Raw genomic sequence first — 570,335 nt, 5'->3', positions numbered from 1 at the left:
TAAAGAAATTGACCTGGCTAGAGTGGACCGTATTGTTTTTTTTGTTTCACTTGACCGAAGAAGAGTTGCATTTCAGTTACGACGAGCCACACGATGTGGTTTGGCTGTTTATGCGAGGAAATGAATGGTCGAGCGAAGCGTGGAATAAATTATCGCCGCAAAAATATATAACGTGCGGCTGGAACGCATGCAGGCCGAGCGATGGGGGGGGGGGGGGGGGGGGATTCGATAAATGTGTGCGTAGCGACGTTTTAAGCTACACTACGTAGATTTCGCTTATCAACGTAGCCTCTTCTCTCTCCAGTACTGCACCGCAACATGACTAATGCTTCACAGATAGTGCGAAATATTGCGTTTCACATTGCAACCGTGGTGGCAAAACAGTGACCAATCTTCCGTTCCGTGACCAAATATCGAAGCACCGAGTGCCTTATTTTTTGCGGCAGAGTCGATGGAAAAGAAGCGCGGAACGTTCTCACTAATACACATGTGCGTGCGTGTTCCACCGACCACCTATGGATAGAGTGTGTAGAGCACCGCACAATAAACGTCAGCAGCATGGATGGCATGGCCCACTGCAAACCGTTTTCGGGTTTGCCGGGTGACTCTAGTGCTCGCCACTGAGAAAGTACTGTTCTGGTCGGTAATCGAAACACGATAATGGCATGCGAAGTGTGTGATGCGCGCACATGGCAACGGAGAGCAATCGACCGATTGGCCGGCCCGCAGCAATTGCACACAAGAACAGAAAAATGCATGCGTCTGGCGCATAGATGTTCTATCTGCTGCTACTGCTGCTGCAAGAGCGGCTGGCCGAAGGGGGTGGCGTGTTTATATTGTGGTTCCGTTCACTCGTCCGGCGTTTAGGGCCGGCAATCGGCGTGCCGGAGCAGCGAGGCAAATGTAAGCAACGCGCGCGTACGATGATGATGCCGATGATTGCGAAGATCGTACGAGATTGACAAGAGGTGGTCCGATGTTTGCTACACGCGAAGATGTATTGCTTGTGGCGTCGGTGTTGGTAGTGGTGAAATCGGTGCGCTTTTATCATTGTATTTCGACCGGTTTGATTCGCTGGCAAACTGTGGAAAACATAGCGTCAAAACATGAAACGCTCGCGAAAGACTATGCGATTGCAAACGATGCGTCGATCAGCGTGCTGCAGTGTGTGCAGTTGCAAAAAATTAGGCTTCCCAATCGGTACCAAAGCCTTGACCTTGGCCGTTAATATTTGGTCGGCATGAAAAATCATAACAAGCATTCGAATGTCAAGGTTATATCGATCATGGCGAGCGTTGCCAAATCAGCAAACCATTTCGCCAGCGTATTTAGCGGCATGGAAAGATTGTAGATTTGCCTCTACAATACGAACATGGTTTCACGGATTGCCGATGCTGGACGCTATCTTTAAGAGAAATTGTACAAAGCCAAAGAAACACTCACCCCAAGAGGACAATGAGTAATTTTCCGAAGCCATCTAAATCATCCAAGTGTGATGAATTAGATGTCCTGCTGCTGTTCAAAGTCTTCATTGAGGGCTATTAGTTTCATCTCTTCATCCGTCTTCACCATGCTCTCTCTCTCTCTCTCTCTCTCTACTTCATCTTTTGTGCTTCCCGAAACACGTCCTTGACGGTTTAGTCCTGGAACATTATGTAACTCTCGTTGTGAAATGACGTCAGAGTGTGATGCCTTTGCTCGTAGATGAAACACGGATGAACGTGAAAAGAATTTACTACTGTGACGAAAGTATCGCATAGGTACATGTGTAAATTTCTTACCATTTACTTACCTACAATAATCGGCAACAAATTGCGTGTTTCCCGGCTGTTGTTGCAAATGCATCTTCAGCCTCTACAACAGCGTCATCGGTTCGCCGTCTTGTAAGAGCAAGCGCGCTATTAAATAACTTTCCTATCGACGACGTACGTCGAAGGATGATGATTGATCTAGAGGTCACAGGAAGGAGTAAATCGTGCACGAAAGCGATGATAGGACGTAGTGTGATTTACTGTGGTGTATTGGTTGCCGTAGCAACGACTAGCTGGAAAGTAAACAATTTGCAACGTATGTTTTTGTATGTTGTAAGCTTTCTTTTTTTTTAAGTTTTCTGTGCCGGATAATTCGTGCTATAAACGAAGCAAGTCAACCACATTCCACGAATGCATAGTGTTGGTAAGGTTGGTAATTATCATTTGGAACCAGATTGTAAGCAGCCCGATTGATTTGCAATCCGCCTGTCTGTCTACCCGTTTAGAACGGGTTTTTAGAACAACCAGGAAGCGGCACCAGCACACCATGGTCTCGTTCGTCTGTTTGCCACACCATCGACAATCGGGCAAGTGAAAGTGGTGCTGAAAAGTGGAACAACTTTGCTGAACCAGCCAATAACCCGGAAATGCTTCAGGTTTGCGTTCGAAGAGCACTTATACTTGCGCTAGAATGGATGTCTTTTCTGTTTTTTAGAACATTCATTGTTCTAACCTTCAGCTGGCGTAGTTCGAGGTGGCGCTGGAAAAGGTATTCCCTATCCTGTCACTAGGTCAAATGCAGCATGCATGCGCCCTGGGAACCATTCACCATCCGCCCTTGACAGTGTCCCGAGATCGTGTGCATGTTTTCGCTCGCTCAGGTCACCGCTGCTGCTTCCCGTCTGCTGCACGGGTGCCCCCTATCGGTGACCGGTCGGCCGATCGGACGAAAGGCGGATGCAAAAGCACATGACCGGCCACAGCAGCCAACAGCACACAGTCACCGGCCGTGTTGGCGCAAGGAGGTGAAAACGTGGGGCGAACCATCAGCTGGGGAGATAAGAAATGGTTCGGGAACGTAACGTTGCGAACGCGAAAAAGTCAATGCCGGTAAGGGCGCACACACAGACACACAAACACTATTGCCACTCGCCACTTGCCACTCGACGAATGACGCTGGAAGCAAGTGGTTGGTATTGGTTTCTGGCAGGAGAAAAGTAAGCAAATAAGTAACAAACACAAAAAACGCCCTCCCCGATCATCATCATCGCTCGACCCGCCCGGTGCCCTGGCCGCTCGCGTCGTCCGTCTGCACCCCAAAATCACGCTGATTCGCGGTGGAAACCGTCCCGTCCGACCACTGCCAGTTGCTCATGGCACAGGCAAGCAGCACGTCGAGGTTTAGTTGCGTTTGTGTCGTCGTTCCGATCGGATCGTTGCTCAGTTTCAGCACCTAAGCAGGCGTGCGTGTGTGTCGTTGTCGTCGTCCGCTGCCCCGGTGACCGGTTTCGCTTCCATACCTACCCCCCTCCCGTTGGCCCGTTGCTACTCGCGGTTAGGTGTGTACCGTAACCGTTTGCTTTCGCGCGCGCTCAAGTGTCTTTGCCGAGAGTGGTTCGCGCTGAACCAGCCCTCAAACTAGCCAGGTGTTTGTGTGTTTGTGTGTGTGTGTGTATGTGTGCAGGCGCGCGCGCGCACGTGTGTACGGAGATTCCAACTCCTCCAACACGCGTACGGTGTTTCGGCTGTCCGGAAGAGAAAGTTGTTGCCCATTTTCTCCCCGAATTTTCAACCTAGCGTTGGCCGTGCGCTTGCTTGCAGTGCATTAATGCGTGTTTCTTCCAGTCGAGGAAACCAACGGGCAATAATTTACGACCCAATATTGCGTTCCAGGTTACCCGGGCATTTTGGAGTGCCGGATTGGCTGGTTGAAGTGGATTTTTATGTAATGAACCGAACGCGAGCCCGTTATACGGGCTTGGCGACGCCAATATGATCCGTTACCGAACCGAGCCCTTGTAGCTGCTCGCCTTATCGCACTTATCAGTTGAATTGTTTATCCTTTTGCTAATTTATGTGGACAGCTCGATGCAATAATTGTGCAGCAGCACCCTCGCCCGGCATCGTTTTTGCTATCAGCGGTTGGCAGTTAATTTGATCGCTCCTAGAGTGCCAATTGCCACTCTATCTAAGCGCAGCCCCAGCCATTGATGACTCGGAACACCCTACGGGATTTAGATGCTTGGTGGCGAGATTGGCTTCCTTTGGAGCAACAATATACAAATCCTGGCTTATAAATATTGTTTATTCGTTTGTTTTCTTCAAATTTCTACTTTAGTTTACTTTTGCGAAGCAGTTCAAAAGTCCCCTTTTCCCGTAAACTCTTTACAAATAGCATTTGTTAGTTGAATTATCTCTCTCTCTCTCTCTCTTTCTTTGCTATCTTTTACTGGTGTGCCAGCCCGCAACACCTTTGTCCGTCGATGAAATGGTAGAAATTTTCGTAATCTTTATCTACCACAAAGGTGTGCGACGACCGACCCACCCGTCAGGTGGACACACATTGTTGCTAACCGCCCAATGCTTCTTCTGCTTTCGGTCACTCAACCTCGCACCGATATCGCGCCAGTCGACGAAACAAACCTTCCCTCATTACCAAACAGTTTCGGGCGCTTAGACAAGGTGTTTCCTACGGTTGTGTCATTAGCGGGGCGAAAGCGAAAGCCTGAACGGCGCCAGCGTGTATTGTCTCGCTGGTTGGTGGACGGTTTGTTGTGACCGGTCCTTCTGGCGCAACTCAGGTGGCGGCCGTGATAGAGACACGACACGGACTCTTTGGGTGTAACGCTGTGTGCGGATGCAGAGGATGCACAGATCGTAAGGCTGATGTAACGCCGTCGGTTGTGTTTAAACCCAACCTTGAAGATCGCTATGCACGCAACAACAAGCGTGCACGTGGCAGCAGTGGAATTTAAACATTCCAACATACTGTCCTTAGGCCGTTTACAAATCAATTGCAATGTGGATAAATTACCTTTGCCGTGTGACGGAATAACGGAAAGATTCACTTAAACACCAACCTATGGTTGAAGCAACAAATCTTAACGGTTTTCTTTCTCTCTCTTCTCTTCCCGTCTTATCTGCTTGTGGTTAATGTTCGACAGATTTAAAGATCAGCTCACAAACGCGAAAACAGGCACGAGCAGTACAATAGCAAGATGTCCGCCAAAGCAATACGCGAAGCCACCGGCAAAGACATTATCAACCGTCATCTACAGGGCGATCATGGGGCGGCCAAGTGTCGCTTTGCAACCGTGACCGAAACCACACAATGGCAGCAACTGGTGCTGGACAACCCGTGGCTGGAGACCTCGGTAAGTGGCAGACAATGTGAAGCGTGTGTGTGTGTGTGTGTGTGTGTGTGTAATAAATGTATCCAGTACAGCATCGATTTTTGCGCTATTTATATGTGCCCAAGATGAATAAACATTAGCCAGGCGTTCCGTACGTTGCTAAACGCGTATCGAGCAGAAAAGTGAACGATCGAAGGGCACGGTTGGTGTGATGCTGCACTTTGATCACCATCGACCGATCAACAGAAGATGTCTGATGTCCGTTAATGAGCCACGAATCTTCGAGAACCTGGCTTGCGTTCCACATAACGAATTTCGTCATCAATTCGATTTGCTACCTCTTCTTATAAGTTTTTATGAATGAAAACATATCGAGAAGGAAAAAAACAAACGTCCCAAGGCGGATATCTATTGGTTTTTTGTTTGTGTGTGTGTGTGTCTGTGTGTGGCCACACAATTACGTAAAATAGCTTTTCCTTCGTCACGGCGAGTGGATCCGCTTTTTTTTTGCTTTGCTTTGCTTTGCTCCATTCCGACGATAGTGACGTAAAAACTATTCGGACACAACATCATCAAAGTGTTTGCCTAGACGCGCTGGAACACGTCAATACGTAAATGTGAAGCTTTCGACGGTTGTGAACTTGTAGCTCGAGAAGCGTCTCATCTCTCGGGACGACACTCGATCGTCGTGTAATGCTGATGTTGGATGTATGAGCGAGGAGAGGGGGGTTTACTTGTGACGGTCATCTTGGTGGCGTTCAAAGTTCACAGCCAGCCATAGATGTTGCAATGAGTGGAAGAGTTTGTTAGGAAAGTGTCCACTTCCACTTTTGGACTTTATCGTTTGATTGGTATGCAAATTTATTCCCTTTCTGCAGCCTCTTGTGGTGAAACCGGATCAGCTGATTAAGAGACGCGGTAAGCTCGGATTGATTGCCGTTAACAAAAAGCTACCCCAGGTAAAGGAATGGGTCAACGAACGGATGGGCAAAGATCAGAAGGTTGGCAACGCTACCGGCAAGCTGCGCAATTTTATCATCGAACCGTTTGTTCCGCACAAAGATGTAAGAACCCGTTCTCCAGCCCGGGAAACCCTGGCTTTCGATCTGCTGTCGTCGATCAGGCACCATCGTTCATGGCGCACATTAATCGTTACAGAATGAGGAAGCGTACGTCTGCATCTACTCGCACCGGACGGCCGACACGATACTGTTCTACCACCAGGGCGGAGTTGACATTGGCGATGTGGACTCGAAAGCGCTGAAGCTGGATGTACCTGTCGGCAAGGACGTCACTGTGGCGGAAATCGAAAAGGTGTTGCTGACTGAAATCGCTGCTGCCAAGAAGCAGTAAGTGTGATGTTGCCGTACGGTGGTCACTCGAGGCAGGGTTCTCTAAGCGCATGTTGGTTTCATTTTGGTACCTTTACAGACGAGTGGCCAGCTTTGTGTACAATCTGTACCGATTGTACGTGGACCTCTACTTTACGTACTTGGAAATCAATCCACTGGTAATCACAGCCGATTCCATCTACATTCTCGACCTGGCTGCCAAGGTGGATGCTACGGCGGACTTTATCTGTCGGCCAAAGTGGGGCGAAATCGATTACCCGCCACCGTTCGGACGGGACGCATTCCCGGAGGAAGCGTACATTGCCGATTTGGACGCCAAGAGTGGTGCTTCGCTAAAGTTGACGATTCTGAACCGGAACGGTCGCATCTGGACGATGGTTGCCGGTGGTGGTGCTAGTGTGATCTATTCCGACACGATCTGCGATCTGGGCGGCGCTAGTGAGCTGGCCAACTATGGCGAGTACAGTGGTGCCCCGTCGGAGCAGCAAACGTACGAATACGCTAAAACCATTCTAAGCCTGATGACCAGCAGCCCGAAACATCCGGACGGCAAGGTGTTGATCACGGGCGGAGGCATTGCTAACTTTACCAACGTGGCAGCCACGTTCAGCGGTATTATTACGGCGCTGCGTGACTACCAGCAGAAACTGATCGAGCACAACGTGTCGATCTTTGTGCGCCGTGCCGGCCCAAACTATCAGGAAGGTTTGCGCAAGATGCGCGAGATCGGTAGCAGCTTGGGTAAGTGAAGTCGGCGAATGGGGTGGGGGTATTGAAAGCATTTTATTTGCATTTACTTCATTTTATTCATTTAAGGCATTCCGCTGTACGTGTTCGGTCCGGAAACGCACATGACGGCCATCTGCGGTATGGCGCTGGGAAAGAAACCGATTGCAAAGAGCAACAATGTACACTTTGCCACTGCAAACTTTCTGCTTCCGGGCGGCCAGCAGGTAGCTGAATCGTCCAAGAAATCGTCCACCGGCAGTCAGGAGAATGGTAAGCAAATGCGAACATAAGGAAACACTCGCAGGAAAAAAAAGCAACCATCCCGTTCAGTCAGTCAGTTCCTGTCCCAGTTCCCAGCTAGCTCAAACCATCTGCCATTCATGTGTGTTGATGTGCGCGCCCCATCGTGAAGCTTGCTTTGTGTATTAATTTTGCATACTTCCTTAGTCGTTTTCATTACTCGCGATGCATCATCATCTAGCGAGCAGCTCGCTCGCGATACCACTGCACTAGCTAGTTCAAAAGATTCGGTAGTGCCCGTTGATCGAAACTTGCCATCCGGCTCGCGAAGCAGAGCGGGAGGATTTACTAGGCTATTGTTTAAAATATTGCTCCGCACACCGTACAGCACGTCTAACGATGACTCAGACCGTAGCGGCGAACCCGGCCAAGGTGAGAGCGTTTGCTGCCGGTATCGGGATAAAGCATTCGATTTTGTACAAAAAGTGTGTGCTTATGCTTGCTACGACGCTCCTTCCTTTACTCTGGTGGGAATGGTATACTTTTTTTCCCCTATCGAAAGCTTTTCAATGGCGCTTTTGGCTCACGCCCTCCCCTGTACAGCAAATCTTTTCTTGGCCGGGTCCACGATCTACGGAGTTACCGTTTTATTTCAAGTTATTAGCATCAGCTCATTCAACGGCATTTGCATCTACTTCTCTCCGTGTTTCGAACAACAATTCGATAGCCCTGTAGTGAAGCTTTGGTTAATGTTTTTATTTGCGCATCCTAAACCTAAAGTCCCAAAGTGTATTGAAACTTCTTCATAATCCCATACTGTTTTCCTATTTTTTTCTTTTCATTTTCTTTCTGCACGTCATCATGTATTGTGTGTGTGTGTGTCTGTTTATGTTTCATGGTTTATGTTCGCATCCCCTTGCTTGGTTTCAACCACGATCAACCACGTCCACCCATTCATAATCCTCACCTCTTTCCCTACGATCACGATGGCGACCCTTGGTCGTTGTATCACCACCACCACCAACAACAACTACTCCATGAACCACACATTACACTGAATGCGCATGTAGCAGCTAGCAGTGGCGTTAGTAAGAAATTGACCTCACCCGCTACTTCCCCGGTAGGCGAAACTGGTGCGGTCCGAATGTCTCAGGCAGAGATCGGCTCGGACGCGTACCGGCAAATGTTTACCAACCGCACCAAGGCGCTCGTTTGGGGTATGCAAACCCGCGCTGTCCAGTCGATGCTGGATTTCGACTTTATCTGCAGGTAAGTGGTAAAGCGCCACAACTGGTAACAACAACAGTGTTAACCTTTGCAATGCCTCACCTGCTGCAGCCGCGATGAACCGTCGGTGGTGGCGATGGTGTACCCGTTCACCGGATACCACAAGCAAAAGTTCTACTGGGGCCACAAGGAGGTGCTGATCCCGGTGTACTCCAAGATGTCGGAAGCCATCAACAAGCACAAGGAGGCGGACGTGTTGGTAAACTTCGCGTCCCTCCGCTCCGCGTACGACAGCTCGATCGAGGTGCTGGACTACCCGCAGATCCGCACGATCGCCATCATTGCCGAGGGCATTCCGGAGAACTTGACGCGGAAGCTGAACATGGCCGCGCGCGAACGCAACGTGTCGATCATCGGTCCGGCGACGGTCGGTGGTGTGAAGCCGGGCTGCTTCAAGATCGGCAACACGGGCGGCATGCTCGACAACATTATACATTCCAAGCTGTACCGGGCGGGCAGCGTGGCGTACGTGTCCCGCTCGGGCGGTATGTCCAACGAGCTGAACAACATTCTTTCGCTGACGACGGATGGCGTGTACGAGGGTGTGGCGATCGGTGGCGACCGCTACCCGGGCACCACGTTCATGGATCACATCATGCGCTACCAGGCGGATCCGGCCGCCAAGATGATCGTGCTGCTGGGTGAGGTGGGTGGCGTGGAGGAGTACGAGGTGTGCGAAGCGCTGAAGGATGGTCGCATCACCAAGCCGCTGATCGCCTGGTGCATCGGAACCTGTGCCGGAATGTTCACCTCCGAGGTGCAGTTCGGGCATGCGGGATCTTGTGCGAACACGGATCGCGAAACGGCGTCGGCCAAGAACAAGTCGCTAGCGGCAGCGGGTGCCCATGTGCCGGCGTCGTTCGATGCGTTCGGTGATCTCATCGGCTCGGTGTACGAGAACATGGTGAAGGAAGGGCTCATTGTACCAGCGGAGGAAGTTCCGCCGCCGACCGTACCGATGGATTACTCGTGGGCCCGCGAGCTTGGCCTGATCCGCAAGCCGGCCTCCTTCATGACGTCGATCTGTGACGAGAGAGGGCAGGAGCTGCTGTACGCCGGCATGCCGATCAGCGATGTGCTGCAGAAGAACGTGGGCATCGGCGGGGTGGTGTCGCTGCTGTGGTTCCAGCGCTGTCTGCCACCGTACGTGTGCAAGTTCTTCGAGATGTGTCTGATGGTTACGGCCGACCACGGACCGGCGGTGTCCGGCGCACACAACACGATCGTTTGTGCGCGTGCCGGCAAAGATTTGGTCTCGTCGGTGGTGAGCGGACTGCTGACGATCGGTGATCGGTTCGGCGGTGCACTCGACGGCGCGGCCAAACAGTTCTCCGAGGCGTACGATTCCAACCTGCATCCGATGGAGTTTGTAAATTCGATGCGCAAGAAGGTAAGGCTGCAATCCGGTTTTGCCATAAACTTTATCTAATCACCGCTGGGTCTCGCTCTGCTTAGGGTCAACTGATCATGGGCATCGGTCATCGAGTGAAGTCGATCAACAATCCGGACGTGCGGGTGAAGATCATCAAGGAGTTTGTCATGCAGAACTTCCCGGCCTACCCGCTGCTCGAGTACGCGCTGGAGGTGGAAAAGATTACCACCAGCAAGAAGCCGAATCTGATCCTGAACGTCGATGGAGTGATTGCCACGTCGTTCGTCGATTTGCTGAGAAACTGTGGCTCATTCACAAGGTACGTGGTGTGTGGTGTGTGTGTGTGTGTGTGCGGGAGCGTTTGCATTAATTTCGCACCTTTTCGTTTGCAGCGAGGAAGCGCAGGAGTACATCAACATCGGTGCGATCAACTCGCTGTTTGTGTTGGGCCGTAGCATCGGTTTCATCGGCCATTACATGGACCAGAAGCGCTTGAAGCAGGGTCTGTACCGCCATCCGTGGGACGACATCTCGTACGTGCTGCCCGAGCAGTACAACTAAAGACCAACCCCGCCCTACAGTAGTCGGGGTCTTGGTCCGTCGGACGTCCGGAACAAGCGGGAACGAGACAAAGCACTTTCATAAGCACAAGAGGACGACAGCGTAAAGTGAAAAAGGTTGACGTAAGCTGTTGAGATATTGTAGGAGATGCGCATCCAAACGCAGAACAGATGGTGAAAAGTCGATTCCACGATCGCGCTGAGAAAGCTCAACCGCTTGTGTGGAGCGAACCCCGTACGCGAATGATGCAGCACAATGCTGTACCCTTTCCATTCCCCCCCCCCCCCCCCTTCCCACACACACAAACACACGCTCTATTGGTAAATAGTTTTACAAGAATCTCTTTTTCGTTTTTGCATAGTGTAGGACGTTTCGGAGCAATTCTTTTCCCTAGGTTTTGTTCATGTTGTGTGTTCCGTGTGTCTGTCTCCGTTCGCTTGTGCAACACAATCAATTTTACATTCTCAACCAACGCGGTGCATTTATGCAATGGGAAAGTTGCGCGGTGCAAACAACCAGTTTTTGTTCATTTTCTTTTCATTTAAAACGAACGACCATTAGCTTCTTTAGAATTGTTCCTAGTTAGGCGCGCGCTTCACCCTCCAAGATACAGCTGGTGAGCGCTTAAAAACGCGACCGAAGCAGGCGACACAATTAAGATCGTTCGATGCAAACAGACGCGTCTAGCTGGGGTTTCTTTTTATCGGGCCGTAGGACCAAGGTGTTTAACAACTGACAAAACAAACATACAAGCAAGCAAGCAAGCAAGCAGCGGTGGAAGCAAAACGAGACTTACTTTTAATTTATTTCATCGCCCATTAGCTTTCACAATGCCTTTTCTTATCGCTGCCCCCCCCCCCCCCCCCATCTCTGGTGAATCCGATTCTTGATTGTAACAACGGTAACACATCATCTGCCGAAGCAGCAGAGCAGCACACGTACGGTAGTAGAAACAATGACGCCTATATTCCATGAATATCATAGCAAAAGGTGGCACACTTGGCAGGGGGAGAACATGATGGAACCGAACCGAACCGGCGATGGGGCGGGAGCTGTGTCAGACACCATTTCTATTTAAATTTGTTATTATTTCTTGCTCGTGTAAAAGTCTTCATTGCGGTTTCTGTTGCTAATTATAAGTTAACACACGTGGATATGTTTCTTCTGTTTTATTTGAATGGAAAAAAAAGATACAACAAAACATAGTGACAAAGTACGCGAGCATGTGTGTTTAGTTTTATTTCTCAGAATTCATTGTTTGTTTGTTTTCATTTCATTTTCAATTGTTTGTCAAGGAAGAAGCACTGAAGCGGTGCGAGCTTCGAGGATGGGTAGACGGGTAAAGGGAACGTGTTGTCTAGGCGTTGATTCTATCGCCGCCGTCCACTGTAGCGGAGCTATCAACACTGCGCACTGAATATATACTACATACACATACACGGAGGTGTGTGCCACCGGATTGGCTGGATGGGCACTTCACACGTTAAACGGCACACCTAGAACTTGAAGCTCATTGTTGTTGGTGTTGGTGGTGGCGATGGATAGAAACGCATTATTATCATGTCTATCTAACAACTGCACGGGGCACCACTGGTAGCATGCACAGACGCAAGTATACAAAACTATATAAAAAAGCACGGTAAATGCTTTTTTGATTGGGTATTTTGATGGCGATGATCTTCGCAACGGAATTGGGGCATGGCTCGAACCCGGACGCGCATGACGACTCACACATCCATCCCGACACAAGTCGTTACTGTTATTATTGCGGCGGTGTATGGGCAAAAGGCGCTCATTGCGCCCCGGTTATGCTTGCAACAGGCAAACGAAGCTTAGGCGAGAGAGATGCAAAACCGATTTCTCGTATGCGATCGCATCACTGTTTAAAAAAAGCGAACGAGCAACACAAAATACTAAATTAAACAGCACCGCACTGCACACTGTTGTTCCTTTACGCACGCCAAGGCTGCACGCACGCCGGAAGGGAAGCTTGGAAGACAATATATTCCCGGTTGCCCGACGGCGGATGGTAGTAATAAAAGGCTAACAAAAGTATCACTTGTTGTATCTGTGTTCTTTTTATCAATTTCGCGTGTGATGTAAGAAGCACTAACCTATCCGACCTAGCCGTGTGGCAGAACGGTGGATCTAACAGTACCGACCGTAGGACCTTATATCGGTCTAGATGTTCAACTTCTCAATTCTTTACTGTTCCCTTCGCTTGTAAGATCTATCGAGCATGGGTTCGAGCAGTCTCAATAATCTCTGATCTCCTACGACTCGAAACCTGATGACTCTTAATGATCGAGAGCAGAGCTGTTTCACCAGATTTGTTGCCACGCTACTTGCTTAGGAGTTCAGTTGTCAGCTGCTTGATCTCACGAGGATCGCCGCTCACATTCGTATCACAGCCCTCTCTGTTGCTTCCGTCTTGTTCGATCATGGAGATGCTCCTTCGTTGCTACGGAAATGTATCGATTATGCAGATCGGGACCGTAAAATCCGCCAGTGGCTGCTCCGCTTGAATGCACTCTATGTTCCCAACCTGCATCTTCCTTGGCACTACAACCTCGTAGGGTCTCGACCATCCTGTTCAAGCTTCAAGCTGGATAGTAAGTCCTGCGTACAAGGAAGCGGTCTGTAACGTCCGGCTCGGCAATAAGACCGCCGTCGATCTTCAGTACCAAACATCTACGGGCCACTTCTTCTTCTTTCTCGGCCTGCTCCTATGGAGCACGTCTGGTCGACAAGGCCTGGTATTCAAATCGTTTCCAGGAGACTCGCTCGCTAGCTGCACTCCTCCACCCCGGGGCTGCATCCAATCTCCCTCAGGTCTGACTCCACTTGGTCCAGCCGACAAGCTCGCTGCGCTCCTCTACGCCTCGTGCCGAACGGGTCGCTGACAAGCACCTTCCTGGTAGGGTATGAGTCGAGCATCCTCATTACGTGCCCTAACCAGCGTATCCTTCCGGCTTTGGCGAACGTCAGGATGTCTGCATCGTCAAACAGCTCAGCTAGCTCGTGGTTCATCCTCCTTCTCCACACGCACCGCTCGCACACACCGACAAAGATAGTAGCACTCGCCGCTCGAAAATTGGTGTCCTCCGCCAACATAGTCCAGGACTCGTGCCCGTAAAGGACTACCGGCCGTATGTGTGTGCGATGTATGGCGCATTTTGTTATGTTAAACTACAGACAGGAGAGTCCGTCCCCTTGCCTCAGTCCCCGATGAGATTCGAACGATTGCAACATCATGTTCAACACTCTCACCCTGCACTGCACACCGTCCATAGTAGTCCTCAACAGCCGTACAAGTTTCGCAGGGAAACCGTACTGTCGCATGATGTTCCATAACTCGGTCCGATCTATGGTATTGTAGGCTGTCTTGAAGTCGATGAACAGGTGGTGCGTGAGGATCTGGTGCTCCCGGCCCTTCTGGAGTGTTGCATCCTGATTAGAGCGTAGCCTAACCGTGCGCTCTATGCCGTCTGGGAACTGACAGCATCCGATGTGTAGCGGATATGGCTGTCTCGCTCTAGCAACGATCGGGGATGCGCTTCAGGAGCGTAGAAGTTCGTGAGTAAGGATCGTGCGGATCCTGGGGGGACTCTCTGCTCATCACGGTTCCGGGACAGACGTGGCTCGCGCGCGGCCTCGTATTTTACGTTTGTTTTAATGTTCGTTTTAATTGTGTTTTAAGTGAAATAAAAGAAATAAGTACCAGTGCACAAACACAAAAGTGGCGACGAGAATTAGTGGAAACGATCGACGTCAAGCAGAGAAACGCCGCAGAATGTCCAGCCCAGAAGAGACGCCTATCACCGAGGAGCAGCGTCGTCTCTCGCAAAATGGAATCCTTAATGCCGGGTTCATCAACCTCCAGCCAGCGCAGCACGTGTCATCGGATCCAACGCCGCTGCAACAAACGCTGCAACTTTTGCAACAGCAACTGGTTCAACAGCAGCAGCAAATGGCACAGCAACAGCAGTTATTATCACAGCTCGTGCAACAGCAACAACAGCAACTGCAGCCACACATCCCGGACCAGCAACCTGTGTCAAAGCCGAGCAACCCGGAGCTGATATTGGAAGCCCTAGCGGGGAATATTAGTGAGTTCCGGTACGATCCAGAGGCGGGAATAACTTTTGCATCATGGTACACACGGTATGTAGACCTGTTCAGAGAAGATGCTTCCCGCTTGGATGACGCCGCCAAGGTTCGACTCCTAGGACGCAAACTTGGGACCGCCGAACACGCCCGTTTTAGCAACTTCATATTGCCGCGTGCACCCAGAGATTTCACCTTTAACGAAATGGTGGACAAGTTAAGCGTTCTTTTCGGCAAAATGGAGTCGGTGTTAAGCAAGCGCTTCAAGTGTTTTAATATAACGAAAATGCGCACCGAGGACCTGCTAGCATTTACCTGTCGAGTGAACAAAGCGTGCGTCGATGCGGAATTTTCTTCAATGACGGAGGAAGATTTTAAATGCCTCATCCTTGTGTGTGGGTTGAAGGACGAAAGCGTACAGGACATAAGGATGAAATTGTTAGCCGCCATCGAAGACAGGAAGAACGCCACCTTGGAGCAGCTAGCAGCGGATTGCCAGCGATTAATGCGCGTGAAAGCGGATAGTGCAATGATCGCTACGGATGCCAGTGAGAGAGTGCACGCGGTGCAAGCTAAAGGCAGCCGTCACTTTTACCGGAACAACACCGACCGTCACCCCAAATCAGGCCCGCGAAGCGAAACTTCTAAACCCCGTACCCCGTGTTGGCTTTGTGGTGCCCTTCATTGGACCCGCGAATGCACTTACAGAGCCAACAAGTGCCGTGATTGTGGACGTACGGGTCATCGAGAAGGGTTTTGCAGCTCTGCCCACCGACGCAAAGCACGGCCGCGGTTCGATCATCGTCGTGCCGTATCATCTCGAGTAGTACGAGTCAACGTGTGCAGCGTGCAGCAGAACCGCAAGTACGTCAACTTACTGATCGGAGAAAAACCAGCTCGACTACAACTCGACACCGGATCGGACATTTCGGTCATCAGCTATCGTCTATGGAAGCAACTGGGTAAGCCTCACCTTAACCCTCCGAAGGTAAGAGCAAAAGCAGCTTCTGGAGATGTATTCGGCCTTGAAGGTGAGTTCGAAGCCAACGTGGAAATAAACAACATGATCAAGCGAGCAACAATCCGTGTGTCAAAAGCCGATCTGTCGTTGCTCGGGGCTGACCTTATTCATCTTTTCGGTTTGGCTACGATCCCAATGGATAATTTTTGTAATCACATCAGAACAGCGGAACCACGATCATGGGAGGAAAAATTTCCGACAGTTTTTCACGGAACAGGCCTGTGCACCAAAGCGCAAATTCATCTACAGCTGCGACAGGATAGCCAACCAGTATTTCGTCCGAAACGTCCGGTCGCATACGCGATGGAAGATGCCGTAAACAAGGAGCTAGATCGGCTTGAAAATCTGGGGATCATCACACCTTGTGACTTTTCGGATTGGGCTGCACCAGTCGTTGTGGTTCGGAAAGCAAACGGTAAACTACGATTATGCGGAGACTATTCGACTGGATTGAATGCAGCGCTACACCCTCATGAGTATCCGCTTCCGTTACCACAGGACATTTTTTTCAAAGCTAGCCCGATGCATTATCTTTACACAAATTGATCTATCCGACGCATTTTTGCAGGTGGAAATAGAAGAGAAGAGCCGACCCCTGCTTACCATCAACACGCACCGAGGCCTGTATCATTATAACAGGCTCCCTCCAGGCATCAAAGTGGCGCCTGGTGCTTTCCAACAAATAATGGACAAAATGCTTGCCGGTGTAAATGGAGTGTCCGCATATATGGATGATGTAATCGTCGGAGGAAGAACGCAGGAAGAGCACGATTCCGCCCTTGAAGAAACCCTGAAGCGCATAATGGATTACGGGTTTACCATTCGAAAAGAAAAGTGCGCATTCAACAAGCCGGAAATCCGTTACCTTGGGCACATCATCGACAGCCGAGGCCTGCGACCCGACCCAGCCAAGATCGACGCCATAAAACAGCTACCTCCTCCGAAAGACGTCACAGGTGTTCGGTCATTCATCGGTGCGATAAATTTTTATGCCAAATTTATCCCAAACATGCGCAACTTACGCTATCCTTTGGATAGGTTGCTACTAGACGGAAGCTCGTTTCAGTGGACATCAGACTGCCAGAAGGTGTTCGACCAATTCAAAGCGCTTTTATCATCGGAACTCTTGCTAACTCACTACGACCCGAAGCGTGACATAGTTGTTTCCGCCGATGCATCTTCGGTTGGATTAGGGGCAACTCTATCTCACAAGTACCCAGACGGATCCTTAAAAGTGGTACAGCATGCATCCAGAGCGCTCAGCAAAGCGGAAGCTGGTTATAGCCAAATCGATCGAGAGGGACTGGCTATAATTTTCGCTGTAACCAAATTTCATCGCATGATATTCGGTCGTCATTTCACGCTTCAGACCGACCACCGACCACTAGTACGCATATTTGGCAGCAAAAAAGGGATTCCAACGTACACGGCAAACAGGCTCCAAAGGTTTGCACTTACGCTTCAGCTGTACGACATGGACATCGAGTACATTCCAACAGGCTCATTTGGAAACGCTGATGTATTATCCCGGCTAATTCAACACCACACGAAACCTGAAACCGAATACGTGATCGCAAGCGTGGAATTAGAGGAGGACTTAAGGTCAGTTGCCGTTAACGCGCTCAGTTCATTTCCCCTATGTTTCAGGGACGTGCAGGTAGCTACACAGGCTGACCCTTTGCTCCGGAAAGTGCACAAGTACGTGCAAGACGGATGGCCACATGACGATTCTTTCGGAGCAGAATTGGCACGGTACCACAATCGGAAGGAATCCCTCTCAACCGTTGAGGGTTGTGTACTTTTTGGGGAGAGAGTGGTCATCCCGGAGAAGCTGCGTTCCCGTTGTTTAGTTCAGTTGCACAAAGGACATCCGGGGATGCAGAGAATGAAAGCCATCGCGCGAAGTTTTCTGTATTGGCCGATGATCGACGACGATATTATGAGCTACGTGGCCTCGTGCGGATCTTGTTCGGCTGCCGCAAAAGCACCCCCTCGAGCGACACCAGCGGCATGGCCAACACCAACGGGCACCTGGCGTAGAGTACACGTGGACTACGCTGGGCCATGGGAAGGTTTTTACTTTTTAGTCGTTGTTGACGCCTTCTCCAAGTGGCCTGAGATCTACAAAACATCGAGCACAACAACATCCGCCACTATTTCCATGCTACGGAACATTTTCGCTCGCTTCGGTATGCCGGAAACGCTGGTTAGTGACAACGGGCCCCAATTTACAAGCAGCCTGTTTGAGGAGTTTTGCAACAGCAACGGGATCGACCACGTCACTACGGCGCCATTCCACCCACAATCGAATGGTCAGGCGGAGCGTTTTGTCGATACGCTCAAACGAGCGCTGCGGAAGATCCAGAGCGACGAGACATCCCTGGACGAAGCGCTGGAACTTTTCCTCATGGCATACAGATCGACACCAAACGCGCAGTTGAGCCAACAGAAAACTCCTGCTGAGGAAATGTTCGGCCGCCCCATCAGAACAGCACTGGAGCTGTTGCGGCCCCCATCGTCACACTCATTATCTGCTCCCTCCTCTATTTCAGTGCGGAGATTTCAACCAGGCGAGCTCGTTTCTACAAAATCGTTCCACCGAAACTCTTGGAAGTGGATACCTGGAAAGATCGTGCGAAGCTGTGGAAGAGTTATGTATGATGTCATTGCGGACAGCGGACGTTTACTTCGGCGCCACATAAACCAAATAAGGCGACGTGTCGCTGGCAGTGCAACCCAGAAGCATCAGATTCCGCTCGACGTGCTGCTAGCGGAATGGCCTTCGTTTTCCCGACATGAACCGACCCAGCCGGCATCGGAGACAAGCAGGTGCGAATCGTCCGCGCCACCACCGTCATCGTTCGCATTAACATCACTAGCACCGAGCGCCCCGACGGATGTCCCTGTGACGACATCCCAATCGTTTCATCCTCCCGAGCTTTCCAACCGTTACAAAGGTAGGACCTCTCAGCGGCTGTTAGATTTGCCACGCAGGTCTTCTCGAGTTAGAAGACTTCCGCGTCGGCTTGGAGCCTATCAGCTCAATTAGCCGGGGGAGATGTTGCATCCTGATTAGAGCGTAGCCTAACCGTGCGCTCTATGCCGTCTGGGAACTGACAGCATCCGATGTGTAGCGGATATGGCTGTCTCGCTCTAGCAACGATCGGGGATGCGCTTCAGGAGCGTAGAAGTTCGTGAGTAAGGATCGTGCGGATCCTGGGGGGACTCTCTGCTCATCACGGTTCCGGGACAGACGTGGCTCGCGCGCGGCCTCGTATTTTACGTTTGTTTTAATGTTCGTTTTAATTGTGTTTTAAGTGAAATAAAAGAAATAAGTACCAGTGCACAAACACAAAATGGAGGATCTGCCGTAGAGTGAAGGTTTGGTCGGTCGTGGATTTCTCTCCAACAAATCCAGCTTGGTAGCTTCTGGCGAAATCTGTAGCAAGGGGCGCAGAAGTCTGCAGAAGACTATGCTGACTGGATCTTGTAGTCAGCATTCAGGACTATGCTGGCTAGGAAGTTAGCACAGTCCAGTCTGTCGCCCCTGTTGTACACTGGGTGAATGACACCCAGCTTCCACTGGTCCGGTAGTTCTTCCTGGTCCCGTAACCTGACAATCAGCCGATGCATGACCGCGGCAAACCTCCACCGCCCCATCTAGAAACGGTTCTGCCACCAGCCCATCGCTGCCAGCCGAATTGTGACTTCATCCAAGGATGGCGGGGGCACTTCGTCATTGTCATGCTGGCTGTTGTAGTGCTCTCTTCTGCTTTCTGGGCCTGGTCCATTCTCTCCTGCATCTGCTTCGTTCAGGTGTCCGTTAAAGTAGCACTTCCACCTGTTGATCACTTCTCGCTCGTCCGACAGGACTTGGCGAACATGGGAGTAAATCCGCTTCGTGCCGCATCCATGAGCTTGCGAGATTCCCCCGACTGAGATAACTGCTCCATCAGCTGCACATCCGACTCCTCTAAGCTGCGCTTCTTGTTCTGAAAGAGCCGGGTCTGCTGCCTTCTCAGTCGTTTACAGTTCTCCACGTTCTGCCGAGTCTCGCGTCGGAGCATTTTGGAACGCACTATGTTTTTCTCGGATAGTACTTGCCTGTACTCATCATCAAAATAAGTGGTCATTAAGGGAAGTCGCCTCGGTAGTGGTGTCCTCCGGCAAAGCTTCCCCAAGCGCGATCGCGAAGTCCCTCGCCACATCAGCTTGCCTCAGCCGATCCGTATTGAGCTTTGGGGTAGGCTGATAGCGCTGCGAATTGGCTACGCAGAGTTTTTGGCGTAGCTTTACCATAACCAGGAAATGGTCTGAGTCGACGTTTGCTCCTCTGTAGATCCGAATGTCGATAATATCCGAGAAGTGCCTTCCATCGTTGAGAATATGGTCAATCTGGGAATATGTCTGCTGTGGCGATCTCCAGGTACAGCTGAACCGATGTGCATGCTGGAAGAAGGTGCTGGGAATGGTCATGTTTTGGGCAGCGGTCGTACTCCCCCACCAACTGCGTACTGCCAACTCCTTCCCGTAGAAGATCTCCTTCCCGTCATCGGGGCTTCCAAGGTGCGGACTGTGCACATTAATGATGCTGAAGTTGAAGAACCTGCAACGGATCCTCAACCTGAACGTGCGCTCGTTGATCGGCTGCCGTCCTCCGTTCACTCGCTTTCGCATCTCATTCGTGATCAGGAACGCCGTACCAAACTCATGCTTTTCACCACCGCTCTGGCAGATCATGCAACCACTGGGATAGGGGCGCTCCGTAATTCCTTTCCAGCGCACCTCTTGAAGTGCTACTATTCCGATGCCGCGAGCCCTCACCTCTTCCGTGAGAATGCGGGTGCTTCCAGGTACTGTGAGGGTTCTGCAGTTCCAGGTCCCGAGTTTACAATCGTGGTTTTTGTTTCGTAGCATGGGTCTATACCGTTGAGTCCGATTAGAAATTTCATGGTTTACTTCAATCGTTGCGTTTATATTGAGGGTGGCTTGCAAGGCACCTCCCCAAACCCCCGGAGAGCCTACGCTTCTTAGCTGTTAAAAGTCTCGTAGGAAGCCAGGACAGGAGGGACGGCCAACCGCCCTTAACATGGAGAACAGACGCTAGCTATTCCCCTCCACTCATTTTAGCCATATCATCCACCTCCCCAAAGGGTTGGGTTTCCCCCTGTACCCAAGCTCAGATATTTAGAGAGACATGTTACCGTTCTGTACACCGGGGACGTATTGAGTCGAAGTGGAGTATGGAGAGCCTATGTTAACCTTCAAGAGGCGTCGGATCCATATCTTACTAGTGCAGTATTGCTACCACACTAGCTTACAGAATGGGCCACTACGCGCATTGAATTCCTCCGCGTGGCCATATGTCCGGTCTAGATTACGATCCTTTTGTTAACTCCTAGTTCCTTCATCTCTGCTCGAAGTATATAGTAACACAGCCCGCTGCTCGATCGCGGTTGAGTGCCCGAGACAAGCGAACAGTAGTCGCCCGAATTCCACTTGAGTGTGGAAGAATGAACGAGTTTATACCTTGCGCTTAAGGCAAGGCATCCTCTACCTTCTTCTGCTCTGTATTGCAGTCTAGGTAGACCAGTAACTAAGATGGCTAATTCAGTGTGGATTAGCTTTAAATCGATCGATCACTTTAAAGCACAGAACAGCTTCCTTTAACATTTTTAGTTTAAATAATCTTTTGTTCTCTCCAGGTGTCGTGAGCGAAAGACGCCTTTTTCCAATCTCCGTTTACGTTTTTGCGTTTGTGACACTGATCGTCGATTTTGGGTTTAGGCATAAAGCCAACCGGGTATACAAATAATTAATCTAGCGGCATAATTTTTATTAGCTAGTCAAGGATTCTTTCGCGAAAATTTGTGCATCAAGGGCTCTTTCGACGTCATTCGACACAGTGTTGAAATTAGTCAGGTGTCCTCGCTTGCTATCCAGCAGTACCACCGAGAGAGTCACGGACTCGTGATTGTCGTTCGACGATCATCTGTGTCTATGGCCGAGGACACTGCAATGGGGGGATGGCTTGTGCTGGTCGTTGATGGGTTCCGACTCCGACCGGAAGACATTTTAGGAGACCGAAACAACACGTGTCTTAGACAGCCAAACGATGTAGACTTCGAGTTAAGTTTTATGCTGTTTGAACTGACTCTTGAGCTTAACGGTGGAATCAATGCATCAACGGTGGATACGTCGTTTTATCTTAACAATACTGAATGGCTGAACCCACTGTTGGCTTCTATTTGTGTTGAACGGTAGAATAATCGGCTATCGGAGAAAAGTTTAGCCTTTAAAGAATTACTATTATCAAGCATTTACTTTATGTGGCAACAATTTTTGCGCTTCAAGAACTGGTCAAACTTGTAGGAAACTGATGGAATTCCAGAGGTATTCTTGCAACATTCACACGAAAAAAAAACTGTATCAAATACGATTCAATGGTCTAATCCAGTGAAGCTCATAATCATCATTAAAATCATTATTAATCAACAATGATCATTTTATGTCCAACACCCGAGCGATAGGGTTCCCGATTGTTCTGAGAATCAATTTCCACCTTGCCATCATCATCTTCGGAGCATCAGGACAACAAAAAAAAAGCGCTGTATAGCCCTGTGAATCATGGCCGTTTTTCTTACGACCTCATAAAATCCTCGGACACATCTCTTAATTACCGATGTCAATTGCTGTTTATGTCCACTCACATCGCACCATCAAACCGATTGGTTCCGGTCAATTTACTTTGTGGCTTTTATTTATATATTTTTCACCAGCTGCACTGAAAGAAAAGGGGCGATTCTCGGGCAAAATTCTTTAAAACAATTTCTAAAAAAACGTATGCACTCCTCTGCCCTTAAGCAATCCCTTAAGCCACCGTTTGTTTTCCCGTTTTCCAGTGAAGAAAAAGCACCACCTCTCCACGTGATATGGCTGCATGTGCAGGAAAGCATTGTACTGGGGACAAACAAAGAATTGCATTACTATTTCCTTAAATTACATCCTATTCTTGTAGAGCGAGTGTTGAGGAGATGGTGCGTTATTTGAGACTGCACCATGCAGCGCCACATGTGCGCTGATTTTTTCCCTCATGAATGCTTTCCATACTGATTTGAGTTCGATTCACGACGGCAAAACTCGGTCCGATTCCGAGACGACATATAAGAAACTGTACTTTAGCAATGCGCTGAGAGCACTTTCATGTTCTTCGCAGCAACAGGTGGGCAAGCAGCATTCGGGCGCAAATGGGCGGGCTGTACGGGGATGGTGTGATTCGAACGGAATATTTTTCTCTCTGTTCTCTCCTCCGCAGGGCATCGAAACATTAAACATGCATTTCCCGGCAACATCGAAAAGCCGTTACTTGACCAATGACCCTTTGGCAGGCCTTTGGTACGGACAATTTGGGCGAGCCTTTCCCAAATCGTTTCGGCATAGGCTTTGGGACACCGTTTGACATTGACTTACTTTCGGCCGTTGTTACGATTGGCATTGGCACACATCAGCATGCATGCAGGCCGGCAGGCTGTGAACGCTGGAGCTGCAGTTGTATTCTGTTGCTGTTGGTACATGAAAGAAAGCTTATTTAGCTTAGCAACAAAGTGAAACCCCTTGTTTGCACGTGCCAATCATTAGAACTGCGCCGGACAAAAGAGAGAACCCGCGATAAGGTACCATCAATTTCTGCGTAATAATTAACATCCGAAGCATCAGCCGAGATTTGCTGAACCTGCTTCATCCTGCTTTATACATAATTTAAACAATCGTCAGCTTCTTTGCATCTTCCCGACTGGTGAGCCCTTTGATCCCGACAAAGAATGGCCACAAGCATTTTCCTTCCTAGACAAAAGGTGGACCAGGTAGTGGACAAATTTGGCCAAGACAAGGTGGTCATCTTATTATTTCAGAGGAATGGCGGACAAAGGCGCTGCCAAGATTTAGGCGGCGTGTTTGGCTTTTACACAGACCAACTAGCGGTTTACTCGTCTGTGGGCGTTCAGAGCGAGCTTGCGGCCTTTGGTAGAACATTATTTTAAACATTGCTTATCAAACCTCTCTACTTGCACTGTAATGCACTTAACACTACGGAAAATTAAACGAAAATGCAACGGGTAATTTTGGATGGCAAATTTTCCAACAGTCAACTCCCACTTGTTGCTCCGCCGAAAGCACGGCCGTACGCACACACACACACACACACTTGGCCACGCTCAGCATCATGCTGCATTAGTGTCTTCCCATCGTCAGCCGTGCCAGTGTGTGCGTGTGGCGTTTGAAATGGTGGTCGGTAACGGTTAAGGATGATGGGCGGCCGGTGGGCCGTCGTGCCTGCTATGAGTGGCTGTCGACGGTTCGGCTCAGTCTATAAAAGCACTTGAAAGCTCCGTGTAGCAGGTTAGATTACTTCACACGACGGACGAGCACGGAACGGATTCCTGTCCTGCCTTCAGGATTCTACTGATCGGTTCAATACAGTACAGCTCTAGTGGTGGTGGTAATACAGTTCAAAAAAACGTTAAAAAAGCTAGGTGCAGTGGTTTAGCTCCCTTCAGACCGACGGCTCCACACAAGCGGTGGGTCACAAATTTTCCGATCGCCACTAGCAGATAGGCTTCGCAAGGGACGCGGGTTCATTGTAAAGTATGATGGATTCGAACGTGAATAATTAATCCTTCCCGGGTGGACCGTGTCGGGCAGCAAGTTACCGTGAGGCGTGTGAGTGGCTTTCAGTGTTTGGCGTGACTGTGACACAATTTACTGCACTACTCGACGTAACCGTTTTGAGCACGACCGTTGCACGTGCCGCTGAAGCCTCCAGCCTGGGCCGGGAAGGTGTTGTTCTGAAAGTTTGGCAACGCAATGCGAAGAATGCTCGCACAGATCACGATCTGCCTGGTGCTGATCGAAACGCCGAACGTTTGGTGTAAACTGTCCAGCTACAAAGCAATCGTACCGCCGGCCAAGATGAAGTCGGACGAGATAGCCAAATTTGCACAAGTGAATTACGACGATTATCCGGTAAGAAACAACCAGGGTTCATGTTCAACGTTCGATGCGATTTCCGTGAAGCGTGCTCAAGTGTGTGGTACTCTCGGTATAGATTATCGATTTGTTTTTTAATATCAATTTTATAACAATCTCGTATTTACATTTCTTTTTCCGCCCCTAGTGAAAAATGCAAGCGATAAGAGCACAAGATTTATGATAAATCTCAAGCACAATCCGCGCTACGCCTCTTGTAGCCCCCCAGTGGCATGTGATAGGTGCGTGGCGTTAGCTTGCGCTGGAACGACTCCATTATTGTAAGGGGTAGTTCAGTTGGTAGTTGGCTTCTTACAACATTTTATAGTTGTTTTACCTATAAACAAAATCAACCCCATAATTGCCTTACAAACGTTGCAAAACTAATGTCCAACAATTAACCAAATGCTGGTTAATGATCTGTAACGTTGGGTGCTATATGTTCTTATTTGCTTTTAAGCAATTCTTCCGACGATCCCTCACATGTGCCGAACTTTTTAGAGCTGAAAAGCTTTTTTTTCGTCGATGAACTTCATTCTCCTGTGCGAAACAGACAGCTTTCGGGCGAAGAACTATCACGGTGATAGGTACGGAAACGGAGCGGCGGGGTAATTAGATTTCTAAACATATCCGCAGCACGATGTGGCTCGAAATTTGGCACCTGGCCGGCGAGCAACTGATGTTGGTGATATGCAAGCGTATTGGAAATTTGAAGTATATTTTTAGTATGTAAAATAATGAAGCTGATTGCCTTCAAGATGGTGGGAAGAACCAGGGAGTAGAAGTGATATTTTCAACGTTATCAGTTCATCAGTACAGTTCATACATTTGTTTATTAAAATTAAGCTAAAATGTTTTATTTGCGAGTAAGTGGCACAAAATACTATTAAACAGGGGCGGGGTGTTCACGACCATGCGAAGTACCAAGCAGCTGAAGAAGTATTTTAGACGTTTTGAGCTTCTACTGGCAAATTAAACTTGCTTAAGTTCTTCGTCATAATACAAATATTTTTTCTTAAAGTAAAAAAAAAAAGGTTTATGTATGCCATAATGTGAAATAAAACGTTCATCAGAAGTCTTCTAAATTGTACAATCGGGACCTCGATCGTAAAGGAATGTCTGAATTTTGCTTGACTTTTTCGATTATTATCGTGCTGAGATAAACGCAGGACTATGATAGCCTTTTCGGCTTCGGTATGCTCAAATGATGGATGGCCGAGGCGATAACGGCGTCGGTCTTCACACGGCAAGTCCGGGGCTCAAATCCCATCCAAACCGCCCCACTGTACGCAGGGCTGATTACTTTGCTACGGGTAAAATCAAGTCACAGAAAACCAGAAATAGTAGAAGATGCTCAAACACTATTCCTGAATTTAAATGAGTGAACGAATAGAATATTAACCGACCTTCGGTTTTGTACAAAAGTTTGGTGTTCGCATGTAGAACTAGGACCCACGAAGGATCGGTCCAAATGAGAGTTGGCGCCGGCTCGGTCATATTATAATCCGGTGTCACCGTGACTGAGAGTCCCTGAGTCCTAGGCAACTAAAGCTATGCGTCTCAAACACACTTGTAACATCGTTTACCTCCGAGGCACCCGTGACTGGTATACACTGATTGTAAGATTCGTTCTATCTGGCAATAGTGAAATGCGTTTTTTTATCACATACGCGACCATAAATAATTACGTTCGAATGTAAATCGTAGTAAAATTGCACACGTTTGCTGCATCGATTTAAACTACAAGTCTGAGCTGTACGCTCTAACCATTACCCCCCGCCAGCTATTACGTTACACAATATTCCAATCAAACTGTGGCTTAAACTATCGTTTTCCAGATGGTAGTGCCGAAGCGGGCGGCCATGCTACTGGACCGGCTGATGGTGGCCCTGCACCATGCGCTCGAGAAGGGCGACGGTGAGGATGGCAGTGGGCGACCAATCAACAAGGTGTACCGGGATGGACGTTACACCGGCAAGCCCACGGTTTCGCTGGCACCGGTGAAAATACCTCAACCGCCGCCGCCGCCGAGCAAAACGGAGCAACTGATGAAAAGCTATTATGCCGGTAAATTGAGCATTCTTGGCCCGCGGTTCGATCGCCGACCCGGGTCAAGTTAACGCGTTTTTCAATCATGTCCCTTAATCCGCGCTGGACGGAAGTTGACTGACGATCTGTACGCTCCACTTTTCTCCACCCCATAGAAGCGGATGCGGATGCGGAGGCTGAGGACCGGGTGGCTAACTCCATCCCGGACGAGATCGATGACATCGAGGCGCGGAAGGAGCTGCTGGACGAAATGGTAAACTAGAGTACTGATACTGAACTGTGCGTGTGTGAGTGTTTTTTGTTTTTGTAGAATGTGGGCAAAACGGATAGAAATGTCCACGGATTGCTGTTTCGCAGCAGTGCTAGCTGTGCTTAACGCACTGCAACACTGGTGACATTGAAAGTTCTGCTCTTGTTCTTTCCCTCCACTCGATTTTCCACCCAGATGGACATCCAAACGCGGGGCACCGAGGACAAAACCAAGAAGGGCAGATACTGGAAATGCTACTTCAATGCAGTCAGCTGTTTTTAAACGGTCCAGCAAGAGAGTGGCTCACACAGGCAGGGATGAGATGGTGCGTGAGTCCGAGCCTAGTCCGCTGCCAATTAAATGCAAACCATCGAAGGCAGTTTACCCCCATTAGAGGAAGTCAATCGCGGCAATCGACGATCACGACAACGCGGCAAGCAATGAACATTTAAAATTTAACAATTCTAACAACAAACTCGATCTGTAAGATGTGGGCAAAAAGGGGGTGGTCGGTGGCCTGAGTTGAACGGTGGTGGATTATGCCGAAACCGTTTGTTGGTTCGCTATCCATCCGCATTCCTAGTTGGACATACAAGTGACACCCTCAATCGATGGGGACATTGTTGGACGGATATGCAAATGTATTATTATTAAAGCACTGGTATTGGTCATATTACAAACAAATCAATAAATTAAAATTAATTAACTAAGTACAATGATTTGGTGTTTTCCATTACCTTACTTACCATTCTACCAGCAGCGACCAGGCAAGTACTTCAACCACAGCAAGGTAAGTGCCCGTGAGAGATACTTAACAAATAAGCCACCCTCACTCCAGCAAACTCCTTGGTGTGTGTACTATGGACAGACTTGGCTACAAAATAGCAGGAACCGGTTGTCCCATGAAGCCTTTCAGAAGCATACTGCGCTTAATCAGCCGAGGAGGAATCTCGTCGTGAAAAATAGTTAAAACGGGTTAATCTGTATGCATACATATCGAACCTATATGCAGAACGTCTACATGTTCTTTGAAGGACAATGAAGGTGCAACTAAAATGATCCGATTAAACTGGACCAGAGCACCAGGCTTCTGTGGTCTTATCATGAGGCACCGGAGGCCGTGATGCATCAAAACCTTATAGCCGCTGAGCCCTAGGCCCGTGTAAATCGATCTGTCGATGCGCCGGACAGCTTCAAGTCTGTTTATCCATTCGTTTGTACATGGACATTAAGCGTTCTAACTAGGGTAGGATGCAAAGCGTTTAAATAATGGAAGCATGCACCCTATGCGATACTGTCTTAATGAGTTTGGGGTCCTCTGAATGCTCGAGGCTCTGAGGCCCGCTCAGGGGTGGAACAGGGTATAGTAGATGCATAGTTTAGCAGTACTAAGCGAGCTTTCAAGAGGCCACGTTCATATCGACAGGAGCGTATCTTCCTTTAATTGGTTACAGTGTCCTGGAAGCCTTGATCGTTTAAATGCCTTTGGTCCAGCCGGATGATTCAACGTGTAAGAGGACTCCATATTCTGAGCATTTGCTTAGCTCGCTTACACTATTATCTACCCCTGACTGAAGCGTCAATTAGTAAATAAGTTTTACGAGGTTTGTGAGGACAGTAGTGAATTGATTGAAGGGGTGATGGCTTTGATCCAACGGGTATAAAGGCTCGGGCACATGGATTAGCTGATGATCGGATGAGCTGATGAGAGGATTTGTGCAGCTGAGTAAGGCCTCGGGTAAGTAAGCAAATCTGCAATCTTTTTCAGCAGATGGTTTTGCCAAAGTTCTCCGTCCTCAGTGCTCATTTATAAGGTTAGAAAAGCACTACGAATTAAAAGTATCAAAATTTGTTCAACCTAATACTAATAATTAGCCGCAATCTTGTACGCTTTTTTGATGATAGCAGCGAGACCTTCTGATCATTACTTCATCTTTACAGATAGCCTTAGCGCTATTGAAGCACTAAGATCCCCGAAGGCTGTTAAGAGTCAGGATTACCTTACCATCAAAATCGTAGAATTGCTTGGCTCAATGTTCGACAAGGCGATCAGGATTTCGCTAATTTGGGTACCTTCTCATTGTGGAATTCCTGGCAACGAGAAGGCAGACTCACTGGCCAAAACAAGCGTCCAACAAGGCGCATTTTACGACCGTCCAATCTCGGCTCGAGAGTTTCTTCGTCTACCACAGCAACTCTTCCTGTCTCGCTGGCAGAGCATGTGGGAGGCAGATGATCTCGGGCGATTCCTTTTCTCGATCTCTCCGCAAGTGTCCCTGCGGCCTTGGTTCGGTGGGCTCTCTGTAGACCGGGCATTCATACGCATGATGTCTCGACTTATGTCGAATCATTTCGCGTTGAATGCACATCTACAGCGTATAACTCTGGCTCAGACGAAGGTGTGTGGCTGCGGTGACGTATTTCACGATGTGGATCACCTTCTGTGGTCTTGGGTTTGAAACCGCAAGACCCTCCTTGTTGGGCGCAGTCGAGAGCATCGGCAGACGACCGGGTACAGAAATAAGAGAAATTTTGGCGACTGGGGACCTCGCTTACATGAGGCTCATCTTCCGATTCGCCAGAGACAACGGTCTTATCCTTTGATTCCGCATCCCCATTATCTTTTCAATCCTAAGACATTCCCCTACATTCCTTTTTTGTTATTCGTTGTGTTGTCTTTGTCTTTAGTGTTTTTTTTTGTAGTGCCACGGGCGATCCGTTGACGAAGCAAGAGCATCCGGGGTCAATGCCGACACTGTGGTAAAAAGGGAGTTAGACTTTTTTGAGTAACAGTGTTCCTCTTCTCTGTCTAGCCTTGATGGGGCGGGCCCGGCCTGGCTGTGGTTTGGAGGTGGTCGGCGAGTGCAGCCTCGTGATTAGCAGAGACCCTTCTGTTACGGGATGAATCTCGCCGATAGTTTCTGGATTCGGTGCTGGCTTGATCGAGCTTGGTCTATCACTGCTGGGCAGTTTGAGGAGTGCTTTACGGTGGTAAAGGTTTGTACTGTCCAGAGTCCTGTTCTCTTTTTGATTTTTTTGTCAGACCAAACTCGGAAGGATGTTGTATGTTTCATACACACCACCACCACCATCACACCCACAGACAGCAATAGAAATGGACCAAATTATCGGACATCCAATAGCACTTCAATACTACCACCACAATATACCTGGACTATCACGCCGCAATAGCCACACATCCACAGCCGAGTATGCCCGGGATAAGGCAAATGACAGGGAGGAAATTCCTTGTCAACTGTTGTATTTTGTTATATTTGTGAAATTGTAATTTTTCAACATACGTGTTGATTATACGGCGACTAGCCGTCACTCATTAAATAAATAAATAAATAAATAATACTTATAATTCTTCTCTGTTTTCTAAAGCCTTTAAAGGTCATGAGTTAATATTTCTGGATTGCCTGACCATTGCTTGGTGTCTACAAAATACTCTAACCTTTTGTGTATTTTTTTGCGTAGATAAATATCGTGTAATTCTATGAACTAGAACCAGACATAAAATACTTTTTAACAGCAACATTGTCAAACAGACACTAGCATGCACTCTCCCTGTTCAACACTTGAGTGTTCTGCTCAATAGTGGTCTGTGTTTGTAGGCCCCAAACAAAATAATTGCACGACTCACTCACGATGAAAACTCTGGATTGCTCCCTGGTTCTATTTGTCCTTGAGAATGCTATTTTAGTCTGAAGCGCATGCGCAGTAACATGGTCAGCTTGTTTAGAAGCTATCCAAAGAAAGCTCACTCGATATGCAACAATGTTACTCGCTTGTAGCGAGGGAGACACTCGTTAGTTATTTGAAGCTAGGCGTCTCTTGTTAGGTTAGGTTACGATCAACCCCTACCATTGGCAGTTTGTCATAAAGTATGTCAGTCGATGTCTTTGATGTCATAGATGCGTTTAATATACTAAGTTCTCATAAAATTTTTGGACATCAACGAGAATCCTCAGACCACACCACGTTACTACATACTTTGAGTTATTGTACTAATGTTGGACAAAGCGATCCTATGAATATTTTATGTGCATCGCGTTTTAAGGTGTCTTCACGCATCTGTGTGCATATAGAAACTAGAACTAATATTTTTAGATATAAAGATTTTATAGAATTATATAGAAACTAAGATAAAAAAACTCATGTAGCTGAATGTCAGATGACTAACCTTTAATAAATCAAATTAAAACCAAGAGAAACTTGCTAACCACTGACTTAAAATGACCATCTGCCAAGAATATTGAAATAAAAGCTTTGCAGTCTGCGGTGCTTATCCGAAACTTTGCACTGCTTTGGCAATCAGTCCGGATCACGATATCTGGAAAACTCTTCCTTCAAAGCTTCAGCAAGCTGTCGACCTAGTCGACATAACTGCTCTCACCTTAACCTTGCTTACAATCAGTGAAGCTTTTTTTTACCACGGCTCTATAAAGCTTCTGCAGAAAGCTTTCTCGCTTACATTTCGTATCCCTGATACGAAAAACATGTTTTCCCCACCAATCTGCCACCAGCTGTTTCGCTTTAAAACAACCGATTCCTAGAACACAATCAAATTCCAACGCCGCATGCGACACCGTTTCGATTTATAGAAACGTGAGCTGTCTGTAGCTGCAGCCCCGGGCCTACTGGCGGGCCCGGTTACCGTTGACGAAACAAACCGATTTGAATACAACAATATTGAACCGACCGGCAGTCAAGGCAGTCATCTCAATTACTAACTGATTTTTGACCAGTGCTTGGGGCAACACGCACCCAACCAGGGGCTTCGATTTCTCCTTTAAAATTTACACTAACGAGCCCCGGTTCTGCTCAACTCCTGCGTGCCAGGGCCCACGCACTGTCGGTTGTTTTTCGTTGTTGCTTCGGCAATGATAATCCATTTCATAAAATTCAATTACAAGATTATAAAAATTGTCCACCTCACAGTACAATCGGTTCGAACGGCAAGGTAGCCCTTTATAGTCTGTGCCTTATCATTGCTGGGCATGAGTTGCCGAGTAGGACCGGCACATGGACATCCCGGGACAAACACGGGTGGCAAAGCACGGGGGATGGTGTCTTATATGATGAGCATCTCTCTGTGTCCGGTTCGATTCGATCAACGAGACTGGGGGCTAGCTAGCAACAGACCGACGGATAGATAGAGTTTCACCCAGTTGTTGCTACCGTCTTGCGTCAGATTTCGTTTGATGTGCGGTGCGTCCAAGTACGTTCAGCTTCGCTGGAAGCTCATGTCCAATTGGGAATCCGGTCCGTTGTGTAATGGCCGTTGATTAGCAATTTGTTTTACGTAAGAAAAGATGCTCAACCTTGAACCGATGCCGGATAGAATCGCTTTCCGCTGCAGCCAAATTCTCGATGCAGAAGCAACCGATGTGTGTGTGTGTGTGAAAACAATCTTCACGCTAATAGCTCCACACAACACAGCCCGATGCAAACATCAAATTTACCCGCTCAGCCATAAATATTGGCCGAAAGCTGCCACGAGCCTGTGTGGCCACGAGCCTGTGTGTTGTGCGCGTTGCAACACTATCCCGGTACACGTCTCCGGAAATCCGCCAACAGCACCACACGCCACACGACCGCCACCCACCCAGCGTAGGGAGCGGGTTTCCGTCGAGCGTTTTTTTTTTGTTTTTCTGTAGCTGTAAAGTAAGCTAATGTCCGCCGAGACTGGCAAGAGCGAAAGGCGCCCGAGTTGATAAGCACCTGGACGTGGTGTGAAAGCGTTTGATGAATGATAAACCCAACGCTTGCGCTCCGTGGTGGGTCGTCGGGGGGCATAAATTATCGTTGCGTATTAATTAACTGGTGTCTCATATAGCGCAGAGGTACCCCGGGCGCTGGGAAAATCGCACACTTAGCTCAGTCAGCTAAGTTCCGTCATAGTTTATCGGGGTTTGCCAAAAATTGACGCAAGATTAGATAGTTGATTAATCTTCCCGAAGGTTGCGTGGGGGAATAGAGGAGCAAAAAGAACGAGAACGGGGGAAGGCAACCATTCGTGGAATCGACTTCCTTGCCCGCGTCATTACGCTTTTCTCGTTTTACTTGCAACACTAAACCGATTTCCCTGAACGCAAAAAAACGCACCGTAAAAAGACTCGTCGGCCATTTTTAGATGTACCGAGTATTGTTACGATTTAAAGCGAACTCAAAACAAGCATCTGGGTGAGAAGGGGGTATGAGAAATGCAGGAACTGTGTTTGCTACTCATTATCCAATAAAATCCATCCATCCCCACCAAACAACCCATCGACTAGCGCGAATGGCGTCAGCGTTAGCACTGAATCTGGTTGTAAATAAAATCGCACGCCGGAAGGGATTGAGACGCTCCGCATTTGGGTGGCCGGCAAACAAATGCTGCTCGACAAACAATGGCACTACGGTGTACTATTTTTGACCCGGCGTTGAAATGTCAACCGAGGATTTTGATCGCCGATCGCAGAATGGAGACGCCTGGTGTCTGGTGCCTGCCGGTGCAATTGCAAAAGCAGTCCTTAAGCCAGGCGCCACTACTGCACCCGACTGCATGCAGGATCGAATAATCCTAGCGGGTCCCGTATAGTAAGGCGGCCTACATTAATCTCACTATCTTCGATGCTTCGATGCCACTGCGGAAAAGCGGAAAGTCATGCCATGTTCTTGCTTCATTGGCTACCCATGCCCGCTGCTCTGTGTTTGGCCTCAATCATCAGAACCAAGATCTGATGCGGACGCTGGTTGAAAAATTCAAAGTCACGTTTCTGTGCATTCCCGATTGGTTGTCATGTTCCGATGCTGATAAATAATGGTGCCGGAGTGTTGAGCTTCAGGCCAATGTTAGCTTCCTGTCATCCGGCCCTGCTGAACAATCCACTCACTCCAGCACGGGCGGGCGGGCTAACCTGCTTTCGGATTTGCTTTGTTGTGGAGCTAATGATCCGAATAAAAAAATCTTTGTGTGTTGGCAAAGATGGGACAATTTTTAACACCATCACCCGATCGGGTTAGGCTGGAAGGAACTGGTGCCGAACTCTTCAGCATCATCCTCACCGCGGCATAGTGTCGATGGCGAAGGCGGCTTTTTAAAGGACAGTAATTTAGGACAGTAAAGGACACCAACAGGAGGGGGGTTTTCTTTGATCCTACAGCTCACGCATATCTATATGCTAATTCGTTGATTCGGTTGCGGTGTGTTTTTGTAATCGTTCGCCCCCGTTAGCCCTTCGGATGTGCGATGCTGCTGCGATAAATAACGCCACCATTGATTCCGGTTACGGGGTTTCCAGTTGATTGTTGTGGGTTTCGGGGGGAAGAAAGGATTTCCATATAATATATTCACATCGGTATCCTCGACTCTCGAGGATGGCTCACGAATTCGTCACCAGCGCGTCAACCTTCAGCAAAAAACCGACGTTATAAATCATTTCTTAATCGGTTCGCAGTATCACAATCTCCCTCAGAATTTGCTGTTAATGAGCGAAACGCAAACGTAAAACCACCAAACCAAAGCGCCATAGATATAAATATTTTATTCAATCAACCAAAAGTACCATTCGCGTGCGAGGTGAGGAACTGTGGCACAAAATTAGACGCAAAACAAGCTCATTGCTTTTAAGCTCATGTTTTTGTTTTGTAAGCGATGAAAAATGGAAACTTCTACAAGTGAATGTCGCCCATTTTCCGGGGCGATGGCAGTATGGTGCAAAAAAGGCGATTTTCATCCCTTGCGCAGGAGAGACCCACACAGCACAGGCACAGGGTTGAGCAATATTGTTGCATTTCACTTGTTGGTAGGTGGTGGTCCGGTTGGTAGGAAAAACCGGCAGCCAAAACGACTCATCATCACGGACCCCCTGACAGTCATCCGCCCACTTCCCCCCGGTCGCTCCACGCTTGCCAATCGCCTTCAAGGCAGTTGGCAGCAAAAGAAAGGCGGCTGCAAAGGAGCTTTTTCGCGCGCGTCACCGAGAAGCATACGATCGTCGTAGCGTCGACCCGGTGGCAGAATAGAGAGAGCAAACGATATGGGACAAGGGGGGGGGGGGCAAAGAAAGCAGAAGAAAATGGAAAGAGATAGACAGGAGGACGCGAACCGTTGCGGGTCTGCGTGTGTGAACGAGACAGAGGCATACAAATCGAGGCAAAACTGTCATCCACCGAGCCATGCGTGCGACGGTTCTGCGCGTTCCGGCACTTGGGGGAATTCTCGCCTGTATAAATATTGTAACGGTCGCTGCCGGATCGCTCATACCGCAGCAGACTCAGTATTGGAACGCAACCCAGGTTGACGCTAAACCGGCCGACTAACGTGTTGTATCTGGTAGTGCAAAGGGCCCTCCGAGTGATCTCTGAGTGAGTGTGCGAGTATCGAAGTGCAGATTGTTCGTGGTTCCATTTCCGGCCTGCTGCCAGAGTGGTTCTTGTGTGCTACGACCGTCACCGAAACGAACGGACCCTTTTGTCTCATGTGAGTAGTAGTTTTGTACGTGTTTGCACAATTAAGTTCAGCAGTTGAGTTGAGGGGGTAGGCTGACCACCCGACCGCATACCAATAATGTTTGCTCCCAACTGCTTCCCACCACGGATAAAGTGGATGGTGGCCTAAAGTTTGAGTTTCGATACCGCTCTTTCGAGTGTGTTTGCCAAAAGCGGCAGGATACTACAACGGAAGGACGACCATCTTGGGGAGGGGGGGCACCGCAAAGTCACACACAACTGCATCAATGCGTGACCGCAACATCAAACAAAGAAACGATATTAGTGCCCAGCATTCGTGCGTTAGGTCAAGTGCACTAGTCAACGGGGTTTTATGTTTCTTTGCTGCCGTTGCTGTTGATTGATTTATTGAATGTGGTAATCGGTAAATCCATTACGAGCCGTTTTATGCCTCATTTGGTCACACTTTACGACCTTGCGATGCGAGCAAAAGCGTGTCATGAAGTGACTAATTAAAAGGGGGAAACATAGTGCTACCTTCTCGCTGCAAATAGGGGCTCGGTGCGATGCAGTAAGGAGTAACGCTTACTGTTGTGCAGGGAAAGTTTAGGTGTTCGTAATTTGGAGAATGTGCGGCAATGGCGCTCGGTAACGTTTGAATTGAAACGTGGAACTTGTTGCGTTCAATTGAGAGATGGCAGAAACGTACCAAAAAAAAACCCTAATATATGTCTTCATTTATTTACTTTATGCGTTACTCGCTTTTCAAAATCATTGGCACCATTATTCAACTTCGAAGCGTTACAAAGTAGGGAAGTTACTCTTGTTACTTATTTGGTTTTTTAAATTATGTCTTATACTATTTGTGGTTATACATAAAGTATTGTTCTCTTTTACTTTATTATGACCGCTCAATGCCTTTTTTCCTGTACATAAAATGAAAAGATAAAAAGAGAACTTCATTTTTTGCACCTTATTATATTAAACATTAAATTGAAATCCATCAATAGTGACGTTTAATAATAGTGAAACTCAAAAACGGTGTCTCTTCATCGACACATAATTTGTTTAACAGTAAGAAGACCTGGCCGTTCTTCTTGAATTTAAATAAATCATATACGTAACGAGTAGGTTTCAGTTTTTATGATTAATAAATTATTAGTTAAAACAAGTCGTCCATTACGTTTTGCTTTAAGTCTCTTAAAAATCACATGTCACATTTTCGACACAAGCTATTTCTAACACTTATTTAACACATGTTTACGAGACGTGTGTATTTGACGGATTCCTAATATTTAATAATACATTAACATGGAATATTAACTAAAATAAAAGAGAAATATTTTTGTTTTACATAACATATAAGGTTTGAATGTATAATTAAATACAATTAAAAATTAATCTAAATTTTAAGTAGATAAATAGTAAAAAAAAGTCCCACATCTAGTTTAATAAAAGTGGGAATAATCGGAAGTAAAACATTTTTTTAATGAAAAATTATCCATCAATTAATACCCGATTTTCCTTTTTAAAAATTATAATGCATTTTAAGTGTTAGAAGTTTTTCATTAAAATGATACATGAACCTCCCCACAGTCCGTCTAAAACAAAATCCCGCTTTTAATACGTTGCTTCACTGATAACACCACGGTCCTGCGTTGCGCCAACCTGTACGATATGCAAATGTAACAACAGCGACCTCATGCAACAACGGAAGGGAAAACTGAGCACATTAAAATATCATGTGTCAAGGAAAGTAAAATATTAACCTGGAACGTGTTGTCCTGCCTCGTTCTTTGCCACCCTCGGCTGGTACGGCCACCCAGCCCCAGCCCTTAACACGGGGTGACTCGGGTGTGCTTGCCGGATTTTCGTCTTCCGGTGATCGTGTAGTGTAGTGTTCCCTAACAACAAGAGAATGTTTTAAAACAACACTATTGTTTTGACACGCTTTGACACGACGTGAATGTTTCCCCGAACTCTCCCCCACGGGAGTTTGCCAATCTCGGGTAAAAAAGGTCATTTTAATTGCCTTCCAAATACTGGCCGTTATCAATGTCCGATTGTTAGGTGCGTGTTTTGTCAGGCTCGTTAATATTGTGTGGCATGATTTGCGTGCATCATCATATCCCACGGTGTTGCCGGCCATTCCATAGAATCGATTCATTTTTTTTGCCTCTGACAAAAAGTTCACCCACCGAGGGGTATACCTTCGTCAATCACGTTGACAGCTATCAACAGGTTGCAATCGTACAGCGAGAGAGAGAGAGAGACAGAGAGAGAGAAATGGCGAAAAAAATGGCATCGGTTCAGCCCAGTTGTCCTTTGCCAAATTCCACTAAAAGTGTCACAATGACGTCAGGACGAGGGGCCATCATAACGGTGAGGAAATGGATAAGAACAATGTCGAATGGATGTATATTGGAGGACATGGTTTTTGTTAATAGAACCCGACCCGGTTGATTTAAATGCCAGTTAAACAACGAACTATTCCAAGCGATCCATCCGCTCCCATTTGTCATTTATAAGCAAATGCTAACTTTCTTCATTAACCTGTAATTGCTCTTACGGACGCCCGCGGACTCCGCCAACCGGCAGTAAAGGATTTCCGTCCCTATTTTGAGACGGAATCCCTCATCAACTCGGGTTGATTAAACGATACATGATCTACGGCGGACGTACGGCTACCGACTACCAACGTTTGGGAATAATTAGCCCACACGTCGTTTGGAGAATGGAGATAATTACAGCGTTCAAATTGCCACAAAAATGGCTCTCAACTACCCCGCCCTTTTGTGGCGTACCTTGAAGCTTGCGCTTTGACATGATCCAAAAACCCGCTCAAGATGGAGCGAAAAACGGCAAAGTTTATCCTTAATTTTACGCTCTGCCGAATTGGAAAAGCCATTGCCATAGCCTCATTTCCATGTACCACGTTCACACACACACGCACGCACGCAGCACAGTAATTGGGACGCTCGAAGAAAACCCTGACCAAGTACAACGATTTTTTCATTGAAACTCGATGGAGGCGCATGGTGTTTCAAGCGATCCATGATTAATGAGCGGGCGGATTCACTATCGGAAATGGGAAGAAGTGGTTTGTTTTTTGCTCCACATTTTGTAAAATCGTAGAAAAGGAAAAGGAGCTACAAAATTAGCATCCACTTTGCATTTCATAGTCCGGAAGCGTTCGGGAAAGCGAGGAAACAAAAAAAATGGATGACTTAACAGCACCACGCACCAATTGTACCCCAGTGTCATCTAAGTCGATGATGTACAACTGGCACAATCGAACTGTCAGCGGCAGCATTTAAGTAACGGTAGTGGGTATCCTGTAATCGACAGCAACAGCAACCAGCCAGTTGAAGCAAAAAAAAAAAAACGACGACAAACCAGCACAATCCAACGAAGCGAGTGTTGCTCGGCTGCGTCCGTTAGTAAGGTGCCTTGTGGCAATTTTTTGAAAAGATAATATTGTCTGTTCTTGGGTGTTTCATTAGGATGTGGATGAAGAGTAGCTCTCTCGCTCTCTCTCTCTGTCTTTCTGCCTGCCATGTGGCGGTACATGGTTGACAGATAACAAGTGGGTTGCGTACGTGGGTTGCGAGTTAATTAGACGACAGCGGTAGCTCTTTAGGGCCATGCTCATCAGCTGACCACCGGCCAGCGGTGGGAATGTTTGTGTAGCACGGGCAGTGTTTTTGTTAGCTTCACACCAGGTACTGCTGCTCGGTAGAATGGAAGTTGTCATTTGCATGTACATGGCGAAGTGGCTTAATCCCAACCCCATTTGGCGAGGGTTTGAAAGTTTGCGGACAAGCGATGCTGAGCCGTAGGAAGGTTTGGGAGGCTCAGGATGAGGTTTTTATGAGTGAGAATTATAATAGCAGGGTTCAATAACTTATCTTTAGATGCTTTTCAAATAGAAAGACTAGAGTGACAACGATATTCCTGATATTATATTGATTGGACTTTTTAAACAAACTTTGGTTGAAACTACTTCAACTTGAAGCATACGGAACGGCAAGCGCATTCCGGCTATCCTTCCGGTGTAAATAGGATGTCCTTACATTGTACACTATTTGCCAACCGACCACTGCGCTTTACGATGCTGGCGTTACGCTGCGCATAATCCTGCCAATTCAGTGCGGCTTATGGCTGATAAATATTAATCTTTATGAAACTACATCATCAATCGACCCGAGCCGCTGGCGGAATTTCAATTTGCTGCATAATCTAAACCGGACTCCCGGATGCCACCTGGATCCGTCAGCACCCCCTCAGTTTGGGGCTCCATCCGGACAGGCCCAAGCCACACCGCAGAATTAATTGTATTTTATTTTCATAACGCACGCAGCCGTCGTCGCCACCAAAGAACCACAAGCAGCTTCCCGATGTACCTTTGAACTTAACCGAGATTTCTTGTACCATCGTCTTGCAGCAGCGCGTCGGAAAACTCCTTCCCCGTAGCAGAACGTCCCCGGCCTGCAAAAAGTGCACCGAATCCTGCCCTGAAAGCAACTCAGCGCGCCATCCAACTACCTTACCGACCAACCAACGACGACGACAACACCGATGGCTGCTCCTGCAACACCTTCGCGACAGATCCTCTTCGTGCTGGCGCTATTGTTTGTCGTGAAGCTGGGCTCCGGTCGACCGCAAAATGCAATCGATAATCAGGTAGGTGCTTGCGGTTACTGCTGTACAGGTACTTATCAGGCGCTGGGAGCCCGCCCAGGAATGATGTTGTTGTGTCTCGGGCTCAGTTTATTATTCTTCAATTTGTGCCACTTTGTAGTGGAGCAGCGGGTTGACCTGTTGACCACGGTCCGCAACGAGGCACTCGGGGAGCGGGATAGCGAAGGAAGAAGCTATCTATTATTTTTGCCACGATGTGCCTTTTAAAGCATTTGTGCGAAATAGTTTACATTCTATTTTCTGCTTTTCACCCGCCGACGGCAGCCAGAAGACGTTACGGCAACAGCTGCTAAATGCATTTCACAACGAATAGTTAAGTGGTGGAGTAGAAAGAAGGAAGCGAAAAGGTTCCAAAGAGCCACCATAAGCTCGTGGTTTGCCGTTGCCGACTATCGCACTTCATTGCTCGCTCGGTCGGTCGGTCGGTCGGGACGGAGCTTCTACTCGATAGCGCGTACGATCGTAACGGTACGCTTGTCAGCATAAATTCTGAGCACATAAACAAGCAATCAGTATGGAAAGGAGGCGGAAATTGACGACAAGTGGTTGCGCACGGAAGCCGGCCCTTTTGGCAAACGATGCTGCCTTCTCGACAAACGATGGCTCACTTTCAAGCCGGCGCTTCCGCTACACTCGGGGTTTTAGCCCGAGATGCCCGAGATGCTCCGTTCCATACGTAATCGGACGTTTCGATGAGATGTGATTTATCGTGTTAGCTGGTAGGCTGCTCCATGTGCCAGAACTTGTCGTGATCCTACCACCGAACTGAACAGCGAGACCGAACACTGCCGGAACCCTCAGACCTGATTCTTAGCGTTCGGCAAAAGGTCGCATGTTGATTCGCCTTCCGAAGGGCGCCACAAAACAAGTCAACAGGTGTTTTTCGCCTCTTATCGTACGGACGTAGGGACGCCTTATGTTGAACGTTGACGTTGAGGTGTTTAACGCGTCACGTACACTAATTTGCGTTCGTAAATGTAAGGCGTCGGATTTAAGGGCGACACGAATGATTGGAGTCTATTGACGCGCATAATTTTAAATGAGTGACACGGGATTGTTTTGAAACGATGTTTGGAAATTTAATTTAAGAGGGCTTTACATTTTCATGAGATTTGAAAAGCTTTTTTGGTGAATGTTTTTTTTCGACTGCATCGTAACTTAGAAAAAGTTTTATTATTGTGAAATTAAAGTTATTATTTAAAGTCTAAAGACCCGGATAACACTAGACCCGAGGAACCCGAAGTCTAAAGAACGAAGGTGAAAGCAATTGCAAACTTTTCGAGTCTATTTTTGTAGATCGATTTGCTTTCATCCTTCAAAAAGCCGCTATTCTGGTGATTTTTTATTTTCGGGGGCCTGAAATTTGTATCGGTTTCCTATTATCGCAGTCCGGTGGTCAAGAGTCCCTGTCACTAGTAGTGTTGAATCAATCCATATTGTTGCAATAACAAAAAAAGTAGCTTTTAGTAATTAGAATAGTTTTTCGTCGAAACTAATGATTTAATATTAAATTTTTAAACGTAGCTTTTGAAGGTTTTGGAGGCTAGCTTTAGTGGTAGTGATGGGAAAATTATATTATTGAGGAACGAACCAGTTTCATTCCAGAGAAGAATGGAATGAACCTAGTTGATGCGTGGAATCTACATCAAGGGGAATCGAAAAAAAATCTTAGAAAATCTTCAACATCTAAATTACACCAAATAGCATATAGTTTGTTATTAGGCGCAAGTTCTCGCAAAAAAAAAAATACTTATAGGTTTTGTAGAAAACCCTTCAAAAAATCGTTAACACTTGAAGCTTTTGCTTCAATATCATGCTGCTTCAATATAGGAGAACTATAAGCGAGTGGCTATGTTCTAACCTTTGTATTTGCACATCAAAGAATAGGAGCAAAAGACCTACTGTGGGATTGTATTTGAGCCTAGGGTTGATCGTTCCAGTGAAGGAACGGAATGAACCTAGTCCGTTCGGAACGATATTTCCATCGCACTCTAGCGTTATCCTATCTGCGTTGAGAAAAAGCTTAACTGTTCACCTGTTATATTAGCTAATTTTATTTTAAAATAAGTTACCATTTATTTCATTTATCTTTTAAGTGTTAAAACTACAGCCTAAACTGCAAATCATAGTAAAGTTTAGATTCAATTTTTTTTCTTAATTAGAAATATTTACAAGAGCTCTACTTTTTCGGATTTCTTCTGATTTTACCGCCAGTGTTCCTCTTACCATTAATTCGAATTTTGCTTGTTAACGAAACTATCAAATTTTTCAATCCTATTTCACATTCCCTAAGCGTGAAACTATCGGACATAACTCTTTACAAAATGTTTTTATGTCTTCTGCTGTGATCGGTGGTGGATCTTACCGGGTAGCACCCACCTAGGTCCCCGTCAGCTTCTCATATAAAGTGTTTCGTATTATGGGCTTCGTATAAGGTGTCTTGTATTAGGGACTGAAGCCCTGGTCTTTCGAAGTTGAAACCATCATCAGCATGTACATCGGGTGAGGCCCTCCCCGGGAGCTTCATCTCCCTCTGGATTTGAACCCACGAAATGTGAATCCTTTTTTGTCGCTCCATTGCTCTCTCAATCCTCGGTAGGACGGAATGCTCCGAACGAAAGGCATAACATGAAATATTTACCATCCAGCCCATTGTCTTACACAAAGCGGAATTATGTCGTTGCAGGACCTGCCCGAGATAAATCCGAACGAGCTGCGAAAACTCTACACAAACTACAACTCGTACGTATCGAATCAGCTGGACAACTATGGGCTGGATCCGTTACAGCTGCAACTGCTGGCTCAATACGCCCAGAGCAAGTAAGTTCACTGCCCACTCCCGCCAACGATTAACGAATCAATTCATCACCCATTCTTTCCCTCTCCCATGATCCAGCGCTATCAGCGGCGGTGGTGGCGGCTGGGATCAGCTGTACCGGGCGCCGGAAATGAAACGCCAAATTCGGTACCGTCAGTGCTACTTCAATCCCATCTCCTGCTTCAAGAAGTAAGCACCCCCGCCACCCATTCTCAGTCACCGCGTCTACCATGTCACTCTAGCGAACCATGTCCCCCGAGGGAAGCCGGACGGCGGTGGAGAGAGTGTGCGAGTTCTAGCCGCGTTTCCAGCTCCAGTTCCTGTTTCAAAACCTCCCTGTTCCCGGTAGTTGTGTAAGCTCCTGTTCGGCCTTTGCCAGCGCATCTCTATCCGTGTCGTGAGCCGCTAGACGCAAATTGAAACGATGGGAGGGAGGGGGATGGAAGATGGGTGTGGGCTCCCATCCCCCACGAGGAGGAGAAGGAGGAAAACGGAGAGGAAAGATGAGAGGGAAAGAACGGTATGTTTCGTAAATGTTTGTTGATTTGCGAAATGGAACGAAACAATAATATACAACAACAAAAAAACACACACAACCACACACATTGGACCTCATGTGTCGAGGTCGTCTCATCTCCGGTATCGGTTGCTGCTAATCTATTTGGTGTGACAGGGATGTTTGTAAATGTTTAAACAGTCATATTTTATCCACGAAACTCTAAACTCGGGACGGGAACCGCCAGCAAGCTGAGTTGAAAAACAACAAAAAAAAAACAACAAAAAAACGAAAGACTTTAAGACAAACAAGGAAAAAAACATTGTGGCGATTATCAGTACATATAACACACGCACACAGACAAACTAGCAAAAGCCCTATTGTCGTGTCTCTTTGAGGTGAAATTCACAATAAATGTAAACTACATGTAAACTAATTGGGACGGGGGATGATGATTGGACGAAGGATATCAACAACAAAAAAACAGACCATTAAATACAAACTCCACGCATTTGCAGCACTAATGCATTTCTGTACGTGCACTGTAGCTCCTTTTTCCGATTTTCTTTTCGTCTTTCCTTCCTTTCAACTTTGTCCCCCTTCACATTCACTACGAATCATTAACCACCACAGCCTACTTTTTCTATCAACTGCTGGATTCACAACTGTCACTTGTGAAGTTGTACTAAAAGTGCGTTCGGATTGCCTACCTTTAGGCGAAGATGCGTATTCGAGGCTGAAGGGCTGTATTTTCCCGATGGAATAATCTTAACGACTGTGAGGTAATTATTCCGGACGGGCGATATCCGGCTACGAGGCTTGAATTAAGATGCTTTTTAAACTTGACTGTTCGTGTGTACTAACACGATTGGACAGCACGGTTGAAGCGCTGTAAAACGTTCTCGAACAGCTCTGTCGCTTTAACAGGATCTCTACATCAGGACCAGAACGCAAGTGCACAGGAAACCAGATCCCTTCCGACCACAGCTAACACAGACACACGCTCATATACCTGTAACGATTCCACAAAACACTTGAAGCATCTAGATGCACACAATGTATTTATACGTACACATATTTATCGCAAATCTCAATAAACTAGAGCTGCTGTAAAAAGACGTGTGCAGTATGTTTGGTACAGAAGACCCTTAGGCTGTGTTGTGTTGTTTGGACTTAAAAAAACAGAAGAAGGAAAGAAACATACACACATCCTCCGTTCTCGAAATTAGGCTCATTAATTTAAGTTTAATGTAATTAGTACAACTCTTCTACACCGCCGATGGATCTCCAAACGGGTGGCTCACAAGCACACGGTGACGCATTGTGGGAAGACTGTGTTAAATTTAATTTCTCGCCAACATTAGATGATGTTTTGATGCTCTACAACCTACGACGGATTGCTGCACGGCAATGTTTGATCAGGCCCTTAAGTCAAGTGCCAGGTTCCAGGACTGGGAAAAAGGAAGTACAGATTAAGCTTGCATAATTCATCCCGTGCTGTTGGCTTTCGTCACGTTACTCTTCTTTCATCAAAACATCACACGGCCGTAAGGATGATATGGGTGTGAAACTGTCCCGCAACTGTCGCCTCCTGCCATCGATGTATCAACCATGGCAATGGTAAAAGTATGTCTCGGTATTGCCGTGAGGCCTGCCGCTCCCATCCATCTGTGCAGATTCTTTACCGTTTTCTGGGTGCTGATGCTGCTGCTGCTGCTCCGTTGCCGAAGACGACAAAGTTATGGTACGTGGAAAATCGTTCGACACGATACGGACGAGCGAGCGAGCGGCTTTGGATTATGCAGGGACTTAGACGTCAAAGGACGGCCCGACATGCCGTTGTCCATCCTACGGCCCGGGTTGCCCGTCAGCAATAGAACGACCCGAACCCCGGTACACGTGTTGATTGGTTTAGTCTTTTTTCGCTTTTTTTCCTCCCCCTCTCTCACACACACTCGACAATGATAACAAAGCGATAGCGACTGCTGATGCGTCGGATGCTGCTGCTGCTGCTTCTTGTAACTCGAGCGTTTTGCAGCACCGTCTACGAAAGTGTCAATATTTGCATTGGCCTTCGTTACTTTAAAAATACGAGCGAAAGAAAAAAAGTACCCAGCATTTCATTCAATGGACAATTGTGTGTGTGTGTGTGTGCCTGAAAGATTGAGTAGGCGCAAACCTCTCCCTATCCTAATTCCGCCATGGGGCCCCAATCTGGTAGACGGTACGCCTTGAAGAGAACAACCCGGTTTGGTTGTGGAAGGAATGAAGTTATTTTTTAGTACTAAGATTTTAGTTTGTCAGGTTTTCTTTTTCAAGTTTTTAAGCGAAATAATTAAAAAAAATACGTGACACGCTCACGTCCCTTATGCTTGCAATGTGGCCTGGGGCGAAATCCGCTCATACAATTTAAAACGAGGATACCAAATAGTACTTCTTTTCTTTAAACGGGACAGTAACAATTAAGTAAAGTGATCATAAACTTGGGAACTCGATCCTGTAGTTTACTGGGAAAGGCACAGGACTTCAACACGACCAGACCCTTAACAAATCGCGTCTAGACCTGTTAAGAGTGCTGTGTAGAACTTGCCTTTCAGCTATCAGTAAATAATAAATCAAGAAAGTCAGAAATCGGGTTTAAGGCCTCACAAGGCGTAAAATACAGAGTAAACTACACTTTGAATGATATTTCCACACTAATGCTGGAGCTTGAGATGAGTCTGTCCCATAACTATCCATCGCAAGACACTTTTGGCAGCTAAATCATGAGGCACTGCAAAAAAATATTATAGTTTTGTTAATAAGTTTTACTTCAGATATGTTTCTTCTTCCTATCATCTATGAACCGGAAGCTATCAAAAGTTTGAATTTCATTTCCAAGCTTTCATCTTAAGCAGTTTATTTTACCAGGCTTCACAACTTGGAGTGGTCCAGTGGCTACAATGCGGAAGCAAGAAAGCATTGCAACCGCTCCGCAGCACTCCTTCAATACTGGTCACGGGCTAGAGCAGTTGTCTGCCAGTCCAATGGGCCTACTCTCAACGCTCGGATCCATTCTCAGGGCATGAGCAGTCATACCACAATGGTAAAATCAGCTTTCAGCTAATCATTGACCTTTGACGTAAGCCAGGTTAAAACTGTCCCTGTGAATCTTCCTCTCCAATGCAAGTAGTTCGCCCATTTTGGGCAGAGGCCGTGTATCAGAGGTGTTGGTGAGTTCTGGGCAACCATACTAAAAATATCTAAAAACCAACTACATTGTCTAATAGTAAAAGCTTTGTTAGCAACTTTGAAATGGATGAGTGGTGTTATTGTACTGTCGAAACTGGGAAGCTATCCGTCAGTGAATACAGCGCCAGTTTTGTCCATCGCGGCAAGTTGAGAGGAAATGGCTGTAGTATTAGCAGTAGACAGGTACGAACAGGAAGCGGACTTTTTACCCCGTTTGCTTGGTTGGTAAGGTTAACCCCGTTGGTTAGTTTAAGAAAACGATAAAATTTATGAATAATTAACTATTTTTTTAATAAACTTATATCTATTGCAGCTAAACAGAATTTAAATACTTTTTTTCAACCATCAAGAGATAATGCATTAGTTAATTTCGTTGAACAGTGAATGGAAAAGAAAAAAAGGAATTTATATTAATACTTTATTTATTGTGTTATATTTAAGATTTTTTTAAAATTTCATTGTAAAAAATACCACTTGGAAATTGATTTGTATAACTAATGAATAGAACAACATAAAGGTCCGTGTGAGATGGTGATTTCTCCCATCTTTGTGCAACGATCATTTCAAAACTCGAATCGTCTTACCGCCACCAAACGTCTTCAGTCTGACGTCTGAAGCAGTGGACAGACAGCACCGCATCGTCTATATGCCGCTGTGAAAAAAGACGGACGTTTCTGAAGGGTTCCGTTTGAATTTAAATGGAACGTTGGAAGCATAGTGTCAATGAAAGCGATATGGATTTTATCTGTTCGTGATTCTTTTATATTTCTTATAAGGCACACCGGCCATTGCATTCAAGGCTCTAATCTTACAAGGGGTCTTAGCCTACCGTTAGTTCCTTCCATTCCTATAGTATACACGCAGTAGGATAGACAGCCCAGCGTACGAAGCGAAGGTTCGGATCAGTTGAGAGATTCCAGGCATAATACAACAACGGTACGAACCTTCTACCATCTACGGCTAGAGCAGCAAACACAAGAGGTCAAACGGTACGATTTGTTATTAATTTATTTCGTTGTAATGTCTTTACTTCTTACATACATTGCGACTGCCTAACGCACAACGTCGCCCGTCGCCGTACTTTCCGCTTCGATTTGTGTGTGTGTGTTTTGTATAAGTTCAACGTTTCCGTGTGTGTCTGTTTGTTTTAAATACTGATATTGCTATCTTTAACAGTTTAAATAATGCACTAACCAATACGCCCTGTTCGGTTTCCTGGAGACACTGGATACAGGATGTGAAATCATATCCTTCGGGCGAGTGAAATCAATTGCAAGTGAAATCATTTCTGCTGTGTGTACACACAGCTACGATGCGGTGATAGAATTGTTTCTATTTGATAGGTGGAAAAGTTTACAGAAAAAGCTGTTCGATACCAAGCTTGAATAGTGCACGAACAAATTTCCAACCGAGAACGTTTGGAGAACACGAGTGCCGTCTTACTTGCTGGCCCAGGCTGCCAAAGATACATTTGACTAATGCAACAAAAAGCTTTACCTCTACAGTTCATACACTAACTGAATAAATAACGAAAAATTAACAACATCGAGTCGCCGCACTTGCTGTCTTTGCTTACGATTATTCTTAATCTAAGACAGTTTTGTTTTACTCGCGTGAAAACGCATTTATAGTTAAATTGCACCAAGGCCACACGATAGGCCACACTGAAGATTGATCTTCTCCTATGTTATTCTCTTTCTTGCCGTGGTGGAGTGTTTTCTGTCGATGATCTTTTGCGGGTGGGGATCGGTTAGTGTAGCGAAATGGAAAATTCAATTTTCACTGTGCTGTTCTTGTTTCTTTGGTCGTAGAATACACCGATCACTGTTTTGGATGGCGCTCTAAAAGAAATGCATGGATGTGTGTGTGTGGAAGGGATTTTTTTACTTCAAAAACCTCACTCAGGAAACACTCAAACTCGGTTCAGTAAATAGAAAGGGGTTCAACCTAACTCGCCCCTATGTATTGTTGCCTCTAACCAGAGGCCACACAACAACAGCAGCAACCGACCAGCCACCTGTGTTGGTGGCGAGTTTCTCCTGCAATGTTAAAAGTAAATCCAACTTAATCGTTAGTATTGTACATGTCCCGGCTTGTCGAATGGAAGATTGCGGCCTGCATGCTGCCAAGAGTCTTTCTGCCTGGCTGCCTGGCCTGGCCCGCCTATGTAAGTAAGTACGTCGAAAACTGGATGGAACATGGAACGGGGTGCCCGATCCAACCCGATCGGCCACGATCACGAACGGGGCTGGCGAACAACGCAGGATGGTTAACCAATCGAGCCTTCGTTGCTCGGTGGCCGATTGGTGGGAGTTGTGTCGCCCTTGCTGCTACTGCTGCCGCTGCTGTTGGTGCGGGCCGGAGGCGTCGAGGCTGGCACGCTGCACAGTGCGCACGGGCAGGGACCACCCAACTTTTTGGCCAGCATCGAGCGCAGCTTCAGTGCCGGGCCCAGCTTCATGCCGAGCGAGTTCGTCAGGTGTTCCTCGGTTAGCAGCGGCAATCCGGCACCGTCGATGCTCTGATCACGAAAGCTCTGCAAAACGGGGAAGTGAACGAGGAAAGCGATATTAGAACCACTGCACTGTCGACAGATTGTTGAAAAGAATGAACGGGGTCACGCTCGGCCGGGTCCGCGTGATTGTATCGGAAAAGTCGTGGCATATCAACGACACCGCACGACAGAACCGTAACAGATCGATAGGGGTTTCTGGGTTCGATAAAGGGATCAGTAATGAGTTTTTTTTTTTGGGTTGATATTTTGGTGAACCTGACATGGACATGGAGATTTACTTCCTATTGTAGCAGCTCCGAGAGTTGAGAAAGGAAGGACAGAAGTCAGCTAAGCCAACTGGCACATTCGCTCAGTTCTATCGCCGGAGGGTGGCCGTTGCGAACAGGCTCTAAGAAAGAATCAACAACCACCCTGCTCCTAATGATAGCGTTGCTGGCGTTGCTCAAACTGTGCCTCCCACCACTGGTGGCCCAAAGCATGCATGTGGCTAACACAAAGCAACAAATGGCTCAAGTAAAGCAGGCCAAACTGGAATGCACCGCGGATTCGAGCGCATATGCTTGCTGTGCTTCCTTTGAGCTCGGAAAGGTTGGCACAAGTCAGACAGGACAGGATACGAAATCTGTGCCAGTTAGAAGGGCCGCAAAGATGGACACAAAGAAGGGCGAGCGATTATGCATATCAAAAACCCAACATCCGATCGAGAATGATCCGGAGATGGCAGAGCACTGGTGCTGTACGAGAGCCAAATCCCTTTGCAGAAGGCAAACCGAATTGGAACGAACCGTTGGCACGCGCCTTCGGGCTGCCGACGTCACGATCCTACCATTACACTTTTGTAATAACAGTGCACATCGAGAAGCTGGTGCTGCTGCTGCTGCAATCTTCTGCCATTCTTCGGGAAGACGACGGGTGGCATGCATCTGCGAGCGGCTAATGTCATGGATGGCAGGATGAAGTGTGCTTCTAATGCATTTTTGATGGGATTTTGACCATTGAAAAATGTGGTCCGTTTCTGGTAGCTTACATCAGGAACAAATATGTTGGTTAAAGAGCGTTACAACAAATAAAATCAATAGCCAGAAAGCTGTATTATTGTGCTTTTTTAAGGCTGATTAGCCGATCTTGCCCTCAAAACAGGAAGCAAATTTGGCGCATAAAAATCCCCCCTTGGGAGATACAATACTCAGCACACACACTGGTCAATTGCCCCAGTCTAGTTAGTTGGGCCGGAATGGGTTGCCTCGTTTATGGACCGATCCAGGCGATCCAGTGTTCCGGTGCAATGCACATGCACCCCGTGTGCTGCCACTATTTAACGCTTCGAACGCCCCGAGCATTTAACGACTGGGCATCTACAAAACGTCGGCGATGGGTGGGTGGGTTTCGGAGGCATTAAGCATAAAATGCTGAAACTACCAACGGGCAGCATGATTATTATGTTACCAATGTGCTTGCGGAATGCCGGCGCCCAACAATAACTTGTTGGTCGGCCTCCTTCTTTGGCTATTTCCACCATCCAGGATCAGCCGATTGGGGTTGCCGAGTTTTGCTTATTTACGAGCATAACGATCACTTCTTAAGAGCAACGTGGCTAGTTGGGCAAAGAAGTGTAAGAGGGCAATTTTAAATTAGTGTTTACAGGAGCTCACTGATCACTAATGATGGGGATAGTAGACAAACACTTAGAGACGCTGTGTTTTGGTACTTTCTAAGGTTATTTACTATTAGTACGGTGTAGGATACTGCCCACAAGATTTTCTCCCTAATATCGACAAGATCGACTTGCCCCACTGGTAGAAGGGATGCAGTTGGAAACTGTCAGTGAGGGTTCTGAGGTGGAAAATTAACCCCTGACTAGATCTCTGCCATGATCTTTGACTAATCTTCATTGATTTCCTACCATCTCTTCACTGGTTGTTAAGCCGCACAGCCAGCATAAAACTATACTACGCAATGAGCACTATTGGAATCCTGGCCAAGCTTATCGTGTAATCTGGAAGCGCGTGTATTCTGCAGGTAGAGAGTGTCATCGGAGGCGTTCTTCGACAAGTCAATCCAAATCGTGGCATCCGCTGAACTCGTCCAGATGAGAGGAACATGCTCATAAGGATTTGTTGGCTCTATATACCCGGATGGACAATTGAGAAGCTCTACAAGCTGTACAGTGATTTCACCATCGCGAAGTGAATAAGTCTCGCACGGCTCCGGTAGGCTGGCCATATCATGAGAAAGATACCGGACGTACCAGATTTGCCTGCCCAGTAATATTACATTCAAAAGCTTCAAACACCTACTAAACACTCAACACGAGAGGTATTGGTCTACCTATTCTCACTTCCTGGACTTGACTTACGCCCAGTAAGATCATCAATTCTGCGTACGTGGAAACGGTAGGAGTTTAGCAAATTCATCCTCTTGTATTATTAGACCGATTCGATCATACATCAGTCCGGTGACCGAGGCGATAGCGGACCTGTGTTAAAATCCTTTCCTGATCGCCACCCTCAATGAGGGACTGACTATCCAGCCAAGGGTAAATCAAGTCACAGAAATGATGAAGAAGAAGAAGTAGAAGTTGCAAAATGAAACAAAAACACAAAATCTCTTACCAACATTTTAAAACCATCCAAAAACGATCCTCTGATCTAGGAACGATAATCATCCATAGAGACATTATTAGTTTGGAGATTAAGTGCCGCGGCGATCAAGGGGAATCAACGAACGAAATTTTGAGGGCGGAAGGGCAAACATCGATAACGTGTAATAACACATGGGGTGTCAACAACACAACACACAAATGTACGATGTAAATTGGATGTAAGATGTTAATTCGAGCGCAGATATACAATGTTGCTGTCCTCCGATCTGTGCCATGTGCCGATCCTCAAGGTCCTTACAGAACGCGTTATTCAGATTAGATGACTTACAAATTCCAACGCGTACGAATCAAGGCGGAAACAAGTCAACTATGACAAATGAACCGTTTGGCACGACGCACCCGCCTCCTACCATCGCCCACGAACCCCTCCTCCTCCCCCCTCTCTTCCACCATCACGGCAGGTGGCTTGCAATTGATTATACCTAGGTCCAGCCGACCGGCCAGTTTCAGTTTCAGCGCCTTGCTGCTCCTCAAAAAACCGATGGCCGGTAATTAGCGCATTCGCATTTAGACACTCGCAGGTTTCGCCTGAGTTTACGGTTGGCAACGGTCGGCGAAGCACTTGTGCGCTCGGCTGAAAACAAGCCCGGCGGCGGGTGCAACGGCAGGAATCAATCTTAGCACCCGATGCCCAACAACAGCAGCGCCAGCTCGGGAGGAATCGTTTCGGGTAGGGATCGAAATGTTAACTATTCCCAGCTACACCTTCCGTGCCCGTCCAGTCTAGCGTTTCGATTTACTGCACACGGGAAGCACAGTGGTGGTGGCTAGGGCTCGCTTTGCAGGGCTCGCTTTATCTATATGCACATTAAGAAAATCCACTCACAGGGAGCAGAGAGCGAAAAAGAGTGCGCGCGTGTGCAGGCAGACACTCGGGCCTTCCGAGTGCGAGTGCGCGCGCGCGCGCGCCCGCCGACAGCAGCAATTATGGGGGAATAGCATGCGCGTGCACTCGTGTACTGCATCGGTGCACCAGATGCAGCAGCGCGAACGGCAACGCTCGCTCATTGTGAATGAGTGATTGCTGCAGCCGAGTACCGTTTTGCGTTTGCTGCCGCGGGGCAACCGGCGCTGCTAGGACGAACCGTTCCCGTCGTGCTCCGGAAAGACGCCCCCTAAAAAATGGCCTTCGCCAGGGAGCTCAATCAACCGCTCGGAAAAACAGATCCACCGATAGGACCGGGGCCGGATAGGGAGTTGCGTAAAACATTCACATTCAAAGTCGGCCAGGCTGGCGGGGGGGTTGGGAGCCAGCCAGGGTAGCCCTACGAAAACCGACAATTTGTGCAATTGAATGCTTACGATTTACTCAATGAACCACCAAGCGGTTACCAGCGCGGCTAGCGCACTTTCGTTCATAAATCTTATCGCAGGCCGAGCGCCCGTGATGAGGGCTACTGGCATCAGGATAGGTGGGCGCCTGCCCGCAAATTGCTATTCTGTGTTGGTGTGCCAACATATAAACAACGGTTTTCCTCCCGGCAACACTCTCGGGGGTGGTTCAAATGGATCGCAGGAATACAGGAGAAAAAGCACTGTAGGATGCAGATCCTGAAGAGATTTACGGCAGCTCTAACTTCAATCAAGTTCACTCCCGCTGGCTAACCATCAGCGGGTACGCGTCAATTATCTTAATAATCATATTCAATTCTGCCCTGTTTGTCTTGATGAGAGGAACAATCGTTTATGCTGAAATCGGTTTTAAGTCTGGGCCAAACCCCTAAAGGATGCAAGGGAATGGCCAGGAATTGTGCAAACTACGAATGCGACGGGAACATTTCTCAACTCCAACCTCTATTACAACGCTCGAAACGATCAAATCCTTGCAATTCTGTTTGGTAAGTTTGTATGCATATGCTCCGTCACTCTATTGACTATTCGCCCGCTCGGTGGCCTTTGGTTCACATACTAATTAATCATTCAGCCTTCCCGAGACTTTCTATCCCGTTTAATCGAACATCACACGACGGTCATGCTTAAAAGGCAGATTAGTGGAGACGGATGGATGGTAAACGGGGCTGGCTTCTTGTGCCATTGAGAACTTCAACCCGCGGCATGTGGTAGCACACAGGGCAATCAGCTTTTGATTGAGATCCCTTCTTTCTTATAGCGATCGATCTACCCTCTCCGATACCGACCCCGGTCGAGGCACTTCCTCAGCTGGCAGTTAATCACCCCGCGCCTTTTCCCTACCCACTGACGGTTAGCTACAAGCTTTGCTTCAAATTCACTTTATTCTCTTTGTAAGTAGCAACAACGTTTTCGCTATAAAAAAACTATAAATCAATGCTGCCGATGCGAGGCACTATATTCTGCATCGGAATCGGTACCTTTCTCTTCTTGTGCGTATGGGACTCGATGGGAAGCAGCGATCAATCACGATAATATTCTTCATCCGATCGTTTCCAATCAGAGAGCTTTTAGCAAAAAGAAACATTGGAGAGTGAATAAGCCACAAACTTCACTTGCTTTTATTAGAGAATGTGGCGCTATTACGACGCTAATAGCCAACTGGACGTGACAATGTCATCACCGGTAACCGGTACATCAAACTGGTGCGAAGGCATCAAATTCATCACGCAAAACATTGTAAATGTGCTGAAATTTTGTTCAATTAATTGATCCCGTATCGAGCAACATTGTAGGAAAGTGTAACACGATACACACAGCGACCGGAACCTGACGGCACAATTCGCTCGACACAATGTTTCAGCGTGTTCGACAGCGCTTCAGCAGCAACAGCAGAGCAACACGCTTGATTCGCTTTACCACCAACGAAACGCTCCATTAACCGTTTGCCATTGCCTCGGCGGAGGTGAGAGTTGGGCAGGAAAATTGTTATGATTAAAGCCCTGTGCCATATACACATAAAAGATGATGCCCCATCGCAGAAGTGGGGCCGGATGGATGCAACCCGGTTGCCTCCCGGTCGTGTGAGATGGTTATGGTGTGTGGCGCAGATTAGCTGCTCTAAGGTGACCAAGGTGAAAACGAAAATCGATCCCTTCTTGGTGCTTGATAAGAAAGCACGACGCAAGACGCTTCCATAATGGCTGCCGGATTTAGCAGAATGGCAGCCATCATCAATGTTTGCCGCGATCGAGGCGACGGCAGCACGGCAGTTGCACCAGTTGCAGTAGGACAGACACACACACAAAAAAAAACCGGCGTGTGCAATCTCAGCCCCGTCCTCAGGATCACCGGAGGACTGTAAGGGTTTGCCTTTCGAGCGGGTGCAAAGTGTAATATATTTGCTTGCTCCAATCAAGGCCCTCAATGAACCCGGGCTAGCGGTGGCCTTCCCGGTCCCGGTCATCAGCAGCACCACACACATGCACACAAACACACACACACACACACACACACACACACACACACGTGGTGTGTTCTCCTCCGCAACATACGGACACTTTGTTTGCGAACTAACTTTGCACCGATGGCGAGCCGAATGGCGACGGGACAATGAAGGAAGACACGAGAACAAAGCTGCTCCTGGTGCAAACTGCGCAGAGCAGTAGAAGATTGCACGCTCGGGGGCACATTTTAATTCTGGTCGGGTACACCGTACTGCCGTCCCCCTGATGATCTTGCCACCCCCCCCCCCCCCCCTTGGCCTGGCCGAGTGTGTTTCTAGAGGTCGTAAAAGGTTAGAATCGAACGTCTAAATTGACCGTGATCGAGATGTTGGGAAGTTTCGTACGGACGATGCATGCATGCATTTCCCGATGTGTTTGAGCAGTTTTGGCGGTTGAATGGATTTGAACGAATTTTAATTATTTTATATATTGTAAAAACAATGTTAATAAAGTTGTAAATAAAAAAATAAAATAATGAGAAAGAGTGATCGTGACCTTAGAAGGAGCCCACTCTACATTTGAGTTGTAGGAGTTTGAAGCATCAATCAGTTGCTTTTGAAGCAACAAACATGCTCTCAACATAAGAAACAACGTTAAGGAAAATATAACATTTTTCTTAACATAAACCAAGTACAGCTTTATCTCGATGTCCTCCTGATGCGCAACCTCTTGACATGCACAATAGACCCCCATTAACAAAATTACACCTTAATTCAATCAACTTTACTTCACTCGATGAAGTGTTTCATTCTCCCTGCTCTAGGATAAAGCTTTATGGAGAGATTAAAGGGTCACATACAACTGCACACACACACACACACACATACTCGATCGCTGCTTATAACACGCACGGAGGCTAAGTAAAAACCTCCCTCTTAAATACTTTTGCCACCACGACGGCCGAACCACAGCGCGAAAGGTGTAAAACCAGCACGATATCGATACGGCAGCACCGTTTCCCCGGTGGCTCAGCCGGACACCGACCGTCGGTGCTGCTCAGGAAGCATAATGCTGCAGTAATTCATCGGAAATTACAATCACCGGAGCGCATCCCACTGCACCGCGATGCATTCTAAACCCACGATCGCCTACAGTAAGTCGCAGCAGCGAGCGAGTTGCAGAAAAAAAAGAAAAGAAAAGGCCAGAAGAGAGCAACAGTGCGAAAGAGCTGGCAAGCAAGTTGCGTGCGCAAACGGCCGTGTTCGCAAAAGCAGCGAAAAGCGACGATTGCATCGGCCCCCGGGACCGACGATAGAGGCGCACTGGGCGAAATAATTGATCCCCGCGGCTACTTGAATAAAATATTTGCTACACATTTGCCGTTCTCTGCCCATCGTCGTCGTCGGCCCCGGCTCGGGATCCGCTCTGGTGTAGCATCATCAGCAGGCCTACAGGCCCCAGCTAACCTACCCGGGTCCTGACCTCGAACACCCCGGTTTCGAAGAGGGTTCGGTTCGGTTTCGGGATTCCTGGAATAGCTTCCTCGCCAACTTCCCGCCTGATCGCAGTACGCAGTACGAGGCACTGGCTGTGCGAACAAAAGGCTGCGCAGAAACCCTAAAAGCCCCAACAGCGGATAGCCGCTCTTGATTAGATCCTTTTTTGCTTTTTGCCCCGGTGCGTCGTCGTCATCGCGCTGGTCTGACGGACCAACCCCGGATTCACGATCGGGCAAAAGACGACCGATTGCCACTTGCAAACGTGGGGGCAACATGTTGGCGAGACCTTTGGCCCGGGGCATAACATGTTGTCTTCGTCGTCGTCGTTGGCGTCGCCGTCGCACTCGTCAAGCCGCACACGGCAGTCGAGTCAGGACCCGAGCGAGAATCGATAGAATTTTTAATGAACGTACCACGAAAAGCGAAGCCCGTGATTCTCGAAGATTGACGATCGACCTTGCACCGACGGATCCTGGAATCCGACGAAAATCATACTGGCGAATCCATAAAAACAACCCCCCAACCCCCAAAAAAACAAAGCACGACTTTAGAGCTTCAGCGAATTGTACCGCTTTGCTGCCCGTGGCTAAATATCCTTTTTGGCACAATCAACGGAAAAGGGCTGGCGTCGGTCGTAAAACGATAGAAAACGAGCCGAGCAGTCGTCGTGGTTAGGTTTTACTGTTGGCGTGGCAGAACATAAAAATCGTAACCCTTCGTTTGCCAAAAGTCCGCCGTCCAGTCTATGTGTGTGTGTGTGTGCCTGGATGCAGCCAAAAAACAATCAAAAAGCTCACGCTCAATCAAACATAAGCCCGCGAATAGAATGCTCGCAATTTTATGCTAATAATATGTTTCCATCGCCGCTCATTGTGGTGGCCCCCGAGGACATTCGTAGCATCCCTTCCAATTTCGAATGGGAAGATGCGTTCAGCGGCAAACCGGGAACGGGATTGTCCGGATCCGAACTTTGGCCGCCACAAATGAAAAAAACCCTCTGCGAACTGGAGCACCTTTTACTTTCGAGGCAGCCGCGCAGCTTTTCCCGCGCTGCCCTTTTTTCTTCTGCTCATTATCCACGACCAATAAAATGGGAAAGTTAATCACAACCGACTCGGCACAGGACTTTATCGATGCGTAATGGAGCAACGATTTGTGTTCGAAGCTCTAACGTTCGCCGGTTCTTGGCGTTGCGCGATGTGCACCGCGTGCGACCCGCATCTTCATTGGGTCGCGATTTCGTTCAACGCAATCGGATTTCCAGTTCCAACTTCTTAAGCTCTTAATTAGTTGCAGCAGTGCTGCATTCTCCATTCTCAGGGCAGCCCGCTCGGCAGAGGTGCAATTCAATGCCTTTCCCGTGCAATGCAGCGCTGGCGACCGGGAAAGACATCGCAGAAGGAACGAAAGGATACAAATAAGCGGTTATGAAGCTTAGCCCCGCAATGATTGCGTTCGCGATTGTGGCCAGCAAGCCGATGGGGTCCTTTCATTTTTTATTTGCTTGTGAACTCCCTTTACCCTTCATTCCTGCTTCATTCCGGACCGGTGCCGAAAAGCAAACGGCTCCACGAGCAGGGCCACGTGAATAAAGCTTTGCTTGTGTTGTGTATCTTGGCTGGTTGGTTGCCTTTTGTGCAGCGTTCGCACTTTTCGTTGCCTTTCGCCGGTTAATTAAGGTGAGAGTAAAACACTTGTTAACCTGTCGAAACGCATTTCGATAATTAACTTCTCGTTCGCAGATGATGGAAAAGAATTAACAGTTAGTTCGACATTCTGCCCCGGGAAAGTCGTGTGATTCTGTGTGATCGTCGCTGAACAAACACCGAAAACCCCGGGGCGTTTGATAGGGCAAGCGCTTAAAATTCCACACGCTTGCTCGAAGATTATGTCAGCTCGCTTGTCAATGCCTCCATCAAGAAAGGTTAAGCAAAGCCCTTGTTGCGGTACGAAACATAGGATCATAATTCCAAGTCTTCCTCAAACTCAAGAAGTTACACCCGTTAGACATTTTTGGCATTATACAAATCAAACGACCGCGATCGCTGCTCGCGATGCAATCGTTTGAATAGCTCAATCTTGCCTACCGCTGCTCGGTAGCGCATTTTCCTCGAAAGGTCAAGCCAACAAGCGCCAACAAGCTCGGTGCTTCGGTTACAATTACCTTCACATCGATCGATGCATCAAGAGGCGCGATACCGTGAAAGAATGAAAACATCCCCCAACATCCGCTTCTAATAGGCATGGAAAATACCACAATATCGCATCAATTCGATCGCACCCGATGAAAGAGAAGCGAATCTCGCGCCGAAGCGGAACGTCAGGGCACTCAGAGCATCCTTGCACCGGGCAAAAAGAAGCCCTGGTCGACCTGGCACCGGGTGAACTGACCGTGCGCAGTAGCCCTGAAGAAAAATGAGCAGCGTGCTTAACCGAAGACTAGTTTCCTCCGCACTGGCAATTCCTCTAGGCAGAATTGGTGTTCGCGTGCAAACGAGAACTGCATCTTCCGTCGAACTCGGCACTCGGATGCATCTTGGGCCCTTTTTTTGTTGTATGTCCCCTTTATCCATCGACGCATATCGGTGGAAATCTAGCAAGAAACGATGATGGCAAGAAGTGCACCGGTCGCACTCTGGCACGTCAAAAGCCGCTCCAGAAGCCCAAAAGGTAGCCCAGAGCTTGGCAAACAGCTATAGACCTGTAATGAATCTGTTATGTGCCGTGGCAGGGCAGAAACAGCCTTCTATTGGCTTTCTTTTGTTGATAGCTGCAACAGGAAGTTCAATGCAAGCTTCAAGCAAAAAGAACGATTAAAGTACAATGATAGAGATTTGAATTTAGCAGATAAAAACAAACAATTACAGAAGACCAAACAGCGTACATTCCAAAGCTATCGGAAAAGGGGGTTCTTTTCCTTCCATGAGATGCTGACTAAACAGAAGGGCTGATTAAGGTTCCCCTACCGACAAAATCTCAAGCAAACCTTGTCTAATCACATATCGAGTGGATCAAGTGAATATTATGATTTCGAATTGGAGGAGTCAAACGTTTGTCAAACTTTTGTTCTCGTGAAGGCGAGACAACCTATCCGTCAAATTGATGACTCCGCATTCGAAAAATGCATATAAAATGTTAAGAACAGCAATTGCAGCTCCCATCATCGATTCGATCGAATTCAATTGATCGATGAGGAATATTTCCCTATACGACCGCACAGGTTCCTAAATATCAGCCGACGAGAGGAAAATGATTATTGAAAAAAGTTAGCCGCTGCCTATGATTGTTTAACATGTTCTACTTAGTTATTTGTGTTTGTGATTGTGATTTAATGGGCCTTGTGATACAGACACCGATCTTCACACGGTAGGACCGGAAATCCGATTCGGACTGTCCCCTTTTAGTAACTGACAATTCAATTACTCAGTATCTTTACGTCTAATAATTCAGAAATGGCAGGCATGACTTAATAAGAGGTCGTAAGGCCAAGGAGAAGAACGTATGCTTAAAGCATCAAGGCTAAAGCAAATGATTGCAGAGCATACAACAGCAGTAATTTATCCCCAGCTATTAGACCCTCCTAGAAAGCTCTCGAAAATCTTTATCTCTTAGATTAAAAAATGATTTAAGAGTAAACCGACCGACCGAAATTCTGTCCCGGAACGACTGCACCTGAATCATACCACCTCGTATACACCAGAGGTCTTCAATAGCAATCTTTACCGTGAAATATGAACACGACAGTTACTGTTTGCAAACACCTTCATCCAGCAAATAACCTGCACACCCTGAAACATGACACAAATTTCCTCTATTGCAACGGTTCGCGTCAGAGGCCGATGGCAACCACCTGACGCAGTGGAAATAACATTCCCAGAGACGTGAACGGTTTTCCCACCAGCATTCCGGCGATTTCTCCAAAATCACAGAACAGATGTTCTTCAGGAACCGTACTGTTTTCGGCGTCGTTCTCTTTTTCCCACTCATGCCCTCGCGCGCGCATGTGTGTGTGTTTCAGCTACATTTTCCGTGAGCTGCTGCTGCTGCTGCTGCTTTGTTTTTATATTGCCCTCCACCGTACCGCAATTGCCCAAAATTTAGCCCCTCCTCATAACCCTCTCCCTGATTCCTCCCCATCCTACACACACACACACGGTAATCGTAGCAAGATCAGAAGTCTCTTGATGGATCATCGATGATGCTGGCCACTTAAACGGCTACGCCAAAAGGCTCAGCCACAGCTTGGCCCGGCTGTGCTTGTGAACGAAAAAACCCACCCAACGCTCCAGCTGGCACCCTCCCCAAAGGGTGTCGGAAAGGGAATTCATCTCGTTTCATTTCGTACTTCCTAGTGGCTGTACCGTTCCGTACTCCCCAACAGCACACTACACCCACCACGATTGTCCGGGGCAATTAGATTTTTAAAACAAATCACAACCATTCGGTACTGACGACCTTTTTGACGGGGCGAACATTACGCGAGTGTGACGACTGATCACATGAAAAGACCCCCAGACGATGGGACCTCGCTTTCCGCAGCGTTCCCGGGCGCTCGCCGTAGCCGCGTTGCGTAACGAATCCAATTAATGAGAACTAATCCCAGTTCCCGGTGGCCCCGCTTGTTCTGGTAGACCACCGCGAATCGAAACCTTCCGATTCCGAGTGGGAAGCCGTAGATGGTGAATTAATAACAGGAAATGTGTTGTCTATTTATGTGCTGCCCTGCGAGTGGTGCAAAAGATTGCTTCGGCCAGCGCACGATGGTTATCGGAAATTGGAGCTACAACCTAACCTCGGAACGCGCTAGATGCAGGATTCACCCTCGGACCCGAACCCGAATCCCAGATGGTCTATGACCGGAAGGGTGCGCGAGCACTTGCTCTGGGAGCTCAGATTTTCTAAGCGACTTGCTACAACAATGTCAACAGATCGGTTGATTGGGATCGATGGAATTTCCGATCCGAGCGAGAACGATCGCCCAAGAACCCATACGCACCTGTGCGCTTGGCTTCTAGGTCAGAGGCTACAGGGAAACCTGTTCTCGCCCCAGCTCGGGTGTGTAGAATTTATTTCGAGAGCTGCTGAATTATTCAACGGCTTCAGAGTTATTTTGGACGCGAAGACGACACATAACCGGTCAACCCAACTCCTCCGCACACGTCCCGCTCCTGCCTGCCTTCACGCTCGCTTCGCAGTTCTTGATTTGGCAAGTTCAAAACAACGACTACGCCTTTCATGCATAATGGATGAGATGTTGCGTTACGCGCCGAAAGAAGACACACACACACACACAGACAGAAAACCTATCTAACCCACCTCAAAGATCATAGGTTAATATTAGGGAGCAACAAATAGTTGTAATCCTGGCGAGCTCCCATGGAACGTTCTAATTGTGACGCTTAGGCGCTTAGCAACTTTGCTTTATCAAGAGTTCGTTAGGCGACCCGAAAACCGGCCAATGTTCTCAAGGGAAACTGGAAGATTAGCGAGCGTGCTTCAAGTTTAGTTATTTATGTTCGTGTCTCATCGTATCCACCTGAGCAGCGTGCTTAAGTCAGCTGAATAAATTGAAAAATCATAGTTTGCCTTAACCGAGCTAATTAGATTATATTACCAGGTTCAGCGCCGCCGAGAGCAAATGCTGAGCTTTCATTAAACGGTTTCATGTTCAAGGCTTTACCCTATTCTCAACTGCTCGTATACTGTTGAACCTATCGATACCAACACGAAAATGACCATGGCTCAACCATGTGGGGATTACGGAAAATATTATAGTAACGACGTCCTCATCCGCATCCTCCGCCACCAAACACCATCCGTTGGTCTGCGTTTCGCTAATTTCAACTAACTGTTGATCCCAATCAAGGTTCACGACTATTTTTGCCACCGATGTCGCCCGCTCAATATTCAAACTCCGAATGCGAATTCGGCCATCCAGCTGAGCGTGGAAAGCATCGCCCGGGCCAGAAAAACAAGCCGACGAACAAAAAATCAGACATCGTTCGCATATCAACCAATCGAGCACACCGGGACCGACCCCAACCCAAACGGGTTATCAATAAATAGCGAAAAAGGTTAGCATTTGCATAAAACTGTTTCTAAAATCCCGAGAAACAAAACAAAAATAACACGGTCAGCGTGCACGAAGATCCCCCGGTCACCAACAGCCTCACACGCCCGTGGCAGAGGAAAGGCCAACGGCGACCGGCCAACCGGTGTTTTTATCTTTTGTGAATGAGTCCCTCGAAGCTGACGGCGTGTGGCTGAGTGTGTGGAAACAATGTGCGACAGAACCGGGCGATCTTTTCGGCCAAAATCCAGTTCGAGATGGATTTCGATGGTTTTGGATTGGAGGCCAGGCTAAAGATAGGTACGCCACCACCGTCCGGTACTGTTCGGTCGCCGCACCATCTAGCCGGTGCTCAGTGAGTATTCGTGCCTAATTTGTCGCCCCGTCTCGGCAGCAGGTTGTTGCCACGAGCGCTAATGTTCGCCCCCTCCAACCCGTAAGCGACCACGGGAACGACGTCCAGTTTTGATTCGCATCACTTTTCGCGTCACACGGCTGAACTCTATCTTTGGCATCTCGCGGACCAGCCTCGATATGGCCGCATAGAACAGGAATGCAACGAGACTAGTTCGGGCCTACATTGACGAGGTCTAGCTGCCAGTGCAGGGTGCAGTGTCAACGGTAAAACGGGATCATGCTCCATGTATGGCGATGGCTTCCCCGCACGAAGCGCACGATGAAGATCATGATGTTGATGTTGATGCTGCTGATGATGATCATCTCAGCACACGGCGACCAAACGAAAAAAAAAAACGGGGAGAAACAAAACCGTCTCCGATACACTAACACACACACAGACACACAGACACACCCGTCTAACTAGAAGAAGCGAAGCAAAGGTAAGGCAAACCGCGACAGAATGCCACGGTGTGTGGTGCAAAGTCGTTGAAAACCGGGCAAGGCTCTGAAAACGAGATCAAAGTTCTCGTTCCACCCAGGTTCACCCCGGGGCCCCGGCGAACGCTCGGGTTGCACCAGTATCTATCCTTGAACTGCCGCTGCATCTACTTCCCGTCCACCCGCGTTTCCCCGGCCGCCGCCACCGTGCGTCGAGTGATCTAGCGGAGCTTTCAAAAGCGACGAACCCGGACGGAACTTGTTCTTCTTAAGCTTGTGCTTCTCCTTTTCCCTGCTGCCCTAGCCGCAGCAGCGCGACGCCGTAAGATGTTGGAGCAGGTTCAGCTCGACCCAGCTGCTGCTGCTGCTGTTGTTGCTGCCAGGGGTCTCCCGATCAACGACGTGGCCATAGTTCGAGACGGGATCAATGACATCTATCGTGACATCGAGATCTGGTGGATCTTGTTCTTGCCCTTTTCCGTCCCCGTGCGCCATTAGGTGTCTTTTCATTTTTTTTTCTCCTCCCCTGTATGCTCAGCGAAAGAAATGAGATTTTTTTCATTCCGTCCACCTTTCGTCCGGACCCAGACACGCAAGCCCACCACAGCAGCAGCGGCAGCAGCAGCACCTTTAACTAAGCCGTTCAAAAACACATCGATCTAATTCTCCGCCCCGAATCGAATCATACGACGGTCGCCGCGGAATGTATCGCTTTCCGCTGTTTAACCTTTTAGCCCGAGATCCGCCTGACTTAAACCGGCAGCCGTGGGGTAACGAAACGAACGACACATTTGTCTAAATTCCCGCGAGAAAGTGTAGGGTCACCGGGGCTGTAATGGTGGTTACAGATAAGACGTTGTAAAAAGTGGAATATCACTTTTCATGAAATAATGAGTTCATTTTTCACTAGTTCCGTAGCCGTAGATTGGTGGCACTAAGCGATAATTTCATTAAGCTGAACTCACTTTGATCCTTAAGATGACGAAATGGATGAAAATCTGTCAATGTGGAGTAATATCTGACAAATTTGAATAACTGTGAGATCTGATAAATAATTACAATCAAGCCTGTAGATAGATTAACACCATGCCGTGGGCACTATGTATTAAACCGCGGCTCAAAATTTTACTCTGTTTCACCATCTGAACTCAATAAACATTTTCAGACTTTAGTGTAGCTCCCTCACGCTACGCTGCTAGTAACAGTGAGTGTAGGCAAAACCCTTCTCTACCTAGCGCTTACCAGTCAGTTTCTGGGAACTCATGTCAAACCGGCGCAAAGGGATTTGTGTTCACGCTCACGCGATAATTACGATTGACAGTTTGAGCTAGAGCCCGGGCATATACGTGCCAATTTCCCAGTTCGCGCCCCGTCCGCCATTGCGCCCTGGCGTCAGCGGACGTTCGTGATCTACACCGAGCGAATTGTCCCTCCGTGCTTCCTTCCGGTGCTCTCTGCCATGACACTGGACGCGATTCGTGCGATTCGCCCCCTATCCAGGTGCCAGTTGTAAATCATGTGCAGGCGCTAATCTGCGCCGATTAATCTTCGCGCACCGGCGCGGTGCTAGCACAACGCCGAAAGGCCAGCGAGCGCGCGCGAACAGAGCCCTGCTGACAGGATCCAATTTTCCGAGTTCCAAAGTGTCATTTGTTTACTACGACGCCGTGGCCTTGCCATGTCGACGTCGCCGTAGTCGTCGTCGTCGTCGTGCACATGCGGAGGAGGACAGCTTGCACGGTAACGAAACAGAACTGGATCGAGTGCGCTGCAGCATACACTCGAAATATGCTGCCTGTGTTAGCTACCGGCAAAACTCGGCGGACAACCTGTTGGAAAGGTGGCAACATTCTGGCCCTGCTGGCTAGGACGGGCGCGATACGGCAGGCGTCGCGTACGGCTCCGCTCAGCTGATAGGTATCCGTCCCTACTGCAGGCCACCAGTGGAATGCGTTGCAGCGGTGTTCCGATCTAGATGATATCATAATTTTTACCTTACCGGACACCACACGGTTGGAAGCAGTTTGAGCCCCGATTTGAGGAGCTGCTGCTGCAACCCGGTAGGAAATGGAAGCGGAAAAACGTGCTGAAAAACGTGTACCGCTGTACGGATAACCTGTACAGGGTGTGTGGCGGGAGTGGGAGGTTATGGGGTGGACCGGGTATGGTCAAAGTAACGGCTTCCACTTCCCACGAGCAGGATGTTCGCGGTCAGATGTAGACACGTTATTGCACCGGGGCACTGTGAGCACTGCAGAAGCCGATACGGGTCGTTGGCGTCCGAGCTATTGTTGGTTGGTAAAATCCCCTAACATTGCTGCAGTTCTATCTGTTGTAAGGTCTTCTAATCATTACAAAAATTCCAACAGTTTTGTTGTGAGTTCGAACATAATAGATTGAAACACATTTAAATATGAAATTATGGTCATAAAATTCTCCCATGCCTGTCTTTTCTTACAAAACCTATCTCCCAATACAAAATAAACTAATTCTTGTTCTTCCTCATCCCGTTGGATGTAATGAGCCCAATAAACCAACTAATGCGTCCCATTAGTCGGTTAATTGAAATCCTCATAAACGGTGTGTTACCGAGAGTGAACACGGCGGAGTCGCAAACAAGGCCGTTGATCGATTCGATGCAGCAACTATTGTGGCTGTAGAATGTGCGCAAGGTTTCATGCTGGGGTGTAGCATGGGTCCTAAGCAGTACCGTTTGTACCCACCACCGAGACACTTGCACCAGAGCGTGTGTGTGTGCGTGTGTGTCACTAATAAGCGTCATAAAATTAAATATTCAAATTTCCAACCCCTGGCTAAACGAATAATTAACACCGTCAAACCAGTCCCGATGTATGATTGCGTACATGTTGTTTTTTTTTTGCCACGGACGATAAGAAACTAAATCAAACACACGATCTGTGTCATTAGGGTGAATTATCACTTCATAATTTTACCCCGAGTGCCGCCACTCATTAATTATTTAAATTTTACCGCAATCGCGTTGTGCTAACAGTGCGTTGATGGAAACACTGGGACATGTACTACAATTGATACGCGATGAGAAGCATACGTTTCAACCTGTGTTTGACTTTGATACTACCAATCGGGAACTAACCGATTAAACTGTGTATCTAATTTAACGCCCTAGTAACACCTGCAGCTTACCAATAATAGCTTCTGCTCTACTCAATCTTCCCGGGCACTAATGAACTCCACTCACTCTCCGAAGGGCGGTGGTGCAATGTGCATCGAGTTTAGCAAAACTTAGCTACAGCTCACACCGTACCGTACAGGACCAATAAACACAAACGCGTTCGATTTCAGCGGCATGTAATTGGTTAAGCACCTAGCACCCCGTTTCGCTCATAGCAGCCCACTAGGCTCATAACTCATATGGAAATCTACCGGACCCAACCGGGCACCCAACCAGCAAGCATTGAAATACAATTTAAATTGAGAGATTAACCGAACAAGAGCGGGAGCAAAGTGGAAAAGTATATTTGTTTTCCTGCGTTCGCCACGTCGCTTTGCTTCCGTGCGTTTGCTGCTGGCTGCAGCGACCCCCGGTTACAGTATTGGTTTCATGCGCCCGAGCGAATGTTAATCTTACAAATCGATAATAAATGCGGTACGAATGAGAGTATAATGGTAATAATACTGTTACGATCGTAAAAAATACGGGAGGGAAACGCTTCGATAGGGAAGGCAATGGCGATGGGATGCGAGACACGAATAACATTCAACGGCTCCGGTCGAATCAACCGACACTAAGCAGATGAAGTTATAAAGTGATGTTAGTGGTTGTTTCTTCGACTTACACGAGTTCGGGCAGGCAGAGAGTGGAGTGGTGAAAATACCAGGGTATTAAGGGTTACGATCTCTTGGGCAATCAATAGTTTAGGAATTGAGGGCTTTTCCCAGTTTAACAAGCTTTCAAAGATGCTTAACCAAACTCTAATAATTTACGTTTCTAGGTGTCCACATCTACATTAAATCGTAAAATAATAACGATTCTTATCAAGTTTGTTTTTCTTCACAAGCACAACAGCACCAGGAAACTGCCGTGATCGCATTGCACCAAGCATCGATTCGCACGAAACTGTTTTGCACTCGTTTCCGAAGGTTGATGCTTATTGCTGAGCCAGTTCCACACCACTTTCCCAATTGAAAACACGAGAAGAATCATTGCAAAATCTGCGATGCTTCGGATGAGCATCTCGGATTTCGTATGGGAACGAATTAGAACGCGCCAAGCAAGCCAAACACTAAACAAAATGCAAGACAACAAATCGTTTCACAGCTCTCCCGTTCGGACGGATCGATCGGAGGGATTGGCCTACATCACGAACAATTTCTCAAGATTGCGCATTTGTGTCACGATAAATTTCATGTGGCATTAGAGACCGTGCTTTCCTCATCGTCGTCGGCGGCGGCGGCAAGTGCTGCCTATTATACGGCGAGATTCGGCGGTTTAATGTGTACGGCTCCCGTAAGGCAATAAAAGACTTCAATCGTAGCACAAGCCGGAAAACCTTCGTACCTGCCTAGTGCTAGGAGGGTTTGTTTTCCGCATGTGTGTGTCTGTTTCTGCCTGCTCGTTCCTGCTACCATCGAACTGAAGCACCGACTCAAGATGCTCAAGAACATGGATCGTACGTTTGGTGTAGCTGTAGGTAAAAGGTGTCAAGAAACGTCTTAAGCAGCTTTAAATGAGACCCATAAAAATGCCAAATAAACCTGTCGGCGCAAGTCATTCCGAGACAGGTGCGCATCTCGGGATGGGTCTCGATGCAGCAGCCAAGAATGCACTGGCGTGCTGCACACGGGCACCCGCGGTCGCGCCTTATACGGGACACGAGGAACACGAGAGACGATCGTCAAGCCCCTAGGACCGGGCTTCAATCGTGAGCTAATTGACTAACTAGTTTTATTGCTTCATCGCGAGCTCCTGGTTTGTTGGTATTGGTGAACTCCTCCTCGACAGGGGGCGACGCGATCCCCGTTAGGTTCGCGCGCGATCGAGGTTCGATGACACTTTTAGCTTACCTGTACATACTCGGCGCAGATATCGATACTGGCAACAAAGTCGCACACGTTGTCCACCGTCCAGGCACTGATTTCTTCGACGCGTGCGTGGCACTTCCGGATCGGCTTGAGATCGAGTGAGTCCGCGGACGGTTGGCTGTTGGTGGAGCTCGGCGCTGGAGATGTTTCCTGATGTCGGCTGGGGGTCGGCGAAAGCTTTATCCTCTTGCTGCCGGACGGCGCGGTCGATGCGCTGAGATCCAGCGGGAAGGTGGAAACGAGGGCCGTTGGTTCGGGCGCACGGGAAGGTGACTTCAGGGGACCACTGGCGGCGGCCGCAAGCGTCGGGGACTGGGAGGGAAAATTGGCCAAGTGGTGATGGTTCGGCAGTAACCGGGGCAGATAGCCCGTGCCAAAGGGCGAAGGGAAATGGTGACTGCCAAGGGTGGTAGCCGGTGGTGGGGAGGAACCACGCGACAACGAGGATAGTTTCTTCAGCCCACCGCCCGTATCTGCCTTGAGAATGTTGTGTACTTCAGAGTCTTTTGCAGCTCGTGCCTAAGAACGGGAACGGGATGAGTTAGATAAAAAAAAAAGGAATCAGCACACTTTACCGGCGCTCGATCGGATCGGCTCTACAATCAGCTGGAGCATCGAATCGAGTCTCGCCCACAACTCGAATAAACCACCAACAACTTACCAGCGTAACCAGCGCCTGGGTGCTGCTCATATCGATCAGTGGTGGGAAGACGGCCGATTGGAATGGAAGACCCGAAAACAACGACGTCATAATACTTGGATTAGGTACCTTGAGAGGGTGCAGAAATCAACGGGCAACGATTAGACACGGACAGCAGCCGGCGGCGAAAATACATTCCAACAACCAAAATGGCTACTTACTTGAGTGGAGGTAAGAGGGCTGCCTTTCTTGCTGTTCAACGATCGCTCGATATACGACTTGGGCTGAGTGAGGCGCATTTTTGGTTCAAGAAAAGAATTTTTGATATTCGATACACTGTGAATGGAGGTGGGAAGAATCAAGGCGAAGAAAATTTAGTCACACAACAAAACAGATATCTTAAAGAACCCTTTTGAGCGCTCTTAAGATGCAATCGATTGCCTCGACTTCTTTTTTAAGAAACGTGTACAAACCAAGCCAATTGAGGATCAAGTAAGCGAAACCAAAAAGTCTAGAATCTCCACGAAGCTTTTCTGGCTTTCGCTCCTTATAAAGTGGTAAAACTTACTCATTAGTGTTGTTATTGTTGTTGTACTTGGCGGCCAGGCTGCGCATGAAATCGGAATAATTTCGCGTCTGAAATTCGGTCCGTTCGACGGAATTCCCCGCACCGGACGACGAGTTCGGGGACGGAAGCAACCCACCGGTAGAAATACTGCTCGGGAACCCGGCATCGCTCGCGTGCATCGTCTGTGGTGGCGTCCCGGAGAAGGACGATGGTGTCACACTTCGCGACCTTTGGCGTGGCACATGGAAAGAAACCAGAGAGAAAGGAAACCGCACAATGGTCGAATGAGCAAAAGAAGAATGAATTGTTTGACTAATTACATCTGTAAGCTGCGTACAGTCAGCCGCGATCGCCATCTACGAACATCACCCATCGTCAGACGTGGAAAAAAACGAGCAAAAATCGGAAACGGTAAACACACGGATCGGTAGGCTTAAGGCATACTGGACGAGCGAGACAAAGCATGCAAAGCGGACAGACACAACATGATGGAAATTAATTTTGCCCCCCCTTGGGGTAATAAACGGAGCCCTCGCCGTATGCAGCTGCACCTTAGGCGAGCGCCATTTCTTCTGTCAACTCACTCACCAAACTCACCAAAAAAAAAATGGCTTTCATCAGCAACGATCGGTAAAAGCCATCGTTCTTGGGGCATCGTTCTCGGCCTGCCGTTTCCCTCAATACCATATTTGTCAAGAAGCTCTCGTCCCCAGTCGAAAACCCCCCAGCAAACAGCTTAATGAAATTAACGATCAGCCACTCAAGTTCAATAACCGAGACTGATGAGCGAATGTGACACCGTGCGATACGATTCAACGAGAAGCACCGCCATCGTGCTGCGGCACCGAAGAAGCTCTGATAGACTTTTAATTACGTGTCAACCTGCGTTCTGGTCCGTTACGGTTCGTGTGACAACGTAAGCCCCATCCCCGGAGCGGTTCAGAAACTTTCGTCCCGCAGCAAAAATGGTGCTAAATTTCACACCTCACCTACTCTAAATTATAGTACGGGAGATAGTACGGTTGGGAGTGTTTCGTGGCCGGGCGTAATATTAAAAGTTCATTTCTTTGGAACTCTAACTGTTCGATTGAAAGTTGTAGATTGAAATCTTTTTCGTGGTTTGTCCATTTTCGTGATCAAAGATTAGGTTTTGTTTTCTTTTTTTCTTGACAGGTTTGCACACTGACTAATCTGTCCTAATGCACTTATCCACTTCAACTACTATGTAACTACGACAGAAAAAAACGAGCTCTGCGCAATAGAAGGATATAGGACCAGCATCTCTAAGAGCCACACACTCATAAAAGGTCACCGCCATAAAACGAATGATCGAATCATAAAGCCCCCCTCAACGTCTTCAGCGTCCCAGTGGCGGCGAGATGTTTCGCGCTATAAAACGTGATTATATGGCTGCTGTTGATGTTTATGACAAATTTACTAACCCTCCCGGCGGCCTAATGCCTATTAACATGGCGACCGTCCGACCAGCCTTACACGATGAACCTTATTTCGTACCACAAACAAGAGACAAACCACCTTTTTGGCCACTTAGAACGCAAGAAACAGATCGAGGTCTAACGGTTCAAAATGGATCAATCATCGTGACTATTTCGTAAATTACGCCGTCGCCGTCCCTATTTGATGTCACGATCGCCTGCCAGTTTCCAACGCGGATGTTGTGTTCCTCACACCCCGGATCCCCGGATGCTTAATTCACGCCTCAATGGGCACGAAGAGACTAATTATTTTTATTTTTCCCTTTCTTTTTCAGTCGAACGCCTGCCCGGCGGTATAGGGCCTTTCTCTGCGTAGTGCTCAGGCTGGTCATGCAAACTGACCGTGAATAACAATTACACCTGTCCACTGTTTTTCGGCCATTATCATGCGGCTTATGATTCGAATTAGGTTAGCATGCCTTATCTTGCGATACGATTTTTCATCGAAAGAACACGTTTATGTGGTTTGGATCTGTCAGCTAACAAGACAATTAAGGGTTTATCGAGTATTAATTGGAATACACATGCAATTAGGCATATATAATCTAATACCACTTTTCTGAACACTTTTACCTATATTAAGGTCCATGCGTACACTATAAAATACTATGTTGAACATGCAGTCCTTCAATCAAGAATTTTGTCTTATCTTCTCTAAGGTTCCAGATAGCATGTTCAATGCATGATGAACTCCTGCTCAAAAAGCTGCATGCATCACCACTGGCCAGTTCAAATCAGTGCACAGTGTTAAAAGCTTGAAGTTTTCTTGATGAACTTCCCTCTCGCCATCTGCCACTACCAAACATCGCACACCGAGCGAGTTTACAGCAATCTGCTGAGGGAAAGGTAAAAGTAATCAAACATGACCATCGCTCGCGCGGACTTGCCTGCCGCCCGTCAGTAGCTACCGGGACGCCGTCACCGTGGTGGAGCGTTCTGTGCGCTCTCCATTCCACCGGAAAGGTCGTTTCACGCATGTCCGTGTCAAACTTGTAAATCAAATTAGTCATAAATTTAACAGTCGCCAACCACCGGACCGTACCCGACCCGACCCAGTCTTCCAGTCTGCGGTCAGGGATCCGGGAGGCGGACACGATCACCGGACCACACGTTTTGCTGACAAATGATGTTACTGTCGTCGCAAGATCGGGCCGGCACACGCTGCCCGGGAGCTGAACGGAAAGCGGACGGTAGCGAACGGTGCGACGGTAGCGTAACTCAGTTAACAGAAAGCTCCATTGAGTTGCTTCCGAACGACATAAGCTCCGGTTGCGGGAGCAGCATAAGCGCGAATGCGGACGAAGTGCAGGTAAAAGAGCACACTTCGTATGGATCCCAACGACCTACTACTAGACCAGGAAAGTTGATTCCGGACGTGGACAGGCCGTGCACAAGACATGGCGCATTTATAGCCGGTTGGCATGAGGAGAGAATAAATCTGTAGCAAGACATGCGCCGGCTTATGCCACCTTCCTTTCGCACCTCGTACGAATGGGCTACTTCGTACCGGTCGTTGCTCGTTAGTATATGCGACGGTTGTTGCGTTGAAAAGCCAAACATATTGCCCGCAAAAAAAGGAGGAACATTGGTGATTTTATCGTCCAGTATCATCTTCATCTTTGTAAGCCTCGCACGGGTCATTCTAGAATCGGGTTTTTACACAAACGTCAAAATGTCTCTTGGTTAACTAAGCAAGCGAAAACTAACTCCCAAACTAACTAACTTTAGGCCGTCCTTCTTACGTAGACCCGTCCCCCGTACGTAAGACTACAGGTACGAGTAAAATCAAGCCACAGGAAGCCAGCAATGACAGGTCGAGTCCTCCCGAGGTTGTAGTGCCAAGGATGAAGAAGAACTCAGAAACTATCTGACAACCCAACAGTCAACGTTCGTAAATGCGTATGTATTATTAACCAGTGAAGTTACTTACCTCGAAGCCATCGATTGAGCATCATTGTTCGGGGGACTGAACCGCTCGCTCTTGATGCTGCTGCTGTTGCTACTGTTCGTGATCCCCATAGCGCCACTGCTGATGTTGTTGTTGTTAGTATTGCTATTGTTGTTGTTGTTGTTGCTGTTACCACTGTTGCCATTTTTGTTGGTACTGATTTGGTTACTACTGCTGTTGCTGCCGCCGTGCAGCGACAGTGCGCCATTTTCTTCACTGTTATTGCCTACGTTGCTACCATTATTGCTACCGTTGCTACTACTAATAATGCTTGCCGCTATTGCACTGAGATGGGCACTGGAGCTAACGCCGTTGAGACTGCCGACGGAGCCACCACCACCACCGCCGCCGCCGGTACCGTTCTTAATCAGGTTCAGCTGAGACTCGCCGGACTCACCGGACGCACCATTGCGATACTTCTCGTAGAACGCGATGGCAGATGTAGAGCTTCCGACCGCACTGGCCCCACCGCTGCTTCCGGTGGGCGAGTTCAGATACTTCTTACGATCGTAAATTCGTTCGCTAAGCATCTTGTCCAATGTTTGCAGCTTCGTTTGGTGCTGCTGCTGCTGATGATGATACTCCTGCAGGAGCTTAGTATTGATAACACTGAAACGATTGTTTTTCACGCTTTTCTTCTTCTTCGCCTTTATCACCCTATCGATCTCCTCGTCACTGGCCGCTTCGTGCTGTGCGTCGTCGGAGCTGCGGTCGTGATGGGTATTGCTCAGCAGCAGTGCTCCATTGCTGCCTTCAAGCGAACGTCCATTGTACAGCACCTCGGCAACCCGACGGTTTGCCGAAAGCCCTAAAAGTCCACCGGGAGCGCTACCGCTCGGTACTGCCGCCACCGAGCCTGCTTCGAGGGCAGCCGCAATAGCGCTACTTGCCAGCCCGGTCACTGGCGATTGGTTAAACAGCGACGTACGTGTGATTGATTTGCGCTTCACCCGTCGTCTTTCCAGCCGAGCGAGGGGCGATGAGCGCGAGTGGGGCGATGACGCCGGTGACGATGACACTGACGCTGATGAAGCTGATGACGACCGAGATTGATTTGATGACGCTTGGTGGTGCTCCGGTTGCTTTCGCGCGTTCTGCGTTCGTTGATGGTCTTCTTGCTGCCCCAGTAGCGCTATCGGGGAAGGCGAAACAGCCGTTGCTGCTGCTGCTGCTGCCGCCGCCACCAGTCGTTGTGGTAAATCTTCATTAACTGTTGTTTCTCCTGCAATGCGATCCCAGCGACCGAGCAGATGGTGACACGTGATGCCAGGAGCAGGTCGCCGGCGGGGTAGGACGTGCAGGGAGAGAAAGAAACAGAGAAAATACCAAATTAGATCGATTTATGTTTGCAGCAAGCTTTGCTGCACTTTTCGCCGCAGCACGTTGCAGATGTATCCCGGTGACTGGTGACGATCAAACGCCACCACCATCATCTACGATTGTCGATAGCTTTGTGTAGCGCTGATGGTCCCATAATCACCGACGGCGATCATTTTCCCCCAAACGTCCATTCCATTCCTGTTCGCTTCCCTCTCGGATCAGACACCACAGCCACAGTTTGGAAAGAGATTTTTCTCAGCATTCACCGACCGAGACGATTAAACAATTTGGTCAGCAAAACAAACGATCGTTAAAGGCGGAAACAAAACGGCGAGCACCATAGAGTTGCGGCATAGAAAATGGACCGTTTTGCATGGATCACTTTGAAATAGATTGAGAAAATAAGGCGACAAAATAAGTATGCATGATTGGAGGAGAGTACTCGCGTCGGAAAGAAGCTGCGGGATTGTGCCATCCCATCTGTCGACACGAAAACCCCGTTCGAACGTGTGATCTTTGATTGAACGAAATGCAGTTAAACCACAGAACACGCAAAACGCAACGGTACACACAGCGCTTTTCTGCCGATCGATTATTGAAATTTATGAGGCTTCTGTTCCGTCCCACTTTTGAATGGAGCGAGCTTTGTACACGTGAGAAAACGTTTCCATGCAAGCAAGACTGAATGATGAAGATTATTAAACAAAGGTCGTAAAATAGAGGTCTCGTTTTTAAGTATCCAAACTTGTTGTCTGTTTCACAAATACACAAAATTCTCAAGCAGGAATATATTGCGATTAACCAGGATTAAATTCAAGATTAAAGGAAAATTCAAGAGGAAGAAATTCATTTAGACATCTTTTGGCCGTCTAAAACCTAACTTAAATCTCAAATCTATCCACAATACATTTTGATAAAATCATCATCATCATCAACATTGACCATCAGCTAACATTGTCACATCATCTTGGAGCAAAAGCGACCCTCTAAACATTGTGGGTACTTACATCCTAGAAACGATTGATGCATTCAAGGTACATCGCAACGAAGATCGCAAGATAAAGATGATTTTTCTTTTCAAACCATTTTTCCCGCCAACGATTCTGCCACGCAGTTAAGCAGCACTACGACATGCATTAATCCCTGCCGCCTATTCGAATCATGTAATCCGCTGAACTCTCGTCCCCAAGAATAATCATTTGGACTACAATGTGTCCCACCGTCAGCTCTACGTTCTCCCGAAACTATCAGGAGCTAGCCGAGGCAGCAAAAACATGAGTTGACACGCAAGCCCAGGGTCAACGGTGAGTGAGCGCACCGGATATTGGAATACGAAGCAACGGAGCAGTGCTACCGCATTCCCTAGATCGGACAGGTCCGGACAGCGACGGAGACTTTCCGATTCGCAGCTATGAACGACACCCCCGAGCCGACGGCAGCTTCGTTTGCATATTATTATGCATCCGACACGTTGGCAACCCCCGTAGGATGCGGAACTGGCTCGCAGTGGTATGTTTACGGGCGTACAACTTTATTTCGTTAGCTGCGCCAAGCACCGAAAACCCTTCCCGCCCTACAGTGCTCCGCAAAGCTGAGCACTCCACCGAGCACCGAGCATAGAGGGAAAACGGCTCCGCGACCTAAAGTTCAGCGCAATGCAGATTAAATTTCTCGATAATGCTAATTTTGTTTAATACAATCTTCGTTTACAGTGCGGGGCACTGCGTCGGGACAGCCAGTGCTCGAACGGTGCACTGTAGAGGTGAATTGTGGTTTGTTTGTTGCGAGCCCTTTCGATACTATCTGGTGTGGGAGAGAGCTCTGTTTCTACAGCAAACCGAATACGTGAGCGAATACTTCACCAACGTTCAGGGTACGTTGTGGCGGGGTGCAAGAGGCACCGAGAAGATGGTGTCGCTTACACTGCCCGCACTGCCTGTGCAGCGGGCTAGTGGTGTCTGCAAGTGCAACATTTGCATCTTCGCGTATTCCTCCACCCGCACAGTGCATATGTAGTGCAGCGAAAGCTCACGACGCACTATGGGCGTGCATTGTCGATCCGGCCCGTCATAAAGCATTCATTAGTTGTTGCTATTTAGTGCCTGCCGCCATGACACCGTTCACAATTGCAATTAGGGAATGTTGTCTCGAAATTTCAAACGTTTTAAGTGTCATTCAAACCTCCGAAGCATGCTCCAGTGATCAGGTCCGTGCCTGTTTTGCATCGACGACTACAAAACCCCTACAAGACCTGTTATAACAGCTGGAGGAAGTACGGCCATCAGCGAACCGGCCCACAATGGGGCAATAGCGGTTGCCGGCTTAATCAAATCGAGATCAACGTAAATCCGTAAATTGTCATTAAATGGCTTGGTACTGTCATCGTGTTACGTGTTACTATGGTCCGTACCGTTGATTTTACGGTGCTAGACGTGCCCCAATCGGGCCCCAATTTACCGCCGCCAAGATAGTCATCGTAGGTTTTTGGGTAGAAAGTTTTCTCTAATAACGCTCCGCTCCGCTCCGTCTATGCACGATTGACTTTTCCGAAAGGAAAAAGGCATCGGTTTGCTTACGTTCCAGCGTCCGTTCGATGTTTGCCGAACCCGGACACTACCGGGCCGACGATCCAATTATTCGCCTCTGGCTCATTTCAGCGACGGCTCGATCCGGTCTAAATTACAACGATCTAGACCGTGGCCATCAAGAACGGGGTTTACACAGTTCCCTTCAGCGCTGGCAGCCGGAAGTATGCCTCACGCTGACGCACGCGCCTCCCCACACCGCATCCTCGGATCTCCCCCTGGGATGCTAGGATGCCCATTGGTACAAAATTTCACGTGCAATTCAGGCAGACACCCTAACACCTGTACTACTACTACACAACACCCAATCGTTCACCAAACATCGTCCCAAACTATTCACGAGCGCTGGCTGGTGGCTGGCTGCGGATCTCACTAGATCACTTCATTATGGCCGTGCTCGAACGGTGGCTGCGATGTGTGGCAAATGGATTGGATCTTTATCGAAAAATTAAAAGGTGTGAGAAAGTAATTTCCTGATCGCCGATCGACTACACCACGCAGGAACGCTGGGTTGAGGAGATCAACAAAAACGAAGAAAGGAAAAAAAACAACCGTAAATCACAATTTTTCGCTACCTCGCCCCGCCACCGCCTTCTTCCATGCCCGCCACCGCCAGGGTTCGCAATGCACCCTTGTACAGTGCGGACACTCAACCCGCGGCCAACGGATCGGACGGAAGCATAGCTCAATTTCATTTGATAATCATAAGCATAATGGAGCTCCGTTTCAGTTTTTCTCGCCGTTTTCTTCGCCCTCGCCAGCCTGCCTTGGCTGTCTTGCGCTGGTTGGTGCTTATGGTCACTCTCCAATTTCCCGAATGGGCCCACATGAAACCAACCTCTTCCAACCTGTTCCGGTAGAGCTCCGGTACTACATTGTTTACATTGCGCGTTCGTTCCGGAGATCTGCGGTTCAACAGCGCTGTTCAACCGCGGACAATCGGCCAGCAGCAGCAGGCAAGCAGTTGCAAGTCATTCCCATAAACACGTCGGGCATCAACCATTATTACTGGTACGTCATTGTGATCACTCCATAAAGTGGCTCTCGGGACAGAGCGAAGGGGCTTGGGCTCCGGGTATCATCGATTACCGCCAAGTGGGACGAACCGACAGGAGCCCAAATATTTCATCTACTTTAAACCGCATGAAATTTGAAGGCACGATCGCATGCTTCGAAGGGTTCGGCTGAACGATGCTTCTGGTTCTGCTGCCCCTGCCAGCACCGGGGAAATATGCTCGGAATGTGTTGGAAACATGCTCGACGCTCGGCCACTACAGTAATTGAAAAGTAATCGAACCTACTTTTCGGGGCCCGGAGTTTCCAATTTGAAGAGCGGTTACTTGATAGCCTCTATCCATTGCATCTAATCGATTACAGCTAACATTCCAGACATTTTTCTTCGCTCTCAACTGTGATCTACCGTACGCTTTGGAGATATGAATTCACGTGAGAGAGGTGAAAAATATTGAACGACTCCTGGGCGAGTAATGGACTTGCTGCTTGTGCTTGTAATGCTTCTGCTGGCAAATATGTACTACGAATCGTACGACTTTTCTGGACCCATTTTGGACACGAATTTGCATTTCAAGACTTTACCCGTGGCCGTCACATTCAGCTGTCGATACAACAATGGTAGGTAATTGAACTATAAATCAAAAGCCACACCAAGGTTATCTACAACCTGCTGCAGGGACGGCAAATAAATCAATTACACGCACACGTCACCACAAACGACTTTCCGTTGGTGATATGTGAGCCATAGGAGATTCTAAAGCATGAGCTTCTGAACTCTTGCGGGTGAGCTCGGCCGTAACGTGTGTCTCATTTTAACACACGAATGTCTCGGCAAAGGGTACGGGCCGATCAACATCATCCCAAGAAACGATTGGAAAGCTCGCAACCCCAAACAGAACAAAGACAATTTTATCATTCCGTGCACGTTGCAGGTCGTTAGCTGGTTCGAAATTGACATGAGCCATGACCGGTGCCATATCGCTGTGTGAGAAAATGTGAGTCATTGGAGCAAATGCTTAACGTGTGGGTGTGTGTGTGTGTGTGTCTCAGCGAATATTTTTGCCACGAACCATAATGCAATATGGACAGCCGGGGATGTGATTGGATTTGTTTAACGCGGTTTCGCGATACCGCCATGTTGTTTGAAGAGACATTTAAAAATAAAATCGATCCGGGGCCAAATTCTATAAATAAACCATTTCTGTTCGGGCCTATTCTGATGCCCCTGTTCTCTGGCCACGACGAAAGCTTTTTCATATTTCCTGTGCTTATTACATGACCATCAACGATATCTTGTTTGCACTCCAGTCAGCGCATTGACGATCCCGTCTCGTCCACGGTCAACCAATCGCCGAATTCACACGGACACATCCAAGTGAAGGTCTTTCGGTCTTTTTATCCCTCTGCTTCGACGACAGCACCCACACACGGATCACCCGACGCGATGTAGTCTGCTACCCATCAACCCCGTACTGCATCATGCGTAGCGCATCCCCAACGTCTACCTGCTGTCATTTGGCATACGCAACGCATCCTCTGCCGTATCGCGCACTGCGCATAGCGTCACGTACGCGCCTGAATGACCGATCAATTTTGGAATAAATTACCACCAACGGAACCCACCACCTTCGATTCAATTCCCCCATCGAAACGACGAAATTGATTCCTCCTCCACCGACGCGTCCAGCCGGCGACAGCGGGAGTAGGGCGAGAGGGCGAGTACCACTTGCCCCATCGGCTGGTTTACCACACTGGCTTGTGACATGTAAAAAGAAACCAAAGTGAGACGCATTTGCGCCACGATCGATTGCCCGATCGTTTTATCAAAAAAACACTCCACACCTTGCACGGGAAACGGCAGGGAACGGACCTCCGGGATGACACGACCGATGACTTTATAAATCTGCGGGAGACCGTGCTCAGGCCCTGGCGCGAGCGTGAACTGCGCAGCACCTTTCGAGCTTTCGCAGGTGACAACAAAGGGGAGAGCTTATCCTGCCAAATGTTCCACCCGTTCCACCCGGGCGCAACCGAATACCGTCGGAGGCAATATAAATGTACGAAAAGTTGTGTCCGAGCAGACGCAGCAATATGGTGATTTGCCTGGCAGGGTTTTTGATTAATTGGTGACGTTTCGATAGTGGTTGACCGTTGGATCATTTACCTCTGTTGCCTGACGCATTTCAACAGATAGGATGGCAAATAATTCTACTGAGAGAATAAAATAAAATAAAACAAATGTTGAATTTGCATAGCAGCATAAATATTTCATTTTTAAACCTAATTTCCACACACATTGCTACGGCACACCAAGGACTCTGTATAATTATTGGATGGAATAAAAAGTATGCCCAACCACATCCCAAAGCGTACAACTGCGGTGATGTTGTGGTGCCGCTTGCTCAGAGTAATGCAGTTTTTGTACAGCGATAGTTACCATTATTACCTGCGCAATGCTCAGTAACTGTACACATAGTTGAGGTGATCGTGTGATGGAAGCAAACAATTTGCCATCATCGGCTTCACGGGGTAAAGCCCGTGGCCCTACAGTGGCTAGCGACAATGCGACACCACAAAGGCAATTTTCCCGCGACAAACGACCTTCCCATTTCTCCTTCACCGGAACCAATCAATGCCCCAAAGGCGATTTATCCGCCGAGCGGACCCCTTCGAACAAAACGTTCGTTCATCGTCGTCCATCAATCGCCGTCGTCGCGGTTGAAACGTAAGAAAAATGCCACCATGCACTTTTCTCACTGCAACCGCTCGAAGCCCTTTTACTCTAACGGTTCCGTAAATACCAATAGATGATGCATCGAATACCTCCTCCATCACTCCCTCCCACCCAACCAGAGTCTCCTACTTCAGTCCATTCGTTTCCATTCTTCCGGTATCGATCACCACCTCGCGCTACCGTCTTTCTAGCGCTGCAAGGCCGGTCATGTTTGGTTGGATCGGCAGTGTGCATGTGCAGCGAGACTGAGCTGGTGTTTGTAAGCTCATCGCTTGCCAACCTCTCGCTCACCCACGGGCACATACTCGCGCACAAACACACACACACACCCTATACAGCATCACATCGGCGTCCTGACGAGAGCGGGACACCGAAAGGTCAATAATTCCACCTTTCCCTACCGTATTTATCGTTAATTGCATTTCGCTGAATCAGCAATTAATCAAAATTATTTCAATTCAATTCCACGAGCCTACTGCTCTGCTGCCACCGATCGCCGCCAACATTGCTGCACAGTATGGTATGGTACACTCTCCCTGCGCCTTTCATCGTACGACGCCGCGACGCCCAGCAAAGAGCGACCCGCGCCGTCTGCTGCGCGCAATTCTGTCCAGCCCCGACTTCGTCAATCGTTGATCTTAGGCCCCGAGCAACATTATGGCCCTTGCCGTGCCTCCCCTCCTGCGCTTCTGCCCACCCCCTTCTATCGATAGCTGTGTCTTGCAAATCTGCACACTGCAGCAAAATCGACCTCTTCCATCCGGACGCTCAGGACGCAGCAGCACCGTAGTGCAGCGCTGCTCGTTATGGCGGGGATGCTGGATTGAAACACGATCATCTGGACAACACTGGTCCGGGAGTGTGAGCGCGCGCACGCGGCACATTAAATAATAAATTACACCCTCCAGCATTCGAATCGTTACTCCTGCCGCACTCTCGGCCATCTCCTGCCTCCTGAACGGGAAGGCCCCGGCCCGACGAACGCGACACGGAGAGAACCATTGGAAAATCTGTTCCAACCCCGGTGGAAAAGCTATTGCGCCTACTCTCTGCGCTCGTCGAGTAAAGCCAGGTTGCGATCGTAAGAAAATGATACAGTTTGCCTCCAGGGATCTGTACCAAAACGGTTAGCTGTTGCTTCTGCACTACAGCCACGGCCGTTCTTGCGCATGGGGCCACCGGGCGCAGATGTAGGCGGGCTTCCGTGATATGGACAATGCTGGTGCTGCTGCTGCTGCTGCTGTTGTTCGACCAAGGTGATCAATGCTTCCTTCTTGTGTACGCCGGAACAAGCGCACCAACACCAATCCTCCCGAGTCTTGTTTTGCCGGCCGTACAGTCCTTGGTGACTTGCAACTCGCTAACCATTTGGGCTAGCGTTCCCCATTTCTACAACGGAGCACTTATTCTAATCAAATGCTTTGGAGTTAAGGAATCTTATGAACATACTCATTTATAGCTCTAAAAACATCTTGGTGAAAAATTCAATGTTTACTGAAATGATCTTCTTAAGGTGAGCTCGTGCATGCAATATTTATTGAAGCTGATCCTGTCTTATAAAGCCAAAAAAAAACTGTACAAACAGAAAAATCACCCACCGCAACAACAGTTTCAGTGATAGTCTTACGGCTAGAAAAACAAGGAAGATACCATGGACAAGCTGCTCAATCTCTTTCCACCAGGATAAACGATTACGTTTGCATCATAAATATGAATCATCAGATTCATGTATCAATAGATCATAAACAGTTACGATCAGCGCAATATTGCGATTCAGCTGACGATCGCCGTCAGCTCCGCTCCAACCTTTCCCGGTGGCAAATCGATGAGTGTGCAGGTTTTCTTTCGCCCGCTAAGGAAAAGCACAAAAAAGGCAGAGGCAGAGAAAACTGCGCGAGAATCGGAAGAGGGCACAAGAAATGCACGGTTCGTTTTGCCTCGCTTCGGCTTCTACCGCAACGCATGCATCGGTTCGTGCTCGGCGAACGATAAAAGGTAAGCGCATAATAACATATTTATCATTATCATGATCATCATGATCATCCGAACGATGATCCACCTTGCAGGGAAGGGCGCGTTTGGGCTCGGTAGTTCGACGCGTAGTAGCGCGGCACCCGCTCTAGAGTCAACACCAGCCTTACGGAACGGTTTAGATACATTAAACGGTCAAAATATAGGACTGATCGTTTAACGATCAGTTCAGACGGCGTTGTTGGTGTGAACTTCAGCGAAAGTACTGCAGGTTGTATTTTATTCGTCGTTTTGTGCTGTCCTTTTTACATACAACCTTTCAATTGTAACGTTCCCGCCTCGCTTGTGAGTCGATTCGAATTCTTGCAATCCGCTAAAGCATTCTTCAAACAGCTACTACCCATGGAAAGAACTTTCCTCAACGTTTAAACGTTTCATGGTTATTCACACAAATGTTTGAGGGCAATTATGAAATTTCCCTAAACACCTTGTTTTCAAGAAGCGAAGATGGAGGGAGATAGAGTAGGAAACGAAAAAGCTCCCAAAGATATGCATTTTCCCTTGTATGGAGGAGGTGCGCAATCCGTAATCATGCTTTCAACACTTTACATTTAATGAGGTTTTTGCTTGCTTATTTGCTCATTATCTTCCGAGAGGTCAGAATATCTCTTTTCTCCGGAAGCTTCCAACGGTACGCTTCATGGCGGTACAACCGACCGGGTTCGAAATTTACAAGGCTAAACACCTGTTAGACTCGTATCACCTGTTCCTTCTATTGATTTCCCCTTCTCGATGATGCCCGGCAACACTCTGGTACGCGTAACTGTTTACTACGAGCTGCGTACTGTACAATTAATTTCACCCAAAACTGCCCTTATTGTAATTGTACCTGCTACAAATGGAGTGTTTCAGTGAGGAAGGTTGTTATTTTCCGCAGAATGCAAAACAACCTGCCCAGATCCATTTTAGAGTTTAAAATTGTTTTTCGTTTATTATGAATACTTGCTACAAACAATGCTATAGGTTTTCTCACAAAATATTGTAATAGTATTCATGAGAAGTAAATGTCTCTTTTTATAAATGTAATCAAACAAACCTAGTCAACATTTTTTTTACATTTTTACATTTTTAGTCCCGAAAGATCGGTTCCTAGTATTCATGGTTGTTTGAGTGTCGAACCAAATATTTGCTATAGTTCGATACACAAAAAAGTCCGCAAGCATGGTTGCATCGCAAACCGAATAAAAAATAAGTGAATTTAGCAACGAATGCTGGAAAGAAAAAAATCATCACATTTTTTTCCCTAGCCCTGGGCTGATAGAAGAAAGTTTGTCAAAATTGTGTTTCCATTTGACAACCGCAATGCGAACTTTCGATAAGAGTAAAAGCTTACGTCAATTTACAAGCTCTCTGCGCTGTCTAACGGATAGCCAATCTGATGACCATAATGTAGATTTCTCAATTTAGAGAGATTTTTTCAAACATTCGAGATTCATAATAAAGCCTCAAATTATTATAATTTTTTTTATAGTCGAAGATGTAGGACATATGGCCACTAGTTGGGTGTGAAACTCATTTTTGTAACCTACTTGCGCCACTCTTCATGTATCTTCCTTATACGGTTTGTTCCGTACCCACGCCAGTCTCAACAATCCAATTACACTTGTTCTACAATACTCAATGAAAAACAAACATAAGTTCCAGCTGAACGGCAAGTCCAATTTCCCTTCCACAAACATCCGCACAGCTGAGCTTCGGCTGATCTCAGAACAACAAAAATTAATATTTCGGCGTACAAAAGCCGTTTCCGCACATTGATCCGCGGGCAGCATGCTCTGTTCAATCCCAAAGCTCATAAGCCCATCATCGTGTTACCTTCTCATTGTAACACAGTGGAAATTTCCTGATTTCCGAAACCATAGCGTACCACGGTGAAGCCCTCGGCCACCATGTGTACTATCACACAGCTTCGAACGTGTCTATCTCCGGGTGTAAAATGCTGCTAGCCCGCCTGATACAGTTCACATTGAAATCGGAACAACCATTATCGACCCAAACAGGCTGCCAGGCCAGTGCAGATGACGGCAAATGTTTTAATCAATTTTTCAATTAATTTCCCTTCCGTGCCCAAGCACAACGCCGGCTGGTTGGCTAGCTGACCGGTTGGTCGGGTCGGTACAGAAAGCCGACTGCTGCCAAAACCCCGGGAAGCCAACAGAAAACCCTTTACCCGAGTGTGAGCACCAACGCCACTCAATATCCGTAATAGCTGCCAATGGGAAATAAGCTGCGTCCGCCCTTCCCAACCGCTGGGAGCCCGCGATTCAAGAGCGCAATTTTGGCCAATTGAAAGCATCCAAAAGCATCGACGCGCTCAACAGCGAAAAACAAATCTTTCAAATTGAACTTTCACGCTAGGTGTTTGCATTCAAGCCCCATGCCACCGGCGTCGTTTCGGGGTGGAGCTAGGGAGCCCAAAACATAATGGTCCAACCGGGCGAGGACTATAGTAACTGTTTGCAAACTGTGCTCCAACCGCACGCACGTAGGTTAATTCTTTGGCTCAATTTACTGACTAGTTGTAATTCTTCTCCATAGAAAAACTGGGAGAGTTTACCTGTTGGGACTTCGTGACATTCAACATCAAGTTAAAATGGCAATCAACTGCTAGCTTGCGAGTTGCTAATCAACAACGTACGACTGTATCAAGAGATCGTATTGAAGAATGTTGAAGAATTGAAGCGATCAAGCGATCTCATAGAAGAATCGGTCGTTGGTTGATCATAAGGCACAGACGTGAAAGGATGAGAACTATCGATCGAGATCACCTATTACTAATTGAAGCATCTTACCGGAAATATCGACTGGACCTCGTAAAATCAACTCTCCTATTATGTAGTCAATAAAAATCAGGTCCACTTTTAACGCCATCCCGACGCGACTACGTTCTCATGATCGATGATCGTCAAATAGCTTTTCGCGTTATTTTTTGCACTTCACTTAGTTGTTGGAATACATAAAAATAAACATTACCAGATTAGCGTTTGTTTTCATTTTCCGTGGTACAATCAAATCGATTCCTCTTTTTCCCGCTGCTGTTAGCTTTTCAGCATGATCTCGCCCGTAGTTATTTATGCCCATACTATTCACCGCACTACGTACGTTTGTTTTGTTTGTTTCTTTTTCGGCAAACAAATGAACCACCACCAAGCAGAACAGTAAAAAAATGAAAGTAAATCAACCAAAACTCACCAAACCAAAGGCTTGTACAGTTATATCGAACCGCATCGGAATACCTAATTTCCTAATACGAGCGAAACAATTTAATTATAAAATTAAGTTTCATGTTTCCTCTCCGTGTCTATTTTCTTTCTACCTTCCTTCGAGCGGCTCGCTTCTTCTTGCATTGTTTCGGCGGTTGTTTTCTTGTTTGTTTGTTGCTGCTGCTGTTGTTCGTCTCTCATTTCTGTTTTATCCCTACTGAGGCGGCTTTTTGGTACGCCTTATGATGCCGACCCGGCAGTATTAATCGGGATGCGAACCGTTTCTCAAAGGAAAAACCCCCTTGACGAAAGGTTACTGCCGCACCATATCGAACATGCTTTTTTTGTTGTTGTTGGATGCGGCAAGCTGGATGGCACAGTGCACTGACCGATAGAGTTTTGCGATTTACAGTATTTGGTATATATTCCTTCTTTGCAATGAGTTCAAATACTGCCTATGCTCTTACCTACAAGTAAATAAAATCGAGAGGTAGCATTGCAAAACAAAGACCTAACACATCAAACCTGATGCCTGCTATAGTATACCACATTTCGTATACGAGACCTCCAATATGAGACCCTCTATAAGGAGCCTCTTATACGTTTCTTATCAGTCGCCTAATGCGCCCACCGCACGATCCCTCATTGGCGCAAGGATTTTTATCGATTTTGGTAGACGCTTTTGACTCTTCCGCCACCTTCATCAATACTCTTCCTCTCCTCTCTTCCTCTCTTCTTCTTGTTCCTTTTCTATCGAGGTATATCCCGCTACGATACCGGAATCCGGCTTCCTTGTCCTTCCTGTGTTACTACGCGGCTGTGCGTACACATGCTCTAGTTTAGTGAACCGGCAACTTAGGACCCCTTCCCCTCAATTGCCACGGAATTGTACTCTCAAGTTGACAAATGTCAATATTTTCCGAAAAATTCTACCTCATAAATTCATACACCTTGCGCTGATACCAAAAACAAAAGAGGTAGTTGATAAAAGTTTCCACCCAGACCCCAAGAAGTTATCATTAGGAAATTATATTTAAAAACTATTTTAAATGTATAGCGCAATTTTTTTATAATTAGAAAAATAATAAATAAACGAATGGCTGTTTGAGGACTTCAGACCAACTGGTTCATCGGGCTAAAAGTCGACTCCGACGGCTAAAAGTCGATTCGTTTAAATATCAAATTAAAAACTTAACCTATGATTAAGTCATTCCAGTAAAATTGATAATGTGTGTAAAAACAAATATGATTTTAAACGACAATCCCCACAAAATCCGCTCAATGATATTTCATAAACCTATAAACAGAGAAATAAGAAAGAGTTCCCTAAATGGCATTACGAAACATACCGATTCGATGCGTAAAAACCGACTCGCCAGATTCGTCGATCACGGGTCATCATTTCGCAAACAAAATGTAAGGCGTCATCGTTTCTGCTGCCCTACTACCACGCCGAAGGTATCAAGTTTGTGTTTCCTTTCTCTTCGGCGTGTTGGGCGCGAAACGTGTCATTTCCTTTCCAACCAGGTCCACACCAGGGCAGCGAGTGTATCCTGCCGTTCGGCCATCACCACAAAAATCCTGTCCCCGGTGTGTTGGCGACCGGTGCAACCTTCTCCGAAGTTGGCGCATAGTGGAGCGATTCCCCCGAGCAGGACATTCGAAAGGTGCTTCTGCATTGGTGGTCGCTCCCGGTCGAATATTGCCCAAAAAGCAAACTGCATGATTTGGCGTATTTGACCAGTGAAAAGTAGTTTTGCGGTTCAAGGGAACAATATATCCCGTCACCGTCCGTCGGAGGTTCTCCTTTCTTCTGCCCTTTGCTTGATGCGTTCTATATTCCACCATAAACTGCCTAGTTCCAGAGTTCCTTTCTCTTCACGGCGGATCCACCTGCACAGATCGCACCGATCGGCACCGATGGAGCAGAAACCCAGTGATGGGAGTCTCGTTCGTTCTTCAAGCCAGCAAGTAACAACAAGGATAGTTCGAAGCGAAGGGCCTACCCAAGATCATGCTAATGCTGCAATCACACCCAATATCGAGCTTCTTGACGCACACCGAATGAAGCAATAAAATGGACACTCGTTTTGTGGTAAAGTCAGTTTTGTTACGAACTGCCACAGAACAAACTTGGGACCGTGGTCGAGGCCCACAGCAGCACTTTGAAGCTTCCGTTCGCCAGGGGTTTTCCATTTCAGTGGGTGAGCAAGCAAGCAACCGGGCAATCCTTTCTTCTTTTGCCTCGATCATCTTTTTTGTCGATCATCGAGTGTATGTGTGAAGTGTAGTCGTTTTTTTTTTTTTTTTGTTGGTCGGTATCGTTCTTGTTTTTCACACAGTTTTACGTGCCTTTTACCAAAGTCTGCCAGCGACCGGCGAGGCGATTCGTGGGGCGCCCGGTTACTTTCGTGGAATCACCGTTTTGTTGTTCGCGGTTGCAGTTGCACTTTTCAACTGCATCGCTCCACCTCCGTAATGGGGAAGGGTTGCGCAGGGATGGGCATGCACCTTTCACCGTCTAGCTGGTTTTGTAATCTGCGAGTATGCACGTTACTACATTTTTTTTTAATGTGGCCGAAGCCTTCAAATTACTTTTGTTTTTGCCAGTCTTATTCCACCTCGATCCGGCGAAAGGTCTCCGAGATTCACCGAATGAGAGGGGTTTCTTTCGCTTTTCTCTGATTTTGGCCTCCGCCTCGCGCTTGCATTATTATTGATGAAACTGTAGCAACTGCAGCGAGTCCCATTCGCTCCCGCACGACATTCTTAACCTCCCCCCCCCCCCCTTCTTTTGCGATTTTACTGCGAAAGCGACCCGTACGGCGCAGTACATGATCGCACTCCAGTTTTAATGCTCCATCATTAATTTAAGGATAGCGCTGGCTGGTCAATGGTCGCGGCGAATATCGGTAGGAAGCGGGATAACGAGGAGAGAGAACTTTTATAACAATTTATGATGAAACTCCAGGCTTGCGTCGATCACTTTTGGCAGCATTCCGAACATCATCATCATCATCATCATCATCATCATCCCCATCATCATCAACATCATCTGCAATCTCCATGGTCCTTTAATTGAGATGTATGAACAGCAACGTTGTCATTGCTATCTGACAGTTTGACATTGCTAGTTTTACGGCCATTTAATCATATTTTGTTCTTCGAGTTCACAAATTATGAAGCAATCATGCGATCGGTTCACAAGTCTTCTTTCGATACGCACCTCGCACACGTTCATTCTTATTCCCCGCGTTTGTGGCTGATGTTTGTTTTTCCTACCCGCAAGCAATTTTTACATGGTTTTGCACGTGAAAAACAAACAATTCATACATAATTTACAGTTTCTCAGTTGTTTTAGCCCTTCCCTTTTGACACACACACTCACACTCACTCACTCTTACCTCAGGGTTTGGAGTTTTGTCATAAAACTTATCACTATCGATCACCTGCGGGGGTACTGTATCACACACCACATCGAGCAATTAATCAGCCAATTTGCAAACCATATCCGAATTATCATTTAATATCCTCCAACCAATAAGGATACTGCGCCACTTCTGGCCGGGGTTTTGGACGCATGCTGAACCCTTGTCGAGAAGGGGCCATGTCGCCGTAAGCCGAACAACATTCACTTTTGCCCTTCGTCCAATTGACGTAACCCTCGGTGCTGTCTGGAGAAGAAAAGTAAAAGGAATCTCACGATTCCTGTTGGATGACAACCACCAAAAAAACAAAACAAAAAGGCGCGCACACACACTCTGCAGGACAGCGATATAATGTCGTAGTACAACGGTACAAAGGACCAACGCGACCGGGGCCTGCTCAAATGTGTGAATGCCACGCCGTTTGCTGATCGTTTTGCTCCTGCCGGATGCTTCCCCACGTGCGCATGCAAGCAGGACAGCTATATAAAACAAAAACCTTTTACCTGTCTTGTCGGCCTGGTTTGGTTAATGACGCATTCTGATTGCCCCGTTTTCGGAGTTCAGCTCCAATTTAATCCAGATCACATTCCACCAAATGTAGGGAAACGACAGTTTAGTCCACAAGTGTACGGAGCGTGCGATCTCTTTTCGATCTTGCAGTGTGCGTGAGTGTGTGCCTGCGAGACTGTTGAGCGATTGATCCACGGTCCAGAATCATAAAAGCTGCTTCATATTCATACCCAAGGTGATCCTTGTAGTTGGTGATCCCAGGGGGCCCAGGCTCGTAAAACAGTCATCCCTCGACCTGCTGGGCGTGCGATGGCGGGCAAAACTTGAACCAGTCAACGCGAGTCTGGACATCGGCATTAAACGGAACCGGTCCCAGAACACAGAGTTTGGATTAATCGCCGAATTTTGCCTATGGGCATTATTCAGATGACCTTTCGGTGTGTTTTGTCTCGCAGCTTTCAGATCAAATGCTGTTTCAACTATCCACGAACACTGGCTATTCTAATTCTAAATTTTAATAGTGTCCCTGGCAGCAACCCTTCGACGTAAGATTCGCCGCTATAATTGGATGGGATTCCCAGAGCGACGGGATTTACAATCAACTGCTGCTCGCCTTTGTGGACGGCCTTTTTGTTATACAAAATCGCCCTTTTGTCGAAATCGTGCATGTAATAAAACGAACGTTTGATCGCCCCAAACACCTTGCTCATATGCATCTTATGATGAGGGATTTTGTCTTATCTGGTTGTTTTTTTTTTTATTCGTTACCATTCACCAAGCGCCTATCACGTACGCTAGCACCTTTCGCCCAACCAGTCCACCAACGGGATAAGGAAGTCACCCCAAATGAAAACATTAAAATCGTAAAAAAAAGAATTCGATCTCAAATTAGGCTCCGGGGAGGGACCAGAATCGGGCCCCGATATGTGTCCACGTTCTGGGCACCGGCAGAGCTGACGATCGATCGAGCTGTGATTTTATTACCACACGGTACGTTCGAACTTGTTTGTCGCCTTTCCGTCGGGTGATTGGATCAATGGTATGGGACCAGAGTCCAATCACCCAAAACCAGTGTCAAGTCTGTTTCATTTCAATTTTCCCAATGCCCTCTCCACCGGTTCATCGTTGTCCAGGCGTGCTGATCTTCTCCTAAACGGTTGCAGGTTTCTGTTCGGCCCCTCCGCTTGGGGAGAGATCTTGCCACAAAGCGAACAACAACATGATCATCAGACAACCGATTCAGATAAAGGCTATTCTGAGCTCTTTTTTTATGATCGCTTATTATTTCTGACGAGCTTTGTTGATCTCGTTTCAATTGGCTGGGATCTCTGATAAAAACGGTTGTTCGCGCCATTTTCTTGCTCAAAGTCCTTTGCCCGATCGCTCCCATTCACGCTAGCCCACTAGCGTGCGCACTTTGGGAAGAAAGTTCGACCGCGAGCTGCTTTTTTATGACACGGTTGAAAATGCTCAGCAACGGACCGGAATGCCACCCCGAGCTAATCACGCACGGCACGGATATCATCGCAGCCAAACAGGTGAAACATCGCACCGCTCTGTCCCTTCCGAATGGCTTATTGCCAATATGCTGGGACCCGATGATCTGTGGGACAGATTTTTCCAAAACAAACGGGATCGGGCCGAATATAGCGCCACGAAAGCCGGTCCAATCAATGCTGAGAAAAGATATTTTTATTGTGCACCACATACGTGTGCCGAAAAGCAAGCAAAGGCTGGAAGGAACAATGGGAGGTATGCTAAGGCAAACGATAAAGCTACAAAACGGAAAAAGCGCCAAGAGCTCGTGTCGTGTTTTCGAGAACAAAATACAGTTAGCCAGCAGCACCATCAGTGGCACTATTACAAAGAGCCTTTGATTTTACCCATTTATGATCATTTTCGTCATTCCCATAGATCGCTGTCGGTACTGATATGCTACGCATTTATCAACAGCATTATGAAGAAAGCAGTCCTACTATGCAACCGATCACAGAAGTGCTAGTCGATCAATAATATCTTCATTATCACCTTTACCAATTTGTCATTGTTATCTACATAATTAAGATGTGTTTTTGCCTAACGGTTCTGTGACCTTTTCTGGACCTTAGCTAGTAAGGGAAACATCATATCGAGCTTTGAAAATATCCTCCCAAAAATGCCATCTAACTTCAATTAATTGTACATCAAACGAAAGCAGACCAAACGCCTCTCCTTTTGATCTTGGAAGCAACCTCATAATTGTCATAGCCGCACGCAGAGCTTAGATCAACTGAACCAACATTCGAATCGGTCCGTATTCAGCAAATGGCCAAAGTTCAAGCTAACCTCATCACTGAGCACACCCCGGCAAACGGTCGGTACTATCTCCGTCCTCCCATTAACAAACCGCGCGCACCCTAGGCGCTGCCCCTTCTCCGGTAGCTTGATTTGGTACGAAAATTTTAGGATTCCTCAAGCAACGAACCGCAACCGCCGGGTAATTCGCAAACTCCCGGACCTCGGGTGCGGAGAGCAAGTAATTGTAATTGCTTTTGCAAATCGTGACCCAGGCTCAGGCGACCATCTAAAAGGCAATGAAGCGCAAGACACTCATGGACACATCAAGAGGTTAACTCGCGGGAGCATCGTTTGTTAAACGGCGGTACCTTTCCTTCAAAACCAACAGCCGAGCGCTCCAAATGTCAATAAATGTGACCTGACCGAGTCGCACACCCCATGGCCGCAATAAAAGCGACCATCGGGCCTGCATGACTGACGATTGCAGAAAACAAAATGGAACAAAAAAGGGCAAAGCTACAGAACAGCAAATATATGAATTGAGGAGGCAAAGGTATGCTAGATTCACATCCGACGCATCTTTCATACACCGTGCGGCCACTATTTGGCTGGCACACTTTACACAAAAATAGACAAGCTGCCGGATCGGAAAGCAACTCTGCCTGGGAAAATATGGGAATGTTTATTTAAATGTTGGGCTTTGACAAAACCTATGCGGTCGATTCATTATTGCACTGATGTGTTTTTGTTTTCCTCCCAGACGAGCGTTACCATATTAAGAGATTATGCGAAACAAATTCCCCTCATTCACTCAAACGAGTTTGGTGTTTGCATATGTCGTATGCTAATCTTCACGCTGCCGTGGGGCATGTGACCTTATCGGAAAATTCACAGCATTTTGATCGATCCCGTTGGGAATGAGGCATCGATGCTCGATCGATGTTTATCGAGCTTGTCTAACTTATTTTCCCACCTGCAAAGCGTTACATTAAACAATCGCAGAGAATATCTCGCATCGCGGCTAGAGAGACTGCCACAAGAATACACCATGAACAGGCAGAACAGCATGAATAATGTTGGATGCGCCAAATAGACGCCAAACGAACCAATTTTTTCGGCTGATCTTTGACCCACACTAATCGTTAGCTTATGTCACGCTAGCTTCCAGGAATGCGGCCCGAACCTTAATGTCGTACAAAAGTCCGTCCAAGTACGTCCCGCATTCTGTTCACCATGAACGTCAGCACATGACTGACACACACGCCACGACCAGCTAAGCTGCGGCACAAAACAGTTTGAAGTCGTACGATCGGTTCGAGATTGGAAGAAAACCCTCACTTGGGCAGCTTGTTTGCATAGGAAGCAAAACACTGCGGTTTTCCCCCAAACAACGCATTCAGTTCACCGTGAAATCCTCTCACGCTTCACCGGACTAGACGGAAAATGGGGAAAAGTCCAAGTTACTGGTAAGGTAATTAAATTCAGCCTCGTGAGTAGCGACACACACACAAAAAAAACCATGGTGACGTCGCAGTTACTCAGCGGTTGCCAAATTTTTATCTGTTTTCAATTTTTATTCCTCTAGCTGTTGGTCGTAAGCGTTGAGCGATCGGAGGAAAGCCTATTTTCGGGAAAAAACCCCATGACGCCGCACCAAAGTGGTTCGCCCGACAGGAATCCTTACAAAGCTCGCCCATTTCGTGCCACGTGCGAGGAAAACCGTGTTTAAAACACCAAAACGAACCGCGTTAAAAACCGTTTGACATTCGGAGGCTAATTGTAAGGGGATCGAATTACTTTAAACGCTCGAAATAGTTCCAATCTGGTATTAACTTCAAAACCGCAGGTCAAAGGTGGCTGTGTCGTCTTCGGTAAGCCCGGGAGACGGCAGCGTCAGTACGTGTTGATATGGACACCCCAGAAATGACATGCCGACCAAGCTTATCGCGCACTCACCTGAGTAACACCATGCAGGCCATACGACGGATGTTTCCGAAGTGTCCACTTCCCTCATGATCTCACTCACGATGACAATCGCGATCGTTCATTGCTGCTGCCTGCCTGCCTGCCTGCCTGATAGCGGTATAGCCCTTGGGACCGCTCGCCAAATAAAAACACTCCCAGCGAGAGCCCTTCGGTGGGAATCACTAGCACGCGGGGTAGGTGCACCGGGGCAACACACGCACTGAGCGAGACGGTCAATGGCAAAACTAGCCCGGAGAGATAACAGCCAACACGCGACACTTTGCCGGTCGTTCTGCCTCTGAACCCGCGCACAACACAATCACTCACACACACAAATGCACACACGTTCTACGCGCACGATTTCACAATTGGACGCTTTAAAGTTAGATATCGCACTGGCACACCAATACACCGCGATCGCACACCGTCAGCGTAGCGCTAAAAACTACACACCTCGGCACGATTAGATCCAGCCGCTGGAGACGAACCTCGCGCCACGCGGTCGGCAAGTGTCCGTCAGGCGACCTGATACGTGACACTTTTGACAAACTTCAAACCGGGCAATTAGTATCGCCCGGACGCCTACTGCTCGCCCTGGTACTTGTCGGTGGCTCCCCAAAGGGCAACGGCGGGCGTGAGGAGCTGTTTTGGGTGGCCACACTTTACACCGTTTACATAAAGACAGGCTCGAAATCGAATCACAAAACCGCAGATTAAGCTCGGCGATACTTTGTTTGGCTTGGCCACTTTCTCGCCGCACTCCAGTACGTTCTACCTTCGGTTCCCAGGGATTACTCCCAACAATCGAACCCTCGATCGAATCAATCGAAGCGGGGCGCAATCGCTTTCCCAATCGTACAAGACATCAATTTCGCCCGGCCGGAGGTGGTGGTACACAGTCTTAAAACACACTCGAACGTCTGATGAAGAGATGATGCTACGGCTCTTTCGTCCGCTGCACACACTCACACTGTCGCCCTATCTCTGTCTGTCACAAACACTCTCGTTAGTATGCACTGCGGTTATGACCTGTGGGGAGATATTGTACTACACCCCTTTAGCACGCCTTTGTATTCGTTTTGCTCATGGCGCGGTTCAAACCACCGACGCACACGGTACGCTGTTTATTACCACTACCGCTGTCGCGACTTATCGCCGCTACTTCACGCCTTTTTGTCAAAGACGAATGTGTTTCCCGGTGTGCGACGTCGATGGCGGTGATTCACGGCCTCAAGCAACGAAGGTTCTGAAACGATAAGCAAAAACGAAGACATCGTGTGAAGGACTTTTAGAAACAGAGCGGCATTTGGACGTTCAGCAAAGGGTAGGGTTTGGTCCGGGATGTGCCCATGGTACCGGATGTTGAGGTCACTTGAGGTTGTGGTGTGAGGTTGTGAGGTTGGTTGAGGTAATGCAGGACTCCCCAAAATATCTGGCCACCTTTAAGCGAATATTCACACCTTTCAGAGGTCTACTAGGCTTCGAAGCAAACTGAACCAAACTCATCACTGTCCGCGAAGCGTACACCACTAACCGGACCAATCCTTGCACCCTGGACAGCTGCTGTGATAAGATTGAGCGGATGGAACGGAGAATGACACCCATCAGTTATCTCGAACGATGGGGTTGGTTCAGTCTCCCAGGCTTGGCCCTGAAAACGTCCCGCCGGCCTGGAACGCCTGGGTGAGTTGGAGGCCTGAGGTCACTACGTGCCCATCGTGCACCTGTACACGCTGCAGTAATCATTGCTGCGTGATAAGTCTGCTGACTACTATTATCTGGAACCCGGGCGTACCATGATGGACTGGAGCGGAGTGCGTTATCGGATCGCTGGTTTGATACCCGTAGAAAGGTTCGTTTTTGTTTATCGATGACCCAGTTTCCAGCTGTAACCGGAGCCACAGAACGTCATAGTTGAGATGTGCCTGGCGTGGGCAGAGCTCGTGATACTGTAACGTTCTCGGTAGTTATATAAGCTGTGTTTACAAACAATTGGCCAACCACAAAAGGTGTGAAACTTTGTCGTTTTATGAGCTGAAACACTATAATATTTCTGGCCAGCATTACCCAAAGAAAGCACATTGCCCAGTCGGTTCTGCTCTGTAAGCCGCGCAACCGTTTAGCAAAATCGAGCTTTTGGTCCCGCGGTTTGGTCAAAGGTCGAGCGATCAAGCGTACACTTCGATTGGCCCGTTGCTGTGCCTCGAGCAGAGGATGTTGGAACTTTATGTACATATTGGTTTGGTACTGCTTGCTACTGGCCCGCCGGGGTGAGAGCATGACCCTCACTAAAATAACAGGAGCGTACGAGGAAGATAGCAAACAGTTTCTAACGCGCCCAGCACTATTCCGCCTCCCTATCGCATGCTCTCCTCCTCTCGTGTGCGTCTGTCTGTGTGTGTGTGTGTGTGTGTGTGTGTGTGTGTGTGTGTGTGTGTGTGTGTGTGTGTGTGTGTGTGTGTGTGTGTGTGTGTGTGTGTGTGTGTGTGTGTGTGTGTGTGTGTGTGTGTGTGTGTGTGTGTGTCACAAAGTCCATTATTGCATCGCCCCCGAAGCCTTGCCTAGGTCTAGTGGGGAGATCTTGACACCGCAACGATGGCCCAGCGTCAGCGGAGCGAGCTCGCGTGATGCTTGTCTCTATGACACCCTGTGTGTGCATCGCACACAAACAGGCAACCCGAAAGGGCAACCCGTGGCAAAGTGCATCAAATGGCAGGAGATAATGCAAACGTTCTTCTCTTTCGCGGTGGGCCGACTCGCGGCGGCAGATCCGCCCATGGTTCGCGAAATAGCTATTACTGCATACTAAAACTTTCTAGCGGCGGAGCAAACAAAAGTGTGTGTAGTTCAAGTAGTAGTGGGTTCTGTCGCACAGCCAAAACTCGGACATCTTTGTCGCACGATTTGATTAATCGTCCGTGCACGATCGGGGACCACCGCGACGCGGGCCCAGTTTGTGCTAATATGTATTAATGGCTTCAGAAGAAAAGAAGAAAAAAAAAACGTCAGCGTCGCCGGATTGTTCCTATATCGTGCTGACGACGATATACCTTTAAAGTCGTAAGAATGTCATAACCTTTCCGGTCGTTCGCTGCTTGCTCATTCTTGATGGTTGAGATTAACGCTCTCGGCTGGTGGACGACGTGTGGAGAGGGAGAGAATTCGACATTCGAGCTGACTGTTCCAAACGCACCGACGGCACAAACCCCTCTGGCCCTCTGACCCCCGTCCCTAGATCCAGACACTCACACACACACACAAACGGGGTGCGTTCTGTAGGAAATCGCGCGGAACGCAACAACGGGCCGATAGGTTTGGAAGACGACGATCGCGCTCAATTCGTTCCGTCGTTCTGTCGGCAGAGGCGCGACTCGGATCCCCGGACAGGAGGAGGTGGATGCGGTCGCTGTGTCCACACTTTGACCGCGTAGGTCGTGAGAGTCATCTTCGCGGTGGTAGTTGTCGTCGTCGACAACAACCGTGGTCCACCTCATCGTCACCTTAATCGTCACCGGCAGCGGCTCGCAGCACCCCAGATACATACACTTAAAGTCCGCCGTCCCAATACTCGAACCAATGCGCACACACCGACACAGCTCAGCGGCGACGGCGGCGGCGACGACCACGACCACGACGATGTCGTGGTATGCGCGACCACAGAGAGTGAAGGAAGCGAAACCGACGCACTCGATTCGCTGTGTTCTGCGCAGTTCTGACCGAGGCGGGCTCACTCACCCGGACGGTCACCAAAGTCACCTGGGTTCACTTGTCTGTTGACTCATGAACTTTTCCTTCCCCCGTACCGCTGTTCCGCTGTCTGCCGCTACGTCGTCTTCCGTCCACCCTCCTTCCGTCCTCGATCATGCACAACTGCGTCCGACACTTGGCCATAGGAGCTGTCGTTTCTTCCCGGCTTTTGCTTCTTTATGACACCTTGCTTCATAATGATTTGTTTCTTTCACCTCCCTCCGAGTGTTTCGGCCATCGCCAGAATATTGCTTTTTGGCTTCGTATAAGAGATCCTTATGCCTCTGGCGCCTTGCTCCCTTGCCGTACCGCCCTACCACGTGTTCTTCCCGTGCCCAACGATTTGTCTTTTTACATTCTATCCCCCGGCAACCATACACACCATACATACCAGCAGCATTGCCCTGTACTTACATGTTGTATTGTCTCGTCATGCTTTTTTGTGTTATTGCACACCACACTAACCCCTGCCGGTCACATCCGGTCGCACTTATATCAATGCAACACACGCCACACGACCAATCCCCGACGGCCTGGAACTGGAACCGTTCGGAGAGTGGTGTGAACATTTGCCAGGCGCTCGAAAATGATTACACTTTTTGGTCGTACTTTCCCTGGCCTTCGACGGCCCAGATTGACCTTGGCAAATTATCTGGTTGAAAAGCAGGCGCGCACACGTGTGACGTGTTTACACGCCTCGAAACATTCAGTACGGTTATCTTTGCACCTATGGAGTCTTTAACACGCTCTGTGCTGCAATTTTCTCCACCGTATGACCTGCTGCTCTGAATGTTTTCAGATCACCTCGTGCTCTTGCCAAAAATCATACCAAGCATTCTTTGAAGTGTGAGGATCAGGCAATCGCCTCCAAAAACCTGAAACAGCAAGGAAGTACCGTAAAGGTAGACCTCCAATTCGAAAAACCATGTTCAAGAAAATCGTTAGTGCTACTGGACAAATAGCTGTATTGGTGGGCAGCGTGTACACTCAGTGTACAGTAACAGAAAATCCCCACTTTACCCGCTGCATTAACCCCGGATATTTCTAACACGTCACTCAACTTCCATTCCAAATTGCATTCCAAGTGTAACCAATACCCGCCGCCGAGTACTTGTGGCACGGGTGCTCCAGAATGCTCCGCATCAACAAAATAGCCGCCGGTTTAGCGATCAATCAATTCTGATCCCCGATACGCGAGTTCCCCAGCCCGTGCCCAAGCCCGGGCGATTAAGGTTCAAAAACCAGGGCACACGGAACAGATTTGCACAGGTTTCGGTCCTTCCCTTTCCGTGCGAGCTCCATTCCACGGTCGAGCCATATGATCGGTCTCAGCAGCCGGTTGTAGCCTAACATTTAAGCCTCTCTATTAATGATTTGACATTTCAAGTAGTTCAAGTCAAGAATGTCAAACTGGCCCCCACCGTACTCGGCAGCGCCGAAGGCCCGGGGAGGCGGTTAAGGTGATCGCTGAAACGAAATCGTGTAGGATCGGTTTCGCTTTAGAACTTAGAACCTCCCACCTCCCAACCGGGCAACAACTATTCCTGGCGCGACGCATTTATGACAGCCGCAGCGGCCGATGGAAACGAAAAAAACGGGGCAGAGAAGAATGCGCCTCAAAAACACACACGCAACGCTAGAAGGTGTCAGCAGGGCGCGTCTGGCAGTGGAGCGAGTACGCGACACACGTCGACGAGAACGGTTGCGAGAAGTAAATAAACAACAAATACAGAAACGTTCGTCCACCGCGACAGAACGCGGATCGTGGTGATCGTGAATTGACAATTGGACGTGGAAGATCATCTCCGGAAGAGAGCCAGCTGCGGGTGCGGGAGGGGGGGGGGGAGGCATATGGGCGGCACGGGTCGACGCGTGCTTCGGACGGAATAATAATTGTCATTAGAAATATTTCAAGCTCATAAATAAAAACCGGAGCGTACGATTGATGCTGCCCAACCGCTGGGTTCTACCGACGAGCACAACCCTCGAGCTCAACGGTGCGGCTAATCGTGCTCAACCGGCGAGGGCAGACGGGTTCGCTTCGAAGCACAAAAGGTCACGTTACGGTGAGCTCTGCCTCCCTTCCTCACACACACACACACGTACAAAAGCGCACATACACGCACACACCGTTGGACTGTGAATATTTCACAACCCCTTCTCGGTTGACGGAACCTCCCGCGCAATACGAAACGTCATGTAGAAGACCGGGTGGGTCGACCAGATGGGAGTACGGCAGTATGGCGGTCCGTCGATGTTATTTGTCATGTGGTCGTGATCGCGGACCAAGATTCTAATGCCAGCGGTGCCACACAACCTATTCTCACCTCGTAAAAGATCGGAACGCTTGCCAGCGATGTCGTTTGTCGACAGCTTTGTTTCAGAACTTCTGGACACCCCACTCGTTGAGGCACTGCGGGCAGTGAGCGGCTTCACACGTGTTCCTGTACGAACACACCCTTACTGCACCTTATCAGCGCGTCTTGACACCTTTAAAGTATAGCACAATCAACGTAGAAGGACAACCGTCCAGTTTCATTCGCACCTTTGCTGTTCTTCCGGTCGGTCGAGGGGGTTGTGAGTCGCAAGCGGGCACTTGCCACTAATTATGCACCAGCAACAGGTTCTTCACCAGCACTTTACACGTTTCACTGGGGAGCCGTAGATAAGACGCTCCCTTTAAAATACACTCCATCACAATCCACTCGGAATGGGCCAAGTTTTACGTCGCACACGTGCACAATGTTGAGCGGATTCTATCAAACAATAATCCCGGATAGCACACTGGTCCCACAAAACCGCCCAGCTGGAGTACAGAACAGTCTAAGCGTAGAACGCACCAGCCCGGCGCACTACAGATGTCTCGCGACCGACTCGCGACGAACACACGTCGAAATAAACCGGGTTGACCGGGCGTTTCGAGAAATACACAAACAGACCGCGGTCCTTCCGTCTTTCGCTAGCCGCACGCAATTGATTCACTTGCTGCGATGGAAACGCTTCCAAAGCGCGCGGTTGCTTTGTTTTCCTCGGCTCCATGCCTGTTTTTCTCTTTTGCGCGCGGTTCACGTTCTCAGCTCTCCCGTCTTTCTCAGCGTTATCTTTCGCTCCGTTTCTTTTCGTTTCGCTCGCGCTTGCTCGCTCACTCCGCTTACGCTTGTGAGCAGGCTGCGATCGATTTGCTCTTCCGCGTGGATGTGGTTCATCTCCACTCTTTCGCATCTGAGCGCGTTTGGGACGGGACGCGCGAAGGTGGGAGATACTAGAAAAAAAGGTGGCCAAGTGTCTCACGTGGCGCACCGGATTTAATCCGCTCTCTTGATTTGTTTACAAGCCTGCTCATGGGGGGACGGACTATCGGTATGGCGATCCGTCCATTCGCATACACTCCATCTTTCACGAGCGGTGTTCATTCATTCTTGCCTACGACGGGCTTCGGTTCGGGAAATTTGCATTTTAAACAGTATTTTGTTTGCATTAACCCCTTGCAGGAATTTCACAATATTGAGCGGCAAATCTGTCACACAGCCTAGTTTTCGGTTTCCTGTGCTATTCTCTTGCGCATTGATTGGTCAGCAGCCATTGGCTTGTGAGGATCGCCCATCGTATTTGATTACGCCATGATCGAAGGGATTCTAATAACAACAGGAGTAATTCGATTTTTCTCAACGAACTTCAAACGTTAAGGTTAATGTTTTGTGGGAAAGATTAAATAGTTAGCCAAATTGATCCCCGCAGTGATAGCTCTAACCTTTGGTAAGTCTGCACCATACTCCAAACAAACGGGGCAAGAGGAGAATGGGATGGTCGAGCAATGTTTTGGCAACGCGATCACGTTTTCATTCTTACCAACCAACCTCACCACGCTAGGGGAAGAACTGGCCTTTCTTTGGCACGGCGCTGGCTTGGATGCGTTAGAAGCGAGAGAGAGAGAGAGCCTATGGCCAATTGAAGAAATCGTTGGAGCGTTCATCTCTCGCGAGCATACTGCGGAGAGCCGACTCATTGGACGGGGTACGACATTTAGCACTGCACGAGCATAACATCGACGAGGGGGGGTGGAGGGGAGGGGTTGGCTGGGCGCTGTAGCCGGTGCCCCAGCGATGCCAAATGCCATGTGCAAACATTTACCGGCGGTGAACTTTTCGGGCCAAATGTTACCGTCTCGCGGACCGCACTCGTTTCTCTTACCTTATCCCCTCCCTGGCGATGATGATACTGCTTGATCATCAATACCGTCAAACCCACACACACACACAGCCACAGACTAAGTCAGTCAGTCACGAAGAGGCTAGGACAGTGCCCAACAGTGTGATGATGCGTTGGGGCAAGTTCGCGAGCAAATCACTTTTCGATAGCTTAGCTGTTGGTGTTAATTATGTTAATTATTTCTACATTCTGGCCGCAGACAAACAGCTCACAGATATAGGGTGATGTTTCATTTCGAATACGTACCTTTAAAGGATGATAATTGCTGCCGGAGGTGCATGAATGCTGTAGGTGTGGGGGGCTGGATTCCGTTTAAGAGTTTGATTCAGTTGGATTTTTTGTATTTAGAACTAATTGTATTTAGAACTAAGTTTCAACATCGTGGCGTACTGAAATCAATAAATAAGGTAAACATTCATCTTTTTATTGACTTTAGCAAAATTACACATAACTTTAACCTTAATAATTTGATACAAAACTCAGAAGCTGTATAAGGCATCAGTACACAAATGAGCCAGCGAAAGAACTTCACTGCTTCTTTATAAAGCGCCTGAAGAAAATAAAAATGAATCGAACTTTATTGCAATATTGCTCACTAATGCTGCCACAAGGAATAAGATTTACAGTAATAGTTAATTCTCAATTTCTCTATGATCTTACTTGGCTTACATCAACTAATTCTTGAAGCCTTATTTTAATTAAAAGAAAACAAACTTACAACCAGAACCAGTACAATTTTACATATTGATAACAAAACAAACATTTTCTACCAATTCCTTAACCAACAGAACGGTCAAAACAGAAAAAAACACAATTTTATCGTTAAGAGACCATTTTCTATAACCAATCGCGTAACTATAAAAGAAACTTACGTTGGATTATACAATTGCAGCCTTCATAAAAATATTCCGTTAAAAACGTTTGAGGAAAAAGATAAGTAAAAAATTGAATTTGAATTTGAATTTGAATTTGAATGAATTTGAAAAATTGAATTTTTACCATAAAGCAGAATTTTACGGCCTCTAATTCCATAAAGCTGGTAAAACAAAAGGCGATTCCAAAATGAAATAAATGAATGTAACTTATCTTTCGGTTTGACATGCAAGTACGAACTTTATATTAAAAAGGATTCGAAAAGTTTGGCGTAGATTCAAAATGTTAAGCATTTGGGATTGTCAAATCTAAACATGCCAGCGCCGAAGGAAATCTTAATGTAAAATTGCATAACGGAACTCATCTGCTAGTGAATGAACATTTACTGCTTAAATGCTTCTATTTCAGCTGGAACTGAACTGATTGAGGGGCATTTAGATGTTTTATTTTTGTATGGAATGGAAAGCGATTATGGTCCAATTTGGAAAACTGTGGTGATCCTACTTAATTTGTGATAATTGTGCAGGTAGCAATGCGAGAAAATGAAAAATTTACGTGAATGGTACTGTTACGATACCAGCCAATCCACCACCTAACACGTCAACCAACTAGACACTCCAAGTGGCGATCATCAGACCAGACTGTGTCGCCAGCGAAAAGGGAGGGTGAACCGGGCCCGCCGACAAGACGGGGTCACTCGTACACAGTTCAAACTGCGCGGTCGTATCAGGTCGGCCGGTCCGGTCGGCGGGTCGGCATCGAGTAGAGTTTTTATGAGTAACCTATTTTAAATATAGATTCTATTCGAAGGAGCAGTTTGAGCAACAAAAAAACGAGAGAAAAAAACACATGAGCAAAAAAAGGTAACGAAATTGTTCGTTCTGCGGCGATTTGCCGCGCGACGCGCAACGCAACACGCGGCGCACTGTGAACTCGCGAACCGTTTCGCAACCTCGCCCTTCCTGAGTTGGCACCCCTTAACTGAAGCAAGCAGCAACACCCTCTGGCGGCCACCGATCAGGTCTCAACCGTACTTCCTAGTAGGACCGTCGGAAAGGGAAACGATCCGAGAAGCAGGCATGAGCGGAATGTTGTTGCCCTGCTACGGAGGTGTTTGTGTAGGTCGAAAGGTTGAAGATCGTTCGGGTCTCCGGTACGGGAGAACGCGAGAGCTCTACAAACTGTGCGCGGCTAGAGCTAACATGCCATGCCTTGCGGTTATATGACAACGACGACGACGCCGGCGAAGCTGATGATGATGATGATGATCATGATGCCGAGGATGCTGGGTGTCAAAGGGTGTCGGCTGGTGGCGAAAGGGGAACGAAAGCACCGATCCTTAAACTTGTAGATTTTTTGCTTCACGCTCAAATTGTGAACCAAAACGATCAGCTCGAAAGAATGAAACGCTGTTGGAGACGCTTGATGATCTCCGGTTTTCGGGCAATCGCCGAAGGGCTCTCCCGACAGCAAAGATGGGACTGACGGCGTTTGAGTTTGATGAATAAAGATCATTTTTGTGGTGAGACCTGGTGCGATTACTAACATCAGTTATGCTACTTTTTAAGCTGAACTTAAAACGCGTTTGAAGTGATCTCCATAAGGAGTTGACTAATAAAAACTCATCTCTCTCGTACTCGCTCAGCCAATCCTGCTTCCCTCGGGCAGCAGCTTGGTTCTGAGCCACGGAGTCGGTTGCTCAGCTATCAGCTACCTGCCCGCTGCTCACCTCATGTTCTGCCAATAAATATAGAAATGCCAACCAGAATCCACTTTCATCTGAGCCAGAACTCGCGCAGTAGTCGTGTGCCCGTACCCAAGCCGTACTCGCGATTCCCAATCCCAGTTCGCCGTCGTCGTTGAGCGACATTAGTTTAAAGGTGATCATTTGCGACGAATGCACGGTCAATGAGCAGCGACAGAAAGCGACAGGGCGCGCGAAAAGAGGCATCGGCTCCGATACCCCCCCCCCCCCCCCCCCTCAACGATCAACCGCCCTCAACCATCAACACAAACGCAGCCAGTGTTTCGAGTTGGCGAGCGATTGCGGAATGGACAATCTAATTAAAAGGTCAATTTTTTCCGCTTAAAAGTTCGATTTCCGGGTCTCGTTGTCTTTGGGCAGCAGTAGCAGGCAAAACCCCCCACCGCATCACAAACCAAACCACCACCCACCTTGGCACAACAGCGGGTACTGCCCGGGACGGGGTGGCACGAAAAAGAACGTAAATCAAGCAGGCAGCAGATCGAAGTCGAGAGCCCGAAATGAGAGCAGTGCGCGTACGAAATGGGTTGGCGCAACAACAACAACAACAACAAAAACACACACACACCAAACATACGCGACAGACAGACAGCAGCGGCGAGCGCGATCATGCGGACAAGAAGCGAACGGCGAGTGTTTTAGTGACGGAACTAGGGTCGCCCCTTGGCCCCCTAGGCACTGTGACCGAGGTGGGATGCAGGGTTGGGAAGAAAATAAAAGTACGTCAAAAACAGAAGCGATCGGCAGCACGGTAGTAGTCGTGGGGTGGAAGTCAATATAATATCTACAAGTCACGGTCATACCCGGGGTATCGTACTCTTCTCATCTTAGGTGACTATGAAGGTGAAGGTATTCGCGACCGGTCGGTCTCCTTTGCCTTGTTCTGGGCAGGCTGTTGTTGCTGCTGCTGTTGCTGATGGTAGCCACCCCCTGCAGAACGCTTGCAATGTCCGGAGCAAGATCGAAAGCTTGATTCAGTTCAATATGTATCAGTCAGCGGTGTACACACTGCGGCTGCACGGTCGATACACGTTTGAAGTAAGCTTATGAACCACCAATTACAGGCGCCAAATGTCAGCAAGATCAACTTCTTGGATTGGAGCGAGCAAAAAGCGGGAAACAATACGACTGTTGCGTAGTCAAATTCGTATCGAAAACGGACACCTGCTTTGTGCTGCACAAAGCTGCTGCACTTGTGGTGCATCAGTTATCAGAACCGATTTCAAATATGCACTGCTCCGTGTAAGAAGTTCGCTGATATTTAGATCTAATTACATAGTAAATTAGCCAATAAAAGAAGGTAATCACAGAGGTATTGGTTCCGATCTTACTAATTTATATTTTTAAAAAGACTCATGGAAGTCTAAAAGGGTCGCGCATGTTGGCTGGGTTATCCATGTTAATCCATTAATTATCACGACATCCAAACCAAATAAAAAGCTCTCCACAACGAGACACTTTTTTAATGCCTTTCTATAATATATCTTTTGTTACAAATTGTAGTTTTAAATATCTTTTTTTTTTACTCAATCAATTATCATGCGCTCCATTTGTTTGAATTTTACTCTACAACCGTTGTCGACCCTGACCCGATCGATACATGTGCTTTGTTTACGTGGTTTGCTCAATTATCTCCTGCCCTTTTAATTTATTGCAAGTATTGTTCGATCACCGCTAATAATTAATTGAAAATTTTATACATCTCGTTTTGTTTCGGCTAAAGCGCGAAGATCAATCATGTGTGCCTTTTAAATTTTACTTGTCTTTCAATAAGATACGGGTTTTAAATAAGGGTTACTAACAATAAGGGATTATACAAACTAAAGGGACATATCTTTCATCCGGATGGATCGGGTATCGAATCCAAGCTGGAGTGCACTCCCGCAACTAGAACGATAGCTTGCCATGCCATCGGCCAGCTTCATTATTCAATCTAAAAACATAGCATGCTACATCTGAATCTGAATTTATATATTTTATTATGATATATGTTTCAAAATTGGACAAGTCAGCATTATCTGATTTGCCTCATTTATAAGAGGTTGTACAAGCACCCCGCATTCCATGACCATCCTAAGGTCTCAGCACCTGAGAGGTTTTACTCTGCCATTTTTTACTTCCTGGACTTGATCCATGCGGCTGTCCGATGACCGAGGCAATAATGGCGCCGGTCTTCTCACGGCAGGACCGGGGTTCAAATCTCGTCTAGACCGCCGCCTCCCCGTACGCAGGGCTGACTACGGGTTAAACCAACTCACAGAAAGCCAGACATGGCAGGCCGAGACCTTTCAAAGTTGTAATTCCAAAGCAGAAGAATTCTTCATCTAGAAGAAGATCGGTCCATTTGGAAAACACTACCAGGTAGGCCACCGGACGCTCCAACTCAATATCGGTTGACCCTCTACAGTATATTTCAATGGTTCTCAAGTTGAATTTGTTATTATGTGAAGTTGAATTTTGTGGAAAGATTTGTGCTGGTCTATGGACGAATTGAAAACCCAGTACATTGTATCTGCATGTGATGGGTCATACGAATCTTTTCTTGGATCGACCAGGAGTTGAGTTCGTTCCTTAAGGAATCTAGTTCGATCCGTTTGTTGGGGTCGCCCCGTGGGTGCAGCAAAGCATATGCGGCTCGGGTCAACTCATTCATTAAGTTCAGCGAGTTCAGCCTAACCCATGGGTATAAGCATTCCGGGTCAATCCATCGAACTCATTGTACCAAAAAATCGACCCGAGATCGTTGCATCCTCGTTCATGCTTTGATGCACCCAGGGCTTCACCGGAAGTCGTCGTCGACAAAGAAATACGACCACAACCGCTTCGTCCCTCTTAGGGATAGCTGGAACCCGCTAGGTTCTAGGTTAACCCGCTTATCACACGTCCACATCAAGCGAACTGAGTGGATCGATCATCAGCTTTGCAATTTTCTTTTCGGAACATCATTCTTTAAAATGAGTTGGTTCTATCAATTTTATAGCTTTAAAGAAATTTATAGAAAATATGGTTATAACGCATTAAAATCAGACTGCCCTGATGTATATAGCAATAAGACCATGATGCATTTGGATAGTGCAATAATTTTAAGAAGCACTCAGATCGAGCAAATCGATCGTACTCGCGACCTTTTTTTAACCATCAAGCTGGAGTTACTGCTTGGTAGTTTACTTCAAATACCATACAAAGTTTAAACGGCTAAGCGAATACTACTGAGCAGTTCTTCTTCTTCTTCTTCTTCCTTGGCACTACAACCTCGAGAGGTCTCCTTGGTCTGCCACTTCTGGGTTTCTGGAACTTAATTTTACTCGTAGTAAAGTAGTCATCCCTACGCACGGGAAGCCGGTTTGAATGGGATTTGAACCCCGGCCCTGCCGTGTGAAGATCGGACCGCCCCTTTAACGCCAATTGTCACTCCAAATACATGATATTATTATTCTGAACTCAAACCGAGAACGTATCATGATTGCTTCATTACACAAAACTACAGAACTCCACAGCTGATCGCAGGTCATCACCTCATCGTCGTTTAATGTAAAACAACAACCAATGTTTCGTGCTGGAATAAGACATACGCGCATAAGGCATGGTAAGGTTTGCGGTCAAGTACCGCAAATTGTAAAACAAAGCTCAAGACAGACGATGTCAAGACATCAAGCAACAGTGAAGCAGAAAAGGATTAATAGCAACCGAGAGGAGGAATGAGAGAGTGAGAGAGAGAGAGAGGGTGAAAACCGCACGAAGGGAACTGCACGGTACAATCGACGATGGAGGGCAAGACGTGGCCGCGCACGCAAGATGATGACGAGCTTAAGCGAGATTGTTACCTACAGAATGCAATTATGTGGTCAACCAGCAGCCAGTGGCTACAAAGCGCATAAACGTCGACGGTACCAGTGGCCGGTGTGGTCGATGGCGACGCACGGCAGCATATCGTCATGGGTCAGTTTGCTCCTGTTCAAATCCATCGCTCCAGGAAGCCCTCTAGGAATGTGGAAAAAAAAGTATTTCACCTGAACCGCGCGCCATCACCTTCTTCCGCTGCGCTCCGGGCTCGAACGGGAACCGTTCCAGCACCCTGCGTAGACAGCCCCTCTGTTAGACCTTTGCCATCGCAGCTCGATGGCTAATGGATCTCTCGGTTTCTCTCTCTCTCTCTCTCTCTCTCTCTCTCTCTCTCTCTCTCTCTCTAAGCCCTCCATCCGTGGCCTATGGGAACATGAGCTGCGGCCCGGCCGACTATGGCGCGCGCATCAATGCGTATTTCCGGTGCTGTAAGTGAAGTGGTCATCGTCGGCTCCCATTGACCAGGTCCCACGATGTCAACGGTTCAAGATCACGTGGCGACGGTGCGCGGATGCCCACTCCCAGGAGCGCTGGCAGGAGTAATCGGCAGCGCAGGTAATCACATTCATTCGCCCTACGATTTATCTTCGGCGTCTTTGCTGCTTTAATAAGCACCGTCTGCAGGGATCTGGTAGTGCTGCCGGGCGAACGGTGTATGCTTCAGCGAACGAAGAAGAGGACGGCCACCCGTTTCTAAACCCCACCACCATAGGTGCATACAATCGTTGCTGCGATGTCTATGCGGTACATCTCGGGCGCTCATTGCACTGCAAACGCAACCAGAGCATAGACTCGGCAGCTGCCCCGGCATGGCTAATTGCAGCTGTGCAAGGAGGAATATTTTAAGCACGACCCAATAATTAGACACCACGTTGACCCGCATTGGTGTCACAGGATTTCGTCAAGCGACGCATTTCAGATTCGTTCTTTTGTCAAAGCTTGATTCAAGATCGGTTATCAGAATATTTTTGTATATAGCTACAAATATCACTATTGATTCAATTTCATGTTGTTAGCTTCAGCATCATGATCTGGTTTGCTAAACTTAATGATACCTTGAATGGGATTTGAAGTTAAGACTCCTTTCTTCTTTTACCTTAATGATCGAAGTGTCTCCTTCTACTATTTCTCTATTTCTTCTACTTTAGCACTACAACCTCCAGGTGTCCCGACCTGCCATTTCTAGCCTCCCAGCAGGTCCTGTCGGTCCGGACTGGATACGATACTCGGTCCTGCCATGTAAACCTTGACCTGAGCCTCGGCTATCGAAGCGCCCCAACGACCTAACTAACATGAATTACGGCATGGCCTAAATAAATCCACAATCTCCCCTATCCACAAAATAATAAGCAAAGCTCTATAGTTAAACCTGAAAATATAAGTGCATTGTCCATCCTGATATTGCAGAAGACCAGGACCGAAAGCTATTGTAGTGCCTAAAATGTAAGTAAGTAACTAAGGGCATACTAATCTTGGTGGTTCGGTGGTGCCGATTACCAACTCGATGAAACCTGGTTCACATCCCGAAGTAAGAGTGTAATTTAAGTCAAACGAATCGAACGGTAGGTCTTCGCTGGACCCTCAGAGGTTGTGCCTAAGAGGCATACGAGACAAAAAAAATAGTTAAGGACTACTTATTCGCTCATCAGACGCTACAACCGCTGCAATGATTTTGCTTGCTGCACCAATCCTACCCAATAACATTATCCCGGCCGTTTTTCCTGTCTGCCAAACAATTATTCCGGCCGTTCTCCATCTCAATTTGCTCCTACTACGCTTCTTTTGTCCATGTGGATTTTCAAGGCTTGGTCGCCCGGTCCTATTGAACCTGACAATACCAACTCGCTGTACCATACTGTCTTTGCTTCGTCGGTCGAGACAGGTATTTTAGTGCAGAAGTTTCGTGATTTATTATTACTATCGCTCAACGACTTCAAGTTTTGGACGCCTTCAAAGTGCGATCATCTACCTGTAAATCGCTCCGGTGTTGGCGTATTGGTTTGAAGGGTTACCAATGATGTCACTAAAATTATGATTTTCGCCTCGTTAATCTCCAACCCAAGACTGTATGCTGATTGTTCGATTCTTTGGTAAGCTTCTACTACTTAGAAGACACTCAAATCAATGCTGTCTATGTCATCACCGTATGTCAGGATCTGGATTGACTTACAGAAGATGGGTTTGACAATCGTGCTGGCTGGTGTGGCTTTGTCATGAGAATGGCACTAGTCAAAACAGCGAAAGAGTTTCATAGTAACTTCTATCACACAATAAATTAACAAATGGTATCATACAAATCTTATATTTAAAAGGACAGTAAAATAAAGTGTAGCAACTCGTATGCCGCTCGCGTTAGACTAATAACCATCATCGATAGCATAACTGTCCTTCTTAATGATCAGTTCAAACGCTTAAATTTTCTGAGTAATAAACCCTTCGGGAACTGTGAAAAAAATTCTTAAAAAAGCCCCAAAAGTCAGCACAGATTCAGTAAGCTCATTTTCAGCAGTTATAATACAGCCAAGCGATCGATTTTGAGTTCTAGTCATCCCTCTTATCACAGATTAATTTGTGAAATACTTAAAGCAATTGTTAAACGAATGAAGAGTAATCCCATTGGGAATAAGGACAAGGGGCCCATTAATTCAGGAAAACATTTTGCAAGAACGAGTTGATTGGACATGACACAGCTGTACAACTGTGTATAATTAAACAAACCTTCCCCGAAAAGTAAATGGTTCATTGAAGTTAGTTGTATATCGTTACAGGTAGATAGAATTTGTAAGCGCTTTTTTGTTTTTGCTGCGCCCTGGAATCATCAGCCAGAGCTCATCTACCGCTGCCACGCGAGATCGTTCACCTTTTCCTTTTTGCGATGCAAAGCTTCTCATTAAGCATTTTTGCTCATTGCCCAGTGAACGTGCTTCCGCTCGTGCTCCGTTCGTGTCTTACGTGCATCCGGAGTTCTTAACAGTCTACTGCCAGCCCTAGCTGCCAGCAAATCAAGCACCGGGTTCGCGTAAACCACATGCGCTTCATAATTCTTATCTTCTATTAATTAAGCTCCGTTGCATACGACTGCACCACCGGCCACGATAGGCGAACCAGACCGGCGGCCCCCAAAGACGTTCCTGCCGCTGAAGATCTCATTTTTTCCCTCCACTCCACAAACACAAACATGCCCCACATGGCCACGAGCCACGGCATCTAGTCGGGAAACCGAATGCATCATGATCACCTTCCGCCACCGCAACCACTACTGCACAGCACACAGGTGCATTTATAACATTCATATTCACCTTCGGCTTCATCCAGTCCCTCCCCATTTCACCCCAGCCCACCTGTGCCACCACCACCCACTCTCGCTGCGGACCCAATCCCAATACGGGGCCTACAACAAGTGAACGGATTCAAAGGAGCGTATCGAAACGATCGCTATGTGGAAGGGCCGTCCGCAAGGGCCTCTGTGGTTCTTCGCCTGCAAATCCCAGCTCCAGTGCCGGTGCCGATCCCTCCCCCCAAACCCCAAAAAAAAGCCGCCTTGAGGTAGGCTCAAGGGTGGAGAAATTTGCACCACGCCACCGATGAGCTCATATAGTCAGCGAAGCATCGCCCAGCCCAGCCCAGCCCATCCTAGCTCCCAGTCCCCCCCCATCCACCGCCGAATGGGACCACGGACCGAGCCTACTGATCTTTTCGCAGGTCAACTGCATCCGTTTCGCTTATTATTTTTATAACATGAAAATTACGCTCCCCTTTCCCTTCAATTAATTAGCCTACGGGTGCTGCGTCTGCCAGTGGCGCATCATGCTCACACAGCTCGCCACCGGCTCCAACCATTCCAAGCCGTTCGATTTCGATTACGGGGGCTCCCTCTGCCTTCTGCTGCTTCCCTTTGCAAAGGGCTGGCCACGCTGGATCGAGAGCAGCGGGAGCAGCGGGAGCAGCGTTTCCTATGTTAATTTTGAGACCCACTGCACCGTGGCCACCGCAGCTTGCGGAATGCTGGGAGGCTGCACCAGGCAAGCGAATGTTTGTTGGCAGCGACGTGTTGCAATTGCAATTTCGTTCGCCACCGCAAACGCCACCGCCCTGCCGATGCGCTCGGGAAAGGAAGTAACACCCCCTTCTTGGGCGGCCGAGATGATGGGTTAGGTCTCTAGTTCCGCTCAAGAAATCAATGAGGGCTACCGTTTGACGTAGCGCAGGTGCCGATGAACTGCCGATCCCTTCCTTCTGCGCCGGCCTTTGCGGTACGCCTGGTAACGGATTGTGTTAGGGCGCACCGTACCGCACCATACTGGCGAATCCGTTGGCCGTGACGTGATGTTGCAGGAACGATTCATTATACTATCAGCTCAGCAATAAAACGAGCAATAGATATGTGGTGTGTTTGTCGTGATATTAACACGGTGCTTTATGCAACCAGCGCACGATGTGACACAATTTTATGTGCTGTTTAAGCTTCTAATGTTGGCCCTACACACACACTTCCGGAACTTCCGGATTCCCGTCGGGTTTTCGAGCGAGTTAAGGATGCTTCATATTATCCTTACAAAGAGACTCCTTCCGCTGGAGCTATTTTACGTGATACATCACAGGATCTTATGCGGGTTGCGTGACCTTCTTTTGGGCATTTTCAAATGTTTCCTAAAATTCACCAATATTATGAGAGCAGATCTTATCCTAGCCGATCCTCACCGTATTAATCGTCTTCTTCGATTATTATGAAAATATGAGTTCTTCTTGTTGAATCAAGAATCTACTACAGCAACTGCCAATCATTTAGATATTTGTCCCGTTAAATGTTCTTCAAACTCCCGTTCACCGTACCCGGCAACCCACCCTTTGTTATTGTTTCCTCAACGCCATCGAATTAAATCCATCCATGTCATCCGTGACCTGGGTGTGATAATCAACCAAATCCAAAAAATCTTGCATAGCCCATTTCGAAGGCATTGTCTCGAGATCATTTAAAGTTTTAGCGCCTATCCGTAGACTCACATTCGACATAAACGATCCAATATACCACAAAACGCTTTTTTGCTGTTTAGTCCTTAATCCTCTCGAATTTGCATCCATTGTCTAGAGCCCTGCCTTTCTAGTCTGGTTCACAAAGCTTGAGCAATTTGCTGAGGATTGTGTCCCGGCGTTTCCTGGATCTCTGTCGAGACTCACTACCACCTCCTTTCAATGTCCGGCGTCAAATGCTTAGCCTTTCTTTTGCCTTTCTGCAATACTTCAGCAGCCTGTATCACCTCTTTGACTTTCATTGCTCCCAGACATTTTTTTCGCACCCTCTCGCTGAAAGCTATTCAAGCCGACTGAACCCCGAGGTCCACAGGATTGGATTGAAGCTTAACGCGACGACGACAAATTTCCTGCCTGCGAGAAGCTCTGGCCATGATAGCCTACCTCGGGCTCCAACCATTCCTGCGATTCAGTGGACTCCAACGACACATGAAATGCACACTAATATGTTCAGTGATCCCCAACGGGCACAAGTCCTGGACTATGGGATGACCATGAGGCAGGGGATGCCAATGTGCTCGCAACAATGACTATCATTGGGAGTGTATACAAATAAGGCGTGTGAAGTAGCACGAGCTAGCTGAGTCGTTTGGCGGAGCTGATATCCTGACGGTGGCTAAAGTCGGAAGGATGGGTGGGACACGAGATAAGGATGTCGGAATCATGCCCCCACCAGGTAGATGTCCACCAGTGTTCCACACGGCACGAGGTGTAAAGTTGCACAGAGAGCTTGTTGGTTAGATCAGATTGAATCGAATCTGCAGAGGATCGTATGCAGCCGTGATTGAAGGATTGCAACTGTGGACAGATTTTTTTTGGGAAGTCGTCTGTTAGAAAATGCTGAGTTATCTAAGAAGAAGAAAAGTGGAATTTTAATTTAATTTGTGTAGATTGATTAATGTAATCTGTGTTTTATATCGATCAAAATCAAATTTCTTCTTCTTGCCTTAACAGGCTACTGGATCACGCTGGCCATGTAACGGATTACTAGATTGGTCAGGCCAAATAGTCAGTTCATGCTACGGAGCGACTGTCCGAGTGAGATTAGATACCCGGTTCTGCCGGGTGAAGGTGGGCGTCGCCATCGTCTTGGCCACCGTACTGAACCACCAAAAAATATTAAATTATTGGTTAACTAAACAAAAAGGTTAAACCACCTCATGCAGGTGAAATGTAGTCGAGGAAGCTAGAAATGGCAAGTTGAGAATTCTCCAGGCCGTAGGGCCAAATTAAGGGAGGGAGGAAACGTACAACTTTGGCCCGGATCCGACAGGTCTAACGATAGGCAGAGTAGACGTAACCTACTTCCTGTCGGCAGCCTGATACAGCGTACTATGGCCTCGGCATTCTATGACCTCTAACATCTATTCAGTGTAGGGAAGTGCATTTCAAAGTAGTACGTTTAAGAGCTGATCTGCACCTCATTTGATGAAGTGAAGAAAACATGTAACTTAGTATGGTAAAAAAGCAGGCCAATGGCATACGGTGCCGCTAAACAGAATAAAAAACTAAATTTCTAAATATAAGTTTAGGTTCTTGGGAAAACGGGCATATCATATAAATAACGGGGATATCAAATATTACCCAAATAGCCAAAAATAATTAAATCGTACTATCGTGCTGCTTAAGGGCTGCTTAAAGAAAACCCGTACCACCGACGATCTTCGAGGCAAGTTAAAAGCCCGTGGAACTTGATGGAACTATGAAGCTTTTCTACTTGCACTTGGAACTCGATGGAACTATGAGACTTATTTATAAACCATGCATAGTGTTCATCCGAACTATGCGGCTTATTAAGAAGCAAGCGGTACTTCATGGAACTTTATGCCCGTTTAAGAGTGAAAGATGTCCTTTAAATTGTTTGTTTACAGGATTATGTCAATAATGTCCTATTGTCTATTGCTATCTGCCATGCATCTTCAGAAAAAAAACGTGTACAAAAATCGGGAAATTGTTTCATAAAACATGCTTAAATTATGCGCGAAATATTTGAGAACGAAGACGACTGCGAGATAATCGATATATCCGAAAATTCTAGTTTGGAAGATGATCTGCAGATTGAAATCCCGAAACAGATGCCTTGCATGAAAATAAATAGCTTATATGTGCTCCTTTAACAGCTTGACATACGAAAGCTGATTAACGCCCGATTAAAAGTTCGATTTAAAGTTCTATTTAAGTAATCTATAAAATCATCCCAGAATTCTCTTCTTCTCTTCTGTTTCTCTCTCTCTCTCTTCTACTTAAGTTTTCTCCTGTTTTTGATAAGCTTAAACAAGGCCAATAATACAATAAAATTGTGTTTTTAATATCTCAACATTTTTGTGACCTGCTCATATTTTTTATTCTTTTTTTTTCAAAGTCTCGATATTTTCTTTGCAAACACAAAGTTCCAATAAAAAGTTAAGCTGATGCTGATACTAATTTTGAAATAGTTATACCTGCTATTACTGTCGAAAACAGTTGGAACGAAGATGGATATGGAGATGATCGAGTTGTTTTGTATATTCCGTATTTTCCGGGGTGCTTCAGTGGTTGAAAGTTTAATTCCGTCCTGACTATTTCTCTCTGCAGCTACGGGTTTTAACAATCAAGTCAAGGAAGTCAGACAGACAACCTATCGAGGTTTTAAGAGAGTTTGAGCCATAGAGATATATTTTCATCAATGTTTCTTATACATTTATCGACATTCTTTTTTTTGAGAACTGTAGACTTTTGCCATTTTCATAGCAAGCCACACGAACCAAAATAAATCGTTCTTCAAAAAATCCATCAACATGCTTCTAATTTATGACCTAATCATGCTATCGAATGGATAAAACATGCACTTGTCCTAGTGGATACTCCAACATCAACCAAAATGAATGATATGACGATCAAACAGTTGTGAAAAATCTGCTATCCGAACGTTTAACGGAATTTTTAAACCTTCCGTCGAGCAGTTTTGCTTGAATGTAAAACACGCTTGTCGTTTTTCTTGACGCTTGATCGGAACTATAGTCATGCATAGAAATTATTTGGACAGACAGTTATTTCATTTTAATTTTTTTCTGTTCCATTACACTACTTCTTATTTGCTAGTTTATTCTAATTGAAAACGAACCGCTCACTATTACATTACCGCTAATACTTGGCGCCCATTGCTTACACTCTGTATTGTTTCATTCGGCAACGATGGCCGGAGCTATTACAGTGTGCCGGACGCAGCTTGTCAAACGACTCCCAAACTTTCGCGCCAAAAATCAAAGGCAAATCATTTCCAATCGAATCGTGTTCGCTGCCGCACCGACGCCACAATCTCAAAGCACAATGCCCGAACAAAAGTGTGTGCTGAAGTTTGCTAAACTTTCCGAGCATGCGTTTGCTCCGACGAAAGGTTCCGCCAAAGCTGCCGGATATGATCTGAGAAGGTAATTTAGAAGGCATAGTTCCATGATCACACCATCTCATTCCATCTAACCGGTGTGACTTTGGATGTACTTCAGCGCGTACGACTATACCGTCCCCGGCCGTGGCAAACAACTGGTGATGACCGACATCCAGGTGCAGGTGCCCGAAGGATGCTACGGACGGGTAGCTCCACGTTCCGGGTTGGCCGTGAAAAATTTCATCGACGTTGGAGCCGGCGTCGTCGATGAGGACTACCGCGGCAATGTAGGCGTCGTGCTGTTCAATCACGCTGAGGCCGATTTCGAGGTGAAGAAAGGCGATCGTATCGCACAGTTTATTTGCGAGAAGATTGCCTATCCTGACCTGCAAGAGCTTCCGTCGCTAACGGACACGGAGCGCGGTGCGGGAGGTTTCGGATCGACCGGCACCAACTAAGCGGGCCCGTAACACGATCGTGCGCGTCACATTTTTGCCATTTTGTCACATTTCCATTTGTTGTATAAGTTTAAATAAAAAAATGTTGTAATAAAACAAAACCAAAATCCACTACTTACGCGTGTGTTGCAGCAGTTAGCTCCTAGTGTGTAGTTTCTCGCTGGTTGTATTCAAATCTTGATGAAAGCTTTATTCAGCGTTGTATTTTGTAAAACATATCTGGAGTCAGCGTCGAACCCCCGAATGCAGGCGTTTGCCGCATTGGGGACGTAAAAGCTTAATACTAAAAGTTTTATTGCCGTTGCAACTAATGGACATATTGTTAAAGGCACAAATCGCAGCATTTACGCAAGGACGCGATGAAACATTGCACAGACCAGGTATGTGCGCAGACTACTCCTGTCCGGCTAGTAAGTACAATCACGCACACACACACACACACACACACACACAAAACCGAGAAAAAGAAAACGAATTATAGCTTCCGAAGCATTCTTTAAGAACATCCTTAACGCTAAACTATCATAACGATAAAATTGGAAACTATATAAAATACGTAATAAGATGGTGCCGCAAAAGAAGAATTGGTTTCCCCTCCCAACAAACGGTCGTTATGCAGGGGGGGACCTACTCGTTGATTGTATGGATGGATATATGATTTGTCGTAATGCTGGTTAATGTTCCACATAAAAATCGTACAAAGGTAACACAAAATACTCGCTCTCTCGCTCTCACTCGTTCTCTCTCTCTCTCTCTCTCTTATCACATTCAGTTACATACTCGCGTTCCCATCAACCCGCGCCAAGTCAAATGTGGAATGCACTTTCACGAAATGCGTGTGGATTGGTTGGCTGCTTTTTTGTCAATACTGGTGACAAATGCCTGGATTGATCTCGCTTTGCTATTAATGGCACTTCTGCTTGTTCTGAGTTTGTTTGTCGTTTTACCTATTACAGTCTACTAGTATCGTTGTGGTAACGTGTTGTTAGGGGCGGCTGGTTCCGTCGACTCTACTAGCGGGCTGGCGTATGCCGGAGGAACCTTGAAGACGATGAATGTGCCGGCGTGCGAAAACTCCGGCAAATCCTGTCCAACGGCGGCCTCGATGCTAAGCGAGCGTGACTTATTGCCCAGACGCAGCGGGAACGTGGATGCCACATTCACTGGCAGCTCTTGTTGGGCGATACTACGGAGTGGAGTGAGGGATGGTAAGGGATTTCCGCATTAATAAGCTGTACAGTACAGTATGCATAAAAAGCATTTCACTTACGCAAAGTATCGCCTAACGACATGTGCCACCAGCTCTCCGATGCGATCCTCCTTCAGCGGCTGATGCTCGCCTTGCAACGACACGATCAGGTCGTTGTTATGGTGCGAATGAAACACTGCGAGCTGATCGCGCCCCGGACTGACACTGATCGATGTGATCTAGCGACAAAAGACAGCAATTTTTTAATAACATTCAGCAAGCTCGGCTTTGTTTGCAGCAAAAAATCTTACCTCCCGAATCGGAACCGTTCGCTTCATGTTGCGGAATTTGTTCTTCGCACCGTCCAGCTTGTAAATGGCGCTGTCCGTCACGATGATCGCACGGTCGGCCGATTTGTTGCACTTGTTAAACTTTTTCACAAACGCCGAAAACACGATCGTCTCGAAGTGGTCCGCATTCTTGATGTTCCGCACGCTCGCATTGTACGACGAGTAGTTGCTGTTTTCGGCCACGATCGACAAATAGTTGCCCAACCAACGGCGATCGTGTCCCCAGAACTTGCGCCGCTTGCGGAACGCACTGGCCGCGATTATCTGCAGCCTCAGCTGGGGCCACTCTTCCCGCGGATACTTGCGCAGGATCATCGCGGCACGCCAGCGGCCGTACAGCATCCGCAGGTGCCGTTCCGCTTGCCGACCGACAAGCGGCGGCTGGGGCCACTGTATGCCCTTGCCGTAGTCGCGCAGCGTGCGTGCATTACGAAACCGGACGGCCAAGTCCTGCACGTAGCTCTTCAGCTTGTACTTTCGATAATGCCGCATGATGACGAGGGCCGCCTTCATCTTCTTGTACCTCTGGCGTGCGATCCAGCCGCGCACCTGCTTCTGCAGCAGCGTCACGATGTGCGGTATCATGTCGTTCCGTTGCTGCTCGAGCGCAAACAGCGTTTGCGGCGAACGGATAAAGATCTTCGTCCTGCCGAACCGCACATCGTGGCTAAAGTTTTTCTCGTTCATCAGCACCTTCACCCCGTCCCGATCGTTGCCGCCGCGGAAGTTTGGCCAGGTGTACTGGGAAATCATTTTGTAGCGGAGCAAAAACTTGTCGTACCGTTGGCGATGCACAAACCCGGCTCGCCGTACCCGCACGTTCTCCAGCAGTCCCAGATAGCGGACCTGATGCTCGACCCGAACATCGTCGAACACGGTCGGGCTCTTGATGTCGTTCGGTTTAACGCATCGCACGTACAGCGGTTCCTTGCGCAGCAGGGTCGCCACCAGCTCGGCCATCGACTTCTGGAACAGTGTTCCGGCGGTCAGCGGGCGCTTCGTCGTTTTCGCAATGTCCTGCGCTCCTTCGGGCCACATCGAGCTGATCAGCTTGTCGTGCGAACCGTACAGCAGGCGCTTAAAGTCCTGGAACAGGGTGTCCCGGTTCTTTTCGATGAACCCACTGATGGAGTAGATGACGTCGCCGGCGTAGTGCGTTATGCGGAAGTCTTCCTTGTGGCGCAACTCCTTGTCCATCGGTTTCAGCTGACGGCTGCTGTAGTGGGGATGGTGGGACAGCTTTTTGTCCATATCACCCAACAACATTTCGTCCGTTATTTTACCCACATTCAGGCAGGCTTCGTTCATGATCGCGATGACACCCTTGTCGGCTTGCTCTACCAAGGCACAAATAATCTGAAACGGAAGAACCAAAAGGGATGCCTATTATAGACAAACCAACTGGGACTGCGCTTGCGAATCGGGCTTGCGACATACCTGATTATTGAAATACTCAATATTGGTCCATTCAATGCCTTCGCGGTTGTACTCCTCCTGCTCCTGCTTCAGCACCAGCTCGATGAACAGCTGCTGCAGCTTCTCGTTGCAGTAATTGATGCAAAACTGTTCGAAGCTGTTACGGTCGAAGATTTCGAACCCGTAAATGTCCAGCACACCAATCACCCGGTTGTAGCGCTTCTGCGTATTGCTGCCCGGGACGACGATGGCCTTGTTGATGCGCTGGATGATCCAGGTAAACATACGATCGTATATCGCTTTCGCTAACGCATCCCGGCCATACTCCGCCTGCTTCGTGTCGTGGCTCTTCGTCATAATTTCTCCCCGCGCCGCAATCACGCGCTCCGTCAGGGCGGTACGCATTTCGTCCGCAGTCACCTGCAGCAGTTGAGCAACGTTTGCCAGCGTTTGGCCGTTCGTAATTGTGATTTTCTCGTCCTGCACTGCAATCGGAACGGACAAATGTATTGATTCGGTGTGTGGTTGTGTGTGTGTGCGAGCTTGGTTTAATACACTTACTTTGAAATTCAATATTTCCCAAATGCAGAATGGCCGCAACCGTGCGCCACACCATGGAAATTTCGTCCGCACTAAACCCGAGCGCTTGCAGGCCACCGGTCGTCGCGCGATAGTCCCCCTTTTCCGACAGAATCTCCGTACTTCCTTGATTTGTGTAGTGATACGCCACCGGATCTCTTCCCAGATTAAACTGTTGAAGCTCATTGTTGGAGGCACCTCGCAAAAGCTGCGTGGACGCGTGTGGAAAACAATTAGTATAGCATTTCAATCAATAACGACTGAGACGATAATATTTCGCAGCTTAGCTTCCCAACTATTCATGGATCGATTTGCAATCATCCAATCGCTGAGAGTAATAGCTGCCCGCCAAAAACGAAACCTCCGCTCCTTGGCTTCACTTACCTGATAGAAGCAATGAAAGTTCCGTTCACCGCTCTGCTGCTGAATGACGCGGGACTTTTCCAGCAAATAGTTGGTAATTATGCCACCGACCGGATCTCCTTTGTAGTCGAACTCGATGTCCATGTATTTGCCGAAGCGGCTGCTGTTGTCGTTGCGATTCGTTTTCGCATTGCCAAAGCACTCCAAAATGGCATTGCTTTTGATGAGCACGTTCTTTACGCTGTAAATGATCGGAAGATGGTGAACGTTGCTAACGCAGGGGTGGCAATAATTTAGCCTCAAATACCGATGAGGTTTTGGCTTAAAATGTGCCGCGTTTGGGGGAAATTTTGAAGAGGATAAAATTCTGAGAAGCCACGTCGCCAACTGCTCAGTAGAACAACGTTCCATAACAAATTCTTCGAACAAATGTAATTACATTTTACCGTGTTGGAGGAGGACTTGCTCGACGGGAAGACCTCTTATCTTAAATAGAGCAATTTCATCTATGAACTACTTTAACTTTGCATCAGAACGCAACCTGACCGAACGCTATGAATCAATTGATTTTGTTGTGGCACGGCGAATAATTTCCTGAACTCTTCAAAATACAACTTACTGTTTCGGCCGACTCCTTCAACTGTGCAAAATTGAAAGTCAGGTAAGGTTCTTCAACCGTGAGTTTTCAGCTCAACTTTTCAGCTCAATTGAAATGCTCCATGCTGGTTAGCTTACGATTACGCCGCGTTGCCAAAAAGTTTCTACTCTCGTATTTCGATACGCTTCAGCATGGTCCCATGATAAAACAACTTTCAGCCACCGTTCCATATCGAAAAACAATGTTCAATTAGAATTCTTCCACGCCAATTAGCGATACACGGAAGACCAGCAACCAGACCAGAGGATGGACTTTAAAGTTCGATCGTACCGCACCTAAATGGCGGACAATAAGTCAGGCCGCACTTTGTATGTGTCTCTCACACCATTCCCTCCTCAATGTAAGTAAATTTGGCCAAGTGTTTCTCACGTGTTTAAGCTCTCAAAGTGTACCCAGAACTGCTTTTCTAAAATAAAGAAGATGACTTTAACCTCCCTCGACTGCACGTGTTAGTATGGTTTGCCTCACCACAAGGAAGCGTCCGCAACTTAACCCACCTAACCTTATTATAGAATCGAAATTAAATTAATAATTTCAAACTGAAGGAAACCCATTTGCAAGACGCTCCATCCACCGACCAAGATTATGCGGGTTAATGAAAAGAGCTTTTAAAAGTCCAATCCAGTCGATCCGCCGATAAGATGGTTCCAAGGCTGGACACCACTGCTGTTTATCACTGATCCAGCCAAGGAATCACGCGAAAGACCACACTTTAAAAGCTCATAATTAATTTAAATCGCCAGCAGATGGGGAAAAAAGTTTCTATTGCTCTAATTTTGCCCAGCATCCACCAATTTGACCCTTCTCAACGTAAATGGGCGTAAAAAGTTGAGTACTCTAACCAACTCTACCAACAGTGGGAGCAGTTTAGCAACTTCAAGCTTCTATTTATTCTCGATTGGCGTAAAACCGGCAGTGCTAGGCACTGTGCCAGCAAGAATGCTGGCATTCCTCCAGCTCCAGCTTACCGTTCAATCTCGCCCTGCTTGCCCTGGTTCGTGACGGCCGCTATGTACTTCATAATTATTTTGGAGGCCTCGGTTTTGCCGGCACCCGATTCGCCCGAAATCATGATGCAGGTATCGTTGTTGCGTTGCTTCAACACCCGATAGGCGGCATCGGCGATGGCAAAGATGTGGGGCGCATTTTCAAACAGCTCCCGCCCCTTGTACCGGTTGACGTACTCCGGACCGTAGATGTTCATCTCGCGGTACGGATTCACCGAGATGCAAACCTCACCGATGTATGTGTAGATTTTGCCGGCCTGAAACCTGTGGAAGAAAAAAGGAAGGAAAATATTATTACCAACGAGCGAGCACAACCTTTGATGCTGGACGGTAGCGAAGTGAAGAATGTGAAACGGAAGAAAGAGCTTCCCAATCTTTAACCAATCACCCATTTAAGGAAGCTGTCAGTGTGGCACCCCGTAAATTGTACCCCGCCCAATTGACCGTGTCGTCGGTCAGCCGATCGATCGACAGCGGCATGCGAATCATTACAACGCGTCGCGTGACGTCATTGGCAGCCGGTAGGAGAGGCCACCGCTAGACGCAGTTTTAAAATTTCATCGAGCATCGCTCATCACCAATGCATAAATTTGACCTTTCTCTTTTCTCCCGGGCCCGCCCCCCATTTTCCATCGCACTTTCATTAAATTGTTATCAATTATGGCCTTATGCAAGCAGAAAGCTGATACTACGCTACTCCGACTCCGGAAGGTCGGAAGCACCGCTCCGGGCTCGCGCACCCGAGAGCCGTGGAAAACGGAACCAGTTGATGCTAATTAAAATTTACAAACGCCAGTCTCTGTGCGGTATTGTAACGTACGTTTGCGTTTGTTTTTGCGGCGCAATGTAATGTGCGCTTGGCTGGCACGTTGCGTAACCTTGCCGATGAAAGCTTCCCATCGGCTGCTTGACCCATCATCCATGGTCAGTTAATCGCTGGTCGGACCTTCACACAAGCAAATCGCAAATGTAGAAAACATTTTTGATTTTGTGGAACAGTGAGTTTTGTTTCCCGTTTGGTCATCTGTAGCATTCCGATCGATCTTTCATCGATTTATGAGGTTCTAATTCAGCCTATTTGTCTCACAAAGCATACATTTAGGTTCAAATTCTGAAGTTTTAAAATATATTTTTGTTTTGTTGTAAAATTGTTCCCCTGTATTAACCCTCTTTATCGTCAAACGATTCTAGCTGTCCTTCCTGCACTTAAACACAGGAAGCTTGTCCTTGATTTTGAGAAAGGTACTCTATCTGATTTATCAACATAGCTAGCAATATTTGAGATCACATTCCATTTCTTCATTTCAATTTGTTATAGTCATTCCTCAACAACAGCCAACCGTGTATGTTCAGCAATCTGGTGGTCAACATCGATCGTTTCATGGTCCCAGTGGTCACATAAGCCAATGAGGCTTTCATTCTTCCCAAAGCTGACAAACTCCGGAAGCCGCATTCTTGACAAATGTTGCTACTAAACTTACTAGATACCACGTAGTTGGATAGTCAGTCACTACGGGGGAACGGTCCGGATGAGACTGTCGCATGTACCACAGTTTCGAATTTAATAATGCCAATTTCAAACAAATAAAAAAATGGTTAAGAATATACAAATTAAGCTTAAAAATTATGGTTTATCCTTTAGCAGATGTAAGGAGTTGAATCGGTAGCCGAGAGGCACCAAATTAGATCTTTCACAAGGCAAAAGCCAGTATCGAATCTCATCTACACCATTCTCCCTTAGCGTCCTTGCTGACCTAAATTCAAAGCATGTGGTATTTTTGTCATTTCGTCCCCAACTGCCTTACTTTTCCTGCAGCTGCATTGGAAATTCCTTCCCACATTAACATGATCGTCTGCATGATTTTGATTGCATTAATCTATCCATGCATGAAATACTGTTTGCGTAAACTTGTTCGACGAATGCATTTAATCTAAATGGGTTTGTTTATAAAACGATGGAAAATATTCGCATTGGTTCCGTCATCTCATTTGTCATTTGAAACGGGTTTAGTTGATGGATGCAAGTGCAAAAATCTGAATGCAATATGCACAATTCAAATGTTGCTTTTGATGACAAACAGCGAAGAAAATTTTACCTTCTTCCTATGTGTATTTGTTTATTTAAGTTAAAACAGACGGACTGATTAACCCTCTCGGCATGGCTGCGGAACGTACATGTAAATTTATCAAGTATTTCTTTTTTTTAAAGCACAACAGAAAGGTTTCGTCTCAGAACGTTTACTCGCAACAGTGTCTCACACACCCGCAGACATTCCCGATTCAAACGTCTCACCGACCGAGTTGAGGAGACGACACATACAGATGAATGGGTTACGCGAACCAAACGGGGTTCTTGTTTAGCCATTTCTGGCCTCTCGGATTTGATTGACCTCAAAGTTGGATGGATAGCCAGCTCTGTAGACGGGAAGCAAGTCAGCAAAAGATATTTCTTACCCGTCCACATTCGTACTGGCAACTGTCGCCCGGTGCCACTATTCCACCACCAGCTCCTGTCACCCGGCAAAGCGATTTTAAAGTGATGATGTTACTTTCAATAGACACTCATCTTTATTCATTTCCTATCTATCGATGATGACTGACCAAAGAGCACCTAATCCATTCTAATAGAAGCTCATCTTATCTTTATTCATTACTACCGCTTTAAACGTTTCTGCTGCTCCACGCGCCTCACATTAGTGACTTATATTCCGCATGCTCAATCCTCAAACCTCAAGATCCAGTCAAAAACATTATTTATTTGTTTTGCTCAATTTTAAACCATTGCTACACGAATCGAATGTAATGACATAAAAAAAAAACCGTTTTACAACACCCCTTTACCACCTTTACACCCAGTAAAAAATAAAGTTCTGTTCCGATGTACATCCGATGTACATGGCTATTGCTTCGGCACGCTTTATGTTGCCCACATCGTAAAGCAACACAGATAAACTGTCACGTTATCAGTTTAAGTTTAAGCTTTACAACAGCGTAGCCGTTTCATAACATTTTATGGAACAATAAACGCTCCATCAATCGAACCCAGACCCGTACAACAGGGTGTAAGATAAAACAGTGTGGGATTCATTTGAACTAACAGCTTAACCTGCAATGGAGTGTATGTCATTTCTTCGTTTTGATTTTTTTATCACAAATAATTTACTTAATTTGTGATACAAATTATTATTGGTTACGAACAAAGACACTCTTAACAGTTTGCCTTTAGATTTGACATTACAAAGATAGATGTGAAATTTACTGATTAATTTCAATTAAAAAACTTGACTTGAATCAATCCATCCCACAGGTCAGATCGTACATAAGGAATCAACAAACAGCCATCGCTTACATCGCTTCATCTTGCAGCAGTCCGGCATTATTGGCACTAATAAACATTTCAGTATGGGTTTTACAAGCCATCCCCATTGTTCATGTATGTGTCCGCACGATTACCAGCCAGTGGAAGGCACGGAACGCGCTTTAAAGCTCAATGTAACATATTTTTGGTGAAAGACCCACTCGACAACAATTCACCAACACGCTGGCAAAAAAATATATAAACCCGCCTTCCCCCCCGCAACAACATATGGTCAACGCGGTACCAGACAACCGAACCGATTGGGGGTCAGTCCGTCCATCCCCCATACGTGATGAAAGCTAAGGCGTTCGGGGTCTGCCTTACCAACACAATGATGGCACAAAATCTGTTGGATCTTAAGAAGGCCACAATCGTCGAGGGATGTGGACAGAACGGAACGCACCGCAGCAGCTTTACAGCACGCTCGGCGTGGTGTGTGTCGCGAAGCGTCATCCATATCCACACGAGTCTGCCGCTGACTGACATCATCGTACCCACCATCGTTCAGCCTGGCAGGCCTTGGCCGACCGGTGCCCTTGTGCCATTGAAGCGTTGCGCTGAACGTGATGCGCGCACGAAAAGTTGAACAGAAAATGCTGTGACCACAATCGGCGGTTCATTCCAATCAATCATCCACCGTATCATAATGACGATTGTAAGGAAAAGCTGTCCTCATACCTACATATATCCCCAAGCGAATCCTACCCCATCCCCCACGCTGTGACCACACCACAATTGCCTAATCGTACGTGTAATCTGCAGAAATGTAGGTGATAAGGAATCGTCTTGTACACGCACCGGTCGGATGTCTTTCGATGCAGCCATCTACCCGAGGGAACATATTTTGATAATGGTGAACGAATTGCAAGTGAATTGTTTGCCTTCTTTTTCGACTTTTTACATCACCACTCTGGGTATAAAGTTAGAATGTTTGTCCTGCTGTTCGGTTAAGAAGATCAGGATTCAATTGATTATGGAGACTTGTACTACAATATTGCCACCAGACCGGTGACTTCACGGAAAGCCAAGATCAAGGAGCCTTCTGATCACGGCTTTCGTTTGCGATCGGTTCAATCCGTGTCTGGGATACAAAACGATTGGATAGGGTCCACCGATTGAGATTTTACCAAAAACATTCTTTGGTCGCCTGCAAAGGAGCATTGGGAAATCTCCCCGATCGACGAAGCATGTCAATTCGTTTGCTTTAGTAAACCTCAACTTCAAGATGACAAAAATCTGTTTGCTATTAGATTGTTTTAGTCTTTCTCCAGAAATGTGGAAATATTGGAAAATTTGTGATCACTAATAGTCAGGATTCGCCCCGCTATGTTTTAATCCATTGCTGCCCAGCGTCTGAAATTTCATACACAACATTTATAATTTGAGAGTGTGATTTAGAGTCACACAAGACACGCAAAGTTGAGGGTAAATGATTCCGTAGAAATGAGCATAGAAATACTATTTAACCACGCGTAAAGAATTTTAACTTTCCCAAAGATGTGATAAAACGTTGCTAGACCTGCACAACCCATTATTTGCTAAAGACGTCTAAGTGACATAAATCCATCAAGGGTCAATTACACGCAGATGAGGGCTGAACAATGGAACTGATTGGGAGTAAAATGCGACGATTAAATAATTTTATTAAAACAAATCCAGGAAGAAACAGCCAAAGGTGTGCCTTTCATAATAAACCCTTTGTAGTGCTTTTCCCGTTCCAGTGCTCATCGAAACTGAAACTGGATTAATTCTTTGTTTCCTTTAGCACTTTCTGAACTTGAACTTGAATTACCATGTAGTTGGATAGTTAATCCTGCATAAGGGCGGTGTGGAAGGGATTTGAATCCCGGTCCTGTCGTGTGAAGCCCAGCGCCACTCGGTCACCTCGGCGACCAGATCACCCCTGTAGTATGAAAACAGCTTCTGTTTGGATACTTGGATCATGTCTTCTATTGCAGTCGACAGATTTAAGCCTTAGCTACTTCAAATAATCAACATCGCCAATCAATTTTTATTTGTGCATAAAATACATTGAAGATTTGAGCGAATTGCTGGGACATCGAACAATCGATAATTGTTTAACGCATTGCTTCAATTGAACATTTGTGTGATCTTATAACGATGATCCCTCCCAAACCCTCGCATAGACTCGAGATCTTCAGATCAGAACAAAACCCTAATTATTAGTCCGATATGTTATTCCCCATAAACACTACCTGAGAATGCAGTGTGTGTGTGTGTGTTTTGATGTATTTTTCTCCCGTTTTACCAACACGACAATCGCCGTTAGGTTGGAGTTGTCTTAAGACATTAAGAGACCGATTGAATAAACAAAGAAGAGTGTTTGCTCGCCATGTGTCTGCCCCGCTGGCGTACCTTCTGGCGCAAACGGGCAACATGATAAAGTGTAATCGGTGTGCTGAAAAGATACTGGGCACCGTACCGATTGAAAGGGTAAACATCCTGCAATAACTTCAAGTACCGCACGTTTTCTTGCCTTCGCGCACCCACCGCCCCATCCCGCCCCCGATCCTGGCCGGTGGAGGTGTTGCGTGTTATATTTTTTATTGTTTTGTCAGACAACATTCAACGTGCTCTTCAAAATGCAATGGTCGGGAGAGTTACTGTGCGCCATCCATTGCTGCTGTCTGCAGATGATAGATCCGGCGTGTTTACTTATGTTCTCTTCAACCGTGGGCTATACCCGGGGTTTCTAGCGAAGTTCTGGTCTGGGTCGAACGAACAACAACATCAACAAACGCGCAAGTGTCTGACGCTGAACGCCCGAAACATCTGATTGCGTTCTGTCGAATTTTTCCATCCATGATTCACACCTTGTCGAAATTCCAAACAGCTGTTAAACGGAAGGAACGTGGCCTCTTTCTTGAACCGCTTTTTCCCGCCCGCGCCCGTCCCGTTCCTTCGATTGTTCGCGGCCCATGTTTGCTCTCAACTGCAACCGCAGTGCGAATTCGAAGGCCAAAAAAGATAACTTCAAGTATTTTTCACTACACACTTATCAGCCAATCCAACGAGAGTGGTGTAAGCATCGAAAGCTTATCGGATGTACTTGTGTGTGAGGCTTGGTGTCGGGTGGCCCAAGTGAGTTTTTTTCCAAGAACTGAGCAAAATAATTTTAATCTTTCCCGCGGGTCTAGGACGCAGTATAGGGCGGCAGGCGACTCGCTTCAGCTCGATCGGCCTTTAAATGTGCGCGATGATGATGACGTGATCCGGTTGCACTAGTCGATGACTAATGTGAGTGTGTTTTTTTAACAGCGATGCGGGCCGAGACCTCTGCACGCCGTATGCAAATATGGGACTGGTTTGTTAGTCATGGCCTGACTAAAGGATGACACAACCAATAAGCACATTCATTCATCATCGCTGCAGTTCTAGTGTTTGGTTGTAGCATGTTGTTATCAGGTGGTTATTAGAAATTAAAACAGTTTAGTTTCAATATAAAATTGAAATGATGCCAAGATTGTAATTGAAAGTGTGGCCAACAGCATCATTTCTTCTACCATTTTCTCTACTCATTAGGGAGTTTTAAAAATAGCCAAACGGAGGGGACACTTTTCAAACGAAATAAACATTTGGACCTTTTTTGGAAATAGCTTCGTGTTAGTGTGGTAAGGTGCAGATCTTCTGGCGGCCATGAATCATGGCCAGAAAAAGAACTCCTTAATACCTGGATTGTTTACGCTGGTTTTCTAAACACTCTTATTATGCTCTTGGTTACAGTAAGTTTAATTATAACTTATTTAGTTTTAAATATGTTTGGGACACAAACAGAGCACGCACACACACACACACACACACACACACACACACACACACACACACACACACACACACACACACACACACACACACACACACACACACACACACACACACACACGGTCACCGTGGTGGAGACGTGTATTTTATTTTTACGACACTCACCTTCGCCTGAGGTTATCCATGAATTTTTCTTCCGTTACCGAGTCCAGCAGTACGAAATCTTGTACGCCGACCTCCTGCCCCTGATGGTGCGCCATCCTGTATGCTCGTGCAGTTCACCGGACAATATCGAAACCCTTTTTTCGGGGTTTGTTCACTATAGCTGATCGCACTCCGTCAACCGCTTCTTCTTTTGGGGTGGAACCGAAATGAAAACAAAAACTAGGCGGCCCGGTTAACCCGTCCACTCGCTTGCACAATCGTCACTTTCTAATGCCACTCTTCCTATGAGGACAAACCAAACAATGCCGCAAAACACCTGCAACACAGAATAGCACCGTTTGAATGGTGACGGTGGTGGTGGTTCTTCTCACTTGCAGCAACATACACAGAACAAAAGCCGCTAAACAACACAGCGCAACATGCAGTGAAATTTCGCGTCCGGATGAATTAATTACCGTATCCGTGACTCCGTGTGCAGTAACGCAAATGACGCGAATTCCGATGCCTACCAGGGCCGACGCGGCGGGGACAGTATCAGAAGGCGCGGCGTTAATGTCCAACTCATCACTGGCACAGCGAACGCACGGCAGACGACAAAACGCAACAAAATAGCGTACGCATAACTAGATTAACCGCGTCACTTCTGAGTAACGTAAAAAAAAAAGATTAACTGATAAGTGAGTAATTCCCTACCTTCGCTCTGCTACAACAAAACCTCTAGAGCGTCTATTGCGCACGGCGGGAGGAACGCAAACGATCGACAAATAGAATAAATGGCAACTTCAGCATCAGTCTAGGAATCTTTTTTCACGACAAAACGCACTTCGTGTATGTATTATGAAACGCTTATTTGAGCTGTTAACACATTTTGGAACCACAACAAGAAGAAAACTCTTTTTTCACGACTTAATAGCACCTGCATGCTTTCGATCGTTACGGCGAAACAGTATCTCGTTCTGTTTGCAATATGCCTGTGCGTCATGACATTTGAATGGCTCCAAGCTGTCACTTTTGCTCCGAAAACGTCAAAAGCGGCTTGATTCCCAAATAACAAAATTTTAAAAATGCGAAGCAAAACAATAAAATCGATTCAAATCAAACTTGGACAAACATACACGCACGTTTCTGCGTTGCCAAACTATATGAAACAGTGCTGAATGGGTGAGCCAAGCTATAAAATTATTATTCATTTTGAAATTGTAACAGCACCTCGCTTGGAGTTTCGTTGATTGGAAACGAGCCAACTGGAAATGTTTCAGCAAAAGAAAAAAAATGAAATATTTCAAAACCAACAATCGTGGAAATAGAAAATGAAAGGGATAGGAAGAAATTGAAGAGAAGAGGAATTCGGATTTTTTTTTGAGAACACAATACATCCATGAACAAAACCACAGAATCTTTCCGCACGTGGAAGCACTCAACATGATTGCAAGGCTTAACGGAATAGGGAAATATATCATTCATGTGTATTTCAGTTTAATTTTATCAAATGCACACCTAATCATAGCAACACGATGGGTCTCAAAAATTCAAATCTTTACGGGACTATACACGTCATTTCCTCGTTTTCCAAAGCCTGGAGCCTCGTCTTCCAAAGGGTCTCTTTGTTCCTTTCAAAGTCACAGACAATGCAATGAGCCATATTACGCACAGCATAATCCATCTTCTGCTTGCGCGGACGACTACCAAGATTGTGTGATTTAACGAAGCCTACTTACTTACTTATCAGGCGCTACAAACGCTTTGCGGTCTTGGCCTGCTACAACAAAACGATGGTGAGACCATCGTACAGCTCGTAGAGCTCGTCATTGTAGCGGCTCCTCCATTGTCCTTCCACACATACGGGGCCAAGAATCCTTCTGAACATCTTCCTCTCGAACGCGGCTAAGAGGGCTTCGTCCGTTTTGGACAGAGTCCATTTTCAGAGGCGTATGTGAGTACTGGGACTATAAATGTTCTGTACAGTCCCAGTTTCGTCCGTCGCGACAGGTATTTTGAGTGGAGAAGTTTCCTCAGGCTGTAGTATGACCGGTTGGCAGCCAGCACCCTTGCGCGTAACTCAACATCAATGTTGTTGTCGGTGCTGACTTTTGACCCCAGATAGGTGAAGTTTTGGACGACTTCGAAGGTGTGGTTACCTATCTGTACATCACCCCTGCGTAAATCAGAGTTTGTTAGCACAGAAGCTGGTGGTGTCACCATCATTTTGGTTTTCGCCTCGTTAATCTCCAACCCGAGGTTTTGTGCAGGACGCTCGATCCTTTGATAAGCTTCTGCTACATAGGAGAGCCTCAAACCAATGATGTCTATGTCATCAGCGTATGCCAGGATCTGGATTGACTTATAGAATATAGTCCCCGAAGTTTCCACCTCCGACTCGCGGATGGCTCTCTCTAGCGCCAGGTTGAAAAGGAGACAGGCAAGCCCATCTCCCTGGCGCAAGCCCTTGGTGGTAGCAAAGGGCCCTGAGAGTTTTCTATCCACCTTCACCTGGCAGGTGATGTTGGCCATTGTCATTCTTACAAGCCTGGTAAGCTTGACCGGGATTCCAAAAGAGCTCATTGCGTCGTACAGTTTTACCCTGGCTTTGCTCTCATATGCGGCTTTAAAATCAATGAAGAAATGGTAGGAGTGGAGCTGCTGTTCCGCCATCTTCTCCAAGATTTGCTGCATCGTGAAGATCTGGTCAGTGGTTGATTTTCCGTTTCGGAATCCTCTCTGTTAGTTTCCGACTATCTCTTCAACGAATGGGACAAGTCGATCTTGTAAGATAAGGGAGAAAATCTTGTAGGCAGTATTCAAAACCTTAATATCCCTGTAGTTGTAGTGCACACTAGCCTACCTCCCTTCTTGTACATGGGATAGATGATGCCAAGATTCCGATCACAAGGCATGGATTCGCTATCCCATACCTCAGTAATAATTCGACGAATTTCTTGTTCGAGTGGTGTACCACCGTTTTTGATCAGTTCAGCTACTATTCCGTCGGTGCCCGGTGCCTTGTTGTTCTTGAGTCGACGGATGGTCATTCGCGTTTCATCAATACTAGGTGGCAGTAGCAAGATATCGTCTGCTAGTGGAGCCTCTAGCTGTTCGTTGAACTGATCATTTAGCAATTCATCAAAGTACTGACCCCATTGCGAGAGGACTTTGGGCTGGTAACTGACCAGATCCCCATACTACATTCTTCGTCGAACCAGCCAGATCTGGTGTTGCCCTGACGTGGTGAGAGTGTGGAATTGGCACAGTTTATTATTTTTGTTTTTAGAGCGTTCCAACGTTCGCTCGTAGTTTCAAATTGGTTTTCTGATAGTAGAGCCTCTCCTAAAGCGGATTTGAATGCATGTTGGACGTTAATGTCCTTTAGGGAGTCCGTGTTGAGCCGAGCCTGCGTGTTAACTCCGTCCCCATTAACGCGGGGACGGGCGATTCTGTAACGAATCATTAAGCCAACCAAATAGTGATCGGAATCGATGTTGGCCACTCGATACGTTCTGACGTACAACAAGCTCGACTGCCATCGGCGGCTAACCAACACGTGGTCTATCTGATTGGAAGTGGCTCCATCCGGAGACACCCACGTAGCTTTGTGAATGTCCCGGCGCGCAAACTTGGTACTTCCCACAACCAGATTGTTTGCAGCTGCAAACTGGACCAATCTACTACCATTGTCGTTACTGTGCTCATGTAGACTGTGACTTCCAATGTACTGGCGGTACATTGGCTCCCTACCGACTTTTGCATTGAAGCCCCCCAGGATGATTTTAACATCATGCCTGGGACACTGGTCAATGATTTTTGTGAGGCGATGGTAGAACAGGTCCTTCGCCCCTTCATCCTTGTAGGAGCGTGAACGTTGATGAGGCTGATGTTGAAGAATCTGCCTCGCATGCGCAGAGTGTAAGCCCACATTGATACCCTTGAAGCCGCTTATTTCGGATTTCAGCCGCGGACCGACGGCGAAACCCGTTCCGAGCATAAGGTGGCGGTCGTGGCAGCTGAAGTAAATGTCGTAGCGGTTACTGCCACGCCTGTTATGCACACTATTCCCTAACCAACGGATCTCTTGTAGAGCTACGAGGTCCATGTTCAGTATGGCTAGGGCGTCATCTAGTTGCTTCAAGGCTCCGGCTCTGTAGAGAGTGCGTACGTTCCATGAGCCCATGAGAATATTATTGTTTGGACGGTGCGGGGGTCTATTATCGTGAGGTCCGGGTATCGTATAATTGTTTCTGCTTTCCGTAGTCGATAGGTCACTTGAGGCAGGGTGACTGGCCCTGCGCTTAAGCCCCCAAATACCTCTGGAGGGCCTCGTGGCAGTTCGGTTTAACGTTTACCAGACCAGTTGCCTGGTCTGCCGACCCCCCTCATGTTTGGCATTGCTCCACCATCCGCCCAAGGGGTTGGGACAGGCCCGTGTATCCAAGCTTGGATATGTGGTGGGGAAAGTTACCACTCTGTAAGACGAGGACGTGACGGAATAGGAGTTGGGTCGGAGAGCCTGTGTAATCGCGAAAGGAGTCTCGGTTATTACCCCATTAACAGAGCAAATTTAACGAGCTAGACTTTTTCTTTTGCGATAATACGTATGAACCACCGAAGTCCTTAATGCCAAAAGTACTCGTGAATTTTGAACGAGATTTAATCTGATTTGTAAGCCAAATTTTGAATGGTTTAACATTCAATGCTGAATGGAATAAAACGGAAAGCATTCCAAAGTCGAAAATAATGTCGCCGAAATGTGTTTGTTTCATTCCTTTTCAACATTCTAAGGAAACCATTTTTAAAACTATTAATCGCTTCATAGTGTGAAAAAACATCACCAGAAAAAGAATTTTTAATGAAAAAAGTACGTTCGACAGCACCATAGAATACTTTCCACCGAAAGCTCCTGCAGCTCGAAGAATCCTTCTGTACAGTGGTGCTTAACGCCAACGTTTTAATTTCTCTCGCTCCCCTTTCTTCAACCAGACGGCGTTGACTTTCACGATTTCGTTTCATGAGAAAAACGAGTGTTTTTCCTTAAAAGTTTGTAATACGGTTCCATGCTCACCGGTACGACTGCTGGAAATTTCAACTCCTTCTGCAACCAATCGCGCTGCCGGCGTAACATCGGTTTCATGCAGCGCCTCACATGGAACGGAACCGGTGCGTGTATGAGCTCCTCGTGTATTTCCATGGCAGCAGCACAGTTACACGATATACACTGTACGTGCCTGGGCTGGATTTCCGTCCCTGCTACGCCTCCGGCAGCAATGTTCAGGCGGTTGAAAGCCGTTTTTAAAGAACATATTTCTCTTCGGAATTCGTCAATTATGGAGCGTATGTTTGTCTCCGGCAGGGTTCCCGTACCGTCCGGCCGACGAATGGATTCCGGCGCGCACGGTGACGTACAAGATTCCGGCTGCAAATCCTGGCCACTGCTGTTATCGTTAAAAACGGTAGCCGGTGGAACGCATCTCTCTTCCTGCAGGCGGGTGAACAACTTGTCTACACAAGACGACATCAGCTTTTCGATGTTGTCAAGTCGTACGAAAAACATTTGCTCCCGTTCCACCAAACCATGCACGGTGGCCACAAGCTCATCAAATTCGGGAACCACACTTCGGGTTTCCTCCGTTGCCGTTCCGTTCCGATCGGAGTCGCTTGTCGGTGCTGGAAGCGTTGATTTTTCATCTTCGCCGCGGCCCCTTGCACCTTCATGGTGCGGTTCCACAGGAACAACAGCGATTGGCAATGTTGGTTTGTTGTTTTTGAAGGTCTTGGAAGACACATCCGACTGATCTGAGGCTGGCTGCTGGATCGAATTACCATCCGAAGCCTGTGGCGGTGCTACTTCGCACTCCGTCGGTGGTGAGTCGTTAGCATAGTTCAAACGGCCATCCCGATCCACACCAACGTTCGATTCGTCCGCAGCGGTGTCAGGAGATGGATCGTTTTGTGAAGAAGATATTTTGTGCGCGTGGGATGTCTCAGTCTTTGATGAGTTCTCGGACCCGTCGGCTTCCATCGCAACCCCACAACTGCACTTACATCGTTCGGATGGCAATTTTACTTCAAGCTCAGCAACACGTTCGTTGATTTCATTAACCTTTAAGAAAAGTATCCTGTTAGAGCTGTGGTGGTTGGCAACACCTAGGTGCTTGAGGACTTTCTACCTTTTGCCCAATCTCTTCAATTTCCATCAATATTCTTTCCAGTGACAATGCAGCCGGTTGTTCCAAAGCGTTCAGCGAATGCGATCGACACACCGCACTATTCAAATCTTCTTCATCACTAACCACCGAGTGTAATGAATTACATATACCAGCTTCTTGCGATAGTTCCGGGACAACATCGCGGGACGATTCCGTTTCCCCGCCGACCGATTGATTCGAGCGATCCTCTTTAGAGGATTCGTCGCACGGTTTGCGTGTCGCCACCAAGAGACATAAAACATCACGAAGACGATTTAAATTCACTGTACCGTAAATGTGCGGATGTGCACATGTTATTGCTTGATTTATAAGCTCTTTTAATTCGCTTTCGTCAGCCATTTCCGCAACGAACGAACGGGAACAGGGGAACACACTTTCCAGGAATTTGTATGATCTTACCAGCACAGCTGTCTATGATTGATTTTCACAGCTATTTTAGACTCTTTTTCCACTTTTCCTGCAAACACCCTCAAACACGTCGGTATTTAAACGGTAAAACGTGTGTGCACGAACTAACTTCACCCAATAAAGGATTACGCGATTTGTGCTCGTGCTCTTCTTCTTTTTTCGGGTTTGTCGTTTTTCTCCACAAAATTCGGGGAAAATGTTTAAATTAGAAGAAGTTTAAAGACCTTTAAAGGCCATGCCTGTCATTTCTGGCTTGCTAGACTTATTGCTACCACGTAGCTGGATATTCAGTCCGGCATTACGCAGGCATTACGGAGGATCAGTCCGGATGGGATTTGAACCCCGGTCCTGTGTTGCTGTGAGGACCAGCGCCGCCGTCGCCTCTACTACCAGGCTGCCCCATTATTATACAATTTACTATCTCCAAGCTCCGACAGGTTGGACCATCCAGCCAACGAGCCCACTGTACTCCTCTACGGCTTGTGCCGAACGGATCACTGACGAGCACCTTCCTTGTTGGTGGCATGTTTGCATTCTAGCTCCGGATTCCTGACATCCTGGCAGCTGACCATCTATTTTGGTACGTAATCCGCATGGTAGTACACACCATCCTGCATCACTGTAAACTAGTGTAAACAAAAAATGGACAGAATTCTGGGATTCGGCTCGTAGTCGGATTGATCGGGACACGCTTCAATCTGGATTGTTCTCAAGATAATGAACAACAATCATTTACGTTTTTAATAGCTTAACTGTCAATAAACACATCGCTAGAAGTGTGCGGAACTTAAGTCAAAATATATCTTTTTTTTAATTAAAAATTTGAATAAAACTCTCCCGGTCCTGCCGTGTGCAGACCGGCGCCGCTATCGCCTTTACCACCAGAACGCAGGGCTGTGACCTTGCTACGGGTTAAATCAAGTCACAGAAAGCCAGAAATGGCAGGCCGAGACCTTTCGAGGTTGTAGTGCCACCGAACAAGAAGAAGAGAATACGAATAATATATTTACTCCTTTGGTGGCGTTTTTTTTCTGCTAAAATGCTGCCCCTATTGGCCGCACTTGCCCCAACTACCACTATCATGGATGGACATAATCGAATGGATTTTTAATGCTTCGATCTATCAATCGCCATTTCGATCTACTAACACACACTACGAAAGTCACATTTAAAAAAAATGAAATCAAATCAAAAATAAATCGTCAAACATGATTAGAGACTTTTCTCACCTATTAAATTGCCGTTTTACTACGCTGCACGCTGTTTATGGGGTGTTGTTGCAGCTGAATGAGCATGGCAATGAATGGCATGACTCTGCTGTGGCTATAAACAAACTATGGTCCACTTAGACTCACGAATGGAACGCTTCTACCAAACCCATCTGGTGGCAGTTTACAAAAAAGATTATGTTTACATTGCGAGTAGAGAAACGCAGTCTAGACGAACTGTACAAATGTCCATGCTTTTATCATTAGCCAGTAGTCAGTGTTCAAGGTAGAATTTTAATAATTCGTTTAAGGATGTTTTAAGAAAATACAATGCTCAACATGTAACTGTCCGCGTACTAGCGAGTAAGCTCCAGAATCCTTGTGGACGACGTTTCGTGGCAATTTACGAAAAGATAAACAGAGAGCCATTTTGTGCGTGGCGAGAGATACATTCCCGAGAGAAAGTAAGAGAAGGAGAGAGAGAGCGAGAGCTAGGATGTGAGCAAACGCTCTGGAGCTAAACTAGTAAGGCAAGCCGCTGATGGCCCAACCGAAGAACGGAAATCGTTTCAGTTTCCATTGGATGATATGACAGGACTGACGCGTTTTTATCTGTTTCCATAAAAAGTACCGTAAAATTATCAAGTTCGCGTGAAATTATCCCTGTGATTGTTTACAGCATTGGTGATAGATATTCGCATAAAAAAAAAAATTTTTTTTAAGAGAATGTTTTATTGTATAGGTATAAAACAAGAAGAAAAAGTGCGATCTAAAAATATTTGAAAATTCTACCTTCATAGTGGATAGTGGGAATGTGGGCCTCTGCCAAGTTAAAGCAAAAGAAGTGCAAACATGCCAAATGAAAAAAAAAAAAGGAAAAATGTATAGAAGTGTTGTTGTGCGATAATTATCGATCCAAAAAAAAAACAAAAACCCCAAAGTCAATAGAGTTAATGTTGCTACTACTTCTGTCCTACCGAAACATGATAAATAGCAGAGATGATTTGTGATAGTTAACAACGGTTCCTAGTGAAGGTGAAGTGTGTCTGTGTGTGTGGTTTCATGCGGGTCAGAACAAAAAAGTCAAGTGTCCTCCTGCGGAGGAAAGTGAGCCAAAGAAGTGTGTTCTTAAAGTTTCGAGGGAAATAGAGTGAAAAGGATATTAGTGCTTTAAGTAACTAAATACATCGCCCAAAACGCTCGAGGAGTATACGTCACATAAATATGAATAGCCGTATGGAGATAGTTTAAAGGAATATCTGTAACCCTTCTAAATGCCACCAGTAAATCTAGCCCTTAAAGTGGTAATTATGTATTATACTGTATCAGCGTGATGTTTCCACCAAGCCGTTGCTAATTGTTCCCGAGTAATTTAATCCATCACTCTCAATAATAGCTTTCAAACCATTTCAGCACTTGTGTGTGTGAGTCAAGTTCACGAGAGAAGGGCCTTATAAAAGCGGTCACCAAAAGAGTTTTTAATAGAAAGACATTTTTAAGAGTTAAAGTTTAACACCGCATAGGTTGCTATGTAAAAACGATGAATACATGATCGCGCATCTCCATTTCACCGTACTTACTGTGCACTCTTGTTCCGGGAAATCATTTTTTAATCCCTTTCTAGCCCTCCAAAGGTTTAGTAATATAACTTTTCTGCAACTCTCGTAAGCGGATTTTGAATTAAAACTTCCCGTTTGTGGCATGATAGCAATTTAATCATGACGCTTCCCGCGCCAGGAAAATTGTCACTTTTGTGAAAATTAATGCGTTCCAGAAAATTTATATAAAATTTGTTATTAAAATATTACAAAGCAATTGTCAGCTTTAGTTAGTTTTTTTACAATATAAAATTTCTAGCATATCATTAAGATGGTCATTATGTGCGAGAAAAACAGGCCTTGTACCGGGAAAACGTAAAGCGACGCCAATCAAATTAACAAGGAGAATACAATATATGCGGTCCACCGAACCCGTCTGCCCGCAAGCAGACGAAGCCCAAGGGTCTAGGGTGACGCAGGGCGCGTGCAAGGTGCTTTCAGGAAACGGAGGAATACAATTAATGTGTTGCACTTGGCACCTTCTTAGCAGCGACCTAGTTTCCGCTCCCGCTTGTTGAAATTAATACGTTAATCATAATGCAATGATACGATTTGCATTGGCATGGTCCTGTCAGCATCAGGCGCTCTTCCCGGTGACTTGGCTTAGATTTATGCTAGATGACACTGGGCAACAAAGCACTTCCGACTGCACATTAACCTTTGCAAGCAAGAATACTCCTTATGCAAATATGCTGCGATGCGATCGTTGCCCACAGCCATATGTTTCAGATTTTACGGCACTACGCTATTTGCCGACCGTTCTGCGTACGGGGCCAATCGTTTACCGATCGCCAATAGAAATGATCGATTGAGCAAAACCAAAACATAAACAATCATTTCATTACTAATGGCCAAAGGATATTTATCTGTGTAGCAATATTTGTCTGAAACTGATCGTGCTTCTCCATACTCCATACGGCCAGCCGACAGTTCCTACTCGGATTCCTAGGTCCCAAATAGGGGAAGGCCGAGGTTCAGAATTTCGGCCGTTGCGTACAGTTCGCTGTCTCCTCTTGTTATGAGCGTAAATATTTACACCGAACTACCTCAGCACACGCGATCTCGGGCACGATCTGAAGATGTCTGGCCTTTCTGCTCCGATACTATTGATAAATAACCCAGCGCTGAATAATATAATAAAATCGTGTCTGGCATTGTGGGAAATGTAGTCTGTTAAGCATACAGCAAAAAAAAAAACAACAGTCATCCTGCATTCCGAACGGGAAACGCGTTGAAAAAAGACATAAAAATACCAAAAATGAATCAACCCTCCGGGACTTGGTGCAAAATATCGCTTCTTCCTTCTTTCAATTTGGGATTTGCGCGTATTAATACGGGTCTTTTTTTTTTCTTTTAACGAGCCAAATACTTTGATGTGCTTGCAGAACGACGTGCCACATATCACTGCTCGTACACACTGTCGGTACACACAGTTGCTTTTTTAATCCACGGAAAAGCTATTACCTACAGGACGATCTCGTCCTTGTGAGCAGCGTTTTAAGTCTAAAATATTTTTTTTTAACTTCTCGATCTACATATATAAAATGGGCAGCAAAAAACACTCAGCTTTAAGCTTCAAGCGAGCAATTGCCATTAGAAAAACAGTATCAATTTAAAGTTCCTTTCGGGGCACTTTGGCGCAGGAATAAAGAGAAACAAAACTTCGGCAATAGCAACATAAATCGATCGATTCGCCCAGGCGTGGATGCTGAATCATTAAGACGCTTCGGACGACGGGCGGATAAACACGAGGTAACAGAGAATGGAATATAACTCCGAGGCAAATAATTCGATCATGAAAATTCACTTTCTTTCTACTCCTTCCTTCGTGGGAAACTCACCTACCCCCCCCCCCCCACCCCCCCCCCCCCCCCTCCAAGAAACACACACACACAGATTGCAGGCTGTTTGTTATGCTTTAGGTGTGCACTTCAATTTAAACGATTTCCTTCGAATCGACGTCCAGCATGGTCGCCCGGCCCCGGATTCTAATTGTTTTTGGCACTCTTTTAATAATCGTGCCCACGGCCCCAATCCAGCACCCATGAAAGCGTAGGCAACTGTCGCATTCCCGTCGGTAACCACTTGCCAAGGTGAAGTTTTTCGGTGGTGGTGCTTGAGCCGGATCGACGGATGGCTGCTCATTCTTGACCACTTGGATAGCACAATTCCATTTTCTACCCATTATTTGATTTGACAAATCGAGTACAAACATGTTTAAGCAATGCAAACTCGGCATCACCACCAAGGGGAGCGACGACCACGGCCCTGCCTAGTGTGTCCAAGATTCACTCGCCCAAACCGATCGGCGCGCGATGCGCTCGGAAGAGGTCAAGGAAATGTGGTTGCGAGTGCGAGAAGGCTTGATGAAAATCGCACCTTACCCATCGTTCGCATGTTTATTTACACATTCCGTTCCGTTCCGTACTCGCGCGATGGAATCGGGCGGACACGACGGCCTAGCAGCACCCGTAAACAAATGCGGCCCCGAGAGCGGAGATGGCCCGACAAAGATCCTGCGGAGAACCGGCCGATAGATAAGCTGGCACGGTGAGAGCATCCTATGCTCGGGTGCGTCGGAGCATCGTCGATGAGCAGTGGGATCGTACCAACGCACCAGTTGCATGCGACACTTGCTGCTCAACGGAAGGTCCCGTTGGCCGCCATCAGACCTGTGGCTCTCGTGGCGTTTCTCGTGACTGAGTGCTTGCCGGCTCCGTAGTGCCCACCGTATCTTATCTTAGTGTTTGGTGTGACGGGAGTGTCACAGTGCTGTGTCGTGTGTCGCAACCGTTTCTGGTCACGCTCGAAATGATAAATTGATTCAGTGTTTGCGCTAGTGTCACCCCTACCTTGCCAGCAACCAGTGCTAAACGCGTGACGTGTGTAATGAGATATTAAAGCGTACACTAATGAGCAGTGTAAGCTCCGCAGTAAATTGATCGGCGATTTGTTAGTGAACCAGTTAAGTCCAAGTGTGAGTACTTTAATCACAAGTACTATCCTCGCTTACCGTCAACGTTCACGGCGTAGAGATCAAACGCGTAAACGCTTCCCCGAGCATGCACCTGTGCTCGGTTGGTTGGGTGTCCCAATAGTTCCTTGTACCTTCCGCCGATCATTAACGACTTTTGGGGCGAAGTGTGTTAGCACTCCTGGGACGCCGTGTGTGTGTGTGTGTGTGTGTGTGTGTGTTGTAAAATTGGTGTGCATGCTTGACTTTAATCGATTACACAAGGGAAAAGTAGGGGCAAACCCAACACCGAGCTGGCAGTTCCTCCTTGCCGTGGAATTGGGTTCACTTTCTTGAGAGTGGTGACGCGCTGTTCACCTCGACCAGCGGTGTGAGCAGCACTGAAGTTGTTTACTGATAATGCTCGCAATCGGGAATTGGCGTCGTGAAGCGTTGATAAGATTGTGGTGATATCTTGCGTCAATTTGTTGGACGCCCAAAGGAACCCCGTCCCGACCCTGTTTTCGCGCGTGTACGTTATGTTTCTTGGCACGCGGTTACCAGTTGGGCGGAACGGAACAATAAGAAGAAGAAGGAATAAAAACTGCGCCACTGGCGCATATCTGAACAAAACTTTAAGTGCGTAAATAGGCTTAACATGTTACGGTGGAACTTAACCTTGCAAGGATCTACTGTTTTGTGATAAATAGTTCGCCAAAAACCCCCCTAACGCACATTGATACTTTGATCTTGAGCAGAAACTATTTCTCCCCAGCTTCCCACTGTCCCGGACACGTGCTAACCGCAACCGGGGAAGTTTAAGATGAGATGAAATTTAATGCGCGTAAGCAGAAGCAGATAAACCCCCAGCCAGTCGTCCCAATCTCACTGTACGGATAAATCCAATTTAAAAACCCTCTTTCTAAGGCTCGCATGGAAACCAGGAGAGCTCATTCGCTCGTTACGTCATAAAATGGGACGAATTCTTACGTTTTTTGCTTGTTGCCCAGGTAAATTTTTGCATCCACACATAAATGTTTGCCAGTTAAAAATGGGATGCAATAGGTACGTGCAATTGTTCGTAGTTGCCCATGGCAGCAATTTTAAGCTGACGGGAAACTTGCAATTAATATCTCCGCGCTTGCATTGTCTGCCGGAGACGTGAGATATAAAGCGGTTGTTGTGAAATTTTGGGCAAACCGTGCGGGTGTCCCAAATTTGTGCGTCATTCTTTATCTACGTGCCAAACGAATGGTGCTAGTGCGTAGAATGTCATGCCTTGTTGGTGAATTACCGTCGAGCTTAAGTTGAGCTGTGTTGAACCTGTGCTGTGGTGTAGCCTTATAGGCATTCATGTCCAAATTACCATGCTCGAGTATTTGACAAAAGCTCTCTAAATCGAGAAATCTGTATGATGGTTCGCGGTCTTGGCCTGCTGCCGTTCAAGCCTCAATACCACTCACGGTCTAGCGCTGTCGTCTGCCAATCCGTTATTCCGACCGCTCTGGCGGACGCATCAAAGACATCATTCCATCTCAATTTGGGACTGTCACACCTCCGCTGTCCATGTGGACGGGCCAAAAGGACTTTACGGGCTGGGTCGTTCGGTGTCATTCTCATGACATGATCAGCCCATCGGAGCCTCGCGAGTCTAATTCACTGCACGATGGTGAGATCCCCGTACAGTTAGTAGATTGTAATGGTTCCTCCATTTCCACCTTCCAGATCTCACTGGCGCAGAACCTTGGTCTTGAGAGTTTACTATCCACCTTCACCTGGCCATTGTCATTCAAGAACAGATTTTATCGTATAGTTGCTCTGGTTATGCTGTCATATGCGGCTTTAAAATCAATGAAGAGATGGTAGGAGTGGAGCTGCTGATCCACCATTTTCTCGAAGATTTGCCGCATCGTGAAGATCTTGTCAGTGGTTGATTTGTCGTTTTTTTAATCGTCTCTGATAGTTTCCGACTATCTCCTAAACGAATGAGATAAGCCAATGTTGAAGGATTCGGGATAATATCTTGTACGCTATATTAAACACCGTAATACCCCTGTAGTTGCTGCACTCTAGCCTAACTCCCTTCTTGTATATGGGGTAGATGATGCCAAGATTCCAATCGCAAGGCATCCATTAACTATCCTATACCTCAGTAATAATTTGACGAATTTCCTGTTCGAGTGGTGCACCACCGTTTTTGATCAGCTCGGCAACTATTCCGCCTGTGCCTGGTGCCTTGTAGTTCTTGCGCCGACGGATAGCCCAACGTGTCCCAGCAATGCTAGGTGGCATTGCAATGATATTATATGCTAGGGGAAAAATTGTCAGCAATTTTCTTTGCACTAACCTTTTTTTTTAATTTATGTATATGTTCTGTTTAAAATGAAAATGTATAAAATTCTCTATCCTTACACAAACGAACTTTCTCCTTCATTAGTTTATTTAAGTTGCTGTAGGAAAATGGATAGGCAGACAACGTAACGTTTTCCGATCAGTTAACCTTTCGAATCGCTTTTAGGAGGGAAATTTGTCCAGTATTTGCTGCTAAATTCATAGTTTTTCATTCGGCACCAATTATCAGGATGCTGCTAATAATTCTTCTTACTCGAAACGGTACTATCCTCTGTTGCGGCGAACGAATATGCCCAGGCTGGCGGATTTGGATTCTTTGTGCTTGGGATTTTACCACACATTTGTGCTCGACATTCTATCAACCATGGAGATCAGGGAGAAGAATAAGATGACGGGGATAAAATATTTCTTGCTTTTTGAAGAAGTTTACCTTCTCTAACTCGAAGCCATAATAACGAGGCACTCCGATATTGGATTTGACTAAGATTGTTTGAGAGTTTGTCTGCTAGAGACCTGTAATCAGCCCTAAAACCACGCTTTAGTACAATTTTGGCGTGATTTGTTAATGTTGTATGATAAATTGTATATACGTTTATCAACATTTTACAGCGAAATTAGTTTACATGTAGCAGCAGTTGGCAAAACAGTTGAGAGTCGTCCTACTATGAGTTTATACCAGAGCAAAGAATTTTTGCATAGTGAGACGCATCCTCTGACCACCTGCTATAGCGGCTAGGAATTTTGAAACATTCCTTTCGATCTAGAAAAAGGTAAATACCTGCAATACGATACGGATTGCTGCAACACAACTGTGTTGTGTAACTAAAGAATGTGGCAGAAACTGATAGGAAAAAACTGAGAATTCCTGGGCAATGTGAACATTGGTTTTCAAAACTTACCGTCCGGATGACTGAGATTAGTCCGTCCAGGGTAAGATTACTCAGAATGAAGCAATGGCGTCCTTGATAGAAAACACTCCCAACTTCCTTCATCAGTGATCAAAAGATTTGTACTTTGCAAATCTCTATCCGATCACCTCACCCTGTTATTCTGAACCCAAGAAGGAAAATATTTGAATATTTGAATAATTGAATATTTATTTTATGACTACCATGGCTATGCTACCGGGAATCTACGTACAACTTGAGCAACGAATTCAATGTAGCAAAATATCTAAAATAGCTTCGCCGGCATCCGTAGTTTTGCTTTTTAGCTTATGATATGCATTATTAGATAGTTTCATTTACGTAGGAGAAATTTACCGTCCAACTGGACAACAGTATGGGGCTAATTATTCGAACAGGTCCATCATTTAAGCAGCTAATTGTAGCAATTTATTATAGCAAACAGCATTCTCATATTGCTGATGCAATTAAATTAATGATACAACATAATATGAAGACTAATGAGCAAAACTGCCAACACACATAAAGCGATATTTTAATTGGAATTCCCAAAATTCCCCCAGCGGGATAAACGTCAAACTGGACCCGGCATTCCGTGTTGCAGGACTAACCATCAATTTGCATATGCTTCTATCAGATATCAGAGTTTTCACTAGTAGAACTTCACTTCACAGATATTTGCCTTTTCAAAGTGTAATGTAACACTCCAATTTAGTCCGCAAGATGTCATAATTTGAAGATATTCCTAATTTCAATCGTGAATAAAAATTTGCCCGAATTATTTATGATAAGTTTGATACAGTCCTGAACAGAACTATACCAACAACGTTTTTTTAGAATTAAAGAAGAAATAGTTTGCTAAAATGTATGTAAATGGTTATTAACGATATAGGTTATTAAAACTTCCTTATGTCATAATAATTTAGAATAAATGCATGCGACAGCAAAAATACCAAAAATATTTTTAAAAAAATCATATCTTTTCCGAACAATCTATATGGCAGGAGGATAAAACCGATTATTAAAATACTTCAAAAATTAATTTACGTTAAAAAAGGATTTTCTTAAGCTGCTGGTATATTTTGCCAAAATATTGAAGCCATCATAATAGCGGATATAAATATTGCCCGTATGTATTCGTATAGTTATATTTCATGGAGAAATTTTGCATGTGTGTGTTTGTTATTCTCTACAACTTTTCCTTCTTCTTCTGCTTTAGACACTATAACCTCGGAAGGTCTCGACTTGCCATTTCTGGCTTTCAGTGACTTGATTTTACCATAAATAGTTAGCTCTTCGTACGGGGAGGCGGTCCGGATGGGATTTGAACGCGAACAACTTACCAGAACATAAATTTTAGCTAACTCTCCTAATTATTTTTATATTTTAAATAAAACCGGGGACCCGTGTCGGTCTGTTAAGGGCTGTATATTCATTCTATCGCACTGCATTATTGACTCTGTGGTTCGTGTAGAATATTCCACTACGAAAAAGCTCGTCCTTAGTTATCACATTAAAATACATAATTTGTATTGTGTTAGACCGACCGCATAACAATGCGAACGTAATTAAACCCAGTGCGATACAATATTCCTTAAATCTACTAATTGCATCACAGCAGATCAGTGCACAAATAGCTGCGTGGGACCATTTGGGGCAACAACAAATAGGATCGTTTATGGGATTGTGCCGAGCGACAATGATTGGAAATACATTTGATGCAATGATGCAGTCATTGCCTCACAGTGTATCCGCTTACTTGTTAGAAGACTACTTGGAAAATCAGTGAGCCCGAAAGGTATTTCGAGCCCCGTTTGAACAAAAAAAAAGACATTAATTGAATACATTATTTAATTATGCCACATTACTCATTCACACCACACGATAAATTACACCTCGATTAACAAAGGTGCTGGCCGCTTCTCAAAACCAGCTCCACTAGAGCCTGTGCTCTGTGGATGAAAACCTATCGTTTCCTCATATATTGCAGAGTGTAAACGGCGGAAAAATAATTATTACTGTTCCCAAGAAATGAGTAAGGCGTGAGTACGTGGAATCTAGGACAGCATAGCCCGATGCAAAGCACGTACGCGAACGTACCATCTTCACACAGGGAACAAATTGAAAGCAAATGTTCCGATCGATTAACGTAACACACTTTTCTTTAAATGAATGTAATTTTTTCTGCAATTGCACCGTTTTTGTTTTGGCGAATGGTGTGCAACGCGGTCGCATGTGTGTACGTAATATAATTTTTACGAACGTGCGTTACGTTGCCGGGCCCATCACGGCGAGGATCAACTTTACAGCCCAGTAAATACGGGGTTTCCTTCGCTTCGGGAAGATACGCCACGGCGAGGATATTTATACTCTACACTCCGAACTCGACTGTGACTCGTTTTCATTAAGCTTAATTAAATATTTGCCGCCACAGAATGGGACACATTTCTTTGTGTATCGATTGCAAAAGGAAATGTCAGGCCGTGGCGCTTACAACGCCAAGCCAATCAAATTAGAGTTCGAGAACATTTCTTCCACACAACCGCATGTGTGTGCTGCTGCTGCTGCTGTCTGTCTGTTTGTCTGTGTGCCAATTGTTATACTTGTTAGCAAACACACACGCACACACCCGACGTGCAAGCGACATATGTGTTTGGTTTTTGAATTGCACATCCTCGGTGTACCAGCGTTTAAAACCTCCAGCAGATACGCGGATGCGACCTGGGCGATAAGTTAATTTGCAACATTGGTTAGTCCGGCCCGGTTAGGATCGATCTAGGCAGCGAAAGGCAATTGAGATTGGTTTCCCATCCCCCCGTTTTGCCTTATCGCACTGCTTTCGATTGTTTCTATTAAGCATAATTAAATTTATGAATGGTAAACTTGGTTCTAGGCACATAGTTAATTGCTAAACGTACGCTTTGTACCGTTGAACCATGGCATATCAATCCGTCCCTGAATTAGGCACCTTACTGTCCTGTACGTATGCAAATGTTTTTTTTTTTAGTTTTGAGTACCTTTGCACATAAAATTAGCTCCACTCGCAATGTTAACCCCATTAACCCTTCACCATCATTACGCATTTCCATTGATGTGCTCGTGCAGCTTCGTATAACTATATCATTCATAAATCATAGCGCGCGAGTCTTTATGCAAGTGTGCGATGTGTGCCGAGACAACTGGTCCTGAAGCGAGTGTGCGTGTGTGCGCGTGATGCAGTAGTTTGCCAGCTGTCGACTGCCACCATTGCACGGATGACAGACCACTTAAAGTATATATGTGGTAGCAGTTTCAACGCTACCGGTAGCCTTATCACTTTAAAATGACATTTTAATGGAGGCTTTTAGCAAAAGCTTCAATCTACTCCTGATGCTCTACACGGTGCTGCACGTGGGCAAGGTAATGATGGGTGGCGCAGTTTTCTGTAGGCTTCTAACAAAAAAAACAAACTCTATTTTACTGTGGTTTCAGGTTTCCGCCTCACCAGAACTTTACGGTAAGCACCAGCACCCGTTTTACCATTGTAAAATCAAGTTACGTTAGCGTCCTGTTTGGTTTCTTTTGATACACACCGCTACATGGCACACTCCCGCAGGACTAACAGTTACGCCGGTGCGCAGCGGCCAGCAGGTAAAGCTGCACGTTTGGTGGAACTCCACGCTGCCGATCGGTACCGGGTACGTCGTTACCGCAACGCATGTCGATTCCGAAAAATGCACCCTCAAGGATAGTCCCTTTGAAAATAATAAGCACATTAAATGTGCTCCCGTCTCATCGAGCACGGTAAGCATTTGCTGTTACGGAACAGTTTCCGTAGGGGCAAAAGTAACATAATAATCAAACATACGTTTGTTGACACATTCCGCAGGAAAATTCCACCGAAGTTGTAATACCGGCCGACGACAGCGGGTACGTTAAGCATGCCTGCCCGATCCAGCTGCACTGTACCTACTCGTTAGTGGTCGAGACGATGAGTTTGTCCGACCGAATAACGCACCTCGTACAGGTGCCGGACTGTGTGGATGGTTTATGTTCCTGCCACTACGCCGACCACTTGCCGGTGCCCGTTAACACATTCGCCACTATCAACAAAACTAGTGGCCAGCTGATCGTTAGCTGGGCGCTTAGTGCGTTCGACGAAGCGGAGCTGCCGGAGAACGTTACGCTTAAAGCGATCTACGTCGGGTACGGCTACGTTCTATTTGGATTGCCTCTCTCTCTCTCTCTCTCTCTCTAATTTGGACTGTTTTGCATCAACACAACGCATACAACTTTTTACAATTGCAGTGTGCGGCGCGGAACGAATAACGATCTCGGCTGGGGCGGACAACATTCCAGCATGAAAGAGCTAACCCTTCCCATGGACGCCAGTGGGCACAGCTTCGATATCGAAGAGTTTGCCGGAAGCAAGTTTATCTTCGTCGTTCAGCTGAAAGTAATAGATAGCAGAGGTTGCGACCGAGCCGCTGCCCCACTGCGTGGTAATATGTTCGCCGGCACAATATTGTTTGCCACGCGCGCATGTAACTTATACAGTTGTTTTTTAAACATTTCCTTCCTTTTCCGGTCGCGTGTGTGTGTGCGTGTGCGAACTCGTAGTGTCACTGCCCGATTCGGAACAGCCGGTACGTAAGTTTTGGCAACTTATCGTCTCGTATTTGCGCTACATTGATCTTATAATAATCTCGACGTATCCGTTTTCCTAATGTTTCAGCTGCCCAATGCTGCAACGGTGGGATTTAAAGGTAAGATTACCGTTTGAAGGAGAAAATGCGTTACGAAGAATTTAAAAAGTTGCGCTTCTAATTCCATGAATTGTGCGCTTTTGCTGGAAAATTTCGCTACGTTCGAACGCGCTGTACCTTTTTTTTGTGTGTTGCAGTGTGTTTATTGCGAACTTGGCTTGAATGCGATGGAGACGCCTGGTACCTGGTACCAGATGCTTCACGGAAATGCCATTCGCTTCGTGGTAAGGTGCAGAGCGTGAACGAAAGCGAACGAAAACTTGAAATGTATACGAATTTGATGCACCAGTAAATTATGTAGCATATAAATTAGAATATTCTTACCGCGTATCCCTGCAATTGTTGACGCTTCTTCATGGGTTTTTGACACCATGTCATGTATTTTTGTTCATGTCTGAAATTTTTCCGTTTTTCCGTCCGTATAATTTTCGGTTCAGTCTCAGGATTTTTTAACAGTTTCCCCACATGCTTTTGATTTCGTCTCGAAGCGAGGCCTGTACCGAGAAATTTAAATTCATAGCAAAATAGTATTACCATTGCATGTAAGGAAAATCGAATAATTTGATAAGAACAGAATTTCACGTCCGTAAATTATTTTTACATATTTTAAAACACAAGTTAATATAACATTCATTGGGCAAAAAAAAACCTGCTTGAAAAATGGTTATCAACCAATATTTAGGAACAATTGGCATTTTTCGGTCCAAAAAAGTCTAAAATTTATTTTAAAACAATTATAGTTTCATCTTTATTTGGAAAACATTTAAAAAGCTTTAAGAAGAAAATAAAATTAACAAGTTTACAGTTTAACGGAGGTTTTTGATGTTATAATACTGTTTGAGATACTTGCTTTTTTGCCATAAAGAATTTTAGACTATTTTTTGAACCAAAGTTTAAGCTAAATAGCTGCCAAATATATGTTTTAAGTGAAGTTACAAGTAGAATTATTCTGACCAATAAAATAATATGAATAGTTTGTTTAAAAATATAAAAAACTTATAAAATGATGAGTAATTGTATTCTTGTGTACTTACATCATTTGTGTCAATTCCCTCAAGTTTTTCATTAATCATTTAAACAGTTGTTGAAAATTACGGCAAACGGTAATTATAATTATTAATTATTACACATAAGTTGGTTCCAGCGATGCTCTCCTTGCCTGTTCACGCCAGTTTAACTACTTTGCTGACCTTCTTCACTTCTTCATGTCCTATTTAGTTCTACTTTTAGTCTTAAGACAGCCGGAATAACAAAAAATGATTGTAATAAACAATAATCGCGGAACAAAGCCATAAATATACGGAAAAGCGAAATACAAAACTACGGGACAGAGACTAAAATATATGGGAAAATGTCAGAAAACATTGCGATACCCTTTTGCACACCATGATTTATTCCTTGAGTGCCTCAGATTCAATCGCTCAGAGGACTCTATAAAATTTTATACCAGACATTTGCCTAAAGTTGTATAACTAAAAACTGCGGAATCTCAGGTTATCCTGTGTAATTAATCTATTATCAAAAGTTTGTGTGAAGTCGTTAATAAGGACTAGTCTACGAAAGGCTGTTAGAGAAGTTAACTTTTTCAATTGATCAGATGAACACTAAAAAATTACTTCCCAAGTAGAAAATGTTTGTTCTGGAAAAGAGATTCACAACTTAGCCTCTCATGAGTTCCTTATAAATGTTGTAACAGAGGTAGAAGAATTCAGTTGAAATATGTGAGTTTAAAAAGTCAACCCACCACCATGCGTACTAATTGAAACATTTTTGTCTTGCGCTTCTACTGCATTCTTACTTCTTTGTTTCTACCACATCCAACAGCTACCACCACCTGCACGAATGATACCAGCTGCGATTGCGATCGCTTGATTAGCTTCCCCGATTTCCTGCTAGCTGCACGGCTCGAAGGGTCCGAAATAGTGGTAACATGGCGCCCATTAAAACCCGTTACCTGGCACCGGACATCGTTATCGGACATGGTTGGACTGTCACTAGCGTAAGCAAGCGTCACACAAGCGCCACCGTGTTCTGCGCTTGTGTGTTCTGAGTTGTTCTTTCGTCACCTCATTTGTTGCTCATTTTAAGGATCCGCGCCGAGCGAAGCGGCGAGCTGCTGTGCTCCGTCACCGTGGATCCCACCACCAGCACTACCCACACATTCGCTGTAGATCAATTCGCACCGAATCATGGCACCAGCTTTCTGCTAGCAGCTTCCTTCATTGACGCCACCAATCATTGCGAGCGAACAATGCCCACGTACAAGTGTAAGTAGTTTTGCGCCCAATTCATGTTCTTGGCGTATAATTAATGCTTTCCGTTTACAGTTCAAACCCATCCGCCCGCGAGGTCTATCTTGGTAAGTGTAGCGTAGTGGCAGCTTCCCTATCGATCGTGCACAATCGGACATTTTTGATAAAAAGCTCGTATTGTTTTTTGTTGGTTTTTGCTAAAGCTGCCAACACTTTTCGTCCTGCTTGCAGTAGTCATTACGGTAGTCGTTGCTAGTTGTTTATTTATTTACTACAAACGGCGGACAAAGTTTCGATGGAAGGCTAATAATTGGCGAGGCGTTTATGTGGGCTCCAGGTAAATGCGGGCTGGCACTAAATAGTTAATGATGTTAGTCTTCTTGTAAACGATTCTCTTACATTTTTTTTCTACAGTGGTGATCATCATCCGCAGGGGACAATGGAAGAAAATAGATTGTACATAGATATGGAAATTTTGGTAAGTGGTTTAACATTTTTAAATTATGATTTATTATATCTTACTTGTATCAGTGATCATTTTAGATGCAAATCTAAGAGATCTGGCCAACAAGACTAGTTTATCAATATCAATTATGATTACAAAACTAAAACAGGCGAACCATTTCTGCAAAGCTTTTGTTCTTATTATATCATTTGCAAGACGTGATAAATGCTAGTCAGGCTCAAGCTCCATCTGTCTTGTTCGAGGGTCTCAACAGTATGCTGCTCGCTGGAATGAACAGAGCCTGAAAACAAAAGTTTTATAAATCATACTGCAAACTGGGTATCGAGAAAATTTGAAAGATCATTTTAAAGAACGCTCGATAGCTCTAGAAAGCATCAAGTTTGAGTGAAAAAAAGGGATTCCTAGTTAACAGAACTAAGCGCATCTACCCAAATTGTCCCAACGAAATTTGCAAGCTCACCCATAAATCATAAAGGTTCCATGGACTGTTTTTGTTAGATATAAGTGTAGTTATTAAGACATTCAGACCCGTCCTTCATTTACTAAAGTCCGTCTGAACGAGGATTGGTACATTCTCCATTTCAAGTGTTTGAGCTTATCAGTCCATAAGAATGAACTTGACATGCACTTGTATACGTCGTTATTCAGTGTCCTTGATGATTTTAACAGTGGAGAAAAATGTTGAAGAAAGAATCGCTCTAAAATTTTGCGATTTTAACGGAATTCCTTAAAAGCTTATGGCAAGAATGTTTCGTCACAAACGTTAGCCTAAGGGTAGTATAAACCATTCGTTGAAGGATCGGTGGTTCATCGAAGATTCATCTCGCTTATGCGCCTCCATAAACATCTTCAAACAATAAAAACGTTCAAAAAGCCAAGAAGATGGTAAACGGTCTTCCCAGGCCAGGACTGAGGTTTGAATCCCATCCGGAGCGTTCCGCCGTATTAAGGACGGACTATTCAATTACGTGGATTTAATAGGTCTAACAAACCATTAGATGCCCTACGAAGAAGAAGTAGAAAACCTTGAAAGAAATTGCTTATGCCTTAAGCGTATCTCACGAAACGATTCGCACGATTTCGGAAGGTCTATTGGGCATACATTTTCTGGCTACTCGATTCGTTCCTAAAGAATTGGTTTAAAAAAAATCCCATCGACAGGAGGTGTCGAGGGCCATGCTTGAGCAAGTGTATTCTGACCCAATAAGTGTCCAACGCCTTAGCTTAGCCCCCTCCCTATGAGTTACTTCATTTCCCACTCTCCCTCAACCTCAATCGCTACACCACAAACAGCCACTTCGAGTTTGATTGAGGTTATTAAGGAGAAATGGCTGCAGAAACTAAAGGCGGTCTCTTCAACCGCATGCAACAAAGGTTTCAATGAACATCTATTTTAAGATTTACCAAGCATTTCGGCCAGACCGTCCTTTAGGAATAAAAAAAAAAAAACATCTTTTTTAAGATTTATTGATTCATGCTCGGTACTTTTGCGACAACAAGTATGATTGCTGTTTAAAGTGCACTCAATCAAAAGGCTTGTATAATTCGTCAGAACCGTCTGGAACCCTAGGAACCGTCGGGAATCGTAGTCATCCGGTATTATTTAGAAATAAATATACTGAAATGATAAATTCATTTTGCAATCATTAACGCTACATGTTGCAGTGTTTTACGACCTTCTTTTCCATTCGTTTGCTTCTAAAAGCGACTCCGGTTCTTTCAGTTCCAACGGTTCTGACAATTCCAGCGGTTTCAACAAATCCAACGGTTCCGGACGATTCTGAACAGCTTCGGGCGGTTCCAGTGCTTCCGATGGTGCTAACGGTTCCGACGATTCCGATTTTTTCCTGGAATCATTCCGAACCAATCCCGCATTTTGGGGGAATATAGCCCATCTCTAGTGCACAAGTGCGTAACTGTAATCCTTCTCCGTAAAGCTGCATCATTAAATTGTCTTACTGATGCTCCTTGCTGACTTTCTTCTGTTGAAAATGTTAATTTCTTCCAAAGAAATTACCCGTCAATCAAACCAATTGTTACCCATACGGTATGAATGAAACGATCGGTCGCATATAACTGAAGGAAGGACGACTCTTATGAATGGAAAAAATCGCTCGACTCATTTTTTTTACGAGAGAGTTTCTCTCTAACAATACAATATCCATCCTCACAATAAAAAAAAAAACAAACAAATATCCCCTGGCCATTGTTCGGGGTACTATAAATAAAATATAAATCAGCCACCCGATACAGTTCCGAAAAACGAGCCCATTGTTTTTGCTACCGCTTTGTTACACTTGCCATTTGCTGTTGAATATTGAATAACAAGCTCGAATTTCTATTTATTTGTAATAATGCCGTTACACGAACTCAGTTATAACCGTTGCAGCTGAAATTCTATCCTCACTCCATTATACACTGTTCTTGTAATTGCATTAAATCACTCCACTAAATCTTTCCCTTTCTCTCTCTCTCTCTCTCTCACACACACACACACACACATTTTAAAAATAACCATCTTCACAGAACGCCCGTGCACGTGGCGACGCGGATTATTTGGAGGTACCACACGCCTGCCTGCGGATAGGGCGTGAAATTGGCAAGGGCGCGTTCGGGCGCGTATTCATGGCTAGCGCCGTAAAGTTACCGGGCCTAAATGGACCTAAAATTGTTGCCATCAAGCAGTTAAAAAGTGAGTACGGTACAACTAACAGCGGCACCGTAGCGGCCTTTCTTTACCAATGCCTTGTTTTCCCCCCCAAAAAAAAAAAACACAGAATGTTCGTCGAGCGATGAGTTTGATGAGTTTTTGGACGAAATTGCAATGATGAAAAAGGTGGGCAAGCATCCCAATATCGTGGCGCTGCTCGGTTGCTGCACCATCAAAGAACCGCTTACGATGATAATGGAGTACGTTGGCTGTGGCGATCTGGTACGGTATCTGGTTCCCGTATTCCGTATTGTTCTTCCACTGTGCAACATTGCTAACACACACGTTATCGGTATCGTACCATTGCACTCGGCAGCTGGAGTATCTACGGAAAATTCGTGCCAAACATTTGGCCAAAGTGCATCAGCTGGAGGTGAGCGCACAGCTGGAGAATGCCAACTCGGCCCAGACGGCAGCAGCACCAGCAAACAGCACCATATTCGGCCCGATGGTGAAATACCTGGACCTGTTACACACGTCGTAAGTAGAGTGGCAGCAGGGGCTTTGGCGCAACAGCATCTTAGCATAACTCGATACTAACCGGCACACTCCCCCTCCCCCCACCCTCCTCTTCCCCGTCGTCTCTTTGCAGCAGCTCCACCTCGGACGCATCCTACATAACGCAGACGGAAACCGCCACCCGGCCATCGGTTACGGAAAGTAAGATTTCAATGGCACACTTTATGCCCGACAACATTGTACCTCATTTGTGGCTTCTAATTAACGTCCATGGAAGCGAACAATCCGGGGGCGTCTGGGAGTCCGGGAGTCCGTAAAACCATAAATTCTGCGGAAAATAATAACCGCTTCTTAGTACTGGGTGAATCTGTTGCTCCCCAAACGTCTCTCCTCCCGGCCGTAAGGATTTATTTGTTGTTCCCGTCATTCTGTTTGCAATTTTTCATAATTTTGTTTTGCTTTGCCGTTTGCTTAAATTTGTTTTGCCGTTTCGTTATCAATTATGCTTTCGCAATTTCCCACTCACTTACACATACAATTTGCATTCCAATTAAACCCTTCCCCCCGGGACGTGCGGTGGATAATTAACATATCAACGACCTCTAGCGGCCAATTATCTCCCCACCCCCAATACCCCATTTGCATAGCGACCAGGCCACACCAGGGGTTGAAGTGTACCGAAAGGAAGGAACAAAACAGTCGCATAAGTTAACTATGTGAAGTTGAATTAAAATTAAACACATGTCACTTTGGCTTTATTTTGCAGCGACCTACACCATCCTGAGCGGTACGATGGGCGAGGACGACAACAGCTCGGCGCTCGGCAGCTGCTCGCTCGAGTATGTGCTCGATCACAAGGAGTTGCATAATTTTGCGAAACAAATTGCCTGCGGTATGGAGCGCTTGGAGGAGCTGCAAATCACCCACCGGTAAGTGTGGAATGATTCGTTGTGTCGCACCGTGGAAACCAATCCGTTACAGGCTGCTCCTTTGTATGCTCCTTTTTTATTCGCCTTACAGTGATTTGGCCGCGCGTAACATTCTGATCGACGAACGGAAAACGCTAAAGATATCGGATTTCGGTTTGTCCCGCACCGGGATCTACGTCAACACCAGGAACAAAAAGGTACAATGCTTTCCCCCCGCCCTAGCTTCCGGGGATCAATCTCAGCAGCAGTGGCGTGGCGTGAGTGCCATGCCGTTGCCATCTGTCGACCACTTGATAGTGGCCCAATTTTATTGTCTACCGAAGATTCACTTTCACCGCTGTGTCTGTCCGGGCAGTTATCGAATCGGTGCGAGCGGGTTATATCATGCCACCAATGTGTTTTGTTTTCTTCCCCCCCTCCCCTCAAGGTTCCGTTGCGTTGGCTGTCTATCGAGGCGATGCGTGATAATCTGTACTCGAACAAGAGTGACGTCTGGGCGTTCGGAATCGTGCTCTGGGAGATAGGCACACTAGGTATGGTATTCCATAGAACTTTCTTGTGTGTCGTGAACGGGAATTTAGAATTAGCTAGTAGAATACATTATAATTTCTGATACAAACGGGTAGAACGAACTTTTGCAGCCCACTCCTCTCGGTATCGGTTTAATTATTTATTTATGTGCTTAAAAAACCCCTAGACTCCGTTGGCTTTCTGAAGTAATCCAGCGCGGGATTTTCTTGTTTTTTTTTTTGTCGAGCATCGATTACGGGAATGCCGTTCACCCAACAATGCGGGTGAAGAAGTCCGCAAACAAACGAAGGTATTGGGCATCCGTTACTTTTCCTAATATTCCTCAGTACAAACAAAACGAAGGGTTTAGAGAAGCGAATGGGGTTTTGAAATTGCTACATCAAAAAACTCCCAACCGACGACGTCGGCTGCTCTGGGATACGGTTCTTCGGGCGCCCGGTATCCCCACCTGGGAGCAAAAGGCTGCCTGCCGGTAGATGATATAGATCAATTCCCTTCCCTTTTTTCGAACCGAGCTCTTACTCGCTCTGTCTCTCACTCCCTCTGTCGGTGCTAGTTTGATAAGTGCCAATATGCTCGATACTAGGAAAAAAAATGTCAGGAATGACCCTGATAGCTTCTTCTGATGTTGGTGCTGCACACCAGCCGGCTCCCCGGTAAGGAAATATCCGTTCCGCCTTGGTGTCAGGAAATCACGCCGCCAACAACCCTGTGATGATGTGTCGTTGGCTGTCGTTGACAAGTTGGGCATCATGCCGCCTGCAGCATGTCCATGTCTGCAGCCAGCTAGTCGAAGGGCCATTGGCTGTGTGGCGGGCATTGATATGTTAAAGAGCCAAGCGACGATGGTCGATTTGTAGAATTTGAATGGCTTGAAAAATGTGTTTCAAACACGTGGTGTTGTTTTTTGTACACGCGTAAATGCTTATACGTTTTACTTGGGAAATATCTTGTGAGGAGGAGATTGATATGATATTCTTGTATTTGGTAATTAATAAGGCTCGTGTCTCTCGGATACAATCATTAAAAAACTCAGTAAAACCGGCATTAAATCGAAAAAACATACAGTTCTGCCGTTAATCGATATGCGGCCCTTTACCATTTGATAATCAAAATCAAAAGTCCATAGTTGTAAACACCAATCACGGTTTCGCCTTGGGAAGCGTTCCTGATAGAACTTCTTCTAGAACGACCTGGCCGTACTGCTGTCAGGTCTTGATGATGCACTATGATTGCTGTCCAGAGTTACTTTCTTTAGGCCCTGTTTTTCGACAAGGCATCAGCCATTGATTGCAATCGCTCGACGCAGATCCGACTATTATCCAGCTACCGTGAGCCTACAAAACATATTCGCATTTTATCATTACTTTATTAACTAATTACTTAATTTGGAAATTGAAGAACTTGACAGCTTAATGCTCTTTGCCCCATAACGGTGTTACTATCCAGCTACGAGCCTGAAAGGTAATCTTATTCAGCATCGACGGGGCGCCCACATTACCACCATTCATGCGTTTAGGTGAAAATATGCTCCGTGCCATCATTCTTCCATGTTCGAGCGGCTCCAATCCTGATAAGAAGGAAACACACAGGAAACACTGTACGATGGAAAACGATAGAGAGGATCCCGACGATTTTTGGCGCTCGTCGCATGGTTTTTGCCTACAGTGTCCCAAATATTTTTGGTGTCGTCCCGAGATTCTTTTTTCATGGTTTGCCAGATACTTTTATTTTCCTCCCAAGATCTGTTGACGTCTATCGGATTAAGAAAGTAAAATTGGAGGTTCCTTTTTGTTCCGGAAAAAAAGCAAATTCGTCCCAAAATTTCATTCAAAGTTTTTTTTTTTCTACAAGCAGGAAATGTTTTGCCCAGTACAAGAGATATTAGAAGTATGTTTAAAAATATCTTAGCCCAAGACTAGTATACCCATTTATCTCCTCAAGTAATATTTCGTTATGTTGTTCAACGGTTCAAAATCCCGAAACGAAACCAAAAATACGAACGCGTAAGATTACGATGCACTGATTTTACTATATAGTATATAGAGATGGTTGTGATAAGCAAAGATTCACCACAAAACGAGCCCTTACAATCTTTTGCAAACGGGGATGATAAGCAGTGATTTATGAGTGCTAGTCTATCTAAAAGCTGTTTTCAATCAAATATTTCATAATTAATTTCAATAGGAGATCTTTTTGTTTTGGCATAACAGGCATAACATTACTTTAACACCACGAGTTAAATCAGCACAAACAGTTCAGGAGTCTTTAGCGATCTAACCTAATGGGTCAGTAATTGAAACCGAAAAAAAAACTTTGAGACGAAACCATAAATATTTGAGACAACGTCAAAAAAATACGATGGGAAAGCACCTCAAACATTCTCGGGATACGCTGTAAAAGCTTTACACAGTCTGGTGGGGTGGCATGCACTATGTCGCTAATAAATATGGCAAACAGTGGCCATTTCGTCTGATAGTAAAGTCATACTACGGAGCAATACGGCTAGGCCATTCTTTATGAATAAAAAAAAAGTCATATTTTGTTACAGCGAATCTCAGAGATTTTGTAAGCTTTCCCCTATACTTTTGATTCCGTTTCATGGCTTTTGCACGGCTTCCCATTCAATTTTGTTTTCATGTCAAAGATATTTGTTCGTTTGATCGTTGAAACAACAAACGAGGTTTCTTTTTACAGTAAACAAAAAAAAAAAAGATGGATACAAATTGTGTTCTAGTATGTTTATAGGAGTGATAATAATTGTTTTTCCATTACTTTCGCTTATTGAAAAGAAATACTTTTAGCATAAATAGTTGTTAATAAACCATGGGGGCGGTTCGGTGGTCGAGATCCAGATTGATCGCCTTCCCGTACGCAGTTGAGACTACTTTGCTACGGGTAAAATCAAGTCACACAAGAAGAAGAACTGAGGAGTACCGGTGAGGAGGGCAACCAAATGCTGATTTTTTAAAACCCATCTCTGTACCAGCATCCCTATCAACAAAACTAACCTAACCAAGAGAGGTGAAACAACAGACACAGTCAAAAATGGCTGTCGAAAATGAGCTTTTGTAAGATTTCCTCGCTCCGACCTAGACCCTAATGGGCTTACGGAAGTAGACAAAATGCAATCCCGTTATTTTGCCCGATACGATGTGTGCGATGAGCTAATTTAAAACACGCCAGTTTGACAGTTTTCTAGCCTACCCGGCCTATTAGGTCATACCGAATCAGTCATGGATTTGTCGTAATTAATTACCACATTTTCTGGCGCAAAAGCTGTTTGGGGCGCCCATCCGCTTCTTCGTATAGCGAGACGCGCGAACGAGCATTCCTAGAACATCGTTATTTCAAGAATTTGCTCTCTCCCTGGCGCTGCATCACGCTGCAGGAACACGGCCAGCGTTCCACGTATAGCAGCAAAACGTGCGAACCAGGCTCTCTTCTAGCCTTGTTTGGAGCTCCAGGCAACAGCTAGCTTCTAGCTACTAGCAGTCATGCAAAATTAATTCATAGTTAAAGCGGTGTACGCCCGCTGGGGGGGCAAATTTTCCGCAAAAAAACCATAAACTTGAAACCCAACTTTTTTTCTTTTGTTGTTGGCCTAACCAAAACCTCCGTTCCTCGAAACTATCGCTGTCGTGCGTAAAGTATGGCATTAAGACGATTCTTGTTAATTACACTTACAGACACCAGAAACAAGCGAGCCATGTTAAACATTTTAGACACGCTCAAAATTGCAACGTTAGTCTTTAAGAACCGCCATTGTGCGGCAAATAGATTTGCATGACAATTTACCACCATTTGTTTCCTTTTGTGCTCGTTGTTTGGTGTGCCAAATCAATGGGAAACTCTGAACACCTAAGCCACACCATCAGTGTCGCTAATCCACTTTGGAGATGGAATAAAAATTGGGCACTCTAGCGGCATTATCCGTGAAGCCGTCCGATAATGTGCTTCTGTTTCCTGTGTGTGTGTGTGTGTGTGTGTGAGGATTCAGATTATTCTTTTACTTCGGCAAACGCTTTCGAGCAGTAACAAAAAGAAAATTTGGTAAAGAAGTATTGATAGCACGGATTTAGCTTATTGAAGAAAAGCACGTAGAAAACATCGTGTTTGACGACAAGTTTCCATTTTCGACGCGTATTGTGTGGAGAGAGTAACCTACACAATACACTGCGCAAAATACGAATAGCAGCACCATCTTGTTTATTGGCAATATTTTCAATATTTACTTGCCGATTATTTTGTTTTTAGTTTAAAATGTTTAAAAAAAATGAAAAAAAAAGTTTAAAAAAAGTTGTACAATCGTTTGCTAGCATCATAAATGCGATCAGGAAGGATAGGCATAAGGTTTTGCAATGCCTGCAGGTCCCTAGAGCATTCTAACCAATAACTTCTTCTTCTTCTTCTTCTCCTTGGCACTACAACCTCGAGAGGTCTCGGCCTGCCATTTCTGGCCTTCTGTGACTTAATTTTACCCGTAGTGCAGTAGTCAGCCCTACGTACGGAGAGAGACGGTCCGGATGGGATTTGCACGGCCACCGGACTGAGCCCGCTAGCCAAGAACAACCCATTAAAATGGTGTGTGAAAATCTCGCTTTAGTCAGTGTGTAGCTATGAATCGTAGCCTTATCCTGTTGTTAAATGAAGTCCTGAATGAACCTTTACAACACTCGCCTTGATGGTCGAGTAAGATTATGTTTAACATTTAGATAACCTCTGACAATTGTGTCGTTCCAGTTCATGGCAATGGAAGCTTCAATTGAAAAGAAAAAGACTCCTCAAATAATGAGTTTTAAAGCCGCAAAAACATCATTGTTCCAACACAAATAAGAGCCGGGTTCTTCTCGCACATCTTGCCAAAAGTGCTGCTAAACATCGAAACCCGCTGCACATGTCTTTTGATCGCTTTGCACTACAATTCTTCACGATTTAACGATGCTTTCCTCTTCTAGTTCTAATTCAATGTTCTACAAATATCCGCTTACAATGCATCGGTAGTTAGCTCCTTCTTCCACGTATCATTGTGCGGCCGCTATTATTGAAATTTTCCAAGTGCGACACGCCTGATAAATGGTTTATTGGGACCTTTCCTTATAAATTATTATGGTGCATTCTAGCTATTGCTCCAAATTGAGCTACGCCTAAAGTTTTGTGTACGTTTCTTCGTAGAATAAAATAGGTTTAAAATAGGACTGTTTCAAAATTTTCCAGAAACTCGCAAATCCTTACAAAGCTCAACGCTTTCAACGATATTTGTGTAGCAAATGTCCCTGTACGAGCCCTACAACCACATCCTAAAAAAGCATACAAGTCCTTGGGTGTTATTAGTCAATTTTCCGTCTATATCACTGACTCCTTATGTCTGAACTTCAGACTCTGAAGTCGCTTTACTATAGCTTTGTTCGATCCAACCTTGAATACGGGAGCATCATCTGGTACCCTTCGGCTTCAGTTTGGATCACCACCAGATCCTCGGCGTCCTCCAATCAGTCCCTTAATCCGTATGACACCCGATGCCAACTGCTGGGGTTGGTGTCTTTAGAAAAACGGTGGTCTGTGGCTAGTGCCGTCTGCATCACTGGCCTGCACCTCCACGTTTGCTCCGGTGCTCCTTATCTCCTTACATTCCCGGACCTCACACATCAGTGATTCAATGGTGCCTAATATTAGTGAACAAAATAAGTACCTAAAACATTCAAAACTGCAAATAGAAGAATTGCCAAGCAAAGGCGAAAGAATATTGCCCAAACAACATGGTGGTTAGCTACGCTTGTTTTGGGCAGTGTATGCACATTAAAATCGACAAACCGGAGCTCCCGGCAATCTATAATTGATGCGACGGGTTTAACAGATTTCCAGTGATTGATAAGTAAGCTGGAACAAGCTACACACTGGCTTGAGTTTTGTGGTTATCAGTTGTTTAACCAAATCTATCACTGTGGTTGCGGGGTGTCAATGGGAATTGTTTAAACCTCCCTTTTCCCATTCTTATACAATTCCAGTTACTAGTCCCCCACTATTTTCGCACTAAAAAATTTTTAAACCAAAATTTCCGGTACCGTAAATATAGCTTATAACACAGTTAAACCATTCGCATGAATCGAAGCATCAGTTTGCGGAGTTCTTGCGAGCGTTCGATATAATCGTTAGGTAGATCCTGTGTCATATGTGCCGCAAATGAGCTTCGCCATAGGATCTTCCAACTGCCCGCTTGCTTAATGATAATGACACCCTTCCCCGTTTTTTCGCTGTTGCCCTTGTCCACTCTTTGCAGGTGGCTACCCGTACCCTTCCGTGAGCAACCACGAACTGTTCGGCTTCCTGCAGGAAGGTAAGCGACTGGAGCGCCCGGAAAACTGTACCGTCGAGGTGTACGATCTTATGCTGCAGTGCTGGCGGGAAGACCCGAACGAGCGGCCCTCCTTCAACCAGATATCGAAGCACCTGCAGCCGCACAAAAAAATATACATTGATTTCAGTGAAATCGAACCAACGTACGTGTTTCCACCGACCAGCGATCAAATACGATTGGCCATTGCGAACAATAAATGAAACTTCTTTCCCACCATCGATCGACCGCAGTGGCAACGTCTTGTGCAACTGCACCGTGTGAGCGTGTGTCTGCGTGTGTATGTGTGTTTATGTATGTGTGTGTGGGTGTGTATGTATGGGTGTGATGTTTTGCTGTCCTTTCTTGTTCTGCGTGTGTTGATCGCCTGTGTCACTTCTAACTGACGGCGCATTGCCCAAACCGCACCACATTGCATCCATAACGAGGAGTGTGGTCTGGATGTGTCTCCCCACCTTTGGAACTGAACTTATTATATACACATACAATTGTAGCTGTTTAGATGTACATCCCTACGCCCCCTTCCCCCCAAACCCACCTCACCCCTTCGAGCTTACTTCCCGTCGAACGGAAGACGAGTTACATTGTTTGTCTCGTCGGACCGAGCAATGTTGCCACCATTCCACCGTAAGGGCACTTTTGCTATCTTCATATATAGTTAACTATCATATTTTAACAGAGCGAAACGCGATTGAAATGTATGACCTGTTGTTAGTGTGTACGCCGCCGCCGGCCGCAAATGTTTCAAACCGTTGCGAAAGCTTAAAAAAAAGAAAACACATCATGACTGTGATAGAAGTAATACGAAATGTTACACACCTTATGTACAGGACTGTTGTTAGGCGTGCAGAAAGGGCGGCAATGCTTACTCTATTCTTGTCGCCTTCTTTGGGAGCTGTAACCGAAGACGGTTTCTCTGTCTTTACGTACATTTTTAGGCTACAAGTTAAGTTAGTTAAATTCTATCCCTACCAGTGCCCGCAGATCGTTGCTGTTAAGCTAAGCTACCGTTAAAGGTCAAAACCAAACCAAAAAAAAAGGTTGGGAAACGGAAGTGTGCTATACCTTTGTGGTGGTATAAGGAATAGGTATACTAAATAATTGATTGTAGTAAATATTATTTAATTTAATCTATGCTGATACCAAGTTCTATAGCCGCTCTCTGCAATTCCAAGCAGCACCAATGCCAATTAATTCAATTTCTTGTTTTAAAAAAAAAAAAACATATTGGTGGAAGTGCACTAGCGAGCTCATAAGAAGTACAGTGCGTAACAGAATAATATGCGCACCATTATTTTTATAGAACAACCTGAAAAGTTGAAGGCCCGGTAAAAATGACGTTCTGCAAAGTTGTAGGGAATTAAAAAGTACGTTTCTTAATGTATGTTGCATTCTGTACGTCTGTACGCATCGTTAGATCGAACATGGGCGCGGTCTTCACACGGCAGGACTGGGGTTCAAACCCTGTACCAGACCACCTTTCCTACTCAATCCAGAACTGACTGTCCAGTAATAAAGGGGTAAAATCAAGTCACAAAAAGTCAGAAATGGCAGGCCCAAGCCATCTCGAGGTTGTAGTGCCAAGGAAAAATGGGAAAATGGGTGTTGTTCATGTTTTTGTGTGTTTGTGGCAAAAAAATGTTTTATTGAGAATTCATGGTTATTTTAGGCTAATATGAAAGCTAAAAAAATTGCCATTATATGTATCAACATTATAATAAAACTTTAAAAATGAAATAGGTTGTTTTCGTTAAAAAAAAAATTATAAAATGACAGTTTTGAAACACTAGCGTACAGCGAATTCATGTATAGCCGAGAGTTACGATTTGAAACAATTTTTTCAAATGTTCACTGAACCCTGGCCTGCAGTTATTGAAATTTTTATGCAAAATTTGTTTATTTTTATTTTTTCAAGACCATCTTTTGATCCCCTGTTTTTAAATATAACACTACAAAAACTACCCTTCATGATGTGTGCAGTGACGGACAATAGATTAAGATCACTTTTTTGTATCAGGTTTTCACACAACTGTCTTCGATACAACTATAAATTTAAAAAACCACGGAGATTCGTTGAAAAAAGGCCTCATTAATGCAATTTTAAACAGAATTTTCTTAAATTCAGGTGGTCTTATTCTATTGTCCGTCACTGTATATGTTATGCGTCCCTGGTATAGTATCCATACCATGTCTTCTTCTTGCTTAACCTAACGACCGCTTAGGTCATGCCTGCCATTTTTTGGCTTACTAGACTTGTTGATACCGCATGGTTCGATAGTCAGTCCTCACTATGGGGGGGGGGGGGAGGGGCACGGCCCAGGTTAGATTTGAACCCCGGGTCCTTCCGTATGAAGACCGGTGCCGCTGAATAAATGTTTTATAGAATAGGCTTTTTTGCGATAAAAAAAATGTTTTAAATGCGTGTCAGTGTTTTCTATAACAAAAAACTGGTGGCCCTAGGTGTTCTGTCACGCACCGTTTTTTTTTTTGTTATTGGTTATGCCTAGAATATTTTAAAATGCGGTTCACTTCAAACACGGGCCAGAATAGCTTTCCAATCAAGCGTGTTGCCCTCATTGGAAAAAGACTGCTTGCACAGCAAGGAAAGTGGCTTTTTTCGGCGGATCTTGTTTGCTGTTAATCAGTTGAAGGGCCTCAATGACCACCCCCAAACGCTACATATCAAACATCATAGAAAAAAGTATTTGCATCCTGGTTCTCAGAAGCGGATTTATCCAGCACGTGGCTACAAGCGGTTCGAAAAAAAAACGCATGGCAAGCCTCTTAAGACCGGAGGGAGGGTTTTGCTTGAGCTCGTGGCCCCACCATCGCGAAACGCAGCCGGGGAAAATCCGTTGCCCCTGCTGGTTCTTTCGTACAAACTGGCCATCGGCTTGCAAAATTTACTTTGACCGTCAAAAAGCAGTTTCCTTCCTTCTACCGTACAAGATCATCAGCTACAGGTGCTGTCATACGTTAAACAGCTGCCAAGTTCCCATATGCGAAACTTTACATTCATAAGATGCCTCACGGCGCCTGGCATGTTTAGGATTCGACCACTCCAAATGCTTCACAGTTTGCACAGCATGAGCAAACTTGTCGAACTCATTCAATTCAGGGCCTTGAAATGGTCTTATTTGTAAGTCAAACCTGTGCTATAAATTGTTTTTAGCTTGTTTTATGTATTTTACTACTTTATAGGTAATAATTTGTTTAAGTATGCTTATTTTTTCTGATTCTACAGTTTCATAAAAGTATTAGGAACCGACATTATTATTAGAGAAAATTGGAAATCGAAATCATCAAGTGAATAGATCAGAAGTATTACTATTAAAAGTAAACGATACAACAGTATGTAAATTTGAGATTGCGGCCATAGAAGCTGGTATCAGTGCATTAATTTAAAAAAAGAAAATTAGTAAAATTTCATTCTTTCCATAAGAAGTTTCAGGTTTTGGTTCCGGAGAATCAGGAAAAAGTTTTGAAAAAATCGTATTGAATTTGATCTATACAGTCGGGATGTAGTTTTTCTTTTTATTTTTAGCTTAATGTTTTCATCGGTGTACAATACTATCCGCCACATCCAACCGACCGAATGTACGTAAAACACTTCTATCGATAAACCTATCATGCTATGAAACTGGTTAGCAAACGAACAAGTCTCTAAGAATAGCGTCCCGGAAAGGAAACATTGTACAAAAAAAACATACTTCATTGAGGGTAAAATGTCGTTTACATGTTACGGATTGAATAAAGTTTACCGATCCGACAGGCATATGTATCAACCGGTTATCAATAGTATCCTGCCGTATCCGAAAAGTAGAAAGCATCCCTTTGCCGCTCATTGTCATAGTTGAAATGAAAACTCTGCATGATGCATGCAACACAGGATAATATTGCTTTCTGCAAAACACGGTTCGATTGTGTATTTGTGTGGCTTTTTCATTCTTTAATGCTTAATTAAAAGGCTCATCAAAGGGCGTTTAAAGTGCGTTGAAAAATATGTGTTCGCATTGATCGACTCTTCGGAAGACCCGGTACATTTGTGTCCCGCCTGGTTGTGGTTGTGGATTGGGGGGTACGCATTTATGAAAAACAATTCATTACCTTTTCTAGCTCATGTAAGAAAACAAAAAAGTTACTTCAACAGAAGCTCATTTTGGCGCTATGTGTTGCATTCGTTTGGGCGCACTACCCTTTTTTCATAATGCCATTCTCTTTTAAGCGTATTGACATCACAGGTTCGCTTGAGGATTGAATTGGCCCGCCTGGGGATTATTTATGAGTTGATTTGCTCCCAGATATTCACGTATGCACGCTTTTCGGTCAGGTACGGTGTTGAACTATGTGTGACTAATTGATAGATAATTATTTTATTTTAATTGTCGTTATAATTGCGGGTACTCGATGCGAATGCTTAGCACAACAGAGAACAACGCTAACGGCAGCGAGAATACCAGGCCTCGAAGACATCACAGACAGCGTGGAATACTCGGCACATACGTAGAAACGGAGCCGCGGGAGCCAAAGGTGGTACGTTGATTGCCAGCAATGCTCGAATGCGGAGCGATCTGGCTGGCACGTTCCAGATTATGGTGGTGCGTAGCGCTTACCAGTGGATGCTACCGTCTGAGGAGCCATGTGATGAACGACAACTGTGCTTGCTCTGAAGACGCTAATAAAGAAGAGGCAGCCCAAGCATCAGGCACTAGTGATGGGACTCATACGGACTCTTTTCATGGATCGACCCGGAGTCGAGTTCGTTCCTATAGGAATCGAGTTCGGCCCATAGGTTCGGGTCGACCCATGGGTGCAACGAGTTCGGTCTAATTCATGGGTCGTCCCGAAATCGCTACCGGTCGCTCCGGATCCGTTGGAACTAGAAATACGATCCGAACGATTCCAGGCCTTTTACTTATGACTCCGACCCGGTAGGTTCGGGTCGATCCGACCATCACTATCAAACACCCAGGAACGGAGTTAAAAGCGTTGTATGGACACCAGCCGCTCGAGCACCCACGGGGGCAGCAGGCCACCACACTATGTTTGCGTACTCCACAACCAACCAAAGAGGGGAGGAGCAGATTAGAATTAGGAGGATCACGAAACTCACGCGTCGCGTTTATAACCAGCCCGAGTAGTCGGCTACATCTTCAGACGGCTTGATCGAGTTGTTAAAAGGACAGCCTTGGGTCCTGAAAGAAAAACCACCAGATCCTTAACACACCAGTGGCGGATCAACCTAGAAGCGGAAGGAGCGGCCGCTCGGGGGGGCCTCGTCAGCGGGGGAAATCCTGTTGTTTAGCATGGTGATGCTGTTGTATCACATTGAGAGGGGCCTCAACTACCATTCCGCTCGGTGCCTCCAAATATTTTGACCCACTCTAACACACTGTTGCCTTTAGATTGGCGTGAATTGAAAAAGTTGAACTTGGCCTTTAGGTTCACGTATTTGAATAAATACGTAAGGATCATCCTCATACAACAGGTAGCGGTGGCCTGGAAGCACCATGGACCACGGTTGCTGCCCTAGGGTACGACCAACCAGGAAGGAGCTGATCCATTTCACCATGGATACAGGATATTACAGGATATTGTGAGACACGCTGTCGAAGGCTGCTTGCTTTTATTAAGTGTAGATGGCATCAATCTGGTAACCAGCGTCAATCGATTTGTGACAGTCGGCAGGTTTGGATCGTTCATCTTCTGGGCATAATCCCGATAATTCTTCAAATATGGAATCGAAAACATCTTTCAGAAGCTTGCAGCGTAAGGGTTTACGTTCGTGCATTTTCCCGCAGATGGGAAGCTTAACATACCCCGGAACATTCAATCAATTCACTTTATGCTAGATTGTACAATTTAGATGTTTGCTTCGGTTTGATGCAATTTAACGATTAACCTTAATCCCCAAACCACAAGGGGGGACCATGTTCAGTGGTAGTCTGGCGGTAGCTCTGGTGTTGCTAACTTGTCTCTGCATATTACGACTTTGCCAAAACCTTGTTACGGTTGACGATTGGTTACGCAAAACTGAAGTGATGATCATAGGAATTTTGCCAAAACATAATTGCATTCCGAAACATGATGTGAACCTGTGAATCCCTATCGCCCAAACCACCACCACCCTTTGGAAACATAGACCCAACACATTCAAGCTTTTTAATCAATCTCTGCAGCAAAACTGATGCACGCCGGCGTTGAATCGTTCTCCTGTACACGGTCGGTTGGCCGGCGGAAATGCCAACAGCTCGTACGGTACGTACATCCCTGCCTGTTTAGTGAAATGATACGCGCCGTTTGCTCTTGGCCGTTTGAGCTCGGACTGCAAACACAGGACGAACAGGAACAGGACACACGTCCAACCGGTGAAGGATTTTCCCGTATTTTACAAATTTGTGATTCCCAATAAGCTTCCCGTCGTGAGTACATTATTTCCATAGCACTCCCGTCCGGTCCCGTCCCGGTAGGGTATTAGAGATGCATCAATAATTGAGCTTTTCCACGCTAAAACCTTGGACTGCGACCGTATGTGCTTCGGTACCTGGTAAGAACCCGGGCGGTATTTCAGTCCGTTGCGTTCATATGAACGACCAGACACACGGCCAGTTGATTGTAACGGTTTCTTAAAAATTCACAACAATGTTCAACTTAAGATGCTTCACGGAAGAAAAGAGAGCGCGAAGCGAGAAAACCAGTGCTCGAGAGTTCCGCAATCTGCACAACTCGACTCGACGGGATGGCTTGGTGGGAGGTTCGTTAGGATTTTAAGGCATGGTGTACCAGGGGGCAATGTAGTTACTGACTTTATGAAGCCACCCCCCATATACGTCATCGTGCGAAATCGATTCGTGAAACAGGTGTGCGTGTGGCTTGAACATTTGTCACAAAATTACTTAAGCTCTCGGTAGACAGCCACAACGATATTGTTCGTAGCAGAAACCACAATAGGACTTACGGGACTTTGGACGCCAATCTGTGGTAGAAGCTGGCAAGTAGGTCCTCGCTTGTAGCACATTCAAACCAATGCAGGATACACCTACTGAGCGAGTGGAGCGTCCCTGGCACCACAAGTCTAATTAATCCTGGTAATCAAATACTAGCGATTGCTTGGTCAACATTTCAACAACCCAGCGCATCCACGAAACAATGCACCGAAAGGTTTCTCGATTGGCCATTAAACTTTCCGACGACGCCGTACGCCGATATTATGCCATGCGGTATCGACTGCCGGTGCCTGTCCGTTTGTGGCTGGTTTGAACTTTAAACTTTCTTGCTTCACACTACTCGTTACAGTACAACTTTCGGTCAGACCGATCGATCCGCTAACAGTTATGTGTACCGGGTTGGAAATGAAAATTGCAGCATGCAGCAGTTTAATATGTCTCCGGTCCGCGTTGATCATTCCATAGGACGCCTGTATGATGCTGTTAAAATTCTGTAAATAATCATAATAAAAATCCATTCGGATCGTTCCCCCGGAGTGAGGCTTGACTGGTTAATTCAGAGCTTAAAAATCTACCTGTGCTCTTAATCGCCATTATAATACAAGCCAAATCAAGTTTGGTTATAAAATTAATTTAATACTGTAATGTGAATTTGTAGAGCAGTGGTTCTTTGATTTTGGTCGATTTCGAGAGTATTGTTTAGGTGCAACGATAGTAACTCTGGTTAGATATTTTACAATATTCCTGCAGTGTATCCTTTTAGCCTTGCAACCTGTCATAGCCCAAATCCAACCCCTTCTGCTGGCCAACAGGAGAAGATTTACAAATTGGGCTTTAATGAAGGACGTGTAGAATTAAATAGTAATCCTCACTGACCCAAACCGAAGAACCGATTCGAGTAGAAATTTAACCAGCTGGACATTCGACACACAGTACCCGAACATGAATCGGAAGTGGGGTCCTTTTTCCGTAACAGCCAGACCGACCGCTTTTCGCCTGGTTGTAAGACGCTTTTCCTAACAATTAAAATTGTTCAGACTTGCGGTTGAAGCATGGCAACGCAGGCGTTATAGAAGTATCCCATGGGTTTTCCGGATTCGAGTAATACAGCCGAACAAATCGACATGTTTGGAGTTTGACACGCCTGACGCAATGTCTCATGAAGGCGAAGGTTATGCGTCTGTGTACGATCAACGATCCATCTCTTAACTATGCTAAACCCTCACTTAACTGCTTAAAAACGACGATTTAAGAAAAGTTTGCATAAACAGGGGGCGAAAGCCGCCACAAGCGGAGGTTTCTATGCTACAATAACAACTCAATTCCATCTGCTGTTAACAGTTTGCCAGCTGAGACAGTCCCCTGTGTAGCTGTCACCTTTCCCATCTTCTGATCATTGGTTCCGATTTATGATCTTTCTGAACGTATGCTTATCTGAAACATGGCCCTTTTTTCTAATCCTGCCCAAGAAGAGCGGTACAAACATGGTTCGCAACATCTAATAAGAACGGTTTCCAGAACATTCAAACCACCATCACCACCTTCAGCCGCAGCAAACACTGCAAACAGCAACAACAACAACAACAACATTAGGTTTCATCGATTCTTCTCACATATACTCTTTATTCACCGCCACCACCGCACATGAAACAGCTGTTGTCCAGCTTCATCACATTTCACGATCCGTGAGGCAGCCGCAAACACAGAGTACATGAACGAAAAACATCACTTATACTTCACGAGAGGCTGAGCGCGGCACACAACGCGATTGCCGGTCAACCACAAACGTCAACCGGAATTCGCGCCCCATCCATTGCACACACAACGGACGCAGCGGCAGCAGCAGCAGCTTCAGGCATCCGCTGACACCCACTTCACTTCACTTCCTTAACCTGCAGACCCGGGGGCAGCGACTGCTTTAGCTTCTCTGCCTTCTCCATATCCTTTACCACTAGCGTGTACAGGTACCGGGAGCAGCGGATCTTGAACTTGGTGTTGGTCTCGTTCTTCTTTATCTTGACGGCACGCGCATCCTTCCTGCGGGCCTTGATGAGAAAATCTTTCACCTCCTTGATTTCCTGTGGCATGCTGCAAAGGGAAAACAGCGAAAGATCCATTAGGCCCGGTTCGTCGGCGTTCGTTTGCGTACCAGATGCGCTTACTTGAACGTGAATTTGTGGCGAAAAACGATGAAAATTCACTCCGGCTCCGTAACGTGCGTGTTGTTGACGTTAGCGACAACCCAAAAAGAGGGTGAAAAGGGAGACGGCAACCGGAAACGTGCTTGACGGCCGTGCGCTCGTGTCGACAGGTGGCGTACTCTGACGGCAATTTGCTGAACTACACGCGTTGTGACGCAAGGAAATAATATTTTAAATTTGTATCGGATAACTCAGATGAATTGGATTCTGTTCTGACATATTTCTACACTCTATTTCGTTCCCTTAAGAAAGGGGTTTGAAACATTGAGCAAATAAAGTAAAAAATGTTTGGCTTTTTTCAACCTCCGCTGTCAAAAGTACAACTGTCAGTGTCAGCGGGCACGAGTACGGACAGACCTGCCGGAACGTACAGCAAAATATAAAAACTTGAATGCGGTCGGTTCCTCAATGTCGGAGTCCCGTTTGCTCAGTTCTCTGTCGTGTTCGTTTTGCGTAACCAGTGTATTGTGGTAATTGAATTAAACGTACGAAACGCGCAGCCTTTCGCCAAGTGTTTTTTTTATACTGTGAACCATTTGTTTTGTTACCGGGTCTGGGTGGGTTGAGAAGGATCTCCAAAACCACCGGACAGAGGATAGTTTTTACTGTTGAAAGGCGTATTTGTGGTGTGCCTGTTATTCGTGTGCGTGTACGAGCAAAACGAAGACCAATAGAGCGCGCGGGTGGGTGGTAGCCGAAGTAAGTGAGATTAAAAATAGAAAGAACTTTGAACGTCGACACTATTTGTGACGAAGATTCCGACGCAACAGTTCGCCGCCGTGTGCCGTTATTGATGGACAAAATGTCCGCAATTGTGCATTTCTGCATACTTCCAGCCTTTTGCACTGCTGCTTCGAACTTCGAATGCTAAAGAAAGCTTGAAGAATATTAAATATCTCTATTAAAAACGCTTGACCGTGACTGTGCGTTACAATCGAGTGGATGACGGTAAACAAAGCTCCCTCAAACGAGAACACCAATTTGGCGTGTGTAAAACATAAACATGATCTTTCCCGTTCGTCCTTGCCAGTCGGCATTATTCCCGTTTGTTTGGTTTCGTTTTTCACACTGACCTACTTTTGCATTTCGTGCTCACTCGTGCGCACACGTGCATGTATGCGTACGCTCCTAAGCGCCGCACACACATTCAAGCGGATGCGTGGCAGTAAACACGGTAAACTTGCATTACTACGGGGTGGATGGTGCTTTTTCTTTGGGCTTCAGTAACAGCAAAAATAACATTTCAGCTATCTATTAATGCAAACCGCCAGAAATCTCAAAATTGCTATGAGTGACATTTTATACCAAAGCCTTCTAGGAAAACAAAATTCTATTCTTGATGCAATTCCGGTAGCTGGGAGTCGATCGATGCGTGTAGACTTACTGCACAGTGCTGGAATTAGCATTAGTAGCAACAGGATGTATTCGTGCTTGTAATGTGTTAATCGAATCAATGCCCTTATCGGTAGCCTTTTTGTGGCGATGGTGCAAACAAAAAGAAATCGTTGGGCTCTAGCGAATTGCGACATACTAAATAGGAAGTTTTTAGAGAAACTACTAGTGGCATCCGTAGCTTTGGCCAATGAATGACCAAAAGTACACAGCACTACGCGAAAGGCGTACTAGAATTCAAATATATAATATTATTAATTTTAATTTTAGACCTAAGCAGTATAATAAACAAACTAAACCAAATCGCTCTATGGATGCTAAAAACAGCTCTCATTCGATAACCTTGAAGGAATGTTGAGTTTATTCACAAATCGGTTGAGATCCAAATGCATTCACCCGGGTCGAAAACAAAAACACCACCGCCACCACCACCGCACCTTATTAGAAAAGAAGAGAACTGGAGAAAAAGAAACAACAGTTACGCAACGAAACCACCAAAACCTGCGACAACAAGCCGCGTTTCTGGTCGGTCAAAGTCCTCTCCAGCCGACGGCACGCATTAATGAACTCATGGTGAGGAATGAACTAACCACTGGCACGCACACAGCCAAACGACCACATCCGTCATCGTAGCAGATCGCAGCTGACGGTAATGGCCACGTACCATCTTCTTCGACCTTCAAGAATCGGTGAATCTGGTGCATAGCGAATGCTTTTGGGGTGGAAGAATTTAGTCAGACCCCCAAACACACCTAACAACCGCTGGCCGTGTAAGTGCACAGTGCAGCAAAAACTGCAACAACCTGTGACACGAGGCGGCAGCAACCACCTCCTATGCAACGGTGAGAAGCGGGCTTTTTTTCTATGTGGACGATAGAGATGAAGTCGGAAACTGGTTTTACGACTGTTGCTAGTTGTGCCTCCATCGATGAAACTGTGGCCGTCGTGCGCAATCCCCGCCCTCGATCTCACCCTCGTGGATATTGCAAAAATGCATAGACACTACTGCCCGCCCGCTCGAAGCGCTGTTGATTGTTGTAATTTACTTCGCTCAATCTACCCGGGAACGGAATACCGTGCGGCAGTCCCGCACACAATCCGATTCCAAAGGTCGTGCGTTCGTTTCGCTGCTTGTTAGGACGGATCGGCCACAACAAGACCCCAGCGGATGATCGTGTTGTGTATGCTGTCCATCCGCACACATCTTCACGAAAGCCGGCATGATATCACCGAGTTTGCTTATATCATGTCCAACTTATAACTAGACTTGAGCTTATCACCCATTAAGCTTAGAACGGAGGTCAACTTCGGTAGCTTCCTCGAAGCGTATCAGCTAACGTTGACCATCAACGATCACACGGACCCACAGGCCGATTTTCACGTGGCACAGATTTATCGTGGGATTTGCAGCGGCAAATGAAGCGCAGGACGGGGCCTAGCTTAACCGTTTTGGTTTGGTTAAATTTTTAAAGATACTTTGTCGGAGTAACCCACCGTCGTCCGTCCCTGCTCCTGGCTTATCTCTGTGTACCACCGCTGCTGGTGGGAAGGCTTACCGTACTCCCTCCGTGCCAGTAGCCGGCGAAGGATTATTTGCGAGTTATTGTGTTTCGCACGATGGTGTTTAGATAAAAGACGCCGAGCCAAGTACTGTGTGCGTGTGACCGATAAATATTATGCAAGGTCGAATGTACGACGCATTACCGCATGCCTTATATCGAATCCCATGACAGGACTGGCTGTGTTTAGTTGCGCGTAAAATCATCTCAAGGAAGCCGGAACTGGCAGGTATCCAACAAGATCTGTCGAGGCTTTGTAGTGGCAGAGTAAAACTCATTTCATATTGCATTCAGTTTAATGATCATTGAAGCCCCTCTTTTTGTTGTTCTGAAAGCTCATCTGCCTCTATCAAACTTTTATAGCCTCGCAGTCGATTTGTGATTCTCCTGCACACTCCTATAACCATGCGCAACGAAAGCTTTGTTCTTTGTCTAGCGCACTTCTGTTCAACCGGTTTGCCGGGGAAAATCCTTCGAAATGGCAATGCGTCTTAAGTTGGTGGGTTACGTAAAGGACGCAAGGAATACACCTCAAGGGTGATGGGCACAGCGGAAGAATGCTGATTGTTTTCCTTTTTAAGATTTGTTTTTGAACCGATTTTTGTATCATGAACAACTTAATGCTTCTTTACCGACGCCTCGTGGTATTTTGCCCGCGCGCTGTCGTTACGCGTCTGTATGCTGCTGATACGCCTTTCCGCCGATAGATAAGTAAGCTATTTTTCCATCCAAAAAAACCACTGCCACTTATCACTTCCTCGTTCCAGGGTGATGGATTTGGTAAACCAGTTCGGTCCAGTTCAATGCATGCAGCAGCAGCAGCAGGTTAACGCAGAGATTACTTTGCAGTATCACGAGGCCGAGACCAGAGGAGTGGAGTGTGTTGATTGCCAAAATTCGGCACTCACATAAAGGGAGTTGACGTACAAATGTGAATAATCGCCGTCACTCTAGTTTATCGCGTTTGGCGTGATTTTTGTGTCAAATCGCGCCAGGACATCTGCTTATGCTATTTTTCAACATTCTAAACAAACCACACACACACACACTCACTGTGTGTTGTCTTATTAAACCGTGGCCGGCCGAGTCCCATTCTGTGTGGGAAGAATACCGACGGCGCTGCTGGGTATAATCACCATAATCCACCGGCTCTCGCCAGCCTCGCGTCGCGCATGATGCACACACTTGTCGCGTTCTGTTTTGGCCGGAACTCGTCGGAGCTGCTTCACTATCGCGCACGGCTTACGGCGCAACGCGATTGCCAAGGGTTGGACTTTGTACTGCCCCCCCACTTCGCATTTACGTCACCGACGCGCGAATCCGTTGTGCGGTTGAGGGAGGCAGAAGGTTGAGTGTGTATGCTGGGCTCGCGCGCGCTGCGTTGGTTTGTTTGATGCTCGAACCACGAAAATACCGCAAGAAGCAAGCACGCCGGGGGTGACAGATTTCGGGTGACGTTCTGTCCGAAGGTGAAGTTTTTCGGGGTGCTAAATGGAACATTGAACCCTAAGCTGCTGTCTGCGCAGGGTGGTGTTGTTTCGAATTATCTTTGCAAACATCAATCGACCATTCAATAGAGGTATGTTTCATCGGGTGTCCATCAGGCTTAGCTTACGTTAACCGAGGATTAACAGGGATCGATAGACGCGACACGGCGATTTCGGACGCCAAGCTTCTCGGTGTGTCCTCTTCCACTTCAAATGCGCTGACTAATGGGCAAAGGTCGAAAGGCTTGCCAATATTAAGCTAAGCTACAACACTCAACAACGGGGCATGATTTACGCAGCCAAAGTACCATCCATTGCGCCTCACAGCTACACCTAGCCATATCATTCTTGCTTTTGCTGCTACTTCTTGAGCCCATTCAGTTCCACCCGAGCGGAGGAGAAGGAGGTAGAGAGCATCCAACAGGGCTTCCGAGCGTCGTCGTCTTCACACAATCGTCTTGACGAAAAGCGAGCGAGGAAACCAGCCCGATGCCCGACCAGCCAACACACAAAAGGCGCGTGTGACGTAGAACGCGCGTGCTGGACGCGGATTTCCCTCCACCTTCGCCGCCTTCGGTTTCATGGTAAAACTCGGTTTCATGACAACAGCGCCCGCAGCAGCGCACCCCACGTTAGTCGACGGTCACTAGCCAATGCGCGCGGTAGTGTTGACTTGCGTCGTCCGTGTCATTATCACACGCACCAGCCAGCAGCTTCCAGCCAGTGAACTTGTGGCAGGCCCGAGAGCCGTGTTTTCGCCGATCGCTCATTCAAGGCTCTGCTGATAACGGTAGTGTGTGAACCCCTTCATTTTCAATACAAAAAGTGTCTTGTTCCGTCATGTACCGTGCGCGAGAAGGCTGCTGTGGCTGATGTAGCTTTCCAAGGCAGGGTTAAGGGCTGCGAGTGCTGTGTGATCAAGTGGCTGTGACTGATGTGTCGAGATGGATGGATGGATGGTGGGGAAACGATCGTACACACGACCAGCTGGGAACAAACGGTCTCGTGGCGGTGTGTCTGTGTGTTTGTACCAATCGATCGGGATTGATCGGTAACCCTTTTTCGTGTTCGATCTCCGATTTAGGCAACTTCAGTTTCGAAATATGGTAGCGGCTTACCACCACAGCTGTGACGATGCTCCAAGCGGGAAATAAAGCACCAAACTGATCTTCGGCACCTCTCGTGTCGAAATTGGACACACGCTGTAAGGGAATTGCTGTCGCTTTAGTGAAAGGTGGTGGAGTTTACCTGATGTCGTCTACCTGAAGTCAAACTGGACGACCTTTAAGGGCTACGCGTCCCCGCGTCGCCACGCGCTGCACAACTCCGGACAATGCAATGATCGTCCGTGCAAATGCTGTTTTAATGTAGCGGGAATGCGCGCTCGGTACGGGTTTTCTGAGTCTGAATCTATTACTTTCTCATTAGATTCTAGTGCTCGGGTCGTTTGTGTCCATCCGCCAGGGCATGTGACAGCAGCAGTTCGGAACCCATCGACATAGGTGTGCTCTAATAACGAACTGGAAATAAATGATTCTCACCTTTCGCATTTGCTACGGCGCGACCTCTTCCGTGTCCGCCAGTCCTAATCCGCAGCCAGAGACGAATGGAAAGTGGAAAGTTTACAGTAAACCCCCTCCACGACCTAGCCTGGCGTGCAAGGTATTCTCTTCTGTGCACACCACACCGACAACACCGTTCGTGGAGCCGTTGTGTTTTCATGTTGCACGTGCAGGTTTTCTCCACATTTTAAATCTTGACGGAGTAGCCAGCGCAGGAACCAAAATACGTAGCTAGCTGTGGTGTTAATTTGAGCAGCCAGCCAGCCAAGATACATCGGCTTGGCATGCTATGGGCTTTTCAATGTCAAACGCAAACCAAACACGCCGTTATTTCTGGGGCTGGTTTCTTCAAATCGTATCGAGATTTCGTAACCTCCGCCGCACCATGGCATTGGGTGAATGGTGCGATCGTGCGTTCGTTCGCCCGCTCATAATGATGGCCAGTGGAAGGCATTTTGGGAGGGGTAGGGTAGCCTTTAAGCTCAAGGTCACTGGAAGTGATGATTTTGCAATCGAATCGAAAGTCGCCATCGCACGAACGAGAGACCACTCGCGGCCAACAAGATATTCGTTCGCGCGTTCCTACCATTCGGGTGGAACTGTTTAATGTATGTAAAGGTAAAAGTCACATGTGTGAATATAAGAGGTAGATGCTCGGAGCGAGAGTGTAGTAATTATCAACGCTGTTGCGTTTGGTTTGCTTCCTTATCAAAACAGTGCGATGCGATGTGCCCTGCTGACTGACACCGCAACGATAACAAACGTGCTGCTCACGGTTCCACTTGAAACTTAGTTTTCTTTTAAATCACGTGAAATCTGCACTACTATCGCCGTTGTTGATGCGCGGGGTATAACGCCTTGTGACAATCTTTTTGAGTTTGATCACTTGCGTGACGCAAACGGCACCAGCGAGAGGCTGATTAATGTGGAAAGGTCAGCCAGTGTTATTTGAAAACATGAGTAAAGTTTTGTAAAGCGAGTCTTTGTGCTATAAAAAAGGGAGAAAACGCGTGGAATATGTAATCAAAAACATTTTAAACATTTTTGCTAAAATATGTAAGGAGTTTTCACGCAATTGGCCTTGTGTGTCCTAGCGGGGCCCACTCATAGATCCATTGCCTTTTCTATTATATATTTTATGTGGAACTGGAATGGATCCTAAAATGATCGACGAAGCGCAATTGAACCTTGTTTTCAGAACAATCCAAATGGCAAAAATGAGGGACTTCCTCAAGACCGATTGATCATGCCAGCTCATAGTGTTGAAGAAAGAACCGATATTTGTATCATGAACAATTTAATGCTTCTTTACCGTCGCCGCACGGCATTTTGCCCGCGCGCTGTCGTTATGCGTCTGTATGCTGCTGATACGCCTTTCCGCCGATAGATAAGTAAGCTATTTTTCCATAAAAAAAAAACCACTGCCACTTATCACTTCCTCGTTCCAGGGTGCTGGATTTGGTAAACCAGTTCGGTCTAGTTCAATGCATGCAACGGCAGCAGGTTTACGCAGAGATTACTTTGCAGTATCACGAGGCCGAGACCAGAGGAGTGGAGTGTGTTGATTGCCAAAATTCGGCACTCACATAAAGGGAGTTGACGTACAAATGTGAATAATCGCCGTCACTCTAGTTTATCGCGTTTGGCGTGATTTTTGTGTCAAATCGCGCCAGGACATTTGCTTATGCTATTTTTCAACATTCTAAACAAACCACACACGCACACACTCACTGTGTGTTGTCTTATTAAACCGTGGCCGGCCGAGTCCCATTCTGTGTGGGAAGAATACCGACGGCGCTGCTGGGTATAATCACCATAATCCACCGGCTCTCGCCAGCCTCGCGTCGCGCATGATGCACACACTTGTCGCGTTCTGTTTTGGCCGGAACTCGTCGGAGCTGCTTCACTATCGCGCACGGCTTACGGCGCAACGCGATTGCCAAGGGTTGGACTTTGTACTGCCCCCCCACTTCGCATTTACGTCACCGACGCGCGAATCCGTTGTGCGGTTGAGGGAGGCAGAAGGTTGAGTGTGTATGCTGGGCTCGCGCGCGCTGCGTTGGTTTGTTTGATGCTCGAACCACGAAAATACCGCAAGAAGCAAGCACGCCGGGGGTGACAGATTTCGGGTGACGTTCTGTCCGAAGGTGAAGTTTTTCGGGGTGCTAAATGGAACATTGAACCCTAAGCTGCTGTCTGCGCAGGGTGGTGTTGTTTCGAATTATCTTGGCAAACATCAATCGACCATTCAATAGAGGTATGTTTCATCGGGTGTCCATCAGGCTTAGCTTACGTTAACCGAGGATTAACAGGGATCGATAGACGCGACACGGCGATTTCGGACGCCAAGCTTCTCGGTGTGTCCTCTTCCACTTCAAATGCGCTGACTAATGGGCAAAGGTCGAAAGGCTTGCCAATATTAAGCTAAGCTACAACACTCAACAACGGGGCATGATTTACGCAGCCAAAGTACCATCCATTGCGCCTCACAGCTACACCTAGCCATATCATTCTTGCTTTTGCTGCTACTTCTTGAGCCCATTCAGTTCCACCCGAGCGAAGGAGGTAGAGAGCATCCAACAGTGCTTCCGAGCGTCGTCGTCTTCACACAATCGTCTTGACGAAAAGCGAGCGAGGAAACCAGCCCGATGCCCGACCAGCCAACACACAAAACGCGCGTGTGACGTAGAACGCGCGTGCTGGACGCGGATTTCCCTCCACCTTCGCCGCCTTCGGTTTCATGGTAAAACTCGGTTTCATGACAACAGCGCCCGCAGCAGCGCACCCCACGTTAGTCGACGGTCACTAGCCAATGCGCGCGGTAGTGTTGACTTGCGTCGTCCGTGTCATTATCACACGCATCAGCCAGCAGCTTCCAGCCAGTGAACTTGTGGCAGGCCCGAGAGCCGTGTTTTCGCCGATCGCTCATTCAAGGCTCTGCTGATAACGGTAGTGTGTGAACCCCTTCATTTTCAATTCAAAAAGTGTCTTGTTCCGTCATGTACCGTGCGCGAGAAGGCTGCTGTGGCTGATGCAGCTTTCCAAGGCAGGGTTAAGGGCTGCGAGTGCTGTGTGATCAAGTGGCTGTGACTGATGTGTCGAGATGGATGGATGGATGGTGGGGAAACGATCGTACATACGACCAGCTGGGAACAAACGGTCTCGTCTCGGTGTGGCTGTGTGTTTGTACCAATCGATCGGGATTGATCGGTAACCCTTTTTCGTGTTCGATCTCCGATTTAGTCAACTTCAGTTTCGAAATATGGTAATGGCACACCACCACAGCTGTGACGAGGCTCCAAGCGGGAAATAAAGCACCAAACTGATCTTCGGCACCTCTCGTGTCGAAATTGGACACACGCTGTAAGGGAATTGCTGTCGCTTTAGTGAAAGGTGGTGGAGTTTACCTGATGTCGTCTACCTGAAGTCAAACTGGACGACCTTTAAGGGCTACGCGTCCCCGCGTCGCCACGCGCTGTACAACTCCGGACAATGCAATGGTCGTCCGTGCAAATGCTGTTTTAATGTAGCGGGAATGCGCGCTCGGTACGGGTTCTCTGAGTCTGAATCTATTACTTTCTCATTAGATTCTAGTGCTCGGGTCGCTTGTGTCCATCCGCCAGGGCATGTGACAGCAGCAGTTCGGAACCCATCGCCAATAGGTGTGCTCTAATAACGAACTGGAAATAAATGATTCTCACCTTTCGCATTTGCTACGGCGCGACCTCTTCCGTGTCCGCCAGTCCTACACCGCAGCCAGAGACGAATGGAAAGTGGAAAGTTTACAGTAAACCCCCTCCACCAACTAGTCTGGCGTGCAAGGTATTCTCTTCTGTACACACCACACCGACAACACCGTTCATGGAGCCGTTGTGTTTTCATGTTGCACGTGCAGGTTTTCTCCACATTTTAAATCTTGACGGAGTAGCCAGCGCAGGAACCAAAATACGTAGCTAGCTGTGGTGTTAATTTGAGCAGCCAGCCAGCCAAGATACATCGGCATGGCATGCTATGGGCTTTTCAATGTCAAACGCAAACCAAACACGCCGTTATTTCTGGGGCTGGTTTCTTCAAATCGTATCGAGATTTCGTAACCTCCGCCGCACCATGGCATTGGATGGATGGTGCGATCGTGCGTTCGTTCGCTCGCTCATAATGATGGCCAGTGGAAGGCATTTTGGGAGGGGTAGGTAGCCTTTAAGCTCTCAAGGTCACTGGAAGTGATGATTTTGCAATCGAATCGAAAGTCGCCATCGCACGAACGAGAGACCACTCGCGGCCAACAAGTTGTTCGTTCGCGCATTCGTACCATTCGGGTGGAACTGTTTAATGTTTGTAAAGGTAAAAGTCACATGTGTGAATATTAGAGGTAGATGCTCGGAGCGAGAGTGAAGTAATTATCAACGCTGTTGCGTTTGGTTTGCTTCCTTATCAAAACAGTGCGATGCGATGTGCCCTGCTGACTGACACCGCAACGATAACAAACGTGCTGCTCACGGTTCCACTTGAAACTTAGTTTTCTTTTAAATCACGTGAAATCTGCACTACTATCGCCGTTGTTGATGCGCGGGGTATAACGCCTTGTGACAATCTTTTTGAGTGTGAGCTCCCTTATCACTTGCGTGACGCAAACGGCACCAGCGAGAGGCTGATTAATGTGGAAAGGTCAGCCAGTGTTATTTGAAAACATGAGTAAAGTTTTGTAAAGTGAGCCTTTGTGCTATAAAAAAGGGAGAAAACTCGTGGAATATGTCATCAAAGTAATTGAAAATGTTTTTTTGCTAAAATATGTAAAGAGTTTTCCCGCGAGATGGCCTTGTGTGTCCTAGCTGCGCCCACTCATAGATCCATTGTCTTTTCTATAATATAACTTATATGGAACTGGAATGGATCCAAAACTGATCGATGAAGTGCAATTGAACAAACTAAATGGCGAAAATGAGGCACTTCCTCAAGACCGATTGATCCTGCCACCTCATAGTGTTGAAGAATGCTTCTAATGCAGCAAAAACTTACGAGGGATCCAACGCTTTGTTGTCTGGTAGATATCACAGACAAGATGGACTTTATACAAAACACACCGTCCATGTTCGAGACGAATCAGTTCCAGTGACAAACACTCAGGATGAGATGCCGCCAACGATTGTTTCCGGTGATGGGCGCGTCATCAAGCGAAGGAACGACTGCCTTCCTGTATGAAAGGATGGGCAAACCGCTATCGAAGGATCTTATCACATCACAAAACGTTTCCGATTGTTCTGGTGCTGGTTGATTGCTCGAAAACAATCATTGAAGTTTAAAATATAAATCTCTGGTTAGATATCTTCTTCTTCCTTGGCACTATACAACCTCGAGAGGTCTCGGTCTACCATTGCTGGCTTTCTGTGACTTGATTATACTCGTAGCGAAGTAGTAGTCAGTCTTGCGTACGGGGAGGCAGTCTGGATGGGATTTGAACCACGGCCGGTCCTGCCGTGTGAAGACCGGCGCCGTTATCGCCTCTGCTACCGGACCGCCCCATGGTTATAGTTAGATATACAAATGAAATAATTAACTCCGCGTCTCATCCACTCTGAGAGTTTCAGTAAGTACACGAGATAAGCAGTGCAAAAACAATCCCGAAGCAATTATACTTCCCCGTCGGACCAGTTTCCACACTGAGGATGTAAAGTTATTAACCTTCAATTTCGTCGCAAACTCGAGATCGAATGCGTGGAGAGGGCTGGCGTATGAGCAACGGCAGCGTGACTATAAGTTTTCCCTTCAGGCCATTTATCTGGAACCTGACGATTGTCAGCACCGCGACCGCCGACATGCTCGCCTAGCCCACTCACTCACTGATAACGTTGTCAGCTCTCGAGCTAAACACTATCAACATAAACAGTACGGTACGGTCACGGTGTACGCACTCTAGGCAGCGGCAAAGCTGCCCAGTGAGTGAGTGAGTCGCCCCCCCTTCCCTAATCGTGCGCCCGCGTGTGACCTATTTTGATATGAGAATGTTCAAATCTTTTCGTTTGACTGAATGGACGCTTTTTACCTCTTCCCCTTTTGCTCTTTTGCAGTGAGATTCGAATATTTTGATCATCTATAACATCACCGCAATCGTTGCGCTTGTAACAACGGGTTGTGCACGGTTGTGATTGAACAGCACAGGAGCAATCGCGAGCATCACGCACCGTATCCCGACCGCAGCAACGGTTGAGACGGATAGACGGGCAGGGTTGCTCGAACGTGCGTGAGATCTGGTGTCTGGGTTGCATTTGTACCGGTAACGTGTAGCCGGTGCGATGGCTGAAGCACATTCAGCTGTTGCATTCTCGTTCTCAATCACCCACGAGGGATGGGACATCAATTACGATCGTGAGGTCCTGGATCTCGTCTGGCAGTCTGGTGTCCGATCGTGGAAGAAACGATTGGCTCGATTCCGGGTGAGTGGAATGTTTTGCTCTTGTTACCACGAACCCATTCCCCTTTGACGTGTATCATTATTACTCATTACCTTACAGACTGGAGTACGCAACGGCGTGTATCCGGCCCATCTACAAAGCCTGTGGCTGGTGATAGCGATAGCGGTGGGATTACATTTTACAAAACGACACGTTCCGTTCGATCTGGTCAACAAATGGCTATCCGTTTTACCGGGGTACGTATCTTGCGCTCGGCGAAAGCTCGATGCACTATCATCATCATCATCAACGCTGGATGAACAACATCGTTTCATTTCCATTTCCAGCGACACACTGCAATGGCAGTTGACGGCCTGTTCATTAGCCGGACTGGTCGTTTGGCTCTCAATTTGCTACACAATGCGTTACTCGCTGAAACTGCTGCTTATGTACAAAGGCTGGATGTATGAAAAACGGGCACCGGGCAGCAGAGTGTCCTTGCAGGTAATGGCAAACTAATCAATCAGCGCGTTCAGTTTTCACTCATTTGCTTGATTCGCCTCGCCAGACAAGACTATGGGGACTGTTCGTGAAAATATTGGCCACCTGGAACAAGCCGGGACTGTACAGCTTCCAAGGATCGCTCCCGAGGCTACCGTTGCCAAGCGTGCAGGATACGATGAGCCGCTACCTTCGCTCCGTCCGCCCACTGCTGGACGACAGCAACTACAACCGTATGGAACGGCTGGCGAAGGAGTTCCAGCTGGGCATCTCGACCAAACTGCAGCGCTACCTGTTCCTCAAGAGCTGGTGGTCCACCAACTACGTGTCCGATTGGTGGGAGGAGTACGTGTATCTGCGCGGCCGTGGAGCGCTCATGGTTAACAGCAACTTTTACGGCATCGATGCGATCTTCATGCATCCGACCAAGGTGCAGAGCGCGCGGGCCGCCAGCGTCGTCAACCTGTTGCTACAGTTCCGCCGTACCGTCGAGCGGCAGGAGCTCGAACCGGTAAGAGTGCGAATCTTTTACAAAACACAGCTCAACTCACAATGACACTGCAATGGGGTTTTTAATTGCTTTCTGCAGATTCTAGTGCAAGGTTTGGTGCCGCTGTGTTCGTGGCAGTATGAGCGTATCTTCAACACCGTGCGTGCCCCCGGTGTGGAGTCTGATAAGATCATTCACTATCAAGACTCAAACCACATTGTCGTGCTGTACCGCGGTTGCTACTACAAAGTTATCATCTACCACAACGGACGAATTTTGCGCCCGTGTGAGCTGCAAATTCAGATCGACCACATTTTGCAACAGGGCGCGGAAAAGCCGCAGCCGGGCGAAGAGCTGCTGGCTTCGCTGACTGCCGGCGATCGGACCAAGTGGGCGCAGGTGCGCCAAACGGTGTTCGCCAAGGGAGTGAACCGCACGTCGCTGCATACCGTGGAAAGTGCTGCGTTCGTGCTGTCGCTCGACGAAAAACCGTTCGAGTTCGATTTGGCTCATCCGGAAAAGTTGGACCAGTTTGGGCGCTACCTGCTGCACGGCAATGGCCACGATCGCTGGTTCGACAAGAGCTTTACCGTGTGTGTTGGTAGCAATGGCAGGGTAGGCATTATTGTTACAGTGAACAGTGCCCAACTATTGTTTAACGTCCTTTTTTTTGTGCATTTTTAGATCGGATTCAACGCGGAGCATACGTGGTAAGTTTGCCGGGATGCGGGATGTTATCTGTTTCGGAATCATTTACCTTCACAGAACATCATGAATGGGCATCGTCTCGTCGATCGAGTACAGTTCAAACTAGACAACGTATATGGCTCACCTCACCGTCGTTCACGTTCAGCGATCGAGCAACATCCACGGATGTGTGTCGCCACTGTTTCATATATGTTTTTCTTTATTCTTCTTTTAAATCTCATTTTTGTAAAAAACAAAACAAAACCAAACCCATCACCAACCAACGTCATGATTTACCAACTCGTCGGCGAACAACTCCACGTGTCTACATTGAATACGAAACATCACCGCCACCACCAACAAAAATGCATTCCCCGGGGTAAATCTCATTCGTATCGAACTGTTTCGATTGTACATGTGTACCATCTCACCATACCTGTGCGTTTCCGTGATGTGATATCATCAACATTCACATGAACCGTTCCTCTTCCGTTCCGTCAACGTAAACCTCCTTGACACACAGGGCGGATGCAGCCGTTATGTCGCACATTTGGGAAATGTTGATCATGGGAGAGACAGAGCAGCGGTAAAGTGTACAACGTACAACAATATTCTTAAAATTTTGCTTCTCTTAATGTTTTGCTTGTGTACATAGTTTGTTGGACATTGTGGTCTTGCTCGGGAAGCCATTCGGTGGGGTGTTCCCTGCGGAACGATCGCACGTACTGCTCAGAATGAAGTGATTGGTGATAGTTGTCTGTGTTTTGGTTTTATGATTGTGATATGGATGGTTATGACTCACTAGGTCGTTGTAAATAGATTCACATTACGCTTTAGTTTCTGCATATCTCTGGTTCCACCCCCCCGCAAAACTACACTTCCAAACGTTGGAAAAGGTTATCCTGTGCCCCTAGTGCTGTGAGCGCTGTGCAGGCCGAAACATATCTACAGGTGATGGTGAAACACGCTTTTTCAAATCGATCAGCTGGTAGAGGTTCACGGTTGGACCACCACACTTTGCAAACTACCTCGGAACTGTACATATAATATGACGATTCGTCTTCTCATCATCTCATGTTAACGTTTCTCCAAACTATACACTTCTACCTCTACCTCTACTACTACTACTGTTCTATTGACATTCTGTTTTCCACCAGGGCTGATGCACCTGTTATGGCACATGTTTGGGAAAATATTGTCGCTGAAGAGGCAACCAATCCACGGTAATGGTTTTTAACATAAGGACCAACCTGTCCCCCACTCAAACAATTACTCCTCGCCCTTTCTACACTGTACTTTTGTTACGTGTAGCGTGAACCAAGCATGTGTTTGTGTGTGTGTATTCTAACTCAACTAATCTCTCTGACCAACATTGTTCCCCATCTAAACTGCCGTATCTGGCGAAGGAGGATGTTACTGAAGCAACTGATTAAATTTTGTATGTAGCTCAAACTCAAACTGCACTATTGCTTCAAACTGTTCAAGCGACTAATTACTGTAGAAGCGTTACTAATGGGTTTTGAGTGGCATATTGCAGGTACAATTAATACAGTTTCGAACAGAATTATGCTGACACGCTTAATGCAAGGCTTTTAAAGCGAAAAAAGTATAACCGAACGTGCTTGCCAGTTTGCGAAGCATATTAGATTGCTCTTAATGATTGACCGCTATAACTGCTACATCCCTTTTTTCCACTAAATCTATAGTCAACTAAAATAGCTTTTGTACGGTTTGATTTTACCCTAATTTATGATTGGCTTTTATTAGTAGTTTTCTGTTGCCAGTAGTAGTCACCGTTGTACGCTAACTCGCACTAAACAAGCTCTAATGACATCGCAAACGTATGGCCGGTGCGTCACACATATGTTCATGCTCTATTTTACTTCCGTTTCACTACACATTTGCTGACACAAAACATCGAACGAATAGATATGATGAAAATGGCAACACTGTCGGCATACCGGAGTTTGAACCACCAACTCCCAAACGTTTGACGTGGGACCTGAACGACCGCGTAACGCAGGACGCTATAGAAGAGGCGCACATCGCTGCACAGAAGCTGTTGAACGTAAGTACTGCTCGTACCACCGTCCGTTAGCGCAATGTAGGTTGAATTCTAATTATGTTCTCCTTCCCCGACAGGATGTCGATTTGCGAATTCTGGTACACGATGCGTACGGTAAGGGATTGATGAAGACGTGTCGCCTTTCGCCGGATGCCTTCATTCAGATGGCGCTCCAGCTGGCATACTACCGTGATGCGGGCAAATTTTCGCTCACCTACGAAGCATCCATGACACGGTTGTTCCGCGAAGGTCGCACGGAAACGGTTCGTCCCTGCACCATCGAGTCGGCCGCATGGGTTAAAGCGATGCTGGATACGAACGTTTCGGTTGGTAGTTTCAACTACACCGCATGAGCAATACGAGCGTAACACTGTTCTATGCTTTTATTTCGTGCCCAGGTTGAAGAACGCGTGCGTTTGTTGAATGCGGCCTGCGAACGGCACCAGCTTGGCTACCAAGACGCAATGTGCGGCAAAGGAATCGATCGACATCTGTTCTGTCTGTACGTGGTGTCCAAGTACCTGGAAATCGACTCGCCCTTCCTGCAGGAGGTGTTGAGCGAACCGTGGAGATTATCTACTAGTCAAACGCCGCACGGCCAAACGTCCAAGATGGACCTGAAGAAGCATCCAAACTGCATCAGTGCCGGTGGCGGCTTTGGCCCCGTCGCCGACGATGGCTACGGTGTGTCGTACATTGTGGCAGGCGAGGACCTTATTTTCTTCCACATATCGTCCAAAAAATCCTGCGGAACAACGGTAACAATCGATTGTCTGGGCGTTGGATGTACTTTCCGTTTTTACATTATCATGCTTTCCCTTGTTTTGCAGAGCTCGGAAAGGTTTGCGCAAGAAATTTGCCGCGCTTTGGGCGACATGAAGCATCTGTTCGAGGAGTACCGTAGCTTACAGAAGCAGAAGCAACCCACCGCCGCTGTTAAATCCGACAAAGCAGAGGTCAAATAGTGATAGTGCGGGGTGGTGCCGTTTGAAGATAATCCCTCTGTTGCAACATATCGTGTAGAAAACCGTGCCGTGAACTTCTACGAACAGAAATGGTTTCAACGACGCAATTGCAGCGGATCTACGATCTACCTGAAGCATTCAATTCATTTTCTTTAATCGGAGCTTTTTCCCATCGATATTTTACTCCGCAAACTGTTTTATGTGTTATTACCAATGTTTAAAACAAGGTGAAGCTGTGCGGCGATTAGAGACAAACCGTTGTCTAAGTTCTCGTCGAATGGTACTGTAAATGCTGATGATATTGTCGGTAAATACTAACGTAATAGGTGAAGTGCAATGCAATAGAAACATCAGTTTTCCATCAGTAGGTAGATAAAGCGAGGAATGAAGAACAACTATCGGGCAAAACATTACACACTACTACGGCACATCACACGCGGCACAGAGAATCTGGCCGTGTTTCCTAGGATAAGCGTGATCAAGGCGATCGAAAAAGAACTGCTGCTAACTATGCAATCATCAATGCAATTGAAAGACACACAACATCCAAACCACACAACACAGACACACAAACATGTTACACGAGGCCGTCGTCACGGAGGACCACAGCCCAAGGTGACGGTCGCGGACACCTGTTTATTTGTTTTCTTATTTCGTTTTTCGTTAAAAGTAGTGAAGAAGTGTTTGTTGTAGATAATATTAGACGGTTACACTCACACAAAAAGTAAACAAAAAAAACCTTAATGTTAATCGAGATATTGTGTAAGGCGAGAGTAAAGGAAGGAACTAGAAACTTTTCGGTGAGTGAAAGATAGAATGCGAAAGATTCAGCCGGTGGTGTGTGTGTAACCCACTAAGACAAACAAACTGAAGCTAGCCACTTTTTAAGCTGTTTTACAACTTAGGATACAACCATATTTTGGAAGAATAAATACACGTGCATAAATAAAAATGAGTGTGTGAGAATCAATTTCACAATTTACTCCAATAATCTGTTCCTGAAATCCACGTCGAGTTCGATGGGGTGGTCATGTCACGAGAATGGCACCGGACGACCCATACCGTTACATCTTGTTAAACCATCTTAAAGGACAGACCATCAGAGACTCCAGGATATTGGACGACACTGGCAGTCCGTAGGCTGTCTAGAGCCCTTCTGCAACAAGGGAAAGACCTCCCACCCGTTGTACCACCGAATAAGCAAGTATGTACTGGTTCTCAACACGAATGTGTAAGAAACGACTTAGTTAACCTCTTTCAGTGTCAAATGCTTTGTTGCCACTGTGGGGATGTTCTCAAGAACCCCCTTATCTGAGACGTGGTCTTTGTAACAATGATATTTAATTTACCTTTACTTTAACTCTGCAAACAATTATATTTCATGAAGATAGGAATCTTCATTTATCTAGCATAAACAAGGATGTGCATAATATTTACGAGCTACAACAAACATGGCCCAAAAATGCATAAAGTTGGCAAATATTCGTTGCATCTGCCAACGCGGAATCCGACACGAAACGGATGCACCTTTGACCATTTGCGTTGCTATGGCGAACCAGTCCTGCTTACCAAACAATTCGTTGTTCATAGCAACGCCTTAAACATCACTCCGTCCCATTACAAACTGTCATCGCGGCATGTGACCCGATGGTTGTAATATTTTATCGAACAGTTCTCGGTTGCGTTTTGTTTTTTGCTCCGAAGCCGGAACGATTTTATCGAAAAAAGATAAAACATGAGTGAACTAAACTCGATGGAAGTAGATACGACGGAAACAATTCAGGACATTGCCGTCAAGCTGGTGACGGAGCAGCTGAAAAATGAAACCCGGCTGGCATCGGCGCCCACCGAACGTACCGTTTTCGTGCTCGGTAGCAAAGGAGTTGTAAGTTAAGGCGTTCTCAGAGCGATATGGTTACAAATGCAAAAGATGGTTACATTTTAATTTTATTTCAGGGCAAATCAACACTGATCAATCGGTTCCTTGATCGTGACGATGTGCCGAGACCAACTCTAGCGTTAGAATATTCGTTCGGTCGGAAAACTGCATCGGGACAAGGCGCTCAAAAGAACATATGCAACGTGTGGGAGTTGGGCAGCTTGTCCAACTCCAGTCAGCTTATCGAGATGCCCATCCGCTCGCACGGGCTAGCAACGTTCTCGAGCATCATCATGCTGGATCTTTCCCAGCCCGACCGACTATGGACCGATCTCGAGAGTGTGCTGAATGGTTTGAGGCAAGCCACCGAAAAGCACGCCACTCCGGGACAGATCGAAGAAATGAAAGCACTTACTGTTCAACGGATCGGTAAGGAGCATCCCGATCTAAACACGCTGGAGTTGTTCCCCTTTCCAATTGTCATCGTCGGCGGCAAGTACGACGTTTACCAAAATTTAGACTCCGAGGTACGCAAGCACGTGTGCCGCTGTTTGCGCTCCATCGCTCACACGCTCGGTGCCGCTCTGGTGTACTATTCCTCGAAAAGCTCCTCCGTTGCTAAGCTCGCCCGAGACACGATGAACCATTTAGGTTTCGGAAGTCCTTCAAATCCCTTCCGAGCGGCCTCGTTTGATCATTCGTCACCGCTAGCCATACCGTTCGGTGCCGACTCTTGGGCACGGATCGGAGTAACGCCGACTAATTCGGAGCGCATAGGGCACAGCTTTAGTACGCAAATTCCCCAACTCCCGCTCGCAAACAGTGGCATCGTACCAGACGATCCAGCGAAAGACACCGGATTTAGGGAGGTTTCCATTGACGAGCTGCGCTCGCAGAAGGACGAAGAACTGATGTACGTGCTGAAGGATACCGAGATACGGATGAAGTTTGAAGTCGTCCAGTAACCACCACTCGCTTCCGCTTAACAATTGTTAGCTAGTAGACGCATTAGGCTTAAGGCTAGGCCAGTAGGAAATCGGGAAATGTTACGCAACCGTATCTCAGCAAGGTCGACGACCTTGTCAGCAGGCGCCGGAGCGAAGAAATCAACGGTTTAAGGCCAACACACGAACTAGCGGCGAAAAAATGGCGAGCCTTATTACACCAGCACACAAGGGTAAGTGTGTGAGCGGCCGCCCATGGGTAGTGGTGTTCTAGCTATCTATCGGAGAAGGATGTAAATAAAAACAGTTCCTTCGTGCAGCCATAGAAGTGTAAGCGCATGTGCGACACATGATAGGATCTGAAAGAATTTCGTGCCACACACTCCACACGGGTAACGCATAAAGGGAATGATGAAAATGCATTAACTACTGCTCCACTACTGAGCGAAATCTTAAATCTCCACCAGCGGCTATTTGCGGATAAATAGCTTCTTCACATTAAAATCTGGTAAAATTGGTACAGTTAATTTATTTGAGTAAATAAAATAAAAAAAGTATTACTTCACTAGAATAGATGCTATAAGTATTCGAAAATTGAGTATACAGTAAAAGAACATATTGAGAATAGACATCAATTCTTGCGAAACACGTGTGAAAGAGGCATAGCAAATATGCAACAAAAATTAATGTCTAGGGACAGTCAAGATTGATAAAAAGCGTAAACATGCTCCCAAAAAATACGGGATATCGTGAGGCACCGTTTTACATTACCCTACTTATTCTACGAAGAGGAACAAAAAATCCGTCAAGATTGTTCCAAAAGATTACTAATGATTACCCAGTACATTCCAATTTTTACTTGGTAGGATATTCAAAAGCAAATCGCTAAATATGTTCCATTACTACTTACTTTATCAAAAGCACGTGATGAGTAAAATATGTTTTTCCCCAAATTTGACCAGTAACTGGTACAACCGACATCCACTGTGCCAAATTCGGATCTCTCACGGAGAGCCGCACGCATGGAGTCAGCGCAGCTCGCACATATCGTGGAGATGCGATTTTCTTTCAGTTAAAACCCACCCCTCACGGCGTTTGCTCGCGAAATCGTACTACCACACTGTGAGTGTGTGTTGTGTGGTGGAAACTACATCGGCTCCGATTTCCATGCCTGCTTGGCTGGTACTGCTGGCATGGAAACGTACGGAAAATAGCTTCAGTGTCGCGGGGGGCAGGCCTTAAAGTGTGTGTTCGAGTTATTAGCGCTCGCGTCGGTTTCCCATTCTGCTGGAGCTACATTTCTTTTCCACCGTGTACAAAGCCACCGAACGCATTAGTGAAGCGTGTTAGCCTGACGGGGGCAAGTAGCATCTTTGTTGGGGACTGGCTCAACCGCGTACTACCCACCAACGACCAAGGCAAAGGTTTGTGAATGGCCAGTACGACGACCAGCACCAGGAACCGAGCATTGTATCGATTAAATTCTCACTCTTTTCGATGCGGTAAGTGGGTGTTTTTCGTCACGTCAAGCCCGAAATGAAAATTCTCTGCATACACACAAACAGATGTGGCGCAGATACTGAAGACGGCGGGGTATGGTGTTCTGCTTAGCGAAAAGTACGGCCTTTGCTAAGGTTCAAATCGTTCGTGCATGTTCTTCCTTCATTAGAGAGAGAGCATGCCGATAGCCCGTGTACATCGTATCGCAATCAGTGCTTGCTACGCGAAGTAGGCATTGCAAAAGTCGCCTACTGCTGCGATCGACGACGTTGTGTTTGAATAGTGAATTTCCACCACCGGAAAAGCCCGCATGGTGTATCAGTGTGTAAGTGTGCAAAGTAGGTTCGTGTGAGTGTGTGTGTGTGCACGCGGGTTTCTTCCAAGTACGTGAAAAACAACAAAACTCCCAGCTCCAATGATCTCCGTGGGGAAGGTTGAATGTGAGAGAAAATCATACATCCGCTAAGCGATGGTTTGGAATCGTCTTTGAAGTTTAGAAATTTCCGTTTTTTCGGTGTTTTGTGCGCTCAATGAAACAGTGAAAACCGAAAATGGAAAAGGAAGCAAAAGTGTTGGAATAGATTGACGCACCGTTAGTGAAAGAAAAGTGAAACTCGAATTTTTAATTGAGGGTACACATAATAAGTCAAACGCCGTCAAGATATGCCGCACTTTCTTTCCCCCGCAGTAATGATCTGATTCCCACTCCCTCACAACAGGTGAGCTGACGAACAGATCGGTGTGAAGCTCGCGATAAATGCGGCCTGAGAAAATTTGCCCGCATAGTGGCATTGTGCATAGTTTTTCCCGATGTTGACGACTGACTCCAGTTCATACGCCAGCACGTAACACAACACAGAAACGTTGCCGTAATCAGTCACAACGATTGGTTCGTATCGCACGATTTCGAAATCTCACACCGGTGGAGCGTTCACTCCTCGATGCACCACGATTCCGGGGTCGTGTTTTAACCATTATCGCGGAATCGATTCCACGTGGCAGACGTTCCACCGCATCCACAACAACTTAGGTACCGAGGCCCGATAGATAACCATTTAGACGCATCGGCCAACACATACCCTCACCCCGATACATCACAGCAAGGTAAGTTGGATTTTGTAGCCTATGATTATGCTACTGTGTAGAATTATGAATGGATACACCCAAACGACTAGCAAACATTTTTATGTTCCCTGTGGACGTCATATTGGCATTATATTTAAAATCTATCAAATATTCATCGATTGAGATAGTTCCACAGTAACCGTTCCGTGAACAAAGAACTCATAAGCAAGGGTTGCGAGTCGCCTCGAAAGTTATGTAACAGCGCGAAAGCTTCTTCTATCGATGAGCAGCAGCATAAAGTGCGCTGGTGATATGGATCTTAAGTTAGGAAGTGATAAGAGTAATATCTTACCTTCAAACCCCTTTGGTACGAGCTGGAGAGCTAATAAATTTGTCGTACACCGAAAGTATGACAGGTGTCTGTGCCACAACTGTTCCGCCAGTTTGGATGTTAGCGCGCAGGGAAGATACCTTTTATGGCTCGATGCGATTGCAGTAATCCGATTTTCTTAGCCTACTCCATACGTTTTGAAGTTTGGAGTTGCAGTGTCGTGCAAATTGTGTAATCTAGTTGACCTCGTTTTGCTTGGCGACCGTTACAAGGCAATGTTGGCATGGGTGGCTTTGGCTGCACCATTCCGTTTACATCTTCCATCATCATCATCGTCATCAACATCATCATTCGCGCCTCGAAAAAGGAACGGGTTTAAACTGAAAATACGTGAGCGTTTGCTGCCCTTGGCTTTGCCAGCAATCTGATGACACTCTCTGTTAGTTCGTCAATTTTCCTTTGAACGTAAAAAGCTTGAAATTATTGCAATTTTTAAAATTTTTAGAACTGAGTTTCAATTGAAATTCCACAAACAACTGCTCAAATGTTGTTGTTTCGTTATTTTTTTAACGTGCGTTATGTTTACTTCCAACAATCCGAAGGGTTAACTCATGCAAAACGCGTTAAGCTACATCACACATAATGTAGGTTGCAAGACGATCTCTTTGCCAATATCAACGGCCCGACAGTGTCGCACCCTTTTTCCATTGTAATGTTGCCCCGATGGCTGGCGTTGGTTGGTTCCTTCCTCCCAGCCATGTGGGAGGCTTTTAGCATACGTTTGCACCCACAGAGAGACACTAAATGTTTGTGTCCTACACTCTTCTTACACACTACACTTCCTTTCCGGTCAGACGATACGTCGTTGTGCAACGAACTGGAAGAACATTTATATTTGTAACCCAAAGCATCCGAACGGACGGATGCACTATCAAATTTAGCAACAAAACGGCGAACGTGAAACTGTGTGCTCAAAAGTGCGTAACCAGCTAAGTGAATGTGCCCTCGATCTGATCTGCCCCCTTTCTCATCCCAGTAGAAGAGATTTCCTTTTGGATTTGAATTTTATTTCGAATGCAACTGTTTCGCTCACTAACGGAAATCAGCATTTGGACTATATTTTAAGTACACACCGAATATTAAGGGGTGATGATCCATTAAGTCTAGTTCAACGGATTGGATCTCTTTAGAACCGTTCCTTTATAGTCCTCGTAGTACTAATTTTACAGCTAATAATCTTGTCTATTAATTTTGCAAGGCACTAGATGACTAAGCAGAACGATCATAAATCCAAACAAAGGGGCTAAGGATTTTGTATTGTTTGACTAGCAAGTAATTGCTTCTATAAGTTACTTCATGTGTGCTAAAACCTTGGATGCCCTGCTGAAGAAGTCATCGATCGAACTCCATTGTTAGCCATTCATTTTTCCAGGGCCTATTCATGTCATCACCATCAAATTTCAGTGTGGGCCGAACAAATATCTCTGTTCATGTAGAAAAACCAAAAAGACTGAACTGGGTTGGGTTGTCCGGTGCAATTCTCATGACATGGATAAGATACAGTAACATCCTTGTACAGGTCATAGAGCTGGCCATCCGGCAGAGCGTTTTCGTCGCGAAGGATGCTAGGAGCTTTTCCAAAGTGTTTGATCAATTATATCGCTCTATAGAAAGTATTCATGTGGTTATTGCTGGTACTTTTAATGTAATTTTTCTTCAGGCAATAGCAGACTAGTTGGCTAATTAGCACCCTTGCCGGTATCTCAACATTTCTTAACTCCTCTAAGTCTGGCATGAACTACCGGGGTTCTAAAAGTCATGGCCATGGAAAATCCACTACTTGTGGGACAAATCACGAAAGATTTACTTTCTTCTTCTTCTTCGTTGGCACTCAAACCTCGATAGGACTAGGCCTACCGTTTATGGCTTTCTATGACTTAATTTTACCCTTAGTTAAGTAGTCAGCCTTGCGTACGGGGAAGGCGGTCTGGATGGGATTTGCACCCTGGTCCTGCCGTGTGAATACCGGCGCGGTTATCGTCAAAATGAATTATACTAAGTCCTGTTAACGAGGAACAATCTATTTTTATATTTATAGTTAGACGGCTTGGCGCCGTATTGACTAACGAGGAACAATCTGTCAGGGATTTTATACTCATTCTATCATACCAAAAAGTGGCGCCAACGATATTACTTTAATTCAAAATTTGCTCTGCATAAACAGTTTTTGAAAATAGTCGTTTCATTTGTTGCTCACTCAGTCACAAAAGCTATGCGCCGATATGAGGATTCATTGATTTTTCATATCATTCCATAAATGTGATACAGATGTTAGTCAAACGCAAACGTGATTATCGATTTATCTTATCATTGGGGATTTTGTACGAAATGGACGATGCACGTACTTACTTTTGTAATGTTATAAGCGATTGCAATTCAGTTTCATCGAATGGAATGGATTGAGAGTGAATCACTTGTTGATTGAGACCTTTAAAGGTGTTGAGCAACAAGGATGTTGAAGCGTTTGAATGTAGGGTGAGTAATTTTGTTTCGTTTCTTTTTTATTTTTTAGTAAAGCCCTTCTTTGGTACGAAAAAGTAAAAAAAAACTTTTGGGCAAAGTTGATCGCGGATACAATTCCGTGCGGAGTTGCTCTACCATTGCTGTAAAGTCGTCCTGGATCCTGCGATTTTATGTTCTTATCAATTGATAATAATTTAAAAAAATGTTAATTCTTCTCATTTGGCACTGCAACCTCGAGAGGTCTCGGTAATGAGTTAATGGTAATGGACGATCCACCTAAATGTCCCCTACCTGAATGGTAATTGTTACCACAAATCTACGAAAGAGCATATGAATGTTACGGTTGTAACTTAAATTTTGCAAGAATAATTGGGGATAACAAAATGGACAATATTAATAGATAAACTAATGGCAAACATCAGAAGATCGGAAAGAAAAAAATAAGCCGGCTAATCGTTAAATAGTATCGTAAACATTTGGAAACATGTGATCATCAGGTAAGACATCAACCGACATTTGGCGGTCAAAACACACGCACCAACAGTAAATCACAATAGAGATCACGGGCACACCGTACCAAAACACACGTTGGAGGTGATCGCCATGAAAGGCCTCCGTAGAAAGAAACATCTCGGCACATCTTCGAACTACCTCAAACATAAACTGTTCCATTGAACAGACGGGCCCTGTTCGTAACGGTCGAACTTGAACCGTTTTTCGGGACACCACACACACACACATCCAACACACTGCCGTGCTGAAGACCTCCCACACCTGCGTACATTCTCAATATCGAGCAGTTTACGCACGCTGTTTTTTTCTTCTGAAAATCATGTTTTTTCTGAAGAGCAAACAAGTAACTTCCCAATGAAAAATGGGACCGAACACAATTACTACCCTTTAGTGCATTAAATAGATCAAATTTAAAACCATTGCATTACATACATAAAGGAAAATTTCATGGAAGAACGATGGATCAGTGTGTGTATTTTTTAAACTTTGAGCAGATGAAACAACTGCTCGAAACCACACAAAGTGAACAATTCACTGTGAGAAAGGTGAACTGTCTAGCTAGAAAATACTTATTTTGGTAATATCTTGCTCTTAGTGTCTTACATGATCTCGTTTTACTCTTAACATGCATTTGATAAATGAAATATTTTAAGTATTAAAATAAATAAGAAAATAAATTTTGGACAAGCAATCCGTTCACTTGAATCAGTGTGCCCAAATCGTAGATACATTTTCCTCACCGTTCCGGTTTCGAGTAGTTTTCTCACCTGTCTCACTTTCGTTGAGTTTAGATCAATTGCACGCTGATTTCACGTGTGTTTCGGAAATTCCTCAAATCCTGATGCATTCTACTTACTTTAAATCACATTTAATGTATTTAACCAAAAAATACTAATTTAAATGCTTAACTTTGCACAGACATAAGTAAAATAGCCCATAATCGAGTGTAATGCATTCGCTCTCTTTCTGTCGCGTGTGCGTAAGCTGCTCGATATCGAGTTTGTGCGCTGGTGTGCGTGCGTAGTTACTTCACCGCTTGGCAGTTGGTTGCGGTGTGTTGGCTGGCGGTGTATGTGTGTGTGGCACTGTAAAACGGTTCAAGTTCGACCGTTACGGGCAGCGCGTCGTTCGAGGTGGCCGCCTGTTCAATGAAATAGTTTTTGTTTGAGGTAGTTCGGAGAAGCGCGTACCGAGCCGTCACTGCGTCGTCCGCCAGCGTGTGTGTTTTGGTGTGTGGTATGATGATCGCGTGAGTGATGTGGTATGATGGAGTGATGATGAAAAGTTTGAGATGCAATCTAGCAAAGTGAGTGAGTGAAGAGAGAAGAATTGCAAAGCCCCAGCAACCACGTCAATTATGTACACCGATCCTCAGTTCGAGTTGCCATAACTACGGAAACGAAAGTGCGTGTCTTTGGTGCGAAAGAAAGGGAATCATCAGTTTGGTGTGAGCACAACCAAAATTCGTGATACGTGGATATAGAGCCCCCATTAGTGTGTGAATTTCATCGTGATGGTGGTGTTGGTGCTATTGCTACGGCACTAATTATCGAGGTGTATATCTTATTTGAGGTCGTCGTTGTTGCTGGCTTCATCTGCCGCAACCGGGAACAGCAACAAAGGTAAAGCAAAAGCTCATCATCGCCGGCCGCCATCGTTTGGCGCAGCGCGTGAAGTACGCGAGAAGAAAATTATGTCAGTCGAAGGAGAATCGCAGCAGAAACGCACACGTCAACATAGCAAAGAAAAGTACACACACCAAAAAACCTGTTGCAAAAAGGTTCGATGTCCCACCACGGATGGCAGGGAATTGTCGGAAGATGTCGATCACCGCTCACCACCACGCTCATCCCACGAAAATGTTGGGAGAATGTTCACACCACGTTTCGCTCAATTCTGCCAACAGTTTTCTTCTAGTTTCACATTTGCCTTCCCGTGCAGGTGTACTTAAAACACTTACCACTTCCGGCCAATTAGCCGCTTCCTGGAATCGATCCTAAGCAGCAGCCTCAACCCATCGGATTCAATCATTTGCATTGGAAGAACCTCATCATCAGTATGGATGGCTAGCTTTTTTTGCTGTTGAACACCATGTTCCACGGAAGAATATCTCATCCCCCCATTCCTGAGAACGCGATCGTGTCGGCCATGAATAGCGAGCGTGCGTGTGTGTAGAATCACCTTCTTTCTACCGTCGACACCAAGCAGCCGAGCAGGTTTTCTTCGGACGGTCTCTCGCCAGCATTTTGTCGGCTGTCCCAAACCGGTTTCTTCCCATACGAACACAACGCCCAACTCCATAGGGCTCCCTGGATGCTGACGTACCTCCCATTCAAACCACAGCTCGCCTGTCCAACGTGCATTCGTGTATTGGTGTGCGCCACAAGATCGAGCCCAGGTTTGGTTGGAGGGAGGATTACCTACTCCTTGCCTTTTAAACAGCTCGTGGGTAAAATATTGTTGACCGGTTTTTGGGTTGGGTAAGGGGATGGCTATATAGAAGAAATTCCAATTTTTGCAACTCAAAGCAGATCGATCGTTTCGTTCTTTTTGAAGATCACGCTTAAGGTTCTTGCAGCTTCTCAACCTCATACGGGTTTTGAAATATTATTTCGATTTATGCAAAAGAGATTTATGTCCTTCGTAAGACGATAAGCAGGAAAGGATGATGAAAATCTTAATGGGTTGTGTTCATTTACCTCTGGGTTAGATTAGATTTTTGTGGTCCCCGAGAGCGTGTCCAGACGATGCAAATAAAACCTCCGAAGATGCGATAATCCATCCAGACCTTCCGGCACTTCATTACAGGAGTTCTATCCAAACAGGAAGATCTCCCAAGGACACGTCCGCTTTGCCCGTGCTCTTCTGGGAGACGTGTTTACGGTTTACGGTCAAGTCGAAGCAAATTGTTTTTCGCACCGTATTTATCTCCTATAATCCCTACGGGGATGCGTGCGTAGCACGTGGGAGCCCGCAGGTGAATGGAATCCCTTTCGGTGGCGGATTGTTGCGAACCACATGCCGCAAGCTTCTTATCAGTGTACCTACCTGTCCTTACCCGGTCTTGCTTGAAACGTGGGAGTACGGTAATTTTCCTACCTTAAATTGACTTATCAGAGGGTTCTGCTGCTGGTTCGGCTACAATGACCGCTCAGCTCACTCGTCTAGCGGAGGGTCGTAAATGTCATTAAAATCTTAGCAACGTCTTGAGCAAACAAGGACAAGAGCGATCCGTCTCCGGCACGTTTGCGGCGTATAGTACACCATCCCGGTTGATGGTGGGCTGTTGTTTGGATTGTTTATAACGTGACCTTATATCGGTTCGCCGCTCTCTGGTGGATGACACTTACGGCATGATAACATGTTTTCACACAGATCATACTGGGTAGCCAGCCAGCCAGCCAGCATCACTCACTCCACCGACGAGGAGGAGGAGTACACACGTTTGCTTTATCTGTTTTGCGCTTGTTTGCACTGATAACCCCGCTGTTTTAGATGGGCCGCGGCGGACACGAGGTGCCAATTTGATGGTTAAAAAGTGTCCGCTGGATATGGCTAGCTTTGGCCGCCGGGCCGACACTGGTGGTCGCCCGAATGCGCAATGCGCGCCTTTCTACGGCATGTGGGTTTCCATTTTTATGTGTCAGGAACTTGCCTGCACAGGAGTAAACTATTTCATTTCGTTTTTTTTTCTGCGCGGGTTCTTCGCAATCGCCGGGGCAGTGTAGGTAATAAACGAATTAAACGAAGCGAAGGAAGGAGGAAGGGGTTTGATGTGGGGACAACAAATTTTGAGGCACACATTTGGAGACTTCCAGGCAGCCAAATCGCGCTAGCCATTCTTTAGTTGGAGGGAATGTGTTGCGTGAGCTGGAAGTTTTGTTTGCCGGTGCAAGTCAGATGACCGATCCCGCTGTCCCATCGGCGGTAGTGTGGCGAGCTTCGAGTGTCCCTAGTTCTCGATGAGGCGCTAAGTGGGTAACAGAACTTTGAAAACCTCAAATTTTGTTCGACCGGGCCAGTACAGTTTCCGAGTTCGTTGCATTGCTTTGCAGTAGAATAAAGGAGTGTCTGGGTGGGGATGGTGTTCAGCCGAGTTGTGTGTTAAGTCAATCAATATCGCCAAGAGTTTCTTGTCGGATGATCATCGGAATCGAAAGCATCAGAAGTGCAGCAGCGCACATCACTTCACTCATGATGGAGCTGTCGTCTACTACATCTTCACGCCTCCTGCCATCTTTTACATACACACCCCACCGTTGAAAAACGTGTTCTCTGTTCCTGTGTGTGTGTGTGGTGTGTGTTGATCAATGCGCAAGACTCAGGAATGCTGGTTGTCTCCTCCGGTTCGGTGCCGAGGTGGGCAAAAACCAGTTTGACTCTCTGTGTGCTGTGGACGGTTGCTCCGGCTCGCCCCAACTCGAAGGAACAACGCCAGGCTCAATCTCTCTTCGCAAACGTTTCTGGCTGCCGGCGAACCCCGCATTCGCGCGATGGATCCGATGGCCGGTCGTTGTTGCTTTGCTGCACTCAAAACTGCAAAACAAGTTGTGGTGCCACGCAAGAAACGGACTTTCCATCACCACCTGGCTTGATCGGAGTTTTTTGTTTCGCTGCTGTGTTGCTTTCTTTCTTTTTTTGCTATGACTTCATTTTGCAAAACACGCACCCCGAGCCGCTTGCTGCGCAATTTTGAGTCCATTTGCCAAACATGAATCATGTTCGAAGCTTGAAAGCAATCGAATCACTTGTACGGTGAGTGTAATCGTGTTGCATTAGGGTTAGGATTAGGGTAGGACAATGTACAATGTTCATTGGAGGCTCAAAACAGAACTCCCGAGGTGCGTTTATGTGCTCCGCATAAGACACGGACACGGGGTCAGGCATTGGTGCTTTTATTTGTGTGGTGCATAATTCCGTAGCATAATTGTTTCGCGGCCCAAGGGAATGTCTACTACTTCAGGAAGCAGGTACACAAGTAAACAAAGGCCAGAGACGACTCCCCAAGAAGCACGTGGAGCGTTCGTAGTGGTAAAAACTTATCACATGGTAATGGCACCTGTTGAGCAAAAAGGGTCGTCTGCAGTTGTACGACGACACCACCGGATAAGGGAAAACGACGACGGATGCCATTTCCATACCACATTCAGCGGGGGCCGCCTATTGACAACGGCGATACGGTTGGATGGGAGTTTCTTGTGTGTGGGTGAGGGATTTTTGTCTGAGAAATCGTTCGCCCTCCGCGACAAGATTGTGGTGCGGATATTGTAATCGATGGTGCAAACATCCGGCCGCCGGGCTTAAGGGATACGAATATCTCGTGCTCGTTGATGTTTCCTTTAACCAATACCGAATTCTACTGCACAATGTGCCTTGGAATCAGTAAAGATGTGCTTGACGACAGTGCAGTCGAGAGCAGTCTTGGTAGCGATTCACGGATAAGTAAACGATTGATAGCCGATTCAATTTGTTAATTAATCGGTAAAGACGCTGCAATAAATAAAAAGCATTTCTCTACGAGCGTTGAAGGACACGCACGCACGAACAGCAGCAAAGTTACGAAGGACGCAAACAAAACGATGGTAAAAATGCGGCAGATGGAAAGACTTCGCATCCCGACGTTACGGCCTGCGTGCCTGTAACATCTGCTCCCATGTTCCTGCAGGAAGGAGCGGTAGAATGAATTACAAAAGAAGTGCAGCAGCGCACGCTTGGCTAGATCGTATTTAACTTACAACAGCGAGCGAGCCAGCAGCAGCTGACACACATGGGACCTCGTACTTCTGCTGTTGACTGACTGACTGACTGGCGAAACATCTTTCGATACCATTGCTCTAATGGCCATACTTTCGGTTTTGTTTGTGTTTCATGAACCAAACCAAACACACACACACCGACTCGGGCGTCTTAAAAAGTTGCCTTCACTGCTCACTGAAATAATCGCGGACCTAGATTCGAAGGAAAATAGCTGTTCCGCCCTGATTTGTACGTGTGTGCTTTGTTCACGACCCCGCATAGTTATGCGCTCGATCATGTACATCGGTCAAAGGCCTTGAAAGAGGTGGAAAACGGTTCATTAAGCTTGCAGTTATTGTGTTTTGCCACAAGCTTATGTTCGTAGGTAACGCGTCTGTTCGAGTTTGTTTATCTTGGTTTGGTGCATTTTCTTTTTTGCACCCGCAATCGATCGATTATGGGTTTGAGTTTCGAAATGTACATCTATCGCTACGTGAAACGGTGGACTGGTGACCGTGTTGATCCAATACGAAGGGCCAAAATAAGCGAAAGAATCGAGAAATGGTAGGCCAAGACCTCTTGTTGTTTTGAAGAGCCAAAGAAGCTCGCCTCGTCAATTTTTGTTCAGATTAATTGCCTTTAATAGAGCGTTTTCTAAATATAACCATTGACTGACTAGCCAAATGGAACCGTTATCAGCTGCTATTTTTGACTGCAAAATCCCCAACAAGCTTTATCAAATCATTTTTTAATGCTTGAAATGGCTCTCCTTCTCCGTTGACCAGCAGCTTTTGGCTGGCATCAACATTCAATAATCGAATTGTCAGCATAATATAACGGGGTAGGAGCAACATCTGAGCAAAGGGTGCGAACAACCCGACACGCGCGTTCCATTCCAGTTGACTTATAGAACTGTCCTTGACGAAATTGAATTAATTATCGTCGCTTCCATGCGAATGCCATGCCATGCCACACGGCGGTCGTGCTATCACTGGTCGGCTCACAGTCTGATTGGTGGTATTTAAGAGCGAAAAGAAAATCCCACTGTTTTATGGGCTAGGAATGGGTGCATGGGGGCTTACACTACAACAGCACTTAATTAACACAATTAACAGTGATCGGAACAGCATAAGTGGTTGAGGCTAGTGGGTGATTTGCTCGTGTTATCTCGTGTGATCTGCAGTTAGATGTAGTGGCACTACAGTACAAACTGCTCTCCGGTGGCTGTGAGTGTGTGTGTGGTCCGACAGCGTAACACGAAAATCGTTAAAAATCACGTGAAATGCCTTCTGCCCACTAGTGGAATGCTGGAATGTTGATAGCTCATCGGAGCATAACGTGACCCATGGAACCAGTGGTCGTGGTCCAATCACGGGCGCAGGTATGATTCATCGTCGTCCTATACCGCGTGGAGGATTAAATCGAACCGAGTTCAATTCAACTGCCGTTCGACGGATTGTCGGTGACTCATCCATATAGCGTTCACCTGACCGTGTGGGTAGGGTTGGGAGCTGATTGGAGAGTGAATTTCGAACAAGGCACCGGACACTGCCTAAGCGAAGATGTAATGCAGTAGAAACGAAGAAACTGCTGAAGCAGAATGGTTGAAGATAGTCGAAACTATGCTTGATTCATCAAATTATTTGAAAAATTTGTTTTAACTATTTTAAGGCACGTCATTCAGTGATTGAGCAACTACTTCACTTTTTCACATACTTTACTCTATCTTTAACACAAACCTTGAAAACCCCACATTGCCAAAGTCGAATATTATATAATAAAGTTGTGGGGCGGTGGCTCGGTGGTAGAAGCGACAGAGGTGCCGCTCTTTATACGGCAGGACCGGGGTTTAAATCCCACTCCGATCGTCCTTCCGTAATGTGAGGACTAACTGTACAACTACGTGGTCGATAAGTCTCTCCTCCCCCCGATAAGCCAGAAATGGTAGGCATGATCTAAAAGATTGCTAAGCCAAGAAGAAGATAGCGCGAACAGCAAATCCAAATAAAGAATCTTTTTCCTCAATTGAAGTAGTTTCACGCCGAGACGCTTTTCCATCTCGTTATGCGCTCTTGCAACCAATATTTGGAAGATGGAAATTGGTGCTAATTGCTTCCTTCTGTCGATGCTCCGCATAGTGGGCCGAACCTGGGAAAATATTTACTTTTGGGCGTAGTTTGTGGCCAACGAATGCCAGTGATAAAGATGCTTTTTCTTTATTCACAGTTAGTTTGACCCAAAATCAATTGGGCATCAGCTCCCTGCTGTGCATCAAGGAAGGGCTTGGTGTGGTGCCTTACCGCTATCGGAGAGTTCGAGATAAAGGGTTCAAGAAGAAATCCCTTGATCATCGCTCGGGCTGGAGATACCTTTCAATGTGTGTTATATTCACACATCCCAATTTTACTGCAAGCCGCCCCGACCATCTATCATCTGCAGTAGATATTATTAACCCCAAAAGCTAATGATCATCCAGTTATATATGGGCTTACTACACGCTGGGTTGTAGAAGCAGAGTTGTAGCAATTATAAACGTATTTCCTCTGGGTGTCCAAAACGTCCAACAGATTGTTATTTATACTGCACAGCCAAGTAGCCATGCTCTTTGTCTTTTTGCCGGCTAACTACTTCCTCCGGAGAAGAACCACTCCAAGTGGATTCTCCTACCTTTTCCGCCCCAATGGATGTCAACGTCACACAGTGTCACACTACGTCGTCGTCGTCGTCGTAGTCGCCGTCGTAACATGAATCGGTTCTGTATCGATGCACTTTTTGCGCAGCATTCGCTCCCATCCCCATCCCGTTGTTCCCTGTCGTCGCTGCACAAAAGTAATTGATACAACACCAGTTGCTGCCGAGGTGAATGAACGAAATATTGGACATCCTAAGGGCAGCTCAGACAGGGCATCCGAGGACAGAAGATGTGTGGCGTGGTGTGTGTGTGTGTGTGTGCTTTAACAATAACGACACTAGGCTAGAGGGCGCCGGGTGAGACGGCCATTGATTGATTGATTGAGTAAAAGGGGGTCGCGTGGGAAGAAATGCAGTAAATGTCTATTCTGCTTCATTTGTTGTTAAGACGATGCCGGAGGAGGAGGAGGACACATATCGAATTTAAATCTACGGATCCACAAGTGGCGAGATATTAAGGTCAACCTTTTTCCTTCTTGATAATCATTATTGCTACTTCAAGACAAAAGAAGTGTAAATATATAATGTAAAACCTTCGAATGTCATTACCATTATCCTTTACATCTATAAAACTTCTGAAAGTGATTAATGAAGGTACACACGTAGAATGTACATGCTTAAACCAACACTCACTTACGGCCGCAACGCTGATCAACGCTCAACCACGTTTGATTCTGTGGGTTTTTCTTTATTACTTTCTCATTTTCACCCATCTCACGCACATTTATTCAATTACAATAATTAGCTGGTCCATGAAATAAAGCGTGATGGACTCCGATACTGGCAGGCTGGCTGGCTGGCTGGATTGTTGCAGGGCAGTTTCCCGATGCCTGTTCAACCAACCAACCCCCGCGCGCTTTTACCATACGCAGTTCCCACGCTTATTTATTTTGTTTAACGATGGAAAACTGCATCCATCCAGCCCTCGTTCGATCGAACGCTCTTTCGTTTCCTATTTTCCTGGATGGAAATGCGAATGCCGCACACACACCATCTGTTTTTTCCCCCGATCGAAAAGATGCTGCAGCAGTGCATTTTATACGGCAACTAAATTTTCCACCCAGTAAAAATTCGGGTTTCCTTCCCTCGCTTTGCTGCGCTCTCTCATTGATCGTTCAGATGACGGATATTAATTCGTTCGTAATTTATGAAACAGTTTGGTGTGTTAGTGGATCTGTCGCACGAATTTGTTCCAAACTACTGTTTGAGTAGTGTGTAAGGGGAAAAAACATTTGAAGGGAAGGGCTGGGCCGTGCCACTTGAAGAAGGTTAGGTGGGCACCTCTTCGTTGAGTGTTGGTTGCGGAAGTGTTTTAATTTCCTTTTTTAGGATTGACACATTAAAAAAGCACGGAACCAAACCTTCGTGAAGGTGGGAAAAATGGGCCTGGAAAAACAAGAAAGAGCGTCCCTATTTTCCACGCAGCCTCTTTTGTCGCTCGCTACGGTTCTAACGAGTCGTGATTAGATTGCCAACGAGCAGCGAGACCGATATGGAAATCGGCTGACGGCGTTCGTTAGAAGCAGGAAATGTGTGAAAATTATGCGTTCTCAGCTAGTGGCTGCTGGTTGGGCTGATTGGGTGGTGAGCATTCATTCTGGTGGGAAGGGATGCCGTGTGCGCCACAGACTATTTTCTCGCGAAACGTCGGCCCTCTTTTGGCTTATAATAAAATGCCATTCCAAGACCTAGAGACCACGTACTCTCCCGGAGGTACATCCACGAAGCAATATGCTGCGTCGAGCTCGGGAAATATTAGTTTCCACGTATTATTGTTCCGTAGTTGGTGGAAGAGCTCTCCGGTTCCTCAGTCCGGAAGCTGGTCGTGCAGTCTTCCGGACGTTGCTGGGTCCAATCGGAGTCACGGCGCGTGTACATCTTCCTCCTTGCCGCCGCCGCCGCCGCCAACGAAGCTAAGCCGGATATTCTCTTGCGACACCGACACGTGCATGATTTAATATGGTTATTTAGCGGCGATGAGCAAAACGTGTGCTAGCGCACATTGCAAATTCCGTTTCCACGCTGGGCAAGGATTGTTTAGGGCTAGGGGTAGGGTTAGGAGAGAGTCGGGATTAAAGTTTTTAAATTAAAATCATTGCAACTTCTCGGCTGAAGGTGCTACGGTTGTTTCAAGAAATCATACGACATTAAGGGTTGGAACTTGGGACCTGGAACAGTATCGTTCGCCCAGGAACTGTAACCAATACAGTCGGTTGAGGTTTCCCTAAAAAAAAGTACTTTAAAATTAAGAACACACAAATTACCGGCCGCATGCTCGAAGAAGCATGGCGAGCGACCAACGTTCTGCTAGGTGGCCGCCACCCTGCTCCTGCTGTTTGTCGCTCCTCTCATGTTCCAATATTGCACCGATTACGGGGTCCTATTATAAGTGTGGAGTGTCATCAGGCACGCATCAGAGGAGCAGGCAGACACAGCAGGCATCAGGGACGAGGGGGAAAGGAAGTACGGTGTAGTATTTTCCCACCACACCATCTGCAGAGCGAGAGTGTGACAGTGACGTCCGCGCGTATGTTTTCTGCAGAGACTCACACTCACACACACACACACATACACTTTACCGGTACTTCCCGGCACTGTTGTTGTGGGATCAACGGTTCCGGTTCGCTAAGCAGAACGTTGGTCATAATCGTCCTCTTTCCGGCAATGGGGTAGCTTTTGTCAATCGACCGACCAACACACAGGGGAAAAAAAGTGTCCATGCCGCGAGTGACAGCCCAGAGCGAGGTCAATGACAGCTTGCACGAGGGAATTTGATAATTTTACAAGCTCCCGATTTTTTGAGAAATTATTTATAAATAATAGGAACAAGCGTAGCTTAATTTGTATATTGATTTTTTCGTGGCCGTTTCCAAAGGAAAGGAAGGCAAAGCATTGAGGCGTTTATATTCACTTTCTCACGATTCGCTTGAGGCTGGATCGTGCTTCATACGATCAGCCATAATTTGTCCCGTTGGTGGACAAAGAATGTTCACATCGTTCGAACAACAAGACCAAGCAAAAGCACCAGCAAAATATTTATTAACATCCACTCTCAGCCACTGTCCATCCATCTAGGGGGTTTCCCATTCGAGGAAAGAGGCACCAGTACTCTCCTCACGGATGAGCTGCAACAATGGATTTCCTTTTCTTTTCTTTTTGCCACCAGGATTGAATAATTCCCAGCCTTTCCCACTGAGCAACCGAGAAAACGGGGAAGGGATTATCAATAGTACAGTTTGATTAAAAGCGCGCCCGGTCCGAGCTTATTTGGTTTGGAAAATGCCAACCCGAAGACCGACCGGCGGCGACGACCCTACTGTAGAGTGACGAGCGAGCGAGCTAGTGCGGAGGGAAAAACGGTTGGTGTGAAATTTTCCCAAGCATAAATTAGCAAAAAAAAAAAACGTTCCCTTCCCAGTCGCTTGGTTTTGGAATTTTTCATTTCCTTGATATACACCTCCGGCGTGGTGGAAGCCCCGTAGCAGACGACAACGAAGGTCACAAGAAACGGCGAAGACACGATCACGGGGAAAAGAGAGCGTAACGAAGGAATTTGCTAGTTTTGGGTTTGGATTTGGTTGGCAAGGGCTGAAACCCAGAGTCGTTAGTTGTTCGGGTAAGGGAAGTAAAAAGGAGCGAAGAGTTCCGCACAAAATGTGCCACCGGTAGTTGGAAGGGGAAAGTTCTAAGTCACCAACAACATCCCTTCCCGGAGATGGTTGAAGATCTTCTCTATTGCAGCCGCCTCATTTTGGGCCGTGTGTGTGTGTGTGTGTGATTAAGCCGAGGCGAACGCTAAAGAGGTGTAAGCGTGCAGCATTGGAGGGGGGGAAAGACTCCGGTGGGAATTCTTGGGCATTCGAATGCGAATTCGAGAGGTGAACCACCACAAGCCGTTTCAACCGTCTTGAGCTGGGGCTGTTGATAACCATTGTTCCCGAATTCGTTGCCATGTAGTCTATTGTTATTTACCCTATGTGGACGAGGCGACGGAGGCCCTTCGAACATGGCTGGCTGGCAGTTTGCGTGAAGAAGAAAGTGAGTGGAAGTTCTCAAGGAATTAAACAAAAAACGCTGATTTTGAACCGTTTTGGGGGCGTCTTCTAGCAATAAGGCAAAGCTTTTACTGTGATACAGCAGGTCCAACTAATCTGTTGGACACTGGTGCAAACGAGCAGACACGCATTCAACAAGTCTGTTCGAATTCATGCTCACTGATTATGGTGACTAACGCTCAGTTACGCAGCATGCAGCTGGCGATCTCTTTCAATCTCTCGTTCGACTGATCGTTTTGTCCTATAAGCTTCAAAAATCCGTACTACCCCGATAAACCGATTCAGGTAATCACATCCATCCCTAGCGCGCTGTTCAGTAATCGGTTAAAAGGTTTACACACAGGCTTGGTGGTAACCCGTTGCCATGGCTTGATTTGCACGATATTCTACCGGTTTGTTAACTTTCGATTGGCTGGTGTGCATTGAAGGAGTGCGTCAGCTATCGACATGTGAGCTCCGCACTCCGAACAAGAAGAAGGGAACATTGCATTGCATTAGTGAGTGCGGCCCTAATGCAGAGAGTGTTGTGCTCACATTGGTTCGTGGTGGGTCAACTGACCTGTGTTTTGTGCCGCATGCGATGTTGAAATATTCTAACCGGCGCAGGGGAAACCCTGGGAATTTCAAATGTGCGGTGAATCGCAATACTCTGCCACTGCTGCTGCTGCCGCCGCCACACAGTTATACCCGAACCGATGTGTAACCATAAAATAGAGGGGCGGGCTGGCTGGCTGTGCACCACCGCATTCATTATTGCCGTCTAATAATGGTTCTTTCGATTCCTGTAAAGAAGTGAAAGAAGCGTGTGAATTTGTGTTGCCGAACCGAACTACATTCCGATAAGGTGTATTTTTTGTATTCAGGGCAAACTGCCGACCGATACAGAGTTGAATGACGCATAGTGACCTACCGAAAGGTTATATTCGTCCCACATTTTCGCGCCATCGATAAACAAAAGCCACAAGGACATTAAGGACGTCCCTAGGAAAGCTTGTAATTTGGTTTCGCGTTTCTTTTCTAAGGTCTCGAACCGTAACTGCTTCTGTCCGTCCATCCGGGTGGTTTGCATATTAGAATGATTTGGTTGCACTCCGCCACTCCGGGCCCGTCCAAGGTACTAATGATACCTGGAACCCAAGGCCTGCGGATCTATTATTACATAAGTGATCGCGACAAAGCGATGTGCCAGAAATGGCGAGGAACCACGGAGACAGAAATTATCTGTGTAATATATAGCCATTGGTGCGAGTCTTACTACCGGGAGCAAAGCAATCGGCGGTCATGATTAGTTAAAGTTCCGTGTGTAGAATAATTGGATCGATTTTTGCTACACTTACAAGCCAATTTACTTTTTCTTACAAATTTGGTAAAATATACACATGTTTTAGTGGTGACACTTTCGTACCTTCTTGGTGCTCATGTAGACGTCCAACTTAATGCGTTCCTGCGTAGAGCATGGAAAAGAAATCAAAGCTAATGCTCTTCCAATATGAATCGAAGCTAATGGTGGAATAAGAACTCATTTCTGAGCTTGTAAGTAAAAGATTTATAGCCCCCCTTAGGTGGATTAGAAGAGCGATTCCTCAAGCGACGAGGCTAGACGCATATTTAGATATCGAACGTGTGTGGTGGCTGGCGTCCGTCCGTCAGGTAAGCTTTGGCTGGTCTCGTACCGGTGTATTGGTGCAAAACAGGCGCCTGCTATTACCGTTACCATAGCAAAGCTGAGCTGTAACACACGTTATGCGATCACCCACACTGTAGAACGACTGGTCCCAAATCGAATGCGAGAGAGAGAGAGAGGGAGCTTAAAAAAATGTCACTGTGTGTTCGATTATTACACGATAAGCTGCTGCATTTGGTGGTCACTTTGTTGTTTGGTCTCGCGTACTCTGAATCGCTTTGGTTCCGTGAGCAGCGTTGGTATGGGACGCGAGCACACGGTTAAGCTGCGCGACGTCATTATCGAACCGTTCCCGCGTGTTTGCTTGTGTGTGTGTAAGTTTCATATCGAACGCACCCAAAGCAGCTAACCGGTTGGGCGTTTTTTTTGAACGGCAGTCAGCAACTCTCCTCCAGAGCCATAGTGCATATCTCTGCAGCAGCAGACACAGCAGGTCTGACGTCGTCAAGACGGTGTCAGGGTCGCGCGTACATATCGCGGGAACAAGTAAGTGGCAAGCTTACCGAAAGAAAAGACAACAAAAAAACTAGGTGGTAGCCAGCCAGCCTAGCGAGAGGGATATGGATTGAAGTTTTTAAATATGTGTGATCAGTGTGCAGCGAAAAAAAGGGTCGCATGGAAACGTTTGAAGCCAGGGAGCCAGGGGTAGTGTTTTGTTTGGCTAGAAAAAATCATCCAGGAAGCGGCAAATGCACTTTCTGCCTAGTTGAACTTGTGACAGAATGGTAACAATTCATTTGAAAGTGTTTTTCGGTAATAAATAAGCGTCCATAAACGAATGCGCTGCGCTCGCTGCATTTTAGGGGTGATTTGAAGTGTAGGCAGCAGTATACATCACTCTTCCAGTGTTTTTTGGTGCGTTAAGTGTAGTGAAAGTGGATTACAAGTTAATTTTCTCACATTAAACAGCCATTTTCGTGGCTTGATTGGATTTGGAAATAAGAAATGACGATTTTTGTACATCTGTACCTTCGTCAAGCTAGAAACATTATTGATTACTCTTTCGTAATACGGAGAGACTAGAAAGATGCAGCCAAATGCTTCTACTAAAAAGAATGCCTCCAATGAATCACTTCAATGTGCTCATTGGCCGCCGAACAGTGCTTAAAACATCTAGCTTTTCGATCGGATAACGGATAACGCATAGGTTACTGTGATATGGGGTCTTTGCACAGGCAAATGTTGGTAGATCCACCGAAGTTTCATCGCTATCTTGGATGTGTTAGGTGCTTCTTCTCTTCTGTCTTGTAGCGCGTTGTCATGCTGTGATTAGTCAGCGGGCGGGTGTGATCGATTTAATTACTGTGGTTTTATTAAAACATGATGCATGTGCTGCTGAAACGGTTCTCCCTCAACTGACATGAATTGTTCCGCTTCTGCAAGTTCACATCGACAGCATTTCAACTGATATTTCTTTTACAGTGAAACCTTCTGCACTTGTAACAATACCCAGCGATCATCGGTCGGTGCCTATGACTCACATGTGGTTATGTGACCAGAGCCATATCTTCACGCATAGCAGCACCCTTGTTCCGGTCTAATCTTAGGCGACGGTGCATATTCTAACGTAAAGCTCCAAACAGAGACGAGCTGTTTCAACGCGCGACTGGCTTTAAATAATCCGCGTGCCGTGTGTGTATGTTTCTGTCATACTTGCAAAAAGATCCCGGTACCGCTTTTTGTCCAGTGCGAATGGCTAAGTCGTTTCTGCTTTAGAACAAGTGCTTAACGTACTTTGATAGATGTGATAAATAAGCAGCATCAGATCAGATCAGATCAGTGAGGAAGGCAACTACATTTCTACCTCAAACCAGTAGTTGAACATTTCAATAAGACAAAAAAGGCGATATAAAAAGGATCACCAAACTAGCAGTTTTTAACCGGGCAGAACTGCCGACAAAATGGGTAATTCCAATTCATCGCACGAACCGCTGGAACGCGGGTTTACCCGTGGAACGTATGGAGATGTCAAAAATACGGTTAGTATAACATTCGAACTCAATTATAAAAGGTAGTTGCGGCGGTGTATCCATTCGTAAAAGTAGTATAATACTCTAGTTGTATGAAAGTGTATAAACTATATTAATTCCTTCTCTGGATTGCTTTTACCCCCAATAATGCATTTGCAGAAGTCAGCCTCATTCCGACAGAGTAAACGATCACCAAAGAAAATGGATCGATTGCGCAAATCATTCCGCGATTCGTTTCGCCGACGCAAGGACCGTGTTCCGGAGGCGGCCAAGCCCCACCAGTGGCAATCGGACGAGCAGGCAGTACGCTCGGCAACGTGCACATTTGCGGTGAAGTACTTGGGATGCGTTGAAGTATTCGAATCTCGTGGGATGCAGGTGTGCGAGGAGGCGTTAAAGGTGTTACGAGTAAGTTTTGCGATACCGAAACCTGCGCTTAGGCGCTTAAGCGACTGCGTATTTTATAAATGATCGTTTCCGTTTGGTTTTGTTTTAGAACTCGAGGCGACGTGCAATACGGGCCCAGCTGCATGTTAGCGGCGATGGGCTTCGCGTAGTTGAGGACGACACAAAGGGGTTGATCGTGGATCAAACTATCGAAAAGGTCTCGTTCTGTGCGCCGGATCGTAATCATGAGCGAGGCTTCAGCTACATCTGCCGCGATGGTACGACGCGCCGCTGGATGTGTCACGGGTTTTTGGCCACGAAAGATTCGGGCGAACGGTTGTCTCATGCGGTGGGCTGCGCGTTCGCCGTCTGCTTGGAGCGCAAGCAGCGACGTGATAAGGAGTGTGGCGTGACGATGACGTTCGACATGAAGAACTCCACCTTCACCCGTACCGGGTCGTTTAGGCAGCAAACGATGACGGAACGGTTGGCGGCCGGTGCAGCCGATACGGCGGTAGTGGCACCGCAGCAGAACAACAATGCCGCGAAACCGTACAATCCGTTCGCGATTGAGCGACCACACGCGACACCCTCGATGCTGGAACGTCAGGGCAGCTTCCGTGGCTTCACGCAGATCGGTTCGGCGTCCCCGTTCAAGCGGCAGATGTCGCTGCGAATAAATGATCTTCCGTCCAACGCGGAGCGGCAGCGAGCCTTCCTCGAGCCGGGCACCCCACAGCGCACGACTGTTTCGCCCATTCCAGAAGTGTCCCCGCAGCCAACGGACACGGTCAGCCAGCTGTGCCAGGAGCTGAGCCAGGGCTTGTCGCTGCTTACCAAAAACGATGCGGACGATTTTTATCTCAACAAAGAGCTGCATCTTAAATCGGCCGCTACGGCTGCTACCACTACTGCAAGCATCACTACCACTGGCACGCTGGCATCATCCTCGGTAACGTCCGCGGCGGTCGTCAGCAAATACGTTCCGGGTATGATGCTTGCCCGAAACGGGCCGAGTGACGTCGTCCCATCGGCATTACCGACCCTATCGGTCGTGCCCACGATCCCGCCGCGATCCATCTCCCCACTCAACAAGCAGCAAACGCTGGATCTATCCGCCTTGGGTAGCAGTGCAAGCAACAACACCACACACAGTATCAGCAGTACCGGAAGTAGCGCCATCGCCAGCAATACTACCGCATCCACGATTCCTGCCAGTGGCGGATTTCCGGGAACGGCGGCGGTGGATACGATAGCGGCGGCGAGTGCTTCTTCTTCTGCTAGCAGCATGGCCACCTCCAGTGTAGTTGTCCCAATCGAAACGGCTTCCCCGCTGCCCAACCCGGAACAGTGGCTAGGGCAGATCGTGAAGAATGTTTCCCCATCACCACGCCGCGCGCCTTCACTGCACAACCGGGCCAAGTCGCTGAACGCGGCGGATCCGTTCGATGCCGAATGGGTGGCCGACGTAGCAAAGCCGGAAATACACAGCACGAACCCATTCATCTCACCACCCAAACCTCCGGCCCAAACGTTCCAGGTCCATCTGTAAGCGCGGCGTGTGGCGGCTCCGTTATCGTATCGAAATCGAAAAGCGCACATGTACGCTCCCAGATTTCTTTTTGGTGCTTTCGGGAAAGTGGGGGGGATTCTGTTTCCTTTTTTTTTTCTTTCGTGGGGAGAGGTAATCGTTGAATGGTAGCTAATTGTATCGGAACTACTTGATTGTTATACGCACTACGTCGATGGGGCTCAAACAAACCTAAAGTAGGACCTGTCCCCATCCTCGACGAATGTTGCGATTTATTGTTTAAGACAAACCGCGTTAAACTGGGACTCATTTCTACTTACGTTGAGAGCAGCGCCAGCGACTGTTGTTACACAGTACTTAAACCGTACGAGTTACGTGAACGAAACATTCTCATGAGCAGCATTTTACAGTACGATTCTCGTTTTTCCTTTTTAATTTCTTCCTCTATTAGCAGAAAAACAAGTAGAGTTTCATTCCAGTTCATTCAGTCGTTTTCTCAGTTTCATTCCAGCAAAAGATATTCCTTCCCCCGTTTTTTACACTATTCGTTCATGCATTTCAATCTTACCGTGTTTGACTAGGAAAGATGTGGGGCAAACAGACTATTTGCTTTTGTTGTCTCACTTGTAAAACTGTTACAATTTTTGATTTTCCTTCTAATTTCTCCATTCGGATCTTAAACATGCACTCATGGGGCCATTTTCTATTGTCCTTTCCTCATATTTGGATCCTTTTTTGCAGTTTTTTCCTTATTGCAATAGCTAAATAAGAGCAAGAAATATCTCTCGGTACAGTTCACACGCTAGCAAGAATGGTCGTTACCCGGTTAGCAAAAAGCGAAAGCGTTGATTTATCAAAATCTGTAGACAAAATAACAGTTATTACATCTAGCCCAAATCTATCCGCACGATCACGATCCGGGGAAGCGCAATACCGATCGGCTACTAACAACAACCTTCTACCATAATAACTACTATTAGTAATGCAGCTTCACACTTACTATTAACCTCAAACAAATGCGAAATAAATCCGATCACGTTACGGCTTATGAAGCTTTATTTGTAGTGCGTGTCTGTCTGTCTGTCCGCGTGCCCCGGGCCGTACGCCGCAGATAGTGACAGCAGATAGTAATATTTTACGGAGCAGCAAGCGGTAGTGAATAGCATAATGTAGCCACACAGTACTGCACAAATCGAGCCGGAATCTTGAAGCAATAGTATGGTGTGTGCAGTAGTAGTGGTAGCAGTAGTAGTAGCACACCCATCTGTATGTTTCCGGGAAGAAGAAAGTTGATCGATTCATTCAATGTACTTATCGAAATAGGACGGGCAAGTTAGTTGATTTGCTAGTTCGCAATCGAAATGGCATAGTTGCTAGTGTGTAACCAACACATTCAACTGCTTTCTTTTTGTGGGCTAAACGTGTCTAAAGCAAAAGGTGGGAAAGCAAGTGAGAGAATAGAGAGAGAGAGCGAGAGGATAGAAGAAGAAAAAACGTATTGTGATTACTAATATATATACACACACGCAAGTACTAGCCTAAAATTATAATAACGATAATGGATGAAGCAGCAGTAAAAGAAAAACAAAAATGAAAAAAAAACCGATTCGGCGTTGCTGGGGGGGGATGCGTTGATGTTGAGCTGAATTCAAACATTCTGAAAGAAGTGGGCCGGCTAGCAGCAGCCATGCGAATGAGAAATCATCGTTTGTAAAACAAACCACACACACGCGCGCGCTGTGTTCTTTTAAATGTCACCTTACCATATACTGTATTGCCTTTATTGATCGTGTCGTCGTGTGCGGCGAGGATCATCTTATCTATGTTCTGTTGATGATGATGATGATGGTGGTGGTGAAGCCGTTTTAGTTCCACTGGCGAAGAGTGTTTGTTTGCCCGGCATTTGTTAAACCTGTTTTGAGTCTGTGTGTGAGTGTGCGTCAGTTTTTGCGTTTGTTTGTAAGATATTTTGTACAAAGATAACAAGTCCTAGCGTTACATGTACTACGCATGGTCGTCGTCAGCTTTTGCTTCTTGTAGATAGGTGTACATATTATACCGGACGGGGTTTCCACAGCGCATCTTGGCTCGTTTTGTACAACCGCCCTCCTATCGCGACCCTTTTTCTATGTTAGCTGTTCCCATGCCTGGGACCACACGTATTCTATCCCAACAGTATCTAGGAGCGTGCAGTGGTGGCGCTCCGATAAATACTACTAACCACAACCAATCAATGGACTTACACCGAATAACCGAAGCTAGTAGTTTGATGGGGGAATGGGGCGAGAATCCACATGATTTGTCCCCGATGGGTGGTCTGCTGCACCTGCCGCCGCCACAGCGGACAGTTGTGCTGAAATTATGAGACATATCAATTTTCTATCCACTTTAGAGAAAATGAACGCTTACGAAACTGAATTGAATGCAGGACAAGCTTACGAAATCCGTAACGAAATTAAACTCACCTGAAATTCACCCCAAATCCAAACTCTCTGTAAGGACATACCCAACTTATACACCCTTTCGAAGAGCTTTTTTTATAGTTTCTTCTTGTTTTGTCCCACTTTATACACCGTTTCGCGAGGGAACAGCATGATCGTACCCTCGAATCGTGTTCGCAACACCACAACCAAACACCCGTCGCCTGACGACATGCTTCATTGGTTCGGACACACGAGTCTTGGCGATACAAACCACATAGTTTACATGTCGCTCACGATACTACTACTATACTGGGTACGCTTATTTACCGGACACGCGTTGTTATAAACACGGCATACAACATATACATATATAGACTAATACGACTGATTGGTCCGAGTCTGTTCGCGCTCGAGGAAGGCATCCACCACGGTGGTGTCTTTTAATGTCACTTCATAATGGCGATCAGCGTAGCAAAGAAAAGGTACGGACAAATGGATAGTAGGAAACAATGGTAGTAACATTGTTGTGTGGTGCGAAAACAAAAAGGATCGAAAAAGGGCCAGCAAGCAAGGGTGGAATAAAGTGGAGCAGAAGACATGAACCCGTGAAGCGACAGGCAAAAAAAAGGAAGCGAAACGAGAGACGAGACAAAAAACGGTACCAATCTATTGAACTGTTATTGATGATATATATATATACAAAAATAATTATGAAAATAAATCAATATTCGAGATGGAAATCAAAATGCAAAATTTGCCGGTGGGGTTTTTATTTGTGGTTACAGTTGAGCCGGTTTTCTGTGGTGCTGTCTGTCCAAAAATTACCCTCTGTCACTCAACGAATGTGCGAATCAGACGAGTGGTGCCCAATCTGTGGTAAGTCCTGCGGGATTTATTGCTACAGGAGCATCGATGACTGAGCAATCCTAATTGCCTTATACTGTCCTGATGGTATCTATGCCTCTGTATGAAAAAAGTGTCCTGATTTTACGCTAATTTTTAGTATTCCTCAAACATGCCACGAGTTGGCTTGAGGATTGAGGACGCCTGACTGCGTCCCTGATTGTGGACGATGCATAGCGCAGTCATTGGTGTGTTGGTCCCCGTCGTCCAAGCGCCATATTGATCGACTCGAGCATGGGCAGCGCACTAGGTGTACCATCCGAAACAGTATCTGTCTTGTTACGGGAACAAATGTCAAATGCTTTATCATGAATTACCTGTGGTGCTCCTTTGGTCAGTACGCTAACTTGCTGCTGCAAACAATCCCGCTGTATATTCTTTCCCATTCCCCAGTTGGGTTCAAATCGTTTCCTCTACTACAGATCCTCCTCTTGTGAGGCTAACTAAACGATTTTCAAACTAACTAAAATTGCAACCGATCGCAAGGCGCTCACTTGAAGCTAATTAAAGCTAGCTTAAAGTTAATAAACATACAGCTGGTTAAGCTGGGGTCGCTGGCGAGTACAAGAACTTAGGGGGATACACTTCAAGGAACGGATCTGAGCAACCGAAACGGCGATGGCTTTCCTCTACGTCAGTTAACCAGAGTAGGCGAGTAGATCCGGTTGTCAAAAGGCTCCGCGAGCGAAGGATCTATCTATGTGTGACGCAGGCAAACTACCGCAGCGAAAGTGCCAGAAGAAAGTGCGCTTACACTCCACGGGAGTTCTCCAGAAATGCAAAGCAAACCTGGTTGTGTATTTTAGCAGAATGGACTCCAGACGCACCGTAAGTGACTCGATCATTTGGCACCCACAAACAAGAGATATGCTGGCAGTGGTTTTTGGTAGCAGAAATCGGCAACTCCGAAGCCGTAGTGTACGCAGCCATTTTGTTGTATCCATTTCGGCTGCTGTTGGTTACAGAGTAAAAAAGCTGCGTACTTGTAGGCTGCGTCACGCATATTGCAGCCTAATTCATTTGTTTCATTTTGTTTCATTCCATTGGGACGGTCTCGGCCGTATTGCTATCAGTACGATTTATTACATTACCAAGTAGCGTATAAACTCACAGTTGGTCCTCAGGTGACCATTCCAAGCAATGACCCGACACAAACCGGGAGAACTTAGTCTAATAACTTAAGCGGTAACATTTAAAGTTTAAGATTTATTTATTAGTGGAATGAAGAGGCCTCGCAAGTGTGTTTACAATTCGGTTTCAACCACCTCACCAGCTACGCTGAAATTCTGTCACATGCAGACCAATTGGATTTGAATAGCCGAAGGTGGTCCGGGCCCTTTGATCGCTAACATTGCCGGGTTTTGAAGGGTCAATAAAACAATATTTTTTTCTCCAGGATCTCTCCGTATAAAACATAGCGATCGATTGGAAGCTATAGTGATGCATTCATTGACGCAGAAAAAACCATGAGAGGAGCTTGTATTCCAGCTCACGCCGTGAGGTCGATCTTGCGTGCGGATTTGACCGAAGAATTTGACAAATGCACGCTCAGCCTCACCAAGTAACACACTATCAAAGGCTGCTTTGCATCGAAACTAACGTAGTTGCCATGACAATCGTGATACCTTCCAGGAAGCTGGAAAGATAACCGAGCGCTATAAGTATAATCGATGTAGCCATGAGGCATCCGCATGGGCATAAGAGAGCATCGAGGCTAGCAGCGTGGTGTATTGACGGACGTGTACCAAGCATAATGCCTAGTACTGTCCCGCCATCTGTCGAGGGTATATCAATTTAGATATGCTAAAGGAGCCACAGTATCTTCAACAGTAGATTTTGTATTCCTCTCCTGTCAATCTCTGTTGTATCGTTTTAAAATATATAAATTTATTACAATCACACTTAATTGCTGCGACACAATAAAACACGCACGTCCGACCCCTGTCGCGGTCCGTCCTAGAGAGACCCCCTAGCACTCAACCTAACACGCATCCTAGCCTCATCCTAACACGCATCACTAGGAGACCGATGAGTGTCTCTCACGAGCGGCACTCACCACTTCGGTCTCAGGGGTAGGCAGTCTATCGTATGCAACAATCTCACAAAGAGGTTTCAGGGTACGGTCCTCAGCGAACGGCCTCTTTAGATTTCTTACACGAAAAGCATATGTGCTTGAGTTTGTTCGGATCAGTCAACTAATCTCAACGCCCATCCCACGGTTTCGGGTACTAAAGCCAACGCTCTGTTTTATTACACTGTTCATCATAGTATTTACAATCGATCGCCCAGGGATGTGTGGGCCGGAGCGGGAAATCCGCGTACAAAACAGTGCGCGCGCGCCTACTAAACTTAACGAATAAATTATCATTTAAACTTAACGATTATCAAAACTGTTCCGAGCTCGCGCGTACCAAACAGAGGAGGAGGCGGAGGAGAAGGATGATGATGATGGGTTGCTTCGTTCGTTGGCCATAATTTGGTGTCGCGAGGCAGTTTGCCTTGCTTCTCGGTTTCGCTCGCATCTTCCGAAACTGTCGTTTTCGCACCTGCTCGTAACACGTGGTAGAAGTTGAACATAATTTTGATTTTGAAATTGATGACGTACTCTCATGGGGATGGTTCGCATTTTGCAATAAATTAACAACGCATCCGATGGGTGATGCCGACGGAGCACCACCACCGAAGAAGGTTTCGGAGTTTTCTGGTCTCGGCTTCTTACAGCAGCGAATCGATCGCATGTATGACGCCGTTCGTCGTGGGGATGTTGGACGTCTGCAGATAACCGTCGTTAACCTTGATTTTCCCTGCAGTTGGAAACGATACCGAATGTAGTAGTAGGCTTGAGCTCCGATCCCGACCGATCTGGCCGTACTTACCGCCCGTTTTCTGCAGCGTGACCGTTTTACCCTCCGCCATGACGTCCTTCACCTGGTAGAAGCGCATGCCGGCAGTGAAGAGCGTGCCCGGCACAACATGCTTGCGTACGAGTTCTTCCGCCTGGTCCTTCTCCGTGACTAGGTTGGTGAGCTCCTCGGACGTGAGGTGAGCGAATGCGGCATCGGTCGGTGCGAATACTGTGTAAGTTTTGATACCTGCGCGTGGGATGGGAGAAACCGAAAGTTGGAATCCGTTCCGGGGCAGTGCGTTCATGGTCACGTGCTCTCTCACCTTTGTTCTGGAGAGTATCCGACATGCCCGATGCAAACAGTGCTCGCAGGAAGTGTGTGAAGCGGCGCTCACGGTCCGATTGAAGCGTTTGAAGAATATCACCCACCGGCAACGGGAACATGACGCGATCGACGGCGTGCGCAATGCCCTGCGGAATCACGATGTCCTGCTTGTCCGGAACGACCATAGCGCCGTTGATGGTTGTGACCTACGGATACGGAGTACACGCGGAGTCGAGGAGTTGGTTAGTAATGCGTTCGGAAAGCGAGCCAGTCGATCGTTGCCGTCGTCCTACCTTAACGTCGTTCCATTCCGAGTCGTGCATGTTGTACTGGTTCACACGCAGCTGAGTTCCTGCCAGCGACACTCCAGTCATTTCGTCCTGCAGGGACGCAATTTCGAACGATCCAGGAATGACATGGTGCAAGAGAAGCTGCAAAGAAGAAAGAACACCAAAAGACCACCGTTAGAGACGAACCACAACACACAGGAGCGTCCGTCGTCGTCGATCTTCTTACCCCACTCAGCAACCGGGGATTGTTGCGGAACTTTTCTTCCGCCTTTTCGGGTCCACCGAGCTGCACGAGCAGACTGCGGAACGCCTTGTCCGTCGGCACAAAGATCGTGTACGGGCCCGTTTCGTTCAGAATCGTGTCGAGACCAGACTGACGGAGGTATTTGGCCATGGCAAATAGTCCGTTATTCTTGAGAATGGCTGGCAGTTCATTCTGCTGCTGTGGAGAGTCCTCCTTCAGCGCCTTGCCGTTGTCCTGCTGCTGCTGCTGCTGTGTTACGGGTTCGGAAGCGGAAGCCGTCGGGACGACGTCGTTGGCAGTGGGCTGATGCGAGGTATGAATCGTTTGATGCTGATAGGTGCTGGCCGTCTGCTGCTGCTGCTGCTGCTCGATGGCGGCGGCCGTCGCATCGGAGAAGTACTTCTCCGTGTTGGTGCTCTGGTAGATGTTGGAAGGGGGCGTCGCCGGTGGGATTGCCGTTGTAGCGGCCGGGGTGTACACGGAGTTCGCTTCCGAGAACCGGGCCGTACTGTCGGCCTGGAAGTTGCCAGAAACCGGAGCCGGCGTAGAGAGGCGGGCCGAAACGAGCTGGGGCAGTGTGCTGCCAGAGTAAGCTCCCGGTGAGTAGGCGGTCACACTGCTCGGACTGGCCGGCGATGGTGTGGAGGCATAGATCGTGGCTGGTGCGGCCGTATGCTGTACGGTGCTGCCGGATAGGAAAGCGGTCGAGGCGTGCTCCTCGATCGGTGTGCTGTGCGGAATGATCGTCACTGAGTTCGTTTTCTTGATCGGTTGATGGCGCGGGGTTGTGGTTGTGACGGGCGTGTCCAGAACGAGGTCCGGCTTGGAGGAACCCTTGGCCGACGACGGGGGAGGCAGCTGGATTTCCCCGTTCTTGATGCGCTTCAGGATGCTGTCCACGTCGGCGCCGGATGTCTTCGTTTCCTTGTCGCCGCTTCCCTTCACGCCCTGCACCTTGTACGAGCCATCGTCCTGCTCCTCGAGATACACGAACGTCACCTTCTTCTGCGGCGGAATCTTACCCACCTCCTGGATCTGTCCATCTTCCGTTTGCTTGATCAGCTCAAAGTCGGCCCCTGGAGGCAGCAAACCGCTTCGTGCAATGTCTTCGAACGAGAGCGGTTTCGGTGTGGTGGGTGAATCGAGCTGTTGCGTTAGAACACCCTCCGAGTTGGCGTTGGCACGCTTAATAATCTCCGGATCGGTCGTACGGATGACCTGCACCTTCTCACCGTTCGGCAGGATCAGGTCCGTCGAGCTGTAGTTCTTACCCCCCAGATCGGGCGACGTTTCGGCCAGCGCAAGCTTCAGCTGCTTCAACAAATCGTCCCGCCCGAGGGCCTTCGTCGACTTGACCTTGGTCGGTTTCGGCTTGGCTGGTTTGGCCGTTTCCGTCTTGATCGTCTGGAACAAGTTCTGCCTGTTCGAGCTTAGCAGCACATCCAGATCGGACTGCGTAATGCTGCTATAGTCCTTCTTGCTGTTCGGCTTGAGCGGAATCACTGACAGCTGGGGCCCACCGGCAGCAGCAGGGCTAGCGGCGGTGGTAGGATCGGCCACCGGTTTCGACTGCATCTTGACGGACTTCTCGAAGAGTGTCCGCTCCGACGGCAGCACTTCCCGCGATCGAACCTGCGACGGAACGACGGTCTTCTGTGCCTGATCGTACTGCTGTTGCTGCTGCTGGAGGATCTTTTGCTGCTTCTTGAGGAATTCTTGGTGCAACTGCTGCACCTTCACCTGCTGCTTCTGGTACTGCTTCTGCAGGAACTGTTCGTGCTTCTGGATCACCTTTTGCTTTTCCTGCAGCTCGCGGATGCGCTCACTTTCGTCCTTGAGGCGACGTTCGTACTCCTGCTGCTGCTGGTAGTTGGGCGGCTGCTGTGGCTGCAGTCCGTTGAAGTTTGTCGCTTGGCCAACGCCAAACTGGCCCTGACCGGGCTGCTGTTGCTGTGGTCCATTGAACGTTTGAATTTGGGGTTGCGCCTGTGGGAATCCGACTCCCGGTTGGGTGTTGAAGTTGCTGGTCGGCTGAACGAACGGTACGTTTGGCTGGAGTCTGGGAAGCTGTTGTTGCTGCTGCTGCTGCTGGAACTGGGGCGATGGCTGCTGGAAGTTGGACCCAACGGACTGGGAGAGTGGTGGAAACTGTAGCGCTGGGTTGACCGACTGGCTGTGGAATGTCGGTTGAGCGGAGAACGCCGGCTGTCCAGCGCTGTTCTTGAAGTTCTGGGCAGAGTTTGGCAGCGGTAGCTGCAGATTGGGGAACAACGGCACGGGCTGCTGCGGGACGTTGGATGATGGGGTCGGCTGGTTCGGGAAGCGCACCTGCCCCTGGCCGGGGAAGGAAGGAGCAGCGTTCTGCAGGAATGGAGCTTGCAGGGTGTTGGGCCGTTGTTGCGGTGCACCGAAGGTCGGCGTGTCGATACTGTTCAGGAAGGACGGTTGACCGTTCAGTGGCTGTACGCCGTTAGTGTGTTGTAGTTGTTGTTGTGGTGGTGGTGGTGGTGGTGGTGGTGGTCCGTTGAAGAATTGGGCCTGCTGCAGTTGGTTCTGTACGGAACGCTGCTGAGGCGGGAGTCGTGTGTCCTGCTGTAAGAGGTGTAAAAAATTTGGTATGAATGTGGTCTGCGTGTGGTGCTGGAAGTAGTAGCGGTTTACTTGTGCTCCAAAGTTCGGCCCTGGTCGGTTGGACGGTGTGCGGAAGCTGTTGGTCGGTGCATTGGGCGATGATGGTGGTGGTGGATGTAAGTTGTTCGAGTGATGGTGGAAGTGTGCGTTCGGCTGAAAGTGTTGCTGTGTGCCGGGGCCACTGAACGGTTGCCTTCCGTGCGGTTGGCCGGGCACCGGTATTTGGATCGACGGCTGTATGAACACGTTCGGTGCCCGCTGGTTCTGGTGCAGATTGAAACGATGCTGATGCTTCTGGATGTCGCTCAGAATGTGCGTCTGCTGCTGTTGCGTAAGCTGGCGGCGTTGCGCCTTTGGCGGAACCTGGAAGGAAAGGGCGATAAGAAGAATGCACGTCAGAAGAGCGACGACTGCTGGAAAGCTTAATGATCGAGCGAATGGTTAGTGCATAAAACAGAGGTCACACTCGCCCGCCAAGCATGTTTAGTCGGTGTAGCTTCACCGGAGGAGCGTTAGGTTGTGCAACATCGAAGGTTCCCCTTTCACTATCAACCAAATTGACCCAATCAAGCAAGCAGGGTTTATTTGCGTCCCGGTTGGACATCTTTACCGCTCATAAAACCGAACCTATGTGTTTGCCATCATCTTCAACACTTTGCAATTACACAATTACACCAAATCTGCGATGACCCAGTACGGCGCAAGAGAAAGGAAACGGTTGAGCCAACCGCAGATCTGCAACACTAAGTAGCCCGTTCCCACCCGGCGTCGGCCAGTGGTTGGAGATTCGGGAAGCGAAGGTCTACAACCACAGCGCCGCGGTAAGTCAAGATGCGCTTGAGGCACTGGGCGATCGGATGATGTAACGCCAGCACGCAGCAAACATCAATGCAAAGCAAAAACACACTGGTTAGATGGGTCGATGGGCAAGTTTCCTTCTCGGTCGACGAGATGCTCGATGGAAGCTGTCCAGATAGTGGAAAGACCCGCAAACCGTTCAACTTTGTTCGTTCAATCGTCGAACGGCTAGCTAGCTAAGGTTGTGCCGTTTTGTGGGTCGATTGTTTGGTGGGATCGTTTCTGGACGATTAAAGCCCCGGGACGGACGACGCCAGTCCCCAGACCGCCATACACACGATGGTCGATTGTTTTCCGGCAGTGCGCAGCGATGGCGCAGATGATGCGCCGGTTTGGATGGGATGTGACATGCATCCGGAGTGGAGCCAAGAGTCCGAGCGAGATCCAGATCCAGCGGCAACGCAAGAGGAAGTTTTAACTTGAGTCCGCTTGTGTACGCAACGTTACGTCGTCCAAAGTCAACGAGGGAAGATCGGTTCGTGCGCCAGAATCGGAACACAATCGGAAAGCTGCTCTAGTTACGAAATGTGGGAATCGGTGTGTGTGTGTGTGAGCAGGCATCGCATCGCAATGGGGTAATGCCATTTCGCAATGATGCGTAACGTGAGGTGCGATCTGTTCCTGGTTCTCGGCCGTGGTGTTTGCGAAAGCATCGTAATAGCAAGTGCACGATAAAGGCACGATCTTGCTCAACACTATGGGAGCCCGCTAATGTTAACAGTGATCAATGTCTTGGCTGCGAAGGGCTTACACCACACGTGATGATCACGAAAAGAATGATGAGGTGTGTAATCAAAAGGCCCTGTGTGTGCCCTATGCTAATCACGGGGTAAAGTGTATGAAAGCTAGTATCACTCGATTTGCTTAGTATCTTCCCCCAGCATGACGATCATATTGTTTGCCTAAGAATTCATCTGATCTGACGGTGACGCGGTAAGCCTGCGCTGCACAACAATGTGACTTTCGAGTGCATGAGTTATTGCAACGCTTCATCAACGGCTTCAGGCTGACAGTTGCATCATCATCTTGCTCCGGTGAAGGAAAATTTCTTTTGGCCGCCGCGGACATTCCTCAATCGATTGCATTCTTTTGTATCGACCGTCCCTTCCCAGGATCAGGACACTTTCACTTCACTCCCGGTTCGATCGGGAGTGCCTTTCAACGATTGGTCTGCGAATGGGCCGGCTCGAGATCCGGCCAGGGCACAACACCAGTGCGTAGGATAAATTATCGTTTTTTTTTTTTGTACCATCCCGCTTTCCTGCAGCTGATCTTCGCGTCTTGCGCAGTAATTGTTCAAAAACTGTGGTGTGGTATTTGATTGCATCTGCCTCACAAGGCGCTCACACGGCGCGTGTAAAGCCGTGCGTAATGAATGGGACACTTTGTCCACCAAAGCGCTCGAATGTCCAGCATTTTTAGTGTTTTTTATGGATGCTCAAGATGCGGAATTTCGTCATCTACCCACTTGCTAGCAAGCATGGATATGAGCTTGAGCTTTTGCATAAATTACGCTTCTTCGGCCCTCGACATTTAAACGTCGCGAGGACCGACCGATTTTGATTCCTCCAGCAAGTGCTCCGAACAGCTCCGTGAAAGTACGCCCCTACGGTACGGTTTGGAATTCGTCACATTTCACTAGCTTCCTTTCGCTTCGTTTCTGATTCCACTCGCAAAACACGCCGGCAGGCGACATGATCTCGAATGGCCGAAGATGATCATAATTATCATCAACGACGACGCCGGCGCGCGATGGATTGCCGTCCACCGACTCATTAAATTTCAAATGAATATTAATTTAATGCAGCTCATCGGTAGCTGCTTCATTATTTTCGTTCCATCGGCGGCCTGTCCGATCGAAATGTGCGTCGTGACGAATCGGTTCCGTACAAGATGTCCGTCTGATCGCTGTGGGAACATTCACTTGCTGGGCCATCCATCTGGCCAGAAGAGACAGAGGCACATTTTCGGTAGCGTCAAGCCATAACCCAGTAACCAGTGGTGGGAATTGAACAAACTGACGAGAAGAAAAAATATGGCTCAAGGCAGTCTCGGCAGTGCGGCCCCAGAACAGTGCAAGCAGCAAAGCAAGAACGATCGATCAATCGCTCGAATCGAATGCAATTAAGAGTGCACCGGTCTTGAAAGTTGGCCATCGTTTTGTTGGTTGGTTTGAATCGGTTATTGCGGTGCAAAAATTCGGTTTCAGACAACACAAAATGAGCGCGAACAATTGAGTCGGTCTGCTGTGGTAAATGGCGCTGGCGTACTGGTAAACACGTAAGTACAGTGGCATTGGTTGATATTTGATACTTCCTGCGTCCAATGCTGAATGTTCATTAAATCTTATAATGGTTATTTGATACTGTTTGGCAAGTTAAAACTAGGCGTTTCACCAACTTTTGATAGTTAGATGAAGAATCAAAGGTTTGACTGCACTTAGCATCACTTGCACTTACAATCCATTTCTCGCTACATTCTCCAAAGCTCCCGCAGAAAAAAAAGCGTAACTTCATCTTCATCCATCTGCAACGAGTGGGCGGACAAGGGGAGAAAGTGTTCACTATCGGGCTTAAAAGTACGCGTTTCAAACCCTCGGCCAGCGTACGTCAAAGACGCCCTAGCAATGGATAGTATAATTAAACGACCGCTTCGGCCACTAACGGCCAACTAGAGTGCGCGCGGCGGTGTACGTCAAACGAGGCTCTCGGTTTCAGGTTTGCTGGCTCTCCCTGCTTACTAACAAGTGGGTGGGATGGATTGCGTTCGATGGTGATTGAGCTGAAAGTGAGCCGTACTTCACTGGCTCGTTTTCAATTACAAGCCTAACCGAACGCTCGATCGGATCGGTCGATTGAGAGCGATCACCGAGATAAAGTTCGGGAAAATGGGAAACTAAACTGCACTCATTACGCTCGATGATGGGGTGTAATTCGTATGCATCCTTTGCTTCACCGGCAGACGACCTTGCGCGACCTGACGAGCATCAAATCCGATATCCCGATGATGATATACCCAACGCCCGCATAAGTGGAGCTCGAGAGGATCGCTCGTAACGGTTGCGTTTGAAACCCTTAAACACGTGCCTGCTGCTGCTGCTGTAGAAACATAATGATATTATGATCGATCCTCGCACAGCGTGCGGATCGCTTATTTGTGAAGCTTTCGCCACAAGGAGGGATTGCATAATGCCGGTGTGTGTCTGTATCGCAGCGGTGTGCATCGATCGCGTGGCAAAAATCACAGCTTGAAGTAAATTGCATTTGACACGTCCCGGGTAGCATCGGCGTTCCGTAATTGCCGGAAGGGTTCCACGGGAGGTTCCAATGTGAAGCGCCGCACACTCTTTAACGAAAGCGCCCTTTGAGCGCCAACACCGGCTCGGGATGAGTTCCCCAACCAGGTACCGGTGGTGGTTAATTTTTGCGCGTCACTTATGCAACGGACCGACCGCTAAACGACCACCGGCGGCTGCTACACTTCGGAACGGCCCCTGAGTCGAATTTCAATTTTCGCGTTTCAGTCAGTGGTGGTGCTTGAAAATGAAACGATCACCAAGCAAACAGCCAACGAGCTGGGGCTCGTTGGCCACAACAGAAGAGACGGAGAAGCCCGCAGCCCGGGGAAAACCGAAAGGTAGATAAGGTAGATCGAACGGGCTGCATAATACTTGATCACTTATGATTGATTGGTTGATTGATTGATTAATCGAGGCGCGATGCGCTGTGTGAGTGGAATTTAAGATGAGAGAAACACAAACACACATAACAAAAAAAAATCAACATCAAACGAGAGGGAAAACACTTTCTAAGCCGTGATCGGTCGTCGGTCAGGCTCAGCTGAAAATCGCGCAAAAAAAAACCTTGATCGCGACGATGTACATGCTGCGTAGCATCATTACTACGTAGAAATAGTGCTGTCTGCTGTTTGCCGTCGGCTCGCGTCGGTAATGTGGCCACAGCACACATACGCCGCCACCAAGAAGAGCGCCGGGGACTTACCGCGAACGATTTGGGAATCTATGGAAAATATTTGAAAAGAAAGCAAGAAAGAAACAACAAGCGTGTGTGAGTGGTTTGAAGCATCCGCGGCCGCTTTACTGTGGTGCGTTGTGATGTGCTGCTGGGTGCAATTTAGTGCCAGACGCAAACAGGCAAATATATTTTACAAAAACACATGAAACATGCATTTGAACACAAACACAACAAACCAACACGGCGCCCATCTCGCGTCCACACACCATTATAGGCCGATCAAAAACATGTGTGTTGACGATGGGTAAATATTTGAAAGCATATTGATTTGCAATGTGATCAACATTTTTCAAGTGTTTAAAATGAAAAGTGTGCTTGTTTAGGTGATGTGAGGAGTTGTGCGAGTGCGCTTGCCGTCCGTCGGCTAGTCGGCTTATCGTTCCGAGCGTTTTCCGTTCCCAGCGTTATTAGCGAATTGGCTTTATTACTAGCGCTCGAGAGTCGTGGGAGCGGAACAGAGCCAGACATCAGATCTCCCAACTCTTCGCTGTCTACTGTCGTATGTTTCCTCCAATCTGAATGATTACAATTCGTTGGTATATCTGTGTGGTTGGAGTGTTGGTTTGCAGACAAGAGGCGTTAATTAGTAGCTTTGCAAATTCTTCACAACTTTCGTTCGTTTGCCAGCTTAAGAAGGATTTGCATGTTTGGGGGGTGCTATTGGCAGTGTGTATTTTTCTGATTGAAAAGAAAACAGCGGGCAAAGTTTGGCGCTCGGAAGCTTTTCCAAACTTACAATGAGTATGTGGTCGATCGGTGATTCAAGGCTGCCGATTCCAACAAGCAAGACAAAACGATCAGTCAACAGCATATAGGAAGTGTTTCGAGGTCACGATCACGTCACGATTACGATCTTCATGTAGCGGACAAAGTTGGCAAATTAAAACCCAAACGTCTTTAACGGCTGGCAATATAAAAGAGTGCATACAATGAGCGAAATAATAATAGCGCCACCATGCTTTTTGGCAAATATTTTGTCTTACCGATTTTTGCAACTTCCAAATTTTTGCTGCATTAAACTTTAACATTTAAGTCACAATAGTCCACAAAGGGTGGAAAATTCAAACTAGCTCCACCTAGCAGAAGGCACTTCCTGCTGAATTTTGGACCATAAAAAGTCGAGTAAGAATCTAAATAAAAATAAAGATAAAGAGTACCACGATTCAGGCATTTCTTGTAGAGAAATCGATCGAGAAATTGATAATTACGACCAAATACTGATATATGGGTAGCAAAGCTAAACTACGGTGCGGTAGAAGGGAATAATTGTAGAAAATCAGTGAAAAAGAAACCACTGAATGAATGAAATGGTGTTCAACTTTGATAGTTGACCAACCTGATGGATTCGAGTCACATCTCGCATTGGTAAAATATCGCCGAAACATATATTTCCTCGACGGATGAATATGAATATTTCATCTCTCTGAATGAAATGGTGTTCAACTTTGATAGTTTAGATAATTGGCAACACTTTTGGTAAGAAGTGTTGCAAGAAGAACTCGGTTCTGATTTGAGTTGGAACATCAATGCTGATATGCTGATAGTTTGGGAAGCTTTTCATTTCGAGGAAAGCTTCCATTGGCATTGGCAACTCCATCAAGCAGGCTGAAGTTGGAGGATATCAAAATATTAGAAATAAGCTGGCCCTGTGCGGGATTTCATGTAGTAGCAGGAAATTCACAGTTCAAAAAGGTTTAAAATAGATAATATTAACATTCTTAACAAGAAAATAGAAGAATCAGCAAGATGATTTTTTTTTTAATTTTCCATTAAAAAACTGGTCGTGGTATTCTTATTTCGTTCGTTGTACCCCTGTCGAAGATGTAGTGCCAGAAGAAGAAGAAGGAGTATATCACAAGTAGTATATCAAGAAGTAAATGGAGACTAAAAATTAAGAAAATATTTACAGAAATCATGGGCTTTTACCTCATTAAAGGAGAACTTTCTAGAACTCTCGAACTCTCGTGAATCTGTTCAGAAACGAAATACGGCAGACGTTTTGTAGAAAAAAGCTGCCTTAAAATTTGCTCAAATATCCAAGGCTTTTGACATATTTTGTTATTTGAAAAGTAACATATGTCTCCGTGTAAGTTGGTTGCCATTATCAAACCGATTTGCATCATTAAGGTGACAAATAGGGGCAATTCTGTCGTCCTTCACAATAGAATGTTATGAAAGTTTACCTCTACCACCACATAACAAAACGTCCTTTCTAAGGATTAACTTTGCCACGCCGCACTGGTATCCGGCGGAACGTTTTCCATCCCATTGAAACCGATTGAACGGAGGAGTGGGGTGGCTTACGATCGGCCTGCTGACATAACACGATCTTCTGCCATTGTCCGCAAAACGAGCCACATTCACATTTCACTTTCTGACGCCTCGTTCGATTCCTATTAGCTCATCACGCCCGGCAACACACTAATGGACCAACACTTTCCATCGGTAAACGAAGAAACGATGAGTGCGCGTACGAGTGTTTGACGGACTTGAAGCGGGCGGTTGGGCGACACAACCGATCGAAGCGGATCCCGGAATGGAGGAAACTGTACGCTCGCTAAGTGGTGATCAATGTAGTTGCTGTTTGCTGAAGATCTGGACGAAGTGATCTCCTAGAAACGAGTCGCTAACGATATCATTCATGCTTAGGTAGGAAGATCTACATCGATCGCTTGCTTTACAAAGAAGAGGATGAATGAGCTTCACTTGGACTTTATGGTCATCCGAGAGGAGAAAACAGAGAGGAGATCCCTTGGAACTTTGGACAGTTCCAAGTGTAGCCTCCAGCAGGGATGTGTGATGATACTGCGCAGCCATGATTTCTTAACCCAAAAGTCCGTACACTTTTTATCATCCTCATCAGCAATCGTGTTTTTTGTTACTCGATTTCTGTTGATGATTGTAATATTACATAAAGTACAGCAACTTCCAGGCCGGCCGCTAATTGTTGCCGCCCGTTTTTGCCTATTTGTGTCGCAATCAAAATCGTTTTTTCTTTCATATTTAACTCATTCACCCATCAAGCTCTTCAACATACGCGGCCCCGTTCGTAGTGGTGGTGGTGGTGGTGGTGCTAAATGATCAGCGGCTATAAGAATCCCATCAGCCCGCACAAAACGTCACGTGTGAAGGGGTGAAAGTGTTTAAGGCACTTCAAGCTGGTGATGCAATTTGGTGTTTTATTGGTTAAAAATGCCATCATGTTGGACATAACTTCGACGAAAAATGTTAACAAGAACTGCGCAACAACACCATTCCAAACGCAACGGCCATTTCAAAATGATGAAGCTTCGGCTGGCTGTGTATTATCGCTTCGCAGCGACATATTAACCGATTATACGTGAAAAACAATCATGCAAGCGCCATTATCCTTGATGTGCTTTGATGTATGTGAGTGATTTTCAATTTCCACCGTTCGGGAGCGGGTTCGAGTTTCGAAAACCCTTGATTGTCCATTTAAAAACCCACCGAAATCTACCAATCCGGCCAACCATCGCTGGGAAGCCGGAAATGCTCCCTGCTCGTGGACCAGCGAAAGCAATTTCAACGCAGCGCTGTGCTGTGGCCCGCTAATCACCATCATTGAGCCGGTGGCATTGGAATGAAAATTGCGGAAATCATAATATTACGAACCGATCGGGTCTGGTACTCCGCCACACATTCGGTTGGAAAAGTTAATCTCTCTAATTTGGCACTGGATGCGATCGGATCGTGAACAGTGTGCGAGTGTGTCTGTCTTCCAGTCCGTTCTTTCGATACAAAGTGACAGCCACCAATCTGGACCGCGGTGGCGTAACATTAGTCAAAGTGCTAAAAACGCTTCACTATCACTTCCGTGCACGGTGGTGGTTCGTTCCATCCAGCCGAGGCATTGGCGCAGGAAAAACAACAAACGGTTTCGTTCGTATCACCCCTTTGAGCGCGGGCAGCAGTGACAATACGAAAAACAAACATTCGAAAGCAACCACGCCATTCCTGGCCTTCCACTCCACTCCTGGTTCCGGTTCGGGCGTAGGGCAGTTGGCCGCTTGCCGTGCGAAAATTACATGGCACCGACCACATGGCCGCAGCAACCTTTGCACCCTCCCAGCGTTGCCCGAAATGCGATGGCCGGCGATGACCATTCCTTCGCGGATGGTGCGCTTTTATCGCTTTGTCACGTTTGTTAATATGTCCACTACCACTTTCTACTGTGCGCTTTACTCAAACGCGTAGTGGAACACTCCTTTCTTCTTGCTTGTCACTTTTTGCTGGACGGTCAATTTAATGGTCACTGACCGGGGAGTTGGGGCGGTTTGAGTCCCGTCTACAAAATCCCACGAGGACACGAGCCCATTTACTCCAACCGACTACTAAGAGCAGACAAATTGACCGATTTGTTCTGAAAAGATTTTAGACCTCTTGGCCTCTTGCAGAACCATGCGAAAGTTACGAACAAAAACTGGCAGCTTCATCCATCTTTCTAACCTCCAGAACAGCGCGTTGAGGACCAAACGACAGTAAAAATGTAGAGATAGCCGAAAAAACAAAACACGTGCTTCATTCAGCTAAACGCAAAGTAAATGTTGATTCATTGTGAAAGTATGTTTTCGGTGTGTTTGGGGCGATCGTTTCTGGCGAGCTTAAAGTGGCAGGTTTAAAGGGTGGGGAAATAGACCTGGAGAGACCGAGAGAGAGAGGGGTGGGATAGAAATTTGGGGTTTGATAGCCAATAATAATCAAAGACCAATGCTCCCAATTCGCATTCCATCCCAAAGCTGGCAGCCAATTGTCCGTTGTCTTTCATTCACCCATCCGACTAACGATCGACATAAACGGAACAATTGGATGTTTTGAATTATTCCCAACTCGGATTTTGTGGGAGGTAGGAGGGAGAGGGGGGGGGAGGATTGGGGGTTTGCGCAGACAATTGTTTAATCAAATTAGTAAAATAACAAAACGTCAGGAGAAATGGAAGTTGAAAGGGATTTAATGATTTAATGCGGTCCAAAAACCAATCCAGCTCCGAATGCATTCCAAACGCTGATCAAACAATAATCTAATCCCATTGCGGACCTCGCCTTTCGCATAGTTTGTTGATCTTACTGGCCCCCCGGGAAGCGGATTATATTCGTGGTGCGGAGGGAAAAGTTATTACGTCCCATCAAACCATACACGCGGCAGGGTTAACCTTTCACCGTATTAGCAGATCGGAAGTTCTGGACACACACACACACCACTTCTTCACGTCCGTTCGCGAAGATGCCTGCTACAGTTGCGGTTTCTGTGGCATTAATCTACGGGGAGGACAGACAACAACAAAAAAAAAACCGCAATCGAATCGCGAACTTGCGCCCACAGCTCGAAAGCAGTTCCGTGGGCGGCTTCTAAAAACGGCCTGCCAGTATTAATGATGAACTTTCGCTCTGAACTTTGGCTCACATCACAATGCGCCCCAGTGCAGTGCCGGCACACGGAGTCAAACGTAATATTTGCCTGAGAGTAATAAGGTGTTACGCGAGATGCTGCCGGTTTTGTGCGTGGTGTGGTGTGTTTTGTTTGCACCCAGGAATGAACTAATGCGCCCGGCGCGGCGGATGATTTATAATAAGGCGTATGAAAAGAGGCGGCCTGCACCGAGCCACCAATACGTAGCATGCAAGCCGACAAAGCCGGAAAGGCCGGACTGGGAGTGCGAACCGCGAAAGGGTCTCTGGAAATTCGGGTTCGGAAAACTCCCACGGCGCACGGGTTCGTCGTCGCGTAACGCGCGGCCGGGGAAGGAAACGCAACCCAATCCAATTATTACCGGAGACCGGTGAGAGAATTTATTTATCTTGCGGGGTTTTGTTTTATTATTCGTACCCAGTCTTCCCCCCTGACGGTTACGGTTGCATTATGGCGTAAGAGCGAACGAATTGAAGACGCATCTCGCTCAATGCAGGTTGCATGTGTGCTGCACCACCACCAAGGCAAGCGTTTCCCATGCAGCAGCAGAGATTTTAGAACCGATTAAGAAAACAGGGACCAACCGCTCGTTAGTCTTGCGGAGCAACCTTATCGTGGTTGGGTTTGGATCGATGGAATATAATAATATTCACCATTCACTGCTTGATCTCCGATGTAGATGTGTGGATGAGCCGTTTTTTGCTGTACTCCACTATAAGTCTTTGAGCTCGAGGAAAGTTATCACACTCGGGAAACGAGTCGCACTGCCATTTTCACATGCACTATATTATTAGCTAGTGCATTGTTGTGCGGAGCGGTGGCCACCACTTCCTGGGCACGGATTGCATGACGGTTGTGTTCCTGCTGTTCGCTGGGAAGATTCCTCTAATTGATCTGCATTGCCCCCCGAACGCATGGGGGTTACGATCTCGAATTCGACTGGGACATGTACAATAGCAAGAAGAACTAATTTGATGGACATGCACAGCAGTGTCTTCAAGCGTCGACGCCAAAATCAACCACATTCCCCATCTGACATTTACGTTACACACACACAGAGAGCCACAGTTTGTTTATTGTTTAACGAATTGAAACGTTTTGCTACTCATAACACAATTGTTTCGCCTATTTGGCATGGCAAACAAACGAAAAAAAAAACACACACACACAGCTGGGATTGCCTGGTTTTTGTGTAGCTTGACACCGTGTTGGAAATGCAACCATCCCTGTGTGTGTGTGTGTGTGTGTGTGTGTGTGTGAATGTGGTCCCATCTGACGCAAACGTTCATCCCGAACGTACGCTCAAACGCAGACCGACCGCATGTGAAAGTTCGCCCATCGCATCGGGCGAACGGGTCCGGCATTCCAAGGTTGAGATCACTGAATATACATGCGACCGGATGCGACATTCGTAGTCGCAATGCAAAGTTGGTCAGACAGACCCGTGTCTCCAGTTCATTTCCATACGCAGGCCGCCCGAACAGCCCAATGTTTGGGGGCTCCATTTCTTCGCTGCGTTAAGCTGTTCGTTCGGGGGGTGGGAAGCGATCCAGCTACCAGCAGTGGTTGTTCTTGAGTGGAGTTTAGGAACGTAGCCTTACAATCCTTTCCCGGGTTCGATGACCTTTTCCATTGCGGTGACACACATATTTCAGCGGGGATCGAGAATGGCGATGATAAACCCGGGTAAAAATCGATATCATTACAACCCTTCACGAGCTTAGAAGCGAGCTGCGAGCCTCACAGAAGCAATCGAGCCTGGGACAACAGATCGAAAAAAAAGGTTGCGCTCCGGTGGTTTTGCGGTGAAGCGGAAGGCATGCTCAATCCACACACACACACAAGGCGCAGACATCCGACCACGTGCGTAATGGCGCCGCAGCGAAGCAATGGGAAGAAAGTGAAAAGCGCGCCTGTTGTAGCCTTAGCTGCGGCGCAAATATGCGTGGAATGCTTTTTTCCACCTGATTCGCCAGACGCTCGACCAGGTGCTCGAGTGCGTCGACGGTGGTCAGCAACCTGTTCCACCGCTCGATAACTCTTTCCTTTGGGGCTTCTTCCTTGGGAGGTGCCCGGGGGTCTGACTGTGCGCAACTGTGCGTGTTTCGGTTCGGGTCGATTGAAGCGTATCGAACGGTTGGCTGGCTGGAACAGTTTGTACGATCGTTTACCGATCATCTTCCCGGGCGTAGCAGCCATGCGTGAAACTTGTACCACATCGGCTACGCGGTGTAACCTTTCAATGGAGGACCAATGCGTGGAACTTGGTTAGCTTTTAATTTATTTCTTCTCGAACCACGATCGGCAAGGCGTCGTATATTCGTGGATCAGAGTTCAATTTTAGATTGGGAATCAATGCCTTGATGCAACTCTTCTGTCCAAAGCTTGGATGGAGAAGAGTTGAGATTATTGGAGGGGTGAAATGGGTTGTTATAATGCAAAAACAATTTTACTTTAATTCGATCAGACTGCTTGCCCCACCGTTTTGCATAATCGTTTAATCATGCAGCCCCATTGCGCCCTTTCAGTGTTGAACTTCGAACAACAAACACGAGAAGGACTCGCAAGAATATCATTTGCCAGAAATATAATTTCCCAATGGAAAATTTGCAACAAAACGAACCATCTCTTCTTGCGCGGATCCTTGAACCGGTGATTAAATTTCCGGCCAAAGTTTGCCCTACTTCGAAGGATTCGAACGTCTACCACTTATACAGTTGCGTCCACCTTTTTTACCGATGCGAGCGAAACTGCTCACTTTTGGGCTTTTGTGCCACCGACAGTGCCGTTTTGATGAACAGTAATTGGAATAATATGGTGACTGCCGACCCAGACCTCACCGGACCAGTTGCACATAAAGTGGCCGGCTCGCCGAAACCCTACCGAAACGATTAAACATTGCATCGGTTGTTTTCCCGGTTGGAAATATTTGGTTTTCATAATCTTTTCTTCTACCTCCTCACAGGCAAAAGTGGTAACAATCTGTGCATCGCTAATGGCAGACACATTTGGAAGTAATAATCAACAATTGCTGTTGGTCAAGCGTGGTGAATATGCGTGAGTGGCCGGCAGCCGAACCTGAGGAATGCATTCCACACACACATACGCCTGGCGCCCCGTAAGATGCCTGGGAGTTGTTAACTGTTGGCTCATACAAGGCTCGCACAGCAAAAAGCCACAGTAGGACAGGACGCACATAATGAGTGTTTAGCGCGGTGCAATTTACCTGTCTGCCGCCATGAATTTCTTCGCTGTGGGTCAGTAGTGCATCGGGTTGCACTACTTCCTTTCCCACACACATACACACACACACACACATTTGTTTGCAAAGACACGCAAAATGATGCAACCAGGGAGTTATCACCAAACTCCTCTCCCGGCCGTGGTGTGGTCGGAAAAGCGACTGCGGAAAATGAGTTATTTTCTCCCCGAGCACGGTACATTGTGTCGCGCGTAGCATTCGGTCTGCAAAATTGCACTCCCATTATGTGACAATGTTCGAGTGTCGAGATTCTCACGTTCACTTGTTGCAAAACTGGCTCGAAACAAACGTCACATTCGATCAGAACGGGCAAAGAAACGATTAGATTGTCGGTTTAGTTTCCCAAACAATTTGTAGCAGCTGTTATTTGACTGTCGATTTAGGCTCTGTCCTGTATAAGCAACACACGGCTTGCCGATCGATATGCTGACGAGTACGGTTCCGCTATTCCCTAGCGTGATCTTCATTCTTCATCGCACTTTCTAAATAGGGTAAATTGAATTAATTTCAATTACACACGTTCTCATGCGCGATCGCGCGATCTCCACAGTGGGCAACGCAGACCTCCCAGCATCTTATGATCGCTACTACTACGCTACTGCTGTTTAATTAATGGCTATCACTCCAACTCTAATAACTCCACCGAGTGAGTGCACGAATATGGCATTGCATAGTTTTACCATAAACTGTACCGATGGACGGACGAGCGGGCTGTGCACGAGCCCGGAACGCGCATCTCCGAAGATCGAAGATCGCAAGCTGCTGTTGCTGATTTCTACGATGTGCACCACCGGGCAGGCAAACCGGAGAGAAGCAATCGAAAAGTGTTTAGAAAATGCCGCTAAATCATTGGTTGATAATTTCTCCACAGAACATGCAAATAAAATGTGGAGCTGCTGCATACATATACATCTGCCAACGATGCGCGGGAAAGTGACTCAATATTCATGAGCTCGAATTATCTTACAAATTGCTTTCCTTTTTTGAGCGATGCGCGAGAGTTCGCATCACCAAATCCGATCCGCGAAACCGTAACGCTCCATCACAGGTAGTACATGTATTTTGCACAAAAACCGATCAGCTGGGAAAGTGGATTCGCAAAGAAAAGTCTGGAATCTTTCCAAACAACACACTTGCAGCACGACGAAAATACGACAAGTTATTTTATTCGAACCACCGGCCTTGCCGTATCAGTCAGTCAGCTAGTCAAGAGCGGGCACATCTCCCGGTGACCTTGTTTTTGGAGGCTATTTCGGTGTCTTGCTCAGTTTGGTGCAACGCCTTTGCAGGCGTAGGCATAGCATGAGGCAACCGATACAGGATTTTGGACAGGGCGAAGCGTTTTCTCCTCGTTCGTTGGCGACTGCGACCGCCGGACGAATGAAAGTCACACACGCACCTTCGCCCATACTAACCCAAATACCGATCGCATACGGGCGATACGGTCAACCGAACGGAAGTTGAAAGTGATAATGAGTTTGTGGTGCCTAACGTACAGCTATGGTATGTGGGGGTAGGATGTGGAACATTTTTAAGCCATTCTTCAGGGAGAGCAGCACCCTGAGATGCGAAATATTTGATGTCAAAGCAATATATTAAAACTCCCCATTTCATTCGTTAATAATTAGGGTAATTAATGCAAAACGAATGTAGCTCACAGCACTTTTTCAACTAGCCGCCCGGAAAGGGCTCAAGATTTACAATACATCGTAAAGCGCGTCTTTTCCAGCTTCCAGGCAGAGAACTTTCGATTGCTATCATCAATCAGGCTCGCTTTTCCATCAAATAAGGGATACAGACAGAGAGAGAGAGAGCTAGAGCGACGAGACGAGATGAAGCGTATTGTGGCGAATCTCCCGACGCGGATTAAACCCTTTGCTGAGATTAATAGCAAATGTCACATGGGAGTGAAACCGGAAACGAACCCTCCTTCTCACCGGCGATGGTTGATCCGAACCCGCTCCCTTTCGGTGTAGTGTAGCACCGTTACAAAAAGCTACAAACGCGACGCTAACAAATGATCGGTGCTGCCCACCTCGAGATCCGATCATCGGTGGTAAAATGGAAATGGCTTTCAACGCTCGGCAGCGTTCCATCATCACACCTCTGCATTCAGGTGGCCGCGGCGTAATGACAAAATTAGCGTCAACCTTGCACCGTACCAGTGTCAATTATGGGACCGAACCAGACGTACCGGATGTGCCTTGTCCCTTTTGGCTCGATCGTCCGTCCGACCCGTCCGTGAAAGGAAGCTGCGATCGGTTCGGCTATCGTGGACGGAGAAATTCAATGAAAAATTGCTTCTAATTCGTTACCCCTTACGGGCGATGTGAGGTGATGGGGGGGGGGGGGGGGGGGGGCTCACGAACAGCAAAGAATTATGTAAAGCAATTGGAAGCGTACGCAGATGGTGCGTTCGGAGCAGCGATCAGGGAGCGCAAAATTAATATTAATTAATCTTCGACAGTGCGCGTGAACGTGTGCGCCACCTGAACTGTCGGTAGTCGGAAGTTTGTCTCCACGGAATGCCACACATGTAGCGAACAAAAAACAAAACAAACCCCCGAAAAGCTTAGCTGTTTTATCGCAAAAACCGAGTCAAAAAGTGAAACTTGCCGAGAAGATTCCACAGAATCGTTATGACAAGAGCAGCAGTAGTAGTAGTAGCAGCAGTGATGGAAGCGAATAATAATTAAATCCATTAGCACCGAGGCACGGTGCTAGACGATTAAAGCAAATTGTGCATATTACACTTGTCTAATACGTCCAGCGTGACCTTCTGCCAGTTCGATTGGATTGGTTTTGGGAACCTTCGGCGTGCGTGCTTTTGACAATCGTCCGCGCCGGGCCAGCATCAGTGACAAGCAAAGTAACCTTTTCAACACTTTCCATTTTTTTGCTGTCTGTGTTGCCTTCTCTCATACACGTGGATTGAACTACGCGGAGAAGCGAACTACGATTTCTTGCCCACGACGATGGCTTCGGTGTTTTCGGAGGCGCTTTCGCTGGTAAATTTTTTGGTTGCTAGTTCTTTTCCCCTTTTGCGGACACTACTTTTCGACCACCGAGACATCATTGGTTGGCATTCAGCTTGGTGTCGGCTGCTGGAGGCCGCACATTCGGGATTTCTTTTGATCAACGCCATCCTACCCCGCCGGAGACGGTGACTGCGGTAGATCCTATAAAAACCCAAATCTGAGGTAGATCTCGGGCCCCCCCTTTTGCGTGGGGTACGGCGAATCGTAAACGGAAGATGCTTCCATTTCCCGGCAGGGAGGGATACAAAAACACGGCGGTTTATGACACCAAGTTCAAAAAAAGAGTCGAGAAAGAGAGTCTCAGTCTCAGTCTCAAGCCCAGTTTTAATCTTTCCTCTGCTAATTGAGCTTTGGAATGTGTGTGTGTGTGTGTTTTTTTTTTGTAATTAATAGCCGAACGGAAATAAAGAGAATGTATGAAAATGCGTAAGCGCATCTCATACTGCTCCTTGGTTTAATTAAATGTACTATTGCAACACGGTGGCATTGCCACTGCCGACCGCTAATTGTAGCATGATTTTTCTACCCCGTGTTCCTAAATTACAATCTAATAGTGTTGTGTTGTTGCTAATATAAGCGGTAATTTTTAACGAATGCATCAATCATAACTAATGAGGCAACTGCAGCTATTGCTATTACATGATCGTTTGTTTGTTTGTTTTTATAGCGTTTGTGTCGACGGGGTGTAAAATAATGTTCGATTCGAGTTGCCGCAAGTGAAAATACAAATCCCCGTGCCATTAGTAAGCACTTCACCCACGCACGAGAAACTGCAGGTGAAAACGGCACAAGCCGAGAGACGGTGCTCTTGAAACGGTCTGAAAAGCATTCGAGCTAAGGCCTCGCACCTCATATCTTGCGACGCTCCCCAGCTTAACCCATCTCGCATCCGACATCAACATACATCTGCTCGTCTGCTTCATTTAGCGCGTAATCATCTGTTTTTTGCGCCTTCCTGCCACCAACCATCGAACGGTACCCGGCAACAATGCATGCAGTGAATGCAATGCACCAAAGTGATGCACCGTAAATCGCAGTTGAAGGTGTGCAACAAAAACAGCGGCTCCGGGCTTTGGGTGGGCACCTTCGTATACGTGGCTAGCTGATGACTCCAGGGAGTAAAATGTCACGCTACGCAAAGGGGAAAGAAAAAAGCTTAATCAATAAATTGCAATCGATCGCACGATCAATTACAAATATGACAAGCATCGGTCGGGCGATTCCCGTTGTATTTTTTAAAACCAATTTATCTAAATCGATCGAGTTGAGGACTGCTTTCTTGCGCTTATGCTGCTCAGGAGATATTATCTTAACCCGACTCTCTCATTCGATCATTATCAGATTACTCGATCGGGCGTGACGATTGGGCGGTGGAAACTCCGATCGTCGGGTGCTACAATGTTGTACAAAACCAGCCTTTTTCTTCTCCCGGCGCAAAAGTGTGCGCAACAAGGAGGTGTTTAACTTTTAATTACGATCTTATCTCAGGTTTGGCGATCGGGATCCAAGTGCGATGGAGAGATTTAACTGCACATGGTTTAGCATTCTGAGGAATTTGTGTGTGTTCGTGTGTGTGTCATAAACGATCTTCTTAAAAGTGGTTGTTGAACTTTCTCGTTTTTTGCCACCCAATGTTTCGAGCCATTTAGGCTCGTTTGGAGCAATATCAATGCCACCGCGTTTGTTCTGCCGACCTTTTTACAGTAACCTACAACACCCATTCTGGGATGAGTTTTCTCCATGTTCATTCGCTCTCAACTGGAAGGACAGTGCAGCGATCGCAACTGGCGAATAATTATGTTGTGTTTGTTGCTGCCTCAAAATTCCTTAATTGCACCATACCGTTGCTTAAACGCGCCAAATTGTGATCATTGTTGTGAAATTGTTTCTTTTTACACTTATTGAACGATTGATTTGTCCGTTCGGCCGTCCTCATGGGCGTAGGTTACCATGGGCAACAGGGGTTCTACATCGCCTTTGCCATCATTTTGGATCTGCAGCGAGTACGGTGAGTTACCTTCGCCGTACCGTGGCAATTACGACTTCATTTACCAGCAATTCAGTATCGACAGAGGGTATCCAACCATGGACACACACGCGAATTCTGCATCCCCCTTGGGGCACACACCTCCACGTTTCTGTTAATTCCACCATCAATGCCGATAGTAATCGCACACGAATCTCGTGCCCGATGTCCCTTCTGCAGGGGGGCACGAGGAGGCTTAGCGAATCATTTCGCCGAGGGGATAACAAGCTGGCAGATCGTCTCGAGAGGGGTCTTCACCACCAAAAGGAAAGCCTTGTTGGATGCACTTTCCGAACCGGCACCCTCTGAGGCGCATCTCACGTGTCGTCGCTATCGGAGATGAGTGCGCTTTCGTGAGGCCACCGTGCCGCCCTACGTGAAATGCTGTACGATGCAACACGGGTAAGCCTCATCACGAAAGGCTTCCTTCCTTTGTGTGTGTTCATATGCGCGATAGGTTTAATTTATTCCAACTCCGACGTCCCGCGTCTGCACATTCCTCATTCAAATCAATCGATTCGCTCGCTATCACGCGGGCCCGATTCGCGCTTTCGTGCGGTGGGGGTAGAACGGTGGGCCCCGGCCAAGTCGCCTTCTTTACGAGCCATCGTCGGGGGAATCGTGCACCGATCGCTGCTTCTGTTTTCTGAAGATGCGAAATATGGCTGCGTCGATGAGGGAGGCTTCGCGGTAAGCGGATTTAGAGAAATTTCTATCGCAAATGCAAAGACTCAGCGAGCCGCGATCGTGGGCCAGCACCGAAGAAGCTGGCGGAAGGAATTCATGCAACATGAAGAAAGTAACAAACACACACACAAAAAACAGAAGGAATTTACAAAATGGCAAACGAACGAACGGAATCGTGGTGCGATGTTGGGGATGGTTGATTTGACTGGGTTTTGGGTTTCACCTGAAGCAAGCTGCTGGGAACGGATTTGGCTGCCGGTGTGTGCTTTCGCTCGATGCGAATGCATGCGCGCATCGTTTCGTTTAGGCGTGTGTGCGCGATTTTTTATGCTTGGTATGTTCTCCACACTCCGCTCGCCCGTTTGATTGAACAACGGCTACAACCGATCGGTAGACACACTTTGATCACTATTCCCCGGAGCCAAGCCAAGTCAAGCCGATGAAATCCCGCCGCCAACTCGCGGTAGGATTATTGATATCGACGGGGAAAAATGGCGCTGGTACGATTGGTTGCCCCGTCCACCGGCTCTGCGCAAAACGAAACCCTCCCTCCGAAACAATGCACCAGCCAATGCATCGCAGCGGTGCGCCCGCTGCAAAAGCGTGATCGCCCTGATGGCACTGCAGAGCCGGCGAGAGTCATCTGCTAAAAAAATTCACCAAACTCTAAGATCTACTAGCAATGGAAACCTGTATTTTCACGGCAAATCACTGACGGTATCTTTCGCTAGAGAATGTGATGGATGCGCGTTGGCCGGCAGCTGTTGACTGAAATTAATTAGACAGCGCACGAGTCGCGAAAGTGACATTAGCCGTGAGGAAATATTGACATTCTGCCGTGGCCGTACAGAGGGAGCAGGAGCCATTATTTACCAACCGGAAGAGGTACATTGGCCTGGATGGATGGATGATTTTGCTATGGGTGTTGTACGTTAGTGAAGACAAAAGGACTTAAATAGGAAGATACAACATAGTAAATCACTTGGGGCGGTAAGGTGGCAGTAGAGCTCACGACAGGACCATTATCAAATCTTATTCCAAGCTTTCGCTAGCTGCAAAGACTGACTCTATATGGTACATAGAAGTCTGTTAACCCAATATGACCATGCGACTAAAAGCCTCCACCTTCAAAATACTATAGGTGATCTCTAGCGGGATCCTCAAACCCAAAATGGTGATGATACAGTTTAAACTCATTAAACAATTGTCTATTGCGTCACAGATCGCGATGACCTACCCCCACGGTTGATCGTCCAAATGTGGGATGAATGTTCCCAAAAATCTGACAAACATACGGCTAGTGCGTTACGCCAACACCGCGTAAAAATGGACGACGGATGCTGCTGTTGATGTAAAGATGATCTCAGATTGTCCGAAAGTCACACCAAACAGCGGAAGAAAAGTAAAAGTTTCCCCCGCTTTTCCGTCGTCTACGCGCCTCACGTGCGACACCCAGCAGCAGTGACGATCAGCGACGTCGTGATCAACGACGAGATGGATGAGCAGCTTGCTTACGTAAGCCCGAACAATTATTTCAAAGCACTTGTTTGCCGACTGCTCTTCGCTGGTCACTTGTTCGTTGGTGCGCCATTTTGGGACGCTGTCCGCTGGGAGTAGGCTTAAGGTCCGACCGTGCCGGAAACCGCCGTAAGCTGGCTGGGCATCACACTGCGTTGCCGAGTTACGAGCGTTTTGAGATGGCATTTCGCTCATCTTCCCACCGCGTGGTCGGACGCTTGCAGCTTCTTGATGATTGATTTAATCGCAATTTAATTTTACAACGATCGTTTAATGGCATAGCATTGGGATGGGTATGCTGCCCCGGAGGGCAGTGATTAGTGGTGAGAAAAATCAACACACCCAACACCGGTGTTATGTACGTGCGCAGAAAAGGATTGCACCCATGGGTGGTGTGATTGACACGCCGCATCCAGTGTGGTACACTCCCAGCGTTTGCCTTATTGCTTGTTTAATTTAGACATCCCAACACGGGAAGTCTCCAAGATAGCAGCGTTTAGATGAACAAATTGTTCAATTCATATTAATCGCGCGTTGATACACGGTTTAAAATTACCACCACCCTTTAACTCAGCATCAATTATTAATTTATCTATTTCACCACATTTGTGTTCCAGTACCAAACACTGTACGGTGTGTTTCATGTCTGCTTTCAAATTAAATTCCACACTGGCTCGAAAGATGATTTTCTCTTCGCAATCCACTATTTTTCCTCCTCCCCCCCGAAACGCGCCACGACTCAGTCAGCTGTGACACGCGGCGCTGTAAATTCTGCTCCATCTCATCACGCATTGGCAATCAACACGAATAAACCCGCGAACAGATCCATTTACTTTTTAAAAAGCCACCAACGCCGCCGATCCGATGTACGATTGCGGTATCGTAAAGCAGAACCACAACAAATAATTCGCTCGGTAATGAAAACCAACCGTTTACATCCGTTTGGCGTGATCGTTTTTCGTTGATCCTGCCCCCTTCTTGCGCCGACACATGATGTGATAATGTTTGGCGGTTTAAAAATCGAGCTACCCCAATCTGTCACTGCTTGCAAGCTGGAACGGTGGTGGAAGAAATCCGTTTCCCTTCGACATGGTGTCTGACTGGGTTGATGTGTTTATCTTGCTGGTGTGTTACGGTGGCCAGGCGCCACCCGTTCCGGTGCGATGCGCTCGGAGGTGGGCCGGCCACACGCATCTTCCACGACCGGCGGATCGATTAATTGATGATTGCAAACTCCAAGTTGCTCCATCGGAATGGAGTGTTGCTTTTCGCCCATTTTGCTACCGTTACCACGTTCACTTACTCGGACCGTTAAGCATCATCGGTCTGGTGGAGTGCGTTTTGCGAGCAGAGAAGTTAGATTTACCAAAAACAAAACATATTGCACACCATCATGTGACCAGAATGCCCGCACAGGTCAGTCACGACAGACTTGAATTGACGCTTCTGCTCATCCGGTGCCAGTCAGCTTTGCATTCCTTCAGTCCTGCTATGCTCTACATGTAAGCTTGCTTCTATGTGACGTTCATTGAGTTGTTTGTCGAAGTCGTGTCCAACCGCCAGCAGGAGGATTGCGTAAAGCTGAAAACACGATGCAGCATTTCGGCTGAGATGGTCAGCACAATCGAAGTATGGCGACTTATTGCAGCATAATGTCGGTAAAGCGGTGTTGCAATAGGGCCGTTTGCTGTACTCAACCTTGCATACTTTAACGTTACAACTGTAATATAATTTGCAACAACAAAAAACACCATTTCGAACCATTCTCATCTGCTTGTTAATTACATTCTTGTGGAATGTACGGAACAAGTGAAATTAACGCTGCAGGAAGAAAACAGGATATTTACAGCTTCACCGCAGCAGCAGCATGTTCATGTTGCAGTTGATTGTATGACACGCCACAACAAAAAGTCCGCGCCTGTCCACCGCCTGAACAGAACAGGTTCATTTTTGGAGAAATTCGGCGGCGTGCAAAATTTTCTTTCGCCCGTAAAAGGCGATGTCCAATGCTGAAGTAGGACAAGCAGGAAGCGGAATATAAAAGCAACAAACAACACAAGACACAAGTGTCGAAAACGAAAATGATAACACCAAATGAATGTTTCATGTGCAGTTGCGTTCGGGCACGGCGAATACGAACACGCTTAAAACGACATTGATCCTCGCACAGCCCGTTGCCAGGTTGCGCGCACAGGGTTTGCCCAACCCCGAAACGATGGTCGTGCGATGAGGACCGAAGCCGTAACATACCAATGAATATTTCACTTTCTTCCAAACACCTTTCTCGAGGAATAGAGAGGAACTTCTTGATGACATTCCGGACCATCTCGGTGGCGTGCTTTCCGAGGCACATCTTCACGACACGAGTGTATGGCCTCACCACGGTGCCATTTGTGATCATATGCGCGATAGGGCCCGTGATCATCTCGCGCTTTCTTCCTTCTTCCTTCTCGTCGTTGAAGGTGAAGTACACCGCGGCTGGGGAAACCCCGCGTTGCCAAAACCCCAACTCAAACCATGCCCCATGCGCGTATTCAGTAGGTCACGACGGCGACGACAAAGACGACGTTAGAGATCGTCACTTGGTGTAGTCGGAAGGAACTTCCTACTGCCTGCCTTCCAGCCAGCAGACGCATGTTCGCATATTCGTGCGGCAGCTTCCACACGAGTGCCTGTGTGAATAGCGAGACGCGCGTCAAATGATCGTTGATCATCACCATCATCATCACACCGGCCTCCCCACTGTACAGTTCTCCTCCAGCGAGAAAAGGGGTGTTGGAGTCGATGCGAATCGAGATGAAGCTTCGCTCGCTCGCTCGTTCGCTGATTCCCCACGGGTTCATTGATCGCACTATCATCTTCACTTTCGGTGGCTGGCAAGCGTGTTACGAAGCAAACACTACCTCTGTTGACTCAACAATGGCGGACAGAAGAGCCGCCAACCAACCAAACGGGTGCCGTTGCTAATGGAGGAATTTTTCCATTTTCCCGTTTCGGTAGAGTCGATGGTGACATTCTCCCATTTACCATCTGGCCAACGGATTGGCGCTCCGGCGAAGGTAGTTGGCTGGCTCTGGTTTGACACATATCATCTTCAAGCCTTGGGGTCAGCTGCGAGCCGTAAGAGAGTAGCATTGAAAGTAAAATTTTGCCGTACAAAGATGTATGAAACAAAAAACCCAACAGTCTGTCCAGCTTGATCACCGGCTCGCTCCCAAGAAATCAGTTCCCAGTCAATTGGAACCAGGTGCTGCCCACCTGGTGCTGCAGGCAAAAGGGTCCGATTGCGCATTAGCAGGTGATTAAAATTTCAAATTTCCCGAACGGATTCCCCAACGGGATCAGGAGGGAAAACTTTGCACCGAGTCGCATTTTCGTTACTGGCACAAGCTTTAAATGCCGTAAGATCCCACTGGATTAAATAAACAGGGTGCACGCCGAACGTGATCCTCAGCGCGGCACCGATCACGGAAGATCGCAATCTTCCCGCGCGGTTGCCAAACCACCTTCCTCTCGTCGTTGTACCAGAAGGGGAGGATGGCGTCAGCGCGAATCGCAAAGTGAAAGAGAAAATTCGAAACGACCACGAAAGACCTTAAAGGTCAAAGGAAGCACAAACGGACCCGGGGTCGGGGCGTACAGTCAATGTCGCGCAAGTTCGTCCGGATCGTGTAACTTCCTTTGGGTCGCTTGGGTCCACTTTTTGGGGGCCTCGATTTCTTCACTGATTTCTTCTTCTTCTTCCGTTGCGCTGCTGGACAACAGCAACGATAAGAAAAACACCACACCGAGAGAGTAAACGGGCGATTCCACTTGCGGTGGAATCCGGTCGTGGCCTTTCGGGTGAGCTTTGGTGGAGCTCCAAAAAAGCGACTAAAAGCAAACTGATTTCTTTCTCTCCCGGGCGTTGGTTTTTGTTCAGGGGGGATTCACAATTTTTGGGACAGGCTGCACAAGGGCCGTAGCCTTTTCCGTCCGGTTTTTGGCACATCGACGCGCGTTCGACCAGCGATACCTTGCGAGTACGTGCGAGAGATGTCCGGGGAAGAAAGATGGCTGCGTTGTCACAGACCGGTTTCGTTGGGGCTGTGGTGTTAAGCTTTCCTATCTTTGGGCCCTGCTCCACTCTGTGTGTTGGTGCTCTCTTGCATGCACACACTTTTCCCTACGTCGCTCTCCCAGCTTCTCACACTTTATCAATATTGTCTGTTGTTGCTGTTATTGTGCTCGGGGTGCGGATCAAGTGTGGCAGAATCGGAGAAAGTGAGAGCTGACTTGGAGTCGTCATTTTTTGTTGCTACTGCTGGTGCTGCTGCTGTTGGCAGAGTGTCTGTACTACTCACCGGTCGGAATGGTGGAGGCTGCTGTCCGAATCCTTGCGACAGCACACCTGTTATCAGCCCGAGGCCGAACAGCAAAACCGGAAGCTTCATGCTTGCAAATTTATTGTTGCTGTTCTTCTTCTTTTCACTTCGCACACAAAGATCCACTGTTCGCACTGCGCGTCTACAATTATCCCCAGGCGGCACAGATGCCTCCTCTTAAGACTCCTCTTGAGCAGTACCTCCTAGTAGCACGCTCCCGACAAGGATGATGTTTGCACCAGTAATAGCACAGAGTAAGGGTTAAATGACACACCTAAACAAACACAAGCACACACTGCTCACTACACCCTGCACACCGTGCACGGCAGGAAAGTCCTGCGAAAGGGTCGATTCAAAGATGGAGGATCACGAAACGAGGAGTAGTCAGCGTGAAAGAAAATCCATCCAAGATATCCGAGTTGCACCGAGTTGCGAGCGACTCCGTCCCAGCGTCCTGTTCGGTGGACGATCAACGTTGAAATGCAAGCAATGTGAGCACCAGCCCCGATCACTAGGGCTGCTCCGCGGCTACGTCCAATTTCCTTGCACTCTGAATGCTGTACCAAGCACACGAACGAGCCGCGTACGTTCCCACCAGATCCGACGGAGTCGATTCGCACGGGTTTCGCTAGGCTCGGCTCGGAATGGTGGGGCTCGTCGAGCACGCTGTCTTCTTGTAGAGCGCGCGCTCGGCTGCTCGCTCCACCGCAAAGTGCACTTTCTCGGCCCATCCATCTATCCATCCATCCAACCATCCAGCCATCCATCCGTCCGTCCGTCTGTTCGTTCGTTTCGGCCCACCCGAACCAGGGATGGGATCTTTCTCTTTCCCTTTCATCCATTTCTTTCCGAAACGGTGTAGATCGTGGCGACCGTGCCTCATCTGCGTAAGAAAGTTCGCAGCGGGGAAGGTTCGCCGTCGTTTTCGTTTTCATTCACAACAAATCCCACTTCGGTGCGATGGGACATCGGGTCGGAGATTTTGTATTTTTTGTTGGTGTGTACACACAGTACCGATCGAAGCCACACAACACAAGGTACATGCGTCTTATGCGCGTGCTCTGGTTGCCTCCAATGTGTCAAACTATGGCATGCCAGCGTCAACTGGAGCACGTGCCGCTGGCCAAACTGTGTGTGTCGATGATGTGTGGAAGCACTGCCATGCACATGTGGTCGCAAATGATGTACATAACGATACTATTATTACCTTTTAGCTTCCATACCGCTCCAATATGCTGTTAAGTAATCCAAGGACAAATTAATTTGATTTTCTATTTTTAGACCTAAGGCATAAGTTTTGTTTGTCTTATTCACAATACTATACTCCAAAATGAGATTAAAAAGTACGATAATTTTCGTTTAGCTGCTGCCTTACATCGGATCTCTTTCCCCTATTTTCATACCACTACAGCATTTGGTCAAAATAAATCATCCTCAAGCATTTACATGTTTACTGTCTCATCTTTTAAATTTGCTCATAAAAATAATAGCAGCTTGTTTGTACCGTTGTCGTTAGCAAGTCTTTCCCCCCAGCGTACCGCAGTGAATCATAAAGCATTTACATTCAATATTTTGCGTTCACTTTTTCCCGATTCGCACAAGCTCGGCAGGTTATTGTGCACTTTAAGCTACGATTCATTCATTGCTGACCAGCAGCGGTTTCTTTCTCCTGCGCTGTGAGTTTTTGTTGACGGGCAGTTCAATTTTGTTGAATAATTTAAACTCTCTTCGAACTGCCAAACCAAGCTGCCAAACTGTAGGCCGTCTTACGCAATGAGACAAGGCCTGTGAATCTTCACCAGACACGTACAATGCTATCGGTTCACGGGGAAAGGTATCAGGCGCACTGGCAGCCGCTGTTGGATGCCTTAATGTTCAGCGACGATCATTTCACATGAAACTAAACACCAGCAACGATATTCGGCAAATGTTGATTGGATTTACCAATTTACCGTGACTATCTTTCATGAGAGGTAGTACGATGACAAATTTGACGATCCTCAAAAATACACCTTACTTATCAAAAATTTTAAACACGTTTTCGATAAAACCTTCGTTACGGACGCCTCGGATTTCGGTCAACAGAAGCCTTAATAAAATACAGCACATGTATCGATTGCTCCTTCACTATCACCATCTTCTTACTATCTTAACAACTCGTTAGGTCATGTCGACCTGGATGGATATCCAGTCCTTGCTACAAGGGCATGTGCAAGGGCGTTAAAAATAAAGGAGAGCAGTTGAAGAATGTTGGCAAAAGAAAAAGTTAAAAAATGGTATAAAAATTTTGAGAAAGCCGTTCGTTAATAAATAAACATTAAACAATTAATGAAGTTGAAATAAAGAATTTTTGGATATGATTGAGGCAGTGACGGATCAAGCCCCCTGAAGGCGCTAAGCAGAATCAAAGTTGAAGGTCCATAACAAATCGAATCTCTTGACTGGGCAAGAGTTAGGTAGAAGTCAAGCGGAGACATTATACGAAGCTATAGTTCGGGCTTCAAAGCGACATTATACAAAGCCGCACGGCCTGCTTATAGGAAGATACACCTCTGTTGATATGAACGAGCCCTAAGCATCTCCTTAGTTCGCCTATACTATGGCCCACCCCTGGGTCATTTAATATAATTCAAAAAGAGCCTTCCAGCGTCGTCCTCGTGAGTTGCTAAAACATCTGAAGATGGATCTTTCCAGCAATCTTGTAATATCTGGTGATCCAATGTCCAAACCAAAGCATCGCTCGGTTTGTTGTCCTTGACGTTTGAAACGCCTTCAACTTGACCGGTGGCAGTTATCTGTTCGGTGGGGCTCTTGCTGCTCGATTCCAGATATAACAACAAACGTAACTTTGCTCAGCAACTGCCCACTAGAAATACGAGAACGTACATAACCAACTAGTTTCCCGTGTATCTTATCAAGACATATCATGTTGCAAATACGTCAGTACCGATCAATCCATAGCGTCGTATGCTATAAAACTCCAGGCATAGCGAAAGTATCACTACTGACTAGTCTAGTATACTCACAGCGCCTAAGAGGAGTAGTGTGAATGAGTTAATAAGTTGCAAAAAGCCATTATTTATCCTATTAAGTATGGAAAGTGTGATCCTGATACTTTGGATATTGCCACTCGTTTTCATTCTGTCGAAGCCTGCAGGTACTTTCTAGAGAACTATTTAATAGTAATTTCACTGACCACCCAAGCAATTCACAGCCTCTATCACGTGCGGTAAAGCAACCACCAATAAGGAACTTTTGCTCAAACAACACCTGCTCTGCAACGGGTACGATGCTAAGATACGACCAGCGAAGAGTGAATTCGACTCGATCAACATTACCATGACGACTTCTGTGTATGATTTTGATGTCGTACGTATGATGTCCATTACATCGAAGTGCGTGTAACGCTAATGATCGTCTATTTTCTAGTACTTATACTCAGGCACGATGGATCTACACATGAACTACTGGATTGTAAGTGAAAGAGAAATTTTCTTCCTAGCTGATCAACCATTTTATATCGTCCATTTTGTTACGATTTTTTTGTTCTTTCCTCCTTGCTTATACAAAGAGCTGGAATGATCCTGCGTTACAGTGGAACGCATCTGACTGGTCCAACATTACTGAGTTGCATCTCAAGCACGACGAAATTTGGTTTCCCCATTTCGAGCATATTGACTCGTAAGTACTCTTCCGCAGAACGAATGGTGTCCAGTTAGTTGCTGTAGCATTAAAATACATTTCTGTAACATTCAAGCGATTATGAAGGCAAACCGTCCACGTCCTGCGCTAATCCGCACTGTAAGTTGCAGGATTCTGGAAAATTAATATGCCAGCCCGTTTGTACCGTTACGACCGCATGTACGCCAGACTATTTGCGTTGGCCTTACCACACACTGGAATGTCGGATGTGGTTCTCGAACCACGATGAGGAGCTGATAGACGAAATTAATTATGTTTTGAAGACGCAATACATCGCTACGAATGGTAACAATGCAAATGGCGAGTGGTGTATGACAAGGCAATCAACCAACGAAACAATGTTAAACGTTCCGGGAGCTACCAAACGATCGGTCTGGTTGTGGGAATTTGGTTTAAACCACACTCCGCATACTGCGCTGGCTACGATATACTTTCCAACATTCGGTAATATCTAAATGTTTTCTTTCTACGGAACGCTTGCCAGGATAAATATGTATCTTCTCTATACAGTGATCGTAATATTGAATATGTTCATCTGCTGGATGCCGTCTCTTGCGAGTGAAAAGACGAAGATGCTCTTGTTATCTTTGGTGTGCCACTCACGGCTTCTTCCTGACACGCTTCACAGATTCGACGATCTGCCAACCACCGGTATGTTGAAAAGGAAACCATGTGGGAAAGAATGTAGAGAAAACGTAACATTTACCATTAAATGTTTTACGAATCATTTGATTTTTAGTGGTATTTATACTCGCATCAATGGCATTAACTGTGGTGTTGTTTACGATCACACTGATGCTTCGCTGGCTCAACGATCTGCATGTAACTCCACCAAGAACGATCATGCGTTGGATAAAGCACCTTACCAGCATGCGTGCGGTCGATTGGTTCCTCCGGACAGAGTATCTTAGCCTTGGACACAAAGTAATGTACAACCAAATGCACTAAGCTGACGCTTATTGAAGACTCACTTACTGTTTCGTTTATCTTTCCAGCCTGTTGCAACTACCAACTATGTTGAGCTTAGGGATTGGCCAACGATTGTGAAGCTCGCCGATCGTTGCGTATTAGTGCTGTATGGATTCTTTTATCTACTGCTCTTTTGGATGTACATTCCATTGCAGCATGTTGAGAATAATTCAAACAAACCTTTTGGCCTTTGTTCTAGTTAAAAACGGACTAACAGAATCGTTATAACAAAACAAATAAAAAAGAAAGGGTTATCTAATTTGTGATATGATTGAATATTTTTTACTGTTGATAAAATCACTGCAAACATTTGCAAAATAAACTGATTTCTTTTTCCATTGAAAAAAAAATCTGTTAAAAGCTGAAACGCAACATAACATCAGAAAATTTCTCTTTTTTCTGCTACTTTGATACTCGATTTCAATCTCGAGGGGCCCTGATTGTGGTAGCAGCATAAGTTCCTAATCATAAACGGTCGATCTAAAATCCCATCCGAATCGTCCTCTCGTACAATTTACCAACTATAAAATCAATAGCAAAGTAAATGAAATAATAACACTTGAGAATAAGGAGCGGCTCAGATGGCGAGCTGATATCGGTGCTAGTTTTCACATGGAAGAACCGGGGCTCAATTCGTCAGAAATGAGAAAAGAATAACCAACTACGTGATTTTAGTAAGCCTAGTAAACCATTAAAGGACTGACATGAAGAACTTTCGCATTGATTGATTGAGATTGACTTTCGTTTCAGATTGATAAAAGACACACATAAAAGAGGTTTGAACATATAACATTCGTCGTGAAACGGATTATTTTAAATTCAAACCAATTATAAGGATAGGAATTTCCCGAAAAATGTGCTTTTAGTATAACGATTACAATGCTTCGGTTAGTTTGACACATGGCTGATCCGACGACCATGCCCGACTGCTGGCATATTGACGCGTTTTATAGTGTTGGACCTTTGCAATGTCATAACATTCTGCCCGTTCACACTTAGCCACTCACGAAAACAGTCAACCCACGACTTAGTGCTATGTGGAAAAACAGTGTAGAGCAAACAGTGCTACATCAAGGATCCGGGTGTCTTGCTCCTGCCGAGCTTTTCCTTTAGGCATCAGCTCTATCATCAGCTCTAACACTACATGCATCAGGGCGCTCTGTAGCTCGCTGATTCGTTCGCTGCATGAATACGCCAACATTTTGTGACGTTAGCATTAGAAATATCCGATAGCCTGGAATTCGGACCAGGTGTATGCTGCTCGGTGTGCCTTCATTAGGAGAGCGAATTTCTCAAAACAAACTGTCCTTCATCGCGCGGTTCCTCGAGGGTCATATTAACTCCCCGAAGCTCCTCTTTGTAATTAACTTGTATGTCTCAGTTAGGTCACTTCATGTCCGGGCAATGCTAGCCGTCACCCAACGTCGAACATCATTCGACTCCTTTCCAGTCGGGGATTTCATCAGCATCAAATTTCATCGTTTATCGTTCTAGCTGCTGTGTCGCTCTGATTGCTGTATCACGTATTTGTATTTTTAACACATTATCGCGAGGGCTCAGTTGTTCATCGATTGACCAATAACTAATAAACACAAACATTTCTGGCTTCCTTCTTGATGCTAGCCGTAGCTGAATAGACTTGCGTTAGAAGAGTTAGTTCGGATAGGATTAAACCGCCTCGGCTACCGGACTGTCCCGACCCATACACTGGAACATTTTGTATTCATCATGACGTCAAGATTCTGTACGTCAGACACTCGCGAATATGAATTACTATCTTATTTACGAAGAATTTTATCAGAAGATATCATATTGCTAGGGCAGATACGTCATGCCCGATCGAACCGTAGGCTAGTATGCTATAAAACTCAATTTCTGTAACGAAAGTAATGCTACTAACAACTAGCCAGCTCGGAGGATAAGTTCCCCAAAGTGAAAATACGAGAGTTTGCTCGCAACGACAGCGCATTGGCAAAATGGTAGCTGTCCGCTTGATACTTGGCATACTGCCGATCGTTCTTCTTCTGTCGAAACCTGCAAGTATGTGCTCTAGAACTATTTAGTAGTAATTTCACTTACTACCCGTTCGCTTTGCAGGCTCCATTAAGTGCGATAAAGAAACAAGCAACACGGAACTTTTGCTCAAACAACACCTGCTCTGCAACGGGTACGATGCTAAGATACGGCCTGCGAAAAGTGAATTCGACTCGATCAACATAACTTCGTATACGTATGTGACTGATTTTGATGTTGTAAGTATCATTTCAACTGAAATCATGACACACATAGCTTTATTCATTAAACCTTATTTCAGAACGAGTACATGAGAATTTTGCACGTTGAAATTGTCTATTATATGGTAAGCAGAATAGACTTACGGATCGTTTCATTTTCTTTAAGTATTATTGTGTTATTTCTTCATTCATAAATGTAATCAAGTCTTGGAACGATCAGGCATTACAATGGAATGTTTCGGACTGGTCCAACATTACAGAACTGCAATTCAATAACGATGAACTTTGGTTTCCACAGTTCGAGCATATTACTCAGTAAGTATTCACCAGAGCGAATTGTTTGAACAAATTCAACTGCTGCAGAATTCATGTAGTTTTGTCGTTTCCCTCCAGCGAATACGAAGCAGTATCATCATTGTCTTGCGACAATCCACGTTTCTTGGTACATAATCTAGGGCGGATTATTTATGTACCAATTTGTAATCTCCGTGTTAAATGTTCACCAGACTATACACGTTATCCCTACAACACAATGTATTGCCACACGTGGTTCTCGAACCACGATAAGGAGCTTGTGGACGAAATCAATTTCTTACCCTTGCACACGTTAATGATTATGCACAGAAAACCTGCATTGGCCATGTGGTGCTTGATGGAATTTAACGCCAGCGATGCTATGCTGGACATGCCGGGCGCTACCAGGCGTACCGTCCAGGAACTACGTTTCAATTTACAACACACTCCTCATTCTGCACTGGCTACGATATACTTTCCAACATTCGGTAATATTTAAATATTTCATACGAAACATCGTGATCAAGCCTTTTCAACGCTGTCTTTTTGTGTTTTTTTGTTATAGTTCTCATAATGTTGAATATGTTCATCTGCTGGTTGCAGTCGCTTGCAAGTGAAAGGATAAAGATAATTCTGTTGTCTTTGGTGTGCCATTTCCGGATTCTTGACAAGATGACAATTTACTCGAGTACCGTAGTACCAGACGTGGGTATGTAAGGCTAAAATTTCATGCAAAAAAATTATTCACAATTTATTCAACATTTCCCATTCTTAGTGGTATTTATAATCGCATCAATGGTATTGACTATACTGTTGTTTGCGATCACACTGATGCTTCGCTGGCTCAACGATCTGCATGCAACTCCACCAAGAACGATCATGCGTTGGATGAAGCACCTTAACAATATGCGTGCGGTCGATTGGTTCCTCCGGACAGAGTATCTTAGCCTTGGACACAAAGTAATGTACAACCGAATGCACTAAGCTGACGCTTATTGAAGACTCACTCACTGTTTCGTTTATCTTTCCAGCCTGTTGCAGCTACCAACTATGTTGAGCTAAGGGATTGGCCAACGATTGTGAAGCTCGCCGATCGTTGCGTATTAGTGCTGTATGGATTCATTTATCTACTCCTCTTCTGGATGTACATTCCATTGCAGCATGATAAGTATAACTTCGAACTAGATGAACTTCTTTGCTCCAATTAAAATAGTAATAAAATGAAAGATTATAAAACATGTTGGTCATGCTGGCTATATAACGTATTTATTGATCTGTACAAACCATGTCTAAGGCATGACTGAGTATATGACACATTTGTAAATATCTTTTGGGGTACAAGAGCTCTTTAAGCTTTCAAAACGTAAACTTTGATGTTTACAACCTCGAGATCTCGCATCTGATGTTAAAATCGCGTCCAAATTCTTCCGACTTGGAATCGAATACCAGAACAACATCCGGACTTTTTCCTCACTATTTTACAGTGAAACAGACAGGATGGAGCGTGCTTATGAGCGAAATTAATCCCCAAAAAAAGGAAACCAGCGACTTATAACGACTGAGGTCTGTCCGGTGGTAGAGGCGAGACCGGCGCCGGTCTTCATACGGCAGGACCGGGTTTCAAAACCCATCCTAACCGTTCCCCCGTAATGAGGACAGAATGACTAACCAACAACGTGGTATCATGAAGTCTATTAAGACTGAAATGACAGACATGACCGAAGAGTAAGAGGTTGTAACGGCAATAAAAGAGAGAGAAAGAGAGAGAAAGTATGGTCGGTAACCAAAAAGAGCACTTCGGTGACTGGAATCGTTTCCGAGAACCCTAAGGTACACCGATGACATGCGTCAAATACTTGAAGAACAAGGAATCAACTCCAATCCCCAGTTCGGAGCTAAGTTCTGGTCGTTACGGAACTATTTTTAACGCTCAGCAAGACGAGGAGGAATTTCTTTGCTATCCAGGTTAGGTCTAGAATTGATTTTACCTAGGGATTTTATTTGTTCTGCCTCATCCTGGAAACAGCTTTGTTAGATATCACACCACATCCACCACCCATATTTTGAACCGTTTTTAAAAACCTCTCTAAAATATGTGTTTTTGCATTTGTTTTAACAGATTTAAGTGAGTTATACAATCAACTGCTTAACGTGGCACACTTGCCCAAATGTCACCTAAGCCTTAATGGTGCCGGAATGGCCAAAACAACGGTACAATAAACCAAGAAGAATAAGATCACTTTGTATTTGAAAGAGACGGGTCCTAGGTGTGTAAGGAGCAACCTAATAGCCACAAAATAAAGAAAATTCTACAGCTTTGTGCAAGTTAACAAATTGTATCTTTTCATTTTAAGGAAGCTTGTTTATTTTGATCCAAATGTTGGGTTTCTGCTTATATCTATCTGTAAACATCATACATCTTATCTATAAACATTTATAACATTAAAAACATTTAAAGAACGATGCTGTCCGTCCGTTACTGATATGTATCGTTTTCCATGGCATTGAGTCACTATTTCTTCGTTGAGATAATCTGTATTCCCTATCTCACTAACCCTATTGAGCAAGCAAAACTAAAATTCATAACATATTTTAACTGTCAACGCAAAAAATAACAATTAATCGAATAATATTTTACTTAAAATGACTAACACTACTAAGTTATCACAGGTAAGAAGAGAATCATCTTCCAGTTTGCAACCAAACGCATTGCTATTACTTAAACATAAAAACCGACTGCACAGTTTTGTATACTCTCCTTTCAATGTTAAAGCGACACAAGTCCTCTAGAAAAATCCTTCCTGCTTTGTCTGCGCCAGGCAAGCATCCTTGTAGTTGGTGGCATTGAGGGACAGAAAATAATCATCGTGAATGAATCGAATAATGTTCTCGATCGGACACAAGTGACCCCGACCGCCGCGTATTCCTCTCGGTACGTTTAAGCTTTTGCCACTTTCACAAACATCTATCGTGTTGGTGACGTCGCGACCATTGTAAACCAGACGGAAGTAGTATTGCGTATCCTTATCACTTTTGTACACCTCGAACGCCATTCGAGAGGCGTACGGTATGAATGGATTCTCCAGCTGCACACCGAGCGAGGCAATCAAATATTCGATCGTTTTATCGTGACCAGAGTAAAGCACAAACTTTACCCGATCTCCCGAGATCATCCGCAGCATGTATGCAACGATGTTCCGCATCAGCCCGTATGAGCGCAGCAGTCCCTGTTGACGCATCGATTGGCTGTACAGTTCCTTCATGCCGGCCCAGTGAATGTAGGACATCAGTGCGAGCACATGGCTCTTTTCGACGCATCCTTCAATTTCCGGTTCCTGCTCGGTAGTGTCCGAATCGTCAGGTTGTTCCGTGTTGATGGAAGCCGGACCGGACCCCCCACCACCACCACCACCACCACCACCGAGAGTTGGTTCGTCCAAGTCAATGTTGATGACATCGAGCCCCAGCGGGTCTTGCGTTGAGCTGACGGGAGCTCTAGATCCATCGTAACGATGCCCGTCCACTGTCTGCACATTGCTGTGAATCTTCCGGCAAGGCAATGGGGCACCATGGCAGATATGGGCCAGCAGTGCATCACGTATTTCCAGTGGGTTTATCTGTTGTCCCGCCGCCTGCGGGTTCTGCAGCAAGGCCGCACCAATCCACTGAACTATCGCACCAATTGCCGGATGTTTTGCCAGATGGCCGTTCATCTCGTTAGCAAGCTGTTTCTTCAACTTTTCCGCCTGTGGGCAGGCACAGTCCGCGAAGCAGTAGGACAAGCTGTGACTTTCCTGTATTTGCATTGCGAGCCATTTCTCGGGCGGAAGCATACCGAACAGTAAGGCCATTGCCGATTGAAACGTGCGACGATAGCGCGTCGAGTAAATGACGACATCATCTACTACGTACTGAAATCCAGACGTTGGATTTGAGGCACCACCTTCCGAACCGTTGTAAGGTGTGGTTCTCTGCGTACTCATCGGCACACGTGCGTACAGACCGAGTGCATTTGCGTAAGCTTGACGAACAATGTCACCAACGTGCAGCATCTGTGCAATTCCTTTCTGAGTTAGCTGTGCCAACAGGCATACCTTGGCCGCTGCCGGCAGTAATGGAAACCCATGAAAAGGGCCCGTTTTCATCCAGTGCCCACCGGTAGTGCTGCTCGTCGTGGTATTCTGCAGGAAGTTGATGTATCTTGACAGAGTCGGGTCGTTTTCGTATCCACAGTCAACCTCGCCGATGCCTCGCACATGTGCCATTGGTCCCCGATCTCCATGACGTATCAGCAGCAATACACCCTGCAGCGTCCAACCCTCCAGCGAGCCACCTTCCTCGCCCGTTACAATCGCAAAAGGGTGCGTACAGTCGGTTTGGTTGATCTCCTTAGTTGTATGTCGGCCAGCCGGATCCCCTTCTTCCACCAGATACGATTCCGTCTTGCGATACCCAAAACTCTTCGCACTCAACAGATTGTTTCCGTTCTCTATCGAACCGATGTATTTGTACATGCCTGCCGGAATGGTCCGCAATTTATAATGGTAACCGCTGAATTTGCCGTGTACGTGAAATCATCAATTGTATCACAACTCACCTGCGATTAGCAAAAATATCCAAATGCTCAATATCAGGTAGCAGTACAGCGTTCGATGTTGCAACGAAAACCTAGCTATTTCTTTTAGCAGCATTTTTACGGCCGTATCGGTACTGCAACGGGAAAAACTCCACGCACCACTGTTGTCCTTCGAATATCTTTGTGTGTGTGTGTGTGTATACGAAAAGTTTGAGGCACAGCTAAGCTAAAGTTATGAAATGTTGTGTTTCTTACAAACAAGCTTTTGCTGACATTTGATGAATGTTTTCTTTGCAACAAGCGTGTAACTCCGTTTTCCCTCGTTGCGACTGCGCAACATTTTCTACCATTTTTTGTGTCTTGTGAGGAATACGTTTTATTCCAAACGTTAAGAGGTGTTTTTGAATTGAAAATGGTTCAAATCGTGCCATACCAGTTAAATTGTATAAATATATTGGTAGATTTTGGCATAACGACGATGCGAACTGGATTCGAAACCCGGTCCTGCCGCATGAAAGACAGGCAATGCTACTCCCCGGCCACCGAAGCGCCGGATGATACTGTTTGGTTAAAGATAAAAATAACTTGGATATTTTTGTTCCAAATTTACCCCAAAGCTCCAAAACTCTATTTCTTGTTCATTTCTGAAGAAAAGCCCTAAAGCTTCCCTAATCGATTTAGCGGACATGGTAAAGTATAATGAAACATTTCGTTTGCGTAACTGTTTCGACTTTCACGACATTTCGATGGTTTTATGACTTACCAGAACCGATTACTTCAACTTCGATAACTAGTTTCGGCACCACTTTCCGCACAGAAATTATTTTAAAAACACCTAAACCACATGAGCACAAAGCCGCGCTCGTGCACTGTTCTGCGATCAGCTGTTTGCTTTGATTTTGTTTTGTCTGTTGCTGGTTTGACAGCTAAAACGATCAAAGTCGCCGTTTCCACCGCTGGTTCAAAAGTGCTCGAATAGGTTTGGCGCGCGCCTCACCACAGCTGCTCGAATTCTTGCAGCTGACGTTCGCTGCTTTATTGACATAAACACAAATCGGCAAGTGTCCGTCTCGTTTCGGCTGCAAAATAAAGCACACCATACGCACGTTCGGCACGCACGCACCGTGAATCCTCACTATTCTCCCGTTTGGTGCGATAAAATTGTTAGCTTTCGGGGGTTTTAAACTGTGTTACCCGGTTAAGCACGGCTCCAGCGACTTCCAGAGCAAAGAAGCAAAGTGCATTTGTGCAGCTTTCGAAAGGGCAATTGCAATCGCAATGTGAATTCCATCGACTTGAATGTGGTTGAGTTTGTGGTTGTGCACCTGTATCCTCGCGCATTTTGATACAAAGAAACGATTCAAAAGGTATTAACAATAGTTAAAGAAACCCATTCCCATTCCAATAATGCCGTATAATGTGAAAGAATATTCAAAGAATGAAAAGAAGGCAGATTTGCCGTAGATGAACTCCGGATTGCCAGGGTCAAGGACAAGGCAACACATATGTGCTCAAGTTTGGTGGGGTGTGTATGCAAAAATTCCGGATTAATGCACTTTTCCGCCTATGCTTAATGCAGTGTAGAACTCGCAAACAAAAAACCGGCAAGGAAAGTTTCATCTTTATTCGAAATTAAGCCCGGGATGCTGTGCGGCATCTTCCGACCCGTGTAATGGCACTGGCTTACATAATGAAAGCATTACAACGAAGCTAATTTACATGAGGCGAAGTGAATTACTTACCCACTTGCGCACTATTCCTATCCACCATATTATGTCATAACGCTATTATTAGTCGAACTGGTGTGTACAAAAAAACGTGTTGACATATGAGATGGCATTGAGAGCCATACACAAAAAAAGTTACCTAGCCTTTCCGCATGATTCGCATTGCTGGTGGCGGTGGTGATGTTCCAATTCAATGCCTTTCGTAGAGCTTAAATATCAATCGCGTTCTGGTGGCATTCAAACTGTGCAGGCAAGAACGAGCACCACATTTTAGTAGAACGTGCCCATCGAGAGGACTGCTTAGTTGACGTCAAACCAAAGATTCTATTAATATTCCTCCTTACCTTGGCTGCTACGTTTCTTCGCAGGATTCCGCCCGGAGTGGTGCATAGAGAGAAGCCCCGTTCGATCACGTCACGATGAAAGCGTCCGGTCCAGCGATCCCGCTCATCCTGGGACTATCCCTGCTCGGAGCTAGCGGTGCCTATCTGTACATGTTGTTCAAAAAGAAGCGTTCCAACTCGAAGGGCGATTTGGTGGATTTCTTCGCGGGAAAACAATCCAAACCGGAACCGGCGACATCGGAACTGATCATATCCAACAGTCTCATCCCGCTGGTTATCGGGCGCAAGGGCTACACGTTGAAGCACATCCAGCAAAGCACCGGAGCCGTTATCAGCTTCAGCGATCAAGATGGCTCAAGTCAGCGGTGCTGCATCCAGGGTCCATCGGAAGCGGTCGTCGAAAGGGCAAAAGAAATGATACTGAAAGAAACGGCACGACCGCTCACGATTACGGAGGAAGTGGTCGTACCGCAGGCAGCCTGTGGCAAAATACTTGGCCGCTGTGGAGACGAACTGCAAGAAATTTGCCGTAAATCGATGGCCAAAGTATGGCTTGAAGGGCGCGCCAGAAGCGAGTCCGAACGGCGAGTGATGATAACTGGCACGGAAGCGCAGATCAAGGTGGCGAAAGAACTAATCGCACAAAAGGTGCAGGAAGATAGTGAGAGTAGAAAGTTGCTGCTCGACTCAAGCCTTCAAACGCGAGAGCCACGCATACGGACGCCTCCATCAAGCTCGGCCCCAACACCAACACCGAACGACGGAGGTAAAAAATCGGTTCCATCGGCTGCTGCACCGCAAGCGACCGTGGCTAAACAAAGCTCGGCCAATTTAGGCACCGGGCAGATGGAGGTGTTCGTGTCGACCATTGTGTCTCCGAGCAAGTTTTACGTGCAGCTGGTCGGACCGCAGTCCTTGGAGTTGGACTTGCTGGTGCAAAATATGACCGTGTATTACAGCCAGCCCCAGAACCGCGAGCTTCACCGGATACGTAAACCGTACCTGGGGCAGATAGTGGCGGCCGAGTTCAACGCAGACAACAAATGGTACCGGGCCGAAATAAGTGCCATCCTGCCGAACGAATACAAACCGGGTGAGGTGGTGCTGGACCTGTTCTTCGGCGATTACGGCGACAATCAGTACACCAATCCGAACGAGGTGTACGAGCTGAAGCCTGAGTTTCTGGCGCCACGATTCCAGGCAATAGAATGTTTCCTGGCCAAGGTGGAACCGGTGCAGCAGCAGCAGCAGTCCAACCCGATGCCGTCAGCGGACGCGTCCAGCGAAGACGAGTGGGATCCGATCGTTGTGAACAGATTCGAGGAGTTAACGCACGGTAAGTCACGAAAGGGTGGCGAACCACCTCTCCTTTAATGCTATGTCTTTTCTTTAACTCGCAGTGGCTCAATGGAAAAAGATTGTCTGGAAAATTGTCACGTACCGGAACGGCAAGAGCCCACTGCACGGACGCGAGTCATCACCCATTCCGGGCGTGGAATTGTACGACACGGCGCCGAACGGTACGGATCTCATCAACATCGGGCAGCAGCTGATTGCCGAAGGATTGGCACGCAACACAACCTACGACCGAACGGATGACCTGTCACGCAGTCAACTGTTTCGGTTAGGGCTAACGAATGCCGGCAGCACGTCACAGTCGTCGAGCATTGACGAGAAGAGTGCTTCAAGTAGTACGTCTGCCTCGACCGTCGTATCATCCGGAAGGCATACAGGCTCATCGCCCGAACAGGTGCAACCGAACGCGGTGCAGTACAGAAGTTTGGCAAATGGAACGCATTAAACACGCGCCAGTATAGGAATCTTTTTTACCCCGCCAGCTGCCTCGAGCGGAAGGTGAGGACAGTAATAATTGAACCACAAAGCTAAGAAAGGGTAGTACTCACAATACCCGGACATCACGAACGATTCTTCTTTGGTTGTACAACCTCGAGAGGTGCTGGCCGGTCATTCCTGGCATGCGCTTGACTTGAAGCTCAAAAACCCACGGATGTATATACGCTTGCCACTTAAGTTCCTCCTCTTGTTGATCTAGCGTTCGCTATAGTACTTAGCCCACACAGAATTGCGTGCTTTTATTGCGATACGTCGTTGTACAAGCAATCATATTAAGTTTTACGCCCGTTGTATCAATACCGGTGTTAGCATTAGAGAGATGTTTTATTCGCACGTTAAGAACTGGTATGGCCCCCTTATGCTCCTACGCTGAGGATCGGAGGGAGAGTGTAGCTATCAGGTAGATGGTAAGCATGAACGATACAATCAACTTCTATCCGTTATCGAAGAACATGAGCTTCAATCCAGAAAAAAAACCCATTGTGATGTCGTTTCTAGAACGAGCTAGGTGTGACGTGTGTGTATGTGTGTGACTGGGAGTGTAGAGAGAGCAAAAGCTTGATCTTGATCGAAAGCAATAGGTAGCAGAACGAGGCGAGATTGGATACAATGATCGAAGAAATGGATTTTTTATCTCACGCAAGAGGTGGCAAAATTTGTAAAACAAAGGCCGATAATGAGAAGCAAGGTACGGTTTTTGCTGTCAGTATTGTGGTTATAAGGGACCGATCGTGAGGCTCAATAGCATTTACCATCACCACCCACCCTCCCTTTCCGTTCACCATCCACTGCATGTGAACAGCACAAGCTTTTGGCCGTTTCTGTTGCTCCCATACCCATTACCTTAACTTGTCAATCGATCGAATTCACGATAGATGGGAGAGGGGGGGGGGGGGGTGTTTTTAACTTATATACATATATTACGTTTTAGATTCGTTCATTCGTCCACTGTATTCGAGAAGTGCTTATTAAGCCACCGCCACCAACCCAATGCTCAGAGAGAACAGGACGATTGAAGTTGAACAATCTTTTTTCCCTAGAAGTGCAGTTGGATACTGTTGGAAGTGTGTTGTAATGAATAAAATTTTAAAACTGACATTAGCTAACTCATTTGCGTTATACGGTGATTACTCAATACGGCTGCCGACCGATCGTAAAGAAAGTGGCACGTTACGCTTGATTGCCGAAATCAGAGGGTGGTGACAGACAAAACCCAACTCTTCCATTTGCTTCCGTTTTCCGGCGATTTCTTTCGCTGTGCGGACAGTATGTATAAGTAGCTAAAGCTGGCCAAAGCTGGCTTTATTCACTTGGAATACTTTGTGCAAAGAGGTACGCGGTCGATCGAGCAAGATGAACGGCAAGTTGTTGGCTTTCATTGTCTTTTGCAGTGCCGTGCTTCTCACCGATGCCATTATTGTGCACGATGATGAAGGTAAGGGGACAATCCTTTTCTCTGCCACTAATTCCTTACGTTGTTCGTTAATCTTTCTCTCTCTCTCTCTCTCTCTCTCTCTCTTTTGCAGTCGATTACCCAAGCCGGGAAAGGCATTACGATACTAGCCAGGGACAAGAGCGACGACGAGATGATGGACCGACGCTGGACGCTGGAAATCCTCGTGCGAACGGATTAAACTTTCACGAGGTCGATGCATTTGGCGATGATTTTGTCGACTTTGGCGCACAAACGGGACCGTACGGTGCGTTCACGTGGCACGCCAACTTTCCCATCGAGGAACAGCGATAGGGCGAATAGTAGATAAAGTTCAGGTTGGACGAGTTTTTATTATTTAAAACGTAAATTTTATTGGATTCTTCATTGATCTTCCGCGCGTGCTCTATCTCTCTCTCTCGCTCTCTCGCTGTTTCCGGTAGACATGAATCAGGACTAATGCGGTTGAGGGGGGTTTGGATTTTCTTGCCTGATGATTCCTGTGCTGTGTTTGTTATTTGATTCAGTATTACTTGCACAATTTCGTACAGCTGCTTCCATCTGATGCCGGGGCAAAGCTACGGCAAGCCATCCGTCGTCCTCTCGTATAAGCATATTTTCCACATTGTGTCCATTTTTTCCACCACCTTACCACAAGCACGCCACACTACTAGCTTTTAGTCAAATGCCTATTTTGTGTTGCCAACAGCCCGACACAGCCCGGCACACCTACCCTAGCGGGGTCGTCAGTTAGAAGTGTCTTGAATGCGCATGCATTGCCAAGCAACAAGAGAGCATTTCAATGCGCGATCATAAGATCATGATCTCCAGGAGCATGGCGTGGCGTAGAGGGAGGAGTTTCTGCCACAAGCAGGCATTCTATCTGTACTTCACAAAGGCGCAACACGACATTACGGCTATGAAATCCTGTTTGGAAAAGAAGACAAGCACTAAATGTTCTAAGCTCAACAGCTAAATACAGATACACACTACAATCGAGCGAGCGAGAGAGAGAGAGAGAGAGAACCTTGATGACCAACCCACCTACAACCGATGACCATCCTCGTGGCCAGCCTAACAGCTCCGGGTGACCAAAGTAAGGAACAGAATGCACAACTTCACGAAGCCTCTGCGCGGGGGCCCCTCTTTAGGTTCAGGTTGTTACGTTTTTATTTGCTGTTGTATGTGTGTGTGTGTGTGTGTAGTGAAGCTAGCGAATGATATAACCATTCCCTGGGTAAGCCCTGCGCCTCTGCTAGCATTGCCAGCTCGTTAGAGCTTTTTAATAACATACGCGCTGCTTGTTGATTGATTGAATTCTAGTCTTCTAGCTGTATCCGCCCTCTCGCCAAAAATTTCTCACGCACGCACGACTAACAACCCGAGCGCGTCAGCAACACAACACAAGCCCACAAGACGGGCACCCTCCTCCACTCCACAAACAATAGAATGCGAAAAGAAGAGAGAAGAAAAGCATGTACGAGTGGGGAAGATCGATAGCGATAGCCGACCGGGTGGGTGCCCTTAATTAACACCCCCCCCCCCCCCCCAACAGTTCGCGATCAGCTTACAAAAAAAAGGCAAAGAGAACAAAGCTTTTGCTGACACAAATGCTTGCATATGTTTTTATTAAACCAATCGGTTTTGTTGTATGGATCATGCAGCGAAACAATACGGCGAGAGGGACCCTACGTTCCTGTATCCGCGGTCATAAATAGAACTTATTATTTCCCTTAGCCGTAAAATCCTTCCCCATCCATCCCTCGCTCTCTCGCTCTCGCTCTCTCTATCGCACGCGCGTGTAGAATACGGTAAACTAAAGCCCTTCTGTATGGCCGTCCCCTATTACTGCCAAGTCGCAACCTAATAATGCAAAATGATAAGCACGTGTGATATTTGAAATACAATGACCGATCGTCGACGAAAAGGCTTTTAAGGGAGGTGGGAAGGGCGGGGGGAGTGTGTATGTCGTCGTGTGCTTATCCCCATTGTTGGAGCCATTGCAATACCTCTTCTCTCGTATATGTAGAGTGTGCACTTATTTCTGTGGTGCGCTCTTGCCTACTTCCCTCTCACCAGGGCGATGTGCGCGTTCGCACACATACAGACGGATACCTTTCTCACATCGTTCTTCTTCTTCCTTTCCTTTCCTGTCTAAGTAGTAAGTGGTAGTAGTAGAGTAGTATTACAATTTCATCCGGTTTTTGTTTCCAAACTACTACGCCGTTTCGTCCTTTTCCGAATCTTCCGCTGCAGGCGAATGGATGCATGCAGGTGAAGTGCAACGCCGCTTCAAGCTTGCATCAACTTCACAACTTGCTCCCTCTCCGCAATCCCTATCATTGATTGATCATTGCCCAACCGGGTGTACCGGGTCGGTCTTCCTCTCGCCACTTCACCTGCACAAAGAAGGGACCACCACCTTTTCCGACCAGATGCGAAAAGCCCCCGGCCTTGTGTGGTGTGTCTTCTTCTTCGCAACAGCTCAACAGTATAGAAATAAGCGCCGCCATCGATATCCCAACCAACCAGCAGCACAGAAATACGCGAACAAAGTTCATTCTTCCCTTGCGTTTTGTATTCTTTTCCATACCGAAGGCAGCATAGCCTGCATATTATAGGTGTGTGTGTGTCCTTCCTTTTCAAAGTCCGTGTATATGTGAGCAAACGGGCGAAAGCCATTCACTCCTTCCTTGATCGGATTTTTTGAGTGCAAAATGATTTTGCTTGGCAAAGGATGTCGCTAGTCACTGTTTGCTGCGATGGCTGGCTGCTGTTCCCTTCTTGTTCGTTCGTTAAATAATAGCTCTTTCACTTTATTGTTTGATTACGATGTAATTATTATGCTTAGATGTGTTGGTTGGTTGTACGAGCGCCATACTCACGGCGGCATTATTACACGCACACACGCACACACACATATCCTCATCTCATTTTGCTCGGGGGAGTCAATGCTGTTGCACACAATGATGACATCACGACACTACTACACTAGCCTGCACTGATGCTGATGCTGCTGCAGCTGTTTCGCCTCTCTCCACACCGTAATACACACATAGCATGCTGTGAGTGCCATTCGTTTTCCCTTTTTCTGTCTCTTCTCTTCTTCTATTGTATGATGCAGCGTTAGTTGGCCTGTCTGTTTCGCTTAATGTTTGTGTACCTGCTTAATTTGTTTTTACTCGTGCTATTATTTCAGCATCATATAGTAAGGATATTGTTCTTAAAGGAAATAATCCGGCGTTCTTCTGGTCACATGTGGTTCGCCACGGCGTGGAGCTGGATCAAATTGTAGGCTGCGAAGGAAAGGAACAACCGAATTGAAACGATTTGCCAACCAGTGTGTGAGAGGGAGAAGGCAAAAGAGGGAGAGAGAGAAAAATACTTACAATGAAAACTTGAGTGCATCGTCCAGTTCCATCAATGCTGCCTGATTGCCACAACGGTAGCAGTAGTTCGGGGCAGAGAAAATTGTGACAACATTGCGATCGTGGCACCAATTGTATCCTTCCATTACTAACTGATGTGCTCTCGATACTAATGTCAGCCCGTTTGTGTGATTGAACAGTTCCGAAATGTCCTGAAAAGGGTACACACACACACGCAGTTAATATACACATCCGCATGTAATCAAGCGATCCGCTGTAGATACAGTACCTGTCCGAATGTGTAACCTGCGCCTCGGGGCGAAATTCCCCAGCCGCCTCGGTCATCCGGATCGGACCAGAGCAGGTCGCACATGGGACCTTCGTGTGGCACCTCCTGAAGTCTATCGAGTGCTCGAATGTGATCAAGCGTATCGATCGATGGGCTGAGCCCTCCGTGCAGGCAGAAGATCTGTCCATCGACCAGGGCCGTCAGCGGCAGATAGTCGAACAAATCCGTAAAGAACTTCCATACGTTCGGATTGCCGTACTTTCGCAGACACTCGTCGTAGAAACCGTACACTTGCGTAATTTGTCGCGACTCGTGATTGCCGCGAAGGATCGTAATTCTTTCGCGATATCGGACCTACAATGTTTGTAAAAGAAAAATCACGGAGAAGATGTTACTACTGTTGGTTGAAGGGCATGTGTAGTTTCGCCAATCTTACCTTCAATGCCACCAACAAGGTAACGGTCTCTACCGAATAATAGCCACGGTCGACGTAATCCCCCATGAACAGATAGTTAGTGTCCGGTGATCGTCCGCCTATCCGAAACAGCTCCATCAGATCGTGGAACTGGCCGTGTACGTCTCCGCATACTGTGACCGGACATTTCACCTCCTGTACGTTCGACTCCTTCGATAGAATTTCCTTCGCCTGTGAGAAGAGAATGATAAATGCAGAAAGAAGCAGATGTTTAGCATTAGTTGGACCATTTTTGCCGACGAAAGTCAGCTGATCTTCAGCATCCTTAGTTTTAAAACGTGCTTTTTCTTCCTCGCTTGAGCTCTCTTTACTTGATGGATCAAGTACGACGGTTTTACACTAGATAAGATATAAACAATGACAGATACAAGTAATGCTGATAAGAGCTGTATAGGTACAGAACTGAATCATGAAATCTACGTCAGTGATGACGACCAGTGTAGGACGACCATTTTTTGCATCTATAAATATTTTCCTTACTCACTTATTCGACCTTCATCGAACATGAAGTAGTGCAAAAAGCTAGACGCACTTGTGTATGTAAGTAGCCAGTAGCTTATCAATGGGCCCTGATAAAAGCAATACGATTAACGAGTCATAATCTCGCTGGCAAATATTGTTGTACAATTGTGAAATTTGCATAATTTGCAAGTAGTATACCTGGGCAAAATGCAACAGTTTGGCCGGCGATGAATAAAAAATTACTACGAAAAAGGGCCGTCCAATATTGAACGACCTTACCTTACGACCTTTAGTAGATGTTTGCTATTCCGTCTTCAATACCGAATAATTGGAAAAGGGCGGTACCATTCGGAAAGATATTATTCACAAGCATCTCCAGGTGCTCATTGCAAGCGATTGATACATGGAGGATTTCGTCTTTGGAATATTGACTACCAAAGCTTTATAGAACAATGCATATCTTGGCCTGAACGGCCTGAAAGCCTCTAAGCCTCCCTCAAAAGTTTCTTCTGTATCTTCCATCTATCGGAGCAAGAAAGGTCACTAAACCAACGTGAATTGTATACTTTTTTGTAAATTGGCTTTAAACAATACGACCAAGTCCTTCATGAATAAAAAAAAACGACAAATCTTCAATCGCAACTCCTTAACTGTTTTGGCAATCCAAATCAGCTAAAACCGCTGTAACATTTTGGCGTTGCACAAGGTATTTATGAAAAGTATACATATATTGGGATTCCGCACCATGCATCCCCTATCCAGGGCCAGAGGATTAAAAAGAACACCCTTTCCAATATTCGCTCATTGGTAAAGCTAGCTAGTCTGTGACAACAAAAAGCGCCGAATATAAATATTCCATCTCGTCATTCATTCATCAAGCCGGCAGCAGATGCGTGTTTGTTGTCACAGACTATTTACAGACTTTACGAATCACCACCAGCCAGCCAGCCAGATCAGTGCAACAACACAATACACAACCGAAAGTGTGCAAATAATAGTCGGTGTACTACTAGCATTCGGTTTAGGGTCCCCTGAAGCGCCAAGGCAACTTGCCAATGACATTTGAACTGGCATTCACATCAAATCGGTGATCCTTCATTGTCGAATTGCGGCCGGGGAAGGTGAAGCGTTGATGAGGATGTGGAAAGTGCAGTACGTACTACAGAGACGTTCGACCTCATTGTAAATGCTACAGACCGGAACGATGATTCTTTTCTCATCATGCGAGTCCTCAAACGATGCAAGCATCTCTAGTTTGAACCGCCAGCGACCAGAGTGTCCTTGCTGGTGAGGGAAAACTAAGACACTACTTAATCTTAATGGCCCTTGCATCTCTCCTACAGGCGGAAGTTAGTAACGACACTCGCCGTTCATTCAACCGGCGACCGTCAGCTTCAGGAAGACCGACAGTTCGAGTGGGGCAAGGTAAAGCAGGAAAACGGCAAGGTGCGTCGTCGTACTGCATCAACATATCGGAGCGGAAGCGTGCTTTTTTTCGTGCCGTTGCTGCGCCACTGCCAAGATCTTGAACCGACGAGATGAGTGTCCGTCCGCGAGCGGTTTAGGATTTGAAAGATTTCCCGGTCGCTCTTTGCGGCCTATCTAAATTACCGGGTTACGATGACCAACGGTGATGGTGGCGGTGGTGGTAGAAACGATGTGGGTTATTTACCCTAAAAATAGACTTTACAGGCTTGAAGGACTGCCAGACGCAGTTTGACTGAGTATGTGTTATTCTTGTTTTTAGTTGTGTAGCTGAAATCTGTACAGACGCAATTAGATTTTCCAAACGTATTTCTCCAAACGGTCCACACCGTTATCGATCATTCGTTGTTGTTATCCGTGTATCAAATTTTACGACAACAACTACGGACGACGCATTGAACAAGCGATCTCTCCGGTTTTTTGCTGCTTGTATTAGTTACAGCTGCCATACTTTTATCAAACTTATTTTTACATTTTTATATCGATTTACATACTAGTAAGTGGATTAGCAGGATTAAAAGCACCGAGATAAGATAAAGCAATGAAACTTTTCCAAATTGCCTCGCACAGTTCAGTTGAGTTCTGCTCTTTGGACTTCAGTGCAATTGTTTGCTTAATTTAGGGAAGTTGCAAAAGTGTATCCGGCAAACTTTCCCAACTTTTAAAACATCTTCAATCTACACGGTTTGACGATGCGTGCGGTGTTAAAATATTACACACTCACACATGCTTATCCTTCTCAATCATCATCATCATCATTTGCACCGACTTGTAACTTCGGCAGCACAATCATGACTCATTGACCGTAGATTTACTAGGTGAGCGAGTGTGTGTGTGAGAGCGCAGCAGTGGTAGTAGTATTTTACGGCTTACATTATTGCCATACGCACAGCAGAGTAGGCTGACTTTTAATCATCGTTTTGTTTTCTCTATTGACACCGCGATGACAGCATTCGTTTAACTCGTCATAAAAACTTTGGCTTTTTTGTGCTTAACTCGTGACCAATAGAGCAAATTTGATGGTGGACTGTGACGCGACAATGGAAGCAACATACGCCCTCACACAACACTCACACACACGCACAGCACACACACACACATCACGCATCCGTCGGAGCATTCCTTCGCATTAGCTCTGTGGCATGGAATTCGATTCGAAAATTTCCATATTTACCAAATAATAACCAACACCGCACGAACAATCCTAGTGCGAAGAGAGCCTAAAATATAGCGAGAAAGAGCTGCCGTTTCAGCGCCGTTTTGTCGTGCGAAAAGGCAGGACTTCCGTAAGCTGCCGCCGCCGCGTAGAGTGCCGTTAAGTTGCAAAACTTTTCCAGCGCTCTTTCTCACTCTGATTCCTTGCACCGACACCATCTCGCTCAGGTGTTTGGCGGCTTTGCTTATTTCTGCTATCGATCTCTCTAGCCATCCTGCTCACTCCTCTGCTCGGAGGGTTTTTTTTCTGCGGCTGGTGGCAGTTCTTGATCTCTGAAGGACACGATTGAATTTTATGCGGATTCTTGACACTGTCTTGCTTTTTTTTTTGCTCGTAATTCTCCAACACAATAAAACGAAACCATCGCTGCGAGCGATCTTTTCCCACGCACAGGCAAGCACTGAATTATCGACACACCAGGAGCGAAAGCTGCAAAGTCCCACTAAATTCCAACAAGCATTGCATTTGGCGACACTTTTCTCTCAAGCTCAGCCTCAGCCTCGGGTTGCGGCGATATTAGATCACTGCCAGCCGCGGAAAAGCGAGCATAAAATTTCTGCCTTTTCCTCTTCTCAGCACACTATTCTACACCGTGCAATGGTTCACCGCGTCCACTGCCCATCTCGTCATCATCATCATCATCATCATCGTTGCCTGCTGCCTACCTTATCACACAGAATTTTCACTTGCGATTCGGTCAATTGTTTGCACTCGTTCAGTTGTTCGATCCATTGGTCTAAATCTTTTAGCATAGCCTTATCCTCCATTCTATTCGGTATGCTGAAATCGGTCAAAAGAGTTCCAATCACACGGTTTCGCACTGGCTTGCAACTGATTGGCCTGTTTTGTGCCGAAATTCATACGAATTTCGGATCTTCTCGACTGCGAAGCACACTTCTTTCTAACAAAATGGCCGACGCTGCGTTTTGTCTCGCAGTATCTAGGGAAAAGGTTGGTGCATGAGTGACGCACTGTCGGCAAGCTGCGCGTCAAAGCTTCGCCAAACTTGACAATCGGTGACGAAGTTTGAAAAAAGACGTTTCGTTTTTTTTCGGATTTCTATTATCTCGTAGTTTTGGTCATCGGTGTTTTGGTTTATATTTATTGAAAGGATGAATAATTTTTAAATAGCGGCCTTTTTATCCTTTACATCCACGGTGAATGTGCTTGACAAAGAAAAAATACAACATTTGCATGTGTCAATTTCCGCCGAACCAATCTTCTTTTCGTACAATAACGGATCAATATTCAATCGATTGTTTTCTCAAAATGAAAACAAGAAGGATTTTGAGGATTAAATCCAATTGCACAATTATTCTTGATTTAAAAATAAAACTTTCCGACCATTTTTTTTCGCACCGTTTCCATAAAATGTCCGTGGAAGCGCACGCTGTGGTTAACGACTGATGGAAATGCCATTGTGCGGTTGCCGCTGTCATTGCTGCCATGCGCCGTACACCGTGGTACGTTCTTTTCTTCGCCATCTTGTGAGCGAGCCGCACGTGAATTTCGCTAGCTGCGAGATCAATCCGCTTGGCAAAGTGTGTGATAAGTGAAACGAACGAAAAATGACTGAAACGCTGCAGCTGCGCGGCCAGCTTCTTGGCCACTCCGGATGGGTTACGCAGATTGCCACCAATCCGAAGTACCCGGACATGATTTTGTCCTCGTCTCGCGGTAAGTTTTGCTCTGAAGCGATTGTAACCTCAAAAAGTGCGATCGTTGTCTCAACACGCGGCATCCGGGCAACGGGATGTGGTGGCGTTGATGGGTGTCCCACGGTCGTTTCATGCATTGTTATGAACCAATTCGATGCTCTTCTGGCCACCTGGTGAACTCCTGCATGTGTTTTGATGTATTTTCGGCTTCCGATTGGGTGATACGCTTTCTAACCTCACTTTTTTCGTCCCTTCCAGACAAAACTCTGATCGTGTGGAAGCTGACTCGCGATGAGCTGAGCTACGGCATCCCGCAAAAGCGTCTGTACGGACACTCTCACTTCATTTCGGACGTTGTGCTGTCGTCGGACGGAAACTATGCTCTGTCTGGATCGTGGGACAAAACCCTGCGTCTGTGGGATTTGGCCGCTGGTCAATCGACCCGCCGTTTCGAAGACCATACCAAGGTGTGACCATTACGTTACTGAATTTGGCTTGCAACGGGCAAGCAAAGGCTATTACTCGTGCTCTACCGAACAGTGTAAATCAGTGTGATCATACTGTTTGTGAATCGCCAAGAGCCTCCGGTCCGATACGTTATGTCGAGTATTTCGTGGGGTATGCCTGAAATAGCTCGCATTACGAATTGGCAGGATGTGTGGAAATTCGATGGACATTCGTGTGAGCAATCCGCGAATAATGCATGAATTTCTCACAAATGGCTAGGCAAGCGATTTGGGTTATTTGTTTTTGCGCCTATGCGAGGCAGAAGATCAATCGGTCGACCGTTGTTAAAGTTCAAAGCGCCAATGCGTGGCAGAAGAATCAAGTCGTCGTGCTACTACCGTTTGTGCGTAAATAGCAGATCCTGGCGTTCCGAGGCGTATACCATCCATACGGTGAGGGATTGGAGGAATCGGTTCTGGCTTTGATAAGGTTCACACTCTCAGTCATGTAAAATGTAAACTCACTATTATCTAAACAGTCGGCGCATTTGATCGATGGCGATCACAAATGTCTTGCACTGCCTTAGTTAATAGTAATGCAAGGTACAAGAAACAGCCATGCGAAAAGCGATAAGTACATATAGAATTGTTGATCACAATGACCTTAAGGATAGATCATCGAAGGAGATGCGATCTGCTACCAGTGAAACAGCTTTTCTAATCCGGTGCACTGTCGTCATAACGTTGAATAATTAGCTTCGCACAATCCCAGCTCCATGCAATTCTAAAACTAATCCATGAATTGTATGGCGTTCTTCTTTATAGAGCGTGCAAGAGAAAACACTCGATGGAGCACCCTTTTCCAGTTCGTGCCGATATGTGGCACATTTGGGGCCAAACTCTGTTGATTGACAAGCGCAACACGTCAGTCATGGATGGAAAAGTTGTTTTGTTTATCGTTTCGTGTAGCGATCACATTTTCTATCGACGTCTAACAGCGCGACTCAATTATAGTTCTAGTGGTAACTTGTCGATCGTAGGCTAATCGAAACATTGTGCATTGCAGGATGTCCTTTCGGTTGCATTCTCGGTAGACAATCGTCAGATTGTGTCGGGATCCCGCGACAAGACGATCAAGCTGTGGAACACTCTGGCCGAGTGCAAGTACACCATCCAGGAGGACGGACACTCCGACTGGGTGTCGTGCGTGCGCTTCTCGCCGAACCACACCAACCCGATCATCGTATCGGCCGGTTGGGATCGTGTGGTGAAGGTATGGAATCTGGCTAACTGCAAGCTGAAGATCGACCATCTCGGACACAACGGCTACCTGAACTCGGTGTCCGTGTCTCCGGACGGTTCGCTGTGCACGTCGGGCGGCAAGGACTGTCGCGCCTTCCTGTGGGATCTGAACGATGGCAAGCATTTGCACACGCTGGAGCACAACGAGGTCATCAACGCTCTGTGCTTCTCGCCCAACCGCTACTGGCTGTGCGTCGCCTACGGACCGTCGATCAAGATCTGGGATCTGGCCTCCAAGACGATGGTCGAGGAGCTGAAGCCGGCCAAGAACGGAGATCCGCCACAGTGCCTGTCGCTGGCCTGGTCGACGGACGGACAGACTCTGTACGCCGGTTACTCCGACAACATCATCCGTGTCTGGCAGGTGTCGGTTTCTGCTCGCTAAGGCGGAGGAGAGTCAATCCGCTGGTGTGGATGAGTTGGGTGTGCTTTTTCCATAAGAACGAGCAGTATGGTATTGTGTTTCTTTCGTTGTAAAAGAACGTAATAAACGGAAAAGAATAATTTAATCTGTGTTTCATCGTTTCGGTGGCGCGATAGGTGTATATTTGAATTGTAGTAAGCCAATGATTCGCTACTGACTGCAGTATGTATCTATTTAGTTGTTAAATAATAGTAAATAAATATTAATTCGTATAAAATGGACGTCTAATTCGTATCAGAATTGGTGGCATCTTGACATTAAAATATCGTTAAATTCAGAATGCTAGAATTAGATGATACAGAAGCCCGTATCTAGGCAACGTAGTCCCATAAACGATGTGTTGATAGCGTAACACATAATTGCAGCATACGATAGGACGATTCCTTCCCGCATGCTGCCGCTTTCGTTGCATTCACCTGCGGTCAGTTGCATCTGTTGGTAGCCAACTTGGCAACATCGAGCGGCAAGTAACGTCAAATAAAAACACGTCATGTTTGACAGACATCAGCTTTTGGTTTGCGTGTCCCACAGGCGCTCTTCGATCTGGCTTGAAAACGTTCCAACGCGAACTGCTTGCGATTGGTCCGCCTACTTGATCCCATCTGCAGTATCGAACTGGACGCTGTAAACAGCGGCGGCATTCTCAGCAGAGGAACACACACAATTGATAAACTGGGAACGACACCGTAGCACGTCTCGCGCAAGCCGGGGGATAGGATTTTTAGCTTTGGAAACGCACGGATTCGTCGGGAAAAAATGGTAAAAGCCAGCCTTTTCCTGTGGTGCATCGCGGCCGCACTTGCTGGTGCTTGTGTGCAGGCGGCAATCGACATGGAAATAGAAAACAGGGCCGTCGATCGCACGATAGACCTGACTTCGCAATTGGTGAAAATTTCCTACAAAATTACGCTGGAACACAAGTCGAAAAAGCCCATCGGCACCTACCTGTTCCTAGTGCCCGAAGCGGACCGCGACCGGCTGGCCTTTATTTCGGCGAAGGATTCATCGAAGAAGGAGCTGAAGCTTACGGAAACCACCACCCCGAAGGGAGTGACGTTCAGTATGACCCTACCGGCCGGTGCATCGAACCCGGTGGTGTACATTGAGACCGTCTTCACGAAATCTCTCAAGCCGTTCCCGTCGTCCATCGGTCAGAGCGAGCGGCAACTGGTGCAGTACTTTGGCAATGTCTACGTCTACTCGCCGTATCCTACGGTGACGCAGAAAACGACGGTCCATCTGAGCTCGCGCAATGTGGAAAGTTACACCCAGTTCAAGCCCAGCACCCAGGCGGACAGCACTGTCACGTACGGTCCGTACGATAACGTGGCAGGTAAGAGACACCGACTCGTTCCGTGGTTCGACACTGCTAACGTGTTCCGTCGTTGTTCAATTTCAATTTCAGCATTCTCGCACGAGCCCATGACGATTCACTTCGAAAACTTCACTCCATTCCTCACCGTGACGCGGCTGGAGCGCACGATAGAGGTCTCGCACTGGGGCAACATTGCCGTGGAAGAGACGATCGACATTGTCCACTCGGGTGCCACACTGAAGGGAGCGTTCTCGCGCTACGACTACCAGAAGGATGCCCGCTCTAACCAACCCAGCGTGAAGTCCTACAAAACGCTACTTCCAGCGTCGGCTACCGGCGTTTACTATCGGGACACGAACGGCAACATTTCTACCTCGGCTCTACGCACCCTGAAGGATGCCGTCGAGCTGGATCTGCGCCCACGGTTCCCGCTGTTCGGTGGCTGGCGCACGCACTACACGCTCGGCTACAATGTGCCGAGCTTCGAGTATCTGTTCCAGAACGGTGACAACTTCCTGCTCAAGATGCGCGTCATCGATCACATCTTCGACGATATGGTGATCGACGAAGTGGTGACGAAGATCATCCTTCCCGAGGGATCGAACAACATCAAGCTGATCGCACCGTACTCGATCCAGCGACACCCGGACTCGCTGCACTACACCTACCTGGACACGTTCGGCCGGCCGGTGATTTCGTTCAGCAAGCGCAATCTGGTTGAAAATCACATTAACGATTTCAACCTCAAGTACAACTTTTCGCGCGTCATGATGCTGCAGGAACCGTTGCTGGTGGTAGGCTTCCTCTATGTACTGTTTGTGTTCGTCATCGTGTGGATGCGGTTGGACTTTTCCATCATCAAGGAGAAGGAGCCACATCAGCACAAGGATTAGAGAGCGATGGAAGGCTTTCTCCATTGCCTTTTCCCTTTGCTTCTCTCACACATTCTCTCGATGCACACTCGGTCGGATAAGGTGTCCTGTGTTGTTCCTCCTTCGTTAGAAAAAAATTCCCTCGATAGGCCACCAACCAACTTCTGAAGCCGTCGAAAATGAGTCACGCGTTAAATAGTTTGAATTTAGCCGCTGGATAGCACAAGTGCACGACTGAATTGCGTTTCATGGAACTGAACGATCGATCGATCGATCGATCGAGCGAACAGCGCCAATTATCCCGACTTCCGTTCAGCTTACGAGGTGCATCACTTTCATTCTATCTGAACAAAGTAGACGAATAAAAACAAACCACAAAATACTGAAACTCCGATAGTAAACGCTAAGCTTACTGATGACGAATATACTCACAATGACGAGTACGACAGCACTAATCTAAAACTGATCTAAATCTAACAGAATAGAAGGTCCAATATATCGTCTTTTTGACTTGGCTGCATGCGATCTCCGTCAGGTTCGGCTTGAGTGCTGCAACTTGATCGCCTGCCTCAATCCTCATATCCCTAAGCCTACGTACTTACTTATCAAGTGCTCGATACCGCTTGAGAAGTCCCCAATCCTGGTCCTGGATCCTGGTGGACTTGGGCATAACCACGATTCACATGTCCATGTGACCAGCCTACGGAAGCAAGACGAGACTCATTCGCTGTACTAGCTATGTGAGATCATCATACGCTCGTAGAGCTCGTCTTTGTAGCGGCTCTTCCATTTTGCTTCCACACATACGGAGCCAAAACATCGTTCTCTGTGTCTTTTAAGCTAGGATTGGATTCGATCCTTCGATCGAAGCCCCTTACATGAACAGTGGCGGATCAAGGTCTTTGGAGGCCCCGAGCGAAATGGCAGTTAAGGTCCCTCTAATTGAGTCTCGTTTGTGAGTAATACCAACAGGATTTCCCTCGTCGACGAGGCCCGAGCAGCCGCTCCACCCCGCTCCTAGGTTGATCCGCCACCGCCATTAAAAGTCCACGACTGAGCAGTAATCGCCAATGTAGAAGATGGCGGAACATCAGCTTCATCCTTGGCACTATAACCTCGGGAGGCCTCAAGACCTGCCTTTTCAAACATCTTGGACTACGTGTCCGTATTAATCTAACTTCTTGGATCCGTGTTTCGAAGGCAGATACTCCGAGGCTCGGAGATTGCCCTCTCACGGGCATTTCTTAGCAAGGTCCTTTGCAAGAGACTCTTTATATGAGGCCGCCCAACGTTCAGCGGTTGTTTGTAGGCGCAGTCTTTGGTTTACCATCTTTTATGTAGTAACACCAACGGGACAGCCAAATCTCGTAATAATGCGTGATTTGTATAACATTTGCGAGCTTGCTTACTCACTTATCCGGCGCTTCTGGGTCTTGGCCTGCTGCAACAATCCTCGATACCGGACCGGTCACGGTCCACTCCCTTCCAAAGAATTATCCCGGCCGTTCTGACGGACTCATCAACGCCATCACTTCATCCCAGTTTGGGCCTACCGCGCCCATCTGTCCGTGTGAACGGCCTAAACGGACTTTAAGGGCTGGGTCGACCGGGGTATCATTCTCATGACTTGACCAGCCCATCGGAGCCTCGATGGTGAGATCTTCGTACTGCTCGTGATTCTAACGGATCCTCTATTGTCCTTCACACTTAAGGGGCCACACATACATGGTCCCCGACGTTTCCACCTCTGAGTCGCGGAATTTTCTCGCTGGCGCTTGGTGGTAGCAAATCGCCCTGAGAGTTTTCCATCCACCTTCTCCTGGCACCTTGGCCTGTTGTGGAACATAGCAAGCTCGGGAGTTAGGAATCTAGCAGGCGTTGCTTGTATAGTTATGTAAGATGAATCAATTTAGTCAGTTGTGCTTCCGCTCGTAAGAGGAAGTACCTTCCAACATGGCTTCGACCCCCGGTTGCACCCGATCTCCCACAGGTCTGACACCACTTGATCCAGCCTAGGAGCACGCTTTTCTCCTCTATGCCGCTGGCGAGTACCTTCCTGGTAGGAAATGAGTCCGGCATCCTCATAACGTATCCTTCCGGCTTTGGCAACCCTTAGGATCCGGCCAAACAGCTAGTAGCTCGTGGTTATGTCTCCTTCTCCACACTCCACTCTCCCTGCTCGCATTCACCGCAAACGACTGTCCGTAGCACCCGCCATCCAGTACTCATTCCCGTAAAGGACTATCGGCCGTATCAGTGTCCTCAATACCACCACTTTACAGGTGGGTGCCGTTCAGAGGACAGACTCCTGAGATCCAGAGGACTCCTATAACGCACGAAGAAATGCGCCACATATGTCCTCTGGATCTCAGGAGTCTGTGGAGCTCTTATTAGCCACGATTCCCCTGAACGGCACCAACCTGTGAAGTGGTATTGAGGAGTTCTGGAGCAGACCAGGATGCAGCTGTGTCTAGATTGGGAATCTCACACCAGGCATGTAAGAATACAATTTCGGACATGACCAACCAACACATGCGTGCCTCGGGGCATAATGTGTAGCACCTTTTTCTTTTCCTTTAGCCTTGAATAGCTACATTTCTTCTTTATTTATGTTGACTTTGCTGGGTTCCAATAACTTGTATGAACGATGGACATCATAGTTCCTCGAATGATTTATGTTTGTGTGTGTATTGTGTATTGTTCGGTTTTGATCAGACTATCGTGATTAATTCATTAGCAGGTGAGAGAATGTGGTTTCATTCATGCCTGTATGATGTAAATTTGGTGAAATGCATCTCTCAAATTTTGATTCAATTAACTCTAGATAATAAAAAGGAAGCAATTTAATTTTTACACACTTTCGTTTCGTCGCGATATTTAAAAGAAATCCAAACAAACAGGAAACGGGGAAGGTGGCCCTGCGTAAAGCATGATTGTGATTGAGGTGGCCTCTTGACTTAGAAAAGGGAGGAGAAGAAATATGCTAAGACAGGGGGGAGGGGGGGGGGGATCACACGCGGTAAGAGTTCTCAAAAAGCAGCATCCATTCGTTCCGGTCAGTAAAAATGTGTGCCGATTGGTGCACGTTGAGTTGCATGATTAGGTAAAACGGTTGGACAGGATTCACGGTGGCGCCGTCCATGCGTCCATCCTACTATTACTACTACTACTGTACGCACTCACACTGTACGGTTTAAAATGTTTAGATGATTGGGATACACTTTTTTGTTCGCCGTTTGCTTGACGTACTTGCTACATACTGTTTCCAATTACCATTTAATGCCGTTTCGTTCTCCCAGCTTGGTGAAAAAAGAGACAGCCGGGGGAAAAAGGTTCATCACTCTTGCAATAAAAATTAGAAAACAAGTTTCACGCACAAAACCTCACAGCAAAAACCACGACCCACCACCATCCATCATCAACCATCGCCAATGCGGTTACGCACCAGGGATGGGTTTGATTGGGGGGGGAGGAGTTTGGGGCTTTAACCGAGACTTTCCACACAGGTAGTGTTAAGCGCGCTGCCCTTCACTATGGTTTTGAATTGCTCCGGAATCGGTTGTTCGGTCTGTGGAAGACGAAATGAGGGATTAGATTCGTAGCAAGAGCGCTTGACTCGAACCGACCAACAGTACTTACATAGTCTCCACTGCTGCCCTTCGGAATCATCACGTTCATTTCGGACGACTTCGAGCTGACAATCTCAACGTCCAGCGAGTCTGCCGAAAGGTACATCTGGCAGCCATCAGTCTTGTCAATGGAAATCGTTGGTACCTTGCCGAGAACCTGTGCCCCAAGGAACAGATACAACAGGATAAGAGCGTGTCACGTCGCCAGGCTGACCACACTCACCTGCATCTGCACGCTCTGGCAGTTGACGAACTCAGCGGACGCCACGAGCGAGTCGAACACGAGCGAACACTTCTTGCACGAATCCATCACGACGCTGTTGATCTTGCCCTTGATCTGCAGCGTCGAACCCTCGCAGCGGAACATGTACACTACGTTGTTCATCTCGGCGTTATCGACCACGAGATCGGGATTGTTCTTCTGATACTCGATCAGCCACTTCTTGCCATCGCGCGTAAACGTCGGCGGCTTGGCGACCGCTGGCGGTGCTACCGATTTCGTACCGTTGGTCACGCCGGCCGGTGCCTTGTAAGGGGCCGGACCCGATCGCAGGCCAGGGTTTTTGTGTGTTTGCATGTCCGCCGTTACCTTCTTCAAGCCTGCAACGAAGAGAAGGACGTCAAAAGTTGTGGAAATCCGGGATGTGATTGGTTTCTGCTCCTTACCCTTCGTAATGTCAGCGCCCTGATTGATCTGCGCGAACAGAGCGCTCCGGTCGTCCCCAGCACCACCACCGGCCGAAAGGTCTCCCAGCGGCATCATTGGCGGTGGTGGCGGTAGACCACCGGGCGGTGGGGGTGGTGGAACTGCTGCTCCACCAACGGTGGGTTTGTCCTTGCCAGACCATACCAATCCCGTCGTGTGGTGCTGCTTAATGTACTGCTGCAGTTCCGTCAGCGTTTGAATCCATGCACGAGCCCACTCGACGTGCGTGCTGTCCTTCTCTTTCCAGTCCTTCAGCACGCGGTTCGTGTAGAACTGGCCGGCGTCGTTCATCTCCTTCACGTACGGGCCGGGCGTTGGTGCCTGGACAGGAAATGGCAATCGATTATTGTAAGGTGTTTCGGGTGAAGACTCTTCGGCGGGGGGGTTTTACTTACCACACAGACCCATCCGAGCGCCGGAATACTTTCGCTAATCGCGGACAGATGGTTAAAGAACGGCGAGGTGCGATTCTTTTCGCGGAAGCTTTGGATCGTAGAAATCTTATCCGAGGTAGGTTTCAGCAAATTCTGTAAATCCGTATTGGACGGAGCGCTCGATGCGGCTGCCACCTTCAGAAACGCAAACTGCGCACTACAATGCCGGGGAAGGAAACAAGAGCGCACACAGCGTCATAAAAATGGCGCTCAATGGCGACCGCAGGGGGCCAGAGGGGGATATTACTTACTCAAACGCTTCCTTCACAAACTGGGCCTGGGTAGCCACATCGCCTCCGATCTTACCCGAAAGCGCAATAAAGTTGGCGAACGAGCCAAGCATAATATCCTCGTAAGCGTTAATGCTCATCGTGCCGCTCGCTTGTTTCGCTACGGTGCCGTGTTGTTGCTGTTGCTGCTGCGAGGAGAATGATAATACTGCGGTGCCTTGCTCTTGGGTGGTCAATGGATTAGTATAGTTTAATATATCAGGTGGTTGGGATTGTATTACAGTGCTTAGGCCACGCTGCTGGCGCTCCTTTGCCGGTTGATTGGCAAACGCGGGAAACAGGCTGCTCTCCAAACTGTCCACTTGTTGATGCAAGTACGATGCCGATGGGGGCGGCGTCGAAGGCAGAACCGTCGGCAAATCGTCACACTGATCGGTGCTCTTGTGCGTGCCAATATTCCGATATTCCGTGTTCGTACCGGTGTTGGAGCCGATCACTGCCTTTCCGACAACACACGCGTCTCTCAGAATGCGTCGCGTTTCTTCCAACTCTCGCGCGGACACGGTACGTTCAAGCCGATCTACGATGCGTTCCAGCCGATCGATTAAGCCCTCTAGCTCACGCGCTGACGAAGGTTTGAGGTCTGGATCGCAATCTGCAGAAGATAGTTTGTAGCGGAAAACAGAAAACAGTCACTAGCCAATTCCAAACGGCATGTCGCGCCATTTTTAAACTTAAACGACAACAGAAACCGTGTGTGTAATGGGGTGATTTGGGTCAAAATATAATTTAAAATAGAATTTTACTTTATTTTCTTTATTTTATTTGATTTAAAAAAATCCCACGACCTGCGGTATCCAAGAAGCGTTCTGCTCCAAGAATGAAGCAATTTAAAACCCTTCGCTGATGCACTCTGACTGACCGAACTGGTTCACAAGTAACAATGTGTCCCACAAGGAATCCACCTCATGGTGATCACTGCTTTCCAAAAATATACTCAATCGTCGGTTAAATCTAATTTCTAATGCTGTGTGGCGTAAGTGTGTGTGTGTGTGTGGTTGAAACTAACAGCATCTCGTCCGTTTTTACACGTTCCATCTGCATTCTTATTTTAGAATGGCCATGATCTCACGATTAATTTGGCCCTTGAAATTGTAGGTCAAGCAACACTGCCCGTGATGAATTAATGACTGTTTTTCCACCGTTATGAATTCAGCATCATCTATATCTGAATATGAATGGCCACATCGAACAGGGTATAGTTGCATTACGTCACACCCGGACTCTTATCACTTTTGCACCATAATCAACTTTTGCCGGAACCAGATTCACCCAACTTGCAACACTTTACCTGGATTGGAGCACGTCTTCACATCATGTATGATCAGCGTTCGCCCAAAACAGGCGCTCAAAGACTGCCCCATTCAACACCACCACAACACGCACACCGCAACCCCGAGGAACTGCCGAACAGACCCTCGGTCACACACCCGGCCACAAAGGAGCGACCCTCAAAGTGGAGAGCTTCTTGCCAAAAAAAAACCTTCCCTGATCCACCCCTTCAACAACATTCACACGCGCGTAGTAAACCGTTTTTCCAAAAGTTTGTTTGAATGGGATTCACGCACAAACAACAACGGCAGCAGCACCATCACGTACGTACGATACGTTGTGTGTGACGCAAACACCCCGTTCGGGCGCGAGACGCCAAGGAGGGTGCGTCACCAAAACTACTACACTTTTCACGGCTTTCCACCAAGATGGAAAGTCAATGTCAGTGTGGTCGAAACACAGCAGCAGGCAGCAGCAGCACACATCTTTCGTTTGGAGAAAATGACGCCCACAGGAACGAAAGCTGGATGAGCTTGGCGCAGAAAGATCGATCGTACGATCTCCAAGCGCGAGAGCTATTCTGTTCGCGGGTGGTTTTCTGGTGGTGGTGTTGGAATGGCTGCAAAATGTGGACTAAATTTAAAACGCTATTAAAACACCCAACAACTCTTCACCGAAGCACGCGCGGCGTTTTTTCCTGGCCGTGTCATTTGCGCAATCCGACGCCGTTTGCCGACTGCTCAGCACTGCTGATGCGTCCCGGCGTAGCGATGTAGCAAATGTTCTGTGGTGTACTCTGTTTGTGTGTAGAGGTAGCAGTAGCGCTTATCGGTGCATGCAATAGAGTAACTCGGCGAGTGACCCGATAGTACAACAATGCGTCGCATTCATATGACCTGGCGAATTTCGGTCAAACTTGAGTTTATGCACAGACGACGATTGTAGCAGGATGACGTCGCGTTGCGTGAGAGCATGTCGCTTTCGCTCTCGCATAAGCAGATGGCAATTTAATAAACATTTTGCGGCTGTTTGTTTGTTGCAGCAGCCAACATTCATTTGAAGTTGTTTAAATCGCACAAACACACTTTACCATTTGCAGGGTAAGCAAACGATGTATTGGGGAAGAGGTGTATCGGTGAGCTATTTTTGGTTCAAATCTTTATAAACACTTCTCACGCCGGTGGATAGGGAAAACGTGAGAAGTTTGATGTAGATATAAGCAACAAATCTACCACACTCACTCACACAACACATCATCTGGGGATGTGTTATAGCAGCGGAATTATGATCTTATGAAAGTTTACAATTACCAAAACACCGTAAAGCATTTATTTCTTTAGCATGGTGAGCATTTACTACGATGATTGAAGGAAGACTGAATTGCGGCGGACATGGTTGGATGGATTCACACTTTTACTTTACTGCTTGCGTCTGCTGGCTAGCATCTTCCGGAACGTGAGCGGTCACGAATCACTTGATGATTGCCAATTTTATTGCCGTGCCGTTAGTATGCCATATTTGGCGCGGAGCAAATCAAACGGAAATGCATCATCGCTTGCATTCAATGAGTAATCCAGTGCCAGCTAGCTTGATAAATGGGGTCGGCCAAGGGGAACAAGTGTTGTGTGTCTTATCATTCATCTTCCGCGCTTCAATCAAATGGCAGGAGAAAAATTTAATACCCATGAAAAAAGGTAAGATTTGTATAAAGTTACTGCCATTGGTTGAGTGAAAACGAAATGGCGATAAAGCAATCAATTAGCACATTCGCTGGCTTGGCAATGGCAGCATTATTCTCCTTCTTTGGCACTACAATCTCGGCAGGACCTCCTTTCGCTGATCTGCCAACTATAGCTTCTTTGACATGATTTAAACCTGTAGCTAGATAGACAATCCTTCCTATTGGTCACTTCTCAGCTGCTAAAACGGGCCGGGGTACGCTCACGGTCTAGCGCCGTCGTATGCCAATCAGTGATTTCGTCTGTCCTTTCATCACTTCATCTCAGTTGAACCTACTACGCCTTCTCTGGGCATGTGGACGGCCCAAAAGGAGTTTACGGGTTGCGTTGTCCGGTATCATTCGCGTGACATGACCCCCCCCCCCCCCCCCCCACCGGAGCCTGGTTATTCTAATTCGCTGTACGATAGTGAGATCTCGTACGCGGACTGAGTTCATGTCTTAGGTATTTTGAGTGGAGATATTCCTCAGCTTTGAGCATGACCGGTTGGCAGGTTTGGCAGTCTAGATTCTAATGACTCATCGAATATCCAGATAGACCCCCCCCCCCCTCCCCCAGAGTAGCAAGATTAGCTACCTAATAAAACACCCGCATAATTGCCAGATAATACAAAACAAGGGGATGGGATGGGGCGGTGGCTGAGGCGATAACGGCACCGGTGTTCTCATGACAGGACCGGCGTTCAAATCCCATCCAGACCGCCTCCCCGTACGCAGAGCTGACTACTTCGCTACGGGTAGAATCAAGTCACAGAGGCAGGCCGAGACCTCTCGAGGTTGTAGTGCCAAGGAAGAAGAAGAAGAAGACCAAAAAAGGGACAGTAAGGAAAATACCACCATGTTCATAACCACCGTGTTTATCTATTGGCTGATTGGCAATTAGTCAATTATAACAGACGCGCGTGTCATATGCTCGAGAGATAATCATATAAAAACAAAACGAAACGGAGAGCGGACTAGTGTGCCAGTCGGGGTTATCGTCCTATTATCATACAGCAAAATTGTATTCGCACCCACAAGGTAGAATTAACATAAACAAAAATAATGGGCGTGGGAGCAAAGTAACTTGATATGGATAGCAAAACAAGAAGCAAAAATATCGTTTTTATTGTGTGTGTGTGTGTGTGTAATACCCTCCGATTCCTCCTCCGTCGGAACCTTGGCAATTTCTGGTCCCAGCGGATCAAAGCGAACACGATGCTCCACGGCAGCATGGGCAGCATTGAGCAGTTCCGAGAAAAACCGATGCCTGCGTAATGCCAGCTCATCGCGTCCTATGGGCGTAGTGGGTGGCTCCATAATGCCACCCTCCTCCCTAAGCGTTACACCGGAGTGGAGGCACGAGAGAGAGAGAGAGAACAAGAGAAGACATGAAGAATTTAGGGTTTCCTTTAAAGACAGAGAGTCACAACGCCAAACAACACCATATGCTTATGCTTGACTTGGGATGTTGAAATGAATGATGGAAAATGTACTGTACTGGCGGCCCGGATTAGCACGGGGCTCATTCGGCAACATAATCGTTGAAGCGATAGACAGATAGAGAGAGAGAGAGTTCAACAAAGCAGCACCTACTACTGAACACAATAAGACGGAAACGCGAGTAGCAATGTTTAATAGTACTTTTCTATGAATATTAAGAGTGATGGTATTAATTGTGCAATAATAAGAATGTTTGCTTTGCAATATATACAGCAAACCGCAAAATTAATCTGGATGATGATGTGAGGATGTTTGCTAAATGAATTCTTGTAATGATGATGGAATGCATCATGCATCTGCTATTACGGAAACGAAATGAAGCTGGAACGTATCAGCTACAGTTTAACGAGCATTGAGTAATGATACAACGAAACACAACAGGAACACGCTACGGCAGAGCATGGCGAATGATTCAAAACCATAGATCAAGATGAAAACGTAACACGCTAGCCTTAAAGTTACATATCCAAAATCGCTAAAATGTCAAAAACAGAATACCAACATCATCAATCGATCCTCGGCAAACCAATCCGGCAGCGCTATCATGCCCGGCAGTGAGCCCCGCTTGGTGGCGTACGGCGTGCACATGTCGCCGCGTGGCAATTTCGGTGGCACCGAGTCCGAAAACACCGAATCATCGTCGTCCGGTGGCGGATACTCGGGTGGCGGTATCACCTCCGTGCTATCGTTATAGGCTACCTTCTTCTTGATCGACGACTTCGATGAGGATCGGCGCGAGAGGCAACTTTCGCGGAAGGAAACCTGCGTCCGTATCGTGGTATCGTCGCTGTTGACCGACTCCTTGCGGCTGCTGCTGTTGTCACCCTCGATGCCGGAAGGACTGCCACCGTTGGTGGTGGCAGTATTCGGGACCGACTCGGACAGCGTCGATGTATCGTCGTTGTTTGATTCGCGCTCTTCGCTTGAATTTTTTGAAACCTGATCATTGTTGTTTTCATTATCCGGCGACACGATGGGCTCCGCTTCCGGTGGCGACGGAGTCACCGATACCGTTTCACCGCCGTCTTCTTCCGGTAGCTCAACGGTTTTGTTCACCACTCCACTCGACAAGTCGCGCTGTGCATCTTTAGCATCACTAGCCTGTCGTTCATTGCAGACGTCGCTGGAGACGGGAGCGGGAACAGCAGCAGCGACGCTACCTCCATCGCTAGAGCTACTGAGCGGATTATTATCGTCATCACTCTTGCTATCATCAACCTGACGGGGTAGGAAACGCTGCACATCGATTGTCTCTTCAATTGTTTCTTCGCTATTGCTTGGTTCACTTTTAAGGCGTTCCATCTTAGATGCTACGGATGATAAATGTTGATTCGCGTCATCAAGCTCAGCCACTTCGTCGGAGGCTGGCGGTGACGATGGTCGTAAAGAGCTGGTAGATGGTTCCACTTCTGGAGGAACATTGGCAGTGTTGGATGTAGAGCTGGCCTCATTGATCTGGCCGTTATCTGGCGATTGCTGATCGGCGCTGATATTCTCTTCCTGTTGTAATTGCTTTTCTTCCTGCACAACAACCGTTTCGCTCTCAACCGACGGTTCTTCAGTTAAAGCTCGTTTTCCATCAAGATCATCTAATAAGAAGGGCACACCAAATGTACAACATAAACCAACAATTAAACACAAGCATACACGGGGCACAAGCACCAATCTGTCCGGCACCAAACGTTGTCCATACGATTTTCGGCAAAACCGCTTTGCGATGAAATGTAAATTGTAAATGTTTTCAACGAAAGAATGCTATGCAACCGTTTTGACTATGTAATACATTTCTGCCTGCTCATCTAATGAACAAATTCCATTGAGAAGAATGAAATATTTCGGTTCGTCGAACGAAACAAATAGTTCCTTCTTTGGCATGACTTCTTTGGCCGCTATAACTTCGACAAAAAAGGTCTCAGTGATACTTCGAAACGCTTTACAATATGAATTGCAAAGAAAAAAAAATCGTTTAAAAACATATAAGGAAGAATTTTATTAGAACAGCTAAACTGCGAAGACTACACCATCGAAAAAATCCCAGCGTCATAATTAAAGCAAGTGAAAGCGTATCGCTGGGGCTTAAGTGGGGCGATCTGGTGGCCGAGGCGAAAGTGGCGCCGGTCTTCACACGGCAGAGGGCCGTCGTTCAAATCCCATCCAGACCGCCTCCGCGTACGTAAGGCTGACTACTTTACTACGGGTAAAATTAAGTCACAGAGAGCCAGAAACGGCAGGCCGAGACCTCTCGAGGTTGTAGTGCCAAGGAAGAAGAGGAAGAAGAAAGCGTACCGAACGGTACACCGACATTGACATAAAAAAGCGCTCAGCCAAACATCGAAAGGAGCAACGTTAGCACGGACTATAGTGGCTGCTGGTGTCGGTTAGCTTAAGCATGAGCTGTCAAGCACAATAAAGTGCCCACAAATTAGGCGTCATTTTTCCATTTCAGTTATTCCGACGCTTTGATCCTTACCATCTGGTGGCAGTTGCTGCTCCTGTTGCTTCGGTTGCTCCTCGCCAGTAAGCTCAACCACAGGCGACGATAAATCCTTGTCACCGTCGAGCGAAGCGGCAGAAAGCTCACCCGAGTTTTTCCGCGATGGTACATGATTAGGCGATTTGGGTTCGGGTACGATTAGATTTTTGCTCTCAGCAGCAGCAGTAGTAGTAGCAGCATCTTCGCCTACATCGTTGTTCTGCAGTTGACCTTTTTCCTCCTCGCCCATACCATGCGACACCTGCTGCTGCTGCTGCTGCTGCTGCAGGTCCGCCAACTCACCAACAGTGGTTGGTATTTCTTGTGGGGTGTTGGTCGCATCCCCGGTCGAATCGGCATCGGTGGACTCGTGGGGAAGTTTCGTTTCGATCTCGGTAACCACTCCCGATGACTGGCCCGATTGATCCGTTTGGCCCTTTTCCGTTTGGCTGGAAAGCGTTTTGCTGGGCGGTGACGATGAAGTTGATCCGGTCGTCGTACCACCGACCGGAGCACTTTCCTCCACAGCAGCTGTGTCTTCTGCAACTTTTGCATCGATATCAACCGAATTCGATCGGTTGCCTTCGTCAGCATCGGCCGTGTCGTTGCACGGGTCGGCTTGGTCCACCGGTGTTGAAATCTCCCGCTGCGTATCGGACACTTGCTTATCCGCGTCTTTTGGCTCAGGCGATGAACCGTTCAGCACGGCCGTCGTTGCCGCTGAGCAGCCCGAGAACGATTGTAGATTATCGGAGTTTTCAATTATTTCTATCTTGATTTCCTCATCATCCTGTGAGAGGTTGTCCACAGCCGAAATTTTACAGGCACTCGCGTTCGACTCGGTCTGCTCTTTCTGCTTCGACGATTGCCCTTCCTCCTCCTCATGGGAATCGTCCGAGTCCGATAGCTTCTCCCCACGGCCGGAAGCAGATTTTTCCTTCTGCTTTGGTGATTTGGGATTTACGCAACGGCAGCAGGAAAACATGATGATGGGCTGATGCTTCGCAGTTTGATAAATCGCTTTGTGTTTAGATGCTGGAGTCTTGCTTTGCTCGCAAACGTGGTAACACTCTATCTGATGGTAATGTTGTCTTAACAATCTAAGAACATGATGAACTATTTATATGCCGATGAACCGAATAACATAATATTTGACGCTCGTACTTTGCTTCAATGATAATGCTGCTCTCGACACTCTCTTACTATTAGAAGAACACACTTGTATCACGTTGCTGTTAGTTAACAAATCATTTGTTTGGGTTAAAAAGGATGAATTCATTGGAAATGTAGCAAATACAAACAAAATACATTATATCCGATTTTTATCTTACAGACTTAGCCTTCCCTAACGCTTCATCTTCTGACTTGATATAACACTCGGAACGGAATGGTTGGGGCGAACAAGCAAACCATATTCTCCACTTAATATTTCATGATAACCTAATAACATTGAGCAAAAATCTTCAAATCTGTTTGCTTCAAGGAGGTATTTAAAAAATGTATAAATACATTCCTTTTCAACGTATTGCTCTCGCCTTTTCACGCGCAGGTGGTGTCTGTTTGCGTGCTTGATTGGGGGCGAGAAGCAAGTACATCCAACAAACGATATTAATCAGCTCGCTTCTACCATCATCCCATCTCTAGTGCACGGGCCCTTCCTCTCGGGCACCCTGTGCGAATTCTACGTACGCAACATTGTTTTCTGCAAGGATAATCACAAAGCTAGAAAAGAAAAATCCATCGGAGCAACAGACCAATAGGAGTTTGCTTCCAGCGTGCAACTTTAGCAGTAAACAAGCAAAACTAGGTCACACTAGGTCCGTTGGGTGAAACCTGTCAACTTTACATCGAGACCGTTCCCACAGGAGGTCAACATCATAATGTACATGTGGCCATGATGGGGGAGCGGGAGCATAAAAACCAAGGACATGTTTATATTAGATCTGTCGCTCGATGTCGGACAGTCCGGGGAGAATTTAAATGAAGGAGGAAAGCATCATTTTTAATACTATTGGTCAATATTTAACCACTCATCCCCTCTTTCAGTGGAATGTAACAGCGTTTCATAGGATGAGCAAGCTATCTATCTTCCTTCTACCTTCCTTATGCTTATCTCATTTTCCTAGATTCAAATACAAAATTATGCAACAGTGTCATGAAAATTACATTTGTATTTGCTACTTCTTCCAACCGATCACCATTCCCAAACCATTGAACACTGGCCTGTCACGAGCTACAAATTTGTTAACTTGGTCCTTCTTTTCCGCCCATTCGGTCCTATAAGTAATGGTTATAGTTGCATGCAACGCATACGTTAAAGAAACTCTCAATGTTCCGAGCAGGATGCTGCTGCATAATTGATTAGAATCTGATGGAGCTGAACGGGTAGCACGGGTTTCTTTTGCCATGTACATCCAGCAAACGGATGGTACTGTAACCGAGCATAGGCGCACATAAACACACCACCCATAAAGCACAACCGGGTGTGGCGGCACAGTTTTCGGGGCGCACACGCTGACGCACTCACATTCACATTGTCCTTTGCGGAATCTGGCAGCCCTGACACACGTAATCCACATAGCCAGTGGGCAGTCGTGAAATTATCCTATGCGATAACGAAATGCGGCTCGCATTTGATAGGCCGTTAGCTAATGGGCATTCTATGGTGGACAAAAGGCGTATCAGGACGAAATGAAATTCTCTAATGGGACTGCCACGGCTATATACACACATATTTTTCACACGACTCACACAACCCGAGCACTAAAGATAATGTCCCGCCGTGCGGACAAGCTGCCCAACTAACTGGCGGTAAAGCTCAGCAGTAGCAGCAGCAGCAGAAGCAGTGCTACCGATCGATTCAAAACACCAGGCTCGACTGGAACGGCCGCAGACCAGTGGGAATCTGCGAAACCCAACCCAACACATCGTGGCGTTGGAGCACGAGATGCTAACCGACGGGTTGACGTAACTTTTCCGGGAGTTGCCGAGCTGGGCCACAATAATCGGCCAACATTTTCCCCACGCTAGCTCCGTTCCTGCCCTTTTCAAAGCCAAAATGCAACACGATCTTTCCCCTGGCTGGATTTATTCCGGAGAGCATAGCAAACCGTTTCCGCTCTTGTTGTTTTTTCGAATGCTCTGCACACGTGCTGCAGTGGCCACGACCTGCCGATTGTATGAGAGCATGGCACAAACCTTGCCTAGCGTGATCCTGCTGCCGCTTGCTGGATGCTGTGAATTTTCCGCTCTCACACTCGAATCGGCGCGCTCAAACGCTCTCGTTTGATTACTTTTCATGTTCATTCATTGTTCCTTGTCTTAGCGTACACAGCAAGACAATTATGTGCCAAAATAAAGGGAAGACTCAAAATTTCATACTTCATTCACACACACATGTAACATAATATCGGGAGCGATGCTATCAACGGCGGGATCAGCATGACCCGTAGGCCCTCTATATTCTGCCGTGAATGGAAATTCGAAAATTTGCACTAATTTTATAGCATCCAACAGTAAAGTTTGATGCTAAAAAGTAACGGTAATATTCTGTACAAAAATTTACTACAATGAAACGCGGTGAGCAACGATACAAGTTCGGCAGAAATGATAAAAGCTCGTACAGCGCAGTCTCCGTACGATTTCATCCCTCGTGTGTTGCTTCTTGATTCGGTTGGTTTACCTTGTTTACAGAGCCCTTATCCTCCTTTTCTTTGCCGATTCAGACTGTGTGTGTGTGTTTGTGTGTATTATCGAGAGTAGAGAAAGTGTTGATGACACCATGGCCAGGACAATAACACTCTCCAAGGTGTTGCGAAAGTGAAACGTGTATGTGTTTAAGTGGTTGTTGACATTCAAAGTGAATTAATATTGTATGTAACCTGAGGAATTATTACCTGCAAGGCGCAGTTTTTTTTGTGAAATTCTTGCAAGAATAGATAACACAATAATAGTTTAATAATTCGAGACTGATACGATAAATAACAATGGAGGAAATCGTAATAAAAAAGAAGACGATATGAAAAAAATGTTGCAACTGTTTTTAGATCAAAAGAATACGCGTATCCTAATAACTAATAACGCGTAAACTTAATCATAATTCATGTAATAGCGAGTAATAATTCATAGAAGCATTTCTTAAACTTATTAATACATTCCAGTAACAATAATCGATGCTTGTGTTTTTTTAATCAGATTTTGCAAAACCATTTTTATACAAACGTTTGAATCTGGATTATGAAGTTTATTTCGAATTCTTCTTCGTTGGCTCAAAAATCTGAAAAGATGCCAATGCTGACAGAAGATGTTGGCTACTTTACGGTGAAGGAAAATATAACAACAATATAAACTATTACTTTCGATACTTCAGCACCTCAATTTTGCCGTTTTTACAAAATTAGCATCTATCGGCAGTCCATGGTCCACTGTATTCTATATTTGCAAAGCATTAGAATTACATGCGTTGAAGCAGCTGATTAGAAACCTTCTTGAGAAAGGCGAAAACGTGTTAAAGGGGACATAATAATTCAAAGAGGTTAAAGGTAGATTTTTAGGGACTTCCCATTGAGGATGTGCCTTCTTCAATTGCTCTGTACCCAAGTAAAGAAACAAATGATCTTGAAGGTCCCATGGCAAGGGCTAAAAATATGCGTACAAAAGTTGATACGACATCCGCGGCTAATGGCGTAACCAGGTAACCAGCAGGGCCGTCACGGAAGGCCTGGACATATTTTTGTACATTGCCTGCCTCTCGAATGTCAAAATCGAGCCATAGTTCATCAATTGAGTTAAATATAGTAAGATTATTTTGAGCGCCATCCAAAATGAGTCTCTTCACCACACGATGTGAAATAATGAATTATTTTAAACTCACAGGAAGCCTTTTGTAAAGAGTATACAAACGAATAGCTTGAGAAGATCGCCAACCTATGAATTGCTTGGTTGGATCTTTTAATAGCCCTTTGGTCGCTTCTCGGTACAAACGCACACACGCATAGGGAAACCTTCACTTACAAAATGCTGGAGGAATACAACCGCACCAACCAAGTAGGCTAGCCAAAGCAAGAAAACTGATATCGTTATTCAGTCAGAACCGTCAAGACTCTCCCTTGTATGCGATACCCCACCAGTACCTAGATACCACCGACAACAACATCCCGTGGGCCGCCGGAACTGGATTGAAACCAAAATCATTCGAGGAGTAACCACGCACGGTTACGGCGGATTCGCTGTTGAATTAAACATCATCTCGCTGTTGCGCTGCGGGTGTGTGTGTGTGTTTGGGTGCGTGTGTGGAGCAGAGAAAGTGAACCTTTTTTATTCACAGTTGATTTTTCTGAGCAGTTTCGTAGATTTTAATGTTCCCTTGGCTCATATAAATAAGCTCATACCCAAAAGAAGCTCCAACATCATATTTTCTGCAAGAGCCTTGAGGAAGGTTTTACTGTCAAAGGGGTACGATCATGTCCTTATAAGGAATTCAATTCCAACCGCTCACCACCGTCTGATGCACATATATAGCAAAGGGGGCCAATCATCATTCAACGGAACCACAGCCAAGCCATCGGGTTAAAGCGCTGTGGGTCTTATCTTTCTCCCTCACACGTGTGAATATGACTATCTTCGTGTGGATTAATCCACACCAGAAGGCTGACGAGGTCATGCCAAAGAGTCATGTTTCACTGAAACCCCTCAAACGGAGAAAGCAACAAAGTGGACATTTAATCACGCACATCAGACCCATCGTCCGGGGAATCGCACCGATTTGATCGAAATGGGAATGATCTATGGGTGGTGGTGACTCAAGCTTACCGAAATAAACGGGCCAGTATGCATCGACGGCGAAATAAAAACCACCGTGAGGCCCCGTGAGAGATTCTGGTGTGCCGTGCGCGATTTGTTCCATTCACGGTGTCTCGATAAACCAAACCTTATTTTGCACAACACGACTGAGGCGGTCTATTTTCGGGTTAGTAGCAGCAGATTCTTGCCTCTACCAAACGCGCTTTTGCCATCATCAACTCATCGAAGAATTCTACACAAATCGATTAGCAGATAACAAACACACCCTGCACCCTAGCCGGATGATTGTAGCGGACCGGTATCTATTGCACACGCAACGCTCCTACTTCTTGCACGCACACACACACACACACTGTTACAGTACACGTATTCATAGCACGAAACGGCAGAAAAAGCACCACCTGCAGATTAGCTTCGATTTCGATTCAGCTGTTTCAGCTCCCGGCCTGCTTTGATCCCTTACCTTGCTAGACGGCCAACTTTTCGACACACCTATCCAGCAACCAGCAGCAATTATTTGTTGCTAGTACCCAGCCCTTTGCAACACAATGACGAATCCTAACCGCTTGATGCTTCTGCCTAGTGAGTCATTACGTGTGGCCGCTCATCAACGATTGCTCATCCGCTGCCAGGCGTTCTGATCATTACTCATCTCGCGTAACCTTTTAATGCTCCCGGTTCCGATGGTTTGTTCCAGGTTAGCGGAATCATATCATCGCCCCGGAAAAGAGCTGCAGCCGGCCGTCAAAACAAAAAACCCGCAGCCAACAGGGAGCAATGGCCTGACGGTACACCCTCACCAAAACCTCAACGTAGCGTTTGCGCATCCGTACGCATTTTTCTTAAAAACCACGATATTCTAGAGCAATTTCGATTTGCCGATCAGCAGAATTATTAACTATTGCTTACCAAGCGCAGGAAATACAAAACGGCCGTAATGTTTGCTAACTGTTTCCACTCAACACTTTTGGGCTGCTATATGCTTTGCTTTGATTCGAAACTCCAGCGACAACCATTTGTGGAAAGTGGATGAATGGATGGCGAGGACCATGGCGTGCTTGGTTGACAATCAACGAAATGCAGTTTGACGTTTTGGAGCAAAGTTTACAGTGTGCAAAGGAAAACAGCAGAAACAAAAAAGGGGTTTGGAAAATAAACTTTTTTGCAACTTTTTTTAACCGTTTATTCCAAGTGGCTTTGGATCTCTGAGACTTTATTCGTATCTTAATTTTGTAGAAATTAATGTGAACTTTTTCATTCTTTGCTGAGTCGACAGATACTTTAAATTCTTCAGGCTGCTTAGATACCGCGAAAAATAACTTAAAACAGTATTTTTTATAATGGAAGATCATTGCTTGAAACAAAAAATTTGTGTTTAATATTCCTCGGGGAGAGGGCTTTGCCATTTGTCAGTAATCCATTCACTTTGTTTGTCCTCATCTACTCGCTTTTATTAGTGACCGGAAACCGTGATGATGAATCATTGTATTTTATAAATATTTTTAGAGGAGCGCAGTTACGATTTCATTCTTACATTCTCATACGAATTATACGTTAACGTGGCTGGTCGACTGAAACTATAAGAATCTACAGTGGATCCCCTTTATTGTACCGAATCGAAATATAAATGAAACAAATATGTACCCTTGTACTGTGGATCTTTTTAAGTATCTAAAGCAGCTCACACGTTCAGCTACAAGTCATTGAAAGTATAGTTTAAATTAAACTAAACAAGTAAAATGTATTACAAAGTTGGAAAGATAACTATCATCCCCATGTTCAATTGTAGAATGGATTGTACGTGACCCAGTGGGCTCGCTTTTGATCCTTTTCACTTTCGTGCGACGTAAAGATGGATTTGTAAACGGCGGATGCTTTCGGGTCTTTAGCGACACTGTAGTCATCCTTGGATTTCTTAAAAACTGGATCCACTCCAATCTTGTCGCTTATTAGGGCACGCTTATTTGGAACCATTGGCTTGCTACTAGTTCCTTTGCTACTGCCCTCACCACTGAGCTTTGCAGAGGAGGGTGCCAACAATTTCTTATCCCCAGTACTCGTAGTTGCGGTATCAACGGCCTCTGCGACGATAGTTGCACTGGATGCGATTGCCGTAGCTTCAGCCGGAGGATCGACGGCAGCAGCTGCAGATGTGACGGTCGCAGTTGGTGCTGCTGATTTAGCTTTCTTGTCTGCTTTAGACTTCTTTTCTGACCGGGCACGAACAGTCCGAGCCTCCATTTTAATGCGCATTTGCTCAATTTCCTCCTCCGTACCATTGAGAATTACGACGTCGTCATCGCTGTAAGGTGTCTGGCACTAAAAGATATCCAAAAACAAACGGTTAAATACTGTAGACAGGAACGCTACGCGGCCAATAAGGGCTTCTACTTACCACCGAACAAGCTTTTTCTTTGACTTCCTTCAGCGCTCTTTCCGAAAACACGCACCCGCACGTCCACAGCGCAACGAATCGAAACTGTCCGCTCATTTCAAGACCAATCAGGGCACAGATGTATGGCGAGCTCTTGTCGTCCTTTGTTTCATCATAGGCCGGGTTAGCGGTTAGATTCAGATTCTTGATATCCTTCAAAGATTTGATGTGAGCACAAGCCTCGGTCATCTTCTCCTTATCCAGTAGCGCCTCAATCACGTTTTGCTTGGAGTACAGTCGGCCCAACCCGCACATTACGATAGGCTGCTGCAGTCGCAACTGTGTTAATGCACAGTGCTTCCACCGGAATTGCCTTTCCGCGTCTTTATCTTTCTGCAAGTAGAGCAAACGGAGCACCATGAAATGCAGTGCCTGAATCGAGAGCACCCTAATGCAGCGGGTCGAAAGAGTTGCAATCACTAACCTGTTCTGGTTTCTTCTTAAGCCGCACTAGCTCATCGCGACGAGGAATAGTTCCGCCATCACAACCCATGTTGAGAAAAGCGACTGGTTTTGGGGGAAAAGTGTAAAAACAATGAATAATCTTCTGCAGGCTACGCAGAAAGTTTGTTTACAAATGGTTTGTTGTTCACTTTTGACAGCTATTTTGCTTCCCATCGGCCAGCATTGACAAGCAATGACGAGCAAGGGACAAATGGAGTTCAAGAACAATAATAATTGCTGCTTGTTTGCAGAATGTTTCGGTTTATTTACACACAAGCAAATAGAAATTATGTAATTGTCTACTTTGCAATGTCGACCTGATTTTCGTTTAAAATCCGTATTTTTTGCGTTGACGTCAAATTGTTCACATCGCTAGCTCATGGGAACGAACTGTCAAAATAATGAAAACACACACACACACAGAATCGTCGACAAAAACGCGCGCTATCGAACAACACCGCGGCAGCATCGACGACAAGAAGTTACACGGCTTGGTTTCCGACAATAAAGTGATTTAGTGTACTCGTCGTGTACAGTAAAATATTGTGTAAAGATGCAGCAATTCGAGCGCAGATCGATAGTTAATGGAGCCCTTCTAAAAAGACACGTAGGCCAATGCGTCAGTATTCACTTGAAGGTGGATCGGGCTGCCGATGGTTGCAAATCTTTTAGCGGCAAAACGACGGACGGTGTTACCGTTCAGGTGGCCCTATCGGAACCTTTGAATGGCGCATGCAGTGGATGGGTGGAAGTGATCGGAGTGGCCGCTCCCAACGATTCCGTTCGCTGCAAACAGGTGAGTCGGCTTACACACAGGATGCGATATGGTTCTCGGTAGCAATTGACCGCAATGCACTGGTTGTTCTAGATCATCACATACTTCAGCACTGGCGATAAAGCGGAGAACTTTGATGTGGACGGACACAACATGTTGTGCACCTTGCTGTCGGTGTGTAAGGAACCCTTCGACTTGGGCCCGCAAATGTAATAATCCGCGTAATATATGTTAAGTTGAAAGAATGAACGCCACGCGTTTGTGTACACTCGATGCAACTTTGCTCAAATACTTGTCCGTTATTATTCATCCAGCTGTAAGGTTACTTCCAGCAGCAGCCATAACATGCGCCAGCACTCCACCGCTACACCGTAACAAATTGGAAAACATTCGATGATGAATCCTACGATCGTATCATTATTGACTGCTCCCTTTGAAACGTACAGCAGCAAAGCTTCTGTTTCTCTCCACGCGTACCACGGTACCATCAGCGTGACTGTGGCCACGATTTTCCACGCGAAAAACGTAGCCTCCTTGAGCAAATTGACGGGCTCGATCGACTGTAGGAAAGTGTCCCAGATCGTACGGAGCGTTAGATTGCGCTTGTCTATCTCGCGCTCGATCAATCGTTGCAGATAGTCAATTTTGTCCAACGGACTACCCTTGATCGAGCGAAAGGAGCAAACAAAATCGCCACAAACGTACACGACGGAAATGCACAGTGCTGATAGAAGCTGCCCCATTCCGGTGTACTGCTTGCGGTCAATATCGGGCGATTCGAGCGGATCGTGCTGATAGACAAACTCGTTCCAGCGGTAATGGACTGAGGAAATGATGTAATTCCACAGCCGGGGGATGTAGTAAGGTTTCGCCAACACGTTGTCCATCGTCGGTTCGGCACGTTCAAGGTATCCGTTCAAAGGGATGTAGCTTAGGTTGCGCTTCTCCGCTTCGTTCAGCAGCTTCAGATCGATTGCATAGAGTAAATAATTGGATGAAGCGCATTTTTCACTGCCTTCGTGCGGTGATTCACTAACTACCGGAATGCACACGATTTGCCACGGCAGACCTGGCTTTGCATTCGTTATCAACGAATCTTTATCTTTACTGCTGGTGGCGCTGGAAGTGAGGTTTAGTAAACACATCAATTCCTTCAACGGTCGTCCCCGCTGTATGGCTTGGGCCAGCACTATATGCTCATCCGCGCTGCTGGTTCTAGTGGGTAAAACAAACATCAGAACCCTTGCCAATGCGAATGTTGCGAAAATGTATATTACCCCTTCAGCCAAGCATACTTGTTCCAGCAGGACATGAACGGTAGAATGAATTGCGGCAGACAGAGCCGCATATGGCTGCTGCTGCAATCGCTGATGTGATGTAGAAATTCTTCCCTCAGCTGCACAATATCAATTTCTCCTGATGCACAGAAAACAAGAGCAAAAAGAAAACGAATACCGATAGATTAATCACTTGGTCGACAATCGAGACCCACACGAGCGCGCGCCCTGCAAATCGCACCTTCCATCTCCATCAGTACACACAGCACTTCGGGGTTTCGGGAGTGATCGACGAAGCTTTTGATGCCGTGCACTTTGGTCCTTTTAAGCCAAGGATAGCGCCAAAACAGGATAACAATCCACAGTTGTCGGGAGAGTGTCACAGCTGCAATGGGATGATGTTGTGTTTGATTAGCTAGTTAATTCACTGAACAAGATTCGACAAACCGTCTTACTTGCGTAGCTGACGAGAAGAAACGGCAACAGGAAACAAATAAGGACAACGCATCGGATAGCATTCAGCGTTATCCTGGTTGTTGCTGGCTCTGTCCACATGATTTAGATCTACGATGCAGTTGAGGAAGTTTCGTATTCGACAACCACTTGCGGATCGGTCGGTGCGAAGATCAGTACTACTAGGCGAACATAAGCAATCGCCAGCTTCTGCACGCTCACGTGCTTATCAATGTTTTTAAATAGTTCGCTCTCACGAATACAATCTTTGCGCAAAGCGTTGCTTTCCGGAAGCAAAAAACGGTGCTTGAAATTTTATTTTTATTGAAATGTTTATTGTCATTATAATTCAACGGGCCACGCAGGACCCCCTTGAAGCCTAATTGCTAAGACACTTAACAGTTATAAGGACGGACGGGTCGAATACAATTTAAAAGCGCAGCGCGTGACATGTCCGGTTGGTGACGATTACTGATACAATTATATTCACGGAACATACGGAGAAAGGGATCAAAGGTACCAAAACGGGTTCGGCGATCCTGTACGTCAAGTAGCGTCCTAGGGCGAAGCGGCCTGGTTGGGACGTATAAGCTGAGCCCAGAGAGTAGTGTTGGGGAGTCGATCCGGTAGTCCAAAAGTCCCGCAACAAATAGTCTCTGAGAGTTGTAGTCACGCTGGTTCAGCAACTCGATAGCCAAAAGCGCACAGCGAGCGTCGTAGTCCACTTGAATCCTTCAGAAGCGCTCCAGATGGCCACCATACAATGGAGACATATTCCAGCACCGATCGAACCAAGGAGCAGTAGAGCGTCTTGATGGAGACCGAATCCGTGAAGTCGCGAGTAAGTTGCTTAAGCAAGCCTATCAGCTGGTTGCCCTTGGTGACGACGTGTTCGAGCTGTTCGTGGAAGCTCAGCTTCTCATCGAGGGTTACTCCTAAATCCCTAACACAGCTTTTGCGGACAATAGCAGAACCGGCGAAGAGCCGGGACAAACGATGGCTTGAGACGGTCAATAGCTTTTAGTATTGAAGACTCATCAAAGATCGGCAAGCGAGGGGTCATGGCATCACGTGGTGTGTGTGATAGTGCATCAACAATTTGCCCCGCCTCATTCACTTCCGGAAGAAAGGTGGCGGAGAAACGTGAGGCAAAGATATCACAGACTGCTGATGGTGCGTTGCCAGAGTGACCGTTGAAGCTGATGGAGCTGGGAAAGCCGGATTAATTGCTTCAAGAAACGTTACATCTACGCGCACGATATTCACGATAGGCAGCAGCCTTGGCCGTTTTAAGCATTCGCAGCGTACCGTCGCTCCAGGGAGGACCTCGTTTAGGGCGCTTAAGCGGCGTACATTCGTTTAGCGCATGTGACAAAAACCGTGTGAATTCGTCAACAGCGAGGTCAAGAGAACCGAAACTGGAACACTCGAAGTCAGCAGCAAAAGAGGAAATCATCGGTAAAAGCCTGTTATAATCAGTCCGCGCGTAGTCGAGCCGAGGTGTTGGCGCAGGTGCAGTTGAGTCCAGACAGGGTACCCAGAGGTCCATCTCAAGCGCAGGATGATGTGCATCAATAGCTAACAGAGGGGCGTAGCACACTATTGGCGATGAAATGGTTGAGGCAACGATCCCATTCGCGAATACCAAATCTAAAAGCCGCCCGTTGTTGTTGAGGCGCCCATTAAGCTGGTAAAGCCCGCAGCGATGCATACCATCAGCAAACTGAGTGGAGCGAACGGAGCGAGTACGCGGCTCAAAGAGTAGGAACGGCGTTTCGGGGTCCTGCCGAGCGGGAAACCAATCGATCGAAGGCTGGTTGAAATCCCCTAGCAATAGGATACCGTCATCAGGACGCATAGCCGAGCACAGCGAGGAGATGCAGTCTTCGAAGTGGCGGAGCGTGACAGCATTTGCGGCAAGTCTGGGCGGGAGATAAGCTGCTACGATAAAGATCCGCGTGTTGCCTAGTAGAACGGCTACGCATACAAACTCAGGAGATGAATGAGCCGATCTGTGCTCCCGTGAGACGTCACGTCAGAGAGTGAGAGCAGGCGGCAATCAGCGCACCACCACCACGAGAACATGTACTGTTGTCAATATTACGATCGCAGCGCTATACACGGAAACTGTCGTCGAACAACAAGGACGAGGGATTTTAACTTCTCCCGAACAATGTGGTGTTAGCATCAAATGAGGCATTATGCTTAAATTTCTTTTTGCTTAAAATTAATCATGCTAGAATAATTGGTGGTCATATATTGATTATCTACTTCACAATTCAATCAGAAGAAACAGTTTTTTCAGAACGATTGCCGGACCACAAGACAGTGATACTTGCCGTCACGCAGTATGGCTGCCCATGCTTCCGTCGGCATAGCCAAGTTGCAGCTTACCGTAATCGGTCACAGATGAGCTCGTAGTGTTTTTACATTCTATAACTTACCACAAGTTTCCAAAGTATGTTTAAGCCTCGGAAACCCACACAATGTTCACGAAGATCACCTAATGTTACGATTCGGGATTTATTGGGAGGCGCGGATCAGGCCTTCTTCAGGACTATTTTTGAGTTCAAGTCAGTCTAAATGTCGTATTTAAACACCGAGAGCAAACGAAACTCGAACTGGACTTGTAAGACGAATTTGTGAGAACTACGTTTAAGCAATACCAGACTAGGCCTCTTTTCGATGTGTGTCATCGTACGGGTCGCTTTAGAATTCATAAAAAATTTTTATTTACTTTACTCCTTAAAGGAGAACTAAAAATCAACGATATTTTCTTTAAAACCCCCGTCAGACATTTAAAGTAAAGGTTCAACAATAGGTTTAACAAATTCTGTCCATCGTGTGTCAATTTGCGAACGGTCGAGCGCATTATCCCGAAGGGTTGGAGATACCCATCCCCACCGATTCCTCGTTCAGGTCGTTCTCTCTGATCCCATACATGCCGGCCAGCAGTACACCGTGCATGATCGCGCTGGCCGGATTCACCTCGGTCGGTGCCATCAACGGTCCACTGTCGCCCTCGTACACGAACGGCAACCGCAGAATCCAGTAGGAGCTTTGGGTCAGCTTGATCGGTTCCGTCATGCCCGTCGTAAATGTGAGGCTGTTTTGCATGTTGTTCTGAAACAGTTTCACCTTCGGATCGATGATCACATTCACCGGCGCTTTGGGCGTAATGATGTGCACTCGCATTAGCTGCGCCGTGTTGTTGATCGTATTGCGGCAGGGACAGGGGAAGTAAATGGGCATATCGTTAAACACCACCCTTCTGCCACTGTCTCGCACAATTTCCGACCCGCAGCGGAGAATGCTGTCCGGCGCATTCATAATGAACCGATGGCCTCGCAAACACTCGTACTCCACGCCGATGAATATTTTGAGCGTAAACTTTTTGTTGTGCTCAAAACTTTTCGCCGAGTGTTGGTTCCCCTTCTTGCGGTTCCGTATTTTCTCGTACGATGCGGCCCAACATTGCGCGTGCTCCAGGTGCACGCTTACATCCCACGGGAGAAGAAAGTTGGAGCCCGAAAGAAACCCGCTCTGCACGTGTTCCGGCAGCCCGGTGTTGTGTGTGTAGATCGAGCTGGGCCCTAAGCACACTAACGACCACGAGGGGAATCGAGGCAGTAATCCGGCTGGGCTAGCAGAGTGCAACATTCCTGGTAGGTACTCGGTGGTAGAGGGCAGTCTGGCCGGTCCAGCCGGTTGTTCCATCTCGCCCGACTTCAATTTGCCTAGCTTTATCACTATTTCGTTCATCTCCTCGTTGCTAGCGTCCTGTTCGTCCTCCTCCTTGGGGATGTGCGTTTCTTCTGGGGGTTCAGTTGCTTCGTGTCTTCCCTCGGTTGGCTTCTGCTCGCGACGGCTGCGACGCTCGCCTTCCCTTTTAACAACGTTTCCTTCCTCCTCGTCTTCCTCTCCCTCGGAGGCAATGTTAAAGCTTAAGCTGGCCGAACTGTTCTGACTTCGCTGGCTGCCGGAAACGAATGGCGAATGGCCGGGAATGGGACGAATGATGGGTCCCACGTCCGACGCCGTCCGACCGGTGCTGTCGAACGACATCAGGTTGGAGAAGTTTTTGTTGATAAATTCCGCCGCCCTGAAATCGCTAATGGATGGTTCAAACACGGGAAACTGTATACGCTCCAAGCGGTTGCAGTTGCTGCAGCTCTTGGCTATGATCTGGTAAAACTCATAGTTTGCCTGCCGTATCGTGTACGGATCCTCGCGATGTCCCTGCGTCCGGCCACAGTTGCACGAGGATGCGTAAATTACGCCGCTAGAATGTTCGGCCGGATCGATTGTCTTGTGCATGCCCAGCACACAGGGATTGCCACGCAGGCTCGGATACTCGCACTGCTGCTTTCCGCTCTGCCATATCGTGTCGCAGCACTCTTTAAGTCGCTCGATGCTGGGCTTCAGTTCAGGGCCACGAGCGTACTCTAGCAGAATGGTTAGCGCTTCCTGATACTTTGTCTCGTGGAAAGAGGCACTGTAGTGCGGTGGCAGCATGTCCTTGTACTTGAGCATAGCCAAATCCAGCCCCTGCTCACAAATTTCCCCAAAAAAGCGCTCATCGATGTCGACAATGTCATGAAAGTTTTGCAAATAGGCACTCTGAAAGAAGTAATGAAACGATAAGTTTTTGTGCCGGAACAGACCGGATTTTCCCCTCTCTGACGTACATAATCCGCATCGTAGGCATCGTAATAAGGATCGTTTGGATTGTCTATGAACAGTTCGTGCATGTATTTGAACATCGCATACCATGCCTCGGTTGTGGGAAGCTACAAAACAATGGTAAGTATTCAATAGAAACTTTCTACAATTAGTATTCCCATCACCGGTTTAACTTACCGCAAAATGTGTTCTGATTCTCTGTCTACCGGAACTTTCGTTGTCTTCAAAGCCCGTTTCCAGTGCATCCTCTACGTGTTCCTGCACAAGACTAAAGATGCTTCGCTCTTCGTCCGCCGTTGGGTCCTTAAAGTCGAATTTGTACTTCAACGGAAAGCCGAAGCAATCGTACGGTTTGGCCCGCTCCAATATTTCCTGCTCGTCCGTTTCGGGGAGCGTCCCCGTACTCGTTTGCTGCTGCTTGCCCAGATACATCGAGAGCAGTTCGATTGAGTCTATTAGCGGATCTTGGTTGCGTGTTTTGGAGTCGTTATAGAAAACAAACTGCTTCGTTCTGGGCAAGGAAAACAGCGACATCGTACTGTTGTTCGTGATGATGAATTCGTTCCGTAGCAGCTTGTTGATGTAATCCTCCACCTTGGTTTCGAGCACATCAATCTCGTCGACCAAGTGTGGCTCCCCATTGTCCGGCAGGTTGAACAAGAACAGCAGCCTCGGACTGCACAGCCGACAGTCCTTCCCCATGAACGAGCCCACATTGGCGCCTTTTAACATTTTCGGCAAAAACTTTAGCACATACTTCTCGCGGATTATTTTCAACGATTTGAAGATGGACAGGTAGGACATATCGAACGATGCGGACGATTCCGCCAGCACGAGGATGTGGCATACCTGCAGGGCAAACAGGAGAACCCTAGCGAAACGGGTCCGAATGGCGCTGTTGAATTCGATGAAATGGAGCGGTGATTCGTCGCGCTTTTCCAGCATCATCCGTTCAGCTAAATGCAACAGCACAAAGTTATCGAATGGAGCGTCGAAGTGAAGAAATAGCGTTTGCCCTTCTGGACGAAAGTAAAACTTTACGCGGCCCTAGGGAATGGAGTTCCGCGGTGAGTAAGAACCGTGCGTTATCGCTTAGCTGCTAATGGAAACTCACATCGACTACTGCATCATCGGTAAGTGATGGATGTGAGTGAAGGATATTGAAGTCGAGCAATTTGTTGGCGTGAGCTTCATTCGATTTGCCCAACACTCCAACTACGACCATCGGTTTATCTCTCTGAAACAGCTTCTCTCTACGACAGTGTTTGAAGGGAAGAAAAACAAATGATGATCGTTTAGAGCAAGGTGGGTTTATGATATCTCAGAACCAATGCACAACGCATCATACCTGATGTCCGCAGGTATGTCGGGAAACACAAAACTTTCGTACGGTTTCATTTTCAACGTTCGGTCAGCTCGCCAACCACGGCAACACAGCACCACGATATTTGCGACTAAACTGTAAACAAACCAGCTGTCAGTGTGGGTCTTTCGACCATGATGACGTACGTGACGTTTTCAGTTATGGATGAACATAAACAGAGCCTGCTTGCAAGCTTTCCACGCTGACTGTCTTATGGCGCCAATTTTAAACGAAGCCGTGCATTGCGGTGTTGTTCAGCTATAGCGTTATTACCCTGCTGTGGATTGCCTATTGTTTTATCGAAAAGCTGTGCCTTTGTTTGTAGCGTAAATAGACTTTGTTTTCGGCGCATCCTTGTTCGTGCGTATACAGTGTCGCGTTCAAGAGCCCAGATTGTAGCGCGTGTCCTCAGCAGGACAGCGCATGCAGTACGCATGGATGTTTTGTGACATCAGCCGTGAGAGTGTGTGTGCGTGTGTATTGATGAGTCCTATTTAGAACTTAGCTCGAGCCAAGAACTGGAGCGCTATTCATAAAAAGGTATTGCTTATTATGAACTTGTAAAATTTGGCACAAGCTGATAGTAGGACGTAGAAAAAAGGAGTGAGCAAGTTTGGTAGACCAGCGCGAAAAGGGGATTACTTTCTGAGCGAACGAGCATACTGCAATCAACGATATCAACGCGTACAACAATATGGGTAAGTAGAAAGAGGCGTGTGCGAGATGCGTTTCAATACAAAGAAGGGCAGCGTTAGTGGACCGTCTGTTGTACAAGCTTAGCCCCGGACCACGGTCAGCCTTAGGGCATAGTTAATGCATCCCACTTCCCATCCATTATTGAGTATCCAACTGTTGTGTGCGGGACGTGTCCTTGCAGATTTGGAGATCGAAACACAAAAGCCCACACTGGACCTGGCGAAGAACTGTCTGAAGAAGGTTCCGAAAATGGAGGACGCTCAGCAATACAAAGTGTTGATACTGGACGATAACGAGCTGCAGAAAATTGATAATATTGATTCGTACTTGAAGATCGAAAAAGTGAGTTTTACCCTTGTGCACATCAAAATCACCGGTTATCGATTGCACTAACAATCTGTCCGGCCGTTTCTTATAGCTGTCGCTGTGCAAAAATCAGTTGCTGCGTATGTACGGAGTTTGTAGGCTGCATTGCCTGCGAGAGCTGAATCTCTCCCACAACAAAATCCTCACCATCGAAGGACTGAAAGATTTGGTCTACTTGACGCACTTGAATCTGGAGGGCAACAAAATCAAAACCATTGAACATCTTAATACCAACGTAAACCTACAGTATTTAAACCTGTCGGAGAACAGCATCACCAGTGTATCGGATATGTCTTATCTAAAAAATTTAAAGGTACGAGTTATTTACTCAACCTCTCACATCTGATGTCTGTGCTAATGGTCGCATTTTGTTTGGTTTGGCAGGAACTATTCCTCAACGGAAACCGCATATCGCATTTAAGGCAATGTGATAAACACTTACCTCAATCGTTGGAGACGTTAACGCTAGCGAAGAACAACATTGCCGATCTGAATGAAATTTGCACGCTCAGTCATCTGAACAATCTCAACAGCATCACGATAGCGGACAATCCGTGCGTGCAGATGGCTGGCAACGTGGTGTAAGTGGCCAGTGGCATTGACCATCGGAATGTACCTAAACTAGCCATTGGTTTCCTTTCAGTGGATTCGACTATCGTCCGTTTGTGTTGAACTGGTGCATGAGTGTGAAGCAAATTGATGGATTTGTCGTCACTGCCATTGAGAGTCTGAAAGCGGAATGGCTGTACAGTCAGGGACGGGGCCGCCAGTTTCCCATAGGGGAGCAAACAGCGCTGGCCCGCTACCTTAGCAGCGTTTGTCCGTTGTCGGGCGAAGCGCTAGAGAATCAAAACGATCGAAAACTGCGGCTTATTCTTAGCAAAGCGCAACAGCACCAGCGTCAGCTGCAAGAACAAACCACACTCGGTAGCGATGGTGCTAATCAGTCAGCGAACAATTCACCCTCGTCGCTGCGTCGGAAAGGTCAGGCAACGCGAATACAATCGCCTCGCGTATCGCGTCTTAGCGGGCGCCAAAATTCGCCCGACGCCATGTCAAACAGTTACCATGGCAACCTTTCGAACAATTCCATGTCGTCAGGCCATAGCGAGAGCAGCTCGGGCGGATCGCAGCTGTTTGAGCTGACGCGATCGTTGATTGATAATATTACCTCGGACAACAACATTATGTCCCAGAGTTTGGATCCTAACATGTTGGCAAACAGTAACGGCTGTGGCGTACCGGGAAGCAGCACTAATATCCTGGGTGCAAATGCAGGCAGCGAGTGTATTGTGTTGAGCAAACAGCATCCGACTGTGATGAACCAAAGTCAAGGTGGTTTGTATAATGGTAAGTTGAATTCCATTATCAAAAGTCAGCGTTAATGTTTCAATACCATTATTGTATCCGTTCCATCCAGATCAACTTATAAATTGTGCTGCGGTAACTGGAGGTGGGCCACTGACGGCTGCATCCAAAATGGTGCCCGTTCCAGAATCACTGATGAGTCCGGACTGTGGACCTACCACAACGACGGCCGCCAGCATTGTACAGCGCAATATGCAACACTGCAACATGCAGCCGCAACCGCAAACGCCACAAATCCCAAAAGCTATCAAAACCAAAGGTATGAAAATGAAAGCCGGTGGAAACGTGAAAGTGCGTATAGCATATTGCGTTTTCCTTTTACAGACAGCACTCGCTCGACCAGTCAAACCGGTGGAGGAAGCATTCCGGTGGCGAACGTGCATCCCAAAAGCGGAAGTCCGCGTGCAGCAAAGCGGAACAACAGTAGCGAACGTTCGTCACCGTCTCTATCGCCAAGGAAAACGCTCAACAGCCACAATAGCAATGGTGGCTCTGGCAGCAACAGCCATTCCCGACCCGTATCATCGCAATCGAAGTATTCGGTGCACGCTGCCATAGCAACACCATCGGAGGGAGGCTCGAGCAATGCTGTAAGTTCGGATGATGACAGCGAAACGATCAACATTGAGAAACTGCGCACCATTCGTCACAAGGCGGCTCAGCAACAAACGCATCAGAACATGCCCCACGGTGGCCAAAGTGTGGGACCGAAAGCGAAGGACAAGGAAGGCCCAGCGGCGGGGAAAGCTGTTGTTAGCAAGGAGCCAATGGACGATAACCGGGCAACGGAAAACTCTGCCATTCTTATCCAGAAGCTGTGGCGGGGCTATGTAACGCGCAAGCGAACCCGTGATTTGGTGGAAAAGCTGTTTCACAAGCGAACCAACGATCACATCCTGCAGCTGACGAAGGACATGCAGGTAACGAAGGAACAGTTGGAATCGGGTCGCAAAATTCAACAGCTGCAGATGAAAGCGTTGCGGCAGCTGTGGCGGAAAGTGTCGGCCATGAATCCAGCGGAACATGCACGCACAGCCACCACCCACGTCAGCGCCCATGGACCGGCGCCACCAGCTGAAGACGACGAAGTGGGAGAATGTGGCCCGCTAACGGGTGACGGCGCTGAACATAGCTCCATTCAGGATTTAACAAAGTCCTGTTCGATGTTGATGAACCAGGTGCAGCAGCTGCAAGGTGCCGTGCGGGACATTGTTAGCTGCATGCAGTTTTTGGTACACGTTCCTGCGCCACCTGCTGCAGCACAACCGCCGTCGAGCAACGCTTCCCAGCAGTGTTCCACAGAAACGCAAACTGACATAGTGGCCGTCCTCACACCTCAGCTGGAACAACGGTTGTCCGAAACGTTTCCATTCGGCCGAGGCGAAGGGTCGCTTAAGGATCAGCTAGGCGTGGCAGCTGCTGGCAGCAGTAAGCTTTCGCGCCCTTCAACGTTGCCAATAAGCTCCAGCGAAACATCACCGAACCTGGTCGCGCAGGGGCAAGATGCCGCCAACATGGATATGGAATGTCTGGAGGAGGCCGTAGATATGGAACTGAACCGAATCGGTGATGTTCAAGTGATCAGAATCGAGGAAGCGGATCGTGGTAATGAAGAGGAAAACAACGACGGTGAACAGAAGGAGCGCGATGAAAAGGAGCAGCAGCAGGAAGGGGTGGCAAAAGCTGAACAGTTGGAAGCTGGAGTAATCATTTCCTAAGCGCGCACGTTAGCATATACTGATCCCATCTCTAAAGGGGACACTTTCTCAAAATTAAGGTAATTTTATTCGTAAAGCCAGCGATTGACGCGCAAGCATTTGTTGATTATTTTGTAAGCTATTTATTTGATGCAGAGCAGGCGGGGAAATGGAACCCGACCGTGCCCGTTGGCGAAAAGCATCTGATCTGAGCTAGCGCTTGTACGTATTTCTAATATTCTCCCACCCCAAACGTGCTGGATTCCGTTTTCGAGCACGTTTCAGTGAGTTATTCTACGCTATCGATCCTTACCAAAGATGTACAAGAAAGCAGTAAGTTAAGAGTGATAGTTGATAGGAGGCGGATCACGTCGCATTTTGAAGCGCTGATTTAGGTTGGGTAATTGGTAAAGTTGGTTTCAACAAGCAACGGGCGATGAGTTTAACGTTTTACCAGTAATGAAGTCTATGCCACTAAACGATAAACTGTCTTGCATGCAGTGCCCTTGTGGATGCACTCCCATTCTTGCTACCAAATACGACACAAATGAGTAATCGTAAATGAGATTAACATGCACACAGATTAGTTTGAATTCGTAATAGGGAAGGACGAAAGGAAAAATGTTACAGTTGTAATGCAGCCTTTCGTCAGCAATTCATCATTTCGTTCCGCCACGCAAAATGGTCGCTTATTTCCCTGCAAACCAGGTGTCCGTACTAAAAGCAAAGATACTGAGATACATCGATCCTTCCATGACTGTAACTATTCGTTGTAAAAGTGCATGAAGGCTGTACGAAAAGACGAAACGAAAACCACTGCCGTATGTCGCCATGGTTGGGCGTAAAAGGGGGACTTCCTTACTTACTTCCTTTGGCCGTTGGTCAGCCGCTCGTTCGTTCATTTTCATCTCGAATCACTACACTACAAGTGCCTACATATTTCACCTTAGTTGCGAGAGGACATGTGCGAATGATGATTGTGCGGGAAGAGTAGAGCAATTGCAAATTAGATGAATTGTTTCTCAGTATGTTCAGGCGGGAGTAGATCGGCAGCATTCGGCGCAGAATCATCAGTAGCGGGAATGTAGGTATTCAACTTGTAGTATGATTTCAAATAGATATGCCGTACTGAGGCACACAGTTAGCGCTAGAGTTCAACTGAAATTAGAGTATTTAGTTGTGCGTAATCTACAGCCACAGCCACACATTTTCAGCACGTTTGAATAGTAAAGGGAAATTATAAAAAAAAAACTTAACATTCCATAGCAGAACGTTTTAAAATTCTAATTTACAGAACAGAAATTAGCAATACACTAGAGTTTCACAAACTAGCCGCCTTTTTGGTGCACGTCTACGTTGATAGCCATTAAGGACGTTTATGCAAACGATTTGGTTTACTATTTACCATCGATTTTAGCATTAGAACATTAGAGATAGCGTTAGAATAGTTCAAGCAGAACAAGTACCCATTTGAGCCTCATTGCACGTGTTGCGCAAGCATTTGCCCATTAGTTGCGCGCGATGGTATTGTGCTTGTGTCCGCTCGCAGTGAATGTACCATGGATGTAATAGCTGGCGGAATTCTATCACCGTACTTACCGACAAGCTCGCGTTCTTCTCGCGTAATCTGCCTATCTCTCGCCAAAAAGCCAAAGCTAGCAAAAAGCGCAAAGCATGAAAAAAGGAATTCTTTCCGACAAAGCAAACATGAATCAAGCGCATAAACTTACAAATGTACAAATATGTGTATCTTCAGCAGTTTTTGATACTTCTTATCAGATAAAACAATAAACGCATCGTCGCATAATACCGAACGCCACACTGCCGTTTGCCAATCGAAACACGACGGGCGCTCATCTATCGGTCACTCGGTGACTGTTTTTGTGCCGCATCGATCGTCTCCCGGGCAGTCGCTTCCTCATCATCCTCGCCTTCCTCGGCATCGTCCTCCGTATCCTCTTCATCCTCCTCGCCGTCATCGGAACTCTGGGCCAGAAATTTGCGGTTCGTGTTCCGAAACAGTCCATCCTCATCTAAATCCTCCTCCAGGTCGCGCTTTTTGCTAAACTTTCGTGGCCAAACGCCTTCCTTCTCGAACACCTTGACGTGTTCCGGTGTGAGAATGCGGCAGATTTCAGCCTTCACCTTGTTGCCCTCCTCGATCGGTTCCACCAGCACGAAATCGCCCCGCTTGATCCACACATTTTTGCGAAACTTTACCGGCATCGAAACGAGGAACCGCTCCTCGCCGTCCTGTGCCGTCTCGACCTCGTGCAGGTTGTTGCCCCGGCTGGCAACGATACGCACAATCTGTTGGTTGTCTTTGGGTAGGTCGAAATCGTCCGCCTCTTGCTCCTTCAGCACATGCTTTATTTTCGTTACACGGGACATGGTGAAAATTGTATTTTGAATTATCTTTAAAGCAATCGCATCGAAGCACACAATGAAACGCGCGTTGGAAAACTGCCAGCATCCACCGATGCACGCACAGCGAACTGTCAAAAGGAGAAACGTAAACAAACAAGTATACACTACCACAGCGAAAGAGTCGGGTTGCCTTTGCTAAGTTTTTCGGCGTTGCATCCGTTGTTTGGCACGGATGCGCCTTCTGCTGCAGTCCGGGAACTCCTCAGCACACCTAACAACAACACGGACGGCTCTGTTCGTTTGTAAGCTGTTTTGCTCTACATCTGCTGGATAAGGAGTAAGTTTTTTTGTTCTAATTCACCGATTACACCAACAACACCGTATGCTAATGCGAGTTCGCTGCCGTAGGTGCTATCGATTTGCTGTAATGCTGTACCCTAGAAAATGTCTTCCACATCGGTCCTGCCGGTGCAACAGCGACTACCAATGCTAATGTTTCGATTTACCATTTCTAGCGACAAAGGAAACCACACCGACCGATCCACCGGGGACCCTCTGCCCAACATGAATGCTGCGGGCGGTTCGTCGAACAGGTACATGCCGATCCATCAGTGGTGCACCCGTCGGGAGCGTGGTTTGGTGGCTCGGTTTGGCGATGCAGACACAATACACCGGACCATCTACCGATCGCTCGAACCGAAAAAGATATGGAACGACCCTGGCCGATTTCCGGGCATTGTGCGCGATTACGGTGGCGCGTTCAATTTGGAATTTTCCCCTGATGGCACGCTACTAGTTGCGGCCTGCCAGAAGAAATCGATCGTACTGTTCGATCCGCTGACGGAGATCCAGATATGTGCCGTCAAGAACGCACACACCGAGTGTGTAAATTGCATCAAGTTTATCGATGATCGTATATTCGCTACCTGCTCCGACGACACGACGGTCGCGCTGTGGGACATCCGGAATCTGACTACGAAGCTGCGAACGCTGAACGGGCACAGTGGTTGCGTGAAGAACATTGAGTACTCCAAGCGGGATGGCGTGCTGCTGTCGTCCGGGTTCGACGGATCGATCTATGCCTGGGAGATCAACAACTTCACCGAGTATGGATCCGTGTATCGGCGGGTGCTGCACATGTCGGGACTGTTGAGGTCGCGCCTGACACCCGACGAAAGCCGGCTAGTGCTGAGCATGAGCAGCGGCTATTTGATCATCATACACGATCTTGATCTCGCCAATCTGGCCAGCGATATCGATGGATTCTATCCCAACGTGTACCGGTTGATGCAGGTCGGTCGGCAGCTCATTCCGATGGCAGCACGCTTCAGACCGATGTTTTACACCAAGCGCAAGAAGAACCGAATCGAGCTGGTGACAGACTTTCCGCCCAACAACAATCCGGAAATGATCAGCGGGCTGGCAATGCACCCGCAGGGCTGGTGTACACTGACGCGAAACGTTTCCACGGACGAAATGACCGAGTGGTCGGTCGTGCACGACATACAAGAGCTGCCGAAGGACGAAGCGATGGATGAGGATGATGAGGAGATGGTTGAGCGTGAGCAGGACCGCCGGGAGGAGGGAACAGAAGAAGAGGTCGAGGAGCCGGTGAGCAGCGGGTCGGATCAAATGGTCGCCGGGCCTCAGCCCGGTACGAGCGGACTTTCCGGACGATCGACGCGAAACAGTCAGATGGGCAGCGTGTTTCGGTTGAATGTTACCATGCGGGAGATGATTCCCTCGGTCGACGGCAACAATGAACCAGCCGTGGCCGGTGGCGCTGGTGGCAGCAACGAACCCGAACCTTCCGGCAGTCGTAGCAATCTGGTACCAGCAGTACAGCAGCCGGAGCCTCACGGTGGGGAAGCGGCAGGCCCGAGCGCGCAACCAGCACTGCCTGCAGGCGCTGCTGGCCGTCAAAATGGTCGTGGCAGACGAGTGATGGTAACGGGGCGCTATCTGCGCTCCGACATCGCTAGCACCGATATATGGGCCACCGAGATAACGTTTCGCGAGCGTAAGAACATGCCAAACCCGCAGGTGCGCAACAACCGCGGCCAAATCTATGGGATAGTGTCGGGCGTCAGCTCTTCCGCTAGCACCGGGTATACCGGGGCGGGAAGGAAGCGTGTCACCGAGACGGTTGCCCACAATGCGCCCCGCATGCTGTACTACATCCAGGAGTCGACTACCAAGCAGGAATACATTAAGGAGTCGTGCTTTTCACCGGACGGTCGAATAATCTGCTCACCGCACGAAAATGGTTTCCGCCTGCTGTCGTTCAATGACCGGTGCAACCAACTGCAGCATGCCACCGGAATTTGGCGCAACGAGAACCCGCAGCAGCTGCAGGAACTGAAACACAAGCAATGCCATTCGGCCATGGTCGTAAGCAGCCAGTTCAGCTCGCGATACCCGCTGCTGGTGACGGGCTGTTTGCTGGGCAAGATTGTCTGGCATCAGCCGGCCTTGTACTAACGACACGCGCAATCGTGCAAGTAATTAAGTGTTCATGGCTGCATTCAAACTATCCGCTCTACCGCCGGTGCGTAGTTTGCTGTTGTAAAGGTTAGGCTCCACATACTTAAGCACATGTGGTCGAACGGTTGGGGAAGGACAATTGTAATAAGGACTCTTATTTAAAGTAAACCGATCTTTTGATCGCAATAAACACCCGTGGAGTAGACCGTCGTAATTCCTGCTCGAAGCTTTTGAAATGTAGTACAAAATTGTTGGGCATCCAGACTCTCTTTAGATATTTTGATTAACAGAGACATCAAACCGATAACGGACGAGGTCTTCGAGGACGAATGGTCCTGGTAAACGAGGTCCCCTGGAAGACGAGGGGGCCTTTTGACTGGGAGGATTCTTGATAACTGTGGCCCTCTACACGACGGAATCTGCAGTCGGCCACCACTCCACCCAAGGATTGGCATGTAAGTTTTTACCTTATCATTTTATTATACGTTTCTGTTCCATTTTTAGCGCTTAGCTTTGCATCAACCGTTTCATGCGCTCCTTCAGCGAACCGGGTTTCGCTTTTGCTGTGGCTTGCTTTGCACCGGCCGGTGCTGTCGATGGACGTTTGGACTTTTTCAAACTGAAAGTCAGAGACGCAGAAAAGAACGTGTGTCAGTAGCGGTACGGTATATAAGGCACCAACTTTCCTTACAGTTCATTAAGGTGTTGCTGCATTTCCTTTTTAAAAATGCTCCTAAAGTCGTGCGCGAACGGTAGCCACAGCTCGAAGAACATTTCCGGCTTGCACTCTTCCAGCGTGCCCGTCTTGGGCGTAAAATGGTAGAAGCGCATCGTTCGCACGAAGCATTCGCAACATTCCTCCAGCTTGCAGAACTGCTTCTCGGTGCGTGCCGTCGCCTTTTCGATGAACTCTTCCATGATTTCCTTGAAGGGATGCAGATGGTCTTCCGTTGACTCCAGAATGACTCGGTCCGCAGTCCGGCGGCACTCTGGAAAAAGCAAAGGAGCAGCAAAGTTGGAAATTTATTCCGCGGCGTCGCTGTACAATCCTGCCGCATACGTACCTTTCGTTTTGGCGCGCAACATGGTAAGCTGCAGCCGGCAGTCGTCGTAGTCCACTATGACAGCCTTATCCAGATCACCCGGATCCGGAATGGGTAGCTTAATTTCCTGCAGTATAATGCCACTCTTGCGACATTGGCTGATATAAGTACGAATTATGAAGTGCAGCAGCGTCGTGTTCGTGTCGGCCGACTTGACGTCCTTGAGCTTGCTTAAAATCTCCAGCCCGAATCCGTCCGCCTGGCCCCGGGTGCGATTGCCTCCGTTCATGAAATTGCCCAGCGTGAGGATGATCGAGAACAGATGCTTCAGCTCTTCGCTCTCCATCAGAAACTCGCACACCTGCTTCACTGTTTTCAGCTTGCGCGAAACGCCTTTGTAAAGCTCCTCAAACTCGGCCTGAAACACGATGCACGAAATGCGTTCTGAGAAGAACGATATGCTCGATATGCGCAGCAGAAACTGTTCCGGCTGATCCAGCGGAATCGCATTATTGTTGTTGGCCACGCTGGTCTCGGCGTACTCGCGGATCTGCATCAGCTCCTCGTCGCTCGCCTTGATTTCCAGGATCTTTTGCATCGCTTCCAGGCTCACGACGGACGTGTCGCAATGGTAGATGGCGCACTCTATTTCGTCCCATTCCACGTGCAAGCTTTTCGCGAAAATGCCCACATTCTGCGATCGCTTGCAGTCGAGTATTTTGATCGTCTTTTCCGGCTTTTCCACCTTCTCCCGCAGCTTCGGTATGATCACTTGGCGGGAAAACAGTTGCGTAAACTCTTCCAGATTATCGAGACTCGTTTCCTCCAGCTCTTGCCACAGTCCTAGCCGCGTTTCCGGTTCCATCGAGGCGGGCGGCGAACCGTTCGCAGTGTCTAGCAGCTTGGAGCTGGAGCTGCATTGCTCACCACCGTCAGTCGCTTCCGCGTTTGTTCCTGCGTTTGTGGCGGTGGATGCTCCATCAGTTTCGTCGCTCAGCGACGTCGACATCACATTCGAGCCACTGCCAGCGCTGCTCTTTGGTGCTAGAATGCGGGTCCAGTAGAGCGGTTTCATCGGTTTCGGTGGATTGACCGGCTGTTTGCGAAGAACTGGCGAAGGGAAATTGCAATTAAAAATTAGTCTTTCTTGACCGAACCGGCGGAAACATAGCTACGAGTGTGAGACACAAACTACCAACGGAAACAACAAAAAACAATTGAGGACCTAAGAACCAAGGAAGAGTGGAGTAACAGTGAACGAAAAAGGAACGTATTAGGGGAGTATTGTTGTACATCTACGTAAATTTCGCCCAAGGCAGTGCATGAGGACAGGTTGTGGTAAACACGAGGAAAAAATATTTTGCAAAGAAGACTAAGCATCTGATATTGTCCTTTTGAAAATTACATAGCAGTTCTAGGAACGGAAAACACACCCCCAAAGAGCATTTGAAATTAAAAGAAAAACTGTACAAAAAAAGCTTCTCAATGTGGAAATCAAATTTACAGCAAAAGGTGAGAAAAGTTGTAACTTTCTTCTACTTCTACCAATTAAAAGAGGGGATCCGATAAACTCCGATAGGATAGAAAGGAGAGGAAAAGAGGCTAACGACCGACTGGCCCTCGCTCTCTACAAAAAAAAAAAAACAAATGTTACTAAAATTTCTTCAGCTGGGTGGTGGGGTGCTTGGTAAAAGTGTGGTAAATAGTAATAAATCGTGAAAATATCAAATTGAGAAGGGAAGAGAGAGAGAGAGAAAAAAAAAACAGGAATTGAGATTGAGAGAACAAAAACAAACGCTTACTATTCGCCGCATACCATCCTCCGGGCACTGGTATGGGTAGTGGTAGTGGCGGAGGGCCACTGGTGTTCGCACTAGCAGAGGCACTTGACGCTAATTTACCTGGTCCAAGCGGTGGTGCAGCATTCGGCCCATTCGCACCCATCCCACCGGGCGGAGGGGGCGGTGGTCCGGCTGCCAAAGCTGCAGTCCCAGCAGCTCCGCCCGCACTCGAACCCATCCCCATTGGTGGGGGCGGTGGAGGTGGCGGAGGAACGGAAGAGGGTTTACCCCTCTCGCCCGGCATTGGAGGGGGTGGTAATGATGGGAGATGAGGTGGAGGTGGAGGTGGAGGTGGTGGTGGTGGGGGAGGAGGAGGGGCAGGTGTCAATTGCTGTAAACCGGTCACCACATTTGCCGCCGGTGCGTTGCTGAAGAAGAGGGGTGGTGGGGGTGGAGGAGGAGGTGGTGGAGGCGGCGGCAGCGCCAGGGGTAACGTAGGCCCAGTGTCAGAGGGACATGGAATGGCTGGATCCTGGTCCTGGGAATGATTGTTACTACTGGGTTCAGTTTGCGTCTCGCGCGTTACCAACGTCGAGGGCTGTTCGCTGTCCGGTTGCTCTACAGACGATTGGCTCAAAGCTGTGCTTGCCGCCGATTTTCGCATTTTGGCGCAGCTAGAGCAAAGGTAATTCGCCATCGATGGAGCACACGGCATATTGCTATCGTTATTGCTATTAGGCCTATTTACTTCGTTAGTAGACGCCCACGTTTTGCTGTGCTCTGGAAGATCACTTATCTTGCTGGCAGTAATACTGGTATTTAGGAATGTTTGGAACGCAGTCGCAGTCGTCGTTGTCGTATCACTTGCAACGCTACTTCGATTCTGATCATCCTCACTGTGCTCTTGAGGGAGAGACTTCCGCTTTGGAGTGCTTGTGCTTGCAGCGAACACGGTGTACTCGGTTTCGCTTAGCAGATCGGTCTTGGCCTTGTCGTAGACTGTGCAATCCGTCTCGTTTAGCAGATCTTGGATCAGTAACCGGTAGCTGTTGCTTAGCGATTGATCGTTCGTATGGTTGACTCCCCCCATGTCGCCCGCACCAGCCTGCACGCCTTCGCTAAAAAACAGCTCCAGTAAAATGCGCTTCAGCTGGGCGATCGTTTCGCAGCTTGCAATCCGGCGCCGTAGGAGCAGGAAATCATTTTCCTTTCGCGCATCGTTCTGTTCGAGGCTGGGTTCCATCTGGGTACCGTTTTCAGATTTAGTTGCGAGGTTGTCCGTATTTGTGCTAGTAGATTGGTAAGAACCGGCTTTGGTGGTGGTGCTGGCATGTGCCGTCGATGCATGGGGCCACACGACGTGTGGTTCAAGTCGGCCAGGAGTAACAGGTGTCGGTGTTGGTGGTTCGGTGTGTGTCCACTGGTACATTAGGTTCGTCTGAAAGGAAGTAAGTTACAGAAATAATCGTTAGATGAAATTCGCTAAGAACCTCCTTTCCCGTTTTACCCACAACAGAGCCCAACTAGCTTAGTAATTGCTCGATGATTACAGGTTGATCTCTCACACTCTCGTTCACTCGCCACAAACGCATTTTACAAACTTGTTTACATTCAGCCTAAAATTCACTCACACGAATACACAATCCGTGACCCGTTTGTTATCGTTGTCACCACAGTCTTTTCGTGTTGTTTGTCAACACCGGTCCTTATCGCTACAAAATGAGTTTTCATCACAAAACAAAACTCATACTTCAATTGCTCAAACCCCTTACCTGTTAAATACTATTGAAATATAAATCCTGAAAATGTAGCAAAAATTAAGGAGAAACTCACCCGGAAAGTGTCTTGTGGTGGAGCATGTTTGTCTGGGATCTGCTTCATGACCCCGGCCACAAGAAGATTTGTGCAGTATTGGAACAGCAGGGCTTGCAGATCCTGCTCGTTTACGCCCGGTATGTTCGCTGGTAGCGACGATGATAGCCAGTTCATCAGCATGTGTCCTAAAATCGGAAAAGTTCAATTAGTGCGCACTCCAAGCCGCAGGTAACAGTAACAGCTAGTTTAGTGGACGATTCAATGCGGAATGTTGGGTTTGTCCGGAAGATGAACCTTGAATAGAAAGTATGACAAAGTGCATACACAGTACTAGCACTTTTTATTCCACAGTGCGAAAGGAATGAGTGGAACTCTACAGTGATAATGGTTAGAGATAAATATCGCCACTTGTACTGATACGGTGCATTTGTACATGCGCGCAATAGTTAGGAGAAGAGGTGAGATTGATAAGCGATACGGCAGAAATGTACAATGTTGTCTTTTACGCTCGAGCGAGCAACTTATGCCTTTTTGAAGTTGTGCTAAGAATTTAAATTATTAGAAACATGCATTTCGTAAACGGTCACATGGTATTGCTGATGATGAGTGCATGCTGGTCTTTGGGTAAATTATTAGCCGGTTAGCCTACAAACGATCAACAAAACTAAACCATAAGGTATTAGAGAACATAGCAGCCACTGTTGCGCCTTGGAAACGGACTTTACCTTCAAATTTTTCGTACGAAAAAAAGTTGAGCTTTTCTGGGACGTACGACGGTCGTACCACTCTGTTGGCCGGGGCCGTACCGGTACCACTGTTAGCACCGGTCTTACGATCAGTTAGCACAGGTAGCTTGGTGCCCGCGTAAAGGCTAGATTTGGTCAACACTTTCGTAGGTTTCGTCCCATTCGCTGGGGAAACGCGTGTTCCGGGACCGGTTGAAGCGGTTCCATTGCTACCTGTAATGGTAGCAGCACCGGCCGTCGTTCTACGGTGCGACAGAGACACTCGCTTCCGTTCCATGCTGTCGTCGTCCGGTGAGGGTGTGGATGATTCCGATGAGTCATATACGGCCGTTTCTGGCTCGATGCTGACGTTGCTTACGTTGTGTTCGATGTGCAGATTCGCATGTGATGATGATGATGATGATGGTCTGTGGCGAGAATGGTGTTCGTTGCAGAAGGGGGCATTCTGGCGCTTGTGCTTTGCTTGTCCAAGTTCTTCACGTTCAATGGCAACGGTGTCACCGATGGTTAGCAGCGAATCATTGCTGCAGGTTGGTAGTTGAGCTGGTGGGGACTTGTGGCGGCCAGTCGAATGGGGTTCGGTAAGATCGCAGATGTTCTCTTCCGAATAGTAGGCCTCGTTAATTTCGGTCGCAAAACCGCCCTGCGGTGATGCTGGATCAGTAAAGATTGAGTCGGAACTTGACGATGTGGTACGGTCGCGTAAGTGTATGACATTCGGTGTATCTACAAAAAAGATCATTATCATTCAGTAGAACCGAAATGCGCAATGCTCTAGAAGCTTTATAACGTGGGTTCAGGATGACAGGGAGTCTTCCCTAATACAATCTACTGTCTAACTACAATACAATTCTTAATTGAACAAAAATGTAAGCTATAAGAAACTGCTACAAGTAAAACTATAAAATACAATTGCTGAAGCAGTCTGCTTGAAACTAGGCACTATAAAATGCAACATAAAACCGTAAATAACTAATTGCACTGCAGCGCATTAACTTGATCAACTCCCCAATCGCCATGTATGGCCCGTTCCGTTCTTCCCTTCTCGTTTACTTCATTCATAGGATTCTATGAATGAGTGCTGTGTGCGTGACGTTGGCAACGCTGCACACACTCTCCCAAACTATCCAAACACATTTATGCTGTGCCTACTCCGATCGTTCCCGGAGAAAGAATGGGAAGTACGATAGGAAATGATCTGTTTCGGTGGGCGGTCTAAAGCAGAATTCACAATCAGTTTAGACGTCTAGCTGCTGCTGCTACCACTTGGCTTAAACACACTCCGGGGGCAGAAAGATCACTTGCGGCTAATATTAACGGTACACACACACACAATCCTATCATGCCCCTTTCTTTTGCTTCCATTCCAGTTATTAGAACGCATTTAGCAACATTTGGAAACGAACAATTTGAATGTAAAAAGAATAAGCACGAAACGGCAAAAACACAAGAGCACTACCTCACTAAACACCAGTTTGCAACTTGTTGCATTCTACCGAAAGCCGCTAACAGCAAAGACAGCAAAGACAAAGTGTGTGACATCCAGAAGACCAACCTTTGCTGCGTAACGCCGCGCACGAATGGGACGAAGGTTGGCTTTCACGCGCGGCTGAATTTTGATTGAGCGAATTGGCCCTTTTCCACGAGTCGGTAGTGACAATGATCGGGTTCGCTGTTGGCTGCTGGCCACCGACCACACCACCACAACCACAGTCGCCGTACGTGCTGTCCGCGGCTGGAACTGGTTTGCTGCGTGCTGCTGCCGATGCTGCCTGCTGTCTGCAGTCGTGGGCCGGTTGGGTGGGGGTTTCACCATCGTTTGTTGTTATAGAAACGGCGGAATGCGTCGCGACCGGCAAGCCGCTAGCTTGCAGTGGTGTTGGTGCGCTGCTGCATTCGCGGGTGCCAGTGAGTGTGCTAGCGGGACCGGTGGAGCTGCTGCTGGTAGAACGGCTGGCAGCTGGCAGATGCGGGCATGTAGGGTGTGGCGGTGGTAGCATTTGTTGTGGAGGGTTGTGATTGTGCGTCTCTAAGCAGGTCAGCGACTTACAGTGAGTGGGGTGGGTGGAAGATGCGCTTGGGTTGGCGTTCAAGCCCCCTGTTGTGGTCGTTGATGTCGTCATCATCGTCGTCGTCGTCGTCGTCGAAGCCGGTACCACGGGTTGTGTGCGTTCAGTGTGTTGTGAAGCATCGCCAGTTGCGTCATCAACGGATCGCGACGCATCTTTTGCATGCTTGGATGGTTGGCCGTCTGTTGAGACGGGTCGTTCATTTTTAAGCGTTGTGTTGTGCGTTCGTCATAATTGAGAAAGAAGATCACAAAACATATGCTCAGCGAGGGTAGTTTGTTCATGGCAAAGGGGTGAACGACAACAATGACAAACCTCTCACATAATACGCGTAAATATAGTCATTTTTAATAGATACTTCAGATGACTTTATTGGCAGGGTATTATAGGTCTGCGAGAGTCAAACTGAGAGCTTAGTTCTGTTTAAAACCCATTACAAACTAAGCTTAACTAAGCTGAGAAACTATTTTCCATTAAGATGACTCAATGTAGAAAGCAGCTATTTCGTCTCTCTGCAGTGTACATGGCAGTTTAAATATTTACTAGATGTGTATTGTCTTTCTAAGCTCTTCGGCTCGCTAAGTGCCTTTTCGCGCTTATTAACACGCAGATGTTGACAATTTGAATGTTATGTGTAACGAGTGTGTACAGTCTGAGTATGGTTTAGCTTAGGGCTTCAATATCTTACATACATTTGATAACGAATACGGAATTCTATAGATGTGGAAGAACGCTAAAAATAAGACTAGTTTTTTTATGATATGGCTTTTCATCCATGGTCTTTTTTATCATGTCTCTTCTATACAGACCAAATATTACAGCTTTAGCACTTTATTTGGAGTAGATGTGGATAAAACAGTCAAGGATCTGCAATCAAAGATTTATTCTACTATGAGCTTTATGAGCCTAGCTTTTAGCTAAGCAATGAATTGGATGGTGGAAATTTTGAGATATTTTATGTTGAGCGATATCAACTGCTTCGAGGTCGTCTCATTTTAAGAGATGGACGAAAAAATCAACTAGGGGATAGAAATTGACAATCAAACCGTTTTGACCAACTCACCATTTACTAAATGAGCTAAGGCATAGAAAGAACTGAAAACGGCAACAACGATTCTTAATGCAGCCATGCCCAAGATACAGATAAATAAGCTGAAGGCCGCACTGCACCGGGGAGCAATATTTTTGTAGAATGCTTTTCAAACGTAGGATAACGAGCAACATTTTATCCGTCATTGTTGTCTGTAATCGCGCTGATTGTTGGTTCAATCGTTAGTTAATCGTCTTAAAATGTACTAGGCTGCAAAACAGCCTTTTTTTAGGCTTATCTGAACATAGGACTAATCAAGCTAACATTAACTATTGGTCAGGATAACATGTATTACTAGCGAATAAATTTACATTAACTACTATAAAAATAACTGCTTAGTATATACGTTTTCTGCTGGTAGACAGTATCATGCGATGGATTTCAGTTTTTTTATATATAAATTGCCTGGATTATAGTAATTTGGAGAAGGACTTTGATTTCTCGAATTCTTCTGGTTTGGCTACATTCAGCCCAACTTCAAGTGCATCTTTACGGGTTTGAAAATGTAATAAAAACTATCCTTTTGTTTTGTTGAGGTTCTGGCCATATCCGAATCACGCTTTTAAATTTAAGCATGGGCCAGCTTAGAAATTGAGAAAGTTTTTCTTTTATTTTTACTTTGGTATAACGATACCTAGAAGAATTATCTAAAGCAGTATTTTTAAACCGGTAATACAAATGGTCTTATTCTATTGTCTATCACTGTATGTACTAGAAAACGTGCCAACTTGTGGAACAGCTGTATGGTGTGCTTATCACACCTTCTACCCAGGCTGTATCTGACACGGAATGAAATTTGAACCATATTTTGACCCGCTTCGTATGCAAATCGTAAAATACATACGTGAGTACAGTTGTGTCAAGTCAAGCATGGCGTACGTGAAAGTGCTTCTGTGTATTATTTACCAAGTGGCAAATCATGGCCGTATCATCTCTCAGGGTCTCATTGCGTACCGAGGACATGCGGAAAGGAGTCAACGAGCAGGCAACGAGCGCACTTTTTTACGCAAAGCACTATCACAATTTTATATTCATTTAGCATTAAAAATTGTCTTGAGAGGTCCCATACGTACCATGTTTTTGGATGTAAGCAAGCTGCTCCTCGTCGTCGTGCGTATTCGAATCAGCTGATTTCTCGATCGGCGGTTCACCCACCTCGGCTGCAGTTTGCTCACGCCGTGAGCTGTTCCGGTCTAGGTGAGTAGCGACATCCAGCAGTATGTTCGAAAAGCCGTCCTCTTCCGTGTCAGCAGCGGCAAGGTCGCGCGGTTTGGTGCCGTCTCCCTCGGCGATGCCAACCCGACCGCCGGCCAACGACGACGTTTGGCCGTCGTGCTCCACGAACAGCTGCTTGCGCTTGCCGAATTTGATAAAGCTTCGACCCTTGGAGAGAGACGGCGTTTTGGACGACCTTGAGGCCGGTTGCTGCTCAGCTGACAGCACACTGGTCGGCTGTGTGCCCGCCTGTGCTTGTGTGTTTCCCATCACGCAGGTCCTGTCAAATCCTTCTGTTGTTGTTGTGTTTCGATTTCTGCCACCACTTTTCTCAATCGCACTGTGGCCGCGAGGATGTGTGTATTGCTAATATAGCCACCGAGCGAATGCAATTACTCACTCAACAAATCTATCATTAGCACTTAAACGGTAATGCTGGCTGGCCGCACACGCTTGCTGCAAAAACAACCAATTAAGACTAAAACACAATCGCGGCGGCAGGATTTCCCGTTCAACGACATCCTGACTCGGCACGGCACAGTTTACTTCGATCGTGGCTGTGTTGTGTGTAGAAACGCACCACCGATGACAGGCACCGATTGCGGCCCCAAAATTGCGCGTTTCTTTGCCGTTTGCAAGGTTACTTTGATAGTGCGACCGACAACAGCACGGCCGTATGGATTTTTCCGGCGCACACACCTTTCACTGCACGACAGCTTGCTTGCTGGATTTTCCACCTGCATTCACGGTGCATCGTTTGGCACTCTCACTTGGCTCTCATCTGCAGCACCATTTTCACTATAGCTTCGTTTCGCAATTGATCGAACCCGATTGCGAACTCGTGACTTGCGCAATACGCGACGGTAGACGGTGAGTTGTGGCGCGCGTTTTCCGCACAAAATTCAAAATTCAAACATGCGTACGTTTCACAACGGGCAAATACGTTGGATGCTTCGCGAATGAATGCACGACACTCAACACGTGCGTGCGTACGTGCGTGCGTGCGTGCGTTGTTTCTTCTATTCGTTCACGATGTTCACGTGCATTTTCTTTCACCGAGCGCGCTTCTTCGGCCGTTGCTTCCAGCTGCGTTGGAGTGTAAAATGGAACTACTGGCAGTCGCTCGTTCGCCCATGGGGAGGCCCAAATAAACGACCGAATCACCGCCCGAACGGTGGCAACAACGGCGTAAAGCCAACCGCAACGAAAGTGTAATCTTTGCTTGATCTAGCGTTGTGTGTGGTGTATGTGTGTTACTGTTTCTTTCTTCATTGGGGCACCATTGCTTCGCGGTTCGGTTGCGAGCATGATTGTTTTTCTTTAAATCACCCTGGCACAAGACGACACCGGGACGGCCTAGTGCACCGTGCGTGGCTAGGGGCGAACGAAAACGTCGCCAAATGTGGGTTTAAGTCATCTCGTTTTTCCCTGTTTTGTATCTTAACCACCACAAATAATATTACATATTCAAACGGATTAATTTACAACTCCCAGTGAAAGACAGCAGCCTCGGTAAATTGTGCATTTCAACCGTGAACCATGAACAGTTCGTTCAGCACCTGGGGCATGGAAATTACTTTACATCAGCATGGAAAATACAATTGTGGTCGCTGGGTTTGGCCACCAGCGTACGGGATATTGGTGTGAGTGTGTGCCTGTGTATCTGTGTGTGTGGAAAAGCTAAAAATAAATTATCTGAACCGTACCGAAGAATGGAAATGAACCATCCGCCTTTTTCCACCTTTTTCCACCTTTGCTGGTCCACACAACCACTGGAAGTGGCATCGATCACGGTTGTTGGTGTTTGTGTGTGTGTATATTTAAAGAGAGAGGCACTTAAAGCGGGGAGCTAACGGAGAACGTCTTAGAATTTGTTTGTATCGCACGCTTTTGGCTGGAAAAGGGGCCTGGCCCCCCAAAAATTAGATCTTAATGGAAATGAGCTGAGAGGTGGTGTTTGATAGATTGCGAATTTCAGATTCTGATGAAGTGTGTTGTTTTTTTTTTTCTAAAGTCGCTTCGAGCTGGATGCATTGCTGTTCAAGGATATTGAGAGAATAATATAGTAATTAAACTCTTTGAGGGCAGAGGTGGTAGTGGGCTAGCCAGTCGTTTGCTGATTATACTCCGTTGAAGTTTGAGTTGTACGGTGCTATTTTCATGCCGTTACCAGGATAAAAATCAATAACTTCATCAGCCTTGAATGCGACTGAGATATTTTCATTGCTCATAGACAGATCGTGCAGCGAATTAAACTTGCAAGGCCTGCTCCTAATCTTAAACCAGTCCGTGTGAGATGGAGTGATCGCGTTGGTTATTACTATTCTTATTATCATAATTATTAATTATTATAAAAAAAATTATTTTGAAGCTCTAACATGTTTTGTAAATTGTAAGTGAAAGTGTCTTTAATATTCGTTGATTTGAGCGTCAGAAGCGATCGGGATATTGGATTGGTAGACGACGACGCTTGATCGCAACCAGTATCGTAGAACTTCTGTAGCAAATCCAGACGGCTGATAAGCTTGATCAAAGGAGCTGCTTGAATGGATTTTACCATACTGCTTCTCTGCACAGTTGTTCATAGGTGGAGTCAGAAGAGACTCTCAACAAGAGATTTGAACTACTATACTGATTAGAGGCGACATGACCGGGGTTCAAATCCCATCCAGACCGCCCCCCCCCCCGCACGCATGCCTGAATATTTAGCTACGGGTAAAATCAAGTCACAGAAAGCCAGAAATGGCAGGCCGAGACCTTTCAAGTTTTATAGTGTCAAGGAAGAAGAAGAAGTTGGGAGTAAGATCCTATAGAAACAAGATCAAAATAGGAATAAGGCAGGAGAACCTGGAGGAGCTACTACACTAAGTGGCACAGATACGGAACGTTGCAGCAGCTGATCAGCGCAGTCAAAAACCCTTAAATGGGGTATCGTTAGTGAGTGTTTGTCCCGTCTTTTACTGTAGCTTGGCTGATGTGGTGCGAAAGGGCCTAGACAAAAGATTTTCTGTATGTAAATTCTATACAAACCTCTTATGATGTGTTGCAGTATAAGTCGCTGGGGTATTATCGCTGCTCGCTTCCAATAGCAGAATTCCTATTGCAAAGGACATTTCGAGAGCATTGAGACCAACCTAGACGCTCAATTTGATATCAAGAACTCATTGGATAGTCTTCCTAGCGGTTACTCGGGCTTAATACTGCCTTATAGAGTGATAGAGGCGACAACGGCGCCGGCTTTCATACGGCAGGCCCGGGATTTAAATTTCACCTTGGCCATTCCCCCATAGTGAGGCCTGACTATCCAACTATGCGGTATCAATAAGTGTAGTAAGCTAGAAATGGCAAGCTAACGACCTTTAGGGGTCGTTAGGTCAAGAAAGAAGAAGAAGAAGCCGGCCCCGTATCTGTAGTTACACAATAGCTGGCAACCTGAAAATTTTTAGCTAACGGAGGTCCGCAGTCCGTCTCCAGAGGATCCAGTGGTTTGGATGCACATTGTTGCGTTGGTCCATGCCAACCAACAATATTTAATCTTCAACATTATTTTCCCCAATGATTGTTAGTGAAGCAATAGTTCCCCAAAGCAACGATAAATGATACACATTTAGAAAGTAGGTAGATCAGATTCGCGCTCCACACAAGCTTAGATTGTATCAATTACTTTAAGAGTTCTCATTTCAAAGTTCATCAAAAGCCCTGATTCCACTGTGTGAGATCCCCGGATCGGTAGCTCTAGAGAGTAGCTTCCCATCTTTATGATGACATCATATCACTTAGAGTGCACATTATTTTTTTGCGATTTATTATCCCCTGACAAGTGCCAGAAACGTTTTTGGAACATTTGTTACTCATGCAATCCGTGTTGATGTGACTCGGTATGGTAAATCTGTGGCAAATGACATCATAATTTTTGTACCGCATTATCTCCCATGTCAGTTATTGACTTAAAAATGTGCCCCATTTCGTCGAAAACATGCCCGCTCATTCTCTCTCTACTCCAAACAAACTTATACAAAGTAGTGTGTAAGTTTTGGTCAAAGTTTTACATAAAGACAGGGCTCGTATGCAGAACGACCGTTCAAAAAACAAAGGACACAATGCTTCTTCTGTCTGTCCATGACGGGAAACATGTGTTTACAAAGATTAAAGTTTGCTAGGGAAGTGCAATTAATTATCAGGCCAAACGAACCAGAAACCTTACCACGAGCGGGGATTTGAAGAAAAACTGTTTTCTTTGCTCCATCCGAGCAATGAGGAGAGAGAAAAACAAGAGAAAAACACTTTGTTTCGCAGCACTTTGTCCGGCTCCATGTGGAGCACAACTAACGGGGCACAAGATTAAGATTCATATTAACAACAACAACCGAACAATAATGCTTACCAGAGGCAAAGTTGCGTAGAGCGAGTCCGCCCGTTTGTTTTCGTATCACAATGAGATGCAAAAGCGGAAAAAAGCGAAGGAATTGTATATTGAAAAACTTTTGTCACCTCCACGTGCCACGACTTGCGCCCCGTTACGTGTTGAGCCGATTTGTGTTCATATTTTTACACCTTCGCCTTTCAGCGCCGCTCAGTAAGTTAGTAGTGCCGGCAGAGAGGTGCAAACTTATTAAGTAGAGCCAACGTAATAGGAAAAGTTCGAGTGATTCATGGAGCAACGTTTTGCAACAAAATAAAATCCGTTTGAAAGTTTACCTACCGTTTTCCTGACATTTCACATCAAATTGTCTTTTCTTTCGCTCGAGATGAAAGTAATCAATCGTTTAATATGTTTTCGTACATTTTGCTTTATTTAAAATATCATTTTTCAGTTTGTTCGTTTCGCGAAAATAAAACACGAAAGAAACACAATGTCCATGTTGCCGCACTATTCCGTCAACATGTTAATCCCCTGGAACGGTTCTTCCGTTCCGGCCCGGGTTGTTGTGTTTCAGCGTTTTTGATGTGGACTGATCGGATCCGATGATCGTCGTTCGATCAGCTCGTAACACCTCCCCATCCTCATACGTATGCTCTATAGTTGCTGTGAACGTACAGTTTTACTTTTGCCTATATAGATTTGCTTAAATCTCGCACGTGACCTGTGTGCTGTGTGTGTGATAAGTGATAGGAGCATTTTCGCCCTTCAATTTTCCTCCACTGCGTTGTGGACCTTATTCGTACGGCTACCTCAGTATATGTACAGTTTGCGTATGAGCTTTAACCCGGCTACCCGGCCCAAGCTTACGGGGCTCCAACATCATCCAATGGTTGGAGGCTTGGATCTTCCGTTCCGATGTGTTCAACAGTGTCGCGTCTTTGCTGTCTGTCTGCCGGAACGTTTGATTCATTATAATTTATAATAATTATATTTAAATGTTTTACACTTACGGGCTAGTTTTTACATTGCTCTATTAATTCCCCTCCCCCCCGGTTCTATCCGTACTTTCAACGTGTGGCTCTTCCTCCTTTCCTGACACCTTTCGGTTCCGGTTCCGGTTCGCATCTTATGGCGGGCAAAAGCTTTCCTATCTATCTAGTAAGTTGAGTTTTGTTTAAAATTAGTGTTTCGTATATATTTTCATACAAAAAACAGCATGATCATCTCAACGTTTCCCGTTTCTTTACAGCGGACCGCCCGGACCGACGCCAGTGAACAGACGACCGGGCTGGCAGAAGATCGAAACGTTTTTGTTTTTGTTTTCTTTTGTGCGAACGAGATCATTTTTCGAATAGCTATGAATACACGCGAACACACCGCACACACACACACACACACACATAAAATGAGAAGAAAATCAGGACAAAGTTAGTTTCACGATTATTCACAAAAGTAAACAGGTTCGGTTCGCAATGTGGGACAAAAATTTGAAGCGAGTGGAGTTTCAAAAAGTATACGCTAGAGGGCGCTACTGTCAGATGAAAGAAAGCTCACCGCGGGCGGCGGGCTTCCGTCAATCAAAATTCACCACCCATGTCAGGCGGGCGGACCAGGCTACACAGGTCTGGGGGCTATGAGTATTATTAACACGCTTGTTTTCTAACTTTCTTTTTGTTTTGTTTTCGTAAACACAAAATAATGCTGCTAATCACGTGCTTTTTGTGAACGTATGTACTTGTATCGTGCAAGAGTGTGTGCTTGGGTGGTTTGTTTGGTGAGAATCTTTTGCGTTAGGCTAGCTTTTAAAAATGATTCAACACTGCACTTTTAAAGCAACTGTTTGTACAGCACCTTCCTTCCGTTTCCTTCATTTTCGTGTCCGATTTTGTGTTTGATATCCTATAAATACAGTGTTAAATTCCGATGTGTGTGTGTCTGTGTGTGCGGGTTTTGTTTTCTGATATACAATTTTGTTCCGGCCGATCGTTTGAATTTTGTTGCCATATACAGCACACACATTTAATAAATTGCGCATTTGCAGTAGATAAATTCGTTATTTCCTATACACCACACGCACACAAAACATACACAGGACACACAAAACCGGGACACGTACACGCACGACATATACTTAGGCAGCAACTCCCACACCCTTTTCCAGAGCTTGCTCAGTAGCCAGAACAGAATCTAACCGCCCAAAAAAGAACCAAAAACTTACTGCTGGAGACGGACAGGATGGGCTATGGTGCGCTATGCAACTACGGTGATCTACGGGTTCCTCTTTCTTCCGATCGGGTTCGATAGCTTAGGTTTAGGTGCGGGTTTTTTTTCTCTGTTGTAGAACTGTGTGTAAGTTTGTAGGTTTTTTGTTGGCCCTGGTATTTAAAAAATAAATCCTCTTACTCTAGATTCAAATCCTCGCACTGCCTCGATCGGCGATCGTTCACTCACGATTACGATTGCGGCTACAATTCTGCACTATCATGCCCGCAGGCACTCACCCACACAAATCACTCACGCATATCACGCACTCATGTGTCCTTGGTACTCATGCTAGCCCGCCTCACCCTGTACAACTGTCCTTACAAGGTTAAGCGTCGATTCTTGCGAAGGGATCCTTCCACACAGCAGTCACTAATGATGATGATCAGTGGTACGATTGTAAGGGCACATATTTATTTTGTTTCTTATCCATCTTTAATTAAAAGTGTACCTAGTTAGCAAAAAATCCGCCGGAGTATCGGGCACAAATACAACGACGACGACCAGGAGCGACCCGATTCCTATAGATTAGCCTTAGGGTGCGTACCATTACTAGCCAGTTGTGTGTACGTACAGTGGCCCATCCTTTCTGTCTTGACACATACAGTGGCCTACAGGAACGTTGTGAATGTATTTGATTCAGCATGCTGGGACGATCGGCCGAGCAAATGGCAAGCGTTGGCGATGGGTTGATAGGAAAAATGTCGCACATACACGCTAGAAACCTAATCCTAATCATTGGTATAGAGAACGCATTTAAATAAAACAGTAAGCACTATAGTGAGCGAGCGGAAGTACAACGGTGCCCGTGTTACTTGGTCACACAAAAAACCCGATTTTGAGTAGTTAATTTCAGTCGGGATATCAGTCATTTTGTGGTAATCGCGGGTGGCCTAATTGTGTACTGTTCGTTCGATGGAGAGTGTCTCCCATCGCTGTCCAATTAATGGACATGTTTAGTCTGCCTGTGTAATGTGTGTTTGTGTGTGTAAAGAGAACCCCCCTCTCACGCGGGTTTGTCCCAATCCCATGTTTGGTTTGACCGCGGTAGGACTGATCACCACCCATGGGGCATGGGCAGCAGCACCAACCGGCCAACCAGCACTTAAATTAAAGTGTCAAACTAAAACAATTAGCTTTGGTGCAAACTGTAACAAACTAGCAGCGAACCGCAGCGTAGTGGATGTGCACCGGGGTACGGGTATGTGTGCCTAAAGCCTTGGTTGAGGTTGGGGCTGACCAACCGATGTTCGATCATGTTTTTTGTTGCTTCAACCAGCGAGTCCTTGCGGTTGGACTGCCGGCAAACAATTGTCGCCTCCCGCTGCCACCGATGCTTTTTGTTTGCTAGCCACCGATGAAGCAATAATGAATAGAGATACATCCATAATTCCGACCGAACGCAATGCACCGATTTGCCGTGACATGAGGGAGAAAAGAGCATCCCGATCCAGATAGTGCCTGGTTGTGCTTTTTTATGTCTGTTTCTAATTTGTAGAACCATTATGCGATATGTAGCTACAGCTACTGCTAGTTGCCCCTTGGCTTTTAATTGATGTACGAATATCACGGACCCCACGGTAGCTGGTCCGGATCGTTGGACAGGGCGTCACCGATACTGTGCGCATCAATTTATGCAAATGATGGCTTCTTTTTTGCTATCCGGATCTCTGTCTCTTTTCTGTCCTCAACTCGAGCAGCATTGCGTCCGGATGCACTGTACAGGCCAGACCCTCGTAGGAATGGGCGGGTTGTGTGTGTGTGTGTGTGTGATTTTAACGAAGAACCGGAAATGGATGGACTTTGCACTTCCAGCTTACAGGCACGATCCGCTATCAGCGAACCGTACCCGGGGCTGTTCTCAGACAATTATCTCCCGTATAACGCGACGATTCCGCGAGTTCGGTGTCGAGTAGCCGCTCTCCAGGTTGTCCTCGTAGATTGGCTGCGGTTGCTGCTGCTGCTGTGCGTGCAGGTGTAAGCTGCCGTGGTCTTGCGGGTGGGTAAGCTGAAGCAATGATTTGCTGTCCTCGTGATCTAGCTGATGCTGTTGCTGGAGCTGCTGCTGCTGCTGATCCAGATAGGGATCAGGCAAACCGCTAACGTCGTGATATGATGAGTCTGAAATTACATTACAAGAAGCACGGATGGAAAGGAATCGGTAAGCGATTAGAGCGAATGCATTATACCGGGCGGTCGCCGGTGGTTTCGCGTCCGTACCGAAATGCGATGGCTGGTCTAATCGCTTCTTTGCTTTATGTACAGACGCGTAGGAATCGCCGCAGTACTCCTGCTGCTGCTGCTGCTGCCGGGAGGGATTCTGGCTTTGGCGCATTGCCGCCGCATGATGGTGATGATGGTGCAGGTAATCGTCTTCGCCACCGTGCTGGCTGGGCGTGCCCGCCTGGTGGGGATACTGGCTGTATTCGTCACCCCCTATCGTCATCGTTCCACCGCCACCATACACGCTCGAGTGCGTGGCAATCGGATCGTACCCGTAGGCGAGACCGGGCGTACCGGCCGCCGCCGCCGTAGTAGTGGTCGTGGTGGTCGCGTACGCCGAACCACCACCGTGCAGGCTGGCCATCGATAGTGGTTGCAGGCCGATGGCCATCGTGGTGGGGCCGGGGCCCGGTGGCGGTGGTGCTCCCTTTAGCTGCCAGATGGAATCCTGCGAATTGACGCTGCCTCCGTTGTTTGAGTTGGTGTAACTGTTTTCCGTGTAACCCATCGTGACCCCTGTGGCGATGGAAGAAAGGACAGAAAGAGGGTGTGGATTTGTGTGTGTGTTTCTTTTTTTATTAATATTAAGCTTATTTGGTGCTGTAGGAAATGCAAAACAAAGGTAAGAACAACAACAATCTACACCAAACAATGTGCAAACAACAACAACAACAACTTCAACCGAGCGCCGTGGAAATGCAGAGGTGCTTCTGCTTCTGTGTGAGGTGAACAGTGAACAGCAAAAAGTCGGTCGCCTGGTGAGACATAATACGCGGATAAGGGATTAATAGTTAAAAATCCAGGAGCATCCGTGGCAGGCACAACAACACCGCACCCGGCACATAACATCCGCGTAGGTTCGCGTTGCATTTCCAACGGCTTTCGGATGCCAAGTTCCGGGCAGACAGGAACAATAACCGGGCGAAAAAAGGATTTCGTTGCGTGTGCACGAAATGGAATCAAGCTGAACCATTGTAACGTTTCTCCCCTTTTTTAATTTTTCATGGCCCAGTTTCCGTTATTTAAGTACGCGGCTCAATTGTAGCAGGATCGTGCCGCCTGTTGTTTGTGAAGCGTTCGGGGCGCATTGAGGTCTTGGTTAGCTGAAGCCAACAAGTTCATTTGACTGAATTAACTGTGCTGATGTGTGGGGAAAATGTATGACACGTTGGCTTTCAGCTAGCGGGCGCTGTTGTAGCGTCAATTGAAAGTTCCATCGGAACGTTCTTACCACAAGGGGAGGTTTTACTATTTTCATGTGCGACAATTTGGAGAGTGTGAGTAGTGATGGAAATCAAGCTATAGAATGACAACAAATTCAAACCGAAAAGTGTAACATGCATGGTGCAGCTTTCGCTAGTTCTACTGTGAGAAAGTCTTGCTGAGAATAAGCTAGGTATATGTGCTAGAAATGGCTCTAAGCTATTTAGGTGACATCCAACTAAGGAACAAAGCTCGTTTGTTTGTGTAACACACAGCTAATGCATCGCTACCAGTTTGCAAACTAACAATCCACTCTTGATGGGAGCCACTCGGGTCGGATACCGGACAGCAAGCTATTAGGGGGTGCAGTTGCAGGCTAGACACTCTTTTGCATGGAAAACCAAACCCGAGGTTACAGTGCACGGGACAGCAACAAGAAAGGTTACGGTGGATGGACGGTATTAATGACTATTTACCTGCTGGAATGGAAGTTATGGCGCTTGCTAGTCCTGGTATTAGTAGAAGCAATAATATCGCAGAGAAGAAATTGGCATTGAATGGGAGTTGGAAAAAATACGGTCGTTTGTGTTAGAAATAGTGTTAGAAAATCGTGGGGACATCTGCCGGAAGTGAAGATCGGTAAGGAAAGAGATCGAGACAGTGTGTAAGAGGACAGAGGCAATCTTCCAACCCGCTTGTTTAACCGTGTTACCTCTGTTAGGGTGTTTTGGTTGATGAGTGGATGTTAGGTGAACAAGATCTGGTTAGTATGATGGATATGGACAGCGCAACACATAAATACTGGAAACGCTGCTACTGAATTATGAGCGCAGTGGCGGAGCGGAACTGGCAAAGAGTCGGTCGATCGTACTAACCGTTAGTTACTATGCTGCTAACCTACCACTAGAGGAAAAGGAGTAACACTAACTAGCGAGCTGAAACTGATTTGTTTGTTAAGAGGAAAAAAAATCTTTCCAAAGAGTAATGTAGCTGCAAACATACGACCGTAGAACGCGAAACCGAACATCGGAAAATCTCAACGAACTCAACGATATGCGTACGGCTCCGGGATACTTACATTCGTTGGCTGGTAGACTATGGCCGGCTACCTGTATGCTCGTGCCGGTGTGATACCCGTACCCGTTGTGTGTTGCGTACACGGACGTTTTCTGATCCTCGAGCGCGAGCGCGAGATCCATCGAGTGCTCGAGAGCCTTGTTGTCGAGCCCGGTGGTCGTGGGATAGTAGGGCGGTGGAGCCTGACTTTGCTGGGCGACTATGGACGGTCTGACCGAATCCATCTCGTAATCTTTCGATTGGTTCGATTTTTTCGTCTGATTGCGCTTGCAGCGGCAAAACATTAGCATCAGGCCAACGAACAGTGCGAACACGACGCACGAAACCACGATCGCGATAAGGGTCGGCGTAGCGATGAATGCCGAGTCGTGTATGAGGGCAGGACCAACTGGAAGGAAATGGGTGGGAAAGAATGAGGGAAATTGATTAAAACCTCGGTTGTAATCTACCGAGTAGGTGCAATACTTACTTTCCGCATCCATATAGTCCCCGCAGTACTCATGGCTCGACTTTAAGCACAGCTTTACGCGCACCTTGGGCGGTATTTCTTCCTCCAGCGCCATCGGAAAATCGTCGTCACTGGCCATCGATCGACCGCTTGAACGGCGGGCGGAGTACATGTTTTCCAGCACCTGCTCCTTGTACGTTGGACCGTTGCCGGACACTGACAGTGGAATGGACTGCACCACTTGCCACGTCGCGATGGGACTCTCGTGAAACCCGATCGTTTCCACCACCGCAATAAGCGCCAGACAGGTTGCACCGATGTTAAGGCCGAGCTGTTTCGTGTCCGGATCGAACCCGACGTGCAGGGGGACCGGGATCTTGCTGATCTTCGTTGTGGTCGCCACTTCGTTGGAAGGTTCCGAATTACCCTTCATGTTGATCGCCTTCACCTTAAACACGTAGCTTTGATACTGGTCCAGTGGCGTTACGCTGCACGGCACATCACGCTGACAGTCGTACTCCATCCATTCTGAGCTAACCTGCTGCACAATGCCGCAGTCCTCCTTCACCTGGTCGTGGTGAGGGATGGCTACCTTGCGGTACGACACGTAGAACTTTGTGTTGGTTATGCCACCATCAAACCCGGGATCCCAAACCAAAGACACGTAGTTCGAGCCAACGTCCGCCACGCCCAGATTCGTTGGCTTTTCCGGCGGGCCTTTCGGCTGTAACCGGATCGGTGCGCGAATCGTTTCGATCGAGTTGCCCACCCGGCACGTGTAGTCTCCGTAGTCTTCGTGCTTGACCCGGTTGATGCGCAGTACGCTCGTGTAGATGTCGTTGTTGTCGGTGGTAGTGTTGATTTCGTAGTGCCCATCGGAGGACATCGACAGGGCAGCCGTGTTCGTTCCCAGCTGCCACTGGAACTCGGGCTTTGGATAGGCCTGCACCCGGCACATAACGGCCGCATTTTCATTGATTTCGTACGCTACCTTGTTGTACTGATGGAGCACAATTGGCCCGTGTTCGATGCGCAGGTTCATGCTCGCATTAGCCGTGCTGACCTCGTTCTCGAAGAGGCACGTGTACGTGCCACGATCGCTCGGGAGCAGTTGGTTTTTGTGCGGACGTGCCTTCCCCTGGAAGAGTAGCGTACTCTGCACCGTTACCATGCCACTGAGCCCGTCGTTATTGTTGGTGCTAATTCGGTACATGTTGGCATCGGTGGTGATATCCCGACCGTCCTTAAGCCACCGGACCATCGGGCGTGGTTTCCCCTTTGCGTGGCAAGTGGCCGAAAAGTCCGTGTCTCCTACCCTCTTCGTCATGTGCTGCTGCATCTTCCCGATAAACTGAGGCGGTTGGTGAACTTCCAGGTTGATCGTGGCCGTTGGACCATGGCCCAGCTCGTTAACGGCGTGACAGTGGTAGATTCCTTCGCTACCGAGATGTGCCCGTGGTATCACGTACTGGGAGCCCTGAGCCAATATAGTTTTACTACTGGACAGAGACTCGCCGACAGCGTCCTTGAACCAGCGGAACTGTGGAACGGGCCATCCGGGTGGATTCGCCGAGCAGGTCAGTGTCACACCGTTACCAACATGGACGACCGGTTTGCTGGGATTTATGTACGCCTGACCGGGTCGATGACGTACTAGCAGGGCGACGGTGGAGTTACCGACTCGTTCCACAATCTTCCCATTGTAAGGTTTCATCATATTAACCGCCCTGCACACGTACCGACCGGCATGCTCTGCCTTTACGCCCCTCAGCTGCAGAATGTCCCCGGTGTAGCGGAAGTCCGGACTACCCTCCTTGAACCATTCGATCGATATCGGCGGCGGGTTCGAGGTGACGTTGCAGCGAATCGTCACGGTGGATCCTTCCTCCGCTTCCCAAGTTTTCGACTCGATCACCACGATCGGCGCGTACAGGACATCGAGCGTGATGATCTGTTCGCCCACCTTACCCAACCCATTGTCGGCCGAGCAGGCATAGTTGCCGGCGTCCTGCACCGAGACGCGCTGTATCGGGTGCGTTGGGGAGGAACTGATGAGTCGTCCGTTTCGCGTCCATCGCACGTTCGGCACCTTTGGCTTCGAGTCCACGGCACACTCCAGCAGTGCCGTGCTGTCCCGTTCGACTCGCAACGGATTTTCCGGTCCTACCTTTACACGCGGATAATCTGTAGAGAGAGAGAGAGAGCGAGAGGGAAAAGAGAAACAAATGTAAGAGAAAGTTAGCATTGAAAATGGCGAACATTTAGCATTTATGTGTGCAATAACTTTTAACACGGATCAGAGTTCTTGTTTCCGTACTGTTTGTGCGAATGTTCTTGTCACCTCCGCAGTCACCATCCGTCCATTCGCCGCGTGCTAATCCGGCGAAGCTTCGTCGACGTCGTCGTCGTCGATGGAAAAAACGGCTACAACCGACGAACGAACGAACGAACGTTGGACACAGCAACAGAGAGTTGTTGCAATATCCGTATGTTAAGGTCGAATTGTTTTTCAACCCGCACCGGATTACCACTTGCCTTTAGTGCCGGGAAACGGGACGAACAGAGACGGGGGGGCGCTGCCGTAAATGAGGACCGATTTGTAGTGACACTTGCAAGTCCGTGTCGCATTTCTCTGCCCTCCACCATGGTTTGGGGAGGAAACCAACGACCAGCCCGACCTGATTCCTTCTGCGAACGAAACTTTCAACAAGTTTTTCCCTTGCATGGCGCAATGTCCAACATCTGTCCAGCACGGGGAACGGCAGCAACTCGGACACGGTGGTCTGCCGAAAGGCACGGCAAACGTTCATCAGTTTGTTGGCATATCCTGCTGTAAAGTAGCTCCCCGGGGGAGACAGCTTGAAGCGGTCGTTCGTTTGGCAAATGGAAAGCACTCCTTCTTCGTACGATACTACGGTTCCGGTCCGGGGAATGATTCGGACCCATTCTGGCTGCTGGCGCACAAATGGAAATGTATTGTCGTAGTGATTTTTCTATCGATCGTACGCTTGGCCACCTATTGTATGGTTGATGGGATTATTGGTCTTTTCGCCAGCATTAGAGGGTGAAGCTCAAGTGGCCAAAGCAGTACAAAAGTAATGGCACGAGATGGCCTTGCACAACGAGGGTGAGATAAAATGTGTATCGGGGATTTGTTCCGGCGGTGAAAACGATTATTGCGGCCCGTTTTACCGTGTGGTGTGAAGTTATGGGCATCATTCGTAGGTTTAAGACGTAGTTAAGTTATAGCATTTTCGCTCCAACAAATTAGCACTCACACGCTCGAAGGTCGATTATCTGGTCCTGACAAATTATTCATGATTTAGATTTTGCCGCAAAATCGGCCGAACAAACCCTTGCGGAGCCAGTACTCTGCGTCGAATATATGGAAGCCTTGCCTGCTGGAAGTTGTCCTGTCTTGCTGGAGTCAGTCCATGCCTAGTTGGATACTCAGTCCTCACTACGGGGGGACGAACCGGATGGGATTTGAACCCCTATCCTGCTGTGTGCAGGCACAGGCGCCTCTATCGCCTCTACCACCGGGCCGCTCCTTCCATCAACGATGAACGGCTAGCGAAATTATGAATAATAAATGTATGCCAGTTCTGTAACTATTAGTGCTAATGGGTTTTTAATTCGTTCTCGAACACGGATACCCTTGGCTCTTGAGGATGGTGCTCTTTATCGGACTGATTAAAAATCGGACGGCGTTGTTGCACGAGTTCATTAATTTGTGTTAAACTTAATTGTTACTGTTTCGAACACTCGGCCAGTCAATCACGGCCCCCTCTCGGACAAACTTTGTTGCGTGAAGCACTTGGCAATATTGAATAATTTCATTTGCTGCATACCGCCCGTGCTTCCAGTCCAGTGGCCCCGCTCCAAGACGTTACAAAACCAACAGTAAAACTGACGGCGGGACGCAACAAGTAGCTTCATCTCGGTCGGTTGCGCCTGGTGTACGCCGGCTACACCAGTTTGATTGACACGTGTCAAAGTGGCCGTTGAGCGAATGAGCGGTCTGGTCTTGGTGGTGGGCCATAATTCTTTTCAGTTCCTGTGCTCGACGGCAGCAGCATTCCGAAAAACGAGCACACGCTGGCCAACAAATCAAGGCCTATCCAGTGGATGGACTGCGGAGAACTCGGGACCGGGTCGAAACCGGTTCAGGTACTGTTTGCTCGGAAGAAGTTGTTTGACTCGGATGCAATTAATAAATGTATGGATGGCGCTCAAGTGGTTTGCAGACACTTCTCCACGGCAGGCTGCAACCGACCAGACGGGCTTGTCCGTCCGCCGTTCCATTTCGGTTCCAGAAATGCAATTAGTCATAACGATATACGCGTGCCAAAGGTGTTTCCATAGGCAATGGCTCATGCAATGCTTTTTCGTCTTCTTGCTTGAAATTGCTTTTCCCCGTTGCATTTCTCGTTTAGCACGGACAGGTACAGGGCGCGGCAGATTACAGCACATCAGAAAAAGCTGGAGCGCCTGTTAAACTGGTTCCGCGTGCAGCGTGCGGCTCAGAATTCCTTTCGATGTAAGCTCGAAAGTGTCTGCGCTGGGAGCTGCAGCTTCTGCAGAAAGCCGTGTGGCCTGTGATACGGTACTTCAATATAAAACTTTTCTCCACCAACGTCATCCGACCGGTGGCGCGTATTGGACGAGCGTGTAAATCAAGGCAACACTATCCATGTCCAGTGAGTCGTTTTGGATGGAACAACAAAAAAACGAAACAATCCATCGTCCGGAAGCTCCAGGACAGGGGAGGATCAAATTTTTTTCCGCCCAAAAACCGATCTCGTCAATCGAGAACCACCCCGCTGCTGTGTTGGGCGTTGAAGAACAAGACCAGCGTCGGAGGAATTCGAAATTAGAAAAGTGTATCATTTCGTATCAAAGGTACGCTCTTAAAACCAGGGATTGCCAGTACGGTACGAAACAACAACACTCATCCGTTCGCTGGAGTCGAAATTTTACTCTCGGGACCTGCTGGTCGTCCCTGAAATGGTCGACGATGAGCGTTCCCGGTTCGGGTTCCGAAAATTTTCTAGCTCCAAGCGCTACGGCTAACCGAAATGTACCCTAGAGCAGTTTCCCGTGACTGCGCCACAGCAAGCACTCCAGCTTCACCCGAATCCTCATCGTCATCGCCATCATCATCATCGGCGTGATCATCGACGACGTTGAGCGATTTTGAGGAAAAAAGGGCCCAAAAAGGCAGGAATAGCTTAAATCGTTTGGTTTGCGAATCGGGTTGCTGTGGTGCACCGGTTCAGGTTTGGGCCTGCGTCGTACCAGACGCAGAAACTGGAGACGCATTCCGGGCTGCTCCGGGGGCCTAGTAGGTGGGGCGTGATAATGAATCGTTGTTTTCATTTCTGACCGAATTGAGGATCTGGCGTGAAGAAATGTGAGCACTGGCACAGGCAAGTGGTCCTGTGGCCCGGCTGCTGCTGCTGCTGCTCTTCTGCAACTGCAGGAACAGGAGTGATTATCAATTCGGAATGTTGTCCGTACCTAGTGGGCCTAGGCATTGTCCGGCGACCGGCGTGTTCGCTCCGACATCAGAGCTTCGCCCAGAGCATTCGAAAGTGGTGTCCCGGGTTCGGTTGGAATGCGTCGAACGGCCAGAGAGTTTATAGTTGTGTCTATAGATGAAGATGGGTTCCTCCCCGTTCCCAATCTGGCGAGCATCGAAGGACTAGGAACGTGAGCCAGGGCACGATTTGAAAGAGGAGTAAATACACTTGACTCGCAATGCACCGTGCGCGTTCGTTTGAAGGATGGCTTTCTTCGCATGGCAGCATATATCCTTTTCGGAGTGAATGTCGAACCGGTTCCGTCATGGCAGAACTGGCAGCATCGGTATGAGTGTGCGTGCGAACTGTTGTGGTTATACTAAAGCATATATGCACAGAGGCCCATCGATGTCGAGCTCTTCCACCAAGTGTGCCCGATCCGGCGGAGAAAGAGGACACCCTGGCCCAGTCGGCTTCTTCAGTGGGATAATAATTCTCGTGTTCGGCAGGCGATAAATCCTTTTTGCTGTTCATACATCAATCTTCCTCAGGGCACCCGAGCTTCTGTCACACATGCCGGTCGATGATGGGACTCGGGGTGGCACAGGCGGGAGCTACGCAGGAGCTACCGACGAGACATATTCGGTCGCATAGGGTGGTTCGGAGAATGCTTGCTCCACCTTATTGCAACCCACGGTACACACGATCAAGCTGACGACGATAGTCGTTGATTGAAGTTTGGTGTTGACTGAATGCAAAACTTCTATTCCGGATTCCGGAAGTAAGTTGCGTATAAGCGAATCAGGGGGTGAACACGTGCTAGCGGCAGACGCGACGGAGCTTATCTCCACAGAAAGGAGATATTTGGCATGTCATTTCCTTTATCTTTTCGCTTCCCCATTGCGCTGAAAGTGTTTGCTCGCCTCTGTTGGGCGATTGTTTGTGAAGCAGCAGCGGCAAGAGTGCAAAAAAGTTCTGCGAAAGCCTTTTATGAACTGAAAGTGTCGTGCTTTGGTCGTTTTTTTGTTGTTCCTCAGTTGCTGTGTAGTGTGTGCGCCTTTTATCAATTTTATCGAGGTGCTTCCCACTTGACGATACTTATTTTTCATCGATTAATGATTGATTGCGAAACGAGGGGTGCGTATAACGATGGTCTTTTTTCTGGCGCAACAATAAAAGCGCTGATCAGGTGAGTTTGGGAACGTTTGGCTTAAAGCAGGCAGTTTTCGAACTACGTCACGAATAGACACGATTTTTGATGCATGGTTCTTGAGCCCTTTTGCGTTTGAAAGGTAACGATCTGGCCTTTACTTTTGTAAAAATAAATAAATAAACTCGATTGAGCAAGCTTGTGGCAGAAGCTTCGCCCACCTAGCCTATCTCGCATCACGGGTAAAATTCGAGCACCGAAAATGGGAAAATTTGCTTGTACAAGCAGCTCGTGATTATCCTACGCGTCGCCCTGTGGCCTGCAAAACTTTTGCCCAGATATTAAAGGGTTCGTCCCGCGCCACGGGGGTTTGCTTTTCTTTTCGACAGTAAAAACAGGTAGGCTAGCGAACGTGGTAGCCGACCACGCCCCACGCCTGGTATGCGGCGTTCCGATTTGACTTCGGCTCGTCCTCGAACTTTTTACCAAAGTTTATCCGTTGCGTTCGAACCGAAAACCGACGGGTCTCTCGCTGGCGGCGCTTGACGAAGAATTTTAATTGATAATGTGACACTGCAGCATCAAAGTTGGGCCTGCGGTGTTTGTTGGAGCCAAGGATGAGACTGGCTACGCATCTATCTTGAATGTGATGAACTGGACGAGGCCATCGATGATACGCAGGACACACTATCTTGCATACGATAATATAGTGTTGATGTACTTTCATGTGTTCTTTGTGGATGTCGTCGTCGATCCATTACGCATGATGATGACCATAATTGAAGGAGAAGCGGAATGAACTTTGACCTACGGTCCTGGAGTTATTTTAATTTGCCCGAACGGCAATGTCTGCCTTTTATCTTGGCTGATGCATAAGGCCATTCAAGCATTTCGAACTGGACTGTCAATTGAGCAATTTTCGCAGATAAAGCTGTTTGTTGAATGAATAGAGTGGTCTTAAATATTCATAAAGTACATTTAACTATACACGGGTTCGAATCTCATCTGGACCATTCCTCCGTAGTGCGGACTGACTTTCCTCTATTACGTGGTGTTAAGAAGGCTTAGGCTTGGTTCCTTTAGAAATGAAATGGCTTTTTTGTTTAGAGCAGTATACACTTTGGTGAAACTTCCCCGTAATTAAGAGTCCTTCGAATGACTCTTCCTGCGCCATTAAAAGTCATTTGAAAAATCAAGACTAGCTTTAACCTCTCGTAATATGGCTTAGAAAGAAAAAATTATCGCTGACCGCTCCACTTCTGTATGATTTTACGGACTTGAAGTGTTTTAGCGCAAGCTCCCAACATCTCAATCGTAATCTCAAACACCACACAATGGCCAGAAATCGGGATCGGAAGCTGTATTGCGTCATGGGGCATAAGGAGGAGTGCCTTGACAAACGAAAATTACCTTTTTTAAGGTCTCATAACGGTTCACTCTAGTGCATTGCTCAATTCTAGCCAGTTTTGCGCTAGCCCAGTGTTGTGGAGGCGGTCCGGTGGTCGAAGCGATAATGGCGCCGGTCTTCACACGACAGGACTGCGGACCAAATCTAATCCAGACCGCATCCCCGTGCGCAGGGATTGACCACCTTGCTACGGGTACAATCAAGTCACAGAAAGCCAGAAATGGCAGGCCGAGGCCTCTCGAGATTGTGGAGCCAAGGAAGAAGAAGATTAATTCAACTGCCATTATAACAAGGATATACTTCAACGGTACAAAGATTAATGTTCCGTTCCGTTCCAGTTCCGTCCAATAGAGATATTCATCAATAATGAAACAACAATTGAAGAAAAGGGGAGCGGTAATTGAAGACATCTGATGAATGGCAGAATTGGTGGAAAATACTGGCCAAGCCCATTTCTGATTGCCAGCATTGTGGCCAAGCAGGTCGTTAAGCCAAGAAGAAGAAAATGTTTTTGTTATAAAAAACTTACTTTGCTTTTTTTTTTCGAATACAAACTTATGTATTCCATTTTGAAATGTTTTATAATTGAGTGAAATGTGTTGTGGAGCCAAAACCATATTTGTTACAGCTTTGTATGGACAAATGACGTTTATTTCAGTTCCAGATAAATGTTATTACACACGGCAAGGAAAAAATAGCAACAGCTATTTTCATTTTTTACTCTTGATTTTTCTTACCATTCGGCATGGATTGATTTAATTAATTTGTTTGCTAGCATTTGGAATTGATCACATAGAAGAATTTCCTACTGTATCGGAAAAGCCACACACCTCACTGGCTAGCAATATGAGTGGAAATGCTAAAAACGCAAAGCATAAATGCTTATCTGCAGTGATTCCATCCTACATCGGACAGCGGACAAAATCGGCCCACCACAACAGCAATAAAAAAACACCCCCTTGCGTGTAAAGGGATGTAACAAACTGTAAGCGGACACGGGCCCGACATGTGCGGCACGCTGTTTGAATTTATAATTGACTAAATCGGAAAAATCACGTTTGTCAATTTATTCCGGGCCGAGTGTGTCGACCGGCCGTCGGATGTTTTGGGTAAAATTTGTATTCAATCGATAAAACAAATTCGCACAAAAGCAAAACCACTACCGAATGACGGTGGGTGGATGGGAGGTGTGTGTTGCCCGCACCGACCGGGAAAGACACAATTTTTAATCGAACAAAATCCTTTTGGACAATTTCGAAATTGGCTGTCAAGGATGGGGGGGCCGGCGGGGACGACGAGTGAGCGCGATGTGAGCGCAGCGATGGGAGGCAGCGTCAAAGTTGGGGCATCCGATTGCGAGATGTCTGTTTAAATTTAATTTAAAAAAGTTTAATTTCTTTTTCATCCCATTCCCCACGATGCGCTTCGCGTGTGATCGCGTGTGTCAAGTGATGGCGCGTGTGCGTGTGTATGTGTGTGTGATCCACGCAGAAGAGGCCGCCTGGCGCATAAATTAACTTCAATTAGACTTTTTTGCCGTGAATAATTAAATGAAACGCAACGCAATTCAGTCGCTGAAAGGATGACACTCGTTCCTGAAGGCAGTTCGCGAATCCGACGGCTCTGGCTCCTGGAGTCGCCGGCATGCCAGCCGAGCGGGCGGGCATGCTGTGTGACGTGCACAAGTGGTTTATGCACAAAAGTGACAAAACGGCCGGAAAGCGAGATAATCTCGCATGGCGTGTACATCGATCGAGCGGGGATGAGTAATTTATCATTTGCTTCGCAAGGAAGGATTTAAAGCAAGCGAAAAGTTTGAAGCGCCTTTTTTACTCCGTTGAGAGTTCCGCTCCAACCTCGGGGGTTGTCTGTGCCTCTGTGTGTGGTTGTGCATACGAGTGCCTGAACGCATTACGAAAAAGTCCTCGATTCTCCGAGGACCACAAATTGCACGTGGGATTTTGCAATTTGTTTGCGGGGGGAACGCAGCGCCGGCCGAGGCAGCAGTTATCTAACTCTAATGACATTCCGTCCAAGGCCCCGGCCCGGGTGTTCTGGGTAAACAAGTTGAGTTTTGCAGAAATCCGAAACACTGTGCGTTGGTGACATGATGATGCTCCTGCAATGACAACCAATAATGCGTTGGAAGCGAGATTTGTTTCAACAAGTGAACAAATTTCGTAGTAATGTTTACCGCCCAAAAGAAACACAAACAACGGGGATAATTTGGTAGCGAGTTTAAAATAACAATGAACTTGACTAACAGGTATACAGACAGGGCCCACCAAACGCCTGAACAGAACCGAAGAAAAAAGTGTACATAATGTGTCGTCACCAGAGTGAATTGAACAGTCAAACACGGGTGAGAATCGGTTCGTTTTATTATACAAACTGGGGAAAACGTTCCTACTTCAACTGATGAGGTCCTTTCCTGGATCCGGACCAGATGCATGGTTCTGTTGGAGTTTTCTCGGAATTAACAAATTACTACTAGCCTTTTCGCAATGGATGAATGTCATTCATAACGCTGACTGATTCATCGATGGCTAAAACCTTCCGTCGTCAGTATTTTCTTGGCCAGTGATGCTAAACTGACATTGATGCTCGAGAATCTCAACGATACACCAGAAGAGATGCCAGAGTGGCCCGATTCTTAAAAAGGGAAGCATCGTGTCTGCCAGTCATCTCCTGGAAGCCCGACACTGAACCATCACCCTTGGCCCAATGCTTGGATAGGATTTACGGCTTTGCAAGGACGACGACTGAGCGACTGAGAGCTTTGGGTTGGGGTTTTTTGTGGAGGAGCTCGGCTTAGTTAAACAGAGCTTTAATTTGCTCGTAACGCAATGACTGGCAGGACTTATTCCGTGCGGGATTCAAATAGTTTGTCACTCCTGCCTTCTCTATATGGAGCAGGAAAGTTCAAGCTGTTGGTCACAGTTGTTTTTGATGTGACAAAAAAAAAATTAAAAACTGCTCAAAAGCATGTCATTTTGCTATTTGCAACTTAGAATTATGCTTCCAATTTTTGTTAATGAAAAGCGTGGAACTGATCCATCGAAATGTACTACCCTCGGACGGCTTAGTCGAATGAAAAATGCATCACCCTCGTTCTCCAACAAGGGCGAAAGCAAGTGCGAAAATGGTCTTTACACGCGAGTCCTCGCCGAAGCAAATGCGACATTAAATGCGTACTGGCCTCCAGGTCTAGGTCCATGGCCATTAATACCTCCGGTGCGATAGCGAAAGCAGCAGCAATGGACGAACGGTACACGGATGACAGATTTCGTGTCACCCTGTGAACGGCGACACATGTCAGGCACCTCGTGCAACGGTCCTCCGGGCCAATCGGTGAAATTGAGCGTGAACCGAACCGTGCGCTGACCAGAGGTCGGCCAGACGATGCAATGCTGTTGTTTCTCCGTGCCGGGGATGTACACACGCGTTCGCTCTATTTATTAATCACACACGCCGAAACGATACACGTCAAAATAACACTAATGAACCGCAGCTGCGGCCGGTACGCCGTTTGATACGAGACACCTATCGAAAGGTAACCTTCGTTCCGGTTCTCCGATTCCTGGAGAATGTTTTAGCGCTTAATCCGTCATCCGTCGCGGGCTGACAGGGTCATTTCGGACAACAGGGATGACAGGAGACGCTGTTGGCCATGCGGGGACTGGCCAATCATTTATCAAGTTACCAAATCCACTTCTTACTACCGGGAGATACCGGATAGAGACGGGCTGGGCATGGGGTTGTTGGCAGAGGGGGCGGCTATCAATGAATATTTCAATCTGAAATCGTTTTCTGTTGCGGTTGCGTCTATTTGAGTGGTCACCAGCGGCGAACGACGATGCGTTCGGGTGGTCTGGAGAAGTTATCCGAGCAACATTACCAACCGAACCGTCCGTCTGCTGTCCCGACTTTCGTTGACTTAATTTCTTGCTAAACATAAACCATGCGATGGCCGAATGAGGAAGGTTTGTGCTTCGCTCCCCAGTTCGGTCAGCAGATTCCGATCGTTAGTGAAAATATAAATAATCCCTCCGGAGATGTGGTGCAGGGCGAACGTCGGGTGGGGCACAAATGAAAGTAATATAGCCGAACGATTAACGATATTTGGATAACGGGGCCGCGGGTTCGGAAACTCCTAGCCCCCCCCAGGGGGTGTAAGAGCTAGATGAGCCAGGCTCAAAGAGGACGGCCGTTGATAGAAAGCAGCACTGCTCTTTTTTCCCTGTTCGGGTCACTACTGCCCCCGACTCCCATGGCGCAACTCCCGATGAGCAGGAAGGAAGGAATGTAACGGACGATGAAGTAGCTCAGCTTTCGCCGTCGTTTTAGGTTATCTGTTTCGAGATTCTGCCATCCGCCTTTAATAATGTATCGCAACAAGAATGGCAAAGCGCAAGGTTGTAAGGGGCACACGCACCGAACCTCGGCACAGAACCTCGGAAAACCCTGAAATAGACCAAGCCGTAGGTTGGGAACAACAAAAGTCGACCGGCTCAAAACATAAACGACTGGCCATTCGGACCATTTCGGTGGTCGCAATGGTGATTGATTGTTCGTAACATAATCCAATTGTTTGGTCTCGTGGGCACGCGATAGAAGTACTGATATTTTTATCACACAACCCACCATCATCATGCCCCCATCACGATGGAGGAGAAAAATCCCAAAACAAAAAAATTAATGCCAGACCCCCAAACTCTGCCGACTAGTCCTAGATTTTGGGGAAGCTGATCCGTGTCGAGATAATCGAAACTGTGTTTGATAAATGGTCCTGGGGTGATAAAACCGCCATACTCGTACGTTAAACGCCGATCGCCAGGGGCAGGGTCTTGGTTTGTGTAATGGAGATTACACAGTGGTTCTTAGTGTTTAATTAATTATGCGTGTGGATCGAGAGTTGGACACCGCGCCGCTCTGCGGAGGAGGGTCGTTGAAAATCCCACCAAAAATCCGCCGTAAGTACGGTACGGCGCGGAGCTGTGGAATAATTTAAATCGTAACGACGCGGTCTTACAAGCTGCTTACAAATTGCACTCGTTTATCGACTTTTTATGAGCCCCGTCCCGAAAGCTGTGAGCGGGTCTGGTATGAAGTTCAAACTAAACGGTCAATTGATTTGAGGTTTCCCATCTTGCTGGGGACGAAGAAAATGATCGTCCCACAAATTGTGACCTGCGTGGGGCGCGCTGGGAGCAATCCTTAAAATTGCTTAGGCTAAATTGTTGATATTTCACATGCATCTGTGCAGTTTAACCTAAATGACGTGTGGGCTAATCCGTGGCATAAATCAATTCCACACATGTTTGCGGACGGTAAACCTTCGGGTGGGAGTTTTAACTTGTGTGAAGGTTGTTGCGGAAATCTCTACTACCGTTCCATCGAAAGGTGTAAAACATCGTAAAAAACTCTCGCTAGTCGGTCGGATCGGTAATCCGGGGTCGTCGATCATGTAAGCCTGGCCCGGGATTGTGTTTGTGCGACCGGGGACTGCGACTGAAACAAAACATTGTCAAATGCATGTGCGTCCCTTTGTCAGCATGGAAGTAGCAGCAGCAGCAGCAGCATGATGCTTATAGATGTGTTCTATTTTGGGTCACCGACAAGACGATTCGTTGGCTCATTTCATTCATCCGGTTTGCCGATGCACACGGGCACACCGGCACCCATTATACCGTATCTATCGGCCAGAATGTGAGTATGGCTTTTAGTTTTTCAACCTAACGTGCTGCTCTGGCTTCCAAAGTCCCAGAACTACTACTGATGGGGCAGCACACAATACACAAGAGACAATGGCGTTTTGTTGGCAACGAGAAGGGCAAAAACAAAAACGACGGAAAGAATGTCTAAAAATCCTCTCTCACAAGCGGCGATAAAGCAAAAAATAGATCCAAACGATCCCTATAAACCGGGAAACGGACCCCGGGGAGGGAGCAAGATTGTGAGGTTCGATCTTCTGTTTCCTCGGTTTCAAGTGGATGATGCAAGCCGGCATCTGGTTTTTGGTGAACGGTTTGAAGTTCGAAATGCATTACGCATCTAGAGAAAGTTGGGAAAATGTTGAACGTACGCAATAATTGTGGATCATCGAGGATAGCTTTCCCAACGATCGCAATGATGGCAATGTTTTTTTTTCTGGATGGAAGATCTGGATAGCTTGTTTTAGTTTTCGTTGAATTTTATCAACGTAATGTAGATTTTAATTGATGCTCCAGTTTTTGGTAACATTAGCACGACTGCCATTTCAATATCATCATCATACATTGTGAATGGTGTTGGAGGAGCACACGTGTATCGAGTACAGTCGTTACCCTAGTTACGCGGATAATTCTAACTCAAATATTGCTTGACATATCGTTTATACTTCGTATTAAGAGATTGAATTCAAATGTGCTGGTTCCGACGAACATTTAAAACTGTAATTTAATCGTTATTTAGTTTTACTCATGTATCATGAATATGACACAAACCTTTTCTATTTTTCGTATGGTATCCGAACGTAATTAAAAAAAATGGTTTATTCATCTATGTCATACAAAAATGTAATCCAAGCAATAAACTCTGAGCTCTTTCAGATTTTCATACCTAATCGAATCGGCATTAGTAAAGAATCGCGCAACTCGAGTAAAGACTGTATTGCCGAGCAGCAGTGCACCTACCCACCGGATAATCCTATTGAACCAACCGGCAAGGAGAGTGCAGCATAGTAACGTGAGTGTGTAATACGCTTTACGGTAGGCAACAATTTAGCAACAAAATAAAACACACGTACAATCTAGTTTTGTTGCAATGGAGCAAATGCGTTGATACACTATCAAACGTGCCGGTGCGTCCTGCTATGGCGGTATAAGCGAACGCACCGGAAATAGTTTCTGGGAATGCATTGTTGTATGGGTAAAGTTTTACTTTCGCAGGGTTTTTGTCTCATACCTGCTTCGTGGAATGAAAATTGGAACAGTGTTTTGTAAATTGTACTGAGCGATACAATTTTGTAAAGAGAAATGGCCATTTGAATCATGCATCTACAATGTTAAAACCTCTCTCCCCGGCAATCGCTCCGGTTGGGTGGTTGGATGGTTGGTGGCAATAGATTGCAATATTGTTATTAGATTGCATTTCGCGTTTTTTTGAGTTGTTTTGTATGTTTTACCCCAGTTAGCCCATACTAGCCGGGATTAATGTGTGGTCGGATTGTTGCGGTGGCGATGCAATTTTTCCAAATCATTTCATATCCGCCCGGGTTTTTTTGTTGTTGTTGCTGTGCGTGAAACCGAGCCCACCCCGGATTGGAGGATGAAATGTTTAATGCTCGTCTGTCATGTGCCAGATATGTGTGTGTGTGTTTTTTTGTTCACCCGGGTTTTGTATGATTTTTTTGTTGTCTCTATTTCTCTTTTTTGGATAAAGTTATTTCCCATTTAAAAGCTACTCCCGGTGCAACATTTTATTGCGTGACACCATCACCGGTGCTGAGAGCGCCTGTCCGATCTGCATCATGTGATCGCGACGCGAGTGCTTAGAGCCGTTGCATCCAGATCTGACGTTGGCAGCCGGGAGGATTGGAAGAAACGGGAAGATGGCCATTACCGGGCTACCCGTGCAGGGAAACCACGGTGTCAGCAAAATGCACCACCACCCGGTGGCGTTTGACGATGTTGGTGGCGTCAAGTAGTGCTCGGTGTCTCTTGTTTGAAAGTTTTTACAAAATATTGTTGACCGGGGAAAATCGGCGGGAATGTGGAATCGTTTTCCGGGGGGTGTAGCGGGATGCAGGGCAAATTTATTGTTGTGTGATTTTTGTTCTCTGTAATCTGAAGCCTGTGCTGTGCCCAGTGCAGCCGCCAATGATGTTCCTCCCACCTTTGGCGATGATAGTAATGAAGTTGCAGTTTGTGCACTTTTTTCGTTCACTGTCTGGCTAGCCAAAATCCGGTGAGTTTAATTTTAATACCCGTTTGACCCACTTCAACCGATGGGATGGGTTTTTTTTTTCTTCTGTGTATGTGTGTGACACCACCGAACACGTGGTGGGTAGGTTACCCGCAATTGTTTATACCGAACCGGAGACAGATGTGAGTGAGCGAGTTTATCAAAAAATGTAATGGTTTACACATACGTGTGGGATCCATTTGTTTTGTTCTAAAAGTTCACAGTGATATAGAATCAAATTCGTGGAAAATGGAATGCTCTTATGCCCTTTATCCCTTTGGGGCCGGCGAAATGGTACTTCATCTAGAATAATACAAACCAGATATCGTTACCTACAACGACGATGAATAGAAAGTTTTTTAAGTGATGAAGATAAACAAACGATTTAGAACACGTCGAACTGGCCCGTGGCACAAGAGGGAAGGATTTCACATCGAACGCCGAATTTCGTCGAAAAGAAAATATTCTCCAAACATTGATAGGCTGATCAGGCGAAGCACAAAGGTTATCGCAATACAGCGAGATAGAGAGAAGGGGGATCGCCCAACAGCTTCAACAAAACGATATTCAAACGTCATAACAAGACGCCGGCGGAGGAAAACCGGGCAGCGAGAGCCGTATTAAAGCATTATGCTAAATGACCAGATGGTGACTTGCATCATAAGCCCAAACGATGGTTTGTTCACGTTCTGCTTCCACTCCACGAGGAGAAACTCACTTGGAGCTCACTTCTCCTACGACGTGCTCTGCTCGATGGCGAGTGCTGGGTAAAGAAAATGTTATTCTTTTCAAAGTTTACAAAACGATTCCAAAAAGCCGGGAGGGCCGCCCGGGTCCGGGCTTCGTCTCGTCGGTGCTGTTTCTTGGTGATTGGCGAATTGATAGTTATTTTTGGTGGGGACGAAGGTAAAGTTGCACGAGAGTATCTGGAGAAGATAAACAGGGCGGTATAGGTGTAAGGTAGGCCAGGCCGAAGATTGTGTGCCAACGCCCGAGGACAAACAGACAGATAAAAAACCGTAGATCAACATCACGCAGGGTAGCTTTCGTCACTCCGGCAGGCACTCCCGGGCACCACGGCTGTCTTCTGTCGACGACGGCACTTCGTCAGCAGGCCCGGCACTTCGCAAGACAACAGAGCGAAACAGTGCATTTCATCGCCATGTCATGTTGAGCGACCGGCTCTTCCATGGGCCCGGACGTGCAATATATTTCCACTAATCTTGCGTTCTCTCCATTGTCTATGGGGCCGGACCGGTCGCCCCATCGATGAAACCGTAGACCAAAAACCGTTGCCAGATGAAAAATGGATATTTTAATGCAGTGCAAGGGATGCGAACAGAAAGTGTATATTCGCTTGGTCGGCGTTTCTGGTCTTTGGTGCAGGATCAGATGTGTAGACGAGGGATTTGAGGCACACAGGCCACGGTGGTATGATTATCACAACCGATTATGCTGATGGAGTGTGGGAAAGTAGCGAAAGAAGAGAGAGGAAGAGCATAGTCCCTCAGTAGCAGCATTAGAGCCCGTCCATTCGTCCATCCAAACGATTGTTTATCGATTTCATCGTCCAGGAGTAAAAGCGACCATGCATCCGCATGTCCTGGAGCGCCATTAGGTGGATAGTAGTATCCAGGGTGGGGCCCATCGTAGGAGTATGCCAGTAGCTAGCTTTGCCCCGCGGCCGAACTAACAAATGATTATCATTTGACAGATGCAGGCGGAGAAAATATCCGGGTTGGAGGCTCCGGGGCTTCAGCTGCTCGCGGGGCTGACCAACCGGGGCCCCGTTTGACGTAATCGTTCCGACCGGCCAGCGGACGTCAGCGTCGATGGATCATTCGATTATTGACAGGAGATTAAAGCATTACCACGAGGGATTATTAATCAATTATCTAGGCTAAATATTGGGGTCTAGTGACGACGTTTGGTCGCATCGAAGAGACCAGCGTTCGTCGACCGTTCGTCGATATGCGGCTACCGTCGTGTCCGAGCCCAGCCAACGGCCCTCCGGGTGTGCCGGTTTGATCATCTGAATGATGCATCTTGCAGAGACAGAGAGCCAGAGAGCGTGCACTGTTCGCCATCATCGACGAAGATTTGTCCGGGCACAATAACCGTATAACCGTAGGCCATCCGTTTCGGTCCAGCCAGCCCAGCCGACTGGGGAACGAAAGGACCGATTCGGTCCGGGCCTGGTCGGTGCATCAAAATCGGTGCTGCTGCATAAAATATTCACATGCATATGTCACGGCACAGGACGATGGTCCTGTCGGAAGCCCCGGTTCCGACATATTCGTTCGACGCCCGCTCCGGCGATGATAATGATAACGATGATGAACGATTCTGCCGTAACTCACCCGTTGTGGTCGAGATTTAGTGGGGTCTGGGCCAATGGTGGTAGTGTGGCAGAGTGGTGTGTGTATGTGTGTGTGTGTTTGTAGCCGTGATCGGACCACCGGCAGCCATGTGGCCTAGAATCGTTTGGGGTTATGCAGATTGGTTCAGGGTTCACTAATAAGATTATCATGATTGCATTAGTTTTCACTTTTCATTAAATCCATCTTACGTTACCCAGGCTGAGCAGCGCGGTAGGTGCGGACTTCCTACTGGAGGCAGGGCCGCAAGGGCCAAGTGTGCGCCACAGTGCAGTTAATTCAATCCATCCCGAGTGTTTGCGACGGGTTATGCAAAACAATGTTCGCATTCGGAAATTGTTTGCATTTCGCAAGATGGATGGGATTCCGATGGAGATTATATTAATATGGAGCACATGGAGCATTTCATTTCTTCGACTGCTGGAATAAAATACTGTCCTGGTCATCATGTTCAGCTCGTTACAGGTGATGGATAGGGTGGTATGGCGCTCGAATGAAGTTTATCGTTAATGCTAACGGGGTTGATAATTCGAATTGAATGAATTGGTGATCTGACGCTCATGAACATTAGTATGAAACCCGTTCAATTGAGCAAAGTGTGGCTGTGGAAAGCTCCCATTAGAATCATCCTGTTTTCCCAAGCATTCTATGGGAGTATGAATTTAAAATGATATACCTCGTGTTACAATCCACGCGACATCCACGGACGTTGCACAAGTGACAAAAGCGTTCGTGTCAATTGCGGAACATTAAACCTTTTTCCAAGGAAGAAATGGACAGTCTATTCTTCGGATTTTCTCTCCACAGAGCAAACCAACCCCTTCGCTTTAACACGCCAGCTTAAACTGCGTACTACGTCAAGCGGCGTTGGCAGCGAGACATACTAATTGGAATTTTTCCCGGGCTTTCTTTCCCTGACTGGCGGCGGGTTTTCGGTTGGGAATGGTGGCCCATCCGTGAAATATAAGTGCAAACGCGCGCTCCTTATTCCGCACGGGTAGTTTGTGTGGCGGTGTGGCTGTGTGGCCGGGAGCAGCTAAGCTGGTGCGCACGGAAAACGGAAAATCGGTCGTGTGGATTTGTCACGTAGCACGTCGATTGGAAACACATTTTTCGATTAGACAGACGATGCCAGTCGAAGATAAAGCGCACGAGAGTGAGAAAATGGGAAACAATTTCCCTCAAGTGCCATCGGGTTTCGGCACATGCCCGAAACCAGGATTGTCGCATGTGCGTCGTCTGTTTTTGGTCTCCCCCGTCGCATCGCTCCTCCCCTCCTATCCTGCCATTGAGTCGAGTTTTTTCAACGACTGCGAAGGACGAGAGAACGTCCTTCGTTCGTCTAATTCCTTAACCCAGCCCGTTTGTTGGCACTTTCGTTCAATCATTCCTTCACTGTGGAGCAAAGAATGCATAGGGGCCGCCAACCGAACCGAACTGGTGTCTGTGTGTGTGCGTGTGCGTAACAGAAGAGCTGTCTCTTAAATGGCACTTTTCGCCAAGTATTACGCCACCGGAACGGAAAACACAAGCAGCCAGCAACAACCAGAAAAAAGCCTGGTTCTCCTACGATAAGTAGCACATGATTGATGCTTAGGTAAAGGGAAATGTTGTCGTGCGTGAATGCCTGACAATTGGATGGGTGCCCGGTCCGGGGCGGAGGGGAGGTTGTCAAGAAATTTTCAAGCTGCAATGCCGATACAATTATCCCACGTGGTATAAAACACAGCCCAAGTAAGTCGATTCTAAGTGCTCAAGTGCTTTTTACGGCGTGCGTTATCAACTCTGTACAGGATAGGGAGGAGAAAGTTTCCGAAAAACATCATAAATTCAACATGGGACATTAGTATTGCACGTCGCGTGGCAATTGACAGTGGCTATCATCGAAATTGGGCAAAATTCCGGGATTCTAGGTCTTGTGACGTGCAAACTTCAATTCAATAGGAAAGCAAAGTTGTCCCAGCTAGTCAATATTCTACCCATAACGCATCGTAATGCATTGTACGAGAGGTACCACGAAATTTGACGATTCGCGTAAACCGAGCACAAAACCAAGCACCCAGCAGAGCGGCACATTTAAATTTAGACTTGCCTTGGTAGCCTTGGTGCGGTCATTGGTTGCCCCTGGAGGAGCATTACATTTCACACAAAGCGTAAGAGCATTATAATTATTCGATGTTCCTTTGCTGTTAAAGGCCAGTCAGCACAGTACTGCAGGGTTTCAATCCGTATGATGGAATTTTTGAATCAGTTAGGGGAATATCTTAATTGATTTCAAATCAGCAGTGGAACTTTGCAATGTGGAATTGCAATTTTTGGATGGAACTTTGCAGTCAGTTCTATTTTTTGGAAGCAGTACAGGTTTTCGAATCTAATTGAATATTGCAATCTCGCTGTGAAAAGTAAGGGGTGATTTGGTGGCCTTCTTCACACGACAGGACTTGAGATTATATCCCACTCAGACTGCCTCCCTGTACGCTGCACTAAATCAAATCTCAAAGAAAGCCACAAATGGCAGTAACACAGAAAAAGAAGAAATTGTGGAAAGTTGCAACCATACAATGGAATATTGGATTCAGTTAAGGGAAATTTGCAACTCAGCGGTGGAGCTTTGCAATTAGTTGTGCGTTATGGAAGTGATAATTAAACACTTCATATTCAACATTCTCGACTTACTTTGGAAGAAAACCCCTTTCAAATGTGCATGACAGGATGCGGTGGTGTTAACTAACTATCTAATAACATTTTACAATTTAACAGTTTGACAGAATTGGACCAAACACTCGCCTTAAATTCTACAGCTGGTCAGAAAGTTCCATCGCTGCATTGAAAATGTTCCTTTACTGAATGCAAACAATCCACTGTATGCCTGCAACTGTCCACTACGGGAATAGCAAATTTCCACTATTCAGTTGAAATCTTCCAGTGAGTGATTCAAGTGCTCCATTATATGGGTTGAAACCCTGTAAAAACAACGTTTCCAAATAATTTTCGCGTTAAATCTGTTCGATTGTGAATTATAGTGTGTGATGTAAATGAACAATCCAATGACATTGTGCAATTTTCCAGCGTGACAGGGTTGAACCAAAGACTCACCAGAACTTCCATAGCTGATTGCAAAGTTCCATACAACAACCATACAAATCTTCCCAAACTTTTTGCAAAAATCCACTGTAAAATTGAGAAGTTCCATAACTGATTTGCAATATTTCCCTTAAGTGATTCAACAAATCCTTTATGCGGATCGACCCCTTGTTTCGATTGCTGGGTGTAAATATTGCCGAGCGCGGCAGTACAACTCCACTGTTTTGCTGCACAATACTAAAAGTATTGAAGTCCAAATAAGAATAATCGGGAAATGACGTGAAAGGATTCGGCCGCACCGAACCGAACTTGTGTTCCCATTTCCGTTCCGCATCCGTACGATTTCGGCGTTGGTTCCCGGAAGCGAGTAAAGTAACTTAACAGTAAAAATAGAATGGTGCAAAAGTTTTCGTCCAGTTTACAAGCAAGCAAGTTAGCACTATTGACCACGGAAGACGTCGCAAATAAAGTGTACGTGGAACGGTAAAGTTTTTCGGAGGCGAAGTTTATCGCACGTTCACGTTCGTCTGTTTTTCTAGCAAAAAAGCCACTTTTCGGTGCATATAAAGCTGCCGCCCAACCAAGGGTGCAATCGACAGTGTGATGAGGGGGTGTGAGTGTGTGCGTGTGTGCCGGTCAAAGGTAACGCTGACCAGCAGTGACCACCAGCTCCTACCCCGCTAATACCGCTAGTAGTAGCAGTAGTAGTAGTGGTAGTCAGCAGCCGCTGGGCATAGTTTATCCTCCCAGTCCGATCCATTGGAAATGGACGACCCAACGGAACGGGCCCAAACGGACGAACAATAGGGATCTGTGCGCTTCGGTGGAAATTGGTCCTTGGGAGTCCTAACGAAGGGAATTAAAAACAATCGACTATCTGAGCTCTCCCATTCGCTCTGTCTCTCTCTCTCTCTCTCTCTCTCTCTCTCTCGGTCTCGCTCCTGTTCGCTCTGTGTCCTGTAAAGGGAAGTTGTGCTTAGCGAAGCTTAAAGTCCTGCAATTTCCTGCTACAAATTTCTCAACATCATTCACAGCATCCAATCCAACATTCCAGCCCTGGGGGAACGAGCGCCCTGGCATGGTGTGATGGGTTTTACGGAGGAAAGTTCCCGAAGCAAATGGAATCGATTGCATTGTTCTGTGCGCTAGAACGATTTGGTTTTTCTCCCTGCTACCAGCACCTCGACGGGGCAAAAGAACTAAGCCCGGTCGGTCGGTTCGGTTAGTTCGGTTCGGTCGGCGTGTGGCTTTCCGTCGTTCTTTTTTTGTTGGTCTCTGCCTCTCTCACAGCAGCATCTCGCATCTGCAGCATGTATGTCCTTTCTTGTGTATGTGCTTCTTGGGATTGGAGGATGCAGTGTGACGAACGGGGGTTTCTGGGCGAACGATCCGACCGGAAGAGGGTGGATGGAAATGCAATTTCTTCCAAAAACCCTCGTTTTCTTTTTTGCTCTACGAACGCCGGGTTTCTCCGGTCCCGTATAGGGCGGCACCGGAATTGTGATGCTGCAGTTTTGGAGCTAAAAGTTCCGCAGGGGTTGAATCTTTGAACTAACCGCACACAATAGTTCGGAAAACGGTGTGGGTGTGTGTCCGGACCGAGAGCCGGCACGCGAGGGAATATGTTCGAGTCGGGCTAGTTCTGCAACGGACTGCTTTGTTTTATACGGCAATCATTATTTTTCGAATCCATTTTTCATTGCGTTTCACCACTAGCGGATAGAGAGGCACAGGAACGCACAGCCACATATGGCCCTTGTACTGGGGCGAACCGCAAGTGGGCCAGCACAAAAAAGACGGCCACGGGTGAAAACGGATGTTGTGATAAAAGGAGATCACACCGAAAGATTTGTACGCTCCCCCGGCGAGGCCCCAAAAGGATTTGTTCTTTTCCAGTGCTGCGTTAGGGTAAAAGGATGCGCGCGAGCTTTCCCAGCACTCGTGTGCTCGTTTGTTCGATCTTCGCGGTCGAGGAGGGCGCTCGCTATGTTCTCGCGATGTTGCGATTTTTCTTCATTATCCGCACCTTATTCGTAGTTGGGTGGCAAAGAATGGTCAACGAATCGGGACGTTTATCACGTTATTAAGTTGGCATGGGCTGCTGGAAAGCAAGCAAACCCCCAACAAATTGAGTTCTTTGGTTGATGTGGTACTGCGTTAGGAAGTGAGGTTTGTTGCTGTTTTGAAATTATTTGCAGAAGCTAAGCAAAGGGAAGCAAAAAACAAAAAAATGGGAACCATTAAAACATTGCCAGGGTGTCAGGTTCTCTCAGTTAGGTGTTGTCTTTGAGAAATTGCTCACCTACGCCACCATGCGCCAAATTCGCCACTTAACACTTTCAAAAGCTCGGGTGGTGAAATGGCCATAGTTTTTTGTTTGGCTCTTCACGCTGGACGCTTTTCGCATTGCAATGTGTATTACATGGCGGGTAAGTCGATCAGTTTTATTTGTCGATTTGGAGCTCATGCCAGGTCCTCTCCATGTTCCGGGAGTATCCCAGGGGAAAGGTGCGGTCAGGTGGCGAGGTCCAGGAACGGGTGGGACGTTTTAAACCGTGGCCGCGAGTGTTGTGCAGATAAAAGTTAATGAAATTCTAGTAGCAGCTGTTGTTAGTTTATTTCATTTGTAACGTCCCTGTTACCGTGTGGTTTTTCCCACTCTGCGCCAGAACCCGCCTCCTGTCAGTGGGGTCAGCCAGTTGTTTTTTCGTTCGTCGGTGTTGTTGTTGTTGTTGGTGTAGCGAGTGGACATGTTCGGGTGTGATCATGGCTGTTTCCAATCAGAGGTTCGCCCGGTGCACCTGATCCAGCAGTGTACAACCGGACGGACGGACCGTGCACAGTGGCTTGGGGAAGCATGGTAAAATCCATTATCTCGTACTAAATAGATTTCCAGCCAGCACAGCAGCAGACTGGAGGGAGCATCTTTACGCTGGTGTTGAATTAGTCATTTTTTTTAACTCCCGAGAGTTGCTGTGAAGTGTTGTTACCCGAACAAAACCGCGTTCTATAAGCAATACTTTTCATCGCAATATCGATTGTGTTTGAGTGTTTCAGCAGCTTTTGAAATTTAATTGATTCAGGTTAATGAGTAATTTAAAATAAAATTGTACTCGACAAGCATAAAGAGATATTAAATTATTTTTTTAGAGTCAAGTGTCTTGCTTGACCATTTGGCCATTTTGCACACGCAAGAATAGAGTAGTATTGAATTAATTTCGCTTTGTTTTTTGCGTAATTGTAATTCATAGCAAATCATTCGCGTAGCATCTATTTCAATTTGCTTGCGCCAGCTCTGGAGACCCATTCGATGCTGACGAATGGCCCAAAGCAAAAAGAATTCCTTCCCGAAACCTTTATTAACGAATGTATGAAATTCATTCGACAATGAAATGGACACGGTTGATAGCAGAAGAAGCAAAAAAGAGAAAAAAGCGCCACGCAAAACAAACCATTCAGCGCCATTGTGTGCCAATTCGGGACGGATAAAAAGCGCACGACCGGCTGTCTGTATATGTGCGGTGCAGTGTTTTAGTGCTCTAAATTCTAAGCGTTAGATAAATGGCTAGAAAGAATCGGCGGCCATCGAAAACCGGATTTTAGAAGGCATGTGCATGCGAGTGTGTGCTTTCTTTCCATTTGCTGGATTCGGTTCGCATGATGAATGCGATGCTGCGCGACTCGAATCCACTCGAATGCACTCCACACAAATCTGCTGCACCGGGTGCCTATTGGATGCACACACAGCGAGCGACTGCCCTGGCCGTGGCGCATTCTGTTTGTGAGGCTGGCTGCTTTGTTGAATGTTTACGTACATCACTGTTTTCGCCCGGAAAGCAAACAGCTCGGTGCACCTTTGTGCGGATGGGCGAAGAAAGCTGGGACATTTGAATGGGGTAATGCGCTGGTGCTAGCGGAAGGATTGTGCAATTTGCATAAATGGTGATCCGGAAGGAAGGAAGGATAAATGGTTGTGGGGATGGTGAAGGTAGGGCGGCCAGTGGCTCCACTGTCTCATCACAAGCGCCAGGCACCGGCACACAGAAGATGGACAACTCTGTGCAACTTTTGAATTTGAAGCCCAAAGGGTAGCATTTCGGGCTTTTTTTCCGACCCGTTCGTGTTTTGGGCCGGCCCATCGAGGTGAGGACCCAAGCACGGTGGCTTTCATGGTGGCCTGATGTGGCCATCGTTTCGGTTACGGCTTTTCCACCGGGCCTTTATGGTGGAACTTTACGTGTGTATGATAAATGGATGAATTGCAGAAGTGCACTCTTTTAATTTAGATTTATTTAAACTGCCTTTTGCGCCACCGTGCCTGCTGAAAGGACGGGGAAACTGAACCGAAAAGAACTGCGCCACGTTCATGGTCCATGCCGTGCCAGTGCACCTGAGATTGTGTTGTGCCGGGTGCCGAAAAGATAGGCGCGCATGCCATGGACGTTTGCAGAAGTGTCATTTCCGGCTCGGGTAAAAAGCACAGACACATACACCTTCGGACGCACAACACAGCCGTATCGTGCAACATTCCGACTCATCATAGCGCCCATGTGCGATTATGCTTTTGACGGTGACTTTCCTTTTCGGCCTGCACTGTTGGGGGCCGGGAGAAAAGTTGAATTTTAATTTGCACAAACTGCTAAATACTGCAATACATTTTTTAACACCTTTTATCCCGCGTCAGCCTATCCCGAGTCAGTCAGGCGCACCAGGACCAGAATCCTTTGACGCGATGCGGATTTACCACCTCGAGCCTGGTTGTTGTGCGGTGGTGTTGTAAAACGAGTCCCTGTCCGCTGTGTAGTCGGATGTGCATTTGAAGCAGTTTTTTGTGTCTCTTTGGTCGCCTTTGGTGTTGTTTTTTTCCCTCCCTCTCGAATGTTTGCATTCTGAACTCTTTGGTGCACTTTGTTATGCTAACTATCAGTGTCGCGCGATCCTCCCCAACGCGGGCGACGAAACCCGCGACGAAATGTTTACCGTGAAAATTAGAAGCTTTTGCAAAGTGTTTGCAAAGGGCACAACAAGGTGCACAACTGCAGTCCATTCCCGCGTTGAATCCGGGTTGAATCCGTTTTTCATTCCGTGCACGTTTGGAGCGTTGATCATCTGCACTCGGCTCGGGGCATAGCATCATTAGAACGGAGACTCGTCCCCGTCTGTGCCCGTTGGTTTATCTCCATATGTGTGTTTACATTGAATAAATGCAATTAGTAGTTTTGTAAAAATAGTTACAGAACGTGGAAACGAGCGTTGGTTCAGTTTGTTTAGATGTTAAATTGTAGTGCCGAACCTGGTCGAAAAGATCCACGCCAAATTTGGGTGGCGTGGGTTGGATAGTGCTTTTGCCAACAAAGAGACAGACAGAGAGAGAGAGCGACTGTTTTCGGTGGTAATGAGTACGGTGCTCGAACAACAATGTGATTAAATAGACTGAGCGTTTTTCGCGCTTTTTTTTGTAAAATCGCGAAATTTGTTGGAAGATATAAATTACTAGCAATGAACACACAGAAGACACTTCCAGCTAAATTTTTAATAGATCTTTGGCACGGTTTTTGGTCATTACTAATGAGCTCTCTTTGGAGATGAAGTTTTGAACAAAAAGCTGTGATAGAATCTTTTGGTTTTTTTCGCTCATTTAGTAGCAAGAGCCCGACAAGAGCATTATAAAATGTGATGCAAAATAAATGTTTAAACATGCCATCTTGCAGACATTTCTGGAAAAGAAATCGGTTAAAATATCACCCAATCACAACCCAATATATGTAGAAAATCAGCATAATTACTTCCCGTAGAATTGCAAAGTTACAAGCCATTCTGTCAAGAAACGAACACTCGGAGCGATCTCATAAACTCGGTCAGTACAACTTCCCAATGTAAATATGTGGCTTTTTTGTGGATAAAATGATATTCCGCGGTCCGGTGGCCGGGGCGAAAACGGTGCCGGTCTTCACACGGCCGAACCGTGGTTCAAATCCCATCCAGACCGCCTCCCCGTACGCAGGGCTGACTGCTTTGCTACGGGTAAAAGCAAGTCACAGAAAGCCAGAAATGGCAGGCAGAGACCTGTCGAGGTTGTAGTGCCAAGGAAGAAGAAGAAAATGATATTCCACTTGGATGGTTTGGTTGATTGGCAACTCTTTCGGTGAGATCTGCGTGGAGATCCCGATATCAGTTTGAACATTGATGCATGCAAACTGATATTTTGAGGAGCTTTTTTCGTCTCAAGAAGCGCTTCCATTGGCAATAATCTCAACGAGTCGGGGTGTAAATAAAATAAAAAAAGCTCTCTGAAAATCATGCGGCCAATTAGTCATGACTTCTAGAAATAATTCTGGAAGACAACTACTCGAAATACTGATCACAAAACTACAAGAAGTGATATGAAAATTTTGAAAAAAAAAAAACATGGTGGAGCAATTCTTATTACGCTCAGTGTTTACCATGCACTGGTAGAGGATGATAATGAAATGAAATATAGCGTTCATTATTATGCCATTTTTGCGTCCCTATAGGGTCAGGATTTAGGATCGCTTAAAAATGTCCTCACGTCACACGATGAACCTTCAAGCAAAGATTCGTTACGACATTATCATTATAAAGGCGTGCAATAATGCTGCAGTGGAGTGCACACAAAGTACACACACTCATCCGTCAGCGTGTGTATGTGTGTTTAGCACTGATGTCGATGATGCTCGACGAAGCAAGTCGTAATATTGCTGATGTGGCCGAGCCGCTTCTAGTATGCAGAGAGGTACACTTCAAAGGTGCACTCCCTCGTCACTCCTCCGAACCCGGTACCGATGTTTACACGACACACACACACACAAACACATAAAGCCGGTGGCAAAAAACGAGCATGTTCTCACAATCCTGTATCCCTTTAATCCCGAAACCGGAGGAGGTTTGTAATAAATTTCCAAATTACACTGTCAACTGGTACTTCTTTGGTCACCCCGACTACCAGGACGATGGTGTCATTTTGGTTTAATTCTCTCCTGTTCCTGTACCGTGTGCATCGGGCGATCTACTCACAACTGGCAAGAAATGCATACGAGCAAACTGCCTGTGTTCTAAGGTACGTACCACACACTACAGGCGTGTTTCTTTTCCTAGCTGCCAACGCAAGGAGTCTCCATCCCGAAGTGCAACATTGAAGAGATTTGCGGATCAAAAGCGGACAAACAGAGTTGCCAGTGAGTATATGCACCCTGCACTGTAGGGTGCTCCCACTGGTGTGGGAGCACCCAAACCGTTACCGTAGGTGAAGTTTACTGCGCTAGGAAGGTTTAATAATTCAACCACACGTGAGTGCTCCTGAAAGGCTTGGTTCCATCTGCTGGGTATTATACTGCCATAGTTAGCTGGCTTAAGCATGAAGCCTGCAGGAGCTGGGGGCATAGTTGCAGTCGAGCTGGTGCCTTTGTGAGTGTAAATAGATTTGATCCGTACATCCCACCCCCGGGTAGATGGGACAATATTGGGCCAAGAAGGTGTATTTCCAGAGCAAATGCATCGGTGACTGGAAAGAGGATCGCAACGAGGATGAAGACCCGAGGGGGGTCGACATAAGAGCTATTAAAACTAATCGGAACTCTTGTCCAATGTTTGCAACTATCAATTGATGGGGTGGTGTATGTGTCATACGGATTAGGCTTTGGGTACTCCAAAACGTCCCACGATTGGTTTGCTGAGGAAAGCTGTACTAACATAAAATTAGACTTGTGTGTTCCAGCTATTCGGTATAACCGGGTTAAAAAGGACTATTGTGGTTTCTCCTTATACAGCATGTGATTGTAGTCATAAAGCAAGGACAAAAGAAGGAAACGAAAAAACAAACCCCCTCATCCACATGACCGTGAAGTAGGGGAGGGCGACCATGTATCTAAATGCTGTGGTGCATAAATATTTTGGGGCAACCCCCAGAAACGGTTGCGGTTCAGCGAAAGCTCGTGGCGGTTTGTGCGATATATAAACACAATCACCTTACTCGGAAAATGCTCCGGTCCAGTGAAAGCAAAGCACCCCCAACGCCATAAATAATCTCTTCTTCAGGATGTTTAACTACCAAGCGAATTGTAACCCACATGCTTCTGCAGTAGGAACTGGGGACGTGTGCCCGATTTTCGGCAAAACCACACCCTGAGCGATCTGCCTCCAGCTAGACGCAATATTAGAGGGTATTCGGTTGGCCACATATTGTCACTAAACTGTAAGCTAGACCCTGTTTTACGCCGGTGACGGTGTCTAGTGGAAGGTGGTCAGCATTGGAATATTTGATGGATGGGTAGCGTGCGCTGCCTTTTGAGAGACCCTAAGCGTGATTTCTCGAATGCGCGCGCGAAAAACTAGCCCAACACTAGAGCGTTTCCGTGTGGATGGGCATCGTTGCGGAAACTTAGTCAAGGAACAGCAATGGTGTCTCATGTGGCATCCATACCCGCAGCACCAGCAGACGAAGCTTCAGAAGCCCTGAGGAACTTTAAATTGAAACCATCACGAAAATGAATCCCTTCCTGTAGACCCTGTCACTTTTGCCGATTGTTCCTCCCATGCGAAGGATGGTGCGGTTGTCACATGTTGCAAAGGCGGGTAGTGTGCACTGACAGGTTGGTTCTGGTTGGCCTGCCTGTTCCTGGCTGGTTTTTGTGTTTCTTTTCGCTTCAGTCTCGTGTGCGGTTGAATTGCATGTTCAACAGCTCTTCTTGCTACGGAGCCGATGATGTGCGCGTGCACTTAATGTCAGGTGCCTCGAACGTCGGAAGGAAGAGAGGGAATAGCAGGAACTAACAATGGAATCAAATCCTGAATGTTTGTCATGATCAGTAGTTTCGATATGAACGTGGATATGAACTGATGTGTGCCCAGATGTGCATGGCGAAGAAGTTCCACACACACACACACACACACACACACACACACACACGCAACACACGTGGACGGATTTGGCATAGACGCATTGAAAGACATTGTCAATTGCTAGGGCAAAAAACGATGAACGTTCTTAAAGCTGCACAAATTTGTATTTCAAATATAAAGTATTTCTTCGAACTGGGAATACCGTGTGGAGATTTGTCGCTGATTTAGTCCCTTACAGTTCTACCGGTTCGCATCTCTTCGGACGCACCGAAGTGCAACTCAACTTGTTTGGAGTTTGTGGAGCTGAAAAATGGCACTACTTACGAAACCACCAGCTGACGCACTTAGCCTTAACAGCTTAGCACGGGCTCAGCGTGATCGTCCGAGAGAACTAATTTCCACACCGATAGCGCCTTCCGGTGAAAATATGCCGGAGAGAGGAGGGTGGGCAGAAAGGCGGGGGAAAACTTTTGGCTACTTCCAAGAGTCACCCTCTCGCTCCTCCTAGCCCAACAATTCGAAACTCTGATGGTGGCACGTCATTCAACTTACCTGCAAAAGAGAAAGAGGGAGAGAGAGAGAGAGAGAGAGAGAGAAAGTTAAAACATAAATAATACTACGAAACTGGCAACGAAATGGAAAACGATTAATTGGTTGGTTCCTTGGCAATTAGTCTCTTGTGAGTGATGAAGGTGAAAAGCTATTACTCTCCACCGTAGCGCCACGGGCCATGATTACTCGCTCGTCGTCGTTTCAGGTGTTTTTGCTCGATGGAGTCGCCCGGTTACGCTCTAACCCCGTCGTCGCATAAGAGTAATTTTCCGTCGTCAGTTAAGCCTTTTTCGCTTGATCGAAAGGAGGGCAGTCCTGTAGGCACAGGCCTGGCCTATCGTACAGCCCATTATGAGCCACGAACCTGAGACCGGCCGATAGCAATCAAACCACCGGTTGAATTCGATCCTGGCCCGGGCGTCCTGGCCTCGCCCGAACGACTCTACGAGGTGACGATAATTGGGCCAGGTTGAGTCAACAGCGCTCGAAAAAGCGAAAAAAGGTCCTCGCAAAAAGGGGGACCTCCGTTGTTTTTTTTTCAAGTAGCAGCTGGGCAGTGGCGATGAGTGTTGTGAACTTTAATCATGTTGATTTGTTTCGTGACAGTGTTGTTGTTGCCGTGGCCGATGTGATTGGTGATTGGCCACACGGCCACGTGTTTACGAGCTGCTTGGTTTTTCGCCGTCCGGTAGCATGGTTTAATCCGCAACAACAGCCAACTCCCAAAACATTGCATGAACTGACAACTCCACTGGCTACCACTATCAATTAGTGGTCCTTTGGTGTGTGTGTGTGTGTGTGTGTGTAGTCTTACCCGCAAAGTGACTAGCAACAGTCGCAGCTAGTTTATTTAACCATAAATCTTCTAATAAAGCAAACCGCAACTACACACACACACACACAGGGGACACAGTAGTAGAAAGTTTCACCAAAGGCAGGAAGGAAGGAAGTATTCCAAGTATGTACGCACGGTTATGACCCGGCAATAGCGGTTGGTCGGGACGCCAGTTCGCTTGTAAGGCGTCGATGGAAACATCGTTAAGTAGTCCCGCCTCGCCGATTTACAGTTGGCACGAATAATTAGCGTAAAACCTTCGCGAGCGACACTAATCATTCGGTAAATCGTTCCTGTCGAAAACAAAAGGAAGGCACACACACACACACGCAGTGGAAAAAAGGGAATAAAACCGTCATCCCGCCAAAGCGGGATCGTTCCCATATGGAATACGCTTCCTGGACGGTTGCCCCAAAAATTTTCCTTTGTCGCCTTGACCTTAATTTTAATGTACTGTGTGTGTGTGTGTGAGGAATGGTTCGAGGGTTTTGGACATTCCAAACCGGGGTCCGGTTACGTGCGCGAGAGTGCTTTGGGTTAGGGCGCAACGAACGCACACGATTTACATTCGCATTCGCGCCAGTCGTACGCCACGCGATTTCCCGACGCCATTATTCCGTTCGTAAATTTTCCTTCTTTATTTCGGAACGGTGGACCCGAAACCATCAATTGCACGAGGTGTGCCAGTTGGCGCAAGTCGCGCGGTGCTAGCAATTCTTTGGCGCATTTCCTCGTCCCGTTGGCCGGAAAGATTCGGCATAAGACGTTACGGGGGAAAAGCTTTAAAAACTACACCGTACGGTGTTGTACGTGGAGTTTCCGAAAATCGTTCGTTCGGTATGACCAACGTTCCGGGGGGGGAGCGCATTAGTATGCTGTTTGCTTTGCGGATAAGGCGAACGGCGAACGGCGAACGGCGAACGGCGAAGGGCGCAGTACCGTTACCGTTGGTCACTTTTAAGTCGTTCATGATACATAAGTATAAAGATAAAGGCCACCCGATAAGGAAACTGTTCGGTCGTTCGTAGTTGGTTATTCGTGGTTATTCTGCCGATTGGCCATCGGGGGCAGTATTGGCTGCCAGAAATGGCAAAGTTGACCGAAAGAAGGGCGAAACTTTACGGCGAAGCTCAGAACTCGGTCGGCGGTGGAAAATAGATTGGACTAATGCTTTTTGCCTTTTTGGCCGAGTGAATATTATTACCCAAGGTGTGAAACCAATCGCAGCGCAAACAGGGGGAAAGCAGCGAAATGCTGGTATACATACAACGGCGCCAGCTTTTGGCGGTAGTTGCGCGAAGCATCCGGGGGGAGATTCGTGATGTGCGCTGTATGCAAAAAAAAAAAACAAAAACAAAGGAACCTCATTCCGCCCCAAAGTGGAAACTGAAAATAAACTGAAACCCATAAACTCGGTTCAGCTTATCATAATCACAGTTCCTGTTGAAACTTTGCTTTACCACTTGTTTCGCTGGACACGAAAATCCGAAATAATACGAATGAACCGGCCAATAAAGAATATCTCACGAAAATCGGCAGCGCCCGGTAGCCCCGGTGCTTCGAAAGGAAACGGTCTTTATCGTGCTTCGATTTGAATTGTGGGAATGGTTTGTTGTGTTGCTGATTATATGCATACACAAGAAGGTAATAAAATGGTTCTAGTGCCAGAAACGACAATCGTTCTACGCCACCGTACCGGTGGAATAGTTTCTAGTTCTACACGTTATGCAATCAGCACAATACGGCACCGAGGGTCGGAGAAAGGTGGTCAAAAATGGATATCGGAAGGAAAACCGAAACACGAGACACACACAACCCTATCATTGCTTTGGTTTAGGCGTCCGTACCGCAACCGTGGACATCCAGTCCAGAAACCGATCCAAAGTTGGTCCCAGTCCGGTCACCGGGGAGCGCGCTTTCGTAGTTTTGGATGGAGTTTACGAAAGAGCTCGGCTTCGAGGGCCAGCGGTCAGCTTGGAGCGTGGTGGTGGTACGATTATTAGTGCAAAAGGGCAACACAAAAGACAGAAGTCCGGTATGGAATCGGTCGCAGATCAGCCGGCCTCAGCAAATCCCCGAGCAGTACGCAATCCCTGGAGTGGAGTGGAGCAGAGCACGAATTTAGTACACCAGATATCAGACAAAACACTCCATAAATCAGTTTATTAGTATAAATATTGATTTCCGGGAGCGAGCCCGGGATTGCCCATCGTATCGGAGGCAATAAAAATAGAAATTTTATTGGTTCGGGAACTTCATAAATTATTAATTAGACTCCGTCGTGTGGCCGGGCTGTTTTGATGTAGCGTGTGGTCCGGTGGTCGGAGAAAGAATGCGCGTAGCTTCGTGGTCAAGAAGCTGCGACCGTCCGTCGAGGCACTCCCGCGCACTTGCCGGGCCAGCCGGATCACCTCACTACTTGCGGTTCGGTTGTCTATTTTTCCGATCCTTCGTAGCCGTGTTTTAATGGATAGCACTTTGAGGATGTGCATGCGTACCGCAGTCGTAGTCGCAGTGCAATCGGGAAAGCGAGAGAGATATTTTATCGCTTTTTAATGGCCGAGGGGAATGGTCGGCCGACGGGCGGGACCCGGAACGATCGACCCGCAGACCAATGGAGCTCTGATGGGTTCGACATGGTTACAGTAGCAAATCGCTTACGGGCTGGGGCTATCGCAAATCAGAATGGAAGGTAATATACGGCGAGCTGCTGTTGCAATCACGATGTGGTGGAATGTTTTTTTCGCCTGGTGCTCTTTTTGTTGGTGCTTCTCCACACGTGTTTGTGGCGCAACTAACGTTAGAGGTTCTGGTGTTGTGGAGCACGAAAATAGACCGATTCTAGACGGGTTCTGGTGTGGGGTAATTAATATCGACAAACGGTTTGTTGTCTGGTCGAATGTATTGGGAAACGATCGGTTCAATAGACCTGCGGACTGTGCAATGGCTGGCAGGAAGAAGATATTTGTGATGACAAAAACACAAGTCTTTACAAGCCAGTGCTCGTTCAATGAATGATAATAGTGTTTTGTATCACCATGTATCTCCAAGAGGTTATCTTTTCGTATATCGATTGTTTTATTATTCATTCTAGATGAATTTGAAAAAAAAAGAAATTTTAGTGCAGGTCCTCTGATCAATAGCACAGCTCTTCAATTATATTGTAGTTTTCCTTTAGAACACTTGTTTGAATTATACTCTATAAATTACTTTCAAAATCTTGCTCTATCATTTCAAGCTTCCTGGACATGATTTACCAATTTTCAGGGTAGAATCGAACGGTATGAAGGACATTAGATACACGGACTGGCTTTGGTAAAATTGGGCTACGGACGTGAAGCGGATGTAACAAAGGAGTTACCTGGTGGTAAAGGCGAAAACGGCGCCGGTCTTCATACCGTAGGACCGAGGATCATATCTCACCAATATTGCCTCTCCGTACGCAAGAATATCCAGCTACTGAAAAACAAGTCACAAGAAAGCAGTTCCAAACTTTTCGAAGTTGTAGTGCCAACGAAACAGAGTAGGGCATCTTCTTTGACTCTATAATCTAGAGATCTGATCTATAACCCTATAAGATCAAGAGATTTTGACCAAAGTTCGAGAGATCATGACCTAACATTTCTGGCTGGCTGTTGACTTGATTTTCTGTAATTGGGTTTTTAAGTCATGAATCGAATCCAGAATTAGACCGGATGGTACTTTATACACAGTTCTGATGGGTGCCAAATTTGACCTTTGAGTATGTATGATCTTTCGAAGAACATGTTTAGATGAGATCCTGACCCTTAAAGTCAGCCGTTAAAAAATATAGATGTTGAATTACGCCCAACGGTGCTGATAGCCATTCATAGTTCCTGTGCTCATATATGCCTCTGAGAAATAGAATCTGTCTTTAAATAACGAACTCAGAAAGATTTTGAGACTGGTGATGTGATGAGAATGACACCGGACGACCTAGCCACGTAAAATCTTGGCAGGCCATCCTTATGGCCAGAGAAGGTCGGTGCTTGGTTGAAGCGCCTAATAAGTAAGAAAATCAATATCCTCTTAACCCAATGCTAGATAATACTTAAGAATATGTTTCCCTGGACAGAGTGGCATTGAGCGAGCGTAATAGAGTGAATTAAAAAAAACCACCGTCCGGCATGTGCTTCGTATTCCTTTTGTTTGCCACTTCACCTAATGCTCTCATAATCACCTCATTTTGGAGGAAACGGTTAATTTAAAAAAAGGAAGCGTTTCCGTTTATTGCCTCGGACAGCATCCATGCGCCCACCATGACCGTGATGTGCCAACAGATGGGCGAATTCCTGGCACCATCTGGTGCGTGGTCGAATGATACTTTCATAATGAGCTCAAATCCTACAGCTCATCGGCTCAGCAGAAAGCAAATAAAAAAGAAATGGTCTATTTAGGCGCTCTACATTTGGGGGCGAAAGTTTCCTCCGGTTGTCCTTGTGCTCATCCTTGAGACCGATCCTTTTTAATCCTTTTATTCTGAAACCGTTGTGCTTTTTTTTATTTTTCCCACGAACCTCCACTGGACGTCCCGTGGTCTCTTCAATTGTCAGCATCATTTACATAAAACAGATAATTGCGCCAAAAGGATGGTTTAGTTTATCGCGGGTGGCACGGCACCCGCGATTTGTTGTGTTGGTTTGGGTTGTGACAGTTATGAAAAACAGCTGAAACACCCTTCGCTAGTTAGCTTGGCCAACCATTTCACAGCCCGTTGCCCACAACACCGCGAGTCCCGCCAGCGATTGCGGCAGGCTTAATTATGAAATCATTAAACCTCCACCCGATAAGGATGCGCGGTGGGCGTCGTCTTGGTCACGCAAAGCTGGTGACAAAGTTTCCGGGAGGGATCTGCCCGAGTTGGCGTTGGAGCAGAGTGCGCGAAATAGTCACAGGATGAGGAAGCAAAAAGCCACATTTCGGGTGGCTATAATTCGAAAAGCATTAGTGTCTTGCAGTGTAATACCACGGCCGGGGTAACTCTAGAGTCGTGGGTTTTGGGAAGAGAAGGATGTGAAGGATCGCGTCGCGCAAAACAGGGACTGATAGAGCGATAAAGCAGCTGGGGGTACAAAAAAAAAAACCCGGTAAAAGGAAAACTTGCAGGTTGGGAAAATGAAATGAGCACTGGTCATAAAGATGTGAAAGGGAGGAAGACTTCAGACCCAAAGGCGGAAGTCAGTCTTTAGATAGGGAGCGAGCGAGACACAGGGAGGGGGGGGGGGGGAAAGAAAAAGAGATTGTAAGCGTACGGCGTACGACAGATGATACATTAATCAAGCAGACTGCCGCTGACAAGCCGTAAAAGTGTCATGCATCAAATGTGGCGAAAGTGAGCCTAAACTCGTTTTTGGGCAGATTCTCTTTTTAATTTATGACGGCAAGGCAAGGACCTTCCGCTGACGACTTCCTCACTGGGGAGGTTGTCGTGGGGAGTGAGTGTGTTTGAGTGTGTATGGACCGGCCAGGCCTCGGGCATCCTGCTGATGGGGCACTGATGGATAGTGATTGTGGCAAAGGATGACAAATGCGGCAGGACACATAGGCGCATGATGACAGTCGCCAGACGGCGGCGTAAAACTGTCGAGTTATAGCAGAATTGTGGAAGGTAGCAAAAGCGGCAGGACTGCACCAAACAACCATCGTACGTGAACGGTCGATGCGGGATCCTTGTCGCAGGAAGGATTTGATTCCTAGCTCTCCTGGCTGGGCAGCGTGTGTGATGGGAAAATGGGCTTTGCCGTAGGCCTGTGAACGATGTGAAGCTCAAACTTTGGAAAGCAGTGTAACGATTTGGAGACACGACATAACTTACAAGAAATTAGATTCCCTGAGCTTGGTGGATGGACAATGGAACGCAGCTAAGGAAGGGTTTGTGATGTGATTTTAGACAACATTTTGATGTACTACACATATGGGACAATGTGCAGTCAAGGAACGATTTTCTTTCTTATCTGCATACAAATACAGCAAATGAATCATATGCTAGCAATAAAGAAAATGGAAATGAGTCGTTCATTGGACGTTTATACAATGGTTAATTCATATAAACGGCATAGCAATTGAAACCATTCAGCTTACCCGCCATGGTCTGAGCCTACTAAGATATCCCCAAAATTGTATGCAAATGGAAAACCTACATTATTCTTTCACTGGTGTCTCAGGTTGCTGAGGATGTGCGGGTGCTCCAGCATGTGTGTGCTCCTCTCGCCCACAAAGTTCCTCGCAGTACACCGGCTGTACCGCACATATTAGTAGACCCTCAGCCAAGGAATATATCTTACAGCGAAGTGCACGTGCGTGCGTGCGTACCGTATTGCTAGTATTGCTGTTGTCAGCGTAACATTAGATACAACCATAAATTTAACGGTGGCTTACTTATGCAAAAACCGAGGCCTTAGACTTTATTTGGCTTCGGGTCGGGGTGTTCGGAGGAGCATGAGTAAGCGATATGTGCGACGCGAATGAGCTTGGGAGGACAGCATGGCGTTGGCTTTAGCAACGAACAGCAACAGGAAGAAGGTAACTTTTTCGCCCAACCCCAACCAGCCGCCCCACGTGTGTGTGTGTGCTTTCATTCGATTTTTTGCGGGTTCATGTAGCGATATGGGGAAGTAATTCCATTTTTCCTAGATTTTATTTTTCAATTACTCAACCGGCGTGGCGCTGTCGGCGGCGTATTCATCGTCCCGTGTATCCGCCATAAGTCTTTCCGTTTCAAGGTCGGTTGCGTCAAGGGGGTTGGGGATGAGGGAGGAGGGCAAAACCCGGTTGCATACGGTAGAAAGGAGCGAGACGGATGGGTGTGCACCGCGAGGCAGGAAATCCGTACAGAAGAAGCTTGCCGTCGGGAGAGCTTTTACCCGGCGCTTCCGTTGTTTTATTATCGTTCGTTCGAGCGCGAGTTAGCCACGTGGTGTAGGACGTGTAATGCATATTAAATGATTATTTCATTACCAGGGTGGACCCCTTTTTCCGGGAAATTTTCATCGCCCGTCTCTTTTTTTTTGCGCCACCAGTTTTGTTTAGAAAAGATAAGCACCCTCAGCTCGTTAGCCGGGGTGATGCTCCAGTTGCACGGTCGGAAGTGTCTAATGTCATCGATGAAACGTAGTTGAATTTATTTCGCCCAAAAACAACCTGCTTCTGCCATCATGATATTGAATTGATTGCATACTCCACTCGGAACACAATTATGCCTATCCTTTGACCAAAGTTCAATACGTTCGTAGAAAGCCGTTACCGATGCGCGTTTGTTTCGAAACAATCAACATTAAGCATAGGTTTTGTGCCCCGGAAACGGATCGATCTTACTACGTTCCTGCACTGTAGTTTGGCCCCCCACTTGCACATATTACTTCGCAAGGGTAAACATATGGGCGTGTGTGTATGTTCGGAGAATTGAAAAGGTTCGTTTGATGCAGGTCTTTCGTAACAATTGTTGAAAAATTTCAACGAACCAGCGCAAAGCCGTACCGCGTTCACATCCATCATCATCCACATCCACCCATCCAGAATCGAGAATCGCTTTTCCCGGCCTGCCGGTGTCCCGGGCAAGCAGAATGTAAACATCTTCTGACCCATCCATTTTGGGGCCAAGTGCTGCTGCTGACATGTAATGAAAGTGCTTTCATATTGTCCTATCTTAACGGGGTTTGTTTCAAGGATGCATCTGAAGCGTTCCTTTCAGCGTCGGGCTTCCTGGAGCTCGGTTGGGTGAAAGAAAAATGATCTTCCCGGTTGGCAGCGGTGGGCAAACATGAGACGGCTACGTAGAGGTAGGTAAGGTCTAGGAATCGTCAGCATTTTTCATTGGGACTATTTTCCAACCGGTTGGCGGGTCGCCGGGTACTACTCCTCTGCATGCTCGCCGTGTGAGTGCAAAGAAAGCTCCGGGTACATGACCCAGCGAGGCGAGAAAGCGGAATCCATTGTTTTTGCTCCCTGAATGTTCCCTGAAACGCAGGACGATGCGATGAAGAAACGATTTTTCTACCCCCGTGCCGTGTTTTTTTCTTCTTCTCGGGCTTTGTGCAATCCATTACCAGCAGGTCGGTATTTTGACCGTTTTAATTAAAAGTGTCTCCCGAATCGCTCTCCCAGCAGTTGTGCCTGCACGTGTCACGTACGAGTACGAGGGTGAACCATCATCACTGGAATCGTATGTGATGGTTCTTATGGTCCATCTTTGTGTACGGGGATCCAAGGAGCAGCAAGGATGCAAGAAATGGGCGGAGAGATGAAAATTGGATCTACATATGCATTGGTTGTCGGTGGGACGCATTGGAGTTAGAGAGTTCACAAGCTGAGAGCTGGCTCGGGGATATCAGGCGGGGAGAAAGCTTGTGAATTTGTCGATGAATGCATAAGTTTAAAATTTTCATCAAGAAATGGACTGATGCGATGGGAGAAAAACAAGGGGGGACAAGAAAAAACATCAATTGACCGTACGAAAGTGGTCCCTGGTGGCAAAGCCGTTTCCGTCACAAATGCAATCGTTAAGAAGAGTAATGTCATCGCGCTGCAGGGACAGTGGAAGTGTTTTCAAAGAACCATTTGAAGTTATTGACGACCATTGGTGTCCTGATTTGCTCCTGACCCAAAAACTTTTGCCAATTAGTAGTGCCATGCCGTGCCGTGCCGTCGGTCGGTCGGACCCGACCCCTACAAACCGGAACGGATTGGATCGGAGTATTAGTTGCCGCAATCATCATCATAACTGCCAGGCGGTTTCGGGCCGTCGGTCGATCGTACCAAAACGCACACGGACGAATGATAAATCTCAATTCTGGTCGTTCCGTGATTGCCTTTGCCGCTCTCGGTGCTGGAAAGCATTCTTCAATACGATCGATTCCAAAATCCTTTCTTGGTGAAAGCGATTGCCGAAAATGTCGGACATGCTTTCGCCACTTGTCATGAATGGTAAGAGCTGAACGTATCGAAGACTCACAGAGAGATAGGGTGGTAAGGTATGTGGAGAAATTTGCATAGATTTATTCCGGGAAAAGTTATTGCCCGGAAAGGGATTTATGCAGGCGCATGAACGTTGGCTGCCAGTGGGTAAGCGGTACGTGTATTGCTGGCGGTTTGAATCGAAAGTGCGTAACATTTGCTTGTTACTTGAGTGTGCCGACACATCCGATTGCAAAAATGAGATTGATGATAATGGATGGATATTTGTGGGTCGTATCGAATGACAGAACGCTTTATTTTTTCACTCAGTCCACGAAATCTTTGAATAACAGGTGCTTGATTTTGAAGGACAGGTCTTCATTTGTAGCTGGTCATTAATGAGCTAATCAAGTTTTTGCGTTGTTTAATCTGCATAACATTACTCTTTCCTGTACGTCCGACAGCCTTGCCTCGACGCTTCCCTTAAAAATGTCCATTTTTTCATTCCCATGAATAAATCTACTATCAAACTAATTGCAAAGAAACGGTTAGTAGCGAAGAGAGAGAGAGGAAAAAATGATCTGTGCTAGCATAAAACACACACCAACCTACTGAAAGCACTGTAAAATGGGCTCACTGTTTTAGAGCGGTCGGACGGGCGGTTACGGGACCCAGTTCCAGTCCGCCCAGCAGCAGGTCCTTCATTTTCCGGATCGATGATTTACGCAGACGGTACGAACTTTGTCCGGGTATCCTTTTAACCAAACCCTTCGACCGCCGACCCCCGACCGTGGCCAGCAAAAGGGCTCTGGGTGTGTATGTGTGTGTGGACCGGTAGTTCCTCAATCGAACCCGGAAATTGTGCAAAGGGGAAACAGGGTCAAGAAGGTACTTCCTTTTGTCGCTTTTGCGGGGGGAGAGGGGGGAGGGGGGAGGGGTTGCGAAAGGCCGAAAGCCCGGTGGTTGGTTGGTTGGTGTGCTGTCTGATATGATTTGTAATCTTGTCTACACGTACCATTCCGGTTGTACTCTAGCGAACTCTAGCGAACGAATCGCCGGAATCGCCGGTTCCCGCATTGATTTATTTGTTCCAATCAAGACGGCTGCTGTAGCCGCACAGCCGAAGACGAAGCCAACGGGGTCGAGTTTTTGCAAGCTGCGGCCTAGGTTTTTGTTCGAATCTAACGAAGCTTATCGGGAGAGCATAATTTCCCGCTTTTGTCGAACCCCCGGGCCGGTGTTCTTTAGGGGCGTAACACGGATGGTGGACACGGGCGAAAACTTTGTTTAAATTTTACGCTCCAAAAGTTGCAGTGCGAGCGAACGGACGCACGGACCGGCCGGCCGGTCGGACGGTCGTTGCGGGTCAGGTTTTGCTACTGGACCGCATCAACGATACGGTCAGCGTGTATCCCTCTAACGGGGCAGTTGTTTTGATATCCTGGAGCTCCTGTGTCTTCGTGCTCTACCGTACTCGGCCGGACAGCTTGGACCAGCACAAAAACCAGTGTAATTTATTTGTAGCATTTCAAATGAATTGACTGTGTCTGTGAGTGAAAGAAGGTCCATTTGTAGTTCAGGACCATGCTCAGGATTTCTTTTATTTGGTGCGTGTGTGTGTGTGTGTTCGAGCAGGAAGTAATAAGATTTACCCATTGGTTAAAATTCGCACATACCACTCGCCACATCCCGGCCGATTTGCCGACGGCGCCGGACAAGCGTGGATGGACTTCTCGTTGGACGATGGATGTAATATGTTCTTTGATCTTGGCAGTATTAACTTATTAATATGATTACTTATCTCTCATCATTCTTGAGGAGGCAGATACGATACGGCGAGGCACACAATAAGCAAAAAAATCTGACACTTACGTGTACGTGAGCATCCGCACTACCTGTCACGCAGAGACACGTGGCTAATCATAACCCATATTGCGCTTGCAGCAGAGTGGAGAGTCTCCCGCACGCATACACCATGGGAGCGGAAAATGTAATTACATGAACGTGAAAGAAACAAGATAAAATTCAACGCACAAAAAAGGCTAAGGCTCATCCCGGATCCTCCGACGGCTCCGATAAGTTGGTCGTAAAAAGTTGCGCCACTGCTCCGGATTCTCGCATACGCAACCCGGGAACGGTGGATGAGTGTGGCACTCGCATGCAGGTTTCGCTTTGTGTGTGAGTGTGTATGTTACTGATCGTGCGTTGATGATGATACTACCGTCGAGATTCTTTCGAGTGGCGGACAGAAAATGTAATAAAAATGTTAACTACGTACAAAACTCCTCCCAGCTCGTTCTTACCGGCAAGAGCCCTCGAGAGGGCTCGACTTCACATCAATTTCTTAAGGGGTGGGTTATGCGTCAAAATGTGACATAGTTTAATATGTGTGTGCTGGACAGTGTCGCTGGATGAAAGCGGGGGTGGAATATGAGAAAAAACATAATTGTCGCTTATAGGTCATGCTGATGGAATAAATGGATAAATAATTAGCTATAAGGAGCAATTAGCCAATCGATACCGATTCCGGACTCCGATTCGGTTTTATAGAAGCCATCTTCAAAAAATATTTAAAATATAATTCTTGAAAACCTGAACAAAGCAAACTCTCCCTCTCTCTCTGTGTCCGGTGTCCTATGTTCATGCTGGCGCACAGTATGACGCCAAGCGACCGAAAAAGCTTTTTCAAAAGAAACGCTTTCTTCCATTCAGAGGTGTTCTCATTAAATATGTTTTATGCTGCGTTGGGCACTGCAAAACATGCTGCGACACATTTGACTCCCTGCATTCAGCCGAGCGTCTGAGTTTTCTGAAAATGACTGCAGGCCCCAGACGGCGCGAACGGCCGAGAAGGGGGAAGCGTTGGGGCTGCTGTTTTTATTTCATTTGTATCGTTTGGCAAGTGTTCAGCACCCTAAAGAAGTTGCGTAAGAGGCCCCAGACCAAGCCCGAGGGGGAGGGGGGAGTCTTTGGTCGGGATGATGAATTTATCCACTCAGCAAGCATGAAACGGAGCACGCAGTCAGGAGCAAGCCCAGGTTCAAGTTCTTCCTTCCTTTACGTAGATGGGCGCTTCTTCCTTCGAAGCGACAAAGAGCGAGGATGAGGACCAACCAAAAAAAGCAGCTCAGCAGGAATAAAAACAGCGAACAACATTATAGCGCTGTAGTGTCCTAGCATTTGAGGGGGGGGGGGGGGGGGGACGGTTGCTCACTACTCCGTGCTCAAAGCGTGGTTTGGGTCGGTATGCTGATCGGGACGATGAAAGCGGAAGAGCGTTGTTCCAGCGGGCCAGCCAGCTTATCATCAGGCTCGGCCTATGCCAGCGTACAGCTGCTCATCCCATTCGCCTTCACATTCGGAGCTTTTCGCTCAAGCTTTCTCCCGTGGACATATACACCGTGCCCATAGTGCACACTCCACTGCCTAGCTCGTGGAGGGTTCGCTGGCGCTGTGTTTATCACTAAGAGGAGGCCACTTCTCAGGATGAAAAGCGCAATAAATAACGAAGGCTCTGGGTCGAATCAGCACCTCGGAGCACACAGAGAGAAAGAGAGAGAGAGAGAGAGAGAGAAAGTGAGATTGTGTGTAGGGAATGGTGGGTCGATTTCCGTTGGGTAACACTGTCAAAAGGCCAAGAGTTTTGGATTTTGGTGCGAGACGTGGGCCGGCAAGAGAGGAGGAAAAGGTGATTTTTCTTTTTACCAACGCAAGAACACTTGCAGCGAGAGGGTGGTGGGCTTGTGAGTGTTGCAGGGAAAACTCAGATCGAAAGAAAACACCCGTCTTTGCACAAAAGCGACGAGAGGTGCTAGCAGGAGGTCCTCCTGGATGGTTGGAGGGTGAGTGTCCTTCCTTCTTTTTTTGGGATGGCATTGGTCCCCGAAACACCACAGGCAGGCGAGATGATATCTGCCGTCGGTAAAGGAAGCAGAGGAACGTGGGGGTGCAGAGGTGAGACGTGAGTACATTATCTGGTTGATTGGGATGAGCCAAGTGGATCGCGGGTTCTCGCGGGTGGAGAAGGTGCCTTCGTCTTCGATGCGTGATGTTGGGTAATAAATTCTTTCCATAAAGGTGTTCACAGCACGCCACGCGGTTGGTATCGGGTGGGGGTGGGGATGGAACGGAAAATCGCCGGAAATCAGTCTCGGCTCGGTGTGTGGGTGTGTATGACTCCGGGCGCTCTGGTGGGGCTTTCGTGTTTGAATGTGCGAGATGGCTGGTATTGATGGCATTGTGTAACTTCACTCATCCGCTTTAGCTTCCCGACGACGACGACGACGACGCCCGGTGGCTTCACCCGATCGGATCCCCGCCCCCAAAATGGAAGGAAGGAAGCAGCCAGATGTCAATAGGATACCATGCTCGATGCCGGTACACATGAATACAAGAACGCCACGGTTGGTACGGAAGCAAACAATAGATTCAGGATGAAGTGCATGCGTACCGAGAGTGGCATGGTAAAGGTAATTTCGCCCCGGCCTCCAGAACGAGCGGAAGAAAAATGATAATTCCCTGCCGATCTTTCGATTTCGATGTTTTCGTCTTTCGCTGCGCTGCTTCCCAACATGAAGACCTACGACTTCGTAGTTGATTGATAAGCCATCACACATTTTCCCCATACACGCGCTCGCTCGTTCGCCGGTGTTCCTATTGTTCTGCGACAAAAGTGCACACGACGTCTTTGGCCGGGCCAATTCCCACGGTCGGGAGAAAGGTTTTTTTTGTGGGTTTGCTTTCGTTATCATACTGATGATGTAGCTTCCCGATCGTTGAGCCGTGGTGGTTCACTTTTCCGTTTTTGCAAGCTCGCATGGGGGGGATTACGGGAAAGCTTAGGCGCGCATTTGAAATTCTTACCGCCGCTATCGTACGTCAGTGTAATGAGTTGGGGGAGATCTTTAATCGCATTTGGGAATGTTAAGCGAATGGCATTCGGGTAACCTTGTAGATATATATTTGGGCCGCTGGCAGGATTATAGCTAATCAATAGCACAGGGCACAGAAATTCGCTCCGTGATGAACGTAAGTAAAGAACGCTAAATATTGAACGTATATTACTAACAGGGAGTTGTTAGAGTAAGAGTTTATCAACACAAGATGGATGGTTAAAACCAAGCACTTGTCACAAGAGCAGGTGAGCACACTCACCGAAATGAGTTTTAAATGTATGTCTGTAGAATGACATCCCATCTCACTACAATAGGATGAACAATAATCTTGGGAAGCAACATGGACTCCGTTCACTCTGAGCGAGAGCCAAACACAACCCCCCCACACAGTAAGAAGGGCCAAATGAAAATTCTTCCCATTTCCTCGTTATCTAAAGCGAAGCGAAGAGCGACCTGTCGGTGCCTGCTCATTGTACGCTTGCCAGTAAAAAAACGATGCAGTCGCCAGTAACGATTCCGATAGTGGCGTTCTTCCATTCAGCGCTAATGGCAACAATTATCCCGCCTAATGGTGTTCCACTTTGATTCCAGCAGCAGCACCAATTACTCCCATTTTAATAACTTCATCAAATTCAGCGCCAAACAACGGTGGCGCAGCGGACTGTGATCGAGCGCGGCCGCGTCCTCCTCATAATCTTGTAAACAATGGACGACGTTTTATTCAATCATTAGTGTTACGCCGGAGACTGTGTGGAGACAGGGTGGACAGGGGAGAGTCTCGTAGTGGCCCCATTTTACCCATGCTCCCACGGGTGTGTGTGTGTGTGTGTGAATTTTGTGAGGAGATGAAGAAGCACCAGAAGAACCCATTCTCTTGAGAGTTGGGCAGGAATCGGTGGAAAATAGTGCACATTGCTTCGCAGCGTCGGGAAGAGGTGGTAATGTTCTTTAGTTATGTATGCACCGTCAAGTATCTGGCCACTACACACCTGGCATCAGGGAACGTGCCCTGAGGGACGTGTGAATGCAGGGCGTGCGGTGATGATGCAGTTTCCATTGGAGTGCAATTGCCGACGCCTAAACTGAAGAAAAGTGCTCTTGTGAGGTGTTGCGCTGCGCCGTGGTTCAGGGCTATTCGCATTTAATACTGCACTAAGAGCCGCTGTAGAGCCGTTTTTCATTAATGCTGCCTGTATGTAAGCCATTAAGTGTGCACCATACATCGGAGGGCTGGGGCAAGACGGACGGATTAATGTGCAATGGGATGCTGTTGAGATGCGTTGTGTTGGTACGTGAAAAGAACGTGATACCATAGTTTACCGCGGAGTGTCACTAATAAAAGGAGGCCTGCTGCTGCTGCTTAAGTGTCGCTTCTATTAACTTTCATTTGTGTTGGTGGATCCCGAACATGGAACTATGGGATAAGGTGGCAGGTGGCAAACTAGCGTATAATTACGGGTGACGCATTAATCATTTCCTGCTTGTGTATATGATTTCTTCTCTGGCAAAAAAAATCCATCTATACACCTTAGGTTTTATGATACTACGCTATTGCTGCATTAACGTGTCCAATGTATCAGTTCGTTATGCTGAACCAATCGTAACGACCGGAAGCTTAGTATGGTTATCATTTATTGGTTAAACACACACACATGATCCCAGTGTCGCATAGTGGTTGCTTTACCATCCACTATGATTAACATTCAGATATTTCATCGTGATTGATCCGTATAGCATCGATCACTAATAAGGGAAATTTCACCGGGGAATTCCAAGTGTCAACAGTGTTTACATTTTCTTAATGATGGGATATTTTGTGAAAGCTTTCACAAGACGGAAAAAATGTAGCAAAACTTCCCATTAAAACCTACCCGTGCAATAGGGCAGTAGGTGTCCGTTTAAACACACCCCAAACCAAACGGCGAACATTCGAACGAACGGTGGGGAATGAACGTACATAATAATAAAGTAGCTCATAATATGATTATTATATGGAGGCATTAAATTTCAATTTTTCCTTCTAGTTTATTGCTTTCGCTTCCTCTAGTAAGTAAGGCTACCGCCGTTGGCCCGTGGAATAAGAGGCACCGTCGTCGAAGGAAATTATGTCGTCGTATATGGTTTATGCGATCGAAGTGGCAACCAGGAAGTGGGAACTTTCGCCCGTAGTAGCTGGTGAAGGCATGGTCACACGGTGGAATAATTCACCTCGCAAACGAGCCGAAACAACACGGCAGCATTCCATAAGACACATGATCTGGTTTCGTCGTCCCCGTGAAGTCAAAAAGCGCCTCGGTTCTCAGCATCGAAATTCCCTCGTATCGTATACCTGGCGCACATCAGCCAGGTATGTCAGCACTCGGGGGGGAGCTATGCCTCCGGGTCATGTCACCGTTTTGCTATACAGCCGACGTACGTGCTCCCGTCCCGTGTGTGTGTGAGGGAGGTTAGCTCAGGAACAGGAATTTTATAGTACGAATTAATGTTAACCACCGAAAACCGGGCGAAAGCGCCATGCCAGCGCGATAGGTTACCCGCTGTTTTGCTGGCTCAAATTACACACTATTTTAATACGCGCGTTGAGCTTCATGTTGGTGTAATGTTAACGTCGGTAAGCGCAAGTATGTTAGCACATTAACCTAACCTCCCTGCCCGGGGGTTTCGCAAGATGTGTAGATTTTTTCTGGTGCTCTTGATGCACGGATAAAAAACGCTGGTTGTTTCGGTGTCCATCATTTCTGTTTTACGACCCCGACTAGGACCCCGTACAGTGTCCACGCGCGCGCGCGCTCATGCTGTTTATGTGTACGAATGTTGGAGCAGGGGTGGGTTAGATAATCGTAGTACACTGTTTCAAATTTAGAATGGACATAAAATAAAGCCTTACGGTTCGTGTGTCATTTGCCACCCCGGGATCATTTCGTATTGATCAAACACCGGGGAATCTGGTGGGGTTTATTTGGAAAATAATTTGTGTCACCATCCATCAACTGGCAACCGTTCTGCTATTCCGATGCTCCAGTTCTGTGAGTGAGGAACCGAGCAGTGGGGTATCGAGCAGAGACGGGAAGCTTGCCAAATGTGACGGTACACATTTTGTTTACTTCATTACATTACTGCGACAGTATATTACCGAGACCGGTAGGTAGTTAGTCGTAGTTTGGGCGCTTTCAATTCTTGCTTAACGCCAAACTTTAATGGCAGTGGTGAGCACAGAGAAGGAACATTCTGCATGAAAAGGTAGTAAACTGAGTCGAGTAATGAGCGAACCTTGCTGCAGCAGCAGCAGTACTCTTCTCTGGGTCGGTCGGCGAGGGTGAAACTTTTAATAGAAATAATTTTTGCGAGAAAACTAATGAAAATTATGGAAATTCTTCGTTCATTAGCATTAATGGAACGAAATTAAGTTCGGCAGTGCAGTTGGTGGTGCAAGCGAACGGGGTACACGTATATGGGGTTTGCCCAACAGAAAAACCAGCACGAATAAAAAAAGCCCGCCCGAATTCTGGGCCTTCCGGTTACTTCGTCACTGACACTGTTCGGTGTTGTATTTGACGGTTGTAATGGCAGCCGGGATTGTGCTGGGCTGTGGTAGTAGTAGTAGTAAGACATCTTGTCATGCCTGGTCTGGCAAACCGAAATCGTTACCGTACCGTGGCAGCACGTTTCGCCCATCCAGCCTAACAATTGTGTCATTTGCTGGCGCACAAAGTCCACTGGTTGGCCAAATGCAAAGCACAGGCAAGAATCCTTTCGTTCGCTCGTCCGTTGTCGTTCCGCCTGTTTATGAATGTGTAAATTAATTTTTATTATTCCCTTTGTTTTCCTCGCTCCATCCCCACTTTCAGCTCGGATGCACTCTGTGAGCGGGACGCTGTTTCGGAAATGCAACTTGAACGGTGGAATAAGGTCTGTGGATCAAGCAGCAGCAGCATCACCAGCAGAAGAAAAAGTGCAAAAACCGGAACATCCGGAAAAGCTTGTGGCAAGACCAGTCGATCCCAAGCGAAATGGTGGTAATGTAGTTCGAATAGCACCACCACGAACGGACGCCCCAGCCGCCGGTCTTTGCTGGCCTGGCCGCGGTGTGCGAGTAATAACGGTGGAATAAAAGAATTTAATTTTAACTTGTGCTCCCCATTCCCGGTGCTGGCTGGTGCTCGACTGGGAATGGGAGCAAGGAACACCGTCTGCACGAAAGGAACAAAAGCAGGATGCGCCGTTGTGCCGAGGGGAGCGGCGAAATAAAGGCGGGGGAGGCGATGGGGCTCGGCTGACCAGCCGAGCGCGGTTGAGCAGGGAAATGAAAGAAAAGTGCAATTTCCAGTTGGGAAACTTATTTAAACATCTCGGGAGATAACTTTTTATCCTGTTACACTGGCGCACTGGTACGAGCCAGTCCACAGCAGCACAAGTAGTAGGGTGGATTTCCGGTTTCTTCGCCTTTTGTTTCCTGAACTTCCGGCGAGGGAAGGGAGGGGTGCGGGTGGGGGACAAATAAGAGGCGAGGTTTAGTTAACACGTACGTGCCAGGCCCGGCGTTGCTGTTCTGGCGGTTCCGGCTTCCGGCTGCCGACGTAAGGCACTCTGTTTGCTTTGAGTGTCCTCCCGTTCGGCGAGTATCGAATGTGGAGAGCGAGCTAGCGAGCGCCTGTACTTGGCTAACGATATCGTTAGCGCTTCAATTCCCGCTGCGAGTGAGCATGGTGCGGCGGTAAAGCAAACGTGCTAAAGGTTAGTCGTTTAATTGAGTAATGGTGTGAACAGTTAAGCAGTCGCAACATAACGAGCCTGGCCGCAGAAACGTCTCTCTAAGGAAGCGATGTGCCACCACCGAGGATATTATGGCACCGGTTGGATATAAAAAGCGAGCACGACATGCGATGATAAGCCATGGGAAGATGCTGCACTCGGCGCTCGATGTATACGGTTGTTGATGTTGATGGATGATAAGAACTATGAGATATGAAAATTACAGAAAACTTTCGCTCGCGATCGTGGACAATCCGCACCCACCCGGGGTTTCCGGGTTTGATGAGTAGTGCGGGCAGAAAAATATAGCCATAAAATAATTGCACATGGTCATGATGGGCATCCGGAAACTTGATCAAAACCACCACACCCAAGGGTTTCGCGAAGGATTTTTCTCCAAGTGTGCGTGTGTGAGTCATAAGAAATAGCGTACTGAGAAGAAGCCGCAGAAGAATGCATGCTCGCGAGTCTGAAGTCAGTGCGTCAGTTGCCCCGGGAAGATTTATTACCATCCCGATGGTTGAAGCAAATCGCGAAGTTCGTATGGCCAAAGTTTTGTGCCGAACGGGTGGTGGTGGTGGTGGTGCGCGGTGGGTCGCGTAAACTACGCCAAAAACTTGCCTCGCAATAAAATGATAAATGAGAGCTATCCAATCACCACCATCTTCATCATGGCTGCTTACCATCATCATCAGCAGCATCATCATGGTTCTCGCCGTCGTCCTCATGACGAGCTCCTCTTGCCTGTGCTCAGTGTTGTCACCTTATTGACGATAGCGTAACGTTAGCGTCGGTAAGCAAAAGCGCGATTGCGTTTCACCGCAGAAATACCAGCTGCCAGAGATTGTAAGGATTCGGAAGATCGGCATTGGGGAGGCGCACCACAAGCTGCACGTCCAGCCGACTGGGAAGCAAGTTCTCGCAGTTGACGGAAACTGGCGTTGTAAAGTTTGAGGTTCTGATATTGATTTCATGTTCTGTCTTTTTCTATGGCTTAGTCACCCAGTCAGCCTCAAACCTGCCGACGAGAAGAAAACAAGGTGCTCCCGAATCCAGAATAATGTTAGCGAAGCAAGCAAGACCGGAGTACGAATGAAAGTTTACCATTTTCTGCGAAAGTTTTCCATCTCGGGCGCGTTTCGTTGGTTTCGATGGATTTCGTGTCCCAGGACACGCCACAAAGGCGCAAGCGTCCCCACCACCACCACCACCACCACGTTCAGGTTATGCTATTAATTTTCACTTCACTTGAAAGTTTAATACCAATACAGTACTTTTAGGGTATATCCGCCCCTCTATCGTCAGTGAGCTCGCCCAAAAACAGGAATGCTTCGCCACCACCGCGCGGCCAGATAGCTATGCCGATAGTCTGGGTAATAAACACTCAATCGCTGTGTACTTTGCACTTTTAGGTCGGCTTTCGCAGTGCCGACGAGCGCACGGGATAACGGGGCCTTCTGCAACTGTGTCGTCCGTCGGCGAACGGAGGCAATAGCTCTCGATGCCACTGGCAATAAAATTTGAAAACTTACACTTCGACGCAACATTTGCCGTGGTTTTGTGGACAGAGTCAGAGAGGGTAGGGTGGGCGGATCACGATCGATCGGGATCGTTAATTACGGCGAAGTTTTCGCGAATGCACTCGCGATAGTTGCACTTGACATTCGTCAGGGCGCCCACAACCCGGGACATATTCGAACAGGGCAGTCTCTCTCCCTCTCTCTCTCACACAATTTTCGTCCTCCAAGTAAATAGTAGTTATTGGGAAAGTGGAGTCGTTCGATACACGGAGCCAGGGATTTGTTTAAGAATTTCCATAAAAGTACGCCATGAGTGTTTAAATTTTTAAACGCAGCAGAATTCTTCCCAGCTAAATTGAGACATTTCACTTGGACACAATCACGGTGCGTTCTTGTTCTGCAATCAGGTACGCAGCCTCGGGTTTTTGAGGGGTTGGAGGACCGCCACTCTATTTGATAAGAGACAGCCAGCCAGCCCGACACAGAATGCGGAAAAGACGGACTTTTGGCTCTTTGATCTGTTTGCCAACGAATCGAAATAAGCAACATTTCAAGGCATCGCTGCTCGATGCTAGCACTGCCGGCAGTCGTCGTCGTCTCCGTCGGTAGAACGGCTGCCAAAAACTCGATCCTCACACGAAATGACTGACAGTTTGCCTGGCGGGCGAAAGCCACCGAGCAGAAACTTATTCCGAACATTTAATTTGATCTCTTACCTTCGCCGGTGGAGGGAAAGTTATCTGCCATGGCCCTGACTCCGGCCACCAGAAAGTTGTGACAGTGAGTGTGACAGACACTTTTCCACTTTCGGCGGAAAAGTGGTGGGTGAGGGAGGGGGGAGTTGGAAGGATGAAGGTGGCCGTACACAGTCGTCATATGACGCGACAGTTTTAGGTTACGATTTGTCGTATCCTGATACGTTTGGGGCTACGTTGGGAGCTGGTGTTTAGTTGGGTTTGGGTCTGGTAAGCGTTTTGAGATGAAATACTGAGGGGAAAAGGTTTTTCTTCAGAGTGAAAGATGCGTTTGTTTGCCGCCCGTGCTCCATGGCAACTGGCATCTAAATGTGTAGATAGTGTATCGGAGGGTTGGAGTTGTGACGCTACCACCACCACCACCACCATCACCGGGTGATTCGCCGGGTGGTTCTAGGATGAGTTGATTGTTATCCTCGAAGAAATTCAACAAACTTTAGGGTCTCACTTCCGATTGTGAGCAATGTGGGAAGTGAACCGAAGATGCCTTGTGCCTAGGCGGCCCTGGGTTGGTCGTCTCGGCGCCATTTTCGAGTTCTATTTTGGGAGAGCAATCCACCGGCAATATCCTCCGCCAGTGCGGTGGTTTCGCTTTCAAAGTAAACAAACTTGAGCTTTTGAGCCACTTGAAAAGTCAATTTGTCGACAGGTTTATCAATAAATGAGTGGTCGAGGTTTTGGCCGGACAGCTGCTTAACTGCACTGTACGGGTAAGCGCAGTTCCCTGTCACGGTTGCGGATGGTCGAGAGAAAAGTCCCGATTTTTTGCTGAAGTGTTTTATCTTACATTGAAGTTGAGATAGAGCTAGGATCGCGCAGTAAAGCGACTCTACCACCTGGGACAATTGCATTTTCAAAAGTTGGCGAAATGAATGAATGAATGCATCCGTTGAACTAGTTCGCTCTAGAGTATGGCAGGCAACAAGCATCAGGTACCGGCACTTTTCATAAAAAGGCTTTTTGACTCGCCGCTGAGTTTTGGTAAGAACCTTTCTTCACTTCAGAACACCCTTTTTCCATTGGAAAAGAAGTGCATGGGCAACCGAATTTCGTACCCGTTGCGCTCAGATTTCAAATGGTGCGGCAAATTTTTGTAAGGAAACCGTTACCTTACCGGAGCAAGATTCAAGCAGTGCATGTACGTAAATAAACAAAGCTTGAGCTGAACGAAGGAAAAAGCGTCTGGCTTTGGTGGAAAAGGCGATTTTGTTCACGGACGCTTTTAACTTTGGTAAGACATTTCTCGTTCATTGCCAAACCTCGTTGGCGTTCTTACAATGGCTTTCGACTGTGGCGCTGGCTCGGAATTGCACTGCACAAAATAGTACTCCAAATGGTGGCGGTGTGCTCTTCACGAAAGTGGGTAGCGCCGGAACGGTGCACGGAATTCGGACGTTAAATGCACATATAATGGAGCCCGGCTGCCCAATTGTATGGTGCTGCACAGCGATACAGACCCGCAGCACGCTTTTATCCCGAGGTTCGGCACTACGCCAGTGGATCTACAACTGCTGTGAAGCTGGATTTTATGCTTTTATTATATGTTTCAATCCTGGCGTTTGGTGTGGGCCCTTTTTTTTGGTTGTTGTTGCTACTACTGCTCCACTTTGCAGAACATAATTCTATTAAATTTCATTTACCGCTTACCATTTTCGCTATCATGCCTCATGTTAAGGGTTGGGTAGTTTAAGGGAAGTTATGTTGTTTTTTTTTTCTCTCACGAAATGTTGAATAAAAGAAACACACACTCTCTCTGTGGTGGGGATTATGTTTTGCTCGCACGAGCGTCGGAAGGGTGCATTCTCTTCGCTGGTGAAACTTTGCCCAGAATCGAATAGAGTGAAATGAAGCGGAAGTAAAAGCTCACCGGTGCAGAAGATATAGCTCTGGAAGGAAGAACGGGTTGCCACGCGGGAAAAGAGATGAGATGGTGAGTGTTTTGGCGTAATTGAATCAAACTTTTCAACATTCAAACCAGGGGCGACATATTGCTGCTGGTGAGAGGTGTTTTGAGAGCGATATGTGTATTAAGCATATATTGAGTTCTTTATTTTAAGGTTATTCTTTGGACATCCGTCTACAAGAATTCCTTAAAATGATTTAAAAAAGAGACACCTAGCTTTTAGCGATGGGATTATCCTTTTTGTGCGCATCCTTTCGCAAGCTTTCGATAGCTTCTACGCGTACTGACCATGTTTTTGTGGAAAGAGCCCTTCCACAAAAACATGGTCAGTACGCGTAGAAGCTATCGAAAGCTTGCGAAAGGCATACTCTGGGATTAGCATACTCTGGGACAGTTCGCACCAGGGATCCAAAACGCGAAGAAAGCGCTTTCAAAGAGCCATGTCAAAGGGCCATGCAACTCTATAGTTATCTGTTGTATTATACTTAGTAATAGGATAGTTCTGGAGAGGACTGGTTCGATTTGGAGTCTGAACTAAGACGGCTTCCAAGTTCGTTCCATAACATTATGGTCCAGGGATATAATATTTCGAAGCCACCGCGTACTATAGGTATTCAGAACTTGTGCCAGTCGACGACAGCTATGTGCATCTCTCGCTGCGGGGTTAAGTTTCACGTTATCAGCAAACAGAAATAGCACATGTTTAAACTATAAAATGGCTACATCATTCACATAGAGAAAGGAGCAAAGGAGGTCCCAAATTACTCCCCTGTGGGACTCCGAAGGTGCACAAGATACTGCGGGACATTTGTTTGTTCAACCTTACTCGGTATGTACGTTCCTTCAGATAGGAAGAGTATGTTAGGCAAAATCAAATTAAAGGCAGCCTTCGGGTCCGGATAGAATGCGTCCACCTCAAGAGAGGTTAACTCCATTCAAGAGTCGAGTCAACGTGTATAGACAATAATGAAATTAGCAAAAGTTTTAGTTACTGATCCTCTATGTAAAAATGCATGCTGCGTAGTACGTATGTAGTTTAAAGAAGCTGTCATAAGAGCGCTGTGAAGAGAAAGTTCAAACAACAGCGCAGCAAGGAAACAAGTATGGAGATTAGCGATGAAGATGTTAGCTACTAACGGTTCAATAGCGTCACAGAACTGGATAAGAACATTGGCTGGAAAACCTGACGGTCGGTGGATCTCGATTAATAGATGGTTTAAGCCGTTTTGTTGATCATCATGCGCATCTGATGAGGTATGATAGATTAGCAAACGAGTCCTCTTTTCCCACATTGCTTTTCAAACTTGGTAAAATGATGATGAGTGTACAAGATGTAAGAACAGCCGGTTGTTGCTGCCTCACAACACAAAAACACCAATCTCAACAATGTGCTTGCGCGGGATGTGGAATGCATAATAAACATGCAAGTCTCGGAAGATCTTGGCGTTGATGCTAAATCCGCCTGCCCGGCAGCTTCATCTACACGAGAGTGGGAGTGAATCCTTTCGACGTTTTCACGTTATGAAGCAACGAGATTCGGTTGCCTGCTTCCTATTACCAAGGCGCAAGTGTATGCATGAGCGGCACGTAGCAATACGATCTCCGGACGCGAGGAGCTCGCTGCGTTGCGTTGATTAAATTTTTAGTTTTATCACAGCGCCCCAACGAAGGGTTTGGCCGCTCATCATCAGAGGAGGAAAACGATACAGTTTGGGTTCAGTTTAAAGTTTTCTTTACGGCGCCGATTTCGTTAGCAGACAGGGTGAGAGAGCTTTCGGAAATAAGAAGCTTACCGTTTCAGGGTTTTCTCTGCCCATTATTTTCCATACCGCCATTCAAACGCACGCGTGCGATGTGATACAATGAGTAAAATTGTGGGTAGAATAAGCTTGTTTTAGGATGGGTTTTGTCGATTCATCATCATGTTACGCAGCGGTAAGTGCATGACACGCCCTTGACCTTTCTATCATCATCATCATCATTTGGAAGCCTGGAAAGTGACGCCTGCCTATGGTGACAGCACGCAACTTGCCAAATAAACTACTCCTAAGCAACAGTGGAGTTAACCTTCACTGCACGTTAGCGCTGCACGCTCCTTCTCCGTTTGCGGCCGACGGGAATGGAATTAATTTGTTAGAAGTCCCGAACCTTCCCCATGAGCCGAGTTACTGCGTGAAATGATTGAGTTGTTAAGATAATAATGTACTCTATTAAAAACCATGACAACAATATGCGCTCGTTCTCGCAGTGTAGCCCTAGCGCACAGGATCCGGATGCTTATATCTACCGGAATGTCCGGCGTCTAGCGTCACGTGGCCGTAATGCTCGACTCCTTGAACCAACGACCAACAGGCGGGTGGTCGGAGTTGGACAAGGCGGCAACATGTGAGGCGGAAAACAAACATCGGAACGGAAAATTACATTGTATACATCGGGCCAAGGCCCATAGGTACACGTTAATGAATGAATAACGTAAAGGATCGGGACGTGAAGCATGGCGCCATAGAAAAACCATTTCCCCCCAACAGGGCTTGTTCTTGGTGGAGTACGAACATTGACTAGGACTCGCTCCGCTATCGGTCGGTTCATTAGACACGGGGAAAAAAAACCCACACCGAGGTGTTATTTGTAAGAGCACTTATTAAAGTTGGTCGTTTATGGTCGCCCGAAGAAAGGTACAGCTACACAACGCGCCACTCGGAAGGGAAGTTCCAAGTTCCCAAGCTGCGTGGAGTTGGCGTGACATTTGCGTCATGTACATGGAAGTTAGCAACACAACACGCACTTTTCATAAATCAAATATGGTCCTACCGAGTTTGGGTGGGGATTTAGCGGAATTTTCCCTATCTTCTACTACTACTACTACTGCTGGAAGCGAAATTTCGATCAACCTCTTCAAGAGCGTAGCAAGACAATCCAATGCTCTCTATTGGTAGCGTGGAATCGTCCAGTGGCGAAGTTCCCATGCTCTGTGCGGTTCGCAATCCTACACCCAAGGATGTTTTCCTTCGCACATTGTTCCTTTCGTTGGCGCGTTGCTTTAACACTTGAACACAAAAAAACTGAGGGAAAACGGTTTTTCATTTTTGTTTTTTTTTTTGGTTTACCAGCTTTCGCATAGCGCAAGCCGCGTAGACGGCCTTACGGAAATCAATTTCCGTACCGCGCAACTGTTCACAAACCATATGGATTCCATCTGGCGAGCTTTTTCCCAGCAAGAGAAGGCAGGAAACCAGGAGGCTACGGAACTGGTACGGAACTTTTGTCTCTTGGCCATGAGGTTTCGATGCAAATGAACTGCTGCGGTACTGCCCTCGCCACCCGGTGCCTTAAGTCTGATGGCGAGGATATTAAAAGCATATGTTTAGGATGTGTGCGTCTCGTGCAGGAAGGCACTTGCAGTGAGGCTGGGGGTTTCGCTGCAAAAAGTCAGCTACCTCCGTGGGTGGGCTCAGTGTCGGTCGGGATGCGCCCATGCGCCAGGAATGCCAGGAAGTGCAATGAAAAACATCCTGTCTTCCCATTTATTACACGAATGACACATAACCACATAAATCTATTCGTTTTCGTTTTGTGTGAAATTTACTACCCTCCGTGCCCCATGATTGTAGGTAAGGCAGGCCACACAGCAGTACGAGCTTTACCGAGCGAGTACCGGAGCCAGTGTTATTACGAGTGCTGTTACAGCAGATTCACCGATTGCTGGAGGTTTGTTCCCGAAAAACCGCATAACAACCAGTCGATGGGACGTCTTTGGTAGGCAAAAATGAGTCTTAAAATGTCACAGACCCGGGATGACGTTTGGTTGGCTTTCTGGGTTGGCTTTAGACATTCCATTAAAATGTTAGTGCGACTTAACAAAGGGATATTTTAGTAAAAAAAAGGAGAGTACTACATGCAAAACAAATAAACAGAAGAAGAATAAAAACAGACAGCATTACAGCTTAACAGTCATATCTCGAAGGCTCTCTGATATGGCTGATGCGGAAGACTTGGAGCACAAAGTTCACCGATAGTATTTCTGCTGCTCAAAAGGGCCCTCGCCAGTGGCTTCGGCTTTGTGATTTATTAGCTCCGGGTATGAGCCTGGCGAGTGTGAAGTGTGGAAACAACTTTCGCAGATTTCATTTCTCACACTTAGAGTGGGTGGAAAAAATTGGATTCCAGTTCTTTGTCTCCATGCGGGTGGCAAGTAAGAAAAGCTCCTACCGAACAGGGAATAAGGTAACAAAAAATATTGTTCGGTACTGCGTCGTGTGTGTGCTGCTGCTGCTGCTGGACGAATCTTCCTTAGACAGGACAATCGTCGGAGGGATCAAACGATAGGAAGATTTTATTATCATGTTGCATTAGCGAAAATATGGTTTATGGACATAAAATTTTGCCGCCCCGTACCGAGAACAAGTAGGAGCTTTTTTACGACGCTTCATCAAATGATTCATTCCTTCCGTTTGCACCGTGCCCGCTCCCTGCAAGCCGGCTTCACACCGTACCCTCATCTTGTTCGCCGCCCGTAGCCGTAAAATGGGCTTTCGGTTCGGTCAATTTTGGCAAGTATTTGTAGAAATGGAACGCCGGGCGATGCGGTCCGTGCCGCACGTCCTTTCGGGCGGAGATTTGAAATGGTGGCGTATTTTGTCGCTAGAAATATAACATTTCTTGCCATAGTCGAAGGATTACAAATGTTGAGATCATATTTTATATGTATGTTGGTTGCATGCACAATACACAAAGGAAGGAGACCATTTTGTTCGTCTTTTTTGAAGAAGCGTTGGTTTAAGCAGCTTATAATGGGTGTCCTTTTGCAGGCATGAGCAAGCCTAGTAATGAACCAAGGGAAGAAATAGCTGAAAGTGCTTTTGCCAGTAGCATTGCCAGCCAGTGGCAAAGATTTGTTTGTAGAGATAATAACATTATGGTTCAGCTGGATGGATTACGGCGTTCGTTTTGTTTATAGCTTGCTGCTTGCGTGGAACGTAAAGCTCTGATTTGAATGAACATCAAGCATGTATGGGAGCCCCATAATCGTTCTGATTTGTAAATCAATTTGCTGAAAATTGACGTCAAGAGATAGGCGTGGCAGGAAGCATAATTTTGACTTGACTGACTGTCCTCTGAAAGTCCTTTCACTGTTATGTAGTGACTTATACGCATATTTATAGACATTTATAGACATATTTCCCGTTGCCTCAAACTTCTAGACTTCTAGAAAACATTCTACGGGCATTAAACAGACTCTGTGTTGTCGATCGTAGTGCTGTCAGCAACTGTCCCTGTCATAGGCATCGATTGGATATAACCTGGACGGTGATTTGGTCTCCATGGAAGGAGTTAAATTGCATATTGTGAAGCTTTTCGCAGATTTGTTTCTACACGTTGAATCCAGGGCCGGGCTGATGAGCACCACACAATACTAGCATATTCTAACCCTGATCGATCGCGAATACCTCTTTAGTTATGCTAAAGATAATGGCTGGAATCTGATTAGCACAGTCATGTGAGGTCTAAAGCTGAGCGTCTTGCCAAGAAATATTTCTAAACCTCTAACACATTCAGTACGTGTTACCAAACAATTGTCAATTATATATTGAGAAATTGTATGCCAATTGCCAAAAACTTAAGTGGTTGCGATCCGTTTTACGGTAAAATCAAAAAAGAGCGCCATCACAAGTTTTCTCCAAAGCACATTCAGCATAACAATGTATCAAAATTCTGTGAAAGGTTGTTTTCTTCTCCTATTACCCACTTTTAAATTATATCGCAAGCACGACTTTCGCATGTGTTTCGCTTGCTGGTAGTTGCACACCGAAAATAGGGGGTACCGAAAGAAAAGAAATGGTAGCACTTCAACCATCCACAAGTCTCCATCTAACAGCTCCCAATCGAATGGGTACGACAGCCGTGAAGCATGTACGACCCAAAGTGGGCAATCGTACGCTGCTTGTACCTAGCCGTTCGCCGTAAAAGGAATGTCATGAGCCGAAACTGTAGCACGCCGGGCGTCTACGAAAGAAAAACACATACCTTAACTGCATGCCGAGCACACATTGGCTCTATAAAGCTACACTGGTACTGTTTTTTCTTCTCCCCTAACGCGCGTGCATAACTCTTCCATCCGTCCGGTTCGGTATGTGAAGAAAGTAAAGGGCTGCTGCTTTCGGATGTTGGTATTAGTTGGGTCAATTATCCCGATCCCGAAGTGAAGGCAGGGCGAGAAATATGTGACAGGAGCGTTCTGGGGGGGATCGGTCGTGGGCAAGCAAAACAAAACTACGCTGTCGTACGGTGTCTTGCCGTCGTTCTGGTGGGCGTCTGTGGCTTTTATTTCCATCATTTTACTTCCATCGTCGATATAAATACTGGTCATTGAAAGATCTAATGTAAGATTTTCCAAGCCGTAGCCGTAGAAGAAGAAAGACTGTCCCGTGACGTGAGGGCGAAAAAGGGGTGTTTGCTCCATAATCGCGCCAATCGCCCTCGTGCGAGCGCATGCTAGCAGCGTCCCAACGGGCATAACATCACCCACAATGGTCGAGATCTTGGTCAAGCTGGTCTTTGTGCGATACGCCATTGCATTTATCGTCCACGGAATGGGTCCCGTGGAGGAAAATTGGAAGCATAAGATTGAAAAGAATTGAACCATTAACTTAAAACAGGGCCATTTTAAAAGGGCCACCAAAACGGAACGATTCTTTTCATGTGCGGTCTATGCAAGTATGTGGTTGAAGGAATCTGGCGTACGTGTGAATACCAGCACTCGGAGCAGAGCAGAGTTCAATCGATTCCTCCTGCTTTTGCTTCTGAACGAAGTTAAAATTGGAAACAGAATTCTTCAAAGTTCATTTCAAGCTGGACAGCCTATTGCTATAATTACTAGAGTGCAGATGATGTAGGATTGATTTTCTTCAGCATTAAAGAAGCATTCGTTTATTTACATTACAATATTGCCATAATTTACTCCAACGTGGAACATTATTTCGATTGTTAAAGTAAGCCAAAAGGATCGCCATTCCCTTTTCTGTGTTTTTGTCGATAAGATATGCACATAAGACATATGTTCCTCGGCCACAGCCCAAAACGGAGCGTCCTGGTAGTAGAAAGGGATTACCAGGTCCAGATGGAAATAAATTCCCTCCAACATCAAAGTGTTGAAGTGTAGTTTCTGCATCGGTGGAGTACTGATGAAGCGACCCAAGTACAGAGTACAGCAAGCGAGTAGGAAGCTATCGGATATAATCATTCTCGCTTTGGATAAATTTATAACCGCTCTTGTTTCCCCAATTTCCCATTTGTCTTGGAATGGATCGAACGGGTACGGAAAAACGGTTGCTCAACCCCAAGCTAACAAATGGAAAGGTACCGGAATGGATTGCCAGCTAGCTTACCTTTTTTGGGAGCAAGACAAGAGAAGGAACAAAAAAAAGGAAACCTCCATGAAACTATTTTGTCGTGTGTGTCGAGCGTTTGATGGTGACATTTTCCGGTAGCAGCTCCGATGCGGATGCGTTCTCTGCATGCCTTTCTTGATTGGTCCGGAACAAAACAGAGCGACGGCGGAAGGTGGAAAGTTCTTGAGATTTTTCATACCCTGGCACCATCGGAATCGGGCGAGTGGAATCGTACGCATGCAGAGCGCCATCAAGACAGCCACAATCCTATCCGCTATAAAGCTGATCGTATTATGTCATTAGGAGGCGGGACAGCCGGCTGGCTGGTAGAAGCAGCAGCAGAACAAATGGCAAACGTCGAGGTGTGTGTTGCCTTGCCTGCGGAAGCACAGCTCGGAATGCTCTCGGAACAGACCCGTTGTGAAGGTGGCGAGTGGTGGTGCCACGTACGGCTAGGGGTATAAAAATATAAGGCAAAATACCGAGCAGAAAGAATGCAATGTTTAGATAAACATCGTCCCCAGGCTCTCTCCAGACGCTCCAGACCGCCAAACGCACCCGGTGGCTGTTGGTGCACCCTTTCGATGCACACTCGAACTCGTTCGAACCAAGAGCCAATGAAAGAGCGACATCATTACTTGGTGCGTCTGTTCTCTGGATGCGCATGTATGGGATGCATTTCAAAGAGAATAGCAGCTATCCTCGTGCCCTCTGGTCCGAGGACACCTTCAATCCGCACTGCTTGCCTGACGATGGCGCATTTTTGAATGCATCCCGAGCAACGGTAGGAAGAGGATCGTTTGTCGTTTTGCAAATAGTTGCGCCCAGTCCTCTCGAAGGCAAAGCTGTTTGCCTCAGTACTAAAAATGGCGAAATAGATTATTCGCTCGTTTCCATGTTCGGGTGCTTTGCATTCGACGGGCGGTCGCCCTTCAACGCCAGCCATTCCGGCTCTCGGGATGGAACTTTTTCAAAGGGACCGTCCTCCTCGGCTGGCTGGCCGTTGGCTGCCGGCTCTCGATTGCTTGCTTTGCACGCTTTCGGAGCGAGGTGTGTGTGTGTGTGTGTGTTATAGTTTTTCGTTTACGTATTTTCCTATCGACACATAAATAGTTATGAGAAGATGCATTCAATAAAGTGTTAGATTTTATTCCGACTCGTTCGTTTCGAATAGAACGCTTGAGGTTGGCATTTGCATTGGCATGGAGCTCGTAGGTACGTGAAGAATGCAGAACCAAAATCCTGCACAGTGCCGCCCCGTTCCTATCAGAGCAATAAGTGTTTGCGAACGATAGGAGAATGCCAATGTGAAGGCGAGTGGCTGCAATGGCTACAAGTCGTGTGTGTGTGTGAACGGTTGCAAGTCCTGCACGAACGCTTGCCATTGCAGGCTCTAGCCTCTGCAAACAGGGCAGCAATTCTGCACAGCGGCTCGGTTGGGACACTTTGACATTGGGGCAATCTGCTGGCTGGGTTGAGTCGTTGGCTGGCGCGTTTTGCCACCAATCGTAACTTCGGGGTCTGTTGCGAGATTAGAATGGTTAAATATTTATACCCCCATGGCCCAGATTAGGTCGTGCGGTAGCGTTGCGATAGCCGTTGTCGATAGTTTAAATTAATACGCTTTATCAGATTGAACTTCCGGAACGGTTCGATCGTTTGCCGGCAGACGACGACGACGACGACAATTTGAGGGGTTAGGTCGTGAATATTATTTCCGTTGTTTGAGGTTTGCCTTTCGATCAGGACCTGGGATTGGCACCTGGGTGGCGTTGCAGAAAGGTGTATCGATATCGAATACGCCGGAAATGATAGAAAGAAGATCGGTTTTGCAAATATAGAACGATCGCTAAGGTGTGTGAAGCGAGTTTATGGGTAAACAATTGTTTCGTATTTCTTTTTCATATGGCTCGATTTTTCGGATTTTCCGATTTTTTTTCCTGCAGAGCATTTTAAACGTTGGAACGTTTATTTTATGGTTCCGAAAGCATTAAAGTGTTTTATCGAAAAAGGCCACACTCACCTCTGTGTCTGTGTGTGTCTATGTGTGTGTGTGTGTGGTTTCGTTTTGCGATTAAATAAAATATTCTGCTGAACCTTCGTAAATCAGGATTCTGCTCCGCCAGAGCTTTGTACGCAATCGTGGCACACAATATGGTAAATCGTCTTCTTTTTCCAGACGAACAAAAAATGGGCTCGTACACGTGTGGGTCTGATGGAAGAAACCGGTGCTAACAGAATATGAAGTGCAAATCTGCACCGTTTCGCCCGCACATCAAAAGTGTGCATAAATTGTGCCACAGAGAGCCCTCCCAGGGCAGGAGAAAATGAGAATATGATATATGAAAATGTATTAGTGTAGGGTTGAGCGAGCGTGGCCCCGTTTTATTCGTGGCTTTTTTTTTGTTGTAGTTCTGTGTGCTTGCCACAGCTTCTACGGCAAAGAGGCTCGTAGTTTGTGAAAGAAGCTTTTCCGGGGTTTGTTCCCTCCCTGCACTTGGGATGCACAACTACCACACTCACGGTTCTGCTGAAATATAACTTGTACGAGCGAGTGCAGGCTGGTGAATTATGTAGTATTGCGTAAGTGAAACAACACCCAACCAACAATCGACCTTAAATCTTCGAGCTTTACTCATCCCGGCTGGAACGGCAGGGGTTGTGGGCTGTGGTCTCGGCAAGGGTGACGCTTGGTAGAAAAGTTTTGCATAAAATTTATTATGGATTGCAAGAACAAAGGCCAAACACACCCAAAAAAAAACGCACTTGGTGGAAAACTTCGCAAAAAGCAGTAGAAGACGAGGGCGACCGGCGAGACAAGGTAGCTTTTTAGCATTTTTACGAGCTTGACAGTGTGTGTGGAAACGAGAATTTGTGTGATGCATCAAGTGCTTCGGTAAGGTGACAAAAAAAGTTTGCCTCACTGATGGGGACACCCCACAATCGTGGGGAAGATATCGTCTCTCGCGATCAAACGAGGTGTGAGTGAGTGTCGGTAGGATAAGACAGCGTCAGACAGTATAATGGAAAATGTGTTTCGCCGCGCGTCAGCTGGGAAAAATTTATCATGAAACTGTGTAACGCTGGACGCATTCGGAGCTAAATTTCATTTTTGCCGTCTGGCTAAAGGAGTATCGCGGTTTCAATTTTTGAAGGAGCAAAAGAACCTAGAATAGCTGAGAGAGAGAGAGAGAGAGAGAGAGAGAGAGAGGGAATGAGCTGCAGGTTTTCCGGAGCTAACACTCATTATCCTGGTGCAATGTGCAATATGCTGGTCGTTGGTTGCATCACTCCCATCCCGGGGCGTATACCCGGGAGGATACGGTCGCTGGTCGCAAATTATATTTTAATGACAAATGTAACGGATGTAGTAGAAAGATTACACACCTCGTGCGTCTTAACTAGTAGCCATTAGCATGGAGTCGCTTGCCAGAAGCAGGCAGGTATCGGATCCGGCGGTCGTATTTGTTCAGAGACGAGACCTTTGCTTGATCTCTGTTGACACGAACCTTGGCCACCGCTCGGCAGAACGAAGCAGTACGTGGGATATCTTCTCGCATACGTGTGCATGGGTGTCAACGTTGGTTACGGTTTACGGTGATTAGATATGCAAACAATGGAGTCCTTCCACCACACACACACTCACACATAATTCCACATACTGACACTCACTCGAATGCTTGGTTTTCCCTGATGGGAAACTGTAGGTGGTGATGGAAAGATGGCATGGCACAGATATCAACAGCAGCGTGTCTGTGTACGTATGAGCAGGAGCAAAATGTCTGCAACAGATGGTTCCAGCGCAAATAAATTGTTGGTCCGACACTTGGGTAAGAGCATAAGTCTTCCCGGTTTTGTAGTGCTGTATTGTGCAGTGTACGTGTTTGTACGATTGACTTTCTAGCTTGGCATCGAGTTTGATCCTGATTTCTTGGTCGGTCAGCTGGATGGAAGTAATCTAATTAGGTTACGAATGTCTAGAGCTGTGTATTTTTTCGTGCTAGCTTTGAACGATGCTTAGCGTTGCTGCAGAAGATACTGGTCTAGATAGAAGCATTTCCTTCCTGGGGAATATTTGTTGAGGTACTTTCTCAAATTGCAGTGCCGATTACGGTTCCCTAATAGACAACCTCTCCCAAACAAACCTTGTCAAATCACATATCGGTGTTATAGTTTCGAATTAGAGAAGTCAAACTTTCGTCAAGCTTCTGTTTTCGTTAAGTCGCGACTGCTTTAGCGTGAAATTGATGATTTCGGTTCGAAGTTATATATAAACTCCTGGCTTATTATGGCATCTGAGCACAATGTTATGAAATTTAAACATGAACTGCCGACGGTATAAATAATGTTTTCTGCCATCTTAAAAGGTAATAGACACTGAACAGGACTGTTGGATGGCTCAGCGGCTTCTTCTTCATCTATTCACGGTCGATTAACAGACAAATAACCTATTTGGCGGTGATTCGACCAATTTGATAACCATATTACCGATTTTTCGAACTGGAGAGCATTTATCAAACCCTCGAGTTAATATAGAGGACTTATGTTTTGCTAAGAGATACTTTTGTCACAAACTAATATCACGGTATGAAAGTATCAGTTAATCTGTTCTTATCTTTTTCATTCGTTATTCAAAAGCAGAAATCAACCTTTTTGATTCGTTTAATTACATGTATCGAAAAGGATTCGCTTACAACAAAGTGTTTGTGTATGCAAAGGAATGTAATAAATACATGGCACCCACTTGATAGTTATTAACCGTTTTATCGAACGTGCGTTAATAGCTGACCCCGTTCATTAACTCATTAGCTGCTAATGGCTATTCAATCGAGTACTTTCTAAATCGGGGTAACGGTACATCCATACGGTTGGCGTGCATTGTTTCAAATTTAAAGTCATCGCACATCATCTTGAGCGTTCTGGTGTAATGCGCCACACTAGACATCCTTGCATGAATATCTGGATGAATATCTGTATTCGCAGACGCATCACATTTTAGAAGCCATATAAAACCAAAGAAAGCCCTCCCGTGGTTGGTAGAAACGATCCTGCTGCCGTGTGTACGATTGATGAATTAATGGTTTTCCCCCCCGCAGTCGGTGCCATTAATCGTTCACTACCGACACTTGCCGGTAACGGTCTCCATTACCCGAAATCTCGCCCGCCGTATCGAGATCCGATCGACGAAGTGGCAAAGTGCCGATGAGCGAGACAGATAAGAAGGGGGTGCGTGAGGCGCGCATTGGAAACTTGGGTCCGGACCGCGAGGGTCCTCGTCCGAAGGCTTGGACTGTTAATTAAAGTTAAAAGCTTTCCGCTCTTTAAAAGCATTTAGCACTCTTGTCTATTTTTCCGATCGCATCCCACATCCCGCACACCCCGCACCGATCTCTGTACATATTTGCCACGATCCACTACTGGCACATCCATCTATTGGTCGTAATCTTCGCCCGTACTACACCGGTGAAGATGGGTGTAGACGGTAAGCCCAACCTGGTCCATCAAAATTGCCACGGGAAAAGGTAAGCATCCCTGGTCTAACCCCGCTACCGCAAACTGTTGTGGAGGATGCGTACGGCTTCGGGGCGGTTCGGCTTAAAGATCACGTTCGGCATACATACACTCACTCACTTTTGTTTGGACCGAAACAGCCCACAAGTTGACGTGTTGGGGTTGAAGGGAAAAGTTGTGCTTGACCCCAGGACCAACGAAGACGTTGCAACGGGAAAACAAAAGCCACCACCGTTAGCACTCAAATATTCGTAAAATTGTACCCGACACGATGCGGCAGATCAACCGACGCAGGTAACCCACGCTCGAGAGGTTATTTTTGAACCGCAGAGCGTACGCGCTAGGATGTGAATAATTCTAACGTAATTACGGGCTTCTTGGGCGAGTGCTTTAGAAGCGGAAGGAAACACCAAGCGCTGAGAAACGGAAGCTTATGACCGGTTTCGCTGCAAGTTGCTGTGTAACACCCCGCGCGCTCGTCTATTGTCTCGGCAAAGGGTTGGTTGTCTCGAGTGTTGGCGCTGATTGCTGCCGGGCAACCTTGGTCACGGTGGCTGTGCGCGTGTGTGTGTGTGTGGGTCTATTTCATACACATCCCTTTTGTGTTGCTCCATTGTTTTACAGTTGAATCAAAATGGCAGTGAGCTAGTGTACGTTTGGCGTGGTTGAGCATGTTTAAGAGGACCAGCGCGTGTTACAAGGAATTGCTGATTTACAGAACGTGAGTTTATTTGGGTCGTGCTCGATGTTTGCTATATTATGTGTACTCTATGAAGGGTGAATATCTAAGTTAAGTGGTTTAAGTATTTTAAAGCAATTAGTTAGAAGCTTCATAATATTAATTACAAACTTAACGTTCCAACAAGTGAAATTTTCAAAAGAGAAGCAATCAATCTCCAAAAGAACAATCTCCAAAGCTGAGCAAAGAAGCACCTTGTAGCTCCAAGTACAAGTACAAATGTATCATTAAATATAGAAATTGTTTTGCGATTACTGTTCCCGGCTGGACGGAGCTGTGGGCCGGTAGGATTAGGAGTGAGCACTTTAAACCGAACGAGCGAAACACCCCATGCAAAAGCTCGAAGCGAGAACTTGGAGGTGAAAACAGATTGCTCGGAAACAAAACAGCAACAGCAGTTACAATGGCTTTTAAAAGGTATAATTATACTTTGCCTTCGGTGCGATTTGAGTGCTTTTTCCTCAGCGTGTTTTTAACGAAGCAAACGGAGGTCTTTCACACTTCTGCCGGGTTTCCATCGAATACCAACGAAAGTATCGAAGTAATGCTTTGGCGGAACCCCGTTCTCGAAGGGCTAAGGTACTGTACTGTACCTTGAAAGAGAGGCGCGAGTGGCGCACGATCGTGATGATGTGTGGTGGATGATTTGTGTGTGGGAGCTTGGTATCGTAAACTAGAGGGAACCACTCCATGCGCCCTGGTTGCCACACACACACATGGCTGAAGCAACATGGGCGGACACAACTCGCTGTATCCTTTTTGGTAGCAGCCCCATCCGTTTATCATTTTCGCTAGCTAGTAAAGCTGTTGCTACCGTTATTTACTACCGGGCCACCGGTATCGTGTGACTTGAAAGTGATGTATGTGAACGAGAGGAAATAGCATTCGTGCTCTTGTTTTTCGGGTCCACATCCACACGTGCGTGCCAAATTCGATGCTCACTGTATGTACGTTCGGTGCCGGGCCGGGAAAAATCCGAACGGCGGTGGTACCGGGCATGAATTTATGAAACAGGAAGCTCTTATACGTATTTAGACCTCCGCCATCCATTTGCCGGCTTGTTCCCGGGAAGGCTAGGAAAGGACACAATTGGACACTCGAGCACCTGAGGCGTACCATTGCCATTGGCGTGTTTCGCATGCATTATTCTAATTCACACACACACACACACGCTTAGTTTCGTCCCGAGCGGGTGCTCTGTCTGGGCAGGACGAAGGATGAACATGTTCGCCTCTTTGCACACGAGTCCTATCCGACCGGTGACGCCTATTTTCAGCGCTAGACACTGCGTAGCGTGTTTGAGGGTAATTTGCTGTGAATTCTCATAATTAGTGACGCCATAACTGACCGCTGCAGAAAGTGGGCCATCACGCCGATACCAACGCCAACGAGCATTACCTGAACATCGCCGGGACAGATTAGGCCCGAAGAAGGGCTGGGGGGGAGAAGAAGGCCATCGCACACACTGTTGTGTCGCAAAGTGTTGAAAACGCCATAAATCTGTTGCCGCGGCCCTACGATTCTCGTTTGATTGTGGTCGGTGAGCATTTTATGACTGCTGAAATGAGCCATCCCCAATAGCTGCGAATGCACGAGGCACGAGCATTGATTTGTTTGATTTACCATTAGCGACCGTTTAGTGGCGTAAGGGTAATGGTCAGTTACTTTGGAGCGTGGGTAGCGTGAAACGCGAATGATTATCGCGCCCCCATCGGGGATGTCCACGAACCTGTCACTTTGTCAGTTATCTGATTTTACCTTACAGGATGGTAGTGTGTGGAAGGAATGAGCAAGTGATTGCTAACGAGGACTTACCTGGAATAGAAGATAAAGTGAGAGAGAGAGAGAGAGAGAGAGAGAGTTAGTGATTTGTAGAACGATTAGCGTACAACAATAGAAATAAACTGAGCTACATGATTACTCCATATTAATCTTCTAGTAATAAAATTGCAAACATTGTAATAAAACCACTGGATTTAAAATGTCTGCAAGCAATTGCCTGCACCATCGGTGTCTTTTGAAGCGGTGACATTAATTTCCGCTCACAGGCATGATTATATTGTATGCAGCGAGCGAAAGCCTTCCCGATTGCGCCATATTTAATCCACTTCAACAATATGGATTCTTGTGCGAGCAGAAGATTAATGGAAAAGCCTATGGTACTCGCCAGCCGCCAGCTATACACAGTCAGTTGACGTGCCAGCCACATCATGTTTGTGGCGTACTGTGCGTTCATAATCGGAGTGACAGTTAGTACCTGGCAGATTGATAAGACGCACCCAGATCGCACTCAGGTCCCTCCTGCACCGGTCCTGTATTCATACGCTTGTGGCCATCGTTCCGATGCGAGCAGCAGGTGTGGCTTGCCGTTTGCTGTGCAGTGGCAGATACGGAGCTTGTTTGCGAAAGACACCAAGCATGCTTAAAACGGTAACTGTTCCGCCGAGGCGCCCGCGGTACACACGCTTCCTGTCACCAGCGGCGGGCCAGGCGACCAGGAAAGACAGGGATTGACAGGCGGGGTAAATAGTTTGTGGCGCGTGAGCAGAAAGTCCAATGTTTGATTCCGTACACCGGAGGTTGGCCCCGGTTCGGTTCGGTTCGTCAGTGTCTCACCGCACCGCCCTGATGCTGGTAATCAGTGAAAGGTGAGTGTGGTTGAAGTATGGCCACCGAGGTAAGTGCCAGCGAAGAACGGCAATGAAAGGAACGTGGCTAAAATGGGAACGGAAGAACGAGAAAAACGAGCGCCAGATGAAGCTGGGCTCGGCGCTGCTGGAGAAAGGCACCGGGCGACGTAACACGCCAGAGCGCCATCGCACATCCATGCAATTTACAACTGCGTCCGCTCTAATGATGTTTGTTTTCTGGTTTCCCGTGGCAGGCACACACACACAACCACATTTTAGCGAGGGAACGCTCATTGCCAGCGTGCGCGCGTTGTCAACGTACAAATGGCGCCAGTGCGAGCACCACCTGGTGGCTGGTGTGGAGGTGTGCTTGGGAGTGAGTTCCACACGCCGTTCCGTAATCCGTAATTTTCTGCATTGTCAGCCCGAGTATGAGTACGGCTTGATGTGGAGTAGCAGCAGCAGCAGCAGTTCCCGATTGGATCGGGAGAAATGGGATCAAATGAAATGGGCTCAGTCGCAGTCGCTATGTCTCTGGATAATCTAGACTTGGGGCCAACAGGGAACGGTGGCCCGGGAACCAGAGTGTGATGGGAAATAGAGGGCAGAAAGCTTCCTCCCGATTCCTCCCAGCTACTCGCGCAAAAAATAATGTGAAAAGCGCTAAGAAAATCGTGACGACCCTGCCGCGAAGAAGAGACGAGGGGGCGTCCAATGGTGGAGTGGCATAGTAAGAGGGCTTTCGCTTTCTCACTTCTCGCTTCCGGACGGAATATGGGGGTGGGAGACCCATTCGGCTTCTTGTTTGCACCCACGGAACAATGCACTGGTCGGACGGACATCGTATGCTTGCTCTTTTATGTGTGTGATCCAGTTTGATTAGAGTTGATGAAAATCAGTCCATTCAGCAGCATTCCGTTCGTCCGCGCTTGTAAAACCTCGCGGAAGGAAGCAAGATGTTGCAGTCGCGTAGTTGTTGTTTTTGCGTTCTGTATCTCGTTGTGTTTCTTTATCCGCGACAGGTAAGGCAGCCGCAACAGCCGCAGCCAGGCAGCGAGAGAGGCTGCCGTGCCATGGTAAGCACTGCGAATAGTCGATTGTTTATTTTACATTGTAATTTATCGTTTCTTAGCTGCGCGTCTTCCCAGTTCCGTGTGATGCTCCGGCAGAAGGAGGAGAAGCCGAGAAAAAGTCCCGGACCCGTTAGTTTGTTCGGTTTGTTGTGGCCATTTTTCACAACCCTACCCGGTTGTGGTAGAAAGAGAGTGAGAGAGGGCAGGGGCAACCAGGGTGAGAAGATTGCTTGGTGGCCGCGGTGTAAAAAAAATGCACCAGGCACGGAGCCAAGCGCAAGCGGGTTTGTTTACATTCAACGAGTTCGTACACATTGTTCGTTCATTCGTTCCAGATGCAATGACCCGGCTAAGTTGAACTGTGTTTTTGGTGGCAGATTGCAAGAACTGAATCGAACACGGTGACTGGGGAGTAGGACCAGGGCTGGGAAGAGGTTTGAAAAACATTCGAAATGGACTCGCGAGAAGGAACGTGAACTTACAGTGCGATAGGAAAAACAAACCGAAACAACATCCAAACCCGGACCGACCGACCGACCGACCGATCGGCCGAACGCGGCTGGCAGAAACCGTAGCACACGTAGCCCCATACCAGGAAAGTAAACAGCTCCCAAAATACGCACTGTAACGTAAATAATCATTCGTTTTTCATGCCTCCGCACCGTGTCTTGGGATGAAAAATATTCCATCCACTCGGCCGATGCGGGGCCCGCGCACGTTGAATGCAGCAAGAATTTATCGAACATGCGGCGAGGCGTACCTCGGTTTCAACACCGCTGGCGGAACCAAGGTTTTGGGCCAAGAACCGGCACACGTGTTCCTTAGACCGTACCGAACGAACCAGATCGATTGTTTACCGGGGCGCACGATAATTGAGCGCATGTTGTAATGCATCCTGCCGTTCATTGCTGGACTGCGGGCGTTTCTTTCTCTGCAGACCACGCAGAAGTCAATGCAGTGGACTTGTGGGATTCGGGCTGGCATTGTATGATGCTGCACATCAATAGCACCGAGTTAAGGTTTTTGGAGAAATATAATTTGAAATTCAAAATAGTGACCGGGCTACAACTTCTTGTGTACACCGCAGAAAGCAAGGTTCAGTGAACGGGAGGAGAGATGCTTGGTGATCTCTCGGCGACCCTCACCGGGAAAGGGTGAAAAGAATAGCATTTTTAAATCAATATTTGTCCGCACGAAATGCATCCGCAGCCATTTGGAGGTGGAGGTGTCATTCCGAGAGCTCTTCGGATTGGTGTCAATTCTAGCACTTGCATCAATAGACGTGCCTGAACTGCATGCACCGAACCTCAAGGTGTGAATCTGTATGTACAAGTACGCTTCGGTTAATGGAAATGCGAACAAATAAAACGGAACGTCCCTTCCTCCAATCTGCGCCACGGTACGGTACCTTTCAGCGCGCCCGGTAACCAGGGTGGCAGGCCTTTTCATCTCCAAAGCATTCCCAATAGTAGACCACTTTGGTACCCCCATCGAAGGTGTTGAAATGGGGCAGCCATTCATCAGCGTCTTAAAAATTAATCAAACCTTAATCAAACGGCGGAGCCTGTCACGGGACTAAGGGTCTGGGCTCGGGGTGTGTGTTGTGTGTGAGAGCAAGCATATTCATCATACTTATGACCATCGTTGGACCTCTCGCTGAACCCGCTTTGCCCCGTTCCAATGGACCCATCAACATCATCATCATCGTTAGGCAGGCCCGTCAAATTACAATAATTGACTGAACTTTTCCTTTACCCGACTTTACCTCGGACCGCATTATGCCTCGCCTCGCCTTATTGTGGTCTCCCGGTTCAAACTAATATACCGAAGCCGTCCAACTGCCGATTCTTAACAAAGTCAGCGGAGAGTGTATTTTTTTGCCTCGCTACTTCTGGAGATGGTTTTTGTTGTTGCGGTTACGAGATGAGATAAAAAATGTGGCCACAACAGGACAGGGCTAGGAAGGGCTGGGCAGAGCGTACTTTTTTCGCGCAAGAGGTCGGGTCGGTTAAAAGCCCAAACTCGTATACGGACGCTACCGTATGCGGCCTTTGGCGTGATGTTTTACTACTACCGAATCCTGGTCATAAACGGAGGCTTTTTGCTTTGGGGTTGGCGGAACGTAAAAAAATAGCTTGGTGATTTGGAGGGACGCTGGAGGGGTTTAGAGGAAGGAGGAGCATGGAAGAAAGCAGACGCAGCGTTTTGTTCATCATAAAAAAACGGACGATGGAAAAAATCCTAATTGATTGCTTACCCCTAGCGAGAGAGAGAGTGTACTTGCGGGTCTGTTCGATTATTCCATCTCCAGGCGCGCACAGAACCCGGCCCGCCAGCCAGAAGAAGCACACAATCGGGCGAGTTTTAGATGAGCGAAAAGCGTCACAAGAAAAAGGGCGAAAACACTTACGTGAGAACGATATCGATGAGGCTTTACGGAGCAAACACACCAACACCGGCCAACACAAGCGCACCGAGCACATAATTAATTATTTATGCTCCACAACCGCACGATTCCACGTAGCGAGAACGAGAATGAGTGGCCCAAACTAAATTGCCTCGGGAGGATAACCGCTACCGATCCTCGAGCCACGGCGTGGCGTTGACGTTAATCGAGCCGAAGCACCAAACGGAAAACGAAAATAGTTGCGTTCCTGCCGGGTGAGTGTTGCATCTGGTAGCGTCGTCGGCATAACATCGACGGTGATGACGGTGTTGATTGTAGGCGTAAAAAGGATCCTTACGAGCCTAAGGATACCGACGCCTGGTGGAACTCTGGTGCGCAAAGTTTGTTTTTCTTTTTTATCTGCACTGTTTTAGTGTTATCGGGTCGTATGTTTTGTTTGGGGTTTCTTTTACCAACTCAACTCTCAAATTTGGCCTCCCAAATCATTGATTGTAAACAGGGCGTACAGCACAAACCGGAGCTGCTCCGGACGATCGCCGGGTGGATCTGGTATTGGAAGCAAACATTTCCGCTCTACCGAAGCACGAAACGAGCAGGCGGCCAAGGCGAAAGGGTAGCAAGACGCGTCCGGACCGGTGTGGCAAGGATATGAAGTGAGAGCAATGGTTAAAAAAAAGGGAGCGAACGAAATATCAAACGGAATGATAATTTGAAAGTGTCAGGAGTAAACAAGCCTGCCGTGCGAAAGGGGATGTGCCGTTCAGTCGTTTTCTAAATAATTCACGCTTTATCTCAATCGATAATCACCTCCTCCTGGCTGGGCTTGCCACCGTTAGCGTCGGAGCAATTGTAGGAGCTCCTAAGACCAAACACCCAACCAACCATGACAATGACGATGAGGATGATCATCATCATCACCATCTTCAACACTGGTAACGCATTTAGAAGCGAGGAATATTGGTGTGAAGGTGGTAAAGGTTGCTTTATTTCGCTCTCTTTCTGTGCAGGTTTGAATCGCTTTTCATCCTTCCTGCATGATGTCGGCCTGTCGGCCATTCCAATGCTCGGTGCGCAATTCCGTTTTAGAGTGCTTTCAATCATCGAACGAACCCGTGTACGCGTAAGCAAAGGTAAAATGGTTGATGAATGCGAAAACGCAAGCACGTGTTACGATAGGATAGATGGATGGATGAAGTGCGGAGTCCGATGGATCAGCCTCAAGTGGATTCTAGACTCCTGCCCGGGAGGGGTCGGGTAAGTGATCCATTTCATCATTAAATTTCAATCCAATCCCAGCATCAACCCCCAGCACTCATAAACCCGCCTCGCCCCCGCCCTCCTGATGAACCCTGACTCATCAGTTTGCAGGTAATCGTTCCCCAAATCCATGGGTCCACAGCATCATGGTGCGAACGAACCCGTTTCGTAATGATTCGAACCCGGGGATCGGTGTGCTGGTTTTGAGGTTACTTTTGTTTTCATATCAGTTCTTGGTGCTTTGGTGGGCACTCTTCAAGAGCTGTTAGTTCCTGGGTGAATCTTTCGCTTTCGCCAGCTCACACACACACAGTCGCTTGTGTACTTCTCTGTGCAGTTTCCTTCAGTTCGTTGAGTCGAAAGTGTGTGCTTCAGCGGGCGCGTGTGTGGAAAGTGTGTGGAGGCCGGCACGGGATTGCGCTCAGATACTGGTAGATTCCTCTTTACCTAAATTGCGCTCAACTACGTGAGTGGCTTGGCTTGAGTTTGTGTTTTTTTGCGTAATACTACTGTTGAATGTACTGTAGCAGTGCTAAGCTCAGGACCAGGGGGCTGATAACACTTCGTACCCTGGCTGGTCCGTGAGTGTGGCTATCGTGTGGTTAACAACCCTTCATCGCAACGTAACGCCACAGCAGACTTCAAAACTCGTGAAGTTCGGTCACGGTTCTCGGGCGGCGGCGTCGACTCGTTCACCGGCAGGATGGAACAATGGGCTAGGACTCGTTAAATTGGACCCGAGTGTATTGGGTGAGATCCGGACCGGCGTCGGTTCCGATCTGATCCAACCCCGTTTGCCGGACGCATCATCCCTTAACGAACAGGACCCCAGAGAGGACCGGGCGACCATGGATGTATGGTTGGCAACTGCCGGAATTATTGTTATGATTGTGATGATTGTTGCGCACATGATTAATGGTGTAAAGGTGAGCATTACGGGGCGGAGGCATTTTTCTCGTCCATCGCTGCTTGCTCCCGCGTACCATTGTGCCTTGGTTGGCTGGCCCTTTTCAATTGAAGTCTCATTATCTTCGAAAGCATCCGTGAAGTTGCTTTCCGACACGATGCTCCGGATTAGGTGTTGTTGGCCCGGTGCTGCCCGATGCTGCGAGCAGAATGCTTGCCGGCTTGCAAATGGTGAGAAATCGTGCAGACAGCGCTATGAAAAATGGAGCCCGTGCAGCCAGGGTGAAAGCTGCAACTCGTTATGGGGCGGGTCGGGCGGCGGCCTTCTGCCAGTGCTGTCGATGAAAGAAAATCCCTTCGGGTGTGCTGTTGTCTAACACGGGAAGTGGCGAGACAATACTTTATTCATCAGCGCGATAATTGAGTATTATTAATTGTTTCCCATGACATGGATTATGGCGTCTTTTACCGAGAAACGTCATCATTTCGAAATTGGTATGTGTGCTGGCTCGTTCGGGGCTTTTGAATAAACACAATTGAGCTTCGATCAAGCTGCTCGTTGCGCGAGTTTACCGGATTTGTTCTGCCGTGTTTATATTTTGTTTGAGAATAATTCTTCGAAGATGTAATAAAATTTATAAAAAGTACCAAGAATTTGATGTTAGTACCTGCCAAACATTACCAAACATCCGATTACGCTGTTTCGAAGTTCGAACAAACGCAGAACTAATGAACTCAAATCGGAAGCTATGTTTTCTCAGCTACCGGCTCTGAACTAATAAACTCCGATCGCTGATGAGGAGGTACAAATCACCCCAAGGATAATGGATGCCGTCTTTTGCCCTAGCTTTATGATACCTGACGTGGCTCCAGGCTCACACAATTTGTCACAAAGCACTACATCACATCGAGCGCTACCATCTGGCCGTTGCTGCTGGAGCAGTAGCAGAAGCGAGTCCTCGGTGCAAGTGAACGACCAGCAGAGATGGAATGCAAGTATTTATTGCCATCTAATTTCACTCGGTAATATATGTTGATTGCAAATTTTCGTGCATTCAAAAGCAGCATGAGGAGTGTTTGGAAATTTTTGTCAACGAGTCCTATTGTCGCTCTGACGACGAGGTAAGACGCTTGGCCGAGAGAGAAAGGAACATTTGGGGTGTATGTGTCTGCAGCAAATAAACTCCGTTCCATGACATTTGGTTCCGAAGCGGCGGCCAAAGGGTCTCAGGGAACCGTTTTCACTAGTCGGGTGTCGTTTCGTGGTATGATTTCTACCATTTCACAGACAGCCGACAGCGTGGCGGCAACTCTAGCGTATGGAAAATTGCGTTCCACATACACACAATAATAAACCCTTGCAAAATGGACTTCACCGAGGTTTTGAGAGTACGCCGAGTGTATCGAGTACACGTATTCGTGTGTTTTATAACGAGAAGTGCGATGCAAAACAACAGAGCCAGCCAGACGAGTCTTGCGTCGTTACGGGGTAAGAAATGTTGCTTACATACATGGTGAACATTCGTTCGTTGTGTGCGGCTGAAACAGTATGGTCTGTACATTATTGTGTCCCAGGATGCAATTTGCCGTAAGGTAGCAACCCGTGAACGGTACGGGCAGCGGACACAAACTAGTCGTTCAAAGACATCACGAGCTGTTCCAGAGCGAATATCTTTGTTGAGGAACGCCATTAGCCCGACGACTCGCGGTATACGACACGTTTTGTACCGCTGTCCTCATAAAACATCGACTATAATTCGATCACATTCTCACTAATTATAATCCGCCGTTATAAATACCTTTAGGGGCGTAGCCCCAGAACCAAACACACCTCGGGGACAGCAGGGATTTTTTCACCACCTTGTTCAACCCAGCGATCGCTTGCTTTCCTGTGCTGTGTGTGCCCAGCTCCTGCAAAGGCACAGGAGCAGCCGTTTAAGCCGCCTGAACCCGAAAAAGCACAACCACCGTAGCGATATCCCGGTGCCAGGCAGAAGACGTGTTTGATTAATTTTAATGGCTTTTCCCCGTTTCGAGAGTGGCATATCTCGTTTGCATTGGATGGAGCAACCCGAGCGAAGGGTGTTTGTTTGCCAGTTTTGTGTGACGATTGTGGGGATGGGTGTGAAGGGACCGTTCTCTCAGGGAAGAACGGAGCCAGCGCACGGGACATCTTCGCCATGCTGCGCGAGCTTCGTTAGCGTTGATTACGAATCATAATTAGAACGCTGTTAGCTGCTTACTATTGAAGGTGCGTAGTTTTCTGGCAGTCTTTACCGAAAGCTCTCACTCTCTCTCCGGGCATGATTATGGGCCATGTATTTGCTCGCTGGGGTACGGTCGGATGGAGGGCATGTGGCGACAACTTCGGTTGGGGAATTCTTAAATCTGGAGATAGAAAATTGCATAATCGTGTTGCCTCAGGAATGGCTTAACCTGCATCCGTCGGCTCCAGTTCGCTTTGAGTGATTTTTATCCGACAAAAATCGATAAGTCTCTAATGAAAAATTGCACCGTAAAGGTTAATCTCTGCGGAACGCCCGAGAGCGGGATTATTAAAATGCTGTGAAATGAAACACTCGACAATCGATCGAGATCGAGTTTGCAAATGGGAATTTGGCGGCCCGAAGCGTTAACCTGTCGGAAATCGATTGTTACGAGTGAAAAGTTGATGGCTCGAAGTTAAAAATTCGGAGTTTATGGCCCATTCAATCGTACGAGATCAAGCGAACGACTTTGACCACTTATTAGGCACGCCGCACGCCAAAGGTCGAAAGGCTTTCTGCTCGACAAAAGTGAAAGGTATCTCAAGAATGTATCTAGTGGCAGCATACATGATATGTGTCGCGATCATGTGTTGTGATCGTGTGAAATAGACAACTGCCACGATTCCTCAATCTTTGGCTTCGCGTGTGACGGTTATGCAGTAGTTTAACGTGACACTGAAACGATCATGATTTAATATAAAATTATGATGAAAAGTGCAGAATCAGCGCATCTTCGTGGGGCACGGCTGTTTTATCAGCTATGGGTTATGCACAAGGATGGCCCAAAAATTGGCACCCGCGGTTTTTTTGTGTCGCCCCAAACAGCTATAGATTGCTTCCTGTTGCGGTTGTCACCGATCGAACGGCGAATGACATGATGATGATGAATGACAAATGGCGTTCATTTACGGTTTGGCATTTATTGATTACGATTCAGCGGATGAAATATTTCTGCCGTCGCATCCATACATCTTTTTCGTCGCGCATGCCGGCGGATGATATTTTTCCAGCACTCACCTCAAATTCCCCGAACTGTTCAAACTGATATAGGCCCCAAAACTATAGGCGAAAGCAAGACAAATGCAAAAGGAGCGCTTCACAAAAAAGTATGCTGATTGAAACCGCGAAAGGAAAAAACCCCTTTTGCGTTCGATCGTACTCAGTCCGCCCAGGCGTTCCAGCCGTTGTGCTCCGGTGGCAAGAGGTGATGAGATTGTGCCGACAACCAGGCCGACGCCATCGGACACTTTTAGGCCATAATTTACGCGTGAATTGAAATTTTATACAACACCCTCCTTCGCGTGCGTTTTTTTTCTCCTTTGGTCTTCTCCTATTATCTACACCTCGTCGTCGGTTTTATGGCTATCCCTGGTCGCGATCGGACTGATTTTTCTGCCCCGTCATTAAAGGTAAACACTTTATTGGTGTGTGGTTCGTGGTGCTCGGTTGTTTTTTTTTTCTTCTGTTATACCACAAACTGCCTTAAGCTTAAACCCGGCCGTGCTTCAATTGGAGCGAGCCGTACTGGAATGGAGTTCTTCGCTGGAGTTCGCACTTCCTTCTCCAGCAAGAATGTTGGAGCGTTGAATCATCACTTTGACGCTGCGTCACGATTCGCGAGGCCTGAATGGGCATTATTTACTATCAGCATCCCTCACCCCTTTCCCGTCCACAATAGCCCTCCAGCCCCTCCCCGTGGGCTGTCCTAGAAAGGATAAAGCGTTTTAAGATTGTAGCATTTCAGCGAAGCGGATAATCAACGCATTTTTAAACCATTTATGTCATCATCGTAGCGTGTGGTTCTGAGCGGGTTTTTTGGTGTTGCGCGGATCACCCCGGCTTGGTTTGATGTTTTCATTTATTGCCATGGTTGGATTGCTTTTCTTGGTGCGTTGGCAGCGTATAGCAGACATGCGTTATAATGGAACGCATTCATTCTGGAGCTTGCGGCAGCATGCTGTTTTTAAAACTCAGCTCGTCCTGAGCACGAATTTGAGCCTTGTTTTCTCTAAATATCTAATGCAACGCATTCGAACGTGAGATTCGTTAGCGTTATCCTCCGGTTTTATAAGTGTGATTAGCCGGACTTAAAATTATGAGTTATGCACAGTAAAATATGTGAGGCCTTACGCAGCAGCGCACGTTTTCGTATCAGCTTTCGAAGCGAATTATAAATCGCCCTCAATCATGGATGCTCCAAATTACAGCATCTCAATACTTGGCCATCAATTTGGCCTTGAAAGAATGATTTCGGGGGTCTCGGGATTGGCCGAGCACCGTATCACACCATGCCGCGTAGCTGTGTCGTATATCGATCACGCATCGCATCGTGTGTGTATAATCCCAGCCAAGCTTCGTTTCGGCTGGACGCCACGAATCAATAGCCGGCCCCAGCATTGCTGACCGTCTGTCTTGCCCAGTTTAGACCGGTACGATTGATTGGATGGAATTATGGTTTCCGCGCCGGTTCATCGAAATAATCCTGTCGGCTTTGAATACATCTACACCGAGGACCTTCCGCTTCTCGGCAATCAACAGTCTGGTCGTGAATCATTGCCTTCCCGGTCTGACCGTCTCAAGGATTTGCCATGGTGGTTCCTCACCAATTTCGCAATTATCATCGCAGGCCATAAAGTTTGTGCCATCGCGAGCCCAAAACGTTGCCCCGAGCCCGCGGTAAAAGTGAAGATAAAAACGATAAAGTCGCGTCAAGTTTTTGGCGAAACATGGCGTCAATATGAAAAGCGAAAGCACCCCATTTTTATTGATGTAACCAATCACGAGAAACAACAACCGTAACGAAGTGAACAAATAACGAAACATCGCTCACTCCCATTGTTAAAGCGCTTTTCGTGACGCTGCTCCGATGTCGCCCACGGGGCGGACGCCGGTTTTCTTCCTTTGTGCTGGGTCCGGCTTTTTATCTCGTAACATTTTAATCTTGCGTTTCGCGTAATTGGAGCTAAATTAGAGCCGAACTTTGCTCCGGTTCCTTGCCGCTGTCGATGCGGTTGTCGTGTAGCTGGCTGCTTTTTTTGGGCCTGGCTTGGCTTGTTTTGTATTGTCGTGTTTCTTGTTGGGGCTCCACGTCAGCGGCTTGCGAAAACCATCGGCTACGTGCTCGTTTTCAATCAACGACTCCCTTGGGTGTAGTACCGGATCAGATCCGCGATATAAAAGCACTGTCCTACCGGTCGAAACGTGTCGCAAAGCGCGAACCGAAGGCATCAACACGGGACCAGTCGAAACAATAATCCCGAACCCGAAATGGCACCGGAGAATGATTGTCGTAGACCGGGTGGCGAATGGGGGAAGTGGGCGTATGGGCGAGCTGCTTAAGAGCCCTTCGGCACGTCACTCTTCATCTGGCTGGGGCCATAATCGTTTGCGAGAATGCGTGTCACCTCGGGCCGAGCGAGACAAACAAAATCGGTGGACACAGCACATTCCGGATTCGATTCCGCGCTCGATTGGTCGCAAACGGAATTTCGAACCAACGATTTGCGTTTCGGCCTTTGTTTCTGGTTGCGCGCGGTGTCGTGGCGATCGTGGACCAGCGACGACGTGTTCGTGACCGACCGTGTTACGGTTGAACTTTTGCGAAAGTGAAACGGAAAGCCAACTTTAAGGAGTCTGGACCTAAGGCCTTTGCAGCACGGCGTTCTATCATTTCAATTATGTCGTTTCGGTCAAATTGGTTCGGAGGAGTCCGGCCACGAATCGGAGTCGGTTCGTGAAGGGCTTTACGATTTGACAGGCTGTCCGGTGGAAAAGACCGTTTGAGAAGCATGTGCTTGGAAGGGCTTTACGGTGCACCGAGTTCAACTGCTTCCGGTTGCTAGATGGATCGATTTGAAGCTACCAGAGTCACGTAGACGCGACGGTAGGTGCGACGCTTGTTTATCGTTGGGCAAGATGTAGGAAAAAGGCGTCCGACGCATTGTGGACGATTACGGCACAGTTTATAAGATCTAATTATCTCCAAGACCGTGGACTTGTGGTGATGAAACATAGTGTTCGGACACCTTATTGAACTATTTTTGACAAGTGTGCTGGATCAAAAGAATTTAAATATAATAAATTAAAAATCTTTACCTAGGTTTTTAACAACTATAAATATTCTAAAAATGCTCTCCCCTGGATAAGGCCCGGCAATCGCAGCTTGACAGGTCGGCGAAATACCACAACCGCCAAAATGGGGAGGCTGGAATTCGCCGCGCATACGTCAAGCAAAAAAGTTGGTGATTCAATTAAATATCATCGAGATACGGTGGTGGGCGCTTCTTCCTATGCTTGCAGATGTATCTTTCCGACCTGTCCAGCTCTTTTTAAGTGGATTACTTGCGGGGAAAATTTAAACAAATGTAGAGCGTGCTTCGTTCCGTTTGAAGCGTCGTATCTTTGCCCTCTTTTGGCTGGTAGCGGCTATATACCTTAGTCACCCGTAATCCCGCCGAAGGTCTGGGCCGGAGAACATAAACCACGAAAATTACTATTATAAATTTTCAAACATAAGCCGCTACGTTGCGTGTGCACAGAGCCCTGCGTGTTCGTGCTGGTGGAGATACTGCAGAGTCAGAGTATTTTTGAAGGTGTGCTAGGAAAGCGGAAAAAATGTCCAGCATTAAAGAAAAGGAACTAGAGCTGTTTAAAGTTGGTATTTTACCAAATCTAAGATCACTCAATGGCGATTTGTTGAAGTAAAGGATCATTCGAATCGCTAAGAGTTGGCGGGAAAGTACCCTGGAAAAGGAACTTTAATTGGATGTAAATGAATGAAGAGGGAAGAGCTGAATTGTGCTGAATTTTAATTCGTAACACAGACACGTTCCATATCCTAGTCGGGGTATGGCTATGTCGCGCGCACCACAGCAGGTAAAACATGAAAGTGTTTAGCAAGCAAAAAAGTGGGCTGCACTGTCTCAATGACCGGGCATGCTTAACCACGCAGCACCCCAAGAAACACGTACGGTACCTACTCAGCTTGCCCGAAGATCGATAACCATTGGCAGGCGTAAGTGGGAAATGATAATAAATACACTTTTATGATAAACCCTCCTTTTATATATAAATATCCATTCGTTGATTGGATTCAATGTGCTTCCCCGTTCAACCAGCCCACCAGGGGTGGGTCGGCAAAATGGGTTCCGGTGGGTGTTTGATAGCGAATACGTGAAACGTTCGATGGGCAATATCTTTGCCCCATTTCGTCCCGTTTGCTTATGCTTTCTCATTTTATCACACTCCCTCCGAAAAATTGGGTGTGCTACGCAGCATCAGCGAAAGATTGATCACCGGACGGGTGGGAAACATATGAGTGGGCAATCCGAAGGAAGGTTGAGGATTGACGGAGACCCTCCAAAGGGATGGATGGTCCAACAGATCCAATTTTGCTTCAATTCTTGGCCCCCATCCCACGCTGGATGCCTGGTCAAAGAGGAAGTAGTTCAGTTTGTACTACATCAAGATAAATGACACCCGCAACGGCGCAAGGCCTACAGGAGCCATCGATGCGATTTTGCCAAATATAGACACGGAGGAGAAGCTTTATCAGCGGAACTCATTAGTATGAGAATCCATAATTGTTTGGGGCTTTCGTGTTTTTCGTTTTGTTTTACATGTGCACTAGACAGTGTTGAGAGAGCAAGGTTATCAATTTCTTCGACGTTCGTAGCTCCGTTTAATTAAATATTGATTTTCGCACTCGGAGACGGTTTCTTGTGCATGTTTTTTCTGCTCTTGTTCGATGAATAAATGATTAGCGAGTCATTAATGAGCACTTGGAAGTAGGCATAATTGCAATGCAAATAAATAATTACGAGCTGGTGTCGATATGTGGCAGGGTGAGACCATGCACCAGGAGTAGCAAATCGGAGGTTTCGAGTTTGTTCCATAACGAAACGATGTTAAACTCAATTAAATCAATCACTTGTACATGTTCAGCTTGAACAGAGACACATTTTTTCTAATAGTTCACTCAAAGGAATGGAGGTAAAAAAAGTCAGATTTATCATTACGAAACAGCACCAGTTCCGAGAACTTCCTTTTAATGAAATGTTTCTCTTTGATGGCGTTGGCTTTAGCCGTGCCGTGGTGTAGGGAAAACAGTCAGCCGAGAAAATAAATAAACAAGTTCAATCAACGGCCAAGGATGAAGCTATTAGTGCGCTGCATTGACCTTTAGATGTACCCCCGGACAACTGAGGGAAAAGTTTTCATCCTTCCGGCTCGGCAGGGAAAATTACCCGGTAAGCTTGTGGGTCGCAAGCAGGACTTTCGAAACATGGCAAATGTTGTTCGAAAAAGTTAGTACCGTTTTTTGCCTGCAGTCGACGAGTTCCTTCTTGGACAGGGTTCCGATCGAGCCGGGGCATGATGATTTTACTCGTACGTACGAATTGAAAGACTTGATGAGTTTTGCATCAAACGAACTGGCCAGCCAGTGATTCGATCGGTAAGAAGCAAAACAAAGCGCTATTGCTGGGGATGTTTTTTCCTTTTCCTCGGTGAACGAAGTCACCGGGCATGGGAAAATGAAGAATCACGGAATAAACTTTGATGTGGACGTGCGTGCAATGGTACTCACAGTTTACGGACAGGGTGACTGTCGTTTCCAGCTTGTCCTTCTCCGACATGGCACGGTTCCAGACGACGCAGCGGAACTTTGCCCCATCGTCCTCGCGCCGGGGCACGATCGACAAGGTACTCGAGGTGCGCAGATCCTTCGATCCGCCCTTGGCGATGGTAGACTTGAGGGGTTTTTCCGACCCCACCCGATACCACCTAGACAAGCGAAAGGCAAATGTGTCTTGATGAAGCTGGACGATTTGTGGGATTTGTGGAGGGGTCGGTGACGACTTACGTGATCGTTGGATCCGGTGAACCACCGATGCTGCTGCAGGTCAGGTTAAACTTTTCGTCCTCGGTAGCCCGCAGCTCGACGGGCTCGACAAACGGTGGCTGCGGTGGTGTCAGGACGGTCAGGTTGTAGTATTCCTGGTGGACATCTGCACCGGTGCCGCTTGCTTTCACGCGACACTCGAACCGCCCATTGTCCCGGCTGTACGAGGTGTTCATGATGGTGAGATCATAAATACCCTGCTCTGGTCGGAAGTCGATTCTGAAAGCAAACAAAGCCATTGATTTAAACAATATTCTCAGAAGGAGGAGTCATTCGTGTGTAGAAAGGAAACTTTTCGGCCCATTTGGTTTCGAATGAAATCTTCAACCACCCGACATCGTGTCAAATAATGCTCTAGTTGCGAGACAGCATATAGACGGACTGTGCTCGCTAAATATAACAACGAGTGTTTTACTTCGCACAGAGACTCCGTGCACGAGCGATGCAGCTCTTTACGGATGAGATGTGGAGCGCGCGTGCTGTAATGCGTACCGAGCGCGTTCTAATCCGAATGTCGGTGCAGAAATCCAACAACGAGAAATACGAGCACGTTTTCCCATTCGCTGATTGCCCGGGCAGTATGGCAGAAACATATTTGAAGGTTCGTGGAAATTGACGACGTGAATGTATTTAGAAACAAAATCCAGTCCACGCGATTAGCAAACAATTAATTTTCATGTAAGCGGTGGTGCTCGGCCGCACGGCCGCACAGTTCTGCACGGTTCCCAGGCCCACCCACCAGGCCTCGTCACGCATCTGTTTTTGGAACTTGGCGCAATGAAAAGGACTTTCAGGGAAATTAATTTGCTAGCTCCACTCACGCCGGCGAGTACGGCGTGTTGGACTTCCGCCCGTTTGCACCCAAGTGACACGAACGATCATTCGATTTTCCGCATTCCAGCGCAAGATATTCGCACACGGATCGCACACGCCGGAGCGCACGCTGTTGAATTTGATTGTATTTTAGACATTTTGGATTCGCGTGTGGGAAGTTGGGCTGGTTGGAAGCTAGAATTTTGTACCTAACGTTGAGGGTTTTTTTTTTGCATATTATTTTCGCTACTCCTGCCAATCGTTATGCGTACGGGGCTCGCCAGAGCAGCGATTCCATTGCACTCGGATACACACAGACACACATTCGGCAGCCGAGTCGGTACGTTGCGTGTATTTTCCACCTAGATAATTTGGAAAAACACGTCGCAAAACAATCCTATCGGAGGCTGTGTTTTTCCTGACTGTGTTCGATTTTAGTTACCGCTACTGCCGACAATGCTTCTGCTCCACCGGACTCCGGGTTCCGGTGGATGAGCAAGCCGTGTTGTGCTGCACCGCTTTTCACGGATATGGTATTATTTTAGTCGGTCTGCGGGAGTGGAAGGAAAACATGGCAATAGGCACAGGGCACTAGGCGAATCGGACCAGATAGGAGGACCAGTGATGCCGTGCCGTTATCGTGCGCTTAACCAGCGAGTAAAGCAATTTTTGGTGCAGCACGTTGAGAAAGGAAGTACAAATAAAATTGAAGCTAGAATTGCAGCAGGAAGCATTTGAGTGCGGTGAATGATTTAATGGTCTAAATGCGAATGTTGCTTCGCAAAACATGCATTGGGCCAGAAATTTTGGGGCAATCAATGTTGCTATACAGTACGGGGTTTGCAGTTTTTTTTCCACCCGTACGAAATCATAGGAGAAAAGCTCCTGAAGATTTCTTCAGGGACAAATGGTTTCGTTTGTCCGTTGAACGATTAGAACGGAGCGAGCATAATGGCACATTAAACCAGCTTTATAGTACACGGCAAACAGTGATTGCAAATGTGAAGCTATAAAATTAGGCGCATAGAATTAACCTTAGCCCAAGCTCACTCACCCGCCCAAGCTTTCGAACCCCACAATCCGCAGGCCCACAAGCCGAACTGGACCGGTGCTTCCCAGAACGGAACAGAATGGAAAATTTAGAAGAAATAAAGCAATCATAAAATAAATCATGCCACACGCCACCTACAATGGGAAACGATTCAATGATTTACGATTCGGTAAGTTTACGTTGCCGCCATCCTGTCGGTGATATTTTTGCGTAACACATTCCCATGGCCCATGGATTTTGGCCGCGTGTGATTGAGGGGGCAAGGCATTACACGGAATAAGCCCTAAAGTTGGGGTAAGAATAGAAACGAAACACAACAGCAGAAAACAAGAAAAGAAAAAAAAAACAGGAGCTCCAACCAACTTGCTCGCCGCGTGCAAACAAACTGTGCCCTGATGAAGCGTGGCCCGTGCTGACGGAAAGTTTGGATAGGAACGTTTGAAAGCGACAGCTGAAGCATAAACAACGATCCAGATCCTGTGGTCCTGGATCCGGTGGTAATAAGCGCGGCGCCTCCGCCCCCGGAGGGTTGAGTTGAGGAGCTGTTATTCTTTGGATAATTATGTTGGGGGCAGCCACCAGCGTAATGTGGATTTTTTTGTTTTGTTTCAGCGTCGTTTTGGGGGGAAATTTTGTGAGGGTCTAAGCTTTGGATGAAGGCGGGCAGCAAAGTCTTAGGTAGGCTGGCGTTAAGTTTGTCACGGCAAAAGGAACAAGTTGCTGTTGTACCTGTTTCCTGGCTTTTATTGGTACGAGAATGGTTCCATTGTAAGCGTAATGCTAGGTGAATGAAAATTAAAGTTTGTGTACAGTATGGATAAGTGAGTGATTTGATGTGTTGGTTATTTTATACAACTCGATTTAAACAACAATCGCAGCGATTTACTGTAGATGATGAGAAAAAGATTAGGACAAACTTTTTTTGATGGCTCATAAATTACAGTTACACTTAACGGAGTTCTAAGTTCAGTTGAGTCAGTCAGAAGGCTTGGGGCCACCAACATCAAAATACATTTCTGTTCGGATGGTAATATCTACTTGAAATTGTGTGTTGCGAGATATTCGTGCCCATTAAATCTAGATAAGTAAGCAAATAGTCAAAGATGGTTAATGAATTGAAATCTACAGCAGTATGGATTGGGCGATATTAGATGCTGTCTAATCACCTGGCTCTTTTCCGATAAAGCTTCCATCCTTCACTTAAAATTGTTGCAAAGTATAAAAATGAGTTGTGCCAAAACTGACGAATACCTCCTAGTGGCGATGAATGGCGAAGATGACCCGAAAGATTGCTGGTCTTACATGTGTGGAAAGCTACAAGCCCTACATGGGTCGGCCACTATAATGAGGTCCTTGGTGAGATTGGCTATTAAAACCTCTACGAACTTACAGCGAATTATGCGATCATGAGAATGCTACCAGACAATCTAGTCTTCCTAAGAATTCAAAGTCGCAATAGCCGCAAAGTCTTCTAAAGTACTCAAGATTTATAGCTTATATTGGGATGAAAGGATATGGTTGCAGCGCTATCAGAAATGAGCGTGCTTTGTAGAGACCGCTCTCGAGGACTACCGGCTGATTAGAAAACGTCACGAAAAATGTCTTAAAATGAATATCTGAAAGCTGCCACTTTGCCGAGATCATCTTCAAAGCGATACAAAACAAATTGTAAATAACCTTATTTTTGTCTTAAAAAACTCTCCTATAATCGCAATTAGATATAAAATTATATGGAAGAAAAACTTCGCATACCGCTTAATGACTAAACTATCTACTAATTAATTTATCATCAAACGTGACCTTAAGCATCCTTCCACCAACATCTATCTGTCCTTCGCAAAAAATGGGGCCAGTTCGTCCGAAAACTGCCGGCAGCATCTCATAAAGGTTCCATGTCCTTCCTCGACGAAGCAAAACTAGAACGCTCATGTTCGGTGAAGCGCTTTGTTGTGAAGATGCTGTGAACAGAAAAGACCGATTGGTTGGCGAAGAATAAAGCCAAGCTCCATAACCAACTCAAACAAATCTATTGCATTCCGCACTGCTGAGCCAGCGTGTGTGCGTGGTTGCTCTTTTATTTTCTTCGCCGCCCTTTCTTGGCTAGTGCCTTCGTGGCGGTGGTATATTGCTTATTTGGCAAATAACATAAAAGCTTCTTGGAACAACGCAGCGTAGCGCCGGAACAAAAAAAGAAAAGTTCAAACGACGAATGGGACAAATCAAAGGTCCCGAAAGGACGTGGACGTGGTATGGTCAGGCTCTACTATAGTTTCCTCGAGCGTGGACGGCGCGGTCCGATGGGTAAGTTTGTCGGAAACTTTTGCACCTCCTTCAGCGTGGTGGGCAAGGGTAGGGTGAACCGGCGGGGCAAACATTGATTCGCCAACTGCATTACCCACAGTCGGTTTTCGTTTGAGTATGCCAAAGCATGTTGATCAATTCTGTGTGTGTGTGTGAGTGTGTGGCGAAGTGGATCTTGTGGTGCTCTTGATGAAAATGGGACAAACAAGTGATATGAATGAAGAAGGGATATTTTTCTGATTTGCTCATATCTTAAGCAAAGGTCAAATGATGGATGGTGGTTAAGCGAAATACTACTCTTTGTGCAGCGAACACAGAAATGAACACGTGCTGTATGATAAGTATCATCTTCAAAGGATGCAGCGTTGTATCACTTTACTTGATACGAGAATTGCTTCATTCATTTGAGAGCAAGCAGCAATAAGTAATTAGATATATATTTTGACACATTCACCATGATTTTATATGACTCATTGAGTAATATTTGCTTTTGATCTCATCTACGGAAGGTTTTAATGGGTTGGAAAAAATGTTCTTTGAAAATTGCTTGCTCATAACGACTTGCTATAACCGTCTCGCGATATTGATCTGTTGCAAAAGGCTTCAATACCGTTGACGGTTGCTGTCGTTTGTCGATTGAATATATCGGCCATTCTGGCGGACGAATGAACGACATCAATAAAATTCTTCTTAGACCTACTACGTCTCTGCTTTGGGCATCCTAACACGACTTTACAGACTGGGTCGTCCGGTGCCATTCTCCTGACATGACCAGTTCACTGGAGCCTTGGTGAAGTTAATTCGTCTAATAGTGAGATTACTTCAAAGCTCTTAGAGCTCGTCGATGGAGCGGCTCTTCCATTGTCCTTCCACATATGTGAGGTTAAAATTTGGTCAAAGTCCATATATCAGAAGTGTATGTAAGTTCAGAACATTATACACGTTCTGTAAAATACCAGCTACGGTTCGGACTGTTAGCCGAGGCGGCAGCGGCACAGGTCTTCATACAACAGGACCGCAGCTCAAATCCCATCCCCCGCGTACGCAGGACTTTGAATATCCCGCTAGGGTTAGAATCATGTCAAGATAAGACAGAAATTACAGACCGAGACCTCTCGAGGATGTAGCGCCAAAGAAGCAGCATCATCCGTTGCGATTAGCGTTTTCGGAGTACCTTTGCACGTTGATGTCTTTTGATCTCAGATGTGTAAAATGTTGGTTATCTTGAAAGGTGAGATGACCTATCTGTTAACTATCAGTACATATTTGTTAGCAATGTCACTGAAGGTGCCATTTGATTTTACTCATGTGTCATTTGGGGTTTTGCCTTGCTAATCTCCAATCTGAGGTTTTGTCGCGCTTGCTTAATCTTTTGGTAAGTTTCTGCTCATCTATGTCATCAGCGTATACCAGGATCAGGATTGGCTTTTAGAAGATGATTTCACTGATCTAGAACTCGTCTCATTTGATCATTCTAGAGAAAGAGATCAGCTTCCCGACGCAGGCCTTTGGTGGTAGCAAAGGGCCCGGAGATTGTTCCACCTCAGTTCAGTTCAGTATCCACGTCATTCCTTGTTTACTAGCTATTCTCAATTGAGGCTAAAAAATGAAGAACAGTTTAGCCGTTGTTCAAATGTTGTTCTTCCCAGACATATTAAGGGTGTGATCTACTGCTCGCTCATAATCTGCAAGATGCGCCACGTGGTAAAGATTTAGTAAGTGAATGACGTTCCGTTCCAGAATCCTCTGTCATGGGTAGTCGAGACATACACCTGAAGTTTAACCAACATCCTTAAACATAAAGTAAATGGTTTATGCATCATGACCCAAAAGTGTCTGGCTAAGCACCAACGACCGCCCAGCCTGCGGGAGGACTCTAGAAAAGAATGCAAATTTTTATCCGCCCGCAAACGTAACAGCGTCACTCATTGTGCAAGTGCTTTTTACTCCATTCCATACTGATAGTGGTGGCATTTCATTTGTGTGTGTTATTCGTCTCGATGTCGTTTGGCCCTTGTTTTGTTCCAAAAATCCTGTTCCTGTGAAAATTTATTCCTTCGCCTGTTGTTGCGTTGCGGTGCCGGCTTGTACATTGCATTGCACCTTCCGAACGCAATGTTTCATCCCTGTTGTTTCGCGATCAGCAAACAGCCTTGCCCCGAACACAAGCCTCAAACCCCCGTTTACCAAGCCCCAGACCAACACCCCGTTAGAAAGTCGGCTACGGTATCGGAGGGCTTTTTTTTTCTGTCGTGCGGTTATGCGCTAAAAATGTTTAATATTCATCACTGTGGTCTTTATGCTGCGGTTGCTTAACCGTCAGAATGAAATAATAATAAACCTGTTTTCGGTGTACATTTTATCAGTCACTTGACACTTTTCGGCCCAACCAAACCAACCAAAAGGGCGATGCCGGGGGAGTGAGGCAGGTGTGGGTTTTTTGTAGCTCGCGCGTCGGCGTTCGGCTTGCAGCACACAATCCGCAATCAAGTGTTGTGCTCTCCCACGCACGGCTCTGCGGACCATAACCCTTAACCTAATGTGGCGACGTTGGTTGCCCTTTTTGGGCGTTATTGAAGGGGTGGATGGGTGTACGTTATTTCCGACGCGTTAAGGTGTCTGTGTACTGCGTGCATCGTTGTTTTTCATTCGGTGCCCTTGCTGCCCAGCACTGTCCACCCCCGAAAGGGTGAAGGTCGAGGCAACAACCAGTGAAAGAACAAAAAAGAGAGAAAAAAGATTGCGTGGAAAATTCAATTTTTTGAAGGTGCAAGGGACGTTTTTCGGCTGCTGGAAAATCGAAAATCACGTCGGCGGCCCCGTTGACCTCGCACCAGAGCACGCAGAGCACGGGAAGCTAGGTTGGTAATCAAATTTGTGTTTGGGGCATAATCGCTTTTGGCGCCGTGCTTTGTTCAAATTTACGCAAGTAAAGCGCGCGAATGGCGTTAAAATGGGGTGGGTGATTTATTTGTGCCATTTTGTATATTTAAGCATGTATAACTTTAATGAAATTCTGCCATTAAACCCCCTGAGGAACTGATTGTACAGATTGCAGCACTGCGATGCGTGTTCTCACGCTTAATATCGCGTTACTCTCGATTTCTGCTATGTTCACAAACAGAAGAATCGTCGTAGAAAAATAGTATATTGAGATGAAAATTAATGTACACATGGTAACGGTGCACTGCCAGTGTCCGACGATTGCACCGGTAATGACTTGTGCATGTTCGACCCGCCTAATTGTTCGCTTAGTTGTCGAAAGCATATGAAAGTTCTGCATTTAAATGTGCTTCATCAATTCGTTTTCACCGTCCGTGATGGGAAATAAAATCAATAGTTGCGCACACAAACAAACACACGTCGGCGAATGGAAAAAGCGAAGTTCGCTGCTGAAAATGCTCACTGTCATTTCCCGCTCATATCGGCACACCGTGTGCACACGGCAAAATCTCGGCAATGCTTCATGGCACCGCATTATTGGCATCTATCCGCGCGGGCCCGGCTATGCTGGGGATCGGTGCACCGGCCGGTGGGTGCATCAGCGATGATAACGAGCGATCCCGCAGTGCAGACTCTTTTGCCGGTGACGTTCCCACCTCATTTCACCCCCACCACCATCAACTTCCCTCTACCCGACGATGTCCTGGAGGCATAAACCCGCTCATCCAACAAAGTGCAGCAAGCGGGACCGGTTAGTCGGTCGAACGCAGCGAATAATGGATTCGTGATGGTACGTTTATTTGCTCGGCAACATTCGCCTACAATTCGGACCGGCCATTGACCAACACCCCAACCGTCCCATACTCCATCATGAGCTTCATCGGAGCCGGGCGGGATATAAATATGTGCATTTCCGGAGCGGAGACCGCATCCGGAATATTAAACCGGAAGGCCGCGCGATCGGCTGCACTGTTGATTGGCAGTAAATATATGTGCGTGTTTGTAGATGTTGTTTGGCCCACCCTACCTACCTGTAGTTCGTGTTGAGCTGGACACCCTTGATGGCAACATTGTCGAATTTGTTACCGGTCGAACGTGCCCAGTAGTAGGAAAAGTCGCTCGCCGCCGACTGCTCGCTGAAGCGGCATTTCAACGTTACCGTTTCGCCTTCACGTGTGTCCCGGATCTCGTCCGCGGCCACGATGGTGACGAGCGCCAGAAGGGTTGACACCGTCACCGATAATGCCACCGCTGTAAGAGAGAGAAAGAGGGAGGAAAAATGTGAAAGATTGTAGTGAAATGACTCAACACAAGACGCCGTTACGAAAGGTGGCCCAGTGCGGCCAAGTTAATGGGTCGCACAGAATTGTGGACGATGGTGTTCTGAAAGAAAAGGTGATATAAAATCCGTTCTAATGGGTTGTGGTTGCCTTTTGCTAGGGTCTCGGAGTCGGGAATTTCGTTTTATTGCACCCGATGCTGCAAATGTACAATTAACACAGAATAATCGGGTGAGTTTTTCAAGACAAAAAAAAAAGGAACGAAAAAAGAAGACGACGGTGCATTGGAAAATCCATTTCAGTTTTATTGATTTATTAATACAAGTCTAGCCCCCCTTAACGTGATGGGCGAAACCTTTTAGAGTGCTGTTGGTGTTAATCGTGCACGAAAAAGCATGCCGGTTGTGCGTGTGTTCCTTTCCTAACATAAATGATTACTTTAGCCGTTAGCACGTCACAAAAATAAGCTTTAAAGTGACGGGATGGATCCGGGCATAGTCTCCGGAGCGTCCTTCGGCAGACGGCTTGCGAAAGTATATTAGATCATTTCATCGTACCAGATGCACCAAATGTGCAGTCCAGATTATGCTCCGAAGCGCTCCGATCGCTTGGGAAGCGTATGTTGAAGCTTTTTAATGTACAAACACCAACGCCAATTTATGGGAAATTGTTGTAAAAATGTACTTGGTGCTTCGTGACACTGGCTGGTTTATGGGTGGAACATTAAAAAGCATGAAAATTGCTCCGGTAAACGGTAGTCGGAAAACATATTTTTACCAAACCTTTCCCTGAACCGAAGCCCCGCTACTCTGCTAGGTAGTGAAAGACGGCAATGAAGCTATAGGTCCTCGTAGCGCTGGACCAGGGCTACTGGTCGGTAACGATCGTTATGTTAAAAAAATAAAACCAAGTCACAGAAACGCTTTACGCAAATTGTCACTGCTTTATCGCTGGCTGCTATTTTGCAGCCGTTTTTTAACGAGCGTTGTTTGTTCCCTTTATGGTCAGCGCAGTCAGGGTGTCCGGAGACGCGTGTTGTTAAAAATGGCACCCGTATAAAACCCGAGTTCTTGCGGAAAAGTTAGAATAATAATAACGCCATTTTTAATATTCATCCTCCACTCTGGGGTGATCTCAAATTTACAAGCTTTCGGTTGGACCGCAATACATCCAACGATAGCACCCGTATTGTGGGTTGGTAGTCCAGAACAGAGACACACGCGACACATAATTATTTGACATTTACAGTACGGGCCGAAAAATTGGTAGTTTTCCAATTAGAACACATGTGCCCAACCGGGCTGTAAGCACTCGCCAAGGCACAGGATAAAAATACTGTTTCCGGGACATTGGAGTGCAGCACACGCTAGTTAGTCGTTGAGCCAGACACAAACCTAAAAAAAGACGGGATCGGGATTTTTCGAACCGCGAAATTCATTATTCCTCAATCCTTTCACCCAGCTGCCCAGATACGGGTTGAGTTTGCAAGCGCTTACAAGGGCTGATTCATAAATAAAATCCAATCCGCCAAATCCCTCGTCCATGCAGATGCACCTGATGTCGAACCGGATTCTCTGGCCCAAACATAAGTCATCGCCATGATGATGATTTTTAACCATTTCTCGACATGGTGGCCATGGTATCGGTGCGCACACACACACACACACTCACTCACACCCATGCACATGCACTGTGCGGATGCATTTGGGGTACAACCGGTGTATCCTAGCCGCCAACCGGTGCACTTTCCACGTCACGGTTTGTTTTATTTTCGTTGGAGGCATCTAACAAGTCGCGTTGTTTTCGCTTTGATGGTCGCTGCACTTGGTTGGCTGAATGCAGCACTGTACTGCTCTCCGATTCGGGGTGCTTAGTTTGTGGGCTATGAAAGTGCCATCCACGTCCGCGTGTGGCTTTTTTCGGCCAGCAAAAGCAGAAATGTACCAACAAACAAAAAAATGAGCCCACACAAGGAAAAACAAGTAAACGGGAGAAGGTACCGTGGCGCACCCCGGTCGGTGGTCACCCAAAATTTTGCGTCCCAAATCATTGGGGATGGCTTACGGTTCACGGTAGTCGTTTGTTGGTGCTACGGAAGGGGAGGGAGGAGGGGGGGGGGACAAAAAACCACATTCGCGATCGTTGCGAACCAACGGTTTGGTGGTTGATGATGGTCGGCAAGTGCAACCCTTGAGCAGTGGTGAGATATTTACAGTGAAACCATTTGCGTGTAAATTTTGATACCGACAAAATGGGACACCGACCGGCATGGACATTAGCAGGATGGATGGATGCAATGTGTGTGTGTGTGCCCATCGTTGACACCGGTGTTGATGCATCGCGTTGTCCTTAAGGGCCGAAGTGAAGCATAATAATGGAGATGGTGTGCATGGACTTTTTTTGGTTGAACACCTAGATCTCTTTAGTAGCAGTGATGTTTGAACTTGGTACAAATGAATTTTGTATGAACAATAATTATGTATAACATCAGGCATCTAGGATTAATAGCAATCGTAAAAATATATTTAGCGAAGCCATGCATATTATTCGAATATAAACCATGTTTTAATTAATTGTAGCCTAGACAGCAACCTTCATTGTCTTAGATCACTAAGGATGGATTGTGAGAGAAGGACGGTAGGATCAGGTATAGCTACACGGACACGAGCTAAGCACATCAGTTTTAAATATATTATTACCAAAACAGTACATAATTTTAAAGGAAAAATCCAAGGTAGAATTCGCATAGCTATTGTACATATTAGACTCAAGTTTTTGAAAAGGTTGTTTGAAGTCTATTAAGCAAAATATCAAAGAGTTCGTACAATTGTGTAGCAGTTCTACCAGGACAAACAGAACTCAGAAAAAGGAATGATATCAACGGCAATCGATAGAAGAAAGTATATCGTTCCATTTATCCTTTAAAAAGGACAACCTGTGATGTGAGAGTCAAAGAGTCCAGAAACACTAAATCTAAGCCAAGTGAAAAGTACTTAGTGTAAATAAGAAATGTGTTATGTTAGAAAGTTATTTAGATATTGCGTCTTGAATCATTTTCTGATGTTTTATTCGAAATCATCAGACAGTAAAGTCTATTCGCGGAGCAATAAAAAATAAAATTAAACTCCCAATATCTCTGTTAGCCAAGAATTAATATCACGTTTCTTTCGCAAGGAAAACACACCCGGGAAGCCGTGCACGCGTTAATCCAAACGTATTGTTTGATCGACACAACTCACCACGGTACAAATGAGTGTGGATGGGGACGGCATCATTATATGGGGAAAGCTGATCGTTCAACTTAAAATAAAACATTAATCCCGCAAACACACACATTCGTTGTGATTGAATCGAAATTAATAAGCGCAATCAAATAAAATCATTAAGAATGCAATGAACGTTTGCTGCCGGCAGAAAGCGGAAGCTGCAACTGGGAACCCCAAACAAGTACCAGGGACAGCCGAAAACACATTGCATTGGCCGGGGAGCGTAATATTTCACCAAAGCAGGGAACCGGGACACAGCACACACCCCGTACGAAAACAGTAAAAATAAATCCGAAACCGCAACCGGCCACGCGCTTAATGGGCGCGCTTTTGTTGTGTGGCGCAACAAATTGTCTGAAGATAATAAATAAAATAAATAGCAATAGTTTATCCGTTTCACCGTCCGTCCGGCGCGTCGTAGGCGGCAAAAAGCTCGGATCGCGGTAAAGCTGTGCAGTTATTAAAATTAAGCACAAATCGTTAATCATGGTGAAGTTGCGCCAGGCTCTGGTCCTGGTGAAGGTTAAAAAAAGGACACCAACAAACCAACAAAACCCCCCCGGGAGCACAGCAAACTAGGGTGCAGGAAGGGTTAAGCATCCGTGGAACGGGAATGGCTGGCAGGCGCCTTGGGGAGCAGATTAAAAAGTGGTTGTAGAATAAAGTGAGCAGGAATTAAACCAAACCAACAACAAAAAAAGGAATATTCGAAGCAAAAACGCACAACCAACGACCGCTTCACTCTGTTTAGCAACGGCACGAACCCGTGCGCCCGTGCGCCCGGGGAAATCGTGACAACGCGCCGATGTGTCGCCAGGAAGCGCAACGCGTTGACGCAACAGGCGATGATAGCGATGGGGCAAAGGGGTTGAATAGGGCGAGATCTGTGCTGGGATGAAATAATAATTGAAAAACTGCGGACGAATAAAACGGAAGCGAAAGAGAGCGAGAGAGCGGGAAAGAGAGAGAGAGAGAGAAAGAGAGCGATATCGAGCCAAACCAAAGAAAGTCCAGATGTCTCCGTCCTGAGGTTATGGCCCCTGGGTGGTAAACTTTGCAGCTTTAATCCAGTTTCGCCATCGTGAAGCCCAAGCATGAGACATTGTTTGAGCTTTTGAGCTCTCCAGACCCGGTTACCCGTTTCTGCCAGTGTCTTGGCTTGTGTGGTTTTTATCCATTACTGCTGCAAGATGATGATGGGCACACATGCTCTCTGCCGGGCATGTGTGCGTTTCCTTCGCCAGGCGCACATAAACATTTTGCGCGCTTTCGACCAGATCTCGTGGTTCCAAGTACGGTATCCGGTAAATGAAACAATATGTTTTCAGCGGACGACAGACCGCACAAAGGAGAGCAGTTTGCCGTTTTTTCGCTTCTTATGGCTCGTTTTTTTTTGCCTGGCGGCCCTTGGACCGTGGGCCCTTTAAACTGACCAGAACCAACATCCGATACCGATAGGCAGCGCTGGCAGTGCGCGGCGAGTAGGATCAACCGGTAGACGGAATCCGGTGTTTGCCGGTGGTAAAGTTGGCTGTTTGGCCAGAAAAGTTTGTGATATGCAGCCATGCAAAGCATGCGACAGTTCGAATGGGTCTGTCTGAACACAAAAAAAAAACGTCCAGAGGTACGGACAGCAATAACAAGAAGAAAAAAAAAATGTATTGAACGACTTTTCGCTTGAGACGTGTTGTACGAGGTTATGCTCTTGTTCGAGGAACGTGTTTTGCCCTTTTGCTGGTGTCGTTCCGTTTTGGAAGTTGCTCGTTAGCGTAGCGATCGTTTGTAAATTGTCATAAATTAATTTTTACATGCTCTTGCAAATGAACACAGACACACACGCAAGACAATCAGAATGAAGTAACGAAAAGGGGCAAAAGGGGACAAAATGTGTCAACAGAGTTTCTTCCAGCATCAGCTACATAGGCCTAATTGCTTTATATCAAGCCTACGAAATGTAGTCAAATCTATCCCCACCTCATCGATGCATGTGATATACTTCCTGACAAACATGACCAGGCCACTGTAGCGAGTGAGTGTGTGTGTGGCGAAATTTAATAACATATCTGAACGATTGGTACGTTTACATTCTCGCGGACGTTGTTGCACATTGGGCCCAGTTCGTTCGTTGTTTGCAGTACGGCTCGTAATGTTATGCAATCGAGGAAAGCAATTTATGCTGTGATCGGATGCTGCGGCTTGCTAAGGAGAGCTTGTGGCACCGAAAATTGGATACTGTTTTCTTTGGCTTTCTTTGGCGGAGTTCGTTGAATGGTTAACGTTGTGTAGGGAGGAACGCATAAGCATGCAAACAAGAACAATTTTAATTTGTTATCGGAGAGTCTATGGATTTGTTGACTTCCATGCAACTCTTTACACTGTTTTGTTGCGAAGCATAACTTAAATTACATGGATTATCTACTACGAAATATTATTGACGTTGTGAATTGTCATGTTAATCTTATAACTTGAAACATTAACTGACACATCGTTGGGTAAAAATAATGATGAATTTTTATTCTTAAAACAGAGTCCTACATACGAATACATAATGAAAAGTAAAGAATAATAATCGAAAAAAAAATCTAGCTTATCATTCGTATTATTTGAGGAGAGTTTGATAAACAACTTCTAATATTTATTGGGAAAATCAGACTTCAAGGAATAGAAAAAAAATCCATCTGGTGAGCATAAGCATCATCCGGACATCCACAATAGTGTTGGGGACTTGGGGACTTGGAAGTTTCGATGATTCAATCTATAGCAGATTCAAAACGGATTGGAATGATGGGTTCGAATCCGATCGGATCGATTGGAAAATCGATTGGGATAGGGACTCAAAAGTAGCTGGGTTAGAATAGTACTGTTGTTTGCTTATTAGTAGTTTTATATATTCTAGCAAGCGTAATTTTTGGACTGCATCAGTTTTTGACGGTAGAGTGTTGCAAAGTAGAAAAAGGAAACAGGTAAGAACAAAAGCTTTTCTTCTTCTTAGATACTACAACTGCTTTGGCTGAGACGATAGTAAATTCACAAGGCAACACCGGAGTTCAAAGCCCATCTAGTAGACAGTACTGATTATCCAGCTACGGGTAACATCAAGCAACGGAATGCCAGGGAAGAAAAAGAAGATATAATGTGTGGAGATTTTAGAAAATCAAACGAGAGAGAAGAGGCCCATGAAATCAAATGAATGGAAACCTATCTCAAACAAACACATCAATGTATCAAGCAACTAAAAACGTGAAAAGAATCTCAATAGTTCTTCATCATTCGAGAAGGACTACTTTAAAAACTCCAGTTGTGAATCATATTTTTCATCAAGGAGAAGAATATAGATCCATGCTTGAAAAAAGGAGATGCTTGACATCAGAACTCATTGCGACTGCAGTTAGGTCCTAGACCTAGGACAGGTAGTAGACGTTTGGGACAGCTGACAGACGCTTTCTTAAATAACTTCAGAATAACAGTTTTATATCGAGACAAGGGTGACCTCTTTTATCCAGATATATTTCAACCAACTCCCAAGAAGTTTAGCAGATGCATTATTAGTTATTTTAATGCTATTTAGTCATTTCTATCCTTTGATCTTTTGTTGGCATCCCATCAAATATATTCAAACTTCCTTTTTTTTTTGCAGATCATCCATTTATCTGAAAATGAAACTGCTCACTGTGACTGCTCTACAAATGTTTCCCAGAAGCCGTGCTGTCAAGGACGCACCGCCATCAGACGCCCAGATCGGATGATGGGAATGATAAGTCAATTTACCAAACGGCCTCCAGTATTCTTCTAGGAGGGCAAACAATATCAAACAAACAAAAATCGGAGCAAAAAACCCGGCCAAATAAGAACAAAAACCATACGAACGGCAATTGTATGTGCCGATGGGTATCCGATGCAAGATGGCAGATAAAAGCACTATATGGGAATCTGCTCGAAATAGTGCGAGTCAAAATGTGAAACTGCTGAAGGAAAAACGCAAAAAGTGCTGAACGGAGTGGTTCATCTGATTTCGTTTTATTTTCTTGTTTATGCTTGGCTCTGTGTATGCACGAGCAGTGTGCCAGATATTTGGATTCTTTTTTTTTCTGTCTTATGTGAACTACAGCTGGAACAAGCGATAGGGTTGTAGTTCTCTGGCACAAATCACAACTATTATAGCCCTTTGCGGAAGTTAGCTCAGCGTATGATTTTTCTCCCATCTGCCGTGTGTTGCAGCATTGTTTTCCTCCGGTGCAGCACGTTTTGGGTATGTGTGTGTGTGCTTTTTTCTTTCCGTTCCCTACCGAAGCGAAAACCACAATTCGACAACCAACCGTGACACCACAGTGAGACCAAGTTTTGCCATCGCAAAACGGATACCCTGTTTACGTGCGTTTCAGCAGGAATGTCACTGATTAGATTTAGGTTTTCAACAACTCCGGAGTCAGCAGATCCTACCGAGCGGACTTGAGTGTCCAGCCGAAAGTCCGGTAGTTCCGTGAAGTAGAAAGCCAATTTTTCGATCTAAATCCTTACCGGGAGATTGGGTTTTTCGGGGGCCAAAAAACGAGCAGCAGACGACGGAAAGGGTGAACCACTAGCTTGGAGCAGCCGGAGCCTCTGGCCGATCGAGCGATACCGAGCCCGATAGCAGTACGTTTGATGGATAATACACTAAACGGATTCGAAATGAAATTATAAACTTTTCCCCCTGATGCAATAGGAGTGCTTGAGATTTTCGGTACCGGTATCGGAGGCGAGCCTGCCACGACCGTGGCCGACCGATTGATCCGGACGCTTTTTCCGCGCTGGCAGCGATGAAAATGAGATTTATATCGAAACTTTCCTTCACTCACCCAAAATCGATCAAAACTTTGTGGCCGCAGGTTGATAGTGGGAGGGAGGGTTGGGGTGGCAAGAAGAAATTGAAATTCTGGTCCAGGTTTCGCTTTTCGGAAGTTAGCAAGCATTTAGGCAGTGTTTTTGTTGCTGATACTTGCTGCGGGCGTTCCCTCAGCGCCGAAACGGTTTCTGGTCGTCGTCCGTGGGCCCGACTCATGTATATTCGATGTTCGGGGCTAAGACTTTAGGTCACCGGCGACGGTATTGCATATATTCGAATTTCGCGCAGCAAGGAAAATTGTAAGAAAAATTGAAAACACGAACGCACTTACGACTTAAGGTGAGTTTCAACTCCAGTCACAAGGAGCCGTTAAAGAAAGCACCAGAACGCTGGAGGAAGTGCCAAGTTGTAAGCAACACCTGGTGAGCATCCGTCGCGTCCCGAAAGACTCGCCACACACACAGTCACACATGCACGATTCACGTACGACACGAGTCCAATTGTTTTGACAGTTTGACTTCTAAGACGCTGTCAGGTGCAGTGAACCATTTCGAACACCTAAGTACCTTTCGTAAAAGGCCCCGACAAAACCTCCGCCGGCACCTACCCACGTGCTACTTGAGCCGGGTACGGTTGTCGGTTCGCTCGTTGTTCCCGAAATGGGAAACAAGCGAATCCTTGCCCGAGAACAGTAAACACCCAATGGTAAAACAGTCGCCTTCCTACCTAGAAATAGGAGTTAATTTGTCGCTTCAACAGATCTCAAAATGACACTCTTGAACTCGGAACGTGGTACGTGGAAGCCGAACGGGGCTCGTTCCGGAAGGACTCGGTAACATCATTTGACGTGTTTTTGCTACTCTGGGCGGATGGGCTTGTGGGTAAAAGCTTTAAAAGAAGAGTATCCGAAAAGAATTACACGCCAGGCCAGGCGTTTAGGCGGTACAGCACGTGGACAGTAAATGTGGCAGGAACATGAACCTTTAATTGGAGACATTGGAAAAAGGTCAAAACGTCTTGTTTCCGCTGTTTGCTGCGCTTGTACCAGAGTTCAGCTTGGTGTAGAAGGTCTTGTTTTTTGTTCTTGTTGCGAGCCTGGAGTTCAGTTTTGATACATTTTCTTCCGGAGTGTCCTCATAAGCACCACATAAAACAGATAAATGCGCCATTGATTGATGTCAATGCTTGAATGCCCAGAAATATCGGGCATTGAGGTGACGTTTGATGAAACGCGTTCCCTTTTGCCGGCTATTTGCCATATAAATCTACGTGTGGGTAGTTCTCCCTCGCGCGACAGGGCAATAAATTTGCTAAGCAGGGAAAAGAAATAACTACCAGCGGTGAGTAAATATTGACACTGCTGTTGAATGTTGACCGAGTTGTTGCCTCGGCAGCGAACAGCAAACAGCGCGAACGTTTGGGGCACGGAACGCTAAACTCGATTATAAGTTAATTGAAGAAAACACAAACAAATTTAGCCAGCCAAAGTTCGGCGAAGCCTCATTTTCCGGCCTGCATCCAGGCAGCAGACACGCAGTAGAACTGCCGAACCCGGCTGCCTGATTTCGATTTGGCCCAAAGGAGTTCCTGGTGCTTTGTTCGTCTCAGGCTCGTCCGGGTTCTTTCCCAGGAGCAGCCACCTACGAACAAAAAATCCAGGCGCTCCACTTTCCCAGCCGTGGACAAAAAGGCGCTCGTTCGAGTTCGTGCGCCAAAGTATTCGGCCCCACAGGAAGTGACACGGAAAAGTCTTTTACCGGTCGTCTTACTTTTCTCTTGCTGTGCCATGGTCCCATCCGTAATCCATATGGTTTTTCGATTTGTTTGACGATTCAGGATTCAGCTTAGCCGGCAAGGGATGGATGCCGTGTATTTGGCGACCGTCCTTCTCCACCAGGGAAAGAGGCTGGCTGGCGCGTCATAATCTCATTTTGTTTATCTAACTTTCTTTTTCCGGTGAATCGATTCCCGCAGCACACGCTCGGTGTACTCTACGTATGGTAATGCGGTATGGCCCCCAACTGACGATTACGTGTGTGCGTGGGTTTGTGATTCGTACCAGTGGAAGTTTAGAAAACTCTTTCTCAGTAAAACAGATTGGATTCATGTTTCAGGTTTGGCGAAAAGGACATCCCGCGGCTCTTTCTGCAGTCCAATTCCAGTCGGTATGCTTGTACTCCCAGCACTGCAATGTTGTAGAAGGAAAAGTTGCTTATTGAAAATACTAAATGATTCATAAACGGCGTGTTTCTTAAACCACTTTTTTACCGCTCCTTAGTGCGTGTGTGTGTGTGAAATGTTTTAGCACAAAATTATCGAGAGTGTTGGTAGATAATTTAATTAGCTCGGTAGCTTTCCTTGAGATGGAGCAGCAGCAACAGCAGCGGCACACCGGGACAGGACGTCGGATCCGGGATATGCTGCAAGCTGCACGCCACCGACATAATTCATGACGGTTCGTAATGCAAGGAATGGTAATTTTCCAGTTCTAGCAGCTAAGCGTCAACCCCGCGGACTCACCCTCACTCCTGTCCGGCGGATGAGCCAGCGGCAAACATCACCAAGACGCGCGGCGTATCCTGTTCGCTTAGCGACTGAAAGGACCGAGCAAACGAGCGGTTGCTGGCTGGCGCTGCGCAATTGAATTTAATTCAGTTTGGTATCACTTTTCCGCAATTTTTCATACTTACTGCTGTGGGACTAAGCATCTCCAAGCAGTCCCCGCTGGAAAAGTGGCCACTTTGGCGTATGGTGTAAGGATTGCGTGCGCCCCCAGAAGGACTTTCGCGCCCGGAAGAGTATCTCACTCTTCCGCTCGTTCCCACGGTTTCGGATGCTGCTGGCGAACGAGGTGAGATGGTAATGAATAAAATATGCAGGCAAAATTAGACAAATGGGAACGAGCGGTACAAATTGCTCACGTTCAGTTTCCGCCCGGTTTGAACCTTGAGGGCGCCCGGGGGCAGCGATGGTGTTGCTGGTACGGCGGCAGTACGAAAGTTAACTAGATTCTCGGCAGGATCTCGTTTAGCACTACGATTGCTCCGAAACGGCAGCGAACCGCGGCTCGCAGCCGCCCAGGGTGTGCCCCACTACGGTTGTTCCCGGTGGAGAAACGCTTTTCCCACTTTAAAGAAAGTAAACCCCGGAAAGCTAGAACGCAGTGGCGTGGTGGGACAAACTACTGTTAAAAATATTATGATGCACTGCTCGCCCGACCGCCCACCTTGGCGACCCGTCTCACCAAAGGTACAACGTGCTTAAACTGCAGAATTCTGCACTCAGCAGCTATCCGATTCAAATCACACAAACTGGCTGCGCAAAACTGGCGCATCGCCCGGGAAGGAAGCACCTTCGCGGGCAGCAGATTGTTTTGGCTTCGGTGTTACATCCTCCCGGTAAGAGTCGTTGCGCGAAAAGTGCATTCATCGCTTGGGCGATTTTCCGGTAATCACGATCGTACCAGCTCCTGCCAGGCAAAAGAGACCGCCGTCGGTAGAGAGAGAGAGAGAGCGAGGGAACGAAAAAGTTTGGATAAAGCTGGTGGTCTAACGTGGCTGACGTTTCGGGTGGCGTTTTTTGGAAGTAATTAGTGTGCGGGCAGGCAACAGTTGCCGCTTTCGACGCTCGGCATCCAAGTGCTTAAGAATATTATTGTTAACCACTCTTGGGTTTTCTTTTTGCGCTGTAATGAACAATGTTGGTGGTTGGAAGTTTTCGTAGCAACGCGCTTCCCCAAAACTGGCGTTACCGTACAATGCGAAGATAATGATGTCGGACTAATGGCGGAGTATGATAAGAGTTTTGCGATGTGTCAAAGCTCGATTCATGCTGAGCAGAATTGCTAGTGTCCCAGTCGCAAGGGATTTAGCAAACTTTGCTGCTGATATGATACGCATTATGATGGCAATTCTTTGTTGGCGAGTTGAGTTCGAAGAAAATCGGTGAACAAATCGTTTGCCAATCAGAGAGATTTCTGGGAGGATTTTTTTGTTGTTGCTCTGCGCAAACCAAAAACTTTTGTTTCCCACCTGAAGGTTATGGATGCCAAAAGGTAAAACATAGCACACATCCATACACATTCCAAACGAGAATCAGAAAAATAAAACCACGACGACCGACATCATCAACCGTCGACAACTTTGTCCATTTTGCTAGCGAGAGGCCTTCCCGAGCGTTGGCGCTTGTTCTAAACCAACCGTACACACAATCGACCAAGAAATCGAACACAATCGAAAAATCGATCATTGAAAAGATTGCTGAAAGTTTGTCCCGAAGGGATTGCTTGCTTCCTCCACCGGTTGCCCGGTGCCCGGAGAAGTGTCAAAAGCACCACAGCCCCCGAGAAGATATACGGTCAAATGACATTAGTTTATATCGCGATTATCAGCCTAACGGAGCACTCCGCAGGCACGAAGAGGAAAGATTTGCAACCGCCTGGGAAATCATCATTCCGCACTATTTCCCAATCCAGCCGATTTCCCACCTGTCCCAACTGGCTGCTCTCCCACCAACCTACGTTGGGCCATTGAAGGCGTCATTCAATCTGCGACCGCCCCCCCTCCCTCTCCGTGTCCCTTTTTTCAGCGAGTATCCCTGTGACTTTGGCACACGTGACTTGTCCTCGGGTCGTGCCCGAGAACGTGACAAGATTGGGTGAAAACTGTTGGGAATTTGGTGCTGCTTCGAGATGCTGCCTCGATCGAAAGTTAGCTGAGTGTGTAAAATGTGTCACATTTGTGCCTCCGTCCGACAGTAGTGGCCCAAACAGGGCTCAGGCCAGGAATCTGGCACCGAACCGAGTGGTGTGTGTGTGTGTGTGTGAGCGAGAATTGGATGCGAAATTTAGTCTGATAGAACCAATCAGTAGTCGATTGGCATCATTCTTGCCGACGTGCGAACTGGTCCGGGCGGATGGGGACGAAGTGCTGGGGCTGCTGCTGAGAATCGGCGTGAGGAATTAATTTTGTATGCAAATGAACAAAAATGGCAAGTTGTGTGTTGTTGTGGTGGCTGCCGTCGTACCGGATGGATGTTCGATGGTTTTGTCAAATTGATTTGCAATGTTGCGAGAAAATTGTTGCGAGAGGAGCAGCACCGGAACGGTGAGAAGATCCGTGTCCCGGTGGAGGGTACAATTAATATAACAGAAAATTGAATAGTTGTAAGACACAACTGCTCTCGATCGTTTTGGGGTTGCTCAACAACTAGGACGAGAGTACATCCCTTTTTTTTCGCTGCCACTTTGGATTGCGACATGCCGGGTGCCGGACATGGCCGGAATTCCTGCACCAAGAAACAATCGTATTCCGACACGGGAATGACAATGCTCATCCATCAAGCAAGACATGGTGCATACAGCACCAACTTCGACAAATCTAGTTAATGAATATTACATACACCTTGAGCCATCATAAAGGTGACAAGGAATGCTATTGCTGTGCAGGTGTTCGCCGAGCTGGAAATTCATGTCAACAAGGACCCTAGATAATGTCAAACAGGTCCCCTTATGATGCACCGTCAAATAGCAAGGTTTCATTTGGAGCGCCAGCACCAGCCTGTTTATGCCTCCCGATCGGCATCAGGCGTCGGCACATTGAGATTGGAATGTGCGAAGGTGCACGCAATTACTTAGATCCGTGCCGAAAAGTGTGTGTTCGCAAGTGTGTGGAGAGCTGTGCGTGAAGCATTGTCTGCATTATTGAAGCATCCATCAGCGTCTCCGTGATTACGGCCACAAATTCCTGCCATCAATAAAGGGAAACGCTTTTGAAGCGCAAGGATGCGAATTAGGCTGAATTATGTGGCCAAAACCGTGTGTGTATATTGACCGGATTAGACTCGGGTGCACAGTAAATCCTTTCACGATTAAATGACGCCTAGCGATGCGATATTCGGTCCGTTGGCCATCAATCGTGTGTTGAAGCTTTAAAATGCAGCAATTGTTTCTGTCTGTTGGTCTCGTTCTGGAGGATGATTATTCCGCACGTTGAAGTGTTTAAATGGGAACCAGCGGCGAAACGATTCCATTGGTCCTATTTTTGGGAACCCAACTATTAGTCTGCTGCCACAATTATATCTCACGATCTCAGACAAAATCATTCGCAAATATTTAGCCGTTTCGCCCCGGACACTGGTATCACAATCGTCGGAACATCTCATTTTAATCTAATCGTCTCAGTTTTGCCGGTCCGAGCAGAACGTGTGGCGAACGAAAGTGAACTGTTCCACCACTGCGTTACCCTTAATTGCCTACATTACAAGGCTCGCGCCGGCTTTCGTCGATCGTGGGAAGTTGTCCACCAAGTGGAGAGTACATTTTGAAGCCACCAAATGATAAGACACTGACTGTCGCGTCATCTCGCTGACGACGCTGGCTTTACCAGCGACAAAGAATGACATAGATTGTGAAGTGCGTTGTCGGAACAGTCGATTACTTAGCCGGCGCGATCTTATCGTTCTTACAAATCTTCCGCCCGGCAACGGATCTTTTATCGTCATCGCCGGAGCACTTTGGAATGGTTTCGCCGGACTCGTGGCTGCGGATGACTAATTGCCTGCAGCAGGCCTCTTGCAGTGAACTTTCCGGACCATCGCAGTTCGGCCGCCCGAACGTGCACGTTTCATTCCGTTCAACCTCAGTTGTGTATTGTGTCTTTAACTGCTGAGCTTACTCGAAACTGCTCCATTTCTGTCTGGCCCTGTGCTAGAGGTGGTTTTTTTCTTTGCTCGCGGTGGAGAAACCGAGCGTGCTTCATGACACTCGACTTATACTGCCCCATCGCAGTTTGGTTATCTGGCGGACCATTTCGTGCCCTTTACAAGTCCATCAAGCGACCGGCAAACGGCAAGAAAAAAAGGGGTTGTCGGATGAAAAGATGCCATCAAACTGTGGTCGATAATGTAGGCTGTACTTTTCGAGGGGGAATCGTAAGAACAAGCTTGGAGTGGAAAAAATGTGTGTCCGCCAGGGAAGTCCCGCTTTGGAATGGGTTCAAAGATCCAGGCCCACATTGTCGTTGGCCATTGTTTTGACAACAAACTGGCACTATTGCGCATGAGAAACACGTGAAGCCGGCTGACGGTGGACCATCAATAGAGATTAAAATCTGTGGAATCCTCAATGCCGCCGACCGTTGGAATTATCCGCCAGTATTTGAAGTCCGCAATGGCGCAATGCTTCACGAGCCGTTGCTCTGTCGTTTTGCCGTTCGGCGCAAGGTTTCATCTGAGTGCGGGACAAACTTTTGCCGATGACAATGTTGATGTGTATCACACACACACACGCTTCAGCCATTCACATTCGTTGACCAGTTTTTTATGTGTCATAGTCGTTTTTAACTTACCATTCGACCATTGTTTAGCACTGGAAACGGGTTATGCGTGCGGGACGAAGAGGGTGAACAGCGGGCAGAAGCGACTAATGATGGCTTATGCTGCTGGGCTGGGTTATTTTCGACTACCTACTGTACAATTACCGTGCATCGGTTCCTGTCATTTCATCATCATCGGCTCAACTCCTTCGCGGGAGCCCCGGGAGGATTTATTTGTTGAAAGAGTCCGCCCGTCCGGGTCCATAGAAATCGAACCCATGCTCTTGGATCGCGTGAGCTCAATGCGCGACTGCTTTTCCTTCAGGACACTCACCGTACGATGATGATAAATCACCGCCAGGAAGTAGCGCTGGAAAAAAGAGCAGCTCCAGACGCTTGCAGTCACTCAGTCATTTTATCTGACGGGCATAGGAATAGACGGGCCTTGGAATAACATAGAACGCGATCCGAAATCCAAAAGCGCTCCGAGGACATGAAAAAATAATAATGAAAATTCAATTTCAACTGCCTTCTGTTACTTTGGACTCCTTCCGGTAATTCCACCGCCACCATCGCCACACATCCATGCACATTGCCGGCAGCAAAATGTGCTTCCCCATGCGTGGTGTGACAGAGACATTACTTTTCATTCGATTTTAATTTCTTCAAAAAATATTTACTTTGCCCGGCGGCTCTATCGTCGTCCCGTCCTGTCCGTCGACGAAGGAACGAGGGACTGTAAGTGTGGTTGGTCCGTTCGGGTTTTTTGGTTCATTATTAATTTAGCCATTTGAAGAATATCTTGCCTTTTTCTTCTGGCGCATTCTGCCCAAACCTTCTACTACGCCGGGCGACTCTTTGTACAGCTTTTGAAAACACGAAAATGTTGCTTTTTCCCGCACCGTGTTTTCGTTGTTGGCATTTTTCCCATTTGCCATATTTCAGTGTTTTTCTTTCGCCAGGACCCTTCTTACTGAGCGGCAACACACACACACACACTCGCAAACCGGCATGTCGGCATCTTCCGGTGGTTTCCGGCGCATATCTGCTGAAGCGAAAAACGATAACGATGACCGCAAGGAAACAATGGACAGGTATCTGGGTTCTGGGTGGCAGCGTATGCTCACGAATGTGCTACGGGCGGTTTGTTATGATTGGATCTGAGATTAATTCGAAAACTGGCAAGGAAAACATTCGAGCGAGAGGTTTCGTGTGTCTGCCAGGGTAGGGTGGCTTAATTTGAAGTGTTTTTCTTTGGTCACCCATTCGTCTCTCGCGCTCCATGCTAAACAAACGACCCTCGGGAGTGATCAATGAAATGATGAATGATAGAACGTTCATTATTAGCTTCCTCGGAAGGATTGTAGCAAATGGAAGTTATGAGACAATGTTTTTCATTTAAAAAGCAAATATCTGTGAGCATAAAAAAACTGGTGTACGGTTTTTTCGTCACAGTGAGGTTGTCATAAGTTCCCCTTATTGATAAAATTTTCTTAACGTAATTGTTCAATTCATATGAACAGGTTGATATGAATAAAAAAGAAGCCATGATATAATCTGCCCCAAATTTTGTGCAGAGTTTCGTGAGCTTTAAAAAGCTTATGGCCAGATAATTTGATTAAAAACTCAAGACTACTAGTGGTACAAGTCTTTTTTTTTTGAGAAGTTTAGAAGGCGACAAGTCATCGAATATTTGGTGATTGAAAACCATCATATAATATTGAGGATGATCGCGAAACACTTTAGCGTATCTCACGAAACGATTTACAAGATTTTTGGTGGACAATAGGCCAGGAAGCTTGTGGTTGCTCGGTTCGTCCCAAGGGAAATGCATTTTCTCCAAAAACTTCATCGAAAGAAGGAAGTGAAAGACGTATTTAGGCATGTAAATAGTTACCAAAAATTCATTCTACGGTGAACAGGTGAAAACACGAGAGTCTTGTACCAAAATTGAACTCGATCCACACAAAAGTGGGCGACTTCTTTGAACACGCAGTGACGTCCAATATGTGTTAAAGTTGAATAATAGAAAAACAGGAAATTTGAAAATTAAGAGTGATCCTACACTAATGTCCGTCTCTATTTGTTTTCACGACTGGAAAAAACCTGCTGATGTACTTCCTCTTATAAGGCTTACCTTGAAGGCGCTGAAGTTAGTTTCGATTATTTAACAACTATTTCCAGCTATTTTTTTAATCAATTTTCAATATTTTGTATGCAGCATGTATATTGCTAGTTTGATAAAAAAGATGTAAACATACGGTATGTGGCATTCTCAATATGTTTGTCATGGATATTTGAAGGTTTCATGGTAATAATAGTCTGCCAACATTCCATCCATTTTCGAACCCAAATTTCCCGCTTTCTCGCTGCTATCGATTTTCTCTTGCAAACTACGAACAGAGTGCTCCCGGGTTTTATTTATTACACTCCTCGAACAATTTTATTTGTCACACAACTTGTATGACAGCAACGATATGTGCAATGATGATGCATCGAGCAAAGGATTGAAATGGGCAAATCTCTTTTCCCAACCACAGACACCCACTCGCGTGCATCTTTTTTGTTTGTTGCGGTGATACGCACAGCTATTGAAACCCAGTGTATAAAGACATAAAAGCAGCAGGACGAGATAAATTGACTCAGTGCAATGGCAAAGAAAAAAAGTGAACCAAGACACCCTTTTGCCGAGGGGTTGAACAGTGCGGTTACGGGCAAGCGTTTAACAAATGGCGAGTGTGTGTGCGTGTGGATGCTCTTTCGCAAATAGAGAAATGCATCTGCAAAAACGGCAAAAACCAATCACCAGGGTTCGGTCATGGGAGCGCTTCGGTACATGTGCAAGTGAAATGAGAAAATACATTCGTCTGTTATCATACTTTTTTATAACGATGTTAGTATGAATTTAACCGTACCGTAGATCATTTGTGCTATGGCGTTGTGATTTTTAATTCGGTACGTAATTAAATCAAAGTAAAAGTAAGCTAGCACCTCGCCCTGAGTGAGAGTTGTATCTTCAAAGTTGCCCAGAGACCGACAGAGTTCTCGTGATCTGGGAATGATGAGAAAGTAATCGTTCGCATCAGATATTGCATGGGTTGGCTTAGAAAGAGAGTAAATTATGCGTGCATCTACCATGTGAGCTTTCGAATCACAGCATTGTATGTCTCGACAAGAGTGCAAGATAAGCTCTACATTCCTCACCCGATTGTATCCGAGCCTGGGAACCTGTCCTGCATCAGGAAATGAAGCACGGTGATAGGAAAATGTAAAGTAAGTTGGCGTTTATCGAAATCTTTTAGCGTTTGATGGAGGAAAGCATCGTGTGCAGTGTATTAACTCGGTCGGTGAAACAAAGGCATGGGAAATGTAGGGAAACACTTGATAAAGTTCAACTTTCCAAATGCCATTTTCACGCGGGCGGCTTGTGTTGTGTGTTGTGGTTCCATCACAATAATGAAGATGTCATTGAATATTAATCGCTAAATGTATCGATGAACAGTGTGCTCGTTGGAGAAAAACCTTTTCCAACGTGCTAAATGTGGGCGTTCGGAAAACTGTCGAAAAATGGAAATTATTCATAGGCCACGATGCGCCTTGTTAGACATGCATTGAAAGAAAATGTCCCCATTATGCGAGGCTGAAGCGCGGGTGTTCCGCGTTGTACCATTAGAATGCTTCTCTCATAAGTGTCGCTTTTTTTCTAACTTGTGATAAAGGTTTGATAGTTATAAACCCATCACATCCATGCATAATTGACTTGCGTGATTCCTTGGAAAACGATAGTTGAGCGATAGTTGTGAGAGTCAATTACCCAGAAGCCGACAGTATCAATTTCCTTCCTAAACAGCTTTTAAAACGAGTCGTTACGGTCTTTACGGTCGGGACATTACTAATGCGAAACTCCACATGCGACTAGAAAGCTTTTTATTCATTAGAAAAGTATCCGTCTCCATTGGGGTTTCTGTGATGGATATCGTGTGCTGTGCTCTCTTTGCCCGTATTTATCACTCTACCTGGAATGAACCACTAAACTACGGATAACCTTTGATAAACGATGCTGGAGAGAGAGAGAGAGAGAGAGAGGGAGAGAAGAGGGAAAATAAAAAGAACAGTAACCTAACCCGTCATTTGGCTGTTTGGCTTCTCGTATTTTGAATAACCAACAAAAGATCACACAGATAATTATCCATGCGCCCCCCAAAATAAAAAAAACACCAACCATGAGCAGACCCTTGGAGACCCCTTACGGTCTTCGGTGCTACCTCGTACCCGTTTTCCTTTGGGCGCTTTGGGGAAGCTTTGGCAGAAAAGTTCTTCGCTTCCCAGCTCGTTAATAATTTCGACTACCCGGTGCCACTCCACATTTGCTCGATGGAGCCATCCGCCCATCCATCAGGGAATCATCAACGTTTTGAAGTTTCGGTCGACCGCATTTTTGACGTCCACTTCCACGAGATCAATTTGAAGATAATTATCAAGCAAAAAAAAACCTCCTGACACAAACACACACACACATGAGAGCTATAATTTACCCCCCGGTTTTTCTAGGGGACATTAGAGCTCGAGAAAGCTCTAAACGTCCTGAGGTAGAAGTTCTAATGGTTCGCTAAAAATGACAGGTTAGTCAACCTTCCGGTCAAACTGGAAAGGCTCGTTGGCTGATAGTTTCGATGCGCGACAACTTCTCTCGTGGTCAACAGCCCGATATCGTGCTACCGATTTGCTGTGGGGCGAGGGCGTGTAACGGACCGAAACAAATACACGCCGACTGCACCGCGAGAGTGATTTACATAATTCTCCAGTATTTCCTAAACACATAAAGCAGAAACTAATTTTCGCATCATTTCCGGAAACATGCAGCACGGCATCTTCTCCATTTGTTTGTCTGATCTCTGGTTGAGTCCCGAGCTTGTTTGTTTCCCAGTGCCACGAGTTCACGCAGAGCGAAAGAAAGAAGACGCTCGCACATCGCCCGAACTTCGCCGAAGTCCAAGGGGTACGGTTGATACGTTTTGGTCAGAAAACGTAACCTTCTTCCTGCAGCGGAAAGACCATTAATTACGGTAAACATGATAATTTATGGAATGAGAACCTCAGACCGTCTCCCAAGTAGTCCCGAAGAACGACCACCATCGCGGGACTGTTCTTTCGGCCCGTTCGGAGCTCAGTGTGCGTTCTAAGCAGACGGGCGTCATCTATTGGCCGTATCTTGAGAAGCGCGATGTTTGTACAGAGTGGGAACAACGGCACCATCCAGCCATGCATGGACGGATTTTAATCATAATATTTTCCCTTCTAATCTTAGCCTCTCCTTCACCATCGACGATCGTTTCGATTCGTCGCTTATTGCTGTTTGTTGGGCGCTGTTCGTTTTGTTCTATTCTAATCAGCTGCACACAGGAAGGAGGATCAATTTCGGATCGGACCTGCGTCGATTCCGCAGGTGCAGAAAGCCAAACAAGCCGTTGGTTGGTTTTTTTCCCTGTATTTCTCGAACCATTGCGCTAAGCCATCTAACGTTCTCGGTTCAAGGAAAAGCTCTTAAGTGCAAGCCTTGATAAAAAGAAAAATTCAACCAAAGCGAAAAGCGGTCAATGGTCAGCGGTCTGCTGTGCGTGAGGGTCTGTGCGTTAGGTTCTAGCGCTTTTCCCTCTATTTTCGTGAGTGCGTTCGAACGTTCACGCCAAAAACAACATAATAAGCGTAAATGGGAACAAGAACCCAAACGAGCGGGCTACATTTAAAAAAACAACGGACGCGGCTAGAAGCGTTATGATGCAGCGCGAAGGCAACATCTCCGATCCGGGACTCTCCGGGAATCGGTGCGAGGCGCATTGCCGAAAAACTGGCACCAGTTCTGAGGGCAAACACAGCAAACGGAAACAATCGAAAGCAACAGCGTCTATACTAATTTCCATTATGATGATTATTTTGATTACAATATAATGGCACATCAGAATTTAATATTATTTTCTTTTTACATATTCCATCCGCACCGAAGTTCCCCTTCTTCCGGGTTGTTTGACCGGCCGAAGGGAGGGAAGACGAAGCGAGCGAGAAACAGGAAGCGAGGCTTACATTATGAGAAGCCCGATTCTGCCCCGTTCCGCTGCAGTTTACGAGGGTGGGAATGTTTTTTCGGCCGCTTCTTCTGACCCGGCGATGAGGAATCCGCGATGGGAATTGAACTGGTTTTCCATGGAGCTCGCGAACTGGGCTCGCGCCAGGTAACAATGGCCCGTCAGCAACAATTTGTCGGAAATGGAAACGGTGTGAACGGAGATAGGCGAACGATCTTTTTTTCCAACTGGGGTTTTCGCTACGACGGAGCTTTATAAATTGTGTGTGTGTGAGTGTGTGTGGTTGGTAGTGCATTCGGCACTATCGGATAGAATGGTTTATTCGGTGGTAAATTAGTGGGAGGCAGGTTCATTGCACGGGAAGTTTCATCTCACTAATTATGATGATTGATTGTGAAGCTGGCCGCGAGTTTGGCGCTCGTCGTTTACAAGTGTCTCGGCAAGCGGCAAAAGTGAAAGGATCGAGTGATACCGAACGATCTTCCGATAGAAAATCCGACGTTGAATTTGCAATAATGTCGAGGAGCGCAATAAAAAGTGCGGTAATTGTTATTGCTGTTTGTCAGCAGCAATGGAAGTCTCACAATTAAGGGTTTCTGTGGTAAACTTTGGCACACAGAGAACAGTGGAAACATATTCATCACACTTGCACTATCCTCCCAAAGATCCGATAAATCACATCGCATGTCTCAGAGGGCAGGCCACGGATCAGACCGAGGTCAGGTAATCGTTTACCTTACCGGATGTAGGGACCGGCTCACCGCTCGCTCAACGCATCCAATCGCTTGAGAATGTCTTACAGATTTCTCCCTGGAGGGATTTCCTGACAAAACATGCAAATCTGTTTATCAAGCACCGGTTAAATAAAGCCACGCACGATCGTATTGATCTAGCCCCGTGTAGAGAGTATTCTGAGCCGGTCGTCCGCTTTCAAATCTCAGTCACGTACATGCGCGAACGACGCGCAGAGTGCGAATGAGTGCAAGATAAATTACAGTCGAAATAAGGAACTAACACAAACATTAAACCCAATCAATCACTTCACCCCGCCCATCTCAAGTTTTCAGCCAGGTCGGGGATTCTGAACGGAAAGTGATTCAAGCAATCTTCCACTTTGTGCGTCTCGCCACAACTGCCATTGGCCTTGGGCCGACAGGCATAAGGGTTTCTCCGGGGCCAGAAGAAACATCGCCGATAGAAAAAAAAAAACTAAAGCTGGGATTGATTGAGAGCAAAACAGGAAGAAAATGCTCGTCGGAAAAACAAACTCGCTGCATAACAGGAACAGGCAATCAGAACTGACGCGGCGGCTTTCTTGCGGCCTGATTCGTTGCGGATGAAACGTTCTGAGCGCGGCCCGGATGATGGAGCAACACGCATCAATGTTGAGTGATGAAGTCCGATGGTTGTGCGGTTAGGCTCGTTCACTCTCGCAGCATCGGACACGGACTCAGGTGTTGATCAAGTATATTTATCTTTAATTTTCACCTCACCCGCTCGATCTTCACTTCACCCCTGGATCCCCGATCCCGGCATGTTAGGCTCATTTCGTATGCCTGGTTGAACCACGTTCGATCCTTACCGCACGACTAAAGAGCACGCAGGACGACGCAACGTCCGAATGGATGGATAATGAAAATTACTTTTAAACACCTTCCCATTATCGGTGCCCTCTTCCCGCGTGTTTCGCGTTTCCGTTGTACCTGTGGCCAGGCTCAACAATCTCGTCTCGGATTGCTTCCTCTGCTCTCCGAAGGGTCTTGATCCCTGCCTGAGCTTGACGAACGAAAAGGCACGTTCGATGGTTTGTTTTCTCTTGAAGTTAATTTTGATATGAAAGTAAAAACCAATACGTGCATCACGGTACAGTATCTGGGCGCGTTGGCACTGGTGGGCAGGAGATGGTCATGAACAGATTGAAATTGGGTTCGCGGTCAGGATCAAAGGTTAGAAAACGATGGAGTTTGCATTACGGAGGGTTTGAACTGGCTTTTTTCTCTCCCTCTTTTGAAGAGTGTGGCTTCATCTCGCCAAACTCGTGCCAGGACGGTTTCTGGCCGGCCTTTACTAAAAAAAAAAACAAATGTGTAAGAAAAGTCGTTCTTAAGCAGCGAATTAGCTTGATTGCAAGAAATCGTGGCGGATGTGAACTGTCCGTTGGCAGAACAGAAACCACCCGATGGAGTAATAGGGCGGTCGGTGATGGCGATCGGGGTAGTGTAAGAACCGATTTGGGGTAATTTGAGGTCGACTTAAAATAACCGCAATTGCGATGCTGTCGGTTTAGTAAAAAAGCAAACCGCCCAGTGCCTCAACCGCCCCGCCCTAGGATACTAGCCAGTGTCAGCGCCTTTTGGCTCAATTTACTAGTGCTTGGAAGATAACTGCATGAAAGAACAATTTGCTTGTGAAAAGAACATTCTAAATGGCAATAAAAATGTAATTACGGTGTGCAGTATCTTTCACAATGGTTCGCAAAGCGTAACCGAGGCCCGCTTGCACCTCAACCACTTTTCTGGCGGGGCGATTTTCAGGACGATAGCTGCAAAAAAAGGCTGCTAGGGCTAGGAGGAAACATTAGCCAAAAACACACTCACACACAAAAATGAAGAAGAAACCGAGGACTCGGCGTTGCCTTTAATCCACCGAAACGGAACGGTTATAAATTCTGCTTTTTCGTGAAAGTAGTAGTAGCACAGAAAGTTGGCTGGCACTCGTCCTCGAGGAAGCGACCAGTTCCTTGGCTCGAGTTACGAGGATCGGAAATGAGATTTTCCGAAACCCTGCTTGGCGCTCGATGGCAGTCAGGCGGCCGGGAGCGTGCTTTTAATGTGATCGCTGCTTCGCATTTTTCTTCCTGGCAGCCCAAAATGGATGGTTTCGAATGTCTCTCTAATTAATGATCCACGAAAGCTGTGGTGCATTGGGTGCGATGTTTGGAAGTTCGGTGTTTTTGTGTTGTTGGTAAAGTAAGCAGAAACAACAGTGGATATAATTAAAGTTTGCACACTGTTTGGAGGTAAGTAATTTAAACTTCACCCAACCTGCTTGAGAGGTAGATTCAACCTGATACGATGCTCCAACAATTCGTTCCGATCTTTGGGATCTTTTATTGAATCACATTATTTGCCTCGGTGATGATGGTGATGAATAATGTTGATTTCATGCTTCAAACTTGGCTATCTGCTTGGCGCTCACAACAGCTTAATGCTTCCGACGTGTTGTCAACGTGCATCAACTACTAGAATGGTTTACGGCCGCGCATATAGAGTGCTTGATAAATGCGTATCCCACACACTCTGCCAATCGACCGCAACCGTTTTCCTTCACCGGGGAGGCTCACCGGTGAGACAATATAGTTATTTATTTTCGTTACCAATATGAGGAAACCGACAAACCCGTGGGTCCGTTTACTGTCCACCACGCACCAACTCCACACACTCGGTTTGATGGTGTACCTTTACAGTGCGCGCCCGTGGCTGAGGGCGGTTGATGATTGTGTTGCTTTTAAGAGCATTCCCTTCTTCGAATTTTATGAGTCAATAAGCGTAAAGTAAGGTGACATTTATGCTATCGAGATCGAGCATTATCTCTATCGTGTTGTCCTTTTCGTTTCTTCGCCTGGAAGCGTCGACAATTCGTCCGTCCGTCCGTCCGTCCGACCGACCGTCTGGATCGTCACATCGATTCCACTCATCACGATGTAAAATGGGTTTCGTTTGCCCCATATTTTCCCACCATCGCAACAAAGACCGTAAGAACCATTTTTTTTAAACGATTGTTGTTAGCGAATGCCGTGTGGGCGTTTCGATCATATTGCCTGATGTCACTCAAGGTGGCGGAAGCAGCAGCAGCATCTAGCACATCCACTTCATGTGCGTATCATTTTCATCATGTGTGCAATGAACATGTTCGTATAAGAGGCGAGAAGAACGCTATAAATTATGTTGCAGCATGCGTGTTTCTTGCCTTGAGTATTGTGTCAAATTGGGTTTCTGGATGGGTGTTGCAAATATAAGGCGCTATCACACCGATATGAGGCATTCTTCAGTATCATCCTCCAAGGGAGGAATTTCATCAAACATTTGTATGATGAAACACTTGGCGTCATATAATTGTGCAGCACTTCGCCAACTCTAGTGCGATGTAGGCGTAAAACGAAAATAGAAATCAATAGCTTTCCTATTTCTTTTGGTTCTGCAAAGGAAAAAGAACGCGAATGTCTTGCCCCCAATAGGCGAGCCCAAATAGGACAAGCGAAACGATAATTTAATTAGTACCGACGCGGTCATGTAACAATTGAATGATCGCACGGGATGAAAACAAACAGAACAGGCATCCCCGGTGGAAGCTGGGGAAAAATGAGGTGGTTTGCACGAAGCTTTCTTTGCACTCGCTAAATTGGCCGGCGCATTTTTTTTTTTTTTCGTTTGCTCCATCTCACCTCATCCAGCAGCCCTGACCTGCTTCGGTAGCATCGTTTTGAATTTTTAATTAATTTCACTTTTGGGCACAAATGTCTTTTTATTTTGCTCATCTTTGGTTGGTAATTGGGTTACAACGTGGTTCTTCCCTTTTTTTTCTCCTAGATTCTTTCAGACTTTCAGATGAGCAGGGAAAATACGGAGGAAAACAATGAAGGCTACACTGTTCGTAGGGTAGCTCTTTTTTGTAGGTCGGGAGAAAGAATAAAACCGAAGCAAATCTAAGCCGGGAGACTCTAAGGGCAAGGGTCTAACATTACCCGTTGGGTGTTACCGTAATATGCAAATGATTGCAATTTCAGCTTACCCTTTCATGCACATCATCAGCGTGAAACATGGATCAATTTTGCATTCTTAACATGCATGAAATTTCCTATGATGGCGTATGAGGTGTTGGTGAGAAGCGTCTCACGTCGAATGGCGATTGATTGGTTGTTTAAACGATGCCGCTTAAATAGCCGTTAAAGTTGCTAGGGCAGCGCTGACACGTTCCTGTTCTCCACAAGAGGCCGCATTGTTTTAATCGTCCAGCCCGAAAAAGGTCTATCCCCAAAGATATCGCTAGAACAGAGAAGGTCTACTCATGTATTTGCCATTAGCCTGCGGATGGAAACCTTAGCTAAAGGTGGTTTAATCTTGTTTGTGTGGATTGTTTAAGTTTATCGTATTACGGCAGGGTTAAGAGCGAAAGGAGCCTAGCGTAGACGATTCGAATAAGACGCATGCAAACTGTCCATTTGAGCGACCTTAAGGCGTTTACAAGACGAGCGTCGAAGCAATGAAATATTAAATGGTTTATCCGGGATTAGCTTGTTGGATTTGTGTACAAACCGGACCAACTTCTGTTTTGGGTTGATGTTTTTTGTGCATTTTGTAGAGTAAAGAAATGTCAAAATACCATTTGTGAAACATTACAAACGCATAAATACAGGTCGCATATTCAAATTTACTTTAATTGCCGTGGAATCAGCATCTCAGACACCGCTTTTACTTGATCGTTCATTACTCTTGTTCAACAGCACTCAAAATTTGCCGTCAACTTTTGTGCGCATGGGAATCTGCAGCTCCAATTCTCACACCGAAAGCGGGTTGTAAAACAATTGAAGGACAGAAACGACGCTGGAAGTGAAAGCTTGACCTCGTAAGTTTGCAAGAGGAAGCTGCTGTAACGCTGCTGCCAACGTAGTTCGTAGTTTGTGATCATTGCTGATGGATAACAACATCGTTACCGTTGCATGTGACTTTGAGTGTGAATCTGAACCGGGTGCCGGAGCTTGGCTCGGTCGTTCTTACAGACAAGCAAACGCCGAAAAAATGCGCTGTCTACTGATGACTTTGTAGCCGAGTCTGCCGAGCTGGGAGCCATATTTCGCGAATGTTTTTCCATTGTTGAAGCACAAGCACGAGAGTGCCAAGTGGAGCGCTGCGTCAGAGTTATACATCGCGTCGGGCTGTTATCGGGGTTCATTTGAATAAAACTAAACCCATGTGGCTGAGTGCATGTGCATTATGGTAATGGCGATGACACTGGAGGGGTGGTATCAAGTATGCACTTCACCAGGCAGAGTGGATAGCATTAAAATCCTGCTCCTTTGTCGTCAACTGTCTTCGCTACACAGTGATTTGGTGTTGCATCTTAAGTAGAGAAAGATCCCGTGGAGGAGGTTTTGTGGTCTTGCTAATATTCAGTCAACTTAAAGTTGAAACGAATTGCTAAATCTTTTAAAGAGGTTGAATTGATCTTAAGCTATAATGTTATTTCAGGACCTTGAAGAGTTATCCTTCGGTAGGAGACAGGTGTACTTCCGGCGATCATCGTTGATTGTTTGGCTATCAGCAACTCACCTGAAAAAAAAGAAAAACAAAGTGTTATTTAACATACCACTGCAGTTTTAGTGCTCCAGATTCTAAATTGAGCAACTGATCCAAGGCCTTAAATTCTTTCATCTAAAATTCATCTAATTCGATTCGAACTACAAAAAATCAATTTAAATCCCGCGTTGGTGCCAAACATGCACCAAGGTGAAAGGGAATAAAATCGATCAACTTTGAATAAAATGACACTACCGCGCTCCTCACCAGACGATCCCACCACTTTCCATGCTTATCGTGGGCTTTGCTTTTGGCGTTGAAAGCTAGTCTTATGACATCCGAAAAAACTTCGTCCTATTGGCCGACAGTGACGGCGGCTTGTCAGCTGTCCGAGCATAGTGTTTTTTTTTTTTTTGACCCAGTGACGTGGCAGTTCACGGTGAAGGAAAGTCAAAAAAAAGGCCAGCAAATAAACAGCTGAACGGTCCCAAACGAGTGTAATGGAAGGTGGAAGTCATCCGCAACTGTGACGGCAGGGTACACGAAAACCGCACGTAGTAGCTCTTAAAAACCATGAAAAAGCAATCAACTGTTCGATTGGTCGGAAAAACGGTGTACCGCCGGCAGCAGCCACCAGGTGAAATGGAAAGGATGGAAATAATATTTATCTTGCCATTTTGTTTCCCACTCATGATAACTGCTCAACTGAACACACAATGATACTAATAAAGACATCTCAACAATTTTTAGCCTTATGTTATCTGCCACTTGGCTGTCTGGCTACAGGTTCTAGTGTTTTCAGCTTCCACAATATCCCAGCTTAAAGTTAAATAAAAATTATTACTGCACGTACTCGGTGTGTTTAAGCTCATCGACATAGTTCAGGCTCCGGGCAGATAAATTGTACCACATTGTGCCTTTGGGCCCAGAGCTGCCATTCTCACATTGGTTCATTTTAAACAATTTAACGCTTCACAGTTAAACAACGTAAACAGTCAAACGACAATTTAGAGCGGTTGTACGGTACAGGGCCAAAACCCGGACCAACCCGAGACCAACGTTGTCGTGCGCTGTGCTGCGGAACATTCCTGCCTAAATAACTTTCCAAAAGAACGATCACAGGACCCTCGACATTCCAATGAATTGGTTATTTTAGCTATCTCGGCATTCACTCCTGTTTCCACCGACTTGTCAGCCGAGAATTTGCCGAGCCGTTGCCAATTTGTGTTCTTCCTTCCGGGGGTTTTCCTCCTCGTGCACACCATCGCCCGTACATGCAGATCTCTCTTCTCAGGCTCTCAAACACCAGCTCTGTTAGTGGATTGTAATCCTTGTCACAGAGCGAACATCACTGCTCAAAACAGCGGGGCTGGGAAGCCAGATTATGGCCCACAACGGTATGGCTGCCATAGTTTGGATCAGCAAATGGTTTTGTTTGGTTCGTATCCTTTAACGACTTCCGCCGGCAGGACTGACTGGTTCGCCGATAACGGAATTTTCACACCCGGCAACCAATTTATGAGGCACCCTGGCCAGCCGCCGGGAGAACTTCACTTGATATGCGACAACGATATTTTCGAGGAAGGTAATAACCGGCTACGGTTAAGAAGAGCTGTCCATACTTTCCATTGGTTAGCCATTAAATAAGCTTAAATCGCTGTCTTTGAGAACACTCAAACGGCTCATGGCGCATGGGTCGACAGGAAATCGATTTCGGTAGAATATGTCATTTCGAGATTCAGTTGGTGCAGGCCTGTGCTCCATCGATGATGCTCATCAGCTGTTAAAGGCGAAGCATCTCCGGCCGACCAGTTCCCGGATCGTTTGAGAAAGGAAATGCTACGGAACAAAATTACGGCACTCTCACGGCCCATTGAGGGCGACATTTCGATGGATGACTCGAATAGAGGAAAAAACACATCAGCCTCCATCACACGGAACAATCGTGATGCCTTCTTTCCCCGTTGTGCCACACGCGAGCAGATTTGACCTTTTGCCTGTGTCCCACGTTCTGTGTCGTTACGCTTCGTCTAACGAACGGCATCTCCCCACCGACCCAACTTCTGTCCAAATTCTTGAGGGCAGCAAAGCGCGCCGGAGGATATATACTAGGGTAAGGTGTACTCACGCGTTTTTTTATTTTGTTCTTCTTCCGTTGCTCCCATTCCTCATTCGGTTGCGTTTCTGGTGGCGTTTCCGAATTCTAGCGCGACCTTCTCCGACCAGGCAGTGGCCGCGCACTGGCGCCCCGATCGTAAACGAACCTTGGCATTGACAAACATTCGTCTGCGGCAAACGAGGCCGAAAAGAAAGCAGTGAAGCAGCAATGGCAACCACCCAGTGCTTAGAATCAGTAAACATGAATAATTCAACCGTTGGCAAACGACAACAACAGCACGAGCACGCACATAGGCACATCTCTTGTGGAAAAGCTGTGCAGAAAAGGCATCCAGCGCTTGAGAGCGCATGGGGGAGTTCTGGCGAGCGTTCGAATAGCCAGAATTCGCCGCCAGGACTTTAACCGAACGCTGACCAGAGCAACGCGAGTTCGCACTCTCTCCACGAATTCCTGTGCCGAAAAGACAGGCTTTTGCTGGCGTCCAGGAACGGACGATTTGCAAACTTCTTCAGCAGCAGTAGAACGGAAGAACTTTACGCTTCTTCACGTCGTCGCCCGGATTCTCCCGCGTTGGGTATGTTGGGGCATAAGGTACAAAATTTGTGTGCGAGATTCATATTTTTATGTTGTTTTCTTTTCAGCACGTTTGGCAGGTATTGGAGTGTGTGAGTGTGTTTTTGCAGTGCGATTTTTATGCCTCATTTGTCCCCCTACACACCCATTCGGTTGTTGGAGGGCATTCGCACACGCCCTTGCCCTGGTATCGTAAAACATAATAACAAATTGGGTTTCGACATACACACACACACACACACACACATCTCATGAAAGCCCTTGTGGAAATGCGCGGGAAAGTTTGCAGCCAGCACAGACCTGGGCAAACCTTGAGGCTAGCCGCAAGATTTTGCGCAGATTTGGGGGAAATTGTGCATCGTAAAGTGTTGTGTGGAAAAGCTTTGGAGGAAATGCTGTTTTGGGGGAGCATAGAAGGAGGTAAACAGTGGCAACAAAACATATGGCACGGTAGCGATTGGGCGCGGGCGCATGTTGAACGTCATGTAGTAAAACAACGAACCGAATGAACCTGCAACCTGTGTCTGTGTAGCTCAAGCGTGGACTGGCTGGAAAAAAGTGGAAAAGTGTGTTGAATGTTTTTTGCCGGCCCGTGATTTCAACCGATGAGATGGAAAAGCTGTTTGTTTTTCTCGCCTTCGTCTAGGTCTTCTGCGTCTTCTTCAGCTCCAAAGACTCCACAACATATTCACGAGTAAATTGGTAATTATTAATGAAATGGGGAACACGATATAAACAAAATTGCTCACACGACTGCCGAATGGTGGGTTTCGGTTTTACAAATGAATATTGACACATTCGATGCGTTCTTTTCTTTGCGGTTATGATAGACTTCAGCATACAAAGGCACAGCCAAAAAGGCAACATGTTAATTAAAGCAAAATGTTCGAGCAGAAATGGCTCCAAGCTCTTTTTAATCGAATTATCCGATTGTCGATGAATAAAATACCACCTCGATCGATTGAAGCGGGTGGATTTCCCGAGAAACCTGTACGGGTTTTCTCGTTTTTTTTTGTGTTGTAGCAAAGGATGTACATTTTTAATTAACTTTTATTAATATTGATTGCGCTGGTCTCTTTGAACCTCCATTTCTCGCTCGAAGCCAAAGCTGTAAGCGGAAACCCCTAAAGAGACACAACAACAACACTGTCGACACCGTTTTGATCACGTGTGCTTGTACCTGACGAACGGGGGTTTTATTGTCATTATTGAATGTTCTACATTTTTAAACGGTTTTCCCCACCGGGTTTTGTGCTGGTGCGATTTGCTGACATTACGGATCAGCGCAACAATGGAGCGGGAGCGGCTTTGAAAGCTGTAATTGGAACCGCACCAAGTATGTCCCGCCCAGGGATGCACCGGGTGCCTGTTCTGGCTCTGTCCATTTATGGGTCTGTGCCGGTTGGCTTAAATCAAAGCTTAATTCGTTCCTTGCTGGTTCCCGTTGATAGCACCGGGTTCCCGAAGGACCTCACCCCATCCTCCAGAGTGTGTTCGTCCGGTTTTGCTGCCTTTCGCTTCCGGTGAAGCATCGAAGCTTGAAAATAGTTTTCTCCCAACCCCTAATATTGGTTGTAGCTGCACAGCAGCCGGGCGCGCTCAGGATAGCGCATCAGCGCGATTCTTTGATGGTAATGGCGTCAGCGTCAAAGGGTAAACACCGGCGAGCAGATAGCGGATCCCAGTGGCATGGTAGCCACGGTAATGGTGCCCACCGGAGCATCCACATGGTTTTGGGACCGGAGCGCAATAACAGTCCCATTTAACGATATTATTATTTGAGCTTTCGCTGATTTTTTGGTTTTGCATCGTCAGCCATTGCTGGGCATGGTGCGGAATAGAGCGAGGAACTGTTTTGCGGCTTGCGACATGCTCGGAACCAGGACGATCGACTACATCTATGCCCTTGTTTCAATTTAACGATTCTAGTCCACCGACAGCGACGCCCTAGCCATGGGGTCGTCAGTGCCGATGGAAGTGACTTGTTTTCCGGAACTGCTTCACTTAAAGTGCGACAGCCAGAACGTGACCGGAATGTTTTGGGCGAAAAAAGGCTACCCACTTTCGAAAGTGCCTTACTGCTGAACTTACTGAACCTCCCCTTCTTGGCTCCTTGGCTCGATTTTAACTTTGAATGGTCTCCCCGCACCCGGGCTGGTGGTCGCGGTTAGAGCGTTGCCAAAACCTCGGGTTGTAGGGGTTTTATTTTTCCTGGTGTTTCTCGGCTTCAAAAAAGCAACGTGAACAGAAAAAAGGGAAAACAATCCTCCCGAAAGCACGAACTGTTCGTTCGGCCGCACGTTTCCCGGCACACGGAGCCGTAACTGTCAATAGAAAACCGCGAAATGCGCGTCTATCTGCGTCAATTTTGATTCAATTATTTCTTAACGACATTTTCCTGGGAGCATATTTGAAGCAACAACAGCAACAACAACGACGACGACGGTGGAGATGACCGAGAAGAAAAGAAGTGTCACCATTTTGCTGCTTACCGCCCGAAACGTCAGATGCTTCGGAGTCCGTAATTGGCATCCCGGTGCGTGTGGGCGGACGATCCTTTCAATGCACATCGCACACGACACGCGGTAGGCGTTTATGCGCTACGGTTTGGCTTCCACTTTTTCACCGTTCACCGAGCGGCGATAGGTCCTGAAGTCTATCAACCAATTGGCAGTCAATCGGTGGTGACAGTTCCGACGCCACAGTCGTTGGCCACGTGTGTAAACTGTAATCTGATAGCGGGCGCACGCACTCGCTTGTCAGATCGGGAACATTGATGGATGAATCATTTTGGATGCCTCATTTTGTGGTAGCGAAGGGCTGGTCGAAGCCGGCACAGCACTCCTGCACTCGGGTTCGGGTTTATTTGATAGAATCAATGAAATTAAATGAAATATGAGATACTTGAGCAGGGATGACGAACGAGGAGAGCGGAATGGTTGGCGTGGGTATGGAATCGATCAATTCTGTGGTTAATTTGTGCCTTGCTGCGAGGATTTCTGCCGATGGTAGTGTATCATACAAGGAGTTATTTAATTTTGATTGATCTATTATGGTTGTAGCCAACCTTTTAATGTGCTGACGGTTGTGTCGATGCTTGTGTGTGGTAGCGGCGGTCATCCGAGGTGGAAAAGGGCATAAGGATAGATTTTTCATAATTAATCAACTGTCGCGATTCATGTGAATGCTGATTGTGTACCGCCAAGCAAGCACTAACAAATGTCTTCTTTCGCTGGTATATGTGCTTGAGAAAATTTGCACATTAATGTGTTATTTTGAATGTAAAGTTTAGTGGTGTTCACCTCTTTATTCAGATTTTGACTAAATGAACCAAAACATAGTCAAACAAAATTAATTTAAAAAGATTATAACAGAAATATTATGTTGATGCCAATGGTGTTGATTTCCTTCCAGAGAATTTTCCAAAATCCCTGAGAACTCGCCTATGGATATAGTTACATCATTTTGTTGCTGATGCTCCAATAACCTATTGCACGCCACAAGCCATTTTCCACGCTTCAAATCTCAGTTTCGATTTTTGAAATCATCATAATATATGGCATTAACTATCTCATAATCGATCCCGGCCCGTTCTTTCGGTCAGTCGCGAAATGGAATAGATTTTGTTTGGCTTTTTCTTCCCTCGCGTTCGAGTGTGTGTTTGGTGTGCGTCTTGTTCGCTATTGAAATAAACCGGCAATTTAGTCCAGATTGGGGACGTGAAGAGGCCACCGGTAAGAACAGCCCAAACGAAGCATCACCATCATCATCATGTTTGCCCCTAATTCTCCACTCCAGCGAGACCGATCTGGCGTGGTCTGGCGAGGGTCGAGTGAAGTGAATCAACTTCAAAAATGATACAATTTCCAGCTTCCAAGCCGGGCCACCAGCCTCCGTTCGTTGCGTTCGAGCCGAGCGAACAGCACCGAGGTGGAGTTCATCTCAAGTCTCGGGGCGGAACGGCACGAAAGAGAGTCGAATATGAAGAGCTTAAAAGCATAAGACGATAGCACTTCGCGTCACCGGAGCCGTCCACTTGGCAGGATAGGGTTAAAACCCGGGGCGTGTGGAAGCAAGGCATAAATCGAGGAATATGTTTGTTTTACTAAAACGTCGAGAGTGGCATCATTTTTATTGTTTTCTCCTTCACGTCACGACCGTGCGCCGGTTCCGCCAGTAAGCCGACGGGACCGAAATGAATTTTTATATCTTATTCCACCACCGCCGGTGACTGGGCAATGTGCGGTGAAGTAGTTGGAACCGGAGCGAAGGGAATTCGGATGATGATGGACGGATGGATGACGTGGGGTTGCAGCGGTACGATGCGAGCGATGGCTAAACCTGCCCCACAGTGCTCCCCGACGGTGCCCCTCGGGCGACACACTGTATGATACATTTAATAATTTTCCATCGAGCCGGTGCTGGCTGCCGCAAGCTGGCTACGAGGCAAAGCTTTTACGATCATACGGAGGACCTCCCTGGAAACAAAAAAAAAAACGGCAGCGGTGGCGGTCCTCGCGTACGGTGGAACCATTTCTTGCGAGAACACTTATGGAAGTGTAGCTGGCAGGCAGAAAGCGGGCAGAAATCTCGAGCAGATTGCAATGCGCGGCACACGAGCACACGGAGCCACAGACACTCGGGAATGGCGGTTGTCGTTTATCAATGGAAGACAATCTACTTTCGGGTTTTGAGAGTTCATGCTATTTGGGTTTGTTAAGTTTGTGTTGCGAGACTCTGGCTCTGGACCGAGACCCGCTGCTGGAACGATGGGAAGTCAGTTCGGCTGAGCTGATTGAAAAGGTACCGCAGGGATCCTGACAGTCGTCCGCGGGGAATACAAATGAATCGGAACGGATGACAAAGACATTCGTTTTGCCTGGGCCAGTTCGGGTAAGCTCTGATAAATGAGTTCGAAGCGCTGGTACGACACAACAATGCTTGCAACAGGCATACGATGCAGTGGGCTTATCCCGGCGAGTGCATAATTTATATCGTTATTGTCCGGTCCAGTTGTGTTTAACCCGGTATTAAGTTTGATAGTTTGTTTGTTTGAAATCGTTAAACGAAGCACTGACCAGCGTTCAATCGGCCAGCGCGTATCGTGTGACTGTCGAAGAACTTTCTGCAAGTTGAGCTTGTCTCATATTTGTCGACCAACTCGGAGTATCTTCAGCGTTGCGAGCCACATTCGCTGTGCAAACGAAATCTACTCACAATAAATTTGTTACAAATAATCTCATCCCGAGCATCAGAAGGTGTGTGCGCGCCAAGGTAAATCATTCATGGCCAACACGAGCAAAATCCACCGTGGCACAGGCAGCCGCCATAAAGCAAATAGGGCAATGAAACTCTTTAATACGGCATTACGTAGCCAAGCTTGACAAGCTCGTCCGAATGGCCGTCAGTGCCAGCGCTTGTTCATCACCGTGCGGAAGGATCAAGGGCGCAAGGTGACATCGTGGGCTCACTAATCCGCTCCGGAATTACGTACAAGGGGCCCGACCGGGAAGAAGGGAAATTCGCATGCCACACTCATTGCAGTGTCGTAAACGCCGCACTAAAGTGTTCATATCCGGCGTTCCACGGGCGACAAGAAAGGTGCGAAAAAACGGAAACATTGCTGTAGGTTTGTGTGTGTTTTTTTTTTTTTGCTCGGCCCTCTTGTTTCGTCCGCATTTTCATTTTCCACCGTCCTATTCATCTTTGGCGTTGTACAGCGTGATTAGATTTTGCTGGCGGTGGCCGTTGTGACGCGGTTAGGATGATATCAGCAACATCATCACCGCACTTGTCATGCCCTTTTTTCTTTCCTACTCTCTCCCCCTCTCTCTCTCTCTCTCACACTCTCTCTCTCTCTCTTGGCCTCAGTGAGGACGCATCAGGGTCCAGGCACGTCAACGGGCAAGAAAACGGCCCCAATACTCGGGCTTCGTACTCGCCGTCGCCGTAGTGCGGAGGTTTGGGCATGTTGTGACCCATTTCATGCCTTTCCGGTTGTGTCAATTTTTTGTTTTTTTTTGCTGCTGCTGTGGGCCGCTTGTCGACTTTTTTTGCGCCTTCTTCCGGTCCGAGGTTGGGCACGTCCTTTGTCAATATTATTTATTTATCAAGTTATTTAGCATTGTCTCCTGTCAGGCTGTGTATTTTTTCATGAATTCATAAGGGCTCATAGAAAGCTGCCGCCTACTTCCCGGTCTTGGAAAATGGCTGTCGTGCAAGTCAGGGAGAAAGCGGACCACCGATCACCCGACCAGGCGTGGTGTTTGGCGTGGTACGAAAATCTTCCGGAAAATCCTTCGAACGGGCGTTCGGTGAACCACCACTGGGAAATGAACGATGGGACAGGGTCTGATCAAATCCGAGTGCGGTGAAGGTGGGCCAAAATGTGGGGAACCTCAGGTCTCATTGACGTTTGACATAATCATAAAAAATATCATATTTTGCGCCGTTCGTTCCATGCAAGGGCAATACCATTCGAAGGAAGCTACCGACAATGTCGATGATCGCCAAGGGTTATACGTTATACGGGGCCGTTATCTCAGCCAACCGTACCGTACGTTACGTCAACTGAACAGTGCTGGGCTTGCGAGTGTGGCACACTGGGAGCTTAAGTCGGGAGTTTTATTTTCTTGGTTACAACGAAAATTCCTAGTTTTATAAATTTATCTATAGATACATAAAGAGTTATATTTTTGGATGAAAGGGATTATTACAGCAAATGATGGCATTATGCAATTGTCTACACTTTGACTAGTGGACTGCGATGAGCCCACTGAAAAGAAGCAACTACAAGCAAGTATCGATTTTCACGCCTCACTCTTTGACGATATCGGAGTGACAGTTGCGACCTACCGTCACGCCACAACTCATATTCGACACCTCTGACGGCCCCGGCGAGGTCAAACGTCAGTTATTCTTCATTCCACTGATCGCTGGTGGCATCGTGCCAAAGTGCCCCCAGTGTTGGAGGAGAAATTTAGGTCTAGCGGTCTCTTTCACTCCACAAAGCGAAGCGTTGCCTCTTGTGTGAGGCAAAGTCCGCAGGAAAAACATAGACATGTTCCAAATCTAGCTAACCCTCAGGCCCGGCGGACGGACGGACGTTCGTTCGGGAAGCAGGCAAAGATAAAAAAAAGAAAGCGAAGCGCTTCGATACCATGACGTGTGCGTTCTGTTTTGCTTTTTGAAACTTCACACTACGCTCGTCTATCGGCCAGATCAGATAGTGGTGTCGAAGCCGTACAGTTGTGACGATACGCCGTAAATTGGATAAAACATATTAATGACTCAGGTGAAACAAGTCGTTGAAAAGTCCACGGTTCGGCAAGGATGGCAGGATGAGTGTGGAACGCGTGCAACAGCGCACGCACCGCAGGAATTAAAAGAAATAAATTAAAGCTATCTTCCTTCTTCGGTCGGTCGCGATCGTTCGATCCTGCTTCGACTCGGCTTCGATGGGTAGAATGAAGCAAGAAAAAACAACCAGAATGGTGCGTTCGATAAGCCCGGGTGGAAGTCACCCGGTGTGAGACCGTTTCCGATCAGAGGCCACCACATACACTGTTGTGCCAGCAGCACCGACGTCTTCGTGTCCGTTGACATCTTGATAATGCTTCGCCACACGCTTCGCCAGTAACCAGTCTCCAGTTTCTTTGGTTCGTTTTCTTCACTTTTCGGCCGTGATTGCCTTCCTGTTGCTACAAACGGTGTGTCTTATGAAAACTTGGGGTACGTGAAGGATTGAGCCAAAAAAACGGTTCGAAAGAGGATTGTCCGTGGCTGGGGACCTAAAAACAAAATCAATTTAGATAAACCGTGGAACCATTCGATCTAAAAATCGTTCGATGTTCTATTAAGCTGAAGTTATCGTAATTATATCTGTAGTTTGATAGGAAAAAAAAAACTAAATTCTCTTATGTTATTGGACAAATTCCTTCAGCAAAAATCATTCGTCGTCGATCAATTAACTTATGTCCTGCTCATGCATGCTATCGTATCGTGCCCATTGTTTGGTTATACTGATTCACCTGTTTAAATGCTTGCCTTTTGAATTTAAAAGATTTCAAGAAAGTGCTCTTCCATCGGTTGATTGCTTCGCCTGGGAGTGTTTTACTATCATGGATATAGGGAGGGAGATCCTACAAGGATATTATAGTACGCACATTCGCTTTCTTCCAGCCAATCCTAGCGATTAGGAACGAAGGAACAAAAGTATTTCTAATCACTTGTGTAATCCAATTAAACAGCAAGCACTTGTAACCTGTTTATCTACGAAAATGTCCCACTTTAATGCTCAATCGTCTGCGAAATCAGTTTACGAGGTTCTGTCTCTCTTTTGCTCACACTCTCGCCACATAATAAACGCCATCCTGGTCCTGGCGCTGGTGGTGAGTGAATTGATTTGTGCGGCGTTCTTCCATTATAGTTGACGTCGAAAAAGAGCGCTACTTTGGAACTAAATTCAATTTTCATCGTTCCCATCGTCCGAGCGGGGCTGGGAAATGTAAGGGACGATAGACGGGGGAAAGAGGCCGCGGTCGTTTGAAGCCCAGATAGCTCTTAGGCACTTCGACCCACCGATTTTGAGCGGGTTGTTATTCGAAGAGTTTTGCGAACTAATTGCCACCACAGTCCTTACATCCAGCCCAACATCGCACGGCTTGGCTGGCGGGCTGGGAAAACTCCATCAGCCAGCAACGAGGCATTTGACTACCTTCGGGTTTACAATGGGGTGAGAGGGACTCAAGTGGTGCACGAGACTGAAGTAATTTATTTTCGGAGTATTCTCACGCGTCACTCCTTTAGGCTGCGTAATCTATCTCATGGCCTCGAAAGAATATTAATAAAGCCGGGACCGGCCGGGAAGTTGGGCACCAATCGGCGCTTGAAAATATCCTGCCCGAACGCTTCTTGAGCAAACCAGAATCGTGCCGTAAGGATGATGTACCACGGTCGTTGGCGGAGGTGAACCGGCGGGCGGGGACGGAAAAGCGGATTTGAATATAATTTAAAAGTAATCGATAATTTATTATGCTAATAGTTGCGTTCACCGGTGAAGCCACGTGCAATTTGGGTCGCTTATCATTTATCAGATGTCACCTGCGTAGTAGTTCCTGGTGGTGATTTTTTCTTGTTTTCATACCTTCGTAGCTGTCAATGTTACGACGTGAGTTGACACACTCAGGGGTAGCCATCGTATTTGGACACAACGGAAGTGACCAACCGTGAACAGCCGTATACAGCGCGGAGGTACGTCGGCAGACAGGCAAGTATCAACAATACAAGGAATTACGCACCTTTTACCGATGCCAGGGAAGCGAGTAAATCCGCTTAAATGTTCACTTATCAACGCTTCGACGCCAGGTTCCGTCCAATTTTAGGCATCACCAGCACCAGCAGCACACGGGTGGCTGGTCTTGTCCCGCTCGTGTGGACCAATCGGAGTCGGAGTCGAACCAATCGAGCGACACAATCCGTACGGCTCCTTGGCCTGGCCTGGGTTGGTCTGGGCTGGTCGGTTCACTTGGCACGGAGCTAAAATTAATCCTCTCGGCACCAAAGAAAACACCTCTTTTCGTACAGACGACCCGTAATATTTAATCTTCTTTCAATCAGCTGAACAATGTTGTTTGGTTGATTTTGGAGTCCGGTTCAACTTTTTTATGGTGGGGTTGTGACTTTTTGTGCTTCTTTTTCCTGCTTGTTCTTCCTCCGATTGATCTCGTTTTCTGTTGTTTCTTCGGTCGGGTTTGATTTGTCTGTTTGAGCGCAGTTTAGTTCTTCGGGTGTTTTTTTGGACGCTCGTTTGTCTTCCAGCGGACTTGCAAAGTTTTGGGGAATTATCGGCAATGAAGAGAGGGGGCAGGAATCGAAAATTTACATGTCAAGAAAAAATGTCTAGATATACGCGTGTGTGTGTTTATGTGTATCGGATCAACGACGCTTTTTCGTTATTCGGACGAAATTAAAATGTCTACTTTTCTTCGCCTCGCTTCACATTCTCATCTTACCGGATCTGGCCCGACCGAATGCCCTCCCGGTGAAGAAACAATCAGTTCCCGCAGCCCCAACCGCCCGTTTCCGCCATATTCTTTCTGTGCGTGATTCGTTTCCTTCCATTAGCCTTAGTCTCTTGTTTTCTACGTTTCCCTTTGGCATTGACATTCATTCCTACTAAATTAACCATAAATAAGTCCGCACAGGTAAGAGCCAGCGAGCGACTTAAAGCGCTCGCCATGTTCGGTTTCCACAGCTCCATTCCTAACTGTCAACTGTGGCGTGCTTTTATCTTTTCCGGAGGGTTTTGTTTCGTGTTGGGAGTGAGTTCTTTCCTATGCTTTCCAGCATCAAAAGCGGAAAGGAACACATGAAGTTGAAACAAAAAACGCGTCACTGTTTTTTGGGAGCAAACGGTACGGGAACAAAAAGGCGTCGTGTTTAAGAACAAAATCGATTGTCTCGAGTCGAGTGGGTCGGTCGCATTTTGCCATACTCCAGCTTGGTACGGAGTTCTTTCCATAAGCTCTTCGTTGCGTCTTCCTAACGAAGCGTTAAAACAATGCAAGCTGCAGTACAAAGTGTTGGCAAGGCTCTAAACGATCTGAGCAAAATATAACGAGACCATCAAAGGTACTCCTGCGGAGTAAGTAAACTTACGACAGGCTTCGCACCGACTCTGATCTACTTTTTGCAAAACATCATGCATTACTTAAATGTAACGCTCTTTTTAACTAGCATTCGAATCGAACGGGAGCACTTTTTATCAAACCGTTTCCACCCAATCCTTGATCGAACTGGTTTTAACATGGCTGGCGGTTGCTGAGCAAGAAGAATAAACAACTGCTTTCGACTAAAAAGGTTTCCCATTCTCCTAGGGATAGCGCTACCAATACGACACACACCAGCCAGAGATCTGCTCGCCACGATAGAAAAACGAAAATTAAATCCCGAACCGTAGCATGACGGACGAGTGATTTCTGTTTGCAGCTCAACATTTGCTCGCCCGCCCAATCGTTATCCCACCATCCGGGATGCCTTTTCGGGGGTTGCCTTGAAGTTGTGAGATCTCTACCGTTTCTTCCTACAGTCGCCGGTTATCGATTTTGGCAAAGCTCCTGCTTCGTTACGGGTTGCTGGTGAAGAACAAACCCGAAAGCCGGCAGCATCCCGAAATACACCGAGTTGCTCCACCACTTGTATCAACACACTTCTTGCTGTTGTTAAATTTCTGGTTACTCGGTGAGTGAAAAAGATGGCACCTTGCGGAATCCGGTGCTGGCGAAGCTAAATAAACTATGTCAGACTTTTTAAGTGTACAGCTTTGTCGATGTGTGTTTGTGCGCATGGGGTGGTAGTTTTTCCGAACTCCGTAGCTCGAGTCCTGAGCTTCTCAAAGATAAGTTTGATAGCAAAATAAATAAACAATACAAGTCGATCTCCAAACTCGACCACACTGCGTGGGATGGGCAAAAAATCAACAAAAAGCACACTATGCGGGCGCTTATTATTATGATGAATTCTGAGTACAGCTCCAAGAATATTCTTCTCAATAGATGCTCATATTGTTTGGATCCGCTCTGTTGCTTCCAAAGTAACGAATGCAAAACTTCACTTGAACATTGTATAGGCACAAATCAAAGTTGAGCTTATTTTAAGAGCTAGCTAGGCACAACTTCCGACCGACACTTTTTCATCCACTCGTGGACGAAAATCAATGTAATCGAATGCTCGATAATCATCGCCATCGGGGCAGGACCACCAGCAGGAGGCGCTGGAGGCAAATTAATTAACTACTACATCGTTGTGGTCGCTGGCAGTGCCACTGACAAGTAACCGGGAACACAGCGGGACCGCTGGCTGGACCGCTGGATATCAAACGCTCATTCAAATTACGAACATGTCCGGGCCAGTCTCATTATCTCATCAATCTCTGCCGTTGACATTATCCGTTGGTTTCCGTTGGCCCAGTCAGTGCGGGCCAAAGTGCCAGCCACACCAGCAGCATCAGCTACGACGGAGCACAGAACACACATCTCTCGCACTAGTGACGCGCTGAGAACGGTTTTGCGACATTTCTAGTTACGCATAGGTTGCGAGCAAACGTAAAGATCGAATGAAAAGGAACAGAACATGAAATCATAAAACTAAAAAGAGAAATTATCGATTGGACGTAAAAGTTTATAACGACGCATTCAACTATAAAACAGCTGTCGAACTACTCGTGCCGCAACTTCTCAGCCACGTCGCAGCCAGTTGTGACGCGAGGACGCGATTCGTCGAACAGAAAATGACGTGAATTAAAGAGAATTAATTAAAATCGATGGAAATGGACGGTTCGTTCGCTCGTTCGCTCGCTATCGTTGGACAGCTTCGTTTCCCATCGCGAAGCGCGTCTCGAATATTTCTCATACATCGCATCGATTGATCGGCAGCAGCGATCGAATGGGATCCGCTGCCGTAACTCTAGAAGTGTCGTTGAATATCGTATAACATGGCACAGCAGCACCAAACTTTAAGGATAAAATCTTATGCTTCCTGGTGCTTAATCATTTCCTGCTGTGTTTATGAGGGCATTCTCACTACGCCACCATGTTAGCCTGGGACTCGTCGAACAACTCGAACGAAGCGTCAGCGCACTCGCCTTGCGATGGGCTGTGTCTATTAATTAACTAATCAAGCATTATTTACCAGACGGAGGCGGGCGTTGATGGTTGTTTCGCCACCGTCTGTAAGGACCACCTGCGATCGTTTACTTGTACAATTTCATACCTTCAAGCCAAAGTTTAGATCAGCCGTGTAGCTAAATATTTAAAGTCTGTATTGTCCGGCTTTTGGCTATAGTTTTATGCCTTGTACGTAGTTCTAACATGTTGAAAGACACATTCCCTCATACTTCACGCGTACTTCGCACTTCCTATTATTGATTTTGGTAGCCATCATAATTTACAATATCTATTACTATTATGCCTTTTTTCTTCCAAAATCTGATATTCCGGGTTACCTTTCGATATCCGCTCCACGATGCAAAAAACAAACAGTGTATTTTATACCCAGCACACCTCCACTACTGGCTCACGCACGCTTCCCCGACTGCCTGTGAAACGTGTGATAAAATATTGATAGGAAATTTATCGGAGAAGGAAATCAAATTTATAGGATGTCTTTCATCGTAAATAATCCGAGGTCTGGGAAACGTGAACAAAACTATACATCCCACTTTGACGTGTTTTACCTCGGTACCGAGAAGGCAAATGGTCATCTTGGGCAGGGTGACCAAAGAGCATCAAAAAGGACAGCTGGGGTCGGAGCTTCCTACCACCAAAACAAGATCAAAGTTCTATGTGAACGAGACGGCACAGGTAATAGGATTTCCAGCGAGAAGGCGTCTCCCAGCGGAAGGCTTTTCATCTATCCACCATTCGGGGTCTTCTACTTTTTGCAAATAATTTTTCCCTAATGGTTTAGTGTACGTCACATAAATAAGATACCTTGGCAGTACATCTTCAATATTGATTGGTGAAAAACGTGTTGGGGTTTTTTATATTTTTTTAGCAGACTAGTACGAATTAATAATGATGATGGTAGCGAATATAAAATCATGAAGACTAAGTCTTATAATATGTGGAATATTGATAGCTCTCAATTCTTCAAATTTATACTCACCAACCTTGCCTTTAGCAAATCTCATCACAAATCTTTGTAGCTTACCTGCAAATAGAGCAACAAGAAAGAAAAGGGTTAGTTCCTGCACACCTCACATCCCACCATACGTCATCGATTCACACATCGTGAAAGGCGTTGAACTTTAGCTATAAAAGTATAGAACAAACAAACAACTGCAAAAGACTAACCAAACATCGATCCCATGCCCTTCGCCGTAATAGCGGTGTCTTAAAATCCGTTCCAAATCGGCGTAAAATGAGATGTACCACTCTAGGCCAGTGAGAGCACCAACATGAGAAAAAGCATCAGCCCGATCGAATCACGTCTAGTGTAGATCTAATGGAAGACAGCTAACCGGAGGCTGCTGGACCAAAAGTTCCACGACCGTGTGTTGATCTGGTAAAAATGATACCCAACACTGTACTGGATGGGTTGGTGTGTGAAAAATACTTCTGCTCGCTTGCACGCCTAATCAATGATTATTTTCTGTCGGTCCAACGGTGTTACTGAATGGGAGCAATGAAACCATACACGGGAGCGTCGAAAAAAAACCCTGCTCTCAAGATTGCTTCTGGACACTTTCAACGATCAAGCGATCGTTACATATTCGCAACTGCTGAAAAATGGGTGATGTAACATGGGTTTTGTCATTGAGCCAGGTTGAGTACGTGTAAATAGCATACACAACCTAAGCACACAACTCCAAAGAATGGAGTTGAATAGATATTTAATAGTTTGTTTGACCTAAGGCCTCATGCTTTCTAATAAAATAGGCCCATGAAACAAACGAGTCAATAACAATTGTTCGGGGCAAACCCTCGTTGCATGCAGCACCGATCGTTACGGTCTCCTGCCAAATGAACCGTCTAACAAGTACTTTTACGTTCGTTTTCAGTAACCAGCAATTTGGGGGAAAATTTCATTGAAGCCTCAAAAAATGCAAACTGTCGTGGTTTTCGTTGTCATCGGCCCGGCCACAGTCCGCGCCCATCTTTTCGAAAGGAAAGCCTGCAAGTGGTAACTTAATCACCTCTTTGCGTTCCAGATTACGTGCGCAAAGTAGAGTGTAGCTATTCCCTACATTCCGGCACCGGTATTGGCAGCTTATTCTGGAGCTGGAGGCTTACCGGTGCCCCAAAGGTGCTTGAATCAAAACTGTGAGGGTTGTTGGAAAAGTTGGGCATGCTTACTGTTCGCTTAAAGTACTGTTACTATTCAATGTATGTTGAAGAAGGGTTTAAGTTTACAAACTGTATAAGGAAGATAAATTTATTTAAATAAATTTACGAAGTTAGCGAACGCTTATCAAAATTCAACCACGTGTTATAATAATCAGAGAAAAATCTATTAACGAAATGTTTACAATAATCGAATATTTACCGGGCAAACTTCCGCTAGCACCTTATTACGCTCCATTAAACCGCCAGTACACAGAACACCTAATTTGTTTAGCGTTGCAGTAGCAGCAGCAGCAGCAAGAGGCACGTGTACAGGACGTCCCCCGATAGGAAAATGCGTTGGCATACAAAATAGTAAAAAAAAACGAAAACAAAAAGCTACACGCCACCCTTCGAGCGAACATCGTAGTCAAACGTCGAAGTGGTGTCAAATTTTTATGCATGCGGTTTTTGTGGTCGTGGATGGATGGATGGCACGGTATCATCCTGTGTGCCGACACCCGCCGAAACCACGCATCGATTCGAACCGCACGTATCGATCAGCAGCCCAGGTGTGTCTACTCGTTTTACCTTGTTTTTTTGCGTGCTAGGTGCGATGAGTGTAAAATTACATAGAAGAGCGAAAAGTGATTTAAATTATAGGTTGACGGTGGAGCGCCCATCTGGACGGTGTTGCAGTGGTGTTGCTGCCACTGTCTCTGGGGAAAACAAATGTGGAAACGTTGTTGTTTTTGTCATGTTTATCGATTAATGCATCCGTGGAGATGAGTGTTATTGCACTAACGCGTTGTATGCGTTAAATTAAAACTTAAAAATAATCAAAAACCACTTCTGACCAGTCGTGCGTACAAGTGTTCCATTACAATTGTAGTGTCAATAATTAAACTTTTAATTATTGTTTCGTGAAGCGCCCAACATTGGTGACGTCTGATGGATGTCACTATGAAACATGTTTCGTGTTATCGTAGACCCCCTCGTTTTGATAGACCGGCGAGACCAGCATGCGTGTGGTCCGCGAAAGGCGTCTTGGCGTTCTCCCTGCGACATCGTGGGCCAGGCCTTCAAACATTACAACCTTTTCCAGCGCTGCGCACGTAGGAGGTCCAGCAGAGGAGGTGTTTATACAAAAAAAAACGGGTTGGTCAAAAAAACTGTGTTTCAAGAACGGGAAGAGGGAAGGAAGAAAGAACTCTATCCAACAAGATCAAACCGGTCGCGAAAGAAACGCGAGCGGGAGGACAAAGTTTGACGGAACGCGTGCGCTAGCGGGACACGATAACAACATCTTCATTTTGAGCGCTTGTACGACGACGACCACGACGACGCCGGGGCGCAACTGCATGCCACACACAGCAACAACGTCCGATCTTGAACGTCCCCTCGGTGTTGGGTGGTTTGAAAGTGCATTAAAACTTTTTCCCGAAAGCTTTTATGTGTTCATCGTTTATCGACGATCCACACCCGAGGCTTGCCGGGCTTTGCCTGCAGGATGCATTTGTCAGAAATGCTGAAGAAACGCTCTACGCGGGGAGTTGAGTTGTTGGTGAGATGTTTATTTTCTGTCGTGTTTCGCTGCGTGATCCCACTGGAATAGCGATTTGATGCCAGAACCGACCTTGCCAGAGCGTAACAAGACGGAACAAACACACACACAAACAAAAAAATGTTGGAGAGGATGAAACAATCCCTCGCTGACAAAGCCTCCCATCACGTTTGGCAACGTGTGCGGTTTTTTGCATATTTTACTCCACATTGACTGAGCAGTGAGTGTGTTTCCCTTGTCCAAGCAGACCCGACGAAGCCATCGGTAAATCCCTACTACGAGCCGCTTATTTCCACCGCCTGCCGGCGCATCCCTTAAATTAGTCTCGTGACAACGGCTTGTAGGCCTACAGCTTCCAAGAAATTAGGAAGCGTCGCGAGTTTTCGTCAGCGGATAGCGAGAGGGAAGGAGGCGGCCACTTTCATGTGACGAACACTCTCGGTAAGAAAATCCCCGATCCCCAATCTAGACCGCGTTCGCCACACATTCCGATAACCGTAACGCAGTGATAAAGTGAGGCTGATTTACCTACGCAATCGACGGGACACGATGAAAGAGGAAGCTTATTATAGATTAAGGTCGTTCCGGTTCCTTGGGCCGATGCTGGAGATAGGGGTAGGATAGGACGGGAGTGCTATCGAGTTGAGTGAAGTTTGTGGTTCGCATTGTCTCGATGTCATCGAGTGGGTGGAAAATTGCTGAGGTTTTTAGGGCGAATCACTCTTCACGCGCGTGAACATTACCGAGAACCACACTGATTGGATGAGCTATCGTCTACAGAACGAAGAATCCCTTTTTACCTGAGCAAAGAAAGGTGACGCTCGAAGTTTAATTCAAAATTGGTAGGTTAAAAGCGGGTTGAAGGCTGCTCGCCGACGCACAGTAACTTGCGAGGATCATTATATAAGAACCTTAAATTCAACAGACAAAACCTTTTCAAAATCAACTATCCTTTCTAATGCGTTCTTGCATAAGAGTATCAAAACGCTTGGAAGATTTTGTAGTAACATCCAACACTATTCTGGCGTGAAGATGGTCGCAATCGTAATTCGACATCCTTACATGGAAATTCCACTTAGCACAATGGGTAAACGGAACCGGAAAACCCATCACCGGTGCCTTTGGTCCCATTTCCGATCGAACCGAAATGGGTATAATGCATATAAACGAATGCGGAATCAATGTTTCCTTTATTTCTATGACCCTCTGCGCCGGCTCTTCGGAACACTAGCCGATGGACAACGGTGGCACTTGCTCGTTCGGCATTTGCTCGCTACGACAAGGCATAAAACACATAGCTTATCGAGCAGAAGCAGTGAGTTGGTCCGGCTAAATGGTAGACAAAGGCGGAACTAGGTGAAGAACTTCTTAGATCTTTTGCGCATCGGCCTTAACAGTCAATCTCCTGAAGTTTCACAAATTTCGTCAATATAGCCGTCGACATTAACGATGTCAAGCTAAGATACTCAATTTTGAATATGGTTTGCTATACTTCCCTAATCGCGTTGTTGGGGGACTTCCATTACCTCCACTTTATCAATATAATGAATATACCCCAATAACCAGTCGGTGTTGCGTTGCCAAAACAATTACATGTATGTGTGATGAAATTCGCTTCAATCGTGTTAGAATTCACTTACTTGAATAATTTATTTTACGCACAGCAAAACCTCCCGCAGCGTGTAAACCATTCCGTTTTCTGCAAAACAACCATCGGTGGGATCAATCCACTGGGGCCTACGTCTTTTCAAAGAAATGGAAAATCCTATCATGCCCTTATTCTCTTTAACATTTTCACCATTTTCCTTGCCGATAAACCCTTTTCTTGCCAGGGTTCAGGAAAAGGATTGCCAAGGCCTCGTCGGCAAGATTACCCAAGGATTTAATGGACAAAGCGTAAATACAGTTGTCGTGCTGGTGGCACCTCACGAATTATGACAGTCTTCCATCGGCTGTCGAGACGGTGCCGGTGACGGGGTTTGAGAAAACGGGGGATGCCGAAGGATAACGCTCAACGCCCGACAAGAGAATGATTATTTAAATCGAGGAAGGATGAAAGGATGAAATTTAATCCAACCCGCCCCGGCTGATTGTCACCGCGCTGCCTCATCCATCCTTTTGTGGAGCATCAGTCGGAATTGCTTGCGAGACGCGCAAGGCGGATGATGCCATTTTTCGGGCCGCACCAAACGGAGCATATAATTGTCACCCGGATGGTTAAAAAAGCCCGTTTTGCTAACGCGCCGTCAATCTGATTCACTCCATTTTGTTTGTCTCGACGAGGATGGGGAGGCGGGGTAATAAACTGGGACAATATTTTGGTTCCTTAATTGACAGATGGTATTGAAATCTAATATTTAGCTACCGCTGCCCTAACGAGATCATGTAAGATCAATTATTCCGCAGAAGGCCTCCAGCTGTGGTTGTCGTATTTAATTACCTTTTTAACGCTCAGGGTCGCATCATAAATCGTATGAAAGGAGGAGTCAAAAGAATTGAAGGGAAGCAGCAAAGTTTAATGCTGTTCTGGTAATTTGTTTTAAAGTCATGATTTGGGGTTAGCGATGATATGCCTTGAGCCTGACTACGCTTATACCAGTTGTCATTCTTGATAGTTGTAGCAAGAAGATGTCACCAACTGCAAGGCATCGAGTCTCGTGTAAGAGAAAAGATAAAGAAGAGAAGGACAGAGATCCAACCGACACAGATATACATTTTGGAACTAGACCACGAATATTCGCACGTCCGCTGACGGGCAAGACATGCGCAAGGATTGAAGTTGGCAAGAACCGAAACGTGTCACGGTTTACCGCCCGCTGAAACTGGCCAGGAAGCAATAAACGAGAATCGTCCATTTTATTATTCATTGGACGGGTAACATGTGTCATAAAACATATTTCTTATTCCAGAGTCATGAAAATATAATTTAGTGCCAGTCGTTGACGAAATGCGTGCGGGGAAATACGGGGCGCTCTACTCTCTACTATGTCTAACGATTTGAATCATTCAGATACCTCAATTGTCCCCATCCGGCAAGGTGTATCGGTAGCCACAGTACTTAGCCACACAATGTGGACGGCTCCGTTCCATTAAACTGTTGTCCCGGATTGCCGAAATGAAGGACTGCCGTGCGTGATTGCAAGGCTCGGAAAATCAATGATCAATTTAACGCACAATGCAATCTGGCCAAGCATTTCGACGCATTCGGTCGTTTAGAAACTGAGCACGGCTGGCCAGGTTTATCGTGTTTGACCAATACATTGTCGTCCGGTATCCTGGCAGAACCTGCAGAGCGGCACCTTCAAGTCACGGTGTGGACACGCGCTCGGGTGGAAGCATGAAGCACAGCAAAGTGTCCCTTTTTACTTGACGTTCACAATGAGCCGTCTCGCTGACAGAACGACGGGACCGAGAACAGCCGAGATCTACGTCACACGAACAATGGGGGCCACTTCATCGCTCCGGACGGTGAAGATAAAAGTTGACTAGGTTTTAGAGCACGGGTCCTGCCGTATACCCCGCTGGGAAACTTCACAGGACACCATCCGGTGTGGCGCACGAATGTTCATTCGTTATTAATGAGCACGATTTGGTATTTATGTTACTGCAGTAGTTTGTTCTTTCTGATGGCATTGGCCATCGTTACTATGGCTAGTACGCTCTGCCCTTCTACCGCTGCTACTCCTGCTTGTTTATAGTCGAACGAAAGTTGGGTCGAGCACCCCGGTTTTGGGCGCTCACGGTACAGCAAATGATCCAACTTTCGGCGTGCGTACAGTGTGCGAGTAACCGAAAACGTACCGGCAAATCTCGTGTTTCAAATTTGTCGTCAAATTCACAACACTTTGCTAACCGCCAGCAGCAAACGTGCGGTGTGACGCCCGTATCCATCCATAACCCACCTGTGCGCTGTTGCCGTCGGGCGATACACTCCTGACTCCCTGACTAGCGATAGGATTTTGTTGACACAAAAGTGTCCGGACGGAATGCTGATTGTTTCGACAAATTCGTCAAAAACTTGTCTTGCGAACACCAAAACAAGTATCTAGTTTCGGCGTGGCAAACCTTCCCCCTGCGGTGACTCCCGTGGCGTGTAGGATGATATAAGGCTCGTGTCATTTTCCAAACACCAAAACATATCACATTTATTTATTGTGCCCCTAATTGATTTACGTTTAAGTATGGTGATACGTTTGAAACTTTGCAAACGGATCATTGACAATCGGATCGAGTCAAAATGGTTTATTCAAACAAAGATGCTAAACTGTGAGAATAGCTTCGAGAGCAGAGTGTCATGAGATCGTTTTTCAAGGAGAGAAGCTCCTGGCAGAGTATTGGCTCTTATTCTTTGAACAACTATTTCTGTAAAGTTAATTTGAGGCATTGTAAAGCATTACTGTGATGAAAGTTTCGAGCAATCATTCACAAAAACTACAATAAATGTAGTTCCAAAGTAAAACCAGCTGTTCCACCGGACCAGATGATATCATATTCCAGCAAACACACAATCAAATCAGGACCACTTCCTATTGCCGATCGCCCAGGAAACATTTCATCTGCAAGGGTGCCCCGTTCAGTGTTCATCATTTTACTTTGAAATATTCCATTCATTAATCACCTTAGGAGACATCCATCTTGCGCTCCGGTTGCGCCTGGCTATAACAACTGTTATTGCATATTTATTCGAAATCCCACACGCTGTTGCAATGCGCCTCGATGCAGAATTCCAGCCCGATTCCAGTCGGGAGCAGCAGCCCAGCCGGTGGAAGATGGACGCAGTGCAGCCATGAATGCATGATTTGAATGTACGGTCGATTCCAGCGAACCGAGGACCGAGGCTTCGTCCGACCGCGGCCAAGGGGAAGCGGTACAAGGGGTGGGTGGTGCGTGGCAGAGGAACACCCTCTGGAACCTGTGCAACCTCGACAGTGCACTCGGATGCAAATACTGTTATGATTGTTATATGATGCGAGATAATACGCTCGCCTATAGAATGTCAATTACGACTGCATTCAATCTGGAAGATTTATTGCAGTCGGCTCGTCCGGCGAGTGCATCAGGGGCCGAAGAGTCAGCACCGGCATACGCTCCGGCTGCAGTAAGACGCCCCGGATAGAGATGGTGACTGTCGGGCGGTAATTATGTACGACGCACATAATTTGCATTGAAAATGTATCATTTCACGCCCGGCGCTGGGCGTGCGTTGACGCTCTCTGCGCCGGCGGATGCACCAGCGTTGAGTGCATTCGATCGCACATATGTGTGTGCCTCTAGGCCGTTATCTTGGCCGCTCGCTCGCTCGACGGCTATTCGTAGGCATCGTACAGCATCCGGTGGTGTCCAGTCAACTGAGCTGTTGAAGCTGTACTGAACTTTGATGTTTTCCCGTTTTGTAACTTGACCGTGGCCCTTTTGCCGATCGCAAACGATTTGGGTCGCTGTGCCATTCCTGGTACAGTCTTTAAGCTTGCCAAGAGATAACTGGCCCGTCAAAGGATGGCGAAAATGGGAAAAGAACGGTGTCTTTGCATCCGGCAAAATGCACGATGTTAACATATGTAAACATTAGTCCCGATACCGGGAACTAATTTAATCATATCTAATGGTACTCGGAAAAGTTCCTCCTTTGCGCCACGAACGAAGCAAACAAACTTCGTAGTTAAGGCATGTGTGTTTGTACTAGTTTTGCGGCCAGCGATCGGAGCACGCATGATTTTCTTTTCTATTTGGTTCCTCCACATTCCCACATGCGAAACAATAATTGGCTTGAGGTTAGGGTAAGACGTGATGGATGGGATCAGGGAGAACTTTTCGAGTTCTGGCTGAAATCCTGGAACTGGTTTCAATTTGCGAAAATAAAGTTGTTTGTAGTCGATTAATATCTAATGATGTTTCCTGCAGGCGCAACAAATGACAAACTAAAGAAGATAACTATTCAAATCCATAAAATAACTGCAACGGAAGACTTCAGCTCTATTTCTTCGAATTTAGATACAACCCAACAGCACCGATCAATTCGCTTATTTTCGCTCTCTTCACTTATTTTATTGATTTTATCTTATGAAAGCTTTGGACAAAGTCACTACTAATTGATCCTTTTTGGCAGGAAAACCCCATCCGAATCATAAAACTTTCCATATTTAACGAGCAAAATCCTTTTCATCAATGTAATGGATTTAGCAAGCTGACAAAAGCGACCCTCTTTTTTGTGTTTCAAATAACACACAACGCTAGTTTGGCGACGCTTGCCATGTACCGAGAAAAATGGATCGTACCATCCGGATCCGTTCCGTTTCGGTGCCTGAACTTTTAAGCTTGCCTAAGAAGCCGTTGTCTCTCGGCACCATATGCACGCGCCCCTGGCCCGCTGTGCAGCAAGACACGCAGCAGCAGCACTTAGGCGAAATTCTATGCACATGTGATGCGCACATGTGTACGAAGCTCCGACTGGAGTCAGGATAATGGTCGTAATACATAATAATAAGACTTTAAAGAATCCCTTGAGAGTGTCGATTGTCTGCGTTGCTGGGGGAAAGCCGGCCGAGTCAGAGTAGCAAGATGAGCCCAATTTCCCGCCCATTTGTTCAACCGCACGGAGAGCTAAGGACCGACCGAGAGTCGTTTGGATTGTGCTAGAGTAAGAAACTGTTATATTTTTATACTAGTCGAGCAATTTTTGGAGTAAAACAAATACAACATGGATAAGCTTATCGGCTGTGAAATATTTAGCCGACTATCTGGAATGTGTGGATGTTTGAAAACTATCACTTCCTTACTTGTTTGGCAGAAATGGTAGACTGGATAAAACCTAAAGCATGCACGCGGTATTCATCAAGCTATTTAAGTATCAAATAATGGAATGTGTACGTAACGAACCTCCTGTCAGTGGTTCATCATCTCTCTCTCTCTCTCTCTCTCCCTCCATGTCTCGCTACGCTTTTCGGAAATCTCGGGACATTCTTTGCCGAGTTTAATTTTCCATCTGTTTCCATCCGGTAGCGTCTCGGTGGCGTCGTAGCATCTCCTGTCGAAGTTCCTGGGTGCCATTTGTGTGCATCACAGGACCTGCCTACACGACCGATACCGCCCCACAGGAGTTTCACTATCCATCCACGAACTCACCCGGAATTCTTCCGTTTTCTTTGGCGGCGGCATGTGTCTCATACTCTGGCGCATAAGCACTACACCCTTAGGAAAAATCTGTCCATGAAATCCCACCCGCCGCTCGTACCCGTACTCCGTCGTGGGTGCCGTGACGTGTCTGGGGGAAATTCGCCAAATAGAACCATATGCGACTTCCCATATTCGTGGCACAACTCCGCCGCTTACCGTCAAATCCTTCGCCACGCGTTCCATCAGCAATTTGAGGGCGCAACTCCATTTGTCGTCGAGCGGATATAAAACTTATCTTGCAGATGGGTTCGTTGGAAGAAAAAAAAAACTTGTATCCCCAGGAGTGGCGACAATAGGACATATTGTCTCGACAAACTCAGTGTTGGTGCTTTCATGGAGAATATTTTTAAAATTTAATAGTATATGCATTAAACTAATAACACATTTATAGCAGGCATAAGTAGTGCGTTAAATTAATCACTCGTAAATGTACATTTAACGCACATAAACTAAATTTTATTGTACCGTGCAGGAGAAAAGCTACGAAGCTATTTGGGTGGTTGTGATTGTTTCCTCTGTTAACAACATTTCTTAGCGCTTTCCGGGGCTGTTGGAAATCGTGCTAATGTAATGAAAAGAAAAGTGAAGCTTAGCGTTTCTCATTCACCGAAAGCGCTCGGAGAAGGAGTAGGAGGTTATCATGTTTCCATCTTGCTAGACACACGACGCCTGCCTGCGGTGAAAGAAGAAAGAGCTGAGGTTGTCGAGTTTCTTTTTTGTATAAACCCATTCCCAACACCTACGGTATGCCAATGCCGTCGCCATCGCCGTCGTCATTAGCATCATTGGCACGGAGAATGGTACCAAGCGGCACAAACACTTGCCCCCGATACCTACATCAAAATGTGCTCCGAGCAAGCAAACCTGGCATCATTCCCTACGCGCCAGTAATTTGTTATCAAAGGCAACCTTTACGGTTTCGCGTTCGCGTAGACTCACGCTAGTGTCAGTAAGTTAACTGACGAATCATTCTCGAAATATAAACCGTTTGGAATCATATTAACTGCAAGAATGTTGGCCAGCGCGTCGACGGCTCCACTGTGTACGTGTTCTCACACCGGAGCAATAAAATGTAGCTCTCCGTGAAATGGTACTCCTACTCGGTTTGGTGTGCTCCGATAACAGGGACGGGGCAAAACAAACATCAAAAGAATTAAACGAAGTCGTGAATGGGAGATGTACCTATAGTTGTGTTGGATTCATTGAGCAACACTTTGTGGTTGAATCTTATATCCTTTTGATTGTTTTTTCGGTTGATTCGAAAATTTACTTGGCAATATATTTATGATTAAAGATTAAATTGAAAAGACAAATAATTATTCACAACTATCTTCTATAATATTCGTCTATTAGTCTTCTATCAGCGATCCTGGTATACGCTGATGACATAGACAACATTGGGTTGTAACCAAAATGGCACAGATGATACAGAAATGATGACCTCCACGAGCTGTACTGCGATCTCATTAATGTTCATCAATAAAGACTTGCCAGGCTCCGGTGGGCTGAACATGTCATGAGAATGGCACCGGACGCCCAAGTTCACAAAGTTCTTTTAGGTCGTCTAACTGCACTCGCCAGGAAATCGAGACATGGACTCTGTCCAAAACTGACGAAGCCGGGTTCGAGAGGAAGATGCTTAGAAGGATTTTTAGCCCTGTCTGTGTGGAAGCACAATGGAGGAGCCGCTGCAATGACGAGCTCTACGAGCTGTGCGATGGTCTCGCTTTCGTGCAGCGAATTAGACTCGCCAGGCTCCGGTGGGCTGGTCAAGTCATAAGAATGACACCGGACGACCCAGCCCGTAAAGTTCTTTTAGGCCGTCCACACGGACAGAGGAGGCGTGGTAGGCCCAAATTGAGATGGAGTGATGGCGTTGATGCGTCAGCCAGAACGGCCGGGATAACGGATTGGCAAACGACGGCGCTAAACGGTGGGCAGTATCGAGGATTGTTCCAGCAGGCCAAGACTGGTTGCAGCAGGCCAAAACGACAAAGCGGTTGTAGCACCTGATAAGTAAAGTAAGTAGACAACGGTGCTATACCACAAGCGATAAGAGCACTATTCCAGGCCAAAACCGTTCTTACGAATCATCAGAAATCTTCAACTAAGCAAGAAAGATTTTTAAACTCGATCATTCCACGTGTTGATCAAGGATTTTGGAAAAAGCACGACTCGACAAAGAATTTTGCTAGTGAGGAACACTACAATTAGCAGTTTGTCGTTCGAGTGTCTGTATGGCACTCGTCCCAACAGGTCCCCCGTAAAGACACGCACTACACTCCCAACTGGTGGGATAATGTTTACAAACAACTTTACCAAAATGGCCGGCAAACTGGTGGCAAACTTTTCAACAGAAAATCTAATGATGCTGAGAATCTCATAAATCAAAAATTTCAAGATGAAATAATTAACGAACGGATGACCGATAAAGAGCAAAAGGGCGACCACCAACAACAACGTTGTGCCGTAAAAGTTACGTTCTAATAAAAGAACTCGCTCGCTTTTCTCTGCGCTTCGGCATGAAGGGATGACCTTTGCGGGCTCCACAGAAAAACTTGACTCACTTTCGGATGGCCGGCTCGATGCACGATTGCACGATGAGCACGACGGATGGTTGCGCCGGTGTGCGGAAGTAAAACGGTGGAAAATTTCGAAAGCACCAAAAGTTGATCGGAAAATTCTTCAACATTTATTAAAATTTATAAGATTTTTATTAGGCCTCCTTCTTTTTTTGGCCGGCTGCCGGATTATGCCGCCCTTTTTGTCCCGAACGCACCCCGTGCTTTGTTCTTTGGCAAAGAAATTAATTATAAATCTTATTGTTTGCAAACCTCTCCTTCCTGACACCGACTTTCGGCAATCGTTGGGCCACTGACGCTTAACGCGGCATCAGTACGATGGTGTACCCCTCGATCGGGCACCAAGCATCACTGACTGATGATGAAAGATTTTTTCCCGTTCTTGTGCTGGTGCTGCTGGTTTGGCTTACTTTTTTTCCATCCTCATTTTCATTCGCCAGCCTTAATGGCTGTGGGGGCACGGGCGGCGGTACAATCGAGCCCTGGAGAACAATCTCTTTGGTGTTTTCGGGCGCCGCGGAGTAGAAAGTAAAACAATGAATCTCAACAAGGCACAACACAGCGTGAACAAATTCGCATATCGTAAAATATATAACAATTTGCATAATTTATTTTGATCCATTAGCGCAATCATTGCCGGGAATTTTAAACTTTTGTACTTGTACTCTCCACGCGTTGGGGCATCCGGAACGCTAGGAGGCTCTGCACAAAAACGTGGGGCTGTTTTTCTAGACACTACACGTATTTGCTGCCAGAGCCCCATTGTAAAGCTTTTTAAAAACTTGGAAATTATAGAATCATTGTAAGTACAGTGTTTAGGCGAGTTGAGTGCCACTGACCAACGGATCATACGACTAAGCTCTTTCCATTCATGAAGTTAATTATTGCTGGAATGGAGATTCATTTTTATTGCTTCCATTGTTATGTTTGATATCAAAATTGTGTTAGACTAAGTTCGAAATTCGGGAATTTTCTGATAGTTTGTCTCTAATTACTTGTTGTACCCACAAATATTAATCTAGAAAACTTAAATTGGGAACTGAAATCGTTTTAAATTTTCTTGCATAGTATCCCAATCCAATATTTGTACTCATTGTCACTTCTGCTTCCGTGCACTTGCTCTCAAACACATTTAACTGAATCAATATTGGGGTCGCTTCCTCGGTGTCAATAATAGAACGTCGTGCTAATGAAAGAACCATTTCCCCACAGTCGGTAATAGCAAATTAAAGACATCCCATCGTTGTAAACATCGTTTCCAGCGCAAGGTTGGAGAAATGTCTGAGTTGAAACTAGAGATCGATGGACGTAATAGGTTGTATAAAATTAAATTTTAAAAATTCATCCTTTTTACGTGAGCACTTTTAAAGTGAACCAACAACGGTGAGCAGGACCACTTTGGCGAAGCTTGTTTTTTCTACGCTACTTATGCTGCTCACTTCCCATTCCTGCCAGAAGAGAGTTTCGCCTCCGACGATCCCTCCAACCGGTGCAGGAATGGCACGGAAATAAATAATAAGAAAAATGGTGAAAACGTTGTTTCACGGCACGGGACACAAAATGAAAGATTCGTGTTTCCGTAGCCATGCCGGTCGGTTGCCTGCCCTGGATGAATGTCTACACGTCCTCACTTTACGCCGGCCGACCGAGCGTCGGGAAAAGCTCAAAGGGCTGCTCCATTATTTTCAACCCCAGTGACTCTGAGTTTCTATTCCGAGTGTATATTAGTATGATGGTGGTAGCGTGGTTTTTCCTTCCTTCGTTTGGGATCCAATGTTTGGGAGAATTGGAACACGGCACCACTAGAAGTATTCATCCGTAAGCTACGATTCTAGGTGAAAAAAAAGTGGAGATATGTAGCAAACCAGTTAAAAGTGAAGAACGGATAAGTTATTCTTTCTTCCTCGGGGAGAAAAAAAAAACACACGGGAAATAAATAAACGTTTAACCCAATAAACGATAAGCTCTACCTCAAGTTATTATTTGAACATGATGTTAAGCAATCATCAAATTCTAAACATAATTTGCAACTTTTATAAACGAGTTATTAAAACGAAAAAATAAATCTAAAATGATTGAAGTAAACGACAGTCTACGAGCTAGGATAATTTTTCTTAAGTAAGTTCTGTGGACTAATCTTAAAGAATATGAGCTCTTCAACATGGTCACGGGTAGGATCGCAATCACTTAGAAAGGTCAGTTCCGCCAAACTATTGAGGATTCTGCCAACTAACGCAAACAATCCACTTAATACAATGAGATGTACTTAATGTGGTTGCGTCAATACGAGACAAGAATTTCAACTAGTTGTTTTACTACTCCACTTCGGTTGGTTTTGGGGCGGTTGTTCCCGAAGGATGTACCGTAAACGATTGTTGGAACTCGCGGTTGTACTTGATTTGTACTATTCACAATAGTTGTACTTGAGCTAAACGTTTACGAGACGTTTTTCAAATATTAAAACTTAAGTGAATCATAATAATACAAACGAATAAAGCTCACAAGATATTCAAACAAGTTCCATTGGGCACGCTCAACTACCACCGCTCCAAGCATGGTACCACAGCTAGACAAGAAAGGCGTTACAAAATTAGTTTTTGTTCGTTAACGATTGCAACGAAAGATAATTTGTTGGAATTAAAGCAAGGGTTGTGCCTGATCCGTTCCAGCGCCGTCTTATGAAAGTGTTCGTTCACACGTGCAACATACTTGTTCGAGGTGAAACAGTATTCGAAAAAAAACGTTCTGCTAGAGATGTGCCTCGGCCACGAAACCACCACCACCAGCACCACGATAACCGCAGCAAAATGGAATCCAATACCAATATTTTCTGTACGATGCAAAAAAAAATAAAACAGCAAGGCGAACAGAGTAACATTACCGGCGATGTTTGCGAACAAAACCACCATCCGCTGCTGATCGATAATGATTGCAATTATCTTGCAAAATAAATCGTTCAGTGTGAGAGAGCGTAAAAATACAGCTTGCTCTAGCATTCATTGCAGAGCTCTATGACTCTCCATAGGAACTATACTGCGATACACAGGCTTTAGTTGGTGTTTGCTGCAGAAAAAGTTCGAATTGAAAATAAAGTTAAATTATTTTTAAACATTTTTAAAGCACTAAAACCTTGTTAAGATACAAATCAGCTCTATAACATTCGTACCAATTCGTACAATTTGCCTTCAAATGCGCCTATTCTCAATCTTCCACAGCTTACGGGCCACAATCGCCCAAGTCTGGGAAAATTGGCATTGTACGGAAATAAAAGAAAATGCATCGCCCGTAGCAGAAGGAAACCACATCAATGCTCTGTTGTTGCATTGCATTTTTATATAATCACAACAACATGGCACACACACACACACTCGCAAGTTTGACCAGCACAGATCTCGGCCTGGCGGTGCGCAAAAAAAAAGGAAGGAAAAAGCGAATAGCCACTAGCCACCACCAACAGGCAATATTTGTCGCTGTTGGTAAGCTGCAGGGAAAAGCTGTAACGGGACTTTGGCCTGCTGCGGCGGAAGTTGGCTAAAACACCTCGTCTGCCTCAGCAGGGCAAGAATTACTTCACATTGACAATCCAATTGACTCCGATTGAATGTGGCTAGAGCCACATCGTAGTTGCAACAGCGTGTTTATGTTCCCTAGGTCGATTTGACCGCGAGGTCTTTTAGCGCGGCGTTTTCTTACTTGTTTCTTCTCGTTCGGTTCGGTCAACTCGTTCGGGAAAGCGTGTTGCACTCCTTGCGGCGCTTTATGAAATTAGATCACGACGTATTACCTATTGAAAACCGGTTTAAATTGCTCTCTGCTGTACCCTGTACTCTCGTTATTGCGCTCACGGTTAGATAGTGGACGCGTGCCATGAGTGTTCCAGGTACAAAAATGCTAAGCTAATGTTTAGCTTCGTACGGGGCTAATGTTGAAGTGCAACTCAAACAGTCAAACAAACATCAACACCTCATGGTTTACTGATGTGCAAAACAGTGCGTCTGGGGAAGTCTTAAGGCCAATTTCTTCATCACTTCAATCATAGATGAAGTGGAGCATTTAATTTTGCTCACCCCTATTTATGACAGCACCATGCTACAATTCACTTTAAGTGTCTTGATCTCAGCTTTCATCCGATGCATATCATGCACTGAGGATTCGCTTCATCTTCCTCATTACTGTCGTCAGTCTCGATAAATTGATCTTTGACGCGGATTAATGTGACTCAAGAAGATGTGCGATTGTAGTGAAGTGGAGAAGGAACTAGCAAACAGAGCAATTAAGCATTAGTAGCACGATATATATGTATATATTAAATGTTACATGCATGCCTAATCCCTCGTTTAGGTTTGTTACTCCCAAAAACTCGCAACGACGTGCAGCAAATCAAGCTGTCGCAACGTTTAGAAGCTTATTACGTGGGCTTCTTATTTGGAACACATTTACCACCATCTAGTTTCTCGGTTCCATACCACTGTTACACCTCAATGGTCGCACGCTTCCAAGATCCAAGATCCAAACTCGAGAACAGGGAAAATCAATCATGCACCAATTGATCCGGCAAACATTCATCGAACCTCCAATCAACCGGAGAAAATGCTTAATCGACATCGGTCCTGCGATTTTCCTTGTGAAGTGGTTATCAGTACTTCACCCATAACCCAAATCAACCCAACAGCAACACACACACACATACGCACAGCTTCACTTACAGAACCATCCATCCCCTAGGACGTCGAGTTCCAGCGAACACTACACGGCCTCGGATGCGTAGTGAATGTTGAACAACCGACGGCTGTGGACCGTGGAGAAAAATCGACCCCAAACGTTTGCATGGTTTATGCAGTGGTCCATACGCTTGCTACCTGGAATAATTTGTATGTGTTTGTGCGAGAAGCCCGTTCGTGTGATTGGAGGCGATTGTCATGCTTGTACACCTTTTAGTGCCCGATACTCCCGCACCCAAAGCAACGGTTACTCAATCGAGAAAATCTAACATCGTGGACACGGTGGTGCTGGGAAAGCGAGGCGGTTAAGGTGCGGAAAATCCGGGTCCGTTTTCGAGGAAATTCATCATAACCATCACCACCACCACCACCACCACCACGACGCCATCCAGGAGGATTCCCGGGATGTCGCTCGAGATCTCGTACCGGGGCGCCAGAACGACTTCTCGGTGTTCCTGGTAGCACTAGATATTAACGCTATCAACGCCACCTTATACTGACCTGGAAGATAAAAGGATGGCCCGTGTCCTTCTGCCGTGTTCCCTTATTTAGCTCGACAGAAAAAAATGCCAGGGGAAAGAGTGCAAAAATCTCACCAACCATTAGTCGCAGTGTGAACGGACCAGGATGGACCAGGATGGAGTTGCGGAGATGAATCCGGTAAATCGAGATCACACAAAGACTCTTTCGGCGAAGGTGAATATGACTTGGCACTGCAATCTCGACCCGATTCGTAGAAGAATGTCGTCCGGCCCGTATACGTTCCTCCCGGTGGAATTTGATAAGAAGCAAAGACAAAAAGCTTACCGGCGATTCTAAATGACGTTTGGACATGTTGTTTGTTTGTGTGTTTTGCTAGCTGCTGACTAAGAATATTTGAAGTGTTGGGTGTTTGTTGGGAAAAAAACGGTGGATCCAACGTACGGGCGTCGGATGAGATCGTTCGGCCGTTCAACAATGCGGAACGGGTAATTGAAACGCATGTGGGCGAAGGCTTGAACGGTAACATTACCGGGCATGTGTTTTTTTCCTGCGGGGTCTTGTCTACCGGCTAGCTGGTAACGATCAGCCGGATGTATTGTGAACTGCAACCGTTCGGCCATGCTCGATCAAACGAGGTCCTGTCGAGTGGACCTCGAGAAAAGAAGCGTTACGGTGTGTGAACGGCAAATGAAGAGCAAAAAAGCTCCACTCAGCATGCACGAGGAAAGTGAAGCTCGCTCCATCACACACATACACACACAAAAAAGGATTGCTTAGAAGCTTAACAGCAAAAAAACACGGCTAAACGAACTCTTAACACACACAGCTCAGGATATCAGGAACAAGGTACAAGCATCCGTCAAACGCAACCTCCTCGCTTGTTCCTCGATCGGTTCTGGCCCCGAAAGATTCCCGGGAGAGTCGGGAAATTGCGAGCAAAATGGCGAACCGGAAGACAGACAAGCTTATGCAAATTTCGGAAGCAATCGACAGGCTTGTTGCGCAATCTGTCGTCCCAGGGAAATGAGGCTTTTCGCACGCCTTTGTTTACTTTCATCATAAGCGCGAAGTGTGATGGTGTACGCTTGTCTATTCCGTCCTTCATGGCGCAACATCAACGGCACAGTGGATCCGTTCAATGTGCGAAAGTGATTCAAACCGAACCGTGATTGCTGGGAAAAACTGAGCAGTTTGCCTGCGTCTGATGACACATCCTGGGTCAGAAGCGTTTTTCAATCCATATATCACGCGTATCAATAAACTATGCCCGTTCTTCCGATAAATCTAGATTATTCTTACTCACAAAAGTCGGAAACTATACACGAGGTACAAAACAAAACCTCAGTTCGGTGGAGAATCAACTTTAGCATTCCACGAATCACTCCGACAACGGTGAGGAAGTTGTTTTCCCCCAACAGGATCTTAAGGGCCGAAATTCTCAGAAACAGGTTATGGGCAAAGTTTCTGTTGATTTAGCGCAGTTTCGACTGCATCATTTACATCGATGGGATCGAGAGAGGTTGCTTAACAACGGGCCGGCCATATCACGCACGCTCCCACCCACCTACCCACCACTCCTCTGCGTCGTCCCCTGCACCGGACGCACCCGGCACGCCTCGTTATGCCGGGCGGTTCCGAAAGCCGCTCGTATTAATTCCAATTACACCTAAGCTCGCAGTCTCTCGGCGACGCAACTGGAATACCAATCAACTAGCTGTAAATCCTTATCGCAAATTGGTCACCTTCCGTTTTTCCCGGGCCAAGAAGCTCAGCTGTCCATCCGCATCGGTGTCAAGCGAGCGACCGCCGTCGGTTGATCCTTTTTCTCGCCCACACTCTCGCACCCCAGCTCCCCCCTTCACTGACCGACTCGTTATCCTGTTTTATTTTATACAAACACATATCGGCTACGCGTTCCCGTGTACCTAAGGTACAAATTTATCCAACTAACTGAAATTGATATTGATACGGTCGAGCTTTAATCAAGCGAAGTGTTCAATGGAGAGAAAATGGGAGATAATCGGCCCGTCGAAGAAGTGCGCCCTCCCAAAGGACACGCGCGCTACAGGCAGTCCGCCCCGGGGCAAGCAGCTTAACCTTCGCAGGATCAGAACCATCAGTACGGTCGATCCGGATGGACGTGCATTAATGTGGAGCACTGACTGCTGCTGTTGACGCACTTCGGCCCAGGTCGGCCCTTTTTCCTGCGAGATCATTATACGGAATAATCCTGCGTGGACTGGTACTACGCGCCCTTTGCCAGTAGATTTCGGTGGAGAACAAAGTTCGATAAACTAATAAATTGAGCCAACAGTAAATTTATTGCCAGAACCTGCCTGACACAGAAAAGCTGGCTTGATGCTTTGGCCTGATGAAGATATAGCGAAGAGCAAGAAAGTCGCCGAGCAGGGAGAATCTTCATGGCGGTTTTACGGTGCGTGTGCCATAATGGCGGAACAATAATAAAGCCATCGAATATGGGATGCAATCGTCATAGTCTCTGGCGTCTTTAAGAAGTTCCGAGAAGTTGAACGGTGCGAATGAGTAAGTACTTCAGCTCCGAAAGCTATGCCGGGGCAAAGGGAACATTTATGATTGATTTTGCTCCAATTTGCTTGGTCTAATGCAGCACCATTCCCTCTGCAAATCATTCCCAGCAATGTGTGTTTCCCCGGGATTTCAGGTTTTCAGCGCTAGAAAAACTCGTTGCGCTCTCGTTCATTTGATTTGACCGAAAACTTTCCACCCCAACCGTTCGGTAGCGCAGTTTAAATCCCGGTTATTCCGGGTCATGATCCTCGAGATGTGGGATTGCTTAAGGTCATTCGCATTCGGCTGGCCTTCCGGGGAAAACCCCCGCCTCTCGAGGAGAAGGTACGCCTCCAGCCGGAAATAGCCTGCAAGACGTAACCATATTCGGCTCATCTGGCCGGCCGGCCTACCTAAGGTAGACCAAAGTTTTGCAGGTCAGAAAGGAAATTCAATAAATCATTTTTATTGCTACCGCGTGAGCGGGCGAGCGAGCGAGCGAGAGTTGGGGTCGAAAAAATAAAGCATCGCCGTCCCAAAGTTACTTCAAACTTGGACTTTTTTATTTGATTCCACCCGGGACCTGAACCGGTTTTGCAGTAGTCCGGCCAGTTTTCCGGATCCAGGACCGTGCCTTCGTTGATGGGAAAAGATCTTAAAGAAAATCAATTAATTTTCCTTTTTAAATTTTCAAACGGCAATTAATGTCCTGGACCTTCGGTTGGCAGCATGCAAGGTAGGAATGCTTGGCTCCCGTTTATCAATTAGTTCAGGGCACGGTGATTGAACTTCGTCAAAGCGTGTGGTGAATAATGGAGGATAGTTTTCGGCATGACTGATTTATTACTGATTTGACTGAACTTTTAGTGAAATTTGGTCAGAATTTTGGAATATACTCGGTTGGTCGTTTCTTGGAACCTATGAATAGATAGAATCGACATAGCTTAAAGGACGAAATGACCACAATAAGTGACAAGATTTAACAAGAGTGCACCGAATACAATCATTATTCGTCTATACTGCTTTAAATAGTTCAACAAACTTGCAAAGAAAAAATCAAATTGGTCAAGTTAACCTCAAGCGACTAAATGGCAAAAGTTTTCCAAAAAAATAAAATAAAGGAAATCCCATTAGCGGTAGTCATAATATTATTTTCATTTTAATTTCAATTAGCGCGATTCTAACAAAAACGCAATGAAGCGCCAAAGGACGCGATTGGAGCAACCGCAACCGAAACTAGGCCAAGCATGCTCGTCCCGAACCTTCACCAGAGCGGGTTAAATACCCTACCCCGGGGGAAATGTAGGGAAAAAACCAGTGGCAGGATAAATAAGCAAGCTCGTTTCATTTTCTTTTCCCTGCTGCTTCTGCTGCTGCTGCTGTTAGTGTGGTGTAAAGTAAATTGCCGATAATGACTGTGTCCTGTGCAAGGAAGGAACAAAAAAAAGGCACCGAAGTATGATGAAAACTGGTCGGGACATTTTTCCTCGAAAATCGAAAGAATCGACAGCGCCACCACCGATGCCTAGAGGTATAAGTTTTCATTTTTCATCCTGCCTGTGACAGTTTCGCTGGTGAAATATCAATTAATAGTCGATAATCGCTTCCAGAATTTGTTGAATAAATGCAACGTACTCGTGCAAAGTAATGGTGTTTTGCTTTTTTCGTCGAAGTTGTTGCTTTTCCCGCGAACCACCACCCAGTTAAAATGAGACGTAATTGGATGCATTTTTAATTGGGTAGAATGGAGAGATGTAATCTTCATTCGGGATCGATCACTGCAAGCATCTGCAGCCGACCGGCACACGTAACACGGGCGAGCGGTGGGAAAAACGGTTGCAATGTTGTGTGTGTGTGTGTGTGTGTTGTTAATTGGTATTTCAGGTACCTCACATAAAACCTCAGTATATGCAGTGTTATTGCAATCAGTCGGGTAGATAATGGCCCCGGCGTATCAACATTTCATCCTCCCAAATTACTATACATTGTATGAAGGACCCAACAGTAAAGAAGTGCATCTTCCTGAAGTCACAGCACATGTACAGAATTTGCAACAGACAAAAATAACTTCAAAATACCACTTACCTTGTATTGTGACCAAGTTTCTGCGGAAGCAGTTCATTGTTGTTTCCGATTATCCACACCTAGCATCGAACGATATCACTCACTCCCCACTACTCCGGGTGCCGGGTTTCCCTTACTGATTGGGCTCGATTTTACTATTTGCTTTACGCGTTTGCTGCTCCAATCCCACCGTCAACCGCCAACCCTGTCCTGATACGTGTCCGAGGATCTCCTCGGCAGGTGGGGTAGGGTTACAAGTGGGTGGGGGAGGTGGCAAGAGTTGATCAATTTTTCAAATTGCCCACGATAATTGGTTCGAAAAACGGATGATGCCACACATTCAGAATAAAAGCAAAGCATCAACACACAATCATCGCTGCCGTTGGCCGTTGTTCTGCGGAATGTTGCCGCCGCCCAAGCCACATGTAGGATTTACCAAGTGAGCAAAATATATTTCCGGTTTATTCTTTTTCGGCTCTGGTCGGAACAGATAGCACCACGATCGCAATGCACCCTTGCACGGTACACAGACACACCGATACACTACACTCGCTACACGACACTGTGCAATCGATTTTTCATGGATAATTATTTATGTGACACAATGATTCAATAATCAGCATTTCGGCATTATATTTCACCAAACGGCAACCGGGTGGAAAACAAACATCGTGGCCACCGACAGAAGCAGCAGAATGAGCACATTGCACTTTTGCACTGATTTTTCCTTTTTTTCGTGGTATATGAGCACGTTTCTCCGACACGAAATGGACACCAACCACACACACACAGACAGGCACACACACACGCGATGATCGCTGGTTTGTTAATACTATTCACACTTTACGCGTGGCAAACGACAATTACAATCTGTGCGCAGGGGACAGCTTCTGGCGCTTAATTTCCCGCCGCCGGTACGCAATTCGACGACCACCTGATGTGTCACGTTGATCCTGATCCACTCACACTCTCTAGGCTTACGGACGGTTTAAGAAGCGTCGATCACTTTGGGAACCTCACTCAGTGCGATTTTGATCGCAACTTGTATTGCACTTTGCTAGACTCCATGCTTTACTCCCCAACCAATGCTGCTCCGGACACGTACACGTGCGGTTAACATTTCCTTTCGCAATCAGGTCTCCGATAACATATTTCAGGTCTGCGCGTGAGACACACTTTAAACGCTTTTTTATCACGCGCGGATCAGCTTCGGCCAAAGGGTCGTAAACGGCGACTAAATCCAATCATGCATACACTTTCCACTCAAACACACACACACACACGCACGTACTACACGTGTAAGGCACAAGAAAAGAAACGGGGGAAAAATATTATGTTTAAATAACATTATGTGTGGAAAAATAATTCACAATATTGTTAATTAAAACATCATTATTAATTCATCAGGTGTAAGCCATCGATAAACACACGGGAGACCGAACGAACCATCTCCCGAACGGCCAGGATACGGAAGCACGTTCATAAATGTGACGCTATTCCGTCCCTTTCACTCTGCTGGGAAAACTCGCACCCACATTTTTTTCCTCCTGAGCTTCCACCTGGATGGTACAATCACTCTACACTTCCTGCATCCGAGCGCGTTTGTCACACCGATGTCGACGGTCGGACGGTTCGCCGCACTGTGCCCTGGCCACAAATGCTAAAATGCAGTGTTTTTCTACCACCGGAGAAGGGTGCATACGTGCACCATCATCATCGGTCGGTCGGTTGGTTGGTTGGTTGGTTGGTTGGTTCGTTGGAATGCACCGAGCGTGCAGATTTTCCGGAGCACGAGTTCAATTTTTGTGTAATCAACATAATTATCGCTTCTCGACTTGCACCGCTTGCAGAATCGGTTTGCGCGTGTGTTTGTGTGTTAATTCTGTTTGCTTGTTTTTGGCGTTCTATTTGTATATAGTTATTGGAAAATTAATCACTTTTGCTGCCCCGGCTGCCCGTTTATCTGTTTTGTTTGAATTATTCAAGTGCTGTGCTGACACACGTGCCGCGTTGGGAAGTGTTATATCACGAGATCTTCTCTTGCAACCAAACGGTTGTGGATTATTTGCTTGCTAGAGTAGGCACAATGTTTGCGATTTTAGTACGCACATTTTCAAAGGGGACAGATTGCACAAAACTTGATGAAAAACACACATAAAATACGGCAGCACAGCACAACAAAACACAAATCGGAATACAAATATCTGCACACAAAGGATACACAGTACGAGTGGCGGTGCACGGAGACCGGGGTTTTCAATGGTTTCCATGCGCAGCCTTCTTGACCACCGAAACGACAACACAGAGCACACTAGCGAAACCAACACTTGGAGGTTTTGGGTAGTAAACACGCTCATACACTAGCAGCCTACGGTGACAACCGGAACCGGAAACTGTACAGTAGCGTGTAGACAAAATATAAAAACGCACACACACACACAAACACAATGTACACACATCCTCCCGACACAACCTTATCCACCTGTGTTTATATGCGAGGTACAGGTGAAGTGTGTAGGTGCGTGGAGCACGGAACACCAACCAGACAGCAGCACATCCAACAAGTTCAAACACACTCCAGATGACAGTTCGGCTTCAAAGCCCGGCTGCAGTACTCGCAGTACTCCAGGAAAAACAATGAGCAATCCTCTGCACAACACAACAAAGTATGCCGTTTTTCCGGAAGTTTTCCCATCAATCATACTTAGGTCCTTGGCCGGTGCTCATGGCTGTCACTGGATGATAGCCGTCGCTCGAGTCGTTCTTCGCGGGTGCTACGATTTCGAGCGTTTTGTCTGGTCACGGCAACACACACACACCCACACCAGGCAAGCATAAAGCATTGCAGAACAAACCATGCTTCCGTCTTTTGTGCCGAGAGTTCGCCTTTTTAAATGAAAATATGCGTGATGGTTTTATTTTACCATTTCTTTTGCGACTGACCACGAAAAACAAACGAACGTTTGCAAAATACAGCTACGTGTTATCATTGGTTTTTCGTTAAGTGGAATAGTGGTTTTGCTTTCACTGAGCGTTGGAAAAACGATTGTTTTTTCCCAATTGTAAACACAATCTGTATTATCAGTAAATAGAGCACCACTCTATCACACACACACACACACACATCAATCATCTCACGAGTAAATGTGGCATTTAACTGCTGTGACATTATTTTCACCATCCCCCCCGAATTCGCACAGCGTGGGCGTACCGGAGGTATTGCTCCAGGTGGAACTGCATGTATACACGCGCACTGCTCGTTAAAGACGTACCGTGAACTCACGTTTTTATGCTGCACTTCGACAGAACGCGCCAGACCTCATGCAACAGCGAACGAACACCAAAAACAAACTGAATGCGTGAGCGAAAGCATAAACCGTACGAACCCGACATCGGCCGCTTGCTCCTCGTGAGAGCAGCGAGATCGGGCGGCGCAGCGTCATCGGAGCGAGCTGCGAAAGCGAAAAGGTTATGTGCTCTTTATGCTCGGCTGTGAGTACGCTGAGATATTATGCTCGGCAGAGTAGATTTGGAAGCCTGTTGTAACATGGCATTTGGGTAGAACTCAGACAAACTGGTTTATTTTTAACAGTTTAAATTAATAATTTGATCACAATGAATTATGTTAAGTATTTGTAAAGTATTGCACGAATAACTTAATGAAAAAGCTATTTAAATGTCTGGTCTGTGAGTGGATCCAGGGTGGTGGATCTCATTCTCGCGACCGCGTGTCGTATGCTTGAAAACGAAGTCTATAACGACAAAAACAACGCACGAAGAGTTGAACTGCTGCCTCAGACTCCCATCAACGAAAACATTCTTGCAAAGGGTTGGTCAAGAAAGAGTTGTACACTGTGAGCAATCGGTTAGTTCTCTCTGTTTTCCTTTTTGTTTTGTTTATGTTCATGCTCTGTACTAGTTTTGACGGTACTATTTCATAACTGTCGATTAATGGTGAGCGGCAGTAGACTTTCATGTCTTGGATGTCTTATCAGCTATCATTATTTGTCGTGGATAATAGAACTATAATCAATTTTATGAAGTGTTTGCATAAATTGATTGCTTAATAAATTATAAAATTACTAAAAAAATATTATGCCACTTATGCCATTTATGCCAAAAATAGTTATACCACAAATTCCCTATGGTGCAAAAAGCCTTTTTATATGGCGATTTGTCGACCCTATTGCATAGCCCAAATGCAACACCCTAACACCGAACGTTAACTTCGCCTAAAAACCCTGCACTGAACCAGTTTTGCTCTCGCATCGCCATTCAACTCATTTCTCTCTGTGCTTTTCTCCCGCTCTTCCATTTTTGCTTCTCTAACCGGCAGAACTCACGAGCGTGGCAGTGTTGCCAGACCTATCTGTCCAAACCGTTTCAACCTCCGTGAGATCCTCGGTGTGAGTTAGAGAGCATGGCAAAGGTTGAGAGGATGCATGTTTTCCCGCTTTTTCTCCGAAAACATGGAAAACTACTACCCTTGCACGCGATGAACACAGAACACGCACGATACGATTCGAGGTAGCAAAAAAATAAAATACGCTGACCAACATACCCGGATAAATCTGATTCAAACCCGATTTGCACCGACGGAGTTCTGCACTTGAGGAACGATTCTTGAAATCGAGTTATTATCGGAGCGAATAACTTAAGGTATCTCCCAGTCACCGGTTTCTTCGCATTCAAGCAATCCGACTGTGAGGGAGAATGTTGCTAGCTGCGTAAGGAATTGCCGATCATATTTTCCACTTGCAAAGCGCATTTCGGTTGAAACGAAAATTTGATTTAAAAATTGTATCATCACTTCAGCGACTTAAAGCCGTAGCCGTATCATCCCCATACTGGGAAGAAATGCCGCTTAAGTTAAAGAAGACTTATCATCCGACATCAGGCATTCCCAATATGGTTTCCTCTGCACCACCAAGCAACAGCAGCAGCATCAGCCAGAGGAACTAGCTTTTGATTCGGAATCGGATTTTTATGAATCATTACCGGTGGCCAATCGGGCTGGTGTGGCTTCCCTAGCGCCGGGCGATCCGTGGGCGATGCGAAGGCACTCGGCGGCGACGGACAGAGAGCGCGCGAACGCGTTTTATGATGGTTATTAAAGTTTAATGGTCTTAATTACGCAATTTGAAGCTTAAAACGATCAACAGTAACGGCTGTGGTGGTGGTGTTGGAGGTCATGATGGGGGATGGTGTATTGGGACCGGATCACCCACAATTGCAGAGCAGGGTGTAATTTGTCGACCAACCAGCTCAACCCGGCAGAGTGAGGCACTTTTATTTATTTCTTATTCTCTTTGGTACACAACAAATTGTTTGACTAATTGTAAATAGGTCAGTACGTGTGTGTGTATGTGTGAGTATGAGTGTGTGGATCGATCGATCACGAAGACTAGAGACTGGAACTGATTTGAGCGGCGAACGTTCCTATCGGCAGGGTTGTAATTTTCCCAGCAAATTAGAGATAACGATGGAAGACAATGAAGTTATTGCCGTAATAGATTTCAAGGCAATAGACCATGCATAATAATAAATAAGCTTTTGCAATTATTTCCTATGTGTGAAGGTGGAACTTTTGAAGAAAGCAAGGTCTTTGTTCATATCTGCACTGTTCGGTTAGAAAAAAAGGAGCGTTCTGCATCTCTGTTTGTGCGATAAAAAAATCAAGTCTTGATGAGGATTTCTCTGGGTCGGGAGAGGACAAGTTTGGTCATGTTTTCGCAGCCTTTCCATCCTTATCTTCGGAAGGTTTGCGGACACATTCTCATATCATATCAGGACATATCAACAAACAAGCGCGAAAAGACTCCCAAGAGATAAAGTCTCACCGTATCATTCGTTGCACATTGCCTGATGTCCTTGGCAAATGATGGCTTCGTCCCGCATGTTGGTCATCGTTCTTCTGCCTGTAAGCAAACAGGATGTCGATTTACAATTTATAGCCAATGTAAACGATCAGTTTTAAAATTCTGTTTGCACCGTTCGAGCACCGCCGACTGCCAAAACATTTTCGCCCAATTTCCCCCCGGATGTTCGAACGTTAGGTTTCCTCCTGTTATGACATGAGTGCGACAAAAATCAGCCAATTTCAGTCCGAATTCTTCGAACTGCACTCCAACCGCACTCTCACCCAGTCCATCCGAACCGTGATTGTCGGCCGGCCGTGTCAAGAAAATGGCAAAGAGTGCGTTTGATGATAGAACCCTTCGGCAGGGCGCTTGATAAATATTGCAGCCCAGTCCAGGGGATTATCGGTTTCGCTCATCGATCAGCTGAATAATTCATCCGCACCCTGTCACTGACCCACCCACCCGGTTGGGGCACCTGAAGTGTCCACAGCACACAACCCCCATGGGACTTCCCCTCCAAAGGTTCATCAGGCCAAAGGTGATAACCTATATTTGACAGTTTTGCGCGCCGAATCGAACCTTACTCACCGTTCCGGTAGTTGGTACGTTACAGAAAAGTCGTTTGAAAAATTACTTTCTTCCCGAGTAAGTTTGAACCCTTCCGAACTCGGGCGACCCAGACTCGTTTGCCGGTTTGCCGGACACTGCTTCGGGAAAGTGGTAAATAATTGATTGCACTTAAAATGTGAAAACTGATTGTGCCAGTATTGTTGGGCCAAAGTTTTCACGTGGTGCTGGTTTAGTTTAGCGAGAAAAACATCTCCATCCGGCAACTGATGCGGTCTGTCTAGTTACGAGCTTCAAAAAAGAAAAGTTTAAATTGGAATCTTTCATCCTGTGTCCACACCATTTCGATCACAGCCCTTTGTCCTAGAATATTAGCACACCCACATTGGTTTTTAATTCCAGTCCGCAAAACTACACGCACGTCATGAAAATATTTGCATTTGACACTTTACACAGCATTTTATTTTCATCCAACCGAAACGGATTGAGAGCCACTCGAGAGCTTCCACTTACTCGCCCGTGGACGTGGAAGGTGAAGTTTTTGATGAAAGAAGTTTGCCAACCAATTTTCGCACAAGCGACGAGCGTTGAGCCAAAACAATTCACCACGCTGGGCACTTTGTTGCAGAAGCAAATTGTCGGTTTCATGGTACGTTCTTGCATTGGCATGTATTCGACAGCATTGGTGCAGATGCGCATGAGTGATGGTTTGGACACTCAGCTTCTAGAACTTTTTTTTTTATGTCCCAGTCCAAAGTCCAAAGAGACGCACCAATATAAAACAAAAAAAACAGCGCCGAGCGTATGCAATTTTACTTCGCCAGTACTGTTCCAAGCAGATGTCTTAGTCTTGCGCTACCCGTAATCCTACTGGAAGGTGGGGTGGGCCCATAAAATCGAAATAAATTGCTACAATCGATTCCAGTTTTTTGTTGTTGCTGCACTCACTTCTTGGCGATTTAACACGCATCAACACCAGACGATGTCGTGCTGTGGTGGTTGGGAAGTTCGAAATAGCCCGTGCTAATAGTGCGCCAATATCCATACTTCCATCGATTCCGGGACCGTGATCGAGTGGATAATTTTTAATGTTCCATAAAAATCTTCCGATAAACGATTTCCTCCGACTCTCGCTCGATCCCCTCTCGCCAAAAGCCAACGGGCTCCCTGTCAAGGGTATCGATTATTACAGTCGCTTCCCTCCCTGTGTTGGTCCGCGCGTAAGGACTAGCCTAGAGTCTCACTATTTACTTTGATCTTAGGTTAGCGGAGTCCTTCGACCGACACTTGGTCTGGGTGCTGCACCCTTGTAGCGAAGCGTCATAAATATGGAACCCCAGTGGGATGGTTGGTCCTTGCGCGTCCTTGCGCCGGCCATGCGAAAACTATCCCCCGATTCCTAGTGGAATCACTCTTTCAAAAGAGCAGCACAGTTCATCGGTTGGATTGTTTCCCTCCGAGGCCGTACCACTGCTCGGCCCTGTACCGTGCCCTGACAAGTGTCTAGGGTGCTGTCGGAAGTGGTCCCTTCCTTTGTTTTCTTCGAACGATTTCATCAAAAACCATTTGGATCGTTCGCTCGATTACAATCACCGCCGCGCCACCGGTTTGAGCGGAAACGCCGGGTAAGCCAAGGAGGGGGAAGCCGCTGGGAGGGAGAAAAAATTGATCGTGAAACTTACCACCGGAAGTCCAGTGCCAGTGCATAAAACTGTTCGCTTATCATCTTATTGCTCTTAGGGGAAAAATTCAGCCCTCGGTCAAAAACGCGCGGCCCGTAGCTGGCGTTAGCAGTGCAGACGCGGGCAAACAGATTCCAGCCCGGCAATCTTCAAGTCTCCGTTCCATTCCGTTCCCGCCGTTGGCCCGCCAAAAAACTTTTCCCGCTGTGTTATCGTGCGCAATCTATTATTTCTAGAATGGCAATGAATTCCCGTAAGTGAATTGAAATTGATCACCCCTCGGAATGGTGATTCCTTCCGCGTCCGCGTCATCGTGGCCCTGCTATAGCTCGCAGTATCGCCGCAAGTCGTTGAGAGTTCCGTTTTTTTCTTTTTTTGGATTTGCTCGACCCTCACCGGGACACTTGCTGCTTTTTTCTCTACGCCACCCCACAAAATTTGGTTTCGATTCTGCCAAACAGGACCACGAAGGAATTGGGCGGAGCGTGTGTCCCTAACTTTGGGAAGAAATGTTAACCGCGCCACACAACGACGCACTATGTGTCATTTTTCACCGAGGGGGTGATAACGACGCTGACGACGGGACCTACAACGACACGACTGTGCGGATCATCATCCGCATCATCATCATCATCATCGTGAGACGCATCGCGGTGACTTATCCCTAAATTAAAGGAACATCAAATGTTTTCTTTTAAATTACTCGCAAATCCAACCATTCCGGCCTACCCTTGTGCTAGGGGGCATGCCTCAAGCACACGCCCTTGATATCATAATGAAGCATTTTTGGCCGTTTTCGGAGATTAGCGGGAAAGTTTTTCCCGACGCCGATAGGGTGCCGTCCTGCACTAGCAGCACGCATGTGATGTAGCTGTGTGTGGTGAGTCGGGGAGCGATGGAAGCCGGTGTGTGTCTCAATCGTAATCATTCAAAGGGGTTGCGCGGCTAGGCTTCTGCCGGGGAACGGTTGAAAGGCCATGAATCATGTGGCCGCACCGCGGGAAATCTTTTCAGACCTCAGATCCCATCACTCCCTTTCATCCTAGCTCGCCCGTTTTTCCTCGATTGGATTTTATTACAATTTTCCTTATGATTTATTTGTTTAACCAACCCGAACCGTAGGGAGGAAATAGGCGAGCCGAATCAGAGAGATGAACAGGTTTTAGCCACGAGAGCCGGCAACCCAGAGCGCCGGTGCATGAAGCACATTTATCGTAAGTTCGTGTCGCAACGCTCCAGTTTAATCAAGTGTAACATATTTTAATTTCTGGTTTTATCGGCACGAATAACAGCAAGCACATCTCGGTGAGCGGTATGCTCTCCGTTTAATGGATTAAGCGAGTAGCTTTGTGTAGATGGAACTAGCTCCGCCGGGGGTTAACTTGAGCTAGGGCACAGCTAGGACAATCAAATTTGTGTTGGTCTCATGCTGGTGGCTAGATGTATTGCATTGATTGAGCGAGTAGATAGCGAATGAAACAAAAATTAAACTTCTTGCCTTGATGCTTGTTTGCTGATAAATGTTAGCTTGCATCAACGCTACTAATTTCAGTATATATTTCTGCATTGATATTGAACGGCTGATATTACAGTGTTTGTACATGAAAACAAAGTGTTAGACTACAATTCAAAACAGTCTGTGGTTGGTTGGCAAGTTGGTTTACTTGCTGTGATCTGAATATTTCACCATTCGAATATTATGAGATCCTGAACATTGAGTTGAAAGCTTTAAGCATTATTATTTATTATATTAATAAAGACGTCGACGATTTCATGTGCATAAAAGCTTTAAACTGCAGTTTGGCTAGGGTAATTTTAAAATAAAGTACGGTCGTTTTAGTGACCTAAGTTGAGTATTTTTAAATGGCAACTTGAGACATCGAACCAATATTTTACCTTACATCTAACGCCTTATGCTGTTTAGTGTTGTGCATTCAGAGTAAGGGTGAGTGAATGAGTGATTTTTTTTAATTCATTACGAAGTGCCATATTGCTTTAAAAAAGTTACAAAGTAGTGTACAATTCACGTTGGTTTGAAGACCAATTTCTCAGTCCCTCTCTTAACATCACTTCAATGTAAAAAGCTTCATGAAATTTGATAAAACACGCTACACGGCACAAACTCTGGCACTTCACTTAGCTTCACTCGTAGCTAGATAGTCAGTCCTGCTGTGTACGGAGAAGCGCTCCGGATGCGATTTGAGCCCCGATACTGCAGAGTTAAGAAGACTCAAACTCACCTATGCTTAAAATGACTCACCTAGTACTCAAGCCGCTTTGATTCACCTACGTATGAGTTAATAACTCATAAACTAATTAGACTACTAATAATATGAATTACTAGTACCGTCTCTGTGTGTCTTAATGCTCAATGATGGATCTTCTTTTGCGAAAGAAAATTGTTGTCGTTATGACTTCTAGTAAAAGTTTATTTTAGAGCAAAAACATCCACCATATACAACGATAAAAATTTGCCAAAAACGTTAAAGCACATTTTTAAATTAATCCTTTCTGATATAATGTCATTGAGAATGGAATTTAGCGCTGCAACGTTAAGAGGTCTTGTCCTGCCATAAATTACCCATAGTCCAATAGACTGGCTTGTGACCGGGAAGACAGTCCCGAATGGGATTTGATACCATTTCCACCGTGTACACCCCAAGAATGAACACACGTATCTAAATTTATCAATTCAAGTGAAGATTCATACTGCACTCAGTGCTCGTTTGGGGCACGGAACTATTCACGCAATGCACATCGGGTAATAAACAAATCAATATCCGCAAAGCAATAAAATCACACTCTCGACGAAGCACGAAATGATCTATTTCATTAGGCCAACGAACCAGTTATCCGATAAGGGGAGGCAACCTTTACCCTGGCTGCAAATCACACCGACTATTGGATTGAGTTTGTAGCGCTGAATTAAAAAGCAGCATCCATTGCATCCATCCAAACGCCGATCAATTTTGCGTTTTACATTATTTCCCGGCTCGGGGCAATACCGTGTAATACATAAACGAAGCCAAAATCAAAAACAAAGCAAAAAAACGCATCGAAATAAGAACAGGTGAAGGGCGGCTCCGGGCGAAGGAGGAGGGTGGGCGATAAAGGCGGTCCGTATTTTATGCGGTAGATTTAAGGTTCATTACCGACCTCTCCGGAGCCTCGAGATCCCGATTGCTTTCTGCGCCGTAACGAGAAGCCGTGCCGTGGACGTGCGCCCCCCCCCCCTTACCACGGGTAAAGGGTGAATAAAAGTGGGAATATGGTGCAGGAAAGTGAACCAAATTGGATTGAGATTATCAGCGAAATTCTGAAGAAACGGTGTTTTACGATACCGATAGCGACGGTGTATCCGTCTTGCACTCTCAAACATCAGGCCAGCAGACGCTCGGCAAGCTGGTTTTGCGTCATACTTTCTGCTTTATGCGCTTCGCAACCTCCCGTACGGCGCGCAAACGGAAAACAACCGTCTTGTGATTTTCCTATCTGAAATTGATTGATGGATTTATCGCAAACCGGGTTCGGGTTGAAGTTGATTTTATTTGCTGTAAAACAACCGCACTCTCCTGCAACGGCCGGTGCTGCCGCCGTCGGTCCTTGCCGTCGGTTTTTGTTCCCTGTCAGGACGAATGAGTCCGTTTGCTTCTTCTTCTTGTTGGACCGGGTCTATGGTACCGGGCTTGTGTCATTGGGTTCAATTTTAACACCTGAAACAGCTGCTATCACTGGTGGCCGTATTACCAGCGCCACGATTTTTATGGCCACCAGCGCTGCGTTACTCCTTCGCGAGCTTTTTTAATGGTCAAACGATCGAACGAGATGGGTCTTATCGCGCCCATACACTCGCCCATTTGTATTTGCCCGGCCATTATCCATTGACAGTGGCCCAGTGCGAGTCGCATGGGTCCACGGCACCAGCCCAACATTACACGCCCGAACCGTTCAATTAAGCCACCAGTATTGTTTACATCGTAATCGTGAAAAATTCATTGCGTTAATTGCGTTTTCTGCCGCCGAGAAAAGGATAATAATTGCATTGCTACACTTTTGCATGCACTGCTCACCGTCACCATCATCGTCGCGTAACTGCCTCGGTGACTGTTTTTTTCCTACTGTTTTCGCTTTTTTTTTTTGCTTCCGCCAGTGTGTCCAAGTTTTGTGTTTTACCTATGTGCGGCGTGGACTCTTGTGCTTGGCTTTTGATTTTCCTGTTTGCCACATTACCACATGCCACATTTGGTTGACCAGTTGATCGGTGTTCGGTTATTTTTCCGCTCTACTTTGGTTGGTTTGTTTTTTTTTCGACCGAGGATTTCCCAGTTCCCAGCTCTAGGCTGCGGTGTGTAAAACTGGCTGGAGCTGGTGAAATATATGTGCGTGCGTCCGTTTTTTTCTCCACCGCTATCTGCGGTATATCATTTGCGGTATCAATCTGGCATGAAGATTCACGTTGGCTCATGTTGAAACATTGGAAAATAATTAGCATAGTATTTAAAGTGACATACAGTGGATGCGCAGGTAGATTTCGTCCACCCGACTGTCAGTGGTAGGTAAGCTGGGCGATAAAAAGTACAATTAACAGCAGTACATGCTGGATTTGATTTGTTTTTTATTTACGCACACTGAAACGATGAAGTATACATTTCGTGTACCGTATGGCAGGAATAATGATTTGTGTGATGTCATAGGCAGCTCGTACTCGCTACCAACCACGTTATACAATATTTCCAATGTCATTTTATAGTGCGCACCTACTCCACTGACACATGGACTCTATATATCGCTGTAAAAGAAAGTTGGAAGCATTTTCAGTCCGCTGCAATTATGAGCCCTACGCACTGTACGAAGATCTTAACATTATACAGTGAATTAGACAAAGCTGACTTTGATGAGCTTATCAAGCCATGAAAATGGCACCGGACAACCCATCCCGTGATGTACCCGAGATACTATACTAAACTTCCACCTAGGTGCTACCACCTTGTAATTCTCAATTAAGAACTGATCGATGCAGAACTTATACATGGGCTCTTGATCAATTTTAAGCTATGTGTTTAAACTATTTGGATCGCTTTCAGCTCTCAACTAGTTTGATCGCTCTTTTGATTTCTCAACACGATTGCCACGGCCAAACGTATAGGTTCTAATTTGAAGTTGTCTTATCTATCTCAAGTTGTAGATTTTCGACTACAGTTTGATCGAAGCTGAAAACACGGATTCCAAAGCCGCTTTTTACAAATCAAACTTCACAAATTTCACGTGCTCGCAGCAAGCAATCGAAAATATTGCGTGAATGTGAGTCCCCACTCTTCGCGCAGCATTAATGCTTGTTCAGGGCTGTAACAAGATAGTATCCTTGGACCACGACTCTACCAGTTCTACCTTTGTGACCTTACGAGAATTTTCTCGAGCCGTATCTCTCTTATAAACAATCATGACACTATTTTTGTTTTACTGATTCACAACTAATAGGAGAAAGTTCAGTCTTGATGTTCTGCAAATAGCCTTGTGTTACGCGTCATGAAGTTCGAAGCAATAACTTTCTCCAGAAAGAGTGACTCCCTGCTGTATGTTTATGAGCTGAATAGTACTGTCCACGAACGTAAACTGACGTAGCGTTCACCATGGAGTGCTCTTTGATGATAACTTGAGCTTCCACGACTATCTGGAGCATACAGGTCAAGCATCTAGAGCGGGATCTGTGAAACCCAACGTCGGGTCAAATGCTCTACAGCTCGTTTGTTAGATCAGCTGTGGATGCTAGATCAACGACGCGTCTGGAGTCTATCTAGGTATAGGTTTGCTCTACGTTGCTACTGGGCTTTTTTTCGTTTGCTTATAGAGGCTTTGGGTCTTTGAGTCTTCATTCACCTCTTTTCTGTCTATTGTTACATGTGTGGTAAAACTATTGATTGTATGGCTTAACTATTGCTTAACTGGTATGGTACGTGTAATGTAAAAACTATTGCGCTATGAATTTATAGCTCTCGGTACCGGTTGCTGATGCCTTAATCGAATGTGGTGGTCCTGCTGTTGTTTGTCGGGTTATAGTGTGATGGCTAGGTTGATATACAGTTGGCAGACGCCACAGAAGCTCCAAAGTGGCGGACTGGATCTTTCGAGAAGGTAGGAGTGTGTCAAACGGGTATGATCGATGCGTAGGCGGGAAAGGACACGTTGCATTTGGCTGGCATCGGGATTGTCCCAGGGTGCGGTGTTGTGCTTGATTGAGCGAAGTTTTGTCGAAGAGGTCTAGGTTGTGCCAGGTGGTGTTCCAGTGTTGAGCGACTATTGCGTTAGTGAAGCGGATGGCGTTTCGGAGTTAAAGAGTGCTGTGTAGTTCTTCGACCGGACGGAGCCGATCTTCGTTGGCCAGCCGGTCGGCTTTTTCGTTTCCGTTGATTCCCGAATGACCCGGGATCCAAAATAAAACTATTGGCTACTGGGCTTCCGAGGATTATACGCTTTGAGCTCTTCAGCCGAGCAATGGTACAACAGCGTGCCTGCTACACAGAGAGATCCTACGTAACGGCCGATAGTTGTTTATAGCCAAAAGGATTGATTCGCCGTCGCCGTAATCAATACATCTTTCATACATCACCATGTTACAACCGCTTAAATGGAAACTTGGAAGTCTAATTTTAATAACGTCAATTGAATTGATAAAGTTATTCATGATCACGGTGTTGATACTGAATGGAATCATATAAAACAGCGCGTTATATCCGTTAGATTTGTCGGTATAGGTTGCAGGAGCGTCGTCGAAATTATTAAAGCACAACGACTTGGACACAACCACGCTGGATATGAGGCGTCATCTGAGTTAGTGTTACTAATACCTCCTTTCCCGTATAAGTTGACCTTTTGAGAAAAAAAAAAAATCGTTTCATAATAGTAATTATTCGGTGGATATGTTGATTAAGTTGCCCCAAAACTCTTCATAACATAAATAATGCTGTATACAATGGTAATGCTGGGATTCTACAATATCAAAAACTGTGTTCTCAAGGATATCTTAAAATCAGCAAAAAGAATATCTTAAAATTCATTAGACTATGCTATCAACCAAGTGAGAGGCGATTGCTAAAGAGCCTCTTATAAAAAGCATTAACATCAGTCAACGATGCCATTAAGACTCTAAAGCACCATCTAAATAAACAACTTCGACCTGATCAATATGCGGCTAATGAAAGACTCCCTTGACACTATTTGATCTTTCAACTACGCTTGGTTCCAAAGATCTAAGCTTCCACAGTCAAAATGTTTCAAAAAGACACAAACTACTGCTTCAACGAGTCTGGGCACAGCAACACCAAACACATGGCAGGATATGACAATTTACGTACTTCGTTCTGCGTTCCGATTCTCACAGTCTCTACAGTACTGCAGTCAGTGCCTGGTACGCAGTTTCTGCTGGCGTGTCTGTGAAACCAATTATCACGGAACAGAACCCAGAGCAGACGCTTTCCATAGCTGAAAAAGGATCGCGATCACGCTGTAACCGGCAACGGAGGTTTGTTATTCTGCTGGTGATTTATTTTCCATCTCGCGCAACACTGTTCCGGGGCCAAAAGGATCGCGTATTGCACCACACAACGGCCGAGCTAACCGGCATGTCTGGCTGTCGTGTCGTTACGGGTGAAACTGAAATCGCTATGCATGATGATGATCATATTTCCCAACGTTTTGCGCCCAGCAGCCCGCCCGGCCAAGGGCTTCGATTTCAAGTTCCTCCGACCTAGCGATAAGGGTACTTGAGCGTCTTTACCGTTCGTCTATCCTTTCCGTTTTGCCTGTTTTCCTTTAGCTTCGTTTTCGTTCGGCCCACTTGAGTGACGAGAAAACTGGTTCGAATTCTTCCTCTTTGCACGACACAGCGAAACACTTGAGCGTTGGTTAGGTTCGGAGGTCTGTGTTTGTTCGGCGTGACACGATTCCCTTTTCATCTTGATGTGGGCACTTTTTGTTGTGGCTGTGGTTCTACAATCTTGGCTGTGGACGGGGCAGAAAAATACAGGACGAACGATGGTGCATTAAGAAATGGGTTTAACAGATGAACTTATTATTGCTGCCATCATGATCGAGGATCTCACCCAAAAAAACGCTCGGACTGAACGTTTTATTGTACCAACAACTATCACTCCGAAATGATGGAATTGTTGAAGTACAATCATTCGTAGCGAAAACACTTGAAGCGAGGTGTAAGCAACGTGGTTTATTTTTTTACTTTACCCATCCATTGATGGAGTGGTGCGATTCTATGCATTGTATTCTCGATGTCTCTTCACATGGAAGTTCAAATATAGAATGTCCCAGTCACACGAAATAAGAATTCAAAGTCTTCTTCAAAAATGTTGAAGGAACATTAAAAATACAGTAAAATAACCTCTGCGATCGGTATGTCAAATGTTCCCAAAAGCTGTAATCCAACGGCAGAAACAGTGTGCCCATGCCACATTCATGATGATTGCATGATTCGACCAGATAGCTAGTTGTAGCCCCCCTTCAAACGACAAACGATCGTGCAGCGAAAAGCGAAGCTGCAAGTGCAAGTTCCACACCGGTAGCACCTCCAGCAGCCATAACCGGTCGCGATAATAAAAATGATAATAGTCATAACAATAATCATTAAACGAGACCGAGCAGAAATCTGCCTAATTGCACTTTAATATTTCTTATCCTGTGTATTTCTTATCCGGTGATTGTTCTTCTTTCTTCTCCGGACGAAATCCCTGTTTGCACCTTCCCGTGATGGTGGAACCATCTTGTAGGATCTCGTTGGCGCGCGCGTGTGTGTGTGTGTATGTGGCGTAAACGGGTGACCGTGTGCTGGTGGGAAATGGGAATCTATCCAAATGGCACACGTGGCTCAAGAAGGTTATCGCTCCATGACACACTTTTGTTCCATCTCTTGTGTTGTGTGCGCTCGGAACGTTCCAAAGCACCCATTCAAGAAACTATTTGCAGCCTGGCCTTAACCCACCATTCCCCATGGTCCATGGAATGTGTGGTCCAGGGAAGAAGTTTTCCGTTTGTCATCAGCACGCGATTCTTTATGGATTGGTTTGCTGCAATCTCGGGCAATATGGTTTCATTGGCAGTTGTTGTTGGCAGGACGATGCGAAAAAATATTGGCTTCATAGCTTGTGATCTCACTTCAAGCAAAATGATGCTCCCAATGTTTGTAATTATTAGAAGAAAATACATACTGTGTTCTTCGTTACATATTTTCGAAATTATTAGAGAAATTCTAGAAAACATTCTCTCGTTGCGGGTATCAATTTGTCAAGCAATATCTGATGACGTACATGACACACGCACACACCTATTGATTGACAGAACAGGCCAATAAAGAAAGGACCGACGAGTTCTACCATGCACGATAATACCGGGCCGAGAATTACATCTTCTAAGTAGTGGAATCACAGCTGCTTCCATCTAACCTATCCGCTTTTATGTACTTCATTCAGGAGAAAATTTAAATAAAAGCTCCTCCCAACGCCCAGTTGTTCCCTCCGAGAATGTATCTGTAATCGCTACAAGCAAGCTCCGCTACAAGCAAGCAGGTCGTATCGAGCAAAACGAGTGCATTTTTATCAAGAACAAACGCAAACGTTCTCTTATAAAATCCGATTTACCAATTGGATGGCTTCCTCGAGCTGCGCATCGAGAAGCTCAATCTAAGTTAAAGCAGTTGATTGGATTGAAAACTTGGGTCACCGCGATCACCTTCACCTTGCCCCCTCTCTCGCAGCGCACCATAACTCCAACAACGCTTCACCGAGTGAACAGCACCACATTCCTGCTTTGTCTAGTGACATTTGAAAGTTGATCGAAAGCTTCAAACTTTCGACTCCCCGGTATCGTCCTGCATCCGTCGTCTACGCTCAATGAACGCTTTTATCTGACGAATAATCAACCTTTATCTGTTGTTTGCCATCAAGCTTCACCTCTAAACTGTTTCGGACAGGACAAAACGATTGTACGATGCGACTCCGCTCTGTCGTTCTTCAGTTTTACCATTTTAAGTCATTTTCCGCCCGGTGACGACTGTGCCAAAGCGAAACAGAAACTCTTTCCCCAGAACGACGCTACCCATCGATCATGAAAATAAACAACAACGCCAACAGCGACTCGCACCCTACTCCGCGAAATCCATTGAAAATGGCCCGTCCGTCCCGTCGTCCGAGGTGGATTTAGAAATCGGCCCAAATTGCTGGAAAAAAGCTGCAAATAAAACTAACCGAAATCTCGAAATGAACAAACTGCCGCCTTCTCGCCTGCATGACTGCATTGGAGCGGGGTTCTGTTGTTCTTTGCAGAACGATCGATTTTTCGGGTGCAAATGGGTGCTTCATCTGGACATCTGCGACCGGGCTGCGATTCTGTTGTACGGTGTACCGTTTCGTTGAAACACCGACACGAAATGGGGGAAAAAGCAGGAAAATCGGGGAATTTTCCTTGCTTTGTTTTTTTGTTGTTGTTGGTTTTGTTCCGAATGTGTATTATCGGTCGCTCCAAAATCAACCGCAGCCCACCAGACTGATCGGTTGGACCGTTTGACGTATAATAGAAATCAATGTACGGAATTTACCGCAAAGGAATGAATAAATGATTTATCTTGGGATTACGGCGAGTGCCCGGAGCCAGAAACACCAGCCATTCGGTGATACGGTGTACGGCCTGGTGTGCGCCATGTGTCGGATTTTGCTGGTCACTGCATACACTGCCAGCGTTCGTTTATTTATCAAAAGTTGCTGTTACTTTATGGAGAATCAGGGCGAGGCACCGACATGGGACGAATGATGGCTTAAGGAAAATCAATCTATGTTACACAATACAGTACGTCAATCACGTTCATGTAGTTCGTGTATGCACTGCTGGGTTTAGCGTTAACTTTGCCATGCTATCAAAGCTACACCTCCTCAATACCGCGCCAGTGCAAAAGACAGCGAAAGCAAATTGGGGTAAAATCAATTATACGACAGGATATTAAAATTACGAACTGCAACTCGATTAATTTCTTGTTATTTCTGCTACCCAAATCAACCCGCACGCTCGTGATATGTGCAGCGAACGTTTAAAAATTATTCATTAGAATCGAATTAAAATACTTCTTCGTGTGGCAGGTTGCAGTAGCTAGTCAGGCCATGCTTCCAATACATGTAAAATTTAAATCCCACATTTTTCTGATTACACTACAGACGTTGCACGAATTCAAATAAAACTTGCATGCGCACTGTGAATTGTTTCTGCACAGAAAAAATACATGACGTAGGATTCAACTATACTTTGTTATAAAATGTGTTATTTAGGATTAAAAAGTTGTTCAGAACAATCGTGCAAAACAAAACAACAGTTGAAAATGCAGACAATAATCATAGTTACAATATCGTAATCGTACATGGGTTGCCTCGGTAAAAGCGGAGGTAGAAGCGACACCGGCACCAGTCTTCACACGACAGGACCGGTGTTCAAATCTCATCTGTAAATTAGTGAGGACTGTCTATCCAACTATGCGGTAAACAATGAGTCTAGTAAGAAGATGCCATACTAGCTACCCGTAGATTCCTAGGCTCCTCTAATCAGTTCCTTCCTTCCTATGAGACCCGATCCTGAGGTTGGCGTCCTTAGAGAAACAGCGGTCTGTGGCTAGTGCCGTGTTCATCGCTGGCTTGCTCCTCAACGTCACCGACGCTCCTGAACTCCAGTACCGGTTAACCCTATATGTCCCCACCCGATCACTCTGTCCCCGTGTTCCGCTAGCTATCGTGTCCCGGCTAACGTGCTTCGGCCATAATGGGGAGAACTAGCGACTTGATGATCCTTAAATTGACAGTTTTAATTAGAAACTATCCGTTTGATACATTTTCCCGCATGTATAATTGACCATAAAGCTACAGATAAGCTAAGGCAGGGAAATTAGTAATGGCAGGACAAGATTTCTTTTTTTTAATAAAGTCCTAGTGTGAGAATTACTGTTAGTTTAGATTACGATGATTTTTATGAGATCTTTAATCTCATAACCTTGCATTAGCGGAATACCAAGACTTTCAAGACCCTATAAAAATCTTATGAGATGTTCTACTTCTCAATTTGTTATATCTGTTGTTTATTGTGTCTGAGTTATAAAACAAGTACATTGTCAGCAAGCATGAAATAGCCATACTAACGTAACAAGGAAAGCATAAGATGCTGGTGTCCAACAGCCGATCGTTTAAAGATCAAGATGGCATTAACTCAATGGCATTTGTTCTTCACATCCTAGCCACAAGTCTCCGAGCTCGGTTTTGCTTCCAGCACTGGGACGATGTTTATGTTTATCCTGTATTTTCTTCATTTCCCAGCGTACTTAACGATGGTGAAAAGCTGCTGAACATGCACCATAATAATACCGTCCGACTTCGTACCTGTGTCACTGGTGTTACTGCGCAGCGAAGTTGACACTGTGTCCTTTTATTTCTGTGCTGGTTCTTCATCTCGCCCTATGCGGAAGGATAACCATTTACGTACGCTACGCCATCCCACCAGCAAGCATGCGGTGGCGACGAAGATTACGAAATCCGGAATCGATTCAAGACGAATGTTATAAATTCAAATAAAATCACACAAAACAGAATCCACCCACTTATCTAGCCGAATGGGTTACCCGCTCTAAGACCGGTGCTATCGGAGCGTAGAAATCAGTCTCAGGATGGTATTATTGCTTTTATATCTCCGTTTGCTTCCCTCCCTGTACAGCGCACGGCACAAAGCACGAAGATATATTTATGGTAATGTTCCGCACAATATTCGCCAGTGTCGATTTTTCCTATTCCAGCTCCGACATGCGTTGCCTTCTGTCCGTTTTATGTGCCGCTTGCCACACCCGAGCCAACCGACACGAGCGAGAAAAGTGCGGAGGAAAAATCGAACCCAAAACCAAAGGAAATCATAGTCCAAACTATTACCATAATATCGAAAGCGATACATGCATCCGGCATCTCAGGAAACGGGTTAGCAGCAAATGGCAAAGCCAAGGTAAGCAAACAGATACTCCCGTGCGATAAACGCCGCTAAGGTGCTGGGCGATGGTAGAAACGGGGAGGTGGTGTTCGTGAAAACTGAGCAGAAACTGGGATGGAATACTCCAGCGAAGATCTCCTCCTTTTTTGTGTAGGTTTTACTGGTTTCTTATTTTTTGTTGCAAAGCTCATAGCTCATAGTCATTTTCCTGGTACCTTATCTGCGCTCCGGCGTACTTCAAATCGTAAAGAGAAAATCGAACACAGGTTAGCAGCAGCAGGAACAGGACCAAGACCAAGTCAGCATTGCCAAGGATAGCACAATTGCCGGGAAGGACGCCTCGACGGGTACGGTTAAGGTATGGCTTATGAGAGAGCGATCGGATCGTTTATGGGTGCGATGTGTATCTGGGAGGATATGATTTTATGCACCATTTGAATGACTCAAACCTTTGAATAAAGACGAACCCGCTTTGTCTGGCCAATGATGTGAAAAGGATTATGTGAATCGCATCCCGATCCATCTGGCACAATCGCTCGCTAAACTAATTCCCCGACTTTTGTGTGCACGACTTCGCCGCTGCAGATTTCTGTGGAAAATCTGTTGCTTCTGATTGAATTAGTGTTTATCGATTTTCATTTTCTCTAACCGTAATGGGTACGACTACTGGCTCAGATACGTGAGAACTCGTGAAACTTATTATGTGTACACCCTTCAAGTCCCCTTGATACATTTAAAAGACACATTTACGCATCAACCTTTCGCTGACTTGTTTCCTGGTTCCCTTCGCTCATATGCGGCTAGGGACTGTTACGAGCTGCAAGCTTCAAGAATGGAACGTTGCTCCTGTTGGTTAATTTATGTTATTGACACATGTCAAGAGTGTCACGTACACTCTCATTGCGTTTAGGGAGAACAATTGGCACTTCCCGTTGTCTCAACGTTGCACCGCACCGCAACTGGAAACCGTACGAACCGTCGGCGGGATTGCCTGCGAGTGTTTGCGGAATGGGCTCGGTGTGTACTTCGGTATTAAAAGTCTCGTGGGAAATTTTTCACATGCTGTAGGCTGTCTCTTGTTTCACGCACGCCATCGCACAAGTGCCAATTCCCAGGAACAGGTGTCATCTACGCGCTTGAAAGCCATTTCAAGCTGACGTACGTTCAACGTAATGGAACATGGATCTTTCTTATTTTTAGTAAAGTATTTAAAACAATTCAAAATTTCTTTGAGTATATCTACTTCACCCCGATTATTGATTAAGAACAAGCATATTGCTGTGAAGATATGTTTTATAAACAAAGACATACTGTTTCTGCTTCTTACAAAAGACTCGATCGAATGTCTGGCCTGGCATTCCTGTGCCACGAACCGAAAAACCAACTTTCCTACCGTTTTTTTTTTTTCTTTTTGCCTTCTTGCACACAGTAAAATGTGTCTGATAAATGTATACAACGAATCGGGGCAAGCTTTCAGGCAATCCCATCCTACCCAAACATTGAAGCCGATCCCGGATCCCGAGCCTCCGGTTTTTTGCAGATGGTCGGTCCACCAGAAAATGAAATGAATTTGTGCGATAGTCTCGAACTTTTCGCTCCTGATTTCTTCATGCACATATTTTGTGCGAGTTTTGAGAGGATTTCTGCATAATTTTTCCATCGGCCGAGCATAAAAAGGACAGCTTTATTCTTAAGCTTGCGGTAGCCAATCGGTGAAAGGTATCCCGTTCCCGATAGGAACGAGACCCACCAGGATCAGTGCGAAAGGATCACCGTTCTGATTCGGCTTCGATTCCTTCGGCACGGGCATTTATCTTTCCAATGTGGTAGTGTTATCATTTTAACCTTTTCCCAAGTTCCCAGGGCCCCCAAGAACAGCCCCCTTCACGACGAGCCTAGGGGACGGGATGCCAATGGGCAGCATCTTTCTTGCTTTTTTTCTTGCTCCTTTCTTCCATTTGAACCAGAACAGCAACACAGAAGTATCGGCATGTTTGTAGAGGGCTTCGACAAACAATTACACTTATCCAGGGACAGAAGAAATAGAAAAAAAGGTCGCCCTCGCCGAATTGCAGAATCCATGACCATGCGTCCGGTTCGGTTTGGCCAAAGTGGGAAATCTTCGAAAATAGTTTTCTTGGGTCATCATTCTTTTGAGGGTTTTATTGTGTTTGCCTACGCTTCCCCGTACAGTCGCTTCTACATATTCCAGTGCCATTTTTTTCTTTAATTTATTTGACTTTTCGATCCGCGCTCGGTGCTTGGGCGCTGCTGTAGAATCGATACATTGGAAGCATTGATCATTGGTTTAGGGCTCTGTTTTAAAGATGTTGTTGTGTTACTTTAAGGAAGCAGAAGGAGCATTTAGTTCGATGTACAGCATTTTTATGTTCCGAAAATGCTTTTTTATGTTTTTTTGAGGGATGAAAGGAATTTTGAGCTATTGAACCCTCAGTAGTAGGTCCGGTAGTAGGAATCTTTGTTGGAACTTGGCCGTCTAGGCCTTTTCTTAAGATCCGTAGATGGTCCTCACCTACGGTCGTTTAGGTCAACCTGTAGCCTTTACCTATAGCTTTTGACCACTTATCAAACACAGCACTGGTAGGAAGCAGCCTTGTAGTTTCTAGAAACTGAATGTCTTGGCACTTCGAGATAGGGGCTCCCAAAAACTCGGAGGCCAACAGACACTCGTTATAATCAATTGACATGAGTTATTAACGGCTTTTTTGAGTTTTCTCTATGCTTTGATGCGATCCATATCTCCATTCCATTCTCCATAAACGCCAGCACACAAGACTAGCGTTTCGTATTTCATTCCTCGTACAGTTTAACATCTTAATTTCGCAAACATGCCCAAAACGTAGCGCATCCTCGTCGATCTGCGCGATGAAACCGATCGACAAAACCAGTTTCTGCTCGATAGTGAATTTCCGGAAAGCGCGACTGACCGTCTGTTGTCGGCTATAAATAAAATCAAAAGGCTTTCGGCCAAAACCGCATGCATTCGGACGAACGTTTGAAGTGTCGTTTCAAATTTCATTCTAAACTTGTTTCACCGACCGCACACCGCGACTCGGCAACACAAGTTGGCAGCTGCCAAATCCGAACCATATATTTGCATAATTAAGACAGTAAAACATTGAACATTATCTTCATCGCCCACGTGCAAGTCTTTAAGCCGTTCGCGCTTTCTGTATTGTTCGCTGTCGTGGAATAGGGACGTTATGGGATAATCGTGTAGTTGACATTATGGTACGATATCGATGATAAAAAGTTTGCTGCTCTGGTCGATAATTTTATCTTTAACTTAGCATGGCGGGTGCGTGTAAGCAGAGTGCGTGAGAAGCCGAGGGCGCTGATCGCCGCCTCGGGTAAGCGCAGGATAGACTGATCAGAATTGCGTTTAGATTGAGCCACACTTAAAGTACGAAGCGAGCGTTAAGTTACAGGTGTTAATAAATGGACTAGAAGTAATTGCGTGAGATTATCGTTTAGTGTAAGCGTTACTTCGACAAAAAACCTGGAGCAGATGTAAGAAAACCACGACCGGACCCGGCACAAACAGCAGAGAAGTCCTCCTACAGTACTTCCAAATCTGCGTTAACCTGATGAAGTGTCTCTACTATTCATGGAATAAGTCATTCGTGCCATCAGACTGCTGAAATACACCACGTCAGTTGGATGCGATAAGCTGCCACCAGTACAGGATGAGGGCACCTGAACACCAACGGGCGACCTACACTCCGCTGCCATGACAGATCTTCCACAAAATTCGTGAACACCAGGTCAGGTGACTTTCAGGCGGCCTACGATTTCATAGGCCAAACTATTAAACCCCAAGTATCAGTAAGGATTCTACGGGAAGCTGGTACGGCTGTTAAGGGCCACAATGGACGGTATGCAGTGCAAGATGAGAGTTTCGAAAATGTTCCTCGGAATGGATGGAATCACATCGGGGACTGAGGCTTCGACTGAGGAGGGAATAAATTCTTCTTTTTGATGTTCAGTATTGCGTTGGAAGGAGTCCTGCGAAGAGCGGGCTTATCCATACAGGGCATGATTGACACCCGAACTCTCCAGCTCCTTGGCTTCACAGATAATATCGACATCATCTAGCGAAAGCGAAACGATCATAACTTGGAAGTCTACCCCGTTCAAGATTGGTGACTTGAAGAGTGCAGTCCTGAACCAAATTTCCTGGAAATGGATTGACGACCTTGGCCATGTCTTATGGACGTGTTATTGACAAAATACAACGTCAATGTCAACGGCACCTGCAAATTTCTGGTAGGATGACCCATACGGCCTATTAGCATAAACAAAAAGACATCTAATATGATCTCAAAGCAGGTGTAAATTGTAAAATTAACTTAACGCTATATTAACGCACCATTTGGTCATTTCATTAGCTGTCTAAATATATAGTAAGTAAAGTGACAAAAGCCAAACCAGAATTGGAACACACTTAAACGGAGGAAGTTGTGAAAGAACAAATCTCTGCTCACAATCATACTCGCCCTGTATATTGTATGGCTCCGCATTGTGTATCCACTGATAAACACTAACAGCACTTTTACAACCCACCGTCCAGCGAGTTAAAACCTTCCGTTCCTTCCGTCTCTGCATCTACCAACAATTTCCCTAACTTACTTCGTTTCTTTTGCTAAACTCCTTCCAAAAGGACTTTTAAAAACCGACCAAACTAAGCTAAACTTTCCACCGTTGGCAAGCTTGCTGGCCTAGGTCGCCTAGTCAAAAAGAAAGAAAAAAACAACCAAAGCCAAGACGCACTGCAAAAAGCACGAAAAAGTTAGCTAAGCAATAAAACTCCCGGTCGGCTTCGCGTGCATTCCATCGGTCCGTCCGTTGGCACTGTTTTGCCATCGTCACCTCGAAACCTCGGATGGGGCGGAAACTTGAAGCAGTGAGTAAAAATATGGCCCGTAAAAATTAAGTCAAAGCTAAGTAAAATAAACTTTGCCTCCAGAAGCGCTATTTCATCGTGTCCACACGACGGCTTCTTCGGACCCGCGTCCTCCGTTGGGAGTTTCTTGTCGACTGAAATGCTTAACATGATTTTTGGTCCACAGCGACAAACTGCACCATTCGACCGGAAAGAAGTGGCAGGGCAGGAATGGACAAAGGGATACTCTCCCCCCCGCCCCTGCTCAGACCAAAGTGACCAGCCAGCGCAGGAAGCGTCGCTCTGTATCCCTCTGCATTGCAAGAACGCACACACCACACCGCACCGATTCGGAACCGGTGTTAACGCAACTTTCCGCACGTGATTGCTTCACACAATTCTTATGCCTTCTGTTTGGCTTTTAGCGCTTTTGATTAGCGTAATTTATGGGACTTTGATAAGAGAGTTTATTGCTGGTCGATTAGTCAATTATGCTAATGTAACACTCGGTTTGCAGGGTATGCACAATATCCAAACAAGGCTGCGCTACCGTGCCACGAGTGGCGGTCCCAGCTACCTGGCTCTTGAAATGTACTTCAAATTCGGTGCGCTAGTTAGAACTTCATTTCAACCTTTGAAAAGGACTGTACAAAAACCGAAAGCAACCGAGGGCACCGGGTGGTAGCACAGCACACTCAAAATGGTAGTTGAGAGCTAAATATTGTTGAGATTTGCGTACAGTAAGCATAATAATTATATTTGTCAATGAACACTCTCACACACACACCGGCCATCCATTGCTGACGCCCGACGGGAACGGATCTAAAATCCGACAAATGAGCATAAATAGCTGCTCAAAATTGCCACAAGTGGTCGACACTCATCCATTTTCAACGAACCGTACCGAGGCGCCCACCGGTGGGGTCAGATCACACCCGAGCTCGTAATATCTGCGCCACCGGAGCATGCGAAAAGGTGTTTCGCTGCGGATAATAACGATTATTTCTCGATGCCACGGAGTCACTTTTCACCCGGTCGCTGGCCCGTCCAAAATGACACCCCTGTTTTGTCCAGTTTCAATGACTGTAAACGGAAGCTTAATTACCGTACTAGCCATCGGTGAGATGTCCTATTAATTTTAATTACTTTTATCCATCACTCTGGCCCGGCTCAACTACGGCCATACGGTTCTATTTGCCGGTTACGCACATTCAATCTCATTTAAATCGCTAGCCCTTTTGCAAGTTGGTTTAACGACTGCCGGGGAAAAGCTGCGCAGGATCAAGCCGGATTTATTCCGCCAGCGATCCCAGCCAGCCAGCCGAGGCCAGGTGGACGAACGAGCACAGAACATTTATACTGAGAAAATCCCACTACCTGGCGGAGCGGAGCGTGAAAAAAGTTGGATTTATTATGCAAACCGAATGATTTTAACCGTTTGCAATGGATAGTTAGTTAGAGCAGTTAGTTGCTGATGCGAATGAACTGACAGTTCTACGCCGCTTACGAATGATTATAGCCGGATGGCATTGCTGTTCAAAAGAGAAGCTGGGCAGAATCAATCTTTACTTTATAGTGTGAGTAAACTCTTAACACGATCAGTTTGAACCAGCTGTAAGCGATAATGTGTCCGCTTCGAACCAAATAGATCGATACCTTAGCGATGCAGGATCTTTTATCAAGTTTGACTTCATTCGGCATGAACTTCGTTCAAGTGAAGTTATTGGTTTCTGGAGGTTTCTTTTATTTAAAATTACAACCATCGACCTAGATTATCATTAAGCGCCTTATTGTCTTCATTCATTATTTATTGTTTTAAATTTCAAGAAGTACTGGCAAAGTTCGAATGATTTCTCAGTTTTTTTAAAGAAGTAAAACGAAAACAAGAATCTCCTACACTTGCCCGTCCCGTTCCAAGAATTTTTAGCCCAGTTCAAAAGTTTGGTAGCAATACGGCCAGGACGTATTGTTTGGTGTTTCAGCAATGATGCAGCTGAAATATTAAATTATTATTATTATTTTAACAATTAATTTCGATTTGCATTTGAGTCCAGGATGGTTCGAACTTTGCCTGGTTATTCTCAAAGTCTTGAAACGAGTGATATAATTTGAATAAGAAATAGAAACTGTAAGGAAACGATAATTAATGATTTGTAGATAATCGCACTATTCTCAAATCATGCTAATTTGGATTTTGCCTTTTTCTAAATATAATCCGTAAATATACTCCGTTTTCATTACAACTTTTTTAAATATTCGTCTCGAGCTATTACTAATTGAATGTTTTACCTATGTTAAAGGAATAGTATTGATGCTGAATCTTATTCTCTTTTTTTCTCTCTTATTTCTCTCTCACTCTGTCTCTCTTTCTCTTCTCCCTCTCGCACAATCTTACATTGCTTGACTTAAAGATCGAGCAATTACAGTTTGTTACCTGAATAATCAGTCTTTACTACATGGAAGATCTGAATGGCAAACTCGGTCCAGGGCTGCACTCTTCTAGCCACGGCTGCATCCGATCTTCAACAGACTGCTCCAGACTGCTTCCAGATGCTGCAGCCAACGAACTCTGCTCGCACCTTCTTGGTGGGGCATGAGCCCGACATTCGTGCTCGAGCCATCGAATTCTTACGACTTTGGCCACCTTCCGGATATCAGCACCGCAAAACAGCTAAGCTAGTTCTCCTTCTCATCCACCCGCCCTGCTCGCACACACCACCAAAGATGGTTCATAGCAGCCGCCGCTCGAAAATGGCCATTGCATTGGCGTCCTCTGTCGGTATATTAAAAGCCTCGCGCCCGTAGAGGACTGCGGGATTTCGTGTGTTGTTGAAGTCTTCTAGATCGCTGGAATTTGTTTAGCCCTGTGTAGACACGATTCCCCTGAACAATTCGCTGCTTGCTTTCTTATGCGAAGTAACGAACGTACGAAAGCATTAGTGGAAGTGACCATATGTGATATGCAACAGTGTTCTTAAATGTAGTGACATACGATTGTTATGAGATGAATGACATTTCCCTCGATGGAGTCATGTTGATCATTTTACAATCGGTGGTCTCTTCAGCATCCCCGCACGAAAGGCTGACTTATTTACAACGGGTAAAATTAAGTCACAGAAAGCCAGAAATATCCGGCCGAGACCTCCCCTTGGTTGTAGTGCCAAGAAAGAAGAAAGAGAAGGGTCTCTTCAGAATGCTCGTCAAGTGGTGGCACTTACTATAAGCTTTTCTTTTACTTTTCACTTTCTAGCTTAATTTATCAGAGTAAATATATCGTAAAAATAGTTCCGTCGTTCTCAAACCTGTGCAAGCGTAGGAAGTGGAGCTTATTATCCTCATCATGATTAGCTCCAATACACTCACTGCTGTTTGCAGCACCGTCAATTTGTATCTTCTTTCTCAAAACTGTATCATACTGCAAATTCCAGTGCGATGAATTGATATCGAATACCGTCATATGCGGTACTCCACCAAGCACATAACGCGTGTTTATGTTTTCATTTGAAATGAGCTAGTATTGCTCGTGCCCGGATTACAATGGTTAGTGCTTCATTTCCGAAACATCAATCGACGGTTCAATATGTTACTCATCCTCCTTCCGCCGCTGGTTCGTTAATCGAAATGCATTCTAATATTTCGTTAGCTTTCGATCATCGTCCTTGGAGCGCTTGCTCTGTTTACCTTCTGCCAAGACAATGGCGTGTCGCAAAGCGTAAGCTCAGCCCCAATCAAGCCCCCGCAGCCACCGTACAGCGCTGACACTGTTGCTGAATTGCACGACCCAAACTACGCTCGTAATAACAGATAGCAGTCACAAAAATAACATCATTACACCATCAAACCATCATCACAAGACAATTCCATTTTGTTGGCGTGGCTCAAGAAGCAGCCGGTGCGCCCCAAGCTCTGCAATCCATTTGCTGATGTTATGCTTCATGTTTATCGTTCAAGCGAAGCCCATTATCATCGTTCTTTTGCGAGTGGCGATACATGTGTGCATGCGGCCCACTGTGGCGTATAGTGTGAAACGACTTTTTGGCAGTGTGATTGGTGAGATAAAAGTCACTGGATACGGGTGTTCTTATTTTGAAAAATGTGCTGCCACAAGAAATTCATGCTAAATCGTCAAAAAATAATCTTTTGTTTCTTATTTAAAGTACATATAGTACATTTAAAGTACCTGTATAGAAAACCAATGTCATATTACAGCACGAAATTCCCATGACTTCTTAAATCTAAAATCAGAACTTCGACGAAGTTCTGTACATCTTTTATGCATGCATTAATGTTTTTCGAACAATCTGGGTGAGTGCCAATGGCAAACGCAGTATCGGAGCCTGTCTTACCACGAATAAGAGGCGAATGAAGTCTCAAAAATCCAAAGCCTCTTTAAATGAAGGAATAAAAAATGCTCTATCACGGCAGGAATTGGTATCGAATCCTATCTGAACCGTCTCCCAGTACGCTAAACTGACTGTCCAGGTTTTATCAAGTCAAGCAAGTCAGAAAACTCAGTCCGAGACTGACTCAAAGCTTTACAGTCAATGCAGAAGATAATATAAAATTATTGAAAATTTGAAATCATTTACGAAATAAAATTGGACAAATTATAATGTTTGGGTTTTAAATTTAAGTTTAAGTTAAATTGAAATGCAAACAATTGCGATCAAATATTAAGCTGTAAAATAAAAGATCTACCAAAAATATCGAAAAATTACAATCACAAAAAACTCGAAACGTTTTTTTAATATAAATAAAACAGATAGAAAATCTTACGAATTATTTTATTAGCTTTTCCTATCCATAGCCATTTTTTTACTTAACGGAAATTGGGGCGAGGAGCTTTCAAATATTGTTGAAAATGTGTTGTTTTTGTGCTGTAAGGCAATAGTGCTCCCCCTATGGCTTTCAAATATTGTTGAAAATGTGTTGTTTTTGTGCTGTAAGGCAATAGTGCTCCCCCTATGGAGCAAGACCTAGATAAAATGAAAAAAAATTAAGGATAATTGAATATTTGATCACATGTTTCACTAGTAAATGTTACAGTACATGAGGTAAATGTGGTTCACTAATTCCTCATCTTGTTGAGCATTAAAAATAGTTTCGTAAGGACCAGAACTTTGCTCCGTACTGGTGATTCGAAGTGACTCCTTGGTTAGGTATCACCTATTTGACGAATGTTATCGTTGTAACATAGCGTTCCTAACTGCATCGTGATCTTTTCGGTTACAGATAGTCGACGGCCTTTTTTTAATTTTTACCTTTTCCACTGTACGAGAGCTAGTTGCGGAATAAATCCATGTATAACGTCGGGATTCGATTCCTAGCTGGATCGATCTGCAAACCATTACAAATCGATAACCATGATCTCGAGAATCTGAAGAACAGTATTAAGATTTTGGTAGCTGAACTATACGAAACAGTGCGTATATGTGTGACTCTTTCGCCCCAACAGTTATTTTAATTTTAAATTATGGGTTTTTTTAATGATTTTTTCACGTTACTCCACACATCGATGTAAGTTTGCCTCAGCTTACAGCAAACAATACACACATTTTCGATAATAATATTGGGCTATATCCAATGTTGCCGCTCACCATAAAATGATGACAATGCTCATTTGCTCCCGTAACACAGACGCCCCAAACTTCTGCTAAAAACTTCTTATACAAAAATGCCCAAACTTCTTTATTTATAGATTGCTAAAAATCTTTTTTAATGCTATCAAATATTTGAAAAAATTATTATGGCCAAACCATTCTGTATGCAAAAACTATTCAATGGGAAACAGATGCAACGGATTACTTTTTAAACTAAAGCAGTTTTACTTAATGGCATTCTAGATGACCTTTATGGCCTTACTATACTAATAAAAATTGCTGCTCGCCATGACGCTACACGTTGCTGGAGCTGCCGTAGAATGCGTACATAAAGCGCACCGAAAGCGAAGAACGTCATTAGCGCCGTATTGATTGCATGCTCACCAAAAGTAAACAGATTCCCGTTCAGCGACGATTGTTGTTCTAAGCGTTACGTGGTGCATTCACACCACCATAAAGGCGTCGTTGTGCGATGGGTATGAAATTTTCATCAGCCCTGCTCCGGTGGCTGCTTCCTTCCATCGCAAATGCAATGACGGAGTGGGGTGGTCAACAAGCTCTCTAACAAAGGACCGTGCACTGGAAACGATCAGCTCAGAAATAGGTTCGCGTTTTTGGTCATTTGATCGGCCATTTGAGGCACGGTGGTGACCAATTTGATTTAGATGCAAAATGTTGCAAACGGTGCCACCGGTGCGTCCGTTTACGATGGTGGAGCATGTAAATTATCAACAACTTGCCCCGTTTGCGGCCCGTTAATTGTCCTCCATAATTGCACGCAAGTGTTGCATTTGGCGTCACTTAAAATTAATTACGCAAATTAGACTACCGCCACACCATCGGCACACGGATATCGGCTTCACTGGATTCAATCGCAACAGGGGAACAAAAAACAAAATAACCGAGGCTGTTCAACAAGTTTGTTTGCTAGCACAGGCAGAGTATGTGCAATCTTCTACTATGCTGAAAATTTACATACACTTTGAGGCAGCCATCGTGGACAGCATGAAGCACGGGTTCGATCAATTGTGGGACGTTTTAGTCTATAAATCGTCAATATTTTTTAAAAGAAAACTACATTCCCTCGTGCTACCTTCATGAAGTTCTCGCCTATCATTATAACGTTTTTTGGGTCATGTAATCGTGCACATGATTTCATGATTGTTGGCTCTACTTGCAAACTTATCGACAGCTAGCGTAAGTTAGTGCGGCACGAGAATTTATTATTTATCAGCGTTCAAAATTAATTGGGTGCAACATTCACCACCTCCATCGCCAACGCCATTCAGGGCATGTGGGCAGCCCAAACTAACACTGCACAATAACTAGGAAGACAAACTCGTTATAACTACATTTTGTTGTGTCTTACCGCAGCTTGATGAGAATTTTGAACGTGGATTATTATTTTGCGAGCCACAGCCTGCACCGGGATGGTATGTATTATTAAATTTAATTACAACTTTGATCAATAGTCGCTGCAATTCGTTCGATGGTTCCCGGGAATCGTTTCAGAAACATGAAATATGGATGCTGCAGAAATGTTGTTTTCGGAGGAAATTTGGTTCATTGGTAGGTTGTCCGAACTATGTGGATTCGGTGCTTAATACTACGAAGAGAGAAATAAACATACTGCTTTACACAATGCATTTATATTGTTTAAGCGCAAGTTTTCATTTGTTTTCAACTTGTTTTAAAACTTCCTTTGAACCTTAAAATGACATAGAACAGAAATGCTAATTTGAAACTATACAAATCGTTTCTCTGCTTTCTCGTAACATTTTGCGCAGCAGCGTGAAGAGCTGTGCGTCTCCATCGTAACTCAGAAAGTGAGATGCGAGAATGTGAGGTAATTGAGTTCAGTTGCATCATCATCATAATGTGATATCACTCTACTTTGCCGTCTTATTCCCTTTCGTACTTTTAAAACGTAAAGCTAACATGAAGCCTGTTTCTTTATTAACGACGTGATCGTTCGCGAACTGAGTACGCGCTGATGATCGGTTTTCGCTACTTGCCGACAGAGGGCGCATCTTCGGGTGACATAAGCGGTTTGCGGTTGATACCGCGTAAGATTTTTGTTCCAAACCGTTGTAACAGTTGTTAAATGAAGTAGAGTGAACTAAAATAGCCTTTTTGCCTTTTTATCGGTCTAACGAATTTGACTTCGGCCTACCTGTTGAATGTTTCAAAGTCAGACTTCTATTTCTACCGTGGTTCTTGCAAGTCGCAGTTTCGTGAATAATTGTGTAATCATCGTTAATGTATTTTTATGCTTCAATATCTTTATTCCAATCAGATATGGAGCTCATCACAGTTCACATAAACAATAAAAATATTAATAATAGTTTCAGCTTCACCCGTAAGCTACGCATTATGAGTTGAGAAGTTTAAAATTTTTGGACGACATCAAAAGTGCGATCACCTGCCAGTGCACGAGCTGTGCAACAATGAATGTGTGTAAGCAGGACCATGCGTAGGGCTGACTTTGGACAAAATAAAGTCACAGAGAGCCTGAAATGGCAGCCTGAGACCTCTCGAGGTTGTAGTGTCAAGGAATAAGAAAAAGAAGCCGGGCCATAATTTTGGTTTTCACTTCGCTAGCTCTCAACCCAGGTCCGTTAGTAGATGCGGTTTGGGCGCCAGTCTTTACGCTTTGTAGGTAGGATCGAAATTTCAAATTCCGTCCGGACCACTTCTCCGTACGCAGACGCGACTGTGCAGGTACGTGTAACATCAAATCAATGGAAGCCAGAAATAGCAGACAAAGACCATTCAAAGTTGTACGGTCAAAGAAGAAGAAGAAACACGATCACAAGATTTAGTGCCGCCTGCTCGATCATTTGAAAAGGTTTCGAAGCAAAGAGATGCCTCAAAACTATGATGTCTATGCCATCAACGTTTCCCTGTATCGGGGTTAACCTATTGAAGATGTTACCCGAAGTTTCCACCTCTGAGCCTTGAACAGTCCTCTTTGATGCAAGATTGAAGAAAATACAGGTTAACCCGTTTAGCATTCACAGGACCTGGATGGAAGGCAAGGATCTTGGTACTATCATCATGCACCTTCTCCTGACTTGTCTATGGTACATTTAAATATTACGGAAATTCCAATTATTAAACATTTATCGTATACTTATGAGTTTCAATAACCAATGAACAGAAAAAAACCAGAATTATTTACAGCAGATACAACAGAGAATTTACGACAGATTAAAAGACATCACTAAAAAAAAGATCCCATGTAGAAAATTTAATGCAAGTCTAAGGAAACACACTTGAAGTTTCTTATGAAGCACAATCTGCAGATAAATACTTTCGCTGGATGGAAACAAAAAAAAATCATTCAGATTTTCTAATAAATTTCCCTTATGAAATACGATCTTGTCTTTTCAATGAGAATTCGTATATAGTAAACTTGCCAGCAAGCGATCATGGGATAAAGTATCACACGCCCGAGGATGAAATCATTAGCGATGATTACACGATGGCAATGCTAAGCTGCGGGATAGCTCGGTACGGCAGATCTTGGTAGAAACTTAATACATGGCTCGTCATTTACAATCTAGAATATAAATTTGGCTCAGCTTTCTTCGCTTCAAAATACAAAACAGCCTCTGTTTCGCTGCTCTAAGACTCGATGGTCAGTACTATGCCCCATAAACAACTTCGAACCTCGTACCTAAACGTGCACTTTAACAAATATCTACCAAACCAACATATTCATAAGCATAATTATAGCCATTGCCAACAGCACAATCAACAATGTCTTATTTTCGCATGTGACACATTGAGTGTTTATTGAGCGCTCGGCCCACATACAATTCAATCTGCGCTAAAACTGCCGCTGAATTGTTATGCCATAACGATTCACTTCGCCCTCGCGCTCGCTCGCTCTCGCTCTACTATGATTATGAATTCGCGTACCCCGTTGCCGTTAATCATGAACGCACTAATTATAATGACTACCGTTTGTTTATTTTTCAATTCATGCTAATCTAAATTACTAAACTGGAACATTTCGTGTCGCCCAATTACCTAACGAACGCACAGTGCGTCCGTTGTTCGGTTTTATGTGGGGAACAGCGCTGGAATGCTGCGGGTGTTTAGCTTCGGAGGATGTACCAGTTCGATGCGGCGTGTGGCGTCTCTCGCAAGCTTATAGGCGTGCCAAGAGAGGAGGAGATTGAAAATTAATAATTAATTCATAGTTCGACAGACTATTTGACGTTGCGGCTGTCCGCCCGCACCAACTGATGAAACACATTATAGTCGAGCGGTTAGTACATTTTTGATACCAGTCGTCCGGGTTTTGGGCGAGCCCGTGTGGGCATGAGTTGCCAAAAAATGGCAGCACCACAAATACACCAATATGCAGAAATATGCATAAATATCGTCACCTAAATAGTTGCTCTTTCATTTGTCTGTCGCCGCTGAACGGTTGCACTGCAACGTCCAACTGCAACAGCTCTAATGCCCGTTACACGTTTGCGGTTGGGCTTACACCTTAATGTTGTGATTAACTTTTCGATTGTTTTGTTTTGTGGCTCCGCATTGGAAATGGCACCGCACGTGGCATCGGGTTTCGCGTGCACAGTACGAGGTATCCGAAAGTCTAATGGGCTTGGGATTTATTATTCATCCCGAAAACCATTCATCTATTACCACCATAAACAAACTAGCGCACGGCTTCATAAATCAACTTTTTATTTATTTTTTCTTCTGCTGTCTGTTGGTTCTCTGTTGGTGAAACACATTTTATCGCTACCAACTGCTCCAAGCAGCAGGGAACGAAATATTTGATTTTACTGCGGTCATAGCAAACTTTTGCATTATTCGCAAAATATGATGACTGATGAGACAAATGGCTATCTGGTGGCCTGGGTCGACTGTCTATCATCGGAAAAAAGTTTCGGTTTTTTATTCACCTTCTTTCTTATCACCGCAATCACGTATCATACAAAATCGTCCCATAAAAATTGTCCCATTCCTCCACAGCGACAATCGCGCGCTTACACACACACACGCAGATACAGAAAAAATCATTAAAGAAAATGCAATTAACTTCGCTGTCCTCACTTCTGGACTTTCCTATGGGAAAAAAATTCTCCTCCCCCTTACCTAAAACACCATCCAGCAGCAGCAGCAATTCATTCGTTCAGTCCAGAATAGATGAAGGAGACGGTGAAAAAAAAACCTCACAGCACCGGTCTGTGTCCACGCGAAACGTAAAGCTCATCGAGCAATCATTCTTTATTTGGCTGTTTATTGACTAACGGGAGTATCCTAACTTTTGCCTCACCTGCCCCCCGTGTGTTGAACCCTGCTCGTGCGAGGGTTGAACGACGATAGAGTTTGTGCGGCGTGCTGCGGCCGTGAGTTCGTTCGTTCGTTTGCGTCCTTACATACCACACGCTGCCTTGTAGCCTTGTAACGACGATGCAATAAAGATTATTTCTACTGATTGTATAATTTTTAAATAAGTTTTAATGATCCCTCTGTGCAGCCCATCCCCATTCCAGGGGTGGGTGTAGTTGTGGGGGCAGGTGCGGGTGGATAGAGAAGACACGGTACACAGTACATCGGTATGCCGGTGCGCCATTACAGTCGCAAGAAAAACTAAGAGGAAAAATAAATACCATCAGTCTCATGGGCGAGTAATGTGCTGTGAAATACGTTTCATGCTCGTTAACGAAGTTTAATGTCTATTGCATGATATTTCGTTTGTTTGATTTTTTTTTTGCTTTTTGCTTTGCTTGTACATTCAGGCCTACTTTTTCGAAGCAGGACAGGAATGTCACCCGAGACATAGTTGAGGTAATTTTGCATCGCTTGCAGTTTAACTAGGCCATTAAACATCGTTATAGTAACAGTTAAACAGTTTCTATCGTTCAGTCATCGCGATGAGAGTCGAATCTTAAATTGATTTAGGTGTAGAGATTTGTTTAGTTTAATCTCGGCTTTTCGTAATTTTCATTGTGCCATTGATATTTATGTTGTAAAAGTACAAAGAGCTGGGCGCCTCCATCATTATTAATAGACTGCATTCAATGCACAAGAGTAATACTGATGTACGTAGCATTGGCTGAGAAAACAGCTGACCTTAAATTGCTTGAAACGAGGTGTTGAATTCAAATAGAGAGTGAAGCTCGTTGGATACTCTGCACATGGAGATCAGAGGGTCATCTTACTTTTAGTTATTTCGATAGCGGGCAGTGGCGAGCTCCAAGCGGTCGTATGGATTAAATTGGTGTCCCCCATGACTAGGCTTGTGACAGAAAGATACTGAGTAATACGGCATTTGTATCTATTTATAATCGATATCTATTTCTAAAGTACACGTTACTTTCGGCTGGCATCGACGGAACGCATGAAGAAACTCAATTCTGAAGACTTTGATAGGAACTGCGGGGAAAAATATTCGAGACGGTGTAAGCTTGATCGGAAAAGTTACGATCGATTCATATGAGCATGTATATAAATTCTTACTGGAACGGATCAGATTCTGGATAAATGGTGGCCACGCCTTGGGTAGCAGGACACACAAAACTCTTGAATTGAGCAGACGAATGGTTCTAAAATAGATTATTTCAAGCCTTGGCGGTCCGTTCGACATTGCTGTTCAAAAACTATTTCATTTATATACACAATGAATAAGATATGATGTACTCAAATTCTAAAGTTCTAACTAAATACAACTAAAATCAGTTAGCTCTCCTTAATGTTCCAAATTAGGGATTTTTGGCAAATGTGCGCTGTTGTTATGCATTCGATTGTATTGCGTTTTATTTCAATATACATAGCAATCACTACCAGTCGATTCTTTAAATTACGTAGGAAATGCTAGTGCTGAGCTAGACAACACTGCTGTACTGGTAAATTGCTATAGGACCAGTCCCGTTCTGTTGTGAGGTGATGCAGTGATAAGCTGAGGTTTGAATGGACAACATTCTCCAAACATCGAAGCCCCTCAGAGTAGTGTTTTTATTGCCCTTCCTGCCGATTGGGATGATCGCAGAGCTACTCAAAATTTCCGGAAATACAGCCAAAATTACGCAAAACCATCGGGTTCTAGTCTATATCAGAGGTAATTATTTTTTATTGCACATTCCAGCGTATTATTATGGGCATTTAGGGTGAATTCTGATCCTCAACAGGCATCTTGTAGGCATCCCAGAATCAAGTTGCAAATTCCTGAATGATCTCACATGCAATCAAGCTTGTGAGTCCGTTATGGCGAATAACATAAGATATCACATTCGTTTTCAACCAATATTTACGAAGTTTCAAAATACTGTAGAGGTTGTGATCATGTCGCTCTTTACTCAAATGAAGTATCGACCACATTTTGATGTAGCTACAGATGCACAGGTACACTCAAACAATTTTTGTTGATCGTAAGATGAAATATGCACCACACTAAGCGTTAAGGAAATGGTTTCGCAAAGCGCGTTGAAATCATGGTACGAATTCTACCTTGCACGCTGATAAAACTATCTTAATTTTTATTTTTTTATTTTTTTATTTATTATTACGGACTGATGCCGTATTGTCACCACCGCGTGTGGTGACCGTGAATTAAATTCACGAAAACAAACAATGAAAGAAAATTGACTAGGCATTTCCTCCTAGTCATTTGCCATATCCCGGGCATGCTCGGTTGTGTTAAAACTATCCTAAATTGATGTTAAAAATAATCTGTGTATGTGAGCAATCGCAAATGATTGATCCATTTTACGACTTTTCCGTCTCGAACACGTGCAAAACGATCGCAAGCGCTGGTTGTAAAATAATTCGTCAATGCAATGAACGAACACCTTCTCCACCCGTGCGTATGATATTTTTACAGCTCATAGCAACATTACCATGTTTGCTCTAGTGTTTGCAGCACGGCACACCATTTTTCTTCTCGTTATGCCGAAATCATATCCTACAGAAAACAAATCATCCCACACCGTCTTTTTCCCGCACGGCTGTGCTCCGACTGTGCTAAACGCAGCAAAGCAGAGAACTCATAATTCGTTCTCCTGTTGCTTCACTCTGGCTTCGTTATTGTAAATATCGATGTCAACAGGACTATAAAAGAATCGTTTAGTAGCAGAGGCAACAACAAAAAAAGGATACGGATTGTCGTCACCGTTCTCGTCGCTGTTGTTGCTGCTTGCTCCGCTGATGTCGACAATACCGTCTTTGGTAGTCACAGAACGCGCGCGCGCTCGCCGTTGTTTTGCATCTAGCTTTGACGGTCTTGGCAGGTTGGTGTATGTGTGTGTGTGTTTTGTAGGTACGTACACAAAAGAAAGACGTTAGGAAATAAAATACAAATTATTATTATCCTGAAAATTTCCTGTCTGCCATACAAACAGATCGACATTCGTTTTGAGGTGACGAGACGGAAAAGGGCTGGCAACACAGGACTTGGCACGTGAAAAATGGTACGACCACGTTTTGAAGGTGTCGGCGAACGGTTATTTGCCACATGTCGCAATGCCTGTGAAGTTTCCCGACCCACCCGTACCAGCTCCATCACACGCCGCCCGCTTTGTTCGCTGCAGAAACTCTCGATTCTTGTGCTGCTTACCTCGGTACCGGGCTTGTTCTTGAAGCGAGTTGATGTCTATATAGCACATTCAATTACATACATTGTGCCGTTGCAATGCCGCACAGTGCGCCGTGAGTAGGAAACCTCGAACGGGAATCTAAACAATACAGAGCATGTAAAACGAACGGTAACATTCAATCCCCGTTTCCAATCAGTCAGTCACCCAGGTGAACCTTACGCCATGCAGGAAGTTAGCAGGTCTGCCATCCACATTAACAGTTTATTATGCCTGTTTTGCTTCCTCATAATAATTTTGATAAATATTTTACCACCACAATCAAAGATGGTCCTGGTTGAAGAATCCGGCGCCCTGGTGTTCCCCTTTCTAGACTCAGGGTTACGACATTGTTCAATCGTCTGGAATGTCTGGATTTCTTTTATACGGTCATTACGGTGAGGTTTTTATGAATTTTCATTACTTCACCATACTTCGCTCACCGGGTCATGAAGGTACCTTCTTGGTGCTTGTGACACGCCGAAGGAAGTACTACTGACACGGGCAGGATACGAACGTACATTCCTTGGCTTTCCATTCCAATACCTTTCACGTCAACCCAGTGTACGGCCTATCATTTTCCTAGCTGGGGTTTTTCGCGAGGGATCGGCAGTATGGGAGCGTTAGGTATAGTTTTGCACGCACTTCGGCCCGCTTACATGGGAACAACTTGACCAGGCACGGCGTGTACCGTAAAGTGTGTGTAGCATGTCGATGGGGTAGGAACATGCTGTTGTTCACAAAGTGTGGCGTCATTATCTTCATTCAGAAAATGGACCATATTTATGTTGCTATTTGCAATCATTTCATGCGATTGTTTATGGTCAGCCATGGGATAGTTTATGGTATTTAAGATATGAATAAAAAAGAGGTTATGTTTTACTTCACAGCTTAAAGCGATAAAAAAAGGATAATTATTCCTTTCAGAAAGCCTTTGAATAAAATTCAGTTTTATTGATGAGCTTCAATTTACACTCCGTTACTTGCAATGTTCATTGTTCAAGTATTTATTTTTACTAAAGCACTTTCTCGAATCCAACTCAATTAAAACCGCCCTCAAGGACAATTGAAAATATATTTGCAGCATACAAAAGCCACTTTACGATGTGTTGTTGCTCGAATGCATCGCTCGTTATTTGCGTGGCAGCTATTTGCAAACAAACATCAACAAGCAAAGGCCAGAAATTAGCTGGAAATTAATGCACGCTCCACCAGCTTCCAGGCTGCCATTTGTATTATTATCCTAGATTGCATTTCATTTGTTAACTCTTTTTTGTTTCTGTAACGTTTTGTTCGGTTACATTTCATTCTCGGTAATCATATACGCATTAGGCTTCACCCATTCAACCATTAGCTGCATAAGCCAAGCGTAAGACAAGCTTAGTCGCCGCTGCAGCAAACTCACTGCACACGGTGTAAGCAGCACCGCTTTACCGGGCGCACCATTTGATTCATTTGATTCAGTGCATAATGCATAGTTTCACGGCGGGCAAACAATGCATGCACTCGTTATTAAATTAACACATTTTCTCGATTGAATACTGTTGCTCAGATGGAAACTAAACTGCGCGGCAAACACGAAGCTGAACTATCGGAAGCTTGTTTTATTAGGAAATAGTTTGCATCACCACCATTTGGCACAAACAACTTATCTGCCACTTAAAAATTATTGGTAGTGACATTTAGGAACCACGATTACTAACAAAAGGAATAAATGCACATCTGATTTGGATTGATATTTATAACGTGAAATTCATTATTAAAATGAAAACAAATAATTGTGCCGGCAGAGCTAAATGCTTAAAATAGAATAAATCAATTCAAAATTTTATCTTCTTTGCCTAACGCCCTCTATTAGGTCATGCCATTTCTGACTTAGTGAGCTTAATGCTATCACCTAGTTGGATGGTCAATCATCACGACGGGGGAAGGGTCCGGATGTGATTTGAACACTCCACTTCTAATATTCTCCATAATTTTACCCACGACTATTTAAAATGTTGTAAAACAAAAAAAGGAAGCAACCATAAATCCTTGTTGAGATGTAGCGACTAACGAGAAGCCTAACAAACTGACATGCTTTAACTGCTTTTTATCTCTTTCGTTATTTACATTTAAAAAGGCCGACATATGAAATTTCTACAATTGACTCTGCTTCTTCTTTGGTACAAAAACTTCTGAAGGGTTCAGCCTGCCAATTCTGGCTTTCTGAGACTCTTTATTTACCCATTATCAATCCTGGGGCTGGATAGAATCGCCGGCCCTGTCGTGTTACAGCCGGTGCCACTGTCGCCACCGGACCGTCAAGAACATTCCGAGCCCTCTCACGATATTGATCTTCGCTAAAAACAGGACTTTCCTTAAGACAACCGATCATCACACAGCGAGTGGAGTGGAGAAGGAAATGTGTTCCAAATAATGTTAAAAATGTGCAAACGTTTACAACTAACCAGGCGTCTCCATCCACAGCTCAACTGTTACCTGGCACACAATCAGGCATCGGATCGTTAACGCATTGCAAAACAAAAGCAACACCTCGTTTGTCGTTGTTCTAGCAATGCCTGCATACAATAAAATCGCACATAAAATCTACTAAACCTTATGTGAAAGGCTGTTGTTCCACAGTAAAGAATGTGTGAATGTATACCGAGGTACAAATTGGATCCGCCAGCCTGGAACGCGCACCAGCACAGCAGCATACCACCGCAAGGTAAGAAAAGGGAACCAACTGTAAACAAATAAACTTCAAAATTATACGATCATCATAAAATTTACCATTTCCTGGTGCACCTTTCCAATGAGGTAAACGAGACGATCAATGTCACCGCCACCGTAGCCGGTGATTGTAACCGGCGCTGTACCGAGTGACGACGGGCCGACTATCCCAGCCCACTGCGAAAGGCGCTGAAGGAAGTCATTTTATATAGTGATGGGTGTTATGTGGCAACCCGTCAACAGCGTCAACGATTTTTCACATCGGTACACGGGTTGCCCCACCGAACGACCGACGGCTGTGCGGTGTGGATGTGACGGAGAAGGAACACGTTTCCGTGCCCCACGCCCGACTTTATGAAGCTATGATGTAAGAAAATGCAATAGCACGGTTCGCTATCCATGCACAATTTAACGGTTGAATGACTTGTTCGCTTTGCTCCACCGGGAACGCCGGAGGGCGACGATTTGACGGCTCATCGTTGCGTTCTGGCGTGGAAGGCATCGTTGCGCTGCAATAAAACCGTTGTTAAACCCATGAAAAATTGGCATAATTTCGCGTACCTGCTCAATCCAATAGTTCATTGGTTGGTCGAGCTTTGTGGCTTTCCCGAAAGTGATTTAAGTCCTGAGACAGCCTTCACCCGTAAATTCTTGTATCGATTTTTGGAAGCTTTCCTCCTTCATTTTTTGCTGCCGCTCGTCGACCAATGTACACAAAACCGGCTGGCGCCACATCTCGTGTTTTGCTGTGTGTTTGCATGTAGCAAGATCATAATTACTGCTTACCCCTCGGGTCGCCACGGGCCGCGAAACAAGCCGAAGAAAAATGTCTCGCTCGTCAAAAGCCTGGCCCAAAGTACATGGGAACGTACAAATTAACGATCGACGTTGGTCGGGCCGCATCACGGGATGCATGTTAAGCTTTCACCCGGCACTGTTCCAAGAAGTTTGGTCACCAAGGCGTCTCCCGAGAGAGAGAGAGAAAAGGCAAGCAAGCGAGTGCTGGGGAGAAAATGTAAAGTTGACGTGACTGCCATAATAAATCCGTACATATTTCATGGTACTTTCAGGGAAACCGATTCCACGTGTGCAATGTTTTGGGTTCATCAGAATTAGCAAGAAAACTGCACGGGTGCCACACAGAAAACATTCGATTATAACCATTGACATGTTTTAAAACATTGCACCAAACACCAAGGAGATGGCCCGGCCGAGCACCTCGCCTCAAATGTGCTCAGTACTCAGTAAGGGGCAATATAAATTGTCCATTATTATTCAAAGCAGTGAAGTAGTGCCACCACTACGTCTCACTGCCACGTCAAGTCGGCCACATCCGAAAGCAATCCCAGGTCTCGTCACGACATCCCTTCCCATACATAATGGCCACAGAACGGATGGCCAAATTACGGTACAAGCTAATTCGCAACAGGTAATTTGACCCCGTGTCCATCGGTAGCACACTTCCAAAAGCTGTTTCTTCTCGAACAAAGAGCGTAATAACAGTGACCTCATAAACGTCGTCCGGTTTTATTTTGCTACACTCGTTACCAGTGTCAGGATACCTTTGGCCCATTGTTTTGATGGAGACATTCCTGATGACACATAACAGTTTCAGTGTTTTTACCCATCTGGAAGAGTTTCATAATTCCACTTTCGAACCCCGTTTCCCAGTCCGCGGATTCGGTCCTTCGCTCAAACGTCCCATAATGCGGACGGAAAACATTTGGACTTCGCAGCTCTCGCGCTTCGAAGCTTCTGCAATCCTGCACGAGAAACAATCAGGCAGGCGAAATAAACGGTTAAAAATAATTGGAAAAATTCAATTATACACCAACGATAATTTTAATTAATTTTTTCGATCCCATTTTAATTGAACTTAAATCAGCACAACCTCAAAGTTAAATCACCGCGGCGCAAGGGTAATCATAAAACCAACTCCGTCTCCGATGACAACATCGATGATGATGACGATGATGGGTCACTGTTGAAGCGGGCGTCATGATGAACCGTACCCTCAGACGTACCGGTTACAGATGTGCATCGTCTGAAGCTCGACACCCATTCTGCAGCGCACTGGGCAAAGGATACAGGCGCAAAACAAATAGAGAAAGCTAATTACTTTCCAACTTCAATCGATGCTCGATGGATCGACCCAATCGATGGCAGTCCTAGCTGAGGACAGCCAAATAAATATTTCCCCCTTGTTACGGCACCGTGCAGAGCGATTCGCTTTTTATTTGAGAATTCCCATGTTTAGTAAAGTTTGTGCTGATGGACTGCGTAACAAGATTTTTGAATGTAAACAATATAGCAACTTTAAACGATTGGTGGATCACGGAATCAGTGCTTTCGTTGTACGTAAATAAATTATCACTTTTTAAGCTTATTCCTAGTTCATGGAAGTTACAGGGTTTATCAGCATATAATGAAGCTTTTGATACACTCGATTTAATGTTTCAACTGAATAGAGCAATATCGCAATCACCGTTGTGGAGCGTTGGTATCACACAGTAGAAAGCTGCATTCACTTCAGCGAATTTTTCAATCACCTTTAAGAGGTGGGCTTTCAAGCAATGTTTACCCCAACAATTTTCCATAAAACCGGTTCAAATGTGTGTCCACAACCGAGATGCATATTCCCATTAACTGAACACAACTTTTCAAAATATGATTGTGACGTTCCTCAACGGAAGAGCAGTATTATTTAAATGTTTATTGTTTATTTTTAGCAATTAATATTGACCAGATATGGAATTATCACTGCGTTAAATTTAAAATTAATATTGGTATTATCCGGTGATTCAAACGCTTCGCGGTCTTGGCCAGCTGCAACAATCCTCGATACCGCCCACGGTCCAGCGCCGTCGTCTGCTAATCGATCCTCCATCTTAGGTTGGGCCTTCCGCGCCTCCTCTGTCCGTGTGGACGGCCTAAAAGAACTTTACGGGCTGGGTCGTCCGGTGTCATTCTCATAACAAAACCAGCCCTCCGTAGCTTGGCGAGTCTAATTCGCTGCAAGGTGGTGAGATCATCGTACAGCTCGTAGAGCTCGTCTTTGTAGCGACTCCTCCATTGTCCTTCCACGCAGACAGGGCTAAATTTCCTTCTGAGCATCTTCCTCTCGAATGCGGCTAAGAGGACTTCGTCAGTTTTGGACAGAGTCCATGTCTCAGGGGCGTATGTGAGTACTGGGACTACAAATGTTCTGTACATTCCTAGCATCGTCCGTCGCGACAGCTATTTTGAGTGGAGAAGTTTCCTCAGGCTGTAGTATGACCGGTTGGCAGCTTGCACCCCTGCGCGTAACTCAAAATCAATTATGTTGTCAGTACCTTATAGTGTGGGCCATTAAATTATGTTCACTGTTGATAAATTTATCCTACATTTTGGTAAGTTTTAACAATCACAATCACAATAGTGCTGACGAAAGTCTAATTTTTAATCCAGCGTAATCTTCCAATTACCTAACAGCACTGCACTGTAGAAGCTGAAGATGATATAAGTAATTTTTCTGTTAGTCCCAGCGATTGACAAAAATATCAAGGACGTTACTTTTGCTCATGTTGAAAAAAAAAACGATTGATCGTTGTAAGCAGCGTTAATCGGAGGCGCACCTGACAGGACGAAGCAGTTTGACGTCATCGTCGTCTAGAGTAAACATTCGGCAAGTCGGGCAAGCTTAGTTGGCAATGCGCGATGGTTTAAGCGAGCAAAAGCTGCCTTTAAATCCGTATACACGGCATCCATCTGTACTCTAGAAGAAAATGCTACATGGCAGTTGGTAACGGCTTGATCAGGTTGTTCATTAGAACTAAAGTTTAAAATAACTTAAGACTTTGACCATCATATGTTCATAAAAGCTTTACACAGCTGTCTGATCATTCAGATTCTCGATCATGGTTTGGTTGCCTTGTGCCCATATGCCGAAACAGGGATAAACCGCAGAGAAAGACACTATAAAAAAAAATTGGGTTTACCATTTCTGATTTCCTTGACCTGATTTTACCGGTAGCTGGACGGTCAGTCCTTCGTACGGGAAGACGTCTCGGACTGGTTTCGGAACATTTAAACACTGTTCACTGTTCAATCCTAGTTATGTGATGCAACATTTCCCACGGTACTTCAATGTCACAACCACGTAGAGAGGAAAAGATTTAATGCAGAAAATAAAAACAGCCAATAAATAAGCATCACAACCACCATAGCCCGTAAACTATTGCATTAAGTTGCAATCAGAATCAAATTTTACGAACCAATTGCTTGAACTGCAAACGACGCACACACATTCACATCGCACTATACGGAAACTAGTCATCATTGTCCGTAAAATGCAGCCCACTGTGGGCTTATCGTGCCATATGTACGCGATTAGACTATTTTTATAGTGACAGATTGGTGACAAATTATCGAAACACACAAAAACACACACACACACATCGGTAGAGGAGGCAATTGCGTCACGTTTACCACACCATCGGGGGGAAGATCACGCACCGGACGTCCCGGCAAGCACCGCACAAAGTCTATCATTTCCGTTTTATTTCACCGCAGTACCGGCGACTCGCAACGGCAGCGCGATCTAGATGGATGCGATGCGATGCGTGGAGTGTCCCGAGAATTGCCAATTACAATTGGGCCACTCGGGTCGGGCAGGCTTCTTACGCTTCCGGGCTCCTATCTAATATCGTAAAACACGTCATCGTATGATTAAATCTGATCCATGGGATCATAAATTGTGCCGCGGCCCTTACGACGGACGCCCGGCCGAGAATGCTCCCAGCGGCGCACCGAAGGCATTCACGCACGAACGAACGCACGCTCCCCGTTCCCGTGGCTGCGTGTCCATGCGTGTACGCAGCTCGAAACCATCTTGCAGCGGTGGCACCGTCTCCCGGGAACTATGCAGGAAAGAAATCTAATCAACACCGCACACGGCAAACCACCTCTGACAAAAGTCGAGAGATCGTGTTTCGTGGCAGAACGTGGATGTTATTTCTCCTGGGCTGGCTGAATGTGAAAGTGCGTTACTATCTCCCCGTTATTGCCGGTGCTGCTCCCAGCTATTTCCGGCGCGCCGTTGTTCCACCGGGCATAAAATCTACTTGCTGCATTGTTCTGCAGCCCTTTGTGACGGCGCTCGAGATTCTTGGCAAAAAGAGTGGTCTCTGAAAAATTGTGCACTAATAAAATCCTTCACTGAGTTGCAGGCCCATTGAACGTGGAACGTGTTTTTATTTTGACGGCCTAATTGCTCGCAACACAATATTGTCACCCGGAATATCCTAAACCCCACAGTCACTCAATCAGTGCTATCAGGTTTAATGGTGATTCATACATCATTACCATGCACAGCTCACTGAGAGTAATGCAGAACGCGATGTCAGACATGTATTGAATTGTTGTGTGTAGTTTCCAAAATCTCATCCTGCTCAGTTCAGTTCGCAACAATCTACACTCCTTGCCGACGAGATTGCCTCTGCTATCCACCAAATTATCCATCCCAATGGTCATGCTACTACCGAAGGAAATGAAGCTCCAGCTCACTACCACAGAGCCATTTGCGCCGGAAAACGTCAAAATCCACAGTGTTGTTGCACATTTCACCCAGATGCTCCAGTCGCCGAGATATCCAGCATCTAGGCGTTCCCACCTTGTCTTCACGTTTCACCGAGCACCGCTCGAGAGCACCACTCGGCACCATTCCGCCTCGATTGCGGTACGAGCGGACAGGCTGCATGGCTTACCCGGTTGTCCATTGCCATATCATCAGCATGATGCCTAAAATGACGTTTCCATCCGATCCGGCCCGCCGTGAAAGAATGTTGCTGCCCTAACTACTGTGCACGTTTCGTTACCCATTCTCGCCACTTTACACGACGACGGTTAAGCAATTCAAGAGCCTCGAAGCCATCCAGGAGATGCTGATGCTGCTTCCACACCGAAGGGACACACACACTGTAATTTACACTCATACAGCCTTTCGGGCTGTAGGACCACTCCCATCATATCGTACCTCGCTCCCTACCCCTTCGGAATTTTGTCCTCGACGGGTGCCCGTCATCACTCGTGCACTTTTCCACTTCCGAGTTCACTTCACAGATTCACACGCCTCCGACGGACAGGCCTTTTTACTTCACGTCTCCTTACTTTCGTTTTGGCTGGCAACTATACCACTGCCGTGCATCCGATGATGGGACGGATCGCCGTATCGCCAGCCAGCATGCTGGTTTTTTGCGCGTCCCAGACCCGGGTGTGCTGTGGGGCAAATTTTTCGTCAAAAACTCTATTGTTTCTGTCCCTGTTTTCATTTCCTGCTACATATTTTCATTATATTTCACATTTCACGTCATTTTCCCATTCCCGGGAGTGGTTGGAATGTTTGGAAAATGGAGGCGGCTGCGTCGGTGTGCTGTGTGCCGGTCTGCATATTGTCCGCTCAGGGCGCAACAGCACCGACGTTTTGCTGCCGCCTAAGCCTTGCACCTTGCACCGTCGGCAGCAGGATGCATTCTGCTACGCTGCAAGTTTGTTCAAGTGACACCGGAACTCCGATTTTGAGCCCGAGATAGCATCTATAGCGTTCCATTATCCATTATGTGTATCCAAGTTCCTGCCGTTCCCTGGACCGGGCTGGCTCAAGTGACACAACATCTCAGCTAAGCAGTCACCAGCGCTACCGCTAAAAGAAGGCCAGAAATAACAAAACACAGTTCTTGGAGAAAGCTGCGCTCACGCTGGAGAGCATCGAAACAAACAGTTTAGCAAAACTATTTCCAAAATTATAACTCCCACCGCGACCTGCCCGTGCTGTGTGTCAATTCGCTTTCTGTAAAATCGCTTCCATCCACAAAATCATTTGTGCCATTTTCCAGTTCCCGAACCGAGCCGCACTGCTCCAAAAAGCGTTTCTTGCAACACATAAACTCACCCCAAAATCAACCAAGCGAAACAAGCGTGAATGCAACATGCGAAATCCTTGACGGTAGGGTGCCGTGCTCCGTGCTGTGCTTCCACCAACCGGGATTGGCTCGTGTGCACTTTTATTCTAGCTCTTTCTTTTTTGCACTTTTAAGTGAAGTTGTTGCACTCTACAGGTTGTTAGGGCTTCGGAGCCATACCACGCTACGCCACACGCTCTCCCCCCTCACTATGCTTTCACATCTTAAGCTTTTAGATAAGCACTATCTATTGCTTCACGTTCGTTCGTTGGTTCGTTCGCTCGCTTCGTTCGTTTTTGTGGCTCCGAAAAAGAATCTCGATAAGAGTGTAGGTGGCATCGTTTTCGGGAGTTTTTGTTCTTGCACGATACACGATGATGGTGCGATAGGGACGCGGTCTGGGGCAGGCAGCAACTAGGCGATGGAGCCGTACTACGCCTTCAAAGAAAATTCTTTCAAGATAGTATTTCGCTTCGTTTCAGGCCTTTTACGTGTAATACGTGCGCTCCGGTTTCTTTGGAAAATGCGGTGAATGCAGATATCTGTTTACAAATTCTGTCAAACAGCTTGGCGCTTGCCCTTGTTTTGGAGTGGGCTGATGTGAAGTTGTGCCTGGGAAGGGCTTCCCAACCACCTCCCGCAAAAACCGATTTGCCTGAGGAATCGTTGCTGAGGAACCTGCCGCGTAAGGATCGTGTCTTACGCCCTGCACGCAACATCTGGGCCAACTAACCGTAAACAGCACTCGCGGTGGCTTCGCTACCTCATAAAAGATGATTCAGTAGATGAGTCGTTACACTGTTGCAAAAGCTCCGCCCTATTATACTTTTTCATAATTTCATTCCCCACCAAAAGTCGAGCTTTGTGTACGAAAAAGGTTTCAGCTTTACGATGATTTTTCTTTACTTTTCGTCTATAGCCAAAGCCATTCAAAACTTACCTTTGAGCAATTTGAGCTGTGCACCTGCAACATCAAATGTAAGTGGAAAGGTTCTAAAGCATATTATATACCTTTACTCCAGGAATTCGTATTTTGAAACTGGTGAAATCCATCATAAACTGCAACAAGTTTGAACGAAACGATGTATCACACAACATAATGCATTTGCGTACTATCTGGGAAAAGATAGAATACATGTCCATGTTTGTTGATAAAAGAGACGTTCAAATTTTTGATTATATGAACTTATTCGAGTTACTTTTTTATTGTGTTTTCAGTTTCGGGGCGATTCAGTGACCAAAGACTGTCAACAGTAAACGGATTTTGGATATAGGCAATCCAGGAAGTAAGTCCACGTTGCTGCGAAATGCAAGATGTATTCCACACTGATAGTCCTCTTCATTCTGGCGGAAGACATTTTTACGGTGCGATTTCAGGAAATGTGCTTTTTGCAGTATAATTAGTGGCCCGATGACCCACTAATAGTTGTGGCCCACTAATAGATTAGTGGCCCCCGTAATAGTTGTACTGAATCTTCCACACAATCAATACTTTTTCCTATAATACTATATAATATAATAGCTCCTTAAGAAAAACTTGTCAATCCAGGGAAGAACCAAAAACCCACGGAACTGGTGAGCTTATTCCAACTCTCTTGGTTGTAGAACAAACGATCTTTCTGATATTCACTTCATACTTTTCCATCAAACTTTTTAACTAAATCGAGTGGAATCAAACATGCTGGAGATCAATCATGGGCATGGTTGGAGACTGAGTGAGCTAACCGTGTTGACCAGTTCTACTCAACTGTGAGTGGGCCTAGCAGAAGATTATTCATTTTTTTGTGAAGGACGGCCTGTCCGTACTGCTTAAAACTAGGTTACAATAAATAGTTACAAACTAAGGTACAATTCACGTTGGTGTTGGAGACATTCCCTTCTCCAAGTCGTGAAAGGAAACCTCATCACGAGTGAGCTCGGACAATCTGTCGAGTATAGTTCTGTAATTCAAATTCATTGCCCTGCTTATAGCGAGGGTCTGTATCGTGAATAAAAGTCTGCAAAGGTATACATCATTGCCCCTCCGTTATTGAAGCGTGTTCTTCTTGTGTTCCTCCATGGGCAGTAGAGCCAGTGAGCTCTGGATCCTCTGGGACATTTGGCCTATGCCATAACGAGCCCCTCTATCATCGCACTCATGGAAGGAAGGAAGGAAAGGTACTACACTACTATACCATTCGCTCAACAGAGCTAAAAAATAGTCCACAGGTGGGAATAATCCCCGCCTCTCAGCAGATCCCAAAAAGGAACGTTAAACGTTCTGTCGATATCCCGAGCTGCGTCCAATAAGGAGGGTCGAGCACCCTCGTACTCCAGAAAAGACCATAGAAGATGATCTATGTCGAGGTATCCGAGGACGGAGCCACATGCTTAGGAGTCGACTTGTCCTTTACCCTGGAGATGCGCACCCAATGCGAAATGGTTAGACATCAGCCTATACATCATCCGAATGAACGCATGATCTCCTGAGATGCCATGGAACTAGAGCTTCAAGGACACTTGGGGAGTGATCAAATATACCTCCCAAGCTAATCTGTGTCCCACATACTTTGCCACCTAGCCATACAGAGATACTGTCAATTTATCTGCCCTTTCATTGCACAGAATACCGCATTGAGCGGTATTTATTTATTATTATTAGCATTTATTTATTATTACGGTATGGTGCCGTGCCGTCGACACGCAAGGATATCCAATAGGGAGAAAACCGATTCGTTCGAACCTTCTTTCATGATGGTCAAAGCTAGCGTAGCGCATAACCGCTTTTTTCAGTACTTACGCATCAAAGACACGAATTTTGTCCCAAATTCACAAACTGGTCTTAGAATTAGAGTGAGATACTTGGGGCGGTCCGGTGGCCGGCGCCGGTCTTCACACGGCAGGACCGGGGTTCAAATCCCATCCAGACCGCGTCCCCGTACGTAGGGCTGACTACTTTACAACGGGCAAAATCAAGTCATAGAAAGCCAGAAATGACAGGCCAAGACCTCACAAGGTTGTAGTGCCAAGGAAGAAGAAGAAGAAGACTTGTAGGAGACTTAAGTATCAGTGTAAATAACAAAACGATATCAGTACAGCAAATTAGGTTAGGCCATCTCCGGAAAACTAGTTATTTCATAAAATTGATCTCAAGAATACAAAAAAAAAAACGTATGAACTGTAAAATAAACTAAACGATATTTTTATTCCCATTTTACCGTACCGTGGCCGTATTGTTTAAGACAAAATTACAAATAGTTTAGCTTTCACTTCAGGTGGGATACATTTCCTCCGCCGAACCACAAAAGGGCACCTTATTCAAGGTGTACTCGGTTGATTCGTTGCGTGCTGTTCAGTCGTCCGCAGGCAAGGTCCTGTTCCAAGCGCGTGTCTATATCGTGAGAGGGCACTTTCTCGCGCGTGTATACGGACGCTTCATTGTCGTGATCCATATTCGTAGTGTCGGAAGCTTGAAGCTCTAGACGCTACTTCCTATATGCCGCATCGAACCTTTCACATATTGTGCTGATTTCTACTCTATTTCATTCATCCATTCATACGTAATCAATCTATAATACATCCGTTCGCTCAGCAAAATCGAAGACAGCTATCAGGTAGGCGTCATCTGCGTCTTCCAGCAAGTTCCGTCCCGCATCAGAATATACGGCAACTTTCTTATGCCCCAGACAGCGTTCTGCGAATCGAGAAGCCTTGTACTCCACGCAAGAACATAGTAGATAATCTAAGTCGTTCTATCTAAAGGTAGCAGCTACATAAATAGGGGTCAACCTGTCCTTTACACTGGAGATGCGCGCCCAAAGCAAAATTATTAGACATTAGCAAAATTAAGCCTAGACATTGTTCGAATGAACGTAACGTACGATCTCCTGAGCTACCATGGAACTAACACTTTCAAGGACTCATGGAGAGTGATCAAGTTTAAGATCTTTACGAGTTCATCTATGTCGCCACTGAGTATTTTATTTTACAGAGCATAGAGAGACTGTGGGACACTCATGAACCTGTGAGATAGGAACACTGCAATCAGAAGGCAAACAAACAAGAGATCTTCGGGAAAGTTTTTCAAACAAGGAGCATATGACCTTCATTTTTCATAATAGATGTACTCAAAACTCTTAATACCCTCTACACATTTCGCTTCGACAGCATTGAAGCCTTCAGAGAGTAAGAAATAATCATCTGGAGGACCAGAACTTGGGCGTAAAAGATAGCGGCGAGCTTTGCTGCTTACATCGTTCATGGTCAAAAAAATGCTTCAGATTTCAAGTTTCATACCAATATTCTGCTCTTAGGAGGAACCGTCAGAATAAAATTGGTACAATTAACAATTTCTCAAACTCACAAATCATATAGTTGGACTGTATTATTCAAACCACCCTGTAGATGAATAAATAATTAAATGAAACTGATTCCAAACAAAAAAATTAATTGATATCGGCACATCATAACCGTTTACTTAACTACCAATATCGGAACCGAAACGGTTTGAAGCATGAAGCATGTCTTTGATTATTAATTCACCAGTATTGCAATCATTTTTGCAAATGATAGCCAACGATGATCTTGTTAGCCCAGCATACATTACACATGCTGCTAATGTCCAACATAAAAAGACAACATTCATTCCCCTTTTACGGGATAACGAAACGATAGCCCGCTACGAACATTCCCGTCCCGCCACTCTCGAAGCGCAACTCGGTACGAGTAATGTGTGTTGCCGCTTGTAAACCAATTAAGAACTCTCGGACGAGTTTTCCTAGCATTTTCAAAGTTTCCTAATTGTACAAAGTTAGCCTTTGCCCGGCAATACTGCATAAGGCCTAGCAGTTCGATCCAACGGCACTGGACAAATGTAACCTCGAAACCAATCTTGACATGACAATGAATAAATCAGCACCGGCACCGAACCACAATGGACTTCGCCCGTAATGGAAGTCACCGATGTTTTTTGAGGTCCATTGCAGCTTTACTACAGCTTCCGGGCATGATCGATGGCTTCCTCGGGTTGGGTAGGCCGGGGCACAAGAAAAAAAAGGACACCCGGGCATGTAAATTCGTTCGTTCTACCCAGCATGGGTCATTGAAGTGCAAAAGAAATCCCCAGCATTCCCGGTACCCGCGTTCCACCGAGCACTGCAGTTCGGCAGACGCTCAAGAAGCCGTCTATCTAGGAAGCGAAATTTCGTCAATCAATTATGCAACGGCCGATCCATCCGGTTGACAACTACAACGAGTGTTGGGCCGTACTGATTTTCTGCCGCTTCTGCATGCAGAATGCACTGACATGTAAAGTGAAGTGAAGCTGAAGTCAGATTGCTAGTACAATTTGCATATGTGTCATCAAATCCATGGTCCATGGTTCAATCTCCTCCAAAGACTGCGGTACTTACAGAGAAGACAAAAGTGGTTTACATGCCCCCCCAAAACCTCGACGACCAAGATGAGCATTGCCCGCTTCGGGTCTAACAGTCTCAACTGTTAGTGAAAAATAATTTTCTTCCACACTCCTACGAAGCCACGAGGTACGAAAACCCACTTTGCATCCAAAGCTGCAGCACAACCAGATCGTTTACAATGGAGACACATTGGAGAGTTCCTTTCGTGGAACAGGGGGAATACAAACGGAACCAACAGCAAAAAAAAAAATCTCAATCAAAGGTACCTCCAATCCGGCTCTCACTGGGACAATCCGAACGAGCATGCACGGGCACGGGACGGTGCCGTGCCGAAAGAAAGTTGGTGACACTGCTTTCGGGCAAACAGAAACTGGCTTACCAGAAAACATGCAAATGGTTTCCGCACACAACTCAGCGTAATTGAAGCAATGTGTTTGACTGCTGAGCAAAATTGAACCCGTGGCTTCGTCTCGACCCCGAACGTGTGCCTTCGAGCGCGATGGCTACCAGCCGTTCGCCACAAGAGATACGGCCGGAGAGCCAGTGCCCGCCCGGGAGTCGAAATTGCAACAAAAAATGTAGAGCTAAAATGTAAGTGTAATGCGTAATGGAGAGCTCGGCAGGCTCTTCGGTCACCTGGGGTGTGTCGACCGTCACGCACTCCACCATGATATGTACCAGCATCCCGGAAAGTGCACCGATCCTACGAATGCTACGGCATATAGCCCGGAGCTGATTGATTTCCTTGTCGATACGAATGCCTACAGGTGTTCGATACTCACCAGCACCGGGGCGGTTTCATCTCCTCCTGTCTCGCTTCCGCGCGGAAGGCAAGCCACACGACAAGGACACACAAAGTCGTGATTTGATTTCAATTTCCTTCTGGATTTCACCGGACATCATTCTGTCGGAAGCAGACCAGCCAACCATCGCCTACCCTCGCTGAACGATAGCATTTTTACTTTGGTGCTATTTTTTGAACTTCTTTACGGCCAGTCTCAACGCTACAAAGGGATGGTGAGCGCTTGCTGGCAAATGGGCAGCCAATAGGGAGGCAGCCAGGATGTTGAGACCGTACCAGCGTTGCATACAGTCACTGTCGGTGGCCCGAGCCTGAAAGGAATTGCGGACGGAGCTGGAGAGGACGTTGTTTAGAAAGCGAATCCATTACAGACACCATCCAGCATCGGAAGCTTTTGGATGCTGGGAGCCTTCTTTACATTCTACCTCGAGCACATCATCCGCAGAGTAGAATGCAACATCGATAAATGCTTTTAGACATGTGTACCCGGTCTAGCAATTTGTTCGGCCAACAACACGACGGACGGTCCGACGGCTCGGTTTGAATGGGCAGGAACCCTCTTCCGAGCGCAAACAGCTGCTAGACCGTCGAGTACCGTCGAGAGCGATTTAATTCCGGACGGACTGAATGGATAGTAAATATGCGTATGATAATCTTATAAGAAGCGAAGAACATGATTTTTATACAGTTTTTTTGTGCGACGCTTAAATTCATAAAATCAAGCACTTACAAAAACGTTTTTCGAAAAGCGACCGATTGCCATTTCTTAATTACTATTTGACTTACTTATTTTCCCTGCTAATAATACCGCGCCACCGACAACTTGTCACTTGTCAGCTTTCGGTATTTTTGCACTGATTGCACGAGGACAGATTATTCATTATATCGTCAACGACAACAATGTGTTTAATGAGACAATCAGAGCTAGTGTACACGGCTTCCGATGCTTGAACGGATACTCGACGTCCTCGAGCAATCCTGCCAACAAACCTTCGGACCAAACCATCCTGCCTTTCTAAAGCACAATTCATCTATTTTTGCCAGTAAAGGGGTCACATATTGCCCCTGTACCAACACAGCCATGACGAGGAAAATCCACGCCCGGAACGGAAAACGCAATCACTGGACACGGCGTTCGGTGTGCCAGTCCGTTTGCCGTCGTTGCGGTGCGTGCGGTGGAAAACAACAGTCAAGCATGTGCCAACGACTTTCGCCTAATGTCACAGTTTTTCCGATCACGGGTCGTGAGTTATTTGTCGAGCCCGGCTCCGACCCACGCTCGACCCCTTCCATTTCCACGCCTCAGCCATGGTGCAGCGCAAACATCAATCAAAACCAAAGCGTTCGCCTCAACAACGAGGAACGAACTGACGACTGACGGCGGCCCGAGTTACGGTGAACCTCGGCTCGGCTCGGTCACATTCCTACACAACAGTTTTACGTGATTAGCTTGATTTGGCTCATGAATTCCTCAATGTCAACGCACAACTTTCGATTCGGAGCATATTAAATGTATCGCTAATGCCGTGTCGTATATCATTTTCACCTGACAAAACCACCTATGCGAGCCTATCAACCATTCCATTCCGGCCGGCAGGCAGGCAGGCAAGAACGTTCGCTGGCGGCCCTGGTGGGTGGTGTAGGCCCCGGCGAACAATTCCGTTGAGGCAGCAGCCTACACAAAACCACGTGGAAGGTGCGTCTGTGGATGTACGCAAGCAAGGGTTTACATAGAGGAAATGGCAAGCATGAGGGAAACATGTTAATCAATTAGTACTTTTGTGAATCGTTATTCTTCCGAGCCAGCTATTGTGCTGTGTACATACGTGGGAAAACATGCATAGTGTACAAATTGTGTGAATGATTCTACAATGAATCTCTTACAAAGTGCAAAGGTTGCAAAACGCCTTATATTTCTGTTTGTTCGATGTCAAAGATAATTAATAACGAAAATTTGTTATAGCCACCATAACCATTCAAATTGATCTTTTAACATCAAGTTAATTTTTAATTACATGTATGTTATGGATTTATTATCAATTTGTAAAGTCTCCCTCTACAAACTACAAACTGCCAGTTCTAGCTATCTTTGATATAGTTTTCCTATAGCTAGAATGCCAGTTCCGCATACGTAATGACGGTCCGAAAAAGATTCATACCCTTTACGAAAATTTAGCTGAGGTTAACATCATTGGCCCATTTTGTTAAAATTAGACTAAAAACAAACAAAAATAGATGACTCCATTTAACGCTGCCAAAGTGAAATCCATCATTGTTGATGAGGAATCTATTTTAACTCCGTTGTCTAAACCGAAATTATCGGTTCATCTTGAAACAGATGGCATCCCATGCGTAATGTAGAAACGTTGTGCAAATAATTTTATTTAAGTTTGATTATGACGGCTTAACGCCGTATTATCAACACCGTGCTGTCGATAATGATTTACATAAAATACAAAAAAATACAAAAAAAAATGCAAGGCATTTCCTCCCTGTTATTTGCCTTATCCCGGGCATGCTCGGTTGACTGTTCAAATAATCTAGTGTTATATGTTGCACATCGTTGAAAACTATCTCTACAACAACATACTGTTCCTGATAAATGGAAAACATATTCACAGATCGCGATAGTTCAAAAATGTGCAGGAGCATGATACTTACCGCTGCAGGATAATTACTTCCGTCTTAGCATGTGAAAAACTCTTTTTAATAACTGTTTTAAATGCAATATTAGCGCCAATTTAGAATTACACTGCAACGACACAATAAAGGTTCGTGCGTTCGTGCACTCACTACGAGGGAACGGGCTAGGTGGGATTTGAGCCCCGCTCATGCTGTACGAAGATCAGCTCTGTTATCACCTTTACCACCCGGCCGCCCCTAACCGTGGAAATTTCTCTACTCAAAATGTCTGTCTCGACGGATAAAGCTGGGACTGTATAGAACAATAATAGTCACTGTACTCATGTATGAATCTTTGACCAGGACTTTGTCTAAAACTGACTAATTCCTTTCAGAAGCGTTCGACAGGTAGATGCTCAGAATGATGTTTGGCTCCGTTTGGGTGGAAGGATAGTGGAGGAATGCTAGTAACGTTGCTCCACAAGCTGTACGGTGATCTCACCAGCGTACAACGAATTGATCTCAGCAGATTGCGGTGGGCTTAACATGACATTAGCATGGCACTGGACGACCCATCCCGAACTTTGGTTTTTGGTTTGGAGGCATTTCATTCTCCAAACCGCGTGAAAGGGCAACTCATTGCGGGTGGATAACTGTGTGTCCAACACCACTCATTGCCATTTTTACTGTATTGTATACATTTTTCAACAAGAATTTAATGAGCTTTTATATTGCCTCTTTATGTGCGTTAACAGAACATCAACTTTTATAATACTAAATCCAGATATCTTCATTTATCACTCAACAGCACAGCATCGCCTTCAACTGGATGTCAATCTGCGGCTGCTTATAAAACACGCTTCATCGACCAGCCGTTTTCTTGTTTACTGTGGGTTGTTTGTTTCATTGCAATAAGGAAAGAAATCTGCCTCTTATCGCTGCCTCGGCCTTTCCCTCGTGTTGCTTGTAATATGCAGCAGCCGACTCAACCCATCAGCGCCGAGCCATCCAACGAGAGGAAGAATTATCGTTTTTAAAATCACTCGACACTGCGTATCACCCGGCTAATGCTCGAACCTGCCACCCGTTATCAATCAAAGCCAATATTGAATGAAAAACACCTCCTCGGTGACACGTGCACGGCACACGTTCGAATCTGCGGCTGGTGATAGTGTCATTGGGCAATCTGTGTGCCATTACCCTACGCCAAACCGGGGGAACGTTCCCTCGGGCAAACTATCGAAGCTGCGATTGTGATTGTGCTGTTCGAGCAGCGACGAAAAAGGAACGAGCACTGTTTGTCTGTTTGTTTTCGGTGGCCACCCCCAAACGTCAGGCGAGGTTTCGGTCAGCGATAAATCAGAGTGCGGATCCCGTTGGCTTCTTGGACCAACCGCCACACGAAAGAAGCCACACGAATTGCGCCTAAAGCATCACCAGCGACGACGACCACCACCAGTGCCCACTTTGGGACTTTTCGGCTACAGACAACGGATCAACAAAGTCACACTTCTCGAAGGCAGTCGGCAGCGGGCACAGTCACGTCCACGCTTGATGACATTAGGCATTGGCTTTTAGGCTGCGTTTGCTCAATTTCGCGGATTAGCATGAGCGTCCCCGATGTCGATTTGACGGTGGGCACGGGCGACGCCAAAGCGCACACCCGACACGCTGGGAAGGGATTTATCGAATAAATTACCATTATTGACGGCGTTCGCAAACAGAGGCGGAACTAAAGTGCGACCGGTTGGTTGCCGTACAAACAGTGCAACACACAAGCGCACAATAAAAATATTGATACCAAACATTACTCACCTTAATTAGCTTGTTTTTCAGGCCAGCAAAGGGGGCGTCCGCTGCCTAGGGTCGAAGGGTTCGAGCGATCGGAGGGCAGTCTGCTTTTACGAAACGCTACTCCTGGCCACGTGCAGGCAGATAATGCATTCGCATCAAGGGTTCCCAGACTAATATCAACATAAGAAAAACCTCCGCAACGTCGCTTCGTGTCTTCTTAATTTCCATGCACAAAAAGGAAAAAAGGAAACACCCCTCAGAAAAACCTGCCGCTTCGGGTTTGTTATTACACTTGATCAAAATTGAAGCATTAACCAGAATGATTTTCTATGAAACAATCCTAGCCCGCGGCGATGAGCAGTTAAACATTGCGCAGGCCGAAACCTTGCCGTGTTTTGCTGCTGTGCGAACACACGTAGGCACGGGGTGCGCTGGCCTAGCCGGACAATCGTATAATTTTATTTATGCTGCCGAACTGCGTCAACAATATCCGTTCAACTCGCGATTATGAAAGGATGAAAAAATATTTGCACAACGCTTCGGAGCAAAATGCCGGCATTTGGGCGTACATGGGACGGCCTCCTGCTCGTTCGGCAGCGGACTGCGATCGGCACGACCGTAAAAAGGGTTGCATCCGATTGGCTCCAGGGCTGGTTACATACATCCCTTGCTTATTTACTCAGCCTTTGAGTAGATATGGACAGCAGCAGCAAAAAATGCACTAGTTAGAAGCAATGTACGTACGTACAGTCGGTTCGAACGAAAATTGATTCACTTTAAATCGGTACCCCGGATGTTGTTGCCTTAAAGCAGTCAAAATTGTTTACTTTTCTATTTCTAAATAGATTCAATCATCGGGCTATTGATTTTCTCTTTAACATATTTACAAATAAATAAACTAACACTACATCTATCTGGCGAGACGTTCTAGCTAATCCAATATAGTCCAGTTTCAATTACATTTGTAGATAAATTTCCGAACTTAATAAGCAAGACTCAAGGGCATTACTCCAAAAGCAAATTCAGAAGCAAAATCGCATCAGAAAAGCGATTCTTTGAACAGATATCTAGTCTATTGAGTTGTCGGTGAAAAAATATAAAGAAAACTACTGCTTAAATGCACCAAAGGAAAGTCTTTACGAGATACGACACAAAAGCAGATTCGAAGAAATTCTTGAATCTCGTGGCATCTTGCTATGAAAACGCTTCGAGTTTCTGGCATTTTCTGGCATTTCTGGCAATCAACTCATAGGATCGAAGTGGCCAACACGGAACACCATACACGGAATAGTCTGCAATTTGTTTGTCGGTTTTCCTAGCATCTAATACAAAGCAAGATGCTTTTTTAAAGGATTCCAATCGGCCAATCGTAATCGTGATTCGTTTGACATATGTTTCAAGGAATGAGGCACCTATTTTTTTCAATCATCTTTCCATTGCATTCCTGCAGAGTAGTACATTTCTCTCGGGTTTAAAATGGATAAATATAAAGATATGTCAGTCGTAGAGTTCATTAACGTACCTTAATTGAAAACAAAAAAAACCCTTGAAATATAGAAATGTATGGTCCTGGCTGTTCTCTATTCTTTCCCCTCTTATTGGCCTAACGACCCCTCTTCGGCCGTTCCAGCCACTGCTGATGTACTAGACTTATTAATAACACAAATTTGGATATTCAGTCCTCACTAGGAGGAGACGGCCCGGATGGGAGTTGAGCTCCAGTCATGCCGTGTGAAGGTCGGCGCCGATGTCGCCCCTACCACTGGACCACCACAGTATTTTACTCTATTACTTTCTAGTTACTTGTTTATTCGTTTATTCATGTTATCCTAATAAATGTAACAGGGAGAAAAGGCTTTTTGACCCGAAAATTGATGTCTTTCTGTACGGTGAAAGGATATCAACTACCGACAATTTTCGATACCTTGGTGTTTGGTTCAATTCAAGACTAAACTGGAGTACACACATCACCCATCTGGTGCAAAAATGCAGTAAAAGAATCAACTTTCTAAGGACAGTCACAGGATTCTGGTGGGGCGCACATCCATCAGACGTCCTGCGACTGTACAAGACAACGGTACTATCCGTGTTGGAATATGGAAGCATATGCTTCCATTGGGCATCCAACACGCATATCCTCAAACTAGAGAGGCTACAGTATCGTTGTCTTAGACTCGCACTAGGGAGCATGAAATCCACACACAACATGTCCCTAGAAGTGATGACCGGAGTGATGCCGCTTAAACTTCGTTTTGAAATGCTGTCGCTCCGCCTTCGGACTGTCTTCAGAAGAACGGACTGTCTTCAGTATCAAATCCCTTGATCGAAGAAAATTTTAAAGCGCTTCTAGAGACAGGTTCTAAGAGCAATATCTTGAAAATCTACGAAGATTTTGTTGGACTACAAGTGCATCCTAGCGCTCCACAGGCATTAAACCGTGCTGCCCTTCCTGAGACCTACAGTTCCCTTTTAACAACAGATTCCTCGTTGCACGAGGAAATTAAGACCATACCCAATGATCTTCGCCCGATGGTAGTTCCGGGCATTTTCAAGGATAAGTATGGCCATTTAGACCAAAGTAGCCAGTATTATACTGATGGATCATCCTCTAAGGAAGGCACCGGCTTCGGCGTTTTTAGTGAGTCCGCCGAAACATTTTTCAAATTGCGGGAGCCGTGTAGTGTCTACACTGCAGAACTAGCCGCAATCTTGTACGCACTATTGATTATAGCAGCGAGACCTTCGGATCAGTACTTCATTTTTACAGATAGCCTTAGCGCTATTGAAGCACTAAGATCCCCGAAGGCTGTTAAGAGCCAGGATTTCCTTGTCATTAAAATCATAGAATTGCTTGGCTCCATGTTCGACAAGGCGTTCAGGATTTCGCTAATTTGGGTACCTTCTCATTGTGGAATTCCCGGCAACGAGAAGGCAGACTCACTGGCCAAAACAGGTGTCCAACAAGGCGCATTTTACGACCGTCCGATCTCGGCCCGAGAATTTCTTCGCCTACCACAGCAACTTTTCCTGTCTCGCTGGCAGAGCATGTGGGAGGCGGACGATCTCGGGCGATTCCTTTTCTCGATCTCTCCGCAAGTGTCCCTGCGGCCTTGGTTCGGTGGGCTCTTTGTGGACCGGGCATTCATACGCAAGTTGTTTCGATTTAGTTCGAAGCATTTCGCGTTGAATGTTCATCTGCAGCGTATAACTCTGGCTCAGACGAAGGTGTGTGGCTGCGGTGACGGATTTCACGATGTGGATCACCTTCGGTGGTCCTGCTTGGAGTGTGAAACCGGAGGGTCCTTGTTGGACGCAGTCGAGAGCATTCACCAGAGACAAAAGTCTTTTCCTTTGATTCCGCATCCCTATCATCCTTCCAATCCATATCCGCCATTCCTTTTGTTACATGTTGTGTTGCCTTTGTCTTAAGTGTTTTATGTTGAACAACGGGTGATGCGTTGACAGAACAATTGAATTCGAGGGCGATTTCCATACTGCCGTAAAGGAGGCAGGCTTTTTTTTGTCTTCAGTAGTGTGCTCCAAGTCAGTCCAGCTTAGGTACAGCGGGGTCGCCTTAGTTGGCGTTGGGCTCGGGAGTGGTCAACGAGTACAGCCTCGTAAACAGTGGAGTCACTACAGCTGTTGCGAGATGGAATCCGCCGATCGCTTTTGAGTTTGATGTTGACTTCGTCGATCACGGGCTGTGTCATTGCTGGGCTACTCGGAGAACATTGCACGCAGAAAAATTCATTTTAATTTAATTAATGCTAATTAATAAGTTAATTTTCTTTAATTGTTTTTTCGTCAATGCAATTCACAGTCACCACATGCGGTGGTGACAATACGGCATCAGTCCGTCATCATTAATTAAAATAAATAAAAAAAATCGAATCAATTTAAATCGAGGAGATTTAGAGAAAGAAAAAAATCAGATTACGAGGAAAATTTTAAGATCATCAGCGTACGTGAGGATACCACTCAAATGAAGCACATTAATAAAAACAATAGGAATATTTCAAAGTATTGAATGATATTAAGTTCACCTTTTTAAGAACTTATTTTCCATTTTGTAAGATTTTGCCAAGATATGTGTCGTCGAGCGATTAATAACAACAGGCGTATGCGTACACGTGGGTAATAAGAAGCGCCTGTAGGAAGCGGCGCTTCATGCGTATCAAAATATGGCCAGATTTCTAGAATTCAGGGTTTTATGCTGACGGTTTTTTTTATATAAATAAAGAACAGCCTGGAAATATTGCTCAAAACTAGATTACAATAAAAGAATACAATTCACATTGGTTTGGAGACATTTCCTTCTCCAAACCGTGAAAGGGCACCTTATCCCGGGTGTGCTCGGCCGTACTGACTATGTGCCCAGCATAAAATTAGTATATAAGAACATACGTTTTTAATCAAATTTGTATTCGATCTTGTCTTGTCTTGTCAATTTTATCCAAATCGAAGTGAATCGCTCCTGTCTTGGGTGGCCTGCTTCGGTAGGCCGGTGATTGTCCGGTTATCCGTTTGATTTGGAAATATCAAACTTTCTCAACTTTTTCGTCCGTTCTCGCTGTTTAGCGATCCACATTTTACTTCGATTTTTTTGTCATTATTCTCACTGCATGATTATCAAAAATTGGGCAAGGCAAGTCGAGTCCAGAAATTGTTCAATTTAAGAGTATCCGGAACTCCGTTTGACTCTCTACTAATAGAGGAGTATCCTTCGAGTCCTTAGAGTACAACACATGCAATTCAAAATAATAGCTCAAGAAAAACTGCTCCAAACACCCGAAATCCAACAGCGTTCAACCTATTAATACACTTTCATTCATTCGGTTCCGTCGGTGTTGTCAAGAACGGCCCGAAAAAGAGCAGTTAAATTCCCTTCAATTGCCGACTCACTTGTAACTTGTGTCGGCACACGCACCCACGATACGGCTCTGCCTCTAATTGAGTAATGAATAATGCATAGTACGAGCTTCATCTTACCCGTCCGCTTTAATGCATTGCTTCCCCACACCAAAAACACACACACACAGATACAAATACACTTGCCAATACGGTCTGCTTATACTTCCTTCGTTTTATAATCCTTCTCCAGCACCACCCTGGGCCTGCCACCACTGCTTTCACTCCCGAACGTTCATCGCACCACGGGTAACGGTACGGTAATCCCAAAGATCACGAAAAGATTTTTCCCGGATAATGCATTATCCGTTTCATCGTTCGGCAAACGTGATCCGTGGCTAGTAAACCACCAACCCGTTGAAATAATGAAACACCGCCAGGCACTCGAACGCTACGGCCATCCAGTGCTCAGGACCCGGCTAGGCTTCTAGGGTCAACCGTTTGAAACCGCTCCCTACACCTTCCGGCCATTCCGGAGGTAAGGATAATCATTAGAACTATCCTGCGTCCGAGCCGAGCTTCGGCCGGTCGGCGAGCAGTAAAACGAGTAAAATCAACTCGAAACCAATGGCAAATGCTACAATTTTTATTTCCACTCTCGAACTAGGCCCCGACCGTGCCCTACTACCATCTTTCGGTTGAGTAAGTTTTTTATAACCTCAGCATTTTTACCCCGCCCGTACCGGTCAAGAGTAATCAAATTGAATTTGTACCCGGTGGACGAATATTCTTCATGTTGCTGCTGGTAATTCCCTTCCTTTCTCTTTCCTTCATGCCCTCCGAAAGCCAGGCCACTTGCGAGGAAAACCTTAAACAACCATTCCATTTGACCAATCTTTTTCCTACAACCGGGAACTTGTTGAAGATATTTAATTAGTTTCCAGCCGGCAAGGCAAGCGCAGCGCAGCTAAAGGAAACAATAGAAAATGTGCTGACCATAAGCCAACAGCGCTCTCGCCAACACGGCACCAGGAGAAGGAATGAAAAATCCTGAGGACGCAACAAAAGAAAGAAAAAAAACGAACCCAGCATTAATTATTGGTTTGCAGCAAATCTCGCAGTTTCTGCTCACCGCATGTTCCATTTCTCATCCAACGTCTGCACTAATTTCCCTTCCTTTATTCAATCTGTGACTAACCGGGAATGGTTGGTGATGACAAAAAAAAAAGAAAAGAATAAAATCAACCACCGTCCATAAGTATTCTGTGAATACACGCCTATTCAACATTATCCATCCCTCCCCCCAAGCGAACAGGCCGGGCCGGATAAAGTCAAGTGAGCAGTTTTTATGCATCCATGCGCTCATAATCACCTCTGCCTGATGTGCCTGATTAAAATCGACCTGTGTAAAACATAACCATTTGGATCACTTCAATTGCTACATGTGTTTGTCAAAAAGCGCTTTCAATTAAATAAAATGTCACGTTGGTTGATGTTCTGCGCACTTCATAATCGATTATAAATGTGTTCAGCAATATACACTAGCTTAGTGACTTTTTTAACCTACAGGTGGCGTGTAGCAATCGTCGGAATAGATTGGTTTTAATTAAAATACCTTCAACAATCTTCTATCTCGGCCATGTAAGGTCAGCAAAGACATGGTGAACCATTTACAGCTCCGAGAGCCTTTAGAAGTTTAGCTTTTTTCCCGCAATCACGGACAGTAAACGTGCGTTTTCCATTCGACTACTCTTTTCGAGCTGTTGTACCACCTTCCACTAGATTCGTTGTTATTTGCGCCATTTTATGAAGTTTAGATTCCCCTTTTCGTTGTGGATGCGATCCTTCCATTAGCCATTCATTAAAATGCAAAACTGCATCACCTTCGCGTTTGAAATGACAGGTTCGCATCGTTGTGTCCAAAGTCCTCCGTTGCGGTCTCCGTTGGAGTGTTTTCCGATGACAATCAATTTTACTGCCTCTCCTCACGTCAGCGGTTTAACTCGATTGACGCTAATGATAAGCTCGCTATCATCCGC

The 570,335-nt window shown here is 46.4% G+C and overlaps 33 protein-coding genes and 3 long non-coding RNA genes across 80 annotated transcripts in view; 20 read left to right on the top strand and 16 right to left on the bottom strand.

The window, feature by feature from the left end:
- The window catches only part of LOC118511080 (ATP-citrate synthase), a 12,684-nt gene extending 823 nt beyond the window's left edge, over window positions 1–11,861 (top strand). The window contains exons 1-10 of one of the 5 annotated variants that reach the window (XM_036053753.1): window positions 3,116–3,310; window positions 4,916–5,125; window positions 5,983–6,168; window positions 6,263–6,453; window positions 6,536–7,197; window positions 7,273–7,455; window positions 8,496–8,694; window positions 8,764–10,102; window positions 10,168–10,403; window positions 10,477–11,861. In XM_036053753.1, coding sequence (XP_035909646.1) covers window positions 4,970–5,125; window positions 5,983–6,168; window positions 6,263–6,453; window positions 6,536–7,197; window positions 7,273–7,455; window positions 8,496–8,694; window positions 8,764–10,102; window positions 10,168–10,403; window positions 10,477–10,645 — 3,321 coding nt within the window. In that variant the 5' untranslated portion in view covers window positions 3,116–3,310; window positions 4,916–4,969 and the 3' untranslated portion in view covers window positions 10,646–11,861. Of the gene's footprint in view, window positions 1–3,115; window positions 3,398–4,915; window positions 5,126–5,982; window positions 6,169–6,262; window positions 6,454–6,535; window positions 7,198–7,272; window positions 7,456–8,495; window positions 8,695–8,763; window positions 10,103–10,167; window positions 10,404–10,476 lie in introns of those variants that run through there. The other 4 variants (XM_036053756.1, XM_036053755.1, XM_036053757.1 and 1 more) reach the window with 4 other exon arrangements.
- A 3,743-nt stretch (window positions 11,862–15,604) lies between these two features.
- Window positions 15,605–19,123, top strand: LOC118511085 (uncharacterized protein K02A2.6-like). 2 transcript variants are annotated; one of them, XM_036053768.1, is made up of 2 exons: window positions 15,605–15,783; window positions 15,935–19,123. In XM_036053768.1, the coding sequence occupies exon 2, from the start codon at window positions 16,228–16,230 to the stop codon at window positions 18,820–18,822; it is 2,595 nt and encodes an 864-aa protein (XP_035909661.1). In that variant the 5' UTR covers window positions 15,605–15,783; window positions 15,935–16,227; the 3' UTR covers window positions 18,823–19,123. The 2 variants fall into 2 exon arrangements, with proteins under 2 accessions (XP_035909661.1, XP_035909662.1); XM_036053769.1 differs by having other exon boundaries at window positions 15,605–16,188; window positions 16,342–19,123.
- Window positions 19,124–19,621: 498 nt separating this feature from the next.
- LOC118509238 lies at window positions 19,622–20,690 on the bottom strand. The gene is made up of 2 exons (XM_036049546.1): window positions 19,990–20,690; window positions 19,622–19,877 (listed from the first exon to the last, which is right to left on the bottom strand). Exons 1-2 carry the CDS (start codon window positions 20,688–20,690, stop codon window positions 19,622–19,624), a joined length of 957 nt encoding a protein of 318 aa, XP_035905439.1.
- A 3,310-nt stretch (window positions 20,691–24,000) lies between these two features.
- On the top strand, window positions 24,001–27,822 carry LOC118511124. Of its 2 annotated transcripts, none has more exons than XM_036053856.1 (4): window positions 24,001–24,794; window positions 26,636–26,864; window positions 27,002–27,133; window positions 27,292–27,822. In XM_036053856.1, exons 1-3 carry the CDS (start codon window positions 24,636–24,638, stop codon window positions 27,106–27,108), a joined length of 495 nt encoding a protein of 164 aa, XP_035909749.1. In that variant the 5' UTR covers window positions 24,001–24,635; the 3' UTR covers window positions 27,109–27,133; window positions 27,292–27,822. The 2 variants fall into 2 exon arrangements, with proteins under 2 accessions (XP_035909749.1, XP_035909748.1); XM_036053855.1 differs by having other exon boundaries at window positions 24,007–24,794; window positions 27,002–27,099; window positions 27,292–27,820.
- Window positions 27,823–35,342: 7,520 nt separating this feature from the next.
- Window positions 35,343–44,695, top strand: LOC118511129. Of its 2 annotated transcripts, none has more exons than XM_036053862.1 (4): window positions 35,343–35,566; window positions 39,980–40,218; window positions 42,923–43,056; window positions 43,133–44,695. In XM_036053862.1, the coding sequence occupies exons 2-4, from the start codon at window positions 40,114–40,116 to the stop codon at window positions 43,245–43,247; spliced, it is 354 nt and encodes a 117-aa protein (XP_035909755.1). In that variant the 5' UTR covers window positions 35,343–35,566; window positions 39,980–40,113; the 3' UTR covers window positions 43,248–44,695. The 2 variants fall into 2 exon arrangements, with proteins under 2 accessions (XP_035909755.1, XP_035909756.1); XM_036053863.1 differs by having other exon boundaries at window positions 35,351–35,566; window positions 39,983–40,218.
- Window positions 44,696–47,763: 3,068 nt separating this feature from the next.
- LOC118511087 (putative uncharacterized protein DDB_G0277255) lies at window positions 47,764–101,186 on the bottom strand. Of its 3 annotated transcripts, none has more exons than XM_036053770.1 (8): window positions 100,518–101,186; window positions 94,435–95,689; window positions 73,359–74,598; window positions 69,933–70,160; window positions 69,586–69,700; window positions 69,386–69,493; window positions 68,707–69,243; window positions 47,764–49,317 (listed from the first exon to the last, which is right to left on the bottom strand). In XM_036053770.1, the coding sequence occupies exons 2-8, from the start codon at window positions 94,490–94,492 to the stop codon at window positions 49,051–49,053; spliced, it is 2,553 nt and encodes an 850-aa protein (XP_035909663.1). In that variant the 5' UTR covers window positions 94,493–95,689; window positions 100,518–101,186; the 3' UTR covers window positions 47,764–49,050. The 3 variants fall into 3 exon arrangements, with proteins under 3 accessions (XP_035909663.1, XP_035909665.1, XP_035909664.1); XM_036053772.1 differs by having other exon boundaries at window positions 100,736–101,186; XM_036053771.1 differs by lacking the exon at window positions 100,518–101,186 and adding an exon at window positions 95,904–96,026.
- LOC118511134 lies at window positions 95,696–96,455 on the top strand. The gene is made up of 2 exons (XR_004906110.1): window positions 95,696–95,851; window positions 95,911–96,455. It is a non-coding gene; the product is annotated as an uncharacterized LOC118511134 (long non-coding RNA).
- A 15,787-nt stretch (window positions 101,187–116,973) lies between the features above and the next one.
- LOC118511127 (deoxyuridine 5'-triphosphate nucleotidohydrolase) lies at window positions 116,974–117,854 on the top strand. Its single transcript, XM_036053860.1, has 2 exons — window positions 116,974–117,321; window positions 117,397–117,854. Exons 1-2 carry the CDS (start codon window positions 117,086–117,088, stop codon window positions 117,734–117,736), a joined length of 576 nt encoding a protein of 191 aa, XP_035909753.1. The 5' UTR covers window positions 116,974–117,085; the 3' UTR covers window positions 117,737–117,854.
- A 51-nt stretch (window positions 117,855–117,905) lies between these two features.
- LOC118511081 (unconventional myosin ID) lies at window positions 117,906–131,409 on the bottom strand. Of its 3 annotated transcripts, none has more exons than XM_036053761.1 (9): window positions 131,298–131,409; window positions 130,605–130,920; window positions 123,260–123,562; window positions 121,655–121,874; window positions 121,253–121,478; window positions 120,713–121,176; window positions 119,237–120,631; window positions 119,007–119,164; window positions 117,906–118,922 (listed from the first exon to the last, which is right to left on the bottom strand). In XM_036053761.1, exons 2-9 carry the CDS (start codon window positions 130,697–130,699, stop codon window positions 118,697–118,699), a joined length of 3,087 nt encoding a protein of 1,028 aa, XP_035909654.1. In that variant the 5' UTR covers window positions 130,700–130,920; window positions 131,298–131,409; the 3' UTR covers window positions 117,906–118,696. The 3 variants fall into 3 exon arrangements, with proteins under 3 accessions (XP_035909654.1, XP_035909651.1, XP_035909653.1); XM_036053758.1 differs by lacking the exon at window positions 131,298–131,409 and adding an exon at window positions 130,990–131,279; XM_036053760.1 differs by lacking the exon at window positions 131,298–131,409 and adding an exon at window positions 131,060–131,279.
- Window positions 131,410–135,315: 3,906 nt separating this feature from the next.
- Window positions 135,316–137,270, bottom strand: LOC118511098. Its single transcript, XM_036053814.1, has 2 exons — window positions 136,763–137,270; window positions 135,316–136,695 (listed from the first exon to the last, which is right to left on the bottom strand). The coding sequence occupies exons 1-2, from the start codon at window positions 137,138–137,140 to the stop codon at window positions 135,589–135,591; spliced, it is 1,485 nt and encodes a 494-aa protein (XP_035909707.1). The 5' UTR covers window positions 137,141–137,270; the 3' UTR covers window positions 135,316–135,588.
- A 1,204-nt stretch (window positions 137,271–138,474) lies between these two features.
- LOC118511137 lies at window positions 138,475–139,353 on the top strand. The gene is made up of 2 exons (XR_004906113.1): window positions 138,475–139,044; window positions 139,218–139,353. It is a non-coding gene; the product is annotated as an uncharacterized LOC118511137 (long non-coding RNA).
- Window positions 139,354–142,624: 3,271 nt separating this feature from the next.
- LOC118511084 (mast/stem cell growth factor receptor Kit) lies at window positions 142,625–166,434 on the top strand. 4 transcript variants are annotated; one of them, XM_036053767.1, is made up of 21 exons: window positions 142,625–142,992; window positions 149,363–149,624; window positions 149,697–149,721; window positions 149,821–150,008; window positions 150,094–150,410; window positions 150,513–150,706; window positions 150,825–150,850; window positions 150,940–150,970; window positions 152,795–152,969; window positions 153,059–153,237; window positions 153,298–153,329; window positions 153,426–153,559; window positions 153,637–153,700; window positions 156,215–156,380; window positions 156,466–156,620; window positions 156,715–156,878; window positions 156,994–157,058; window positions 157,624–157,786; window positions 157,878–157,983; window positions 158,214–158,319; window positions 164,598–166,434. In XM_036053767.1, the coding sequence occupies exons 2-21, from the start codon at window positions 149,559–149,561 to the stop codon at window positions 164,873–164,875; spliced, it is 2,634 nt and encodes an 877-aa protein (XP_035909660.1). In that variant the 5' UTR covers window positions 142,625–142,992; window positions 149,363–149,558; the 3' UTR covers window positions 164,876–166,434. The 4 variants fall into 4 exon arrangements, with proteins under 4 accessions (XP_035909660.1, XP_035909659.1, XP_035909657.1 ...); XM_036053766.1 differs by having other exon boundaries at window positions 142,626–142,979; window positions 156,991–157,058; XM_036053764.1 differs by having other exon boundaries at window positions 142,626–142,992; window positions 156,991–157,058.
- A 6,774-nt stretch (window positions 166,435–173,208) lies between these two features.
- On the bottom strand, window positions 173,209–173,942 carry LOC118511131 (60S ribosomal protein L38). Its single transcript, XM_036053865.1, has 2 exons — window positions 173,782–173,942; window positions 173,209–173,707 (listed from the first exon to the last, which is right to left on the bottom strand). Exon 2 carries the CDS (start codon window positions 173,704–173,706, stop codon window positions 173,494–173,496), a length of 213 nt encoding a protein of 70 aa, XP_035909758.1. The 5' UTR covers window position 173,707; window positions 173,782–173,942; the 3' UTR covers window positions 173,209–173,493.
- Window positions 173,943–174,175: 233 nt separating this feature from the next.
- On the top strand, window positions 174,176–191,887 carry LOC118511089 (carnitine O-palmitoyltransferase 1, liver isoform). 7 transcript variants are annotated; one of them, XM_036053783.1, is made up of 13 exons: window positions 174,200–174,519; window positions 185,886–186,251; window positions 186,330–186,466; window positions 186,557–186,713; window positions 186,778–187,221; window positions 187,300–187,815; window positions 187,885–187,910; window positions 188,411–188,473; window positions 189,045–189,110; window positions 189,817–189,955; window positions 190,030–190,278; window positions 190,351–190,710; window positions 190,783–191,887. In XM_036053783.1, the coding sequence occupies exons 2-13, from the start codon at window positions 186,111–186,113 to the stop codon at window positions 190,915–190,917; spliced, it is 2,433 nt and encodes an 810-aa protein (XP_035909676.1). In that variant the 5' UTR covers window positions 174,200–174,519; window positions 185,886–186,110; the 3' UTR covers window positions 190,918–191,887. The 7 variants fall into 7 exon arrangements, with proteins under 7 accessions (XP_035909673.1, XP_035909676.1, XP_035909670.1 ...); XM_036053780.1 differs by lacking the exon at window positions 188,411–188,473 and having other exon boundaries at window positions 174,176–174,290; XM_036053777.1 differs by lacking the exon at window positions 188,411–188,473.
- A 570-nt stretch (window positions 191,888–192,457) lies between these two features.
- LOC118511112 (cytoplasmic dynein 2 light intermediate chain 1) lies at window positions 192,458–194,289 on the top strand. The gene is made up of 2 exons (XM_036053837.1): window positions 192,458–192,802; window positions 192,874–194,289. The coding sequence occupies exons 1-2, from the start codon at window positions 192,653–192,655 to the stop codon at window positions 193,759–193,761; spliced, it is 1,038 nt and encodes a 345-aa protein (XP_035909730.1). The 5' UTR covers window positions 192,458–192,652; the 3' UTR covers window positions 193,762–194,289.
- A 546-nt stretch (window positions 194,290–194,835) lies between these two features.
- On the top strand, window positions 194,836–220,776 carry LOC118511095 (protein numb). 6 transcript variants are annotated; one of them, XM_036053800.1, is made up of 4 exons: window positions 200,950–201,294; window positions 215,261–215,817; window positions 215,968–216,216; window positions 216,305–220,776. In XM_036053800.1, exons 2-4 carry the CDS (start codon window positions 215,740–215,742, stop codon window positions 217,745–217,747), a joined length of 1,770 nt encoding a protein of 589 aa, XP_035909693.1. In that variant the 5' UTR covers window positions 200,950–201,294; window positions 215,261–215,739; the 3' UTR covers window positions 217,748–220,776. The 6 variants fall into 6 exon arrangements, with proteins under 6 accessions (XP_035909697.1, XP_035909693.1, XP_035909694.1 ...); XM_036053801.1 differs by lacking the exon at window positions 200,950–201,294 and adding an exon at window positions 203,515–203,650; XM_036053803.1 differs by lacking the exon at window positions 200,950–201,294 and adding an exon at window positions 203,517–203,646.
- Window positions 220,777–223,271: 2,495 nt separating this feature from the next.
- LOC118511078 lies at window positions 223,272–253,117 on the bottom strand. Of its 3 annotated transcripts, none has more exons than XM_036053748.1 (7): window positions 252,581–253,117; window positions 227,418–227,750; window positions 224,739–227,348; window positions 224,516–224,653; window positions 224,221–224,428; window positions 223,929–224,144; window positions 223,272–223,856 (listed from the first exon to the last, which is right to left on the bottom strand). In XM_036053748.1, exons 1-7 carry the CDS (start codon window positions 252,668–252,670, stop codon window positions 223,768–223,770), a joined length of 3,684 nt encoding a protein of 1,227 aa, XP_035909641.1. In that variant the 5' UTR covers window positions 252,671–253,117; the 3' UTR covers window positions 223,272–223,767. The 3 variants fall into 3 exon arrangements, with proteins under 3 accessions (XP_035909641.1, XP_035909642.1, XP_035909644.1); XM_036053749.1 differs by having other exon boundaries at window positions 224,739–227,345; XM_036053751.1 differs by lacking the exon at window positions 252,581–253,117 and adding an exon at window positions 230,705–230,847.
- A 2,427-nt stretch (window positions 253,118–255,544) lies between these two features.
- On the top strand, window positions 255,545–257,538 carry LOC118511107 (acetylcholine receptor subunit delta-like). Its single transcript, XM_036053831.1, has 8 exons — window positions 255,545–255,758; window positions 255,816–255,970; window positions 256,031–256,075; window positions 256,173–256,282; window positions 256,359–256,747; window positions 256,814–256,954; window positions 257,043–257,227; window positions 257,299–257,538. The coding sequence occupies exons 1-8, from the start codon at window positions 255,695–255,697 to the stop codon at window positions 257,473–257,475; spliced, it is 1,266 nt and encodes a 421-aa protein (XP_035909724.1). The 5' UTR covers window positions 255,545–255,694; the 3' UTR covers window positions 257,476–257,538.
- Window positions 257,539–259,158: 1,620 nt separating this feature from the next.
- LOC118511106 (acetylcholine receptor subunit beta-type lev-1-like) lies at window positions 259,159–261,036 on the top strand. Of its 2 annotated transcripts, none has more exons than XM_036053829.1 (8): window positions 259,159–259,312; window positions 259,370–259,524; window positions 259,587–259,631; window positions 259,712–259,821; window positions 259,900–260,288; window positions 260,366–260,509; window positions 260,576–260,760; window positions 260,832–261,036. In XM_036053829.1, the coding sequence occupies exons 1-8, from the start codon at window positions 259,249–259,251 to the stop codon at window positions 261,006–261,008; spliced, it is 1,269 nt and encodes a 422-aa protein (XP_035909722.1). In that variant the 5' UTR covers window positions 259,159–259,248; the 3' UTR covers window positions 261,009–261,036. The 2 variants fall into 2 exon arrangements, with proteins under 2 accessions (XP_035909722.1, XP_035909723.1); XM_036053830.1 differs by having other exon boundaries at window positions 259,169–259,251; window positions 260,832–261,026.
- An 859-nt stretch (window positions 261,037–261,895) lies between these two features.
- Window positions 261,896–265,127, bottom strand: LOC118511094 (2-phosphoxylose phosphatase 1). Its single transcript, XM_036053797.1, has 2 exons — window positions 264,398–265,127; window positions 261,896–264,316 (listed from the first exon to the last, which is right to left on the bottom strand). Exons 1-2 carry the CDS (start codon window positions 264,489–264,491, stop codon window positions 262,587–262,589), a joined length of 1,824 nt encoding a protein of 607 aa, XP_035909690.1. The 5' UTR covers window positions 264,492–265,127; the 3' UTR covers window positions 261,896–262,586.
- Window positions 265,128–265,418: 291 nt separating this feature from the next.
- On the top strand, window positions 265,419–269,407 carry LOC118511096 (tudor and KH domain-containing protein homolog). The gene is made up of 3 exons (XM_036053805.1): window positions 265,419–265,743; window positions 266,472–267,783; window positions 267,848–269,407. Exons 2-3 carry the CDS (start codon window positions 266,523–266,525, stop codon window positions 268,246–268,248), a joined length of 1,662 nt encoding a protein of 553 aa, XP_035909698.1. The 5' UTR covers window positions 265,419–265,743; window positions 266,472–266,522; the 3' UTR covers window positions 268,249–269,407.
- Window positions 269,408–269,602: 195 nt separating this feature from the next.
- Window positions 269,603–271,600, top strand: LOC118511130. The gene is made up of 2 exons (XM_036053864.1): window positions 269,603–269,736; window positions 269,828–271,600. The coding sequence occupies exons 1-2, from the start codon at window positions 269,655–269,657 to the stop codon at window positions 270,046–270,048; spliced, it is 303 nt and encodes a 100-aa protein (XP_035909757.1). The 5' UTR covers window positions 269,603–269,654; the 3' UTR covers window positions 270,049–271,600.
- LOC118511118 (serine/threonine-protein phosphatase PP2A) lies at window positions 271,330–277,996 on the bottom strand. The gene is made up of 5 exons (XM_036053843.1): window positions 277,694–277,996; window positions 273,827–274,036; window positions 273,391–273,744; window positions 273,123–273,313; window positions 271,330–273,029 (listed from the first exon to the last, which is right to left on the bottom strand). Exons 1-5 carry the CDS (start codon window positions 277,793–277,795, stop codon window positions 272,957–272,959), a joined length of 930 nt encoding a protein of 309 aa, XP_035909736.1. The 5' UTR covers window positions 277,796–277,996; the 3' UTR covers window positions 271,330–272,956.
- Window positions 277,997–278,470: 474 nt separating this feature from the next.
- On the top strand, window positions 278,471–280,943 carry LOC118511116 (guanine nucleotide-binding protein subunit beta-like protein). Of its 3 annotated transcripts, none has more exons than XM_036053841.1 (3): window positions 278,471–278,705; window positions 278,945–279,153; window positions 280,199–280,943. In XM_036053841.1, the coding sequence occupies exons 1-3, from the start codon at window positions 278,597–278,599 to the stop codon at window positions 280,817–280,819; spliced, it is 939 nt and encodes a 312-aa protein (XP_035909734.1). In that variant the 5' UTR covers window positions 278,471–278,596; the 3' UTR covers window positions 280,820–280,943. The 3 variants fall into 3 exon arrangements, 2 of the variants coding, with proteins under 2 accessions (XP_035909734.1, XP_035909735.1); XR_004906109.1 differs by having other exon boundaries at window positions 278,487–278,705; window positions 278,945–279,735; XM_036053842.1 differs by having other exon boundaries at window positions 278,488–278,705; window positions 278,945–279,585.
- Window positions 280,944–281,434: 491 nt separating this feature from the next.
- LOC118511101 (dolichyl-diphosphooligosaccharide--protein glycosyltransferase subunit 1) lies at window positions 281,435–283,433 on the top strand. The gene is made up of 2 exons (XM_036053821.1): window positions 281,435–282,191; window positions 282,264–283,433. The coding sequence occupies exons 1-2, from the start codon at window positions 281,615–281,617 to the stop codon at window positions 283,064–283,066; spliced, it is 1,380 nt and encodes a 459-aa protein (XP_035909714.1). The 5' UTR covers window positions 281,435–281,614; the 3' UTR covers window positions 283,067–283,433.
- Window positions 283,434–285,608: 2,175 nt separating this feature from the next.
- Window positions 285,609–301,938, bottom strand: LOC118511074 (adenylyl cyclase-associated protein 2). 7 transcript variants are annotated; one of them, XM_036053733.1, is made up of 9 exons: window positions 295,067–296,261; window positions 293,099–294,185; window positions 292,248–292,429; window positions 288,066–288,699; window positions 287,776–287,971; window positions 287,341–287,701; window positions 286,898–287,274; window positions 286,685–286,831; window positions 285,609–286,613 (listed from the first exon to the last, which is right to left on the bottom strand). In XM_036053733.1, exons 1-9 carry the CDS (start codon window positions 296,052–296,054, stop codon window positions 286,530–286,532), a joined length of 4,056 nt encoding a protein of 1,351 aa, XP_035909626.1. In that variant the 5' UTR covers window positions 296,055–296,261; the 3' UTR covers window positions 285,609–286,529. The 7 variants fall into 7 exon arrangements, with proteins under 7 accessions (XP_035909626.1, XP_035909631.1, XP_035909630.1 ...); XM_036053738.1 differs by lacking the exons at window positions 292,248–292,429; window positions 293,099–294,185; window positions 295,067–296,261 and adding an exon at window positions 301,781–301,938 and having other exon boundaries at window positions 288,066–288,267; window positions 288,326–288,699; XM_036053737.1 differs by lacking the exon at window positions 295,067–296,261 and having other exon boundaries at window positions 293,296–293,544.
- Window positions 301,939–302,438: 500 nt separating this feature from the next.
- LOC118511114 (replication termination factor 2) lies at window positions 302,439–304,170 on the bottom strand. Its single transcript, XM_036053839.1, has 3 exons — window positions 303,730–304,170; window positions 303,267–303,638; window positions 302,439–303,190 (listed from the first exon to the last, which is right to left on the bottom strand). The coding sequence occupies exons 1-3, from the start codon at window positions 303,796–303,798 to the stop codon at window positions 302,651–302,653; spliced, it is 981 nt and encodes a 326-aa protein (XP_035909732.1). The 5' UTR covers window positions 303,799–304,170; the 3' UTR covers window positions 302,439–302,650.
- Window positions 304,161–304,797, top strand: LOC118511128 (replication protein A 14 kDa subunit B-like). Its single transcript, XM_036053861.1, has 2 exons — window positions 304,161–304,545; window positions 304,618–304,797. Exons 1-2 carry the CDS (start codon window positions 304,303–304,305, stop codon window positions 304,735–304,737), a joined length of 363 nt encoding a protein of 120 aa, XP_035909754.1. The 5' UTR covers window positions 304,161–304,302; the 3' UTR covers window positions 304,738–304,797.
- Window positions 304,798–304,803: 6 nt separating this feature from the next.
- On the bottom strand, window positions 304,804–306,943 carry LOC118511105. The gene is made up of 4 exons (XM_036053828.1): window positions 306,257–306,943; window positions 306,043–306,186; window positions 305,802–305,940; window positions 304,804–305,739 (listed from the first exon to the last, which is right to left on the bottom strand). Exons 1-4 carry the CDS (start codon window positions 306,354–306,356, stop codon window positions 304,827–304,829), a joined length of 1,296 nt encoding a protein of 431 aa, XP_035909721.1. The 5' UTR covers window positions 306,357–306,943; the 3' UTR covers window positions 304,804–304,826.
- Window positions 306,944–308,933: 1,990 nt separating this feature from the next.
- LOC118511083 (protein SMG8) lies at window positions 308,934–312,477 on the bottom strand. The gene is made up of 5 exons (XM_036053763.1): window positions 312,286–312,477; window positions 312,052–312,190; window positions 311,115–311,984; window positions 310,943–311,044; window positions 308,934–310,874 (listed from the first exon to the last, which is right to left on the bottom strand). Exons 1-5 carry the CDS (start codon window positions 312,333–312,335, stop codon window positions 309,126–309,128), a joined length of 2,910 nt encoding a protein of 969 aa, XP_035909656.1. The 5' UTR covers window positions 312,336–312,477; the 3' UTR covers window positions 308,934–309,125.
- Window positions 312,478–312,564: 87 nt separating this feature from the next.
- Window positions 312,565–318,241, top strand: LOC118511082. Its single transcript, XM_036053762.1, has 7 exons — window positions 312,565–312,998; window positions 313,178–313,338; window positions 313,415–313,675; window positions 313,747–313,943; window positions 314,006–314,712; window positions 314,783–314,989; window positions 315,055–318,241. The coding sequence occupies exons 1-7, from the start codon at window positions 312,995–312,997 to the stop codon at window positions 316,446–316,448; spliced, it is 2,931 nt and encodes a 976-aa protein (XP_035909655.1). The 5' UTR covers window positions 312,565–312,994; the 3' UTR covers window positions 316,449–318,241.
- LOC118511125 (probable RNA-binding protein EIF1AD) lies at window positions 318,154–318,953 on the bottom strand. Its single transcript, XM_036053857.1, has one exon. The coding sequence runs from the start codon at window positions 318,816–318,818 to the stop codon at window positions 318,285–318,287; it is 534 nt and encodes a 177-aa protein (XP_035909750.1). The 5' UTR covers window positions 318,819–318,953; the 3' UTR covers window positions 318,154–318,284.
- A 15-nt stretch (window positions 318,954–318,968) lies between these two features.
- LOC118511093 (DDB1- and CUL4-associated factor 10-like) lies at window positions 318,969–321,492 on the top strand. 2 transcript variants are annotated; one of them, XM_036053795.1, is made up of 2 exons: window positions 318,969–319,131; window positions 319,310–321,492. In XM_036053795.1, the coding sequence occupies exon 2, from the start codon at window positions 319,359–319,361 to the stop codon at window positions 321,273–321,275; it is 1,917 nt and encodes a 638-aa protein (XP_035909688.1). In that variant the 5' UTR covers window positions 318,969–319,131; window positions 319,310–319,358; the 3' UTR covers window positions 321,276–321,492. The 2 variants fall into 2 exon arrangements, with proteins under 2 accessions (XP_035909688.1, XP_035909689.1); XM_036053796.1 differs by having other exon boundaries at window positions 319,013–319,218.
- A 242-nt stretch (window positions 321,493–321,734) lies between these two features.
- On the bottom strand, window positions 321,735–331,968 carry LOC118511072 (formin-2). Of its 3 annotated transcripts, none has more exons than XM_036053730.1 (8): window positions 330,896–331,968; window positions 328,219–328,914; window positions 326,643–327,389; window positions 325,936–326,102; window positions 324,124–325,540; window positions 322,343–323,431; window positions 321,970–322,267; window positions 321,735–321,897 (listed from the first exon to the last, which is right to left on the bottom strand). In XM_036053730.1, the coding sequence occupies exons 1-8, from the start codon at window positions 331,305–331,307 to the stop codon at window positions 321,786–321,788; spliced, it is 4,938 nt and encodes a 1,645-aa protein (XP_035909623.1). In that variant the 5' UTR covers window positions 331,308–331,968; the 3' UTR covers window positions 321,735–321,785. The 3 variants fall into 3 exon arrangements, with proteins under 3 accessions (XP_035909623.1, XP_035909624.1, XP_035909625.1); XM_036053731.1 differs by having other exon boundaries at window positions 324,223–325,540; window positions 330,896–331,961; XM_036053732.1 differs by lacking the exon at window positions 328,219–328,914 and having other exon boundaries at window positions 330,896–331,949.
- Window positions 331,969–335,802: 3,834 nt separating this feature from the next.
- Window positions 335,803–506,346, bottom strand: LOC118511075 (hemicentin-1-like). Of its 6 annotated transcripts, none has more exons than XM_036053743.1 (9): window positions 506,247–506,346; window positions 502,985–504,253; window positions 436,302–436,521; window positions 428,124–428,381; window positions 427,848–428,044; window positions 342,635–344,797; window positions 342,167–342,553; window positions 339,883–340,401; window positions 335,803–339,783 (listed from the first exon to the last, which is right to left on the bottom strand). In XM_036053743.1, exons 2-9 carry the CDS (start codon window positions 503,019–503,021, stop codon window positions 339,524–339,526), a joined length of 4,041 nt encoding a protein of 1,346 aa, XP_035909636.1. In that variant the 5' UTR covers window positions 503,022–504,253; window positions 506,247–506,346; the 3' UTR covers window positions 335,803–339,523. The 6 variants fall into 6 exon arrangements, with proteins under 6 accessions (XP_035909636.1, XP_035909634.1, XP_035909635.1 ...); XM_036053741.1 differs by having other exon boundaries at window positions 506,236–506,333; XM_036053742.1 differs by having other exon boundaries at window positions 506,175–506,314.
- An 8,834-nt stretch (window positions 506,347–515,180) lies between these two features.
- Window positions 515,181–519,102, bottom strand: LOC118511136. The gene is made up of 2 exons (XR_004906112.1): window positions 518,426–519,102; window positions 515,181–517,940 (listed from the first exon to the last, which is right to left on the bottom strand). It is a non-coding gene; the product is annotated as an uncharacterized LOC118511136 (long non-coding RNA).
- Window positions 519,103–570,335: the final 51,233 nt, after the last annotated feature.

The sequence above is a fragment of the Anopheles stephensi genome, chromosome 3 (assembly GCF_013141755.1).
Source record: "Anopheles stephensi strain Indian chromosome 3, UCI_ANSTEP_V1.0, whole genome shotgun sequence".
NCBI classification, from domain to species: Eukaryota; Metazoa; Arthropoda; class Insecta; order Diptera; family Culicidae; genus Anopheles; species Anopheles stephensi.
This window is presented reverse-complemented; position numbering and strand designations above follow the sequence as displayed.

Coding starts and splice junctions, on each gene's coding strand:
- LOC118511085 (XM_036053768.1), top strand. CDS start 16,228: ATGCAGCGCTACACCCTCATGAGTATCCGCTTCCGTTACCACAGGACA.
- LOC118509238 (XM_036049546.1), bottom strand. CDS start 20,690: ATGCTACGAAACAAAAACCACGATTGTAAACTCGGGACCTGGAACTGC. Junction 19,878..19,989: donor CTCAATACGGATCGGCTGAG/GCAAGCTGATGT, acceptor TGATGAGTACAG/GCAAGTACTATCCGAGAAAA.
- LOC118511124 (XM_036053855.1), top strand. CDS start 24,636: ATGCGAAGAATGCTCGCACAGATCACGATCTGCCTGGTGCTGATCGAA. Junction 24,795..26,635: donor TGAATTACGACGATTATCCG/GTAAGAAACAAC, acceptor ATCGTTTTCCAG/ATGGTAGTGCCGAAGCGGGC. Junction 26,865..27,001: donor GATGAAAAGCTATTATGCCG/GTAAATTGAGCA, acceptor TCCACCCCATAG/AAGCGGATGCGGATGCGGAG.
- LOC118511129 (XM_036053862.1), top strand. CDS start 40,114: ATGGCTGCTCCTGCAACACCTTCGCGACAGATCCTCTTCGTGCTGGCG. Junction 40,219..42,922: donor AAAATGCAATCGATAATCAG/GTAGGTGCTTGC, acceptor ATGTCGTTGCAG/GACCTGCCCGAGATAAATCC. Junction 43,057..43,132: donor GCTCAATACGCCCAGAGCAA/GTAAGTTCACTG, acceptor CCCATGATCCAG/CGCTATCAGCGGCGGTGGTG.
- LOC118511087 (XM_036053770.1), bottom strand. CDS start 94,492: ATGAGGGAAGTGGACACTTCGGAAACATCCGTCGTATGGCCTGCATGG. Junction 74,599..94,434: donor GCCTGCATGGTGTTACTCAG/GTGAGTGCGCGA, acceptor ATCGCATTGCAG/GAGAAACAACAGTTAATGAA. Junction 69,701..69,932: donor AACAATAACAACACTAATGA/GTAAGTTTTACC, acceptor CTCCATTCACAG/TGTATCGAATATCAAAAATT.
- LOC118511127 (XM_036053860.1), top strand. CDS start 117,086: ATGGCCGGAGCTATTACAGTGTGCCGGACGCAGCTTGTCAAACGACTC. Junction 117,322..117,396: donor GCCGGATATGATCTGAGAAG/GTAATTTAGAAG, acceptor GATGTACTTCAG/CGCGTACGACTATACCGTCC.
- LOC118511081 (XM_036053761.1), bottom strand. CDS start 130,699: ATGGCGCACCATCAGGGGCAGGAGGTCGGCGTACAAGATTTCGTACTG. Junction 121,875..123,259: donor AAGCAGGGCGAGATTGAACG/GTAAGCTGGAGC, acceptor GATCATTTACAG/CGTAAAGAACGTGCTCATCA. Junction 120,632..120,712: donor TTGAGTATTTCAATAATCAG/GTATGTCGCAAG, acceptor CTTCCGTTTCAG/ATTATTTGTGCCTTGGTAGA.
- LOC118511098 (XM_036053814.1), bottom strand. CDS start 137,140: ATGGCTGACGAAAGCGAATTAAAAGAGCTTATAAATCAAGCAATAACA. Junction 136,696..136,762: donor TTGAAGAGATTGGGCAAAAG/GTAGAAAGTCCT, acceptor CTTTTCTTAAAG/GTTAATGAAATCAACGAACG.
- LOC118511084 (XM_036053766.1), top strand. CDS start 149,559: ATGGAGGCTTTTAGCAAAAGCTTCAATCTACTCCTGATGCTCTACACG. Junction 156,381..156,465: donor TGCCATCAAGCAGTTAAAAA/GTGAGTACGGTA, acceptor AAAAAAACACAG/AATGTTCGTCGAGCGATGAG. Junction 156,879..156,990: donor CTGGACCTGTTACACACGTC/GTAAGTAGAGTG, acceptor GTCTCTTTGCAG/CAGCTCCACCTCGGACGCAT.
- LOC118511131 (XM_036053865.1), bottom strand. CDS start 173,706: ATGCCACAGGAAATCAAGGAGGTGAAAGATTTTCTCATCAAGGCCCGC.
- LOC118511089 (XM_036053783.1), top strand. CDS start 186,111: ATGGCTGAAGCACATTCAGCTGTTGCATTCTCGTTCTCAATCACCCAC. Junction 186,252..186,329: donor AACGATTGGCTCGATTCCGG/GTGAGTGGAATG, acceptor ATTACCTTACAG/ACTGGAGTACGCAACGGCGT. Junction 186,467..186,556: donor TGGCTATCCGTTTTACCGGG/GTACGTATCTTG, acceptor TTCCATTTCCAG/CGACACACTGCAATGGCAGT.
- LOC118511112 (XM_036053837.1), top strand. CDS start 192,653: ATGAGTGAACTAAACTCGATGGAAGTAGATACGACGGAAACAATTCAG. Junction 192,803..192,873: donor TGCTCGGTAGCAAAGGAGTT/GTAAGTTAAGGC, acceptor ATTTTATTTCAG/GGCAAATCAACACTGATCAA.
- LOC118511095 (XM_036053800.1), top strand. CDS start 215,740: ATGGGTAATTCCAATTCATCGCACGAACCGCTGGAACGCGGGTTTACC. Junction 215,818..215,967: donor ATGGAGATGTCAAAAATACG/GTTAGTATAACA, acceptor ATGCATTTGCAG/AAGTCAGCCTCATTCCGACA. Junction 216,217..216,304: donor AGGCGTTAAAGGTGTTACGA/GTAAGTTTTGCG, acceptor GTTTTGTTTTAG/AACTCGAGGCGACGTGCAAT.
- LOC118511078 (XM_036053748.1), bottom strand. CDS start 252,670: ATGAAGCTTCCGGTTTTGCTGTTCGGCCTCGGGCTGATAACAGGTGTG. Junction 224,145..224,220: donor GGATACTCTCCAGAACAAAG/GTGAGAGAGCAC, acceptor TCCCACGCGCAG/GTATCAAAACTTACACAGTA. Junction 223,857..223,928: donor CACGCTGCAGAAAACGGGCG/GTAAGTACGGCC, acceptor TTCCAACTGCAG/GGAAAATCAAGGTTAACGAC.
- LOC118511107 (XM_036053831.1), top strand. CDS start 255,695: ATGGAAAGTGTGATCCTGATACTTTGGATATTGCCACTCGTTTTCATT. Junction 255,759..255,815: donor CATTCTGTCGAAGCCTGCAG/GTACTTTCTAGA, acceptor AGCAATTCACAG/CCTCTATCACGTGCGGTAAA. Junction 257,228..257,298: donor ATCTTAGCCTTGGACACAAA/GTAATGTACAAC, acceptor TTATCTTTCCAG/CCTGTTGCAACTACCAACTA.
- LOC118511106 (XM_036053829.1), top strand. CDS start 259,249: ATGGTAGCTGTCCGCTTGATACTTGGCATACTGCCGATCGTTCTTCTT. Junction 259,822..259,899: donor CAGTTCGAGCATATTACTCA/GTAAGTATTCAC, acceptor GTTTCCCTCCAG/CGAATACGAAGCAGTATCAT. Junction 260,761..260,831: donor ATCTTAGCCTTGGACACAAA/GTAATGTACAAC, acceptor TTATCTTTCCAG/CCTGTTGCAGCTACCAACTA.
- LOC118511094 (XM_036053797.1), bottom strand. CDS start 264,491: ATGCTGCTAAAAGAAATAGCTAGGTTTTCGTTGCAACATCGAACGCTG. Junction 264,317..264,397: donor GATATTTTTGCTAATCGCAG/GTGAGTTGTGAT, acceptor CCATTCCGGCAG/GCATGTACAAATACATCGGT.
- LOC118511096 (XM_036053805.1), top strand. CDS start 266,523: ATGAAAGCGTCCGGTCCAGCGATCCCGCTCATCCTGGGACTATCCCTG. Junction 267,784..267,847: donor ATTCGAGGAGTTAACGCACG/GTAAGTCACGAA, acceptor TTTAACTCGCAG/TGGCTCAATGGAAAAAGATT.
- LOC118511130 (XM_036053864.1), top strand. CDS start 269,655: ATGAACGGCAAGTTGTTGGCTTTCATTGTCTTTTGCAGTGCCGTGCTT. Junction 269,737..269,827: donor TATTGTGCACGATGATGAAG/GTAAGGGGACAA, acceptor TCTCTTTTGCAG/TCGATTACCCAAGCCGGGAA.
- LOC118511118 (XM_036053843.1), bottom strand. CDS start 277,795: ATGGAGGATAAGGCTATGCTAAAAGATTTAGACCAATGGATCGAACAA. Junction 273,745..273,826: donor CCTTGTTGGTGGCATTGAAG/GTAAGATTGGCG, acceptor CAAACATTGTAG/GTCCGATATCGCGAAAGAAT. Junction 273,030..273,122: donor GATGCACTCAAGTTTTCATT/GTAAGTATTTTT, acceptor TTTCCTTCGCAG/CCTACAATTTGATCCAGCTC.
- LOC118511116 (XM_036053841.1), top strand. CDS start 278,597: ATGACTGAAACGCTGCAGCTGCGCGGCCAGCTTCTTGGCCACTCCGGA. Junction 278,706..278,944: donor GATTTTGTCCTCGTCTCGCG/GTAAGTTTTGCT, acceptor CGTCCCTTCCAG/ACAAAACTCTGATCGTGTGG. Junction 279,154..280,198: donor GTTTCGAAGACCATACCAAG/GTGTGACCATTA, acceptor TGTGCATTGCAG/GATGTCCTTTCGGTTGCATT.
- LOC118511101 (XM_036053821.1), top strand. CDS start 281,615: ATGGTAAAAGCCAGCCTTTTCCTGTGGTGCATCGCGGCCGCACTTGCT. Junction 282,192..282,263: donor TCCGTACGATAACGTGGCAG/GTAAGAGACACC, acceptor TTTCAATTTCAG/CATTCTCGCACGAGCCCATG.
- LOC118511074 (XM_036053733.1), bottom strand. CDS start 296,054: ATGTTTTCCTGCTGCCGTTGCGTAAATCCCAAATCACCAAAGCAGAAG. Junction 294,186..295,066: donor GCAGCAACTGCCACCAGATG/GTAAGGATCAAA, acceptor CCTTCTTATTAG/ATGATCTTGATGGAAAACGA. Junction 287,275..287,340: donor GGGCGCTGACATTACGAAGG/GTAAGGAGCAGA, acceptor TCTTCGTTGCAG/GCTTGAAGAAGGTAACGGCG.
- LOC118511114 (XM_036053839.1), bottom strand. CDS start 303,798: ATGGGTTGTGATGGCGGAACTATTCCTCGTCGCGATGAGCTAGTGCGG. Junction 303,639..303,729: donor TTAAGAAGAAACCAGAACAG/GTTAGTGATTGC, acceptor CTCTACTTGCAG/AAAGATAAAGACGCGGAAAG. Junction 303,191..303,266: donor AAGAAAAAGCTTGTTCGGTG/GTAAGTAGAAGC, acceptor GATATCTTTTAG/TGCCAGACACCTTACAGCGA.
- LOC118511128 (XM_036053861.1), top strand. CDS start 304,303: ATGCAGCAATTCGAGCGCAGATCGATAGTTAATGGAGCCCTTCTAAAA. Junction 304,546..304,617: donor ATTCCGTTCGCTGCAAACAG/GTGAGTCGGCTT, acceptor TGGTTGTTCTAG/ATCATCACATACTTCAGCAC.
- LOC118511105 (XM_036053828.1), bottom strand. CDS start 306,356: ATGTGGACAGAGCCAGCAACAACCAGGATAACGCTGAATGCTATCCGA. Junction 306,187..306,256: donor TCTTCTCGTCAGCTACGCAA/GTAAGACGGTTT, acceptor ATCCCATTGCAG/CTGTGACACTCTCCCGACAA. Junction 305,941..306,042: donor TGTACTGATGGAGATGGAAG/GTGCGATTTGCA, acceptor TCTGTGCATCAG/GAGAAATTGATATTGTGCAG.
- LOC118511083 (XM_036053763.1), bottom strand. CDS start 312,335: ATGAAACCGTACGAAAGTTTTGTGTTTCCCGACATACCTGCGGACATC. Junction 312,191..312,285: donor GACATACCTGCGGACATCAG/GTATGATGCGTT, acceptor ACACTGTCGTAG/AGAGAAGCTGTTTCAGAGAG. Junction 311,985..312,051: donor CCGATGATGCAGTAGTCGAT/GTGAGTTTCCAT, acceptor TCCATTCCCTAG/GGCCGCGTAAAGTTTTACTT.
- LOC118511082 (XM_036053762.1), top strand. Junction 313,676..313,746: donor CTTATCTAAAAAATTTAAAG/GTACGAGTTATT, acceptor TTGGTTTGGCAG/GAACTATTCCTCAACGGAAA. Junction 314,713..314,782: donor TCAAGGTGGTTTGTATAATG/GTAAGTTGAATT, acceptor CGTTCCATCCAG/ATCAACTTATAAATTGTGCT.
- LOC118511125 (XM_036053857.1), bottom strand. CDS start 318,818: ATGTCCCGTGTAACGAAAATAAAGCATGTGCTGAAGGAGCAAGAGGCG.
- LOC118511093 (XM_036053795.1), top strand. CDS start 319,359: ATGAATGCTGCGGGCGGTTCGTCGAACAGGTACATGCCGATCCATCAG.
- LOC118511072 (XM_036053730.1), bottom strand. CDS start 331,307: ATGGGAAACACACAAGCACAGGCGGGCACACAGCCGACCAGTGTGCTG. Junction 328,915..330,895: donor TGCTTACATCCAAAAACATG/GTACGTATGGGA, acceptor CCGTCTCAACAG/ACGGCCAACCATCCAAGCAT. Junction 323,432..324,123: donor AGGATGGTATGCGGCGAATA/GTAAGCGTTTGT, acceptor TCCCTTCGCCAG/TTCTTCGCAAACAGCCGGTC.
- LOC118511075 (XM_036053743.1), bottom strand. CDS start 503,021: ATGAACTGCTTCCGCAGAAACTTGGTCACAATACAAG. Junction 436,522..502,984: donor AAACTTGGTCACAATACAAG/GTAAGTGGTATT, acceptor TCTCTCTTACAG/CGGTGGCATTATCGGTGACG. Junction 339,784..339,882: donor AGACCAGCCATCGCATTTCG/GTACGGACGCGA, acceptor ATGTAATTTCAG/ACTCATCATATCACGACGTT.